We start from the raw sequence: 490326 nt of genomic DNA on the forward strand, positions 1-490326 counted from the left end.
CTATGTTCCTAAATATCAACCATCTTAAATATCAATTTATATGTTCTTAAAGCCACTACAAAAGAGACAAGGAGAGATCCCACAGGGTTTGCACCAAGGTCATCAGAAGAAGTTATTTTGTGTGTCACAATGCTCTTTTCATACACAGATTTTTTTTAAAAAAGTTTTAACCAGAGAACTCTATGGAAATTGCCAAATGCTGGATAGGAAAAAGCATTTAACTAAAAAAACCTGGACTTATCACTGCTATGCCAACCACTTGCATATACAATATATGCAATAAAAATAATTTTAATTACCCTCCAATGCATACCTACATTCCAGTATGTATATACAAGCAAATAAGCTATTCGTTCAGGTGATGAAGCCACCCTGTAAAACTACATATTGGGGATAGAAAACCTCTGTACTGAGAGAGCAAACATAGCATATTAAAACATCTTCACATTCTGTGGCACATAGATTCAGCAACTGGCTTATGCTCAATGGGCAGGGGATCAGATATCTAAAAAATATATATAACATTTTAGACAGAATTGTCATTTTGGTAACATTATTTTTCCTCCAAAGCGTGAATGGTAGATTGTTCCATCTGGATGACAGGGCTAGTGCATTGCTCAGGAGAGGACTGAAGTTGGATTTGAACAAACTGCATGGTTTTGAAGTAAGAAAGCTCTTGAGATATTACATCATGTCAGAATCCATCAGTGCAGCAACTCCTGTGTAAAATAGCCTCCACATAGGTAACCCACTGCAAATCTTTTTGATTTACTGTATTTAAATTCAATCTGAAATATGAAGCATATCCATATGCTTCAATAGCTTCCATGAAATAAAGAGTGAGGCATCTACACTTTGACATAAAAGAACATCTGTATAAAATGTTAGCTTGAGATGACAATCTTTGTAATCCCCAAGAACAATTTTATATATATCGTATAGCCAAGGGCTCAACAAGGAGAAGGAAATGAACAGAAGAGGCTTTAGTTGTAGCATAGGGGAATAGAAGAGACACAGAGGTACAGTACAAAAATCAAATCGAATGGTGAAAGACTTGCCCTAGGAGAAATAACTAAGACCACAAATAGGAGATGCCGATCCACCCTTTCAAAATCCTTTTTCACACTCAGTGATGTGAAGTATAGTGAGATGCCTCTCTCTATGCATGAAGTGAAGTATGTGAAGACATGGGCAAATGTTTCAGGACTTCATGAGTTGTTTTATATTTTATTGGGCTTCTGATCTCTTTAATGGACAGTCCAACCATAGATCATATCATACACAGGAATGCAAAATTATAGGCTAACTCAGATAAGATAAGAACTGAGATCACACCTCTAAATTTTAAGACTATTTTACCCATCAGGTCAGGTCTCATGTCTCCATTATAATAATCAATATCTGGTGACTCAAACGAATGGAAAAAGAGTGAGCCAGATGTGATATGCTGTACAAAGGGGAAAATCTATTCCTGACCCCTGCAGGCTGATTGCCTTGAAGCCTTATATTTAATTCAACATATGTTCGCATACATAACAAATGTGATTGATCACTTTAACTGATCTGGATCTTTAGCAAAACAAACCAACCCGACCACAGTATCTGAATACCCAGTACTGAACTGATAAACTATATCCAGATGACATAGCATCCATCTCCAAAAGCAAATGATACTTGTTTTCATACTGATAGCTTTGCATTCGTCTACTCTCAGTTGCATTGGCATCTGCTGGACCATTCTCTTAATGATGCTGATCCTTCACAGTCAGATTGCATTTTCAATTTTATTTGCTACTTGCAATTTTAGTATCAGCTGCAAACACTTACAGTCGGGAGGCTTTGGTGTTAAAACTTGTCATATGCTTCTTGAAAATGTAACTATGCTAAGTCAACTGAATTTCCCCAATTTGCCATTATAGCATAATAGAATCCTCAGCAGATTAGCGATGCGCCCACCCGCCCTGAATCCATGATGGGCCTGGCTGACTTTCATCCTAATGTACTCCAGCAAGTGTATTCTTTCCAAATCCCTTAAACGTGTCTCCAAGAGGTTATGTGTGTGACTGGCCTCCGAATCCTTCCACAATCAAGTGTAATGTAAATGTGTCTGTTAAAAGATCACCAGTTTCCTTCCTTTTAAACACTCATAACTGAGGGTGAGATTTTTACCAGATAAGTGCCTCGTGGAATTTCAGGTGATTGGGCACCCAGGTGCTTTTAAAAATCCTGCTACTAACCTAGCTGCATCTTTAAATATCTTTGAAAAATCTGGCCCTGTGTTTTCTGAGCCTGATCATTTATTTATTTTAAGTGCATATGGTCTTGTTTGTACCATCTATATTTATCTATATGCTGTGGAGTTCCATCTGATGTATATGGGAAAATTAATGGGATCCAGTCCTGCAAGTTGTTGAATGGTCTCAACTTTCATAGGAAGTCAGGCCAGATGGGACTGTTGTGATCATTTAGTCAGACCTTCTCCACACCACAAGGCCTAGACTTTTACCCAGTGACTTGTATAGTGGCCTTCCTCTACCAGCCCAGGCCTCACTCTTCCTGAATCAGCTCACTCCCAGGGTTAATATTGTCCAGGCTCTCCCAAGGAAGCAGTTTCCAGCAGTTACTTGTTTTATGGAAGCCTTCTTAACAAACAAGATCAAAACCTTGCAGAATCATCCCTCAGAAGTCTGTGCAGGCCAACTAGTCCCATCCCCAAGTCTGTCCCTCACGCCAGTAACCAAAATTTCCTCTCTCTTACCTCAGAGCCTCAGCAATGGAGTCCACACAGTCTCCCCTCTGTCCATTGGTTTCTGGAGCAATTACTTTCTGCAATGGCTCCTGTAGCAGTCCACTGAGAGCACTGCCCCTGGCCCCTCAGACTTCCAGAAGGAGTTACAGTCCCTGCCTCCATTTCCTGCTGCCCTCTTTTATAAGTTTCAGCTCTTTGTCCAGTGCTGGAGGTGAGGTAATCAGCCAGTCAGCTGCAGGCCTCTGTCGCCAGAGGAATGGTATCCTTTATACCTTCACATGCACCAAGCAGTGGTTGAGCTAGCCCATGGAAGTCAATGGCAGTTATGCAGAAGGGATTCAGCACCTTACAGGATTGGGTCTATATGCAGATTCCCATCCATTTCCTCTGTAAGGGCTTGATCCTGTGAGGTTTCTACATGAAACACTGCATGCCTGCCACTGTCATTGAAATTGAGAAGGCCTGAGGGCACTGAGCACATCCCAGGGTCAGCCCTTGCGGGTGGAAATACTAGTACTGTGGAGTAACAATCCAACAATGTAGCTGTGTCTTCATTCGCTGAAATGTGTACCTGGGCTGGGATTTTCAAAGGGGAGTTGGGCACCTCACTATAATCTCTCTCTGCTCTTATTGCTCAGTGGCTCACTGTCAGTTTTGCATGCCTTTGAAAAGTCCATAGAAACACTTTCTGGAATTTCACATTCATTTAAATATAGTTCTCTAATCTTTCTATTGAACTGTTTTTAATAAGGTTGTCCATTCATCCTCCTTCACAGTTTCTGTGTATTTTTAAATGCCATCTGTTTGTCTCTGTAACAGATACTTGGCTTGAGGTGCGTGTGCCTTTCCCGGAGCACCTGTTACAGGATCCTTTAAAACTGGCAGCTGTAGTCACAGGGCATGTGACTACGAGTGAGTTTGTGACCTGCATGAAGCCAGGTATAAGGCTTAGACAGAGGAAGCAGACAAGAGCGACTTAGAAACAGGGAAACCTTAGTATTGGTCCTGTTGTAGCTGCCAAGAAAAGGGCTAGCTGGGAGGAAGGTTCCTTCCTCTTCTCATATGCAGAAAGAAGGGAAGGTCTCTGTTACCAAGTGTTCTGTGTTATTTTGGGCCTTTTTTGCACCTAGTTTATTAATAAACCTGCCCAGAGGAGAGAGATGTAGGATTGAAGTCAAGCATTTGCGTTTTATTTGGAATGCCCCAGCTGGTGAATCTGGCTTGCTGTCTCATCCTGCTAGGCTCTGTTAGCTTTTGAATGGCACCAGGACAAAGTTGGAGGAACAGATTTCTCAACACCAGCCCCACCCTTGTATTTATCCCCAGAATGGTCATAACACAGACAATGACTGTGAAATTCTGCCCATGTGCTTCAGTCCTGCCCTGGAGGGAGAAGACCTCTAGGGTGAGGTTCTCCTTTCCCATACACCATTGGTGTTATAGTGATTGTGTGGACAAAGCTCATCCAGTTCATATCCCAAAGACCACAGAAGGGGCATCAGAAGGTTAATCTTTTAGCTATCATGACATGGGCTGGATTTGGACTGTCATCCATAAAGTTCCATGACCAGTCCTCTAAGGTTATTCTTTATAGAATCAAATAATTGGTGTATGTAAAGGGAAGTTCATCCTCAGATGATTTTTGTCCTTAGATGCGTCTTTCAGAATGTGTCCGTTTTGATCTGGTAAAAGATAATGAAACAATTTTACACAGCATGCCAAGCACCCAGTCTCATTCCCTATAGCTGACTCTTGTATTAACTAGTATCATGCTATTGTTCTTATCTGGCTCTGTGTACCCTTTAATTATTATAGATCAATTATTCAGTCCTTCAAAAGAATTCCAGTGATGCCTGAACTACCGAGTTGTGAAATTAAAGCAATGCCACAATGAACAGAGAAAGAGGATGCCAGGATTGCTAGTATAATAGCATCTTTTTCAATGAACAATTAAGCAAATCTATCTATCTATATATATCCAAATACCATGTAACTTCAGGCTCTTCTAGTAAACACAGTGATTTTCATGCAATTTTGGGTTGCAGCAATTCCACATCTTTTTTTAATACTTTAATCAAAACGTGTACAGCAGATCTAAACATTCCTCCTCAAAAGCATGGCAGAATGGAAACCAATTGCGTATGACAACGAGTCTATTAATCACTAAATGCATATTTCACTGTGTTCCATAGTTTTTCTAAGAGTTGGTCTTGGATGGTCATTCCATGAACTAAAGTCACTAATGCCAGAAAAATTTGATAATTTGCTACTTGACATTTTGGAAAAGAGTATCAAAGTAAAGTGCTACCCCTCACCCGCCCCAGCCCGACCAACTGGACTAAAAAAAGATTTCTGGTTTCTTATAACTATTGACCTTAAAGAAATATTCTCTGCTGATCAAAGTGTCTTGCAGTCATGCTTTTCTTGATCATTTCATGAGCAAGACTCCTGCAAAATACAGGCTGCGTCCATCAAGACCTCTCTCTACTTTTGGGGGGTGAATTTTCCAGTGACATTCTTTGTCAGTGAGTTGGCTATGGCGGTTACAGAAAGCAAGTTTACTATTCAAAAGGTGTGCTATGGTCATAAGAACCCAAATAAAATCTATACAAAAATATTTTCACAAAATCAAAACCATTAATGAACAATGTATAAAGTGTCTGCTTCGCCAATGCCCTGCAACTTCTGCAGTCACTTCCACCAGTGCAAAGTGACTGTGCCATCCTACCAGATCCAAATGGTAGCATTTTATATCACTGCCCTGGAGAACTGTGGCACATTAGGCTCATTGGTCTGAATTATCTGCCATCTTAAAAGTGCTCCCTTTTTTATAAAAAGCATTGCATTCAGTAGGACAGCTGGGGTGGAGCCTCAAACTGGGGCTGGACATGATGGGTCACAGGTAAGCAAGAATCAGCATGCTGCCAGATGGACAGTTGGAGCATGGTTGTGCCTATGAACCTTGCAAACCTTTGTTAGAGACCCAGGGTAGACAAGCCCGAAGTGCGCCCTGTTCTTTCCATATAATGCAAGTTTTTAATCAGCATGTAAAGTAGCACTAACATCCAACCATCCTCATCCACCTGCTTCCTAGATTCTAGCTCATGAATATCTCTGTATATTTTGACTGTGATTGGAATGGATTCCTTGCTCTGCATTTATAAGTCCAAGTCTGCCCTATACCTCTTATTACATCAGAGGTGATTCTACCTAACCTATGTCCTGGAGTTTAAGCGCTGCTTAAAAATTTATTGTGCAATAAGCATAGGGCCTGCTCCTCAACATGCCTTGGAAAAATCCAAGTTTATTCTATCAACACAGTTTCTTTATCAACCAACCCATAGTCTTGTCAACTTCATGAGTTTTAAGAGCTAGAGATCTCCAAACATATATTTTGGGTTAGGTTAGGGAGATTGCCATAGCTGCCAAATTTCATAAAAATCCATGCATTATTATTTTAACCAATGGAGTTGAAAACCTAAATTAGACAACATGTTTGTTTCATAGAATCATAGAATATCAGGGTTGGAAGGGACCTCAGGAGGTCATCTAGTCCAACCCCCTGCTCAAAGCAGGACCAATCCCCAATTAAATCATCCCAGCCAGGGCTTTGTCAAGCCTGACCTTAAAAACTTCTAAGGAAGGAGATTCTACCACCTCCCTAGGTAATTCATTCCAATGTTTCACCACCCTCCTAGTGAAAAAGTTTTTCCTAATATCCAACCTAAACCTCCCCCACTGCAACTTGAGACCATTACTCCTTGTCCTGTCCTCTTCCTCCACTGAGAATAGTCTAGAACCATCTTCTTTGGAACCACCCCTCAGGTAGTTGAAAGCAGCTATCAAATCCCCCCTCATTCTTCTCTTCTGCAGACTAAACAATCCCAGTTCCCTCAGCCTCTCCTCATAAGTCAAGTGTTCCAGACCCCTAATCATTTTTGTTGCCCTTCGCTGGACTCTCTCCAGTTTATCCACATCCTTCTTGTAGTGTGGGGCCCAAAACTGGACACAGTACTCCAGATGAGGCCTCACCGAGGTCGAATAGAGGGGAACGATCACGTCCCTCGATCTGCTCGCTATGCCCCTACTTATACATCCCAAAATGCCATTGGCCTTCTTGGCAACAAGGGCACACTGCTGACTCATATCCAGCTTCTCGTCCTCTTTCACCCCTAGGTCCTTTTCCGCAGAACTGCTGCCTAGCCATTCGGTCCCTAGTCTGTAGCTGTGCATTGGGTTCTTCCGTCCTAAGTGCAGGACCCTGCACTTATCCTTATTGAACCTTATCAGATTTCTTTTGGCCCAATCCTCCAATTTGTCTAGGTCCCTCTGTATCCTATCCCTACCTCCAGCGTATCTACCACTCCTCCCCGTTTAGTATCATCCGCAAATTTGCTGAGAGTGCAATCCACACCATCCTCCAGATCATTTATGAAGATATTGAACAAAACCGGCCCCAGGACCGACCCCTGGGGCACTCCACTTGACACCGGCTGCCAACTAGACATGGAGCCATTGATCACTACCCGTTGAGCCCAACAATCTAGCCAACTTTCTACCCACCTTATAGTGCATTCATCCAGCCCATACTTCTTTAACTTGCTGACAAGAATACTGTGGGAGACCGTGTCAAAAGCTTTGCTAAAGTCAAGAAACAATACATCCACTGCTTTCCCTTCATCCACAGAACCAGTAATCTCATCATAAAAGGCGATTAGATTAGTCAGGCATGACCTTCCCTTGGTGAATCCATGCTGACTGTTCCTGATCACTTTCCTCTCATGTAAGTGCTTCAGGATTGATTCTTTGAGGACCTGCTCCATGATTTTTCCGGGGACTGAGGTGAGGCTGACTGGCCTGTAGTTCCCAGGATCCTCCTTCTTCCCTTTTTTAAAGATTGGCACTACATTAGCCTTTTTCCAGTCATCCGGGACTTCCCCCGTTCGCCACGAGTTTTCAAAGATAATGGCCAATGGCTCTGCAATCACAGCCGCCAATTCCTTTAGCACTCTCGGATGCAACTCGTCCAGCCCCATGGACTTGTGCACGTCCAGCTTTTCTGAATAGTCCCTAACCACCTCTTTCTCCACAGAGGGCTGGCCATCTATTCCCCATGTGATGCCCAGCGCAGCAGTCTGGGAGCTGACCTTGTTCATGAAGACAGAGACAAAAAAAGCATTGAGTACATTAGCTTTTTCCACATCCTCTGTCATAGAATCATAGAATCATAGAATCATAGAATATCAGGGTTGGAAGGGACCCCAGAAGGTCATCTAGTCCAACCCCCTGCTCAAAGCAGGACCAATTCCCAGTTAAATCATCCCAGCCAGGGCTTTGTCAAGCCTGACCTTAAAAACCTCTAAGGAAGGAGATTCTACCACCTCCCTAGGTAACGCATTCCAGTGTTTCACCACCCTCTTAGTGAAAAAGTTTTTCCTAATATCCAATCTAAACCTCCCCCACTGCAACTTGAGACCATTACTCCTCGTTCTGTCATCTGCTACCATTGAGAACAGTCTAGAGCCATCCTCTTTGGAACCCCCTTTCAGGTAGTTGAAAGCAGCTATCAAATCCCCCCTCATTCTTCTCTTCTGCAGGCTAAACAATCCCAGCTCCCTCAGCCTCTCCTCATAACTCATGTGTTCCAGTCCCCTAATCATTTTTGTTGCCCTTCGCTGGACTCTCTCCAATTTATCCACATCCTTCTTGAAGTGTGGGGCCCAAAACTGGACACAGTACTCCAGATGAGGCCTCACCAATGTCGAATAGAGGGGAACGATCACGTCCCTCGATCTGCTCGCTATGCCCCTACTTATACATCCCAAAATGCCATTGGCCTTCTTGGCAACAAGGGCACACTGCTGACTCATATCCAGCTTCTCGTCCACTGTCACCCCTAGGTCCTTTTCTGCAGAACTGCTGCCTAGCCATTCGGTCCCTAGTCTGTAGCTGTGCATTGGGTTCTTCCGTCCTAAGTGCAGGACCCTGCACTTATCCTTATTGAACCTCATCAGATTCCTTTTGGCCCAATCCTCCAATTTGTCTAGGTCCTTCTGTATCCCACTGTGTCACTAGGTTGCCTCCCTCATTCATTAAGGGGCCCACACTTTCCTTGGCTTTCTTCTTGTTGCCAACATACCTGAAGAAACCCTTATTGTTACTCTTGACATCTCTCGCTAGCTGCAGCTCCAGGTGCGATTTGGCCCTCCTGATTTCATTCCTACATGCCCAAGCAATATTTTTATACTCTTCCCTGGTCATATGTCCAACCTTCCACTTCTTGTAAGCTTCTTTTTTATGTTTAAGATCTGCTAGGATTTCACCGTTAAGCCAAGCTGGTCGCCTGCCATATTTACTATTCTTTCAACACGTCGGGATGGTTTGTCCCTGTAACCTCAACAGGGATTCCTTGAAATACAGCCAGCTCTCCTGGACTCCTTTCCCCTTCATGTTAGCCCCCCAGGGGATCCTACCCATCCGTTCCCTGAGGGAGTCGAAGTCTGCTTTTCTGAAGTCCAGGGTCTGTATCCTGCTGCTTACCTTTCTTCCCTGCGTCAGGATCCTGAACTCAACCAACTCATGGTCACTGCCTCCCAGATTCCCATCCACTTTTGCTTCCCCCACTAATTCTACCTGGTTTGTGAGCAGCAGGTCAAGAAAAGCTCCCCCCCTAGTTGGCTCCTCTAGCACTTGCACCAGGAAATTGTCCTCTATGTTTTCCAAAAACTTCCTGGATTGTCTATGCACCGCTGTATTGCTCTCCCAGCAGATATCAGGAAAATTAAAGTCACCCATGAAAACCAGGGCGTGCGATCTAGGAGCTTCTGCAAGCTGCCGGAAGAAAGCCTCATCCACCTCATCCCCCTGGTCCGGTGGTCTATAGCAGACTCCCACCACTACATCACTCTTGTTGCTCACACTTCTAAACTTAATCCAGAGACACTCAGGTTTCTCTGCAGGTTTTTCTGTTTGACAAGACTTAACTGCTATGAAACCATGCCAGCTGGCATTAATTATACTTTTAGTCTCTAATTCTTTGTTAATAGAGTCCTGAATTGAATCGTTCCATTATTTTACCCAGCATTGATGTCAGACTAACCAGTCTATAGTTCCCTGGGTCATCTCATTTACCCCTTTTAAATATCAGAATATTTGCAGTCCTCTAATCATTTGGAATTTCCCCAGATTTCCAAGATTTGTTAAAAATTAACATTAGTGGTTCAATGAACTCATCTAGATCCTTAAAGGGTATGTCTACACTGCAGTGTAAGCCTGTGCTTGAGATCAGGGTCAAGCCTAACTTGCCTTGCATCTACATTGCAATTGTACTGACCCAGGTTCCCAGGACCCTGAGTTCAAGGGGCTGAGTTCAAGTTAAGCCGGGAGTTGGAACCCAGGGTCTGAGCCCTATTCCTTTGAAGTGCAGACAAAGCCCTGCTTGAGTCGGGTCCTGTGAGTCATCTGGAAACATCCCACAATTCCATGGCACAACTTCCTTAGTCCTCTCTATCCCAAAGTGCAATCCACTCTCCCTCCATTTTGCGAATAGTTGCAACTCAGGTCAGAATTAAGCCATTCATTTCTGATCACCGAGCTGCAAGCATGCTGTCAGAGAGCCTCCTGGATCTGCAATGGAGAGTGAACTGATCAAGGCTTCTGCAAAGAAAGCTGCTTCCTGGTCCCATGCAGTGTGGGCAGTAAACTTTCCCCACAGTGCACTATGGTCCATAGGCTAGCAGAGTCACATTTCGGGGCAGGGGAGGAATGCTAGGAACTCTGGGATAAGGTTACTTCGACGTGGGTCTCTGCACAGCAGTTTGGACACCAGAGCCCTAGGTTCAAGCACAGGTTAGAAAAGCCTTAAAATAGGGTTAAAATACAACTTAGATGTGCAAGCTCAGAGTTTCCTAACATGGCTCAGCTGACTTGAGTCCCACTAACTCTGGGTTTACACTGCAGTATGGACACGCCCAGTGGTGAGCTGGAGCCGGTTTGCACCGGTTCGCTAGAACCGGTTGTTAAACTTAGAAGCCCTTTTAGAACCAATTGTTCTGCAAGGGAGAACCGGTTCTAAAAGGGCTTCTAAATTTAACCAGCCCAAAGTGGCGCCTTAAGCACCGACTCCCTGGGTGCTTCAGCCCTGAAGCACCCATGGGGAAAATTTGGTGGTTGCAGAGCACCCACTGGCAGCCCCACCCCATTCCTGGCCCCAGCTCACCTCCGCTCCGCTCCGCCTCTGCCTCCTCCCCTGAACGCGCTGCCCTGCTCTGCTTCTCCGCGTCCCGTCCACCCCCCGGCTTCCCGCGAATCAGCTGTTTGCGTGGGAAGCCGGGGCGGGCTGAGAAGCAGGCGGCGGCTTCAGGCTCAGGCCCAGGGAGGCGGAGGTGAGCTGGGGCGGGGGGGCATCAGGAGGGTCACCCGCGCCACAGCAGGTAACCCGGGGGGGCACACAGGGGAACCGCTCCCTGCCCCAGCTTGCCTCCGCCACGCTCGGCCTGAGCAGGAAGCTGCTGCCTGCTTCTCAGCCCTCCCCAGCTTTCTGCCGAACAGCTGATTCGCGGGAAGCCAGCGGGGGAGGAGGGGCACGGAGAAGCAGAGCGGGGCAGTGCGTTCAGGGGAGGAGGCGGAGGCGGAGCGGAGATGAGCTGGGGCCGGGCGCGGGGAGGGGAGCTGCAGATGGGTGCTCTGCACCCACCAAATTTTCCCCGTGGGTGCTCCAGCCCCAGAGCCTAAGGTGCCACTTTTGATGTGATCAGATGGGGGAGCGGCTGCTCCCCCTGCTCCCTCCCAGCTACGCTCCCCCCGCCCCTAGGAGCCAGAGGGACCTGCCGGATGCTTCCTGGGAGCTGCCCTAGGTAAGTACTGCCGGGACTCCTGACCTCGCCCCCCCCGGCAGGTGCCTCTGGCTCTTAGGGGTGGGGTGGGCACCCACTACGGTGGCCCACGAGACCCTCCTGCCTGGTTCTGGGGGCAGTCAGGGGATGGGGAGGGGGGTGGATGGGGCAGGGGTCCTGGGGGGCGTCAAGGAACGCAGGGAGTTGAATAGGGCAGGAGTCCGGGGGGCAGGGGTGGGCAATGACCCCCTCATTGGGTGAGGAGGGAACCCGTTGTTAAGATTTTGGCAGCTCATCACTGGATATACCCTTAGGTGTAAGTTAGCTGGGCCTGTTGATTTGAAAATATGTAATTTGCCTCACATTCTCCTTCGTTACAGATGGTAAACTTCCTGTTCCACTGACACCATCATCCAGCATGGATACATCCTCCTGCTTTGTTCCAAATACATTGTTTAATCAACATGAACCAGAAAAAGGATTTTTCTCTGTCCAGATTTGTGAATTATAATGTGATCGGAATCTTGTAGATATTAAAATGCACAAATTCATTTTTCATGCACGATGCCAGTGCACAATAAGCATTAATAATAATAATAATCACATTTCAAAGTGGACATTGCTGGGCCAGATCACCATTTGCAGACTAAAGATTACTGAGTGTCATATAAAGAAAAGGAGTACTTGTGGCGCCTTAGAGACTAACCAATTTATTTGAGCATAAGCTTTCATGAGCTACAGCTCACTTCATCAGATGCATACTGTGGAAAATACAGAAGATGTTTTTATACACACAGACCATGAAAAAAATGGGTGTTTATCACTGTCATAAATATAAAGGGAAGGGTAAACCCCTTTGAAATCCCTCCTGGCCAGGGGAAAGCTCCTCTCACCTGTAAAGGGTTAAGAAGCTAAAGGTAACCTCGCTGGCACCTGACCAAAATGACCAATGAGGAGACAAGATACTTTCAAAAGCTGGGAGGAGGGAGAGAAACAAAGGGTCTGTGTCTGTCTGTAGTTGTCTTGGCCGGGGACAGAACAGGAATGGAGTCTTAGAACTTTTAGTAAGTAATCTAGCTAGGTATGTGTTAGATTATGATTTCTTTAAATGGCTGAGAAAAGAATTGTGCTGAATAGAATAACTATTTCTGTCTGTGTATCTTTTTTGTAACTTAAGGTTTTGCCTAGAGGGGTTCTCTATGTTTTTTGAATCTAATTACCCTGTAAGATATCTACCATCCTGATTTTACAGGGGGGATTTCTTTATTTCTATTTACTTCTATTTTTTTATTAAAAGTCTTCTTGTAAAACACTGAATGCTTTTTCATTGTTCTCAGATCCAAGGGTTTGGGTCTGTGGTCACCTCTGCAAATTGGTGAGGCTTTTTATCCAACATTTCCCAGGAAAGGGGGGGTGCAAGTGTTGGGAGGATTGTTCATTGTTCTTAAGATCCAAGGGTCTGGGTCTGTAGTCACCTAGGCAAATTGGTGAGGCTTTTTACCAAACCTTGTCCAGGAAGTGGGGTGCAAGGTTTTGGGAAGTATTTTGGGGGGAAGGACGCGTCCAAACAGCTCTTCCCCAGTAACCAGTATTAGTTTGGTGGTGGTAGCGGCCAGTCCAAGGATAACGGGGGTAATATTTTGTACCTTGGGGAAGTTTTGACCTAAGCTGGTAAAGATAAGCTTAGGAGGTTTTTCATGCAGGTCCCCACATCTGTACCCTAGAGTTCAGAGTGGGGGAGGAACCGTGACAATCACTACAAAAGGTTTTCTCTCCCCCACCCCACTCTCCTGCTGGTAATAGCTTATCTAAAGTGATCACTCTCCTTACAATGTGTATGATAATCAAGGTGGGCCATTTCCAGCACAAATCCAGGGTTTAACAAGAACGTCTGAGGAACAGTGGGCGGGGGAAAGGAATAAACAAGGGGAAATAGGTTACTTTTTATAATGAATCAACCATTCCCAGTCTCTATTCAAGCCTAAGTTAATTGTATCCAATTTGCAAATTAATTCCAATTCAGCAGTCTCTTGTTGGAGTCTGTTTTCGAAATGTGATGGCTAGTGGCGTTCTGTTATTTTCTTTGTTAGGCCTGTCCTGTAGTAGGTGACTTCCCAGAAAGAAAATAACAGAACGCCACTAGCCGTCACCTTCAGCCCCCAACTAAAACCCCTCCAACGCATTATCAAGGATCTACAACCTATCCTGAAGGACGACCCAACACTCTCACAAATCTTGGGAGACAGGCCAGTCCTTGCCTACAGACAGCCCCCCAACCTGAAGCGAATACTCACCAGCAACCACACACCGCACAACAGAACCACTAACCCAGGAACCTATCCTTGCAACAAAGCCCGTTGCCAACTGTGCCCACATATCTATTCGGGGGACACCATCACAGGGCCTAATCACATCAGCCACACTATCAGAGACTCGTTCACCTGCACATCTACCAATGTGATATATGCCATCATGTGCCAGCAATGCCCCTCTGCCATGTACATTGGTCAAACTGGACAGTCTCTACGTAAAAGAATAAATGGACACAAATCAGATGTCAAGAATTATAACATTCTTGAACACTTCAATCTCTCTGGTCACTCAATTTCTGATCTCAAAGTGACTGTCCTTCAACAAAAAAACTTCGAAACTACTTCAACAGGAGAGTGGGTTTTTTGGGGGGTGGGGGTGGGGGGAGAAAATCTGGATTTGTGCTGGAAATGGCCCACCTTGATTATCATACACATTGTAAGGAGAGTGATCACTTTAGATAAACTATTACCAGCAGGAGAGTGGAGTGGGGGGAGAGAAAACCTTTTGTAGTGATAAACACCCATTTTTTTCATGGTCTGTTTGTATAAAAACATCTTCTGTATTTTCCACAGTATGCATCCGATGAAGTGAGCTGTAGCTCACGAAAGCTTATGCTCAAATAAATTGGTTAGTCTCTAAGGTGCCACAAGTACTCCTTTTCTTTTTGCGAATACAGACTAACACGGCTGTTACTATGAGTGTCATATGAAGACAAGAAAACAAACAAAACAATCCCTGAAAGTGTTCCAGGTGGATTTTGATGGTTCTGTAGATTTCACATTTGAGTACCTTACACAACGCATTTGCAGATCTGCTTCCTTCCATCCCTAGTGAATGATAAAGCCTCCCTTCAGAAAATACTTGGGTCATACTTCTTGCCATTATGTTCTCCTCACACTCTAACTGTGCACATGTATATAAATGATAGATAAATCCGGTTGACATATTAGATGAATAGATAGAACTTTCTCTATGTCCTAACATGTGCCCTGAACATACAATGCTATATCTACAGGTCATGCTGAAGGGTGGTTTTCTCCTTAAACTTGTGTAGTAGTCAACCACTGTCCCGTGGTCTACTGTGCATGCTCCCTGGCTGTTATCAATATCAACTAAATAAATTAATATCAATTAAATTCAGGGACCTCACTGGGGCTACCTTTGGACGGCCAGGGAAGGAGGGCTCTTTAAATGAAAATGTAAAAGGATAATAATAAAAGCAACATTTTTCATTGCCTGTTTTTTTGCCAGGCTGTTGTTAGTGGAGAAAGGAGGATTAGGAGAGACTGACAGAGCTATAAATGATGATAATTGCATTTTTAAGTACTGTGAAGGGTGCATAGAGCTGGAGAAAGAGGGTGAAATCCTGGTTCTGCTCAAGTCAATGGCAAAACTCCCATTGATTTCAATGGGGCCAGGATTTCACCTGGAGGCTCTTCTATATGTTTTGAATACATCTAAAGAAATGGATACATTGTATACACACAAATCCAAGGGTTAATTAAAAGGAATTAATACAGAACTAACAAGAGCACTTGCTGCATTATTAAACAAGGCTACACAGGTTGAATGTATGCTCACAGGATATTATTTGTATATACAAAGGGAACTCTTAAAATAAGTATTCTAAGTATAAATCTCAAGGTCATTATCATAGCTAATTTATTAAGAGATGGAGACCAGAGCACACATAACCCATCAACCCCACACTTAGCAATAATCTGGCATCACAATGATCACCTTTCCCCCAAACCTTCACTCCCCCGGTCTTCTATATGAGAGAATTTCCTTCTCTCAGTGATCTTCAGGAGAATTTGTACATGTGATTTAACGTCTTCAGACACATGACTCTGTCCTGAGTTGGAACAATACAGCTCCTCTTTCACTGGTATCTAGATCCCAATTGCTCTATATGTAAGCTTGGCAGAATTCAATTTTTATTTTTTTAACATTTTTGATGGATAATATCGATGTTTATCTTTAAGTGTGTGTAAAACGATAGTTCTAAGAATTTTTTATTAATTTTACATTTCCCATTTGTGGGAAATTATGGGGCGGGATGGCATCAGACAAAAATTATTTGATGACAGTAGATGTTGAGATTCAAAAAGTTAACGCTTATATGACAGGGTCGGGCCAGGAGAGTAATAGAAGGCAGATATATTAGCCCCAGGCTAAGTAGGTTCCTTTTCCCTGGGTAAGGTAACAGGGAAGGTTCCAGAACAATCAGGAACTGACTGGAGACAATTAAGACAGGCTGATTAGAACACCTGCAGCCAATCAAGAAGCTGCTAGAATCAATTAAGGCAGGCTAATCAGGGCATCTGGATTTTAAAAAGGAGCTCACTTCAGTTTGTGGTGCGAGTGTGAGGAACTGGGAGCAAGAGGCACTAGGAGCTGAGAGTGAGAACGCAGACTGTGGGAGGACTGAGATGTACAAGCATTATCAGACACCAGGAGGAAGGTCCTATGGTGATGATAAGGAAGGTGTTGGGCGGAGGCCATGGGGAAGTAGCCCAGGGAGTTGTAGCTATCACACAGCTGTTCCAGGAGGCACTCTAGACAGCTGCATTCCACAGGGCCCTGAGCTGGAACCCGGAGTAGAGGGCGGGCCCGGGTTACCCCTAAATCTTTCCACCTCCTGGTCAGACACAGGAGGAGTCAACCTGGACTGTGGGTTCAGAAAAACGTCAAGCTGAGGGCTGCTGTGAAGCTCCAAGACGAGCAAATCCTCCAATAAGCGCAAGACCCACCAAGGTAGAGCAGGAACTTTGTCACACTTTATAAACATTAAAACATCGCATGTCAAAATATACAGAGTAAATTTCCTTAAATCAAACTGTGAAGCAGCATTTTTCTTACTTTGACAAGCTGTACATTTCAATTATTATTGATGGAAATACTTTTTCTTCAGTTTGTGTGTGTACTGTGAAATTGACATTGACTGACAATTACTGATCAAAATTTAATCCTTCCAAGTATATCTATATGTCATCTCAGACCAAATCTTGCTCACCTTAATCCTGTGGGAAGTTCCACTGAAATCAGTTGGAGTCATGCTCAAATGGTATCCTTTGACCTTAAAATCTCTGAATGCAGAAAATGTTAAGCATTTCTCCTTGAGTAGCATGAAGGATCATGAGAAGAGAAGCAATGCTAATTGATTCAAATATGTTCCATTTTTGTTTGAGCAACCATTTTGGACATCATTGTCCAGCGCTGAGTTATATGTAACCCTTCTGCCAGGTGTTGTTGGCAGCAAAAAGGGGCGGGATCAATTTTCTATAGGTTTTCTTAATGACAATTAACACCAGTATGAACCCCCACCCAGAAACCTGGGCAACTATATACACTACCCTGACTGTGACAATGGTCAATTCTTCTCCACTCACAAGCACTGAGTCCAGGAGTTCCAACAAAGAGAACTTTATTGGCATAGGCAGTGGGAAAAAAAAGAGGAAGGCAATTGAATCGAATTTGGGAAAACTAGCAGTTAACAAATTGTACGCAGTAAGACACCCTCCCCCACACCGTGCAATATTTCTTAACAGTAGTCTCAGCCTCAGTCCTCCTCTAGCCATTGTGAGTGGCTGTGTTCTGGCCATTTCCCTCCTCCACTCACTGTTTGTTGTCCAGGGCTGGAGAAGTCCAGGGATTCTAGCAGGTCAGGGCTAACAGGGCTACGCTGGGGGCTCTATTACCTGACCCAAACGGACTGATTTCAGATGTCATTGCTGGTAAAGTCTCAAGGCTGCAGCTCTCACTGTGATTTCAGTCCAAGGTGCCTAGCTCTGCCGCTGCTCTGCGCCATCCATCCCCCTGAAGGCACCGTTGCTGTTGCTGTGCTCAGCCATCTATCACCCCTGTGGCAGCCACTCTGTGCCTCTGTACAGCATCTACTGTCACCTAGCTGCCACTCTCAGCTCTGAGGAAGGGATCCATGGTAGCCAGGACCAGCTCTAGGCACTAGCAAAGCAAGCCTGTGCTTGGCGGCACAATTCCAGGGGCGGCTTTCCGGCCACCCTTTCTTTTTTTTTTTTTTTGCTTGGACAGTTGCGCTCTCGGAGCTTGGGGTGGCAAATTTTTTGCTCAGGGTGGCAAAAAACCTAGAGCCGGCCCTGGTGGTAGCTCACACTTTTGACAGAGTCCTCACCATTACAAAGGCAATCCCAGCAACATGCAACACTTAAGACTCAACACACAACACTCTTATTCTCCCCCACATTATGCTATCCAGGCTCCCTGGCCCACCTGGGCCTGACAGCGCTCTTGACCAACATTCATTGTTAATGTTTTGTTCTTGTATGTCCCAACAAGGTCAACTGCACTTTATTGCCCTCAAATGCAAAACTCAACTGAATTTTAACCAAAATGCCCCAAACTAGTGCATAAAACAAATGAAAATGAAGCCTGGCCCATTCAGCCAACTCTACTAAGAAATAAGCATGGCCATACTGGGTGAGATCAGTGGTCCATCTAGCCCAGTGTCCTGGCTTCCAAAAGCATGGCCAGTGCTAGGTGCTTCAGAGGGAATGAACAGAACAGGGCATTTACTGTGTGATCCATTCCCTGTCATCAAGTCCCAGCTTCTGGCAGTCACAGGTTTAAGACCTCCAGAGCATGGATTGCTTCCTTGACCATCTTGGCTAATTGCCATTGATTGACCAATCCTCCATGAGATTTATCTAATTATTTTTTCAACCCAGTTCTAGATTGGGCCTCTATTACATCCCCTGGCAATGAGTCCCACAGGTTGACTGTGCATTGTGTGAAGAAGTACTTCCTTATGTTTGTTTTAAATCATGCCTATTAATTTCGTTGGGTGTTATGTGAAGGGGAAATAACACTTCCCTATTCACTTTCTCCACACCATTCATGATTTTCAGGGATCCTAGTTTTTTCTGATTAAAAACCCCCAAAATTCTCCAATAATAAAACATAAAAATCCACATTTTTTCCATGATTAAAATGAAACACTGAACTTTAGTTGCCCTAGCCACAATATGTATCGGTATCAGTCGAACACAATCTTTTATTGATATTTTACAATTATTAAGCAAGTTCGAAGCCTGCCAGTGTCCTCGATCATTATAATAAAATAAAATTAATAGATTTGCAATTTATATTTCTTACATACACCAAATATTTGGAGAGCCGGATAATGGAGGCTCAGATAAGTTGGGTTCTACTGTATATGTTTTTATTTTTTCAGACAATGCAAAAACTAAAGATTCTCTGTAAAAATACAAATTCTATGTTTTTCCATGGCAAATGGACTTCTATGATGCTGGTGATTTTATAGACCCCCCCCCAACATATCCCCTCTTAGTCGTCTCTTTTCCAAGCTGAACACTCCCTCCCTTATTAATCTCTCCTCATGCGGAAGCTGTTCCAGACCCATCATCATTTTTGTTGCCCTTCTCAGTACTTTTTCCAATTCTAATATATACATATTTGCGATAGGGTGACCAGAACTGCACAGTATTCAAGGTGTGGGTATACTATGAATTTATATAGTACATTATGGTATTTTCCATCGTATTGTCTATCCCTTTCCTAATGGTTCCTAACTCTCCTTGCTCTCCAACAGATGCTGGCAGAAAGCTCCATAGTTAGCGGAGCTCCTGCCCATTTGCAGTTCTTAAGCAGCTCTTGGCTGCTTGTCCCCCATTTCACCTACCGGTGAGTGCATGGAACTCCCTTCTCTCTCAGGCTTCAGGCCACAGGGGCTACATACATAATATACCAGGCAGCAAATACTTATGTAAGTTCATAGAACAAGACAGTGGAGGAGCCTCTGGGAACAGAACCCAAGAGTCCTGCCTTGCCATCCTCCTTGTTTAATCAGTAGATTTCCAAAACTCTGCTAGACCTTCTGAACTCTGCAGCAGAGCTCTCAATTGCCAGAGCTTTGGATTACAAAATCTTCACGCTCATAAATGGGCTGATGTTCAGTTGTTTCTAAACTTAAGACTTTTGTGTAAATGCATGGCAGGAGCAGACCCAGACTACCCTCCACCCTGCTACCCACACAACATTGTAAATCTGAAGGAATTCTATTCCTCATCTTTGTTAAGCTGTTCGTGTCATAGTCACGCATGACTTGAAAATAGCAAACGGCTTCAAGTTTGCATCGATACAAATGCCTGGTCCAATGGGCAAACCTTGTTGAAATGTCAGCTACACTACATTGGGCAATGCTGCAATTAGATGTTTCTCCATATTCTAAACACACAGGCTGAAGATGCGAACGTTTGTATTAAAAGCTCCCAACTAAAGATTACAATGCTCTAATTAACACGACCCAAGAGTGCGATCAAAGATGCTCACTCTAAATTTTCCAACTCTTCTGTGCCAATGGTAGCAAAGCAGGGGGTGTTTTAAGAAAATGTGACCTTATAAATATTATGCTTTTCATAAAACTAAAACTGTTCTGTTCTGACAAGTGACTGTAAAAATGGTATTTTGATACTCTAGGTTTATTGGGACTCGATCTCATATCAAATCTACTCAGTTTACAAGGAAAACCATATTTTGTTTTCCTTATCCAACTGACAGCCTTGTAAACCTAACCTGGACTCTGAAAGTAGAGGTGTGTTCTTTCCTTCACTCACATTGTCATCTGCAGGCCAGGTTAGACACTGAATAACACAACTGCATTGCCTTAAATGTGCCTGCACCACTGATTGGAATTTAGTATGTGGTGTTGTTGTAGCCATATTGTTTCCAGGCTATTAGAAAGACAAGGTGGGTGAGGTAATATCTTGTATTGGACCAACTTCTGCTGGGGAGAGAGACATGCTTTTGAACTACACAGAGCTCTTCTTCAGGTCTGGGAAAGGCAACGTGCCTAGTACCTTTCCCAGACCCGAAGAAGAGCTCTGTGTTGCTCAAAAGCTTGTCTCTCTCCCCAGCAGAAATTGGTCCAATAAAAGCTATTACCTCACCCACCTTTTCTCTCTAGAACAGGGGTGGGCAAACTACAGCCCGCAGGATCGCCACCCCTGCGGCACCCCGGACCCCGCGCCGCTCCTGGAAGCGGCCAGCACCACATCCCTGCGGCCTCCGGGGGGAAGGAGGGTCTGAGGGCTCTGTGCGCTGCCCTCGCCTGCAGGCACCCCCCGCCCCTTCAGCTCCCATTCGCCAGGAATGGGGAACTGCGGCCAATGAGAGCTTCGGGGGAGGTATCCGCATGCGAGGGCAGCACGTGGAGCCCTCTGCTCCTCTCTCCCCCAGGGGCCACAGGGATGTGGTGCCGGCCGCTTCCGGGAGCCAGGGTAGGCAGGGAACCTGCCTGAGCCCCACCGCATGCCGCTGCCACCTGGGAGCCATTCCAGGTAAGCAGCACCGGGCTGGAGCCCACACCCCGAACCCTTCCTGCACCTTGTACCCCAACTCCCTGCCTTGAACCCCCTGCCCTGAGCCCCAGCCCCCTGCTGCACCCTGCACCTCTCCTGCACCCCAACCCCCTGCCCTGAGCTCCCAACCCCTGCCCTGAGTCCTCTCCTGCACTATGCACCCCTGCCCTGAGCCCCCTATGCACTCTGCACCCCCTCCTGCACCCCAGCCCCCTGCCCTGAGTCCCCTCATACACCATGCATCCCTCCTCTGCCCCAACCCTTGCCCTGAGCCCCTTCCTGCACACCGCACCCCCTCCCACACCCCGCACCCCCTCCCACACCCCAACCCCCTGCCCCAGCCCTACATTCATGGCCCTGCATGCAATTTCCCCACCCAGATGTGGCCCTTGGGCCAAAAAGTTTGCCCACCGCTGCTCTAGAATGTAGTAAACAGTTCTGTCAATGCTGAAGAAGATGGAATGGCCTCCATCTGTTGTTGTCCTAGTCCTGAAGGGCTCAGAGCAATTAAAACATACGTCTGTCACAAGAGTCAACAGACATACCATGGCATTTTCACGGGGCCCTTTTTCAGTCTGGAACTATACTCTGATTTTCTTTACAATGTCTGCCCATTATCTCCAGTGCAAAAAATCCTCCCTGGACTACAGCAAGGAAACCCTAGACAATCCATCATCCGGAAGAAAAGGTGCCTACAGTATTGTAGAAGTTCACGTTTAATCTGTTTAGATGCCTTTTAGAAAATAGAAAGCGATACATGACTAAGCAGCAGACTCGTAAATAGCTGGATAAGGTCTATTACTCCTTTAAATGCACTTCTTTCAACTTATAGTGGTGCTGAAGTGTTTTGCTAATATGGTTTCAGTTTTCTTTTCAAAGTTTTGATCAGGAAATGTTACAAACACATATTCCTCACTGTCAAACATTTCATACATTCTGCAGTCTAGACAGTTTGAAAGCCTTTCCTTCTGGCATTGTCAGAGCAATAGTAGCCTTTATTGTTTCCCAGCAAGAGGTGTAGATACTTGATACGTGACAGCACCTGGCTTAATGTTTTTGGCACCATCACCCCATCTCTTGAAAGACCCTCTCAGCTGGATCTGGGAGGCTAGCCACCGCTGGTTATTAAATTACAATGTACAGAAGACGACATCACTCTGCAAGTCTTTTGAGAGTTCTTTTTCAAGTGGCATTTTCGTCTGTTTCCGTTCTCGAGTTAAAAGTAAAGTTCCCATGAACTGAAATTTCCTCCTTCAGCTGGTGTTTAGAGAAGCAGTTTTCCAGCTGAAGCTTAGCCGGGATGTACATGAACACTACAGAATACATTTTAAAATACCAAACTTTTAAAATGATAACATGAAGTATGTGTACATTGCACATCAAACACGTAGAGCTGTGAGCACAACTCACTGCCCTTGTCTGCCCACCACCTCTTTCTAAGTTTCCCTGCAAGCATACTTAAGCTACTTAGGCACTTCTAAAGCAGCTAGATTAAAAAGTACTAAGATTAGCCCAGCCATAAAAAAGATCTGTTGCCTAGAACTTACCGTTTGTTGCCCAAGGCAGATAAACAGTGTGACCAGCAGGTACAGACACCTGGCTACCTCTCATACATTCATTGGAATTAAGCATGGTAACCAAACCCCAAGTCTCAGCTTCAGTCAGAATACGGAATAGTACACAACATTGCTCTAAATGTCCATGTTAGCCAAAAAAACCCATATATATCTCAGAAAACAAGGTCTGAGCGAACCCTGTGGGACCCTGCAGATTCTGTTCATAGGGGTGAGCAACCAAGCAATCTTTGCAAGTTTGCTTGGAGTGTTGAGATCCATAATGCCTTCCTTCCTAGAAAACCACTTGCTTGTCACCCTCTTCATGCTACAGAGGTTCCCACTTTGCCTTATGTAACACATACTTACAGGTTGGGGCTCTCTGTCCCCATCTGGGGGTGGGACCCCAGAAAGGTTTATCAGTCAGTACTGCCAATGACCCACCCTGAGTATCGCATTATATTTACATGTCTTCTGGAGAGGGGGAGCAGTGGCCTAACAGTTCCCCACCACTCCCTTGTCATGTTGGGTATCCAGTGGCTAGTCCCTGGGACTAGATCTATGGTCCTCGTGCTGGTAGTCTGTGAAGAACTGGATGGTCACATGATGCTGGCGCGTCCTCCTTTTCTCCAGCTGCTAAACTGCATTAAAGATGGTTAAAATGCATTAAACTCTTGCCTAACATTCCTTTTTATGTAAGCTATTACTGTAGCTGCTGCAAAGAAGTTATACTTATCTCACTTCTAATGGGACGGCAGGGAGGCCCATGCAATTAGGGGATGGAAGCCAGGTGGTATGTGAGACAATTTGTGTTAAGAAATGGTCCCAACCGTGGAACAGGTCGAGAATCCTTTTGAATCATAGCTCACTGCAGGAGGAAACATGCTGCTGTGGATACAATCAGTGCTTCTTGAACACTGCAGTGTGGATTTAGAATGGTCACCATCTTTAAATTCCAAAATGTTACTTCTCGGTTCAGGTCAGTGGGACCCATAATTAGACACAGAATATAAGCATGGTACATGCCTGATGGATGGATACCTGATAATGGAGGTAAATTTTTCATGTGAACACTGGGATTTCCACTTCTTTGTCTACACATGGAGAAGTCACAAGTGAACCCAATTTTACCCAAATAGTTGGGGCAAGCCACCTATTCCCTTAATACCTTCTAGTTGGGTCTGAACTTGTTTGAGGCATCCAATTTTAGCTAATAATCTAGAGTAAACTAATCAATGTGATACTGCAGTTCATACTCCCTTTGCAAGCGAGGTAAATGGAAAAATACAGTTTAATGCCTTTATTTGAAGTTATGACATTTCTGCACCTCTTGTGATTAGCAATTGTCAACCCATTGTTTAAAAATTCCTTGGATTGGCTCTGCTCTTCGTGCTTGAAAAGCTAGATTCCTCCTGGTAGCAGAAAGCTTTTTTTTGCTCCACTGCATGAAAAGAATAAGGCCGAGTGATTTTATGTTTAACCTCCCACTGCTGACTTTTCAAATTGAAAGCTTTAACAAAGGGGGCTGCATGTTTTCAGTATTGAAAGCTCTGATTATGCTATGGCACAAATATATAAAAAGCAAACACATGCGGAGCGTAGTGGGTTAGTGATATGTGACTCACTGTTTAACCACTGACCTGCTATACTGTAAATCAAGCTTCCCTAGCGAAGAAAGCTGTAACAAGAGCCTGTTGGACTCAGTCTGAGTCTGTCTCAATTTTTTGATAGGTTTAGTTAACCTATCAGGGAACAGCAGTATCACCATACATCACTCTGAAAAAATGGGCAATTGGAAGAGATATTTTTGTTTTCCTGGTTACATTTGAAAGCTGTGTCATTTGTTCTGGGTTTATTTCCCTCCTGCTAACACACACTGTATTTTACGTTTATGTGTTCACTAAGAGAAATGCCGAGGGGATATTGGCAAGATTTCAGGAATGGGTGGCATGATTCGAAACTGTATACGTGACACATGCACATTTGTTACCATCTGCATAATTTTGTGAATTGGAAATCTGAAGAGGTTAATGAAATTCTGATTATAAAGTTCCGTACAACTGACAAATAGCATTTTGGGGGAAGAGACTTTTGGATTCACTGTTTGCTTCAATTGGCACCAGACATGGACAAAGAAAAATTGAGGCTGGAAAGATGTTACTAATTACATTAATTAAATTTTGGATGTTGCATGGGTGGGATCTGTTTTTGTAATTAGTCACTATCTGGTCCTGCATCTTTTTTATCTTTTGCCTTGATTCTCAGGGTATAAAAAGGGAAAGGTCCCTGATCTTTTTTAAGCCTTCAGTAAGACACTGTGTGTTTGCAGCTGTCTGCCCAAGGAGATCACAATGCAGGATTGGGGCCTGAGATTTCAAGATTCAGATCAGTTAAGATTCAACGCACGATCAGATAGAAAATTGAAAATACTAATGGTGCCAACACTGTTCTCACTTCCAGTGTGTTTGGTGAAGAAAAGCAGGGATTAAGATTGGAGAGAAAGCTTGAGGTGAAGAAAGCATTTAAAACCATTTTTTTTCCCAGATGAAATGGGTAGGCAGACACTGAAGGCTGCCTATGCAAAGCAGGCTCCAAACATGTGCACACAAAATCTGTGTGGGCATCTGCTTGCTGACCAAAAAATCCTTCATTTGTGTGCAAAGGCAAGGGAGGAGTTTGGATCACACAGACAGGTCACATTTGGTGATTACCTGGCCCTGAATATTGAAGTGAGCCTTTAAAATATAACTTTGCGGCTCGTGCTTTGAGCAATGCTCAGTGCTTGAGATGAGATGGTCTGTCCTTTATGCAGGGAAAGCCACTAAAGAGGCTGGTTTTTATTCAGCAGAGCCTTCAACATTACTCGTGTTGCTAGTAGCATGGAACAGCTTGGCTCCCAGGCCGGAGCCAAAAAGCAGACGTGTGACATGCTTTTCACTCAGCTGATGTGCAGGCCATATGCCACCAAATACAGCAACCCAGCTTCCTCTCACATTTGGATAAACATTTCTTTCCAGTGATGTTCAAAAACTCGTAAGAGAAAACTGTGTGCTCCTGGGAGAAGTAAGAAATCTCAGAGGCTGGATTTTAAAACATCTCCCTGAGTTTGTCAGCGATGAGCGTTGCTTATCCTTTGATATTTCAATATATATACAAGCCTCGATCCACTAAAAGTACTTGACAAAGTGCTTCACTGTAAGCAAGTGTGTGGTCCCGAGACAACAGAATTACTCACATGCCTAAAGTTAAGCACGTGCTTAAGTGCTTTTGTGGACTACAGCTATATTTTCCTTTGAAATTACAGGGAGCACAATTATTGTCATGAAATTTTAATCTTCTTCAACTCAGATTTTTAAAGGTACGGTGTTTAGACATTGCTGTGCTCAACGTCGCAATGCCTAACTGATTCCAGGGCCAAAGTCTCATTGTCAAAAGGGATTTTGGCATTTAGGAGCCTAATGTGCCTAAATCCCTTTTGAAAATGAGATTTAGACTCCTAAATCAGTTAGGAGTTGGAATGCTGAGCGCAGCAATGCCTAAATTCCTTTAAAATCCTGGGCCTTCATCACTTGGAGTCTTTAAAACAAGATTGGATGTCTTCCTGCGAGATATGCTTCAGTTCAACCTTGGCTTGATGCTGGAATTGACAGGGGGAAATTCTGTAGGCGGTGTTATGCAGCATTTCAGACTAGATGATCATAATGGGGCTTTTTGGCCTTAAAATCTCCGTATCTCCTACTTCTAAACCAGAGCGCATAATTAACAAGTAACAATGTAGTAAATAAATTCTGCTTTTTTATATGGGTGCAAGTTGTCTGCGAACAACCTATAGCATCCTTACGTTTAGTTATTCATTTAGTGAATCTCTTCAGCAAATAATGCTTGGTCTACAAGATCATTCATGAACAGTTCGTTGGAAATATCCCAAATGTGCATTTGTGTTGGTGAGTTACTAAAGTTGTTTTCGTTCCCAGCTTGGATGACTTTTGTAAATCAATGCTGTTCATTTCAAAGTAAAATTCCCACTGTCAAATTTGAAGTTCCCAGTGTTGCTGATTAGTTATGTGTAGGGCTATGATTTTGATTCCAGGATTCCAGTGGTCATGAAAATTGTGAATTTGGATTAAGTCCATGAAATCTTGGCGGCTGTAAAAACAAATTTAATGAAGCCCCCAAACTGAGTGGCGTTGGTCACAGGGCCACTCGGGTTTGGCTTATGTGCCATTCTGTCTCATCTACAGAGTGGTAACTGGGTCAAACCTAAGTAGTGCAGTGACCCCGTATGGCAGGCCATAAAGCAAGGAGCTGGGCCCAGCCCTCCAAGACAGGAGTTGCCACTGGGGTAAGTGTGGGATGGGCTCGCTCTCCAACCCCCACTCCCTCAGGCCTCACTTTTCAGTACCCCCACTATACTCTTGTGTAGGTTGATATAGTGAAAACATCATGGTTTGGTGACCTTTCTGTGACTTACTGTTTCCCCCCCTCGCCTCTGACATGATATTTACTAAAAATTCCCATGCCAAGATTGTAGCCTTAGTTATGCCATTCAGTATGTGCTTTGGGGATATATTTGAGCTTAAAAGTGGCTTTCAAATTGTGTTCACACTAGTAAGCCTTGTGTTCTGCAACACTTGTGGCAAGCAAGCCAAAACAGGGGGTCAAGGCAAGTTTAAGTGAACTTCTTTAATGAGGTGAAAAAATGTAGACAGCCTAGTGGATAGAGCACAGGCATATGACTTATCAGACCTGGGTTCTTTAAAAAACCTGCTGGGTGACCTTGAGCAAGTTACTTCCCCTCCCCATGCTCCAGTTTCCCCATCTGAAAAATGGGTGTGATGATCCAGGCCGCTTTTGTAAAGTGCTTTGAGATCGATGGGTCAAAAGTGCTATATAAAAGCCAGGTATTATTTCTACCCAATCTACAAAAGTTCCTGAGTGATAACGTTTGCAATCGGACTTTTGAATTAGCAGATGTCTACCAGTAGGGGCTGAGATTTGGACATCCAATTCTTGTTAATTTTAATGGAAATGGAGTCTCCAGTCCCTGAGGCAGCTTTGAAAATCCCAGCTAAGGAATATAGGGATAAGTCATGTTCCACCTTGTCATTTTCTCTTTTTGTGGGTTTTTTGGGTTTTTTTTTTTGGAGGGGGAGCAAGTAGATTTTTTAATGTTATTTGGTGATATAAAACATAGGATAAATAACGTTATTATTATGATTAATACCCAGTTCTCACAGGGTGCTTTTCATTAGCAGTTCTAAGCATTTCACAAAGTAGGTTTATATAATTATCCCTCTTTTACAAATGGGGGAACTGAGGCACAGAATGGTGACATGAGTTGCTCAAGGTCACCCAGCCAGTCAGTGGCAGAGCCAGGAAAATAACCCAGGTCTTCTGAATCCCAGTCCAGTGTTCAGTCCACTGAACCCTGGTGCTTCCCTTGTTTTGCCCTCTGTTACATCTGTACTCCTCCATTAGTTTCAGTAACATTTTATGATGTAAGAAAAGGACTGCCAGCCTCCTTTCCTTATTCACAGAGCTAATATCGTACGAAACTAACATAATAAACCATTTTCTTTATCTGGGCAGTAGAAGTGAGGCCAAAGCACAGAGCAGAAGTAACAAAATGCAGGATGCAATTTGTTGTGAGTCATTTAGCATCACCGAGACAAACAATAATTCATCATTACAGAGAGTGAGATTCCTATCACAACAGGAACCAAATTTGGGCAACAGCTGCCTTTTCCCATTTTGGTGCATGGTCATAAATGTCTTTACATTAGAAAGATATCACCATGATGAAATGTGGAGCTTGAACGAAACCATTTGTGCTTTGAGTTCTGACTATTTATTAAAAGACTTGTCTCCTATAAGCAAGGTAACATTGGGCTTTGTTGAAAATGTGCAAAATCAAGACCAGGTCGAAATTGATTCCCATTTCGTTTGTGCCGTTCCTCCCTCCATAAATTTGGCTTCATTCAGATAAATGGTCTAGGTTTAGGCTGGTGTATATTTTAAACAGAGATGAGGCAAAACTGGTGGGTGGATTTGATTTGCAAAACTCAGTCTGGTTTTGGTTTTGTCACAAGCCAAGACGGTTGGATCTATGTCCCATGTTATCCAAAGCCCCTAATCACAGGTGGACGAACAATTCAGATTTCGACTCATTTCTAGAGAGAGTGTAGTATAATGTGAGACAATGGCTACAATAAAATCGACACAAATTGACTAATATAGAATCAATATAAGCATGAAAGTGAGTGACAAAGGTTACCGTAGTATGTACTCATATTTAATAAGGGCAGAATAAATAAATGAAAAACGGCATAAATGGTTTGGGCACAAATTAGAGCTGCTCCTAACGGCTCTAATTTATGCACTGGCATTTTTGAAAAAATGTTTTTCTTTTTTAAATAAGAATGTTAGCATTCTTTGTTCATGGTCAAAAGGATTTTCGTTTGCCTAAATCTCTGCCCATTCTGGTTGAAGTCTTCCTAGAGCTGCACTAAGGAAGGAGGGAGGTTATGAACAGAGAAAGTTGTGCAGTTGTTTTGTTCTGCAGGTTTGTACTAGCAATATAAGAAGATGGATATAAATACCTCTAAATAATGCAGTTCATTTGCAAGTAATGGGCCTAATCTTGAAGGATGCTGAGCAGGGAGGGGTAAGGATGGGAAGGTTTTGCTCAGCACTGCTCAGGATCAGCCCCCGAACAAGCACCGGCAATTCATGCAGAAATTTAAAACTATTCCCACGTTTAGGATGCAGCTAATCCAGCAAATCCCCTTTAGAAAGCCAGCATGCGTTATTGGGCCAGATCCTCAGTTGCTGTAAACAGGTGTAGCTTCACTGAAGGAACTGACAGGAGAAAAGTAGTGTTTGGCCTCGATAGATAAAAGGACGAGTAGAACTGAGCGAATAATGCACAATGAATAATCAATCTATGGAATATCCACAAGCATTTCTCTACTTTCTCAGGTGCATTTATCAGAGTGGTAGCTGTGCTCGTCTGTATCCACAAACACAACGAGGAGTCCGGTGGCACCTTAAAGACTAACAGATAAGCTTTCGTGGGTAAAAACCCCCACTTCTTCAGTTGCATGGAGTCATCTGAAGAAGTGGGTTTTTTACCCACAAAAGCTTATGCCCAAATGAATCTGTTAGTCTTTAATGTGCCACCGGACTCCTCATTGTTTTTGTCAGACACATTTGTTATTTGAATGTATTTACTAATACCCCACACATGTGAGTATTTTACTCTGTTCATTGGTCTGAAAAATTCATTATGCATGATGTGTTGTTTAATTATGACCAATATGAGAAGTCATCTAGCATTTTTTTCTGTCCCCTGAAAGGACGAATGTGTACGTCATGGGGATATTTGCATGTGCTGATTTAATATTCCACATCTGTGAAAACACAGACATATGATTTTTAGATTTGTGTTCCCCAGATATTTTTTTGTCAGTGAAACTCAATGGCTCAAATATTTTCATAAAGTGAATGCAAAAGAGGCATGAAAATGTTTTAATCCCATTAATGAAATGTTTTTCCTCTCCATTTTCAGTGTAAGCTTCCTGGTGCTGGGAAGTTAGCAGTGGCTTAAATAGACCTGTACCCCACCCTAGCAAATCTTTCACTGCCATTGTAAAGTGTGACAACCTTTAAATGAAGCATTTGATTTCTGAGTCTTACTGACCTTTTCTGAGGAGCTTTCCTAATGAACAGAAGTAACTGACGCCTACTAGTTACCGTGTTATGGAGTGATTGGTGAATAATTATTTTTGTCCTTTTCTCTATAAACAAACCAGTCCTGACTTGTGTAAATGTATCTGTTAGTTGCAAGTATCCACCAAAAGGTTTAAGCAAACAAATTTCATTTTCAAGGTGTTAGAACTATTTGCTATCAGTAGTGTGATTGCTCACCTCAGCCACAGCTATCAATTCTGCTTCCTGACTGAAGACTGACTCTTGTTTTAACAAATAACAAAATGGGAATAACGAGTAGCAAATGATGAATACTTTGGGCTATGCACGAATATCCTTGGTTTGCATGCAAATCCAGTTATTCATGTGGGGGCTAATCTGAAGCCATTGAAATCAGTGGAAAGACTCATGCCTTTTGGGACAGGCACTTGGAGAAGAGCTGTGTCCCCAACCTTTACATGAACAAAAAACATGGGAATATTCACGACAAATGAAAAATAAGGTGTTCAGACAGGATCAAATTAAAGATCGTGCTGAAATTTTAGTGAACGTTCATACACACTCTTGCTGAACAGATCTACTGTTTTTAATTCACATCAGCTGCAATACACAGAAGAAGAGCAAACATGCAAATACCAGCAGTCTTATGAACCATGGGACAAAATGGTATCATGATTATAATACAAACAGGTGGCTTGGCACACATTCCATTTACTGCAACATAGAAACCTTCAGGAATTTGCACGTGTAACTGGATTACAATTTTAGTTACTCAGCATCAATGGTGTGCCTAAGTTAATTAAAAGTGTAAATAATTTCCAGCCAGCAAGAGGACCCATGCTGGGAATACCCTTTGTCCACATGTTGATTACCAGTGTGTTTTCCCAGTTCTTCATGCAGAAATTTTGGGCCAGATCCTCAGCATTTAAATCAGCATCGCTCCCTTGACTTCCGTGGAGCTATGATCTGGCCCCTAAATTCTAGGTGAAAGCAAAATTTAACTGTACAAAATTCTTGAAAATCATACACTTGGAAGTGCTTGTTTTTACTGTCTTCTATGGACTTTCACATAACAGTAATAGAGCCAATTGCCTTTGGAGTTTTGCACTTTTCACCCTGCACAGTTTCGATCATAATGCATTCTTAGATTTAATGCTGGTCTAAAAATTTTTTTTAGCAGGTTATTAATTATTTTTCACTCTTCCTTCATTATAGTCTTAGTTTCCACCCCCTTGCAAAGAGGCATTGAAACATCTTTTGACAGAAAGTAAACAGCAGGAAAGGTCAAATCACAGGAGGCATTTTGCATGTGCCTGAGGTAGGGACAAATAAACAACTGTAGTCATCTGTAATATCACTTCATGCAACTTTCTCTAGCCACTAGTTAGGCCTTAATATACTTAGAAGGTTGCTCTTCTAATTTGAACTGTGTGAGACTTTGGCTGGAGGCTATTTCTGTGTCCCAGTGATAAAAGAAGACATAAAACAACCCAGTGCCTGATCATTCTGCCAGGCTGTCAGTGAATCATGTTTAATAGCATCTCCATTGCAGTTTTGGCCAATTTGCTTGCAATGGCATCCTTTTGCATGGGCTTACTGCTCAGCAGGCCCTGAAGCAATCTATGAATAACTTCCCAACAGATGCTGTTTATGAATTGAAGCAAATGGCTTCCCTATTTCTCTTTTTTCTCACTTCAATAATTTTCAGTTACATTACGATGAATATTTATAGTCCTATAGCAGTGCATAAAAATGGGGAACAAGCAGACCTATGCATTGTTTCATACGTGAGTGCTGTTCTAATGGGTTTTGGCTCACTGGTTTTAATAATGTTCTGTTGATGGACTGAAAAGAGGATGCAAATTGTAGATCAGTCATTTTCATTTACTGTTTTAGCAGAGTGGGCATTGATGGAAGACTACATTAGGGGCATCTATAGCAGGCCTTATCTTCTGGAAATAATACACCCCCTAATATAAGCATACAATAGCTCTCTACTCAGCTTTGCTTCCTTTGATTAATTTCAAACACATTATTAAATACAGGTTCTGACACTAACACAACCGGTATTCACCAGGTTTATTGTACTACAGATAAAATATCATGCAATTTATGATAAAATTACTGTCTACTGGTAGGAGTAGCCGTTTAACTAATGTAACATTGCTATGAATTAAAATGTAAAAGTCTAAAGAAAGATGTTGTTTCTGATTTGCGGTTAGCCAGCTTACTCCAGCAGCATAGCACAGAGTTATATTCCAGTGTTAAAAAGGCCATTTCAAAATGCTTTATAATTCTATAACAGTTCTTTTAAGTTATTCTGCAAAGAGAAGTGTTGAGATTTATGACTGAACATGTTTATTGAATTTTATTTCAAAGGAACTTCACTGCGGCTCCATTCATTTTCCAACGTCTGATCTACTTGCCATTTCTATTAAACAATAAAGATCCCAAAAATGTGAGTTTTCCACTATTCCATTATTAATTAATAAGATCAATAATTATTAAAGATTAATAAGGAATTAATAATTATTAAAGATTAATAAGCAATTGTAACGTATCCTAAATACACATGTATATACACAATGTGTTTGTATATAGATGTATATACACACTACATACATAGCATATATATTAAAATACAAGACACTTATCAAATCTGCCTCTTTCCCATGGCTGTTTTACGAAATACATACATACTATAAACATGGTGTGCATTATGCATAGACACTAGTAATATCTACCCCACATAGCTTTATTTTATTTTCTTGCACAGTAGAGGAGTAGAAAAGAGGAAACAACTTGAATAATTTCTTGTATTTTCATATGATTGTAGTCATGTAGATTGTACCTTTTAAAATCCAACATAGAGCATGTGAAATAATTAAATATTTTTTAAAAGTGAGTGCTCTGCCTATGAAAGTTAATTTTTGTAGTATCATCACTCTTGACTCTTCATTAATGAATAAAAAGCATATACTGTACCATGTTATCTTATATTGCCAGTCGCCGTCTCAAAAGAGTAAACTCGGAAACGCGGGAAACTGACTTTCAAAATAATGTAACTGTGAGCAGGTGACTTTCAAAAACTGCTCTAAAAGTCCACATGCTGTGTAGAATATAAAGCCCCAAACTCAATCCCTCTGTGTGGTTTGGCTTTATTAACAATAGCATAAATTCAGCATGAGGCTTCTTCCCCACCATAGCTGCTCCTACTTCATAACTGTTTAGTCCACACCCTATGTGTTCTTTCTCTCTAGAAAGCTATTCCCTTCTCCTTTGTGTCGGGGGGGGGGGGGGGGGCGGAAGGGGGCGGAGGGGATCACCTGCCTGAGCAAGTCAGCAGAACTCACTTAACATTATCCAGCAGGGCTCACACCAGCTAACAGGTTGCGGTGTTCCAGGCAAACATTGTCAGCCTATTATACCTTCCTTCCCAGAGCCACGTCCAGGGCATGCTCTCTAGTTTTCTCTCTCATTTGCAGCCTCTTTGGGATCCACTTCCCAAAGGCTCCTGAGAATTCCAGAGGAGTAGCCATCTGTAGTGTCTCTTTTTCCACAGTCATGAGCCCAGTGTACCCACCCTTGCCTCCACAGTAACAGGCCAGGGCAACAGATGGGTCATCTTCTGATTTGCGATTAGCCAGCTTACTCCAACAGCATAGCACAGAGTTATATTCCAGTGTTAAAAAGGCCATTTCAAAATGCTTTATAATTCTGTAACAGTTCTTTAAGTTATTCTGCAAAGAGAAGTGTTGAGATTTATGACTGAACCTGTTTACTGAATTTTATTTCAAAGGAACTTCAGTGCTGTTCTACTCATAGCAGAACTACAATCCCAGGATCGGTCTGGAAGTCCTGGTTGAAGAAGGTGACCAGCACAGATTTGGCTGCCCGAAGATGGTCAGGTCATGCCATGCCCTCTTGCAGCAACATTTAGATGCCTCCCAAGCTGACTAGGCCAACCAGCACTCTCCTCTCTCTTTGTATGGACAAAGTACAGGGCTCCCAGACAGGGCAGGGCTTAAGCTTCCAGAAGGGCCAGGGCTTAGGGTCCTGAAGGGAATCTCCCCCAGGCCCTATGGTCTCTCCAAGACCACGTCTCTTCATCGTCGTAGACCCAAAAGGGACAACGTCTTTGTATGTTCTGCCGTTCCCCCCACAAAACAAACCACAGAGGAGGAGCTTGTAGCTCCCCCTAGCCTCTGGTTTAATGTATTTTTTAGAGTCCAAAATTCCTTTCATTTTTATCCCCCATGGTTCCTTTGTCTATCCCATTGCCTTTCTCTGGTCTGCAGCCAGGACTGTGGTGATTTCTCTGGGGGTTTAGCCTCCATATTGGTCTGTGTCCTTCCCATCTACAGGGCTACTCTGGTCTTCACCTTCCAATCAGATCCCTAAAAAGTGTGCTACACCAGCTAAGTCCATCCATTCTCCCACTCATAATTCATGGCAGCCTCCTTGTCCAGACCCGATATTCCCCTTGAGTCTCTCCTGTTGAAAAAACAAAGTGTACAGATGGCCCAGGAATCTTTGGCTACGTCTACACTGCAAAAAAAAAACCCTGTGGCAGCAAGTCTCAGAGCCTGACTCGGGCTCGTGGAGCTCACACTATGGGGCTAAAAATATCAGTGTAGACGTCCCTGCTCTGGATCTGAGACGCAGTCCCCTCACTTGCGTTTCAGAGCTTGAGCGCCGCCTGGGCGGGAACATCTACGCTGCTAGTTGTAGCCCCATAGCGCAAGCTCAAGTCAGTTGATCCTGGCTCTGAGACTCACTGTCACTGGATTTTTTCTTTTTCTTTTTTTTTTTTTTGCTGTGTAGACAAACCCTGGGTCCCACCAAGCAGCACGTCTTTCCATTCAAAGGTGCAAGGGAAGGTCACAGAGTCACCACATGGTCCCATCTTTCACAGGCTGACACTCACATGCACCCTGCACTCGAGGTAACAGACCTCTAGAACATACTCCTGGCATTGCAACTCCTGCTGTACCACTGCCTGGACCTGTTTGGCTTTCAGAAAATGCAGCAAGACCTGCTGTTCTTGTGGTGGATGTGCAGCCCGTGTCACCTGCAGTTATTGCTTCTGCTATTTTATCATCCGCTTCATGGTCTTTTCCATTTTACCCTCTCGCCTCCTTCCCACGTCGAGTTCCAAAATCCCCACGCTGCTGCGTTTGTGCTGGCGTCTCTTCCAAAACAAAGCCCTCCACACTACGGAGAGTCAAGAACTCACCTCTTCCTGGGGATCTGACTTCTTGAACAGAGATGGCAACAACAGGGTAACAGAAAGTCCTGATTTAGGACATTTCAGGGTATTTTGAGGATGAGAAAAAAGCATTATTGGCTAAAGATTTACAAAAACATCTTCACTGTGTCAATCACAAGCCATGCATTTTTTAAAATTAGGCCACATAATTCACGTTCACAACACTCTGAATGAAATTTGTAGGCATTTGAGCTGTACAAGCAATACAGGATTGGACCCTAAGTTAATAGTGGTAGCTAGCGATCTAGGCACGTATATGATCCTCATCACTATGCTCAAATAAATTGGTTAGTCTCTAAGGTGCCACAAGTACTCCTTTTCTCATCACTATAGTATCTAGGAACCTCACACTCATTAGCAGATTTTATTCTCATACACACATCTGAGGTGGGGAAATATTATTGATGGTACAAGGTAGATTAAGGGACAAGCCCAAGGTTATACAAAGTCTGTGGCTGAGCTGGCTATCTAATCCAAGTCCTCTGAGTCCCCTCCTGTGCCTTAAAAACCAAGACCTCTCTCCTTCTAAATTACAACCTACAAAAAGCAGCTGGAAAACTTCACCCTATAGGAATTTCAACCCAATTTAGGTTATTCATCTCTCATATTCTAAGCAGTAAAGATAAGCTGTGATTAAAAAGGATGATTTGGGACTGTCTGAATGCTTTTCTCTTTAATTCATCACACAGTTTTAGAATACAGAAGAATATTCCTATTAGCCATTTTTTTCATTAAAACAATTTTTTTCTATTGGAATAAGATCAAGACTGTAAAGCCAACTGATGTACCCCCTACCCCATAAGCCACAAATAAGATGATAAATAGATGGTTTCTTGGATTAATCTTAAATAATTTTTTTTTTGGAAGGAAACATCTGATGTAACATCTGAATAACAACTGGTCAGTGTCAAGCAGGGAGGCGTTCAGGATCACATGCCAGTCAATTTCCGAACAGGACCTTGAGGCTTCTAGTAGCTAACTGGAAACACCCTCTAGTTTTGGAAATTATGGATCAGAGATTGGGACCTGAGTGATCTTTAAAAGGACAAGTTGGCCAGCTTCATAATGCAGAGTGGCTCTCAATTTCAAAATATGCACATATGTAGTGCTCTAAATTTATTTAATTATTTACATGTAATTGTGAACAGTTTACTGTAAATTTAAACAATTTAAATTCCTAATGTTTCTAATCACTTGTTTATTGTTGTGGACTTTCAATCTAATGCCTGCTCAGCAGGCTATAAATAACTACCTAATGTAAATTATTAATAAAACCAGTGTCTTTTATCATTTTCTTGTCTGACAAACTATGATAAGCTGAAAGTCTTAGAATTGCTTTTAAACCCCTTAATACTCACACACAAAAATGTTTGCTTTTATGCAACATTGCAAATGCTTTTTTAAAGGCTAGAGTAAATTTCCTCAATCTTTTTATACTGGATACTAATAATCAAATGGCATTGTTATTACCTAACAAAAAGCTAACATGCTTTAGTTAAAAGAACCTCTCTTCCTATATCGTCCTTTTCATCTCAGCCTTGTTTTCTGTTATTGTCAATTATTTTTCCCATAGACAAAATAAACCCCATTAGTACTAACAAGGGAGATTCAGATTAATGGTTCACAAAGACTTGGATCTTAATGTTAACATTATTGTGTGTGCAGGAATTTATCAGTCTGGGATTAAAAATTAATCATCAGAAGTATTTTAGAAACATTATTCACAGTAAACACAAAATACCAGCGTATTTCATTGGATTCTGTACGAAGGACAGCTTTTAACTTTCTGGGACCTACCCTGGAAAATAAAAGGAAGGAGTATGTCTTTACCAAAGCTCATTTTAAAAAAAGCACAAGTGACAACTTCATTTCTCTGCTTTGTTTTTTTTAATTTCTCAACGTGACATGACTCAAACAGAAATAACAGGGTAATATGGCAGATGTTCTTTTGCGCAGAGCACTAGTTATTGCTTTCCTCAATGATGTTTCAATACAAACACACAACTGTTCCCTCTGTTTTATCGCTGTCAAAAGTTTGTTTCATATTTAACAAATGGAAGATGATAAGCAGATGTGTCATCGGCAATTTGCTTTCTTCACTGGGTTTTGTAGCAAGCCAAATGTCTGAAAGGATGTTTGTCTCATCCACATTTTTACAATACTTAATGTTATGCCTTCTTCATCCGTCTGTCACCCTCTAGTCAGTTATAATGACCGGTGCAAAAAGCCTCTAGTGGTGAAGCATATTTGGAAGGCAACTATGAGCTTAGTGCTCTATAAATATATAAATATAAAGACTAGCACTTCAAGCTATCTCATTGGAGGGTCCTTATTGTCTCCCTAGGGAATTTTGAGTAAATTTACTCTTCTTCTCACAGATGTTTCCTGAAAACGTCATCCATCACTGCATTTATTCCAGATGTTTTGTGTTTTACAGAGCAGCTTCCTTAGCTCCAGCACAACTTTTGGTCTTTGTCAAAGATGTGCTCAGGTAACGCAGACTTTACTAGCAGCCACCAAAACCAGATCAATGGAGGGTTTTTAGCCTCTGAGATATCTTGGAAGATGGCTTTTGGTGGAGAAGCTTGTCAGTTTCAAAGAATATTACTATGGAGAAGAGTTCTGATGGCCCAGGCAGCTTGAATGCTGGTAGCAAGTTTTCTTTTAATATGATAATTTGCTGAAATGGAGAGCTGAGAGAATTCAGTGAAAAGACCCAACAAGCAGACAAAAAGCCCAAGAAAGAAATGATCTCAACATAACAACAGCCAAGGCCATAATAGAGAATCAAATAAATAGATTTTATAAATAAGAAGTGAAAATCTAAAATACTCCAGCAATTATAGCTTTCACATGATTTATGCTTTGCATTTATCTAAATCAAAGTATTGGCAGAAAAAGCTCAAATTCAGCAACAACGTAAATCATTGTGAGGAAACACTGAATTTTTATTAGTTATTCTTCTGCCATTAACTCACTGTAACAGATGAATTTCTCCCAAAGTGAGGCACAACGAAGGATTAATCTTTGCCAGGATATTATTGACCAATGAGTTTGGCAACATACTTATCCTTAAATGAATTGTAGAAATGGGGAACGAATATGAACGAGACAGCTTAAGAATTATTCCCTCCCCCTAAAATTTTTCCGAGTTGTACTTTGTTTCAGCTTTATGACTGTGTTCGACATTCATGGCAGTTTTGTGCCTAAAAACGTCTGTGCCACTTAGAACATTGATGGGATTTTTCAATAAACCAACAGTGAACTAATATTATTGTATTAATCAGATTGAATAATTGGTCATGCCGCTCTGAAATCGGTGGATTTCAGTGTCACGTGGCATAGAATTTATTTAAGGTTGTCTCATTGAGTGCACTACTGACAATGGGTCTGAGCTAAAAAAAACCCCATTGATGTAAACAGGAGTTTTTCTATTGACTATAATGGGCTTTGGGTGAATTAGACAACAGGGGCCAGCTCATCAGCTGCTGTAAATATCTTGCATAACTTAAGGACATGCCATTGTGTTTCAAACTGGGTATTTTCATACATAACTTGGGTACACACCATTGTGCATATGCCAATGCACATACTGAAGTTTGACCATCAGGCCACTAGCGAAGTCTTCCCTTATACTAAACGGTACTTGTCTTTTCCCCTGCTGCAGTGGCATCATGCCTTGAGAAGCCCCCATACTCCTGATAAGGAATGGGTTTTTTTGCATGCTCAAATTACTAGTACTGAGTGAAGAAGTTATGCCTGCACACGGTTACAAAAGTCTGGTCCCTTTTGACTAGAACAAGCTCAAATCTTCCCTGGACAATATATTTGCTTCAAGATCTGCTCGTTTTTCCCTTTGCAAAACTGCAGCAATTTTATGAAGTAGAAACAAAAAACCTCTCTTGCCATATGCTATGAGTTAGCTAGTCTGAAATGGTAGAGAGATGCCTGGTCTATTCATCTGAGCATAAGAACAGTTTTAATTCTCTCTGAGACATTGACCTCCTCTGTGGCCTTTAACAACACAATTAACCTGTGCGCAACCTGCAGGGGACTTGGAGGGAGGAGCTCAGGTTGCGGGAGGGGGGAGTTTGGAAGAGGAAATAGGAAGTAAATGTGTGCAGGGCTTGAATACTAGTTCTACCTGCAAATGGTCTGTAAAGGGTCACTTTAATAAAGAGCCGGTGGAGTTTTACAAGCATGGAGTCCTCTCAAGGTATTGCCCAGCAAGTAGTACCTGGAAAACCTGTTTTCCCACCTTTAAAATAGCAATAACTCAACTTACTAACCTCCCTCCTAAGATACTGTGAACAGTTAAGGTTTGTGAAGTGCTGTGAAGTTGGGAAGCACTGGATAAAAGCTATGAAGTCATACAAAAGGAGGCACATTACACAATTTTCCTGTTTAAATAATGTGGAAAGTGCAGTTATTAATGAACTGGGCCTTAAATATGAGCTATTAACTTTCAACTATTTGTTCTTATTCCAAAATGACAACTTAGAACCGTCTAAGGAAAAGCTTCCCTATTCATTAGGTGGACAATCTTCACACGGTCCTTTAGAATACTCTGATATTCACAGCACTTGTTACAACAACGACATAGGGCGAGCGCCTCCGCTACGGTACGTCAGCATCGCTCCATTGACTTCAGTGGGACGAAACTGGTTTACACCAGCTAAGGAACTGGTGGCTCCTGCCGTGTCAGAGACCCCCCTCCCCCTGCAGAGTGTTACTGTGAGTGCTGGAATACTCCAATCCCTTCTAGATGTTTGAGTTCAAGAGCATGTGGGGCAGGTGGCTTCAAGCATGGGGACTTCATACACACATACATTTCAAATAAGTAACCCAGGACCACTCTGCTAGGACTGTCAGACAGAAGAGGTTTCCAAAGCCCTAGGCACAAGGACTTAACAGTTATAGCCAAAGATCAACTGAACAGTTCCTAATCCAGCCCCTACAGCAGTCCAGTATAGTAGAGTGGTATGGAAGAGGCTAGCATTCCATGGACATCTTTAGGCCATGCTCCTGGGATACTTTCTCCAGGTTATCCCTGTTCAGGAGGCAATCGAGCTCTGGCCTGCAGCCCCACTGCCCAGGGCTTGGTTTCTTTTCTCTTGGGTCTCATCAGGTTCTCTTTGCATTGTCCTCTTGGTATCTACACATATCCAATTGCCCCACACTCCTGGCAGCAAGCCACTGTCCTGGAACCTGTTCTTGCCACTACTGTTGCCCCCCTGCCAGAGGTAGGCGACACATGCAGCCTTTGACTCCCTCCTGAGCCTCAGGATTTTACCTCCTTGTCCTGTGCTGCAGGGATTATGATGCCCTCTGCTGATAAAATGTTGATTTGGGTATCCAAATTCCCTCAACTAGAGAGACACTTTCTCTCCAGCTCACTCTGGGTGTGATGAACATAGCAGCAGATTCACTACATTGCAACAGAGGACGATACGCGTTATTAGAAAGAAGGAAATGGCCTGTGAATATAGAGGTGATTCCAGATTCTGCGTTGATTTACACTCTTTGCAATGTTTCAGAGTAGCAGCCGTGTTAGTCTGTATTCGCAAAAAGAAAAGGAGTACTTGTGGCACCTTAGAGACTAACCAATTTATTTGAGCATAAGCTTTCGTGAGTTACAGCTCACTTCATCGGATGCATACTGTGGAAAGTGTAGAAGATCTTTTTATACACACAAAGCATGAAAAAATACCTCCCCCCACACCCTCTCCTGCTGGTAATAGCTTATCTAAAGTGATCACTCTCCTTACAATGTGTATGATAATCAAGTTGGGCCATTTCCAGCACAAATCCAGGTTTTCTCACCTCCCCCTTCTCCCCCCCTCCACACAAACCCACTCTCCTGCTGGTAATAGCTTATCTAAAGTGACCACTCTTTCATAAAGGCACATTTTAGTTAATACAGTGGTCTCCATTTCAGTGTTAATGATTACCATCAAAGTCCAGATTGGATTCTCGGGTAAAGAAGCACAGATTGCCTTAAAGCTCTAATAGTGCTTGTTGCATGCCAAAGTTCATCCCAGAACAATTTTTTACAGCATTTTTTTTTCTAAAAAACTTGGTAAATTAGGATTTAGAAATGAAAACTCTGACAGACCCTTACTTAAAGTGGAACAAAAGGCACTACTGTAATAAAAGAAAATGAGATACAAAAGGAATTGTGTCACCAAACCTCAAGTCCGTTACACCTACTGCCAGGCAAGGCAGCCTTACTATTGAGTATAACACAGCATGCCATTACTTAAAGCATTAAAAACCGAGACGTTAGCAAGTAGCCACACAAAACCCTGCATCAATGGGGAAAAAATAGAAATATTGTATTTTCTTGGCCCTCGATAAGCACAGTGAGGCTCATTAAAGCATGTCTGAATTCATTAACAGAGGCACAACTTTCTCTTTTCATTTGGATTTATTCACCCTGACAAACTTTCATAACCTGTAGCTCTCATTTATGTGACTAGAATTTATGCCTGAGTAGGAAGCCAAATGTTACATATTCACTTCCTGATGCAAGGAGATTGATGGGTGAAACTCCTAATATTTCTAAAGGGACTCAAACAGGAAAATCTCCATGTCCTAAGGTAGGAATATCTGCCTGTAAGTGGAGGATTATATATAGTTCATCATTAACTGTGGTTAATGTGACATACACTGAAAAATTAGATTAACAGTAGTAAGTTGTGGGCTGATGCAGCAAAGCTTGATCACAGCAACAGGTTCATGATGTTAACCATAACTGGGATAATTACTTGGGTTAATTCCAACCATAACCAGATGGATACCGATTATGATCAGTAAATGCTCCTTAGAGAAAAAGTAGCCTATGACCTCAGACTTTGGTAAAGCTGTAAGCTGAGATGATACATTCACAATACACGTTCTGATGAAGGAGATGATTGCTTTAAAAATAGCAATACCCTCTTCCCCCAAGTTTTGGATATACTGCATTCGAATACAGACCGTGAGTTTTGACTTACCACAAAGGGGTGAAGACATCAGCATTTTAAAAGTAAGTCACAATGAAATTTGCCTTTCGGAGGGTAAAAAGGAAGCTTTCATTCTCCCCTTGACCATTTTCATTACACTGCTCATGTTGACACACTGACTTAAAAGAAAGCCATCTCACTTGCGGTGCCTTTTAGTAATGAGGCAAAAATAACTCGAAGTGTCTCCTACATTTGGTAAACACTACGCAGAATGACGTTACGCCTCAACTACTCATAGCACAAGAGCACCAAAATAACTTCTGTTATGAACACCCACTTTTCAGGTATAGCATCTTGATTTCTTCAGTTTGCATTGGACTGCAACAGGGAGAGCAACAAAAATGATCAAAGGTGTAGGAAAGTTGACCTATGAGAAAAGGTTAAAAAAACTAGGCATATTTAGTCTTGAGAAAAGAAGACAGAGGGAAGACTTGAAAACAGTCTTCAAATATATTAAGGGCTATTATAAAGAGGACTGCAATCAATTTTTCTTCATGTCAACTCTAGGTAAGACAAAGAAGTAATGGGCTTAATCTGCAGCAAGGAAGATTTAGGTTAGATATTAGAAAAAAAATCTAAATAAGAGTAGTTAAGCTCTGGAAATAGTACAGAAGGATCTTCTTTCAGATTCTACCACCCCATACTCACACTGAGTAGTATCTAACTCCCCAAGTAGTCTTATAGAAGTCAATGGGACTATTCGAGGAATATGGTGTTTCTCAGCATGAAAGGGTGACAGAATCTGGCCTATATTGAGTTCATTTGGTGCCAGTTATCAGGTTCCTGCCTCATCCTCCTGTGTGAATGATACTCCTCCTACCCATATTGAATATGGACATTTAAGATTTGGCTAAATGGATGGCAAACCATTAAGTATACTGGGATGCTCTGACCCAGTAGCTCCATGGCGGGGTTTTCACAAATATTCATTGCTGGTCTAACTCTTCTACCACTGATTTCAATGGGAGCAGAACTAGATTGATGGACTTTTGAAAATCTCACACCTATTGCTGTATCAGTGGCAGACAATTGTCTTCCAAAGTGACGTGGCACTGAACTTAGGCCTGGTCTACACTAGAAAATTAGGTCAGTTTAATTACGTCAGTCAGGGGTTTGAAAAATCCTCATCCCTGAGTTGGTTTGTGTGTAGACATCGCTAGAAGAATTCTTGTCAGCTTAGCGACTGCTTCTTGTGGAGGTGGATTAGCTGGACTGACAGGAGAAGCCCTCCTGTTGAGGTAGGTCGTGTCTACACTGAAACGCAGTAGCGGCGCCGCTGTCGTGTTTTAAGTGTAAACAAGCCCTTAGTTTTAAACTACATGCTACAGCCCTTTCTAATCACCAAAACTGGAGTCAGTACACTTAATAAGGTGACATTTTGTTTGTTAGATTTAAGGCAGTGGTGGAGTCTTGGGTCAATTCCTCTCATCCGTTAGAGTTCTATAGGCCTGTCTTACCGCAATGCTTAATACAAACATTTAACCGTTGATTCCTTTGCAGTTTTTCAGCGTGCACTAAGCAGGGATGCCCACTGACTCTGTTATACTATGGGTTAATTATTGGGCCCGTTGCTGATAATATTTAAAAAAAAGAAACAAAACTATTGGAATCTCAGGGAAGAGACATTTTCATGTATGCAGCTGATGACCTCCTTTCTCTCAGATCCACAAAAATACAACCAATGTTTTGTCAGCCTGCTGCGAGGGGTACAGGAATATGTTCAGGGTAAACTATATTAACAAGGATATTGTTTTATTCTCCAAAGAACTGCCTTATATGAATTGCACTGAAACGTTTTATGAAAATCTCCAACTTTGTAAAGTAAATTCTTTCAGGTGGCTCCTGTCATTTCTTTATTGTTGAAAGTTTGCCTCTGGCTCCTTGTGAACTTTCACAAAATGATAGTGAAATTGGAACACCATTAATTATTCCAATTTCACTGTCAACTCTTGGAAAAGCAAAAGCCAGAAACCACACACAGATCTACCCATTATTCTGTCTACTGCTATGCCTTTTTGTTCCTGAACATTTGCACTGAGATATGCTTGTACTTGTTGGCCTGCTGTCATTTCTCTCTGAGTTCTTGTACCAAGAGACTGAGGGTTTGTTACGAACTGGAGAGGACTCTAGGCATGTCAGCTGTCTGGACAAACTGTAAGAGCAGGCTAGCTGGGAATAACACTTCATGGTGACACAGATTTAATACTGTTTGTATTGCTTTCACTTTCTTTAGCAAAGCTGTAGTTTACAGTGCCCTGACTTCAACAGAGTGTTTTACAAATTCCCATTGTTCCCTATCACTATCACATTGGATCCTTGGGTGCCCACATTCAGAGCCTTGCAGAGAGGAAGGGTTGCTTTCTTTCTTACCTTAGCTGCCTGCATAAAAAGCCTGACTGCCCTAGTTGGCATAGAAGGAGGTGGATTCTCTTAAAGCAACCATGTCCTGCAAGATTGCAGGAGAATTAGAAGTATCATGACTTTTTCTACCATAATCTTCCCTGGTCAATGTATTGCTTGCCTATTCCAATTTCATATGTACTCACTATTTTGCTCTGCAGCTTTGAGCATACTTATTTTGTATTTTGACTTCATTTTTTCATTTGCTGGTCTAGCTAAACCGTGAGCCTGGGTGAGCCTAAACCATGAGCCTAAGGGCAACAAAAATGATTAGGGGTATGGAACGGCAGCCATATGAGGAGAGATTAATAAGACTGGGACTTTTCAGCTTGGAAAAGAGATGACTAAGGGGGGATATGATAGAGGTCTATAAAATCATGACTGATGTGGAGAAAGTAAATAAGGAAGTGTTATTTACTCCTTCTCATACACAAGAACTAGGGGTCACAGAATGAAATTAATAGGCAACAGATTTAAAACAAACAGAAGGAAGTATTTTTTTACACAACGCACAGTCAACCTGTGGAACTCCTTGCCAGAGGATGTTGTGAAGGCCAAGACTATAACAGGGTTCACAAATGAACTAGAGAAGTTTGTGGAGGATAAGTACATCAGTGGCTATGAGCCAGGATGGACAGGGATGGTGTCCCTAGCTTCTGTTTGCCAAGAGCTGGGAATAGGCGACAGGGGATGGATCACTTGATGATTCCCTGTTCTCTTCATTCCCTCAGGGGCACCTGGCATTGCCTACTGTCAGAAGATAGGATACTGGGCTAGATGGACTTTTGGTCTGACCCAATATGGCCGTTCTTATGTTCTGGGTAAATGTTAATATGCTCCCTGAAATGCTTTACATGCAGTATGTGGCCAGTAAACTGCCTTGCTGTCTGCATCTCCATCTTGCTACGGTTCTTGTCTCAGGCAAAATCTTTCTTCAAAAGCTGTTTGATTTTTCTTGTTTTGGTTTTTATTAGGGAAATTAAAAATACAGAAAAACAGAGTCAAATAGAAAGCAAAGCTGCAAGCCAAGATCCTCACAGAAATTTAGGCACCTATCTAATCTCCCACTGAGTTCAGTGGCAGTTAGGTGCCTATAAATACCATGGCTGTAGAATCCCATGTCCAGAGGAGCTAAATCCTAGTGTACTTCTCAGTGACTTAAATCCTGGTCCCATTGAAGTTAATCTTGGGTAACATTTTCAAAAGCACCTACATGACTCGGGTGCCTCAGTTCTCTTAACTTTCAACAGGACTTAGGCTCCTAAGGCACTTTAACAAACATTACTTCCTTGTACTCTAGATGTTGCAATATACATGATGGGTAAGTGCATCTGCTCTTTGAAGACTAAGAAAGGGTGAGCCTGCCCTTTAGCACCTTCTTCTGGTCAAGTGTGATTCTTCAGCACCCTGCCTCAGTTTCATCTTTTCTCAACGCCCCTTGAGAACTCCACATATTCTGCACATACAAGACAAAGTCCTCCTGCTGGGGTTCTGCTTTATTAAGTCCAAATAAACCTGAAATAAATCCTCTTCCACCCATGCTCAAAATAAACTCTGCCAGGCCTACAGTCTGTCCCCTCAGGTTCAGGGGTTGCACACCCTTCCTTCTTGGGTTCTGTGTTTCTGGGTTCTCAGCAGCTCTTCCAGCAGCTTCCCTAGCTGTTTCCTCTAGGAACCCTATCAGCAGCTTTCCCTTTCTTCCTTGAGAAAGGCTGAGAAAGGTCCACAGGTTGTTAACAGTCCCTCACTGCTGCTGTCTTCCCCCTTTAGAAGGCCCAGTTGCCTTCCCTTAAACGCAATTGGGCACTGGACCCTGCTCCTTCTTACCGGGGCAGCCTGTGACACAGGCCTTTTCACTTTGGCTCAGTGGAGTGACTTTAATAGTTATTCACTCTTACAGTCCAATCTGTTAGTTCAGTTCAGATTAATGTGATTTTAATATAGTTTAATATAAAATTCCCCCTTGCACAAATGAGGCTGGTACGCTGAAACTTGCCTAGCAATAATTTTTGTTACTGAAATTCTGTAAACAATTTAATAAATCCCCTACAAAATCTAGTGGAATTCCAAACAAAGCACCAGATACTTTGTTCAGCATTGGCAATAAATCCTCAGTCTATCAGCATATACTGTTTACATTTGCCTAGGGGCCCTAAAACATTACGAGATTAAATGATTTTCCTGTTCCTTAGTGTCTGGCTGCCACAGAATTAAAGTGTTTCATGAATTTAATTGTAAAGAGAACAGTTTAACACTTTTCAGCATCCTGTGGGGAAATGGAAAGAGGAGGAGCCCAGTTGGATGTTATGCTGCCTTTTTAAAACTTGGAGAGGATGAATATATAAGGTGAAATTCAGAGGACCAGCACAAGGCTTATGGAGCATTAAAGACCATCTTAAAACATTAAAATAAGGCTTAAATGTGAGGTAAGGAGTGCATAGACCTTGTGTTGGGTCTCTGCTTGTAGGGTGAATATCACTCCTAGAGAATTAGTTGTTTAAATATCTTTAATAATTGAACTATTAAACTATTTTGTAGAGTTTTCCTGAAAATCAAATGGAGTTGCTTTTAGTCCTCCATCAGAAGGTATCTTCTTTTATTGCACGAGCACTCCCCTGCCATTCTTTGTGGAGACATAGCAAGTAAAATCTTCTTGAATACACAATTGAAATCTTTTGCAATAGCAGACAGGATGATGAGAACTTCACTGCAACTTAGATGTAAAACGAAATGTATTTTTTTCAAATAAAAAATTATTCTAGTTTATCTTGATTCTCAAAACCAAAACTTTAAGTGTACTATACCATTTATTGGTACAATTTGGAGACTGAGAGGAAAAGCTAGAATAAAAGGCAAACCACTAGTTGAACCTCTTTTAAACAGACAGCCTTTTATACTCCTACTTTCCCAATCTCTACTTTCTCATCTCGCTCCTCTTTTATTCTCGTTTATGTTTTGCAAGCAATATGGGGAGAATTTCTTTGCTGGTTGCATGTACTTGCTTATTCTGACTTCTCAGCTTGGAATACAGAATTCAGAATGTGACATCCACGACATTTTGATACACGGAGCCTATGACGCCAACAAAACCGTAGTATTTATTCAGGTGCAAACAAAACCAAAAATTTTTAAAACCTGAAAAGAGATGGGGAGGGGGATATAAATAAGGACCAAAGGAGATAATTTTCAATTGGTGAGTGGTAACATAGTCCTCAGTTTCCTGGAATTAAATTTGTAACTTGTAATATATTTCAGTGAGGGATACTGCATAATAAGCTTAACCTAAATTATCCTCTGTAAAATTGTCTCCAAACAAAAAATAGAATTAAATGAATGTCATCTTATAAATATTCCAAATATCCAAGGCATTGAAGCAAAAGCAGCAGTAAGTCAAAGTTTTCTGCTGACAATTTCAGTGCAAAGCCCAGTGAATCAATGATAATGCACATCATCCCATATTTACTGTGGTAATTAGATTCCTACATTCAGTACTGTATGACGTGCATGGCTGTGTTTCGTTCAAAATACTAACAGTGTTGTTCCTTTGATAAAAATATTGTGCATTTGACACCAATTTAAGGTTTTAGATAGATAGATAGATAGATAGATAGATAGATAGATAGATAGATAGATAGATAGATAGATAGATGATAAAATGAGTGCTTTAAAGCTCAATAATCAGATGTGAATTATCCTGTCCTTCCAAATGGTGTAATCCCCTCTATGACTGCAACCTCTATAATATCAAAACAAATGAATTGCCTTTAACTTACTAAGGCTAAGGATTATATTGGTGCAGTGACATAGCAGTACTCATTCATCCAAACAAAAGCCTGGATACCAGTTCAAGAGATGCACTCAGTCACTGAAAATTAACGGAAACGTGGGCGAGTTTGCAGATCTTGTCACTGACGTCAGAGGTAACGGATGGCACAGCCTGGGTGTTGGGAGTTGAAGGAAATAGACGAGTAAATCTGAAAACAGAACAGACTGGGCAGTGGAGCTCTTCTCTCTCTCTCTCTCTCTCTTCGGGTGGCACATTGCATTAGCAGATGGCAGCCTAAAAAGAATATGCGCGGAGAGAGCTGGAGATGCAAGGCAAGAATTCCAACACCTACGCCACCGTTCAAAGGAGTATTGCCTGTCAGGGATGGTGTAGGAAATTACTAGTTGCTTTTGAGTAGATTTCTGAAGCTATTATCTACATTTGATCAGTTATGAGATGTTGGAGGTAAATTTAAGACAATTTTTTACACCATGAAATATGAGAACAAGTCACAATATTAATCCATATGTTTTCATTCCGGCACTGGAAAAATTATAGAACAGCATAGACCTTTCTTATTGGTAGATCATGCAGCTATGTTGCTTATGAGAGATGGCAGTGAATTGAAACTGAAGAGCAAATCGTGATCTCACCATCTGCCTGCAAGGAATTATTATATCGGGTTTGCTGTCAGTCACCCAACCTGCTCCAAAGCAAAAGCAGGACAGTATATAAATCTTTTCCATGCTCATTTCATGCACTACTTACTTACTCAGAAACTAACCATCTACAGCACCGATATAATGCACAAACCTACGGCGGCTGCCCTCTATCCAGCCCAGTAAATAAGTAGATGGTATTTGGAACAGGATGCTCAAAATGATATTCTTAAATAATGACCTGCAGTACAGCACACAGGAATGACATGTAGAATTAAATATGTAGGCCTTACAACACAGAAGCTCATAGTGTGTACGATGATTGTAGGATGAGGTCCAAAATATTGAAACATACTGAGCAATCTTCATCCTTTATAGAATACAGAGGAGTTATACCAGGGATGTATTTGGCCCACTGTGTTTTACATATTCCATATTGACTATTATTTATTTTTGTCCTCATTGGGGAACCTTCCCTACCCTCTATTTTACACGTTCTCCTTAAAAGTGGCTTTGTTTGTGTTGCCTTTCCTTGTTGCATTTGCATGGATTTAACTGAAGACAGAATTTGCCCCTAGAAGCCTGAACTACTTGACCTACTAATGGGCTTCCTCGTGCACCTTTATTCAGGAATATTCTTTGTTGAGTTAGGTGCAGTTTTTTCTAACTTGTTCACAATAATAATAGTACCCTACTTTGATATAGCGTTTTTCATCAGAGGATCTCCAAGCATATTTAAAATGTGAATTTAAGCCTCACAACCCCCTGAAATATCAGTGCATTTTACAGGTGAATAAAGTGAGGTGCATATTGGTTGAGGCCACATAAGGAATCTGCAGAAGAGCTGGTAACAGACCCCAGGGGTCCACACCCCTGCCAGTGGCACACAGAAAAGAGATACAGTGGCAGCTACCAAAGAAATATCTCAGTTTGTCCGTGTTGTTCCATCACTAACTTATTCTGTCATAAAATAGAAGCTAACAAACAGGTTTTCAAATAAGCTATTTGGTCAGTGACTAGGTGATATATTACAACTGAGATTTTCCCCTTCCGCTGTGGACCAGTGCAGACTCTAGAGACCTTGATAGTTCACTGACAGGATAGCAGTCTATCCTTATAGTGCTTGCAGAAACCAGAACAGTTGTCTCACACAGATGAAATTTGCTATACTCACCTCCTTTTTAATATGTACCAATGAGGGACTCATTTCTGATGTTAGGTATTTGGGACAATGTCAGAATGCACCATACAGCAAGTATACAGTGCTTGGTTTTCCAAGAAGATTGTTGATATGCATGTGAGTACACGAGACCACATTTGTGTCTAAAGACTTTTCAAAGTTAAAACATTTCTTAAACTGATAACAGAACTTTATACAGCATTCTGTATTGCACAGCACACACAATACAACTGTATGAATGGACCAGTAAAACCAGCCCAGTCATGTCTTAATATCATGATCTTAGTTTGACCAATAATACTATTTTAGCCTCAAACCTGCTTCCTTCTAGCCTTTCAGACATGTACAGTCATTAAGGCAGCAGAAACGGTGTCATTCCCTTGTACAGAGATGGCTGAATGGAGAGAAGCCTTTAAGACAGTATTGTCATAGAACTGTGCCCCGCATAGGCACCGTCTGCTTTACTAGCTCTCTTTATGGACAGGCTTCAAGTCCAACCCATCTCTGCTTCAAGTCTTGACCCCTTTAAAACCTGACTGAGTGGGTCATGTGACATGGGACAATATAAGGCTTTTTGTTGCTCAGAATTTGGAGAGAACTGAAGGGAGTAGTAGCAGATATTAGGGCCTTTCAACAAAGGGCCTGGGAGGAGACTTATAGAGGCAACCAACTGGCTGTTGGGATTAAAGAAGCCTTGGCGCCAAGGGCTGTTTGTAAACCCCAGCAGTGAGGGGTAAAGGTCTATGTTTAGGAAATGGACTGTTTGAGCCTGGGGTAGTTGGAACAGTGTGGGTCTGAGGCCTGGCCTGTGTTAGCTCTACTTTCAAGGGTTCCTAGCTCAGGCTTTCAGAGAATATTAGAGGAAGCTCTCCCTTTTTTACTCCTCTATAACCCATAGAAGAGATTTTATCTGGGAAGAGCTAAAAGATGGTTTATTTTGTTACTTTTGTTTATGCTGGAAGGAGATCCTTCTGATTTGGCTGGTAGGCCAAATCGCCCCAGCCAGCCTGGAGAAGACTGCCTTTGGGGGGAAGTTAAGACACAGTGGCTCTATTTTGATGCTGGACTGGGTAAGCTGCTGTTACAGTGTGAATGGGATTTGGGGGTGTCAGGGGTATGGTGGATCCAGTATCTGAACTCTCAGGGCTACTGAATTATTTGGTGTGTTACTCTGGGGAAGATTCTGTTTCCCAAAGCCCCTCACTTGTCTGCTGTCAGTTCTGGAAGGGGAAAAGGTTGTGCTTTCTTTTCTTTTTTTGGTCAAATTGAAAGAATCTGGTTTGGGTCAAATGGATCCTCTTTTGTTTGACCCAAAACAGATTTTTTTTATGCTTCATTTGACGTGGAATGGATCATTTTGAAAGAGCTAGATTCACAAAACAGCCAGAGGAGGATGCAATGGCCTCCTTATAATTTTTAGCTAATGGTTAGAGAACTCAGCTTGGATGTGTAATATCCAGGTTCAGTTCCCCTGTCTGCCTGATCTGAAGAAGGGATTTGAACTTGGGTCTCCATTTTAGGAGACTGCCCTAACCATTATAGATGCTAGAACTAGAGGTACTGGGGGTGCTGCAGCATCCCCTGGCTTGAAGTGGTTTCCAAAATATACAGGATTCAATGGCTCTCAGCACTTCTGCTAACTACTGGCTATGGGTTATTCTGGCGCATATGCGGGAGGGTCTCTCAAACTTTCCTCTTGAAGATATATCCACTTTGTAGAAATAATCATTGGAGGAGGGTCTTGAACTTGGGTCTCCCACATCCTAGATCAGGGGTTCTCAAACTTCATTGCACAGTGACCCCCTTCTGACAACAAAAATTACTACACAACCCCAGGAGTGGGGACTGAAGCCTGAACCCTGCCACCCCAGGGCTGAAGCCCTTGGACTTGGGCCCCAGGCTCAGCAAGGCTCAGGGTTGTAGGCCTCGGGGCCCAGCAAGTCTAACACCAGCCTTGGAGATCCCATTAAAACAGGTTCACGACCCACTTTGGGGTTCCGACGCGCACAGTTTGAGAACGGTGGTCCTAGATGAATGCCCTAACCACTAGACAATAGAGTAATTCTCTCTCTCTTTCCCTGACTCAATGACTATTCATTGTTATTATGAATTGCTGTCACTATGAATTGCCACCCTGTTTTGTGTATGGCGTCAAAGTCCTGAGAAAAAATTGCCTTATACTATTTGGTGTAGTTGACTCAAATAGTTTCTTATTGTCCACAACTGCATTTTTCAGCAAAGAAACTATTTGTCCAAAAAAACGTTGCCCAGCTTTCCTGGGATTTGGCCAATTAGACTTAAGTGTCACTTACTCAGTGCTATAGACAAACTACTTTTCAGTGAAAGGACCCTGCACTCTTGTTGCTCTATAGTGGAACTCCCTGGATGTCAATGGACCAGAATGCAATAGTACGCTTTTCTCACCCTAGCTGCCTAGCTAGCTTGGAAAGGAAGACGCAGACTGAAACTTCCCATGCTAATGCTATAAGAACATAAAAACGGCCATACTGGGTCAGACCAAAAGTCCATCTAGCCCAGTATCCCGTCTTCCAATAGTGGCCAATGCCAGGTACCCCAGAGGGAATGAACAGAACAGGTAATCATCAAGTGATCCATCCCCTGTTGCCCATTCCCAGCTTCTGGCAAACAGAAGCTAGGGACACCATCTCTGGCCATCCTGGCTAATAGCCTTTGATGGACCTATCCTCCACAAACTTAACTAGTTCATTTTTGAACCCTGTTATATTCTTGGCCTTCACAACATCCTCTGGCAAGGAGTTCCAGAGGTTGACTTTGTGTTGTGTGAAAAAATACTTCCTTTTGTTTGTTTTAAACCTGCTGCCTATTAATTTCATTTGGTAGAGAAGCTGATTTAAATGATAGTTACAGATTACAGTTAGTAGTTCTGCAATTTCACATTTGAGTTCCTTCAGAACTCTTGGGTGAATACCAGCTGGTCCTGGTGACTTATTACTATTTAGTTTATCAGTTTGTTCCAAATCCTCGTCTAATGACACCTCAATCTGGGACAGTTCCTCAACTGTGAAGACCGATGCAAAAAATCATTTAGTTTCTCTGCAATGGCCTTATCGTCCTTGAGTGTGCCTTTAGCATCTTGATTGTCCAGGGACCACAGTGGTTGTTTAGCAGGCTTCCTGCTTCTGATATACTTAAACATTTTTTTGCTGTTACTTTTTGAGGTTTTGGCGAGCTGTTCTTCAAATTCTTTTTTGGCCTTCCTAATTATATTTTTATACTTCATTTGCCAGAGTTTATGCTCCTTTCTATTTTCCTCACTAGGATTTAACTTCCACTTTTTAAAGGAATGCCTTGTTGTCTCTCACTGCTTCTTTTACTTTGTTGTTTAGCCATGTTGACTCTTTTTTTGGTTCTCTTACTATATTTTTTAATTTGGGGTATACATTTAAGTTGAGCGTCTATTATGGTGTCTTTAAAAAGTTTCCATGCAGCTTGCAGGGATTTTACTTTTGGCTCTGTACCTTTTAATTTCTATTTAACTAACCACCTCACTTTTGTGTAGTTCCTCTTTCTGAAATTAAATGCGACAGTGTTGGGCTGCTGTGGTGTTTCACTGCCACAGGGATGTTAAATTTAATTATATTATGGTCACTATTACCAAGCTGTCCAGCAATATTCACCTCTTGGACCTGATCCTGTGCTCCATTTAGGACTAAATAAAGAATTGCCTCTCCTCTTGTGGGTTCCAGGACTAGCGGCTGCAAGAAGCAGTCATTCAAGGGGTCAAGAAACTTTATCTCTGCATCCTGTCCTGAGGTGATATGTACCCAGTCAATATGGGGATAGTTGAAATCTCCCATTATTATTGAGTTTTTTTTATTTTGAATAGGCTCTCTAATCTCCCTGAGCATTTCACAGTCACTATCACCATCCTGGTCAGGTGGTCGGTAATATATCCCTACCGCTTTATTCTTATTATTTGAGCATGGAATTATGACCCATAGAAATTCTGTGGTACAGTTTGGTTCATTTAAGATTTTTAATTCATTTGATTCTACACTTTCTTTCACATATATTGCCACTCCCCCACCAGCATGACCTATTCTGTCCTTCCAATATATTTTGTACCCTGGTATTCCCGTGTCCCATTGATTATAGACTGCAAAATACTTGTTCTTGTCTTAATATTATTAATTCTTAATACTCTTAATAGTAATATTCTTTAATCTTTTTTCAGAGGCTAGGTTACCAAATGAATATCTAGGATAAATAGGGGCATGAGAAAATAACGTGCATAGTGATGGCTGTCTCTCTGATGTGGTCCAGTTCAACCAGAGAACTGAGCTTGTAGCAGTAATTGCTGGATGAAATTCTAGTGCCTGTGTTATGCAGGTGGTCAGATTAGATGATCAGCATGTCTCTCTGGCCCTAAAACCCATGGATCTATTGTTCTTATGATCTATAACATGCAAGATGGCGATACTGTTTCTTCTAACTGACATGCCATACATTTAGAGTCAATTGTTTTCCCAAGTTAAAAAGGATTCCAGTTATGGCATAAAGCTCTTCTTTCCTAGCTTTCATTTCCATTACCGTTCAAGAACATCCTGTCCTGGATGGTTGTATTTTGAATATATTGGTTGTTCATTAAATTTCATGCTCCTTGGTGAGGGAGGTACCGTACTGTTGATTCCTTTTGCTAGTTCTTAGCAGAGACTACATGTCCCCATTGCTTGCGGCTGGCAAATTATTCGTGAGTATTGTTATGTACTGTCCTATGCATAGCGTTCTATTTATTTTAACAAAACTTTCAGTACAAAATTCCTTGACAACAATAGCTCTTTTTTCCCCTCCCACTTCTCTTGTAGGCATGACAAATCTTTCAAAGGAACAATATCTCTGTCTCCTACGTATATGGGTCATGACTAGATCTTTCTTTAAAAAAGAATAACACTTAAGGTAGGTCAGGAACAATAACTCTTGAAGACTTTCCTTTGGCATTCTGCTTTCCTCAATGTACAAATTGATTATTTTGCAGCTTACACTTTCTTGTTTTAAAAAAGTGACTTGTGATATATTTATCTTTTTTTAAGCGGTTCCAGCTAAGCTAACATGCCTGCAGACCTTCATCTATGGAAGAAGGGATTGGCAAAACAGCTGCTTCTGCTGAGCAATGTGGGAGCAGCTGAGATCCCAGGCCGGTAACTGCATTACAAATACTATAGCTACCTAGAAGCAGCTGTTGCACGGCCTGGTATGCTTTCTGGTTGTATTCCACACAACTAGCAGAGTCCATCTACTAAAAGGAAGCTGGGCCTTTCTTTTCCCCCAGGGAATACCACATGCCATCACCTAGTCCTGGGTGGGCCCAGAATCCTTTAAAATTGTCACGGGGGTATATATGTGTGGGTAATATTTCTAAACCAATATAGTTTAAGTGGTACCAAAAACTGTGTAGGCAAGACCTTCAGCTTTTGTGGGAAGTGGTTTCCCTTTATGTCCACTTGCTTCTGCTCTGCATCCTTCAATCTGCAGGTCTGTGTGACACATGCTGCTTTGCCACTTCAGAGACAGGACATGCCTCTCTATGACACAAAACAGTGGGATTGAGGCTAGAGGGGAAATTGCTGGAGTAAGAGAGGGCAGGGAGGGGCAGGACTTGTGTGCCAACAACACTAAGATTTTGGGCTACATCTTGGGCTACATATATTCTAAAGAACTGGGGTTGAAAAACAAACTTTTTTGGTTGCAGCTCTTGCTTCTGACCAGCAGAAGCAGTAATTCCAGCAGAGTCCATGTCCCCCAGATCAAAACTAGAGAGAGAAACTCTAGCAGAATCACACTCTGGCCAAAATAATGCAGTTCCACCAAAACTGAAATGCTTTGCAACATTGCAAAAGTTTGTTTCAGAAAAAAGTTCCAACAATGTCAAAACAGCTCGTTTTGACACTTTGGGGACAGAATGCTTTTATTTTTAAATTACTTCATTTTGAAATGTTTTAAATGTTGTATTATATTATAAAATGTAAAAAAAAAAAAGTTGGAATTGAAAGATTTTTGGTAAGTCTTTGTTGAAACGAGACATTTCAATTGGCTCTTAAATTTTTTTTTTCTTCACAGAGAACTTAGAAAGTTTTGGGTTTTGTTCCAGTTCAGAACAAAGCCAAATCTTTGCTAAATTGGGAGTTCTGTCCACTGCCTCCTCTACCTCTGAGCAGCCAGGGCTGGCATCTTCCGCTGCTCTCTCTGATGGTTTTCACTTGTGGGAGGCAGGCAGTGTCCTGCCCTGAGGAGACCCCATGTTGAGTATCAGAACGGGAAATGAGACCGGATGGGAAGGAGAGTAGAGGATTAACAGTAAGGGGGAGGAGCAGAAAATGACACTATAAATGAAGGGGGATTTCGGGTAGCAAAGCACCTTGTAGGAGAGGAAAAAATGATGGAGGGAGACTTTGCACAAGAAGGGAAAGGCAAGTGAGGGAGGGGAATGGAGATAAGGGGCGGGCATACCAGAGAGACGTGGTGGGAACACAACTGGAAAGGTTAAGGTATGTTGGAGGGATATGCCCCATGAAGATCTCAGAAGAGAAGGCAGACCTATTGTGCGTCCCCATTCATAGAGGCCAGCATGGCAGACCACAAGCCTTTCTCACCAGCAACTGAAGGTGGGGGCAGCCATTGCTTCCTACAACCATGGCAGAGTGGGCTAGGAAGAGAGGGTGCACATGCATTTTTTGCTTGGGCACTGTATGCTTCATCTCAGAACCCACAATACCGCAGGGGAGGAGAAGAGAAAGTTGAACTTTCCCCAAAAGCTCAAAGTCATTGGAGTAAATGAAGAATAACAGGAGGTTGATGTGGCTTCTGATCAGTTTCCTGGCATTTGAATTCATGGTATTATGAGGTTAAGGGAGGGGAGTGGCCTTTTCTGATGAACTGGGAGATACTCATGACAAGGCTACACTAAAAGCAAAACCCCAGAGATCTAGGACCATGAAAGAACAGAGGAATAAAACGAATGGATCAGCAGGGGCACAGCGAGGCAAGCAGCAGACAACACACATTTGGGATTTTTTTCTCTAAAAGTCGGTATGAAAGGATATTCTTAAGAGGATTTAACTATCTCTGGTCTGTCCGTGGGTGGTCAGTTTGTTACTCTTAGAAACACAAATGAAACAGAGCTTGCAAGAATGGATTTTGGGCACAACTGTCATGCCTGCAAGGGATATTTAGAAATTTACTGAAGAGGACATCTTAGAGAAATTTGGCTAGTAAAGTCAGGATAATGTGATTTTAAGCCAGACCAGGCAGCAGGGACTTGTGCAATTCTAAAGGAGTAAGCCAATTACATTCCCTCTTAAGTATAAATAGATACATAAATATGGGAAAACAGAAATATCTTTCACAGAGTGTAGATTGCTGTCTTCAAATGTTTGAGGCTGTGCATACTTTCCAGAGGAAATCTTAACACGCTAATTAAAATGCAGTCGGTGTCTCCAATGGTGGAAAAATAAACTGCTAGCGAATTAAAGATGCACACTTTTTAAAAAGAAAATGAGTCAAACTTCTTTGCACAAACATTACCACACAATGTGGGTGTTCTTGGAAATGACACCACTGTGTAGGTTATGTGTTACTGAGTTATAAGGAGATGTGTGATATTTTGGGGCCTTGCGTTTGAATTGGTTATGCTCCAGAATCCCCTCTCCTCCCTCTATATTTTGGTCCTTGAATCCCTCCCCTGTTGATTAAATCTATATTCGGGCCCTAACTTTCAGAAAGTGGAGGTCAGAGGACCATGTGTGGGTGCTTTTGTCAGCCTGCTCTGCATATGAAATGAACAGAAATGTACATACAAAGCAAGAACCTGTGGTATGGGCACTTATGTAACTGCAGATGCAATTATCACATGGAGTTCAGGCCTTTATCATGAGGCTGTCCTCCTTACTTAGGCGGTAGAACCAAGGGGAAGAAGTGATTATACAAGTGAATTTAATAGTTATTTATCTAGAAGGCCCCTCTTTAAAATTTGCTTTTGGAACAGTTCGGCCTCTGCTACCAGCCTGAGGAAACCTAGCGCTGCCATCATCGGGCATCTCCCTCTCCTGTGATGCTCTGATCTTTGGCAGCCCTCAGATGTCTGATCTTTGGATGTCTGCCTGCATCCCGTCTGAGGTCTTGCATAATCAGTGGGGCTGTGGACCGGGGGCAGTGGCCATGTCTTCACGGGGGATGCTGTAGCAGATAGGATTTGCTCCTTGCTTTCTGCTCACCCTCCGGTGCCAGGCCAGCATGGAACTCTCAGTGAGGCACAGGTCCCAGCAGCTGCTAGGGAGGGGAACAAACAGGGGGCCAGGGCCTGGTAGAGAAGAAAACTAATGGGATGAGGGATGGACTTGCTCCATCACTAATTCCTGCCCTCTCCCAGTACCCCTGACTCCTGCCAATATCCTGGTCCCTACTGGTTCCCCCAGCAGCCCAAGCTATCCTTGCGTACCCCATCCCACATAAACCTCAGAAACCAGGAGGGTATGGGGAACAGGCTCCTGTCTCCCACACACCTGCTGCCACTCGCCAGGGAGAAATCAGAGACTCCCTCCCCACATCCATGGAAAAACATCCCACGTGAAGCAGCTGAGAGCATGGCATCTACATCAGCCTGCCCTCCCCAACCTCCTACTCAGCTCTAGCTTCTCCCCCCTGAGGGTCACGTCTCTCTGGCCCTCTTTGAGGGGATGGGATGGTGGCCACGGACAGCCTATCCCCACCTTTAACTCTGCTCAATTATGTGGACCTTCTGCTGGAATCCCTCCTAGGAACTAATCAGCCTTAAGATGGATGGGGTTTTCCCACAGCTCTCAGGAAACTCTGCCTATAATTGGTTTCCTCTGTGCTATGAGAAATCCCACCCAATGGCATAGGCTGACGGGCATGTTTTTTTTCTAAAATGTTTCAATCCTGCCTTTAGTTCCCCTCCTCGTTAATCGGGGAGGGGGACTTACTTGGCCTTGGTGTAGGCTTCTCATGCTCTCTGCCCTCTCTTGCAGCTCCCAGCACTGGGGTCTTCTACCTTCTGCTGCCTGTGGGCTGCGCTTTCCCTAACCCTCCCCACCAACCTTCCCTGACTTCAGGACCCTATGAAAGACAGCTGGAAAATGGCTGCCTGCACCCATCTCCGCCTTGGAATTCTCCTCTCGCAGCCGGGGAAAAGGGACATGGAGGGGGAAGACAGAAGCACATAAAAGAGGAGCCTGTGGAGTGACCCCTTCCAGTGGAGTTTCTGGGCTATGTGATTTGATTTGCTGGCTGGATCTGGTTTAGTTGGAACCTTCTTCCCTTCCTCTGTGAGGTGCTGCCCCTCCCCAGGATGCAGCTACCATTTCAGAGGCTGACTGACCTGACTGTGCAACCTGTAGGCCTTTTTAGCCCTCTATATTTGTTGCGGCTGCTCCCCCTCCCCACCCCATCCCCAAGGCTGTGGCATAGACCATAATAATCTAGGAGGAAACATGTCCTGACATGCCTGCTGTGTTTAAAACAGTCTTAAGCCATCCCTGGGGGACAGCAGAGCCACCTACCCTTGACTGTCACAGAGGTGTTTATCCCACCCCTCAGTAGGGATTAGATCCCTTCTGCCCCCCTCTCTGGCTGGAGCTGCCATTTCACCTGCTCGGTGACATGACCCCCAACCCTGTGCACCTCTCAGATCCCTCCTCTTGGATTCCTTTTGCGAGGCAGCTCACTTTTCTGTAAGTCTTGTGCTGATGGCATTGCAGCAGCCATTCAACATTCACACAGATAATATTTTTCTCTCTTTTATTATCGCTCCTAAATTTGCAGCCCTGAATTTGACACAAGGGCTCACGGTTGCAGGCCAGTCTTTCTCCCTCCCACCAGAAGCTGCTGACATCTAAACTGGATAGGCAATGTGCTCAGAGCCAGTTGTCAGTAGCTGGGAAAGATGACACTATATCTGGCTGGAACAAGACAAGCGGAGCCTTCCCACGCCTTGTCGGTCCATTGAAAGTTGGAATTGGCAGAAAAGACATCAAAGCAGGTGTGAGAATGCCACGGCAGGATTTGCCAAGGACTCCTCTGTTCATGTCTGCGATGCCAGGAGCCAGGGCAGGGGAGAGATGAAAAGGGCAGGCTATTTAATATTCCCTCCCCTCATGAAAGCAACACATCCCCTGTTTCTGAAGAGCTTATTCTGTGCCATCGCGGCAGCTGTTAGAGGTTGTGGTGGCATTAGCCTCTTTGCGCTGCGAGTTAGCAGCCCTTGGCAGGGTGACAGTTACACTGTATCTTACATAAATGTGTACCTTGTACTGATCTGCCCACGCCTACCCTGCTAAGGTGTGTGGCCTGATTATTTACCCCCCAACCCCTTCCTGCCTCCAGAGGATCTCCTTTCTGGGAATTCCCTCCTGAACCCCTTCTCCTGGCAGTTCAAACACTCTTCCAGGCACCCCTGCAGCTCCCCTTCTCCCAGTATCGCTTCTCCCATGTCTCCCCTTTGGCTCCCCCAAACACCGCCTGCCCTGTATTGCTCACACACTGTGGCAGGGAAGAGCTTGTGCTAAACAGGTTCCTTACGTCCGCCGATGGGCACCCAAACTAAAGCTATAGCTGGCAGGAGAGCCCTGCATTAGGGGTGACCTTTTGAACTTTCCAGCTACACCCAGCACCCTTAAATAACAACAGCAGCTCCTCCACACAGTCCCGCAGAGGACTTTACCCCCCCCACGCTCTCTAAACACCTCCTTCCCCACCAGCTTTCCCCAGAGACGCTCCACCCTTCCTGACCTCCCCATGCCCCTGTCTTCTTGTAGCTCCCACATACCTCCCTCTTTTCCACTGCATGCAATGTCTTCATGCACATGCTCCTGGGTCCCCAAACCCCGCCCAGGAGCTGAGTAAATGGGTGAGGACAGTTATAGGAGTGAGAGACCCCTGTCACTGAGCCACTGCCAGCTTTATTAAAACCCTAAGGAAAGTCCTGGGAAATAACATCGTTAAACTGGAAATCAGGATGAACAGCTGCACAGTATTACATACCTTTACTGAAAACATCTAAAAGACACCACAGACCTTTAAAAGCGTGAATATTCAGAGTTAGCTTCTCACTGAAAAACAAACAAACGTAATGGTTCTGTGTCCGTTGCAGTGAATATTGCCACTATATTGCCAAACAAGAGGACTCCTATTTATTTTTTAAAAAAAGTTTGTCTAAAAATAATAAATGAGTCCTTGGGAAAATTCAGGGCCAAATTTAGTGGGAGTGTAAATGACGGGCCCAGGTGTACCATGGATGTAAGTGGTAAAACTCGTGAAACTTGCACTGACCCAGCATTCTGTAGGTGAACCATGTAGCTTAATTTTTAAGCAGAAGTGGGTCACTACAGGATTGTAGCAGGAAAAACAACTACCAGGAAGGTATAAGAGATGGAAGAAAAGGGCTGATTTCTTATATGTTCCTGGCAGCTATTTTCCTGCCACACATCTTTATAAGCAGCCTTGACAACTCATCATGAGCCTCATGATATTTGGTATTCTTAAAGCCCCAGTTTCTGGAGTCATGTTGTGATGTGAGATTCTCGGCTTTCTTTTCTTAGAAAATATGTTTTTAGCCCTAATGGCAGCAGAGCACTGGTAACTGGAAAACATAGGCAAACATAATAACCCATTAAACTTTTTTTAAGCCTATCTGATGATTTGTGATGGCCTGCCTCATGGTTTTTGAACAGCTGAGTCATCTAATGCTGTGCAAGTAACACTTATTTTGTACACTGCTCAATGCCAAACTGGTGCACACTACCCTACCCTTACCCCTTACACCAGTGTTTCCATCGCTATTGAATTTGACCCAACACACTGCGAAACAACAAAGGAAATTTAATATTAAACCAACTTGCTAATGACATTAAGGGCTGGAGAAATTCCAGCTCAGAGTTAATATTTACTCACCCTATTATGCCTAGAGCATGTTTAGGGTCTCAAAGCAATAACATGGGTCTTGGCCCTACTAATGCAAAGGGGTCATAGACCTAATCAATCTGGCCACCTGGGGATTCCCTCAGTGTGTCAGTCCACTCACAGTCTCTGCCATGGGGTGCAAGCAGCTACAGGAAAAGAATATGCCTGCAACAGCTCTGCATTTCTATTATTTCTGGCTGCCAGACGGCCCTCTGGGCTGTAGGCAGTTGAGTGTAAATTAGAGCAGTCCTAAGGAGGCTAAGCCAGTCCCCATAGAGTCCTGGAGTTGTGGAACCACAACGCTGTCATAATAGCAAGTTTGTCCTCTCCCATTCTGGGTTTTGTACTAAGCATAGCTCAGCTGTATGTTCTGCAATAGTGACCCACATTGTGGTGAATTCAGGATAGCACTGAAAATATCAACTCTTGAATTCCCTTCTTTGTCAGTTCAAGTCACGCCCCTGTTGCATTATTATATCGGGGCTGTAACAAAGAGTAGTTATGACACATTGTGTCACAGATCAATGTAATGGCTCTGTCAGTCTGTCTGGCCAGTCTCTTAATATGTATTACACAATAAAATATAATGGCTCCAAAGGAGGCATTAAAATCAGTCAAGTAATCACAAAGCACCTTCTTAATAAGACTCTCCAGGAAAGCGGTGCACTCTGAGTGTTTGGAAAGGAAGTGTTTTGATAGTACAGGTAATTATTATTATTGTTTTGTGTATGCATTTGGCAAGCAATGAAAGTAGGATCTTTTTATGCCAGAAATTATTAAAACACATCGTGTTACAAAGAAGGTGTTCTTACATATTATTGTATGTATTGTCTTACTTAGGCACTGTGCACTTAAAGTGAAGGTTTCAGCTTTAACTTCCAATATACTTGGTTTTTTTGTAGGCTTAAGTCAGAGCCTTAATGTTATCAAAGTAGTATTTAGTGGTGTAGTGAGTATATAAAATGCTGTTTAAAAAATAATTACATATAGCTCAAGACGGGAAAAAACAGTACATTCCTGTAAACAGCCACTTAAGATGTGGGCAATAAATAAATGACTGTAATAAATAATTTGTCATGTCAAAGCTTAAGCATTTGGTAGGATGTTGAAGGAGGGTACTCTTTGTCCATTGCATCCTGAGATACCTTCAAAAATGATTGGGGGTTAGAAGAGATTATTTTACTTAGTATTGGGACAAGCTTTTGGAAAGCTTATCCAAGTGTATAGGACTCTTCACCTTTCTGCCCTCCCTTTGTATTTCCCCCCACCCCCAAAAAGACATTATCACAAATATATGTTGCTTTCTAACTTGTGAAATTAAATAGACTCCCTTAAATCTGTGGACTGACTTTACGGATTGTTTCTAGCAAATCTATGGAAGAATGAGCCCTGAGAGTAAAGGCTCAGTAAATGCAATTAAAGGGTCTCTAATTTTCCATTGGCTACTGCAAGTAAAGTGTTTTGTCTTTCCACATCCACTGGTAGTCCTCTTGTGTCACACTTTTCTGCCCTTTCTTTTCTTTTCAATATGCCCTCCTTGTGGTGAAAAGGAGTTCTTCTTTATATATATATATATATATATATATATATATATATATATATAAAGAAGAACTCCTTTTCACCACAAGGAGGGCATATATATGTATATGCATATATATATATATATATATATATATATATATAATGTAAAAAATATCAGATGTGCTGGCATTTAAATGTTACTCCAGTTGTTAATAGATCGTGGACTGGTATAGCAATTCATTGTAGCTTGTAATAGAGGTAATGTCACTTTAAGACATGTGATACTTTACAGAGCAGGGATGTATTGAAATAGACTACCGGTACTTACAGCATTGTATAGCAATCCTGCTTTGTACATACAGCTGCTTTACTCTGCATTGAATGCACTGTAGTGAGGCTGCTCTGTCATTAAACATAAACTGATCCTCATCTTTAAGTACACTGGAAGCTGCAAATTATCTCAAGATCACTTCAAAGGTCTCATCAAACAGAAGGTGACGTTAGGAGATGATTTAAAGGTGAAAATGACAAGGTTTCCACCCCTCAAACCTTAGCCACTTTTCTGACAACACAGTCTGAGAGCTCAGATGTCTCCTTTACTCTGGGAATAGGATTGGTGACGAAAAAGAGAATTTTTTTTTTTAATCCTGATAAAGAAGATTATTGGGAAGCTATTTAAAATTCCTTATTGTGGTACAGATGGATTTTAAAAAGTGTTAGATCTTTCCAATGAACACTAATAGAGTACTCTGCTCTTGGCTGGATTACTCAGGTAAGGAGCTTCTTTAGGATTTAAGATTCAGAAAGCAGATCTTGAACTCATCTGACAATAACTGGAGGAATACTCACTATTGTGTGTGTGTGTATATATATATATTAGCAAGAGGCTCTCTTTGCATAAAAACAGTGTGTTCGACAGCAGTTGTAGTGAGCTGACTAACAAGTACATGAAGAAATGAAATGCTAGTAAGGAAGGAATGTTGGGGCTTTGAATAAAGTTAATTAAAATAATGTAGTTTGAGGAAGGATGGAAAAGATGTAGCAGACTAAGAGTGAAAACATGGGGTGGGGGTGGGGGGTTTCAAAGTCATCTGTTCAGTGTGGTTAAGAATATGATACCTGGACACATTTTAAAAAAAGAAATAGGAGCTATTGGGTGATTGTAGAAGTTTGGCTTTGCTTCATGGTTTGGCTAGGATGTTAAAGTTCAGGTTAAATAAGAGCACTTTATGCCTGAAATATCAATGCATGTTAGAGTCACCTTTCCCTTTTATGTCATTGTATGAAAGCATGGGAGCACCAGAAATGACTAAAAAAAGCATTAATTTCTGAAGACATGGGAGGTCTATTGTGAGCTATCTGTTTGGAGGGGGTAGAATCCATGTTACACTATTACTCAGTCCAAAAACAAAGGAGGAAAAGTATACAAAAGTAAACAGTAGGAAGGAAAACTAATTATATGCTGAATAGTGCATCAGATACACAGAACAGGGAAACAAATAGCCTTGTGTTGAGGAAAATAATGTTTTGCTATTTTGCAGTTAATTATACTTGTCAGTTTATTTGCGGGATTTTCTTCCATTAATCTTTAAAACAATCCTCAAAGACCATGCTTATTTATTAAAATAACAAAAATAATCTGTGCATATATTTTATTGACACATAAACATCGCTATGATTTTTAATAGTGTGTATTTCCCCAATAAAGAAATTGTGCTGATAGGTCATTTTTTGGATTTTACATTGGTCGGCTCGATCTTTCCTAAATGCATAGAATGTTCAGGGTTAAGAAAAGATTTTTAGCTTTAAAGTCTTCCATCCTCAGTGAACATGATGTTCTGCTGATTGGATTATTAGATAGAAAGTGGCATCATGTCATTGGCTGAATAAGGAGAATGTCTGAAGTTTGATTAATTTGGCAATATGAAATGCAGCAGAAGGTGTTATTAAAGGAACTGGATGATATGTAGCATAGCTGAGCCTTGCAAATCCTACAATCCTTGCAGGTATTGAGAAGGAGCTATTAAAGTCACAAAGTCTGAGAAAATTTAACCAATTAGTATAATAATAAATGGATGGAAATATCTACCCACATATAATATTTCAAGTAGTCAAGTGTGCCAGCATTGGGAGACAGAGAAAGAAGTACACCATTCCTTTTCAGCAAGAGTTTGTCTTTAAATTTTGACACACTCTACCTTATGAAAAGATCAAACCTCCTATTTGTTACATATAAAATTCAGTCTGCCCTTACTATTGTTCTTTATGAGCATAGGCCAAACAAAAGGAAGCTGATTTTTATCTGGGGATTAGAACACAATTCTGAGAAACAATTACTTTGTTTAGCAGACAGCATTCATTGCAATTAAAAATTAATGTGCACAGAAGTCAAAAACAATAATCTGTTACCTACTGGGTAGGTATTTGCCTTGCAGCCTTGGGGCTGGAGGATGCTTAAAATGCATCTCAGATATCTGATAATGTTGTATGACTATCTGTAATATATTTAAAATAGTTTTGATACTGTCTGAGGAGCTCATTTTTGGGGGGATAGTATTGTAATTCCCTCCCCCCCCCAACTGGTAAATCAAATTGCAGCACAGAGTGGGAATATTTCCCTAGCTTCTATTTATGTTGTTTTTCTTCAAGTACTTGGATCATTATAGTTTCATTTGTGCCACTGAATTATAAAAGTTACCAAGTCTCCCATGCTGACATCTCTTTACCTCAACTTTTCTTGTTTTTGACATGACCTTTGTCATATAACCATTGCAGCCTGCAAGGGGAGGGGGAGAAGAGGGAGGGAAGAAAGAAACAAAGATACTGTAAAGGTAAAAATACTGTTGTAATCACTGCTAAATACTGTGTGTGCTCTCAGGCTATATGTACTAACGCCTGTCTAATATTTCATTTAGAGAATGGCGATGGTCTCTACAATGTCTTGGGTCCTGTATTTGTGGATAAGTGCATGTGCAATGCTGCTCTGTCAGGGGTCTCTTCATCACACTTTCCAGCAGCATCACCTGCACAGACCAGGTAGGACCAATCAGCTACAGGATGTTGTAAGATGACAGGCACTCTATCCGTGCACTTGTCTGCCTTGATAAATGGTTGAATAAACATAAACATCCCAGTTTGTTATTGAACATTTATGAGTTGTTTGTCTATGTATCTCAGAGAATCTTTCTGATCAGCCTAATGTATGGCTGTTTGGTATTGGAATATGCCTCCTGTTAGCATCCTTTTCTAACAGCTTCTCAACTCAGGAGGCTGATCACTGAAAGCCTATTTTAGATAAGAATTTAATTTCTCTGTTCTCTTTATTTTTTTTCCTGTGTAATAACAGAGTAAGTTTTGTTCCCCAGAAGAAATCCTGGTGGCAGAGCTTTGTGTAACTTTATTTGCTGTACCTATGTCAATCTGGGCACAAATTGTACGCTTACAATGATATGAGTGAAACTCTGATAATAGTTGAGCCTTTTCACTCTTCCTGAGGTCAGTGGGATGGGATGGGTCTATATGAGAGCAGAATTTGGCCTAGAAGTTTTAATCTTACTGATGGCAAGCCATGAGTTTGCAAAGGTGCAACTCTGAGTAGAATTCAGGCCTGGGTTTCAGTGGGGTTAGATGAGTGTTGCTGAGAGCAGGTTTTAGTTTCTTTGTGTGTGGAATGGAGACTGTGTATAAATATTTTCATTACTTTGACATTCTTCAAACAGAAATTGTTGGTGTTAATTTTCAGCTGTAATTACTTTGTGAATCATGTATCATATGAAAAATGTTGAAGAAATGGCATATTAAAGCTCATTATTACCAATAAGTTAGAAATGAGAGAGCCTTGTGTTGTAATTTCACATACTCTGAACCCAAGGAAAGGAGTGAAAGTTCTTCCCAAGAGAATTAGAGATGAAACAGAGAATATTAGCTGGTAATTACACATTATTTAATTTGTAGAAGCAGGTAGATCAAAGCAGAATTAGAATAAGGCTAACATTTTCAAAAGTGATAGGGCTTAGCCTCCTAAATCACTTAGGCACATTTGAAAAAAATTGCCCTTAATCTTTAGTGGGTCTAATGTGCTGAAAAGTTTTTTTTCCAATTGTTTTCGCTGCCCAAAAGTGATAGGGTGTTTTGGGGGTATCTTCGTGTCTTCTCTCTCAATAACATAATATAAAATAAATATAATCATAGCCTGGAGAGGAATGGTTCTAAAAATTTGACTCCCAGGCTTTATCTAATGAACAACTATTATGTGTTTTGTATTGGCTTTAGTACCGGCATTTTGAAGTTAGAGAATACATCCCGTTTTGGATGTTCTTTTTTGGAATACACAGAGAAATGCCCATTAAAAGAAATGCCCCGAAATCACGATTGGTGATCTGAGACTGTCCCCTGGCTAAACAAACAAACAAACAAACTACTTGCATAAATAGGTAAAAGGAAAATGTAATCTCATTTTGTAAAGTCTGTTGAAACAAGCGACATTATGAGAAAAAATGAGAGCCTGGCAGATCCAGAGCTTTGCCACATTTGCCTAAGCTTGAAAAATCACTTCTTTTATGAAGCAAGAACAGTCAGACACTGAATGCATACCAAGTATTGGGGAAATGTGGAAAATGACAAATCTTTCACTCAGAGCTGTGATACAGATATAGTGAAGGTTTTACAGCTGCCTCATCACCTGCTTAGGAACCTCAGAGAGTTTCCTCTTGCGAGCCTTTCTCAGGCAGCTACTCCGCACCCTGCATGAGTAAGATTGATGGTGTTCTGATCCCAGGCAGCCAATTTCAGTCTCTCAAGAAATAATCCAGTACATTGACAGATGAGTGGAATTTGACATGGTGTTCACCTCTGATTCAGATTGCTTTGCACCTGGAAAGTACCAGCTAGGGAGGGTCCTTTAGAGGAAACAGAGATTTTAGACAATTTCTATTGTCAGAACATGAAATCAGCACAATGTTTTTATAAGGCCATGAATTTGCAATCTGCTTACTGAATGCAATAGGTTTGTACATAAAAGGGATGGAAATATGTTAACTAGGAAACTGACTGATTTAATGTATTCAACTATAGTCTCTAAGCAGTTCCTATTTATAATATTAGGAATGTGTTTGTTAGTCACTGTATAAGTAAGATTAAAATATTCAGCCAAATAAGGATTAATACAAATGATGCAGATGAACCAATGCACAATTTCAGTAATTTAATATTTGTGTATATGAAATTTTGAGTCATGGCAAAAATAGCTATCGTCAATAGCAGGTTCAGCATACTTTTTCTCATTTTGTGGGATTACATGGATATTAGTTTGATACTTAATTTAAGAGACATTCCGAACAATTAAAAACTCAATGGTAGGACTACTTTAGTATAGACTAGGGTAATTAAAAGAGACAGATTCCTTTCTGCCTTGTGCCTCTTGTACTTGATAAATACAAGAGTATCCATTAAATACAAGTACATGCAGTGTTAAAAAAACAAATTCTGATTTAGTGGATTGAACCTAATAAACTTGAATGTAACTGAATGGATATATGTATTGAGAGAATCTATTTCTAATATGAAGATTAATTCAGTAATGAAACACTATGGATTTCTGGCATGAGACACTGAAAGGTGACTTTATCAAGTATAGTAGTCCTTTTTTTCTAAAACTTTCTTAAACATTGTAAGTTTTTGCCAGAAGCTGGGAATGGGCAACAGGGGATGGATCACTTGATGATTACCTGTTCTGTTCATTCCCTCTGGGGCACCTGGCATTAGCCACTGTCAGAAGACAGGAATCTGGGATAGATGGACCTTTGGTCTGACCCAGTGTGGTTGTTCTTATGTTCTAATGTTTTCAGATAAACTTTTGGACATTATACATGCGAACACACAAGTTTAAATTTTCATTTCACTGCAGGCTATATTTCTATAATTCATCATTTTGGTAACCTATAGATGACGTGACAGAAGATACAAAATTGCAAATAAATCGCAAACCATTTTATGTGACAGAATTTTTAAGTGACTGTAGCTTCATTTTCTGTGAAATAGTAGCTGAAGGGCACATACAGGATATATTCAATATTACTATGGGTATAAAATTGAATGTAAGATATTGCACACGTACATGGACTGTTGTCTCCCTTGTCACATTAACCCAAAGGTTTGAATGCATATAATTATGTCTTAGTAAGGCATGTATTGGTGAATGTTCTTTTAAAATGAAATAGGTTGAGTGTGTGCATGGAGTTTTTTCCTTCTTCTTGACTAATACTCAAAGGACAGTCTTCATTTGGTGTAAACTTGCATAGCTCCAATGCCATACAATTCTCTTTAGGTAATATTGTCTTCTGCAGATCCTTATATAAATATATTTCATTTTCAAGAAAATTATATTATACAAAGTATGCATGAAAACATGCATAGGATATAACTTTAGGAAGAAGCAATCAATGTTCTCTGAGTACTTAGTTTGGTTTGGAGTTAATAAAACACAATGAGAACAATTCCACATTGGCCATTTTAAACTCCAGCATACATACAATTGTATGGCTGTTGAATTGGCCTTGGGATTAGACTGGACAGGTTGTGATTTAAAGAGGTAGCTGAGTGCCAGTGATTGTCCATTGATCATCTGATTGACAATATTGACTCATTTCAGAGTAGCAGCCGTGTTAGTCCGTATTCACAAAAAGAACAGGAGTACTTGTGGCACCTTAGAGACTAACCAATTTATTTGAGCATAAGCTTTCGTGAGCTACAGCTCTCTTCACAAAAGCTTATGCTCAAATAAATTGGTTAGCCTCTAAGGTGCAACAAGTACTTCTTTTCTTTTTGCGAATATTGACTCAGTTCTCCAGAAGTAGGAAGTCGACATTAAGGTTTGGCAAGACACTAAAGTGTCAACAAAGCATTTCTGAGTCTTAAGGATGCAAATAAATTTGATATTCGCATCAGTGTCACAAATATACAAAATGATCTCTCATTGTTTTATTATGTACAAGAGATTATATTTCAATTCAGGAAAGAACCTTAAGGCCAAACCCAGGGTTGTGAGTTCAATCCTTGAGGGGGCCATTTAGGGATCTGGGGCAAAAATTGGGGATTGGTCCTGCTTTGAGCAGGGGGTTGGACTAGATGATCTCCTGAGGTCCCTTCCAACCCTGATATTCTATGAATATTCTATGAATTAGCATTAAATCTAAATGGAAAATACCATGGTTAGACCTTGAAGTTAAAAAAAAAATAAACACAAAAATTGCAAGTTACCATCACCTGGACATGACACGTTTTAGCCCATGTAGAATAATTTGTTAAACATTCAGGATGCCAAGTTGGTCCTACGTGAATTTTGTAAAGTATAAAGATGCGGGCTAGAAACATAGAGATACTGTAACGTGGTTAACGTTTGCAAAGATGTTAATTAAAAAAAAAAGGCCTATTCAGAGAGGGAAAGATGGTTGTATCCGCCTGAGCTGGTTTGGCTTGTATCAGTGAAATTGTGGTTGCGTTTCTCAAGGCAGTATGCCAAGAAAATGCTGAGTAGTTTCTTCCACTTTTTTTTCTCTCTTGGCAGTGTTTCATGTGTTACTTTGTACTGTAACAGAAATGCATCAAACGACACAGTTATATAAATGTTAAAACCAGGACTTTAGGTCATACGTACACCAACTAAATACTAAGCTATCCATAGTTTTATTTATTGTGGCAGCAGCAGATCTTACACGAATCAAAAATCATCTTGAGAAGAGTTTGCCCATAAATACTAAGAGAAAAAAAATCACTACGCCAAAGCAATCTTATAGAAACTCAGACCAAACAAGAACCGAGGAGTTCTCTGAGCTTGTTTCATAAAAGAAAGGCAGCGTCTTACAATGACTTGATCTATGGCTGTGAGCAAGGGACTTTAGTTTTAATCTTGACTCTGCCACTTACTTGGGAAGCCTTAGGGAAGCCACTTAGGTCCAAATCTTCAAAAATTGTACTCATTTGGGGAGGCTCCAATGCTGATATCCAGTTTATGACATCTTGTAAAAATGTTGCACTTAGCTTCTCTGTGTCTGTTTCCTCAATAAAAATATGAATATAATATTTCCTTGCCTATCTTGCAGGATGATTGAGAATCAGTGATCTAATCCAATGGGATTTTTGCTGTTGATGTTGATAGGAGCAGGTTTGAAGATGTATATGGAAAATTATTAGTAATTGTATTCAAGCCAATCAGAATCCATACTGGTACTGTACTAGAGAACGAGAGAAAAGAAAAAAAAACATGTACCCTGGCATTCACAGTACAATATGCTCACCACCATCTAACTTCTTAACGCACATCAAGGGTAAAGGTCAAGTGACCACAAAAGTAATTGCCAATATCACTTGATAATTTATCTTAACACAGAACTAAAAAAGACATAGGATCAGATTTTGATCTTGTTTACATTGTAAATATGGAGTAAATGCCCTGAAACCAATGAACTTACTCCAGGTTAACACAGATATAAACAAGATCAGAATCTGGTCCAGAACTTGATATACTATAATCAATGAACTGGCTATAGGTACAATATACCTTTTAATATCTTCCTAAGTCTGTGTCTGCAGATATGTAAACTGTCAGCTGCTGAGTTAAGAGTGATAATACAGAGCAATGTAATGTTGTTACACCTCCTTGCATGCAAAACAGCATTGATGTTGTGTGTGTAGGAGCCGTGCTATAAATAGCACAAACAATTTTGGACTGGGGAATGTGAATAGCTAGGGTGTATCAGGCAGGACTATATACTGAGTTGTGCTCTTGTGATTTGCTTGTCTGGGGCAGTGGATGTCCTAAGAAGATGTAATGACAGATTGCTTACAAAAATCCAAGGAATTAAACCTCCAAAAGATGACATGGGCCAGGCCTAAAAAGGCCCTAATTGAAGACAGAACAACATGCTCTGTGGTACTGAGAAATCTCCCTATTTATGTCTTTTGTGATATGGTAAATAACTACCAGCTTTTTGGAGTTACATTCTGTGTACTGGAGTTGTAAAGTTAATGAGACAAGTTTGGACACGGGAAAGCTGTTCTCAGATCTGGTAACGTCCTTCTTAACTTTAAGAAGCAGGTTGCTGTTAGGAACTTCGACTAGAATATTGTTGTCCTGATGCATTAAGTACTATGCTTTGGACCTTCCCCATATTTCTGCAGCTAAGTGTGGCCCTGGCCCTTCCATTTACAGCAGTGCAGAGGATGTAAAAAGCCCTTGTACCCTCCTTGTGTGACCTGCAAAAGGATTGTGCAGAACTGCAATCCTTGCACCTGGGAATGCAGCGGCTGCTCCATCCCTACTCCACCCCGCAACCCGCCAGAGGTGCAGAGGGTGTTGTCATCTTCTACTAGTGTCTTTTAATTTTGCTAAGGCAAGAATGAGAAATGATTTGCTCACTGGAGAATCTCCAGAAACTTTATTCTTTAACCCCGTTTTGCTATCAGTGTTAATTAACATTTCTAATGGCTCATCCATGCTACTTTGAGAAGATACCATCATGGGTTCTGAAATTAGATCATGGTCTGTCTTTTGTGCAATATTTCAACACATGGCTATGGACCTAGTTTGGTAGGGGAACACTGTAGATGTCTTATTTGTTATTTGAATTATTGCAGAGCCTAGAAGTTCCAGTCCAGGACCAAGACCCCCCTGTGCTTGCCATATGCCTTTACCTCAGGGCAACACACCAGGTGATTTATTCTTTACTGGTGTTCAGCTTTACATCCTGCCTCCGCCTAGCAGATTTGCAATGTATTATTTATTATTTTATATTGTGGCAGTGCCCAGAGTCCAACCATCTTGGAGCCTCATTGTACTAGATTATCATATAGTAGCTGGCACTCCTTGCCCCAAAATGCTTATAATCCAAAAGACAAGACATAAGAGGTGGATGAAACAAACAAGCAGGCTGGGATGGAGTTTGGGAAAGATGGGGTAACAATAATAATTGGATGTGTGCAATCCTGAGGTCCCTTCCAACGCTGATATTCTTTGATTCTATGAATTCTTAGCTAATCAAGAGCAGTAATCACAACTCACCATCTGCCTAACCATTGTCAGATTGCATACATGATCCACTGGTTATAGAATATCAAGTCACGGGCCAGATTCTCATCTTGTCTGTGTTAACCTGCAGTAAGTTGATGGGTAATTATATCTTCCCCACACACTTTTTTGTATAGTGTACTGTCAACCATCTTTATGATCCATATCTCACATGCAGTAATTGATATTTGTTTGTATTCCCAAACCTAAGCCATTCTTTTTAGGTGACAAATCTGATGAACTGTCCCAGACTGAGGTGTCATTAGAGGAGGTTTGGGAACAAATTGATAAACTAAATAATAATAAGTCACCAGGACCAGCTGGTATTCACCCAATAGTTCTGAAGGAATGCAAATGTGAAATTGGAGAACTACTAACTGTAGTCTGTAACCTATCATTTAAGTCAGCTTTTGTACCAAATGACTGGAGGATAGCTAATGTGATGCCAATTTTTAAAAAGGGCTCCAGAGGTGATCCTGGTAATTATAGGCCAGTAAGGCTGACTTCAGTACGAAGCAAACTGGTTGAAACTATAGTAAAGAACAAAACTGTCAGACACACAGATGAACATAATTTTTTGGGGAAGAGTCAACATGGCTTTTGTAAAGGGAAATCATGCCTCACCAATCTGCTAGAATTCTTTGAGGGGGTCAACAAGCATGTGGGCAAGGGGGATCCAGTGAATATAGTGTACTTAGATTTTCAGAAAGCCTTTGACAAGATCCCTCACCAAAGGCTCTTAAGCAAAGTAAGCAGTCATGGGATAAGAGGGAAGGTTCTCTCATGGATCAGTAACTGGTTAAAAGATAGAAAACAAAGGGTAGGAATAAATGGTCAGTTTTCAGAATGGAGAGAGGTAAATAGTGGGGTCTCTCAGGGGTCTGTACTGGGTCCAGAGCTGTTCAACATATTCATAAATGATCTGGAAAAAGGGGTAAACAGAGAGGTGGCAAAATTTGCAGATGGTACAAAACTACTCAGGATAGTTAAGTCCCAGGCAGACTGTGGAGAACTACAGAAGGATCTCTCAAAACTGCAACAAAATGGCAGATGAAATTCAATATTGATAAATGCAAACTAATGCACGTTGGAAAACATAATCCCAACTCTCCATATAAAATGATGGGGTCTAAATTAGCTGTTACCACTCAAGAAAGAGATCTTGGAGTCATTGTGGATAGTTCTCTGAAAACATCCCCTCAATGTGCAGTGACAGTCAAAAAAGTGAACAAAATGTTGGGACTCATTAAGAAAGAGATAGATAAGACAGAAAATATCATATTGCCTCTATATAAATCCATGGTATGCCTGCATCTTGAATACTGTGTGCAGATGTGGTTGCCCCATCTCAAAAGAGATATATTGGAAAAGGTTCAGAAAACAGTAGCAAAAATTATTAGGGGTTTGGAATGGTTGCCATATGAGGAGAGATTAATAAGACCTGGGACTTATCAGCTTGATGACTAAGGGGAGATATGATAGAGGTCTATAAAATCATGACTAGTGTGGAGAAAGTAAATAAGGAAGTGTTATTTACTCCTTCTCATAACACAAGGACTAAGGGTCATCAAATGAAATTAATAGGCAATAGGTTTAAAACAAACAAAGGGAAGTATTTTTTCACACAATGGACAGTCAAACTGTGGAACTCCTTGCCAAAGGATGTTGTTAAGGCCAAGACTGTAACAGGGTTCAAAAAAGAATTTAGAGACGTTTGTGGAGGATAGGTCCACCAATGGCTATGAGCCAAGATGGACAGGGATGGTGTCCCTAGCTTCTGTTTGCCAAAAGCTGGGAATGGGCAACAGGGGATGGATCACTTGATGATTACCTGTTCTGTTCATTCCCTTTGGGGCACCGGGCATTGGACACTGTCAGAAGACACGATACTGGGCTAGATGGACCTTTGGTCTGACCCAGTATGGCCGTTCTTATGTTCTTATGTATAGTGTACCGTCTACCATCTTTATGATCCATAGCTCACATGCAGTAATTGGTATTTGTATTTTCCATACACATTATTTTGTACCATCTACCATCTTTATGGTCCGTAGCTCACATGCAGTAATTGTTTAGGATGGTGTAAGTGCCTATAAAGTTTCTGTAATTGCATTTTATGGCTTTCATCAATTGAAGGAGATGGGGTCTGCCCTTCAAGAGTTCCAGCATCAATGGGACTATTGCAACACTATACCTTTTAATGGGTATGTCTACGCTAGACTTTTTTAAACCTTGAATTAATTGGCTGTCAATAAACTCAAAGTAATTAACACAGTTGTAAATGCTAGTCAGGACACTCCCTGATCAATTAATTCCAAGTAAAAATATCTAATGGAGACCAGTTCAGCTAGAGCTCTGATGCTTTACCACCTTATGTAGTAGAGCAAGAATTTTACAAAGGCTGCCCTGCAAATCACTGGTTTAAACAGATACTGCAGATGTAGAGCTTTCTGGCTGAAGAAGCTGAGGAGAATGCTTTGGCCAGAATGCTTGATCCATCTCCATCTCATGTGGCCTCATGTACAGTGGACAAAGGGGATGGGCTATTGCCACAGAAAAACTAATACTTGGTAGGGAGTCAAAGGGCCTACAGAATTTCTCCATCTACGTACAGCTAGGCATTAGCAAGGGTCATGCCAGTGACTCAGCATTGCAGCTCCTCATCCTGCCTCAGGTATCTGCCTAGCATCTCTGTGCTGCAGGTGTGTGGAGCCAGCCACCAGTCATGCTGCTGAATGTGGTGGTTTACTTGTGATCCAGTAAGGTGAATTAAATGGAGGGGGAGTATGTGTGCTGCAGTCTGATGGGCTGCCAAGAACAGAGGGCCCAGCATGTGCCAGGAGGCACTGAGCAGCTGGCTGTGAGAGATACTGTTTCAAAGGAACTATTGGAAGCATTTCTGTATCTCCTAAGATCAGCCCTTCCATACACACTGTGTGAAAGAACTCCTGGGTGATAACAGGAGTATCTTGATACTAGCTGTTACACATTCCTTTTGGATGCACGGGAGTTGCACATAAACCCCGGTGCCTTGACCACACTTTGTCCGCACCTCCTGATGTGCCCACTTTCACTCTCCCCAGCGCTCAGTTGAGCGTGGACACAGTGGCTTGCTCTCTGTCATTGGGCACTCTGCATCTTTCTCTATATGTCACAGAAGCCATTCTTTGGAGACGCTGAACAAAAAGCAAATACCCAGCACTTGTGCTTTGCCTCACATCAGCACTCGGCAGCATGAGGGATTGAATCTCTGCTGGATATCTTCTCTTCCCACACCCATGTGTCAAAACTCAGTCTCTGCTTGAGAGCAGCCTGGGGGAGAGGATGGGGGTTGCGATGTGAGTCACAAGGGGACCTTTCAATGCTCAGTAATGCTTGTATCTTGCTGCCACAATATTACAAGACTGTGGGGATTCATACTGTGATGGCTAAGCCCCAAGAAAAATTAGACACAAATATAAACCCCAAAGGCAATATACATTATTTCTACATTGATTGGTTTCTGCGGATAACATCAGAAACCTGCCTTTAATTATTGCCCTATTTAAGTTCAACACTGATTTGTATTTGAAAAGGTAATATCAAGTGCATTTCCTCTTAAGACGCAAGTGATCTCACCCTTTTGTTTTAGTCTTGCTCTCCTGTAATCTTTTACATTTCGTTTTGCATGTTTTCCTTTTCTCTCTGTTGTGAAATCAAACCTTTACAATGGGCATGATTTATTTTCCATGTGGGATTCAGCTTTTCCACTATTCTCCAGTGTTCTAAACAGAACTGTTCTTCTGAGCAAAACTTATTTTAGCACTGGGCAGGCACTGGGGACTCCTTTCCACTGGGCTTTCGGCAGCTACCAGTGGGGCTGCAGCACAGCTCCAGTCCAGACGTATTAGTCTCAGTCGAGGATGCACAGTGGGGAATTAGGGTGTAAGTTAAAATGAATGAAGTTCCAAAGTACCGCATATAAATTTGTGACTCATATTATTAGGCCCTGTTAATAAGATGATTTTCTGGCATCTATCTCTGTGCATCTTGCAGAAGGTTCCAAATGGGTAGCATCCTCATTTCCTTTGTTAGTTTAAGAACCCAGTCCTGCTCCTGTCAAAAGGACAGGAAAACTCTTCATTTCAGCTGGTGCAGGATGCGGGCCGAGGTTTCTGGCTTGTCATAATCAATAGCAATTGTATGTTCATATCTTACAGCTGTTCAGCTGCAATTCTTCCTTTACTTCAGTGGAAGAAAGAGACACACTTTGCATTAGAATAACCTGGAGAGCAGCCTGGTGGCAGAAATGGAAGGGCCCAGTCCTGCAAACCCTTGCTCATATGCTTCGTCCCATTCAGGGCAATGGAATGACTCATGTGAAGAAGGACTACTTGTGCAAGTCAGGACTTACAGGAACAGATCTTAAAATGTTTATCCTTGGAAACATCCAGAGTGCCTGCAATTCCCATTGAAGTCCATAGTTGTTATGGGTGCTCAGGTCAAATCTTAAAGCCCAAACCCGCAAGGTATTGAGCAGCTCCCACAAGGCACTATGATACTGAGATCAGAGAATGGGGCAGCACATGGCTTGCACAGCATGGCTCACTGCATATGTCCAAAGAGACCACAAGGCATGGAGGATCTATGGACTGGAAAGGCTAGGATTCCCTCTACTACAGTGGCCCCACTGAGATGACTCGTATTTGGAGTGTGTACTGTATGGGTGGATTTGGGCCATGAAGAATGTTTGTGAATGTAAGGCTGCCTTTAAAAATGGAAGGCACAGCCAGTAACTCCCATTAAGAATTGTGGTTGCTGAGCTGTTTTGAAAACCTGTCTCAAAGATTTTTCTTTCACTGCTTTCAACTACTTTTTAAGGTGTGTAGGGGTGTGTGTGTGCACATAACAGACTGCACTTAACCACTGGCTGAATAGTGTACTCTATTGTTAGAAAACACAGTGATTGAAAATCCTTATATCTCTGCATATTAACATTGCTATTAAAACATGGGTAAAAATATAAATATAAAATTGTTCTTCTTAACCTCTGAGGATAGGACAAGAAGCAATGGGCTTAAATTGCAGCAAGGGCTGTTTAGGTTGGACATTTGTAAAAGCTTCCTAACGGTCAGAGTGGTTAAGCACTGGAATAAATTGCCTAGGGAGCTTGTAGAGTCTCCATCATTGGGGATTTTTAAGAGCAGGTTGGACAAACACCTGTCAGATGTGGTCTAGATAATACTTAGTCCTGCCTTGAGTGCAGGGGACTGGACTAGATGACCTCTTGAGGTCCCTTCCAGTTCTATGACTCTCTGATTCAATAAGCTTATCCAGCACTTCTTGAGAACCCAAAGTTCCCATTGGTATGGAGTCATGTCATTCATATGAAGACATAGCCTTTGTTTTCTTGTAATATTACACGTTGGATATTATTTCTCAGATATTTTTTCTATCAGCCAATGAACTAAACACCATGGGCAAAAATCTCTGCTGCTGTAACCCTGTTTAAATCAATGAAGTTATGTGAATAGCAACTTTGGCTTTAAATATTTTAAAATGTTGTAACAAATGCATTGATCAGAAAGAAGGAAATTTGGTCTTACTATTTCATGAAGTCTAAATAATACTGTCAGCCTGAAAGCTATATAGATCAGATTGAGAGAGGGCAAGAACCACAGTAAAATAGCTGCATACACGTTGATAAAACTTTATTATCTTTTTTAGTGTCCTCATTAATACGCTTCAAAAATGTAGTTAAGTATTTCTGGCAAGCAAAGCTTCAGTGTAATTTTACAGTATTGTAAAGGATTTATTAATTATAATCTTTTCTTGCAGAGTCTATTTATATTTGATCATGACATTAATTGGTTGCCAAAACAAACAAGAGTTAATTGCATTTAATTAAGTTGGAAGCAACTAAGGATAGTTTATTTAGCAAAGAAAGTTCCACTGATGTATTTGTTTATTTTTAAAAGAATATGATTAAACTAAGAAAATCTGTATCTATTTTTGTAGATTACATATTTTGTGGAATGCACTGGTAGAAAAACCAGATGGGGGAATGGCATTCTTTGGTAAATGGGATACAGGGTGATAAAAATATAACAAGTATTATTACAATATATTTTTACCTGTACCTCTTAAATCTAATAGTCTGATTCTGTATTTTTTAAAATCTTAAGAGTTGCTTCACTGTTTCTTACTTCAGTGCCATTACTTTATATTTACAGGTGCAACTGAGATCAGTTCTATGAACAAGTGAGGTTCCCCACCATATATTTGACAGAAGCAAAAAATCACAAAGGAGAAAGGTGGGGTAAAACAGCCTGGCTTCAATGGAGCTAGGCTGATTTATACCAGTTAAGGATTTGAGTGAGGGTGTATTGGGTAAGTAAGTTATAGTGAAAAGCACCATGAATGTGACTAAACAGCTATTTTTCATCATGCACACACATACACAAATCAACCAGCTTTTCTATTCAGAAGCTTTTCAACACTAACAGTTGATTCTAGAATCAGAATGGAGTGAAGAATTCTATAAAAGATCTTAGCACCTTATGGGAAAATTGATTTAATAAGATATAACTGGATGTGTTTATTTAAAAAAGAGGAAAGCTCATAGCTTGCTATGTTTTTCTCAGTTTTTCTTTGTGCCCTTTTAAGTAAATACTTCTACCAGTGTCAGGATTTCTATGTTATCCCAGGCAAAAATGTAAAGCCAGTGATGAAGGCATTATCCTTTCAAAGGATAAATCCTATCCGGTAGCATGTAGCCAGATAAGCCAGCCAGTGCATTCTTCCCAAGAGAAATCCAGGCAGCATAGAGAAGGTTGGCCTGTCAGGATGTCCCTGTGTACTTGTTTTAGTTCAGCTCTGGAGTAACTTTCTCATGGCATGTAACTGTGTCTTTTGTATGGTGTGAAATATGTGTGAGGTGCTTTCTGACTTTTTTATGTCTTTGCTCTGTGATAAGTAGCATTACCCACATGTAGCTCTTTTTATGCTTATTTCTGTAGTGGGATACTTTAAGTTTTGGGGTCTCAGGAGGAGCCAGGGAGCATTGCTATGCATTAAGATGACAAGTAACAGGGGGATATAATATAATGGAAGAAGAAAAGGAGTACTTGTGGCACCTTAGAGACTAACCAATTTATTAGAGCATAAGCTTTCGTGAGCTACAGCTCACTTCATCAGATGCATATCGTGGAAACTGCTGCAGACTTTATATATACACAGAGAATATGAACCAATACCTCCTCCCACCCCACTGTCCTGCTGGTAATAGCTTATCTAAAGTGATCATCAGGTGGGCCATTTCCAGCACAAATCCAGGTTTTCTCACCCTCCACCCCCACACACAAATTCACTCTCCTGCTGGTGATAGCCCATCCAAAGTGACAACTCTTTACACAATGTGCATGACAATCAAGTTGGGCTATTTCCTGCACAAATCCAGGTTTTCTCACATCCCCCCCACCCCCATACACACACAAACTCACTCTCCTGCTGGTAATAGCTCATCCAGACTGACCACTCTTCAAGTTTAAATCCAAGTTAAACCAGAACATCTGGGGGGGGGTGGTAGGAAAAAACAAGAGGAAACAGGCTACCTTGCATAATGACTTAGCCACTCCAAGTCTCTATTTAAGCCTAAATTAATAGTATCCAATTTGCAAATGAATTCCAATTCAGCAGTTTCTCGCTGGAGTCTGGATTTGAAGTTTTTTTGTTTTAAGATAGCGACCTTCATGTCTGTGATTGCGTGACCAGAGAGATTGAAGTGTTCTCCGACTGGTTTATGAATGTTATAATTCTTGACATCTGATTTGTGTCCATTTATTCTTTTACGTCTCTAAGGTGCCACAAGTACTCCTTTTCTTTTTGCGAATACAGACTAACACGGCTGTTACTCTGAAACCTGTCAATATAATGGAAGGCTTTGAAAGGGTTTGTTTCTGGTTTGAATTTCGGGAAAAGGTGCAGGGCAGGGATCTGGTGGGGAATTAGCATATCCAAACCAGTTGCCACATCTGTAATGCTGTAATTACTGTAGTTGTATCATATAATATGAACTGGATTAAAATGTAGTTTGTTTTCCTAGCATGCTGGAAACTGACTTTCCATGACTGAAAAGCCGGTGCTTTCTCCCTCAGCCAGCCTGGTATTGTTTGCCTTAATGTGTATACTGTCCCCACACCAATAAATAGATGAGCCCTTTTTTCTAGCCTAGTTTTTCTTTTCATTTCTGTAATCCTTTTCTAGTTGGCGGGTGGGGAAATCAGTTATGGATCAAATGAAGCCATTTGTCATGGATTAATGCATGCAAACGTCTTGATGACAGCAGGAGACAAAGGCATGTAAGAGTCTGGGGTGCTGACTTTGGAAGAAAAAAATTGATGAAGCCAGAAAAACAGTGATAGTATACAACATTGTAATTTTAAGCTCTGAGTGTATTCAGATTCTAAGAGTAAAATAATATTTTCTTTTCTCTTCTTCATCCCCTTTCCATTTAATTAAGCCTTATCCTAATGCACAGTGACCTCTGCTGAGGGAAAAGGTGTTTTTAGCAGCATCAGGCTTCCTCATAGCTATTATATGACAAGATTCCCTCCTTATTAGAACCCAACTATATGGGGTGGGGAGAGACAGATACAATTTATAGTTAGGAAAGAGTAAATGAAGAGAAGCTAGGAACAGAGATGCTCATTCCACTCCACCAGCGCTTTACCATGCATGTCCCAGTTTGGCATTAAAGGCACTATATTTGTGGGCATCTGAATAGTTATGGACTATGCCATGCAAAGGTGACATTTGAAGGTTGCAGCCAGGATGTTCTCATCAGGCTCTTGTTCTTAAATGTTTTACCTTTCTTCTCCCCCAATGGAGGGTGGAATCAGATAATTATTTAGATGTGAGGTCATGTCTACACTTACGGATAGATCGGCACTGCTGCAATCGGTGCAGCGAGTGTCGATTTTGCGGGTCTCGTGAAGGCACACTAAATCGATGGGAGAGCACTCTCCCATCGATTTGTGTACTCCACCTCCCTGAGAAGCGTAAGGGATGTCGATGGGAGATGCTCTCCCATTGACACAGCACAGTGTAGCCACCGCGGTAAGTGGATCTAACTACGTCGACTTCAGTTACGTTATTCACACAACTGAAGTTACGTAATTTAGATCAATTTAGTGCAGTAGTGTAGACCAGCCCATATTATACTAATGGTAGTACACTGGTCAGAACTATTTGATTTCAATTCACTGGATTTTTTGCCACGTTTCCCCACAGTTACTTACATTAGTTTCGTTTCCTTATTAGCTTCTGTTTTGATTCTCTGCAGTCTTACAGTGAACTGACTTCTTTGGTCCAAAGATAGGGCTGGTGTACATAGGGTTACCACCTTTGAAATGCAAAAAAACCCAGTACACCTCCCCCGCACAAGGCAAGCCCACTGCAGCCCCAACCACGAGGCAACTCCTCAACACCCCCATATTCAACAGTGTTTGTTGTATCAGCACATTTTGCCCTCCAGTCTTTGTAAGTCTGTTTCGTTTAACCAGTTGTCATTGTATGTGCGGTTTCCGATGCAAGCTTTTTTTTCCCCCGGGGGTATAATAGGATCACTCACACCACTGTCCCGATCTTCCATTATTTAATAGGCCTTGCACATCTCCTCACTCTCTCATGACTCACACCCTCTCTCACGCATACACGCGGTGCGCTTGTGTGTTGGTGGGCTGGCAGCTGCTGTATTTTCAGCCGTTTTGATCTGTTATCGCTTAAACTGTGGAAGTGGGAACACTGCAGCATTTTTAGCTGGACACAGAAAGTTTTAATATTAGATATCCCAGTGTATTGTGATAATAATGCAAATCTTTAGATCTACGTGAAAAAAAAAAAACAACCCGGCAGATTCAATGATTTTTTCTGGCAACTGGCAAATCCATTAAAAAAACGGCCAGGCTAGTCAAGTACCCTGGTAATCCTGGATGTACAAGAATACAGCAGTGCACGGACAATCCAGGAAGTTTTTGGAGAGTGTTTGGGACAATTTCCTGGTGCAAGTGCTGGAGGAACCAACTAGGGGCAATGCTCCTCTTGACCTGCTGCTTATAAACAGGGAATAATTGGTAGGGAAAGTAGAAGTGGGTGGCAACCTGGGCAGAAGTGACCATGAGATGGTTGAGCTCAGGATCCTGACAAAAGGAAGAATGGAGAGTAGCAAAATGGACTTCAGAAAAGGAGACTTTGACTCCCTTAGGGAACTGATGGGCAGAGTCCCCTGGGAGGCTAATATGAGGGAGAAAGGAGTCCAGGACAGCTGGCTGTATTTTAAAGAATCCTTATTGAGGGTGCAGGAACAAACCATCCCGATGTGCAGAGAGAATAGAAAATATGGCAGGTAACCAGCTTGGCTTAAAGAGAAATCTTCAGTGAGCTTAAATACAAACAGGAAGCTTACAAGAAGTGGAAACTTGGACAGATGACTAGGGAGGAATATAAAAATATTGCTTGAGCATGCCGGGGTGTCATCAGGAAGGCCAAAGCACAATTGGAGTTGTAGCTAGCAAGGGATGTGAAGGGTAACAAGAAGGGTTTCTACAGTATGTTAGCAACCAGAAGAAGGTCAGGGAAAGTGTGTGACCCTTACTGCACGGGGGAGGCAACCTAGTGACAGATGATGTAGAAAAAGCTGAAGTACTCACTGCATTTAAATCTATTCCTTGTTTTGTTTGCTGTGTCAGTATATCCTGTGTGCAAACAAAATCAAATTGCTATTCTAATCTTTTTATTGTAGTATCATACTCCTAGCCCACCCCCATTACTTTGCCTATTACATCTGATTGTTGCATTTTGCCTGACACCTGGAGTGTTGGTTTTCTAGTTGTCTTTGTTACTTGTCTGCTTAGTGCCTAGCCCAATGGGTCAGGGTTCCTAGATGCTATCAGAAGAAAAGTGATATGAAAAATGATCTTGTAAATTGCTTTACAAGGCGAATGCATGTGCATTTTTAGTTTGTAAAACAGAGGAAGGATATCAGAACTGAGGGGAGCAAACAATATACCAGTTGAAGTAGTGGGTTCTCCAACTCTTGATGTCCTCCAGTCAAGACTGAATGCCACTCTGGAAGATATGCTTTAGTCAAACAAAGTTATTCGGCTCAATATAGGGGCAACTGGGTGAAATTTAATGGCCTGTGGTATACAGGTCAGACTAGATGAATTAATAGTCCCTTCTGGCCTTAATATCTATGAATTAAAATCTATAATAGGAGGCAGATACTATGCAAATGGAGTTTTAAATGGAACCATTAAGTTGCAAACTTAAACATACCAACATTATTTTCTCTGTATAATTATAATACAGAATATGTTGGCCAAGTTCATTGGTGCCTGCAGTTTTAGAGTTTCTGCACTGGTGTATGCTCTGTCTGCTTTTTTAAAAAATGTCTATGAAGCCCCAGTTGGATACTCAGAACAAGGCACATGGTGCCAGATACGTATAACCCCTCTTCCCCATGCACATTTGTCAAAAGCACAGATCAAGTGACTTTGCTCTAGCTGCGCACACAGATCTACCCAAACAGCAGTATATGATGTAAGGCGTGCTGCCTTTACAAAGGACACACCGCTCTCCCTTTTCTGAGTTTTTCTTATGCTTTGAACAAGGGACAAAGCCAAGCAGTTCCATGAAGTCAGTGCAGTGGAGCTACTGATGTGAATAGGGTTACTCACATAAGTAGAGCTTTGCAAATTCAGATCTTTTATTTGTAAGATACATGATCATAGAGCCAGAGGTTTTCAGTCCAGTCATGTTTTCTCCACCCACAGGTGCTATTTTAACAAATGTTTATTTTGCTAGTTGAAAAACATCAGATGAAAGAGGGAGGAAGCACATTCTCTCAGGACACTGCTAGACCAAAGCAGAATCTCATCAGGGACTGCTTCAAAGATCTGCTCTTCATGTCCATATAAACAAGACAAAATTATTGTGGGCCATCTGTTATTTGAAATGTTACACTACACATGATTCTCACTCGTTCATGCAATTAACAGGCTACATCCTATACCATTTGTTTTTTTTTTTCTTGGAAATATTTGGTTACATTTCAATGTAAAGGTAAAAAGAAATGATCAAAGGAATGCAAAGCTATGATTCACCATACAATAAGATTTTTAAACAAAAAATATGCCATTTTGTGATCATACCGGGACCATGGCATAACATTTATTCAGCATGCATGATTTAAAGGAATCCCAGGCCCAGCAAGTGAACTCCGGGTATCCAGGGTCAGCTTTGACCTGGGCTGTTGTTGCTGGTTTTCTGAGTCTCATGGTGAGGCTTTGCCGATCACCCATTGGCATCAAGAAACTTTGCCACAATGTAAATGAGCAAAAGGCACTGGACATTTTTCACTTTCGTCTTGGCACCCCACTGGCACAGTTGAGATGCATTTTATGTTTATGTGTGAGTGTCACTGCAACTTCTATGCAGTTGTAGCTGTGTCAAGAGAGAGCCAAGTTGTGTGAGGTAACATCTTTTACTGGAGCAACTTCTGCTGGTGAGCGAGACAAGCTTTCGAGCCACAAAGAGCTCTTTTTCAGCTTGTCTCTCTCACCAACAGAAGTCGGTCCAGTAACAGATATTATCTTGCCCGCCTTGTCTTTCTAAGCGCTGCTTCCAGCAGTCTGATGTGGTGCTGTAGCAGGGCTGACTTCTGGAATCCCATATTGTAGCAGAGGGTAGTATTGACTGGGGCTTGGTGTGTTACATGGCCGGGAGGGTTTCAATGTTTTACACAGGCTGAGGTACTCCTTGTCTGTACCCCTGCCCCCCAACCCACACATGAGGAATAGCTGGTAAGGATTTCACCTGGGAAGTTGAGGTCCTTTAGCTGGCTTTCACAGGGAGGCCAAGGCACCCCTTAATGAGTTCAGGCTGGGCCTGGAGAGTCACACTGGGACCACACTGGATCGGTATTGCTGGATAGGTGTGATGAGTACTGTTCTAACCCCCCGTGGTTATGCTGTGTTATGAGTGAATAAAGTTATGGCCTTTTGCTTTTACCATGTTCCTGTGCCAAAGTCTGCACACCCTGCTGTGTCAATGTTTTTTTCAGATTTTTTTACAATAGAGAGGAAAATACAGGGTAAAGATATTACGTTTTGCAGGGCAGGATTTATTTTATTGGCTGATACGTCTGACGTGAAACCAAGTGTTGATTTTCGTTATGTTCTGTGTGTACATTTTTGTGGCTTGATATGGGAAGGAGAGTAATGATTAGTGCAAAGAGTGGGTGTGGAAATTAAGACTGCCCTTTTGGTCTGATCCCTACAGGCAACTAGGCTTTATGCTGTCTACTAAGATATAGTCACGATAATGGCTCACTATAGGCCTACCCATGGGTTGGTGTTCATCCTTATTAGATTACAAGTCTCAATGCCATACTCAATCCTTTCTCTAGAGGTAGAGTTGCCAGCTTGGAGATGCAGAAAAACTGGTCACTAGCTACCCCTTCTGCTCTCCACACCAACAAAACAGGTCTTAATGACCACATTAACTAATTATTACTAACATGTTTGAGAGACCCATTTTACATGCCCTGGCATGTGCACACACAAACGTGTATTTTTTATGTTTTATCATTTTTCTTACCTTATCCTAACATGGCCCTGCAGTCCAGACGAAGAAGATGTGAATTATAGAGCTCTCTAATGGGTCCCAAGTGGGAAAGAAATGGCATATCAACTCTTTAACTAGCAAGGCAGTACAAAAACTGGTGAGGACAATTGCAAACCAGGCAAGTGGCAACCCTGTTTAGAGAACAATGGTATGTAGACAATGACCTAACCAATAAGTGAGCAATGGAGCACCAGGAGGTGAAACAATTACAATCAAATAATAGAACACCAGTATGGTATGTGCATAGTGTGAGCTAGGCTTCTTAGCATGCTTGTGGCATACCTGACTACCAAAGGCTGTGAGTGTAGGGTATTTAGACTGTAGACACACATTAAATATACCTTCCTGATTAATAGGACAAAAGATAGAGAGCTAAACTTTTTCCTGCTGGCACAGGTGGTATGGTATGTGGGCCCGTGGGAGGGGAGATATACTCAAAGGACAGAAGTGCAGTGTTTAGACTGTCACTGTTAATTAAGAATGAAAGAAGTGTAAAAAGAAGACACCTAAAATAGTTAAAATGAAGATGTTAGCAAACAAACCTAGCATTTTTGATATGATATTTATGGCAAAGTGTATCCTTTGGGAAGATTTTGCTTTTGTTGTTTTTTTGCTTTTGCTTCAAAAGAAACAGCTGAACCGTTGCATGAAAAATATAAAGCAATATTATCTTCAATTATCACATTTGAAAGTTAGGTTTTTAACTGGGAAATTTTTCAGTGAATGGAGAAGGGCTGCATGTCAGCTTCCAGTAGTTTCAAATTAAATTCTCATTAACAGCATTCAGCATTTATACATCTCGCTCTTTCTGCTAGTGTTCGTTTTCGGTTGTCCGTTCTGAAAACTTGTAGATTACAATAAAGTGAGGTTTGTTTTGAGGTATTTAGCTAACTCTCAATCATCTCACCATTTTGTCCTCTAATTTAATGAGGCAATTTCACTCTCTGAAGTGAAGTCATTATAAGTGTCAGAAAACTCAAACGAGTCCTTCTTATGGAAATGCACACTTGGAATATCTTGTTTTATTTTGTTCTTAAAGGAATGCAGACTAGAGTGTCTTCCTTTATTTTTTTCTGACTTCATTTCTGTATAGCTCATTATGAGAAGGGTATTCACTATGCTAAATAACAGACAAAAGCGGACCTATTTTTGACAATTTAAGATCAGCAATAAATAATTGAGTTAATCACCATAATCCTTCTCCTTTAAAAGAAACCACTAAGTTGCTGTTGTCTATCAGCTATAATATTCCGCATGCCAGTACTATAATATCCACATCACACTAATGTTATCTGGACTGTATCTATCTGTGCCTATTAATTTTGAGCTCTTGGGGCAAAGTCTTCCTTTCATTCTCAAATTTGTCTCTGTGTATAGATTTTACCAGTTGTAGAGCCTGGTGTACAGAGACAGTGTTATATGCACAAATAATGATGATTTACCCCAGCATCTTCAACATTAATGAGACTGAGATAAGACCACATCGATGTGGACAGTCCCCCAAATTTGAGGGGAAGGAAGGGTGTGGTTTTGGATTCTGAAGCGGGATTCAAATTTCATTATAGGAGGCCTATGCTCAGAGATGATGAGCATCTTCAGCTCCCATTGACTTTAGTGGGAGTTAAGTGCTGAGCACTCATCAAGGGCGTCTGTCTCTATGATCAGCTGAGCCAATCCCCTCTGCACAGTCAAGACACTAGCAGGGGGGCACTGAATATAGGAGAAATTATCTCCTCTGTCCCAATTCTGGTACCCTGCACAACAGCAGCCCCCAGCAGCTAGGAGGCACAATTGCACAGAAAATCCCATTCAGCCCCTGCAGCTGAAAGCCAGAACACACTCAGTTCAGAAGGCATCTTCAGAGAAGTTAGCTGCCAAGCACTAACAAGTCTTTGTGCTGAATGTGAATAAACTGTCATTTTCAGCGGCTCTTAACTTGGCCACATCTGGGTAGATTTTCACAGGGATGGCACAGGCATGCTCTTGGCAACAGGATGAGACCCTCTGCCAAGTTTCAAGTCCCTGTTCCAAAGCATGGAGGCGCTAGAGGTTCTCAATGAAACAAGCATTTATTTTAACATGGGTGAAACAACTTAGAACCATAGAATCATAGACTATCAGGGTTGGAAGGGACCTCAGGAGGTCATCTAGTCCAACCCCCTGCTCGAAGCAGGGCCAATCCCCAATTTTTGCCCCAGACCCCTAAATGGCCCCCCTCAAGGATTGAACTCCCAACCCTGGGTTTAGCAGGCCAATGCTCAAACCACTGAGCTCTCCCTTATTTTCCCCTAACCTCATTATGAGAAATGGCGGCGCTGTGGTCGCTGAAACTTGCCAGAAATATTCAGCCCGCGGCAGCCATCTGGCATGGAAAATGTCCAACCCCAACCAGTTCGAATTTGGCAAAGTTATAAAGCACCTGAAAATGAGCTTATCATGGAACCCTTCGGGCAGTGTGAACTGTCGGGGCTGTTACTGGCGCTGCCTACAATTCAGACTTGGTCGCTGTTTCAAAAGCAAGGTCATCGATTATTGCTTAGTTCATTTAGTTGTGTGAAAAGACATGGAAAATTAAAGCTATTGACCACACTCTCTTCATTTTAAATGGTTTATTCTTTAAAATGGATGCTGCATTTACACCCAAATCCATATTCACACCAGTTCGGTGAGATAAGGTGGGAATCTGTTCTCAATGGGCCAAAAGCCCACGCAGTGCTGAAAACCCTCAGCTACTATTGGACCTCTCTGGATTAAGGTCAATGCAATTAAATCCATCATTTAAAGAGGATGTTTAAGTAGCTGTACTTCAATGAGGCCTTCGGTGTCGTCCATTTTTTTGGTTGCACATACGTAAGCATTACATCATATATATTTTTTCAGTGTTAATACACACTGACATTTTTCAACCTTCTTGCTAACATTAGGTAGGGTTTTCAGAGATTCTGAAGGTTGGTATTAATGAAAACAGCAAATAGTAAATAAAAGGATATAGTCATAGATATTTCTTTTGTGATAGGGTCTCGCCTGCATACTGTAGCATATGGCTGACTGGATGCACAGAAAATGCTTTGTACAAGAAGAGTTTGACACTGATGTTTACAATTAACTAGATCAACCCTGTTGAGAGTTTAAGTGAGAAGCTGTGACTTTTATTGAACTTATTTAATCAAGCAGAAATCTTTCTTTGTTATATGGCAGCCACTTTGATTTCATTAAGTGACTAGATTGAGCCACAAACAAGGACCCGAAAGTCTCCCATAACAATGGGATTCCATCTGAAATGGACACTTCAACCCCATAGCCCGCCCTTTCCTGGATGAGGATTTAGGCCAAGATTTTCAAATGATTTTGGGATGCCTCGGTCTCAGGGTGCCCAGAGATGCCTTAAAGAGGACAGGTGTTCAGATGGTTAGTATTCAGCTGATTGTGAAAACCAGGCCTCTTTTAGGCCCTCAGGAACTGAGACATCCCACAATTACTAGTCAGATTTGGAAATTTAGTCCTTCAGCCCTGACAAAGGATTCCTGAAATCTGTAATGAAAACTTAAAGCCCCTTTCAGCCTTCTAACACAACATAGATAGCTCACTTGCTTCAAGCAGTTTCCTGGTTTGGAATACAATAGACCCCTAAACGTACTATGGCCACAAACAACTCCAGCATGTATAAAGACATGATATCCTATGTCCATCCAAGTGAAAATACCGGATGGCCAGCAATATGGTGCTTAGTTGTAGCCTAAAGCATGCTGGGAAACAGAAGTAGCACTATGCCAAGAAGGACAACCAAAATGATAAACACATGTGCCATTAATTCCGCCTCCAAACCAGCACATAGAGAAAGCAGGTGCAGGTGAAGAGTTGATTCACCAATGAGTGGGAGCAAGTGTACGCTTCCTACCCCTGCCTGTGACCTATTAACTACAGCCAGGGAAGGATGGGCTCTACTGAGGCACAGTGATTGGGTTTCCAAACTTCTACTCAGGCAAGCAGATTTTTCAGATCTGTCCTGTGAACTCAGGTGGGAATTTGGATCATGTTTTCTTCCACCATGAGTCCTGCTCCCTCTGTTGTCAATGACAGATACACTCCCGTATGCTAGGAACCAATCCGACCCGTTGTAATCATTCAGACATGAAACCACAGCAAAATTCAGAGCACGAGAACTCTCCTGACTCAAAATCTGAGGGAAGCTTCCCACGAATTGCTATGGTCTGTAGCTACTAAGTCTTGCACAGCCCCAACTGGGACAGGTTTTCCGTCTGCAGAAATAGAATGGGGTGTAAAACACTACTAGTTTGGGTTTTTTGGTGACACTTCATTATTTCCAATAGAAAATGTAAGCTCATTTCAGAGCTGACACATAGATGATTATTTATATTTCTTAGAAAACATCTAAAAATGTCTAAATCTTTTTAACAATATAAATGACTTTCCCTCTATTTTCACATCTTTCTTTATGAATCGTGACAAACTGAGATTAAGCAACGAACAGCCCCTGAAACCTGTCATTTTTTTTTTGCTGTGATTTACACAAGACCATATCCATAAATTATAAAGGCCGCTACCAAATACTGTGAATAAAAAGCTGCTTACTTTTTGCAGTGTAGGGTTTTTTTTTAAAGCAGACCCCGAATTGAATACACTTATGGTAATGAAACTAAAATATTAAAATGCTGTTGAACTTTTTCAGCATGCTGAATAAGCACACTGTGTCTTGCCATAAATGCTTGTAATTTCTTTTTGACATTGCCCCTCCTTTCCCCACCCCCCATAATTTCTCATAAATCATATGAATCTTCAGGGATGGATTCTGTCTGTCAACATAGCTATGTGCTTATCTCACACCTTCACTGTAGAGTGTGTGTGTGTGGTGTGTGTGTGTGTTCACATCCCATAGCAACAACAGTTTTTATGAAAATATTCAGCATTTCATAACAATGCTCCAGTTTCATAAATATTTCACCAACTTGAGTACAGGTAACTTTTCGTTTAACACACACACACACACATATATATATAATTTCTCCGACATATTTTTCAGCTTGCTGTAGATACTCTCTTGTTCTTGAAGCTCAATGGGTGCTAGGAACATTTGAAAGTTGCTCTGGTGGATATGTGTTTTGCACCACTCTGGTGCCAATACATAGATCAACATCATCAGATTCCTGGGCGAGCTACTTCCAGAGCTCCTTGGGAAGGTTGCGGGAATGAGGGGTGTTTGAGGGTGGGGCTGAATGGGGGGTTGAACATCAGAGAGCCTGGATGACAAGCCATCAGAATCAAAACTTAGTCTGTGTCTATATCTGTGTGTATTACCTGCTTATATACATACACAGACTCCCACATTTTTATTTCTAATGGGACAGACAACATATTGAGATGTGTGGGGGGGTGCGCCTCCATATGATGTCTCTCTTTCTGGCGATAAGATAAATGTTAGTCTTAGGTTCAAATGCTGCCCTCAGTTTCTTCACCGAATTTAGCCCTCAGTTCTTTACTTATTTCTCGTCTTTGCAAATGTTATATATACAGTAATGTTAAAAAGGCAAGCAGGGATTAGTTTAACTCATTGCCGCTAAGTAGAAAATATCCCATGCCAAATGACCAGCTATCACAGCGTTATGGAAAATGTCACAAGCTTTATTGGGCTCTGTGTAATCCTGCTGGGTCTCGATGGAAACAAAAATGTCACAAGTTGTTCTGCTGCTAAGAATGCCTTCTCCTGTGTTTGAGAGCCAGTTGAGAAAGCAATGCTTCCCCTACTCCATTTGTCACATGCTGAAGTGATAGTGAATGCCACATGATGGGCCAGGTGACATCTCCCTGCACTAGCGTGCCCTAGGGCACTAGAGGGGATTAACTATTGCCTGCCTTCTTCAGACTGTTTTCAGGGGGAGAGTAATTTTAATCTTATGTGAGTGCTCCTTAGCAGCCCGACTGGCAGAGAATGCATCCCCAGGCCATTGCTAACCAAGCCCTTCCAAGAAAACACTGCTGACTTTTGAGGCTGTCTAGCTGCAGGTCCCCACTGGAGGGAACGTTGCTGACTTCTCGTTTCACCACAAAAGCTTACATAGAACTCTTCTTCAGCTTGTCTCTTTAACCAGCCGAGGTTGGTTCAATAAAAAATGTTACCTTGTCTCTCTAAAGTCCGTTTTTAATGGAATACTTAGAAACATAAAAATTGTGGTTATGCTTATGAAACATGACAGGATTATAGGTAGCGTTCTGTCTTTCTTTCTTTTTTATGAGAAACAATTTTCTAATTGGTCCTATATTTTGGGTTGCAATTGCTGAAAGATTCTAAACAATCTATCAAGCTAAAGTGGAGCAAATAATGCCTCTCCAAAATATTACAGAGCTTGCAATGTGCTGGTTTATGTTGAAAATACTTAACATTAATGAATGTGAAATCCAAGCTATAAACAAAACTCATGTTTAGCTGGCTGAGTGTATTTATGTGTGTTTGTGTGTGTACACATATATAGTCTTACACATACATCATGGGTCAAATTGTTCGCTGATTTACAATCCCTGCAGTCCTCTTGACTTCATTCGGTGGTGATGGAGAAGATATAAATCAGCACAGCATTTGGCTTTTTAACTTTAACCCAGTTGTATTTGTAGGCAAGTGTCACAAGTTGCAAATCTGTAAAAAGGGATTATTATGTGAACCTTTGGCAAATAACTCAGAAGGGCTATATAATAAATGTTCACTGTTGTGATAGACTGAAATGTGGGGGTTTACAGCCATTTGCCAGCTGAGTGGGTACAGCGGTAAATATCCTGCCCTGTGGGCGGTTCAGGTCCAAATGCAATCCTATTTTTACATTGTGAGCAAGTGAAGAGTAGGTTCATTGAACATATGATGTTTAGAGGGGAGGACCTGGTGTGTCACTCTTACAGCACCTCCTGCTGGCTACTGTGCAGAGCAGCATATGTGCTGACTGTCAAGACAGAAGTGGAATGCTGACATCAGCAGTAAATGGGAATGTGAGACAGTGACAGGGTTCCTTTTCAATAGAGCCTCCAAGCATTTTGGTTTCATCAGACCCTTTTGGCAGCGATGGATGGATTAATCCGTTTTCAGCAGATAATGGTCTATATCCTGAAAATATCAAACACTAGGTAAATTTGTAAAAGAGACTTAACCACTGTGACATCACTGCTTTGAGGATTTTTTTGAAAACACTTCTTTATTTTCTTTTACTTGTCTGTATTATTATATAACTATAGTTAGAGAACTCTGTATCTGATCTTCTTGATTCATTTTACCCTTCCCCTGCAGAAACATATAGGCAATACAACATCTATCTGCGTTAGTATTCCGGGTTGTTTCCCCTCTTTAAGTCACATTGATAATTATAACTAGGGAAGGTATGGTGTGGCATGGGGGAAAGGATGAATTTGGCTGTCATTTTCTTTTTCTTTTCTTTTCTAATGGAAATTCCATATTTGTAAATGGAACATGAGTTAGGCTGCATTTTGTTTCTTTGTTTTAAATGGCAGCTGTATGAAGGTGCGCAGTGGTTTGGGATATTAGAAAAAGTCCCCAGGGAAATGGATTAGCAGGCAGTGAGCAAGTAAGGTGATCAGAATACATAGTAAATTCATTTATTACATGGCCCTGCAATTTATCACATAGAAATCAGTCCCAGATATGAAAAGTCACATAAGTATGATTGTGCATTTTGGTGATATGATTCAAATAGGTGCAAATCTTTGTGAGTTCGTATAGCACTTATCAATCATTATGAAACTTTATTTATTGCACATTCTTGTTTTAATGGCACTGAAATATTTAGAAAGTGCAATCACTTATATTTGCTTTTGTTACAACAGTAAATTATATTGTCACGTCAATATGATAATGGTTCCCTGCTCAAACCCAGGACAATTCTTCAACTGCTTGATTAATGAAACAAAACTCAGAAGTTTCTTGTTCTGTAGATGTCAAGGAATCTCATCAGGACAATGGAGACTCATTACAAAAAAATGTGAAATGAGCTGAAGAGTCCGGAGGTACAAAATCACTGATTTACCATAACAAAGAATCCTTTCTACAAGGGTATAGGGCCAGATCCAATGTCAATTTAAGTCAATGAAAATAGATGCAATTGAAAAACAGTGTCTTAAACAGCAAGAACCTTCTCTTTCTGTCTCTTTCCCTCCCTCTACTGCCAATTTCTCTAAGGTTTGCATAGCCACCTCATCACCATTAAACCCAGGCTTGCCACGCTGTGTGGAAAAATTTCCAGTTCTATCCTTTTACCAAGGTCAACGGGTCTTTCATTGCAGAAGCAATTCGGGGGGCAGGGGAGGGGGCTCTAATTCTATTTTGCTTATGTCTTCAGTATGTACATTTTCAAATACTTTGGGGCTAGATTGTACAGCCCTCGCTCATGTTGATGAACATGTGCTCAGAAGTGTAGTCGGGAGTGCTCATGGGAGGCAGCTGCTCACCGACACGGGGAACGGCTGCACAATCTAACTCTCGGTTTGCATTCTGAAGCTGCTGGAGTGGTTAGGGACTGGGTTCTCCTAGAGGCACAGTAATGGCAAGAGAGCAAAGAGATCAGGATTCAGTAGGGAGATAAAACAAAGGAGGCGACAGAGGCAAGGATTATAGGCCTCCAAGTCAGAATTAATGCAGGTCAGGGACTCAAACATAGATTCAGCTTAGCCGGGTACTTTGAGGAAGAAGCACAGCATGAAAAGAAGTAGATGATGAGACTGAAAGAATAATATACTGTGCAACACATTGGGGGTTCTCTACAGTTACTTAAGTGATGCGTGGAAGAAAGGAATCAAGGCTATGGTTGGCTGGAGTGTAACTGAATGGAAACTGTGCTGTAAAAATCTCAGGACACTTGCCTTAGGAATCAGATATGAACTTGAGAGAGATGTTAAGGACTGTGGGAGAAGTGTGTAATTGTTCTGGGTGATATTCCATTTGGGATGGACTCACTATGGTTAATTTAGTTAGGCTAAACTGATCCCAGCTGTTCATTGAGCAGTTTGACTCTGTATTATGAAGGAGTGGATTAGTCCATTCCTCTTGCCAGGCACTACCCTGTTCGAAATGATTGTTCAACTGAGCAGCTGACTGCTTTAGTTGGAATCCCTTTATTGCCCAGGCTCCTCTAATTAATTTACTTATCTCCAGGTCTTTTTTTTTCTTTAAATTTGGTAATTGGTGTATGTAGCTGGTTGGATATTCATATTTCCCTGAAGTCTGAAGTCATTTATGTACAACTTATCTGAGTGTACAATCAGCTAAATTAATACTAATTATCATTTCTGAGACTCTCGTGAATTGTTCATTTTTTGGAATGAGAGAGTTTCTTGAAAAAAATGGAGTAGAGGTCATGCAATATCACATTAATCTTTTGTTATCTGATTACTAAAACCTGCTCACTAGAATTTCTTCTTTCTAAAACACATTTGGTTCTGTTAATTTGCCTTTATCTCTGCACCTAATAGGCTCCCATCTTTTGTATGAAATCCACCTGCAGCCAAAAACTTTTCTTTTTTACTTAGAGGTTCATTCTCAGTGGAGACAGCAAACTACTCATACTACATACTTCAGTTTGGAAAAATACCAGCATGTCGTTATGCAGAATTCAAATAAAAGGAAAGAGAAAATCCTCTTCCTCCCAAAACTGAGTTTACCCCAGAATTCGAGGGGTGAAAGCCTGGCTGCACTGAAGATGATGGGAGTTTTGCCATTCACTTCAGTCGGTCTAGGATTTCACCCATAGTATTGTTTTCCTCTTTAAAAGGACATTGTGAAACTGATGAGCACCAAAGCTATGCTGTCTTAAAACTGTTATCTGAGGAAGGACATATTTTTGGTTTCAAACGGGGTTTGTGCTGGGGGCTTAAAAAACCCTTTTGAATATGTGAATTGTATCTGAATTGACTAGTTATCTTTCCAGATAATAAGCAAGTCCCAGATGGTTACATCAGGGAGTGGGGGCTAAGGCCTAGACAAAACCAAGAACTGCAGCTGAGGTTGCTGAGTGACTTCAGAAGGTGACAGGTTTCCGAGTAACAGCCATGTTAGTCTGTATTCGCAAAAAGAAAAGGAGTACTTGTGGCACCTTAGAGACTAACCAATTTATTTGAGCATGAGCTTTCGTGAGCTACAGCTCACTTCATCGGATGCATACTGTGGAAACTGCAGAAGTTTCTGTGCATGTAATGTCTTCTGCAGTTTCCACAGTATGCATCCGATGAAGTGAGCTGTAGCTCACGAAAGCTTATGCTCAAATAAATTGGTTAGTCTCTAAGGTGCCACAAGTACTCCTTTTCTTTTTTCAGAAGGTGAGTTTACATTCATGATTTCCCTCCTCTCTCACATCAACACTCCTTATTGTGGATCTACACAGGCCCAAATCTGGGGCCAGGCAGACCAGGGGATTTCAATACCCTTAGTGATAGAGTGCAGCCCCATCATAAAGGAGAGCAACTGATCCTGGACCAGTGACACATTTAGCAGATAGAGCACTTTGCTGAGACTTAGGAGGCCTGCATTTGGTTCCCAGCTCTGCCACTGACCCACTTTTGTGACCTGGGGCAAGTCATTTTGCCTCAGTTTCTCCATCTGTAAAATGGGGATAATGACCCTGGCCTCCTTTGGAAAGTGCTTTCAGATCTACTGATGAAAAATGCTATAGAAAAGTGACGTGTTCTTAGTAGTGTATGTGTCTGTGTTTATTAAGAAAGCACACTCTTAGTAGTGGTGGTCAGTGCTGTCCATTCACTGTGCAGTACAGGAGTGTGTGGTGTGTGGGGGTGGGGAAGGGGGAAGTTTCCTGCCCATTTAAGAAGTTGTGATGCTTTGAAAGAGAGCAATCACATCAGACGGAGAACCAAATACACTGGTCACCGTCTAACGACCAATAATGCAGAGCAAAGAAGATACAAAAGGAATGAGAGAATCTACAGTTAGGTGTGATAGGGATCCAGATAAAAGATCCAGGACTGCAGCACCTCCAAGGGCTCTCAGCAATGTTCTCAACCCAGAACTCAGAAGCTGTAAAGGTGACTTGGGGTACAGAATTGTGGACTCTGCACTAGCGTCTGTAAACAAAAAGGTAATGGAGAAATTGCTGCTGTGTGACAAGGATCTTTCGAACACATGCAGACATAATGATATATTAGCTTTATTCTCCTCCTAGAAAAGCTAGATGGCTCTGGGTCTAATTTTCCTTCGCCCTGTGCCTTGTAGGGTTATTGACATCAATTAAAAGCAATTGCAAAATGTTATCACTGTGATTTAATAGCATTTTGCAACCACTTTTGCAGGATAATGGAGAATCAGGCCTTCTAGGACTATGTAAAAAAACCCCTTCTTTAGGCCCTCTTACAAAATGAGTTGCAGTGATGAGTCTCATCATGGATTAGAAACGGTTAAAGAGACAGAAGATAGAGAAGGAATAAATGATTAATTATCATCCCTGCAAAAGGGTCACTGTAATGTCCCAATGCTCTATTGCCAGGACAATCATTGCTGAACCCCTTTATTAATTAACTGGAACATGACAAGATTTGCAGATGGCACAAAATTACTTTGGTTAACCAAGGAAAGAGAAAACTTTGAGGTAATTCCAAAGGACCTAACAAAGCTCATGAATGGGCAACATAATGGCAGATGAAATTATGAGGGTGTATAAAGAAAAGGATAAAAAGAACATTGAACATATTCTATAAATTAGTGGTATGCCTGCCCCGGGAATACTGTGTTCAGTTCTGGACACAAGATATCATTACAGCCAAGAGAATAATAGGCTTAATTTGTGACTAATGAGAACATCCACATATGCAGATAAATTTGTAAGGATATACACCATCATGTTTCAAGGTATTAGCTGTCCACTAACTCCCCTACAGACCCGCTTCTCTACCCCAGACCTCTCCTTCTATCCAAACTAAAATCTTGGCTTGTATCTCTGACATCTCCTCATGAATATCTAGCCTTCAGTTCAAGCTCAGCATGGCTAAAACAGAGCTCTTAATCTTCCCCACAAAACCTCCCTATTACCTTCTTTCTCAATGACTGAGGACAGTAACACCATTCTGCCTGTCACATCTGTGCATAACCTGTACATCATCTTCAACTCAGACTTCTGTCTACGTCCTCATATAAAATCGTAGGACTGGAAGGGACCTCGAGAGGTCCAGTCCCCTGCACTCATGGCAGGACTAAGTATTATGATGTCTAAATCATGCTGATTCTCACCTTCAGAAGAGGGGAGGAATCAGACCCTTTTAATTTCCTAATTAGTCAGTTGGGCTTACGGGGTGCACAGCGAAACATCAATCTGACAAGAACTATTCTTGGGTTCCTCAAACTCCCTTGCTTGTATTGGTTATATCTTTGTTCTAAAGAACTTGTAGGCAGTGTGAAGGAAAGCTATTCTGGCCCAAGAAGCTGTGTGATCACTGCCTTCTTCTTTTAAAAAGTGAATTAGATTCCAGGGAGAGATTTTGTCAGTGTAAGACATCCTACCTCCTCCATTGAAAGTAAAGTAAATCCAACCCCATCAAAAATATATGGACAGGAAACCTCCCTAGAGGTGAGATGGGAAGCTTGTAAAATGACCCTCTTAAATAGTTTCAATCAACAAGGCACATAATGCCATCAATAACACTCTTTCAGACCTGAGTCTCCAAAAAGAGGAAAAACATGCACCAAATCAAAACCCAGTGGATGCAACTTGTACAGTAAATAGATGGGAAAACTGGAGCCTGAAGGCCAACACTTTTAAACCTCAGTTGGAGCTAAGGATACGCAACACCTCTGAAAATTAGGCCACATATTTAGATACCTATATAACATGTTTCTAAAGTGTGGTGTTCCAGAGGATAACTGACTGCTACTGGCTTAATGTATTTAGTGCTGTAGCTCGAGTGGCAGAGCTAGAAGATCCTGCATTTCAAACCCTGCTGACAGCCTGTGGTTTGGGTCATGACACCTACGTGTGAATTTACATGCATAGTAGCAAATTATGTTTTTTTAGTAGCTCTGGAAGATGGGATGCTCATGTTGGAATTTATAATAATTTTAGACATCTCAGTAGCAAAACGTCTACACTTTGAGTTGGGAGTGTGATTCCCAACTTGAGGAGACATAATCCAGCTAACTCTCCCTGAGCTAGTATGCTAAACACAGAATGTGGTCATGGCAGTGAAAGCCGTGATAGAGGCTAGCTGCCTTCAGTGCGTGCCCAGGTGGGTACTCAGGGAAGCAAGCCCATCCCAGCGCTCGTGCAGCCACGGCTACGTTTTATTTTTAGTGTGCTAGCTGAGGGAGAGCTCGTGCGGGTGTGTCTTCTCATGCTGGGAATCACAACCACCATCTTGAAATCTTGACATACCCATGGTGACCTAGAACCGAGTCAGTACCATGTCTGGCATTACTCGAGTACACTACTATCTTGTGGCATTGAATTCCACGTCAAGTATACCAACCTTTTTCTTTAAAATCCCTTGTTTCTGTATTGTGAAAAGTGGTAAATAGCAGTGTCTGCCCAACCGTCTATCTACCATCTGCTATTTCATATGCTTTTCTTTTGTCCTCCTTATTTACCTCTTCTGTAAATGAAACAGACCCATTCCTTTTAATCTCTCTTCATATGGGATCTTTCCGTACTTTTCCTCTCTTTTACTCTTGTTATTTCTCCTGTATCATTTTTCAGTTGAGTGCCCAAGTTTTACCCTAGTTTTGTATCTTCTTCAATTATATCCCTTAAATAACAAAACCCTTTCCAAAGTGGGTGTTTTTCTAGCTACTGAATTAAATCTCTTTGTGACTGAACTGTTCTCTGTCTAACTTGGCTTTGTATTACATGTGAAATATCTTGGATAAAATGTATATTTACACAGTCGACCATTGCAGCTCCAAATAGAATTGCATCTGTTGGTTTTATCAACTCTCTTATACAATTTAATGAGGTTTTCTTCTTCTTTTTGTCATCTTCTTCTTTTAAAGCTGAAAAAAATCAATTGAAACACAATTAAAAGAATAACACTTTGTCTTGGACTTAAAAATTAGGCAATGGGCCTGATCTGGATATCCTCCCTATAGGCCTGGTGCTATTTTTCCCCCTACACGGATATAAACAAATTGGAGCCACTTGAGCAGACCCTGTGTGGGGCTGCACAAAAGTGTGGGAATGTGGAAGTGTCAAAATAAATTTAATCTTCATCCCATGACAATGAGCCACTATAGTGGTTCAATTCTAAAAGAGGTACCCATGTAGAGACAGCTGCTCTGGTGCCACGGACTGCACACAGCATGTCTGAACGTTCGAGAGGGGGCTTGCAAGCAACTGCAGGACTGAGGGCCACTTTCAAGTTCACGTGCAGGTTCAGTGAGTTTCAATTCCCCACTTCATAAATTGACTTCAAGCCACCACTAGTAATTGTTCCTGAACAGAGAGAGTAGCAAGAGGAGCTGGAATCCATGGAGTTGGGGGGAATCCCCAGGCTCCACAAATTTTGAAGTCACACCTCTTGCTCTTCCTTTGTCCTTTCCCCAAATCCCTCACTTCTGAGGGGAGCATTAAGAGGCAGCTCCAGTAACCGAAACATCTTTTGGGCCATTTGCCTGCCTCCGCCTGGTTTCATCACCAGAAGAATACAATATGGCCCTAATTCATCTTGAAGTCAGTGAGTCAACATGAAATCACTCTAGTTTTTATGCGGAATGCACTCAGATGTTGTGGTGATGGGCAGCAATATAAAACTCTAAGACAGACAGACAGATGGTTTTGCCTTCACAGGAATAGCCAGATTGGGTCTAATGTGAATGAAGGCTGAAAGTTCTTCCTCAAACCTCTTATGGTACCTATATAGAATAGCAGGATCACCCTCTGCTCCCAGGCTCCTGCCATAGGTAGCTAAATGGGGAAGTGTGAATTTCTTGGCTTTGGTCAATTCCAAACTGTATCGTTATTTAAATACAGATTCTGATATTTATGAAAATATAGCAACTGTCAAACTTAAAGCAAAAAATAGCTGTTGCAAAGGCAAATTACTTCTAAAGTTCAACTGCTACTAAATGAGATGCTGTACTCCTATACTTAGAAATGCTTAACATAAATTATGACCTAATTAACATTTGCATGGTAATCTAGACTTCCTACAGCTTATTCTGCTAATTAACACATGACAAATGATCAAACATTAATATTTCATTGAAACATAACTTGTCCAAGAAAGCTTATTAATGCCATAAAGAACATTCTATTCCCTTACATTTTTATACCTGAAAAGTGTTTTGTGATGGTTAGGACTATTATATAATTTTTATCACAAAATTATTTTGTATTATAAAAATTAGTGTGGGAAGAAAAGACTGCAGGCATGCACAATAGATTTTTCCCAGGTCTACTTAAAACAAATTAATAAATGTCATGATGTGATCTCCGTGGCTAATTAGAATGTGGGCTAGTTGGGACCACTCAGTAATATGCCAGTGGACTTTGAACAGTAAAAATCAAAACTGTTGAAACAAGTAGCACCAAGTAAAAAATTTGGGTTCTGTTTTTTCTTATCACTATTTATTATTTGTATTGTAGTAGCTCTAAAGAGCTGAAGTCACGGACTAGGACCCCATTGTTCAAATGTTATTTGATCCCTAGTTTTGTGGTGCGGTATCAAGATTAGGCTTTCAGGCCACTTGTCACTTTAGGCAGGATGGAAAGTGAGGGTTGCATAGACACCCAGTTTAAAAAAAACCCAACCTTTTTTGAGGTATCTCGAAGGAAAATGATCTAGCATTGAAACACTGGACCAAATTCTGCCCTCTGTTGAGATCAGTGCAGTTGCAGTAGGGGAAAAATATTTATCTACCTTCTCTGGAATTCAGAGTCAAGGAGATAGATAATAACATTACTAACCACCAGTGTGTCCCTAGAGTGTGACTGGGTTAATTTCACTTAATTTTTAGGAGGTTTTTTTTTTTTTAATTTAAGAGCAAACACCCATGTTCACGAGCACAAGCAGAATTTACTTTTTTTTCTCTAGTATCCTTATTTTAGGATCACAGGAAAAAGAGAAGAAGCAATGTGCTTATTTAAATAGACTTCAATTGAAGTATCAGCTATAGATAATTAACAATTAAATAATCATTAACTCGTAAATCCTGTCACCAAGGAAAGCAAGGTTTATATGAGCATTAAATACATGATCAATGTAGTACAAAGAAGAATAAAGAAGCTTCTTGAGTATCAGATTCAAGATCATTAAATACAGGGAAACAAACATAAAAAATACAGGCCGTTTTGCCATGTTTTATAAAAGTGAGGTTTTCTATAGGCAGAGCACTAGTTACCAGAACTGAGTCTAGCAAATGGAAATTCAAAGGGAAATTTAAATAAACAGAAGCAGGTCAATTTTTCATCTTAGATTATCCTTGACTGCTCCAAGTTAAGGCAACAGTCATGCTTCACCTCACTATTAGTTTCCTGATTATCAGCCCCAATTCTGCAGTTATCGGCCACTCCTGTTCTTTCCGAAGATACATGATCACTTCTCCAGTAAGAGCACAATCCTGTGGTCATTATCAATCACCACTCCTGTTGTTTTAAAAGAGAGTTTTGATTGACCAAGGAATACAGGTATTGACTCTTAAGGAGTGAGGAGAAAATAATACACATTACATCAGCATTTGCCTAATTTTAGAGCCAAGTTGATTTAGCATTGCCCAAATGTGAGCAGGATCTTAATCTACTATAACCCTTCCTGACATTTACTTCCATGTGAACTTCCAAAGAGCAAGGAACACATCAGCTATGTTTTTCAAGAACAAATGGCTAAATTTCCACACACACCTGTACATAGTATAATGCACAACAGAAACATCTGCATTTGAAAATTCATCCCATTGGTTTTTAGTCAGCTAGTCTCTAATCTAGTAGCCAAACTCAGAGTAGTAGAGTCTTATATGTGTTGTCTAACTGTAACTCTTAACCTGCAATCTTCTAAAATTTGGAACTACCTGTAAATCTTGATCCTCTATCTACCCAGAACAGAAAGGATGTCAGCTTTTGCAGATAACTATCTCATGGGTTGTGAAACTGTTTTAATTTCTTTTAAAAATGCAACAGGTTCTAAATTCCCAAACTGCTTAAATATAACAGCGAATGCCTTGTCTGAATTTCTTGCCTTCAGCAATCATGAATGTTCAGGACAGGATTTCTCCCTTAAAATATGCAGGTGCATGAGTTTCTAGGACAGGGGAAGGAGAATGGAGACCAGGTGTAAATCTGAATGACAATCATTAAATGATACACCAGCCTAGCTAACAAATAACTAGCTTAAAGCCTGTGGTCCTTATTCAATCTTTCATTGTCTTCTCAGGACAGAACCTGAGTGAGGACTAAGTAAAGAATTCAGGTACTGACCCATTGTACAGTAGTAGTTAAGATAACTGTATTCCAGGTTCAACAGAACTATAGCTCTGAGCCTCTGGAAAGAACAAACATTAGAAGAGTTTTCTTTGTACAGAGATAGGGCAGCAGACTGAAATCAGTAATAATGATCTGCCAACAGTAACATTTTTACAGCTGGGTCTGGAAGACATTGTCTCCTAAAGTCTCTCTTTTTTGTTTAATTAGGCTACTACTGTTCTGTTTCTTTATATGCTGGCTTTGATACTCACCATTTTGAGAGAACTGAAGGGAGAGCCCTTCATAAAGTCAGTAGTTTGTGCCTGTTTACACTTCCCTATTCTACATCAAATTCCAAAGAAGGTTTGACCTTGAAAATATCTTCATTAAGAAGTGTGATATTTTGTAACACATTATTTATGGCCGTATCATGCAGGTAACATGTCAAGTCATCTTGTCTCCTAAAACACGGCTGGAGGAGAAAGTTAGAAGTTACACACAATTTTGTGTCACCCATTCCAACCACAGGTTGGCCTTTAAATATTACCTCACCTCTGTGTTCTGTATGAATTTTTTCAGACTCTGCAATAAACGCTAAAGGATTTTGTAATATGAAAGTTGCACCCATGATACTAAGGAAAATGCCATGCTGGCAAGATAACCATTTGTACTTTAATGCTTTCTTGACCTGGTTAGGAAATTGATTAAATTTAGTTCAGGGATATTGCAATTCTATCTTTGAGTCTATTGTAAACCTAGAAACTGCAGCTGTTTCAGTAGAGCCCTAATGAATTTCTTTCCATTTATTTGAAATCCCAAGGTCTTTAATAGGTGGATTTTCAGAGTCAAATGGTGTTTTATTATTTCCTATGAAAGACCAGCAATTATGGCAAGATATTGTCTAGGCAGATTAACATTCTGACCCTGAGAGTGCTTACTGCTGGACCTAGTAGGACAGTGGTGTTATTGATATTAAAGACAACATTCCATAGTTAATATTCCCCATTCAACCAAATCTGTGGAATATCTCGCAATTGGAGTAAGCTGGTTCATTTAGGGAAGTGTCATTCAAATCCAGTAGATCTCTTTTGCAAAACACTTCCCTTAAATCTTTAAGGAACCCATCCTGGATGACTTTGACCTCCCAGACAGAATCAAAAGTTTAAGATGCAATACAGATGGCAAATCATCCTATGGATCTGGGCGCTGTAGAAATATTAACCAGACCCCTGAATGTTTGGCAATAAGGCTAATTCCCTATCTCAGGGGACCCTATCATCTCCAAATGTAGAGCTCTCCTGCAATCTTATCCATGGCTAGCTTTGTTTCTCAGGTGAACCATTTTAGGACAGATTTAACTCCCTCTGCAGCCCACTAACTAATTGTGTTTGGAATAATTATCTGTTGATTTAAATGACTGTCCATGACTCAAACACAATAGCTGGGTACAACCCAAGCCTGTTCTACTAAAGCTTGGGGGAGTCAAGCACCTTTTAAGTTATTTGATTTCTTTTTCAGAGGAACAGCAACTTCTTCTCTCTGATATTCACTAGATAATAGTTGCACTGAATTTGCAAGTAAAGTCAGACTATATGGCCTAGCACAGGGTTTAAGACTAACCAGGTGTATGAGGCAAAAGCCATTTGTCAATAAATGGTGAGTCATTAACCATAACAGCTGAGAAACACTGGTCAGTGAACTAAAGACAGAAATACTCTTCCAATGTGGCTGTCTGAATGTAATTAAATGCTTCTAGTTTTGCCACAACAAACTGCTAAATTGTCACTGTCATCTACTGAAAGAGACACCTTAAGTTATTGAGGGCAGTGCTCATTTCCTAGTTTCAGATAAGGAATCTGTCCAGCTATCAAGTGTCAGGAACTGTCAGGAGACTCAGCTGTGTGTCTTGACTTCTGAGGATGCAAAGTGTTTAGTGCTTGGATAGCAGTTTTACAGTTTCCTCCCTTTGTGTTTTGTGCTTTGTGTATGCTTTTGCATTTTCTGTTTACCAAGGAACCACTTTATACTGCAAAGGAAATTGTTAAGGGTTCAGAAAAACAACAAAACAGCCAACAGTCATTTCAGTGGGTAAAAGTTTAAGGATTGTGATGTTTTCTAATATACCATTTGGACCTGTTTCTCGAAAGTACCTTTATATTGGTCCTTCTGCTCCGTGCCTTTGACTACTGGAAATAATAACTTGCCATGTGTTTTATTTTTTGTTGTTTTTTGGGAGTTGTTTACATAAACAACTTGGTAGCCATACTGTTGTGGAACTGGGCCTGTTTTGAACAGCAAAAACAATATGTTAGAAGGTGTTCTGAGGATTAATTAATCTCTGCAAACTGATTTGAGGCGCTCAGATGAAAGGCACTTATATAGAGGTGCCAGGTAGTAGATGTATTCCAAACAGGGTTGGATCCTTATTTGTCCCTGGGCTGCTGACTCTCTCTTTGCTCAGGCTGTTGTATTTCTCCTACGTTCTCTTTTGGTGAAAAACAGTCCATTATCTCAACTTGGAGCTAAGCTATCTCTTTAACCCATGGCAGCTAGAACCAATGGAAGCAGACGTGTGCATGCTCAGCTACCACAAAATGGAAGAGCTGCTATGCAGAGAGCTAAGTACAGATATTTTAAAAAAAAGTTTGAAATGTTTAGCATGAGCCAGAGATGCTTGAAGTTTGCTGGTAGGCAACGTTTTGCCCACCAGAACTTGAGCTAACAGTTACAACAGTTGTGCGTGTTAGTGAATCTCCAAAGCAAGACTAACTGAATGTGTTACCCTGGAAGGAGCTTTTAGACAATCAAACAGTCTCTCAGTTCCTACTTCTTTGACAAGATTTTTTTTTAATAGAGTTATCCAGTTAGAAATTCAAAACGTTTATAGAGTCCACATCTTGGCAAGAGAACGGGTTCTGTTTGATATACAAAATGCATCCAACTGATTATTGCAGGCAGGCCTTGTGTATTAAGTCTATTTATTAGATAATTAATTTGACAAGCCAAGAGGTTGTCATCATTCATAACAAAATCTGGGCCCACATAAAGGAAAGAATAACATTTTAATGTTGTGGGCTGCAGATGGAACAAAAATCCCACCTTAACATCACAATGAATACAGTAAATGCATTAGGCAACCATTCGATCATAATATCATCCTTATGGAATTAGATCTTTGCCAGAGGAGAGCTGCAAAAATGACACAAGCTTTAGAAAACTTGACCTATGAGGAAAGGCTTAAAAATCAGCATGTTTAGCTTTGAGAAAAGGAGACCGAGATAGTCTTCAAATATGTTAAGGGCTGTTATAAAGGAATGGTGGTCGGTTGTTCTCCTTGTCCACTGAAGGTAGGACAAGAAGCAATGGGCTTAAACAGTGGCAAGGGAGATTTAGGTTAGATATGAGGAAAATATTGGATAGTTAAGTTCTGGAACAGGCTTCCAAGGCAGTTTGTGGAATCCCATCACAGGAGGTTTTAAAGAATGGGTAAGACAAACACGTTTCAGGGGTGCTCTAGATGCACTTGGTCCTGTCTCAGCATGGGGGACTGAACTAGGTCACTTCTTGAGTCCCTTCCAGCCTGACAGTTCTGTGATTCTATGCTTCCTGAATATGAATATCTTATTTTCTAGAGGGACAGAAGTAATTTATTCTTGAGTGTCTCTTTCACATAGATATATGGACAGTTTGGGTATGCATAACTTTCAAGAGGAAATGTTGTTCTCTGGTAGCGTTAACCTGTTTACCAATGAGACATCTGCCAGCACAAAGCTCAATTGTGGCATTTAGCCACAAGTCCTGACTGGATGATGGTGGACTTGCACTGTCCCAGAGGAGCACTGAAAGATTGTGCCTAAAGAAGGACTAAATTCTCTCAGTGTGAGGACATGTGCGGGCACGCATTTTGCACCAGCTATTGGACTGTTCCTGAATGCCTTTTCCAGGGCATGCTCCACTGGACAGTGAAGAGAGAGGTGAGGATGTTACCCCATTGCCTCCTCCTTTACCTCTCCTATCCCCTTCAAACATTGTGCTTGTACATAGTTCCTTGCTCCCTTGCTGATAGAGAAGGAGCAAGCATCCTCTGTGCTCTCCAGAGCTATTGCATGCAACCCTGAACAGCACCACACATGGGAGGTATCTTGTGTCTCCAGCACAGCTAAGCAAGATGCATATTTATCCCAGCAGTCCTTTTATTTCTTTAATATTGTCAGTCTTTGCCATAGATACTGGAATTTTTCAAATTGACAGCATTAGGAAATTAAGTGTATTTTGGACTTATTTATTCTATTTTGTGCATGATTCACACACGCCATACAAATAAGTCTTTCTTAATCTCTAGCTTTCCTTTTTTGATCATTCCTGGAGACTTGAGCTCGACTGCTGGGAGCAAAACTGTAGGTTGGATTTTTGTATTTTTCAGGTCACTGTCCCATTTGATGCCCACCAACATAGAATCATAGAATATCAGGGTTGGAAGGGACCTCAGGAGGTCATCTAGTCCAACCCCCTGCTCAAAGCAGGACCAATCCCCAACTAAATCATCCTAGCCAGGCCTTTGTTAAGGCCTGACCTTAAAAACCTCAAAGGAAGGAGATTCCACCACCTCCCCAGGTAATGCATTCCAGTGCTTCACCACGCTCCTAGTGAAAAAGCTTTTCCTAATAGCCAACCTAAACCTCCCCCACTGTAACTTGAGACCATTACGCCTCATTGTGTCATCTGCTAACATTGAGAACAGTCTAGATCCATCCTCTTTGGAACCCCCTTTCAGGTAGTTGAAAGCAGCTATCAAATCCCCCCTCATTCTTCTCTTCCACAGACTAAACAATCCCAGTTCCCTCAGCCTCTCCTCATAAGTCATGTGTTCCAGTCCCCTAGTTCCAGTTCCATTTTTGTTGCCCTCCGCTGGACGCTTTCCAATTTTTCCACATCCTTCTGGTAATGTGGGGCCCAAAACTGGACACAGTACTCCAGATGAGGCCTCACCAATATCAAATAAAGGGGAATGATCATGTCCCTCAATCTGCTGGCAATGCCCCTACTTATACATCCCAAAATGCCATTGGCCTTCTTGGCAACAAGGGCACACTGTTGACTCATATCCAGCTTCTCGTCCACTGTCACCCCTACGTCCTTTTCTGCAGAACTGCTGCCTAGCCATTCGGTCCCTAGTCTGTAGCAGTGCATGGGATTCTTCCGTCCTAAGTGCAGGACTCTGCATTTGTCCTTGTTGAACCTCATCGGATTTCTTTTGGCCCAATCCTCTAATTTGTCTAGGTCCCTCTGTATCCTATCCCTACACTCCAGCGTATCTACCTCTTCTCCCAGTTTAGTGTCATCTGCAAAGTTGCTGAGGGTGCAATCCACGCCATCCTCCAGATCATTAATGAAGATATTGAACAAAACCGGCCCCAGGACCGACCCCTGGGGCACTCCGCTTGATACCGGCTGCCAACTAGACATGGAGCCATTGATCACTACCCATTGAGCCAAACAATCTAGCCAGCTTTCTATCCACCTTATAGTGCATTCATCCAGCTCATACTTCTTTAACTTGCTGACAAGAATACTGTGGGAGATTGTGTCAAAAGCTTTGCTAAAGTCAAGGAACAACATGTCCACTGCTTTCCCATCATCCACAGAGCCAGTTATCTCATCATAGAAGGCGATTAGATTAGTCAGGCATGACTTACCCTTGGTGAATCCATGCTGACTGTTCCTGATCACTTTTCTCTCCTCTAAGTGCTTCAAAATTGATTCCTTGAGGACCTGCTCCATGATTTTTCCGGGGACTGAGGTGAGGCTGACTGGCCTGTAGTTCCCAGGATCCTCCTCCTTCCCCTTTTTAAAGATGGGCACTACATTAGCCTTTTTCCAGGCATCCAGGACCTCCCCTGATCGCCATGAGTTTTCAAAGATAATGGCCAAAGGCTCTGCAATCACATCCGCCAACTCCTTTAGCACTCCTGGATGCAGCGCATCCGTACCCATGGACTTGAGCTTGTCCATCTTTTCTAAATAGTCCTGAACCACTTCTTTCTCCACCTCCTCCCCATGCTGTGTTGCCCAGTGCAGTAGCCTGGGAGCTGACCTTGTTCGTGAAGACAGAGGCAAAAAAAGCATTGAGTACATTAGTTTTTTCCACATCCTCTGTCACTAGGTTGCCTCCCTCATCCAGTAAGGGATCCACACTTTCCTTGGCTTCCTTCTTGTTGCTAACATACCTGAAGAAACCCTTCTTGTTACTATTAACATCTCTTGCTAGCTGCAACTCCAGGTGTGATTTGGCCTTCCTGATTTCACTCCTGCATGCCTGAGCAATATTTTTATACACCTCCCTGGTCATTTTTCCAATCTTCCACTTCTTGTAAGCTTCTTTTTTGTGTTTAAGATAAGCAAGGATTTCACTGTTAAGCCAAGCTGGTCGCCTGCCATATTTACTTTTCTTTCTGTACATCGGGATGGTTTGTCCCTGCAACCTCAATAAGGATTCTTTAAAATGTACAAATTTACAAATGCTAAACTCTGAAATAGCACCTGGAGCTGCAGATAGCAAGAGATGTTAAGAGTAACAAGAAGGGTTTCTTCAGGTATGTTGGCAACAAGAAGAAAGCCAAGGAAAGCATAGGCCCCTTACTGAATGAGGGAGGCAACCTAGAGACAGAGGATGTGGAAAAAGCTAATGTACTCAATGCTTTTTTTGCCTCTGTCTTCACGAACAAGGTCAGCTCCCAGACTGCTGCGCTGGGCAACACAGCATGAGGAGTAGGTGGCCAGCCCTCTGTGGAGAAAGAAGTGGTTAGGGACTATTTAGAAAAGCTGGACGTGCACAAGTCCATGGGGCCAGATGCGTTGCATCCGAGAGTGCTAAAGGAGTTGGCGGCTGTGATTGCAGAGCCATTGGCCATTATCTTTGAAAACTCATGGCTATCGGGGGAAGTCCCAGACGACTGGAAAAAGGCTAATGTAGTGCCAATCTTTAAAAAAGGGAAGAAGGAGGATCCTGGGAACTACAGGCCAGTCAGCTTCACCTCAGTCCCCGGAAAAATCATGGAGCAGGTCCTCAAGGAATCAATTTTGAAGCACTTAGAGGAGAGGAAAGTGATCAGAAACAGTCAGCATGGATTCACCAAGGGAAAGTCATGCCTGACTAATCTAATCGCCTTCTATGATGAGATTACTGGCTCTGTGGATGAAGGGAAAGCAGTGGATGTATTGTTTCTTGACTTTAGCAAAGCTTTTGACACGGACTCCCACAGTATTCTTGTCAGCAAGTTAAAGAAGTATGGGCTGGATGAATGCACTATAAGGTGGGTAGAAAGTTGGCTAGATTGTTGGGCTCAACGGGTAATGATCAATGGCTCCATGTCTAGTTGGCAGCCGGTATCAAGTGGAGTGCCCCAAGGGTCGGTCCTGGGGCCGGTTTTGTTCAATATCTTCATAAATGATCTGGAGGATAGTGTGGATTGCACTCTCAGCAAATTTGTGGATGATACTAAACTGGGAGGAGTGGTAGATACGGTGGCAGGTAGGGATAGGATACAGAGGGACCTAGACATATTGGAGTATTGGGCCTAAAGAAATCTGATGAGGTTCAACAAGGATAAGTGCAGGGTTCTGCACTTAGGACGGAAGAATCCAATGCACAGCTACAGACCCGGGACTGAATGGCTAGGCAGCAGTTCTGCAGAAAAGGACGTAGGGGTGACAGTGGACGAGAAGCTGGATATGAGTCAACAGTGTGCCCTTGTTGCCAAGAAGGCCAATGGCATTTTGGGATGTATAAGTAGGGGCATTGCCAGCAGATCGAGGGATGTGATCGTTCCCCTCTATTTGACATTGGTGAGGCCTCATCTGGAGTACTGTGTCCAGTTTTGGGCCCCACACTACAAGAAGGATGTGGAAAAATTGGAGAGAGTTCAGCAAAGGGCAACAAAAATGATTAGGGGTCTGGAACACATGACTTTATGAGGAGAGGCTGAGGGAACTGGGATTTTTAGTCTGCAGAAGAGAAGAATGAGGGGGGATTTGATAGCTGCTTTCAACTACCTGAAAGGGGGTTCCAAAGAGGATGGTTCTAGACTATTCTCAGTGGTAGAAGATGACAGGACAAGGAGTAATGGTCTCAAGTTGCAGTGGGAGAGGTTTAGGTTGGATATTAGGAAAAACTTTTTCACTAGGAGGGTGGTGAAACGCTGGAATGCATTACCTAGGGAGGTGGTGGAATCTCCTTCCTTAGAAGTTTTTAAGGTCAGGCTTGACAAAGCCCTGGCTGGGATGATTTAACTGGGGATTTGGTCCTGCTTTGAGCAGGGGGTGGGACTAGATGATCTCCTGAGGTCCCTTCCAACCCTGATATTCTATGATTCTATGAAAATACAGCCAGCTCTCCTGGACTCCTTTCCCCGTCATGTTATTCTCCCAGGGGATCCTGCCCATCAGTTCCCTGAGGTTGTCAAAGTCTGCTTTTCTGAAGTCCAGGGTCCATATTCTGCTGCTCTCCTTTCTTCCTTGTGTCAGGATCCTGAACTCGACCATCTCATGGTCACTGCCTCCCAGGTTCCCATCCACTTTTGCTTTCCCTACTAATTCTTCCCAGTTTGTGAGCAGCAGGTCAAGAAGAGCTCTGCCCCTAGTTGGTTCTTCCAGCACTTGCACCAGGAAATTGTCCCCTACACTGTCCAAAAACTTCCTGGATTGTCTGTGCACCGCTGTATTGCTCTCCCAGCAGTTATCAGGATTACTGAAGTCTCCCATGAGAACCAGAGCCTGTGATCTAGTAACTTCCATGAGTTGCCATAAGAAAGCCCACCAGCAAAGTTTAGGCAGGGTTGCAAGCTTTGGGTAAGTGGCTCTGGGTTTTATCCTGTTGCTAACTCTCTTTCTTCTGTTTACAGCATGTTCTATTTGCAGCATTTGTAACAAGTTCTCTGATGATCCTTTCTCAGAAACGCTTATAAGCTGCACATTATTAGAACAGAAAAGGAATGTGTTGGCAAAATTTCTTTTACTCTTTTCAGACCTGCCAGCACATTCTAAATATCCTGCACTGTTAGTTCAGCTTTTATTTTTCCTCTTTAGTAGCTATGATTTGTTGCATTGACTATTGTGAGCAAGGTTGATAAAGATGATGGCTTTTACTAGATCCACAAATAAGCTCTTTGAGCTAGATTGCGACTTGAGGCACATCCCTGGTCTGGTGTGTAAGCTGCACCACTCCAGGAGTAGCCCTAGGAGATTTTATGACTCAGACATTAATTTGTCACAAATTCTTCTCCTGCACCCTCCTGGATCTGGGTGGTCGGCAGGGTGTAGGAATTTGTTGGCCTATACCAGCAGCACACAGACCCCCATGTATTGTCCAGCAAGTGAGAGGGGAAGGAGTCAAGACTCCACTCCTCTCCACTCACCGGTAATCCACACAGGCATGTAGCAGGGGTCCTTGACCCATATGCCAACACAAGGGAGTATGAGGAATCAAGTCACAATCTAGCCTTTAGACACTACAGAGATAGGTACTTTTCTAGAACCAAACAGAGATGGATATGGGTTCTAATATATACATGGAGGAGATCAGCAAGATCCTATTTATGGGCATGACTGGGTACATAAAAGGTATCTCTTTTTCATGAGGACTAATATGCATGCAGACATTGGGCCAAACCCTGATGCCTTCGGGAAATTTTATTCACTTTTTACTCCTTTCCTGCCCTATTACATTTCGATGGGAGTTTGTCTGAATAAGGACTGAATAAAATATGAAAGAGGATGTCAACATTTGGTTCATTTTCTATTGTGCTGCTAGAGATAAGTATAATATGGGACTAGGTTATGTGTGTAAAATAAATAAAAATATTCCCACGCAGTTTTACCAACTCTTCTGCCTCAGACCTGACTTGGTAACACAACCCTGCTATTTTAGTTCTGGGCTTTACCTGAAGGGAGACTGCCAGTTGTGAAGAATTAGATGAAAGTTGTATGATATGGAGAAATATCTGCTAGAGATAAAGTTGCAGTTTGCTTAACTTGTGTTTGGATAGATCAGTCCCAGTTTCTTAAACACAAGAAGCTAGTACATTAATGTATTCTTCCATCCTGCTTTCAGTTCCTCTAGTATTCCACATACCAACTTCCTCTAAGGTATGAAAATCTGTGTGGTGTAATGTCATGACAAATATTTGAAAGGTATTAGATGTATTCATAAACAAATACTGTACGGTGTCTACCAAAGTTCATTTTGTAGTCAAGCCACTGTTTTCAACTCAGTTTGTACTGATTTTCTGCCTTACTTTAGCCCTTCCATAGGTTTCCTTGAACTGTTGCCTTTAATGATGTCCCTCAGAATATTAGGAATGACTCTATTTCTTCCCCTTAATGACAGCTGATGGATAATTATTACTTTTTTTTCAAGGTGCCAGGATTCTTAAGCCGTCAGGTTGATATGTACACATTATTTTGCATCTATCATGTCAGTTCCTGAAAAGCACAGCTATTCCAAAAGTTGTCCTCTTATTGTCCCCAAAGGGAGAAGAGTGTCCATTATCTGACACTTGGTATATCAAACACAGCTTGCCATTTATAGACTCCTTAAATGACACACAAACAACATCATTTCTCCCTGATCAGAAACACAGAGGTTAAAATTTAGAAGGTTTGAACACTATCCTACTTGTAGGTTTGTCATGAATTTTTATCTGCACCTTGCAGAATGAAAAGGGTCTTTTTGACAAGATACCCCCATGAATTGCAAGACCACAATTGCATTCTTGGAGATGGAATTGTTGGCTGTTTCCACACATTTCAGAGTTTAGCATTTGTGTCTTTAAGAGCGATATGAAACATTTGTGTTGTTCAAATGGTATTGCTTAGTTACTATTGGATACCTACTGTTGTACAAGGATTGAATTTAGAATTACAGGGAGTCTGATTTGCAAAATACATAAACCTTTGCATGTACAAAGAGCCCAATCCTGCAGTCTATGGATGCAAAATTTCCATTGAGTTCAGCAGGAGTTTTACCTTTGTTTGGCTTGCCATTATTAGGGATATATATGTACATTTGGTGACCCTCTTTTTTTTTTTTTTAACTGCTATAACAAAATGTATCTTACCTGGGTATTTTACATATCATACAATCTACTCCACTGGGAAGAGCAGGTCAAAAAGTTCAGTTTGCCAGTCTTAATTGAACCTCGTTATTTTGACTATGTATTGTTACCAAGTGGCTTGCTAAGGCCTGATTCAATAAGGAGTTTAGCTATTTCCTTGAGAAACTGAAAGGGACTAAGATGCAGCCTTACAAAACCTAAAATAAAAAAACCCTGCTGCCTAATGGAATACATAGCCTTGAGTTAGGTGCCCTGGTTCCTATAACTTTTGGGGAGAGTTAGATGCCCAAGAATGGAATCTACAAAAGTCAGCAAACTGAGTGGCGAGCTGCCCGAGCTAGCCGATAGGAAATGCAAAGGAGAGGGGTATGGTCTAGGCTCCGCCCCTCAATGGGAGTTAGATGTCTAACTCTGGGGTCAGGGGGAAGTTCCTACCTCCACTCAGGATTCCCAGCCATGAACTCTCTCCTGGAGGTTCGTGCCCAAGTTCTTTCATGCAATATAGAGTGGTGGTAGCCCTTCTGTGTAACTTACCTTCTAAGGGTTAAGGCACTCACCCAGGAGATGGGAAAACCGAGCTTGATTCTTCCACCCCCCCCCCCCGCCCCCCGCCTGATGTGGAGCAGGGACCTGAGCCTGCATTTCCTCCATCTCAAGAGAGTGTCCTCACCATGGGGCTCTAGGATATTCTGGGAGTAGATATCTGTCAGTCTGTCCTGTTGAGACCATTCCACTTTGTATAAATAATTAAATAGACACTTGGCCAGAGAGAGAGTGAGTGATTTGATAGCCCAGTGGTTAAGACACTCACCTTAGACTTGGAAAAACCTAGTTAATCTCCCTTCCAATGACTTATTTATACAAAGTGGAATGGTTTCAACAGGAGAGACTGAAGAAGACCCACCCCAGAATTCCCTTTCGCCAGGGGTTGGGGGCTGGCCTCTTTGTCTTGAGAGGAAATGTGTGTTCAAATTCCTGCTCCCCATCTGTCGATAGTCATCTCCTATCATATATTTAAATTGTAAGCTCATTGGGGCAGGGACCATCTTTTTGTTCTGTGTTTGTACAGTATCCAGCACACACTGGGGTCTTGGTCTGTCGCTTGGGTTCCTAGGTGCTACAGAAATACAAATAATAAATAATCTTTCTTTATAAATCTGGCTCTTTAGCCTGAATAGTTTCTTAAAACTTTCCAAATTAACTAAAATGTATAGCATTTGGTGATAGTACTTGGACTTTCATTTCCATTTTCTTTTGTGCATTGGTTAAAAAAATTGCATTGAATATTGTTCTCTGGCAATCCTGTGTTTTTTGGAGCTATGCAAGATCAAATGGCTCTATACTCCCTTGATGGATGCATGTAACTGTCAGTATCATTAAAAGGAATTCATTTTGCTCACTCAGGGGTGAAGAGACCCTTAATAATGATAAATGGATGATAATGCTAATGCTTTTGCTATTTAGCATACTGAATTAAGAATTGTATTAAAGCTTTCATATGCTTTTTAAATTCTTTTCTTTTGTACTTCTGTGTGCCTGAAATTTCGCAGCCATCGCCTTCATGTCTATTAGATTCAGGGCCACTGTTGTCTAGCTTCAAAGTCATTATTCACTAGAATGAAAAGCAACGATTGCTGTAGCTTTTCTGAATTTTTGACTAAGTATTTATTTTCATTTATATTACTTTGTGATTTTAATCTTTGTTAGTATACATAAATTTTATGTGCATATATAATATAGCTTGTGAGTATACGTATATTTAAGAAAACTGATATATCTTTTTACAGAAGTAGGGACGCGTGTGTGTGTACGTACACACACACACACACACTGGTGAGTTGGAGCCGGTTGTTAAATTTAGAAGCCCTTTTAGAACCGGTTGTGTCGCGAGGGAGAACCGGTTCTAAAAGGGCTTCTAAATTTAACCAGCCCAAAGTGGCACCTTAGGTGCCTACTCCACGGGTGCTCCAGCCCTGGAGCACCCAAGGGGAAAATTTGGTGGGTGCAGAGCACCCACCGGCAGCTCCCCATCCCACCCCACCCCCGCTCCGCCTCCTCCCCTGAACGCGCCACCCCGCTCTACTTCTCCGCCCCCCCCCCTCAGGCTTCCCGCGAATCAGCTGATTGCGCGGGAAGCCAGGGCGGGCTGAGAAGCAAGTGGCAGCTTCCCGCTCAGGCCCAGGAAGGCGGAGGTGAGCTCAGGCCGGGGGGGAGGGGGCGGAGGTGCGAGGAGGGCCGCCTGCACCATAGCAGGTAACCCGGGGGGGGGGGCACACAGGGGAACCGCTCCCCGCCCCAGCTCACCTCCACCACCCTCAGCCTGAGTGGGAAGCCGCAGCCTGCTTCTCAGCCTACCCCAGCTTCCTGCACAAACAGCTGATTCACAGGAAGCCTGCGGGGGGGGCACGGAGAAGCAGAGCGGGGCAGTGCGTTCAGGGGAGGAGGCAGAGGCAAAGCGGTGGAGAGCTGGGGCCGGGCATGGGGTGGGGAGCTGCCGGTGGGGACTCTGCACTCACCAATTTTCCCTGGGGGTGCTCCAACTCTGGAGCACCCAGGGAGTCGGCGCCTAAGGGGCCACTTTTGATGTGATCAGTGGGGGAGCGGCTGCTCCCCCGCCCCTAGGAGCCAGGGGGACCTGCTGGATGCTTCCTGGGAGCTGCCCCAGGTAAGCACCGCCAGGACTCCCCACCTTGCCCCCGGCAGGTGCCTCTGGCTCTTAGGGGTGGGGTGGGCACCCACTACGGTGGCCCACGAGACCCTCCTGCCCAGCTCTGGGGGTAATCAGGGGAGAGGAGTGGATGGGGCAGGGGTCCGGGGGGGTGAGGGGGGGCGTCAAGGAATGCAGGGGGGTTGGATGGGGCAGGAGTCCCGGGGGGCGGGCAACGACCCCCTCGTGGGGTGAGGAGGGAACCCATTGTTAAGATTTTGGCAGCTCGTCACTGTGTGTATGTGTGTATATATATATATAAACAAACTGTGGGCCCATGTTATAAATTGCATTTATCATGGAGCTTTGATCACCTCACCTGCACTCTGCTCATTAGTCTCTTCTTCCTTGGACTACAGCTAATGTTCTAACCATCTCAACAATTTTCAGACTGCTGCAATATTTCTAAAAATAAACCTGCCACATTCTTTCCCTTTTCTCCTTCAATACAGATTGTTGGATTGAATTTTTTTTAGTCTGAGATGCAAGCTGGATCAGTTCTGGATTCAGTCCTGGACCAGTCAGAGGGCTAAGATGCAAGATCTCATGTCTTGTCTGGGTTAGCAATAAGTGTTCTATACTATGGGAGTTGCGTCTTCTCTTTTCCAAAGCAATAAGACATTTTTATTTTAATTACAGAAGAATCACACATTACCAGATCTAGAAATAAAGATCTGATAATGCACCCTACATCTGAAATCATTTTAAGAGGCTTATCAAATGGCTTAGTTATAATTTTCCTCTCCCATTGTATTTCTGCAAGTGGCATCCTGCTACTAAATGGGACTAGTTTTAAGGATGGAAGAATATGGAAAATATACCAATAATTAAATTTAAACACTCTAAAACATATTTAAAATTTTCTGTAGCGTAGATGATATAAGCCAGTATAGACTGTGTTCAGAAAGGCTTTATAGGCACTCATGACTCACTTCAGAGTTTGCCACCAGTAATGCAGGCATCCCAGGTGAATTCCAATTAAATATTTATATAACAAAATTACATCATACAGATATGTACAGAGTGGTCACTATTAACATTTCAACATTCGCCAACAAATACCACACCTTCACCACTGTCTTCTAATCTAAGTGCCTGGGCAAACAGTGATCTCAAAAAACTGCAGTGAATGGCAGATACAGTGATCACAATTAAAAATGCAGTATGTACATGCAGTGTATGATCTTTAATTATTTATATTCCAGTTGGGCCCAGAAGCTCCAGTTAAGAGTAGGAGTTAATTGTGTTAATTGTTGTACAAACATGCATGGAAACCTGCCCCAAAGAGTTTACAATCTAAGAAATAATGTGTACAGTCACAGCTGTCCTAAATGACCTCTCAGCAGATATTCATAAAGTGGTTGCTTAATTAAGGTGGCCTTTTATTAAAGGTGCAGTAGCATTGTACATTTAGGAGTGCTTTCAAGTTGCTTTCAGGGCATGAGGTTAGCTAATAAGATTTCAACATGCACAATAAAACAGGGAAATACTATAAAATGGAAAGTCTTATAAAGCTAATAAGGCATGTCTCCTTATAGTTTCTTCTCACTTTGAAATCAAAGAGTTAAACACAATTTACAGTCCAGTGCTGCTAGTGGAAATGATGTCTTTAAGTTGCAGTGATTTCTGTGTTTAAAGGGTACAGCTTAATAAAACACAGCTTCTCTTTGAAACATCTCCTGTCAAAACTAAACACCTTGGAAATTTTCAAACAAACATCAGATGAACTCACTATAATTGGCAGTAGTGGACTGAATACAAAGCATGTTCCTATTGCAGGGCCTGCTTTCTTTTAAATTCATATCAAGATATTGGGTGGTGTACACTGAAAACAGTTTAGCAGCAAGGAGAAAAAACTAATGAGTGAAAATGACGAGTAGCAAAAATTAACATGTGCCAGCAAGTATCTACATTATATCTCTGAATTAACATTATCCACTCTGTATACTGTACTAAATCAACCCACTGGGTTCAGACATCCATGATATTTTGCATAATTTCTGATCTGAGTCAGAACTTCGGCTCTTTCCAGTCTTGAATAATTTTGTCATTGAAAATGTATTTTGATTTTAGCATAAGCAGAGATCAAGCCAGGACACATGAGTAAACTGGCTGCACAATCTTGATGTGATTTTTTGACCATTTTGTTGATCTTCCCCTACCATAACCCCCTCCTAGATAGATTCTTCTGCTGTCCCACTGTCTGATTCAAAGCTCATTGAAGCAGAAAGTGACAAGTGAGTATGTCAAAACTGCAACCACAGGGTGTGATTGCAGTTTGAGTAGACATACCTGAGCTAGCTATAATCCAGCTAGCTTGAGTGCTGGAGCAGTGAAGCTGGGTCAGTGCACACATCTGCATGGGCTAGCCCGGCAAGTAACTACCTCAGGTTCTGGATGGGCTTGTAGAGCCCATGCTCAAGTCTGTGCTACCACGGCTTCCCTACTCTGAGTCTCGTGACAGCTACTCGAGCTGCAGTCGCCATCTAGGATTGCAGTCTCGGCATACGCCATGTCCCTTCCTCAGTTGCTCATCTATACAATGGGTTTAATAGTATTTCTTACTTCATAGGGGAATTGTGAGGATAATACATGAAATAATACATGAGGCTTCCAGGTAATGTAATGGAGACCATATAACTACCTTTAATAGACAAGGGGTTGAGGTAACAGAGGAACAGAAAAGGAAGAATAACAGGATGATGGTGCAACGAGAGTAGATGGGTGGCTGGCAATAGTGGAGAGAAAAGCAGGGAGGGGAGAGGGTACAGGAAATCAAAACCACAAGGATGAGATCAGACAGGACACAGGGGAGATGGAGACATGGGAAGAGGGAGGAGCAAAAGGGGAAAGTTATATTGCCTCACTTGCAGTGGAAAACCTGGGCAAACACATGAACCTTTCAAAATATTGGAGTCCTGGAATTTTAGATCATTGGTGAGACACTCTCTCTCCTTCAACGCATTTCTGAAGTGAAGCCTTTAGAAGAAATCTTTACATGCCTTGGTGCACTGTAGCAAATAGAATCATAGTGCTGCATGTTGAGAAGTAAAATCGTTAGGGTTGTCACTTGATTTCAGTGCCAGCTTGACATTAAACTAGGCTTCAAATGCACTAGCCTCACAGTGGTTTAATGACAGGTTTCCGAGTAGCAGCCGTGTTAGTCTGTATTCGCAAAAAGAAAAGGAGTACTTGGGGCACCTTAGAGACTAACCAATTTATTTGAGCATAAGCTTTCGTGAGCTACAGCTCACTTCATCGGATGCATTCAGTGAAAAATACAGTGGGGAGATTTATATACATAGAGAACATGAAACAATGAGTGTTACCATACACACTGTAACCAGAGTGATCACTTAAGGTGAGCTGGTTTCAGAGTAACAGCCGTGTTAGTCTGTATTCACAAAAAGAAAAGGAGGACTTGGGGCACCTTAGAGACTAACCAATTTATTTGAGCATTAGCTCACGAAAGCTTATGCTCAAATAAATTGGTTTAGTCTCTAAGGTGCCACAAGTCCTCCTTTTCTTTTTACAATGGTTTAAGTCATCCTGAGAAAATTCAGTTTTTTGTTTTTTAAAATGTTGCTGGTCAGGCATTGCAGTATATTTTCATGGCTGGAGACCTGGGGGTGAAATCTTGACCCTATTGAAGTCAATGGCTTAAATGCAATTAGCTTCAAGGGGGCTAGATTTTCACCCTGGATTTGAATAATTTCTCTGGGTCACAAGTTAAAAATACATTTTTTTTGGTCTTCTCTTGATGTCTGTTGACACATATTGTAATAGTAACTGATAGGTTGGCATGCCTGGCAATCTGTTCAATCCAGAGGACTAGAACTGGGATGGCAGGAGAATGGAAGGTCCGCATTGAAGTGCATTAGGAAGATTGCATTGCAACTGTTGGAATTCATGTCTGCTCTCTCACAACTCACTTAATGAGTTATGCAATGGAAATGAAATTCACCCCATCCAGAGGATTGGCACAAAGTCTAAGTACTATTTGAGTCCCACTCAAAACAGGTCTTAAGTGGGACTTCCAGTGTAGACCTTGTGCTGATCCCTTGCACAAACCGGCCACCTTCCATTGCAAGTGCAAGGCACATTTCTTCAATCTTCCCGTCACTATTAATAACACAGAACGCAACATTCACAAGTAATTTTTCCCCTGAGGAAAGACAGAAAGAAGGAGCATGTGACAGATGCTAGTCATGTCAGTCAAGGTACGTCTACCATCAAGCTGGAATGTGTAATACCAGCGCAAGAACGTATGCCTGCATTAACTCTGAGCGAGAAGACTAAACGTAGAAGTGTTGCAGTAACTCTGTGAGCAGCGGGAGGGATTAGCCGCCCCAAGTACTATCTTCTCTGAGACCTTAGGCATGTACTTGGGACAGCTTAGCCATCCTACCTCTCATGCCGCCACAGATACACGTCTACTTTTAGTATGCTAGCTGGATCAGAGCTAACCCAGGTATGTCTGTTACACCTGTGGCTTCACTGCAGACATCCCGTTAATACATAACTGGGAGGTGCTCCGATACCTTGATGACTGGCACAATGTAGGAACTTGATTAGAATAGAATGAATTTGACTCTGCTTCAGACCTGTGCTATTAATCACTCAGTTTCTCAGGGATAATACAAATTATGTTAATCCACAATTTAAAATGTTGTTTCTTAGGACCCCCCCCCCCGCACACACACACTGTTCAGAGATGTATGGGTTTCTGAAATCAATATTTAAAATCTTTTACTGGAGACACTGTCTCTTCTAAATACTTTCTTTGCTGGAAAAAGACATGACGGAAAACGGGTGCTTTATTTCTTGCTAATTTACTTGTAATCAATTATCTATCTTAGCTACATTCTCCTGCCTACTAGGTGAAAATATGAGTTAATGTCTCCCCATTTTTTCTTGCTCAGAAGTTACTCACATGGATCCCTCTGGATGACGAATATGTGGAGTAACAATATGAAATCTTCAATAGCCTGTTTTGTGGTCTAAAAGTAGCAGTTAATAAAACAATGGCCTTTCTGATATGCAGTTGGAAAAAGTGTGTTCTGGAAGTTTTTATTATTTTAACTGTAGTTCTACTCTGAAACATTACCATGGAAAAACATCACTCTCTCAGTCAGCAAATCTGTTCCCCGAGTCACATCTGCTGACAATACTGACAAAATAAGAGTGTATTTTTTTTTTATTCCTGTTATTCCCTGAACAGCCAACATGGCTGGGAGAGTCATTTGGATTCTGTTCCTTTATGTCCATCAAAAATAGAACTCTTTATCAAATTCCAATCAGTTTCAACTGTGCAAGTCCACAGAAGGCAATGGGCTAGCACAGGTGTGACCAAGGGCAGCAAATGTGATACTGTGTGTTGATATAAGAGAAGTAAAGGTCCCAGCTTGGTTCTCAGCTCAAAGTCTGAGTTTGTAGGGCCAGCCTTTAAGAACCCCCATATTTGATCTGGGAATCACGAAGTGACAATAAACCTGAAATCCCACAAAGACCTTTTGACAACTTTCAGAACAGCAACCCAAAAGAATCATTTCACCCCTCTTTTGACCTTATATTAGCGTTTCACAGGATTAGTTACAAAAATGTACAAAACTGAATAGATAATTGGGTCAAACACTGTAGATGGACTTATGCAGTTAGATGATAGAAACAGGCACACAGCATAGGACACAGAATATACCTGTAGTCCTGTAGGTGTTTGATGCAAACAGGTACACAGATAAAGATAGAAGCAGGAGGCAACACAGGACTATTCACTGCCCACTGTTACCAAGATAGCAGGAAGCCAAGCTGATATTTGCTACAGTAAATCAATTGGTAAACAAAGTAGCAAGCAGATGAGCCGGTGAGCCAGGATTTATACAGAGCTGGTCTGTCGTCATTTTCCACGAATAGGCACTCAAGATGTTTGGTGTGGTTATGTCTCATTCTCCTGGGAATGTCTGTGTGTAGTTTAGTTGAGGTCTGGGGTTGTTTGTGTTATGTGCTATACTGAAAATAGTGGATCTGTTATCGTCCATCTTTTCTCCCACAGCCAGGCTGCTTCCATGCTGCCTTATACACCCTCCTTAATTGTTCTCCAATCTGCCTCTTTCAACACATTCAAATCCCTCCTAAAACTTCACTTCCGCCATATAGCTTATGAGACGGGAGGGGAAGGATGGGTAACTATAAAATAAGTAATGCTTTTAAAGGGATTTGAGTCAGTGTGATGTGCATCAATGCCTCACTTACTAAAAATACATGCTTGCTACTGTTGCCCTTGTCCTTTTCATCCCCTTTCTCTCTACTGTCTATTTATGACTCTCACTTGTCTTGTCAAATGTAGGCACCAGTGCTGTGACAACTTATGCACATTCTTAACTTTATGCATGTGAATAGTCCCATTAGATGCAATGGGTGAAATGCTAACCTCACTGAAGTCAGTGGCAAAGACATTGACGGGGCCAGGATTCGATGCACTGGGACTACTCACCTGCTTAAATTGTAGAGGGACTGGGGTGTAGGCAGTCTTGCCTAGCAGTCACAGCCACGCTGGTATCCACAAGTCAAGGATAGCCATGAGACAGTAGTCAGTCGTCTGGAATCAGAGTAATCACTACAGCCAGGATCGATAAGCAAGCGTTGGTTAGGCTGGGGTCAGAGACCGGAGATCAGAGAGCAAGGTGTGGTCTGGAGTCACAGCAGGTCAGAAGTCTTTGTGGTTGCCCAGAAGACTTCCTGGGGGCACCCTCCAGGGGTAAGTAGTGAGCAGGAGCCAATCGGAGGGTTGCAGGGTGCTGTCACTCTGGACCCTCTGGGTGGTACGTCCTGTGGCGGCTAATCTCCACAGTGTTCTTTTGAGGTGGCTTCTCATGGCTTCCAAGGGGTGATGTGAGAATGTCAGCTAGCCCAGGCTTCACAGAGCTGGGTTCTGGTCCCATGGGTCCTTGTATAAGTTTCAGCATGTTTGCAGGACGGGGGCCTTAGGCTTAGATTGTGTGCAGACTGGGGCAGGGACTTGTTTTGTAAAGTACCCAACACTGTTTGGGGATCTTGACGTGTAATAATAATAAAATAACCATCAATCTTGGGATTCCTTGATTTGGGCTGTAATTTAATCCATGTAATCTCCTGTAAATTGTATCTCAGCAAGCCACATCGTAACAGCAGGTTTCTCTTTCCATGGTTTAGTGACACTTTTCCTAGGGGTTATTGTTACTGTTTGGAAGAAGTGTATTTTGTGTGTGTGTGTGACCAAAATGTTAGATCTCTGGGCAGTCCCAGAAAGTGGGTGTGTGTTTGGTCAATGCCCTGACCACAGCCACTGCAGCAGAGCCTGGGGACATTTGAGCATATTTTGTTAATGACAAATGGGATTTAAGAAAGCAGCCGCTGACTGCACAGTTTACGCATTCCACAATTAGCTCAGATTAAGAAAGCCCTGGTAGTTTGGAAGAGAGGTGCTTTTCTCCAGACAGTGCTGAATTCAAATAGTCTGCTCACGGTGACTCCTCTGCACTTCAAACAGGTGTCTGCATGAACAGCCCTGGCCTTTAGCATTGTCCTGAAAATTCTTTTTTGCAGTTTAAAGGAAAATCTGAATTTCACAAGGAAAATAGTTATTAAAAAGTTGGCTCCTCTAACGATTGCCGTCCATCGTATAGTTATGAACTATTAAAGAAAAGCAAAACCAACTACTCCTTCGGACTGATCTGCTGCGGTGGATGGATATTTGCATTTAATCCAGTTCTTAGGGTCTAAATTCGAGCCAGGCTTTTCAAAATGCCTATTCCTGACTTGTGTGTGTGTGTGTAAATGCCAATACGTGGGCACATCCTTTGATGCTGTGTGCATAATAAGCACTTGTGAGTGCAAATCACAGTTTATTATGCCTATTATTTATTTGTTTTATTATTAAGTTGTATTATCCTAGCACCTAGGAGCTCTAGTCATGGACCATGACCCCACTGTGCAAACACAGATCAGACTGTCTCTCCAGCAAAGAGTTTACAGTCTAAATAGACAAGAGACAACAGGCAGATACAGACCTATGGAGGAGTACAAGGACACAGCACGACAGGTGGTGGTCTCAGCACACCAGCATCCCAACCACTGTCTGCATCACATCACAGCTTTGCTGATGTGCAAGTGGAATTCAGACGCATTTGAGACATCGTGACTGTGTCACAAAATTACTACAACAGCGTATACCTTTGATGGCCGTCTCAGGAGAAGAGCCAAGGGCTGGGTTGGGATGCCCTGCCAGGGCAGAGCTGAGGCCCTGTAGGGAAATTTGACTCTCGGTGTTTGTGCTACCTGCTCCGTAGGCTGAAATTTGTGCACAGACTGTACAATTTAAGCCCTCAGAAATGGTGCATAGGCCTGGTTCTGGCCCTTTGGACAGAGGAGAATTTCACTCTAGATAAATACGGATCTGTATTGCCCAAGGTTATCAGGCCAATACTCTTTAGAAGCATGAAGATTCACAGGAAAGTATGATACAGAAATTTTCATAATTTCTACCCGCAACACCAAGCAACATATAATCTAGCCTGCAGAAGAGAAGAATGAGGGGGGATTTGATAGCTGCTTTCAACTACCTGAAAGGGGGTTCCGAAGAGGATGGCTCTAGACTGTTCTCAATGGTAGCAGATGACAGAACAAGGAGTAATGGTCTCAAGTTGCAGTGGGGGAGGTTTAGATTGGATATTAGGAAAAACTTTTTCACTAAGAGGATGGTGAAACACTGGAATGCGTTACCTAGGGAGGTGGTAGAATCTCCTTCCTTAGAGGTTTTTAAGGTCAGGCTTGACAAAGCCCTGGCTGGGATGATTTAACTGGGAATTGGTCCTGCTTTGAGCAGGGGGTTGGACTAGATGACCTTCTGGGGTCCCTTCCAACCCTGATATTCTATGATTCTATGATTCTAGCCCCACTCATATGTTTTGAAGCAGTTCTGATGATGCAAGATCCATGATGGCTCCAAACTCTTAGAATCATAGAATCATAGAATATCAGAGTTGGAAGGCACCTCAGGAGATCATCTTGTCCAACCCCCTGCTCAAAGCAGGACCAATCCTCAATTTTTGCCCCAGATCCCTAAATGGCCCCCTCAAGGATTGAACTCACAACCCTGGGTTTAGCAGGCCAATGCTCAAACCACTGAGCTATCCCTCCCCCCCTTAATCCTGAACAGAGTGGGGAAAAAACAGAGCAGGATCATTTGCTTGGAAATTAGCATAGACCCCCCCCCACTCTTTACAAAAATGCCTAACCACATGAATGCTGAGAGGATATGACTCATACAGAATCAGAATACACAGTTCTTCCACCACTTCGTATAGAGCCTGAGATATAAGAGAAAGTCCAAACCCTGATTAAAACTTCATTCGAAGATGAATTTTTAATTGAACATGAACTACTTTTAATAATGGAAGGGTCCCTTTTTTTGGCTTATATTTATGGGGAAAATGAAAAAGCAATTTACAAGAGCAATAACATACTTCAGGGCATGCAGTCATAATGAAACAGACACATTTCTTGAGTGCTGGATTCATATCCTAGGCATACTTATATGGTATTATGACTGCATATCCAGCTGCATGTCAATTTCTCATTCAGGGCCCAATCCAGTAGGTGTTGATCTCTGTATTTTACACAGGTAGCATCAGGTAAGTGTTTTGCCATTAATTATATTTACTTCAAAGAATTTTTAGATTTCCCCAGTGATTTCCACTGTCACCACAGTGTGAAGACTGGAAATATAGCTGTTCCTCATAATTCACTATTTCAATTCATTATGGAAAATCCCTGTCTTTAATCAGACCTTTCCATTTTTAGAAAATGGGGCTCCACAGTACATGTGACAATAGGACACTGATAACTCTCACCAGGTTTGGCCTCCAAGACAAAAGTGGGAAAGTGTGATTGGATGAAGCAAAGAGAAGGACAGTTTACAGCGATGAGGTCTATTCCTGCAAAATAGGTGAAAGCTGCCTTGCATAGGTTCAACATACACTAAACATTTTTATTAAGTCAGTGACAAGGTATCATGGAGGATGACCACTGGGAGTTTTTGCAATCTACGCATGAACCAGGAGGTGCTGTGACTCCTTACATAAAATATATAACTTATTCCTCACTGCAACAAGATAACCGTCTTTCTATCATTTCCTGCAGAATTTTGGCTACTGTGTGATATTTATTATATGCCTCTTACTTGTCTTCAGTCCGAGTTCAGGTTTCAGAGTAGCAGCTGTGTTAGTCTGTATTCGCAAAAAGAAAAGGAGTACTTGTGGCACCTTAGAGACTAACCAATTTATTTGAGCATAAGCTTTCGTGAGCTACAGCTCACTTCATCGGATCCTAGTTCACTAATTGATTGTCTTCAAGATCGCATGATGTACATATAATATACTATTACCATTGAAAATGAGTTGGACAGGAAACTGTGTGAGACAGGGACTGTCTTTCTGTTTTGTTTGTACAGTCCTCAGCACTGTGGAACTCTGGCTACTACCACAATACAAATAGAATAACCAGTTTCCTGAGTATAACGGAGGGGCATTTCCAGTTTAAACCCCTGATTTCAGTAGATTTTATAATATTGAAAAAATTACTTCTTGAATTTATATTCCTTCTGGGTTTCATCAGCCTTTGTTGGAGTTACAGAGACATGGGAAAAGTGTTTTTTCTACCTGTTAAGGTACTTTTCTATTCTCAAATAACTTAAAACCAAAACAAAGCAATGACAAAACACCACCAACAACAAAACAAACAAACAAAGGGCCATGTGATCTGTGATGTATTAGCCAGCACGTAACAGCCTGTAATATAATCCAAATGAGCCACATATCTTTTCCGTAGCTACAGGTATTTGGAAGTAATATTTTGTATTGGTGGCTGCTTATATTTAGAGATCATGAGATGAAACACTTTGCTGTAATGTCTCCACACAAGGAACTGGGATAAAGGTTGTAATTGGATCCATCAATCTGAATGTCTTGGCTTTTTTTTGCATAATGAAAATCTCAAATTTAATGCAACTTTAATAGCTTTTCCTCTCCTTGCTTGGGACAGACAAAAACAATTTGAAGTAAGTACATTTTTGAACCTGGAAAACAAGAGAAACATACTGATTTCAAGATTTCCCTTCTCATTCCAAGGACTATATATTCTATAATAGCCCCATTGATCTTCCTTGGGATATGCAACATATGGCACTAGTTGTCAGTTCAAGCTTCATAATCCACTGCAAAAGAAATGTCTTTGCTTTTTGGGCTTTGAAAGATCCACACCAACCTGATATTTCTTAATCTGAATGTATGTTTCTGATCTTCCACTAGATTTCTCAAAGCCCATGGTCCCGTGTTCTCAGTTAGACTAGTGTTGCATTTTCGTTTTTTTTTCTCTGACTCTTTCATTACCAAACCAGTGTTTTTATACATCTTATTCATTGCAGTCCCTATAGTCAGAGTTGTGCTTTTAGCTACTGACTTCTTACTCAGAAATGCTGGAAATGGCTCACCTTGATTATCACTACAAAAGTTTTCCCTCCCCCCCCACCCTCGCTCTCCTGCTGGTAATAGCTCACCTTACCTGATCAGTCTCATTACAGTCTGTATGGTAACACCCATTGTTTCATGTTCTCTGTGTATATAAAATCTCCCCACTGTATTTTCCACTACATGCATCCTGTGAAGTGAGCTGTGGCTCACAAAAGCTTATGCTCAAATAAATTTGTTAGTCTCTAAGGTGCCACAAGTACTCCTTTTCTTTTCACTCAGAAGGTTTTACAGTGATAATTCACATCTGAATCTCCTTACTGAGTGACCCTCAAAGTGAACACGCTGGACTCCCTGCTAGTGCCAAGCTGATGGTGGAAAAACAGAAAATATGACAAGTTCAGGTTTATCGTTTGGCATTTTGGGGTATCTGTCTTCTCAGGAGCAATCTTCAACATATATGTGCAATTAAAAAAAAAGTTAGCCAAATTGCAAAAGTATTAAACACAGAGGGTCAGATTGTCAAGGATATTTAAGGGCCCATACAGGCACGTAGGGGGGTTTTCAATAGCACCTAGCTGCCTAGACACCTAACCCCAATGGGCATTCCAAAAGCATGTTCGCAAAATCCTATCTGCATGTTTAGGTGCCTAAGCACCTTTACAAATCTGGCCCTTAGACACCTAGGCGGCTAAGTCTCCTTGAAAGTCAATGAGCCAGATTCGTAAAGATATTTATGTACCTAAAGATGTAGCTACCACTTAGCAGGATTTTCAAAAGCCTAATCCCAATGGGAGCCTAAATTCCGAATTCTGGCCCAATGAGACTTAGCCTCCCAAGTGCCTAAATCACTTTTGAAAATGGAACCTCGGCACCTAACTCATGTATGTGCTTTTGCAATATTTGTATGGGAGACCTCCAAGGAAAGCCTAGATGCTGTATAAATTTATATAGGTGTGTGCCAGGATGGACTAGACCCAACGCCCCCTGCTGGAGGCCTCAGGATCCTGCCATGCCCTGTGCCAGAGAGAAGCAGAAGTCCTCCAAGCAGCCTAGAGGGGCTGCAGTGGAAGCAGCCAATCAGAGGCACTGTAGGAATGGCCAGTTGGGGGCCAGGAGCATCATATAAAAAGGAGCAGTTAATTAGAGCTGGGGGGGGGGGCGGCGGGAGACGACTGTGTTCCTGTCTGGCTGAAAGAGTAGCAGGATACAGACAGCTCAGTGTGGGAAGGTTGGCTGCTGAATTGCATAAGGACTGAGACCAGGGAGGGCTGCAGGAAGAGAATGTCTCCAGGGAGGAAGCCCTGGGAGGGTATGGCCCCATACCAGGGACGGGTAAAGGTAAAGATCCCCTATCCCAGAAGGGGTTTGTTCTGTTCCAACTACAGACAGTGTGTGAGACTCGGCTGGAGGGCTGAGTCACTGAAGACTCGCCGAAGAAACCATTGACCAAGGGATGCTCATGAGAGGCAGGCTCATGAGACCCCATTACAGCGCCACTAACTGAGAGACTGCAGTTATGCACTCAAACAAGGGGGGTGCTAATGGGAGGTGGGTATCACCCCGTTACAGCACCAGAAACTGAAAGACTGCAGGCATACACACTCAACCCAGGGGGGTGCTTGTGAGAGGTGGGTGCCGATCCCAATACAAGGTGAGTCAGTAAATGTTACTCTTCTCTATGATTTGACACTCAGAGTGTTTGTTCGTAGGCACGGAGCTGCTGGAGGTGCCATCCTTGACATAAGACATAACACCTGTGCCTTGACTGCTGATAGCCATTAAAGTCACCGTGGCATTTTTCACAGGGAAGGAGATCATTTCTGTGTCCCCACTACATTTCACTGAGTAATTACGTTATACCTACCCAAATTCCTTTAGTTTGAACTGGATACGGTACTCTTTGCTTTGTTATTTACCACTGTTGTATACTGCTTTCCAACCCAAAGCTGACTGCATTCACAAGTGGTGGGTTGCAGTGTTCCTTCCATCCATACTTTGTAATCATCCTGTAAGGTTTCTCAAGTACCTTGAGGTTAATTATTTTTATTAGAAATCAGATTCTGCTTTTGAATTGACTTTCATATAAAAAAATTGAGTTGTGGTTAGCAGTTAAAAGCAATATTTTAGGTTAACCAGTGTCCATGATCAGCAGCAACTGGGTTGGCAGAGCACCTTTTTTAACAGAAAAAATAATATACCAATTTCTACAGCCTCATTTTTTTCTTTATTCAAAAATTTTCAGCAAGCTACTACCTTACCATTTAAATAAATGTTCACTCTCATAACCTAGTCATTTTATTGCTGTATCATTATTCCCTAATATTAGTGGAACTGTGCTGTTGTAACTTTCCAAATGTTGCTGTTCTCCATACCACCAATGCAATTCTGGTTGGATACCTTAATGTCAAACATTTATTCTTCAGCCTTTTGTGCTTTGCCATCTATATAAGTGTAAAATTACAATCCCTAACGTGCATTAGCGAGATCGTACAACCAAGGAATAGAGTACAGCTCCTATGTCATAGAATCCAGTATACCTGGGCTTAGAGGTTGGTGGCAGATCCACAGACTGTTGATTATTTCTACTCAATAGAGCCATTGAATCTCATTTCCTCTTGGCCACAAAGGAAGACTTCATTAAATTTCTTCATTTCCTTATTGAAAGCTGAGTAGACCTCGTTAGTTGCAACAGTCATTAAGATTTTCCATTATTGCACAATGTATCATTCTTTCACTTCACTAATTCTTTGCTCACTAAACATAGCATAGATATAGACAGGTTTAGGCATGATCATTTTCTATTTACTGTTGCAGTCGTCTTCTTCTTAGCGTAAGTACAACGTGCCTGAGGTGGCACATGACCAGGATTCATCACCAAATTTGGTCCACTGGTTGGATTATTAGCTTCCCCAGCTTGGGCCGGGTACTGACTGGGAGTGTGACATGAACACTGATCCATGCCCCCCACACTAACACTAGGTATGAGTTTTTAACATACCAACAATGAGCTTCAAAATTAAAGAATTGCAAAAATCTGGTCATATAAGATATTTGGTTTAATTGGAGCCAACTTTTTGGGTCTTTGAAAACAGCCTTCCCTGATTCTGCAAATTTATACATTTAAAGGACAGTCTCAGCTTTCTTCCCATTTTCAAAAAAGTTAATCTATCCCTTTTGCTCACAATGGTTTTGAATATGCAAAATGATGGAATTCAATCTCTAGGGTTGAAAGTTTGCCACTGATTTTTTTCCCTTAACATCAAGAGTTATCCAAGAATGAGGACACTGAGCCTCCCCAAACTTCAAAGGCATGATCACTGCGGGCAGAAGTCAGTTATACTGACAGACAGAAGAACCCCAGAAATTGTTTCGTGAAATCTTGCTCTGGTTTTAAGCTTGGCGTGATAACTGGGAGCCTTTTTTTAAAAAAAACTAACTGGAATTATACAAGGCAGGCTTGTGTTCCCCAGTAGTTCAATCATGTCAAATTCAAGGGATGAGTTTCTCCTGCAGAGTCCCATTGATTTCAGGCTCCCGGGTCTCCCTTCATGGACCCAGTAGCAGAAATGGGATCTTAATCTGTGTTGCAAAAAACGTGGAATTATCTTTAAAAGTCTGTACCATGCAATATGATTCTATAAAACTTTGATAAAACACAGAAGAAAATGTTACTGGAAGGTTGAAATAGAATATATGTAAACTCTTAGTTACGATTTTTCAAACTGAAAAAATAAGATAAAACATTTTCATTAGCTAGCCTGGGAACACCTGTAAGTATTTTCCAGCATTACTTTTACATTTAGCAACCATTCATTAAATTGACTTGTATATCATTCTAATCACTATGCCTGTGGGCTACAATACTGTGTTGTGATAGACTACTCAAAATTAAGTCTGTAACTTCACGACTCCTTGCATCAATTATTTAGATATTGGGTAGGCTTTGGTTTTTTTTATAGAAAGGGTGATTTTAATTGTCTTGATGAAATATATATTTGCAGTGTTAGTGTTTAAATATTTGAGAAGGGCTTTGCAAAATATAATAAAATGTTATTTTAGTACTGTATGTGCTGTAGTTGCTATGGGAGACCCTAATACAATCTGAGAAATACGAAGATGGATACATGACGACAGAATGCTACATTTCCCTGACAGTCGTAACTGTTCCCAATTCTGTACATGTTGCCAAATGGTATCCAAACTGGAATTTGCCAGAGTTGGTTGCTCATTGTTGACATGTTATAAACGTCCTCTCCTTAAGACTTTTCAGATCAGCCATTAAATTAAAAAAAGATAAATTTCACACTTGGCAGAAATCCCAGGCCAGGATCGGATTTATTTATTTTTTTAAAGCATTGCCATCTCACTAATTAACAAAACAAGCTTTTAAACTCAAATTAAAAAAAAAAAGTTTTTGAAGCACACAATTCAGTGTTTTTTCAATTTGTTCATATGCTTTCATTGATTTTTTGGGGCTGTTGGATAGTTCAGTTGTACTCATTAAGATTGTAATTCTCTTAAGTATTTATTAAGCACTAAATTACTTGCTTGTGCCAGTTCTTAGTAATTGATTGTATTACATAATAAGGAAAAAAATTTTGCAAATACAGACTAACACGGCTGCTACTCTGAAACCTTACATAATAAGGAAGACTGCAAAGATTGACAAACTGATTGTTTGTTTGGTGCGGGTTTTTCCCCCTAATTGTATTGGTTGGGAGAACAGTGGCTGCCACTTAAAGTCAGCATTTGTGAATATTCACCACTTTTGTCCCTTATGCTTAGCAAAGCAGGAATCTCTTGTGTTATTGGGAAATGTTGACTTCTAAATGGGAGGGCATACATTTTCATTACCCACTTTTTTGAGGATCCTTCTTGGAGCACATACCTTATACATAAGAGGTAAAATACTTAATTCCCATGGCTACATATGTTACGTTTTGGAATTTCAAAGTCAAATAATCATTGTGCTTTAGGAGCAACTGCATATTCCTTTAACTGCCCATATTGATTGCCTGCCTGGGGCACTGGTGAGTTTTGAAACTAGGACCTTGGGTGCTAAATACCTATGCCTTGGCCATTTCAGTTAACAGAGAAACTCCACTAGCTAGTAAAAGTAGTGAAATCCTATCGTCCTAAGTGCATCAGCCACTACAGGGGGCCATGACTAGCTGGACACACAAAGGGTAACAAGAAAACATTTTACAAATACACTAGAAGCACAAGGAAGACTAAGGACAGGGTAGGCCAGTTACCCAATGTGGGGGCGGAGGGAGGAAACAATAACAGAAAATATGGAAATGGCAGAAGTGCTAAATGTCTTTTTTTTGTTTTTCACCAAAAAGTTTTGTAGCAATTGGCTGTCTAACATAGTGAATGCCAGTGAAAATGAGGTAGGATCAGAGGCTAAATTAGGGAAAGAACAAATTAAAAATTATTTAGACAAGTTCGAAGTCTTCAAGTTGCCAGGGCCTGATTAAATTCATCCTAGAATACTCAAGGAGCTGACTGAGGAGATATCTGAGCTATTAACGATTATCTTCGAAAAGTCAAGGGTGACAGGAGAGATTCCAGAGGACTGGAAAAGGGCAAATCTAGTGCCCATCTATATAAAGGGGAATAAGGACAACCCGGGGAATTACAGAGCAGTCAGCTTAACTTCAGTACCTGGAAAGATAATGGAGCAAATAATCAAGCAATCAATTTGCAAACATCTAGGAGATAATAAGGTAATAAGTAACAGTCGGCGTGGATTTGTCAAACAAATCATGTCAAACCCACCTAATAGCTTTCTTTGACAGGGTAACAAGCCTTGTGGATGGGGGCGGGGGGAAAGTAGCACATGTATATCTTGACTTTAGTAAGGCTTTTGATACTATCTCACATGATCTTCTCATGAACAAACTAGGGAAATGCAAGCTAGATGCAGCAACTACAAGGTGGGTGCCTAACTGGTTGGAAACTGTTCCCAGTGAGTAGTTGTCAGTGGTTCAGTCAAACTGGAAGGGCAGTTTGGGAGTCCTGCAGGGATCAGTTCTGGGTCTGGTTCTGTTCAATATCTACATCAATGATTTAGATAATGGCATAGAGAGTTTGCAGACTGTACCAAATCCTTTGGAGGATAGAATTAAAATTCAGAATGATCTGGACAAACTGGAGAAATGGTCTGGAAATAAATAGGATGAAATTCAATAACGACAAATGCAAAGTACTCTACTTAGGAAGGAACAATCAGTTGCACACACACAAAATGGGAAATGCCTGCCTAGAAAGGAGTACTGCAGAAAGGGATCTGGGAGTCATAGTGGGTCACAAGCTAAATATGAGTCAAGAGTGTGACGCTATTGCAAAAAAAAATATATATATATAGCAAACATCATTCCAGGATGGATTAGCAGGAGTGTTGTAAGTAAAACACGAGAAGTAATTCTGCTTTACTCCATGCTGATCAGGCCTCAACTGGAGTATTGTGTCCAGTTCTTGGCACCACATTTCAGGAAAGATGTGGAAAAATTGTGGGTCTTCTCTGGACTTTCTCCAAAAATGATCAGAGGTCTAGAAAACATGACCTGTGAGGGAAGATTTTTTAAAAAATGGGTTTGGTTAGTCTGGAGAAGAGAAGAGGAAGACTGAGAGGGGACATGATAACAGTTTCCAAGTACATGGAAGCTTGTTGCAAGCAGGAGGGAGGTAAATTGTTCTCGTTAACTTCTGAGGATAGGAGAAGGCGCAATGGACTTAAACTGCAACAAGGGCAATTTAGGTTGGACGTTATGAAAAACTTCCTAACTGTCAGGGTGGTTAAGCACTTTTACTAAAAAATACCCATGACTAAAGTGTAGCCTTGCCTATAGGAATGCTGGAGGAAAGAGGCCATTGTAAGGCAGTAGAAACTGAGATACTACTTCTAAGTGAGAAATAAAGATCACTGATGAACTAGTTTTATTTATTTATTTATTTATTTGCTTTTTTTTCTCTGCCTCTCTTAAATAGAGATCAGCTTTGAGCAACGCGCTACTGTTTAAACTTCCAAAAATTTGTCAGCTTTGTTTCACGTGTGTTTCTGGCTATTGGTTTTATAGACTTGCCCACAGAAAATCATGGTAGAATGCAAATCAGGGCATATTTAATTGTGTATAACTTATCAATTCATCTCCAAATGTACTACCTGAAAATCTTGTTTCCACCACAGTAAATTCACTTGTGCCATCTTGATTATCACTACAAAAGTTTTTTTTCTCCTCCTGATAATAGCTCATCTTAACTAATTAACCTCTCACAGTTTGTATTGCAACTTCCAACTTATCTGTATTTGTATATATGTCTTCTTACTATATGTTCCATTCTATGCATCCGATGAAGTGAGCTGTAGCTCACGAAAGCTTATGCTCAAATAAATTTGTTAGTCTCTAAGGTGCCACAAGTACTCCTGTTCTTTTTGCGGATACAGACTAACACGGCTGCTACTCTGAAACCTGTGCTTATTAATTGAAGAACTATGACTGTAAATAGAAAACTCTCTCTCCTAAGTGCCGTCTCCCTAGGGCAGTAATGTCACATCTTTGGTAGTCTCGATTATGCCAGTGACAGTCTTTACCACCAACTCCTCTGCAAAACATAGGGCAGCTACTGCCTGCTGAATTTGGTCTAAGTGGCTTATTTCAGTTTAGCTTAAACCTGTTCTTTATTGATTTAAGCTAAACTGAAGTTTTTCACCACTTTAACTAAACTGATGTAGATAGACAGTTAAAGCCCTAAGAAACTCATATAAGTCCACTTTTCTGCTCCTGCTTCCACAAGCTTGCTTTTGCTGGAACTAGGCTCTCTCCTTCCAAGTCAGCCATCTCCTCTGGTTGCTTCTAATTCTTTCCCTTTAACCTCCACATGCCATTTATGCCATCTTGATTCTCCAAGTGGCCAACATTTCTGGAGTTTTTTTAAACAAGGTAATGGAATTAATCCACTGGCAAATATTCAACCAGCTCTGCTTAACACTCTGCCGTACCAGAGTTGGTCTTGCCTATATTTATCTTGCCTAAATTAAACTGTGAACACTTCTAGGCTGGCTTGTTTTCTCCAATATATTTGCAAAGCCAATATAATTGCAAAGCTTTGTAAAATTAATAGTAAATAATAACTTTGTCTACACCTTGTTTTTTATACGCATTTGCTGTTCATCTGAACATAGCCCATTATGCCCTACAAGATCACTCTTTCATTTTTGTTTCTTGTTAGAAGCCCTATTTAGGTATTAGTCTCCACTCTTTTCAAACCTGAAGCCTATCTTAATCATGCTCGTCATGTTTTTAACAAGGCCATCCCACTGGTACTTTAATGATGTCCTCCTGTCTATCCATGTATGGCAAAGTGTCACAGTTTCAGGGCAACTGTGCATGTGTTTCCCCTTTGTGGTCCACAGAGGGCACCCACTTTAGGTTTCTGGCTCCCAGGCATCACCTGTCTTGGGAGGAGATACATGTCTCACTCATTCCTAATCAGGGATTTTAAGGCACAGCTAGAGATCTGCCTTACACTGTTTATAAGCCCAGCAATCCAGACGACCTAAAAAGGCAGGTGCCTATGCTTTTCTTTCTCTCCAAGGACTATGACCAGTGTATTTCCTGGAGTTATAAGTTACTACACAGTTCCATCTAAGCAAGCACATTTATTCTTAAGGTAGAGGAATCACAGAGAAGACATATTAAATTAATAGAAGGACCTACATGCACGCTAAAAAGATTACCAGAGGTCACCCCAACTCTGACCAAGAGCTTTGGTAGGTTTGGACCTTCAAATCTATAAATGGGATTTCCTCATGGTTACAAGTTCATCGGTTCTACAGCCAGAACCTGAACTAGACTGGGCAGATCAGCTGTTTCTTTACACAGCTCAGAACTTCATATATTTGGCCTCTGTAACAGGTAATCAGCAGAGAATGACCCTCTCCTCAGGGCATAGCTTCAAAAGGCTGCATTTTTGCAAAACCAGAGTTGGGGAATTTGCATTGAAGTTTCCCTAGGGAATTCCCAGGAAATCTACTTAACACTTACTGTCCCAAAAGCCCGTCTTTGTCTGGCACAATTTCACAATAGTCTTTAGAACTCCCAGGTCGCACATCTGTCACCTCTCCTCCCTAGAGAGGTTACATACAATCTTGGCCCACAATAATACATAAACTTAACACAAGAAAGTCTTCAAGGCTATTGCAAGAACTAGCCATATCTGTCACACCGAGCATACATCTGTCAACAGCGGTGCTACCTATTTATAAATCACTGTGATTAACCAGATTTTTATGGCTGCCCATGGAATGAGATGCCTTCATTTGTAATTAAATACATATTTGTGGGGTTTTGATTTTTTGCTTTGTCTGATTCAAACCAATAACTGATGTTTGCCGCATCATTCTGTTGGACATAGGATAACAAGTTTGTCTCTAATTCTGTGTGAGAGGAATCTAGAAAATGCTACATGGGATTTCCTCTTTGGCAGAAATGGCGTAAGTTCTACCCCAACCAGCATAGTCAGGTCCATGTGCCTGGGGTCCTTCAATGCTGAAATTCTGGTTACATTTACTGCTGCTTCACTGAGCTGGTCTACTAATCTAGATGTACTGAGGCTTTTTAAATAAATGAACATTGCCTTCAGCTTAATTAATTAAATTTTGAAATTGGGCTGGCTCTTAGCTGCTGTACTAGCAAGTAACTGGCGTTTAATTTATAACTTTCAGTAAAGAGGCTTTTTGGTTCTTTCTGGGCATTTTTTAAAGATAGTTTACTTCTTTTCCCAGTCTTAGGTAGCTCTAATCCTCATGGAACCAGTAATATTAACCTGTATCAAACTTTGGGAAAGCAACTACCATCTACAACACATTAAGCCCACGATCCTGCCATGAGGTTCATGCAGACAGAGCGCTAATGATGTTGAAGGAGCTCGGGGGGGGGGGGGGAGAGGAGGGGGACTGCTTGAATGGAACTCACTACCGGCTCAGAGCTTAAATATTTGTGTGTTTAAAAAATGTTTTAACCTTTAGTGAAACTAAATTTTAAGCCCTCATCTGACAATTTGATCTGTACTGGGAGACAAAGGTGCCTTTGAGTCCTATTGACCCTATGGGATTCTGCGTGGATGCAGACATCCACCTCTTCTGATCAGGTTTCAAAATCAGGACCACAGATTGATTGATTTAAGCCTGACATCAGCTTGAAGTGATTTCATTGCACCTGTGAGTTGCGTATCAGGAGACAGCACTGGGCTCAGTCAATTGTGATACTGACATAGATAGAAACTATACTGCAATCCTAGAATTGCATGTTCTGTTTCACAGAGAAAAGAAAAGAAGAAACACTTCAATGACTCTAAGATGTTCTGCTCTCTGAGTATGGTCTTTATTATCTAGAGGAGTTTTATATTTGGTAATCTCTGCTTTTGTAACATGTATTTTGAGAGTTTGGGGTATTTGCCACCAGTCAGGGTCAAGACTAAAGGACTTGTCTGCATGAGGAAATTTACTAGTGGAAATATACTGATATAAGGAACATATATATGAACTGATATAGTGGAACCAGAATAATGCGCCATGTGGACACTTATTTCAGAATAAGAATGCCTTTTTGGGCTTGGTTTATGCTACTTCCATAATGTTTCTATTAAAATGGTGCAAAATCCCATATTCACCTTTAATAGAGAGATGTGGCTTATCTAGTCCCATGCTCTGCCAAGCATAGGCCACTTGGATCAGTGTGGAATACCGCATGCTCAGACCTGTAGCCTCTCTGAGTTACAGCTCAGTGTTTAAAATGAGATTAAGAAGGCTGCAGGATGCATTTTAGAACCCAGTGGGCTGATACGGCCCATGAACTGCACTTTGGCCAAATCTGCTGTAGCTGCTTTCATGGTATTCAGACTATGAAAGGAGCTAACCCCTAGGAAAATGTGTTATTTTCTGTACAGAGGACTCTTTAAAGGACTGAATAGGATGCACTCTTTACAGACATGATATTGTAGCAAATTACCGTAAACTGAGGCATAGAAGAATTTACACAAGTACAAAAGTAGAGAGCTCAGCAAGTCTTACTTTCAGGGCTGGGAGGAATCGAGGAATATACTCATAGCTTTGCTATGAGGCTGAGGAACTCTGAAGGATACAGCAGCTACTAAGAAGAACTAATCTATTTGCAAACTTTTTCTCTGCAAGCTGCCATTGAAAGCACCAGAAGGCTTATTTATGTAACCACCACTATTTGAAGAGACAGAACTCTAACTTCTGAGTTGTTCTGTTCAGTGCGATGAAGTGTTGGTCCATTTCTGTCAGTCAGTGTCAATAGCCAGCTGGAACATGTCTAAAAGTGTCTTTTTTTGTGTTTGTAATTATTATTTTTGATTCAAGAAAAAACAGGGACCTCAGTTATGTTTTAAGGGCCCGTTTGGCTGCATTTCTGACATTAGTAGAAAGAATGCGGTGTGCACTTAAAAAAATATTTTTTTTACTTCAGTCATTGATTAGCTCCTTTGATCCACTTCTGCTATGAGGTGGGATGCAAAGGACAGAGTCTGATTTGAAAAAAAGATTTTGCTGAAATAGTCCACTGTCTATTCTGCACTACACACAAAGAAATTAATGTTTCTTTACATGGGAGTGTGGTATAAGTTTGTTCAAGTCCAAAAGGAGAAAAAAAGCAAACTGTGATGTCAGGTTGACTTCAGTGGGAGTTTTACCTGGGTAAAGATTGAAGGATCAATCCCTATCCTGTATGTGATTTTCCTCTAGTAATTATTCCTCAGTTGAACAGTCTCACCATGGCAACTTTTCTACATAACACTCTTGGTATGCTCACCTATTTTTAAAAAAGCATACATTAGAATATAAGTTTTATATATATATTGAGCCCTAAGGAAGGAGAAATGATGGGATGAGGGACAAGCAGATATCTATGGGATTCAGATAAAGGTGTCCTTTATCTTATTATTATTTAAGCCTTTCCCCGCCATCCCCTTCTCTGTGTCCTAGAAGGGGAAAAAAACAAGAATGTTAAAAATAAACTCAGTATCTTGTCTCCATGTCCCGTTGCTGAGGCTCTGAGACATTATGACACACTCCTGATCAATCATTCCACAACCACCCTGTCACTTCCTAAGACAAACTTTGTTCTCTGTGCTTTCCTGAGCTGTGAACATTCTGCTTTCAGACTGGCAATTAATTTTTTCTACTTCTATCATTCTGACAAATACATTTCCTTGAGACACTTGTACTGAAGGTCAGGAATAGTTCAGTGCATTCTCCATGTTGCAGCTTCTTTCTAAAAAGGAAGGGAGCTAAATATTCTGTTGCTAAGTATTTTCTCTTCTGCGGGACTTATGCCACTCATTATTTGAAATATTCTTGGCATACAAAAAGAAAAGGAGTACTATTGGCATCTTAGAGACTAACTAATTTATTTGACCATGAGCTTTCGTGAGCTACAGCTCACTTCATCGGATGCCAATGAAGTGAGCTGTAGCTCACGAAAGCTCATGCTCAAATAAATTGGTTAGTCTCTAAGGTGCCACAAGTACTCCTTTTCTTTTTGCAAAGACAGACTAACATGGCTGTTACTCTGAAATCTTGGCATACAGGTGCTCTTCCATTGTTTCCAAGAGTCCATAAGATTACATTTCGTAGCCCGTCTATTTGAATGGTCATGGATGGGTGGGAGGGAAATCAAAGCATTTTAGCCAACATGCCTACTTTCACTTTGACATGGTAACCATTGTTTCAAACTAAATCCTCAAGAACAAAAGGATTCATACACGGAATCCTTTTCTGTTTAGGCTCTGTTGTTTGGGTCTCTTGAGCTAGGCCTCTTTGTTGAAAGAGTAAATCCTATTGGAAGATCTTTCTCTTGACATGCTTCCTAATGCAAGGTTACTGCTGCATGTTGGAGCTGGTAAAGTATGTCTGATTGGAGGAGGATGGAACAAAATGTGGGTCATTCCTTGTTGAGGGAAAGACCTATAAGCAAGCGCTGGCTATATAATAATTCATGTATCCCAGTGAATGGCTATTTGAGTCACTGCATGTTATAGGAACTCTCCCTATGTGTGGAATGTCTTCTGAGCTGGTTCACAAGGCTCATGTTACATTCATGCAATAAAAGTAGTCAAGGGCAAAATGGCGCTTACTTACTTCCCTTTGGAGGGATATGGAGTTTAGTTTAGGTTATACCCACTTCTTTCTTTCTTTCTTTTTTTTTTTTACCAATATACCACTGCAGTCATGTGTCTCCTGAAGAGCCACTTTCACCATGACAAACAAAATAAACTGTTGAACTGGCTTCAGTAATATTACTCCAGATGTGAGGTACTATTCAGAATGCCTGAGTAAGGGTATCAGTCTGGTTCATTGTATGGCTAGACTGTGTGGACCCCTAGGGATTATCTTTATATTGAATTTTTAAAAAAATCCTTGTGCTGGCTAAACATTATGGGCCAGATCCTCAGCAGGTGTAAGTTGGCATAGGCACATTAACTTCATGCTGATTTAGATCAGCTGTGGTTCTAGCCTATCTGTGGCCAATTGGCTCCTTGCCCACTTTAGTTATAAGTTGTGCTCCCTTCTATGTATTAGTCTGTTTGCTTTTTCTCTTGGAATGTAAATTCTTCATGCCAGAGTTGGTTCTACCTCCTCCACCTCTTTTTAAACATTTGATAGGTACCTACCAGCATTGTGGGTATTTATTATGATTATTTATTTATTATTACTGGTACCAGTTGTCCTTGTGGCATCTGTCATTTGTGCATCTTTCTTTGAAGAGATGCTAAAATAGTAAGAACAAACCATTTTAGAGCTCTGGTTCTCGGTATTGCCACCCCCCAGCATTCAAAAATCATGAGTCAGGCCACAAAACATCACGAGATTGGCTCATGAGGTTTTTTTTAAAAGGGCTTGTGTTGGGCTGGGTTTCCCACTGGTGCCACCTGGTGATTAGATCAATGGGTCCAAGCTCTCCCTTATCTCTGGTGTCCCTCCCCAGCAGTCATGCCAATGATGTGGCGGTCTGTCTTTCCATAGGCAGTGACTTCGCCCTCCAGCTGAGTCACCAGTTGTGTTTGCCCCTTTCCACCTAGCAGTGGCCTTCACAGCCTCCTCCATCAAGGAAGGACCTTCAGTCTGTCTCCCAGCCCCACTACGTGCCTTGTCTTTGCCATGGGGCATTTAGCATCACTACCCTCTCTTTACTTCTGGGAGGGGGTGGAAGTGAGGCTTATACCCTTCTACAGCAAGGGTGTTTGGTAGGGGAGACCAAGCCCGTCCACTCCACCAGCTCCAACTGACAGCCATAGGAGAGGCAATAACATCAAGCACCCTGGATTGCCTTAAGACTGCCTCCCTGGGCCACTTCCTACCATTCACCTCCTTCCACAATCTAACTGAACCTTCAGCCAGGCTGGACTCCACTAGTAGAGGCTTCTATGGCAGCTTCCTTCAGTTCACGTTTCAAGCTTTTCTCTGCAACCAGGAGGGCCTGAAACTTATTTTTTTTAATGAAACCTGAGAGTCTCACCCATCACGTGACTCCAGGAACTAGAGTTTTAAAATAACACCAAATATCACAAGAGTTAACAACACTTCGTTCTGGCCATTTTTAAGATAATTCCATTCCACAAAAACAACCTTTGAGTTGCAACACAAGGGACCGAGTGGCTAGGCAGCAGTTCTGCAGAAAAAGACCTAGGGATTACAGTGGACGAGAAGCTGGATATGAGTCAACAGTGTGCCCTTGTTGCCAAGAAGGTACTTTTGGTTGTATAAGTAGGAGCATTGCCAGGGGATCGAGGGACGTGATCATTCCCCTCTATTCTGCATTGGTGAGGCTACATCTGGAGTATTGTGTCCAGTTTTGGGCCCCACAGTACAAGAAGGATGTGGAAAAATTCGAAAGAGTCCAACAGAAAGCAACAAAAATGGTTAGGGGACTGGAACACATAACTTATGAGGAGAGGCTGAGGGAAGTGGGACAATTTAGTCTGCAGAAGAGAAGAATGAGGGGGGATTTGATAGCTGCTTTCAACTGCCGGAAAGGGGGTTCCAAAGAGGATGGATCTAGACTATTCTCAGTGGTACTAGATGACAGAACAAGGAGTAATGGTCTCAAATTGCAGTGGATATTAGGAAAAACCTTTTCACTAGGAGGGTGGTGAAGCACTGGAATGGATTACATAGGGATGTGGTGGAATCTTCTTCCTGAGAGATTTTTAAGGTCGGGCTTGACAAAGTCTTGGCTGGGATGGTTTAGTTGGTCCTGCTTTGAGCAGGGGATTGGACTAGATGACCTCCTGAGGTCTCTTCCAACCCTGATATTCTAAAAGTCTAATAGCTATACCCATCACTCTGTGTAGCTTTGTCATCATTTCCTGCATGCCACATTGATATATATTTGCCACTGAGCCAATCAGGAAAAGGGCTGAAGAGGCAGCATCCAGAAGTTTGCCATTACATTTAAAAGCACTGCTTTTGTGTCATTTGCAACAAACAAGGTGGATTGAGTAGTTAATAAAGCTAAACTAGTATTTTCCAGTCAAAAATCTGCCAACCTTTTGGCAAATGGCATACCTTCATTCAGATGTCTCAGAAAGCAGCTAAGTAATTAATGTTAAATGAGGGAGTTTTTACTTTCTGCCAATCCCTACCATTGTCAAAACAATGCACAAGCCCAGTAGACATAGCAACGGTATCTAAGGTGGGCTGGGCTTCTCTTCAGTCATCAGGATATTTTTTCACAATGGATATTATACCATCGGATGGCAGAAATGCAAGTTGAATTTCAAGCAGGTGGAATACATTATCAAACTGCCATCAGATTTTATTTCCCCAAGGCAATTCACATGTCCATTCAAATGTCTTTTTGTGTTTTATATTTAGCCAGCTACAAATAAGAATAACCTAAACTTTATTTATTTTATAAGTTCAGCTGCAATAGTGATTCAATTATATGCTGTCAATCATATTAAAGCAAGTTACTTAACTGCTAAAGCTGTGAGTTGGAATTTCAGGTTTTCCCATTGATTCCACATTATCTGTTTGTTGTCACTTACTCCACGTGGTATGTTAATTAATTCCAAACTGCTACATTGAAAGATAAATTTCCTCTGCTCTCCTGCTGAAAATGATTGAGGCCGTTCTGTCAAGGGAAACAAAAATAAATGATAGCCTAGGGCACGTGCTAAAAAAATCAAGTAAAGAATTACAGGATTTAGGTGCTTTGGGTAAAATTCTGCCTTTGCACAACTTAGCCATGCTGAGGTCGGTCGCTCTCTCTGTGCAGTTAGTCTGATTCAAAACCCACCGGAGTCAATGGAGTCAGCCCCTTGTAGCAAAAGAGAAGACGCACCACGTTGCCTGTTCAGAGAAACCCCCAGCATTCACTACACTTTATTTTAAGAGATACTCCACCAGAAGCATTGCTGCATGAGTGTGGAACAAGAGAAGGAGACTCCCTACCACTTCTCCCATCACTGCAGGAAGAGTCATGATCTCCGTCTTTCTGCTTGTGTCGAAAGAAGAACATCTTGATTCCCTGGGGTGGGATGCCCATCCCACATAGATGCTGAAAGGGTTAATGTAGGCTTGCAGACAGTTAACCCATTGGTTGCACCTGAAGGTTGGGCCGGGCCTAATTAATGATGGAAAGCCAACTGAGGAGGGGCTGGGTGGTGTAGGAAACAGAAGAAGTTGGGAGCAGAAAAGGCTGCAGGGAGGAATTCTGGAGTTGCTTTTCTGGGAGTGGGAATGAAGAGAGCTGCAGGGACTAGGAAGGCTCTTGCAGAATGAGGATAAAGTTGAGGGAGGTGGCAGCAAGGAGTCTGGTGGGGGGGTGAAGTTTGACTATCTGTCCTAGGGTCCTGAGACTGGAACTTGGATGGCCTGGGTTCCTCTATCAGCCACTAGTAAGGTGGCATGAAGCCTCTGAAAAGGAGATATGGGCTAAGGAAGCTGTGAGAAAGTGGTATCTGGAGCACTGGGCCCCAAGTGATGGATGGCGGATCAGATGGAGGAATCAGGCGTTTGTTTTGTTACACTCTGTTACCTCAGAAGGGGAGGGACTAAACCTGACCTGGATGGAGGGCTAGTTGTGAGAAGGGGCAGACCACTGCAGGGCTGGAGTGGACCACTAGAGGAGGAGAGAGCCTCCTCGGCTGTGCCTAGGCACAAAGAGGTGTGCTGGCAGTGAGCTGACTCTTCCTCACACTCCCCCTATGCCTTCAGATTAATATAATCCTTAAGTACCTGGGGAGGAAAAATAAACAGGGAAAACTTTATGAAGTCACTGGGTCGAAATCAGCACTGACTATAATCCCACTGGGCCCTTCGTTGTGATTGCACAAAGTGTATATGAACAATGGATTTGGCCCAGTACTCTAATTTCTTAGTATGGAGAAGATCAATATTTTTATCAACAATCAGAAAATCATCTGGCACATACTGTCGTTACTGTTAATTTATATTACTGCAGTAACACCCAGAAGCCCTAATTAGAGCCCTGTTGTGGGAGAGCTTGGACCCTGTTAGATACTGAAATGTACATTTATCCTGCTCACCACGATGTAGGCAGATTTTGGACAAAGATTAGTCCTATTTCTTCTGGGGATCTCCTGAGCTGCCTCCCCTTGTATTTTCTACAGGATACCTGCCTCCTTCATTGTGCAGGTTGTATGGTGAATGAGCCATTGTTTCAGAGTAACAGCCGTGTTAGTCTGTATTCGCAAAAAGAAAAGGAGGACTTGTGGCACCTTAGAGACTAACCAATTTATTAGAGCATAAGCTTTCGTGAGCTACAGCTCACTTCCTCAGATGCTTATGAAGCTTATGCTCTAATAAATTGGTTAGTCTCTAAGGAGCCATTGTTGTGTAGTGAATTCAGCAGGATTCTTGCTTCACTGACGGCAGGCTTTGGGTTTTGTGTCGTGTATGAGGCATGGAACCCACACATTGATTGAGGATAAGAATAAATGTTGAATGGCTTGTGTTCTTCAATAAGCACCTTCCAGACCACATTAAGGGAGCCCTCTAGAACAAGGAATATTTGATCATGTGAAGATTGTATTGTAATGCACATGCACAAGGGGGCAGTATTAATGTTGCATGAGCATCCTTAACTCTGTCATGTGCTGACTTTGGAGTGCTTCCCTTTGCAGCTTTAGCATTCTTTTAATGTCTAATGGTTTGTATAGAGATTGTTTATGAAAGAGGGACTTTAGGGACCCACTGGCCACTTTGTTCACATACTCCTTTCTATCAAAACAGTTTTGTCTCTTTTAAATCATGACCTGCCCTATCCCTTCCAGTGAAGAATGCTTCCTGTATCTAATTAAACAGAGGGTCTGGCTTTACAGCTGAACCAGGAAATCCCTATTGGGCCAAGTTGTGACCCAGGGTGCAGGCCCACAGAGGGGACGAAGGGCTGTTGGGAAGCCTAGTGAGGGAAGTTATCATGTCTAGCTTGCTTCTAGAGAAGGACACACACGGGCAACCCTCTTTTTTTAGGTTTAGTCTTTTTTCCTTCTGTCTCTGTGCCTTTCGGATACAATAAGAAAAGGAGTACTAGTGGCACCTTAGAGACTAACCAATTTATCTGAGCATAAGCTTTCGTGAGCTACAGCTCACTTCATCGGATACAATGTTGCTTGAATGGTGCTGTTTGAGAGATGCTGCCGGTGTCTCTCTGTCGATTGTTTGGAGCACCCCTTTGCTGGTTGAACAATGCAGTTATCGCCCTTCACCTGGCATCCTGCAGTGTCAACGTACCATCACAATTAGCATATAGCAAACCACGTCTTAAGTCTTCTCAGATGAGAACATCCCAGCTGGTAACATAAATTAATGACACCAGGGCACCAGACTAGATGTGAAAAATTACTTAATTGTCCACCAGACAATTTTGAGACTTTTTTTTAAAAAAAGAATTGAAAGTAGAGCTTGTGTGTTAATATTCCCTGAACTTGAAAATGCCTGTTATGTGGTATGCCTAACACATGCTTCCTCTCAAATTGCATTTCTGGCAATATAAAGTATATGAGCAGATTACAGTTTCATATTTTTCTCAAGGCATGTTTATTTAATCTCCATCACAATTCAACTGCAAGGTCTGCTCTCTACATATGTTTAGTTGTATTTGTTAACGTATTCCCTACATATATTTAGATAATACAAGCAAAAAGATTGTCATGCATCGAACAGCTAAAACTGATCCTGCTTTTTTAAAAAGCTATTAGAATTCAAAATAATATAGTGACTTTGTCCAATAGTCTTATGCCTAAGAAATCTATATGCATATAGAATGCCTGATAGGGTAATTGGATTAGCTGGGCTTGATAGTCCGCTCACAGTGGGTTAACATTTGTGTAACCCTTTTCCAAAGGGATAGATCATCTGCTTCTGTCTCTGAAGGGATGTGAATTAATGGATTTTTAAGTTGTGACACTTATCCTACTAAGAGAGCTCTTACCGGCCAAGAACCAAACCTAGACTGTCCTGCAACTTGAGTAGAATTAACTTGTGGGGAGAAATTCCACATTTACAGGAGAGAGAAGAATCACCCAATAGCTTGATTTTAAAAAACAAATAACAAGCTGGCTGTTTTGAGACTGGGGGCGGGGGTGATTGATCTGTTAAAATAAATTCCAGAGAGCTTGATTAGTGGATAGATTATGTAGTCATGGATATGTGCTAAATTACATGATGGTGATAGCCATGTGATAAATTGCACAAGCGTGTGTGTGTGTGCATGAGGATCAGTTAACCTGTATACATAATAGCAAAAACCAGCACGAAAAATGTATACTATGAACTCAGAGTTGAAAAATGGCAATGAAAACTATAAGCTGCCTCTTTTACATATAATGAAGACAAAGATGTCCCTGAAACATATAGAAAATCTGGAACTCTATAATGTGTCGGTTGTCCTCCTATTGAAGATTAGACTGAAATGGAAATTCAAACTGTCTCTAGGGGGGAAACGGTGAGGATCCTTCCTTGCTACAAAGGTAAAGGTTTGATTTTTATTATTTACTAAGACAGAATATTAGGATACACGAGTGTTTCTTTTTTTAACTGAGATGCTGGGCTGTCAGTGGTGAAATATTACTGCAGGAAAGTTTTCTTTTTATAAGCTGTGGTAAGAAGCATGGCTTCCTTTCTCAGCACTTCAGCCACAGATGCTATCAGCGAAACCATCTGCAGAGACAGATTTGTGTTCTATCACTTAGAGGCTAAACGAAGCTGGTAAAGCCTCCTACTACAGGATATAAGTAGCTTCTGTTAAGGCACGGGTGGATTACTGTTCTTCTGGTGGGAGTGGCGTGTGATGGAGGCTGGTGATAGCTCTCAATAATAGTTTAACGCAGGCCTGGATCTTTCCTTGTGTAGGGAAAGGGGTGGGGAGTGAGATTTGCCCTGTACTGAATAAGCCATGTGGTTTGCCCACCAACCTCAGCAGAAAATACAGTCCCAGACAGCCTTCACTTTCTCACTTAGAGAGAGTGGGGCTGGAGTGTGGTTTTTCCTGTCTTGTGTTTTCTCCCTGGCCTGCCCACTCCCCACCCCTTTTCCCACACACCACCCTGATCTGCAGATTACCCTCTGCAAGGCCTGAAAGAGGGAGTGAATAATGCTATGGAGGAAGCTGGTCTCTCCACCTTCCACATGTGTCTGTGCGGGCAGGGGGATTTGGGCTTGAATCTGATGCGGGAGGCAATCTGGGCCACCATAAATTATGGGCTCCGTGTTCTAAATTTCCATGTATCACAGATGCAGAGTCTCTGCTGAGATTTGCCACAATCAGCTTTCACAGAGGATGATTACCAAGCTTTGTTATGGAACTGCTGATGTGAAGCCACAGATCAGGGCTTTATGAATACCTCTTGATCAGCGGTAAGTCTGAAATAGCGCCTCCACCCATCATGCTCATAGAAAACTGACTAAAGCGATGAGATGAAAAGCATGGAGATGAGCATGCCAAAAAGGGGTATATTGAAGACCTGTAGTGCCAGCAGCTTCTTGCAGTATGGCATACAGGGTCTTGCAGGATTTAGTGTGTTAAACAAGTTTCAGAGTAACAGCCGTGTTAGTCTGTATTTGCAAAAAGAAAAGGAGGACTTGTGGCACCTTAGAGACTAACCAATTTATTTGAGCATAAGCTTTCGTGAGCTACAGCTCACTTCATCGGATGCATAAGTCTCTAAGGTGCCACAAGTCCTCCTTTTCTTTTTGTGTTAAACAAAAATGCAGAGAGATTTGTGGAGCCTAGAGTAACAAATTCATTTGTGTTTTTTTTCCCACAGTCACGTGTATTTCAGCCCACTGCATTTGGGGAATGTTGGGCTGGTGAAATTGGATTATTATTATTATTATTATTTATTATTATTATTTTTCAACCACCAATGAGATGAAGTGTTCTGGGGGGAAATGAACCTTTGCATAGGAGAGTCTGAGAGTAGTTATTACACTGACAGCTGTTCTCTGGCTGAACCAAAAAATGGGGTGCGGGGTGGGAGAGGGGGAAATAAACTGAACACCGTTTGTTTTAGTTTGATCTGAAATTATCTCTGAAAAATAAAAATCATTTTGGGTCAAACAAAGTTTCATTTGACCTGAACCAAAACAAAATGTTTCATCTAATTTCATATGCAGTGTTGTAGCTGTGTTGGTCCCAGGATATTAGAGAGAAAGTGGGTGAGATGTGGAACTTGGAGAGAGAGAGCACGCCCCTGAGATGTGGGTTCAAGTCCTTATTCTGCCTGATTCAGAGTACACATATATTCCAAGAATGCCATTGGGCTATAGTGAATTCTGGAATGGGCCTCCTGTCTTTCTCCTGCTGAAGGTTGTCCCTCCTTAAATCAAGAATTCAATAGTCATTGGCCTGAAGAGTCTGAGAATTACTTTATAGTCCAGTGGTTAGGCCTCTCACCTGGCATATGGGGGAGACAGTTCAAAATCCCTGCTCCAACTTCCATCACCACTGTTCCAGCTTTGTGAATGGTGTCTAAATCCCCTTGTGAATCTAGCCTGATTTAAGTCCAAAGCAGACTGTGAAGCATTACAAAGGGATCTGACAAACCTGGGTGACTGGGCAACAAAATTGCAGATGAAATTCAGTGTTGATAAATGCAAAGTACTGCACATTGGAAAACATAATCCCAACTATATATATAAAATGATGGGGTCTAAATTAGCTGTTACTACTCAAGAAAGAGATCTGGGAGTCATTGCGGATAGTTCTCTAAAAATATCCACTGAATATGCAGCAGGAGTCAAAAAAGTGAACAGAATGTTGGAAATAATTAGGAAAAGGATAGATAATAAGACAGAAAATATCATATTGCCTCTATATAAATCCATGGTACACCCACATCTTGAATACTGAGTGCAGATGTGGTCATCCTATCTCAAAAAAGATATATTGGAATTGGAAAAAGTTCAGAAAAGGGCAACAAAAATGTTTAGGGGTATGGAACAGCTTCTGTATGAGGAGAGATTAATAAGATTGGGACTTTTCAGCTTGGAAAACAGATGACTAAGGGGGGATATGATAGAGGTTTATAAATCATGACTGGTGTAGAGAAAGTAAATAAGGAAGTGTTATTTACTCCTTCTCATAACATAAGAACTAGGGGTCACCCAATGAAATGAATAGGCATAACGTTCAAAACAAACAAAAGTAAGTATTTCTTCACACAATGCACCATCAACCCGTGGAACTCTTTGCCAGAGGATATTGTGAAGGCCAAGACTATAACAGGGTTAAAAAAAAACAGATACATTCATGGAGGATAGGTCTTTCAATGGCTATTAGCCAAGATGGATAGGGATGGTGTCCCTATCCTTTGTTTGCCAGAAGCTGAGAATGGGCAACAGGGGATGGATCACTTGATGATTACCTGTCCTGTTCATTCCCTCTGCGACACCTGGCATTGGCCACTATCAGAAGACAGGATACTGGGCTAGATGGGACCTTTGGTCTGACCCAGTATGGCCATTCTTATGACTTCATTTTTCCAGAAACTATTTGGTGAATACATGCAATTCAGGAATAGTTTTGGTTAACACTAAACTGCATTTTTTTGTTGTCAAATAAACTATACATTTGAAAAATATCTCCCAGCTCTTATTATACCAGAGAAGAAAGTTTGTTGCTAGGAATATTTTTATGGGCTTGGTCTTGCAACACTGATCTTGTCCCAGGTCTTAAGCTCTATGCATGGAATAGAAGAGAATTCATTTGGCTATAGGGAGAAGCATGAGTCTGTGACCTTTTGGCAGTGATAAATCCCATAAATGTAAATTGCATGCTGTAAAGAGATACTTTATTTCCAAAGGGATAGCAAATGCCAAGTTGTCCATATGAATTTGCAGAATGCTGCTTTAAAATTTTCAAAGTAAAACCCTACCTATAAATTATAATACAGATCCCGTGTATAACGTTCCAAACAGATGCCCACATGAGATTTTTCCTATTTTGCATTAGAAAGGCCAGCCTGGCTAAGTATCACCCCCACAATGAATTGCAAGAGGAGAATCATAGTTTTCCCTGAACTGTTTCCATTCACTTTGTGACCTAATAGTATTTTTCAGGTGGATGGACAGATACCATGAGAGCCATCTTTATGTGTACAGCTATGCAGTATTCAGAGTAGCAGCCGTGTTAGACTGTATTCGCAAAAAGAAAAGGAGTACTAGTGGCACTTTAGAGACTAACGATTTATTTGAGCATAAGCTTTCGTGAGCTACAGCTCACTTCATCGGATGCATTCAGTGGAAAATACAGTGAGGAGATTTATATACACACAGAACATGAAAAAATGGGTGTTATCATACACATTGTAAGGAGAGTGATCACTTAAGATGAGCTATTACCAGCAGGAGAGTGGGGGGTGGGCGGGAAGAAAACCTTTTGTAGTGATAATCTAGGTGGGCCATTGCCAGCAGTTAACAGGAATGTCTGAGGAGCAGTGGGGCAGGGAGGAAATAAACATGGGGAAATAGTTTTACTTTGTGTAATGACATATCCACTCCCAGTCTCTATTCAAGCCTAAGTAAATTGTATCCAGTTTGCAAATTAATTCCAATTGAGCAGTCTCTCGTTGGAGTCTGTTTTTGAAGTCTTTTTGTTGTAATATTGCGACCTTTAGGTCTGTAATCGAGTGACCAGAGAGATTGAAGTGTTCTCCAACTGGTTTATGAATGTTATAATTCTTGACATCTGATTTGTTTCCATTTATTCTTTTACGTAGAGACTGTCCAGTTTGACCAATGTACATGACAGAGGGGCATTGCTGGCACATGATGGCATATATCACCTTGGTAAATGTGCAGGTGAATGAGCCTCTGATAGTGTGGCTGATGTGATTAGGCCCTATGATGGTGTCCCCTGAATAGATATGTGGGCACAGTTGGCAACGGGCTTTGTTGCAAGGCTAGGTTCCTTAACCCAGTTGTATAACATGGATGTGTGTTTATAGAGAGGTGGATATGTGGGCTTGTCTCTGTATCTAGACATAGATAGAGGGATATAAATATATCCTTCCAAAATAATGAGTCTAAATTTGCCACCCTTACTAATATTGAGAATACTTTCCTCTGCAGGCAGTCCCATTGATATTGATCCTTGTTAATCTGAACACCCATAATTTGCACACACACAAATCAATTATCTCTCCAGACTTCAGCAAATATATAAGAGCACAGTGCTGCCGCAAAGCCTCATGTTACTAAGATGGCATTACTTTTACAACATGCACTAAAAGTTATTATTTGTATTACAATAGAGTCTAAAGGTCCCCACCAAGACAAGGGTCCATTGTGTTCGGCATTGTACAAACACATGGTGAGAGATAGTCACTGCCACAAAAAGTTTACAGTCCAAATAGCCACAACAGAGAAGGAAGGGCAGTACGGTCCCAGAGATGAAGTGACTAGCCTGAGGTCACACAGAAGGTCAATGGCAGGACTAGGAACAAAACCTTTGTCTCCTGAGTCCTGGGCCACTAGCTTATCCACTGGACCACACTGCCTCCATGGGATAGGCTGCTCAGTATTACTATTAAAAATAGGATGCACTCTGCAGCGCTTGGCTGAAGCTAGGATGTTCATCAGCTTATTTTTATATCAGCAACTGATGTTAAGTGTAGTCTCCGCTTATGTTTTGGGGTTCTAATGCTAAAACCCCTTTACTTAAAATGATGTGAACCAAGGCCTTTTCCCTGGGTTGCTCAGGCCTTGTCTATGCTTGCAGCAGCATGTAGGGTATGTGTAGCTACATGCCTCACAAAAGCAGATTACATCCATTCTGTAGCGACACATGGCAGCGAAAGCTCTGGCGGCAGGACAGTTCCTCTCTGTCTCTCCCGGCCAGAGCCTCTGCCCGCTGCCAGAGCTTTTCATTGCGGCAGGGAAAAGTGCCTCAGCAATGGAGGCGGCAGGACACTACAATAATGTCGACGTGTAGAGAGCCGTGTAGGGTATATCCCCTAAGGGTTCAGGCATGTCTTTATTCAGATCACCTAAGCAGTGCCTCATGGTCTACACTGCTATTCGTACCCATGCCGGAGGGGCTTTGCAATGTGTGTACTCTACACACGTGTAGACAAGTCCTAAGAGTGATCCTATATGGACAAGAATAAACAGTTTCTGCATAGCTACTTTCCTCCACTATGGGAAGAGCAACAATCCACTTTATTGGGACGTCAATGGGAATGTACTTGTGTGATGTTAGGGCTGAGCTGTGGGAAGGAAAAGCATGACTGAGAGACTCCCCTCATGTTTTATGTAAGGCCCTGCTGGGATTGAAATAAAATCTGTCTCAATGACGTGTTAGTTGATGAAACAGAAGGTCCAGCTCAGAGGAGATAATCACTGCTTGGCATATAAAAGAAAACAAAAAACCCTGAGCACAAATTCCGATCTGATTCCCATCTCTGCAAAAGGTGGAGTAATGTCATTGAAATCTTGGGGTTACTCCAGATTTCCACCAGTGGAACTCGGATCAAAACCTGGGACTTTAGGGTTCTATCCTGTGATGGAGACATGATGATTCATACATAAAAGTTGCTACTTATTTAACAATATATTTAAGTCAACTGTCAGCCATTCACGAACCTTTATTGACTGTTAAGTAGAACTTGAATGATATGGGATTTTTTTGGATGTCTTTCAGTGGTGTTTTTGCTTTCAGGTCTATCCTAACCTGAAAGCATGTAATTTGTTTCATTTGTGGTGCTGCATAGGAAATGAACCTAGGTCTCTAGTGCTCAAAGGCAAATGCAGTAATCATCTGCATGACTTGATTCCTTATTCCAGTAATACGAAAATTGTCAATTACGGATGAATTATGGATGCTACTGATACCTGTAATTTGGTTCTGCAGTTTTGTAAACATATGCAGCTGCATTTAATTGTATTTTACTAGTCATGTAATTCATTAACATGCACCTGCAGTCACCTAAGATACAGAAATTAATGAAGAGTAAAGCTGTATTTTGTTGTCTATTTATATTGACACATCTTACAACTATTTGTGTTTAATCGCAAATTTGTGAGAGTTTAGAAAAAAAAAGCCAAAATTGGGCAATTTAGCTGCTGTATTTTAAAATGTCTGAAAATACTTATAAATAATGTGAACAATAGCTTTGCCATGAGAAGCCCAAGACTGGAGGAAAGCTGTAGAACTGATTTTTGCAGTTGTTACGGTAGCTAAGATGTATAACTAACTGATTCCAGTGGTATGATATGCTGACCCCTTACTCCATATTTCCATGATTGACTGGTAGGGCATGCTATTCCACTCTGCCCAAGTACGGTGCACATGCCACTTAACTTCCAGTCCAGTCACGTAGGGCATATAAAGCCTCAAAGTCACACTTTTAACATTTGTGGCAGAGGACTTGAATAATAATACATTTAATTTGCACCTTCAGTTTCTCCCACTTATTTTCATCATGTCTGTTGCTATCACTGTGTTTAAAAGAAGCAGCTGGTCTTGTTATCCATATGGCCATCCTGGTGCCTATCACACTTGGCACAGCTCATGGTGGAGCTGCTTATTATATCAGTAACAATGACTGAAATATGATTTTCTGTTGTAGGCACCTTTTATGATCACATGGTCTTCCTTGAGCTCTCTTCATTCAGCTATTCGGAATATCTGGTTTTATGTATCCTGTAAGGGCAGAATCCTGTTTCTGTTGAACTCCCACTGATCTCAGCAGGCTCAGGGTATGGTCTTAAGAGTGAACTCTCGTCTTCCACCCTTCTGTAGGCACTCAAGGCCCAAACTGCAGTGTCCCCACCATAGCTCTAACACACAGAGGAGACAGGCTACAGAGGTCATACAGAGGGACTCTGTTACTCCCTGCATGCCGCTGAGAACTGCACAGCGGTAGCTTTCTCTGTGGGAGTATGCAAAGTGGGTGGGGTGCTGGTGAAGTAACCCATCCTTCCACTGCATGGCCACAAACCTGGTGGTGGGGAGGACCTGGCTGGTAATAAGAGCTGTTAGCTGTCCACACAGGTGACTCAAGTCCTGCCACCAGGTTGGAGGAACTACTTCATTCTCCTGCTTCTGTTGATTCCCCCAATGCTTTCCTCCTTTCCACCTTTAGACCTTTTCCCATATGGCACCCTCACTACATCCCCTGGACGGCAACTCCTGATAGGATAGGGACACTCTTCTGCTTCTTGTCTTTGACTGACTGACTGCTCCTGACAAGGTACCTTTTACCCCATTTTTCTCTCCCTGAGCTAAGAGCTTCATTTCTCTTCTTTCTCCCAAGCATGTGAGGCAGGAATTATCCCCACTAACAGTCTATAAGACAAATTATTTTTGGTAAAGCAATACTTCCTGGAAAATTAAAGAAAATCTTCATTAAAGAGAAAAACATGGCAGAGTCGAGGAACTCTGAAAAGTCCTTTCGCCATGCTAAAAATCACTGGGTCAAATCTTGAATTTAAGCTGCAGTAGTAGTCCCTTCTCTCTAAAGCAATTTATTTGCTTGGGGTCCCGTCCTGGACTCAATATGAACTTGACCCTGCTTTTGCCACGCGATACCATCTTCCCTTAATTCAAAGTGCTCCCCACTGAGAAGAATCTTCGCAACCCTCTTCCCAGCTCGAACCACTTGACTACTCTCCCTGCCTTTCCTAAATTGATGATGTACCGGCTCTGAGATAAAAATTAGAGTTAGTCCTTTTCATGCTTCTTAAAATGCTCTGGAATTTTTATAGTTGTTTGTATTTATTATTTCCAGGTGTCTAAAGTTTTGCTGTTCTGGATGAGAAAGGATATATACAGGGTAGCTGATGACTCTACTGTTTTTGGCCTTGTGATAAGATTCTGTGATGGGTACTTCTGCAATGACACTGTCATAAGATGGGCTAGTCCCATCACCTGGCTGATGTACCTTGTGGCATGGAATCATTTAACTTTATACCGACGTTCGTTGTTAGTGGGACATTAATATTCCTCATCTTGTAATCTATTAAGCACTGCCAATCATCCCACCTTGATAGGTAGCATGGCATTCCTGAAGGTGCTCTACAGATGCTATTTTCAACTATGAAAATGTCAATGAAGGGGGAAGAGCTGTGATACAATCAGAATAGCAAGGATTTCATAAGAGGACACACAATCTCCAGGTGGATGGTGCAGGGATCTCAGCACCAGGCTTCAATTAAAGGGGAATTAAAGATCAGTGTTGAAGATAACTTCAGAATAGGAAGGGACTCACTGGAATCAATAATCTGATCATGCCCTTCCAGAGGGCTGTTAAATGTTGGATGCAGAAAGAGCTCATGCACTATAGAAATAATCAAAGAACTTGTTTTCTTATTAAAAGTTAACAAAATATAATAACAGACAAAATAGTGAATTGTGTGTTTCTTCATCATATTCCTATAGAATGTATCAGTTATTAAAAGACAAAGGAAAGAATAAGGAACAATTTTTATATATATTCCTTTTTAGCTTTACAGAAACTCTCCTTTAGTAATGTTCAGTAAGGGAACCCTGTTCATATGTCAGCTTTCAAATGGGGATCTGGCTATCTTATGACTCTATGCTGATGATTTTACAGCTCTGGGATAATAAAAAAGAATTGTAATGAAGAAAAATGAAGAGAATGTTGGGGACACACTTGGAAGTTGCTTAGTTTGAGCTGCTCACTGAATTCTTCAAAAATGCAATGGGTGGGGAGCATGGTAGAAGAGATGGAGAATAATTCTATTAATCTGATAAAGCAAAAAGGGTCGTGTCGGGTTTTTTTTACCATAATTCTAAAGTCATTTTAGAACATTTTTTTACGCTAAAGAGAAAGTGCTTAACAAAAGTTTATCTGCAAGTATTTGCACTTGGAATATATTTAGAGCCAAATCCTACCCTCGGCTAAGGCCTGATCCTAAGCCCCGATTGAAATGCATCTTGGATCAGGTCTTTTAACACCATTACGACCCCACTGATTTAAATGGGAACGGAGAGCAAGATCTGCCCCTTAACCCTGGAAAGGAGACATCAGATGAGGCCTCCACTGTATTGTTTGCTGAGGTGCTGTTTATAGTCAGTCTTACAGGAGAAGTGGTTTGCTAGAAGTCACCCTGTGTGTGTGTGTGTGTGTGTGTCCAGACAACATGAATTGGAAACTCTCTTGGTTTCCTATCCCGTGCTGTGACTGTCAGGCAGCTGATGCTGGTTTCAGCGGCACCCATCTCCTGAGTTTTATGGTAACATTTCAAGCACTGCAGCGCACTTCAGACAGTCAGTGATGCAACCGACTGCACCAGCAGGGTGTGACTGGGCTTACTCTGTACTTTGACATTGATCCATGCCAGAGAACAGGGTATCCAGAAAGGAGAGGCGTCTGCAACTCTCTATGGACCAGGAAGTGCCCATATATAATTGATTCTTTTAGAGAGTGGAACTTGAGTTTCTTGGCTTAGCAATAGCTGTGTATTTCTGGAGGTGCTGAGTGTTTGTAGCTCCTCTGTTTAGAATAGCATTGACATTACCCCATAGTAGTGTCATGTGCTTGATGTCAGTGGGTTCCCAGGTACACTGAACTCATGAACTTTGGTTTAGAATCTTAATTCCTGTTTGTGTGATTGGCTCTTGCCAGCTACTCCTCTGAACTGAATATTTACTCTTGCGTCTCAAGTCCTTTTATGAGGACTCCACTTGTCTACTTTAATGATGTAGAGTTTTATAGGCCATGGAATAGTTCAATACACACTACAGGTAATTCAGTGTTGGTTTCCTGCAGGACATATTAATGAGAGTTATCCTAAACTCAGTTTGCCTTAAATAAGAACACTGCTGTTTCTCAGAGCAGTATCTGCTTTTGGCCTTTATAGATAGAATTATCGTATTTTCACTTTTCTAACACTATTGGGAACTTCAGGATGCCACAAACATACTTTTCACTAACTTTCAACTTTCAGCTATCCAGAAGTTATCAACCGAGTATTCCCACAAACCCCCAATATGCAACATACATAATGATGGTCTTCCCATCAAGTTCTATTTCAATTTGAAAATGCATATGGTTTAGCTTGTGGCTTTGAGTATTTGTCTCCACAAGGAAGGTAGAGGGAGCAAGAACCACCTCCCTTCATGCAGCTTAGTTGTCTGTGTAGTCCCTCCAAAGAGCAGGTAGGCGGGGAGTGGGTGAGTAGGTACAGCAGGCAGGCAAAAAGCTTGGCTCTAGTCTTGTCCTTGCAGGACCAGAGTGGCTGAGCCAGGGCATGTGAGTAGGTAGTAGTTTAGTCTTTTATTATAAGCCAGCAGTAAATCGCTAGCCTACAGCAACTAGGAAGCAAACAAGGAATTGTGATGCTGCTTCCTGGGGTGCTGCACCCGTCACAAGGGCTCTGTGTGAGTTGTGTGTGTGTGTGTGTGTGTGTGTGTATAAAATATAGGATTATGGTCCACCTAGTCCACTATACCCAGTATAGCCTCTCCAATTGGGGCCAGCACGAGCTGCTTTAGAGGAAGGGGCAAGAAACCTTGTGGTGAGTAGATGTGGGATAATTTAACATCGCATCCAATCCCTAATAGTTAGAGATTGGCTTACACCCTGAAATATGTGGGGTTTTAGATTCCCTCCCAAAACCATTTAATTTAGCTAATGTTGCTAAAAACAGCTCAGTGTATGTGGATCGGTACAGAGTGGTCAGAAGTCTGCTCTTTCTTTCACCCATGCAACCCTATTGATTTCAAAGAGGTTGCATTATTGAAGATGAGGGCAGAATTTAGACCAGTATATCTAATCACATTTCTAGCATACTGGCTAAGGAGGAAAAACATCTGTAGCTCAGATTGTTATGGCAGGTGTCACCAGGTGGTGCTGTTAAACACAGTCTTCTGAGATATTTTTCTTAATGTGTGAGTAAGTGTTCAGATGTGGGAAGATGTACAGTGTAGTGGTTAGTTTGGGGTTATACAAGGTTCTATGTAGAGGCAGTTTCTGGACAGAGAGTTAAGTGAGCAGCAGGAGAGTTTGCTGTCTCCATAATTCTCAGATTAGAGTCGATTCTTGAGGCAGAGTTCCTTTCTGGGAACCAGGTACTGGAATTGTGTATTTAAGATTCCCAAAAGAAGGGATTGAGCTGCATATTGTTTGTGATACTTCTGTTCCAGGACTGGTGTGTATCTATGTAAATAACAATAAGCTACATTCGGAATAGACTCAGACCCTTCAAAACTAATTTTTTTTCTCTGCTGGGAAACAGAACTGCAAGGCCCCAGACAACTGCTAAACTTCAGCAGAGGGGCAGTGCTGGTGTCCGATTAAGGGAGGAAACAATATTGTTTCTTGTAACTATACTGCTAGTAGATATTTGATTAGCTGGTTTGAAAGCTTGTTGAAACTCTCGAAGTATGATATAAAAGGAAAGCAAAGGAAAGCAAGAAGTTACTGGCCTGGTCTAACAATAATAAGCGTTGTCTGGCAGTAGCGCATTGCACTTGTCGTTCCAATTCTCTACGCAGTGCCATGCACAAACCCAGGTGTGGCTTTTTTTTTTTCTTCATAAAGTGAATTGGGCACTTGAGAAGTCTCCGTTCTCAGCGCTGGAGAGGCTGAGGAAGTACAGCATGAGAAGTAGCAGCGGAAACTTTTCGACCCCGGCAACGTGTCTTTGCCCTGACCTTTAGGAGCCACTGGTAGAGGAGAAATAGCAGCCCAAGCTTTCTGTTCATTCAGTCCATGGCCATTCCCATCACGCTGCCCATAAGGATGGCCGTCGGCGCCAGGTATAATGTGTTTTTGTGATGCAGACACTTGTTCGTTAGAAACCTCCAACCCTATCCCCCACAGGAATAAGCCCTCCAAACCCATTTCAAATCAGTAAGTAACATGACTGCCTTCAGCCTCTGCCAGCCTGGGCCAGATTCAAAGCAAGAACTATTTTCTAGCGTGAAATTCTAGCAAATGAAGCAGGATTGGGAAGGCTGGAATTCAGCCCTTATTCCTTCCGACTCTTGGGCTGGTGTTGGGATCATAGTACGGCCAGTATTACAGCCTACTGGTTGGAACCGTGGTCACTACAAATCCTTGTATGGGGGGAATATGGGCAGCTGAATTCACCTCATCACTGATCCAGACAGTCCTCTTCTGAACTATCCTCGGCCTCTCCCTGAAGACACCTCCGTGTTGACTCATTTGGGGCCAGTACAGCTTTACTCAGGCTCTCTTCAGGCAAGTGAATATTCACCGTATCCATCTATAGCTCATTGGAGGGTTCCCTAGTTATATCCTTAAAATGCAGGTTCCACTTTATATCAAACCCTTATGATAAAGTAATTGTATCAAGTTCATGTGTTGTATTTTTGTTTCATGTAATTCTGCGGAAAAATTGAGGATTTTTTTTATCATTCAGAATACATTTATAAGGAAGGGAGAAAAACAAAACAATAATGCATTCCCCTCTCTAGAATTACTTTCTCGTAAAAAAAAAACAGGAGTGCTTGTCTGGTGAGCTCTGTGTCCCGAATCAAAATGAGGAAAGACAAATTTTTTAAGATAAATTGGTTTGTGAAAAATATATGTGCACTTTACTGGCACAGACAGGATGTAATCTGTTTTGTATTGAAGCTGCTCGGGAAGAAAAACACAATGTTAATGAGATTTTTTTAAAGGCACTTTTAAATTCGTGTTGGCAAAAGACAAATAGTCATGACTTTTAATTTCTAAAAACTTAACAGCTGGGGACAAAATGAAGCATTATTAACTTAAGGGGCAGGGGAAGTTGCTTTTGTTTCCAGCACAAAATAAGTTATTCTAAGGTCAGACAAATAACACTGAAACATCTGTCCCATCATTCTGTTGGTCTGTCTGTCCCAGTGACCTGTAGAGTGATTATTAATATGCAGGTCTCCTTTATTACTGGGGAGGAAATGGGCGGTGTCCCATAGAGTATGATCTTTTTGATCTTTCTGTTCTCCATCCTTGTATTGCTCATCAGGGCGCACAGATATGAGTCTGTGGTTTAGAGGATAACTGTGTATATTAAATGGAATATTTACCACACTTTAAACATTTAACGATAGCCCCAAAATAGTGAGGCATATCTTACCCTTATTTTTTTTCTTTAAGGAAATAACGTACCAGCTGTTAATGATAAAAGACATTTGCCATTGTCAATATATGATCTTGCACTAACTTTAATTAAATTAAATGCATAATATGACTACTGAAAGGTGAATATAAAGAGCTATTTTTTGTCACCATTTACCTTAGGTAATGTTTAAAATTTCATCTAATTTTTCATTTTTATTATAAATTTAGCAGTAAATAAAAATGTCAGCCATTGAAATCTGGGTTTCCTTTGGCAAATAGTTCTTTTGCTGCTGAATTTAATTCCATTAATACATTCTTGTGATTTGACTATATTCTGCCAATATATATATTTTGCTTGCAACTATTATCTTATACTTTCCCCAGACTTCACTACAATCATAGTTCTAGAGTATATTGTGTTACAACAAACCACGAGTTGATGTTTACAAACCAGAAGGTCTCCCTTGAGTCTCAAGTCTTCACTAACTGATCTGCCATGGAGGTGAAGGGCACAACCTCGATGTTTATGAAATCAATAATACTTGCCATTTCCGTTAAGCAAGGCTGCTGAAGCTGTAATATCTAGTATATTACACTGCTGTCAGTGTATGCCTTGTAATTCACTAGTGGCCTAAAGCTAAAAAAAGACCAAAAGGGGGAAAAAGTGTTTTGTCAGAAATGAACTTATTCCTTCTTTAATTCAAGTTGTGAAAATACAGAACTGATTTGAAGATTGAGAAGAGAGGGCAATTTGGCTGGCTGAAAAGTAAAATAGAAAAGTGTGTTAATGTTTTTAATTAGTTACAAATGTCCAACTAGACGACAGCTGAGGACTGGGCATACCTTGTTGATGTGATAAAGGCTAACCAGTACTCATGTGGGCCTATATTACTCCACGGGCAAATAATGCTGAGTAGCTCATGGTGGTAACCTTGGTCATCTTTAAAAGTGGATGGTATTGGTTTTTAATAGCGGGAAATAGAAAGTATTGGAGAACTAAGAAAATAACTACGACGTTTGCTGCTGTTTAAATGGTGGTTCAAAGCACTGTAGTTTATGCTGTATATGTATGTTTCACATAAAGAAGGTTTTGTTTGGGCCATCCCTCTTTCATGGTCCTGCATGCTGTGGCTGCATAATGTTTTAGTGATTATGGACATCAAGATGTACTCTGCAGCTGCTTACCTTTAAGCACTTAGAGTTTGATAATGGCTCAAGAATGCATACCCTGGAGTGACTTACTGCATTATAACATGGATCTGTACTACTATAAAATAGAGAGAAGAGGTAGATTCATAAATAATTTCAAAAGCCAGCATTCTGGATTATGAAATCATACTTGTGCAGCATAACTGTGCAAAATTGCATACAACCCATGCTCAAGTTAACAATCTCATTTTATAGGAGATATTAAACTACATCTGTCAAGAACAAGCTCCCCCTCTCCTCCTAGTCTGTTCACAACTTACATGCTTAATATTGGTGTTGTCTCTAGGTCAGCAGATTAGATGGGGGATTGTAGCCCTCTTTCCGTGCTCTTTAGTTGCACACATGGGCCCTAATCATGCTGTAGGGTCCACAAAGGTAGATTCTGCATGCATCCAATTGCAGGATTGAGGTTGTGCTCCTTGTTTAAGAGCAGTCCTGAAAGTGTCCTTCGTTCCTCTGCCTTGGTGTCCAGGTGGCTCAATGAAGTAGGGATGCTCATCGGCTGGTTTGAAGCAAATTACACAGACATTAGAACCGTTGATGCCACATAGCACCCTTATCCAAAGTACGGCAAAAGTGCACCGTTAAATTCTCTGCTGTGAATGTTGAGGAAGGAAAATGTATTTGACATTGCTTGTATTTTACCATTTTTTCTGACTGCCTCAATTGCAAAATTGCCACTGCTCTTGAGCACTATATAGTGCCAGGTCTTATACTTTCTCACAGTGTATTTGAAATACTTTTGCTGACCACTAGCAGAATGCAGTAAAACTTCCCTGCTGCTGAATTCCTCCTCCTCCTCCCCCTCCCCTCCCCTCCCCCCCCCCCCCCCCGCCAAAGGTAGGTAAATCACAGTGATGATGCATTTCAGCCAACATCATTAAAGGGGCATTTCCTAGGAATGCAGCAGTTAAGGCTGATTTAACATCTCCATTTTAACCTCTATTTTCAAGGATTTGTGATTTGGCCATAAAAATTCACTCAGCCTTGAAACTTGGCATACAAGGTCTCATTCCAGAGTGGTTTAAAAAAAAAACCCCACCATAAAATTTTAAAAAAATAAACCCATAGTTTAAATGTGTATTAACTCCCATTCCTGCTGCACCGCATACTGGAACGTTTGCAAAAATGTCACTGTACTTTTACATTGCCTTAAGGGCTCTTTTTACTTACATTATCAGCTGAAACATTGCTACTTCATTGTTCTTTGGAATAGGCTCTTGTACGCTTTGAGTTGATGCTTTCTTCTTTTTCACCAAAATGCATTTTTTTAGTTTTTGTAAACTTTGCAAAGTATAGGCTTTGAACTGCGTACACGTATTTTTGTGTGCATCCATACAGACGCTGCCCGGGTTACACAAGACCCGATTTATGCAAAATTCGCACTTACGGAATAAGTTCCATAAACCAGAAATAGGATTTTTGAGTTGCGGAAATTTTTGCGTAACGTACAGGTATACGTTTCTGACTTACGCAAAATTCGAGTTCATAGAATCATAGAAACATAGAATAACAGAGTTGGAAGGGATCTCTGGAGGCCATGTAGTCCAACCCCCTGCCTAGAGCAGGACCAATCCCAACTAAATCATCCCCGCCAGGGCTTTGTCAAGCCTGACCTTAAAAACTTACAAGGAAGGGGATTCCACCACTTCCCTAGGTAACGCATTCCAGTGTTTCACCACCCTCCTAGTGAAAAAGTTTTTCCTAATAGCCAACCTAAACCTCCCCCACTGCAACTTGAGACCATTACTCCTTGTCCTGTCATCTGCTATCACTGAGAATAGTCTAGATCCATCCTCTTTGGATCCACCTTTCAGGTAGTTAAAAGCAGCTATCAAATCCCCCCTCGTTCTTCTCTTCCGTAAACTAAACAATCCCAGTTCCCTCAGCCTCTCCTCATAAGTCATGTGTTCCAGACCCCTAATAATTTTTGTTGTCCTTTGCTGGACTCTCTCCAATTTCTCCACATCCTTCTTGTAGTGTGGGGCCCAAAACTGGACACAGTACTCCAGATGAGGCCTCACCAATGTCGAATAAAGGGGAACGATCACGTCCCTCGATCTGCTGGCCATGCCCCTACTTATACACCCCAAAATGCCATTGGCCTTCTTGGCAACAAGGGCACACTGTTGACTCATATCCAGCTTCTCGTCCACTGTCACCCCTAGGTCCTTCTCTGCAGAACTGCTGCCTAGCCATTCGGTCCCTAGTCTGTAGCGGTGCATTGGATTCTTCCATCCTAAGTACAGGATTCTGCACTTGTCCTTGTTGAACCTCATCAGATTTCTTTTGGCCCGAATCTCCAATTTGTCTAGGTCCCTTTGTATCCTATCCCTACCCTCCAGCGTATCTACCACTCCTTCCAGTTTAGTATCATCCGTAAACTTGCTGAGGGTGCAATCCACACCATCCACACCATCCTCCAGATCATTAATGAAGATAATGAAGAGTTACACAAGGCTTTCCAGAACGGAACAATTGTGTAAGTCGGGGGTGGGGGGAGGGGTCTGTATATCTAAGGTACTGACTTATATGACCCTCATGATTCTGGTATCTGAATAGCTCAAAATCTTTAATGTAGTTAAACATAACACCACTGTGAGATAAGAAAGTACTGTTATCCCTTTTTGAACTCAGGCACAGAGAGACTAAATGACTTGCTCAGAGTCACTCAGGGAACCTGTGGGAAGGTAGGGAATTGAACTCAGGTTAGCACCTTAGCCACTGGACCATGCTTCTCTCGAGAGCCCTAGATAGATCATCTTATTCAGAAAGCAAGCTTAAAATTGTACAGAACCTGAATGACCACAGACTGTCACAGAAGTTTACATCACAAATAACATTTTATGTTTAATTTCTAATTTTTCACTGTAAGTTGCACGCCAGTAATTTGACATAACCTGATGTAATTGACACGCTGAGGAGGTTGAGGGATGGGGTTGTAATATGAAAAGCAACCAACTGGAGAATGAAAGAGGTATATTAAATTATCCTGCCATTCCCCCAGCCCCTCAGATTGGCCTAGAATTGTCCCTGGCCCTTGCATGGGAAGGTAAAGGGACCGAGGCTAGATGGGCTGGGATATAGGGCAAGCCCTCTGTTGGAAGGTGACTTAATTCATTGGGGACCAGTGTGAACTTTTGGAAGAACAAAGGGGAGGGAGATGTCATGAGGCCCTTCTCTGCCTGGACAGGTCATTCCAAGCTACCAAATTGACCGATTCTTGTTGAGATAAGACAAAGAAATATTTCTGGGTCAGACCAAGGATTTTCTGCTACCTAAGAGTTTTAACTATATAACCCAATATTTCATAACATGCCCCATGCTTTGCAAGCTGAGCTTAGAGAATTTCTAGATCGGGTATCTTTACTTCAATCAACTTTTGTCATGCTTTTCTTTCCTCTGTGTACTCTACCAAGAATATTTGCTGTTTGGAATTGGAGGTGGACACTGTTACATTGGTTTTAAATACTTTGGGGCTGCTCTAGACAAAAATAACTGGTCTCCGAGGAGGCAGTGTCAGTGACAGAGGCAGCAGTCTGAGGATCTGGTCATGTGTTGTGGTTCCTTTCCTCAAACTGGACTGACAGAGAGCTGGTGTGTGCGAGTATGTTGGCATATGGAGAGCTAAGTTACCTAAAGAGAACAGGTAAGGTGTATGACTTGTTCACACTGCCCTGCTAATTTTCCTCTACTTTGCTCCGGAGGGATCACTTTAAAGGCTGGATTTAGTCTCTCTGCCTATTTTGCTGACTGTACCATTGAATTCTGCTTATATGAATCTGTGATGATTGTAATGGTGGGGGTTTTTGTAATGCAAGCAGCTGCCTCTAGGAACTAATTACCCAATTACTTACTCACGTATTTATTTTCATTTTTACAGCACCTATCTTGACACCAGCATAATTAGGATAAACAGCATGTTCCACTTAAATATCTTGCATCCCATGTCTTCTTATCATAGCTGATAAATGGCAATTGGCTACCATGATTTAAAAAGAAGGAAATTGAAATGACATAAACACAAAAAATGCTTGGCTATAATAAACAGTAACATTGTGAGGGATCCTCCCAGGCCCTCTCCCCCAGATTCCAGGAAATGCACACTTAAAAATGAAAACTGCAGTTCTGCAGCATTGACTTGTCTAGGATAGGGAGGTTCACAGCTGGCAACTAACTCCTTAATTCAGAATTTCTTTACCTTGTAGATTTCTCTCAGAAGCCAAACACTTGTCATCAGGCTGTTTGCCATGGAAATTGGTGTTGATGCTGCTCCTGTTCCCATTTAAGTTGGTAGGAGTTTAAATCCTGCCTTAACTAGGAGCACTTATTCCTTAATACAGAACAAAGCCTTGCGTTCACAGTGGTGATCTCTGTATTTCTGTCCTTTTTGCCGAATGCATTTGAGCCTTGTGTTGTTTTGATTTCATTGGTATTGAAACTGCTTGACCTCTTTAGCCTTCAAGGATGCTCTGAGCTGTAAAAGCTCCTTGCTGAAACTGCTGTTCTGGAGTGGTGCAGGACTGGCTGGCTGCTCCATCTCCTAAGGAAATCAGAGAGGGTCTAGCTTTTCCCATGACAAATTAACACTGTGCAATGAGCAGTAAAGCCCTTAATGTCAGGCCATAAAGTAGCAAATAATGGGGAAAAATTCTTTTCTCTGAAAAATTGAAGGCCAATTTAAAGCATTGGTTTCCTCTTGTTGGCATGGTAAAAATAGGTAGCATTCAACAGCTGGGATGTGATGATCGCATACTTAAGCATGTGCAGCTGTGTACATGTATTTGCTCACACAGACCTCTGCTTGAAAATAGCCAATGTCTGCGCACAGATAAAATATGTGCTTGCCTGGGGTCAGTTAAGCACCTAACTGATCACGTGTGCATGCAAATAGCTGATTTGCACAAGCATGTTGGATATCTGTCCATATACATTTGGGACATATAAATCTGCATGCAGAGTGTGTGTCTAATTGGAAATAATGGCTGTGGGAAATTGGGTTTAGACTATTTTAATCAACAAATGCAGTCTGTTGGCACGTGGATTAGGCCCAAAAGATAACTGATGGTAGGAGCTTCTGACACTGATCCTAAAAATTCATAGCTTATCACTGCTCATTTTGGGGTAAGAAACTAAAGTTTTGTCACTGAGGGTTTGCCTATGATTTTGGTCTGTAAAGAATTGCTGTGTGCTGGTGTTTATATGCACTTGGGCTGGTTGCAGCTTGCCATTGGGAATTTCTCCAGCCCAGAGCTGTGTGGAGGTGGTATTCCTTGCTCTGGCCGTCTCAGGAGGCTCTTCATTATACAGGAGACACCCACACTTCAAGATGCAGATCTCTTTTTCTGTCTTATGCCTCTCTATTCCATGCAGAACATAGGGACTACACCACTGCATTTCATCTTTTCTGGTCTCCTAGTGCAGATTTAGCCTCTTCCCATGTCGTTCCGATAACTTTCAGTTCTGCTTCAACTGTAGGGTGACCAGATGTCCTGATTTTTGGGTCTTTTTCTTATATAGGCTCGTATTACCTCCACCCGCATCCTGATTTTTCACACTTGCTGTCTGGTCACCCTATTCAATTGTGCATTTCCATGTTTTCTTTGGTCTATCTCATTGCCTTTCACCCTGGAGGTTCCAGTCCAATGCCTGTCTTATGTTATTCAGGTCTTTCCACCATGTATGTCCTAGCCTATTACGTAGTTCCCCATAGCATATTCTCTATTTTCATTTCACAGTTTTCTGTCCTATTGGTTTCTGTTTTGTTCTCTAAAGTTCTTTGCTTGTGATTTTTTTTTTTGCCATTTGATATTGAGGATTTCATCAGTTTATGAAAATTTGGAGTTTACATAGTGAGATCATACGTCTCATAGTGAGATCTTACGTTTCAGCACCATATAGTAAGATTGACTTTACAGTGATGTTAAATATTCAGCATTTAGTTGCGAAGGCAAAACTTCCGTTTCTCCAGATTGGCTTTAGTGTTACAAAGGCACATCTAGCTTTTGTTTTTCTGTTGCCTTTGCCTGTTCCACCTGTTCTTTCCACAATGCCGCAAGAAATGTGAAATATTGGATCTCTTCTCTGTCAAGTCCCAGAAAGTGGTGTTACTGTTTCTTGTTGTGCATTGATTCTCATGGTTTTAGTTTTCTCAATGTTGATTTGATGCTCTACCAATTGGGCATACGCCTGGAGATAATTTGTTTTAGCTTGCATGACTCTCTGGGCATGGGATCACAAGTTGGTGTCATCTGCAAAGTCAAGGTCCCCGCACTTCTGTGTGAAAGTTCATTGTATGCCTGTTAGTTCATCTGTGGTGTTGTCTTTCTCATTACCAGTAAAAGGATCCTGGGTGCCACAAAACATCCTTGTCTGGCACCCTAGTAATCTCAAATGGCATAGTCAGTTGCTGTTATGTATTAGTTGGCATGTCATATTTTTCATATGTGCTGTGAATAATCACAAATTTCTGAGGGATTCCATAGTGGTGTAGCAACTTCCATAAAACTCTTCTATCAAAGGCTTCTTGGAAATCTATACAATTCATATAAAGTGGTGACAGCCATTCAGTCAACAATTCTATGATGATGCATAGATTACTATTTGATTTATATGTTATTTCTCCTGCTGGAATCCTGCCTGTTCTTGTCACAACCTTCAATCTCTTGCTTTCTTTATTCTGTCTAGAATAATACATATCTATCCCATATCTATAATATGTCTATCCTTATCTATCTATCCATCTTTGTCTATCTCTACACACAACAATTGAATGTCCCTCCAGTTGTTATACTGACCAAGGTCTTTCTTCTTTGGCAGCTTCATTATATGGCCCCCTTCCAACTCGTTTGATATTTTGTCTTCTTCTCATATCTTTTGCAAGAGGCCTATCAAAATATCTAGTATGTTCTTCAAGTCCATCTTAAGAACCTCCATTGGAATGTTATCCGGACCTGGTGCCTTTCCACTGTTCAACTATCTACTTTGGTAATAAATTCTAGTTTAACATCCAGATCTTCCACTATATCTGAGATATTGGCCACTGGCTCACCATTCAGTAATCGACTAAAGTATTACCTCCATATATTTAGTTATTCTGTCATTAAGTTACCCTTGCTGTTTTGAACCAGTCAGTTTGTATTTGTTTTGGTGTATGCATGGAATGTATATAGTGAATACTGGATATTTGTGCAGTGAAGAGGGAGGACACATTCAGTCTGTCTGTTTGACTAAGTGGAACTCATTGGTTGAACTGTGATATTGTTAGATGTAGAAGACAGCATTTTAAAAATAACTATTTTGGAAATTTTGTCAAGTCTACAAATCCTAGCCATGTAAATATCGGAAACAAAACTATAATCATAACAATGGGTCAGCCTTTTTTGTTTTGTTTAGAGAATGTCTCTGTTTAACAAGGTATTACCGTATTACAAAATTAGGGGCATTTTTCCTGACTGTAAATGAGAGGCTAAGTGGATTGGGATATTACTATTCCCAAATGAGGAATCAGTGTTTTACCACTGTGTGTGGAAAGCAGTGTTCAGAATCTCTAGTCTCACTTGGAACAGTATTTACTCATTCATAAGTACAATGCAATTTTTGTTTAAGTTGATGGAGTCCAGTGGTAATTGTTAATTCTTGTTTAATAGTGTTAATTTGAGTTACACAAATTAACTAAATCTGCTGCTATCCAGTAATTGTACAGCACCAGTTCACCAAAATTTGGAGGGGGTTGGCTATGCAAAGATGCTTGTTTTCATGACCATGTTCTTGGTTTACCCATGTCTTCTAGTCCTCCATAGTGTGCCCACAACTTCCAACAAATATCCCTTGTGGAATGAGAAAAGCAATGTCACTTTGAGACAGATCCAAACTTTCCATTTTCTCAGTTAATTACTACCATAATCTTTAGATAATCTCTTCTCAAGTCTATGAAGACGGGCTGCCTTTGAATTCAGAGGATACTTGGTCTTTTTGGATCCTAGCCATAGATTAAACTTCTTCGGGCTGAAGATAGCTGCACTCTCCTGTGGTTGATTGAAACAGGCTGCTGGATGCTCCTAAAGCTGTATAACCCTTCCAAAAACAGACACTTCCTGGCCTCTGTGCATCCTCTCAACTTGAGGTGCAAATTGTGCTATAATTCATTTCAGTGCAGATGTTCAGTCACAACCCCATTTTCCAGTGTGTGAGAGAATTTTCCAGTTATGCTAGAAATACCTCCCCAAAACAGATAGTGGCAAAGAATAATTCCAGATGTGTAACAATTTATAATATAAACCTAAATAACTGAATGATAGTTATAAGAAGATTTTCTTGAATATCCTCATAGTAACCTAGCTTTGTGCCTCTCTTGCTGTAAAATTACAAGACACATAATATAAAGTAATAATGGTTTTGTGACCATAGGCACATCCCTCCCATGATCTCAATGCAGTATACAAACAATGCGTTCCTCACAAAATCCCCAGGAGGAGTTATCCTCCTTTTATAGATAGGGGAAACTGAGACACATAAAGGTTTGCTTGAGATCACACACAGCATCTCCTGAGACTGGACTGCAACTGGTCATAACAACTTGTAGAAAAAATGGCTTTTCTGCAAAATAGGAATTTTTACCAAAAAAAGAAAACAATTAGAATTTTTTCTAGAAAAACTGAAACCTTGAAAGCTTCAAAAAGGTGTTCCGGGGTTTTTTTGGGCAATCTTTTTATGAGGGAAAAATAATTTTCCGACTAGAACAAAGATTCCCCACATCTCAGCCCTGTGTTTTAATTTAAGGCACAAGAGGAGCCTTCCTCCTTTCTGAACACAAGGACTCCTATTGGAGGGCCAGATTTCTCATGCCTTTAATCTCTTTTAGTAGTACCATACTCCATGAGTAGTCCACGTCATCCTTGGCAGTACTTGTGGAGTGAGATATTTGTTATAAGGCTCTCGCCCGTAGTTAGTGATGGATGATACAATTTAGGGATGATATCCATTAGGGATGGATGATACGCTTTCTACCTACCCACAGCTCACTGCAAATTAAAACCAAATATTTTTTGATGTTCTGAATTATTCAGAAAGTATTTTTTTCACTTTCAGTAACTGGAAGTTAAGGAAATCTTTTAAATTATAGTTGTGTCCAGTTCTGCAGACTCAAGATCTGATTATTTTGGGAACACATTCAAACCTCCACCTGGCTGGGCCCTGTACACACTCAGTGAATAAACCTAAAATAATCCGTGCAATGGATCTAACTCAGAAATACCAATTATACACAATAGACACCCAATATGCACTTAGACTAAAGTTAACACACCTTTACATAACAATAGAAGGAAGGATGATATAACACACTGAGATGGGATGTCACTACTAATTTAAATCAGCAAGGGGCTGTTCAGTAAATCAATTAACAAATACAGTTTAGGGTAGTAAAATTAAACTTATTTAACTTGCATTTACACTGACCCCATTGGCCCCATCCTGGAGTGCGCATTCCTCTGGATTTCGGAGTTCTAAACGCTTGCTTGCGTGGGCATGCTTGAAGGTCTTGAAGCTGGAGACAGCGCACCATTAGTCCAGTGAATCAGTCCAACCAAGGCAACAACTTGCACACCCCCTCTGAAGACTGGAGATGGTTTAAGCAGAGGTCAGCAACCCTTGGTTCTGGTTTGATGAAAAGACCACTCTGCCTCTTCTCAGACTCAGACAACCCCTTAGCGCAGCGGTTGTCAAACTGGGGGTCACAGGGTTATTACATGGGGGTCACGAGCTGTCAGCCTCCACCCCCAAACTCTGCTTTGCCTCCAGAATTTATAATAGTGTTAAATATAAAAAATGTGTTTTTAATTTATGGGGGGGAGGGTCACATTCAAGACCTTCAAGCATGCCCACGCAAGCAAGCTGTGTGAAAGGGGTCACCAATACAAAAGTTTGAGAACCACTGCCTTAGAGTCTCTTTGCTGTTCTTGCCCCTTGCAAGCACTTTCCCAAACAAGGGTGGTGGTTACTCAAATTGCCTTCATTGCAGGCCCAGCTCAGTCAGCTTTGGGCACAGCAACCATCTCTGCCCTGGCTTCAGTGAAGCCCGTCAACAACCTCTATGCTTGATCAAAGCCCCAGCAGGCTCTCAGCAGCAGCTTCTGGCTTCATAGCAGCAGTTTAGCAGCAACTCCTGGTTTGGACGGTTTGCTCCATCAAGCAACTCAGCTCCTCTCCCCAAATGGAGCCCCCCGCATGCTCTCCCTGCATTCCCTAGAAGAGGAACAGTCTCTCTCTCTCTCTTCCCCAAGGCATCATGAGAGTCGTAGTCACCCTGTCTGGATTACAGCACTCAGGATTTTCCCAACTGGAACACTCTCAATTAAGTTCAGAGGCCCCTCTAGTAAAGGGTGCCTATATTCTCCCCCACTAGAAAAATCTTTAATGTCCCTATTAAGAGATCAGAAGAAAGAAGAAAAACAGAGGAATTCAGAACATAATACATACACTCTTAATTCCTCCTGCTATCTGGGGTAACATTCAATGCAGGGTTAAGTATAGGCCCATTAGAATAGGCACAATTTAGGCATCTAGCCTGAGTGCATCCTCAGAGGATGCACATCATTGGTGTGGAATCTACAGGTGTTCAAAAATCTTTCAGCACAAGCACCCCTCGGTGTACTGTGCGGCTGGACACCTCACTGCTGACTCCAGCTACATCATACTGAGGGAGCCTGACCTCTTGCCAGAACCTCCTTAAGGGCTGTGCCATCCCTTCTTCCTCCTCTACAGGAGCTGTCAATAAAACTCCTTCAGACTTAGCATCCATCACAGAAGTACCCACTGAAGAAGGAGCAACATCCATAGCAACTTTTCCCCCTACACTAGAAGACCCAGGGGGATTGCTGCAGATATCCACGCCGTCCCTAAGGACTTCTTCCTTTCTTTCCTGTGGGAGAGCTTCCAGGGATTTCAGGGGGCATTTTAGTTGTACTTTCAGGTTGAGCTGGCTCAAGTGATGGTACAACAGACCCCGGAGACATATCTGAGGGGCCATGATATATAGGTATATAGTCAGAAATTCCTTGAATCAATCGACTCTCAAAGTCCCGCCCTTGGTCGGAGTGCATCTGCTTGGGCAGGCCATAATGTACAAAGTACTTTTCCCAAAGAGTTTTAGCAACAGTAAAGGTACTTTGATGTTTAGTGGGAAAGGCCCGTGCATATCTTGTGAAATGACCAGTTATAACTAAAACAATACATTTTGTAATGTCAGCTCCCAGTACGGGACCCACACTTGTAATGCCAACCCACATTGGCAGCAGGGATCAAACCTGGAACCTCTGGAGCTTAATGCATGCGCCTCTACTACATGAACTAAAAGACACATCTGTTAGCCAAGGATATAGCAGGTTTAGCAAGCTCTAGCTGGCGTAGTCACCACTAAAGAGAGAGACAGAGTGCCATACCAAGCAAGGAAGGGTTAAAACTATTTTTAAAAAGAAATTCTTCCCGTAACAGAAAAAAAACGGCCACTTTTAAAATAATCCTATTATATTAAAATCCATAAGCTCTACTTGCAAAGAAAAAGTAGCACTTTAGTTCACCAGCTGTATGTGTTTTCAGAAATGTCAGTATTATAGTTTTGAATTAATGCATGGAAAAGATAGCTATGTATTTAAATATAGTGTCATAGAGGCACCTTGCTACAAGGAGCTAATCATATTGCTTCCTGTGTAAGAAAGTTGTTGTCTCAAATGCCTTTTGTCCTGTACAAGACTGGGATTTTCAGAGTTCTCTGTAAAATAAAACTCAATGCAACTGCAACCTGCAAGTGACTGGTCCAGAACCCTCTATGCCTGATCCCCAGAGGATGTGAGTAGAGCTGGTCAGAACCTTTGTGAGAAAATGGAATGTTGAGTGACAAGCTCATGTTACGGAGCCTGGTGGCTAGGGCACTGGCTTGGGACGTAGGGAATCCAGGTTCAAATCCTGAGTATGCCTGAATCAGAGTGACGGGGGGATAAAAAGCTGTGTTCTCAACCAGGTGGAGCTGAATGTGGCTCTCTCCAGGCAGTAGAAACCAAATGTGTGGTTTTGTTCCAATATGGAAGTAAAACGAAGTAAAACACTGGTCAGCTCTAGGTGTGAGTCTGTTACAGCACAAGCTACAGAGTCTTTGAACTTCAGTGCAGGCTGTAGCAGCTCACACTTTTAGCTCTGATGGTCCCTGTTTCAATCCACAGCATGGTGGCCATCACACAGCTTTCCTGGCATACATCCAGGCGGGACATATGCTGGGTAGTTGAGACGATCTAGGCATGCCCCTGCTATAAACCCACATTTCACTGCCTCCTTCCTCTCTCTATTGCACAAATTCTTATGCATGTGAAGTGGGGAAGGAGAAGGCCAGCAGTTTATAACCTGAGGTGTGATCTCAGCTGGGAAGCCTATTTACCCCTTTCCTGGAACTTGAACTGGCAATTAGAAAGGCTCTTCTCCCCTCTTTGATTTTTTTCATGTGGTGGCTGGTAGGCTTGCTGGGCGTGGAGGGATGATCCCTGGTAAATGGAGAGTGTATATTCTTAGCGGGACTCCCCAGTGCTCTGAAAAATATCCTTTTTGAAGGGTTTTTACAGAGACTAGAGAGAATAAAAGACTACAACAGGGAAAGAGCTTTTTAACTTAATGGAGCAGCCTTAGGAGACTAGCTCAACAGAGACCTCTGTAACCAGGGCAAGGCCAGAATCTAAGAACATTTTATAGCAGGATTACTTCATTGCTGGATACTGTCTCCATTTCTGTAAAATGGGAACAATACTTACTTCATGAGAGTGGATTTAAATAATGTTTTGAAAAGCACAGAAATTGTACATGGCTCTATATTATTTAATTTATTTATTAATGTCTCAACTTGTTGAATGCAATGTTGTCATCGCTCCAGTCATGTTACATACAAGGTTAACAGGTAAAACAGCAGGCAAATGTATGTGTCCAATCCTACAAGGTGATGAATGACTTCAGCTTTGCAGGGTTGGGCCTCAGCCATTATTAATGAAGAAAGCCCATTACTGAATTTTCATATAAGGTAGGGTAGATCCAGTAACATTGTCCATTTAATACTATGAGCTAGATTCCCCAGCTGGTGTAAAGCAGCCTAGCCCCACTGAAGCTAACAGAGCTACACTGATTTAAACATGTATAATGCAGTAGTCTCCTAAATGTCACAGTTATGCACATACATCATTTTTATTGTTAAAATATTAACTATTACGGGGTATTTTCAGACACCACAAATAAGCAATTTTCAGACATTTTTAAAAGTGCTGAAAAGACCTCTGCAGTGTCAGAAGGTAGTGTTACTGCATGCAGTTTATTAGTTACATAACTGACAAAGTAGAAAGCAGTTCGTTACAGTGGTCTTATTCATACTGCTCTTGTTAATATCAGCATTTCAGGGGCTTTTTACTCAGTTATAAAAATGTACAGCAAGTCCTGGTGTCCTTCGCAAGAGGAGGACATTTTTAGCCAAATTTGGGAGGCAAATCAATACTTTGGTCAGTGACCAGATAGCGGTGTGCAAAGGAAGGGGTCTGGTGGTCACATTGTGGTCTCAGGTGTTTTGCGTTCCTCTAATGATTAAAACCTAATGTGTAAGTGGTGCCTTAATAGATTTAACTGCCGGGAATGCAAATATTAAACCAGTTTAGTTTGTTCCATTTTTGCAATATATTAATTGTTGTAAATATGCAAAGATATGTAATTAAAAGAGCAAATGAGAATTTCTAATGAGGATGGAATCGAACAGTTTCACATTTCAAAGTAGGCCAGAGTGTGCTACTTAGCTGCATTTATACTTTTGCCAATTAGTCAACAAGGAATTCTTCTATGAATGACTGCATCTTATATAATTAGAAAAGCAACACTAACACACCAGAGTCCATAAACAACATTTATATTACTAAGTAACACAGCACTGTGCTTTGGCCTTCTTCACCCCTGGGGAAAAGGATAATTCACTGACAAAAACTGAGTATGGAAATTCCTCCTCTTTATTATTTGTATTGCAGTAGTGTCCATAGAGATCCCAAGCAAGATCAGGACTATTGTTCTAGGATTTGTACAAACAGAGAGAGAGAGTCCCTGCCTTGGAGAGCATATAATCTAAACAGACAAAACATGGTAGGGGGAACAATGTTACAGCTGGCTTAAAGTCACACAGAGCCAGGATTTGAACCAAGAACTTCAGACACCCAGCTTTAGTGTGATCTACCAGACCATGCTGCTGTGTATATTTTCAGAGGGTAAGCAACAAAGATGCCCCCCTAGCAATGAAGTTCGATACTGGAGCCACTGTTATTTTCAGAAGATAATCATATCCTTGATTGAAGACATTGGAGGAAACGCTGAAGAAAAATCCTGTGGTACGAACTGGGTTTCAGTTACACTTCACCAGAGTCACTCCAGATTGAAACTGGTTTAGCAGAGAGCTGCACTTTGCCATAGGTCCCTGCATTGAGCACAGACGTACGTTGTTCTGAAAAGCCAATGAGAGGACAACAGAATAAATGAGGGGGCTGGATGAATATAAAAGGCCATGAAAAATCCAGCCCCAAGCTTCAAAGTAAGACATTAGTTTGCTGTTGCAAGTCAGACATTGCATTTGCTGTCTCTGTAACTCTTTGCTGGCATTTTGAATTACTTGTTCCTTTCTTAGCTTATAAAGTTTCATTAAATTGGCAAGAATTTGGAAATCTAAATTACGAGAGGGGTCTATGGGGTCCCTCCTTAGGGGTCCATGAAAAAAGAAAAAAAGTAGTTTCTTGTTTGTATTATTGGTTTTGGATACAGGCATAGTGCAGGACTTAATGTGGTGATGGAAAATTGATTGATATCCTCAGTGGATGAAAGAGATGAAACGGAACATTCTGGAGTTTAAGAATAAAATAATGTCATTCAGAATATACAGGGCAGGCTCCTGCCTTGAGTTCTGGACCCTCAACAGTCATCCTTCCAATAATTTCCTGAAATGCTCTCAAGGTGCCTCTTGCAGGGTGAAAGATATCCTTGTTTAGTGCTTCTCTTCTGATCAGAAGGCACTAGCTTGTTTCTATTAATAATTACTGAGCACTCGTCTTTGCTAGGGCAAATTTTTGATTTAATTTTTAATTTTGATTTTTTTCTTTCAGATATCTCCCTGGCCCGTTCTTTGTTGTGCTTGCTTTAAAAAGTATTAGATCTATTTTCTACCTCCACTCCATTCAGTCTCTGATAAAGATAATCAAACATCAAATGAAATGGACAACATTATTCTTAGCAGGGAAAAGTTTCTAGAGACAGGGATTTTCCAGGGAGCCTGTGAGAGTTAGGTTCAAGCTCCAATTCAGTGAGACCTGGGTATGTAACTCCCTTAGACTCCACTGAGAATACCAGCCTAAGGTATTAATGTCTCCTCTCTCCTTCATTAGCGTGGCTTTTCTCAGAAGGGCCCTGATCCTGATTTGGATCCACTAGTGCAGAGGGCTATTGACTTCAGTAGAACTGCATTAGCAGTTCTTGATGTCAGACTCGGGTCTATGGCTTTTGAATTTCTTTAACTAGGTTAAAGAGATGTATTTGCTGAAACCATAGAATGTTCAATGTTATATTAGAATCTACTTATTTTCCACTATTCCTGTCTGAAGTGAGACAAAAGTACATGAGAACAGCTACGCTGGGTCAGACCAATGGTCCGTCTAGCTCAGCATCCTGTCTTCTGACTGTGGCCAGTGCCAGACACTTACGAGGGAATGAACAGAATAGGGCAATTACTGAATGAACCATCCACTGTTGTCCAGTTGAAGCTTTAGGGACACACAAAGCTGCCACTAGGCATAAGCAGACAAAGCAATTGCTTAGGGCACCAAGGAGCTCAAGGGGGTCCCCTATTAAGTATTAGTGTGTGGAGTGTGTGTGGAGGAAATATTACTGCTTAGGTCTCCCAATGGGCTAGCACCAGCCCTGGGGACACCTGGCACATGGGGTTGCCTCCCTGACCGCCTTGGCTAATGGCCACTGAGGGATGATGAATTCATCTAATTCTTTTTTAAACCCAGTCATACACTGGGCCTTCACAACTTCCCCTGGCAACAAGTTCAGCACGTTGACTGTGCACCTGTATAACTGTGTAACTTGATCGATCTGCTACTACCCCAGGCACCACAAAACAGCTACTGCACAGCCATTTTTCAAACCATGTGGCTTTGTCATCCCAGATATGCAAATTCAGCCTGTGATGTGCCACTAAAAGGTGCAGCACAGAACACCCGGCCCAGGTGGAGAGGGGGCTGTGGTAACTTAAAGCCATCTTTGTGCCCACCCAATTCTGAGCTGGAAAGGCCTTCCGTGAACTGACACAGATCTGGAAGCCTCTTTAAGTTATGAAAGGATCTCCAGGCTGGCCAATGGGCCGCAGAGGCTCCCAGAATCTCTGCAGCACTGTATGCTCTGCCGTCAACCCCCAACATGCCCATCACCATGCCAATTTTGCCTCTGATACCAGGGCTTGTAAGGGAGTCATAGAATCACAGAATATCAGGGTTGGAAGGGACCTCAGGAGGTCATCTAGTCCAACTCCCTGCTCAAAGCAGGACCAATCCCCAACTAAATCATCCCAGCCAGGGCTTTGTCAAGCCTGACCTTAAAAACCTCTAAGGAAGGAGATTCCACCATCTCCCTAGGTAACGCATTCCAGTGTTTCACCACCCGACTAGTGAAAAAAAAAAGGTTTTCCTAATATCCAACCTAAACCTCCCCCATTGCAACTTGAGACCATTACTCCTTGTTCTGTCATCTGCTACCACTGAGAACAGTCTAGATCCATCCTCTTTGGAACCCCCTTTCAGGTAGTTGAAAGCAGCTATCAAATCCCCCCTCATTCTTCTCTTCTGAAGACTAAACAATCCCAGTTCCCTCAGTCCTCACAGGACAACCTTATGGCTGTTTTCCACAGGGCCAGCACTTGGGAAGTCCTCTGCCTAGCCAGACACAGTGTTTGTACTGCAGTCTTTTTATCCAGTGTTTATGGGTTGGAGCAGGTTGAGGGTCTCACCCGGGTCTTCACTCTAGTCCTGTTTTAATCTGAAAATTTGGATCTCAAAAATGTGAAAGTTTGCAGAGATCATGAGAAGGAAAGGGAGAGAGCTAACTGAAACAATACTCTTGTCAATCTCCACTGTATAGAATGTATTTTGGGGAGGAAATATGAATATACAACATGTCTGCAATGACCGTGGAAACTAAGACCCAACTAATCTCATTTAGCTCTATTGACCTATATAAAACCACCTTTCCCATCTTTCATTTTGATGGGACCACACACACAAATGTTCTATGGAGAACCACTTTTAAGAAGGCCAATTATATTTGACCACTGTAACATATCAAATGCCTCTCTCAGCTAAGAACTCACACAGTGGTACTTTTACAAGGCTTCAAGTATTGATTACTGCACTCACTAATGATGCCTCCTTCAAATTAAGCAAACTGAAATATTCTGGATTCGTCAATAAGGAAAAAGATTTTATATCCACTTTATTTGCAAACTATTATTTTGCGAAGGATCTTACTCGGCATGTTTTGCATGACACAGACTTTGCAGATATTTGGTTTCATATCTTGAGCAAGCATAGCTTTCATGATGGATTGAAGGTGTTTAGCGCTTTTGTTTGACTTTAGCTTTGATTTGTTCACATTTGTCACAAGGAAAAAGGTGATTAGGAAGATATATGTTGCCCTATATTGATAGTTTGCAGAGAGCAGGTATGCAATACTATCAAAGTAGGCAATTGCTGATAGAAGTGTTTCAACTTTAGTACAGTTTGGATTGCAGGCTACTGACTCAGTTAGCTCTGTTTCAATATCTCCTAACACCATTTCAATGTTTACTTCAAACAGAATGAGGAACATCTGGGATTTATGCTGCTGCTCATAGAAATAAAGGTAAAAAATGATCCTGGAGCTCTGTCTACCAAACCTTTAACTTTCTGAGCAAAGTTAAATGGAGTTTGGCAAACAGTACAGTGGAAAACTAGAACTAGAATGGCATTCTCACTCCTCTTAGCACTGAGGAAAACTACGCTATTGGGGAATTTGTGATGACAGAAACCAACATTCCCAGAACCTCCCCTTTGGTGTCCATCCCCTCAGATGAAAACAAATAGGATGTATAGTGTACACTGTATTCACTATTGCTTCCGTATATGTATTTAAATTGCCATTGATTTGTGATACTTCTATGCATTTCTAACACCCTCACTTTAGCTGAATGGCTCAGAAATAATATCACCACTGCATAAATGTTTGCATGCATGGGCTGGATCCTCAGTTTCAATGCAGCTCAGCCAGTTTTCTTCAGCTGAGAATTTGGCCTCATGTTTACTCCTCCTACTCCTCCAGTGGCAGCTGGGAATATTTTTATTCCCTTGCTCTTTCCATCTTCCTTCCTTCTCTTATCTGTGTTGCTTAGGCTGTGGTTATGGGAAAGCTAAAACCTGATGGGTGTTACGCTTTGCTTTGTAAATCTTGAGGGCTCTGATTGTGAATGGCTAATGTTACTGCTGCTCCTTTCTGTGTGTGTATTTTGCAGGTGGAATTGATGGTAAAGGATCATTAAAAATGATGATGTGCCAAATCCTCAGCTAGTGTAAATCAGCAAATCCCACTGAAGTTAATGTAGCTGATTCCCCCTGGCTGAGGATCTGACCTCTAAAGTCCATGCTAATGACAGTTGCAGAAATCCAGTATAACATGGTTTCCCCCCCCCCCCCATAACAAGCTTCTTCTGTCCTAGAGTTATTTTCTTTCAATTGAATTTGTGTAAGACACAGTATCATCACAAATGTTTGAAGTGATAATATACATTCCATTGATAAGCTGCATTAAATCTGAAGCTTTATGTTCAATGTATGAAAAGCCTAACATTCCAGCATAATTGCATAGCAATTCCACTTTTGTCCTGCTTTCTTACTCTATGAATCCAGATTCTTTACCTAGCTCAGAAAAATTATTAGCATCGGGCCATGCCTGAGCTGACTAATCCCAGTGTGGTAAAGCAGCTCCTACTGAGAGTTCTTAAATGTTACTCCATACGCCACCTCCCACATAGGTTATGAGCCAATCTCTACAGTCAAGCAAAACCCATCCACCGCTTCCTTCTCTACAGGCCAGCAGAGTTGACGCACATATGGGGGAGCACATGCTGTATCCTGAAGAATGGAGCATGCCCAGCTTGCCACACTCCCTTTACAGTGCCTGGAGGTATTGTGCCTGTCTGGAGCACCGTGCCTGCCAAAGCTTCTGCAGCGTTGAGACATCCCTGAGTCGCCCTGTACCTCAGGCTGGGCCTTAAAGCCAGAGATTACCCACTGTTTTATTAGAAGGCATAAATGCATCTCAAAACAGGCTCTTCTGCCATGTGGAGTTCAAGGAAGAATGCCCTTTATAAGATAAAACCAAGTAACATGCTAGCAAAAGGGTGTGTAAGCAACACCTTCGTCCCCTAAACAAACAATTACAGGGGAGTCGCATCATACGTGGATTCAACTTACATGATTTTAACTATACGCGCTCGGCCAAAAAAGAAAAAAAGAGAGAAAAATAACAACTTAAATACTGTACCTGTAGTGTGGGCGATTCCGCCCGCCATTACACTCAATCTAATTTTGACTATACTCGATTTTCGCCTTACACGCTGACTTTAGAACCTAACCCCCCCCCCCCCCGCGTAAGATGCGACTCCACTGTAATTGGGGGTGGGGAGCTCTATTTTCTAGATTTCCATGCAATCCGTGTGGCCATTGCTCACGTTATATCTTGCTTTGACTTACGTTTCCACTCAGTAATAATTCACTTTGATTTACACCTAGCGGTATGTCTTTTGTGTGTATGTGCCTGTAATATGTAACTCTATCCATGGATGGTTTTATTCATATTAATAGAACGTCAAAAGTCTGCACGTCATCTAAGCAGTGAAAAATGTGAATGAAGCTGAGTATTATGAATATGTCCTTAGATCCTGTGTGTATTAGTATCAGACTCTTCTCTTTCCTCCCAGTTTTCTCACGTTTCTGTCAAGTCCTGTCTTTTTTGACACTTTTCTTCATAAGCACAGTAGTTAGACATATTTCTCTGGATGAATACTGGTTTATATAAGCTAGTGTACTTATGTTTTTCAACACTAACTTCACTGTAATGCAGTTAAAGGTTTTCACTCTGTTTAGTGTACCCATATTATTGCAATAGTTTCTTCTTGCTAACTGGTGTGTGAATAGCACATAAAACTAATATAATATTGAATACATATTTTATTTAAAAAGTAGCTTTTAGATGATTATTGATAACATAAGACCATGGATGCACATACACAAACAAAAATTTCAGCATAAATCACTATAAATGTTCGACCAGCATGACAGCTCCTGTACATTGTTCCCATTTATCAATCAATACGCCAACATGCACTGATGCATCAGATTGAAATTATTGTCTGAGATTTCTTTAACTTCACCATGTCATCTGTTCACAAGCTCATTTAAGTTCACCAGGACTGCTCATTGTCCATCAAATATGTCAAGAAGGTCAAAGGTTAATGTTTCTTCATTGGACTTCATTAAGTGGTAATATAGCACCAAGTATTGAAAAGCAATGTCATAACATTAGGGTATAATGAAGTAGAAGTTATGTATTATCATGCATTGTAGCACTTCATCACTTGTTATGGTTCTCTGTATTGTCTCTAGTGAGGTATAAAGTGTGATGCATATTAATATAGTGAAGTTCCAGTTTGGAGAAGTAGTTTAAACATTTTTTTTTAAAACATGATAAAAGGTTTCTGATTGATGTTCCTAGGCAAGTCTGTTGCCATATAACTTTTATCAGTGTATTGTATACACAGTTCTCTGTCTGTTCTTTGTTATAGCAGAATGCAAATACTATTGTACTTTTCCTTTGTGGGTAGTGCAAGTCATAGCTTTAAAAAAGTCTTTTGATCATGCATCACTTCTGAATTTTATGGCTTGCATCTTCCACATGATTTTCAGCACTATGTAGTAGTACAAAAAGAATTAAGGTATTGCATTTGTTAATAAAGCCATTCTGTTCAGAGATGTAATTTGGTTATATTCAGTTTTAATTCAGAGGGTGGGAGGCCATGCACACAAAATAATCATAACACTAGTTCATATGTCAAGAAAATAGATGAACAAATGCTGTGTAACAGCATGTGAATATGAGATAACAATAAGGAAACCATACAGTTATGTAATCCAAAATATATGCACTCAAAAAGATATTACATTTCAGTAACGTTTTAATTTAATTGCAACTGAAAATTAATAAACTAAAACAGCTTATCCAAACTGTAACATTACAAAGCAGTTTTAGATGATGTATGAGACATGACTTTATATTTAGTTGGTATAAGCAGTCAGCTCTAATATAGTTTAAAATCTGAGTTCCCACTGGTCTTTTCAGAATTCTTCATATACTGTATATTCAAGCTTTTTTTAAATAATAGAAACTAAAAACAGATTAGTTAGTATATAGGTAAATAAATGACTCTCATTCACCTTGCTTTTACTTGCGCAGTTAGGTTTTTGAAAATGTTGTTGACAACCACCAGTGTACAAAAGGTTTTTTGTGTTCCCAATGTTTCACAAATTTATACCAGCAGAATGTTGTTCATTGTTTACTAGGTGTTCATGACTGTCATTGGTTTCTTCTCCTGTATAAAAGCTTTCAACTGGGGAGCAGAAGCGTTCCACATGACCAGTCACAAACCATTAACTTGTGAATAATAGTTGTATTGAACAGTTTGCAAATATCTCATGAATCTCAAAATTATTCCTCCAAACTGTTCTGTGAATACTTATGAAACAACACTACATTTGAGAACATCAAAAATGGTTTCTGAATGATTCAAGAACCAAACCCAACACCCAAAACTACTTCTGTACCTTAACTCTCTGCTACTCACCTGTCAAAGCCTCTAGCTAGAGCTTGTCAAGTATTTTCTATAAAAAAAATTGTCAAAGGAAAATTTATTCTTGACTCAATGAAAAAGGTTTACATAGAGTGTCTGCTTTCCTCAAATTCTGATTTTATTTTTTTCCCCCCATTGAAACACCACAAATAAAAAGTTTTGGCAGCTTTTTGCTGAAATTTTCATGTTTTGGCAGTTTTCAGATCACTTTTGTTTGGCTGGTTGATTGGTTGCTTTTTAGATTTCTGATTACTTGAGTGTGATCATCTCCTTTCATTTAAAAAAAATTACAAACAAGACAGGTCTAAACTTAGGTGCAGAAATGACTGGCTCTAATTTGGTTTCTTCTTAAAATGTGCCAGTTGCCTTTTCGATTCCAAGTGGAAACTAACTTTAAGTATTTTCAAAACTAAAACTGGTTTTCAGATGGCAAAGGAAAACTTTAATCTCTAGGCTGATATTGACCATTTCCTCCTGGACTTCCAGTTGTTAGGAAAAGAGGTTTAAGGTTTTTTCAGGAAACCTTGTTGCACACTGCTGTATGTGCCATCAGGTTTCCTGGCTTGCATCCAGTAAATGAGTTCAACAGCCTCAAAAGGGTATAAACATCTATAGCCTTTCCATAGCTACAAATAATCAGGGCAGTTTCTCTAGATTTTGGGATAGATTGAGGCCTTCTCATTGCTGCAGGATTTACAATTTTTATAGTTTGTGTTCTAGATTCTCTCTTTGTTGTCCTCTCCCTCATTCTCTGCCTATGAATAGTAAATCTATAAGCTGAATGTAATGTTGAGAATTGTTTCAGCAAATGAAAGGGCCTGCACGTTAGCCATTCTTCCTTAGAAATGCCCTATATATACTCACTCAAACAGTTTTATCCATTAAAAACAAAGGCATGGGTCCATTTTCTTTCTTAGTCTCAGTTTATAAGAGCAATAACAATCCCAGAAAATATCTTTTGGGGCATAAATGTCCAGATAGGAAGAGTCTTTGGACTTGAACACAGTTAACCATTAACACCAGTCATTCATTATATCATAGGGATATAAACCCTGGGAGCTTCATAGTCTGTGACTGGGGTTCTTATGGGGTGACCAAATGAATTTGCGGGGAGCAACCCCTTTTTGCGGCCTCAGTGACTCCAGCCACTATCACAGTCTTACTGGTCTAGTGAGCCCACGGACTGCTCCTGCCAGAACCTCCTGGGCACTAGCCAACCCAAAAGGGGCAGAGGAGAATCCTGGCTATAGCTAGGGTGAGCAGACGTCCCGATAAAATCGGGACTGTGCCGATACTGAGCAGTCTGTCCCGCGTCCCGACTGAAGTACGGTCGGGGCGCCATTTGTCCCAATATTTTGTTTGGGGCACGGGTTTTTTGTTTTTGTTTTTTTGGTTTTGCTTAGGTGGTGGTGACAGGCAGGGGGAGTGTCTTTTCAATTGTTACAGCCACCCGACACGTCTGGGTCTTCGACAGCATTTCGGCGGCGGGTACTTCTTTTTTCGTCGGCAAGATTTATTTCCCGCTGCCGAACGTGCCGGGTGAGTGTAACAATTGAAAAGGCGCTCCCCCTGCAGCGGTCCTGATATTTTGGATTTAGCATCTGGTCACCCTAGCTGTGGCAGGCCCAGCCTCTCTCCCAGAATTCAAAGCTGACCAACCCCCTGAGCAGTTATGGATTCAGTTGTCCTCCTGGTAGTCCCACTGGGGCAATGCTGCCTCAAGAGAGCTCCATGCTGCCCCAGGGTCACAATAGTTGGAGAGGAAAAACTAAGCAGGCCATTCATCTGTTTTTAAGCTGGAAAATCCCCACTTTGAAAATGTTTTTTCCCCTGTATCGTACTGAGACAATACCGGATGTGGTTTTGTCTGGTATCATGGGTGAGGGATGCCATTTTGAAGCGCGCTGCTCCCCTCCACCCGAAGAGTGCAAGGTTATGTCACTGAGGGCAGAGTGCCGTACTCTTAAAATAGCATCCTGTGTGTGGCATAATCTCTCATGCATGGGGCATGCAAGGTCATGCTGCCAGTGGTAGGGTCAAGCAGGCTTGTGTGGGCCCATGCCATTCCCAGAAGTCCTGGAATGTCCAATATTCTGTGGGTGGGCCAGTGGCTGCCCCAGGAAAAACATCTACTAAATCACGTATGTTTTTAACCTTTGCTATTAAATATATTAATTATAATACTGATGCCGGGGGAAATGGCCAGTGGAGATTAATTATATGTATCCAAACTCCATTGAAGTCAATGGAAATCCTCTATTGACTACTATGAAAGATCAAGCCCTTATTTATGTATTTTTAAAACCACTTTGAGTCAAACTATTAAGTTTTGCACTTAGCTTTTCTGTGTCATTGCATGTTCTTAGCACTGTTATCCTCATTCCCTCCTATCCCAGTCCCTCCTGTTCATTCCACCCACTGGTTAGTTCTTGTTTTAAAGCTGATGGCATGCTCTTCAGGGCAGGAAGGGTCTTTCTTTGTGTTTGTACAGTACCTAACACAATGCGGTCCTGCCTGTGATTTGGCCTTCTGGGACTATTTTAATACAGAAATTATCATTCTATCATCTGCTAATTTGTTTTAGATAATGATTCCATAGAAACAAAAGTAAAGGGCATGTATGGTACATGAAGGAAACCTCAGCTCCTGTGTATTTCCTGTGTAGACTGTTAAGGTATTTTCCTAGAGCATAACATATTGCTGTTCTTTTTAAATTGTGAACTGTGATACAAATAACCAGTGGCAGCAAGGGATATATTTGTTGTATGTTCAGGTAGGGTTCATCTAATGGAGTTCTATCACATTTTTAGCTGATAGATTTATGACAGTTCAATCAGTAGTACAAGACTCTCTAGTGTATGCCCTATACCCACAGGGACAATACAAATTTCAGGAAATGCAATGAGCATTCCCGGCAACAATCACTATTCAGGAAAACAGTGTCTTCCCTCTAGATATCATTGGCAACATCTAATTATAAAGAAGAAAATGTCAATCCTTTCCTTTTATTACTAGCAGTGTGGCTGCATTAAATCTAACTTTATTTGACAGGGACTACTCAAAATTATCTCCTACAGAAATGTGCTATTGGACAAAAAGAGAATGTATCTTTGTCAAAACAGAAAGCCATAGCTGATAAGCAATTTAATAAATATAGTACCTTCAGGCTCATATAGAATATTTCATTCCACATTTACTGATATAGCAATTAGCCTTCATAGTGTCAAGATAAAATGGACTATGGATGCAAATACAGCTGTTTATTTTCCTTTGTTCGATTGTGTGTATGATCATAGCCAGATATTGCTTCTAAATACATTTAATTCTTTTCTTATGGAAAAAAAAAGAGAAAACTGACAGCAGCACATGTAACTGCTCAGATTTGTATGTTTACGTTATGAATATATGAAATGTTGTTATTCAAGTGCCTGCAAACATTGACTAATCTGAGAATTCAAGCTTACTTGAGCTTTCTGTAGAAAAGCTTAAATTAGATCAACTTGATGATTTCTTCTGAATTGCCCACTAAAATTCCATGGACTATTACATGACTGCATTCATACCAAAGCAGCATCAGACACCTGCTCTCCCAATGTAAAAACACAGGATTAATCCTTTCGTCTGGAGATGGTGAATATGCTTTTTTTTTTTATTACTCCAGGAGTAATAAATGATTGGATAGCCCATGAGTGACTAAAGTGAAGAAGTCCTGATATGGAGTCAGCATGTATAAATGGAGTGTTCTGTTTGCACCTTCTCAAAATTTCTCTCCTCTTCAGAATATGAAATCAGTGGCGTGCAGGACTGTAAAACCTTTTTGGCAAAGTCCTGAGGAGTATTCTCAAGGTTGACTAAGATGATTTACTGGAAAGTTAGCCGGAAATAATTGTTAGTCATCATAGAATCATAGAATCATAGAATATCAGGGTTGGATGGGACCCCAGAAGGTCATCTAGTCCAACCCCCTGCTCAAAGCAGGACCAATTCCCAGTTAAATCATCCCAGCCAGGGCTTTGTCAAGCCTGACCTTAAAAACCTCTAAGGAAGGAGATTCTACCACCTCCCTAGGTAACTCATTCCAGTGTTTCACCACCCTCTTAGTGAAAAAGTTTTTCCTAATATCCAATCTAAACCTCCCCCACTGCAACTTGAGACCATTACTCCTCGTTCTGTCATCTGCTACCATTGAGAACAGTCTAGAGCCATCCTCTTTGGAACCCCCTTTCAGGTAGTTGAAAGCAGCTATCAAATCCCCCCTCATTCTTCTCTTCTGCAGGCTAAACAATCCCAGCTCCCTCAGCCTCTCCTCATAACTCATGTGTTCCAGTCCCCTAATCATTTTCGTTGCCCTTCGCTGGACTCTCTCCAATTTATCCACATCCTTCTTGAAGTGTGGGGCCCAAAACTGGACACAGTACTCCAGATGAGGCCTCACCAATGTCGAATAGAGGGGAACGATCATGTCCCTCGATCTGCTCGCTATGCCCCTACTTATACATCCCAAAATGCCATTGGCCTTCTTGGCAACAAGGGCACACTGCTGACTCATATCCAGCTTCTCGTCCACTGTCACCCCTAGGTCCTTTTCCGCAGAACTGCTGCCTAGCCATTCGGTCCCTAGTCTGTAGCTGTGCATTGGGTTCTTCCGTCCTAAGTGCAGGACCCTGCACTTATCCTTATTGAACCTCATCAGATTCCTTTTGGCCCAATCTTCCAATTGGTCTAGGTCCTTCTGTATCCTATCCCTCCCCTCCAGCGTATCTACCACTCCTCCCAGTTTAGTATCATCCGCAAATTTGCTGAGAGTGCAATCCACACCATCCTCCAGATCATTTATGAAGATATTGAATAAAACCGGCCCCAGGACCGACCCTTGGGGCACTCCACTTGATACCGGCTGCCAACTAGACATGGAGCCATTGATCACTACCCGTTGAGCCCGACAATCTAGCCAGCTTTCTACCCACCTTATAGTGCATTCATCCAGCCCATACTTCCTTAACTTGGTGACAAGAATACTATGGGAGACCGTGTCAAAAGCTTTGCTAAAGTCAAGAAACAATACATCCACTGCTTTCCCTTCATCCACAGAACCAGTAATCTCATCATAAAAGGCGATTAGATTAGTCAGGCATGACCTTCCCTTGGTGAATCCATGCTGGCTGTTCCTGATCACTTTCCTCTCATGCAAGTGCTTCAGGATTGATTCTTTCAGGACCTGCTCCATGATTTTTCCAGGGACTGAGGTGAGGCTGACTGGCCTGTAGTTCCCAGGATCTTCCTTCTTCCCTTTTTTAAAGATTGGCACTACATTAGCCTTTTTCCAGTCATCCGGGACTTCCCCGGTTCGCCACGAGTTTTCAAAGATAATGGCCAGTGGCTCTGCAATCACAGCCGCCAATTCCTTCAGCACTCTCGGATGCAACTCGTCCGGCCCCATGGACTTGTGCACGTCCAGCTTTTCTAAATAGTCCCTAACCACCTCTATCTCCACAGAGGGCTGGCCATCTCTTCTGCATTTTGTGATGCCCAGCGCAGCAGTCTGGGAGATGACCTTGTTAGTGAAAACAGAGGCAAAAAAAGCATTGAGTACATTAGCTTTTTCCACATCCTCTGTCACTAGGTTGCCTCCCTCATTCAGTAAGGGGCCCACACATTCCTTGGCTTTCTTCTTGTTGCCAACATACCTGAAGAAACCCTTCTTGCTACTCTTGACATCTCTGGCTAGCTGCAGCTCCAGGTGCGATTTGGCCCTCCTGATAACATTCCTACATGCCTGAGCAATATTTTTATACTCTACTCTCCATTTTTATACTCTCATTTAATCTCTCATTTTTTCCTCTTTCACACTTTGGAGAATACACCCCCAAAAATAAACTTTCAGTCATTTGCAGGTACTGTGCATACTTCCTCAGTGTCAGATTTCACCTGTTATGGGAATCTATTGTGCTCAACTCTGCAGTTGTGACTGATGCAGCTTGAGAGTTCTAGGAGATGTTGTGCTTCAATGGTGGTGAACTCCCAAACATAGGGGTAGTGAGTCCATAGTTACACCCCTCCAACACATTCTTCTCTGTGCAGCCACATACATCCTGTTGTGTGTGGTGCAGACGGGAGGGTTGACCAGCCCCCAGAGGGTATAATCCAAGAGCAGGCTCTGTAATCAGAAGAGACTTTTGCACCTTCCCCAATCCCTTTTCTTTGTGTACCCAAGCAGGCACTGGCCATGATCAGGGTACATCTACACTGGGAAACATCTTACCTTTCTAGCAATCATCCAGCTTCAGCATTGCTGAAAAATTTCCTAATGGAGACAAGTCCTCTTTGAAGAGATGTCCATGGTGAAGAGAGAAAGTAAGTGGCAAGATGCTAGTGGAAAGAAAAATAAAATGATGGTGCCATTGAGATTTGTCTCTGGCAAAAGAACTGGGCGCAGTTAGAAATTAATCAAATCAGTTCAGTAATAAAAAAAAATCCGTGAAGTATGCTAGACACAGTAATTGGAAAAATTCACTTACAAAACAAAAACTGGACTTAGTTGTATAAATAAGTCATGTACAGAGGCCAAGAACTGAAAGGAAGAAAGTTTTTAAGGAACCATCCACACTCTGAAATTGACCAACTTTAAAAATAAGATTGATTGGCATGGTTAGAGACCACCATGTAACAGACTTACGTAGTCTGGACTAAACAATGGGATAACCAGGTTTAAAAACGTACTGTAAAAACCAGAGCTCACATGTGGGTTTGTCACCTGATTATGGTATTGGCTAGCTATATACATACATATGTACAAAACCAAAGCATGTTCTAACGTGATTTGTTTCCAACCCTTGTTAAAGAAGCACACTTAAATAATGTCATTTTCTGAGTGTAGTTGGGTCCCTTAGAAAAAGGCAGCTGGGGATGCCAATTGACACTTAGACCGTCCACACTCAGGAGAGTGTCTGCCATTTGTTTTATTTATAACAGAAGGGTAAACTTGTTTTCTTTCTCCGTCTTATCAGCATGTGAAATATTGCTGTAATATCGTGGCTGAGAATGGAATGGCCAATAAAGAAAATCCTCTGAGTCTGAGTACTTACTTGACCTTTTTCATCTGTACTGTATGGATGCTAGAATTAATAACTGGTAATACAGAGCACTATGAGTTACACACACTTGGTGCTCTACAATGCTTGGCTTCTACAGACGCATGCAATATGCACATTGATAAACATACAAATATGCTAAGGGAGGCAGATTTTTTTCCCTCCTTTATCAAGCAACCACATTTTATTGCTGCAAAGCACAAGAGAACCTCCACTATGATTAGATATTCAGTCAAATATCATACAGCCTAGAGTTAGTGCTTTTAGAAAGACAGTGTTCTCACATTCTATTAGAGAACAGTGCATCAGATTCGGGGCCGCCATTTTACATTTTCACATTGTAATAGCTTTTAGCTCAAAATATCTCCTCCATCCAGTTTCTTAAAATGCAGACAATAGATATTTTAAGCAGATTGTGCAGATACTTATACAGGGGAAGGTTAGCTCATATGTCTAATAGCAGATTAAAATGTCAAAGTTCCAACTTCTGCTTGTTCTCCACTTATGTGTGTGAGCATAATAACAAAGAAGAAAATTGTTTCTATTCCTCCTGAACAAACAGGACCAAATTCTGTCCTAGTATCAAATTTCAACTCTAGTTCTAGGGAACTTAGTGGAAGTTTTGCCTGTGCAAGGAGTGCAGAACTGGGCCCAATGACTGTGGGACGTCACCTGAAAGATGCAGGGATCTCAGAGTTATTCTTATTGCTAATAGGAAATCTGTAATAATATATTTCCTATTAAAGTATATCTTTCATTCCAAAATGGATTGCTTAGTAAATAAATACATTAAATAGATTATGAAGTTGGCTTACTTAAATGTGCTTAACAACTACCATAATGAAAAATTACTGCAGCTGAGATACTGAGCTCATATGACTCAGAGTAGACATAACAAATAGCGAATATGAGTAAAACTGCTGTGTGAAAGATAATTATCATTTAAGTAAGGCTCTTCATAGCTGTGAGGAATCTCACAATTCAGTTCTCTCTGTTAACATTAGATTCATGAGAGTTTTCTCTCACCAATAAGTCAACTAAGAGCAATTTGTTTTATAATAAGTATTTTTTGTTTTGCTGGGGTTTTTCTATTTCATTTTGAGTCTGGAGGTTTTCATGAAAGACTTTGAAGGTCTGTATTTTTCTGTAAACATTTTACTTTTACTGAAAAAACACCACTTTCCCCAAGGGATGGGTCTTTGTAAGTAAAATAGGTATAAATACAAAACCCAAATCCTGTGTCTGTAGCAGGATACCTTTGTTGGTTTACAACAGTTCACAAGAGAATACAACCCATATCCACATAACAGCATTCTGACTTAGCAATAAGCCACAGTACCCAAGACCAGAGTTCAAATGTAAAAAGTCAGAGTCCCTTCTAGTGATTGAGGGCTCGTTTATACCTGGAATCAGCTATTTCTGTATAACGTGTGGATGCTCTTATTCCGGAATAAAAGTGCCGACTTGTTCCTCTTTTTAGCATAACTGGCTAATCTCAATGTGTCGTAAGTGCACTTTCAAGAGCCTCAAACCCATAATAGATAGGGATCCTGTTAGTAGATCTACCCTTCAAACACCCGCAGGCTTACTGTCTGAGTGAACCACTTGTTAACCTTCAGAAGCTGAACAGTGGATGTGTGATTTAGAGATCTTCTCCCCATCCCCGACTCAGCAGGCTGTGAGGGGGGAAAAGTGTAAAGCTTGACTTTGATCTTGGCTGAACTATTATGTCTGACTACATTAGGCCTGTTTTATAAACATTTTATGCCTTGTTTAATAAGTAATGCAGGATGATTAAGATGATACGAACAACAGTGAACAAGGGAATATGCAAATTTTAATGTGGAAATTGAACCTTTTGTAAACAAGGATAATTTCTCCCAGCTCATACTTGACATTCAGGGAAGCATTCGAAATACTTGCGTTCCTGCAAACAAAACAAAAAAAACCCCTTTGTATTATATTTAGTGTCAGGATTTTGGGATAGGTTATGTGGGACTTCTATAGATTTTTAAAATACCTTGGTCTCCCTAAACGCTTGAGCATTCTTCATGGAAGAAAAACAAGGCATTTACTGCTCTAGTGGTCTTGTTTGCCGATATGCAACCTGAGAGTGAGTTTCATCAGTGAAGTAAAATCATTGAGTGAAATCCTGGCCCTTTTCACTTCAATCGGGCCAGGACTTCACCCATTGTCTCCAGTGGATTGACACTAGGTTTGAATTGGACCCACTGAGTGATTGTAGCTTTTATCTTAAAGACCACTTCCTAAACTCATTCCTTTCATTACAACAGGAAGTGTTGAGTTTAATGATGAATGTATCTAAGAAGCTAATGAATGAGACTCAGAGCTGAAATGCATGGTTGGGAACTACTTTTTACCCCATTGCTCTTTGTTCAGAAGCAGTGGTGCCCTCTCAAATAATGGTCATCCGTGTCTATTTGCCTACCCTAGGTAGTCCGCATCACTAACTGAAGCAGAATAAACACTATGGGCTAGATTGTGTGTGAACCCTGCCTAGGGGCCTATCCAAAGCCACCTGAAGTCAATGGAAAGGCACAAGCTGCCAGGACTGAAGTCTCTGCACTTTCCTGAGCAGAGGGATGGCTCCCTGCTAGTACTTCTGGGGTGGGACCAGCTCCAGCTGAGATGGGTCAGCTCTAAGTCTTCCCCTTCTTCCCGCTCCACACCTGCCTGTGGATGGGAGCACATGAAGTGGGTTAGCAGTAGGTATGCTTTCCCTGCAAACCCAAACTTGTGGGAAGCTTCATGCCCTCCCATGCTGCAGCTGGGAAGTGGGGCCGTAGGCAATCTCCAGCACAAGGTTGCAGGAAAACACAACAGCAGAACTCCAAGCACGTAAATGTTTATTCGCTACGTTTACTGTACATTCAAAAGCATGCAGCTGGTGGTAGACTATTAATACATTTAGTTAAGTGGTTTTACATCTAAGATGTTTTCCAAATATTTGATTCCTAAATCACTTTTTTAAAGTGGGTGACTTACTTTGATTAGAGATGTTTTATCCAATGTGTTGCGGTTCAGTGATGAGACAGAACACAGCTTTTTGCAAGCAAACAGGCTGGTCAGCGGAGATGGGCTGTTCTGCCCCCCCTGCCTTCCACCTTCTCCTTTTATTATATTTCTCCCCCTATGCATTACACACTGCTACACAAAGGAATGTATGACGTTGATTCATATGCTTAGTTACCATCCTCTATCTACTACAATCCTGGTTCTCAGGCCTTCAGCCCAGGCTCAAGAAACCTCCCACAGTTGCTGTCCAAACAATCAAGTTCTCAGGGTTCATATCTAGCCCTTGTCCTTGGATAGAGCAATGTGTGCATTGCTCCTAGGAAACAGTCAGGGTGTGCCCCGCCTGCTTCCAGGTGGAATAGCTAGACATTAACCCTTCATCTCCCCTTTTTTTGTTTATTGATAGTTGGCCATCTCATGGTAGCCGCCAATTTGTTTTGTCATGCTATTTAACTCCCAGACAGACAAGAACATAACCTGGGGAGCTTTCCAGGGCAAAAATTTTACAAAGTCTTAACAAGGAAGGAATACATTATACACAGCAGCAACAAAAAATAAGCCCAATGATTACAAACACAAAATAACCAAAAGCTTAACATCTGCAATATAATCATCTAAAAGGGGTACACTTCTTTTACTACAATTGTAACCAGCAAAAGGCAATATAAGTATCATTCTACTAAGACAGCAAAGGGTGCCATCACTTAAATTTGCAGGAATATAATTAAAGGTGCATGAACCACAAGTAAAAACCCATCCTGATGGTAGGATGATATGGCCATAATTATATAAAACATTAACAGCATGGGAACAATTTAAAAGGGATTGAGAAATTTTTTGACAGCCCAATGGCACCTTTGTACTAGTGCAGTTAACTACACGCGCACAGGTGACATTGTGAGCCCCGGCCGGGTACGGTGTGTGGAGGGATATAGCCGTGCGAGGCAGAATATAGTTGGCCGGGCACCAATTAGCCATGCTAGAATACTGGGAGAAAAGATTAGCATAAGCAAAGAGCAATATCTTATTCTCCTACGGACTTGTAACAGGGGAGGCGCTTCCGAGCCAACCCCCACAGAAAATAGCAGGCACAAAAGGCACACAATCATCACAGAATTAGCAGTGATTTGGGCGAGAATCGCCACAAACAAAGTCTTAGGAGTTTCTGGCTGCTGATCTGCTGCCAGTTTTCGTTGAGCCGTGGCGACCAATGCTTTTACTGCTCCCCATGTCACGGGCTGGCTTGGGACGCTACGCCTCCTCCGTTTCCGTCCCGCCGTTGTCGACTCGGGGGGCAACGCGGTCTCCTCCAAGGTCAGCTGAAACTCTGGTATGGGATTCGACAGCCCCTGGTGCCATGCCATGTTGTTTAAGTGCTGGTCGCACGCACCGGGCTGGAACCCACAACGGTCCTGCAGGGAGAGACACAGCAGCATATCCCCGACCCCAAGTGATTAGAGGTGCTGGGCCCAGCCACTGTGGATCGGGCAGCTGACGGTAAAAGACACGCGGTCTTTCCAGTACCTCAGATTTGTGAAAATGCCGATCCGCAGGGGTCTGCTGATCTGCATTCAGTGTTAAATTATTTAAAGTAAACAAGAGAATATACATCTGTTGTTGAATGTCTCCTAAGGTTCGGAGACGCAGCTCCCCTTGTTTTAATTGTTTATCTAGCAAGGTTTTGAGTGTGCGATTGGCACGTTCAACAATGGCTTGGCCCGTGGAATTATAAGGGATTCCGTGTTTAAGACGGATGTCCCAGCGGGCACAAAAGGTGGAGAGGGCTGCAGAGCAGTAGGCTGGGGCATTATCTGTTTTAATTTGGCAAGGGCGACCCATAACAGAAAAGCAGGCCAGCAAATGGTGAATAACTTTGTTAGTGGCTTCCCCACGTTGTGGGGTTGCCCAAAGGAAGCCTGAATAAGTATCAACGGAAACATGTAAAAATGAATAGGGGCGGAATTGTGGTACATGAGTAACATCCATTTGCCACAGCTGATTTGCTGCGGTACCTCGGGGGTTAACGGCATAAGAAAAAGTAGGAGCAGCAGCAGCACAGTGGGGGCAGGAACGAACAATGGAACGTGCATAATCAGCAGGAATGTGAAACTGCCGGGCCAAAACAGAGGCAGACTGATGAAAAAAGGCATGGCTTTCAATGGGGTCAGAAAAAAGGGAATTTACCTGACCACGCAACGCGCGATCGGCGCGTGCATTGCCCTCAGTGAGTGGCCCAGGCAGAGGGGTATGACTGCAAATATGAGCAACAAAGTAAGGGAAATGACGAGTGGCAAGAAGATGCTGTAAAGACAAAAACAGGCGAAGGAGGTCTGCATCAACCTGAGGGGTAATGAGGGCAAGGGGTAAATAAGCAATTACCTAATAAACATAATGGGTATCCACAATTAAATTAAAGGGACAATCAGCAAAAAGTTGAAAGACCAAAATAACAGCAGCTAATTCTGAACGCTGTGAGACGGCGAGTGAGACAACGTAGATCCAAAGCCTCCTCCGCCCCGAGTTTGATCCTCGGCAGCTGGCACCTGATAGGGGACTAAAATCAATTGTGCAATTGACCGTCCACGCGGGAGCGACTGTGGAAGATGAGTCCACACCTGAACCTTAATAATGCCAGTGTAATCAGCATCAATAACCCCTGGAATGACAAAAAAGCCCTGTTTCCCAGCATGTGAGCGAGGGAGAACAAGACCTACAAAGCCGGCAGGGAGAGGTCCCGTCACCTGTGTAGGTATGGCACAGACCTCCCCTGGCAGCTGAAAGTCAGTGTCCTCCTGCATGATCAAATCAAGCCCTGCACTTCCAGCAGTCGCTGCCCTCATAGAGTCTACGGATTCCAAGGCAGAGGAGCGATTGCCTGAGTAGGAAACACCCCCGTTTGGCCCTGGGTTCGGGGGGGACCCGTCGCGCGGTTTCCCGACCCGCTACGACACTGATTAGCCCAGTGATAACCTTTCCCACACTTGGGGCACTTCTTTGAGGGTCGGGCTGGTGCCTTAGATGAGCGGCACTCCCGCTGAAAATGACCCTCCTTTCCACAGCGGTAACAGCGCTTCCCCTCCTTCCCAGTTTTTCTGAGGGCGGCAGCCAGAACTCCAGCCTTGTGGGCTTGTGTGCCAATGTTCTGGCACGCCCGCAGCATGTCTGAGAGCTCTAAAACACCAGAGACTTGTGCTGCCTGGAGAGCACGGCGGCAATCCTCATTTGCATTTTCAACTGCCAATTTTAACAGGAGCTCGTGAGCTGCCTCAGTGTTATCCACCTGTCGGAGGATAGCCTCCTGCAATCTGTTGGTAAAATCCAAAAAGGACTCTAAGGCACCCTGACGGATACTGACAAAGCTTTTGGTAGGCTTGCCTGAATCCGGGACCTTCTTGAAAGCATGCTGGGCACAGGTGGAAATAATGGGGAAGACGGCCTGAGGGAGTTGAGACTGCATCTCAATAGTAGCAAACTGGCCCTCCCCTGCCAAATGCTCATAAATGATACCTTGCTCTATATATACCTGGGCTTGGCGTTCTGCCATCTGCCGATACTCACTAAGCCAAATAACATACTGACTGGGTGACAACATCATGCGCAGCAGCGTTTTCCAATCCTCAGGGATTAGGGAGTACCCAGCACCCATCCCTTCAATGAGACCATGCACAAAGGTGCTAGTCAGGCCAAATTCACGAATTGCTTTCTTTACCTCTCTAACCACCGAGTATGGCAGAGTGGTCCAGGTGCCCACGGGGTTGCCCTGGTCATCATTCTGCCAGGTCACCGGGCAAACGGAGACCAGATCAGCCAGCTCCTCTGCTGTAAGATCTGATCGAGCTTTCGCTGCGTGAACCATTTGTTGCACCAGCGAAAGCTTCTGAGCAGATGCAGATGACTCTCCGGGGGGCCCCATGGGGGGAGGGTGATCACACACCGGCTCCGGTGGGGAAGGCCAGGGAGGCGGTGGTAATAGAGGCACTGGGGGCGAAGCAGGGGGAGGGATGGCTGCAGGAGCGGACGGGGGTGGCAGGATCGGCAGCTCCTCTGTTGGTGCTGAAGAGGGCCTTTCCAAGGCGACACGCTGTGTCGCATCGCCAGGAGGGGGGATGACTGCAGGGGCGGACGGGGGCGGCGAGAGCACCAGCCTCGCGAGGGAGGGTCTGTCCGAGGCGACACGCTGTACCACGTCGCGGCAGAGGTGCCAGGCATGTAAAGCCTGCACGGGTGCCCGAGGCTCTTTGTGCAATGTCTGGCCCAATCGCTCCCAGTCCGCTAACTTAAGGCTTCCAGCTTCAGGATACCACGGGCACTTGGCACGCACCTCCTGTAGCAGGAGAGTGAGTTCTCGAGCCGGACAGTCACGCTGAGCCTTACGCAGCAAATACTGCAGCTCATTGCGGTGTTGCACTTGCAAAGCAGAGAGGGAGCTTCCCATACTTACCACAATGAAAAATACTCACCGGGATCCACGAAGTGGATGAGTGACGCGTCTGAAACCCTTGCCGGGCGAGGTGAGTGCTGAGGGCCCCACGTTGGGCGCCAGTTGTTGCGGTTCAGTGATGAGACAGAACACAGCTTTATGCAAGCAAACAGGCTGGTCAGCGGAGATGGGCTGTTCTGCCCCCCCTGCCTTCCACCTTCTCCTTTTATTATATTTCTCCCCCTATGCATTACACACTGCTACCCAAAGGAATGTATGACGTTGATTCATATGCTTAGTTACCATCCTCTATCTACTACAATCCTGGTTCTCAGGCCTTGAGCCCAGGCTAAAGAAACCTCCCACAGTTGCTGTCCAAACAATCAAGTTCTCAGGGTTCATATCTAGCCCTTGTCCTTGGATAGAGCAATGTGTGCATTGCTCCTAGGAAACAGTCAGGGTGTGCCCCGCCTGCTTCCAGGTGGAATAGCTAGACATTAACCCTTCACCAATGGGTAGTTATTTTTAGTCAGTTAGGAAGCATTGAATTGGCTATTCAACATGTCCATTTCAGCACAAACACCTTTATTTCAACATGCATTATATTTGTAATACCCAATTTATTCTGCAGTTGATTATGGTGCGCCATCGAAGGGTTTTATTAGTATTACTGTATGTTGTAGTAGTTAATGTACCAATTGTAATGTATAATTTTGATAGTACTTCTGGAATGAATGGCTTTCCTGTGTCCATAATATTTTATCATATCCGTAATAAGCTATTACCCAAGTATGAAACTAGTTTAATGTGACACAGCAAAGACGTGCCATTAATACACCATACCACTACATTCTCATATCAAATTAGTGAAGGAAAGTTTGAAAATGATTTCTAAAATAACATCATGCCATATGTCTCAAGATGAGAAAAGTGACCATGAAAAGTTGACACGGTAAATTACAATCAGGATAAATGGCACATTACTTCTAAATAAGAATCCTTTATTTTATATATATTTTACATTTCTCAATCTGTGATTCTAAAAATTAGGGGTGACAAGGACACTAAAAATGCTGGCCAGGCAGCCCAATAAGGTGATTCCTGTCACCACAGATCCAATTTAATTAATACCGTGACTTACCTGAAAGGCAAGTAAGTTGAGCGTTCCTATCTTAATTGCCACTTATCAACACGACACCTAGATATGCTCTCACTCAAACCGGTATTATTTCAGGGCAGTTCTCTGGTCTGTTTTACGCAGGAGGCCAGACTAGATGATCACTCTGGTCTCTTCTGGCCCTGGAATCTATGAAGAGAACTACTATATAATTTGATACACGTAAGCACAGCATTTCTGTCAGTTGACACCGCAGAAGAGATCCAGGAAAGGACAGCAGGATTATGGTGTGTTTTATATTGCCTCTGGGGGCAGTTTATATGTCAGCTGGTTCTGTTAGCACAGCTGGCTGGAGGACATTTCCATTTCATGGCAACTTTTGAGGTTTCCCACTTGGTTTTCGTTCCACATTGTATGAAACTAAAACCTTCGGAAGATTCTCTCGAAACCAGATGTTCATGTACCATTCGATAGCCGGGTGGTTAGGATATGATCCTGGGATGTGTGAGACCTGCATTCAAGTCTCTCTTCTGTCTGATTCAGAGCAGAGTTTTTCAGCCCGACATGTAATGATCTTATATTCTGCACACAACTAAGACAGTTACCAGATAAGATGCCTGCATATGCCTGGGAAACTGGGACCAGAGAACCCTTCAATGTTAGCTCCAAAACCACAGCCTTCTACCACTGGAGCTAAAGGAGACCTCCTCTAGTTTTCACTAGAAGTAGGACCCTTATCCCCTCAGTGGATTACCTTATCCAAACGGCTGAGTTATCAGTGGGTGTAGCCTCTTGGGAGGCTCTGAAGAAGAGGGCACACCAAGGAGCTTTCTTCACTCCCAGTTGATCTGTGGGAAGGGCCAGGCACAAACCCATTTGGCCCCAGTTCAGAAAAGCACTTAAAATTAAGAACATGCTTAAGTACTTTGCTGAATCAGAACAGAGTTGCTGTTCCCCCTTCGTACTCCTTGGATGTTAGCCGCTTGAAAGAGGGCATAAGCAGCTGGGGTTGGGGCCATCACCCCCTGCCAGACAGGAGATCATGGAGGGGAATACACACCGCACCCCTTGAAAGGCTGGTGGAGCTGCCACTGCAGCATGAATTTTCTGGGAAGCAGGAGGACCTCTGCCCGAATCAACCAGAATTGCACCTCAGGATTCCTGCTGCTAGCCTCATCTGTTTTACCACCAACATGCTGTGCTACTATGCAGAATTTCCACCTATACCCATGTTGGAAGGTCATAGGAATTACCATACCATATCAGCTGAGTGGTCTGTGCCGGCTAGTGTCCTGTCTCTGGCAGTGACCAGAGCCAGATGCTTCAGAGGAAGTTTCAGGAAACCCCATAGTTGATAATTCTGGAATAACCTGCCCTTACGGCACGTTCCTTCCTATCTCCCTGACATTTAGTAGCTGGCTTATGGCTGTGAACATGAATGTTCAATATCTCTAATCATTTTCATTTCTTTTCAGTCTCATCTAATGTTCTGATGTTCCGATCCATACAACTGTCTAATCATTATCTGATTCCTTCTTGACTCCTGGTCTCAATTATAGTTTGTGGCAATGAGTACCATGGATTGATCATGCGTGGTGTAAAACAGGTCTATCGGGAATGATAGCCTTTTCTACAAAACCTATACAATTTAACAGAGACTTATGCTTCTGCTGTAGAATTCTCTAAGTTGGCCTGAAAATTCAAAGAATATATGTCATTCTTTATTAAATTTTTAGTGAGTTTCAGAGAATCCTATTCAATTTCTTTAGAACCCACTAGTTTGCATCCCTGTTAAATCCATATGATGTATCCAGGTGTAGCCTCTTTGATAAAATCAATAATTTAATATAAATGATTATGAAGCAAGGACCCAGTCTTGCCTTCATTCACATAAGTGCATAGGCTTCAATTAAAATTTTTCGTTCAATAACCAGAGATTCTACACCAAATTTATGCCTATTTCAACTCCAGTTATGGAGTCACACAGAGCATGAATCTGACCTACTACAGCTGTTTAGTGTGATGTGTATCTGCATAGTCTTTTTGATACCATGAACTTCTTCCACTTTTCAGCAGAAATCACTGTATCCAGCAAACATTTACAAGAAGTCAGCCTCCAAAAAATGAAAAGGGTCAAAATTAGAGGTGCCCTGAAGTCGTCATTAAAAGTACAACATTATATATATATGTGTGGGTGCTGCTTGCTTCATTGACAGGCTGTTCTTAACATTTATTTTTAAGATATAATGGCTCTTTAAGATATATATATATAATGTTGCATTTTTAATGCATATAATATAATTATATAAAATACACACACACACACACAGTACCCCATGGTCTGGGTAGCTCTATTCACGAAGAGTTCTTGCTTCCTCCTATGATCCTTAAGAAGCATGGATCCAGGAGACAATCCAGCCCTAAGGGACAAATACTGTGGCCTTTGGCAAGCTTGAATACATAGGCTAGCCGCAGGGCTTTCTTTATCCTCAATAGGTTTCCCCCACAGACTTCTCTGTGATTGCTATTGGGGACTCAGGACTGCAGTAGTCTTGTTTCAGGTGTTTTTTCATACATGGCCCTAAAGTGACTATAAAAAGGAACCTGAAATATAGGGTCCCCAGTGACTAGAGATATAAAGTAGTCAGCAGAAATCGGCCGTAGTACAGTAGAGAGTGCTTCTATTATGAGAAAGATCCAGCAGAATATACTGCATTCTGCTACTTTGCTTCCACTTCAGCACCACGGTTTGCTTGGAAGATCCTACTTACTTCAACTGCAGACATCATTTCCCGCACCATGATCTTGACTCATCTTCTTATTGACCTGACGTGTGGCACTCAATAAATCTTCCAGCAGATGGGATTCCAGCAATGAAAAGATGATCTCTCTTTTTCTTCCCATAGGCCAGGAAATTTGGTTCCTAAGTGGCCAGTGAAAACTGTGGCTCATTGTCAACTCTTTGACTTAGAATGTGGCCACCCTTCTGAGTGTCCTTGAGCTTGGTGCAGGATTCCTACACAGCCCTACATTCTTAAGCATTCCTTTAAAAAAAATTTTTTTTAAAGCAAGATGTTCTCTAAAAGGATTTATAACTTACCATTAAAAATCCTCTTCATTGCTTTTTAGCCCTTTAGGATTTTGCAGGGATTACTAAAGGGATTTTTATCACTAGGGAAATATGGCTTCAGCCATTATATCTTAAAAAAATAAATGTTAAGAATAGCCTGTCAATGAAGCAAGCAGCACATTTATATTCCCCTCTAGAATAGCTTTCCGTGTACCACATAAGACATTTCAGTGAGGTGTTTTAATTTTGTGTCAAAGTAAAACAGTTCTGCCTGAGGCAATCTACCTGTACATAGAAATTAGTTTAGAGCTCTCTCTGCAATTGCTTGACCATCAAGACTTTGGAATATTTTACTAATGTGTATATGTTTATAAGGGTTTAAAGGTTTTATTGTAATACTTTCATCTCCTACCTACCTTTGCAAGAAGGTAGTGAAGGCCAATACTATATCAGGGTTCAAAAAAGAACTAGATAAATTCATGGAGGATAGGTTCATCAATGGCTACTACTCAGGATGGACAGGGATGGTGTCCGTAGACTCTGTTTGCCAGAACCTGGGAATGGGCGACAGGGGTGGATCATTTAGTGATTCCCTGTTCTGTTCATTCCCTCTAGGGCACCTGGCATTGGCCACTGTTGGAAGACAGGATACTGGGCTAGATGAAACATTGGTCTGACCCAGTATGTCTGTTCTAATGTTAATGCTTATATATTGAAGGCTGACATTCACTAAGAGGTCATGCTTACCTACTCTGGGCCCAATGTAGCAAAGAATTTAAGCATTGCTTAAATCTATCTCTATTTAGCAACTCACTGGGACTTAAGCATGTACCTAAAGTTAAATAAACGCATGCTTAAGTTTCATGCTGACTCAGGGCCTCCCTGCTTACATGCTGTATGGGACAGGGCAGGGAGAAAAAGATGCTCCGCTCCTGCTTATTCCTGCCTGCCCAGACCCCTTGTCTGGGTAGCCCATGCAAGGAGAGTTTTTACTGCCTTTTATGCCCATTCATGAGCATAGAGTCCAGGGCCCAATCTAGCTCTCAGGGACAAGGGCAAGTTGAATATGTGGGCTATGAGCAGAGTGTTCCTTATCCTTAATGGGTTCCCCCATAGGCTTCCTTGTGATTGCTACTGTGGACTCCAGGCCTGCAGTAGTCCTGCTTCAGGTGTTCTTTCATCTCCTACCTTCACATGTAAGGGGAATGACCAGTAGATCCATGTAGTCACATGGTCTAACCTGTCCACTGTACATACTGTATGGGTAGAGTGTAGGCTACATAGTGCAACATGTCCATAGTCCTGTCCACCACCTGTTTATGCCCCTCCATTATATCCTTTACGCCTCAAGATCAGGGTAATTAGAGTCACTCTTGGTAAGAAATATACTTGAACACAGCACAGAAAAGCACTTGCAAGTTCATCAGTCTTAAGCATGCACCTCAGAGTTGCAAAAGCTGTAGTAGATGCAGCAGTAGGTTTGACTTACAAAAAATTCTGGCTACAACAGATTTTTTTTGTTTGTGTTAAAGAAAAAAAAAACGAAGAAAAACTCTTCATTCCCTGCCCCTCCCCAAAAGCACAAAGCAACACTGCTAGATCCAAGAGTGTTTTCAGTATGCCCTTCCCCAGTCCTTCACCTCCAAAGCAAAAACACATCTGATAATGTAGACTAGATTGTTGTCCTAAGATAATGGTTCCAAGTCAAAGCTGTGGCAGGCTCTCTTTAAAACAGGAGGCGTTTGTGCTGTGACAGCATTCTGTTTCAACAAGTGTTATTCCCATGGATTCGTTTTCTCTAGAAGGTTGGCTCTGGTACTGGATCTCTGTGTTCTAATGTCTGAGAGAGGCTGTTTGTTCTGTTCAGTCGGTCAAAAAACTATTTGAAAAGACAATTTAAAAGATGAGCTTTTATTGTTTTGTTTGCTGCATGATCAGAAATAAATACGCTGGTTTCTGACCAGGAGAATGTATTTTTGAAAACTAAATAAGGGTTAGCCATCCAGCAATCTGACTGACGTTGATTTAATTGGATAAAATACATAACACTGCAGAAATTGATGGGTCACATCAAATCTCCAAAGGCCATCTTCTGCTTTTTGTTTTAAAAAAGTTCGTTTAAAATTGTATGTCTGGGGACATGCTGCCAAATCTGCCTTAATGCCATGTCAAATATCATTATTTAAATTAACTTTAATCCATTATTTCTTAGAAGGTCTGAAATACAGCTAATAAGAATTAAATCTTATGAGCACAGCTTTTCTAGCCACTAACCATTTTAGATTTGGCAACTCTCCAGTACTTTGGGGAGTTTTCTCTTTCTGAGCTTTTTTTTTTTCTTATCTGTGTTCGGAAAGCTTCCCGGATCACTGCTGTCAACAAGTACAAAATATGGAAATTCTACAGAAGGGTGTGAAATCCTCCCAATAATTAGCCTGATCCGTCCAGTCACGAGTTCTGAGACCCTTCTTGAGCAAGGGCCAGGGGCTGTGCATGATCCACATGCAGTGTGCTCATTTACAGCAATTTTGGGGATTTGCTCCAGCTAATTTTTGACACATTTCATTTGGTTGAAGAGGGCTCGCAATAAATAAACGTATTAATTTTTTTTTAAACTGATGAATAAAATCCTTCCAGCTGGTTGTTATAGGACGTTTGCAACATAAATGATCTCTCTGCCTGTGTATTTATTCTGGTCCAGATTGTGGTGAACGCCTGGGAGGCGTCGGCGTGCAGAAGCTTGCAGTATAGGGTATTCCAACAACAGCAGTCCTTTCACTCTGAGGTGTACAGGGATGGCTCTCTCCCTACTACCCCTTCAATAGCCTCTGCACCAGCCCATGGAGTGGGGTTGTTGCACCAGAGTGAACACTCTGCTCCATTATTCTATTGCTAACCTCAAAAATCAGGGGTCTGGCCCCCCAAAATCACAGGCTTGGCTCAAAGAACATGCTTTTAAAGAAATACTAAAAGTTGCCAGGCTCAATGAAAGAGCAAGGGTTGGCTACACTGCTCCTTGATCCTCCTCTTTCTTCCTGCTTCACTCTGTCTATGAGAGCTGTGAAGTCACGCTTCAGCCCTGGGGGCACTTGCATTCTGAACAAGGTTAGAATAAGACTCAGCCTGCCGCCTGCCCCCCGTTCCCAGAAGGGCAGACAAGTCCTCCTACTGTTCACTGGGAAAGGATCATCGAGTGGGTCAGCATACTCAAGTATTAAGGAGCATGGGATATGGCTTCATGAGTTCTAGCAACACAGATAGGTGCGTATATAGATACTGTGTCCCCACAGTATGCATCTAACTTCAGTATGGCTTATTAGTGTGTGGTCTGAGACTGGGTTTCCCAAGTTTATACTGCAGTGAAGACATATGCCTGGAGAAGACAAGGCAGGTCTAGTTTTAACCTGTGTTAGCTAGGTTTTACTTTTGTCTTCACTAGGTTGTAATACCAGTTAGTTAATATGGATTACCTTCACCAGACTTCAAAATATACAAAACATTACCCCATGCAAGACACAGCCACAATGGGTCAGTGGTGTAACAACCTGCATGGAACCTGGAGGTAGAAGAATGGGTTGCTGGAGGGAAAAGTTTGGAGAAGGCACTATACAGTCAGGGTACATGCACATTGCTGGGAATGTCAAGAGGGAGTTGGAGCAGCTTTGTCAACAGTTGTTTTAATGGAGCCTGTTTTAATAGGAATGGAGTCCTCTCGTGTTATCTCCTAGCACACATCACATGAAACTGTAGTGCCGTCCTCCATCAGCAGCCCCACTAACATCAGCTGGGCTGCCTGCAGAGAGGAGTATCACTCCAGATGAGCAGGATGGATAGTCCTAACTCAACAAGACCACCTGTATGTTCTCTAAAAGCCTTCAGTTTGAGGTAGCTGCACTATTTTGAAAGGGTTAAACCAACATTTAACATGCCTATTTTGTAAGGTTTGCAGTTTTGGGATCTTGGATAAAATTTTCAAAGTCCCATTTTCAAAGGAGATTTAGCCCAGATCCTCCAAGGTATTTGAGGATCCAGTTAGGCCCTTTTGAAAATCCCACTAGGGAACCTATCTGCATCTTTAGGTGCCTAAAGGATGGATTTTCAAAGGTATTAAGACTCATGGGACATAGGCTTCTCAGGGGCAGATTGCAGTGAGTGTTTTGCCTGGGTATGCACTGCACAGTAAGGCCTTTTGGTCACAGTGATTTTGTTAACAAGAATTTTACAAGTGCAGTGGACAATGGCTAGTCTTGCTGTCTATAACAGCAGCTCACAAGTCTGGTAAGGAAGTTGAAATGAATTATTTTGTCCTTTCATTAGGCAGAAGAATAAATATCTCATTCTGTCTCTCTCTCTTTTTTTATTTTAGTTTGTTTAAAATTTCATGTCTGGGGATATACTGCCAATTCTGTCTTAATGCCACATGATTAAATATATTTATTTAAATTAACTTTAATCCATTCATTTCTTAGAAAGTCTGAAATGCAGCTAATAAAAATTAAATCTTTTAAGCACAGTCTTTCTAACAGCACACCGACACTATTCAATACTCCCAGTACCTCTGGGAACTTCTTAGATTCTTTTCTATCCATTTTCCAAAGGCCTTTGACCAGTTAAAAAAAAGGGAGAGTCCCTGCTCCAGATGCAAAAATGATGGACCAGATCCTCAGCTGCTGCAAATCAGAGTTACTTTATTTATGTCAGCGGAGCTATGTTTATTTACACTTGCCGAGGACCTAGTGCAATAGGTGGCAAAGCCAACAGCTAGGTGAATACTGCAATATTTTTTAGTTAATATTAATGGCATGATTTAGTGAATTCAGCCTGATTGTGGTCACAATGCCTTTTGTATTTCTGCCTACAAATATTTTAGTGAATGAGATGAGTAGCAGGAATCCATCCATAATGCTTATCTGGCCCCCAATGAGTACAGTATTTGATCACCTCTCACTCTGCAATGTATTTATCCTCACAACGCCATCTGAGATAGGGAATTACTTTTCTCCCCAGTTTCCAGATTGGGAACTGAGGCTCAGAGATTAAGGGTCACATTTTTAAAGACATCTAGATGCCTAAAGATGCCAGAACTGGGCCCCTATCTGCATCTTTTGGCACCTAAACACCTATAAAAGTCTGTCCCTAAGTGACTGGCCCAAGGTCACACACAACATCTGTGGCAGAGTAGGGAACTCAGCCCAGGTTTCCCAAGTCCAATGCTATCAGGCTAAAAGCTGGACCACCATTCCATTTTCTCTCAAATGTTAGATTGCTCCTGGAAGCAGCACATGTTAAGGGACTACTGCAGGATTATGGGGAAAATGACACGTTCAGCTTGGAAAGATGAGTTTTTATGAAAAAAAACCCTCATTTACACTCATCCAATCCTGCAACTGAGACATGCCATGAATCCTGTGTCTACTGTACACTAACCTGCCTAGATGTAGTTTTAATCCTGAATACTTGCAACTTCTTGCTCACAAATAAGCTATAGATCAAGGATTATTTACAGAAATTATTGGGCTAATAACAAATAGGTTTGATGTAAATCATAACCTGTTTGTGAACAATTCATAAAAAGGTTACCTGTGTTAATTTATTTATTGAAATGTGTTCACCCAGCTCTAGAAAAAGAAATACTACTGCCATTCCCACAGTGAAGAGTTCCTCCCCACGGTATATTTCCAGTGTTTTATCCAGTCGAACTTGAAATGTTTCAGGCAACAAAGCTTCCTACCCCAGCACTTCAAAGAACAGTTCCCCAATTCACAAACAAAAGTCTTTGGTAAACAGATCTTAGGTTGAAAGTGTGTTTCACAGGAGTCCAGCTCATGCCCCAAAACATTATTACACTTTCTTTACAAAAATTCCCTACTAAATTTACATCACCTGCCCAACATTAACTTATCCCTTGCAACTGGCAAAATAAATGCAAATGACAAAACAGATTATTGAAGACCCCAGTAATTTCCTGGTGGCAAGGAATGTCTTTTTTGTTATATGCTTGTCCAGTGTCTAGCACACCACCATCCTGGTCCATGAGTAGTGACCCTGTCTGCCATTTACTTCAGTAGGGCCAGGCTTGCATCCATTATGTTCTAAATACCATGGGTCAGTTTCTAAGATGCTGCAAAATCAGTGTAGCTGCACTGAAGTCAAAGAAGCTATGCTCATTTACACCAGTTGATGATCTTACCCCATAAATTTAAAATTGCTCTTCTGCCTTTTTCCAAAATTAAGAAGAAAATTTACCCTAGAAAGAGGTGTACGGCATTTTGAAATTTCTTTGGGATTGGATTCTTCTGGTGGGAGTTAAGGGGCACGATTGAAAGTTCAGACTTTTATGAAGGAAAAGCGATCATTTGCCTTTGAAATCTTCATCCCAGAATTATAAAAAAAGATTAACCCTAAAGTGCTTACTTTCCACAAAAATGTTGTCTATAACCAGTGCCAAGTATAATACCACACAGTTCATGTTCCTTAGCCACAATTTTTAAGTTTAAATTTGCATAATTTCAAAAGATTCCTTTTATTTACATCTCAGGCTGGTTTATTAAATATCACTGAATGATATTTACAAGTTTGCAATACTCCCATAGGCCAGGTGCATATATATATGATCTGAGTGGGAAATCAGTGACAAATTCACACCTACCACACAACAGGTGTGCTGCAGTGTTCAGTGGATAGCACTGTGTATCATAAATTTAATCTCATTTTTCTCTAGTCAGTTTAGTGTTCAGTGAAAGGGGCCAGACTTTACAGTCCCAAAGACCGAATCATATAAAGTATGATTGTACTGAATATTAAGCTATTCATACCATGTCATGGATTTATGTCTCTACTTCCCTCTACACATCTACCACCAGCCTCATCTCATTCCCTTTGCAAATCCTGCAGCTGTTGGTATTAGAATTTACTCCTCTCTCAGTTCCAGCCATCTGGAAGAGCCTTCATGCCTCTCTCCACTTTAATAACTCTTGTTTCAAATCTCATCCATAAATGTCTTCCTTTCCTTGCCTATAACCCTTCATTTCTCTCCCCATCTGCATTCCCTTTTTGAATGTTAAGTTGGCAATTGTATCATTTGATTCTGTGCAGTGTTTTGGGATGTAGGAGCCAAATCATAGTCCTGGTGCATCAGGCCTGATTTGATTGCATGACCATGGATATCTTAGTTGATCTTGAGTAGGGAACACAAGCCCAAAGGAAGCTGCAAAACCCCACTATCTGCCCATAAACTCCGTCACCTCAGTTCTGAAGCTTTAAAGATGATGTCCAAGAGGCACTGTAAACACACGGTGTACCTCTGACTCAGTGGTGGGGTGCTTTCCTCTCCCTAACTGCCATTCATCTGGGAAATTGAATAGGTGTGAACTCCTGAATAGGATAGTCGATAACTCCTATTTAGCAGTTCTGGAATGTTTGACCAGATGCTAGATAAAGCCAAATACACTGGTTTAAATTTAGGCCAAGATTCTCAAAAACAGGGCCAAATTAACCTATCTCTAGGCCCTTAGCAAACATCCACTTCTGGGCCCCTGCCTTTTAATACGAACAACAACAAATAGCAGTAAATGGAAAGAAGCTGGAGGTGGGAAGAGAAACCTTTCAGTGATGTTCCCTCCCATACATGCCACTGCAGTAAATTTCCATCCCAGCCTGTTCACTTACTACTGCTGAAGAAGGAAGCCATTTCTTTACCCAGTACCCTCCTGTTGGGAATGGCAAAGCGACAATCAGCCTCGTGTGATGATTTTGTCTACCCACGTATCCATTGGTGCAGTTTTGTGCACAAACTGAAAGAACTTCACTTACTCGAGTGATTTCAGAGTAACAGCCATGTTAGTCTGTATTCTCAAAAAGAAAAGGAGTACTTGTGGCACCTAGAGACTAACCAATTTATTTGAGCATAAGCTTTCGTGAGCTACAGCTCACTTCATCGGATGCATACTGTGGAAACTGCAGAAGACATTATATACACAGAAACCATGAAACAATACCTCCTCCCACCCCACTCTCCTGCTGGTAATAGCTTATCTAAAGTGATCACTCTCCTTACAATGTGTATGATAATCAAGTTGGGCCATTTCCAGCACAAATCCAGGTTTTCTCACCCTCCGCCCCCCACACACACAAACTTACTCTCCTGCTGGTAATAGCCAATCCAAAGTGACCACTCTCTTTACAATGTGTATGATAATCAAGGTGGGCCATTTCCAGCACAAATCCAGGTTTTCTCACCCCCCCCCCATTTTTCCAAAAACCACACACACAAACTCACTCTCCTGCTGGTAATAGCTTATCCAAAGTGACCACTCTCCTTACAATGTGTATGAAAATCAAGGTGGGCCATTAGTGGCATTGTGACCTGGCACTCGGGGCTGCAACACCACTCAAATTTGGTATACCTCTCCCTCATAAAGAGGAGCAGCTGGGCCAAATTTAAATGGTGCTGGGACCCCATGCACCAACTCCCAATGCCAGTCATTCGGATTTGGCACATCCACCCCTACATCATAACGGAAGGGGCAACTGGGCCAAATTTGAGTGGTGTTGCAACCCGGTGTGCCAGGTCACTTAACTGAGTGAAGTTCTCAGTTTGCGTGCAAATCCGCATTGGTTTAAAAACAAAACAAAAAAATCTACCACCATTTTGGGCCTGCCAACAAATTTGGGGCTTAGGCACATGCCTAATTTGCCTATGCATTAATCCAGCCCTGCTCAAACAGGCCTAAATACCTTTGAGGATCTGGGCCTTGTCTACTATTGGTCTGACTCAGCAAAGTAGTAAGCACCTTCGGATAGATGCTGAGCTCCCTCAACTCTTATTAAGCTCAAGTGAAGTCTCCGGAGATACTCAGCACCTTGTACCTGTGGAGCCTGCTGGTACTGATAGAATTATTCAATGCCCACAATTTCTTCTGCAAGGTTTGGCATTTCCCTTTAAATAAACTTGCAGTTAGTGTTTGTTTCTTTGGCTGGCTCCATTACATTCATTTATAACTAGCAAATAATTTGACACAGTTTCCCCCAAATTGTCAAATAAAACTATTCCTAAATGTTTTCTTAAAGAGGATCAGTTAAATGTCAGTTTATTATAATATGGCACCAAAGAAAGGCTCATCTTAAAACATTTACATATGCAAAATAGTCACCCTAACCACTAAATAGTTTAGACCAGGGGAAGTGAATAAGCGGATGCTTTTGGACGGACTGCAAAATCTTTTTATTTACTTATTATTTTTACTTTTGTATTATTTTCTCTGGAGTCTGGACCCTGACTACACCTTGACAAAAAATAATTGATTGCCCCTGGCTTAGACCTGAGTCCTTCATAGGGATCCTCATACCCGCACAGAGCCCCACTGAATCTTGACCTCACAGATGCTCCGTGTGAGTAAAGGAATCTTCTTGCACATTTCTCTTTGTAGGATAAAGGCCTTGACTATCTAGATTGCTACATGAAGTGGCTACTGTCAATCTCAAAATGTCCTTTGTCGCATCACTAATCAGTTTGCACCTCAGAGTCAAATTTCCCTTTTTAATTTCACCCAGTTGAAAGGCATTTTAGGAAGGCCCAGGAATAGCTTGTCTGCACAGGAGTTATGCTCTGTGCATCCTTGGTAAATTTTTAATTCTTATGAAAATACAGTTACAATATCAAACACTGGAGACAAACGTATTATAGTGATTCTAATTCAAACCATGTTCATGTATTCAATCCACTTGAGGACAGAGAAAGACTATTTGACTGATAGAAAAAAGGTGTGATCTATCAGTCTCTAGGGCGCCATCTTTTCCCATTGTCTCTTTGAGCTCTCAGATCTGACACAATTAAAAACAAGGGGTCAGGTTACTGCTCAAAATGGAATGATTTTATGCCACCTACTAATGCTATTTCCTTGTAGGCCAGCTGTAAAGCTGGAAGTGTTTGACGTGCTTTTATGCCCCTTACAGTAAGATACTGAAGATCTTATTAACATACACATTTTCTCAGTCTCTGTGTTTTAATGTTTAGATGATGAGATCTAATATTATTATCAAGAAGATTTTGTTGTTCTTACTTGAAAGATTTCTTACCTTCATTTCTAAAAGAAAAATTCTTAACTGTACTTCAGAAACAATAATGAATAAGGCATGTTTTAATGACAGGACAAGTGATATCCTTGTATGCAGTGTTGTTGTAGCTGTGTTGGTCCCAGGATATTAGAGAGAAAGGGTGTGCAAGATAATATCTTTTATTGGACCAACTTTGTTGGTGAGAGTGGCAAGTTTCTGAGTTTACACAGAGTTCTTCTTCAGAGCGTCACTGTTAACTACAAGGGGGAACAGATCATTTAGCATATGTAGTTAACAGATATTTCAAGGGGAAGTGGCCAGTTAATACCTTTCTAGTCATTTGGGGGTGGGGGAAAAGGAAGGAGGAAAAAAGCTTGGGGGGAAGGGGAGGTAGTGGGCTACAGGTTATTGTAATAAGCCATAAATCCAGTGTCTCTATTCAGTCCATGGTTTTTAGTGTCCAGCAAAAGTTATCTCCCTGTGCACCAGTATCCCTCACAATGACGGCATTGCTGCTTACTTCAAATACCTACTAGACAATGGACAACACTCAGATCTCCACCCAAACACATTCCCAAACTCATCCATTTCATCCTCGCCCATAACAGTTTTACATTCAACAACAAACACTTTGTTCAAACCATGGGAACAGCCATGGGTACTAGGATGGCTCCCAAAAAATGCCAGCCTCTTCATGGGCCACCTTGAGGAAGAATTTCTGGACAAATGTACCATGAAAGTTATAATTCCTGAGATGCATGGTGATATTTTCATCCTGTGGACAGATGACCTAAACTCCGTCAGATTTCTACCACAACTTCAACAATGACCCCTATCCACTAAACTCTCCAGAACACCTCCACAATAGCATCAGCTTCATCAGTGTAACCAACCCAAACCCACTAAGAAATCTGTTAGCTACAGCCATGCATTCAAACCACAGAATATGCTCTGAAGAGGAAGTCCAGGATATACACCTTAAAACTGCCTTCACCGAACAAGGAAACCCCACCAGAGAAATAGAGAACATCCTGGAACAGGCCACCCAAATACTCCCAAGAGAACCTGCTTCAATATGGAAATAAACTCCGCTCCAGCCGCATACCCCTGGTTGTCACCAACCACCCCTCACTGGAATCATATGGGGTATCATCAAACAGTTACAACCCATACTCGATGAGGACCACATCCTGAAAGAAATCTTTCCTAACTGCCCTCTTCTGGCCTTCAAACAACCCCCAACTCTCCAAGCTCATCATCAGAAGCAAGCTCCCCACAGTCCAGGACACACCAACTCAAAGCAGTACCAGACCCTGCTGGAACAATAGATACAAAACCTGTGACATAACACCCTCCACAACACACCTTTCAAAATCCAGGGGTCCTACACATGCTTATCTTAACATGTGGTATACCTTATCCTGGGCACTACATGGGTGAAATCAAACAATCACTAGGCTCTCAAACAAACTCGCACAGAAAAATGATAAAAGACAGAAACATCATATCACCTGTGAGTGAACACTTTTCACAAAGCAATCAGGCCATATCTGACCTCTCAGTCCTCAACCTCAAAGGAAACCTGCACAACACTTTCAAAAGATGAGTCTCTGAGCTTAAATTCATAACTTTGCTAGACACTAAATATCACGGACTGAATAGAGACACTGGATTTATGGCTTATTACAACAATCAATAACCCACTAAGCTTTCCCCCACCCCCTTGAATTCCGAGCTGCCAAAATGGAACAGAAACACAGTTGTAGTATTTTTTATTTTTCCTTTAATCATTCCAGGTGTGTGTGTGAGCGCTTCACAAATTATTATTTCTTTTGCATAGCACTTTTCACAATGGACTGCAATGTGCTTTATAGGCTGGCTATGCTTAATTTCACTTGCAGCTGAAATACAGACAGTTTGGTGAAGAAGCAGCAAGCCAGCAAAACACTTAAAAACATGCTTAGCGTTAAGAGCATCCATAGTGCCATTATGAAGTCTAGTTTAAGATTGCTAACAAGCCTGATGTTAACCACATGCTTACGTTCTTTGCCACATCAGGGCTGAACATACAGCACCTCGGAGAATATACACCAGTTTAGGAAAGGCAATGAAGAATAGTTTTCAAAGTAAAACTAGAGATGGGACTGGAGTTGAAGAGGTCACCCACCCCCACAGCTTTGTCATCACAACTGGCGTTTTTGCTCGTGCCAGATCATTGTGACTTGCTGTAAACCAGAAGTGGTTTTAGAACAGATTAATGGAGGAGGGGGAAGGGGGTGCTCTCATGACCGTTTTTGATAAGCGATTTGAGTAGTAGCATCAGCACAATGAATCAAAACGTTTTCTAATACAATGTAAATATACTGATGGAAGAAGTTTCCATCTTTGTCCAGCTCCAGTGGCTAGGCAATGCCAGACTGATCAGCTAGCAATGCAGTAGAGTTGATAACAACTAGTCAGGTTCATTCCATTCTTGGAGATTAGGATGGCACGTGACGAAAAGAAGGGAGGAAATTCAGCATTTGAAGGATATTTTGTTTGAACGCTATGATAAAATGTGCCAATTTAATCGTTTATTAATATAGATGACTGAGAGGCCTGTGTCCAGGTTGAGTTTAGGATTTGGAGAACAGGTTCAGGGACATAACGTGGGTCAAGGTTAAATCTGACAGTACAAAAATCTCAAGAGGGTTTGAGAGGTTTCAGTTAAAATTGTGAGAATTGTGCAGGTGCAGCAGTTACGATAAGATTTGTGATATATTGGGCCAAAATCTCATGTAACAAATATAAAACAGGACTTTTCTGGTTTTGGGTGTCACCCAGAAAGACCACTCCAGGGGCTGTTTGCATCCAGGACTTTAAATTTGAATGCCCCCTAAGCCCCCGCCCCCCTAAAAAATTCTCAAATGTTTTCAGATCTAAGATACTGGTTTGGGCCAATCTTTACTTACACTTACTTAGTGTAGCAACTAAGACTTTGCAAAGTGAGGCAAATATCAATTTATGAAATATCTAGAATAATCAGCTTTCAGTGTTAGCTATAAGAATCTAATGTTCCCTCCCTCACAGTAATTAGTACAGCAGTAATCCAGTGGAAATAGATCAAGTGGAAGCCAAAGAGAATTTTTCTGTTCAGCATGTCTGTTGCTTCTGCCTGCTCATTTCAATATAACTTGTGCAGAACTCCCTGAAACTTCTATTGATGTCAGAACATTTTATACATTTGGGAATTGGAAAAAAAAAAAAAGCACCAAGAACCTAGACCTTTGAAAACTAATCATTAAAGAGGCATTAAAATAAATAACAGTCTGTCTTCAAATAGGTAAAACACATTTTGGGAGATAATTGTTAAACAAATACCAGTTACCACATAACCAACTGTAAATAAACTATGCATTTCAAGGCTCAAATGTGCATGCACTTTCTTCAGTAGCAATCCTAAATCTCCATCAGAAATAAAATCTACAGGAGGAAAGCACAGGCCTTTAACAAACATTAATTCTTTTAACAAAAAACATCAATTAAAATATCCTTTTTTGTTACTATATGAATCCTTGACATCTGTCTTACAACTGAATACTATAAATAAGAAAAAGGATTTTCAGTTGAACTGTAGAAAACAAAAAATCAGAGACTTTCCCTGGTGTCAACAAATCTTCCCCGGGCACCCTGCAACAATATGATGGCTTTCTTGCACTGCTGTGTGAATTAATCAGTTACAAAGAAAGGCAGCTATAGAGGGCAAGGAGCCAGATACCTGTAAATTCTAATCACTGCTTTGACATTGTATCCAAGGAAGGACCTATCTCTTAACTTTTCTGTCTCAGTTTGCTCACATGTGAAATGGGGATGATGGTCATTAGAGTTGATCAGAATCCCCCCCCCCACCCATTTTCACCAAAACTTCAAAAAATGAAATATTATGCTCAATTTCATGTTCTCATTCTTCTCTGTAGGCTGGGGTCCTTCCTCAGACTACATTTTCCATGATGCACTTTGTTTTGTCAAAAACCCAATTTTCTGTGGAAAGACAGTTTCAACGGAAAAATCGTCAAATAGCCCTAATGATGAGACCCGTCTTGCTGAGATGATGATGCAGTGGGAAGATTAATCATTTGTGAAATTGTATACAAGTGCTAGGTGTTATGATTATGACTTATTAACAGTAGTTATGCTACCACTTTCCACTGTCTACTAACCCTTCTGAGGTCTAATATGCATGGAATATTTCATCACACAGGTAGACATGGTGCTTTCCTATTTTAAAGATGGTGTTTCTTTGCAGTTTACAATTAAATGCAAATGGGACAAAAAGCATGCCATTAAGCCCATCTGTAATAGGTAGGAGACAAGTTAGAAGTGTCATGGAAATCACTCATCACTGTTTCATCAGGCTGTGCCATGTTTTTCATTGTTACACTGCCAAACAATTGTAACACTTCTTTAGACTACTTCTTGGGAAGATCAGCCCCCCACCTTTCTCTTTGATGTGTGCAAGAGCATGTGAAGTGTCCTGAGATCCTTTACCTTTATTTCCCCTCACGGATTCACAGGTATGTATTTCCACAACCAGCAGAACTAAAGTCCCTGCAAGCTATTTCTACCCTGGCACCAGGTTGATAAGCTGGGCCAAAAGGACTCTCTGAGTGTACAAAAGCTGCAAATCCTCTGATTTGGACAAGCCTTCGGTTGTTATGAAAAACACCACATAAAAATGCAATTCTGGGGCCAAAGTTTTGTTTTGCTCTCTTGCGATGTTAATTTCTCTCTTGTGATAATTTGTTCATTATCAAGGTCCTTCGTGTGTGGCAATGGCATGCTCACTCCGTGAGTGGCCGTTTGCGGCAATGCTTTCTGGGCACGGTTCAGCTAAAGACTCGTTTTAGGTGTGACTGCAACACTGGAGCCACGTTCTGAAGCAGGGAAGGAGCAGAAGAGGTTGCACTTGCCTGAGCTTTGACACTGATATTATTTGCCATTCTGGGACCTACTATGGCATTAAAAAGTTCAGCTGCCTATTTGGGCCTGGCTCTTCAAATGTGGCCTTTAAATTCACATACGCCAGGTCCAAAGCTGACACTGCATGTGCAAATCAGCTAGGTGTCCAACTACCAACCTCCCCTTCTAGTGCACACCTTGTATTAGGGTTGCCACCCAGACAGTTTTTACCCAAACAGTCCGGTTTTTGGCTTCTATGTCCAGGTGCCATTTAGGGTTGCCAGGTGCCCAGTTTTTGGCGACCCGGCAACCCTAAATGGCACCTGAACCCAAAGCCCAGTTCCTGCTGGGTCGGGGGAGGCCGTGGGTCATTAACCCATGCTAGCCCCTGCTCAGCGGGGCTGTCTCCAACCTGCAGGCAAGGCTCTTTGAGATGATCCAGTGAGCGATGGAGCTGGGGGGCTTCGGGGGGAAGAGGCAGAGCAGGGGCCGGGCCTCAGGGGTCCAGTTACCAGGAATTGGAAAGGTGGCCACCCTACTTTGTATGATCTGTACACTCCAGTAATGGAGGCCTTTGCCTGAGGACCTGGGCTGCAGCCAAGGAGGACTTGGCACAGCTCCAGAAGGAAGATTTCAAGCTGGCTTTAAGCCACCTTTGTGCTCCCCCTGATCCTGGCTCAGCCTGGACCATGGCGTAAACTGGAAGAGTCTGATAGCACTGCTCTAATTACAGTAGCTCCTAATCGTCCCGAGGGGCCATTCTACCAGTTGGGGACCACCAGGGAGCCCAAGCCACACCCTCTTTCTCTTGGCCCCACCCCCTGTGCCTGCAGGGAAGTGGTGGAGGAAGCACTGGAAAATACCCTAATGCCAGGAAGAAGCTCCCAGGGGCTGGTAAGCAAGCCTTAGGGCAGCTTTTCTCTGAGCTGGTGGTGATATGCTGCCCTAAGGTACCAGAGAATCTGTGCCATAGTGCGCGGAATAACACGAACAGTTGTAGAGGGTGGGCTGAGGCATCCTTGCTCATTTATAGATTCCTGGAGCCAACTGTACAGCGGATATAGCCTTGACTGATACGTATTTCCTGTTAATAAAGGGTTCAAAGCTGCCATTGATTTGGGCAGGAACAGATTCCAGCTGACAATGCCCATAGTGAACCTGCATAGTGTGCTAATTACACTCATAGGAAACCTTATCTCATTTAAAGCACAACTGAGGCCTTCTTACTGCTCAGGGAACTACAGTATTAACTGTTCTCATTTTGCCTGTTAATTTTAAATAGGGTGAAGAACTTTTTCAACAGTTTAGGGTCAGGGACACAGGGCATGTGTGCTGCAGCATTCCCAGCTGTGCTAGAAAGTACACAGGGTGGAGTGAAGGCTCTGTTCCCATCTTCTTCCATCCCCTCCCCAGCCTCTTTAGAGTGACCATCCTCTTGGTCATAGCAACAAGTGAAGCTGGGACACATCCAGGCAAAGACATGAGCCTCTAGAGCCTGAGGTAAAAGGCCAAGTCACCTAGCTGGCATCTATCGCAGAGTCCATATATCGTCTGTGGATGAGGCATAGGGGGGAGACACTGAAAAGTTTACGCTGGCACCCCAGGGTGCTAGGGAAGACCGTCTGTTTGAGGTACTGCAAGACGTGTGCCATGCCCTCATATGGTGTGTTCAAAGTTGAGCAGGTTGTTTCTGTTCTCCCCTCCAAACCCCCACACAAGGGCTAGTCATAGTCTAGCCCCTTTCTCAGGTAGAGACAGTTTGGAATTTGCTACCTAAAAGAAGGGCAGAAGATGCAGTGCTGTGAAATTGTAACATAGCCGAGATCGGCGCTTGCCCCTTTCCTGTTTGGAAAGGGCAAGAAAAGGATAAACTGGAGACGTTTCCTCTCAATGCTGCTTCCAAGCAGCAAGGAATATGTTCTAATTTGATTGTCCTTTCCTTGCTTCAGTTAAATGACCTAAATCAGTTTGCGTCTAATGGATTATAAGATGTTCCATGGTTGCTAGTCATTTCTGAGGCATTGATTGAAAATTTTATATTCTGGGGGGCAATTGACACCAGCTGGCATACAGTATATGTGTGTGTGTTTGTGTGTGTGTGTCCACGCATGCATATGTCATGCAAAAAACCCTATGGTTAGAGAACACTGTTAAGTTTGCAAAGTGAGGCATTGTAACATGCCAGAATTCAGGCAGCCTGTGCACCTTTAATTCTGTCCCTTTGTATGCATGCACTATGATGCACTCTTTAGTTGTACCCTCACATACGATATTTCCCACAGTCCTTTTTTAGAGGTGTGAAGCTGGACATGCTTCATTTTCCTAACAAAACACTTTTTTTTTTTGCCTCATCCCCCTGTGATGGGGCGCTACACTCACTGCTGGGCGGCACCTCCTCCTTAGCTCTGCCAGGCTGACGCCCCTTCCTGCAGTTGCACTCCATCTCTCTGTCCCTCCTTCAGTCTGCAGCCTCTCTCTCTCTCCACAAGCAGCATCAGGCAGTCCTCAGGCCCGCTTCCCTGGCTGTGTCACTCCCACACTGATTCCAACAGCCTTCCTATCCACTGCCTTTAGCAATACCACTGGGACAGTGGTTGGTAGGAGAACCCAGGCCCATTCTGTATGCTGCGTGTCAGTCCAGTGCCCTGTAATGAACAGTTAAGATCTGCATCTACATCAACCTTATGGCTCTCACCCCTGGATTCCTTCCTACCATCTTCTTCTCCCTTACCTCAGGGGGATTTGATAGCTGCTTTCAACTACCTGAAAGGGGGTTCCAAAGAGGATGGATCTAGACTGTTCTCAGTGGTACCAGATGACAGAACAAGGAGCAATGGTCGCAAGTTGCAGTGGGGGAGGTTTAAGTTGGATATTAAGAAAAACTTTTTCAATAGGAAGGTGGTGAAGCACTGGAATGGGTTACCTAGGGAGGTGGTGGAATCTCCTTCCTTAGAGGTTTTTAAGGTCAGGCTTGACAAAGCCCTGGCTGGGATGATTTAGTTGGGGGATGCGATGATTTAGTGGCTTTGAGCAGGGGGTTGGACTAGATGACCTCCTGAGGTCCCTTCCAACCCTGATATTCTATGAAAGGGACTGTAGGCTTCCTCACTCCTGTTCCCCTACACTATTTACAGCTTCCTGGCTTTATAGAAGCCCACGCCTGTTCCCTCACAGGTGATCTTCTGTCTAATCAAGGCTCTCCACACAAGGTAAGTCTCCCTTGTTTGCCATTTAATTGGCTGATTGGGCCCACCTGGCCTAGTTCAGCTCTCTCAGGGCTAGTGTGGGGAGTACACCCCATCACATCTCCATGCCTCTGTTGCTTACTGCTAGTAATCTCATAGCTCAAAAGACTCCTTTATTAACTCTGTTCCAAACATACCTTGTCAAGGCTTGACCAGGTGTTTCCAGGAGTGCTTTAATAAGCAAGCTACAACTCCACCTGACTGGCGTTACTATGCCTCAGTCCCCTTGTGCACCACAAGGAGTATATTTAAGAGCTAACAACTCATTTGTTATCTATTTGAATAACTTCTTTAATTCCTTCATCACTGGTTTGATGCCATGAATTTTATTCCAAAGTGACACTTCATTGTATAGATTAGTGATACCCCAGTGTTTCTAAATACCTACCAGATTGGTCCCATGATGTCCGTCTTATGGCTTTGGACTGCTGAGACATTCTCTCCACATCCTACACAACTTTTCTCTTATAATGAGATCTGTACCAAGTTTGCCACATGTATTTGCCATGTTATTTTTGCTCTCTGTACTAGGTTTATTGCGTGCAAATCTGTGTATCTGCAATGCTATAGATATGATGGTATGGTGTGTTGATACAGAGACAGAAAATCAGTTGTTGTGGCACAGGTGGGCCCTGGAGTTTTTATAGCATGTTTGGGGCGCCTCAGAAAGAACGAGGTTGAGAACTCCTGCTTTAAGTGTCTTATTCTGGTTTAAATTTGGATCTGAGTCAAAGGCAGAAGGCAAGGGCTAGCCGACCTCATAGCTATAAAGATCTTTTAGAGTTTTTCTTTCTTTGTCATGCAGATAAGGTTTTACTAACAATCTGGATCCCAAATGAAAACAGGCACTCAGTCCAGATTGAAGCCTACAGGCTAATAGGGGTTAAAAGCTTTCATACATAGCAGGGACAGTATGGATCTAGGTAAACATTTTCTGACTGGCAAAGGGATTAACAAAAGTGTACAGCTTATCTGAAAGATTAATACAAAGTTATAACTGAAGGGCTGCTTATTGAAGCTGATGCATATTGAAGAATCTCAAAGCACCCACCTGGATTTTCTTAACAAAATGTTTCATATTTATTAAACAAAGGAAAAGTTTCCAAGGAGTGGCAGGGATTAAACCAAAAGGTTAACTAGTTTCTAGACAACTCTCTCTTTAGTAGGTCACAAATGGCTAATTTGCACAGCTGTCTCGCCAGGCTAATTAGACACACACACACACACACGAGAGCAGTAGTTGCAGAGATGTATCATCTTTTGTCTGTTCCCTGGCACTTCAGTAAGAAACAGCGGGCACATGGTATTCTAATTAAACAGTATGCAACAGAGTTAGGGTATTTCAGATGCTGAATTATTTCACTGTGCAAAGCCCAAGTTGTATCTAGTATACAGAATACTAAGTGGTTTGCAAGGCAGATTTATGGGTTGCATTGTAGTTTCAAATCTCCCAATGGGCGGTTATGGTGCTTCCAGGAAGACTATAGAATCCACATATTTAAATTCACAGGCAGGCTCAGATCATCTGACTCTGAGGAAGCTTTTTTGTCCTGAACTTTAAAATAAACCATATAAGAAGATGACCTCTGTGCTAAGCAGGTTTCCGACACTGATCTTACCCAGTCATTTGCCAGTCTGAGCAAATTCAGACGGGATATAAGGTGTAAATTTCTAACAGTGAGTGTAATTAACTGTTAGAACAATTTACCATGCCACTAATGATCTCACGGTCTGATACAGATTCATCCATGGGACATGGAATCATTCTGGTGGCCTTCTATCACTGGCTCTTGGCAGTAGAATCTGTGCATAATAATATTGTGATATAAGGAATCAGCATTGCTGTCTCAGAATTGCTGTCTCAGAACTGCCATGATTCTAGTCACTTTCAGTTTGATATGAAGGGATTCATTTCTAGGTCACTGATTCAAAAGCAACTGGGGTTGGTAGTGAACAAAAGCCTTTTACTCCGACAGCTGTTCTGTGATCCTTGTGAGAACTCAATGGTCTTAATCCAGATCTTAATGGACAGGTCTCCACATCCCAAAACTGGACCCTCATTTGCCAGACTGAGCAAGAGGCAACTGAGTGGATGAGTACAGAGACTGAACTCCACTTTCTGTCATAGGGATGGTTCGTATAGCTATAGGTTGGGCCATCTTGGTGAGAACAACTGTAAAAAGGGTTGCACTGTGGCTGTCTGTGCCACATCTGCCTCATGAATGAAGAGAGGATTTCAGTTCCTTTTAATGGAAACCTTTTGTGAGTGCTGAAAATTTATTTAAAAAGTACGTTAAAAAGTCCCATACGGAAAAATCCTTTAGAATGTAGTAGCAAATTATATCCTTTCTCTGGCAAATCTAAACAAAGCTATAAAATTCTGTTAAATTCTCTGTAGTTTTTAAGGTAATTTCTCTAGAAACCTATTGGTTTCATTCTTGTGAAATTCCACAAGAGCTCCTATAAAAAGCTCCTATAAAAGTTAGTCTGTTAAAGGATTTACAGCTGTAAAGAAACAAGAAATCCCTTTAGAGAGTAAACTATTTTAATCAGTGACACAACTATGTATTTGGCACATATCCTAATTAATACCGTGTATATTGGTGCTATATGTAAATGATAAATAATAAGAAGACTCTACTATGTACTGTGAAAAGGAGATTGCTTGTGAATACATCCATAATAAATAAAGTAATGTCACACTGAGGTTTCTATTCATTTTCCCAGTACCCTCTTTCTGAGTACTTCTGTCTGAGTGATCCGCTTGTACTGCCATTCATGTGGCTTTTGAAATAAAACAATCACCCTCATCCTAACGCTCAGTGTAATTACTAAGGCCATGTCTTAAATAACTGCTGGAGTCATTCCATCTGTGAACTGCGTGAGGCTATGTAAAATAATTCACTACCCATGTAAAACAAAGAGAGAGATGTATAGGGAAATTGCAGGTAACCCCAGAGCTTAGCAGCAGGTCTACTACAATTAAATACAAGATTTTCTGAAGGTGACCTTGCGGATGCTCATTTCTTACTCTTGTCAACACTGGACCACGATGACAAGGCAGGTAGAAGGTAATAATGAGTCCGTTTGATTGATCAGTGAATGCCAAATTAATTCAGCTGGAAGCTTGCCAAAACAAAACACAAAACTGCCTGGTGCAATAAATAGAAGAGCGGATTTGATGCTTTAGCTAGAAAAATGTCCTGATACCAGTGAAAGAATGGCCCAGGCATGGAAAGTTAAAAATGAATTTTGTAATGAATTACTTGCCACTCACAACAAATTTTACATCAGAAGATAAAAACTATACATACTGTCAGCAGACTTGCCAAAATATTAATATAGCAAAGAAACATTAGTGGGGCAGAGGAAGAATAGTCTACATCTATCTTTAAGCAATCTACAAATTCATCCTTTCAGATGAAAAGCAAAGGCACCAATCTGGAGAGTTGAGTTGCATAAAACAAGGAGAAAAAAAATCATTTAGTTACATTATCCAATATTATTTGGCTCTGTTAATTTTTCATTTATTAACCTTCTTTTTAATAAATTATCTGCAGAACCAATTTAAAGAGGGTTGTCCCATTAAAGGTATTTGTTTGGATTTGATTGCAATTCACATTTATAGTTATGAAATATTTATAATGAAAATTTGTAAATACCCCAAGTGTAATCAGGGTCCCATTGAAATCAATGACAAAACTCCCACGGACTTCAGTAGGGTCAGGATTTCACGCACTGTACGTAAAAGACATATAGACTTCACCATGGAAGATCAGTTCTACTGAATTCAGTTGTAGATCTGATACCCATGATGAAACCTGGTAAGTGGTTTTTAAATCTATGCATTTCCATTTACTGCGCTTTGCTTTGAAAATGCATGTTCGAGGCCCAATTGCAACTACTTCCGCACCCACACTCTTCACTTGTTTATGCTCATTATAGATGGTTGACACCTTTCTTAGATACCTTGCTAGATGTGGAAAAATAACTTAACTGCCCATCAGGGGAAGGGGTGGAGTGTCATGACACGGAAGGATGGAACAATGCACCCCAGAATGTACCCTCTTCCCTATTTAAGATTTGCCTACATTCCATTTTAGTTCTGCAAATATCCTGTGAAGCAGAACAAAAGCAAACTATCAACCCTCAATATGCCTACTCCTTTCTTGGGTGATGTTTCTTTAAAAACTGTGTGAATGTTTCTGTTTAATTGAGTGGTTGTCATGGTAAATATGAGTGTTCAGTGAATATTTTCAAGCAAAACTTCACATCATGTAAATGCCAAAACATAAGTTCGACCAGCCTCTGGCAGCCCATAATTACATAGCTGCATGTTGAGACATGTTCTCTTTTTCAATCAAAGGTGCATTTGTCTCATTTGGACTAGGAGAGCTTCCTTTGCAGATGTCTCTGTTGTAGGGTGGATTTTAAGGGCGAAACGCTGATCCCCATGGGAATGTTGCCAGGGATTCAGAGGAGATCAAGATTTTGGCTACAGTTACAAGACCTACTGGTGTCAGTGTAGGAAGGTACCTGTGTTCTGTTTTATCACATCTTCATGAATGTGACATTCTACCGCTGCTGGAAGTCCCAGAGTTCAGTGGCTGTAGTGCAATGTTGATGTTGGAAGTGCAGAGAGAACTATTGTTATTAGAACTACTTAAATAACACAAACATCATCAGAATTGTAAATGAGCTTGCTTTGGCCATCGCTGGGGTTCATATGTGTTCATTTTCGATGAACATTTCTGCAATACGGTTTTACCAGCACAAATGTTGGTAGAAAGAACATTTCTAAGCTGTGTGCATAATATCTGCGGTAATTGCTCTTCACAAAAATACATGTGCAGGTATTTGTTTTGAAAGCGCCTTAGCACTCATCCAATCAAGAAACCCGAACAATACCATGTGACTTATTTAACCAATCACAGCTAACCAGCTTACTTTGACTAGTGAGCACTAGCAGAAAGCTGTTTGTCATCTGTAGTGGGGTTTTTTTTAATTCACAAAAAAAGCTGAATAATTTCAAACAACATCATAATTTGCAGGAATTGAGAGGCTAAAATAGTCAAGTAAATTGGGAAAACTCTGTCTCAGTCAGTGACTCCTGCCCCCTCACCTCCAGCTGAACTCCATGAGGAGTTTAGTACTTCACAAGCTCAGACCCTAAATACTTAGGTGAAGGGTAAGTATTTTTCATATTTAGTGTGATATTTTAAGGTGCACATGGAATGCGGACAGGGCTCCAAACCTATAGTCTATAGTGCTCTGGTGCCGCTGAGTCACTGAGTCCATGTTATAGAATTTCTTGTTTTTAAAGAGACCTAGAAAACTACCTTTAAAAACCTATCTGAGAAGACCATTAAGGTTGCAAAATGAAGCAGTCACACGTAAGGAATTGCACAACAGTAATTCCGTCCTATTGTGCATGTGAATAGAGTTGGCTGGAAATTTCCCACCAAAACAAAGTGTCAATTTGTCAAGCCCCAAATGTTTCACCCAGAACTCCAGGGTTTGATGAACTTTTAGAGACTCCAAGGAAGGGGTCCCACAGAACTGTGGTTCCTGGGAGCTGCTGGATGACAAAACCAGCAGTTTCACGCAGCAGCTGCAGTTCTTGGGGGAGGAAAGTTCATTTCAGAAACACCGTGCTGGGTATTTACAAGATGATTTCTTTTTTAAATGTATTTCTCCATTTGATGAGAATTCACAACATTTCTCTTTTGAAATGAATTTTTCTCTGGTTTCACGATTCGTCCCCCAAACCCCCAAAAATCCATTTATTCATTGAGCTCTAAATATTCATCCAGTGCAGTCTTTGGGCCAGATCCTCAACTCCTTTCTGGCAGCACAAATGCACCGCAAAGGTAGCTTTAATAGCTGAATCCTTGGGTGGTGTACAAGTGGCACAGCTGGCTTTTACACCTACCCCCCCCCCCACACACACACACACACTTAAACACACACCTTAAAGATTGCTTCAGAGGAGGGACCAGAGTACCACTCTGCTCCAGTGATCTCTAGTTGCCAGAATGGCCTCTAGGGGCCATTGCAGTGAGGTGCAAGGTGGAAAAGCCCTGAGGCTGCTTTGTGTTGTGCCAGGAAATGATCTGGCCTCAGGATGTTGGGAATGCAAAGGCTGAATACAGCTACCTATGTACTCAGTCAAGGTCCTGGGCTGAAGTGATGTTCAATCATTGCTACTTCTGCATTCCCCCTGTTCTTACAGGGCTTGACCTTGTGAGGTGCCGTCAATACTCGTGCTTAAAGTTAAGCATGGACTGAAATGCTATACTCAATTGGGCCAGAATGCAAGATCAGTCCTGCAGCGCTCATTTTGATCAGTGCACACAGAATGGGGCAGGTAGTGAATAAAAACACGGGTCCTGCTTATTCTGTCTGCAGTTACCACCATGTAATAAATCTGGAATAAATCCACTGATGCCAATATATTCACTGTGAAGTTACAGCAATGCAACTGAGAGCACTTCTGGGCCTTCAGTGCACAGATTGGATAGTGTGTAATGAAAGAGACATGAAAGATTTGCCACTGATTTCAGTGGGAACCAGATCAAGCTTAAGATGTCATCTTGTTATGCATTCTCTACACTGATTAATATTTTAAGAAGCCAAGGACATCCACTTGCCACTAAACTGTCTGTTCCTGGGCTCCAACTGTTTGATTACCAGCCAGAGAAGTATTGTCCCCATCTGCTGCTGGTTCACATTATCACTTGATAAATATCTCAGGACATGATGCCTCTTTAACCTAGGTTTACACCTTTGAGACCTTTGTGTGGCTTCTCTCATCCCAATTCTAGAGTTTTCATGTAGCAGTACAGAAAATTGTGATTTGATGTGACACATTAGAAACCTGAAATACCTTCAACATTGTATGTTAGGTACCTTTTCAACCTTCACACACTACAGGGTTTTAATGGCTTATTACGGTTCTATTGGAAATCTTTACTTTTTTCATTTGAATAGAAATTTATCATATACAGCAGCACAATTAGTCATCTTGATAGAGCTATGCTGTTTCTTGATCCATTATGTATAATTATGTGACCTTTCTCAGGTTCTTTACTTGTTCTTTTATAGCACTTGCACGTGTATAAAAGTACTTGTTGGTGGGTGGGTTGTGGAGGTGGTTTGAGGTGTGAGGGGTGTTTTTTGGCTATGCTCTTGATAGACACCAAAACTCCCAGTTATTTGAATTGGATTTTAGTGCACATACTGATAATGCCTTCAGTGGCTTTGTACTTTAAGGGCCACATTTTCAGAGATGCATCTATTTACACAAGTAAAACTTGCATTTGCGCATGAATATTGGGGAAATCCAATTTAACTTTATATATAACACACACAGAAACAGCATTTTGCCTTTGCAAAGGTAGTTCTATGCACATGGAGGAGCAGACACAGTTTTGCACTTGCAATTTCCATGGCCAGTCTTGAAAATATGATCCCTAAGAATTTCTGGTCTTTGAAAACCATAGGGCAGGATTTTCAAAAGTCCTCATTGTTAGTCTAATTCTACTCCTCTTGAAATCTACGCACAAATTCCTGTTGACTTTCCTTGGATAAGACTCAGGCCAGAACTGAGTACCTTAAAAAATCTCACCTGTAGTTTTGCAGAATATCAACATGTAGCCTCCTCTCCAGTATAAAGAAAAGGAGGACTTGTGGCACCTTAGAGACTCATCAATTTATTTGAGCATGAGCTTTCGTGAGCTACAGCTCACTTCATCGGATGCATTCAGTGGAAAATACAGTGACATCTGATGAAGTGAGCTGTAGCTCACGAAAGCTTATGCTCAAATAAATTGGTTAGTCTCTAAGGTGCCACAAGTACTCCTTTTCTTTTTGCGGATACAGACTAACACAGCTGCTACTCTGAAACCTCTCCAGTATAATAGCACTATTTGACTCTGAGATTCATTTTAAATATATCATCCCCTAATATTTACTATACTGTTAGAACATTTGTGCTTAGATCTCAATTTCCAGATAATATCTCTAAGTCTATATGACAACGTTTTGATTTTTTGACTGATGTACATTTCTTGGGAATACAGTACATGATTGCAGATCCATTCTTCTGCATTCTAAAAGGGATACTGTGGGACTGAAACCAACATAAATCCACTTTTAAAAGGCTCTTTTATCTTAAAATGATTCACAAAAATCAAGTGCAAAGCATTCCATTGATTAAAGATTATTTAGCATGTCTGAATAGCTTTCCGAAAAAGCCAAGTATCTGAAATTTTGCAGCATTTCTGTAAGCTTGTATTGATGTGCCTAACACGATCTTTATTAATGTTTAAGCAAAGGAAATGTGTTTGCTTTGTCCCAGTAGAAAGTAGTGAGAGTACAACCATCCTTTGCTGAGACTTCAGTCGATACTGCTGTTTGAGTGGCCTTTGGGAAGCCCAGAACAGCAACAACAGCAAAAAAGTCCTGGTGCTGATTAGTTTAGATGAGGTCATATTCCATCATGGCATCCCTAGAACTGTCTGAGGGGAACTCTGTGTTGCTTTTTGCCTGTATCGGTTTGAGATGAGAGAGGTTCCTAGTTCTCACTACACCGACTTTGGCCTGATATCCCACTGTGCAATCAGCCAAGCCGCTGCGTTGTTCACATGACTCACCACATTCAAAGGTTTGCATTCTGCAGTGACCTCATTACTAATGAAAGGGTCAAGCATCAGCAGTCAGTTTTCACTTGTGGAATGTTCATAGCAGATGTGTCATTCAAATGTTTCGGGAGCAAAAGTTTTACGCAAAGAAAAAAACCTACTCCAGATGTCTGCTTCTTGTGCTTCTAAACTGACCCTCTGATAGTAGAGGAGATTACTGCAGTCAGGGTTTCTTTTCTTCTCCTTAAAATGCTTCACCACACCTTTTTTTCAGTATGAAGCATTTGACTTTTCAATGGCGGGAGCAAGGCCAGGCATTACAGATATGGATTATGTTAAGAAAAGTGGCCAACTCTGGAGCGGACCAGCTTGACAAGATTGAGATAGAACTGCAGGGTCTGATTTTTGATGTCGTGTAATTTAATTTAAGACCATGACTATCACTCACAGTTTGACACATCGCAATAAATGCATACATACAGCAAGTACATTTTAGCAGCATCTGATACATGGAATGTATGAATATGATATTAGACTCTTTTAATTGCTGAATATTTGGTGATTTTTAAAAAGGTATCTCAGGGATTGGGGTTGTTTTAAACAATCTTAGGAGGGCCTTCTTGGTTCTACAATGTGTATTGAGATACTGGAAGCTATTTAGAGTTAGAAAGCATTGTCGTTCTAATATTTAAATATATGCTAGTAAAACACCATTTTTCTACAGAAATATGTAACATAATATACTACTCTTATTAGGCTACTTTAAGTGACTGTCCTAAAGTAACCCCAAGCATATTGGCCCAGATTCCCTCCTGCATCAAGCTCTCATCAGTACGGTAGGGGGTGGGGGCATCAGCTCTCTGATTCACAAGCCACATCTGCGCCAGCCCAGCTGTAATTTAGAGCACCTTAGGGGCTTCTCTAACTTGTACCAGCTGGCTAAAGTGCCTTGGAGACCAGTTATGAATTGGTGGAATGCAGCTGTGTTTCTTCCCTATACCTCTCCCTACACCAATGTGGGGGGTCTAGTAATTGCCATTGGAATAGCCTATGCCAGCTGTATGCCCCCCGAAAAGCTCCCCATCTAGGGCCATATCCCACCCCCCAGGTGCAGGCTGAGATGATATGGTCCTCTGAGTATAATTCTACTCCCCATTTATTAGATGACCACCTCTCACCAGCCCTCCTTGCCTAAAATGAAATAATTATGAATGGTATAAAAGAAATACAGCAACAGAACAACATGGCCTTAGTTGTTTGTGGTTTTGGTTTTTTGAGGTATTCGTACATAGTATAAAAACTTGATTGAACCCAAATTGAATCATATTTGTATTTGTATTTTCTTCTGGTAAATAGATATGAGTATACAGTGGCTGAGACATATTGCATTTACTCTGCTGTACAAACTCCATCAGAATAGTATGGTCTGGAAAGGAAAATTGCGGACACCGTGGTAGCATTTGTCTCAGAGACATTGCATCAGTCTTCCTTAATGCCCAAAGGATATGCCCAGTGCTTTTATGTTTATGGCCAAACTTTGCATGCCATCCATCTGAAAACACTAACCTACAGTTTAGAACACATCTTAGTCTTTGCACAGAGATAAGAAGGATTCTGACAATTACATACATAATTATCTCCAATTTAAAAAATTGCTTGTGGCAAGAAGGGTTGCACATAATTTGAGCCAGGGGAAAGACATATCCTTGTGTCCACAGAGAGCAAAGATGGCATCCAACGAAAATCTGCCTATCTAGTGGCTTAAGGAGCTTGGCTCACTTGACCAAAAAACACATGATCTGACTTCATAACTGTAATTGCCAGAAGCCGGAACATGTTACACAATAGATTTGATAGGATATGAGAAGCTTTTAGGGCCAAATTCTGGTCCCACTGAAGTCAATGGTAAAACTCCCACTTACTTCCATGAGACAAGGATTCAAACCCTAATCTTTATGACAAAAAATTGGAAAACACCACCCTGGAAATTAACAACAAGGATTTAAAAACTTGTGATGGGAGAGAACTCAGGCTCAGGAGATGATGCTATTTGGATGAGATGCTGGTTTTAAAAATACAACAAAAAATCAGTACTAAATAAGGCTGATATCTTTAAATATCATGCTAGCTTAAAAATTTAAAATGCACTGTTCTGCCCGATCAAGTGTAATCAGGAGGTCTAAAGAAATTCTTTAGTAACTGGTTCACTGAGATTTGAGGCCTCTGAACCCTGGGGTAAAGACTGGATTTACCTTGGCTAGAAGAATTCTTGCCAAGAGGGATTTTACTTTAACAGCTGTGAAGACTATACTAGTGATGTGAAACGGTAAAATTACTAAAAGACAATCTTGCTGCTGTAAGAATCAAGGACAAGCCTGAAGTTAAAGAGAATTGAATCTGAATCTTTTTAAATTATACTCCTGGGCTGGTGAAGAGGAAAGTTTGACTGATGTGAAAAAACCCAACTCCGTGAGTCTGATACCTGGCATTTCCTTTATGGTCCTGTGCCCTGCCCTTTAGAGCTTTGTTAGAGGTTTGACTGTGCTGAACAGGTTTCTATTTAGGGTCTCTGAGCAGATTCAGGACTTTGATTCAGCCAGACAAAATGAAATCATATGGGGGATACGGGAAGGAGGCACAGGAGGAGTTACAGGCAGACTTTGTCTCCAGTGCAGGGTGTTCTGTTGTCTGTACACACTACAGTAACTACAGTGTCGGCCTTCATTAATAGTATTTCCTTTGGTTTGTTCTTCCAGTAGTGAAACTTCCAGCCACTAACAGTTTATTCTAATTTAAAGTCGTGATATTTTGGACTGGTCTCCTGAGAGTCCCTTGATAAAATTCCAGTTGCTGAATGAAGGGAAGGTTGGGATGACATCCATGCCTTTGATGGAGTTTATCCCCTCTCTGGATACTGTTAAATCATCCCTGCCAGAGACGACTTTTCCTTGGCGCTCAGAAAACATGCTCCGCTCCAATGAGCACATTTTTTGTTCTTTTTTGCCTTTGGAAGGGATTAGATTGCATTTAATGGGAAGTATTTGCAAACTAATTTCCCAGGGGAAGACACCCTGATTGCTGTACAGGGGGTGTGACGCCCTACTTCAGATTAGCACATTGAACCCTGTGCTATACTATCAGCATATACAGGACAATGTTTCATGGACAAAATATAAAAAACATTCTTGGCAGAGTGGATCTTAATACAAGCTGTTTTTCCTTATCCACAGTTATAGCTATGAGAGAGCAATTTTGTTTAATTTCCCAAACCCTCACCTCTTCTCTCCACATGCCTACATTCCCCGGGCCACAGAATTTATCTCAGACTTTGGGGAAAGAAGGATTTTACCAGAACCCTTTGTCAAAATAATGGTAACACATTGCTGAACTAAAGCATGTGGGGAAGGAGAACTTCTCTTAAAGTCTGTGGGCTGCCTTTTCTGGGAGACGATCGGAGACCGAAGGCCTGGGATTATGGTGGAGACCTTTCCCGTACTTATTCCCTCAGCTATAGATTGGCCAATCGATCCCTCATTTCATTTCCTTTATAAATCACACTTTCCAAACAAACTACTAACTGCACTGGGTGTTCTAGGAGATACCCAACTGAGGAAGATCTTGTTCTCTCCTGAGGAGGAGGGGATTCTAAACTCAGAAGCACTGTGAAGCAGTTAGGAACATGTCCTTCAACTCCATTTTCCTTCAAATGCAGAGGGGATCTTTTCTGAGAGTGGTCGTACTGGCTTCCAGTTTTAGAATTCTGCATAAGTGAGAAGAGATTTGGTTTTAATAGACTCAGTGCTTGAACTTACAGGTGACATTACAATGTCATGGATTGTGTTTTCCGTTATATCCTGTCAATACAAATCTAGAATTCTATTCTAGCTTTTCTGGAATAAGTACTAGGTGGGAATGGGGGGGAATGATCACTAAATTTCTAAAGGATGACAGAACCATGAGCAGTCTGTAGCATTGTTGTGTGATGTATATTATACAATTAATAATATTTAGATTTTATATAGCCCCTGCCTGCAGTATGCTCAGCACCATGCAAAACATAGATAACACTGTTCTAGCACCAAGAAGCTAAATAAATGGAAATTGATCTAAATCTAAAGACTAGATTCTACTAGACAAAGATTTCTTTAGATTCATACCTACATGTAATTTAGCAATATCTTAGTGGATGAAGGGAATGAGGTAGAGCGAACACATCTGAATTGTAGCATTGATACATTTTGTAGTCAATTGCTTGATTACACTTTGGTTCATTATGAAATATATTCAAGCGACCAAATAACCGATATCAGTTAGGTTAATTGTTAAAAGTCAGTAATAGTATAATACAGGAAGAAAGCCTCCAGGAAGCCATCACATGCAGTGTTGTTGAATTCACTTTATAGAAGGCTTGTTTCCAAAGTTACACCCCTAAAGCTATCCTTGTTATACCCAGCCTGTTTAAAATAAAAAGGAACTGTGTGTGTATCTCAAATTAGATTTAACCAATCAGTTTTCTACCTTGTTTTTTCTGTATCTCTTTGTTCTTAACATACGTACCTGTTCTGAACAGGTACACAGGGGCGTGTAGACACTTCCTAGATTTCTGCCAGTGTAGAACAGTCATATGTCTTGTTCTTTTTCTTCGACACATTCCAGTACTGGTCTGTGAGACAAACACCCTACCTGTTACTGTAGTAAAATACCCATATGTCCAGTTTTTCTATTTACTTAAGCCAAAGCTTCCTGCAGCTAATACAAGATACTGTGGGATATTTAGCATAAGTGAAGAGGATTAGAGAAAGACATAGGCCACGTAACTTCTAGAAATATATGTAAGGTATACTGCTATTGTGTGCTTAATGCTTAATAATATAATTGGTGTGAATAATACATATTCCGGATGTGAGCTGTGTGTAGGAACACCTATCTGAAGAGCCTCTGAATACTCTCAGAAAGCTTCTGATTAGACAGACTTCTATGGACTGTTCGCTGGCTTTGAAGGACTGCAAGCCTCATAATGCAGTGGCGAACACCCTTTCGGACTGTACTGAGCTTCCTGGGTCAGAGACAGCAGTAGGAGGTCAGTGGCCTCCATTGGGTGGGCTGGTAGCTGGAACAGAGAGCAGCTTCTCCCTTTGGATCTGGGCTGAGGAGAAGCTGTGAGAAGTTGTTGAGATGCTGGGGTTGAAGACACATGACCAGGGTGAAAACTACACCCCAGCTGGCAACTTGTTAGTGCTGAGCCCTAGCCCACAGACCCCTTCTCCACAGCTAGGAAGCTAGAGACTGTCAGTTGTACAGCAGACTGGAATTTCACTTGCAGACAATTGAGGAAAGAACGAGTTTACCCCTGCTCTATCGCTCTCTAGCGTGACAGCTGTTACTGCCAGCTAGTACTGGGCAACCTAAGCTGGTCACAGTAAAAGTTGCCTTACTCCTTATTCCACCAGGACTGCCTTTGCCGGATTGAGAGAGTGCAGGGTTGAACTGCTCACCCAGGGCGCCACCACAAGAGAGGACGCAGGATTATAAGCATAAGGGAGAGCGTGCACTCAAGGATGGGGTGAATCTGGTAGAATTGCTAAGAGTGTGGGTTAGGTTTATGTTGCAACTTGCAGTTGAAAGGTGCGGTCCTTAGCTGAACTATTCCATGAATCTCTTGCATTTTCAATTGTTACTGGTATTGTTAGGATAATTTTTAAATAAAACTGTGTTGGTTTCATTTTGGGTGTTTATTGCCCCCATAAGAGCCACTATATATGTGTTTGTTCCTGGAAGCATCCAAGGTACACCCACCAGGTGTACAATGCCTCTCCAGGTGGAGGCAGTGCTAACTATAAATATTCATAGGAGGAAGAGGATTACTGCAGAGGATACCCACCTAACTCCCCATCTCAGCTGGGACCTCCAGGATCTCCATTATCCTTAATGACGTAAGGCACCCAGACAACAGGAGAAAGTTTCCTGCTCCCAAGTAACCCAGGAAGGAAAGGAGAGTTATAAATGTATATATTAGCCCAGCATATACTGTTCAACAGTAGTTAAGTGTTTCATCAACTCATACTGTCAAAACTAATTAAAATTGGCTTGAATGTGAATGCTGTCATGTGGTCTAAAAATTGGCTGATGGCTCATAACCGAAAGTAACAGTAAATGGTCAAATATTGAATTGAGCCAAAGTGTCCTGTGGGGCAAAACAGGGATCTGTGCTAGGGCTGCTCTAACATTGGTATTCATAATATAAAAACCAGGACAAACAGACCTCACATTGCCCCAAGTGGGAGAGGTAGGAGGAGAGGCAGGTGGAGGTCATGCCCCTGTCCCCTTCATTGCACCAGCTCTTGGAGACAGCAGAGTGAACCATGGGGAGCACTCTGCTCAGTCATTGCTCTAAGGAGTGTGCTTCAGCTCCTCCCTTCCCGATGCTCCTGGTGTCCAGGAGGTACTGGGAAGAATGGATTCCACCAGTGCTGACAGAGCTCAGAGTGATCACGGATTACAAACCAGATACGAATTTGCAGTGCAATATGGTAGCAAAAAAGGCCAACCATGTTCTGAACTGAAGAACCAGAATTCCGGGATGCAGTTTTCTTGCTGAATGCTGTCAGAGAGCAGTGCAGCAATAGCCCCTCCTTTGATGGGCCTGTTGTGCCCATGCCTACATGATCACAGTCGATTCTGGGCATGTCGTTACTACAGAGAGATGGAAAAATGGAGCCGATTCAATAGAAAAGCGACAACTCGTTTGGGAGGGGGATGGATTGATGGACGAGGCAAGACTGAAAAGAGCTAAATAGCTACATCTCAGCTGGGCTAAGCAATGATTAATGCCAGAAGCATTCGATGGATGCAAACACCCAGGAGGGTGAGGATTTCCGTCAGAGAGTTCAAGAGGGGCCCAACTAGATGAAATTAAGCTGAATACCAGGCAAAACTTGCTAAGTGCAAGATCGATCAGACTACGAAATAGCTTTCCCAGGGAAGCGATGGAAGCCCCATCGCTTGGGCACTGAAAAAGAAACTGCTCGAAACCTTTGTAAATACACTGTAGGTGATGAGCCTGCATTGGCTGGTGCTGCTGCTAAATGACAAGTCTGCTGGGCATGTGGGGCCAGTGCTGATTCTGGATGGATGCCTTACTGGTGGAGCTGCTCGCCCACCCACACAGCCCTCCATTTGGGGTTTGCATCACGTGAAGAGCCTCTGAAGCCAGGCTTCCTCTTCCCTGGTGGGCAGGGGCTGGTGTGCCATTCTGGGATTTGGTGACGGACAGAGCAGTGACAGAGGCAGCAGGAGATGGAAGGGGGAATGAAGAAGCTGCTTCTGTCTTCTTCTCCTCCCCAGACTCCTCATACCCCGTAGGTTATGCTGTTTTCTTCCACCAACTCTAGAGGCTGTAATCGCTCTTTTCTGTCTCTCATGTTGTGCGCAGTGATTTGCATCAAGTGCTTCCACCTTCTGTTCTCCCAGAGGCTTTGTTTTGAAATTTCATCTCAGCCTGGCAAGATTCAAGCCCCGGACACTGTATATTTTTATGTATTTATTTATAAAAGCTGCTTCACAGCCTAAGTGCAGATCTGGGCACAAGGTACAATGACACGTGTAACATTTTCCACTGTCTCGCAGCGGGATTGTTGGAAGGGTCAGGACTGCACAGCAAAACCGACACACTTCACGCTGGGTTTGCAAAGCAAAGGAAATCCCCTAATTAGGGCTTGGATTTATTTGCAGCCTCTGGGGGCTCAGATTAACAGCCTCACAATCCAAAATCTCCAGCTGTATTGTGTCTTGCTTGCTTGATCTTAACCAATACTCAAACAACATCACACACGTTCTCACAAACTTTGTAGTTATCCGGCAGGCTATCTTGGCTCCTACCTCCCCAGCCAAGGATACCAATCTTTCCTTTCTAACTGACTAGCCAGGCTCACTTTTTAAGTCTCCTTAATTGGCTAGTTGGGAATCACTGGAGTTTCCCTACCCGGCCTGGCCAATTTGCTAACAAGGTTCAGCTGCCTCTCTTCAGCCCGACAGACTGGAGAGGGATTTATAAAGCTTGGCTAAGCTGATGGGCTTTTGAACTGCTGCGTTCAATTCCCTGCTCCTGGTTTCCAGTGTGGCCACTGGTGGATTGTACGTGCCCTGATGGGGGCACTGAAAATGCAGAATACTCCTGCAATAGAAAAGTGGGCAGGTTGTCTGTCTCAAGTGGTTTCCTTCCTTCTTCCTCCTGAAGAGCTTGCAACCCCTATAACAAGGACTGTATGCTAAAAATAACTAATAATGATCCTATATATTTTGTTGTCTGACTTGCTATGTGTATGTATTACTGAATCAGATTCATTGAAAGTAATGGGATTTATAACACTATTACAGTGCTGTTAGTTGCCTGTCTCTATGGTTAATCTTAGTTTTCTCAGAGCGTCTCTGTCTTCCATTGTGCCATGATTTGATTGCTTGAGTGTAGTAATATCAATCTCCAGTAGGCACTATTCTGCCACAATTAAGATTATTAGATGATGCTGTACATAGAAATGAACAAAAAAACATGACTTGATCCTAGAGTTTTTCTTAGTTACAGAATCATTACAAGAGTCTTCACCTCTTGTTCCTGGCAGTTGAAAGCACATTTAATCAGGGGCTAGTGTGATGAAATCCTGGCTCACAGGGCCCACCATTTGTTGCAGACCTATTTCATGATCCCTCTAAAGCTCTATATTATAACACTCACTCTAAAGTAAAACTACTGACCCATGGCACCATATTGCTGTACATTAAAATACAGTGATAATTGCCCTCATTATGAAACCACCTCTTCATGGCAGCCAGCATACTTGGCTCCAAAAGGAAGAGGCTGGAGTTCACATGGGGATAAGGTCTACAGAGGGCGAGGGCCAGGAACTCCAAAATAAAGTTGTCACAGGGTAGTCACTGGCCAGTTTAATCATGTCAGGAGATGTTTTCATGGTTGCTCCTACCTCACTCTCAGTGGAGAAACATTGTCAATCTGCTTCTACAATGTGCCTCTGAGAGGGGGTGTACTCCCCACACTGGCCCTGTAAGAGCTGAATTAGACCAGGTGGGCCCAATCAGCCAATTTAGCTGTAAATGGGGGGGATTTAGGCTATGTGTGGGGAGCTTATTAAAGGAATCTCACCTGTGAGGGAACAGACAGGGATTTCTATAAAGCCAGGAGGCCAGCAACAGTGTAGGGGAGAAGCTAGCAGTTCCTCTCATTGAGGAAGGGAAGATGATGTATGGTAGGAAGGAGTCCAGCATCAGAGCAGCAGGACTGGTGTAGACACAGACCTTAACTGCTCACATAGGGAGCTGGACTAGAGCCCAAAGTACAGGGTGAGCCCAGGTTCCCCTCCCAGCCACTGCAGAGTGGCATTGCCTGGGCAGTGATCAGGAAGACTGCTCGGGAGTGACCTAGTCAGAGCAGCAGGTGTGGGAACTGTCTGATGCTGCTGGTGGAGAAAGAATTTGAGAGACTCCCCCAGGAAGAGGGAAATCACTGTGTGACCTGGCTGGAAGGCTGAGTCACAAAGCAGCCATACTGTGACTCTGTGAGTGGGAGACGAGCAGCATGCGGGGAAAGAAGAATGGGGATGCTGAAATGGGTGGAGCTGTTTGCCGGAAGAAGGTGCCACCTAGTGGTGAGTAGAGCGCATTGTGACAGCTTCCTTGCAAAACATTACCAAGTGAGAGGAGCATGAGGGCAAATCATAAATGGCAGACTTAAGATTTCCAAGCACATTCAGATGCTGGGAAACAAGATTGGCTGAATCCCAAGGCTCTATGTTTGTCCTCTTCCCCCACTTGGTCCCCCAATTCAGCACTGCTGCCAAGGAAGCTGCTAATCTAGCCCAAATCCAAGTGATTTCAGCAGCGAAGTAGACTGAAAACTCTTAAAGAATAGGTTTCAGAGTAACAGCCGTGTTAGTCTGTATTCGCAAAAAGAAAAGGAGTACTTGTGGCACCTTAGAGACTAACCAATTTATTAGAGCATAAGCTTTCGTGAGCTACAGCTCACTTCATCAGATGCATATCGTGGAAACTGCAGCAGACTTTATATATACACAGAGAATATGAAACAATACCTCCTCCCACCCCACTGTCCTGCTGGTAATAGCTTATCTAAAGTGATCATCAGGTGGGCCATTTCCAGCACAAATCCAGGTTTTCTCACTGGATTTGTGCTGGAAATGGATTTGGAAATGGAAATGGATTTGTGCTGGAAATGGCCCACCTGATGATCACTTTAGATAAGCTATTACCAGCAGGACAGTGGGGTGGGAGGAGGTATTGTTTCATATTCTCTGTGTATATATAAAGTCTGCTGCAGTTTCCACGATATGCATCTGATGAAGTGAGCTGTAGCTCACGAAAGCTTATGCTCTAATAAATTGGTTAGTCTCTAAGGTGCCACAAGTACTCCTTTTCTTAAAGAATAATTACTCATCTCTATATCCATGCCGGGACAATCTGGATTTTCTGGTCTGGTACATGGAAGAGATGACTTTTGAAATTACAGTGCAGGAGGGGAAAAAAAATCTTCTCTTCCACTGCAGTCACAGCTATGGAGTTCAGTAACCATTCAAATGTATTTTCTTCCTGATGGGTTGAAGAGGGCTTGGACTGCAATAAAACTGCTTTGCCTGATTCCTATTTTTTCCCTGTCTCGCATATGTCAGATGTAGAGCTGGTCAGAAAGGGTTGCGGGGTTGTTTTGTCCCTGCCCCTCTCCTGCCACTCCCAGAAAATGTTTACTTTTTGTCAGAAAATTAAAAACTTGTTTTTGTTCTTAGCAGTTTTCAGACTTCCAGAAACTGAAAACTTTTTGGTGGAACGTGAGAAGGGTTTTTGCATTTCAGGAATTTGGTCTTCTGATGAAAATCAAGAGTTTTCAAGAAAGCAGATGCTTTGCATGAAAAGCGTTGTGTGGTCAAAACCACAATTATTCAGTGGAAAAAAAATGTTGATGGAAAACTTTCACTCTGTTTTAGGCACATGTGATGTGAAAGAGGTTGCATAGTTCAAGAAACTTTCTTCTAGTAAACTACATTCTGGAACTAGCCACAGCATTGAGCAGTAAAAGCATACCTCAGCATTTATTACTTTCTTATTACATCAGTAGGGTTGCACCAGTACAACTGGCCACAAACGCTGGCTCTTTATATATATATATATATATATATATATATATATATATACTATATATAGTGTAAAAGTTTGCTGACATCTGTGCTTGTTGCATTTTATTGCTCACTTGTAGACTCCCATAGGTATATTAGTAGAAAACCAGTCAGTTGGGTAATCGTGGGAATTAAAGAAAGATGTAAAGTTTCAAAGTAGCTGACACTTAGTCATTACACCAAGCTGCCGTGCTTGACTGAGCTAATGTTAATTTCAATATCCCATTTTTGTCTAGCTGATGAGTTTAAAAGATGTTTGCTGCATTTCTTTGGAAATTTGCAACTGTAGTCAGAGTATCCTCAAGGTCCTCAAGGAATCAATTCTGAAGCACTTAGAGGAGAGGAAAGTGATCAGGAACAGTCAGCATGGATTCACCAAGGGCAAGTCATGCCTGACTAATCTAATTGCCTTTTATGATGAGATAACTGGCTCTGTGGATGAGGGGAAAGCAGTGGACGTGTTGTTCCTTGACTTTAGCAAAGCTTTTGACACCGTCTCCCACAGTATTCTTGCCAGCAAGTTAAAGAAGTATTGGCTGGATGAATGGACTATAAGGTGGATAGAAAGCTGGCTAGATTGTCGGGCTCAACGGGTAGTGATCAATGGCTCCATGTCTAGTTGGCAGCCAATATCAAGTGGAGTGCCCCAAGGGTCGGTCCTTGGGCCGGTTTTGTTCACTGTCTTCATTAATGAACTGGAGGATGGTGTGGATTGCACCCTCAGCAAGTTTGCAGATGACACTAAACTGGGAGAAGAGGTAGATACGCTGGAGGGTAGGGATAGGATGCAGAGGGACCTGGACAAATTAGAGGATTGGGCCAAAAGAAATCTGATGAGGTTCAACAAGGACAAGTGCAGAGTTCTGCACTTAGGACAGAAGAATCCCATGCACCACTACAGACTAGGGACCGAATGGTTAGGCAGCAGTTCTGCGGAAAAGGACCTAGGGGTTACAGTGGACGAGAAGCTGGATATGAGTCAACAGTGTGCCCTTGTTGCCAAGAAGGCCAATGGCATTTTGGGATGTATAAGTAGGGGCATTGCCAGCAGATCGAGGGATGTGATCGTTCCCCTCTATTTGACACTGGTGAGGCCTCATCTGGAGTACTATGCCCAGTTTTGGGCCCCACATTACAAGAAGGATGTGGAAAAATTGGAAAACGTCCAGCAGAGGGCAACAAAAATTATTAGAACACACGACTTATGAGGAGAGACTGAGGGAACTGGGATTGTTTAGTCTGTGGAAGAGAAGAATGAGGGGGGATTTGATAGCTGCTTTCAACTACCTGAAAGGGGGTTCCAAAGAGGATGGATCTAGACTGTTCTCAATGGTAGCAGATGACACAATGAGGAGTAATGGTCTCAAGTTGCAGTGGGGGAGGTTTAGGTTGGCTATTAGGAAAAACTTTTTCACTAGGAGGGGGTGAAACACTGGAATGCGTTACCTAGGGAGGTGGTGGAATCTCCTTCCTTAGAAGTTTTTACGGTCAGGCTTGACAAAGGCCTGGCTAGGATGGTTTAGTTGGGGATTGGTACTGCTTTGAGCAGGGAGTTGGACTAGATGACCTCCTGAGGTCCCTTCCAACCCTGATATTCTATGATTCCATGATTGTATTGATTGCCGTGCAAAGTGAACAGATGTGAGCTGTGTTTTAGAGGAGTTGTGGCTTCGCTATTCTTTTTTGTAAACTGTTCAATGCCATCAGTCTTAAAAATGTATTCTCTTTTCTGCATTTCACCTGTGAAATCATGTAATCAACAGGCTCAATCTGTGGGGAGACACCTTCTTTACCGTTGCAGAATGTATCACTCTCCAGGCTAGTAAAGAGCAGAGTCCAGATTTGCCAAGCGTACATTTGTTTGAATAACTTCAAGATGGGTTTTGGTTTTTTACCTGCCACCTGATTTTGTCAGACCTTGTGAGACAAGCAGGGTTTTTTATGTTTAGGACTTGAATGAGTGACCTCCAAGGAAAAGCTGCATTATGTGGTATAGGTGGCATTCTGCAATATGGTAGTTCCTAGGTGTGTATAGCACTTTCCTTGGTCAATGTGTGATCATGTTCCCCAAAAGTGACTGGCATTCAATTACTTTAGTTGTTTGAGGTCTCAATAGATGATCACAGTGGACCCTTCTGGATTTATAATCTATGAATGAAATGTATTTTGGGACTGACAAAGGTGGTGATGGTGATTAATGCCAGATACATCTAATGATGAGAGGTTCACATGTAAGTTGCTTCACTGCATGGTAGCTGCTCACATGAATACTAGCCAAGCTATTCTTTCATGGGCCGGATGCAAAATTGGTGGGAATCTCTTAATTGACACTAACAGTCTTTGGATGAGGATCTGTGTGCTGTAGATTTCTGTCCATAGAGAACTAAGGTATAAAGTTATTTTCGCACCTGCTTCATGTTGGTATTAAATCACTCTTCCAGTGGCAAATAATTTTTTGTCTAGTCTTGTTAGATTTCAGTGAATGTTAAGGAGAAAGTTGATAGGACTGGCTAGAGAGCCATAATATAAGCAGATACTACGTATGTTTCCTTTTGCAGGCCATAAATGCTATGGAAGTCACACGAGTAGTCTGGAAAATAAGCCTTGTTTTAAACAGATGTTTACAAGACCTTGAGTTTCCTTATTCAACTCTTAAAAGGCTAATAAATTCATTGTCAGGTCATGAAGCAGCTCAGGTAGGCGTCTTTTCAGACCAGCATTCCCCCTTCTACCCCAAGCCCAAATGTGAACTTTGAACCAGTTTGCATACAGTTTCTCTCCGTCAGGAGGAAAATACTGACAACCTTCACGCAGTTAAAAACCACATGGCAAAAATAACATGAACAGTGCGCTGAACTTCCTTTTCTGTCTTTTAAAATGATGGCTCAGTTCACAGTGGGGCGTGAAAGGCCTGGATCGAGAGCACAGACTTGCACTGAACTGGAGACTGTAAAGTGAAATAGGCAAAATTCTGCATATGTATATTTGTTGGTTTGTGTAAAAACTCCTGCTTGAGCACAGCTGCACAGACTAGCATGCCAGCACTCTGAAGAAGAGGCCTAAGTTCATCTTTGTCTAACGATTCAAAAGCTGCCTTCAGATAAATGTATGCCTTACAGCATGGCTTGCAAAAATCGTTTTGCAGTTAATATCCTCAAGGACAAGATATGGTTTGATTTGGCTCTTCCCGGAGTTATTCTTGATTGGTTCAGAAAGCAATATTTTAAAGATGAGGGGTTGAGCTTTATGTTTAAAGCTCAAATAATCACAACATAAGACAGCCACAGAGACCCTCTTTCTTTTTTATATGGTCTCAGCTCGTCTACTTTATGCCAGATTGGAAATTGTCTTAATGAGAACTTGGCTGTTTTCTGGAATGTCTTAAGTAGCTGGGTGGTTTTTTTTTCCAGTTTACCCAATTATGTAGTAGTCAGATTTAAAATACTATCCAAAATTGCATAGGAAAGTGCTGTTTACGATGATCTAGCTGCTTAGTTCTCATTGGTTGAGGTGTTATAATGGGGACGGAGGTTTTGACTTTGTTTTAGATGCTGATTGACACAGAAATTGAACATGGGAAACAAACGTTTGTGCTACATTGGTTTAAAGTGGTGAGCAGGCTTCTGGCACATGTCCCATAGGTGCGATGATAAAACTTCTGTGCAAAGTTCCCACGCAGTGCTTTGAAAATATATCCCCTGACATGCAAATTTGCAAGCCACCATTTTTAAGTGAAGGAACCTAATACACCTAATTCCTATTACTTTATTCAGTCAGTGGTGCTTTATTATTGCTGTTGCTATTATTACTATTTTGGAAGAAAAATCTTCTCTCTCATTTTGAAGAGCAGTTTTTTCCCCTCCCTTCATCATGACTAAACTGTGGCTATTACCATGGCCAAAGCAGAAATCAGATGCATGTTATGAATTATTGATATAGAAGTACTTGCTAAAAGAACTCTCCATAGAAAGTCGTTAATCACAAAGGTCTTTGCCCAAAGGATCCTGTAAGGATTAGCTACTGCAATAGGAGGGTTAGTGAGATGAAGTCTCCTTCCAGGCAAAAGAAAGCACTTGCTTAGAAGCTATGTTCAGTGGGTGATGGTTACAGTTGAACCTGTCTGAGTTCCATCATGTAGCAGAGCAGCTGGATATCAAAAGGGTCAGTGTCCGGCCCCCCTGAACCAACTCATACTCAGTATGGAGAATGCTGAAACTGCTTTTCCCTACTGAGAATGCAGGGATCAGTGTATTGAGAGCAGGACAGAGACGCCAAAGTCAGAGGCAGCTTTGGCTAGAAGACTGGAACGCCACTGCCTTAGCTGGGGGTAGTTTTTCTGTTGGTTTTTCCATCAAGCTAGGAAGAGCATGTCTTGTGGGTAAAACCAGGCTAGGAGAAAATACTTACCTGAGTTTGTGTGCACAAGCAAAGAGCCCATAAAAGAGTTATTCCATTTCCTGCAGCAGCACTGGTCTCTGCTGCTGGGCTCACCACCTTGCTTGCCTCAGCCAGCAGGGAAGATTACATGCAGATGAGAATATAGAAGGAAATCAGGATTGGGCACAGCTGGGCAAAACCACTTCTCTCTAGTTGCCCTTAGCTCAAACCCTGGAGCTAAATAAGTGTCTCACTTGGAGTCAACAGAGTCTTAAAACCTATCCAGCATGTATTGTTGATCATCAACATATTAAATAAAAAACAACTGGTTGGCTTGCATTTTTCAGTTTTGCTCATTAAGTTTTGTCACTTAAGCAGCCTCTGAAAAGTCACTCCAGATGACTTAAATTAGAGATCACCTTAGATTAGCCTGGTCAGCCAAAACTTGCGATGCTCAACACAGATTTTCTGCTTATTTCTCATCTATAAAATAGGATTGCTTCAAGTCATGCGGCAGTGAGTCAAAGCTGGAGTTATTCGATGCTAAAAAGGCTGCTGGTTAATTTGTCGTCTTCCTGTCTTATTTAGCATTTATATTAGGGTAATGACTAGTAGACTATCAGGATGGGGTTTTATTGTTAGGTGCTGTACAAACATAGTCAATTACAATCCCTCCCCAAAAGGGTTTATGGTCTAAAAGACTATACATAACATATAGAGTAGACAAACAAGTTGCAGGAGGGGAAGACCAGACACCACAAAGAGACTTAAGTGTTGTAATGCTGAGCACTGCACCACCTAACTTCTAGGTGTCTTGAAATCACTGAGATCCACAAAGCCTGAGCCAGGCACCTAGGGTCCCTGTACGATGCCTGGGGAGAGAGGCACCTAAGAATGGGAGCCACAAAAGCCAGCAGGCTGAGTGAGGAGCTGCCTAAACTAGACAATGGAAGATGCTCAGAAGAGTGTCTGAAGCCCTGCCCCCTCATAGAGTTAGGCACCGCCCTGAAGCCCAGACTTAGGTGCCTATCTCTACTTATGCTCCACAGCCAGGAATCCCTCCCCTGGAGTCATGCAGCTTAGGTGCCTAACCTGTTTTTGGCAAGAAATGGAAGTGCTGTTTCCCTTATGATTTTTTTAGCCTAGTGGTTAGAGCATTCACCTAGGATGTGGGAGGCCTGAATTCTGTTCTCCACTCTGCCTAATGGTGGTGGGAGGATTTGAACAAAGATCTCCCACCTTTCAAGAGAAAGGTCATAACCACTGAAGGAGGCGCACATCAGAATATCCTCAATCTCGCTGGTTGAAGATGTTCAATTAGGATAAATAACTAAATAGTCATTGGCATGGGGGACTGAAACTCAAGTGTCCCTGTCCCAGGTGAGTGCCCTAATGCCCAGACAATAGTCAGTTTCACTCCCTCTGTATGGCCCATTGAGTATTTAAGTAGTTATAGCAATTATACCAATGGAACAGCTTCAACAGGAGAAATCAGAATGCCCAGTGGGTAGGGCATTCACCCAAGAGATGGGAGACCTTGTTCAATTTTTTTCTCCCCATCAGGCAGAGGAGGGAATTGAACCCAGGTGTACCACATCCCAGGTGAGTACTCTGGCCACTGGGATAAAAGCTATAAGGGAGGCTCCCCCTCCTTCTGGATTTTGAATGAGGGCCTGATGTGATAGGCATCTTCTGAGCACACCTGCCAGATTGGGTGCTGCAGGAGAGATAGTTGGTGGTGGGGTGACACCTCTCTTCCCCTGGTTTGAGGATTGTGCTGGAGCTTACTTAGGCAGGAGCAAGCCATCTGGATGCATGGAGTGAGGCATTGTGTGCATGCCCAGAGTCAGAAACATACCCTAGGGAACTTTCACACAACAAATGTAGGCACTGAGTGAATTTAGGCACCTATGGAGTTAGGAGGCAGCTGAGCCAGAGAGTTGTGAATCGCAGCTGTACCTAAATCTGGGATTTAGATGCTTAAATCCCTTTGGGGATCTAGGCCAAAATCCTGTTTTTGTGTAGGCCAGAATATACCCTGCAATGGCACAAATCTGCATTACTTTTCCATCTCTGTATTCTCTAATGTACCTTTCAGTATGATTTTTGAAGCAGTTAGTACTTAAAGGGTATAGCTATCATCAGAGAAGTGACGGTTTGAAAATGCTGCCTTCTTCCTTCAACAGATTCCCTCCCTGTATCTGCTCAGAAGCATAGCTGCTTATTTTAGTGACATCTACTTTAATTACTTTTTACTCTGTTCGCATCGCATCTCAAGCACCACCCTGAGAGAGTAGCTGGATTCAATTCTTGTTCCTGTGCCATCAAATGAATTTAATTAAGCTCCAATTACAGCACCTCAGGTGTGGCAGGATGAACCAGAAGAAGCGCAGCTTGCAGCAGGTGTGAGCTTGCAGCAGGGTTGGGGTTTAGAGCCCCAGCAGTGAAGCAAAACATCTTTTGACTTGAAAATGCAGCAGAGTTGATATGGGAGTCACTGAAGACTTGCACTGCAATTTTTACAGTCACTGTTCAGTCCAGCTGCACTTCATTTACTGAAAAAAGGATGCCAGTTAGTCATTGCAGGGTGCTTTTATCAGTTCAAGAGGGTTGGAAAATACTGTTTAAATAAAACCCCATAGTTTGACATAAAAACTTTATAAAAACATTGACATCTTTCATCATTGACCTTTGCAATGCTAATATTGGGCTGGTAGCTGTAATTGTTTCAGTCTTTAAGATGATCAATAATGTAGTTTATCACAACTCACTCCCTCAATACCATTGATCATTGAAACAACCCTAGCTGACAGTCATGCCATGTATGTTACTGTTGTAGTAACATATTAGCATGAGTTCTGAATGATCAGGAAGCTTTGGAATCAAAGGACAAAATTCTTCACTGAATTACACCCTATGTGATCCCACTGAATTCAGCAAGGTTACATGAGCTGTAAGTCAGTGAAAAATTTGGCCCTGAGAGTGCATTGCTCTTTGTTCAGAAGAAACATTAAGTGATCACAGAAACATCATGTTATCCTCAGTCTACTGTATTTACAACATAACATATATAATTAAAATCATACAGTTCTTCCAGAAGAGAAGAGGTGTAATAGAAGTGGATATTAAATAGCAAAACCGGTACAGTTGAAATGCATTTACTTTTACAGTTGAAATGCATTATAAAATTGCTGCAAGACAGGTTCTTTTAGGGCTAAATGTCATCTGAGACAGCACAAACCCAATGGGCAACTCTTGGTTTTAATTTCTCTTCATAGATTCATAGATACTAAGGTCAGAAGGGACCATTATGATCATCTAGTCTGACCTCCTGCACAACGCAGGCCACAGAATTTCACCCACCCATTCCTGCGAAAAACCTCTCACCTATGTCTGAGCTATTGAAGTCCTCAAATTGTGGTTTAAAGACTTCAAGGAGCAGAGAATCCACCAGCAAGTGACCCGTGCCCCATGCTACAGAGGAAGGCGAAAAACCTCCAGGGCCTCTTCCAATCTGCCCTGGAGGAAAATTCCTTCCCGACCCCAAATATGGTGATCAGCTAAACCCTGAGCATATGGGCAAGATTCACCAGTCAGATACTACAGAAAATTCTTTCCTGTGTAACTCAGATCCCACCCCATCTAATATCCCATCACAGGCCATTGGGCCTATTTACCATGAATATTTAACTACCAAAACCATGTTATCCCATCATATCATCTCTTCCATAAACTTATCGAGTTTAATCTTAAAGCCAGATAGATCTTTTGCCCTCACTGCTTCACTTGGAAGGCTATTCCAAAACTTCACTCCTCTGATGGTTAGAAACCTTCGTCTAATTTCAAGTCTAAACTTCCTGGTGGCCAGTTTATATCCATTTGTTCTTGTGTCCACATTGGTACTGAGCTTAAATAATTCCTTTCCCTCTCCGGTATTTATCCCTCTGATATATTTATAGAGAGCAGTCATATCTCCCCTCAACCTTCTTTTAGTTAGGCTAAACAAGCCAAGCTCCTTGAGTCTCCTTTCATAAGACAAGTTTTCCATTCCTCAGATCATCCTAGTAGCCCTTCTCTGTACCTGTTCCAGTTTGAATTCATCCTTTTTAAACATGGGAAACCAGAACTGCACACAGTATTCCCGGTGAGGTCTCACCAGTGCCTTGTATAACGGTACTAAAACCTCCTACTGGAAATACCTCTCCTGATGCATCCCAAGACCGCATTAGCTTTTATCACAGCCACATCACTTTGGCAGCTCATAGTCATCCTATGATCAACCAATACTCCAAGGTCCTTCTCCTCCTCCTCCATTACTTCTAATTGTTGCGTCCCCATCTTATAACTAAAATTCTTGTTATTAATCCCTAAATGCATGACCTTACACTTCTCACTATTAAATTTCATCCTATTACTATTACTCCAGTTTACAAGGTCATCCAGATCCTCCTGTATGATATCCCTGTCCTTCTCTAAATTGACAATACCTCCCAGCTTTGTATCATCCGCAAACTTTATTAACACACTCCCACTTTTTGTGCCGAAGTCAGTAATGAAAAGATTAAATAAAATTTGTCCCAAAACCGATCCTTGAGGAACTCCACTGGTAACCTCCCTCCAGCCTGACAGTTCACCTTTCAGTAGGACCCGTTGTAGTCTCCCCTTTAACCAATTCCTTATCCACCTTTCAATTTTCGTATTGATCCCCATCTTTTCCAATTTAACTAATAATTCCCCATTTGGCTCAGTAGCAAACGCCTGACTGAAATCTAGGTAAATTAGATCCACTGCGTTTCCTTTGTCTAAAAAATCTGTTACTTTCTCAAAAAAGGAGATCAGGTTGGTTTGGCACGATCTACCTTTTGTAAAACCATGTTGTATTTTGTCCCATTTACCATTGACTTCAATGTCCTTAAATACCTTCTCCTTCAAAATTTTTTCCAAGACCTTGCATACTACAGATGTCAAACTAACAGGCCTATAGTTACCCGGATCACTTTTTTTCCCTTTCTTAAAAATAGGAACTATGTTAGCAATTTTCTAATCATATGGTACAACCCCTGAGTTTACAGATTCATTAAAAATTCTTGCTAATGGGCTTGCAACTTCATGTGCCAATTCCTTTAATCTTCTTGGATGAAGATTATCTGGGCCCCCCCGATTTAGTCCCATTAAGCTGACTCTTCAGCTCATGTGGCCCTATTAATTGATATTACACTTTACATTACAGTAACACTATTTAAAATCACACTTCTACATGATTTTTTTTAACCTATGATTGTTTCAAATAATGCCTAAAATGACTATAGCTGTAAGACTGGTGGAGGGAGGTTTATTCTCTTCCGCAGTTTGTTTTCTTTGTGCATTTGACACTTTATAAATAGTCAATTTCACTATTTCCCCTCCATGTTCATCCCAGGAGGCCTACTGAACTCATGTTTATTAAATAGCTGTCTGGAGAATCAGGCCCTTAGTTTCTTGTTTTGGTTGTATGGATCTTCCAGGTAGAAAAACATTCTAAAAACAGCTGATTTTGATTTTAGAGCCACTGAAGGACTCAGAATTGCAGTTAGATTGTCACTGCTGGCAATGGGACCGCTCACATGAATAAAGTCTAAATGTGTGTATTTGCAGAATCAGGGCACTAGTTTCCATAGTCTGTACTGCCCAGTAGGGTCCAAACTTACATTATATGACAATAGAATTTTTTGGCTAAATACCTGTTTTGGCCCAAATTTTCCAATGTTTTTAGGTTTGCTCATCACTCCCTTTTGGTTTGCAAATTAACCTAACTCATGAATATTCTGATGTGGAATATGAATGCAGGGAAGTGCATTATATGTGCCACATACAGTTGTTAAAGACCCTGTGACCTCTTCTGGGGAGTTGGCAGGGGGAAGGAGGTTCATGTGCACAGAAATAAAATTCCCACATTAACTTTATTTTTAAATGTAACTTTTCCATCATGACTGATGATGGAACAAGCTACGTGAGAGATTTCTCTATAGATAGGCATGTATGATCTTATTTTCTGCATTCATTTTTCAAAAGCTTGGTTCATGCCAAAGCCATGTACATGTTACTGAGTGACCCAGAGGATGGTAAAACAGATGTCCTACAAAACCCCCTGGCTTTTTACTTTTTTCTTTACCTCTGGTCACAACTTTAAAAATACGCATGCACTAATCATGGACACAAGGAGCCAAGGGCAGATTTTTCTATTTCCACCCAGCCCAACTGACTTCAGTGGGAAACTGTACAATGAGAGCTGAGGGCAGAATTTTGCCCTTCAGTTTAAATTTTCAGTTTGAGAAACAAAACAGCTGAGTTAAAATAAATTAGAAACCAGAAAGAGATTCTCCTACTATGAACTGATCACTTGAAAACAGCCTAATACATTTTTCATATTTTCCTTGGTTCGCTTCTTGCATACCACCTTCTTACAACCTTCTGAATCAGAAATGCTCCTAACAGCAGCAAAGCTGTCAAAACCCGAACTGTTGGGTAACTGCACAAATTAGGGCATTGTTATATGCTTGTTAGATGAAGCTAGGATTTCATTCATCATCTGATAACTCTGAAAACCTAATCAAATGGCTTTGTACTAAGTGTTTGTAGTGCCTCTGACCTTTTTGCACTCCCCCTTCAGCCTCAGGTAGGTGAGCTGCATTTTGGGCAGAACTCGCAGTGCATGTAAATCCCAGTAAGTGGCAAAAATGACTTTTTCTTGATTTGACAGAGAGCATTAAGTACTGTGTCTTTGTTCCTTACACTACTGAATATACGAATTGGCTAACTATACATACTGTGAAAGCTATCGTATCACGCTGTTAAAACCTAAGGAGTTTTTTATTGGACTTTCATGCTAAATAACTGTAAAAGTACCTCCTGGTGTTTTTATACAAATTTTAAATGTTTTAAAAATGCATCCAGAAAAAAAATTACTTCAATAGCACAATTTCCTAGCGTGGGGTCTCATGCTAGGTAAACTTTCAATTATGGCTATTTGTCCCTCTCCCCCCCCCCCCCCAAAGAAAGGCTGTTGCATAAGATGCAATTATAGCTGTTTATTCAGTTTGAATAAAAGATTTCTTGAGGCCTTCAGCCCATGCAGTCTTGATCTTTAGCATTTAGGTTTGCTAGGGAATTCCTACAAACTATTCGTCTGAAACCCCTCCAATGATGCTGTTTACTTCCATGAAAGTTGGCTTAATGATATCCATAGGACTCAAAAACAGGCTACATTAAACATCAGATCCTATCATTTTTTAACATGAATTCCCTGCCACTTACCCCCACATGAGCTTTAGCAGGAGCTGTGCTTATGGTGATCAGCATTTTATACATACCATAGATAGGGAGAGAGTTAAACAGGTCAGACCCTGAAGTTATTTTTTAACCTGTGTATATTGTGGCTAGGGTTAAGAAGTGCAGGGCAGTCAGTTTAAGCAGAAATGCGACTGCTGCCTTAACTACTTAGTCACGAGTGCTCCTCAAAAATAATTTAAAAAAAATCTCTAGAGATCACATTCTGTTTCACCCATTTCTTTATGCTGGGAGTTTGGCTGTTCCAATACAGAATAATCTGTAACTGTCTATGATAACTTCTAGAGTCATTGAAGAAGAAAATATTATCCTTTAGGTGAAGGGTGCCTGCCCTGGAATATGTTGTAAGCACATGCTACCTACTCTTCTCTCCAAGTGTGCAATTGAAAGTAGTTTATGGCAAACAGCTCCAGTCCGAACATTGCCACAGGCACAAAGAGAACATTTGTTATTTAAGCCTGTGCACCGAGATACAGCTACCTTGGGGCATGATTTTCTATTAGTCAGTGAAAAATGGCCTGGACAGGGAGAAAATCAAGGTAGACAAAATGCACTTGTAGAGAATGCAACATTTTGTTGTCCACGCTCGCTGAAAGTAACAGGCTATACAATTACTGCAGTGTGAGAGTAAAATTCACCCCTGCAACAGAGCCAGCAATGGCCAATGTGGTACTTAAGGCTCCAAAATGGGTCTTAAGTGAGACTTAAGTGGTGCATAGATGGCACTATTTGTTTGTTTAACCTATTTCAATCCTTGTTTGTAATCTAGTCAATTTCTCTCCCTCAGTTTTCCCCTGTAACTATTTCTACATTAATATTGACGCTAAAAGAATCTCTTGCATCCTACTTGAAGCATTAATAATTTTAAACATAAAAGTCTTCCTCAGTCTAATACACTTAGATGGACACACACAATGTTACTCAGTAATGAGATATTTAGTCTGGGTTATAATACTTAGATGATACTGTGAATTTAGAAATGAGTTGCCTGGCAGTCCATACTGTATATCTGAGAATTTTTTTGTCATTCCAAACAATAACAATCTATTCTGTGAATTACTATCTCTTTAAGACATAACTTTTGTGATCATTGGCAGTGACGGGACTACCATACTCTGAAGGATCAAAGTATTGTTTTAGATTATATCCAGACAGCAGTTCTGAGACAAACTGCAAATGATCTGTTACAGATGTTGACAGAAGTGAATAGTATTTTGTAACCAATGTAGAATTAAAAATAAAATTGGTAGTACAGCCCTTGAAAACACACAAACCTGGCAAATATTTCTCTCTGCTTTCCTGTTTATTCGTAATTTATAAATGGCAAAATGTCTCTGATCTGCCCTTTCTCAAGGGCAGTTCCCTGGTGCCATAATAATTGAAAATTAAGAATTTACAGTGTCATTATTAAATTCTACCCTTTGTACTCTTGTAGACTGCAGCTGCATATTAATGACATCCCACTCAGATCATGAGTGGCAAGGAGTATTTTGAATACTAACTGCTACAAGATAACATAACAAGCTTTGACAGCTCCCTAATTACCAGACTACCCAGTAGTTAAAAGCTCTTTAATACAGTAGCAATCACTTCTTTGCACATAAGTCAAAAGGTATAACTAATTTGCTCTTTAATTGGTATCTATATTGCTGGGTTTTTTTTAAAAAGGGCACATACTTCTCCAATACACTAAATTATTAATGTGTAACCTGTGATCTGAATGTGGGAAATAATTAGAATGGTAGAACATTGTAACACTTTCACCAGGTAACTTTTATCCTTAGGTTTGATCACTACTCGCCTAATTCTGCACCCTTTGTTCCCATTGAGTAGTATTATGCAACTAATCTCACACGGACAGATTCTCTGCTGCCTTGCACTGTATGTCATCTGTAGCGAGGGGGCGTGGCCTCCCTCCAAGACTGACTGGGAGGGACGGCCATACACTCCTACACATCAATCACTCCAGAGCAAGGTGGAGGTAAAAGGCTTCCAAATCAGAATGTTGGTAGGATTTTTCACGTACTCTGTATCAGTGCATATGGCTGAACCACAAGGTATTGGAAAATTAAGACCCAAAGTAGGGGTTGAAGAATCACAAACCAAACCAAGACTAAGGTTATTTCTGTATCACACCTGATGATTTCAGCTCGAGTAGACAGACCCACGTGTAATGCCTTATTGCCTTAATATTACACTGCTCTAGGTCAAAGGCCTGACACCAGAAGCCAGCCTACAAGCATTAGGATCTCACCCTGGCTTCCATCAGCCTACTTATTCCTTGCAGGGTGACCTCAGCAGCCCTTCTGGTTCCCCAAGTTTTCCCAAATCCATCTACCCCAAGTTCTTACCTACTAGACCCTTGGACTTTTCCCCTCTGGTTCATCACCCTGAAAGAGTGAAACCTTCTTCCCAGGTTATCAGTTCACTTTGGAACACACATACTCCACACAGTTTGCACAGCAGAGACCCACTTGGGGCCAAAATAAACCAAGTTTACTTAGTAGAAAAACCATAGATTCGAAGGTGAAAGAGTAAGGGAAAGCAAATGCTGAAAATCAACATAAAGATGCAACTTCAGGCTTTACACTGCTGTATTCACTAAATTCCCTTTTTTCTAATACAAGTTACCTATTGCCTCTGAACAGTTGCCCAGTGTGTGCCCTCTGTCACAGAGAGGGTTGAATGGACAAGACCCCACCTAGATGCTGGCCCTCCATTTCTGGATAAAATCCTCAGGCCCAAGCCTCTTTAAGTTTGTTCTCCCCTTCTTTTCCCCCTTTTTCCGAGTAAGATGACTTATGGTCATTCAGGGCAGGAGAATCCCTCCTTTGTCAGTTTTCCAAGGTTGAGGTTTAATTTTCAGTTTTGATGTCTTTCCTTTAACTTAAATGGTCCACCATTGTCTCTTCCTGACTGGACAATGGGGGTGTATTTTAAGATAGTTGTGTGTCTTAAAACAACTAGCCTGGGAGCAACACATACCTTCATGCATACGTTCATCTGTAACTATAACCTGTATCCATATCTCCAAATAACCATCAAGTTCAGATATTAAAAAGACTTGACTTGATGTATTTTTGTACACACTAACATTGTCTACTACTAGCTGATTTAATTGCTTGTTCTTTGGGATTCAGGCCTCCCACCTCCCCGATTCTCCCTTTGGGGTATCTGGACCCTCAATGTCATGCCAGCGTAGGGTCCAAGAGCAGTGAATCCACAGCAGCACCTTACATACCTTTAAAAATCTGTCTTTAGCTGCCTGTGCTGATAGAGAAAATGCATGCAGTACACTTATTGGAATATTGTCACATCTAAAACATATCACCCATTACATGCAGTTCTTTTAATGTGTAACGATTGAATTGAAACCAGGTGCATGCTTTTCAGTGTGAAACCTAGATCTATGTACACTTATGATACTAACAGATTTGATTTATGGGAGTGCAAAAACATTTCTAAAATGTCTTGACTGGTGAATACTATTTTTCATGCTTTAGTCTCTCTCAAAATTGGCAGAGCAGAATTTTAGCCAGCTTGCCAACAAAATTTTCCTCTGAGAAGAGGACAGGCTAATGGAAAGCTTAGCCAGGAAAAGCCAACCCCATCAAGCAAAGAGGCATGAGCAAAATGAAAGTGGCTTAAGAGAGCCACTAATTGATAAGGATTGAAACTTTTTTGTCACATGGTTTTCTTAGTGTGGGAGTTCCCAGTTATGCTTTTTGGAGCAGGGACTGTCTTGTTTCCTGTTTGTACAGCACCTAGCACAATGAGTCCTGGGCCTTGACTAGGGCTCCAAGTCACTGTGATAATACAAACAATAATAGTGGCATCCATAGTGCGTCGTGAGCTCATTTATTTCTCAAGGCTGCATATGTGAGAAAAGGAAGTAACCGGTAAAAGGGTGACAAGGTGAGTGAGATCTTTTATTGGACCAGCCTCTGTTGGGCAGAGAGACAAGGGGCTGTTAATGGATTTACTTTTCCTCAAGGAAGAGGAGGCAGTTGAGGATTTGAACATGATGATGTAGAAGACTATGTACCATCACCAGCAGAACCATTCGACTTACAAATAGTCTCTGCACAGTGTCTCTGAGGAGAAACAGAAGGACTCCTTGCAGTCCTTTAAGGCATGACCAGTGTTGGGAAAAGGTTTTCAGACTAATAGTTTATTTGCCACAAAACGCAGTTGCAGGTTGGCTGAAACTGTTTGAATTCAGTGAATAATCTTGATCAAAACAAAAATGTGGGGGACCCAAAACATTTCATGCTTGGTTCAAAATGGCATTTTTTTTTTAAATTTAGTTGGGTGTTTTACAATCTAATTTATATTAAAAAAAAATTAAAAAAAAATAAAACAGACATTTCAGACTGAATGAAAGGTTTTATTTGACCTGAAACTGTTTTTTCATTTTATTGAGAAACTGAAAACATTTTTGTTTGTTCAACCTGAAAATATATATGTATATACTTTTCAGTTCAGCCACCAATTATTCACTCATCCCTAATATGTGCTCCTTTCTGCCATTCTACAAACTTCTGCCCACAAAGAGAAGCCCACTTTGGTTCATGGATGATTTCAAACATCTTTCCAAGGATAAACCAAGAGATTATATATAGGCCAGGCATAGTCAACAGCACAGAGGGGGGAACAGACAATCAGTCAATAAACTGGCATATACACGGTGTTGTGAGAAAACAGCATTTATAACTGTAGCACTCCATAACCGCAACAGTTAGCTAAATCTCCATCGCAAATATATGTTACATAGTGGATCAATTTGGGAAATGGTATACCAGGATTTAGTGCTTCTTCTCAAACTACAGCACACGGGCGCAGGGACGTTATTGCTGAATTCAAGAACACATTGACCATTATGTATTGCTTACAATGAGAGCCATTATGGCGACTGAACTGTTTACAGAATGGACTAACGGTAACCATGATGACTTATAAATCAAAGGAATCTGTCTGTGCACTCTGAGGTAGGCTATGTTCATGAAGGATACTCCACTATTTCACTGTATACATTGTACATCTTAATTCAAAGATGACACCCTATATATCTTCCAGTAGTTATATATTGTACGTGCAGTTATTTACATTGAGTACTGCTTGATAGGCAAATATCTGGCTTAATTGCCCCTCTGGAGCAACAGTTGGCATAAAGGTTGAAGCTGTGGTCATAAATGGACACAGAGTTAAATTAGAATAATTCTTATAGAGCTTTACACACAGAATGTGATGGGTAATGGGGGAGTTCCCAGCAGGTTTGGAGCTGGAACTGGTTTCCTGACAATCCTACCTCCTTCTGCTATACTGAGCACACTCAGGATAAAGTAGGGAACCTAGCCTTCTGCAACGACTTCTGCAACATGTGCTAGTATTTTCCAGACACACCTTCTGATAGAAATCTATTCTTCATTCAGTTTCTCTTCTGTATTAAGTGAGCTTCTTTGTAGCATTACTTTTTATATCCTGTAATCAGGGTAATTCTGTTTTGCATGAGTCTTTCATTGTCATCTAACATTTTAGCAACATTTTGTCTCATTGTGTGGAAACTTGATATCTTCTCTGCCATCAAAAACTAATATAGTTATGTTATGACAATATGGAAGCTACCTCTAAGTACTGTTGTTACTTGTTACTGTTGTTCAGCATAGAAAAAATTACTTATAGTTATTGCAAGTAGTCAAAATCGGATGTCAGCCAGCCAGGAAGATTACATAAGCGATAGATACATTTTAAGATTATCTATGCAAAGTACATGGTTAAATAAACCACTTATTGTGGAGTTCTTAATTTATTGATCTGCATCAAAAAATCAACACACACAATACAATGAACAAAAGAATGAAAGTTATGCTATTTCTTGTTGAAGACCTGTGCATGCTTTTTAACTGCCTGCCACATGCACCCAAGCTTAAACTCTAATAATTGATAATATATATACACACACACACATACACTTGCTAGCTTAAACAAATGATGCACTGTATAATTTCTAGAATCGCAGAATCAATAAAAGGGAAATGTTCAAGTGAACAGTTTATAGAATGAATACCTTATTCTCATTAACTTCTTATAAGGAAAAGAAGTGCTTCTCTCTCTGTGTATATTTTCCCTCCCCATCTCAGGTGGTAGACTCTAGCTTACAAGTAATTACCATTAAACTGAACTGAGTTACTTTAAAACAATAGCAGAACCTGTACCATCAGTTTATTCTTATTTATGTTCTTCTGTCTGGGCTGGTTTCATTATTGTTGGGCCAGATCCTCAGCTGGCATAAGTCACCATAGTTGTGTTGAAGTAAATTTATACAAGCTGAGGATCAAGCCTATTATAAATATCTTCTGTTATGATTCACAAAAGGCCAAATTCTTGAACTGGCCCCATAGAAGTCAATGAGAACCATGGATCATCCAGAGGGGAGAAATTTGGCACCAAAATCATTATCCATTTGAGTAAAGCAGGGGCACTAAATTGCAAATAATGGTTTAATGATTTAATCTATTCATGCATTGAATATTTTCACATTTATACATATGTCTTCTAGAAACCATGAAAAATTGTTTGAGAGAGTATCATCTGTGTGGCTGATGTTTCTTTAACTGAAAACATTGCTGTCTTTTTTGTTCCTTGTTTAACCTCTCCTCTGTTTCTCATTAGCTAGTAACATAGTCACTACCATTTCTGCCTTAAGGCAAACCCTGTGATGCTCACTTAACAAAGAGATACATTACTTTAGCAAGAGAACAAAGTGAGAAACAATAACTGATAGGACACAACAATAATTCTGAAGAGTATACTTTTTAGCTTTGATATTTTGTGGGTGACAAAATAGAGTTGTTTCAAAAACACTTTGAAGTATCTATCTGTTTCCTCATGGCCCTGGCAATAATTTTAGACCAAACAGATTTAACATTAAAAAAAGCCTTTCAGAGACTATAACCTTAAGAGTCTGACTTGAACTTGCAACAGCAAGAAAAACGAGAGTAAAGGCTGAGTCAGTATCATGTGTAATTTAAATGATTTTGCCTCAATCACTTTGAAAGCAAATGGTCTTCAATAAAGAGAAGAAAAGGAGTACTTGTGGCACCTTAAAGACTAACAAATTTATTTGAGCATAAGCTTTCGTGAGCTATAGCTCACTTCATCGGATATAAGAGAAGCTGTCTCTTATAAAGAGGGTTGGCATTCCCATTCCCAGTACCATGCCTGCTGGCTGCATTTAACAATAGAGTAACTGAGATAGGGTACACTTCCTTTGTACTTGTAAGACAACTGCAGCAAACGCCGGGGCAGCCCATGTCCCTAAACCCACCTAGAAAAGTTTCCCTCCAGGAACAGGTTGGCCCTGACCATCCAATGTAGGTCCCCCATTCTTCAGCTGTTTGTCATCGTCCTCTTTTTCTCTGACTCCACACACTAGTCCGTGCACGTCTTGGATTCTGCTCAGTGGGAGGGGAAGGGGACCAAGGAAGGCAAACATCATAGGCCCCAGAGCCTCCACAGAGAACACTTGCTGGCACCATCATGCAAATTCTAAAAAACTCTCTTCAGTATAATTGAAGGAGCTGGAGTGCAGGGCAAGATTGAGAGAGACAGACACATACCAAGCCACCACCCTCAGTGGGACCATCCTGTGGATTGTTTTGCTGAGAAGACACTTCATAACTCTGGTGGCTTCAGGTTCTGTTTCCAACAGTAGTTTTGTTGTGTTCTGTGAAGTGAAGGACTGTTTGTTATAACAACTTGGCAATTAGAGCAAGGTGCACTCGTGCTCTGCACTACCGCAGTATATTTACTCAGCAATGCCTTATTTCCAGATTGAAAAAGAACAATTAAATATACTGTATCCTTACTCTAAGGGCCATGGGTATAACAACACTACTATAAGAAAAGGAATATTTGTTTTCTAGTACCATTTTTGCTCAACCACCATTCCACTTTAATACCTGTGATGGGCTAGAGAGACCCCACAGTGGAGGGGATTAAGGAGGCTGACGTGCTCTCCACTTGCAATGAAAGGGTAGCTGGCCCCACCCTGCTTCACCTCCAACCATTGTCAGGTGTGGAGAGGGGAGATAAAAAGAGAGGGCTGAGCCCAGTTGGGTGCTGACCGAGAAGGGGACCAGAGCTTTGCTTGCAGTCCTGAGACAGAGCTCAGTTGCCCGCTGGATCAACCCTCCTGGGAGGGACAACCAGATCCTGGAATTGTCAGAAGCACAGACTGCTTTGGAAACCAGCCCTGACTAGAAGGGTGAGGCCCCACTCACATTTTGTGGGGTGACCCTGGCTTTGAGTTGTTTGTTTTTTGTTCCTGATTGCCTTTGAACTTCATAGCTCAAAAGAAGGCAAAAGCACCATTACCTTGAGAGACAGAAGCAGACCAATAGAGACCTGCAGCAGGGTGAGTTGTGGCCTGAAGGGCCACAAGAGGGCACTTCCCCAGCAATGTGGTTACATCCAACTGCTTGTCAGAGGTATCTCAGGTGCTGGAATAAAGTAGATAGTGTTTAAAGAATTGAGAGAAGTAGAAAACTTGTGTTAACGATCTGGTCACATCCAAAAAAGCATGCTTTACTTCATGTTGTTCACCTTTCTGTACAGTTTCTAACGAGCACTAGCCATGTGAAGATCCATGAAGGACATGTAGAAGTAGTTGTGTCTTCTGTAATTAACAGCTTGTTTGGTTGAAATGCCACTTTCTAGCCAGTTTTGCACATTTTATAAATTTTTATTTCACACCAAATCACCCATGAAACACAAAAATGCTCTCAATTGTTAAATTCATTAACCTAACAAATGGCACACACACAGCCCCATTTAAAACATGTGTCCTATATAGTATTCTCATTATGTGGAATCAGATTATAGTCCCTAATCAAATTTGACTTGGAGCTTGGAGCAAAAGGTAATGAAGTATGACCCATCATGTAAAACAATGAGAGGTGAAATAAATCTCTAGACCACACAACCTCCATTTTGTGCTTTGCTAACTAATTCTGTTTTTAAAAGCATTTTCATTATTTAATTATAAATAGAATTGTACTCCTGTAAATCCACACCTGTTTTTCATAAACATATGGCATCTGTTAAGATATTTCCAGCTATTTTTCCAAACATCTTAATATTTTTGCATATTGATGACATTTTTGTGTTTATTAAAAAAAGGAATTTTCTGCTATTGTGTATTACAGTAGTACATGAGGGTCGACCAAAAATGGGGCACTATCATGCTACAAACAGAGCAATAGACTCTGCTCTAGATAACCTGGTCTAAATAGCTAGACACCCACAGGGTGGGGAAAGGGTACAACACAAGCAGAGTGAACTATCTCTACCAGCTCGTTGAGCAGGTCAGTTGTATGGCTGGAATGAGCTACAACATCCTAAATGTACTGGGCAATGTGGGCAGGTTTTGTATACACCAGGGAGGGATACAGGCACAATCTTTTGGAGGGCAGGGGGTGTGGCTCTGCACTGATAATGCCTATTCAGCACAATTTGGCCCACAATGAGACCGTGGCGGGGATCAAACTAGTCACCAGTACTCTTTGTTCCAAGCCCCTAGTTTTAACCACTAGATAACATCCCCTTACACTCTATCTACCATCTACTCTAGTTTCTCATCTCCTGTATGTTGTTTAGTGTTGTAGCTCCGTTAGAGGGTATATGTAACTTTTGTATTAAACACATATGAGTTACAACAGATTATATCTCTATTGGCCAGATTCTGCCATTCTACTTCGGGGCAGTAAACTCCACCAACTTTAGGCTAGGGCGTTCACTTTGGTGAGCAGTTACCACCATGATTTCTTCCCTTGAAGTAATTGGGACCACTCGTGAATAACTTGCTCACTAGCGTTAATAAGGGACTCATGATCTGGCCCTCAGTGAGTTGCCCTATTGAACTGATGCAGTAAGTCGAAGTATCAAAATATGACCCTGTATAATAAAATAGCGACATGCACTGGATCATCTGTCTTGTGGAAGTTCTCGATCCTTTCTAGTTGAAACCTTTTGTTGATTTGCTAATATTAAGTCCTTTCAAACTGTCCTATTTCACCCACTGCAGTATGTGATTTTTGTTACCATTAGCCACTTAAATTCACAGCTGGTTCATTTGATAAATGAACACTGTAGCCTCCAAGTCATTTTAGATCTTCACTCATACATCAACAGCAAGAAGAAGGAAAATACTGCATTTAGAAAAGAGGATGGCTAATGGAAAAAAATACACCCTCAGATATTGGGAAGTCACAAAGTAGGACTGCCTGCTGTTTGGAAGCTGGAGACAAATACTTTTCAAATGTGGTCAAGGACATGAAGTGAGGTTCTGCAAAGCAATTTAGCTGATAAGAGAGTCTGCGAGGGTGTTGAGGTCATTGCAAGCCTGCTCATGTGCTGTTACCAAGCTGATTTGTGATGGAGTTTTAGATCTTTAATACTCATTGCAATCATTCTACGGCATCTAACGCTCTATCAAGGTCTTGTATGTACTCTCCCGTTGTAGGGTATGCCTTCTTTTTTTTCCCTACCTGATCTAGTCCACTCCACTGCTTTTCTTATTTATCTTAATTTTCCATTTATGAATTTTTAAAGTCAGCCTTGGGAGTTTCCATTGTTGAATTTCTCCTGCTTTGTTATAGGATTTTTTACTTCAATATGTAAATAGGCAGACATGGAGAAACGACTGTCTGCAGCAGGGTTTGCTTTAAAATCAAATGTTGCAACCCTTTTAACTTTTACACTGCACTTGCAGAACTGATTCAGTAATAAGAAGTGAACTCGGGGATAGGTTCAAGACCAGCCTGAGTGCTTTGTGTTTGATGTTCAGGAGCATGCATTACAAAGCCATCGTTCTTAGCTTAGCACTGATGGCTGCCTTTGCTTACGAAATTACTAGGACCAAGCTGGTCTACTGAAAGCTGGTGCAGAAAATGATGATCCTAGGTATACTGGAGCTCTAGGTGAAGAAATTCCTCTTCTTCTCATCAAGTCAGTTTCCTCAATCTCTTGTCCTTTCCCCTCTTTTCAGGTAATTTCCCCCCACCCTTCTCGTTTCCTTGCCCCTCCCCAGCAACCACAACTATCTTCCTGTTCCTAATATAAGGACAGAACACTTGTCTTGTGTGCAGCCTCCCTCCTTCTGCAATCCATTCACTTGGGTTGGACTCCCATCTTCTGCGGGTCTTCAGCTGGGATGGATTCTTGTTACAGTGAAATTCTAGCCTGGGTCCTGACTCTCCTCTGAAATGTGGTGCATATGCCTAAAACTGAACACAGAGCTCCCTGAACTCTCTCATCTCAAAGTTCTGTGTAGAGAACAGCCTGGTTTGTGCCCAAAGGAGTGGACTTTAATAGCCTTTGAAATAAGTTCCTTAACTAGGTAGCTCATGCGCCATATCTGCTCACAAAGAATTAGAAAGTAAAAATAGATTAGTTAGGCAGAAATTTTTCAGATAGGTACTAAACTGGTGAACGAATGGGATATTTGATTGTCTTGTGATTTCTTTTTTTTTTCCCCTTTTGTTTTTTTTATTTTTCTAAAACTGTATAATTTAAAATTGTATATGTGTATTGGGTGAAATCATGGACCTGTTAAAGTAAATGGGAATTTTACTGTTGATTTCAATAGGGCCTGGATGGTTACCCTTTTGTTTCTTCATTAGAAAAGACCGAGCATTTGAGCTGGATCAAGAAGCTTTCTGTCTGCAAAAGTCAAAGGGCCACATTCTGCCACTGTTAGGATGACCTTACTCAAGTAATCACTACAACTGCTTGCAAGTAGCTAGAGCTCAGAATGAGTAAGGGTGGTAGAATCAGGCCCCAAGAAATCCCTCTCAGCTAAACAATGGTTTGAGAAAGAATAACAGTATTATATAGCATGGGGTTAAAAAACCAACCATCTTACTCCTATTTGTGTTGACCCCGGACACTTTCATAGGCATTCTGTAACTTGAAATACATCCTTCATTGGAGAGCCAGACTACATATTGAACACCTGGGTCTAACAGAAAACATAGCTACAGTGGCTAGCAACACACACTGACATGTGGGTGGGTAGGCAAGTGCACTTTTGTTTATAAAATTCAAACAGGGAACACCTGTTCCTGTCCACAGAAGGACAGGTCATATGTTCACAGTTGGGATTTATTTGAATACTTATTCAGAAACGAATGCAGACCTGCTTTTTAACTGTGGAAAACAATAAAAATAAAACCAAGCTTCATGTAACAGCCTGGTAAAAAATTGTTGACACTTCAGCAGTGCCATGCATCCATACTTTGCTCTTTTTAGTACCCTTAACTGTTTAATATGGATGGAAGAAAAATATGTTTTAATCTAAATAAACCACCTGTTGGAGACCATGGACCATACATAGAGTGTAATAATCAGTTAAATGTGCTGGAAGTGAGAAATATGCAGTAACACTTCTGCTGGGGGGGGGGGGAAATCTGTACAGTAACTGTGTACTGCATAGCTAACTATGCTACAGAGGTCAACTCCAAATTGGATTTGTATTGGATTCATTTCAGTTGATAACTCAGCAGATGAGACCAATGGTATTCATATGATCAGGAGCATTAGTCTGGGTAGTGATGCAGGCAAGGTAAAGAGTGAGAATATTCAAAATGGTGGCCTTCTTGATCTAAACTCCAGTTATATGCATGTAACTTCCGGTGGAAGAATTGAAGATATATTACAAAGTAGAATTTGGCCCACGGGGCCCTGATCCAACTAAGTACTTAAACACGTGCCCAAGTTTAAGCATGTGAGTAGTCTTATAAATTCAGTGGGCTACTCACCTGCCTAAATACCTTGCTAGCGAAGTCAAGTCGCAACGCCTTGATAGAGAACTTTAGGCAGACACTGATACTTCCAAAGCAGCAGGTAATTTTTTTTTATTATTTGGACTGCACTGCACTGCATGATTTGTGAATGAAATCAGAGTAGGAGCTTAGGGAGGAAGGAATAAGATGTCAAGGGAAGCTGATTTGCTTGAGATGGTCAGCCTCGTCTGTTGTAGGATTGCTAATAATCCTTCCCGGCATCTCTTTTGATAAATAAAAGAAACTTGGGAAAGGTTGACCTTTTTCTTACTTCTGCATGGGTTTTTTTGTTCTCTTTTCACTTGTTTCTGTTAGGATTGGATCAGTTCAGCTATCATTCTTGCCACATTTCACTTCCTGACCCAGGCTTTCCTGGAAGTGATGCTACCTGTCTGGCATTAACAGGAGGGTATTTTACTTATGAGAGACTTGTTGTTGTTGTTGTTCTTAAGCCCTTTCCTATGGAGAAGGGGTAGGACGCAGCAATGGTCCAGCATAGAGGGTATCTTACCTTAGACAATGAGGTGGTGCACAGAGTCACTTGCAATTTTGTGTCAAAATGTAGATTACAATAGGCAGACCTATATTTAGATCACTATAATATTCCTGCAGTCAGTGAGGTTATGAGCATTTCATTATGGAGGGTACAGAGCTCAGAACTGTGTTATGCACTTCTGATACACTCTTGAGCACATGAGACAGGCTCAGGTAATCCGGGGTTCTGAAGAAATATCCTGTGTCTTCATCCATCTGTTGAAACCCAACCAGCTTAACAAACAGCTTGAGAATACACCACTAAAAGCTGCGTGGACACTTCACTTGGTGTCCAAACAGGGTAAATAGCACCATACTGCATGTCAACGAAGTTTTAATTGATGTGAAACATGTTGAAGAGGAACACAATTTTCCTGGAAACTCCGCAGATACAAAAAAGGCAGCCATGGGTGTTTTTAACTCAAGACAAATGTCTCACAGTTCTATGTAAAACGGTGTCCAGTGCATTGTACTGTCTTTACAATGAAGGACTGAAGTCAGGTAGTGGATTTATTCTTCAGTTGTCTTACTTTCAAGAAGAACCTAACATTGCAGAGTGTACTTCTGTGACTCATAATGGAGGGAAAGAGAAACAGGCACACAAAAGATCACTTTTATATTCCCCTTTTTGTGATGGTTGAGAGTAGTATGGCAGGCAGGAAGAGGATGGAAGAGAACAGGGAATGGAAGAGAACAGACAAGGAGACAGCAGGTGCACAATAGCTAATGGAGGCCTGGGAAACAGAAGCCTGAAGAATAGGGATTGTGCTGGTACAATAAATGCATAAATGAGGGAAGGAGGAAGCTGTGGTCCCAATCACCTAGAGTAGATGGCTCTTTAATTTAGTATTAAAGTCATAACGAGATGCAGTGGTTGGAAACTGAAGGCAGGCAAATGCAGACTTAAAATAAGGCACAAATTGTTATCAGTGAGGATAACTGAATGCGGGAACAACTTACATAGGGATGTGGTGGATACTTCATTTGTAGTCTTTAAATCAAGACCGGGTGGCTTTCTAAATGCTGTGCTGTCACTCAAACAGAAGTTATGGGCCTGAAGTCAGAATTCCGGGGTAAAGATCTGTGACCTGTGTTATGCATCTGGTCACACTAGATGATCAGACCAGTCCCTGCTGGATATAACCTCTGTGAATCTACAGCATTACAGGTGCCACTCAAGAGCACCCATAGAGTTGTTTTCAGCCATGCCTGTAGCCTCATGCTTCACTAAGAGAACTGGGATTCCAGCTCAAATGGCAGCTAGGGCAGCATTGGCAGCAGCAAAAGTCCATTAGGACAATGCCAGGATCTCTGCTTCTGTCTAATGGTTGAGAGTATAAACTGGGTATTAAAGTTGGTGCCAGATTATTCATGGAACCCTATCCTGAGTTTTCTATGATACTTCTGTCTTTCATTTATATGTTCTGTGGTACATCTGAACACTAAAATGCATTAATCCTAACCATGTGGTTATTTCATGGTGTCACCACAGGGCAGTGTTAAGGTTGTTTGCATGTCTTGATTTGTGCTTTTCCCTATCATTCATATGATTGGATTTCTTATTTTACTCTCAAATTTAGCTCTACCTTAGTATTGGGGGGTGGGGTTTTTTTTGGTCTGGAATACATTTGTAGCATGTGGACATAAGAATTTTTTCTCACTCTGCCCTTTCATGCTTTAACATGAGTTGACCACCAAGAAGCAACACACACACAATATCCAGTGCTCTGAAATGTCATGGACAAATGAAATAGTGTGGGCATAAAATCTTCTTGGGTGAAATGGAGAAATGTTCATGTGGAAAAATATGATTTGCACAACTCTAGTTTTACCTGGGTTCTAGGATAAATTATTTCCTGCGTACGTAGCCCTTATTTTCTAGGTCAACTGTCTTGTAAGTATTCTGCCTGGGGTATTACTTTCAAATATCTTGTTCTGGAAGGTGCCTGGATTGTGGCCCAATCTAATTCTCCAATTAAAGTCAATAGAACCAATGAGTTCAATGGCCGTTGGATCTGGTCCTTTGAAAAAGTGTGTGTGGGGTGTGTATTTTTGTTTGTTTGTTTTTTTGTATAGTGAAATTGCCTGTGCTATTTGTACTCAGTAATACTTAGGTACGTGTCTTTAGAGGGCACACATGCTTTCTCTCTCTCTCTGTGTCCAAAAACATGACTAATGATCAGTTTCTAATGTTTATTATTCAGTTCAGCTCACCCTTCCTGCACACATGTGCAGAGTTCTGAAAATCTGAACTGTCGCTACAGTGGTGCAATACATTGGTGTGGTTACATAGAAACTTGCAACTATCCTGGAATCTGACAAATCAAATCATTTTAATGAACCACAGCAAACAGCTCATGTTGAAACAGCTGTAAGCACAATATGCAAATCATGTTTACTGGTAGCTTATGCTCCGGAGAAATAATCTTTATATGACTGCTTTATTATTTACAGTAGTTGCGAAATTTAATTTTTGTCAACATTGACAGATGTCGTCCATGTAAATACTTGGACTGCTATATATGGAAAATGCTAAGCATATGCAGAGATCTCATGTTTGTGAGCTGATAATATGGTTGACAAATGGGTTTAACAATATCCAGTCATTTCTGAGCAGTCGGCTGAAATTCACCTGAGGTCTGTGGTAACAGAGTGAAGAGGAAGGTCAGAGGAATATGAATGAAGAAGAAATAAAGGAATGACTCTGGAGAGCAGTGGGTATAATAAAAACATGACAGAGGATGATTAATTATATTTTAGTCAGATAATTCCCAGAGAATATGTGTGCATGAGAAAAGTTTCTAACCTCTCCTGTTGTAATTAAATGAGAGATACACTAATCTAGGAAGTGTAAAGACTATTTTGTTCCTAAAGCAGCACTAATGCACATATTTAAAATGTGTTATTTTAAATAAGCAATCCTACTCTGTGTGCATAAAGTTGGAGGAATTGAAATGCAAATGATAGGAGAGTACACCAGTGAATTAAAAACATTAATGATCTACCCATAAAGCTGTAAATCACGTGTGGAATGCAAGGAATAGACTTATTAGCGGGAACAGCCTTCTCTAGAAGACACAGCCTCAGAAAAATAATTATTGATTTTTGTACTATTTCATATTGTGAAGAATCCCATTTGGGCCTTGTCTTGCATTCTTTGAGCGTGCAAAACTTCTTGACTTCAGTGGATGTTTTAGGGGTAGAAAGAATGCAACACTGGCTTCTTTTGATTAAAGTCTCATAGAGGATGTTCTTAGGTTGGTTGAGTTTTTTGCTAAGACTCTTTAGACCCTGAGCCTGCAAAGGCTTCAGCATGTGCATATCCGTACACTTATCACATGAGTAAGGGAGGGCATGGATCAGTGTTCATGTCACACACTCAATCAGTACCCAGGCCAGGGAAGCTAATGATTCAACCAGTGGACCAAATTTGGTGATGAATCCTTGTCTTGTGCCACAGGAGGCACATTGTACATATGCTAAGAAGAAATAGTTACACTTAATCATGTGCTTTTGGATCAGACAATATATGCACATGTATCTGAATATGTCCCCTCCTGTTGCTTGGTTCCAGGTTAGACAGCTGGTTCCAGATCTGAAAACTCAAGACCTATTCCTTTAGAGTAGAGGCCTGGCTTTTTGGAGCTGATGGACCAGGTTTTCATTTCCAGGTCTGCAGCACATGTGAGGGAGTAGCTTCACCATAGTTAAGGTTGCAACTGTTTCCCATTTAAGCATATACCTTCAGAGCAAATATTTGTATACTGAAATAAAGATAAAAATAATATGTCTTTAAAAACAAATCTTGGACCAGAGTTAAGGTTGTTTTGATATGACAAAGTGTCCATGTTTTTATTTGATTTTGTTGGGAATGCAAAATGTGATGTTTTTTACTATTCATTTCCTTGCCTGGGTTTTGTAAATCATGTTTACATGGGACAACAGGGTTGTCCCATAGCAACCATAGCCAGTTTCTGAAGTGAAGGGTTTGGAAATTTTGTTTAGTTCCCAAGTTTCCAGTTTACTGTACTAGGCACGGTATGGGGTTTTTGAGGGCAAGATTAATTTTGCAACTGGTGCAAGCACTGTTTCACTAGGATGCCTCGAGCTGGCTCGGTGTGCCACAAACAGCACATTTATGTCAGTTTTGCAGTCTGACCTATCTGCCTCAATCAGACACCAACTATTATGAGCCAGAGAAGCTAATAAGAGCTTCTGCAGAGCTCCAAATTCTAATCTGGGACATAGTCCCCTTGGGAATTTTTCTTCAAAAAATGCACAGGGAAGAGGCTGATTTGCCGTTGGAAGAAGAGAACAAACAGCTTTTTTTTTTTTTAATTTATTTTTATTAGCTGACAAAGAAGGGCTTTGGGGGTCCTGGCAATGAAAGTCTTTGTTTGTTTGTTTTTGTTATCGCCTTGTGTTTGATTTGTTAGGAAGCCTTGAGAAAGGAACTCTGGAAGGGAGTGACTTGTAGGGTTCAATCTTTTCCTTCTACAACCCCCTGAAGGTGTTCCCTTTTTAATTTGTAGCTTCTTCTCGGCTGTGGGAATCTCTTCTTCAGCTCTTGGTTGATGTGTGAGACACAAACAGTGAATGTCACTCTTTCCTCTTCTGTGGTATTCTGTCTGTCTAGTCTTTCCTCAGAACACTGAGGAAACTATCCTGGTTATTTTGCCCCATTTTCTTGTTAAAGGGCAAACACACTGTGTGGTTTCCGCTCAGCTAAAGTTGCGGAGAGGCTACTCCCTAATGATGGGAGAGGAGAAAAGCCACAGATTAGTTTGTGTTTTCCCCCTGTGCAGACCTTGGAGAGAGGAAAAACTACCTTACCTGATCAGGAAGTTGTAGTGATCTAGTGTAGAAGTATCCATTCTAAATGAAACCTTTTATCAAAATAACTGATTTAAAAATGCTTCTGGTCCACCAACCTAGCATTGATATTAGTGTGAAGAGACACTTGTCCTGTTCCTTATCATTTAAGTCATATTAAAATTTGGGACTATTGCTTATAAGATAACATACAGGAACAACTATTATTATTCTAATTTTCTACGTGTAAATTTCCTATTGAGATCAGATGTTTATCATCTAACCGATTTTAAAGGATTATGATGTCAACAGAAGGAAGCAAGTTTTTCATACCCATTATCCAATGAGTTAATAGGAAATAGGATTGAGGCCTAAAGTTTGCATCCATATCTGAATTTCCCCTAAATATGGAAGATTGTTGAGTATGTGTTTAAGTATTTTGCTGAACTGGGGTCTTATTTGATCATTGTGGGATGTGGACTTGTAACCTTTGGATGGGCTAGATTTTATTTCACTGCCCTTTTCAAGTGCCTAAAAAGCCCAACTTCCATTTAAAAAAAGCACATGGAGACCCAGAATTCAGTCATTTGGGATTTTCAGGAAGACTTGCAGGAGAACAACCTCCCCATAACCAAGTCCAAAAGAACAAAAGGAATTAACTTAATTCTTAAGTACTAACATTATGAAAATCGTACGATAAAGAAACATAACAATAGCTTAATTCCTGCAACAGAAGAAGGCTATTTCATAATCCACATACATTATCTTCAGTTATACATAAATAATAAAAAAAAAATTAAATCTAAACAGGTCCATCCCCACAGAAACATAAGTAACTCAGTTCCCAAAATGTTAGGTTGAGTTCACCTAGCTTTAGTCTTTGATCACCAAAATCCATACAGTCTACTAAATCAAGAGCACTGCAACAATATCTTCTCTCCTCTTGCTTGCAGAAACCTCCAGCTGGAATCCATACAGACTCTTCCTCCTCCTTTGCTGAAGTCACTCAACTAGCTAGTCAGCTAACTAATTAGCCAACCAAGCAAATTAAGTATATACATTTTTAAAAAAAACCCTGTTACAAGAAAAATACAAAACCTGAGAATAGAAAAATCATCACATTTAAATAAGAGAAGAGTTGGTAAATCATGCTGGTTGAGACAATTGAACTAAAACAGTTTGCCTAAAATCAAAGAACATTCAAAGTATGCAATTAAAATAAAAGACATTAGATTCCCCTCCCAATTTCCCCTTTCAGTAATTAACACTGCCCGGGCTTCCCTGCTGGAGGGTTAACAATATCAATAACCTGCTGCTAAATATTTCAGAATTGGGTTGGCAAAACCTAGCCTGCTTTCTCCCTCTGTGGTTCAGCTTCTCCTAATGCGCACAAGTCATGTGGCCTTTCGCAAAGCAGTTGCCCTGACTACTTGCCCTCAATGGCGTCTGAGTCCTGCTACAGGGAACCTACTGAGCATGCTCCAAACTACCACCCCTTCCCCCAATTCCAAAAAGTTCTGAGTGTGGATCATTTGCCTAGCAATGGTGTCCCAGGCATAACTCATTTTTACCCCTTCTCTGTAGATCTCTTAAAGAGGTCTCCCTGTTAGGCGTGTGGGTTACAGACTCACTCCAGTGGGTATCGAGTTTATTTTCAAGATTTCTAAAGAGCAAATATTTTTCCCTGAAGTTCTTGTTTATTTTTTAATATGGAGAATAGAATTATGATGATCTTCCCCCTTCTGATCTTATACTTCTTAATGTCATGGGCTTGATCAGCAAATTTGAAATCAAAGCCATTCCTGTGGCTTCTTAGATTAAAGTTGAAAAATGCAGTTCAGCTCTTTATATATAAACACGCAGCATTTATAATGAAAAAGCTACCCACAATGCCACTGTAACTATAGTAACCTGCATTCATAAAGATCTCCATTTAGCAGTGGTTTCAACCCAATACCTATTTCTTTAAAATAGACAATGCAGTTCCTGTAATAACAACAACAGCAAAGAAATGAAGATAATAAATAACCTAACTTGTTCATTCATGGGAGAGTGGAAATCAGAAAGACAATATTGTAAATTGTTTTTTTTCTTTGATAACAGTATTTTTAAAAACAGACAGCTTTACAGAGATACACAAGTGCATGCATCCATCAGGTTTAATGTATCATGCTGTGTTTATGATCCTGAATTTTACAATTACTACATATTAGAAACACCCCAAAAAGCTTGGTTATAAAAAAAAAAGTTAAATCACCAGTTCAGCAATTTTCAGGTTGCTTCTTGAGTTTCCAGTCCTTGGAGCAGATTTTTTTTTTTAATGTAGATTAGTTTGGTTTCAAGTTTCCTCTACAAGCTTGAATGCTGCCTACACCTCCAAGAACAGCAAAATTTTTAAAGAGTGATGAATGGAAACATGCTTGGAGACAGGGCCTTACAAAATCATAGGGTTAGAAGGGACTGCAAGGGTCATCTAGTCTAATCCCTTGCCAAGATGCAGGATTTCTTGTTTCTAAACCGTCCAAGACAGATGGCTATCCAGTCAGTACAATCATACAGACCGAAGAAGTCTGGCTGAGGAGGGCTTTAATCCTGTATTGTGATTCCCTAGTGCAGACCCACTCTCCCATGCAGGCTCATTCTCTTCATGTCAACAGGACTGTACATGGGTGTCATGTTCTGTACTAGCCAGTCCCAACACAGAATCAGGGTTTAGGTATGTGACAAGTCTGTTGATTCATCAGGTACCAGAAGATGGGAGAGGAAAATAGTAAAGAAGAAACAGAAGGAAGATAGGTTTAGGTTGGATATTAGGAAAAACTTCTTCACTAGAAGGGTGGTGAAACACTGGAATGCATTACCTAGGGAGGTGGTAGAATCTCCTTCCTTAGAAGTTTTTAAGGTCAGGCTTGACAAAGCCCTGACTGGGATGCTTTAGTTGGGGATTGGTCCTGCTTTGAGTAGGGGGTTGGACTAGATGACCTCCTGAGGTCCCTTCCAACCCTGATATTCTATGATTCTATGATTGGGAAAATGATCTATGATTTTAGATAATGTCATAGAGTGAACACTTATAAAGTTTTAGGACAATACCAAGCTGGGAGGGGTTGCAAGTGCTTTGGAGGATAGGATTAAAATTCAGAATGATCTGGACAAACGGTCTGAAGTAAATAGGGTGAAATTCAATAAGGACAAATGCGAAGTACTCCATTTAGGAAGGAATAATCAGTTGCACACATACAAAATGGGAAATGACTGCCTAGGAAGGAGTACTTCGGAAAGGGATCTGGGGGTCATAGTGGACCATTAGCTAAATATGAGTCAACAGTGTAACACTGTTGCAAAGAAAGCGAACATCATTCTAGGATGTGTTAGGTGTGTTCTAAGTAAGATGCGAGAAGTAATTCTTCCGCTCTACTCCACGCTGATTAGGCCTCAACCACATTTCAGGAAAGATGTAGAAAAATTGGAGAGAGTCCAGAGAAGAGCAACAAAAAAATGATTAAAGGTCTAGAAAACATGAGCTATGAGGGAAGATTGAAAACACTGGGTTTGTTTAGTCTGGAAAAGAGAGGACTGAGAGGGGACATAACAGTTTTCAAGTACATGAAAATTTGTTACAAGGAGGAGGGAGAAAAATTGTTGTTGTTAATCTCTGAGGATAGGACAAGAGGCAATGGGCTTAAATTGCAGCAAGAGAGGTTTAGGTTGTACATTAGGAAAAACTTCCTAACTATTAGGGTGGTTAAGCACTGGAATAAATTGCCTAAGGAGGTTGTGGAATCTCCATCATTTGAGATTTTTAAGAGCAGATTAGACAAACACCTGTCAGGAATGGTCTAGACAGTACTTAGTCCTGCAATGAGTGCAGGGTTCTGGACCAGATGACCTCTCAAGATCCCTTCCAGTCCTGTGGTTCTATGAAAAGATAAGAATAAATGAACAGAAAGTATGGTCAAATGGTAATCACTTGTTTGTGTGAGTTTTACATCCTAATAATATATCATTGTGGTTTTAGGTAAAAAGAAAATTCCTTTCAGTTCCATTGCTCATTGAATTTTGCACATACAACTAGACCTGGGCATATGATTGATACATTGGTTTGGTGGTCCAACTGAAAAATCTGGAAAGTAATTTGGTTAGTTTAGAACCAAAACTGAATTTTCAGTTTTCCTTGATGGAACGATACACCGAAAAAAGTCATTTGGGTCAACTTGAATCAAAGTGATCAAATTTTTTTTGTTTCCAAGAAAGTCAAAACCAACTGACTTTTTAAAAAATTTTAATTCATTTTGTTTTCATCCAAAACTATTTTGTCAAGTTTGTCCTAAATTTGCAAATAGCTTCTGTTGCCCCTGAAAATGCATTTTTCAGTGAACTTTCTGTTTCGTACAAAAAACAAACAAACCCACCCAACCCTTTTACAACAAAAGTAAATTAAAGTACAGGTGGGAGTCTGAAATGTACATTCTCAGGATATTCACTGGGCATAATGATGGAGACTGTGTAATGAATGTGTCGAAGGAGCTGGTTGCTTGTTTGTTTTTCATTTAATTCCATATTTATTCAAGAAGTTCTCTGTATGATATGTTTCACTTAGTGTACTGTGCCCTTTCAGCGTGCATAAGTTATCAGCGTCACTATATTAAATTTTGATGTAAAAAAATTAATTTGTTCACATTTAATTGGAATGAATGATTAGGACAAGATACCATTAAAATGTTAATTACATCGCCATTTACAGTTTTTCAAGGTGTTCCAATGAAAACTACATGTATGCTGTGTATTCTTAAGCAATACAGATTCCAATAACTATAATATCTCCTCTCCAAAACATTCGATTCCTGTAGCATGTAGGTTGGCAAATTCCCTTCACAGCAAACCTAACTCTATATAGGCTCAATTCTCTTCCTATATAAATTGCTGTAAATCAAGGGACAGTCCATAGTGTAAAAATCGAAAAGAGAGGAGAACTGGGCCAATCATGTGTCTTGTGAACTATAGATCAATAAATCCAAAGGAGGTTGTATCTAAAGTAGTACAGTGAATTGCAACTTATTATGAATATGGGAAAAAGAATATAATGTCAAGTGACTAGGGAAGAGCCCTTGCTGATGGCATCCATTGCATATAAAAGTTAAATGCAATCCATAACATTAATAATAAAAAGAGAGCGCAAATGCAGGTGAGAGGGTTGGTGGTAGAAACTAACATTTTGATAGAAACCATCCACTTTCCATTAATGTATATAATTCCCATCCGGTCTGAGGCAAAAATGAGAGAGAGAGAGTAAATATATAAAGCATTTAGATAAATAGAAGAATTGAAAATCAGAAGTAGGTGGCAATATGGTCAGAATGTAATCGACATATTGACGTTCTCATCACAGAACGTAAGTAAAAAGTTGTTCCTAAATCAATAATAGACAAAAATTGCTACACTTTTTTTCTCTCTAATCAAATGGCTTTGTATTTCCATTTCAAATGCAAGGAACACAGGTTGCCATAACTACAAAGAATTATCAAATCTCTCTATTTGTATAATTTCTGAATATCTGTAGACAAACAGCTGAAATTTGTCTTTCACTTCCACTCCAACTTGGGAGCTGCTACCTCAGTTGTAAATGTGAATCCCCGGTTGTGTTCATGAATAGCTGGCTCCACATTATCTAAGCTGCTGCTATCTAGATATAGGGGGAAAGACTGGGATGCCAGAAGGCCGGGTAAGACTGGGTCAGAACTACAGAGAGCATTGATATATCATCCTATATATTGCATTTCAGGAGAGTATCCACCTATATAAACCAAATACCAAGGGTTGATCCGGTGTTTGGCTTGCTTTTATGTAGATTGCCTTTGGACTGTCTGCTCTTTTACTGCTTTCATAACTTCCGGTGGTCTTTCTGAAGGGAATAGATATCTTTGGCACAGCTCCATCCCTATTTTTCAAGTCTGGCTCATAGTATACTGATAATGAAAATACTTTAAGGATGTGCCCTTGGAAATACAATGTTTAAATTCTGTCTGTGTTTTCATACATCTACCACACAATACAAAAGGATGTCCCAGTCTGACAGCCAGCACTCACAAGATTTCTCCACACTTGCACAGAAGATTTCAGTTGGACAATTCACCTGCATAAGGGTTGCAAAGTCAGGCTCCAGGTTTGCACTGTTTTGGATATACAGTATTACTCATATATATACATCCTTCCCAGCTAAATGCAATAAATGTAATAACTGACTTGCTGTTGTCACAGACTTAACTGCTCTTTAGTCCTGGATGAGTATGAATTGCCCTAAATTAAGTGAGGTTAATTAAGATATCCATAAGTTTCACTAAAGTTGCCAATCTCTGATTCTGCTTAACCCATAAGAACTTTGTAGATATATTGAGTAAGTAATGTGCAAATTTAGGTCTTTCTCTGCTTGTGTAATGTTCATGAGTAGAGCTCGTCAATAAATGGGGAAAGATTTTAAAAAATTGTGTAACACACACACACACACACACACACAGAGTCATCTTTTGAGCAAAATTCAAAGTGTCAACAAAAGAATTGAAATTTGAATTCTATCCAGTAGTACATTTCCTCAAATGTAATGTTTAATCTGAAGAGACAAAAGTCTGAATACTTTTTGCTACATAGATTGATTGTGAACAATTTTTTGAGCTGAGCTGATACTCAATTAGTTGAACTGCTTGGGCTACTTGCGATTGATCACAAAAGGCACATGGTATCTATGTTTCCTGATCTGCATAACTTTTATAATTGGGAGGAGGACTGGAACAAGTGAATAGGTCTTTGAATCTCTCAGGGAAGGGTAGCTGTTCAGAGGAAAGTCGCAGATAAGGAGGATTAAGGCATTTTAGAAACATTTAAAGCTTTTCCTTTTGGCCATATAATTAATTCCTTTAGGAATTAGGCTACTGCAAGATCTATTGGCGGAGTACAGAATTTAATTTTGTTTTCTAGTCAGTCACAGAAAGTACTGTTGTTTGCAGGTGTGGCCCTAGTTGTGAAGAGTGTGGATATGGAACCTTACTTTATAACTACATTGTGAAACTACATACCACACAGACTATGCTGACAGCTTGTGCCACACACTCTCAAAGAAACTGCGGAATCACCTGATCAACATCCTCTACAGCAAACAGGGAAAGATTAAGAATGAGCTCTCAGAACTGGATACTCTCATAAAAAACCAACCTTCCACACAAACTTCCTCATGGCTGGATTTTACTAAAACTAGACAAGCCATTTACAACACACACTTTGCTTCTCTACAAAAGAAAAAGGACACTAAACTTTCTAAACTACTACATGCTACAAGGGGCCACAGCAATGGTTCCCTCAACCCACCTAGCAATATTGTTAACCTATCCAACTATACTCTCAGCCCAGCAGAAGCAGCTGTCCTATCTCGGGGCCTCTCCTTCTGCCCCTCCACCCCCACGAACATGATACAGTTCTGCGGTGATGTAGAATCCCAGTTTCAATGTCTCCGACTCAAGGAATATTTCCAACACACCTCTGAACAACATACTAACCCACAGAGACCTTCCTACCAAGACTACAAAAAGAAGGATTCTGGATGGACTCCTCCTGAAGATCGAAACAACAGACTGGACTTTTACATAGAGTGCTTCTGCCGACGTGCACGGGCTGAAATTGTGGAAAAGCAGCATCACTTGCCCCATAACCTCAGCCGTGCAGAACACAGTGCCATCCACAGCCTCAGAAACAACTCTGACATCAAAATGAAAAAGGCTGACAAAGGATGTGCTGTCGTCATCATGAATAGATCGGAATATGAACAAGAGGCTGCTAGGCAGCTCTCCAACACCACTTTCTACGAGCCATTACCCTCTAATCCCACTGAGGGTTACCAAAAGAAACTACAGCATTTGCTCAAGAAACTCCCTGAAAAAGCACAAGATCAAATCCGCACAGACACACCCCTGGAACCCCAACCTCGGGTATTCTATCTGCTACCTGAGATCCATAAACCTGGAAATCCTGGGCGCCCCATCATCTCAGGCATTGGCACCCTGACAGCAGGATTGTCTGGCTATGTAGACTCCCTCCTCAGGCCCTACGCTACCACCACTCCCAGCTATCTTCGAGACACCACTGACTTCCTGAGGAAACTACAATCCATCGGTGATCTTCCTGAAAACACCATCCTGGCCACTATGGATGTAGAAGCCCTCTACACCAACATTCCACACAAAGATGGACTACAAGCCGTCAGGAACAGTATCCCCGATAATGTCACGGCAAATCTGGTGGCTGAACTTTGTGACTTTGTCCTCACCCATAACTATTTCACATTTGGGGACAATGTATATCTTCAAATCAGCGGCACTGCTATGGGTACCCACATGGCCCCACTGTATGCCAACGTTTTTATGGCTGACTTAGAACAACGCTTCCTCAGCTCTCGTCCCCTAATGCCCCTACTCTACTCGCACTACACTGATGACATCTTCATCATCTGGACCCATGGAAAAGAAGCCCATGAGGAACTCCACCATGATTTCAACAATTTCCATCCCACCATCAACCTCAGCCTGGACCAGTCCACACAAGAGATCCACTTCCTGGACACTACGGTGCTAATAAGCTACCGTCACATAAACACCACCCTATACAGGAAACCTCCTGACCGCTATGCCTACCTACATGCCTCCAGCTTTCATCCAGACCACACCACACGATCCATTGTCTACAGCCAAGCTCTACGATACAACCGCATTTGCTCCAACCCCTCAGACAGAGACAAACACCTACAAGATCTTTACCAAGCATTCTTACAACTACAATGCCCACCTGCTGAAATGAAGAAACAGATTGACAGAGCCAGAAGAGTACCCAGAAGTTACCTACTACAGGACAGGCCCAACAAAGAAAATAACAGAACGCCACTAGCCATCACCTTCAGCCCCCAACTAAAACCTCTCCAATGCATCATCAAGGATCTACAACCTATCCTGAAGGACAACCCATCACTGTCACAGATCCTGAGAGAAAGGCCAGTCCTTGCTTACAGACAACCTAAAGCAACCTGAAGCAAATACTCACCAGCAACCACACACCACACAACAGAACCACTAACCCAGGAACCTATCCTTGCAACAAAGCCCATTGCCAACTGTGTCCACATATCTAGTCAGGGGACACCATCATAGGGCCTAATCACATCAGCTACACTATCAGAGGCTCATTCATCTGCACATCTACCAATGTGATATATGCCATCATGGGCCAGCAATGCCCCTTTGCCATGTACATTGGCCAAACTGGACAGTCTCTACGTAAAAGAATAAATGGACACAAATCAGACGTCAAGATGTATAACATTCAAAAACCAGTCAGAGAACACTTCAATCTCTTTGGTCACTCGATTACAGACCTAAAAGTGGCAATTCTTCAACAAAAAAAACTTCAAAAACAGACTCCAACGAGAGACTGTTGAATTGGAATTAATTTGCAAACTGGATACAATTAACTTAGGCTTGAATAAAGACTGGGAGTGGATGGGTCATTACACAAAGTAAAACTATTTCCCCATGTTTATTCCCCCCTCCCCCTCCGCCCCCCACTGCTCCTCAGACATTTTTGTCAACTGTTGGAAATGGCCCATCTTGATTATCACTACAAAAGGTTTTTTCCTCCCCGCTCTCCTGCTGGTATTAGCTCATCTTAAGTGATCACTGTCCTTACAGTGTATATGGTAACACCCATTGTTTCATGTTCTCTGTGTATATAAAACTCCCCACTGTATTTTCCACTGAATGCATCCAATGAAGTGAGCTGTAGCTCACGAAAGCTTATGCTCAAATAAATTTGTTAGTCTCTTAAGGTGCCACAAGTACTCCTTTTCTTATTGTGAAACTTAATACTGTATAATCATATGCTGTAAATTTTGTTCTATAGAATGCAGAAAAAATATATACCTTTCTTTCTAGGCATAGTTTATTTTATTTAAACTAGCTTTTAACCATCAGTCCAGTTTTTGTGATTTGTTTAATATGTCCCATGAAGCAGTGTGGAGGGAGCTGTATAAATCAAGTTTATATTGTATCCTGTTTACACTGTGCCACTAGCAAAGTGGAACTAGAGAAGAGCAGCATAAAGGCTGTTGGCCCTCCTACCAAACATCATTAGGTTACTAAAGATGACTTTGTTAGTTTTCTAATTGCTTAGAACTTTCTGTCAAACTAGATTAGCCTCTGTTCAGGTTCTATTAGATTTAAGCTTCCCTTGAGTAGAGTTCACTTAAGTGTGGATATGTAGAAATCTTTTCTCCCAGGCAACCTCTGTTCTACTGCTTATAGATCCTTATTCCTCTAGTCAAGTACAGTTAGCAGAATATATGCTATGGTGAAGGTCTAAGTATCTTGTACATTTAGTTCTATTAGGGGATCTACTAGGGGTCATTCCTTACTGACTTCTCCTTGTAGCCTTTGAATCTGTTGTAGTGCTCTCTCTGTGTTCAGAACTGTGGCTCTGCATTATTCTGAGCTACCACATCTATTAGCACCAGTGAAAAAGAGTACCTTTTAGCTAATTAGATTCACTAGGAGGGTTGCCAACCCTCCAGGATTCTCCTGGAGTCTCCAGGAATTAAAGATTATGTCCTGCTACGAAACCTCCAGGAATGCGCCTAACCAAAATTGGCAACCCTATTCCCTACTAGGAAAACTTTAGTCCTTTGCTTTACATTTACTCCCCTGTCTTCTTTTACCCAGAAAAGGAAATTAAGGTGGGGTGGGGGAGAAGATGAGGTTTTATTTCCCCTGTCAAAATGCCCATCAGTCTCATGCTTTTACTGGTTTTCATATCTGAAGATGTCACGATCCAACAAATTGGGGTGGGTTTTTTAATCTGTAATGTGCTCACTCTGATTTCTTGTCTTTTTCTTGAAAAAGGCATCTAGTGTCTATATTCTCTGCTTGGTAAATGTCCTGCTGAGAACAAGTAGCTTTAATGCTAAAAGCAGACAGAATCCCTCTGCCAGTTCCTCCCATGAAACTGCAATCTATTTGCCACACATAGTGAAAACCACTCAGAAGCTTCACATAAACAGGTGTGTGTGTGTGTGTGTATACACATATACAGATACAATACATTCTTGGTTACGAAATCGGGAAACTAGAACCCAGTCCTGCAAATCCTTACCCCCTGTGAGTAGACCTTACTCTAAGTAGTAGTCCCACTAGAGTCCCTAAGAGTACTTGAGACTTCCGTGAGTAAATCTCTACAAGACTGGGTCCATAGTTTGTGCAATATATCTGCAGTCACCAGGAAGGCTAAACTGAATATTAACTCTAGAGGAGAAAAGTGTCATAAGTGTCTTGAACTTCAATGCTTTAGGGTGGGAATTTCAAATGCATGCAGCATTTGTTAGTTTAGCTCTGCTCCTGTTGAAGTTGAGGGGAGTTTTACCATTGACTTTAATGGGAGAAGAGCTAGACCAGGGCTGAATGCTTCTGAAAATCCCACCCTTACCCTTGACATTTTAGTTTCCATGGAACTCTACAGTTCCTAACAACTGCAGTTTCTGATTGATAACTAGAGCTGGTTGGAATATTTTCATCAATTTCATTTTGGAGAAATATGATGGTTGGTTTGAAGTTGCCATGAAACTTACTTCAGGAACAAAGAATGAAAGCAAATTCTGAAGCCTCAAAAGTTGCTACAAAACAGAATTGTGGTCCTCCAGTGAGCCTCTACCCAAGGAGGGAAGGGTGTTTAAGGCCTGACCTGTTCCCATTGATATCACTGGTAAAACTCTCCCTAAAATAGGTCTGTCTCCTTGGGAGAATTTGCAGTACAGGTTCAAGCATCTGAAAAACTTGTAAATGTTTTATGTCCATAAATAAAGGGGCTCTGTGTCTCAGACATGTTACACATATAATATGTACATGTGAGAGATGCATTACATCTGTAATTTGCTTCAAAGGATGCACCTGCTTCAGATAGCTGTTTCTGGAAATATGGGATAGGTGCCACTGTGCACAGATATTGCAACTGTTTTAGGGAGTGCTGTGTGTTTTGTCCTGCAACAGAATATACAAAGCAGGCTACTTACAGCAACCATTCCTCCTGGACTATTTACCCATAAAATAGCGCATTTCTCCATGCTAGCTGGACCTACTGCCACCAGTAGGGACAATATTGACCAAGGAGAGCGATGTTTACTTCATGGCTGCAAAGTGAAGATAATACTGGCTAAATTGAACTTAAAGTTAAGCCACATTTTAAAATATTTTCCTCGTGTTTTAAGCATAAAGTCCTGTGAAAATAAGATTTTCACATCTTAGTGGTAATACAGAATGTGTCTTATTCTTCCTATGCCTGAGATAGCAAGGTAATTTCAGAACTGAAAATGATTGTCTCAGACATTCACCACTCAAATATTTAATCTAAAGGGGAAAATTCCCAGAGTACTTCTCTTTATCACTTAGTTCTGTAGAGAGTAAAAGCTCCAAGCTTATATGATCTGATATTATTTCCCTTATTGGTATTCTGCTGTCGGCAAATATCCTTCAAGAGGTAAAATCCACTTCCCCTCTGTTCAGCGAGTTAAGTGTCACAAAGGCCCAATCTGTCCTTTTACACTATATGCTGGAGATACCTTGTAATCAGCTGAGAAATTAATAACAATAATTTTACCTCATAGTGTAGAGGCTTTAAGATGTAATATAAAATTCATCTGTAGCCTAAGGTATCTTTCGCTTCGTGAGACTGTTAGGATTGAATGAATTTTTCCATAGATTTAAAAGTTTAAATAGAAGAGTGTGTGTGTGTACTGCATGTGTGTATACATACCTGCATGTACACACTTTCTCTGTCTACACTCACCCTGATTTTACTGTTTAAGTGTATTCTAAAGCAACCTGTTAAGTAATGGGATGACACAAACAACTCACTCCTATGCAGTCCATAAATATTTGGAATCTGACCACTGGATATGAAAATAAAAGTAAACATGTACTTGCATATTAAGCAAAGTCCTATATTTTGTCAATAACTTCTCAAAGGTTTTCGTGCAACAATAGCTACCATCACAAAAGTGATAAAGCTAGATAAGAAGCTGCAGATGGCATGCACTGTACTATGCCAAACTACAAGATACTCGCTATTTACAATTGAAGAGTATTATATTGTGCCTTATTTCTAATACAGAAAGGATCTCTTGATGATAGCTGACAAAATCCTGATGTCTTTATTCAATCCTGACTGAGGCAAAAATCCCATTGATTTAATTGCCTCAGTAAGAACTACAGGATTTTATCCATCATGCATGATATCATAATTATATGAATATGGATTTTTTTCATTATATAAATTCATTTAATTTTAAAAAGCAGGATTCAGAAAGTTTCTCAGTCATTGATCACTTGTAGATACAGAATAAGATTCTAAAGAAGACTGCTGAATCCTGTAGCACAAAAGTCACTTATGGACTGTGAAAAGCAGTTACAAGACCAAATTGAAACTTTGAAAGGGAGAGGGAGACACTGTAACTATAACATATTGCTTTCTGCCTGGAAAACATCTTTGGAGAACTTGTTTGTCAAGAAAGGCACCTTGAAATAAACAGAGTTGCTGAGTCACCAGATATCTGCAGATGACACTATTTCTTTGATGAAACAAAATAGACATAGAATTGAACACTGAAAATAAGGAATTGTGACGTAGAAGGACTAGTCAAAAGGCTCATAGCAGTGCAACTCAACAAGAAGAGAAATCACAACCTATGTCAAAGAATTAGAAGTTCTTAATGTGATCAAAGTTGTCCGTGGTATTCTAAACCAGACAAACAAGGTGAAGAGAAGGATCAAGGCTGAATGCATGAAAGGCCAAACAGTATCACAAAGAGCAAGTGCTCCTTCTTCTCAAAGGATTCCATGGCTGCGTTCTCCTACTTGTGATATGTGGAAAAGTAACACAGAAACATGTCAAGTTGTTACCTTGACTTCATGTGAACAGATAAAACAATACACAAAGCTGAAGGCTAATTAACTGCAAAATGTGACTAAGGTAAAATGGCAATGATCTAAACTTCTCCTTGAGAGAAGAGATAATTACAATTACAGTGGTTTTTAGGATCTTATCCAACCCACACAGAAGTCAATGGAAGGATTAGACATGGTCTGGAATGGGAGTTGAATTCACTATATATAAACCAATGGGTAGTAATATATGAAAGCAGTGAAGCAAAATAAATTGCAACTTTGCTGAATGTTGTGGTTTGACAGGCAAAGGTATACTTGTGATGATTCTATAGTGGTACTTGGTATATTTTGCTTGAACTAACTACTTAAATATTTTGGTATAAATTAGTATAAAATCATTTCTCCAAAGATTAGATCGGTATAAATCACCTACCTAACCAATTGAATTGAACAAGATTGTCTTAATTGGCCTTTGAGTATGAACTGACACTCAACTGCTCAGAGTTATCAGAACCAGATAAAATTAGTAAAGGCAAATATAATGACTCACACAAGCAAATAAAGATAATGACTGACAAATGCTGTAGAAAAAACAGATTCCACTATCTGACATGTTGACATTCTAAACTCAGGTCTTCAAACACACTAGAAGAGAACTGAGCAGAAGTACAAAACTGTGAAAGAACAAGTGAATAACTCCTAAGCTAGCTGTTTAGTTAATGAAAATGTTAACACCAGATATCAGAACCTTAGTTGATGGAAAATGGTGTAGCTCCATTGAAGTCAAAATAGCTATGCCATATTATACCACTTAAGGTGTTGGCCCACATTCTTGCCTTTTGCTCAAAAGAGAATACAACAGCAATTCAGTGATTCATTAGGTCTAACAACCTTAATTAGTATAAGCATAGATATGTAGATCTAGAAGGAACCCTGGGAGGTCAAGTCCAGTTCCCCATAGTGAGACAGGACCATCCCTGACCATTTGTCCAGCCTGTTCTTAAAAACCTCCAATGATGGGGATTCCACAGCCTTCCTTGGAAGCCTGTTCCAGAACTTAACTACCCTTATTGTTACAAAAAAAATTCCTAATATCCAACTTAAATCTTCCTTGCTGCAGATTAAGCCCATTACTTCTTGTCCTACCTTCAGTGGACATGGAGAACAATTGATCACCGTCCTCTTTATAACCGCCATTAATGTATCTGAAGACTGTATCAGATCTCTACTCAGTCGTCATTTCTCAAGACTAACCATGCCTATCTTTTTAACCTTTCCTGATGGATCAGGTTTTCTAAACCTTTTATCACTTTTGTTGTTTTCCTCCACTCTTCCAATTTGCCCACATCTTTCCTAAAATATCGTGCCCAGAACTGGACACAGTTCTCCAGCTAAGGTCTCACCAGTGCCAAATAGAGTGGGACAGTTTTCCTCATACAACATACTCACCACTGGAGCACCTCCTTCTGACCACATCTGGGGATTAGCTCTGAGCAGCCAATGCCTTTTCCTGTGATTGCACTCTGTCACTCTCTGCCTCTATCTCTCTCTCACAGGACTCAGCTGCTCCTGTTTGTGGCTTGGCCCTCCAGCCAGGTCACTGTGGTTTCCCCTTCCGAGGGTGGGGGGAACAGGTTGGTCAGTGCCTCAAAGTTTCTCAGGACCCACTGTCTCCAGCAGGCTTCTCTTTCACTGATCCTTAACATTGCCACTTCCTCATTGCTCCTCCTCTCCTGGTCGGGGAGCCCAGGCCCCCTCTACGCTGGGTTCCAGCCCAGGGACCCAGAACAAGCAGTCAAGGTTTGCACAGTTCACAACCTTACTGCTGTATCCCTGAGTTACTTCCTACCTTACCCTGAGAGTGACTGCAGCTGCTCCCTCCCTCTCTGCCACCCGCTCTACTCTCAGCTACTGGACTTTATACAGGCCCCCTTGTTCCTGTCCAGCTGAGCTTCCTCTTTAATCTTCATTGCTCCCTGGCTCATACTCCAGATGCAGGCTAGGCAGTTAACTGGCCCACCTAGCCACCTTAACCCCTTCAGGCTTTTTGTAGGGCGGACACCCCATCACAACCACCCTGAGTGATATTCGTCTTTTTTGCAACTGCATCACATTGTTGACTTGTATTCAATTTGTGATCCAATATAACCCCTGGATCCTTTTCTGCAGTACTACTACCTAGCCAGTTATTCCCTTTCTTGTAGTTATGCATTTGATTTTTCTTTTCTAAGTAAGTACTTTGCACTTGACAAATTGCAAACTCTCCCAGTTTGGTGTCAGCTGCAAATTTTATAAGCATACTCTCCACTCCATTATTCAAGCCATTAATGAAAATATTGAATAGTATCAGACCCAGGACATGCTCCTACAGCACTGCAGTAGATACACCCTCCCAGTTGGACAGCAAACCATTGATAACGACTCTTTGAATATCATCTCTCAATCAGTCGTATACCCACCATACAGTAATTTCATCTAGAACAGATTTCCCTAAGTTGCTTTTGAGAATGCTACCTGAGATTGTCAAAAGCCTTACAAAAATCAATATATATCACATCTACAGCTTCCCCGCTCCCATTCACTAGGCCAGCAACACTGTCAAAGAAGGAAGTTAGGTTGCTTTGGCATAATTAGTTGACACATCTATGCTGGCTATTACTTACTACAGTATTAGCAAATACATATATGTTAGTGTATACTGTGCCTATGTTAGTAACTATATGGTATTAACATAATATACTGTGTGTGTGTTGGGAAAGTCAGGAATCCCACAGCACTTTGCAAAGCTGATGTCAGGAAATGCATCAAAGACAAAATACAGTAATGTTCCACCCTGCTACAAGCTGGGGAGGTACTTTCATGGACTGGTACCTGGAAGGCTAGTGTCCAAAACAAAGATAAGGAAATTACAGAACAACAAGTTAAGGAAACTGGTGGGCTGAATTTTAGTGATGTATAGAAAGTTTTCGCAAAAAGAAAAGGAGTACTTGTGGCACCTTAGAGACTATCCAATTTATCTGAGCATGAGCTTTCGTGAGCTACAGCTCACTTCATCGGATGCATGCCGTGAAAAGTTTTGTAACTTGTAGAACAGCACTATACATAATGCTAGCTGAAATGAGTATCTTCGAAGCACACCTTCTATGTAAGGTGACCATGCTGTGAGAATTTCCTTTCCAGAAAGAGGATATGTATGTCTCCTTTTTGTATTGTACTGTTGTCTTTTTAAACCATACATTTGACTAAGCTTGGTTATTTGTTCTCTTGAACATTTTTAAGAACGAACCATGAGTGAAGTCAAACAATTGGCCACACCTTTGAGTCAATGACCCTTACCTACCAATTCTGTGAGTTTGTTAGTCTGCTTTTTTGAAATCTATTTTCCTTGTTCTCCTCCTCACTTCTTCCTTCCTTAGAAATATGAAATCTATCATTTCATCATCATTTTCACCAAAATTGCCTTCTTCCTTCAGATTCACAACAAATTCCTCCTTGTTGGTCAGAATCAAGTCTAAAATGGCTGGCCCCCAGTCAGTTCCTCCACTTTCTGAAACACATTGGCCCAAGAATGTTCTAATACATTCCAAGAAATTATTAGAAATTTTGTGTTTTGCCATATTACTTTTCCAACAGATGTGTGAGTTGTTACTACTACTTTGGAAATACATTATGCACTTCCTCCTCCTGATTTGGTGGCCTACGGTAGATCTTTATCCTGTCACCCCTATTTCTCTCACCCACACCCTTTATCTTTACCTATAGACTTTAGATCAGGGGTTGCCAACTTCTTCAGAAGTTAATATGCGGTTCCTTGTATTGGCACCAACTCCAGGGCTGGAGCTACAGACATCAACTCTCCAATGTGCCGGGGGGTGCTCACTGCTCAACCCCTGGCTCTGCCACAGGCCCTGCCCCCTCTCCACCCCTTCCTGCCCCCTCCTCTAAGCCTGCCATGCCCTCGCTCCTCCCTGCCCACCCACCCCCCACCCCCCCGAGCCTCCTGCTCACCACGAAACAGCTGATTTGGAGGTGTGGGGAGGAGCTGGTGGGGGCCTGCTGATGCATTACTGTGGCTTTTTGGCAATGTACACTGGTAAATTCTGGCTCCTTCTCAGACTCAGGTTGGCCACCCCTGCTTTAGATCATCACTTCAGCCATTACATTTGTGGGAGGGAGCAAGAAAACTGATGGATTTATGTGAATTTAGTATTCACTTGGTGACCCAGGACTATCACCAAAACCTGACATTTTCCTCTAGAAAGTGATCTGTGTACTTAATTTCTTAACCAGCTTGCGAATCACATGTAAATGTCAAAATATGCCAGACGACATTATGAAGGTTGTTCAAGCAAAGCGGCCCTAAACAAGTTACTAGAGCCTGTGATGATTTTTAGATGTAGAGAAGACATCTACTTAGTTTTTTCTCATTTCCTATCAATAATAGCAAATGAAGGAGGAGCGCTCATCCTGGTAGATACATCAAGCTACCAGCTACCCTGCGCAGATTTTTTGATACAGCGAGGGACTCTTCAGGAACGACATGAAATTAATCTATATCTTACATACAAAACCTGAGTTTAAAGATTTTAGGTTTCCATCAGGTACCTAAGTTTGAGCTATATTACCTATGTTTGTTTATATCCTTCAATTGGCATTAGAAATATTCCATTTAAACACAGTATCGGTCCTGCCCAAGTCAACATATGATATTTCAAATATCTCTCATTTCCTTTCTTTTGATTGTCAATGAAGAGGATTGTAAGAATAGAGTCACATTCAGGCTCTTGTTTTTTTAGGTAAAAGTAGAAAATATCCCTTTGGCGCTTTATTGATTACCCTCTTCTTAGCTCCTCCTACTTGCTCTGTTGAACAAACATGATGCAGCCTATTGTGGCATGAAAGCTGTAATAATAATGTGCATTTGATGGTTTGAAAATAGTTTTCTCTTGCTTTAATAGAACTGGTGGTTCTAAAATGGGTATGTGGGTAAGTACTCAATTTTGTATTTAAAGCAACTATTTGCTGCATAATCTGGCTTTTCAGAAAAGAGCTCCAGGAGAGGTCAATATTCAGGAACAATTGTTGGACAATTCTAAAGATTGAAATGAATTAGAGGAACAGCAGGAAAGTAATAAATAAGAGAAGAGGACGAGTTACTAGGAAAATGATATGGTGTTCCAGTTACAGGGAATTCTGCTTCCAAAATATTAACACCTTGTTATCCATCCCAAAGAATCTCCCAAAAGACACAAACATGGGGCCAGATTTTGACCTCATTTGGAGCATAGATACTGCAGTGGCTGACACCTTATAAATACCATTGATATGTCCATAATAGCTCAGTCATGAAAATAGAGTCATTCTACTCAGCTCACTGGGAAAAGCTTGAGGCATGAGCTCACTCGGACAGATCCTCAGCTGTTGTAAATCATTTTTACTCCATTGACGTCAGTGAAGTTATGCCAGTTTACACCAGCTGAGGATCTTGTCCATGATACCTGACAATGTTCAGTGGAAAGTCACAGGTATGAAAGTACCACAGGTATCCCAGATTTAGAGTCTTTCGGCAACTTCCAGTTTCCTGTAGAAAATCAAACCAGTTAAAAGTAATTTCAACCTTTTTGTTAAGATTATAGCCTTCCCCACATAAATCAATGCACTTCCCTGTTAAGTCAGCCATGCAGAAAACAGTCTTCAGCCAGACAAACAATGACTTTGTTAAAGAAAATGGACTGAATTAAAGGTAGCACAGAAGTAATGCTTTGGACCACAATTCTGTCCTTAGCAGACACCATCTAGAAGGGTTACACACAGTTCTCCACTAGCCCACCAGATGCTCCAGGATCTCCAAAATTGGGAATTTTGGTAATGCCACCACAGGTGACCCATTCTCCAAAAGTACGAGGGCAAGGGTAGATGGGTTTCTCTATGGTTGTACAATGTGGATCTCTCAGATGATTCTTCAATAATCTAATATGATAATTTGGGTCAGGCCTTCTCCATTTTTCGTGGTAGGTGATGTGATCCCCATGTGTGTATACAGCATATTTCCAAAACTGCATGTGTTGAGTTATGCACACACTTTACCACATGCATTCAAACCCTGATTTGTGAATGTGCATAGTTTCTGCTTGCACAAATCAGGGTTTGCATGTGTCGGTGTTTCTCAACCCGCAGGCCACTTGCAGCCCAATACAGCTGCAGCCCGTGTGACATCCTCAGGGCAATACAGGTAGTATATATATTGTGTGGTTGTGGCCCACACAACACGTAGAGAGCCGCATATGTGGCCCACAATGGTAAATAGGTTGACAACCACTGGCCATGTGTTCACGGGAGTTTAAGGGAGAAATTAACACTAATACAGATGGCCAGCACAAAGCCTATGTGCCATTTAAGTCCTCAAAATAGGGTTGAAGTTTGACTTAAGGTGTATAGACCTTGTGCTGGTCCTCTGCGTGGAGTGGATTTCTTCTTACATGCACAAGTCAGGTGTCTGTAAAAGGGTTTGTTCAATTCAGTTCATGCACCCTCCCTGTGCAAAGCTTATCCAAGAACTTATAACTGCAGGGTTTCTTACATATTCTTCTGGAGCATATGGTCAAGGCAGGCTTTAGCATGGGTTCAGAAGTGCAGTTGCACCTACAGAACATGGGGTCACAGCACCCAGCAATGGGTGGTATTTTGATCTGACACATGGCACTGCAACCTCAATCAAATTTGGCCCATCCACCTATCTGTCATGGGGGTAGGGGGGGCAACTGGACCAAACCTGCATCATGCTACAACCCCATGTACCAGGTTGCACTTCAAATTTGGCCTGGCCAGCCCTCCATCATGATGGAGAGGCAGCCAAGTGAAGCTGAGTGGCACTAAGACCCCATGCAACAGGTCACAACACCTTGAGCGGGGAGTTAGGCCTAGCCCTATAGGACAGAAGCCGCCACTGTGTGGTGAGTGCAGGGAGGGGTCACCCTTCTAATCTACTCTCCCCCAAACCTCCCCTCTGCATCCATTGCATCAGGAGGCTACATTCACCTCTGCAATGGCACTGGCCACTGTTGGACACACCATTGTTGCCAACTCCACGTAGCAGGAAGTCACCAGACAAACCCTGAAAAGTCACTAGATGTAGCTGTTTAAGCACTCAAAAGGAGTCAAAAATGTCACTAAACAAAATGTCCAAAGAGAGTCAATATTACGTCTCAACTGAGCATGTCCTCGGAAGGAATCTCATTCCAGGGCTTCTTGGGCTGAGATCACTATAATCTGCAGGCGAGGCACCGTGCCTGCAGGGAAGAAGTTCTTAGTACAAGATCAAAGGTGAAGCTACCTTGATTTTGGCTCCCCTTTACTCCTTCCCCAGGCTTGGCTTAAACTAACTGGGGTTAGTTGCCCAGCTGTTTTCAGAAGTCAAACTCTGGAAATGGAGGGAAGGGGTCCAGATATCAGATTTTTGTTTTTAAATCTATTTTCTTGGCTCCCTGCAGCACCGAGCTCAGGTCAGGTGAATGCCCTCTTCTCCTGGCTCTGGGCCCTTCCTTTCACTAACCTGTTGGCTCAAATCCAGGCTGGCAAGAAAGGGAGGCTTGGCTTAAATTAACCAACCCCAGCTGACCTGGGCTGCAGTGGAACGAGGATATTTTGCAGGTTTAGGTATGCCCAGTGCTTAATTTGTGATGAAAGAGGTTCCAGGGCTCAGCTGCCCTCAGTCTTGGCAATCCCTGGCACAAATTAAGCACTGCCCAGAGGTGCTGGGGCTCTGACCTGCCAAATGTGTCTGATTGATAGGAAGGGCCCTCTTCTTTGGTGGCTAATGAATATTCCCCCTTTAATCATGTGTGTTTCATTTCTAAAGCAACACCACATTATTGCACCTGTGGGTTTTTGTTTGTGCTTTTAATTACAACAATTTGATCCAGAGGGCAAGGGGAAGAGGAGGATTTACAAACCTCAGCTATACGGACTTTGCTGTTTGTCTAATTGAGAGTCCAATTTCCACCCATTAAAGGGGGCCTGGCTGCAATGGCAGAACCTCCCCGGCCCTAATTAAATGCTCTCCACCTCTCCAAGCCTAGTCAGCTGAGGGCTTAAAGTTTATATGTGAGCTAGTGGCCCTCTGCTGATCGGGAACGGCATTCTGTACACTGCAGCCCACATCGGCCGGGTTGGTTAATTTCAGCCAAGAACACATTTGGCTAAAAACCAAGCTGCTCTCTCCAAAGTGCGCCTGTCTTTAGCAAAGTATTTAGTTAGCCTCCACAAATTTCTTTTCCTTTCCTGTAGATTATAGTGATCTCAGCCCAAGAAGCCCTGGAATGCAATTCCTTCTGAGGTCATGCTCAATTGAGATGTAATGATGTTGACTTGGTGTGCAAAGGAAAATAGTAAGAAGAATCATGAAATGGATTTTATCAGCACTATTGAGCTGCTTGTGAATGATTTTGTGACTCTGCGTATTGGTGACTTCTTTCTCTGGATGTCACTGTAATTGGCAGTAAAAGTCGCTAGATTTGTAACCAGTCACTTTGACACTTATTTTCTCACTAGGGAAACCAAAAAGTTGCTAAATCTAGTGACAAAGTAGCTAAGTTGGCAAACAGAACTAGTCTGATCCACTATGAAAATTCCCATGCTTATGTTCCTATGATAATTTGATCCACAGTTTTATATACTTACATATTTATATTGTAAACTGTTTGGGAGTAGGGACCGTTGTTTTGTAACATGTTAGTACAGTACCTAATACAATGGGGCCTTGATCCATAAATGGGGTCCATAAGCACTACTGCAATACAAACAAATAATATCATAGAACTTTGAGACTTGTGACAGAATGTACCTGTGTCCACACCTTACACACTATTGTGATATACTTTCTACAAAGTATGCCTTGTGAGGTATCATTTGAAAACTCATAGTTTGCTGATTATTATTGCCCTCGTAAAATATGCATGTCAACATTGTATAAGAAGCTGTAAGATTCCCCTGTATAATGTTAATACATGTTCCAAACCACAGCTCTATGTGAGCAGAAGTGGAAGAATAGATCTGTCCTAAACAAAGGAATGTGTGGTCTACTTAACTAGCATTTAAGCAGTAAACCGAGTCCTCAGTCAGGAAGGGGAGAAAAGGAAGCTCAAACAGGTGAGAAAAAAGCAGCAGGGAGCATCCTTCTACATGGACTTTTTGTCTCCTGGTACCCAGCTGGAAATGTTTTCAAGAGGGGGACTGAAACTATAAAAAGGAGGGGAAAACCCACTAAGACACCTCCCCGCCTCATTCTGCCCCTTGCATTCATGGCACCAGAAGTGACAAAGAAAACGTGTTGGTTCTGGGATAAGGGTCCTGACCTAGAGGGTTTTGTCAGTAAGACTACTGAAGCAAAGTGGGCAAAACTTTGCTTAAATCTGATATAGTTTAAGTTAGGCACCAGTGGTGTTTTAACTTTATTTTCTTGTAACCATTTCTGACTTTTATGCCTCAATTCTTCTACTCACTTAAAATCTCTCTTTGTGATTAATAAACTTGCATTATTGTTTTATCGAATCCAGTGTGTTTAAACTGAAGAATCTGGGAAACTCCATTTGAGGTGTCAAGTTGTATCCTTATTACTTCTATTTAAGAAATAACTGACTTCGTATTGGCCAAGAGAGCACAGGGAAGTACAGGACATACATTTCTGGGGAGAAATCCAAGACTAGGTGTGTGTTGGGGTCACATGCCAGTATAGCCAAGTCTGGTGAGAGCCAGAGTGTAACCCAAATGTGGCAGGCAGACTGCAGTGATGCACAAACACTCAGGATGTGGCTGGAAGGCTGTCTGTGAGTGACCCAGACTTCAGCAAGGCATCGTAAGGCACCCAAGGTTGCAGGGCAAGGATGGCACAGCTGCTCACTAGTTTAGATTGTATTCTGGTGTGTCACAGGCTCCTTTCAGATAACTTTCTTCGTACATTTTAAACATTTATATTAATATTAATTTGCCAAAACCATTTCACTTGAAATTTCAGCTCGGGCAAAATTTTTGACATTTCACCAAAAAGACTAATTCTTACTATTTCTCATCATTCTGTTGCATTGCACTGTATGTGCAGTACCTTTGCAGTACTTCATGGAAAATTATAGAATACCCAGACATTGTTACTGAAGAATGGCAAGAATTTCTCCAGCTGCTTCCACAAGTATCACATTTATAGATGGAAAAAGTCATAGCTGAAGACTGAAACTTATGACTCGTGAGAACTTTATTATCTTGGTGTCCAAGATAACATATTTTTATGCTTTTAGTCTAAAAACTACAGTATATCTTCATTATCAGTATTCTTTTGCATTTTTCATAATCCTGTTGTTTGGAATAATTTTACTAAGAGTTCCTAGTTCAGTGCTGACTGACTGATCATAATCACTTATAAAATGTATAGCTATATCTTCTGAGACCAACCAGTCCAAGTCTCAGATAGCTAAATGCCTGTCACCTTTCCTAATAAGTTCCAATTTTGGTTTGAAATATTCCATTTCTTTGCAATAATTTCAGCAGACCTTAGATGTATGCACAATGCTTCTTTACTGTCGTTCATTTCATGCTATCCAGTGCACAGATTTTATAAGCTTCTCCTTTTTGGACAGAAAGTGAAGGCATATAAAAGAACTTAAAACACTATCCAATAGTGAGTCCAAAATCATGGTATGTGTTTTTTTCTAACAGAACTTTTCTACAGCAGATGAGTCATTCTATATGTAAGTTACAGATAGCTGGATAGCATTGGGTTTTCAGCTGACTAGCCTCACGTTCTCAGAGAAAGCATTTTAGTCAGGTACTTGGTCACCTCTTCGTTGGATGAGTTCTGACTTTTACTTGGTTCCAGCTGTTGTATCCCAGTAGTAGTATTGTCATTACTAATGCAAGGTTTCCTTTAGTAACAAGATGACAACTTCAGTTGTCACCTTAAAAAGACTGATAGACTAAAGGATCTATGGATAGAATGAAAAGGGCAAAACTCACCTCATTAGTTACTCAGTAGGGATGTCATTTAATGCAGTTTCTATCACAACAGCTCACTCAGCAGGCTGAGAATTTGTCATATTTATATTACTAATATTGTTGTAGTTAGTACTTTGAAATACAGTCTATACCAATATATATGACATATGCCATTATTTAAATTCACAGCTTGGCATCATACTAAGACACAAACATATTAAAAGAACTGATTTATATGGAAATCCTAACATTTTATGCTTAACAAGAAATCACTGTACTATACATTAGCATGTTGACAGTATAATGCAACAGGGTAAAAAAAGTGTTCAAGTATTCTAATGAAAACAACAATTTATTAACCTCAGTTACTGTTTACATGGGCTTGGGCAGCAGCATCTTATCCTCTAAATCAAAAGATTTGGAGTCCATAAAAAATAACTACAATGTCGCTTTTGGGGTATTATTGCATATAACAGAATCCATGCTGTCATTTTGCCAATGAAGAATAAAGGACAGTCATTTAGAAAGACTATGTTAGTTTCAATTGGTGAGTTCACTTACATTTATGTAGCCAAATTCTATAATTGGTTAGCCTGATGTAAATCCAGAATAAATACTATTTTTACATCAGTGTAAAAGAGATCAGAATTTGTCTCAACGGCTGTTTTACTGAAGCATAAAGTGTTATTACATAGTACAACTGTTGTGGAGATTATCTAAAGACATATTTAAAGGACATAAAAACATCACATGCCTTTATTTAAAGAGTTTTGGGGAAATAGTGATCTACATCACTTCTGACTTGCCTCTTTGAAGTGCTAAAGAAATCCCCCCAAACATATAATAGAATAGACTTTTCATGGGAGGGAAGGTGGTTGGGTCCCTTGTGTTCCAACATCCAGACACATTGATCTGGTGCTGAATTTTTCTTTTGAACTTTTTATTTCATCCATTTCTCTTTTTTTTTCCCCTACTACCTTGCTAGAAAACAAATAAGCCTGTCTAATTTGGTGAGGAGCATAACTGTGGGGAGCTACATGAGTAAAGAAGTTGCTTTTATGATCATTCAGTCAAGGAGAGACTTCAGTTCCTGATATTGCATTGGGTAGACTTCAAAAAAATGTGAAAGTCACTCCTCTGTAATTATAGGTCATCCAAGTCTGTCTTATCAGAGAAAGCGCTTTCCCACTTGTGCTTGCTTATAAAGGAAAAACGTTATAAAATATTAATGGGTTAACATGATTCCTGGGTAAAGCCAGGATTTTATTTTTAAATTTATCAAACCAATTGTCCAGTACACTATGGGCAGTCTGCATCCATTCTCTCTATCTCAGAAACCTCTCCTCAGTCAGCTTCCCCTGCTCTGAACACTGTGTGGAATTCCAGTGTTGATGCTGAATCAAGCTGTGCAAACATTTATCAGTTTTGCTGTGCATTTAAATATGCATGCAGATAGTTTGAGTTCAAAAGAAAAATCCAAGTGGGCAGGAGCTAGTTTGTGAAAAGGTCTGTGCATAGGGGCATTAACCTGCTGCCGTATATGGGGATGTGGTCAACATCTCTTATCCACAGTCTAAGGTATGTAAAAATATATATTTAACTATGAGGGCAATAGCTTTTTACCTTTTCTGCATCTGCTCTTTGATTGGCATCAGGAATCAAGCAGTGTTGTAGAAAGACATTGACATATCCCTCAGTGACATACATTACCTTGTGGGCATGGATGGTATTCAATAGAATAGGTTTCTATGAATAAAAATTCTAAAGCTTCCATACAAAAAGCCTGATGTCAAATATTCACACTCTGCCACTTCAGATATAATACACAGCCTTCCAACAATGCCTCAATTCATAACCATTCTTGAAATATTGCTACCCTGGAGATTAAATTTGTGAAGCTTCAAGCAGTAAGAATAGAACACTGGACATACAGTACAGAGTGTGGAATGTTGCTTAACAATACAGTAAGAGTAGTGGAGTTTAAGTTGTATATATGGTATAATTTTTTTGAATGAACTGAGCTAAAAACCTGTTTCATAACTATAAAAAATGTACTGTCCATCCCTTATTGAGCCAATTTTTCTATCATGGCCCAAGGGACGCATCTGTAATCGCTCTGTGACTAAGTACGCAATCAGGCATTTTGCATGTACAAAGCAAGTGATTGCACACACAAATGGATACTGATGTGCACAATTACTCAACTTGTGTATGCACATTCAGAGTTTCTGAAGACTGACATGCACATCCACAACTGAAAATACGGACCATGTGCTATCATGCATCCTGTTTTGACAGTATGTTATTTCTTGTTGCAAGTATATCATCCTAGATTTAAGATCTCTTATTTGGGTAGCCAACAGTATGCTCATGCATGCTATTTTTAATATTCACTTTTAATAATGGAAATGTTTTGAGTATTACACGGTAACAAAGGCAATGAAAAACAAAGTAAAAATCTACATTCTGTCCTTAACTTGCTGACACTATCTTTAAGTGTTTCCAGAGTTAAACAAGCACCGTGCCTCGATTGCATCATATACATTTATATTATCTATTAATCTTCAAGTAAACACATTGCTCTTAGGGAAATGAGACTTCTCAAAGATTTTAACAATGCCCTTGTAAGTTGGCAAAGGGGAGACATCAAAAGCATTTTCTCATGAAGCTTTAAGGGGAGATTTAATTAGTGGAAAAAGAAAAACAAAGGAGGCCATTTGTTTTAAAAGTATTTCATTGGAAGAGTAGATGCTTCACAAGATAGACTGTAGAATATGGAGGTTATCAACACTGGGCCATGGGTACAAATCAGGCTCAGACTGGTTGTAACCCAAAGTCATTGTCCAATAATTACTTGATCGCTCATATGAAATAATTGGATGATCTTAGTCCAGCTGCTAATGGACAGATATCCACTGTCCCAAACTCTCAACCCTTGAGATGGACTTCACCAAAGATGTCTGATGAAAATTTGTCTAGGTAGTTATCGTGTGCCTATCATAGTGGTTTCTGGGTGCTAGAGAAAATTGTCAGAAACTTCACCGGGACTTAACAAAAGTAGGTGAATGGGCAACATGATGGTAGATGAAATTCAGTGTTGATAAATGAAAGAAAATTGGTAGGAATAATTTGATACACAGTGCTGCATTTTAAATTAACTGTAATCACTCTGGTGAAAGACCTGGGCATCCTTTTGGACAGTTTACTGAAAACATCTGTTCTCTGTGCAGCAGCAGTCAGGAAAAAAAAAGTGAGGATGTATAAAAATGCGGTGTTGGGGGGGGAAAGAGAATTACTGTCAATATTTTAATGGTGTTATAATCATCAGAGATCCCAGAGAAAGCTGAGATAAGCTGAGATAATGGGTTATGTTCTGGCTGCCATAGGTCACAAAAGAGGGGGTTCTGAAACAGGCTATTAAAAAAAGGATTAGAGACACTAAATAATCCATATGGACTTGGGACTGTTTGATTCAGTGAAGAGATAATTGGTGGAGACGTGAAAGAGATGTGAAAAATGAACAGTGCAGAGAAGGCAAATACAGGTGCTCTTGTTTTTACTTTCTAGAACAATGGGACATCCAGTGAAAATGGGAAATGCACAAGGAAATGCCCCTCCCAGCCCCACCCCCAAAGACAAAATATGATTTACCTATGGAACTCAGAGCCACAATATATTATTGAGGCTGGGGCACAGTGTTATTCAAAATAGCATTGGACAGTTGGATGGATAATGAGATCTTCCTATTAGATAGGATTAAAATGGTTTAGAAGGGATATAAACCCTCATACTTAGAGGACTCAAAGAGGCTAGGCATAAACTTCTCCTATGGGCAGACTATTCCATAATTGCCCAGTAGGGGGTTTCTTGCACCTTCCTCTGAAGCCTTTGATATTGACCTGTCAGAAGGACAGTGCTGTTAGTGGAGAGTTAGTCTGATCTGCTTCAGCAATTTTTATTCCAGAAGGAACATGTTTGTAGCTAATAACTGCTAATATTTAAAGTCCACTTAGCAGTGGGCCTGTAGAGTTTTGCAGGTTTGTGAGGCACACTAGAAAGTGAACTGGACGTTTTTATATTTAATTCAGGGTCACTGAGTTTTCTGAAGAGATGGAGTGTTATCGTCAGAAGCCAATGTATTAGAGGAGGTTTGTAGAGAGAGTATGAAAACCTCAGCACTTCCTGATTTATTTTCTGTCCTATGGAAGTGACACAAGACAGAGTTTAGCAGGGCAGGCTGACAGTTAGCAAAATAAATAAACTTTAATAAACAGTACTCATGGTGGTGTTGAATAGGATCAGGCTTGTGAGAAAGAATGTAAAAATGGATGTAGCAACAATACAAAGAGAAAAAATGAGGTGGAAGGTTGAAGGAGATTATGGACTGGATAAGAGCAGAAGAAACGGAAAATCAGGACCTGGAAACTGGAAGTAAAATTCTCCCAGTGTATCAGTATTCCAGAAATACCTGTGCTCATCAGAACTGGTTGGAATATTCTAATGAAACCTTGTTTGATCAGAAATTGCCAATTCTTCAAACCCAGAATGTTTTGCAGAAACGTATCTGGTTTGAACTTCTGAAGAACCACAGGCAAGTTCTGATGGAACCTTGCCAGTTTTCCTTCTCACTTACCTGGGGGGCTACCAGCAGCCCAAACTTTCAGGGTCTGTGACTCTGGGGAAGCCATGTCATGCAGACTGCCCCAAGGCTATAGACTCCAGGTCTTCCTGGCCACAGAGCAGGTTTCCTGGAAGCCCTCAGAACCCCAGTTCACTGCGAGCCTGGAAGTTCTGGGAGCCACCCCTGAACCCAGAGCCTCAGAGCTATTAGGATCAATTTTGTTTTAAATTTTCAAAATGACACATTTTGTTTATTTCTAAATTTTTGGATTTCCCTTATGTGGGGAACATCAAAATTCTGCGCTATCATTCCTAAGTTAAACGAACTTTCCCCCCCGAATTTGAAACTACCCACGGAAATGAAATTCTGACTTTCCACCAGCTCTTGTGTTAAGCAAATTGAATTCACAATGGCCACTGTTTTCAAAACAGCTGGCAAATACTACAAATACTTTTTCCACCAATATTTGTTTGAATGTTTAAATGAGTGTAGTTGGGCCATGTTGGTGCCCCATTTGCAAGCACTTTCAGTGTTTGTTTTACTGAGTTTTGTTAACACTATCAGTTATTTAATATAAATTGAAGCAGCAGCTAGGGCTGAAAGTGGCCTGATTTTCAGAGAGTTGGTCCATAGCACTTTCTGCAAATCAGTTGCCCTTAATATGATTCAATTTGGGAAGCCAAAAATGGAGGCACCCCAAATCGTTAGTCACATCTTGGTCTAGATATATTGTTAGTCATCTGTTTCCGCTAAGAGCTACTTGTTCATAGGAGTTAAGTGATACCATTCAGTAATCCATAGACTGGGGATGGCAGAGTCACTGGTTTGCAAGATCAATTGCTCAAGAAAAGACTGTCAAATATAGCAGCTGCTTTGCAAGTGCCACTCAGTTTCCTGCAATATTAAAAGTGCATCAAGAGTTCTTAAGACTGTCTGTCTGTCAGCATCTTACCTCCACTGTGCACGTGGGCTTCTTTGCAGTATGCATTTCTTTGGTTGTGCACTCTGCATACATTGCAAAGCATGATTTTTATACGTTAATAGAATTGTTCATCATCTGATCTCAAAGAACTTCACAAATAACAGGGCAAACTCATCCCTGGTGTAGCCCTACTGACATGAGTGAGCTTGCACCTGGGGTGGATTTGGCCCATTAACCAGTTAAGCCTCCCAACAATGTGAAGTAAATAAGGGATATATAGACCGCACTTCAATCACCATTATAATGCAGTCTTGTCTGGAATGGAGCACGGTAGCTATCTGAGCGTTCTCAGCACGCGGTGTATGACAGGAACAATGAGCAGGACATAAACAATATCTAATTGAAATTGTTGGGGAAAATGTACAGTGTAGATAGAATGTAATTATATAAGTTAGAATTCTGTCTTATCTATGTCATTCTTACCTAAGTTTGTATTTTAAGTTCTTATATTTGCACGCATTACAATAGTATCTGGCATCTCCCAACAGTACCAAACCACAATCCTATTGCTAGCTTCTTTCCCTACCGGCAACAAGCAATTCAGAATTTGTGTTTGTTTTTCTTTAATTATTATTGCATAAGAGAAGAGCATGAGCACTAAAGGTGGGTGATTATACTGCTGCAGGAAGGCCAGGGCAGAGAAGCTGGCTCTTCTGTAGCTCTGAAGGTGGCAAGGGCAGTGTTCATTCTTATGTCATCTGGCAGAGAATTTCATAAGCTTGGTTCAGCTCCCTAAATGTTTTGTTTCCCACAGACACAACCCTCCACCTATTGGCTAGCAATGAGTGTAGCTGTCAAAGGAGATCATAACTGTGGTGCAAGAAATGGTCTCTTGGATAGGTAGGACCAGTTCCACACAGGGCTCTGAAATGGAAGCATGAGGACCTAGACTCCACATTCCTGCAGTTTATTAGAGAGGAGTTCACCAGTGTGGTGTTTCCCTAAAGATCTGCCTTGCTGAGAAGGCACCTCCCGTGTTTTGAACCTGTTGGAATTTCTCAGGGCATGGGGCTTCATTTGTAGCTTCAGAGGATTTGGCCAGGACACCAGATTTAACTTCATGTCCTACTCATTTGAATATTGCCAGGTGAATTTTTTTTAATAGCCAAAAGTTCTTGTGAATTTAGTTTTATAATTTTCACTTCAGCATTGTTCCTGCATATAAATCAAGTTTCAGATTCAGATAAGCCCTGCTTCTTCATGATGCCCATGCATTTGCCATTCATCTCTGCATAGGAGACAAGTGAAAAAACCAAAGTCAGTTGACTGAAAAGACTACATGCCAGATAACTGGGCAGAAGCGCTCTGATCATCATTCCAACATACTAATGCTCATGCCATCCGATTAAACTCAGAGCATAATTAAAGGAATATTTATTGAGTGAGGGTCATTAAATGAACAGCAGCTGCAAGGAGCTTGTTTGTCCAGGACATTGATCAGTGCATATTTTATGTAATCTTAAGTATCAACCTTTACAAAGCAGTCACTTTCAGTAATTTATTTAGGACACAGAACCTCTAACACAAACAAGGATTAATCTTGGAAGAAAACTAACAAAGACAACAGCTTTGTGCCATTCCTTTTGTTTATATAATTAATGTTCAACATTAAGTGTTCACTCAGCTGATACATGCAAGGTACTGGGGAAGTTAATTCTTTCCAATGTAAACAGTTTCTGTTGTATTGGTTTTGGGACTATGCAGTACATTTGTTCAGTTCCCCAGTAATGCTTTAAAAGCTAATTATATTGAAAAGTAAACAAATGAGTATGCAAATGTACATCCACAAATGCCAGTTGGTTGTCTTGAGTTTTCGGCTTGAAAGAAATCTAGTAAGATAGAACCAGGAATTTGCTAAATTGACTGCCGCAGTAGCCTTTGAAGGTATATTGGCTATTGTCATTCTCTACAATAGTTTCTTTATCTCACCTGGTTAAAATGAATTGGAATTAAAGTTGCAGCTTTGTGAAAAATTTCACACAAGGGAAACCAGCAAGATAGGCAGTGCTGATGGCATCACAAATGGGTGGGAAATTAATTTGTTTGACACACAGAATGGTTGGAATAAGCAATACTTGTGAGAAACTTTGAGCTGAACCTATAAAGCAGTGTTCATCTCTTGGGCTGGCAAGGATATTTTTTTAGTTCCCAACAATGAAAGTAAGGAGGAAACAAAAACTCACTCAAAAGGGTGGGTGATAAGCAGCTTCCTAAAATAAAAAAAGTTAAGAAGCAGGGTGGTCTAAAGAATGGGGCACTGGACTGGGAGCCAGGACAGCTGGATTCTGCTTTTGACTCTTGCTGACCTTATGCATGACCTTGGGCAAGTCACTTCATCTCTTTGTGCCTCTGTTTCTCAATCCACTCTTTGTCTGTCTTGTCTCTTGAAGTGCAAGCTCTTTGGAACAAGGTCTCTCACTATGGATATGTCTACACTGCAGTTGAAGGTGTGATTGCAGCATGTGTAGACATACCCTGCTGGTTCTAATCTAGCTAGAATGACAGCACAGGCTTCAGCATCCATGCTAACATGACTTCATTGGTGCTAGAATCTGAGTTAGCTAGATTAGAGCGGTATCAGGTAGTCTATGTGGGCTGCAATCACACACCCTGATTACTGTGTAGATGTACCCTGTGTGTTTGAACAATGCCTATCTAGCACAATGGCACCTCAATCTTGGTTGGAGTCTCCACTTGCTACTGTAATAGCAATAAATAACATGTTTTTGTGGGCACCTCTTCATGGCCAGATAAATAGCAACAAAATTCTATGTCATTAATTTTAGTTTATACCAAACATCTTGGGACTCAGTCATGACTATAAAGCTACTGCCTATGTGTGGGGAGGTATACTGCCCTCTGAGATCTTATTTGTACACCCTTTCAGCCCTGCTAAGGGAGGAGAGGCCATGGAAGCTACTCTCCACCCCTCACAACCCGCTGTGGGTTTCCAGAGAGCACAAGGACCATAGCTGTGTCTGACAGCTCTGTAGGGCTACAAAAATGGGGGTGCATAAGAGCACGTTCACAGAGCAGCCAGCCACAGTTTGGCCCTTTGTTTTAGTGTATCCAGGACCATGATTCTTAAATGGAGTAGGTATACTAATAACACTTAGCACCCGGAGAGCATTTTTCACTGGATGATGTCAGCGGTTTACATAGAAGGACAAATATTATCCTCATCTGCCATGTGAGAATCCAACGCAAGGATAACCTAAGGTCAACATTTTCAAGCTTGAATGCCCAAAGTTAGACACCTAAATCCTTATCCCTGTCCAGACTCCTGAGTAAGTGGTCTGTTCAGAGGAGTCCGACACTCACATTGATGACCTGGCCACTTAATTAGGGTCCTAACATAAAGTTTTTATGCAATGAAAATTAGGCTTAAGTAGGTTTTTAAAGGCTACACAATGAGTCTGCTGGGACTAGAACTCTGGTCTTCTGAGTTCTATTCCAGGACCATAATATCTAGACTACCTCTTGGTATGATCCAGTACTTGCCAAAATTGCTGTTTTCTCAAAATGGCGCTGAAGTCTAAAATTTCAGTAGATTATAACTAAATATGAGCTGTTTTGATATTCAGTACGTCTCTGATGCTGCAAGTACTTGCACACATGCTTAACATTAAGCAACTGAGTTGGCCCATTGAAGGTTTAAAACCATGTAATGAACAAATTTAAGCCAAAGATTGGAGAATGGGTTACACTTTTTAAATAAGAGTACAGCTAAATGTGCCTGAGATAATGAAGAGATGATTGCAAAGTCTAAGTAGTGAATGGATTATATGAACTTTTTAGTAATTTTAATTGCTCACCAGCTCCAGACAGTATGTAAATATATTTTGTAATCCTTCGTTGACTATAATGTATTCACACCCAGGACAGGTGAGCATGGCCATTTACTTTGGCTATGTTGATAGAGTGCAACACAATTTTTTTTTAGATGTTCTTCTTTTTAGTGATTTCAAATAAAACCCAGGTTATAAATCTATCATTGCAGCGTCATGGATTTTCTGGTTGCATTACCTTTTCCCCGATGGTTAGCCTTTGCCCCAGCAATCAGATTGTTCACTTTGACAAAACGTTAACATAGATCAATAAGAAAACTGCCTTACAGAAAGAACACTTTTTTTGTCAACCAGGACTGCCTTAAAGGATGTTATATGTTGTTGTTGTGTTCAGAGCCAGTAGTTTCATAGCTGCTGAGTTACATGCCCTCTTTGTTACTGTGGTTTAATGAATGGTATGGAGGGGCCTCCCTTTGGTGAGGGGGAGAACCTTACCTTTATGACTTCTGCAATGTACTTACTGGCAGAGATGATAGTATCAGAAGTAGATTATACTTACTGATATCTTCTTTTTGTATTCTTGCAATTACTCCTCTTCTTCGCAAGACCATCTGTTTGATCACCATTGTAACAATCTGCATTCTACTCTTGGATTTAACATCCTCTCTCCAAAATGGGGGGCAGGGGATCCTGTATGTATTATGCAAAGCATTACAAATCACTACATACAAAAATAATGTTTAAAAATAAACTTCCCTTGAGAACTGTTTTTCTGATATCTCTCTGATCACATTCTCTGGAATGCTCTTCAATCTAAAATTGAGCAACTGCTTAATGGGTACAATACAAGAAATGAAGTAACATGACATTCTGATTCTGGTGTCCATGATAATATGGGCAGCTGAATTGAGTCAATGAATGAATGAATTTACACAGTGTTCCAGGAGTCAGTAAAAACAAAACTAGTCATTTACTCTTATTATTATTATTTATTAATAATATTAATTATTATTTTATTTATTATTTGTATTATGATCAAGCGAGAGGTCTCAACTGAGATAAGAGTTCTATTATGTCAGGCTCTGTATGAACACATAGCGACAGTTCTTGATCTGAAGCATTTACTGTCTAACTTGACAAGACAAAGGAAGAGTGGGAGGGCAAATGAACGCACACACATATTAATTGACTTTCTCGGGGTCATACAGCTGGCCAGTAGCAGAACTGGGAATAGAACCCAGATATCCTGACTCTCTGCCTGGTGTCCTGTCTAGAAGACCACAAAGGTGGCACCAACTATGAAGACAAATTCCAAAGCCTGCTAACGGACAACAGCACAGTATCTCACAGGACAAGGAGTCAAGAACATGGTGAATCATAACCATTCTACATTGGCCTTGGTCATTGACATGCTGGGCCCCCAGATGGCCCCGTCCTCCCCATCACACACACAGTTGTCTTTGGATTTTTGACAAGCTGTAGTGGATGAGGAGAGAGGGGCAGAAACTCAAGCACCAGTGGGGGGGGGGGGGGAGAAGGCTGATTCAGGCATGATGAAACAAGAAATTCCTCAAAGCCTCAAAACCTATGTTGAGGCTGTATTACAGGCCCAGAGAATCTTCTTATCACCTCCATTGAGGCTGCCAAATTCCACCTCCAAGGAGTTATCCAGACTGGTAAATCACTTCATCAATCTTGAATGCCTGCAATCTGCAGCAGAGACAAGCACCAAGTGCTGCAAAGAATTATCATCCTACTCCGCTAAAAAGATCATACCCATTCAGGAAGCCGTCTCAAACAGCATGGATCCACTCTGCCTGCACTCTACGACCCACTTGCATTCCTAGAGTTTGGCACATTCACTTATTAAGAAGTTCTGGACACATTAAAGGAGTCTTGACCCAAAACTTGTGAATTAGAGTCAGGCCCTTCCTGTCTTGAGAAACGGAGTCATGAAGAACTGGTGCCTCTTCTGAAATAGCCAACACCTCATTCAGATAAGGAATCTTCCCCTCCTCATTCAAACACCAATATTCCAACAACACTGACTAACCCACCCTGGATATTCAGTCCTAGCCAACTATCCCACAGTGTCAAACCTCCCATTCCTAAGGAAGCTCATAGAGAAGCTAGCTAAAAGCCAAATGTAAGCGTACCTAACTGTGCCAGGTCTAGAGTGCTGGCTTCAATTTGGATTCAGGCCAGGACACGAAACTGAAACTGCTTTAGTGTGATTGATAGATGCTCTCACTCTGTCAAGAGATTGAGGACAGGCATTCATTCTCCTCCTCCTGGACCTCTCTGCTGCATTTGACACCGTTAACCTTGAGATTCTGATATCTTGCCTGAGGGAGGTGGCAGGAGCCCAGAGTAATGAACTAAAATGGTTTGAGCCCTTCTTGGAGAGATGGACCCAAAGAGGAGTAATGCGAAACTGCATCTCTACCCCTAGACCCTCACTTGTGGGGCTCCAGAAAGATCAGTTCTCTCTCTGGGCCTTTTCATCATCTACGTGCAACCACTAAGTGAATTGGTCAGATGACATGAACTCAAGAGCTAGCGATATGCAGATGATGATACCCAGCTCTGCTTATCCTTCACCGCATACCACCACGGCACTGCCACCAAAATGGCCAGTGCTTGGATGTGATCAGCTCACTGATGAAGAACAGCTGGACAAAACAGAGGCTATGCTGGTGGGCAGAGGAAAACAATCTGAAGTGTTTGCAGCCACGGTGTTGTCTCCTTTGATGGAAGGTTCGCATCCACAATTGGTGAACTCAGTCTGTAATTTAGGCATACTCTGAGATTCCTCACTGACATTGAGCTCTCCTATTGCAACAGCCATGAGTAGTGCTTTCTATCATCTCTGATTGGCTAGGAGGCTCCATCCCATCCTGGCAGACAAAACACCTGGACTCAGCTGTTCTTGCTTTCGTTACTTCTCGGCTGGACTACAGCAATGGGATATGCCTAGGTATGGAATTGTCAGCACTTAGAAAAATCTTGCTAGTCAAAACACACTGCAGTGCATCTCCTCAGCAACACAAGCCACCACTGAGCACATCACACCTGTTCTCCTCTTAATACACTGGCTCCACATAGAATTTCAAATCAAGTTCAATGTCTCAGTCCTTCTCTTCAAAGTGCTCCAAGTCCTAGGCCTGGGGTACCTAAAAGACCCTAACGCTCTTGGATGAAGACCGTGGTCCACAACTTCACTCCTCTTGCACAATGGAACTCTCAACAACAAAGTAAAGCTTATCTGTGTGGGAGAAAGAATAAATCAAAGTGCAAGGCACATTTCTTTGATCTTGCCTTCACTAATATAAACACAGATCAACAGGTATATTTATTAAATAAATAATTATTACAAAACCCTACCAAAACACACTCCACTGCATGTGCTTCTCCTTCTGGGGAGAGGATGAGAATAAACAACATGTGACAGATGTGTAGTCACAGGGCTTAATACGCTACTGGAAGGCATTCAGATAGTACAGAGATGAATGCACTACAAAAACCGATATAGAGTAGAATAGACAAATGGAGCAGTATCCCCACAAAAAATTGCCTTTTGAGTTTACTAGAGGTCACTGTTTTAAAAAAAAACACCATTGTGAGAGAGCAGTGTGATCTGCTGGTAAATTATCTCGCTAACTGGGACCATTATCATTTTGCAAGTGATGATAAACGGAGTGGTGTGGCAAGCACCAGTGAGCACGTAGTGCTCACAATAAAAAGAATCGGAGCGATTTGAAGAAAAAAATAGGGACAGGAAATAACAAAATGAAACTGGCCTAAAATGTGAGCTAGTACATGTAGGGAGAAAGTAGTATTCAAGTATTAATGCTGGGAAATAGCTAGCTGTTGTATGGCTTTTTTTTTTTTGAAGGTCCACTATGATTAGCATGTTGTGAAAGACCAGAACTTCTGTATAGTGCTGGTGAAAGCATTACACAGATATAATACCCTTTCAATGGGATATGGTATTCCTCTTCCAGTCCTAAAACAGTTGGCTAGTTTTTTCTGGTAAAAAGTGCCTGTTGCTCTATATTTGTAACTATCTAAATTCTTATTCTAAGTCTCTCGCCATAGTATCTGAGTGTCTCAATGGTAATAGACAAATGCTGTGTATCCTGCACTCTTCCTACTCCTGACACTCCGTAGTGTCCCGACTTTGCTAATTTATAGTGAGTGTCCCCAATCCTTCATTTAAAAATGCTGTAATGGGGAGGCAGCAAGGATCAGTGGCTAGGATGTGGCACTGGGACTACAAAGAACAGGCTTCCCCGTCTGTAAAAATGGGGATGATAATACTTTTTTCTCCTTTTGTAAAGCACTTTGATATGTACAGATAAAAAGCGTCATTTAAGAGCACTGTATTATTCTTTACTATTGTTACTAAGTGTACTGTGTCATTCTAGAAATCTCAATACCAGTGCTGTTGATATTGCAGGGAAGAGCTACAAAAATAATTAAAAAGCTGGAGGGCCTGATTTGTGAAGAAAGATGAAAAGAATTTACAAGTTATAGCTTGGCTAAATGATAACTATGATATAGGAGGAGGAGGATGTGCGGGGGCATGATGACTATCTATGTATAGCTGACGTGCCGACACTGAGTAGGGAATAGGGTTGTTCAGTGTGGTCATGGCAGGTTATCTGGGATTAACGAGGAGAAACTGAGCAAAGGAAAATATAGGGTGAATATCAGAAAAAATTAAACTGTGGAATAGTCTCTTCATGGATCTCCTGTCGCTTCAGTCGAAGCGCAGTTTCTTGAGTAACTTGAAAGTAAGTTGAGCAAGGGAGTCCAAAATATACGGAAGGGAACAATTTGGTGTTGGGTGGAGAATTGATAAGATGGCCTTCTCTCTCCCTCTCTCTCATTTCTGTTACTCTAATAAAATAGGACAAAGTACGTCCTTCATGACAAGTTAGGCAATTTGGGAATCAGGTAGAGACCCATTCAGGTGCAATGTTGAAGATGACATAGTCAGTAGAGCTGGTCATAAAAATAGTTTTTTCCAAAGAAAACTTTGACAAAACTATTTTTCATTTTTGGCATTATCTCCATGGCAGAAAAAATTACTTTTCAGTTAAACTTTGAAATCTTAAATATTCTGGTCAAAAAGTGAAATATATTTCTATTCAAAATATCACCACTGTGCCTCATGGGAGTTGTAGTTCCAGTGCCCTGTGGTCCCATTTTCTTGTGAGGGCTGGACCACTTTCTTCTTCATGATGAGGGGAGGTGAGGCATCATAAGGAGTGTCTGGTCATGGTGCATTATGGGAGATGTTGTCCAGCTGGAGAGTCTTGCCCATAGAAGAGCATGGAAGCATAAAGTGACCCAACTACAACTCCCATGAGGCACAGTGGTGCTGTTTTGAATATAACTATTTCTGTTCTTGGCCAGAATATTTCAGTTTTCAGGTGTTTGGGCTTTTCAACTAAATAGCAAACTTTTCCAAAGTAAGAAGACATTTTTAGCAAAAAAAAAATTGTTCAATCAAAAACCCAATTTTCCATCAAAATGCAGCTTAGACAAAATTTCAAACAGCCCCAATAGTCCAAGATAACATTTGATAATCATTGCTTGCTACCAGGATAAGGAGTTAAGAGAAAAATAGTGGCATCTGCCTGCCCAGTCTCCTCTGTTTCTCTGAACTGCATCTTCTGTTTTCTGTTTCTGTCTCATAGGCTGTAAGCTGCTCTGGTCAGGGTCTGTCTTTACATATTTGTGTCTTGCACAGCAACCCCAGCACACTGTTGGCATTTAGTCTCATTATTTATTATTAGTTAAAGTGAATAATGGTAGATCATATGCTGCTTTCAAAGTAGGAAATTATTCACTCATTGGAGTTCGTCTATCACCACTCAAGTATGCAGCCCTCAGTATTCATATCACAAAGGAGCTGAGTGAACCAGGCTGTATGTGTATTCAAAGAAGCAGTACAGATCTGAACAGGAGCCAGATGATCAATTATCAGAGAGTGGTATTGTATTGTTCACCTGGAGGTTCAAGAGAGACGAGAAAGAAATTGTCAAAGGGAGCAACATTAACTACAGTTACCAAAAAAAAAAAAAAAAAGTTAAACGCCAGAGGAGCCAAAATAAATTGTGGTTAGAATTGAGTAATGGGAGTTGGAGCAGAAGGGTGGAGAAAATCAAGTTGAAAAGAAATAAATTATTGATCATCGGGGGGAATGGAGAGGACAGAGAAATCAAAAACATTGAGACCTGTGGAAACAGCCACATTAAGATGGTGACCCTAGGAATACGTGAGGGCAGGAATACACTGGAATAAACTTAAAAAAGGAAACAAAATCTTTAGTGAAGGGATCAGAAGTGTGTCCAATTAGATATTAAAGTTACCCCATCCCCCTTAAAAAAGAGAGAGTGGGGAAACAAGGATATTTAAAGACAAAAGGTTAACCGTTATGCCAGCCTCATGATGATTTTAGGCAATAGTGGAGAGTCACTGATTTAAACAGAGTAGAAGCTGCATTGATAAACGGCTGGATCTTGAGTCCAAAAAAGAAAGAAGGACAAGGCAGAGAGGAATAAACACTGAACAAAAAACATTGCCCCTTTGTGAGCTCTCAGCCCTGACCAACAATAGAACCCCTAAAGAAAATGTTGGGTGCTACCGTTGAATTTGGATGAAATTTAGTAATTTCAGATAAACATTTGCAAATTTTAAAAATCACTCCTCTTTATCTACAGTTTGCATTAGTCTATGAATTAAATTAGTTCAGTTCAGATATACAGTATGCAAACTTTGTTTAAAGTTACATGTTTTCTTGAAAGCTTGGCTAGATTGGAGCCTAAGTGAAACATGGCAAGGAGTGTGGGATTGTACATATAAGTTCCTTGGACTAAGGATCATCAGAGTTTTCTGTTATGCAGTAGTGTGTCATGTAAAACATTTTTACAGAGGCAATGCAAAATTGATTAATAGACTCCTTTCCTCAAGTACTGTCCACTATCTTTCCATATCACTGTATAGACTAGAGCTAGACAAATCATTGATTTTTTAGTTCGCTGGCAGTTCTGAAAAAAAAAAACTGGTTCAACCCAAACTGAACCCAAAATTTTTTAGAATTTTGGTGAATTGTAAAAGGCTGTTTTTGGGTCCAATTTTACATTTTGTTCAACCTGAAATGTTTTGTTTCCAGGCATTTTTAAAGGGCTAGATCCACAAAAGGGAGGTTGGGTGGGTGGGAGGGGAGGTGATGCTGATGGCCAGTCTGGACACTATGGCAAAGAGCCTGATCCCAAGCCCATTTCTGGGACCAGATGGGGTGATCTGGGTGTAGAGTGACCCTGAGAATTTCTGTGGCGTTTCTCCACTGGAAACATAACTGAGAACTAAATTCCTTGAATTAGTGTGATTGCATGTTACTCTAATCTAATTGTAATGGACAGTAGAATTTAGAGCTGTGGCCTTTTGTTCTCCAGGTGGAATGTGGAGAACTGAATTTTGTAATGTGGTCGGTGGTGTTGTTTTAAAATCTCTGCAGCCATACTTGACACACCATTAAACCCCAAAGCCAGATTACTGATCTGCAAGATAGCCCATGTGAGACACCTGCATATTGATTCAACCCTCAACTCTCAGTTTTTAGTACATTGACCAAAATCTTTTAGTTCTGTTCCTCCTGGTTATTGTATTTATTACAATTCTTTGGAAGATTAATGTACCTTCTGCAATGGTAGTAACTCTGTATATCAGTCTGTCTACAATATCTCTGTAGTCATAGCCTTGTTGTCAGTATGTATTCTTTGTGGATCGCATTACGTTCACACATACTCCCTTTATCTAACTACTTCATTAAAACAAAGGCATGCATGTGTAAAGCTTGGAGAAGAACATTACCATAAACCATGTTACTGTTCCCTGTAAATATACCCTAGATTCTCCTTAGGCTAATCATTTTAGCAGATAAGATTATCATGGGATATATTTGTCAGCAATCTGGTCAAAATATAATCTGCAAAAATGTCTTGTTTCTCTTGTTCACAAAAGTTTAATATTCTCCTATGATTTTATTGCTGCTGAATCTCGATAAAATACTCTTCTCTAGCCTTATTTTTCAAACTAGTTATTATGGATCTCCCTTTGCAGTGGACATCTTATTTATGTTTTTCTATGAATAATAGTTTTTTTTATTAAGAGATGGCTCAGGAATGATAAAAGATATATAAAAGGTACAAGATTCCATGAATAGAATCTTCATGCGTCGGTAGGATGAGGATTTCACTCTCTGTATATAAATGCATGTATGTCCTTTAATAAGAAATTAATAATCAAATGTAGACCTCTATCTGAGATCTCTAGACTTCATTGTCAGGATAATGGATTCAGTAATTTACTGTATCTGTATGTCCCATTGAATTAATGTGAAGTTGAGTATGCTCAGCGCCAATTACAATCAGCTCCTAGGTGTCTGAAGTTTTGCACTTCACAGCTGGAGGTCAATTTTCACAATGTGAGCCTAGATCATTTGTTTATGTGCCTCAGAATTTCAGATCCCTTCAAAGTAGCTACACGCTGGACACTTACTCTGGGCACTTCTAATGTTCAACTGTTATGTAAGGGTACCCCATCTTGAGTCAGAATCTACCAATCTGTTTTGCATCCTATAAATCTAATTTTATGTATTTAATTGAGCTTTCCATTCTTCTAACATATTTTTCCTGACAGTTTTCCCACTGTGGAAATAGTCTTCATGCATTGCATGGTTAGAAGAGCAAAATTTGGCCATTTTGAGTTTCCTATAGTAATATTAGTATGGTTCCCACAACTTCTGGCATATGGATATTTCCACTTTCATAATTCCCCAAATAAGTTTAGCTGTCTTCTGACTTATTTTTCCTGACAATCTTAAAAAGCACATGTGTTAGTCTCTCCACATCTTCTCCTTGAATCTCTAAAAATGTATCGTAGGGAACAATTCTGTAATTGCAAAGGGTCAGACTGGGTGGCATAGTAGATCTTTTTATCTCTAACTTCTGTTACTACTGCATTTAGTATAAGTTCTACCGTGAGTAACTTCATAGGAATTTAGTACAATTACTAATTCTATCTAGAGGATAATTTTATGCTGGTGAAAGCAGGCATATTGCATCTATTTTGCTAAGACTGAATTTGCAATTTTAAAATCAAAGAGCAAATGTCTCTCTCTCTCTCTCCTCTGTAGTCTCCTGAATCTTCTTCAGATAAGGTAAGGATCTGCCAAAGGCACTGACCAGCCAAATAAAATATTGAACTGATAGATTAAGGGTCAAATTTTCAAAAGCACCTAAAGTGATTTAGGGCCCTATTTTTAAATGTATTTAAGCATTGCTCCACTCACCATTGTGAGGCCTAAGTGATTTAGATAGCCAAGTCCCAGTTTCAAAATCGACTTAGGCTTTTAAATGCCTATATTAACTTTAAAAATGTTACCTAGGCTCCTAAATCCCTGAGGTGCTTTTGAAAATTTCACCCTTCATCTCCAGACTCCTGAAATAGTTAGAAAATTCCTAATTTTCTGGTTAAGTTTCTTAATATAATTCTACAATTGCAGATCCCACCAAAATATCTGATCTGCCTCGTCTGACCCATATTTCTGAAACTTGATATTGTTGGTCTCCCTTTGAAGTCAAAAATATCTCATTAAAGACTAAAGAGCCCTATCAAAAGCATGTTGGATTCCTGGCCGTCTCGTGGGTTACATATCTGCTTTTTATAGTTCATCAGCACAGGAATGCTAATACTACCTATTACAATTCACTTTCAACATTGTCTGAGAAAAAGGCAATGAAATTTATACTGTGTCTGCATGGTGCATCCACAGGCATCTTTCCCTGATAATTTTCTTTACTCTGACTATTGGGGACAGTATACCTACACGCACACACACGCCATAGGAGGCATTTTGTCATGCACACCATGTATCTTTCATACACTCATGTAAGCCCATAATTAAAATTGCCGGTACTCCCATAATAGCTAGACAAAAACTGTAATCTATTGAAAAAAGAAAAGGAGTACTTGTGGCACCCACAAGTACTCCTTTTCTTTTTGCGAATACAGACTAACACGGCTGTTACTCTGAAACCTGTAATCTATTGGTTAACACTATGATTTTTTTTGCCATCTTTGCCCTGATGACCCCTTGAATACTTCAGCCAATGCTGCTTGTTGTTGTAATGTCAGTTGAAATGCTGTGTGCCAGAAGTGTTAGTTGCCAGAAGCCTGCCTTGTTTTTTGGATGCCATTTTCTTTTGATTCATCTTCGAGAGATTTTTTTATATGCATAAGAATAAGGTCCTGTGCGAATTTCTCATGAGATCAATTTGCAAAGCTCTTTAGTAGAAAGACATATTCTCTAGTGTGTATATTGGTTTGATATGGAAATACATAAACTTGCCCTAGATCCACCCACATCTTGCATGCACTGTGCTTTGGGTTTTCTTTGTGAATTCAGGAGCAGAAACTGTAGCATCTTTGCCTGACAAACACATTCACTTGTATTATCTGTGTATAAACCTGTTCTAAAAGGCTACTTTGCTTGATGGCAGGGAACATTAGCAAAAGGTTTTAGGGACTACAAATGTATGTGTTAAAGTTATTTAGGCCTGCTTTTCCCATTTATATTGAATGAAAAAGAGCACAACATGAGTGAAGTCAGCAAGCAGGAGTTTCAATGCTGAGGATATTCCCTTACTGTAGTATGTGTGGAAAACGACAGCAAATTATTCCAAATTACGATTTTCTTAGGGTTGTGAAACTGAAACAAAATTTTATCTGATGGGGAGGAAGAATGGTGTGGAGCACTGAGGTTGGAGACCTGGACTCAGACAAAGGTTCTCTCTATGACCTTGGGTATGTCACTTAATCTACACTGTATCTCTTTTCACCGTCTGTAAAATAGGTTTAGTATTTTCCCACCACACAGGGAGTGTTGTGAGGGTAAATTCATTTAATGACTGTGAGGCTTTCAGATAGTATTGTGATGAGGACTATATTAGTAACTCAATAGAGCAAACAGATCATTAGAATACGCAGACTGAGCAAAGGAAATGGGTGATATTTGGATTTTGTACCCAATTGCAATTAGATTGTATCTTTAGATAAAATGTATGTATATGGTTGGATTTGGGGTTTTGTTTGCTTGGTTTTTTTAAACAAAATGGAAATTGGCATAAGAAGCATTTAAAGTATCCATTAAAGCATGTAAAGTATCCATTAAAGCCATTAAGTTTGCTTCTTTTTTGATAGTTGCAAAACCACTATGAAAAAATTTCCTACTTACGTCCATTAACTAGGCTAGTGTAGACATAGACTAGATACTGCATTGCCACTGGAAATCTAGGATCAAGGACATCATTGGAAAAGCTACTGAATAGCGGCTTTGCTATTGCTTGCGAATGCCTCAGTGGCTGGCTAAGGTTTGTGAGCTCAGTTCCCACCTTTCTGACTGAAAAGGCCACTGCCAATAGGTTACTAACTTTGGCAGCTGCAATAGAATGATTAATTGGCTGTATAGTGCTGCCATAACAAAAAATGCCGGAACAGAACACAGTTTGTACCGGATTCCGAATGGCTAAAGCCTCTGACTTGGTGACCAGTGCTCAGATACCATTGTGGTGGGTGCAGAACCTGAGCAGAATGGTTGCTCAGATACAGGATTTCTGGGTTTAGATATTGCCTCAAGAGGTCTAAAGAGTTATTAATGAGACCTAATGTTGAATAATCCAGTAGAGACCTACCTCAGACCCCAAGAAAAAAAAGCTGTTCTTTTCTTTTGATAAGATAATGGTTTTACTTGTCCTGTATTCACTTATTTTTTAAAGCATTGATTCTTTGCAATATTAATAATAATATTTATCTGTTAAGTACCATAGCTATTATGGTAATTACTTTAGATGTGTAAATAAATACATATTGCATACCTTTGGGGTTTTTTCTTTATCTTGAGTTACCTGTCTTTAAGCTCCAAATCAGCAGCTGAGATAAGTGCAGGAGTACCTATGTCTGTGTCTGCCTCCCTAACACATTGCTAAGCATCTTAGCAGGGTCCCAGGTAACCTGTAGCCCTGAGATTATTGTACAAGAACAATAAGAATTCATTTGAGTGAAACTGTGACTCCAGAATCTATTAAAACTTTTGCTTCTGTATTCCACCAAATTGCTTTTTAGTTACAGTGAGCTCAGAGATCTGGTTGTGCTAACAATTTTAAATGATCTTCAAACTTAGCATTCTATCAGAGGAAAGCCAACCATTGCACTGGTGAAATTTGCAAGTAGAAATGAAAGAGAACAAAAAATTTCTGGCTTTGACGAAGGGTCTGATCCAACGACCAGTCATGTCAGTAGCTTTTGGATCAGAGTTTAAAGTTGCTAGCAATGAATGTGGCATACTTCAAACAGTAGAGAGAAGAACGGGAGATGGAAGGCCCATGACATACTGTATCATGTGCATGCTGTTACCTCTCCTCTAAGTTTGGCTGAGTCAGCAAAAATCCCAGCTGGGAGTTCTAGCTCCGTGGTGGGCAACCTGCAGCCCGCGGGCTGCCAGACCGTTTGTTTACATTTGCACGTCCACCTGCAGCACCTAGTGGCCACGGTTCGCCGTTCTCAGCCAATAGGAGCTGTGGGAAGTATCACGGACCTGGCCGCCGCTTCCCTCAGTTCCCATTGGCCAGGAACAATGAACCACAACCACTGGGAACTGCGGGTGGACATGCAAATGTAAACAAACGGCCTGGTGGCCCACCAGCAGCTTGCCCTGATGGGCCTCAGGTTGCCCACTACTGTTCTAGCTGCAGCAAGGCCACCTCACCAGCATGCCTCTGTCTGCAGATGCCATAATCCATCCCATAAAAGGCTTGTCACATTCTTGCTTTCAGGAGAGCTCAGTTTAAGCCTGTTAATGAGGGAGGCCACTTTAACATTTTTAATGCCATGGCACTTTTAACCTGGTGACAGTACAAACAGGAGTTTTCCAGATCTTATGTCCACATGTTTTTGATTGTACATGAAGGACCAAAATGGACACCATGTAGAGTTAAGCACAGGAGTTTATTACGCACAGCGCTGGCGGAGTGTCACCTTGCTTATTGGGCTCAGAGACACTGCAGAACAATTAATTACAATAGATTATATAGGGTGCTCATTGGGTGGAAAGAAGCAACGGGGATGGGTTTTCCCAAACCCCTGGATAGGTTTTAACAGCAAGACAAGATAAGCACAATAAGCCAATGGTCTAAAAGATTACATAATGGCTCCGCCCAAGGCTCAAATTAACATATTGCTGACACACAATGTCTATTAAAGTATATAGGTTAAATCCTAATTTTTGGGGTCCAGGGGAATAAGGGAGCAGCTTTCCCAGTTGACCAACAGGTACATTCCTGGAGATTTAAAGCAAAAAAGGAATAATTAGTACTTAACTATAACAATTGTTTGTAAGTTTACCCTTGCATTTCTGTGGGCTAAGATTGGCATACATCTGTGAGGGAAAGGTGTCATAACTCATGTCAATCATATTAGGCCTCTCCCGGAACTTTGTCTGGGATCTGAGGGGTATTGTACCACTATCTCCTCCTTGCATTTAGGGAGTAACCGTGAAGTCTTTCTCCGTGCTTCATGTGTCTATAACTCACAATAAGGATGCCCAATTACATTCGGAGTTATGCTGACTCCACTCACTGACTTGAAACACACAAGATTATCTATTGACCCCAGCTTTTTCTTAGCTATGTATTGTTCTCTGTTTGCCAGCTCCCATTGCCCAGGCCAAGCTGTGAACTCCAGGCCTATATGAAAAGTTCTTAGAAGAAACTGTAGTTAAGATCTTACATCCACAGCAAATGGATTTTGGCCCTTCAGTCCCTCCTCTTGACCCTAGGGTTTCCTAACCCGCCAGGTCAAATAAAACAAATTTAACGTTTTCAGCTTGCTTTGGAGTTGCTGGTAAAGTATTAACACCATCAGGAATGTCAGGATGGACACGCCCCACATAATTTGGCAGAATAGCACCCAGATCCATTTCCAGAGGATTTTGTTACCTGAGATGGCATTGCCCATAATTATTGATTAAACCTCCACTGCCTGATTCCGCGCCTCAGAGTACTTAACACCAGCCTGGTCCACAGTCTCCCCTATCTGAGTGTACCTCAGATGGCCTTCCCCAATGTGTCTTTGGGCCTCGGGCACCAACTCCTCTAGATACTTACTGTCATAGTGCCATTCCAGATCCCATGTTAGGTTACCCATCATTGGCAGAGTACGGTGGAGCCACATCCCATCAACAATCAGTGTTGCCCTTTGGAGGACCATCATGCACACAGATGGATGTGTCGAGGGGCAGGGCTTTCCATTTAACTCGATGGAGTGGTTTTGGGCAATCACACACCAATAGGTACAGTTAATCTGGACCAGCTCCATGTGCATCAGTTTCTCAGTGACAGCCACTTCAAACCTAGACAGATTTGTTAGAACATAATAAGGGCATATACATAGACTTTCCTTATTAAAGTGGGTGCAACATTCACTAGGGTACAATGCTTTCCCGGCGACCTCGGAATATGCAATGACTTTTATTTTAGTAATATGACCTCTCCTCCATACTGGCAGGGAGGTCACCATTCTAGCTCGTTGTGAGTGAGGGATTCCCAGAGGCACTAGGAGACGGAAGATTATGCTATGACCTGTCCAAGCTGGTCTTTGGACTCTCATTAATTCTTTGTTTCCTCATTGTTATGAAGGGGTAATGGGGAGATGGGGTCCCACCACTTCCATAAGGGTTGGGTGGACCTGGCCATCCAGGAGATCGGTTACAATTCCATGTGTGGAGATGACCAATGTTTGCCCTGCTCTCCAACAATTCCTTTATTTTGGTACCATTTATTAACAGGCTGGTGAATTCTTGACCCAGGTATTTTCTTATATCCAACGAGGTGGACACAGAGTTTGACAGATCCTTTAAACTGTCTAAGATTAGTCGACTGGCCCTATTAGTGTTTAATCCTCCCTTTCACATGGCACACTACTTGCGTCCTTCATCATGCACCACAGGGGCAGCAGGAGCGACAGCAGGAATTCCCTCACGGTTACCCTTCAGTCCTTCTTCCTGTTCACCTGTGGAGACATTGTTAGTATTGGCAAGCACTGGTTGAAACAGTTTTAACTGATTTCGGTGCCTTTTAAATGTTTTCATTTTCCCCTAACCTTAAATGCAGGTTTGTTCAGACTGCTGTTATTATCCAGAAATGGTTTGATTTTCTTTTACTTGGTTGTATAGGGTTTTTTTGTTTGTTTGTTTGTTTTTTGTTCAATTCATTGTGAATACCTTAATGTAGTTTTGTAACCTGTCTGCAAAGGGCCTAGTAAAATCAATTTGCAGATTTTGCCATGGTTTCTTTGGCCATGGTTGATGGTTATGGGGTACCTTTTTCCTCCTACCCACATTTACTTGTGTACATGTTACACATCTTTTAAGAAATTGTAATCTTTTTTTCATGGCTGGCCACCATCAGTGCTTCAGGGCAGCCCTTATTTGTCTGCACCCCAGATGAGCTGAAGAGTGAATGGCATGGAGTGGCAGAGCCCATATGCACTCGGTGGCTACCAGTTCCTCCCCCCTAGCCCATACCAGAGGTGATTTTTACACACACAGCCTTGTCCTTCAAACTTGTTTTTTTTCTTTCTTTTTTCTGGGTTTGGTTGCCCTGCTGCAGCCATGACTTTGGTTTTGTATAAAGATATTGAATGTTATGAAGCATTGAGGTACCTTAAGGGTTCAGTGCTAAATACCAAAGCCAAACAACACTAGTTATCTGTATTTGGCAACAGTGTTTTTTAGTTTTGCAGTTTGAATTAAAGAGTTAAACGGATTTTAGTGGTATTATTTTAAAACAAAACCAAACCAAACCCCAATTTATTTTAAACCTACAAAACAGAGTTTTTTCCAAACCAGGAGTGTTGATTTAGGTTTTTAAGACCTCACATATTTACTTAATATACAAATTTTTACACAGCTGTTTATAGATTACATTTGTATACATTTGGGGGCAGTTAAGTTTCAATAGAAACCCCTTATGTTCTTTTAGTGAATTTGACTAAATTGTTTATAGTCAAATTATTTCAATTAGATTGTCTTTTTGCCTGGATTATTTACAGACATTCCTTTGGAAAAGGGCCCATTTTCCTTCAGAATGGCTGCAAAGAAACCAAGAATTCTTTTTTATTACACCTATTTTTTTTAACATTTTTACAGCGTTTGATTGCTTAATTCCCTCCAGCCCCTGCATAGTTAACTTTTCCCTTTTTTAAAAAAAATCACTTGCTTATTTCCCAAAATGACACCTTTATTAACTCAGATTTCACCGTTCCAAGTACTGTTTCAGGGATTTGAATTCCCATTCCTGTACTCTGGGAATTTTTTTTTAATGCAGTAGTTTTTAATACACAATAATATTAACAACAGGACAAACGACACAAGACAAAACATAAAACACAAACAAAATTTTTGTTTTGACAGTAGATTTATGGTATTTTGGGTTGCTCTTTATCTGGTAACAGTTTATTTGTGTTTGTTTGCTTGCTTGTTTTTTTTTTTTGTTTTTGTTTTTTACTACTGCCACTATGCCCTCAGAGCTTCCAGCCTGTTTTTTTATTTTTTATTTGTTGCCTGCCTGCTTGTTTGGGCCCCATCCTGCTTCCCTCACTGAACTGTCCCTTTTCAGGTTTCAGAGTAGCAGCCGTGTTAGTCTGTATTCTCAAAAAGAAAAGGAGTACTTGTGGCACCTTAGAGACTAACCAATTTATTTGAGCATAAGCTTTCGTGAGCTACAGCTCACTTCATTGGATGCATACTGTGGAAAATACAAAAGATGTTTTTATACAAACAGACCATGAAAAAATGGGTGTTTATCACTACAAAAGGTTTTCTCTCCCCCCACCCCATTCTCCTGCTGGTAATAGCTTATCTAAAGTGATCACTCTCCTTACAATGTGTATGATAATCAAGATGGGCCATTTCCAGCACAAATCATACACATTGTAAGGAGAGTGATCACTTTAGATAAGCTATTACCAACAGGAGAGTGGGTTTGGGGGGAGAGAAAACCTTTTGTAGTGATAAACACCCATTTTTTCATGGTCTATGTGTATAAAAACATCTTCTGTATTTTCCACAATATGCATCTGATGAAGTGAGCTGTAGCTCACGAAAGCTTATGCTCAAATAAATTGGTTAGTCTCTAAGGTGCCACAAGTCCTCCTTTTCTTTTTGTCCCTTTTCAGGCTTTTATTTTTTAGATCTCTAGATGGTGAGCGGTAACTGTGTGTGAGCTCCCCCTCATCTGATCTGGGAGTATGTCTCAAGCATAGTGATTGGAGGGGCAGGATAGCTCAGTGGTTTGAGCATTGGCCTGCTAAACCCAGGTTTGTGAGTTCAATCCTTGAGGGGGCCATTTGGGATCTGCAGCAAAAATTGGGGATTAGTCCTGCTTTGAGCAGCTGGTTGAACTAGATGACCTCCTGAGATCCCTTCCAACCCTAACATTGTATGATTGTGATTCTCCTGCTCTGGCGTTTTTTGACAGTTACACATTTTAAAGGGAGTGTTATTGTTCTGGCACAGGCTTTTATCTTTTAGTGCCTTATTTTCAGCTTAAAAAGTTCTATTTTCTTTTCTTTATTTTTATGTTGAGTATATCCAATATAACTATTACTGCTTTGTTTGTTTTGTCACCTTTTTGGTCACTCCACCATTTAACCAATTCTTTCTCTGATCTGGCTGCAACATAGTTTGCTTTTTTAACTGCTGCTTGCAGAGTTTTGACATGTTTATACTCCAAATATTCCCGAGGGCTGACTCTCGTCTCCCCCTTTGATGCAATGGGTTTTAATCACCCTGGCTGCTGACCTTGTTAGGAATGTACATCTTCCCATTGACACCCCATGATCTCAATCTTCACGGCTGTCAGCCTTGATGGGGATGTGCGTCTCCCCCCCTTAACAACGTAGTCTTAATCTCCACGGCTGTTTAGCCTTGATGGGGATTTACGTTTCCCCCTTTAAATTCTGTGGTCTCGATCTCCAAACCTGACAGCTTTGTTGGGGATGTACGTCTCCCCCCTTTCTTACTGTGGTCTAAATCTCCACACTGACAACTTTGATGGGGATGTACGTCTTCCCCTTCTTTGAATACTGCAGTCTTAAGTTACACACAATTGCCGGCCTTATTGGTTGGAGACTTTGTGCTATTCTAAGGTATGTATGTCTCATGCCTGCGGGGGCGGGGGGGGGAGCGGGGGGCTCCCCTGGGACGTGCAATGTAACATGCAATGAGGAAATGGGACCACCAGTTTGCACTGCCTACCGCTTGCCTACCCACCCAGTCCTGGGTTTAACGCACAGCCAGTCGCTTGCTAGTGGTTTATTCAAGTGCTCCATAACACACCCCTTAGTTTAAACGTGAGCTGTAGCTCACGAAACCTTATGCTCAAAAAAATTGGTTAGTCTCTAAGGTGCCACAAGTCCTCCTTTCCTCTTGCACTCATCTTCCCTCCCAACTGGTACCCTTATTTAACCCCTCTGCTTGGACTACATGTGTCTAGGTTCCTTTTGCACTTAAATTTTAAAAGTGGGAACAAGATGTGTCTGAAAGAGGATGAGAGACTTCTATCCCTGGCCTAATGAGGTGGTAAATTAAAGATACTCACCTCCTTTGGATTTCAGTCTCAGCTCCTTAATCACATCACAGGCTTGTATCCCGGATGAGCCCCCAAACTGAAGGACCAAAATGTACGCCATGTAGAGTTTATTACGCACAGCACTGGCGGAGTGTCACCTTGCTTATCAGACTCAGAGACACTGCAGAACAATTAATTACAATAGATTATATAGATTATATGCTTATTGGGTGGAGAGAAGCAACGGGGATGGGTTTTCCCAAACCCCTGGATAGGTTTTAACAGCAAGACAAGATAAGCACAATAAGCCAATGGTCTAAAAGATTACATAATGGCTCCGCCCAAGGCTCAAATTAACATATTGCTGACACACAATGTCTATTAAAGTATATAGGTTAAATCCTAATTTTTGGGGTCCAGGGGAATAAGGGAGCAGCTTTCCCAGTTGACCAACAGGTACATTCCTGGAGATTTAAAGCAAAAAAGGAGTAATTAGTACTTAACTATAACAATTGTTTGTAAGTTTACCCTTGCATTTCTGTGGGCTAAGATTGGCATACATCTGTGAGGGAAAGGTGTCATAACTCATGTCAATCATATTAGGCCTCTCCCGGAACTTTGTCTGGGATCTGAGGGGTATTGTACCACTATCCCCTCTCTGCATTAGGGAGTAACCGTGAGGCCTTTCTCCATGCGTCTATAACTCATGATAAGGATGCTCAATGACATTCAGATTTATGCTGACTCCACTCACTGACTTGAAACACACAAGGTTATCTGTTGACCCCAGCTTTCTCTTAGCTATGTATTGTTCTCTGTTAGCCAGCTCCCATGGCCCAGGCCAAGCTGTGAACTCCAGGCCTATATAAAAAGTTCTTATCAAAAATTGTAGTTAAGATCTTACATCCACAGCAAGTGTATTTTGGCCCTTTATACATCTGTGGCTTAGTCTCCAAAAATGTTTGGTTTTATGCAAAATTAAATGTTCTCTGTATATTTCTTTATAATCAAATGGATTTTTCTTCAGAGAACAGACCCCGTGTCTATAGAATGCTATCATTCTAATCTTGTGTTTGTGAAAATAACTTTCCAGCCTAAAACTTAATGATCCACAGCAGGAATCTTTTATGATGCCATTGTTGTGTGGAATAGTTCCACGCTTGAAATAGCATATCTCCTTTGGCCCACATAATGAACAAAACAAATAATGGGTACTAATGAAAAATGTAAATACGTATGTACCACATAGACCACAAAAAATCTTTTCCGGTCTGTTGGGTGAATAACGCACCTAGCCTAAAGGGGTAACCTTGCTGAGCATATACTATGTATTGTAAATTCACAACTGATATTATATATTAAGATATAGCATATTGCTCCCAACTTGACTATGTCAATTGTCACAATGAGATAAATTAAGGATGAACTGGAAGAGTTTTAGCTTTAGGATTAAATGTGCATACTTTTGTTGCTGCTCTAATGCTGTTAAACTTTATGGGCCATATTCAGCCCTTGTGTATCTCCACTGAAGTCTAACAGAGTTCCATCAATTAGCCCTTGGTCTACAGAAGTATCAGAATCAAGCCTAGTTTCTTCAGACATCCTCACTTACCCAAATCTCTGCTATGTGCCACAGTGCATCCCTGTAACATTGATTCTTTTCTTTCTGAATCAGATATTGATTGTCACTGGCCCATAGAAATAAAAATTGTGGTACGTGTGGTGTGCCTATGATGAGTCTTTTGTTTGTTGACTTATGAGCTGCCTGATGGAGTAACCTGGAATTTTGTGTTTTCCATCTGTTGTATTTTTGCAGGTCAGAAGCAAGAACCTATTGTGTAGCTAATGTAGTAGCAATTTATTATTTCTTAGAATAAAATGAAGTATAGTATTTTCCCCTGAGTCCTGGGTAATTGATAGTTCTGGCACATTAACTGACATAAACATTTTGATTAAAGCTTATGAATGTATTAATTACAGCTGGGAAGCTTCCAAAGCTGACTTGAACCACAAAACTGTTCAAATTGCAACCTCTAAATCTGTATTCTTTTACAAATTGGTGAAATGACTATCACTTCATTGCCTTCGCTTTGTCTAGACCAGTCATAAAATAACATGGGATAAGCAGATGTGTAAAATTTCATTATTCCATATTAGTTCCTGTAAGCTCACTTTGAATATCTTTAAAAGGCTAAAGTGTTTTCTGTGTTACTGGCAGGCTGTTGAACATTTACTTGAAGTCTAAAGCAGTTTAATTCTGTAGGAAGGTGTCAGTGCTGTTCTATGAGCCTTTAGTAACATTTACATGTAATTCAATAAAAGTCAAAATAACAGCTCCTCTTGCTAATTAGGTAGTCGACAACATAGGAACGTAGACAAGGTAACGTCTATGCTTGTCTAAATACACTGAATTCTTTAACGCCAGTAATAATTCTGGCAAACTGGATGGAAATGTTTTGGTTATAGAACTTAAGCCATGTTCTTACCTCTTTTTACACCTCCCCCATGGATTGCTTGGCAGAATTCAACCTATTGAGCCTGCAACCTTGTTGCCGGTTTTGTGAATACCACACAGCTTCCTACAACAACAGTTGAGTGGATGGAAGTGCCTGGTGACATGGTGATTGGTGGGAGGCAAATCTAATAGAGTGTCTGAATTCTCAAATCATTGGTTATATGACCCCAAAAAGAAAGGCATCTCTTATCTATCTACTCTTTGTGCCTCTGCACAACAACCCAAGAAGTCTCAACTAAATGCTGCTTTACTCATGCATTCATGCACACATGCATTCATTATGACTGACCTGCCTTACGAAGGTCCATTAAGTGGAACTCATTTCAAGCACAGATGGTCCTGAATAGTTTAATGTCTGCCTGGTGGCCAGAATAAGTGAATTCTTGATGGCCTTAGACTTCTGATCACATACATGCAGCCAAGGAGGAAATGAAAACATGTTTATCATTTTGATAAACAGCCTCTTTCATTGCCGCAGGATGCTCTATGTAACTCGGTGGAGTCAAATACTATTAAATTGTCATCACTGTCAAAAAGAGAACATATAAGTTTTGCTACCTGACTCATAGCTAATGACTTTCACAATGTATAACACAAATCAAGACCGCTGTTTGCCTTTTTTATGTTTGTTTACTGATAAGTTCTGGGTCTGCGAGACTGCAAAGGCAAGTTATAGTTTTGAAGTGCAAAATATGCTTTCATTATTACCTCTCAGCTAAAGATATAAAAAATAGAGATGACTAGAAGATGGCTTTTGGCTTCTTCCAGGCATGCGCTCAGGCCCTATAGCTGATTAGATATTTTAAATCACAGCTGCACACAGTAGGTTCATACTTAGGGTAAAATATTTCACTCTGTGGTCTGTAAACACGAGGTAGCTTTATAACAGAGAGATAGTTAGACACCTTTTCAGGCGTTCAGTATTCTCCAATTAAAATTAAACCATTTGCAGGAGTTAAATTGTCCCTGTTTTGCTGTCAGAATCATGGACATAGACCTCATAATTTTTACTGCTTAACATTTTAAACCCGTGCACGGCAAAGATTTCTAAAGCTGGTAAAAGTAAAAAAGAATCCTAAGATAATAGATGGCAGGTGTCTTGATAACCCAGAATGCACTCAAGATGCAAATTCTATCTAGCCTACTTTTTTGAAAAAAAAATGATTTTTTTCACCCAAAATTCTGAGTCACTTGTGAATTTGTCACTAAAGAGGGGTTGACCATAAAGCTGGTGAAAAAATATTCATTCAGACAGTTTTCAGTTGGAAAATGCTGCTTCAACGGAACTGCAATTTTTCACCAAATCGTATCGACATCAATGAAAATACGTTTTGCAAAAAAAAATAAAAAAGCGGGGGAGGGTAATCTTTAAAAGGTCACAACATCCTGTTTTGACCTTTTGTGGAACAAAGAGTTCCGATTTTTCTTTTTTGTTTTGAAATGACTTTTCATTCTGAAATGTACTTTATTTCATTTTTCTTTAAATTAAACAGAGGGTCAAAACCATTGTTCTTCATTATTTCCCAATATGAAACCATAGTGAATATTCACATTCTAAAATGCTCGCCCCGAGCATCTACAAAGCCACCCCCATGGGATCATGGGACCGTGGGTTCAAGCCCTGGGTTAGCACAATTTCTGTGTAGACAAGAAGGGTGCTTAGGCTTGAGCCTGAGTTTGAACCCTGGGTGTATACTGCAGTGTAGACATACCTTTAGGGGTAAATTTTCAGTGCGGCCTTTTCCTCGCTTCCCCATGCTTGTGCACAAAATTGCATGGACACACGCATGCACTTCCACTTGGCATGTGCACTTTTAAAAGGTAGACAGCAGTGCATATACAATGTTAGAATTTGCTCCTGCAAAACCCAGTGCCGGTGACAGATTTTGCAGGGGCAAATTAAAATTATTATATGCAGAGCTGACTATTTAACAGTGTTTAACCTGAAAAGTCTAGTCCCATGTACCAAATTTTGCCTGGAAATGTATGGAACAAGGGGCTGAAAACATACCCCTTATAAATTGAGAGTTTCATAGATTACCAGTCCAGAAGGGACCATTGTGATCATCTAGTCTGACCTCCTGTATAACACACGCCAGAGAATTTCCCCAAAATAGTTCCTAGAGAATAGATTTTAGAAAAACATCCAATCTTGACTTAAAAATTGTCAGTGATGGAGAATCCACGACCCTTGGTAAATTGTTCCAATGGATAATTACTCTCAACATTAAAAATTTACGCCTTATTTCCAGTCTGAATTTGTTTAGCTTCAACTTCCAGCTGTTGGATCATATTATACCTTTCTCTGCTAGATTGAAGAACCTGTAAATATTTGTTCCCCGTGTAGATACTTATAGACTGTAATCAAGTCACCCCTTAAGCTTGTCTTTGTTAAGCTAAATAGCTTGAACTCCTTCAGTCTATCACTGTAAGGCAGGTTTTCTAATCCTTTAATCATTTTTGTGGGTCTTCTCTGAACCCTCTCCAATTTATCAACATCCTTCTTGAATTGTGGGCACCAGAAGAGGACACTGTATTCCAGCCAGGGTCACACCAATGCCAATATAAAGGAAAAATTAACCTCTCTATTCTTACTCAAGATTCTCTTGTTATGCATCCCAGGATCATATTAGGGGTTTGGGGTTTTTTTGGCCACAGCATCAGACTGGGAGCTCATGTTCAGCTGATTATCGACCATGACCCCCAAATTTCTTTCAGAGTCGCTGCTTCCCAGGATTAAGACCCCCATTCTGTAAGTATGGCCTACATTCTTTATTCCTAGATGTAAATATATACATTTGGCCATATTAAAACAAATATTGTTTGCTTGTTCCTATTTACCAAGTGATACAGATCACTCTGTATCAGTGACCTGTCTTCATTATTTACCACTCCCCCAATTTTTATGTCATTTGCAAACTTCATCAGTGATGGTTTTTTTCTTCTTTTAAGTAATTGACAAATATGTTAAATAGCATAGGGCCAAAAACCAAACCCGGCTGGACCCCATTGGCAGCATACCAATCAATGATGATTCCTGGTTTACAATTACATTTTGAGACCAATCTGTTATCCTATTTTCAATCCATGTGATGTGTGCCATGTTAATTTTGTATCATTCTAGTTTTTAATCAAAATATTGTGCAGTACAAAGTCAAATGCCTTACAGAAGTCTAAATATATTCTGTCAACACTACTACCTCCATCACCCAAGCTTGTCATCTCATCAAAAAAGTATATCAAGTTAGTTTGGCAGGATACATTTTCCATAAACCCATGTGGATTTCCATTAAGTACATTATGCTCCTTTAATTTTTCATTAATTGAGTCCTGTATCAGCCACTCCATTATCTTTCCTGGGATCGATATCAGGCTGAGAGAGGTCATCTCATTTATCCTTTTTAAAAACTGGCACATTAGCTTTCTTCCACTCTTCTGGAACCTCCCCAGTGTGCTAAGACTTAGGGTAGGTTTACGCTATGGGACTAATTCGACCTAAGTTACGCAACTCCAGCTATGTGAATAACGTAGCAGGAATCGATGTATGTTAGGTCAACGTATTGCAATGTATAGACCGCTCTGGATCGACGGGAGAAACTCTCCCGTTGACTTACCTTATGCTTCTCGTTCCAGTGGAGTACCAGAATCGACAGGAGAGCAATCAGCAGTCGATTTAGTGGGTCTTCACTAGACCCACTAAATCAACCCTCGGTGGATTGATCACCGCATGTCAATCCCCCAATAAGTGGATACAAGCCCTTACTGAAAATCAACATTACCAGTCCTGCGAGCTCCTTAGCCAGGTATTTTAAAAAAAATTTATCCAGACCTGCTCATTTTCAAATGTCTAACTTTAGTAGGCTCTATTTAACATCCTCCAGAGATATTCTTCGAATTGAAAGTGTTATTGTCACCATATGATGAGATTATATCATCTAGTTTTTCCCCAAAGAATATAGTTTCTGAACATGAGATTTTGCTCTTCTTGTGTGGAAGAGTTGGGAAGATACTTTTTGTATGAAAATTAGAGGCTGTGCAGATTAGAAAAGTCCCAGTTAATAAGAGGTTTAACTATATATTGGTAACAAAAGGTTTTTTGAATGGTCTTAGTTTCATTGCATTTTTACCAGCTATAACCTTTAGAGTTTTTCTGCAGCAACTTGAGGGTTTCCACATTATAATTACATAGATGTTATAAAGCTCATCAGCCATGACCCATTATTTTGCACAGATAATCAAGTAAGCAAGACTAGTTTTTGTTTACTGACTTCATGTAGATATTAGTACTCATCCACAAAATTAAGAGGAAAATAGAACATTTAGCTTACTCACAAGTATTTACTGTACTGTATGTGCAGCGAAGGATAGAATTACCTTATTGTGTACATTTTTTCCTGTTAGAAGCCAAACTTACACACATAAAAACCAGAAAATGTACTGCAGTCAGAACCACAGATACACATTTTCATGACATATGTATGGTCTGATTTTAAAGCCAAGCAGATCAATGGGAGGCTTGTCTTTGACATCACTGGGATCCTGGTGGAGCTTTAGGAAAAGCATTTGCTGTGAATGGAGATTTTGTTCATAATTCATTTTAAGCTGTAAACACATAGGGCTAAATCTTGAGCAGCAACAAGTGCCCGCATTTCCTCTTATTCCTCTGGGACCCTCGACGGGGCTTTTGTCATCAAGTAGCACCTTCAAGCTGTCTGAATTGTGTGATCCATCCGATGAAGTGAGCTGTAGCTCACGAAAGCTCATGCTCAAATAAATTGGTTAGTCTCTAAGGTGCCACAAGTCCTCCTTTTCCATCTGCTGTTGCACATCTTGTCTCTGAAAGAGCTGTGTCAGGTAGCCACATGTGTGTATACACAATACAGGAAATACAGGAAACAGCTCTTCTTGTCAAGAATAGTTAAATATTAAGGACCATGCCTGTCTGGCCTGGAGCTGGCAAGCTCATCAATACTAAACCTCATGAGTACGTGACCGAGAGTCATTTACCTCAACAGACATTAACCAGCTTTGATTGACTCATTCTTGAAAGGTGAAGGTTTGAATATTTAAAGTTGTAAAACATGTCCACGCAGTATGAGGCCTCTTGTGCCACTGTCTACTTTGGATTGGCTTGTTCCTTGACACTGCTCTGAGTTACTGGAAATACTTGGGTCCTCTTCAAACTAAGTACCTTTCCTCTGTCAATAAAGAAAGAGCTGCATAAGATCACTTTGTAATTCCTGGATTTACTCTACTTCCCGTACTGCACATGACTGTAATTACAGAGATGGGTCTCATTTATTTTGGGCTCGATTTTCACAGCACCTCCTGAGAGGTGCAGAAGAGTGAGGAGAGTAGGAGGGAAGTAAGTTCACCCACTCCCCTTACTGCCCTGCTGAGATTGTGACCTCAGCTGTAGGGAGGAAAGCAGGGCTATTTGCCCACTACTTTTCACTGCAACCATGTCAGTGGGCAGTGTGGGGCAGGAAGTGAGGGAAACCCTGGCTCCTGTCTTCTCCCAGACCCCGTGCCACCTTCATACTATTCAGCGTAGCTGGCTGGTTGCACAGGCTGGGAGTAGCCACACAAAGAAATGAACTAACTTACTCCTCTCCCAGAACAAGGGGAAGCTGGGCAGGAATTGTGAGTCCTAACTTGTTATCTGGTGTGCTGTGTGGGGCAGCTCCTCGCTGCCTGTTCTCATGGCTGATTGCAAGGTTACAATCTAGCCTTTGGATTTTTGATCCATAGAAACAATGGACCTTTTCCATTAGGCAGTTCCCTGTAGCTAAAGCAATGCGCCGTAGCATCTCATGGTGGGGTTAAAATAATATTGCTTTCATAGCCTAGTGAGCCTTCTGACACATCCTGCTCTTGTATGTATTGTGGATATTTTTGTATTAAGATTACCCTGACGCTGCCAAATGTATGCAGCAAGTTTGTGAAGTGGACAAATATCTGCGAAAGAACAGACTGGGACTATAAACACTTAGTAATTATGAGTGAAATGCAATTTGAACTCAGGGCTGGAGAGATTAATGAGCAGTGCAGTAACCCACCATGCTGCCTGATCGTCCTATACTATATATTGCTCAAGTGAACGGGACCAATGCTCTGGTTGTGTCATTTACGTACACAGCATATGCCCCAAGCAATGTGTGGTCAGAAGCCCGACACTGTCTATCTATTGCTGTGTCTCCAGCTGGATCTAGGAGTGTGGCTCCTGGCTCGCATAGCTTTACTGGCACCAGCTCTTACCAAGCTAGCGGGCTAAAAATAGCAGCATAGCACAGGCTGCGAGCAGCAGCATAGCACAGGCTGCGAGCAGCAGCCTGGGCTAGCCACCCTGAGTACATACCCCAGGGGCCTAGAGGGGTAGTATTTGCTCGCTATGTTGCCACTGGCCATGCGACAGCAGCTACGCTCCAACCTTTAGCATGGTAGCTTGATGACAGCTAGGGCAGGTATGTCTGCGTGAGGTGGGAATCTCACCCCTAGCCCCAAGTGTAGACTCCCTCTCCATTTATCTGTCTGTGTGATCAATCTTTTGGAAATGCGCTGAGTAAGACACAAAATGAAGGAAAGGAACATTTGGGCCTCGTGACGTTAGACTCAATGGGAATTTTGCCTGCATCGGGACCGCCAGATCAGGCCATTGTTTTAGGTGCGAAGGAAAGCAAAATTGGAGCATGCTGTGAGTCCTAGGGAACTGATTCTCCCCCTGCAGAATACGGGGACCTGGTTAGAGGCGAAGCTGAGGAGTTGGACGTGGGTTCATTTCCAGGCGGATTCTCTGAGATACTGGGATTGTATCGAGAGTATAACCTAGTAGTATGGGAGGAGAGAGATGAAATAGAACATGTAAAGCAGGCAGCTATTTTCATTCTGCATGAACTAGTCTGTACTCCTTCAGGTCCATACTGTGCTATACTCCCTAATTCACACCCAAAAGTTCTATTCCTGTCCGTGGAGCTACTCACAATGCAGATAAGCGAGTGCTGTATCTACTCTTGAGCCTTTATTTTGCATTTCCTATAGCTCCTGAAGTATACTAATACCTGCCTTAGACAAAATTGTCCGTAATGGGAGACAACACTTTCTTAATCCCTCTTATAAGAACCTTTCTTCACAAAGGGTGAGAGTAGCATGCTTGGTTGCTTAGACTAGCCATTGCAGTTCTTCCTAATCAGAGTGTCAATATTCTCTCTTTGTTGCCAGAAGGAGGAACGTGTGAAGTTATAGCAGCACACAGATGCTGTAATAAGAATCGAATTGAGGAAAGATCACAAACAGTAAAATGCTCCTGCCTCCCTGGGAAAGTGGCCGGGACAACACGAAACAGACCTTCCTGTGTCGACGGCAAGTAGCTCATCCAGTATATGTGTGAACTGAATATGTAACATCCAGTATATACCTAACGCTATATATGTTATGTAGCAAACCTACTTGTATTCTCTGGTTTAGCTTTTTAGGAAAAGATAAACTATAAGCATAAATGGTTGACCGAGGAGATGGCCTTTGACATCACCAGTATACATTACAGCCTGTTTCGGCAATCCTTACCTAGTTTAAAAAGGATTTACTTACACTACTAGTCGCATTACAGTCTGTGGGGCTTCTCACATAAGCAGAGCAAACCTGGTGACAAGAGCGAGCCCTTAGTAAACAATGGGCCAAAATTATCCTTTGTGTGTCTCCATTGGGCCCTCTCATGTCTCAAGAGCTGTGATTCAGAAATATTTCAGGTGACAACAGCAAGTTGTTCTGATTCAATTTACAGTTTTAAAAAGTCAGCCCAAAAAAATCCAGTGATCTGATTTTTGTAATAAGCATTGTGTAAAGACAAACAAAAACTGCGAAGCTGATTTTTGCTTCTGAAAAAAACCTACATTTCTGAATAGATTCAACATTGACCCCGCTCTTGTGAAAGCTTCAGGGCAGAATCTTGTCACGCCTGGTTTTCTTTTGCAAGACAAAACGAAACCATGGGATGAGTCACATCTGGGTCCCATTTTTATCTGAATGTCAGTGATCTGGGGTTCTGATTCTGTGGCTGTCTTTATTGTTCCAGTGGTGAAATAAACACACACACGCTCATTGGAGACTCCTCTTTGTGGTTCACCTAATCCTAATTTAACGTTAGTGAGGTGTACAAATGTGCACCGAGTGGAGAATATACCCTGCTGTTTGGAAATGCTTACCCAAATTAAATGTCTTCAAATTTGGCTTTAAGAAGCTATTGACTTTAGTGGGACTAATCTTTGGTTTTATTTCCCCCCGCACACTGATAAGTGATGTCTGATCAGTAGCATCCTTGTGTAGTAGCCCTATTAAAAGGGCTGGGATTTTACAGGTTCCTTTTCTCATCTTTATTTTGTGGAAGTGATCTGGTAGCACCATTGACTGCAATCCCCTGTGGTGCCAAAAGTCATTAAGAGCTCAAGTTTGTCTTTTCTGTTTGAATGGGATTGAACATCCCTCTGCCTCAGCTTCCTGCAAGGAGCAGGACCCAGCAGTGTTGCTGCACAGCTGATTTGTCAAAGCATCTTTTGTTTCCTATTTGGATTCATGATTTAAAGCTGCAGCCTTCCATCAGAAAGAGAGACACGCACACGGACATTTGAAAACCCGCTTCCCTTGGTCACATGCAGCAACCTTTTCAAAGACACTGCCAACAGGGCAACAGCTGTGCCAATGTTCATTGAAGGTTAGATGAAAGTTCCTGTTGGCTTTATGGGCTGCAAAAACATTGCATCCAGAAGCCTGTGCTGGTGTCATTTCATAGTAACTAGATAGAAAATACGGTGTCTGTCAGAGGGATGGAATCTTAAAATGTTCTCAACTGCTCTTCAGTGGCGTGCATGTGTGTGGATCTGTCTAGTTTGTATGTTAAAATATAAAGAAAAACATCTTATAATTGCAAAAAGACACTCTAGGTGTCAAATTATGGGGCAATAACTCACAGCTGGTTACACTGAAAATGCCATTCAGTCCCTGGAATCCTGCCTCTGAATGCACTCTAGTAGCTGTGAATTATTACACTTTAATTCACAAGCTGACACAGTTTATTGCTTAATTATTGTGATACAAAGAATTGTATTAAACAAAAAAAAAAGTCATGAATCTGTGGGTGATACCTTTTGTTTGGCCTAACTGTGTAAGCTTTGGAGAGTCACATTTACTGCATTAGGTCCTGAAAATCCAGAGCCAATAGATACAGCATCATGGCAGTGTTAATTCAGACCTTGTAATTCTATTCAGAGAGCAGTAGCTCAAAGGGGAATTATGTTTAAAAAAAAAAAAGTCCGTGCAGGTATGGACTGGAGTCCCTCTGCTTAATAGCTGTCTCTGGATTACAATGAAAACAAATGTTATCAATTGGCGTTTTGAAAGGGGAAAAGATTAAACAAAGGCTACTATCAGAAAGGCATGCGATCCCACACTCATTGAAGTCAGGGGCAAGACTCTCATTGACTTCAAAGGAACTTCTTCCCCTTTTAAGTTTAATTGTTGTAATCAAAGACATTGGTTCTTTTGTCAATGGTTAGAAAGCCAAGACCCTGTTCACAAAAATTAAGGGGCATTCTTTTTATGCTTAGTTTAATTTTCACTCTTTGGTTTAGATTCTTGACACATTGACCATCTTGGGTCAAAACCCTGAAGTCATTTTGTAGTTTTTCAGTCCTTACTAAAGCAAAATTCCCATTTTCTTCTGTGGGAAGTTCCATTAACTTCAGTAGGAGATTTTCCTAAGTAAGGATTTGGGATTTTGCCTATTTTCTGGGAGGTTTTAATTAGTACATTACAAAGGATCAGCTAAAATTTGTTGCCTCCTTTATCTACGATATTAAGATGATTAAATGCTGTGAGTCACAGTCTTTGTAACATTTAAAGCTATGATGGGCACTTAAAAAAATTCTTTTCATTGGTCCATTACTTTAAAATATCTCATGGATGCCCTTGCGTAAATAGCATAAATAACAAACTGAATCATAGAAATGTAGGGCCGAAAGGGACCTTGGAAAGTTTTCAAGTCGAGCCCCCTGCTCTGTGGCAGGACCAAATAAACCTGGACCATTCCTGACAGGGGTTTGTCAAACTCATTTTTAAATGCTTCCAATAATGGGGATGCCACGATCACCCTTGGAAGCCTATTCCAGAGCTTTACTAACCTTATAGTTCGAAAGTTTTTCCTAATGTCTAACCTAAGTCGCCCTGACTGCAGATTAAGCCCATGGCTTCTTGTCCTACCTTCAGTGGACCAGGAGAACAATTGATCTCCGTCCTCTTTGTAGCAGCCCTTAACATATTGGAAGGCTGTTATCAGCTCCCCCCTGGGTCTTCTTTTTCTCAAGACTTAACATGCCCAGGTTTTTTAACCTTTCTTCATCGGTTGGGTCTTCTAAACTTTTGATCATTTCCGTTGCTCTTCTCTGGACTCTCCAATTTGTCCATATCTTTCCTAAATTGTGGTGCCCAGAATCAGACACTGTGCTCCAAATGGGGCCTAACTAGTGCCAAGTAGAGTGGGACAATTACCTCCTTGGTCTTGCATACAACGCTCCTATTAATACACCCCAGAATCATATTAACTATTTTGCAGCTGCATCACATTGTTGACTCATTCCGTTGTGGTCCACTGTAATCCTCAGATTCTTTTTAGTAGTACTACCTCCTAGGCAATTATTCCCCATTTTGTGGTTGTGCATTTGCTTTTTCCTTCCAAAGTGAACTTGCCAATACATGCACTTCCAAACAGAACCACATTGCTCTGGAATAGGCCTGGATAACTTGTTGAATTGGTAACACCAGATAGACACCCTGTTGCTAGTTTCATTCAAGCTCAGGTTGATCATTATCATGAGACATTGTTCACTCTGCCGGCTCTTTAGTTGCCTGCATGAAATGAATTGGGACACTGATCCTGTTCTCATTAAAGTCAATGACCAAACTCCCATCAACTTAACAGGATCAAGCATTTGGTGGTTCTCAGTCCATTTCAGTTGCATCAGAAAACTCCTCCTCAGAACCGATGCACTTGGCTGTCTTACCTGATGCCAGGGATGTAATGGACGTGAGACTGAGCTTTCCCTTTACCCCTAATAGTGGTCTCCTCAGGTCAATGATTAAGTATGTTAGGGGACAGCATGGGGGAGTTTTCACGGCTGTTGTCCATGCTGTGGATGGATAAACAGAGAATATCAGTCATAAACAGTGTCAGTCTGGCATTTTTCTAGAGCAGGAGGGATAGGTCTGTGGTCCTCCTGGGTATTGATAAGCAGTCTCCTACTTCCACATTCTGCAACCCTTTCCCATGTTAACTAGCATTTACACAATCAATCCTCCTGGCTAGTGTTTGAAATTAAATAAATTCTGCCTGTGCTATAGAAGATGGGACGTTGCCACACATCTTGCAGGACTTTCTCCAGAGCCTCACTTAGTGTTGACTCGGACGGATTCTCTCCTACTCAGAGAAAGGAACCAGTTGCAGAGACTTAAACAGAGATCACACCCAGGCTAGATTATATCAACATCAGGATTGTGCTTACTTCAAAAGTTATTGCTTGCTGTTAATTAAATAAACTGTTATCCTAACTCTTCAGTCAGGCGGAAATTCTATAATACCTGGAGTAGAGACCATTCAAATGCGAGTCTATTCATGAAGGAGTGCCTCATCTATTGCATAAATTATTTGCTACTCTACTCCAAGTCTCTCTTTGAAAGAACAGCGGGGGTGGTTCTGCATCCTCTCTAAACATAACTTGTGGCCCTGAGAGACTCCTTTTGTACTGGGAATTCATCTGTTTAAGTTTACTAGACTTCTCATTCCTACTCTTTACATGCCATCTCAAATAGCCCACGCACCTCCTGTTTAGGCCCAAGGCCACTTGTTGTTTTCCTCAATATACTAACAAAAACTTTTGCTCTACTGGCCTGCCTTTGTACCGCAGTGATGGTTCACCCTTGCCTAGGACTTGCTTTTGCCCCTTATTTTAGGGATTTGTCTTTTCTAACTTTATACTTTCTTTTAACTATTTCTGTTTTCTGTTATTACATTCACTTGTGCTCCGAGGTCTATCTTGTGTATCACATGCAGGCTATTTCTGCGTGTTTGTATTAGCCATTCTTTTAGGTTTACACCTTCACTCTTCATTATGTTTATCAACAGCTTGTCCTCTTCACTTAAAGCTGGAATGTAAGGATTGTGCATCTCCTGCATTTTCCTCTTTCATCAGCATATTTTTGCAAAATGATTCCGCGGCTTACGAAGGTATCTACATGGTTGCTTAAATGCTGGGCATTCTTTATCTTGCTCGCTGCCATGTGGCTGATATTCATTCTTAGGCATGGGGTTTTATTCCTGTCTCTTTATTAACAGAAAAATTCAATCTTACTTGTATAACTGTGGTGTTTACAGTCCTTTGCTTTGCCTCTTCCTAGGGGTATGTGTGTGTGTGTGTTGTTTTCTGCTGCTTGGCATAAGAAAATTGCCTTTTCAGGTATCAAGTCTATATCCCTGAGTAGATTTCTATGTACCTTCTTATTGTTGTACCCAAAAAACTATTTGTTCTATAATGAGGGAGTCTTTTTAGTGTGCCAGATTCACAGACTGCCTTTTACATTTTCAGTTTGAGGCATACTCTGCTATTATTTCTCCCTTTTATTCGTCTTTCTACATGGGTATGGGGATGGCTCTACTAATTGCTTGGTGGCGCCTCCTTGTGGCTCCTCTGGGGAATTAGCTCTGCCACATGGTGATGCTCCTTCTTGTGGTTACTCAGGCGATCATTCCACTCACTCACTCGACAGCCTCTCATGCTCCTGGACCTGCAGCGCTGTCCTCTTCATAGCTTAGCTCTCAGGCTAAGTCACATTAAAGTTCTCCCCTCCTTCTAGGGTATCAGAGGTCATCTGAGGCAAACTGTCCCACGTGGTCTGCTCCCCACTGCTTAGTCTGTGCCATTTCCACAGTGGCTGGTAGGCTCACCCTCTACACCAGCTTCCAGTTCAGGGACCCTCAACCCAGCATCTCTGGGCTTTTACTCTCCCAGCCCTTATTGTGTCTTCACTGGACTGCTTCCTACTCTGTCCTTGCAACATCCTTCCCTTCCCCTTTGTATCAGGGAGTGCAAGGGCAGGTTTCCTCCCCCAGCCTGCCAGCTTCCTTTCTTTGGAGATCCTGCCCAGCTCCTCCCACATAGCTGGACTCCATCTGCAATTAGGCCATAGCACTTCTTTGGTTTCCTCCAGCCTGGTGCAGCCTAAAGTTAATTGGCCTAATTTATCCCTCGAGGCCTTGTGTGGGGCGGACACGCCATCACACTACATGTTACAAATAGATATGTATGTGTGTATATGTGTAGATATAGATATAGATACAGATATATGTGTGCATAGATCGATCGATCTATCTATCTAATATGGTGAAATCCTGGCCCCACTGACAAAACTAGATGATCATAATGGTCCCTTCTGGCCTTAGTATCTATGAAATTCCCATTGACTTGAAAGGGACATGGATTTCCACCCATCATTCACAGGGAATATTTAAGGGAAGGACACAGTGATTCTTAAACTTTTTCATTACTTCTTCAAAGCTTTCTTCCCCTCTTCCCTGCACCCCCATCATTCTCACTGTGGAAATCAGTGTATATGTCCAACCCTTGTCAAAACCATTGTCAAATGCATTTTTTATTCACCCTCCATTTTACCAGCATCTCTGGGGTTTGCACGCAGCTCAAATTTCTGTTGGAATTTTCTTTCCAGGGCTGCTCAGCATGTTCTCATAATTTGTAAAGGTCGTTGGGGGTTTCACAGTCAAGCTCCATGGCAGCCATTTTTTAACGTTTTTCCTTGTTATAATCAATGTCGCTTTTGCCAGTTTTTCGATAGCTTCCCTACTTGCTCTTTTCCTGGATCTACCAGATCTCTGTACCTCCTAAGTGCAGTATCATGTGGCATTTCAATGACTTCTGAGGCGGGCTTTAGGATACCTTATTTATTCAACTGTCAACGAGAAATAACATATCAAGTAAATGCAATACTGCTGCTGTAATTAAGCAAGCTTATATTATTTGCCTCTGAATATCCATTGTCCTACTCCTTGGGCAGTCATTTATGTCAGTGCAAAGTGGGAGGAGTGAGTTGCTACCATTCTGACTTGGTAGAGTTTACACTCGCTTTACCCCTGTGTGAACAAGTATGCAAGATGCAGAGCACTGGAGAATTGGGTCCACACACTCTATCTGAGCAACTGATTCCTGCATGAGCAAGAGTCAGCAGGAAGTGTGGCACTGCATAGTGACCTGCAGGATGCATGGCAACTCAAAACTTTAGTCTAAGCCCTTTTTAGCACACTAGTGAACATGGGTTGCAGAATTAGGCCCTTGGGGGTAGGATGGGTTAATTATTCAGGATTTTCAGTATTGGATTGTGCATCAAATCTGTGGCTCATTTACTGTATCTGCCTGCTTTTGAGGGAAGAGTATTTTCTGTCTTGCTGTGTAGAGAAGGAAAACCGCTCCCAAATCTGATGATTTAGCCACTCCACATTTGGTCCTCCCATGGGAACATAAATGGGAGTTCCATTAATGACGCAGCTGCAGGACTTAGTCCCAAATATTTGGGGTCACTCATACTTAAGCTATTTCTGTATTTGTTTTAATCAAATATTAGATCCCTGTGTTAAAGCTAACTGCATCAGCCAAAGAAAATGAACATTTTCATCCTTAGTTTGATTTTTTTTTTAATGAAATAGTTTAATGGTTTAAGCACTTAGGTCTTTATCCTGTAAAGATGTACGTGTATGCTTAACTTTACAAACTGAGAGTGACATCCTGTGTGTGAATCCCATTGAAATCAGTTGTAAAACTCCCCACTGACTTCAGTGAAGTCAGGATTTCACCCTAAGAGTAAACTCATAGACTTAATGAGATTAATGTCTACCCTGCCAAAACAAGACCCGCAACGATGAGTCTCGGAGAGTCTCGGAGCCTGGATCAACTGACTCAGGCTTGCACTAAAGGGCTAAAAATAGCCATGTAGACATTCCTGCTTGGGCAGGTCTCCAAGCCTAAGTGGGAATGTCTATATTGCTAATTTTAGCCCCATAGTGCGAACCCCATTTGTCCAAGTCAGTTGACCTGGGCTCTAAGACTTGCTGCTGCAGGGTTTGGGGGGATTTTTTGCGGGGGGCGGGGGTGTTTGCAGTAAAAATGTATACTGAAGGACTACTCAAAATACATAAGCAGTTAAATACTGTGTAAGTAGCATTGTGAGTTTAGATGCTAAGATGAGGAGTGTGACAGCAAATTCTAAAACAGGTAGGTACATAGATAGAAAGATGTCTCCAAAGTCATGCTCTTTTTCCAAAATAGCACCATCTTTATGTAGCCCCTCCTACTGTTCAAGATAATGGAAGTCTGCCTGGTGACTTTCTACACAACTTTGGGAAACTGGGTCTGTGGCTCTTCTGTGTGCTCTGCATTGTGTGTCAGTGCGTATTCACCTCAGACACACCACCGGGAACAAGGTTTTATTCTGTAACGAAACATAGAACAGGATGACAGTCCAGCAGCCTCCTCTCTGCTGGCCTGCCTCACACTCCCAGTGTCTGTCAGGTCTGCAACTTTCTGCTGAAATGGGCAGAGGGGACTTCCTAGCAGGAACCAGGAAGTTCACCCAACATGCCGCAGTTTGTAGTCCACAACTTGTAGTTCCTGCAGCTGCTGCTTGGGCTATATTTATATATTTGTAACACTGTTCTTAATATTTTTATCATGTGCGTTAGAGTAGATATTTCACAACAGGTATCTAAATATCTGGAAATATACATAATTTCTCATTTATATCTTAATATGTATATTTATTAACTAGGTGCTAAAGTGTATGAATTGAACAGTCTTTAGAGGAACAAATTATAATATCTGTGTTCAACTCTGCATTGTAAAATCACTTAGTTAACCCCTCTTTTATTTTTAGGATTGTTAATAATTGGTAGTAAATAATATATTCATAGACTGTTGCCTCTTTTTTCTTCTTTGTGAACTATCCACAAGTGGATTATAACTTTCTTGAATCACTCTGCAGAATATTTTGCTGGATACTTTGTGTGGAAAAGTCTTTATCTTACATTGTTTGCAAGCAGTTCATTTTAATAGCTCAAATTTTTAATATTAAATATGTTGGTTAGTTTTGATTAGTCAGATATATCACATGACTTTGCTTCTGTTCATTGGTTGAAAGAAAGTAATTCTTACACTTAGGTGCAAATATTTCTATTTGCAAGTTCAACATTCTGATTCTGGAAATACAGTCCAATTTGATGCTTCTGCAAACATTTCTGGCAGTAGATTGATTAGCTGGATTATTCAGTGAAAGAAAACACAAAAGATGTGTGAATAGAGCCTAGGTGAATCTGTGGAGATTTTTTGAGTGAATGTTAGCAGAAAGGTTTCAGAGTAGCAGCCGTGTTAGTCTGTATTCGCAAAAAGAAAAGGAGGACTTGTGGCACCTTAGCGACTAACCAATTTATTTGAGCATGAGCTTTCGTGAGCTACAGCTCACTTCATCGGATGCATACCGTGGAAACTGCGGTATGCATCCGATGAAGTGAGCTATAGCTCACGAAAGCTCATGCTCAAATAAATTGGTTAGTCTCTAAGGTGCCACAAGTACTCCTTTTCTTTCTGTTAGCAGAAAGGTCCTTGAACTATTCTCTCTGCTCTAATGGTTTGTATGGGTGCTATTAAAACCAAATGGGAATAAAATATGTTTACAATTTAATTCTGTAATTTTTGGGTTGTAAATATACATGGCACCGTATCATTTACAAAGAAATCAAACTGTCAATAACTGGTTATGCCTGTGTCTTTTTCAAGGGTTTGAACAATATATAATGTGTTCATCTATACAGAAGTTTGCTCTGTTATAGCAAATAATGCTTTCACATGTGCATGTCTGTAATACTTGGATTTATTGGCCTCTTCAATCTTCTTCTGACTTTAGCATTGTTCGTCTCTTTCAAAGGCATTCGCTATTTCTTTTGTAATTCATGTGTAATATTTGGTGGTTAAAAAAGCAGAGTACATGGTAACATTACACCCAGTGGAGCTCCACAGTGGATCAAGGGATGGCCAAAACAGTGGCGCAATGGATGGGAAAATCATGGAGAGAAAAATAAAATCCAGTCCCTCCCCTTTTCCCTCCCCAGTGTTGGATCATATCAAGCATCAAACCATTCTAAAGGTTCTGAAATATTGGGAGGTGGGGTGGAGGGGAGTGTACCTACTGGAAATACTGAAGTACCAACAAAATGCTTATTCTTACCCTGTGCTTCTATTTGGGTCGGAAGTAATGTATCAAAAAAAATCACACAAGCAGGAGCCCATACTCATGAGCGTCAGAAGTATCAAATCTTATGGATGCTTTTTCTGAGCCTAAGGTCTGGTTTATTTGAAGTTCACCCATTGCTAGCCAGCACATGGCTCTATGTATTTATATGTTAAATATAGTTTGGTGCAAATGTGCATACACCGCTAATGAGATTTTTGTCAAGTGTCACCCGAAGTGAGCTGTAGCTCACGAAAGCTTATGCTCAAATAAATTGGTTAGTCTCTAAGGTGCCACAAGTCCTCCTTTTCTTTTTGCGAATACAGACTAACACAGCTGCTACTCCGAAACCCATGAACTTTGCCATCCTTGGTCACCAGCAGCTCACTGGTGTCTTGGAGCACTGTGATTTTTCAGGACTCCTTAGTCCTGCACTGATTTACAAGTCCCAAGTTAATCCACCATCTTCTGGAACAGTGGTCCTGGAGAGGGGAGCTGATACCATCCATCCTTAATCTCCCACTTCCTGTTGTGGGGCCAGAGCAAACACAGCTGAGCCCTTCCAGTAATTTGGCTCCCTTTTCTTTGTTAGGACACTGCAGATAGCCATGCTATCTCAAAGGAGTGGCATACAGACAGTAAGATGTAGTACAACCAGGCTGTTAACAGGAGCTAATTTACTTTAGTTTTTAATTATAGATAAGATGCCTACTATAGAGCAAGCATTCATAATTAAAATGGGCTCTGTTTTAGAGGTCATCATGATATCTAGTAGCATAGGGTATTGGGCCAGATCCTGAACTGCTGTAAATCCGAAGAAACCTACTGGAGTCAGTGGAGCTGCACCAGTTTACACAGGCTGAGAGTCTGGCCAGAGGAAGTTTAGAAACTTGCTGGTCATACAGAAAATATGAGCAGTTAGGGCCTGATCCAAAGCCCACTGCAGTCAATGGAAAGATGCATGTGGACTTTAATAGGCTTTGGATTGGGTTCTTCGTAAATACTTTGTTACATTTACTCCTCTATCTATTACCGCTTATATCAAGTGAAAATGGTTTACAGTCACAAAGCCAATAGTTTTCTATTTATCTAATGTGTATTTTAGGTGACAGCAAAAGGATGGTTCTTTTTTTTTTTCTCTATAAAAGTACTTCCAATCAATTCTTATTTCTTCAAGAAAAGGGGGAAAAATGTTATTTTAAATCCAAGGAGTCAGCTTCTCATCCCTCTAGCTGTGCTCCGGCCTAGATAAGAAGAGATCTCAGGGTCCCATATTATTAATGCGCTGTCTGTATGAATAACGAGCAGGCTTGGTGAATTATTTCACACTCCTGGGAAAATCTATAGCCCTATCCTTCTACAACACCACTGGAAACTGAGCAGGAGATTCGTATTTTTCGATTTGGTGAATTCAGATGACTTCATTTGTAATAAAAAGGGGGGGAAGTAGACTGTTCCCCACTGAGTCCCATTTAGCAATCTCCAAATATATGCTCCAAAAGCGCGGGCAGTTTAACTGTGTGCAGGCGTGTTTCCGGGCTTTGTATTTATCCAGAAAAAATTCTTCTTGAAATGTCCTTACAGCCATGCTATTCTCCCCTAAAATACAGCCTGATCCTGAGTGCTACCACCTTCAGTGGGAGGGAAGGGATCTTATTACTGGCAATGATGTTGTGGAGTCACTGATTTACTTACCAAGACCCTGTAGCTTTCAAAATTGGTTTGCTGTGCAAATCCTTGCCTGCTGATAGAGCATTGAAGGTAGTTTCAAAGATGCCTAATGCACCTAACATTAAATAGGATTTGGGTGCTCAAGTCTCTTAGGCTCCTTTAAAAGGTCCAGCCAAAGAGCATAGGAATTGGTATGTACAATTCGAGCTGTTGTTCAACCAGTCAAGTATCCTGTCCCCAACCGCAGCCAGCACAGATTGCTTTAGTGGAAGACATAAGAAACCCTGCAGGGCTCCAGACCGGGAGAGAGTCTTTCTGGCCTCACTCATTACAAACTGGAGTATGTCCTGAAGCATGAGGGATTATTTCTCTTCCAAAAGTTCAGGCTTTTTCAATTAATTCATGCAATCCTTGTGTATGTAATTCTGGATGTTCTTGTTAGCCATTTAACCATTTTTTGAGTCCTTTCTTTCCAACTTTTTTAACTCCTACTAAGATCTTGACCTCAATTTTATATCCTGTAGCAGTGAGTTCCACAGGTTAATAGTTTGTTTAACTGACTTTAAAAATAAACACCACATGGTATGAGGCTTGTTTTTGCTACTGCCCTCAGAACTTATCATAGAAGAATCATAGAAGATTAGGGTTGGAAGAGACCTCAGGAGGTCATCTAGTCCAATCCCCTGCTCAAAGTCACACACGATCACCTCATCCAAAGCCACATATGATCACCTCATCCAACACACAAAATAGCCACTTCTTTTTTTGGCTATGTTTCTATCAGTGTTCTACACACTTTCCCACGCAGCCTCACTTTCATGGAATGCAATTTTGGTTGGAAAAGCCACAATAACATGTTTGTGATAGCATCCCCTGAACTGGAAGAACTGAAGGAGTGACCAGGCTGTGTCAAAGACACTTGAACTTAGTCATTAAGGACTTATTCTACACCCCTGAAGTTAATGGGAGTTTTCCATTGGCTTCAGTAAGAACAATGAAGCCCATAGGGCTTTATTTATCTAGCTGAGTTTATTTTCATTTAGTTGGCATGCAGGTTTTAGAGAAAAGGAATATGTTGGGCCAAAAAGAAAGTTAATCTGACTTCAGTAGCCTATGCTCAGTTACAGCACCTACCCTGTCAACAGTAGGAATAAAGAATAAATTCTTCATCCACCTGTAACTCTTGCCAGACAAGGCCAGAGAGAGACAGAATCGGAAACAGATAACTCTGCATTCACACAGACAGCAGCTTCCCTCTCCACCAACTTCACACACCCCAGCACCTTTACATGACACCGGCAAAATCCTTCAAGCCCTAATTCTCCAAGCTGCTTCCTTGATGAGTATAGACTGCACACCCTCTGCTGTCATCGTATGTGACTGTCTGCACCATTGCAGTCTGAACATCCGCTTCACCTCAGGATCGATCTTGACTTCAGTATTCCTTGTAGTTAGGATAGGAAATGCTGCTGGTATTGCAGTACATTTAACTGTGGCATGTGATTAATTTCCTGGCTTTAATGGGGTCCAGTGTACATTCCTTCTGCCCACTTTCCCTCTGTTGCTAAATCTCATCAGCTATAATAATACCCAGCTCTTATAGGCTGCTCTTCATCAGTAAATCTCAGTGCACTTTACAAAGGAGCTCAGTATCTTTATCGTCATTTTACAGATGGGGAAACTGAGTCACGGGGAGGCGCAGTGACTTACCCAAGGTCATCCAGCAGGCCAGTGACAAAGCCAGGAGTAGAACTGAGGTCTCCTGAGCATCAGTCCAGTGCTCTGATCGCTAGACTGATAAGTGCCAGTATTATAACCTAGCTACATGCAAAGTCTTGCATAGGATTCAAAGAAAAAAAATTCCATTTTGCAACATCCAGATCAACCAAACTCTTTGTGTGTGTGTGTGTTTGTTTAGGCGCGCAGGATTTCCATTGATTTTAGTAGAAATCATGGTCATCTGAAGGCAATATTTGTCACTACAGGGTTGATCCAAAGCCCACTGAAGTCAATGGAAAGACCCCCCCCACGCATTGGTTTCAGTGGGGGGGTCAGGCCAGTTTTCCACTTCATACAAAATGTCAGGTACACCTTGGAGTGGAGTAGATCCTCTGTTCCTGGTATGGAGATGCTGCAGCTAACGAGATCATCGGACTGCAATTTGATGCGACTAAATCTTCATCTTCGCTATAATTTGTCTCCCTAGCCATGTCGTATGTTTCTTTCTTTACCAATTGACATCGCAGTTTCCTGGGTAGCACTATAACCACCCCTTTAAATATCCAGGAGTATAGAATAGCTGACTAATCCATCCCTGATGAAGTACAGCGAGCTCACATGAATTCCAATGAGGTTTTTCTGGAGGAAGAGCATATCTGTCCTTCGAGAAGTAATGGAAGTGATGGCACCCTTTCCATCTGAGTGATGGGGAGATCATTTCTGTGCACACTTCAGTACAGGCATAGGAGGGAAAGAACCTGCAAGTACCTACACCGGAAACACAGATAGAAACATTGTGGCAAAATTAAAGACCCGCGTGACCATAAAACTGTATGAAAATACATAGGAACATATGGTTGCTTCACCATCACCCATCAGAGAATAACCTTCCTGTAAGCGACTAGTCACAAGCAAAAGTGAAAATCTGTCGGAGCTTCCTGCCAATATAGGCAGCAGTGGTCTTAGTGACTCATTAAAAGAGTCATGTAATGAATAATGGAGTGAGGTCTGTACAATGACTGAGGACCTCCCCGGGGGCCACTGTGCCAACTTACACAAAGAAAAAAGGAGCGAAACATGGGAGAAAAGCAAATGTAAATTGGATCCCGTTCACTTGCAGTGGCCAGGCAAAGTGCACAATAAAGCAAGGGAGTGAGGCTGGCATCACCCCTTTAAGTGCTAAGGGTGCCCCTGGGGCTTGAATCGCAGTCAAGTGTGTGAACAGAAGCCATCCAACAGCTGGGGGTCCCCGGAAGCATTCTGGCTGAGTCAGCCGGAATAACTGGAGAGGGGACACTGGAGTGGAAACATTCCTCTGTGCTGTCTCAGCTCAATAGGCTGGTGAATTTGGTACCATAGAGCCATTATGCTGAGGTCCCTTCCAACCCTACTGAGGTCCCTTCCAACCCTGATATTCTATGATTCTATGATTCTATGTCCTAGCCCGTCCCTCTCTGGGAGGTCTGGCACAGGGAGTAGCTTTGCACTCCTGCATGCTGGGAGCGTAGGGAGCACAGAGCCTAGCAACAGGAAGTCTCCTTGCATCCTCTCTTTCCTCTCCCTCATGCACCATGCAGGGCCAGCCACAATTTGGCCCTCGGTCCCTCCAGCAATACTTCTCTGTGCAGTTCTACAGAAGCTGGTGAATGTATCTTTTGAGTGATACTTAGTGAGGCTCCTGATCAGCTATAGTGAGATGCCAACAGAGAGACTTCCAAATGACAGGGATGCATGACAGGAAAAACTTCAGCCAAGTGGAGAGCAAAAGGCTGGTCCTAGGAACCGAAGCTCAGAGCCAAAAGCCTTGCTTTGGGGTAAAGCGTAAGTAGCTCAGAGGATAGTGCTAACCTATGAGGGATTCAGCTGCCAGAACTTTGATGTATTAGGATCCAGTATAGCAACTGCAGTATAAGTGTAACGAGATGAGTGAATTTAGTCTGTTTAAAAAGTCTAACCTGTAGCCACCCTGGGAGAGAGTGAATGGCAACAGCAAGAAAGCCAGTGAGAAGAGTACGACAGCCATAATTGGTCCTACATTCCATAAACCTATGAAGAATCTCTCCAGCTGATAGCGGGTGTGTGATGGCTTAGTTGTAAAAGTTATAGACCTTTACACCATGCCATTAAACACACGCTGAGTTTATTTAAATCACGCTGGATGAAATGGCAGTCAGCTGATCTCTGCTGAAAGTAAAATATTACAGATGAGTCAGGGAAACGATTTGACACATTGGGTTAGAGCGTCAACAGGTGTAAATTAGTGTGGCTCCATTGAAGTCCATGGAACGATGCTCATTTACTCCAGTTGAGGATGTGGTTCACTGAGCTTGGGAAAATGAGCCAAATTGTGATTTACCGTGAATCCCTCGCCCCCGAATTTTAAGTCTGTTGAGAGTAAAGGAGAATGGTGTTTAAACCAGCACAGTTCAATTAGCAAGTACAGCCTGGAGAAGAATCTAGAATGGATTTTCAAATGTGTCCCCTTTATACCCCCATCCAGTGATGGGGGGGTTTAAAAAAATAGTGGCTAAACTAATGTTTTTTGGTGTTCCAGGCTGGGCAGTAGCTCAGCACTCACTAAGGGTGAAGTAAAAGAACCGTTAGCTTGTAAGTATAGTAATTAATATATGAAGACAAGCAACAGTGTCTGGGAACTGTTCGGTTTCAGAAACCAAACTCAAACTTCCTGAGGAAACATTTTGTATCATCCCCAAAACGAAAAGACCGTTTGATAGCCGACCCTCCATTTTCTACAAAATAAAAGTAAATTTCGTACAATTGTACACACAAAAGAGTTGCTTTTAATGGTCAGCACATGTAGTCAATAGGAGTGGCCAATAATATTTCTAAAGCCAGAGCCAGCCACTACAGACCTACACTGGTATAACGACGTTGCTCAGGGGTGTGAGTGATGTACCCTCAGTGTAGACAGTGCTATGCTGGCTGGAGAGCTTCTCCCATCAACATAGCTACCGCCATGCAAACGAGAGCGTAGGAGCATCTTCACTTAAGTGCTACAGTGATGCAGTTGCATCAGTACAGGAGTGCCAATGCAGCATTTTAAGTGTGGACCTGCCTTCAATGAATTCTTAAGGGCCTCGCCCAAAGCCCACTGAAGTCAATGGGAATCTCTGCTGTGACCAGTCTGTGGCTGAGTCTAACCACCCTGTAGGTAACGCACAGGGCAGTTGTGGTGGTCGTGCAGCCAGGATTTGCTTATCACAGCAGAACAGGAGTGAGTAAACTCTTCAGTCCTTAAATGAGAAGTGGGTAAACGCCATATTCCCCACGCATAATGAGTAAACTCTGTTTACCAACATTTACTCTTAACTACATCACTGACCACATCCCTAGTGTAATTTCGCTGTGAATCCATCTGACCCAACACAGGGAAGATGGAATTTTGGGGAGCATGGAGGGGGAGAGAGAGGAAAACCCCACAATAGCCAACAGCTTAGTGGTCAGGGCAGTCCCCTGGGATGTGGGAGACCCCGGTATACGTCTCTGTTCCAAATCAGACAGAACAGGAATGGAATTTGGCTCTCTCTCCTCTACTGGGTTATTCAGCAGTTTCTCTGTGTGGGGGGGTGAGGGGGCTGTTTGTTCTGTTTGTTTCACAGAAACTTTCAAAAGATTTTTTTTACCCCGATGGAGAATGAAAACGAATCCTGAAACCTCAGAAATGTTCACAAAATGCAAGTCTTTTTTTCTGGTCAGTTGTATTCTGTATACATGGGGGCTCATCCCACCACCAGCTGCTACGGGCTCATCCCACCACCAGCGGCTACATTTTCACTGCCCTGTGACCATTAAAGGCCAGCATGCATTAGAATAGCATTTGGACTGCTTTAACATAGCATAGAATATTAGGGCTGGAAGAGACCTCTGGAGGTCATCTAGTCCAATACCCTGCTCAAAGCAGGACCGATCCCCAACTAAATCATCCCAGCCAGGGCTTTGTCAAGCTGGGCCTTAAAAACCTCTAAGGAAGGAGATTCTACCATCTCCTGAGGTAACCCATTCCAGTGCTTCACCACCCTCCTAGTGAAATAGTGTTTCCTAATATCCAACCTAGACCTCTCCCACTGCAATCTGAGACCATTGCTTCTTGTTCTGTCATCTGCCACACTGAGAACAGCCTAGCTCCATCCTCTTTGGAACCCCCCCTTCAGGTAGTTGAAGGCTGCTATCAAATCCGTCCTCACTCTTCTCTTCTGCAGACTAAATAACCCCAGTTCCTTCTGTCTCTCCTTGTAAGTCATGTGCCCCAGCCCCCTAATAATTTTTGTGGCCCGCCGCTGGACTCTCTCCAATTTGTCCATATCCCTTCTGTAGTGGGAGGCCCAAAAGTGGATGCAATACTCCAGGTATGGCCTCACCAGTGCTAAATAGAGGGGAATAATCTCTTCCCTTGATCTGTTGGCAATGCTCATACTAATACAGCCCAATATGCCGTTGGTCTTCTTGGCAACAAGGGCACATTGTTGACTCATATCCAGCTTCTCAGCCACTGTAACCCCTAGGTCCTTTTTTGCAGAATTGCTGCTTAGCTAGTCTGTCCCCAGCCTGTAGTGGTGCATGGGATTTTTCCTTCCTAAGTGCAGGACTCTGCACTTGTCCTTGTTGAACCTCATCAAATTTCTTTTGGCCCAATCCTCCAATTTGTCTAGGTCACTCTGGACCCTATCCCTACCCTCCAGTGTATTTACCTCTCCCCACAGTTTAGTGTCATCTGAAAACTTGCTGAGGGTGCAATTAATCCCACCATCTAGATCACTAATAAAGATGTTGAACAAAACCAGCCGCAGGACTGACCCCTGGGGCAATCCACTTGATACCGGCTGCTAACTAGACATTGAGCTGTTGATCACTACCCATTACGCCCAACAGTCTAGCCAGCTTTCTATGCACCTTATAGTCCATTCATCCAATCCATACTTCTTTATCTTGCTGGCAAGAATACTGCATAGAGAATCCAAGATCCAGAGAAGTGCAAAGGAGGGCTTTAAAAGTCACCCTTTCATCCTACTCCTGGACTTGCCCTCTGTGCATTTTGTCCCTAGGTGATGATCTGGCCCAAGATGTTTAAATGTGGTTTTGGATTATGATTTGAAAGCTACAGAAATGGATGCCTATGTAGAAATTTAAGAAGGTAGACAGTGCACTTTCTGCAATTTCGGAGACAGGAACCTGATATTATTAAGCACTAAAGTTTAAGGAGTTATGATTGAATCTTTCTGAGAAGCACATGCCTTGTAATATTTCTCTATTGATAGGAAGGGATAAAATGAGATTTACTAATTTAGCACAGGGCCTGTCTATTGTGCTAAACTACCCAAATTAATCTGGTAACTGCAAACTAGAGGAGAACAGGTAAAAAAGATTTTAATTGATTTCAGATAATTGATTACACCTAAAAACAATCATAATATGCATTTAATTGTCTTCTTTAGAAAATATAGGAGTAGCCAGAAGACCCAAAGTTATGCAGGATTCATCACCCTCAACCCTGTTCTAGATAATTAGCATGCATTACTATTGCAGTGTTTCCTTTACATTTGGGAATCAAATAGGTGTACTACCACCCAGAGGATTTATTTTAAGCCATCTATCTAGTGCCATGGAAGTCTACAGCATGTACCCTGCAGATTTTTAAATAAGTCTTGACATATATATATATATTTTTTAGATGTCAAAAAGCAGTTTACTAGTCCAGTCTCAGGAAGAAGTGCTATTCCCCTTAGGGAGTTAGGTGTTTCCATGGACCATTCAGTTCTTTGCAGTCGCTGCTCTAGGTTAAACAAGCACAAATCTTGATGTAGTGTGGCAAAATTCACATACTATATTCATAGCTATAATATAACATGAACAGAGGCAGTGGGAAGAAGAAATATGGTATATTTTAATATTCTGACCTGCATCATCTGTAAATAAAAGCTATTTCTATAGAGAGCTAGAATGTTCATAATATGTGATCTTGTTTAGTCTTTTCCTTACAATTACAGTTTATAGACAGCAAGCATACAGTAGAATTTTTCAGATACATGCATGAGGTCTGTACAAAAGGCATTTTTTATTTCCATAACTAAGGTATACACACACAGATCTCATGAATAGCAAGGTAAAGCATCAGCACAAGTGGTTTGGTCAGCACTGAACAATGGAATTGAAAAGAGAATGAAATAGATCATCATAGGCTCATTAACATCAATGGCAAAATTCCCAGTGATTTCCAAGGGAGCAGAATCTGTCCCTATGTATTTTCATGCCACATCCTTTCTCTTATCTATATACCACACCTCTTCTTCGGGATACCGTCAGAAATGTGTATTTATGTAACATGTATTATGCAGCTCCAAAATGAATTCATTTTTTCTCCCTGCTCCTCTTGAAAATTTTACAGTCCAAGAACATCTAAAAAAACCTCGCTTTTATTTTCCGTTTTGAGTTAAAAAATGCTGCTCCTTAATTTAATGAGCAATTGTCTGACATTACTGAGATAATTACACACACTCCCCTGTTCATTCGACGCCAAATGAGGAAAAAGAAGGTAAATGTTGCTTTGAACCAAATACAACTGAAGTCCTTTGCAGATGAGTGAGCAGCAGAGAAGAAAACCTATGTTCTTTTTGATAGCTTTTGTAATGCAATACAGTAGCAAAAGTCTTGCCTCATTATGGTGGATGTGCTTTTCATTTCACCTGTTGACCTGTATACCAAGATAAATGCAGTTAATCAAACTGTGGATGCGTAATTCACTTAGCGTAGCTAATAATTTAATAGGGCATGTTCCAATGATCCACTTCCCCAGGCACATAAACACTGTAGGTCCATAAACACATCAGGGGCAGAAATCAGTATTTAAAATAGCAGTAACATAATCATGGTCTTTTCTAGGGATGGTTGCAATTTTTTCTTTTTTGGGACGTAAAATGTTTTTTCAACAAACATGAACATTTTGTGGCAAAAGTTTGTTTTCTTAAGCTGAAATGGTTTACCACAAACAGGAAAAGTTATTGAAAATAGTGTTTGAAAACTTTTGGGTTTTCAGTTTTAGTTTTTAATTGGAAGCTGAAAAATGTGTCTGAGAAATTTGTGATTTTTTTTTTAATTTCCCCTAAAATCGGAACTGCCATTTTTTCTACCCGTTCTAGTATTTTCTCAAACAGATAAACTTGTATATTTGTGCAGATTTGCCATGGATACATAGAAAGGTCATCAATGTGCCCACATGCATTTCCAAATGCAGAAGGTAAATTCAGGTCTTTTCCATATGATTTGCTAGCAAGCATTGTGGAGAGTTTCATTTGTCCTACTTTTAGCTTTGCTGTCTTTACTGCATGTAGGCTGCACACTATGTATATCTAAAGGACTATTTGGCACTTGAAATAAGCTCAGTACCTTGTATTCTTTTCAATCAGGATTTTTGTCATTAAGTAGCCCATTTAAAATGAAGCACGTTCAATACAACATTAAGTTCAAAGGGTCAGTTTAGTACCTCTGTTATAGACTATAGCAGTGGTTCTCAGCTGGGGGTATGTGAACCCCTGAAGGTGTGCAGAAGTTTTCCAGGGTTACATCAACTCATCTAGATATCTGCCTAGTTTTACAACAGGCTACATAAAAACATGAGTGAAGTCAGTACGAACTCAAATTTCATACAGACAATGACTTGTTTATACTGCTCTATATACTATACATTGAAATGTAAGTACAATATTTCTATTCCAATAGATTAATTTTATAATTAGATGGTAAAAATGAGAAAGTAAACAATTTTTCAGTCATAGTGTGCTGTTACACTTTTGTATTTTTATGTCTGATTTTGTAAGCAAGTAGTTTTTAAGTGAGGTGAAACTTGGGGGTACACAAGATAAATCAGACTCCTGAAGGGGGTACAGTGGTCTGGAAAGGCTGATAACCACTAGACTATCGCATTAAAGGACACATTTTTCCATATGAATTAACTCAATAGCAAAACACAGCATTCTAAAACCATTAAATATTACTTTGCCCAAAACACAGAAAGGAAAAGGAAAAAATATTTGATGCAGTAGCAACATACTGTTGTGAGTGTACAATATATAAACTCTAGAGCTTGATCCAAAACTGACTGAAGTCAATGGAAAATTTCCCATTGACTTAAGTGGGCTTTGGATGAGGCCTTTATGAATTCACTGAAGTTTTAGAGATATTAATAGTTCCAAAGATATTCCTTGTTTCCACACATTTTGCTGTGCATCATTATGATTTGTAAATAAAATTTATATTTATTAATTGATATATAAGAAGTACATTAGGGTCAGATTTTCTAATCTGTACAATTCAAAAGCATAAGAACATAAGAATGGCCCTACTGGGTCAGACCAAGGGTCCATCTAGCCCAGTATCCTGTCTTCCAACAGTGGCCAAAGCCAAAAGTATCTCCCAAACCTGATCTAAGACAGTCTAATGTTTCTTTACGCTGTGAACATTTTGAAAGCAGCTGGAATTTCTTGATAAAAGGAAAGAGCTGAGAAACCAGATGGTTTACGTAATCCATGAATGTAGTGACCATTATTTAATTCCATTGAGTGTTTTCTATATTAAATCTGTATATTTTTGAAATAAGGAGCATTCATTTGTAACAATCATTGGATCAGATCTTGTCCCTATGATACTCTTTCATGTTAAAACTCCTTATTTATTTGTGGTAAGTATAACTGTACTCCCGGTGCATATTCAATTTTTAAGTCAAAATAGGGGAGCTTAGTGAGCTCAGCGCCCCCTGCAGGTAGACAGCCTTTTGCGTGATCATGCTTTATGTCACCAACAGTAATGAGATGAAATATTCAAAGACTCAAAAAGATTTGGGGCCCAATTTCTATTAAAATTAATGGGAACTGGGCATCTGTATCCCTTAGGCAGCTTTGAAAATGTCAGCCAAATTGTAGTTGTAAGTAAGTATGTAGCCTTCAAATAAGAATTGGCAGCCTCTCACTGTTCTGCATCAGTTTCCAAAGTCTTCAGCTATTATTAGAGATTAACCTTAGCAGTGCTGTGTCTTCACATAAGAATCTGACAAGTTTTTCCAACGGAGGTGCTGACACAGAATGGGTGTAGCCACAGCAGATCATCCAGGTTTTGCATACTTATGCGACCCTGTGTAATTTTTATTTAGAATTGACAGCAGTACATTAGAATTGTCCATGGCCTTTATGGCTCCCTGATCCTATACATTATGTATCCTCCCACTCCTCCTTCAAATCCCTCCTCAAAGCCCATTTCTTTCCACCAGCTCTGCAGAAGTGACCTTTGTAGCAGCCTGCTAAAATGCCATTACTTAATTTTAAAAAGTTACCAACACCCCATGCACTGTGTGACTGAAGCAAACTCCCCCCTCCCAACCCTCCGAACCCTTAGTTAATGTTATCTGACAGTGATCACTTCATGTTATATCCCATTGACTTCAATGGAGTTTGTATCAGACTCCCAGACTGTGAACTGCTCATTGTGCGAACCATGACCATGATTTTTCAAAAGCAACTAGTGATTTTGGATGCTTCAGCTTTTTGTATCCCCAACTTGAGATGCTTTATAAAGACCTGATTTTCATAGGGCTGCTATTTAGCACTCTGTTAAATTGGGCCCCTTTAACGAGTCTCAAGTGTGGAACCCAGAAATGGTGGCACCTCAAATGACTAGTCACTTCTGAAAGTCTTGGCGACTGTCTCTCACTTCTTTGTACAGTCCCATGCACACCTGTGCCACCTGGTACAAAGGTTAATAGCAATGCATTCATCCATCCAAAAATATGGTCTGATGAACTGTTCTTTCAATTTAATTTAAACTTCTGATCATAAAAATATGATGTACCCAATCAGTTTCTTTTCTCATTTTAAATTTCTTAAGCTAGATTTGAGATGCACAATATACAGCAACTCACCTCTGCTCAGCAGGTGAAAACACGTGCAGAGTGTAAACATGTACCATACATGTGGAGTTCAAATCTGGATGTTTTTCCTCAAAGCTATTAGATAATTTTTTTGTGCAGAATATAAATAGTATCTAGCTTAAGATCATGTAGCCAGGTCACTTGGCACTGGGCAGTAGATTGCTGAGAAGCACAGAAATTAGTGTGGCAAGTTATTATATGGCAGAATTGCGCAAAGTGATAAGGCAAAAGGAATGCACATTCTTCCAGGAATAGCCTTCATCAATCACACTAGCTCCACAGTAACAAACTAAAGACTGGGCAGTTTGGAGATGAAACCCTTGCTTCAAACAATGTTGTCCGAATGAATAGATTTAATGGAAAAAAGCCAGCTTGGTCTGGTTGTCATTAAAGCTGAGAATTTTGTCCTCCAACAGTTAGAAATGGTTGTTAAATAAAGGGTCTGATTAGAGCTGGGTAAACACTATTTGTGAATATTTCTTGACAAAAATACAAATTTGCTCCAACAGTATTCACTGTCCCTGTTTATTGTTTTCTGGGAGCGCCCCCATGAGCACATTGATCTTCACTAAAATATCTGCAGAAAACGAGCATCATACAAATACTTGCGCAGATTTTAGTGGGTGGGAATGTATAACACACAGGCTCTTTGTCTTCCTCCAAGTGGCTAGACCATGTATAGATTTAGGAGTCTGCCATTGCCACCAAGCTAATGATTCCCACCATTTTAACGGTGGGAAACTTGATTGGATTTGCAAGGCGCTGGGCAGCTTTAGAATGTAAGCGGGAGTGTTGCAGGAACAGACCTTTCCTGCCCTAGCACTCCACTCCCTATTGGTCTGCTAGAGAGACAGGAGCTGATTGGCTCCTTGCTTGCCACAATCCTTGTTAAACCTTTGCCAGGGATTTCTTGAGCTTCTTCCCCCATTTTAGATTAACGCACCTTCTGTACCCTTGATTATATAGTAGAGGACCTGTGGTTTTAGGTTGCTATGGGTTGGACCAGTTGCTTGTTTTAGAGGTCAGGAGGGACCAAATTGGATCAATCCTTGTAGTTTTGTTTTGTCTGAGGTATTTTGCCTTTCTCATAGCATCATGAAGCCACTGTTCGGTTACACAGGAATAGGATTTTGAAATTTAATATTAGGGATTGTATAAATGTTTAGTTTTTGTTGCAACTTGTGGACGGTGCAGATAAAAGGCCAAAGGCCAGTAACCAAGAATAAGAGACATGGCCGGTTTTGCTGGTGGACCACAGGCCTATGAGGGAAGGGAAGACCTGAAGTAGCTGCAGACCAAGGTCCCTCTTTGGTACCTTCTGTTCCCTTTGCAGGGAGGACAGTAAGAGGGTTCAACAGAGCAAGCTGTATCCTTGAGGTAGGCAGTGGAGAATCTACCCTGGGTTATGGGCATTCTGACAGGAGCCCTGTAAATCCTCACTAGATCCACCTAAAGGCCTACTGCTATCAGGAGATGGGGCAAATAGTGCCCCTCTCCAGTGTTAAATTTAATAAAGTTGCTGTGTGCCACTTATAGTCCATCCCTGTGTCTATCCTCATTCACTGGCATGTCCAGATCAATGGACCTGTCCCTTTAACACAAATATAACCCACATGCTTATACTGCAGCATTTGATTATTTTTTAAGTACACAGAAAGGGAGAAGCAGTGAGAGGAGAGATGGATTTCAGCTAAATCATCCATGTCCTTGCACACATTCAGAGAGCAGGGTAACTTAGGCCTGAAACACCCATATGTAGGGTGTAGCAGTTATCAGACATACTCAGTAGATGTTTCTGAGGCTGTGCAGGGGATTTCCATTGAGGACAAGCAGTGTTGCAGGTTCCACACATCCGCCATCTTAGAGCTCAGCCAGTCAGAACTTCGTGGGGAAAAGGTTAGAAAGAGGGGAGTTGGAGATAGTCCTGGGACTTGTCCACTGAATGACGCAAGGCTAAGTTTTGTCCGCTGTGAGGGTTGTGTCCCAGATCCTGAGCTACCTTGGATATAGTCTGCTCTCACTGGAAGCTGAGGAGATGGCCAACTATTGACTCTGGGACTAGAATTAATGCTGCTGTGAGGATCTTCAGACCGCGTTTGCTGAAGAGACTCTGTGGCATTGGGAGGGGAACTATGGAGCTGCTGTTCTCCTCTGGCTCGGAGGAGACCAGGTGACACACATGCATTTTTGATGCCACACTGCAGAGACTGAGAATTCTTCTCTGTGAGCAGATCAGAGGGGAGTGTGTACGTGTGTATGTATTAAGTTATACCTTCCACTGCAAAACTGTTATTAAAGTATTACCTCAGCAATGACCTACATGTTACACAAGCAGTAGAGGTTTATGCTTTTCGATCCAGAGGTCCCAAGTTTAATCAACCCATCCAGGGGTGTTGTTGGAAGAGTCATCTAATCAGGGACCAGAAACAACATGCAACTTAGGTCATCAGTCACACAGCACAGATTGTGACTTACCAATAGTGATTACTAAAAGCCATTGTCATGCTCAGCAGTTCAAGAGGAGTCTATTGGCTGAGAAGTGTTTTGTGTAAACCAGTCATCAAATAATCTGGAATAACAATCAAATGCATAAATATCCCAGTCTTTTAACAGATAACTTGCATGCAGAAAAAATATTACAAATAAATTACTTTCTGCGAATAGTTCTAGCTCAGGTTGAAAGAAAGAATATTACACTTTGTCCCCCGGTAAAAGTAAACAGGGCCACTAATTCCCACAGCACAGTATCTGAATGCTATTGTAAATCCAGGAAATAAACTGCAGTATCACAAGTATAGCAGTGTGGCATTGTGCACGGTGAATGCTGGCTTTTTAGCAGGGACCGAATGGAAGTTAGTGGCATGTTGCAATATACCACACCCGCTGTTACAAGTTTCAGCACCTACCATTGGTGAATGCCATATTACCATTTTAGAAAGTAATCCTTACAGCTCCCTAAAATTACCAGAATGTTATTCTCTGACATTCTGCTTTCAGGCATTTCATCTTTTAAATGTCACAGTCTGGCAACTGATGGCAATGGAGCAAATGCACCACCAGGCACATCAGGAGTATCGTTGGATCATGGATGGAGTGAAAGAGCCAACATAACATTTCCTGGCTCTGTTGACAAGCCAATGCGTGAGGCTAAAAGTGGAGGTGGCTTGACACAATTTTCTTCACATGCAGAAAGAGGATCATGAGATTGTTCTGTCTGCTTTTATTGTACTATTGGGTCTTAGTAAAGCTAGCCTTTTTAATTATATGAATTAGTCATGCTAGTTTAGTGACCTAAGTGTACAATATCTGAGTGATAGGTCTAATATTATATTTACCCCTAACTTCTTGGCTTAGCATGATGTGTTATGCAATGTAGATGTTGCCTCTCTTATGCAATATCCTGAGCTAAAATAAGGGATGATTATAATTATCAGAGAATTGCTTTTTGTCAATAAGAATACAGTACTTTAAATATTAAGAGAGGTTCTTGCTAGGAGTTTTACAGTAAATAATAAAGTGTACTTGCTTTCAGTGTTTGGTCTAACATGGAACAGCCATCTGTTAGGCAGGGCTGAACAACAGAAACAGGAAACTCAAGGAGGGGCAGGGACATAAAATTGTCCTTCCTGACTTGAAAAGAGGGAAGAATAGTTGGGATGCAAGGCAACCATACATAGAGAAGGATTGTGCTCAAAGGAGACAGGATAGTCTGCATATGGGAGTAACAGTAGAAATGGTAGATAACATGACTGAACTAGATGATCTAACGAGGTCCCTTCCAGTCCTACATTTCTATGATTCTGTGCCACATTCTTTCAAATTTGTCAAGCCTCTGAAAAAGTAGACCACAGTTAAACTGGCTAAATGTGGCCTACATAGTGTTGCTTATCTTTGTAGATGTAAGGGATAAGATAAAAATGTAATATTAGACAGAGAAGGAAAAAATTGATTCATGGAGATGGGCTTCATTTTGTGTTCTTCTTTTGAAGCCCTTGGGAAAAGGAAGTAACTTTCCTACAGTACCTTTCACTTTACAGCTTAGAAACTCTCTTCGTTCCCATTTTATCTCTCTTCTGTGACAAATTGAATTAAAAATATTTAATCGACTACATTTTGTCTTGTTATGGAATGAGTGATGACATGAACAGAGCTGGTCAAAAAAATAGGGAGCAGGGGGATTTTCACAAAACTGTTCCCACACTTGGTTTTCCTGTGTTTCTGTTGTTGTCGTTGTTGAATTTTGCTTTTTCCCCAAGATTGAAATTTGATAAAGTTCAACCAATGCCAGATATAGGTATATTGAACTATGCTATCGTATGAAGGAGGAGGTTATTCAGAAGATTGCACATTTCCTGGTCACATCATGATGTGGCATTAGCTCCCTTTAACCTTATCTTCTCCTGAATAAGGTTTTGAGTGTGGCTTAAAAATTAATTTTGTTGGGGCATCCCTGTTTGTTTAATTTTCTAAAACCACTTCAGTGGTGTCTCTCAGAAAGTACCCTTCTGCTTGTGTCATGCTATGTGTAACCCCACCTGTATTTACACATACTCTTAGAGTTGATGAAGAAAAGAAACATCTATTCCACGTGTTTTCTGTATGAAACAAATCAGATTCAGACATCAAATTGTTTGTGTGATGTTCCTTTTTATTAGAGATGGCTCCAAATCAAAAGCCCAGCTCTGAAAAATCCAGAACTTTGCTTAAGTTTGGATATGGATCTTTGCAGCTTAGATCTATCTATATCATCTTTATACATGAGGACTTATAATTATTACCTAGCCTGGAGAACCAGTGCTCAACAACAGTGTTTTTTTGCTACAATTGAGCAATATTTTCAAATCTCCATTTTGTCCTCCAGATGAGGTGATTTTTTTTGTACTGCTGTATATGAGAACCTTTTAAAAATTGCTTGAGATTTCAGTTTGCAAAGGGTTCTATGGGGTTTAGACTGTCAAAATATAAGACAAACTATGTTAAGGCTCAGAGTCGTTCATTGTAGAAAAAAAATGTTTTTGCTTTAAGCTATTGTGTTCATCACCAAAGTGGATAATCCAATTTTTAATTATTTTATAACCGGTTATTTATATGGTTGTCTGTAATTATTATAATTTAAGCAGAAGGGGCATCGGAGGAACTGAAGCTTGTGGGAACAGATTGTTATCCAGTGTGATGTATTGATCAGGTCAGGCAGTAAATTAACAGGAGCAGAACGCCATTAAATTTTAAACTTAATTGCCTTCTACTCTTAATTTCTATTGGATATAATCAATAGGTGCCAGAGGAAAGTTAAAGGAGTTACTTAGCAAGCATCTATTTCCTGAAGCATAATGGAAAACTACTGTTTCATCCTCTAGTTGATGCAAATAATTTGCAGCTCAAGTGTGACCACTTAAGTATTTTATCAAAAGACTTACTTTTACTTCTGTCTTGATTAGTCTTTTTCCATGCCAAGGAAAAGTGAGATTTAGTTCTGCAATTTATTTTGTTTTATCTCTCCATTTACTCTCAGTACACAGACCAACCTTTGTAGCCAGATCTCTTTTCTTCACCATCTCCCTGGCTGGTGTTTTTGTTTCTAAATATACTTTCATTAATCCATGCATTGATTGTTTTGAGTGGTGCATTTGGGGTGATCTCTTTTAAGACAATTTCTTTTTTCTTTCTTTTTGTTTTGTTTGCAAGAATTAATTGTAGGCAGAAAAGACATGCAGTGTTACTTCCAGTGGACAAGGCACAGGACTTAAAATTAGGAGACACAGTTCAGTTCCTTACTCTGGTACTCACTCTCTGTCTCTGCCCTGGGGCAAGTCACTTCTCTCAGTGCCATATTTCCCCGCATCTGGAAAATAGGGATAGAGGCACAGACACCTTTAAGGAAAGTGCTTTGAGATGTATGGGTGAAGAGGTCCATATATGAGCTAAGAGGAGCTAACCAGTCCTGCTCTGTGCTTATATTCACTGAAATTTGTTTTCTAGTGTATTGTTGTGTTTACTACCATACATTTGCAGTCCAAATAAAAAGTCCCAGGTGATAGAACCTCCATTACTTCCCTAGGGAGATTATTCCACACTGAGTTTACCTTTCTATCTTGATGTTTCTCCTAGTACATTTTAGCCTACATTTTATCTATTTTAGCTGTTAATGTTAATGATGTCCTTGTGTATCACACTAAATAATTTTCCCACTGTGTTAATATCCTTTAGGTATTTGTATTTTTGTCTCCTTTTAGTTGTTGTTTAATCAACAACCATATGTTAACTTTAATTAATTCCTGATATATCAGTCTCCTTAGTCCCATTATTATCTTTGCCACTCTTCTCTGAACACCCACCAAGTTGTCGATATTTTTCTGCTAGTGTAATGCACTAAAGTGACCACCACGTTTCAGGAGTGCTTATGCCAAAGCTGATAACTCAAAGTAACTTAATGTGGGTCTTCCTAGGGGCATCAAAACAGTTACTACTAAATACTGTCTGGCCCTCTGATGGAATTTAAAGGATTGTTGCAAACCTTTCGGGAGACTGTTTGTTTTATATTAAACATTGCCTAGTGAATTGCTGAGTAAATGTAAGAATATAAGAATGGCCATACTGGGTCAGACCAAGGGTCCATCTAGCCCAGTATTCTGTCTTTCGACAGTCACCAGTGCAAGGTGCTTCAGAGGGAATAAACAGATGGGTAATCATCAAGTGATCCATCCGCTGTCACCCTTTCCCAGCTTCTGGCAAACAGAGGCTAAGGACACCATCCTGGCTAATAGCCATTGATGGACCTATCCTCCATGAACATGAGACTGACCTACCTGTATGTACCTTTGGTCAGAGTCTACAGTGATCTAAATTCAGTGCCAATGGTGTTATTCCAAATATACATCATTGTAAGGGTTATGAGTCAATTCCCATTGAATGGCACCTGAAGATAGTCTCTTTTATGCAGTTTTGTAGTAGAAATTATGACTGGAAACTGCTATGACTGAGATTTTAAAAAGTGACTAATGATTGTGGCTGCCCAGACTAAGACACCTTAAAGGTTCAAAGTTCAAAAAGAACTGAGCACTCCCTCTCTGAAAAACAGGTCCCTCTAACGTGTATCATATTAGGCACCCAGAAATGGAGGTACCCAAACTAGTTAGTCATGTTGGTAATCTTAGCTGACATCTATCTATGATTTTCCCTGGGGATTAAATGCAGATAACAGGTCCTTTATTATGAGCGCATTTCTAATATACTCAGGTCCAGTATCTTTGAAAGATACTGCTTGCTGCTGGTGCAACTTTAAAACTGCCATATCATCAAAAGAGTTAGAACATGAATTCCACCCCGCGACAATTATTCCTTGTCTAAGTATTTTGGGTAGCTGACAGGTCAACCCAAGACAAAAAAGTCTCTTGACTGTAGAAGGAATTAACTATACAAACAACAAAGACATTTTCCAAAGGAAAGCTAGAGGGCAGAGTTCTAGCATGTGGTCAAGACGTGCTTAACAACTATGCTGAATCAATAGTGAATATCATGTGAGATTCTAAACACTATTAGCCAAATAAGCTGCATACAGTTAAAAAGGGGTCCATTTACTTTTTATTGATAGACTATTTACCTATGTATTTGTATTACAATAGCAACTAGATGCCCCAAGTGAGATCAAGCCCCATTGTGCTATGCACTGTGCATGCATATAGTCAGAAGCCGTCCCTGATCACATAATGAAAAATACAAGGATAAGTATTCTTTTCAGATGAGGTAGGATTTCTGCATATCTGTTGCAGACATCAGTTTAGTTTAGACTTTGATTCCCAAATCCATTAAAGGCAATAGTTCTTTCATTGACTTCAGTGAGTTTCAGATCTCGCCCACAAAGCCAAATTCTGATCATATGTTATGGAGGGGTAAGGAGAATAATAGCCCTTCACTCTCTTGAACATCTGTTTTACATTGGCCAGGCCAATCAAGCCTGAGACCCAAAGAGTTGCTCAATGAGGTTTCACCTTATTGTATGTGCCATTCTAACCTTATGTTGCAATTCCAAAAAACATCGAAAATGAAGTCATGAACTGTACTGACCGATAAGATTCAGAGTGTAACTGGATGACGTTACAGATATTGCAGAACTTTCTGAACCGTATGTTTTAAAAGAATTTCAGTTACTATTCTGCAACAAAATGTGTAGGTACAAAGGTTTACTCTATTACTAGAAAGAGCATAAATATTAAGAATAAATGTAACTGATGTATAAAAAGATTACCTACATTAAATGTTTATACTGATCCCCAAGTATTAGTTAGAAATTAGCTGTGTATATTAAGACAGCCTGTATCTTGAGGTTCTGATAACATTTGCATCTGATGAAATGGGTTGTAGCCCACAAAAGCTTATGCCCAAATAAATTTGTTAGTCTCTAAAGTGCCACAAGGACTCCTCCTTGTATGTGCAGTTGGAATCACTCCAGATTCCTTCTTGTGGTTTATCATTGGAGACGTTTTTTTTTTCTTTTGAGAAAGCCAGCTGCACATCATTGCCTCATCAGAAGCTTCCAGCACTCTAATACATAAGGTTCATAGAATCACTGGATGGAGGACTGCTAATTCACACATTCCTCTTTATTATTATTTACTGACATTATGATAGTGCCTGGAGGCCTTAGTCAGGGTCGGTGCCGCACAAACCCAGAGGTTAATATTGTTCCTGCACCAAAATGTTTATTAATAGAGATGGGTGATATTTTTTCAATTAATAGTTGTTGTTTTTTCATTGAAAAAAGCATTTTCTGGGCCTGAAAACTATTTGTCAAATTCGGTGAAAAGTTGTGGTTGAAAACTTTTTTTTTTTTTTGAGAGAGAGAGAGAGAGAGAGAAGAAACATTTCATTTCATCTTTTCAATTCAAAGCAGCATTTCAAATTGACATTTAGCTAATCTAAAAAATAAAAAAAAAGTTGGAAAACAGACTATTTGAAATGAAACCCCACCCCCAAAAATTCATTTTCAAATGGGCAGTAAATAATATTTTTTGAGTTTTCATTTCAACAACAAATTTATGGGGGGGGGGGAACCTTTAGTCACTCAGTCCTATTCGCTAATGTCTTTATATTGTGATTATGCTCTGCAGTCACAAGAGATGTTTAGGGATGGATTATATGCGTAGATAGCAAGACCATTCTATACCTTCACATATAACTATAAAGGAAATTAGGCCACAAATTCAGTTACGGGTTCTAGTCTTACAACAAATTACCCCAATTTGTTGTTTTGTGAGTTGCAAGTGGGGATAGTTTATTTGTTGGGTGGTTGCTGAAGGAGAATTTGAAAAGTCCTCACAGAATTGCCTTCAACTCTCTACTCACTTAACATCTTGGAGTTCCTCAAAAGGCCGCTCAGTGGCACTCCTCCAAATGTCAGTTGTGGCAGCCATAATATGCCCTGCTTCACACAATGAATGATACCCTGCCCCTTTTGGAGTCAATGGGAGTTTCTCCCAATAGCCTGCAGGAATACAAAATAATACCACCATGCAAATGGAAGGTTAGTTGTACTTCAATATCATCACTGTAAATGTTATAAGAACCTGACATCCCTCTATTTATACCAGTGGTTTTCAACCTTTTTTCACGTGTGGACCCTTAAAAAAATTTTGAATGGCGGTGCAGACCCCTTTGGAAATCTTAGATGTAGTCTGCAGATCCCATGTTCTATAGTAATGACAACCTTTTGAGGACCCTTAAGACATGGTCTGTGGGCCCCCAGAGGTCCACAGACCACAAGTTGAAAATCACTGATCTATATGCATTCATTTTTCAAATTTGCAGCTCAATCAGCTACTCAGGAAATGGCCATCTGTCTGCCCTGAATGGTGAGTGAAAAGTAACTTGGTGGCTGGATTTTCATGAAGACAGGCTCAACATCTATATACATTTCAATGTTTAATTTTATCTTTGCATATTGGTGATCACTGGAAGGTACATAAAATACAGTTCCTTACTCAAATCCCTGATTTGCAAGTGCATTTGTAACAATTGCAGATGCAAAAGTTCATGCAAATATGAATGCAGATTTCGGACGCCACTGTATAAAAATCTCATTTTAGAGCTTATTCCAACATATAGAGACTTTCTTCTACACACAGTATGGATAATTTCCTACAAACATAATTTTCTTAAATATGACAGAAGATGTATCTACTGTATTTTGATAGTCCCATTTGTTATTCTATCCTTGCAGAACAAAAACATAATGCAGCACGCTAGGCTGACAGATCGTCATAGATAATGCCTTAGGGATATTAAAACCATAGCTACATTGTCTTTGTAGACCTGATTTTACATACCCATTCACTTCAGTGAAAGTTAGCAAGCTCTTCCAAGATGCTGTAAAAACTCACCTCTGGGAGAATTAACCATCATTTTCTCCATAAGATGCTGCATGGGGAGATAGCGCAGCAAAGAAGTATTCCTTTTGTATGTATCTTGCAGTGCTTGGAGAAGAAGATCAAAAACAGTGTCAGAAAAACATATCAGTCCTTTTTCCAGCCATCCAGCTTCACTGAGTTGTACAGTTCTTGATCACCAGGCATGGTTAGTTTAAGACAATATTTATTTTCAAACATTCATGTCTAAAATTGAGCAGTTAAAATCTATATTTGGGCACGTAAATAAGTGGTGTTATGTGCTTTTTTAAGTTAAAATTTATAATGGAAAAAGAAAGAAAGGAATGACACCTTTACTATTCATTTTCTCAAATTTGTTACATTTGGAAGTAATAGAAGATATGACTTTCCTCCCTCTCTTTCTCTGTCTCTCATTTAGTTTGGAAGGAGGTTTTTCCTTATCTAGCAACAGTAAGTACATATTTGTAACTCTCCTTTAGGTCAGTAGATTTTTTAAATTATATTACAATACTTAATTTTCTTAAAAATCAATAAATATGGAATAATGTTTAGTTCCATAGGGTAAAGTTTATGACATTTCCTTTTAGTGTCTAGAATTCCATATTACTGTGTGATTTGGAAATGATAAATATATAAGAGTAAATTAAGGTTTCTACTGGGGAGATATATGGGGAGGTGTGAAAGGAGGTGCACTGTATGGACAGTGATGGCTGGAGGCATTCATCTTGCAAAAGGTAGGAGCAGGCATAATTCTTCAAAGCACAATGGAGGAATGGAATTCACTTATGTAAGGTCCCTGCTATAGCTTCCCTCTCGATCTATTCATCCACTTATATGGATCCCATCACCACATATGTGAGAGCCTTTGAAGGTTTATCGTGTGCTTTCTACAGTGGAACCCTCTAGCTGCTATCTGGAGTGCATCTGTTTATGATCACATGCCCCACCCCACTCAGATACAACTTCCCTCAGATATTGAGTGTAGAGCTGTGCACATTCGCTGACCAAACTGAAAAATAAAATAAAAAATCATTTTGGGAACTGAACAAGTCAAAAAACAATCATTTTGTTTGCAAGTTTTTTACCTTTTTAAATGAAGTAAAATTTGAAATGAAATGTCATTTTGAATTGAAAAATCAAAACATTTCATTTTGGAAATGTCAAAACAAAACACATCGATTTTTTTTAAAATGTTTGGTTTTGGCTGAAACAATTTGGTGAACCCAGCACAAATTAATAAAATGTTTCACTCAACCCAAACCTGCATTTGTCGGTGAAAAAACAGTTTCGGCCAAAAAATGTTACCCAGCTTTAATTGAGGTCTACTGGCAGTGCCAATTCCCCTGCCCCCCATCCCTGCTTGGGGGAGCAGAGGAAGCCAAACTACCAAGGACTCCCAGATCCAGTGCACCTGATATAAGCCAGTTATAATTTGGCCCCAAAAATATACATTTTAGTAGCATCTTGTTATGAAATATGATCTTTGACCTGTTATAAGAATACAGGATTAATCAACCATTGCCTAGAAGAGCGGCCAATATCTGAAACTTCAAGGGAAGGTAAAAAAATAAGAACCCAATTCTTCCACATGTGTGCTGCTTGCTGTGTGAGATCCCAATCAGTATGAATAAAGGTTGTGGAACTGGGCTCTCAACTACCTCTACAGCATTGTGCATAGATAGAAAATTGCTTCCTGACACTGGAGGTGATAAAGCCCTGAGACATGAGTTTATAGGCTCTAGCATCAAAGAAAAGAAGAGTGAATGCATTTGAAAATAAGAAAATATAACATCTTAAAACACACACACAAACACACAAAAAAGATTTGCTATTGCTTTGCTAACTACCTGTTCCTAATACTCCTGTTTTTTCTACAAAGAAATACAATGCTAACTTCCTGTAATTATTTTCATTGCCATAGTACTGTACCCACCTCTGTTCACACTTTTTCATTTACATATCATTGACATAAAGCCAAATTGTCTTTGGGGAAAAAAACTTCTAAATTTACAATAAATTGTGACTTCTGACTTAGTAAAAAATAATGGATTAATATTTTTTCTAATCTATTAATTTTGTCTTAGTTTTATGCAAATATGTGATGTCTTTCAGAGTCTGTTAAAGTGTACACAGTAGAGTACGTTTAGGAGAGGAAGTGTAGCGTTGTGGCTTATGCACCAGACTGGTAGGCAGGAGAACAGTGTCACATTACGAGCACTGACATTGAGTTGCTTCACGATCCTAGTCAAGTAATCTGTCAGAGCCTCAGTTTCCCCACCCAAAAAAAGGGAGATGGCATTGTTTATATCAGAGGAGGGTTGGAGGCTCAATTAATTAGATCCAAATTGTGGCATGGGAATCAAGAAGCTTGTGCAAAGTGCTGTCCCATCCTTATGCCTCTCCTTAGGGGACACCAGTTATTCTGATCTGAACAGGAGACTGATCTGAACAAGTTGTTGCTTGCAGTGGTCTATCCTAATAAAATACATTTTTTAAAAAACCCACTGGATTATCTACAGTTTAATGGCCCCAAACCTTGCAGTATCATTGTGTAAACATAGAGATGAGTATGGTAGTGCTATTTTTATTAGGATAGCCCGACAAAGGGGATGTGAACATGACACTGATCCCTTTCTACATCTGCTCGTGTAGTGCAGTTGACATGGGCAGACTTCATGCTACTCCTCCAAAAGAAGAGGATAGGAGCCACTAAACAGCAGGTCTTCTCCCAGCATTTCTGGAAGCCTTCTAGCTGTTTGTGTGGTCTACAGTCTTCCAGGGACTAGCCCTCAGGATGCTTTGCCTTTGAAACTCTTCTTCCTGCAAGGCGTTGCTTTTTAAAGACACAGCAGTCCTTCACGTATGCAGCTTGCTTTGAGCTCCTTGGATGGGAGGTTCTAAAGAAATGCCGAGAATGCCCCAAACTTGCAATAGTGGGGGCTACATTAGCAATCTGCCAGGAGTTCAAAGGTTGCACCTAATTTGCATATTCATATCTCCTTTGCTAGAATATAAACCATTATTATTTGAGCTCAGGACCAATAAAAGCATGGAGAAGACAGACGGAAGCACGTTTTGGCTAGCCCTTGCACCTGGAACCACACAACTGGATCCTTGTATTTCAGCAGAACAATAAGGGTCTATCTGTGAGCATCCAAGTGCAGGATCAGGGCTTTTAACATTCGTTGCCCACAACTGGAGCACCTCAATCCACATAGTAGCTAAATGGTTGTTGTGACCTTGATTCAGCTACCTCCCTAAGTACGTGCCTAACGTTAAGCCCAGAAGAAGTCCCATTGAAGTCACATGCTTAAGTGTCTACAGGAACCAGGCCTTTTACCACCACTGCTATTTCTACCTTTTCCTCTATTTTTGTTTTGTCTCAATAGGAAATTAATAAAACCAAAGTATTCAAAAGGTAAAAACCAAAAAAGAATCCCAAGAGAGAGAAATTACCATTTGTCATAAAGTGATCTGGGTTGATTATAAATGTATTTATTATTTTTCTTTGTTGTTCTTTTCATTGTACAGTATTTGAGATCATAAGAAAGCAATATGTATCTATATTGCATGAGTAGGTGACATTAAGGTTTCAACATTCTGAACAGCAATTACTTAACGTAAAATTTTTCCTCTGATTTAAGCTCAACTCATCATCACACACATACCTGTCATTAATCTTACATGCAGAGCCAGGTGCTTCAAATTTCATAATCGCTGGAGAGGCAGCTTTTTAATCTATATTTGGGCCTGCTTTTTTCCCCTCTGAGATTGATTTCTCTTTGCATGTAATGCTATAGTATTTTCAATTTAAACAGAAACCAGAAATAAAATGGTTGAATATGAAATCTTAGCAGAAAGAAGAGAAACAATTATCTTTCAACATTTTTTCTGAAAGTAAAATTCTAAAGAGAGTACCCCTGACAGAAGTAGAATTATGCATATTTTAACTAATGCTTCAAACTATAGATTATTTTAAATAGAACTAGAAGGGCATATTCTCCAGTACGTGACCATAAAACCAATTAATCTTAATGGGGAATTCTCTATGCACAAGAGATGAATATAATGTACATTGGAGTAACCAGGGTTTAGCAGCCCAAAAAAAGAATTTGAAGAGCAACTAGCAAAAGACACAAAAACGAACAGCATTTTTTTTAAAAATACATCAGAAGCAGGAAGTCTTCCAAAAACGGGTGGAGCTGCTGCACAATCGAGGTGCCAAAGGAGCTCTCAAGGGAGACAGGGCCATTGTGGAGAAGCTAAATGAATTCTTTGCAGTGGTCTTAACTGTAGAGGATGTGAGGGAGATTCCCACATCCGAGACATTCTTTTAAGGTGACACATCTGAGGAACTGTCCCAGACTGAGGTGTCAGTAGAGGAGATTTTGGAACAAACTGATTAATTAAACAGTAAGTCACCGGGACCAGATGGTATTCAACCAAGAATAGTTCTGAAGGCACTCAAATATGAAAAGGCAGCACTACTTACTGTGGTGTGTAAGCTATTGCTTAAATCAGCCTCTGTACCAGATGATTGGTGGATAGTGAATGTGACACTATTTTATTGAAAAGACTCCAGAGACAATCCCGGCAATTACAGGCCAGTAAACCTGACTTCAGTACCATGCAAATTGGTTGAAACTGTAGTGAAGAACAGAATTATCAGACACACTGATGAAAACTTTAATGATCCCATAGCTCTTTTCTCAAGAGCAGATGTGTTCGCTTTTGAGATTTGGCCACTTCTTATATCAATTCTCCTATAGTTTCAGTAACAGGGTAGTATTCTACGCTTCCAATCCAAAAATCTGGGCTGTTAAATGGTTATAGTATTTCACTTCAGAGCCAGATGCATTTCAATTGCAACTCTCATGATTTTGAACGGGGCTGGAGCCAGTCTCAGGATGCTGCAAGAAGCTCTAGACCTCTTGCAAATTTTAGCCGAGAGATATACAAATTTCAGAGATAACTGGCCGATATGCTTGTCAAATATAAGTTACTGGGCTTGATAAAGGGGTAGCTCGGTCAAATTCTATGCCCTGTGTTATAAGGGAGGTCCAACTAGATGATCTAATGTTCCCTGGTGGCCTTAAAACTAGAAATCTAGAAAGCAAGGGCCCTCATCTCCAGCCATGTCCAAGGAGCTCACAGCACAACCAAGGATGGGACAGAATGGTGCAGTTAACACAATGGTTGTGTAAACCACTTTTGCACTTTCCCAGGCTTCCATGGGGTGGAAAGCAGCCCCAGTGCAGCCAATGATTGGGGTCAAGGTCTAAGTTTATTCTCAGAAATACATTAACTACAGCAACTGCAGGTGATAAGGTGACATTTCTGTCAAAGGTTTCTGGTGACAATAAAGCCCTAGAGCAAAACTCAAGTGACTATACATATCTTTGGGCTCTTGAGGTAATGTGTGACTTTACTCTGTGTGCTATTTACACTTCTTGGGTTACACACACACACACACATGCACACTGAGACCCCAGATGTCACATATTTAAATAGTATTCAATAACTTCAATCAAACAGTTGCTATGTGGCTCCTAAAGCACACTCTTTTGTGGAGCTGAATTTGTGTGTGTATTATGGAAAATGCTGAAATTTATGTCGCCAAGAAAAAATGCTTTTTACACCAGATACACTGTGTAATGAACTGGAAACTAATGGGTGTGTGTGTGTTGTGATACAGCATGGCCAGAAGTTCAGCAGGAGAGTGATAGACGAGAGATATGTTAGTCCCAGGATGAGCAGAAGCCTTATTCCCCGTAGAGGGAAGAAAGGTTTTTACAGATTAATTAAAAGCAACTGAAGCAAATTAGAGAACCTGAAGCTAGTCACCTGATAAAAACCCTCTGCTTCAATCAGCCGGGGAAGGAGTTGGAGCAGAGGAGAGTTTGGAGAAGTGCCGTGGCTGGCTAGAAGACCAAGACCCTAGGTAAAGAGATACCCGGCTTGTGCAGAGAGAGAGGGCAGGAAGCCCCACAAGCTGAAGAGCAGGAGAGGAAGTAGCCCAGGGAAAGGAAGCACTAGTTCAAGTGGTTTACCACTATCCCTAGGGCCACTGGGCTGGGACCTGAAGTAGAGGTCTGGCACGGGTCCCTCCTTCTTCACTACCCTTCTCTGGGTTACTAGTGGGACAGTAGATACCCTAGTTCAGGGGCAGGAAACTGTGCCCTGCCCCCTGCCCCCCCCCCCCAAGAAGAGGAAGGGCGGGACCCATCATGATCGTACCGGCAATTTGCCACAGTATGTATTATGTATGTGGGGAGGGGCGGGCGGGGGAGATGTCAGATGGGGTGGGATCTGAGTTACTACAGAGAATTCTTTCCTGGGTATCTGGCTGGTGAATCTTGAATTCTTTCCTGGGTATCTGGCTGGTGAATCTTGCCCACATGCTCAGGGTTCAGCTGATCGCCATATTTGGGGTCGGGAAGGAATTTTCCTCTGGGGCAGATTGGAAGAGGCCCTGGAGATTTTTCGCCTTCCTCTGTAGCATGGGGCACGGATCACTTGCTGAAGGATTCTCTGCACCTTGAAGTCTTTAAACCATGATTTGAGGACTTCAATAGCTCAGACATAGGTGAGAGGTTTATTGCAGGAGTGGGTGGGTGAGATTCTGTGGCCTGCATTGTGCAGGAGGTCAGACTAGATGACCATAATGGTCCCTTCTGACCTTAATATCTATGATCTATGAGTTCAAAAAGGGAGCAATAGGGAGGGTGGGAAATCGGTAAGGGAGGGCAATCTCTGAGAACAGAGAGTGCAGGTTGCCTCTAGTGGAAAGCTTGCACAAGAACCCAGGAGGTGCTGGGGAAGATGACTGCAGGAAGCTTTTAGATTCCTGAAGGGGGCCCTGGGTTTAGGGTCAAACTGTGGTCAGAAGCAACTAGATATAGTTAGGAGGAACTAAAGAGGGGTTCACTATGAGAGGCAATCTAGAGATTGAGAGGTCCTCCTAGACTGGTGATGGCAGAAGCCCTGCATGAAAGGGGAACTTTTGGAATGAAGAGTCGGTAAAGGCCTACTCGAAGTAGTAGAGTGTGCTCAGTTTTTGCCATTGGACAATAAAAAGACAGTCTGAGAAAAATGCATCTGGTGGCATTTGAGGTGTGGTGTCTGTCTTTTCAGGTCTGGAAGTCAGGACAGACTGGGGGATAAGGAGGAAAAATGAGCGCAGCCAGCCAAGACGGGATGCTCAACAATGGCACCCATCACAAGCAGTTAGAACTTTGTAGAGTCATCTTTTTATTATGTTAAATCTAAATCAAACAATAAATAATAAACCCCATATAGATCAGGCACAATTTGGCCCAGCATATATTTTTTTACTATTTTAAAGAAAGCTGAACCTTGAAAGCATGTTTATGGCAAGCTAAAATGTTGACAGCATTCGCTGGATCTCAGAATTAAAATCTCCCAGCTCTCCGCTACTCAAGAATTGTAAAAAGTTTTACTTAAAAATTAGCATAGTCCTTTACTGAATGAGAGCTGAGTTATAGTCTGGCAACTAGAAATTGAAATAGAATTGCTCAAGAAACTTGAAAGATGGTAAGAATTAAAACCATATTTTAACATCTCTAATGAATCGTGTGTTTCACTTATTCATAGGAGTCAAAGATTGGATAATCCTGTTTCCATGTTTCTTGGTCTCCAAGCCAGTATAGGATTAGGGGTTGGTTGGTTTGTCTGTTTGCTTTTTTCTCACTTAGTAAAGTCTGCGTGCTGCATACCTAACCAGTGCTATACAACCGTTTTTTTTCCATCATGTAAACATCTCAAACAACTTGGACAAAGGTCAGATAAACTTTAGAAACAATCAGTTATTTTTTTATTCAGGTAGTCTATCTGTGGCATCTAGCACCTGAACAGATTTCCCTGCAAATTATAGTCTTTTTGTGAATATAAACAATTTATTAAAACTCCTGTATTAATAATTTAAATGAGAATATAAATAAGTGAGTCCAACAAAACGTACTCATAATAAATTATCACATTCTAACTTTATTGTAAGTTAAATTACAAAATTCCAAAGATTACCTTCACTGTCAAGGACATTTATGCTACTCACCCTCATCAAGTCCATGATAAGGTTATGTCACAAAATGAAAAGCAGTGTCTAAGTGTTCAAAGGGAAATGTCAGAATTTGGATCTTGGCAGTTTTCCAATCAGATGCAATATCGAGTCATGCAGAAATATTTGGGCATTTAATTATTCTTGTTCACTGTCATCTGGAAGAAAACACTGGTCTTCCACCCATGACTTAGAAATCATTGAAGGCATTGAATTAATGAATGGGATGGAATATATAGGTATTGCAGAAAAGCCTGGAGCAAGTGAAATGAAAAATCACTCATAGCAATCAATTGATTGAATGAGGAGTCAAATACTGTAAGTGGTACTGGGCAGAAAATCAATCCTACAACTGTAATGGCAGATAAACTGGGCTGGTGCAAAGAGATTTGTGGGGAAGATCTAAAAAGAGGCAGACAGCTGGAATCTGTCTCCATCAGAAATGAAGCATCAGATCTTTGTTTTGCTGTCACAGTTATATCAATGAAGATCCCCCCCCCTTTACATATAATTTCAAAATGTTTGCCTCTTCTGGAGGGCCATCTTGCTTCTGTGCACATGACTACATCGTGTGGTGCAGTATGTTGTGAATGGCAGAGGCAGTTCGGGACAGATATAGACAACTGGAATTTTGACCAAGTGGCCACAACTTTATTAAACAAGAAGAGAACTCTTTCCAGCTGGCCTGGTTTGGCTCTTTTATTAATTACCCTGCGCCCCAGACAGACAGTCCATGAGACTGTTGCAGACAACTGGATTTTGGGGAGCTCCTTATTAGCTGACTGACATCGCAAAGCAGCCCAAGGGGTGTTGCCCTCTATCCCAGCCTCACCCATAAACTCATGACTGTTAAGAAGGCCAGTGTACTTTAATGAAGAACACATCTCCAAAAGGAGAGTCAGTTCAAATAAGCCTTCAAATGTCCAGAGACGCAATCCAACCCCTCTCTTCTCGTCCCATCTTTTCCTCTTCCTCATGGTCCCTATTAAAGCTTATCAATCAACGGAAATTTTTACTGTCTGAGAGCTGCAGGATCAAGCCCAGTAACTTCCTTCGTAATAACCTTTCTTATTTATGTACCTCTAGTTATCCTTATAGTATTTGTTTGGAAATAAGTCTCAGCTACTCCAGCCTTGTTGGATGTAAATTTGTGCCATATTAAAGAGCTGTAGAAATACAAGCATGACTATTATTAAGCTAAATGTAAAAAACAATCTCATAGACTATTAGTAAGTGTAGTTGCACTCAGTGGTAACATATTCATTAGCTGTGCAGCTTTGGAAGGTCTCTGATGACACACATCTATGAGCATGAAGAGCTGGGCTTACTCTGCAAAAAGCTTTCCACTAATATATGCTCAAATTTATAAATGAATTGGCTTTGGTCATGCCTGTGCCCCATTTGCATTTATTTTCAGCAAACATTCATGAGATCAAGTTTCACAAGCACAAATGGTCCTGAAAACCAAATTTTTAAATGCACATGTGCATACATCCTTGCCAAAAATGCTTGCATACTCATCCATGACTATTATCTGACCAATCACAAAATAGACGAAATAATGATCCTTGTATAAATTCAAGGAATAACCAAGACCAGGAAAAGAGGCTAAATTCAAAAGCTAAATTATTTGTACTGCATGAATCATTTTGTTCTGCTCGTAGGTGTAATTCAGGCTGCTTTTCGCAATTAAAAATACACTGTAAATATTAGTAAATTTTCTTCTATTGAAACAATACAGACCTAAAATTAATTGAACCTTGCAAAAGGACCTCAAGTCTGTCTATACCTGTACAGCCATGAAATTCCAACAGACTTCTGAGCACCGTATAATGATTCAGAGTAAATAAACCTGACAAACACTAAAGGGAAGATATCATTTCAAAGCAATCCTTATAATTAGTTGAGGTCAGTTTAATATCCATTCTTGATTTACAGTGTTTTTAACTGATAACCTTGCATAATTTTAGCTTTTGCCTTTTTTTCTTATTCCAGACACACTGAAGCAGTAATTAAGCAGTGATATGCAGTAGAACGTATTACATGCTCAATTCATCAATGTGTCGTCAATCTCACGGTTCCCACTTTGATTACAGTGGCATTGTTGCACGGAAGTATCTCAAAATCTATCATGTCAAGATTACTGCGTGACGTAATTTATAGTAGCACCGAGGGATTTGTTTACAAAAACCAATAGTTTCTTTAATCTTTAAAACACAATTAGACTTGTCTTATGTCACAGAACAAAGGAATTTACATGAATAGAACACTTTTAATAAGTTATTAAGTACGGCATAGACTTGGCAGTTGGCTCATTTATAGTAAGATTTTAAATAGTTTCTTCTATAAAGATTTTAAACTATTCCATTCTGGGTTACAGTTTGAAAACTGGAGTATGGAGGTCTACTCTATATGCCAGATACATGTATTATTATTTGTTATATGCATTACTGTGATGCCTATAAGCCTCAGTCATGGACCAGAATCCATTGTCGTTTGGACAGGGACCAAACACAGAACAAAAAGAGGTCCCCGTCCTAAGGACCTTGCACTCTAAGTATAAAACAAGAGACAAAAGATGGATACAGACAGACAGATGGAAGATACAAGGAAGCAATAAAGCAAAGCAATAAAAATAAAGCAATGTTATTGGTCATTAGGATAGGCATGATCAAGCAAATGCATGACTGGACTTGTGCTCACAATGACCATGGTTCTGCATGTGAGTCAGGTACATGCAAAACAACCCACTAGGATGGTGCATAATTGGCTCTTGAATACATAAGACTTAAGGAATTACCCATTCACACGCATTTGCACTTTACTGGTATTTGGCACACCTGTCAACTTCTGTCTTATGAAGATTTGATAGTCCGTATTGCTAGGCCAGTAGGGTTTTTAAAGATCCCCCAAATCTGAAAACTCAAAGCCTGCAGAAATTTGGACCCATATTCATATCCAAACTTTACAACTTGGGCTCATCTTCAGGCCTTTTACAGCTGAATCTGACAGTTGTGTGGACTGGTCTAAATGTGGCCATAGAGGCCTGGCCACAGATTGACATTGGGTTGATGCTTTTATTAGATGATTAGCTCCCTGGATCATTCTTTGAATAATGAGTAGTGTACTTGAAAAACAACCATCTAATACTCTGTCCCCTCATGCACTACTTCACTATGGTCCTGATTTAGGTAACCACGTAAACCTGTGAGAAACTTTAAGAATGTGAATAGTTTCACTGAAATTCATGGAACTACTCATATGCTTAAGATTACATATGGGCTTACATGCTTTATCTTAGGGCCTTTATTACTATGGCCATTCCCAATAAAGCAGTCACCACTGAGTAGGGAAAATAGATAAAAATGGAGTATTTATTTACAGTCTAATGCTCTTACTGGGCTATATATATATAAAGGTACAAAAATAGAAAAATGTGGTTTATAACAGGCTTAGAAATGTACCCATTCACAGCAATACAACTAGTGTAAAAACCAATACAAAGAAATAATACAGGAATAACCAAGCAAATTTTGATTGAGCTCTTATTGCTAACTATTTCCTCATCTATGATATTAACCTGCAGGTTTTCTTATCCACACTCTTGGGCTATGCCTTAATTGTCAAAAAGCATGTGGGATAACTGATGCATATTAGCTATCCCACTGTAACAATGTAATGGAGTACAGTGGTTGTACTGTGAGGTAAAGTTGCTGAGGTCAACCCCAGGTGAGGGGGTAGTGCTGACTTACCTCGCTAACTCCTCATAAAAACTACAGTCTCCACTGAGGCTGTGGGAACTGGGCTTATTTAGACTGCAGAAGAGAAGAGTGGGAGGGGGGATTTGATAGCAGCCTTCAACTACCTGAAGGGGGGTTCCAAAGAGGATGGACCTCGGCTGTTCTCAGTGGTGGCAGATGACAGAACAAGAAGCAATGGTCTCAGGTTGCAGTGAGGGAGGTCTAGGTTGGATATTAGGAAACACTATTTCACTAGGAGGGTGGTGAAGCACTGGAATGGGTTACCAAGGAGGTGTGGAATCTCCATCCTTAGAGGTTTTTAAAGCCCTGGATGGGATGATTTAGTTGGGGTTGGTCCTGCTTTGAGCAGGGGGTTGGACAAGATGACCTCCTGAGGTCTCTTCCAACCCTAATCTTCTGGTTCTATGATTATATAATTTGATAATGTATATTTTATACATTTATAGTGTATAGTTAAAGATAACAATAAAAACTTACCCTTTTACTTAGTGGGACTTCTGGCAATCCTTGCTCTCAACAATTCCCTTGAAGTCTGGTTTGTGTTCAATTGTGCTCACATGCAATAGTTCTCTTAAGTTGCTGTCTGTAAAAAACAGACCAGTGCTTGGATTTCACATGTTTGAGTGTCGAGAAAACAGACTCACAAAGATAGGTTGAGGCAAACATCGAGATTAAGTTTTGGGCTGCACCTCTGATGTTGGGGTATTTATCCTTTGGTACAGATTTCCAGAAAGTAAGGGTCCCCTCTGTCTTCTGAACAGATTTGAATCTGTCATCTTCCAAAAGTTCTATTGTTTCCATCTGAAATGTTGCTTCATCAGTGACTAAAGGGGGCTTCAGAGATTCGGCTTCAGTACTAAAAGGGTCAATCAGAAATCTGATTTGAGGTCTTTTCCGCGGCAAATCTTGGAATCTTTCCTCAAAACTGTCCTTCAGATCTTTAATCACACTCACATATCTAGTTATGCTCTGTTTTAGGGGTTCTGCTGCATCTTCTTTTGATCTGGCTTGAAGTTGTGACATTGCAGGAAAGTGTGTCAGCTCTCCCGCAAGCATTTCTCTGTGAAACAACTGTAGTTTGTTCATGAACACAAATATGCTTTGCACTAGATCAGACAGCAACCAGAATGCTCCTTGTAAGTCCACATTTCCTTTATCCAAATACAGCTGCATGTCTGCAAGAAATGCAAAATCTAGAACCCACCCAGGATCTGTAAGTTTGGGGTATATTCTGTGCTTTTCCTCCATAAATAATTTTACTGGTTCCAGGAGCTTGAAAAAATGGGAAATAACTTTACATCTAGAGAGCCATCGAACTGCACAGCAAAATGGCAAATTGGCAGGGGAGTCGTCTTCATCCAGTTCTTCAATTAGATTTTGAAATTGTCTGTGATTGAGTGCATTTGAGCAAATAAAATCCACAATGTACAAGACAGGTTTCATGACATGATCAAATTTGAGATTCTTAGATACCAGTTGCTCCTGATGAATAATACAGCGAAATGTCCAGAATTCAGGAAAACTCTTGTCAGACTTACAAAACCCTACTAATCCATTCACAGATCCCCACATGGACGGAGCCCCATCCATTGCAATGGCAGTGAGCTTCTGTAAAGGCAAGTTGTTTTTCGCAATTACCAACATCAATGACTCCTTTAGATCTCGTCCACCAGTTCTGTCCTTTAGTGACACGATATCAAGGAGTTCTTCCCTTACGACTTAGTCGTCCAATGTAGTGCAGACAAATACTGATAATTGAGGTTTATCCTGTACATCCAAAATGATGCTCAAATACTCACTCTGCTGAAGTTGCAAGTGCAGTTGCAATTCAATGTCACTGTTCAGGTCAGAGATTCCGCGTTCTACTGTGTGGCGTGAAAGCTGCAGGCCAGAAATTTTCTTCTGTAGATTCTCCATCTCTGGTAGCAGGACTGAAATCACATCAATGGGGCATGTTTTTATAAACTCGCCTTCAGCGTAGAGCTATGTGCCAGGCCATATAATAGGAGGTTAACGTTAGTCTGCGATCCGTGGGCAAATCTGGTGTAGAACTGGGCTTCTACATCTTTTTGTTTTTTCAGAGTTTTCAGTTTTAAAGTGTGGAGTTCAGAACCTTGTAGGAATTCTTGACCCATATGTGCATGGGTCGAAGCGAAATGATGCTGCAAGTTTCAAGATTTGAACTCAGAGATACTTGTCTGACAAAGAAGACACATAGCCTTACCATGACGTTCAATGAAAAAGTACTTATTCTCCCACTCCTGTTGGAAGCCTCGATTTTCATCTGTGTATTTTCTTTTCCAGTTGCACTCACCTTCCATTGGTAGATGGTGTAAGAAAAAGTTTGATAAAAATTTCCATAGCAGCTAGTCATCGTATGCCTGTGCAAAGATTCAAGGAGACACAGGTGCTGACTTTCCAATGTGCTGGGGGGTGCTCAACCACCAGTTCTGCCCAGGCCCTGCCCCCACTCCACCCCTTCCCCCAAGTCCCCACCCCACCTCTTCCCGCCCCACCTCCACATCGCCTTTTCCTGCCCCATTCCGCCCCCGAGCATGCCACATCCTCGCTCCTCCCCTCTCCCCCCAGTGCCTCCTGCACACCGCAAAACAGCTGATTGCGGCAGGCGGGAGGCACAGGGAGGGGGCAGGGCTGCTGGTGGCCAGGAGGCGCTGGGGGATGGGGGGGTGCTAATAGGGTTGCCAGTGGCTGCTGAGCACCCGCTGTTTTTTCCCCAGAACACCCACGGAGCCGGCACCTATGCAAGGAGATACATATTAACTTCTGAAGAGCCGCATGCAGCTCTGGAGCTGCCGGTTGTCCACCCCTGCTCTAGAGTTATGCCTTTTCTTCTGTGCTAGGGACAACAGAGACCATTTTAGTCTCACCCTTCGCACTAACCAGTAGAATCTGGGACTTTGCTTCTGTTTTCAACAAGGATTGTTGCAAGTTAACTAAGTTAACTCCACAAGAAAGCTTCTGGGATCTATCTTCTGGCCTTCCTACATATCATCATGCAGGCAGCATAGAGCTTCATGACACTTGCCCATTCAGCTTTATAGTAAGATTAAAGATTAAGATAGTAAAACGTGATTAAGACAGTAAGATTGTCATTCCAAATTGAATCTGCAAATCAATGAGCGTGCTTGGTATCTGAGCCTTGTTCACAATAACCCTTTTAAAAAAGAACACTTTGGTCAGCTATAAATCCACTTATTAAAAATGTATTTTAATGGTTAAGATGGCCTCTGATGAGCTGAAACACAGAAAAGGCCAATTTCATTTCTTCCTGGAGCACAATTGATTTTAATGGAGTTCCAGAAAGGATGATTTTGCCCCAATACTTCTGTGCACTCAGCCAACCAGAATGCCAAAGGCCAATAGTAAACTAATGAAGGTCTGCCATTCTTCTGCGTAAACATCCATCAGATAAAATGGTTTTTTGTATGTGTGTATCTATGTGTGTGCATTTTTATTAGGCTGCAGGACATAACAGGCAGGATACTTCTGGGGGAAGAAGATGTACCAAGAATGTGTTATGAGGAAGTAGGTCAACTGCAGGTGACTTCAGCTACCTGAGAAGTGTAATAATGGCCCAGCAATGAAATAGTTAGACTGCTTCATTGCTATTAGAAAGAAAAAAAACATACATTCACTGGGTGTGCTTGACACAGAGATGACCTCACTGGCAGACAGCTGCCCTGACAGAGCTGCCGAAGGAAATGCAACCAGAGCATTACCCCTATCCTGCAGGAAGCTTCAGGCGGTAGACACAATCCCTCCCGGAGTTCACTGTGGCTTCATAGCCCCACCAGTGAGCTCTTACACCTATCTGGTGCAATCTAACCCCCTCACATCGTCCCTGGTAGAAAAGATCTTTTCATAAGTGAAGGAGATTCCCATCTGTGGCACATGTGTTGAGGTAAAATACAATGTGAGTTTATCAGCCAGAGCATAAGGCTCTCTAAAGAAGCTCGCTGATGCTACCATGTTGTGATTTCTTTTATCTGCCGCTGGTGTTAATGCTGCAGAAAGAAAATATTAAAACAAAACAGAAAGGAAGGAACCGTACCCCGCTGTTAAAGAGAGGTTAGGCGTTCCTAGGGAATGCTCTGATGGAACCATTCCTGGAAACCTGCCTATGTATATGCCAGTCTGTAGAGAGGCAGTGTGGTCTCATGGACTGAGCCTGATGCTGGAGAGCAGGGACCTCCAAAATCTGTTCCCAGCTCTGATGCTAACTTTGTGCTGGAATCTCACAGTCCTAACTCAGCTTTGCAGGGCAGTAAGGCAGAGAAAGGCCTCCACTTTATTCCCTTACTGAGCCCTCCCCAGACTGTGACTCCCGCCGTGGGGCAGATAGTAGAGGGCACTTACCCTGTTACTCCCCTCTGTGAGCAGGTGCGGAGAGGCATGGGGAGTAGGATGAGACTTCACTTCTGCCCCATTCGCTGGCCAGATCAACAGACCAGTCACATGGGGGTAGTGACCTACTATATAAAAAGAGATGAAGTAATTTACTCCTCCCCCAGAGCAAAGGGTGACCAGGGGAGAATTATGACTCTCAAAGCCACAGCTCACTCATTGGTTTGCTCCTGGAGGGATGCAGCTGTGAGCTCCCCTGCCTGTACAGAAGGCAAATGGCTAAGTTGCAATCCAACCCTTACTTATGGCCTTGGCCGAATTGCTTCAAATAAAACTTCACTCAATTTAGCAACAAAATCCATATTTAATCACCTGGGAGGAGACTCAGCCCCTCAGCCATGTTGTTACTACTAGGGATAGACCCACAAGGGTGAATCCGCCCCATAAAAGCCATGGGCCTACCCTGGTATTGAGATCCAGGTAGGGCTTCAGATTCTGTGAACATCCCCAACGCTGAGGTGTGTTTGGATCCAGTGATTTCTTATATTCCAGCTCTAATTAGGACGCTTCTTCCCACTCTTTGTGGTTGGAACAACAGCTCAGTTAATATACTTCAAGTTCCCTCTACTTCCTCCTTCATAAACTCCTTGAAGCCGGTCTGTTTGGTGAAGGATCACTGCTGTACCGCACATATGCATCCCTGTTGTTCTGCTTCATCTCTCATCTTCTAATGGTAAACTCCCTCAGCAGTGATCCTGTCCCTGGTCTGACAAACCTGATCTGTTCTGCGTAGAGATGGGCCTGACCTAAAACTCCAGAGCCAAGCATTTCCCAATTTTGCTGTGCTCAAAATTTGGATGCAAATCAGAATTTTTCAGCTTCTGGCCCTCTGATTATAAAGCACCTTGTACATTTGCAGCACCAAATAAACAGTAATAACAATATAATGACTGTCTCAAGGTAAAAATCAATCCTTGCCCCACAAGGAAAAAAGCATGTCCAAGGCTAAAGGCAGCATCAGGCATGTGTTAGCGAGGGTTATTTTTCACTGAGATTGACTGATAACGCTTAATTATTTCATTGTACTGTGGAGATTTGTATAAGAGGGATAGTGTTGTGTGTGTGTTGTGTTCATGGTAAACCCACCGCCCACCCCCTCACCCCGCAAGGAATGGGAAAAAAATGAGAAAATTACATAGAATTTATATACAAGCAGTATGGCATCTCTTATGTTCTTAACTGATAACTATCTATTATATTGTGTGTGCCTTATTATGCCTTATAAATACATATTATATAATAATTCAATTTAAATTTTCTTTCATACAGTGCTTTGCTGCTAAGCCGTGTTTTGGGAACCTAATTCAGTTAAAATTCCGTAATAGATCTTTTACACCCGGGGCCAGTCCTGCAATCTTAATTTACTCCTCACTCAGATCAGTCTCATGAAGGGGATTGAAGAATGAGTTTTACAGACAGCAAGATTTCCCTGAAATTCATTAGAAGCCTGATCCACAGCACATTGAAGTGAATGGGCATCTTTCCATCAATTGTAATAAGTTCTGGATCAGGGCCTAAATGTGGTTTGTTGGTTTCTAATACAACTGCTTGTAAGGGAAAAACAGATAATTGTTCCTCCTGGGTATTCACTTGACTCACTTCCACCATCAAAAGGCAGTTGGCATGTGATTAGCCCTTCGGTTTAGCCTGGTCACTTCTTGGCATGTAATGTTTTGTGTAAGCAAATGTTTCTACAACGGCATCAGAACCCAACAATTCATCAGAGATCTACGATTTTTGCTCCCCGTAGTAGAAAGTGCCACACTATTAGGCTACCCATAAACCTCCACTCACCCACATCGCCCCTCATCTTACAGCTTGTCTCTTCTCGCTCCATATTTCTACCCATCCCTTCATTTTATTAATGAATTATTATTGCTGAACATTTTACATCGTGTGTTGGCATTTTTCTTCCTTGATAGCACTCCAGTTCTCAACCCTAGCCTGAAACGTGCATGTGAATATTTATGAGCACTTAGCTATTGTCTTTCCAAAATGTATAATTATGCTGCAGTTCCTTGCCATTTCATTAATTATATAACAATAAGATTAAGCATTCACAAGACTATCTAGAAGCAGTTCAAATAGGGTGTAAATAACTGTGCTAAATTGCACAAATATTTTATCAGCCTGCTCCCAGCTTCCTTGCCCACACAGGGCTGGATTCAGTTCAACACTCTATCCATGACAGCAACGGCAAGTTTGATTAGTCTGTAAAAGATCTTTTCCCCCAGTTCCTTTTCTGAATGTATATGTATTTCATTTTCACTCTCTGAGTGTGGTCACTTTAACGTTTTTATTAATCTCATTAGTGCTTTGAGAGGTTGTTAGAAGGTTAGTTCATGTGATCCACTCCCGGCTTGAATGTGTCAAACACCAAGACAACCACCCCTATAAAGACCAGATACTCAGTCACTGTCAATTACCGTTGATTTACACACACCAGTTTATACAAGCTGAGCATCTGGCCCTGTATCTATATTGTGTGCTGTTTTGCACATGGCTTTTGTAATTTCCAAAAATATTGGGTGACATTCTGGCTCTACTGAAGTCACTGGCAAAACTCCACTGGTAATTATTTCAGTGGGGCCAGGATTTCACCCACAGTCTCTTTTATTACTTAAAGCCTGATCTGCCTCCATGTCATAGATGCCCATACAGTCTCTGGGAAAAAATCGATTTTCTCAAGGCTTGCTCTGCCACAAAGTTTCTGTGAATGTTTCATTAAAATCAGATATGATAGATAGCTATCAAAGAAAAATGTTTAATATTGGTCATCTGAGACCAGTGGAATACGGAATATACAAAAAGCCACCTGTGTGACATGAGTGGAGGATTAGTCAGTGAAAAATGTACTAGAACAAGAGTCACATAGAGGTATGGAAACCAAACACACTTTTTGAGTGCCCCAGGGATGGTATATAATTTTTCGGGGAAAGTTTAAGGGGTGAGTGGTTTTCATCCTGAAATCCAACAACATTTAGTGCTTTGACCTGAGTTTCACTCTTAGTTTTATAATTCATGAAAACCTGAAACTCTAAGCAAAACTCATAGGGTGAAATCCTGACCCCAGTGAAGTCAATGGGAGTTTTGCCATGGACTTAAATGGGGCCAGGATTTCACCCATTAAGTCAGTGGCAAATCTCCCATTGACTTCACTGGAGCCAGGATTTCACCCTATGAGTACCAGTTCCAGCAAATGCTGTAACTCAACACTGAATATTGAAAATACTGTGGTTTTCCTTAAAATCTTTACAAATTTGCCTTTGTAACCAGGTGGCATGATTACAGTATTCCCTACAAGGTAGCTTGTGAGATGTTAAGGGATACCTCACCAATGACACCTCCGTGACCTAAGTAGTGCCTAAATCCCAGGGTAATTGGTGCACTAATGGAAGTGAAGAACATGCATTCATTTCAGAAAGGGTGGGAAACTTCCTTGAGTACCTCTCATTGTGATACTCTTCCCTATCAGTCAGCCCTTCATCAGTGTTTCCTATGTTTATTGTGGTAGGTGGAGCGCTGTGCTGTCCAGCGGATGTGACGTAACACTGTTGGGAGAACTGGGCTAAACTCATCCCTGGTATAACTGTATCAAAGTCTGTGGAGTACTACCAGATATGAGTTTTTCCATTGTCTTTTGAAATGAGCTGTAAAACCAGGGTCCTGGCTGTTTAATACCATGGTACCTCTTGCAAGAGTAAGGTATTAATTAAACCTGTTAGCCTCAACAAATTCCAATTAAGTAAATTTATTTTGTCTTCCTAAATGCCCCCTATGGGTTTAGATGAATTCAGTTTTCTTCTCTGCACGTCCTAGACTCTGTATAGCATTGCCGTTTACTATTACATGGTCCTCATTCCTCCCCAGAGGTGGCTGCCTTTTTCCAGTGGTGCTTAAGTGATTTACATTTCAAACCCTTCAGGAGTAGCACTCTTTTATATACATGTAGAAGTGTAAAATGGTGGACAGCATTTTTCACTGGGATGAAGTTACATTCTGAGGATTTTTTTCTGTAATTACTGGAAAACCTTTGTGCCCTAAAAATTGGTCAGTCCCTTGATGAAAAATCAGCCCCAGCGGGTGGGATTTGAAAAGCATCTATGGGACTTGTGATCCTAGCTCCCAGTAGCTTTTCTCTTCCTATTGCTTTCTGGAGATATGTTTTATTTTCCAGTGTATAAAATGTGCCCCATCTATATGCTTTTTCGAGTGCACGTGGACACACCACAAGCAGGACCTTAAGTAGGACCTTAAACCTAGTAGGACCTTTAAGCACACAACAGTTAGCAGCATGCTGCCTGTTTTGAGCGAAGCCCTCCTGGCTGGTCTGAAAGTGTGTTTTTTAAAATTGCAATTTCTAAAAAGGAAATGGAAATTGGTTTTGAGATTGGCGTTTGGTCTTGATCCAACTTGAAAACTGAGGTCAGGTTAGAATATAGGATTTTTTTTCTAATTGGTGTTCTCAAAAACCCAGCATCAATCTCCAAAGCCCCAAGATGGGTCAGTTTAAACCAGCTAAGAGGCTGCAAGAGTATCACATGAGAGGTACTCAAGGTTTCAGGCTCCTTCAGGGTCCTAAAGGTCATGTGACATTGTTTAAATGAGGTTAATTAAAAAGAAAAGATTCCCTCCCTCACATTTTCTTTCGGTTTGTTTTTCGCTTTATGGCTAATGTGTATTTCTCACAGGCAATGTCAAACCCATGCCTTTCCCCAATGGAGCTACAGCTGACAGCCCCTCCCAAAATGAACTGTAAGCGGTCCAGAAGTTCTTTGCAAACACGCTGGCCATTTAGGACTCAACCTCCAATGCAGCAGCTAATCATATTCAGCAAGGTACTGAAGCATATGCTTCAAGCTAATCACACACTTTGGTGCTTTGCTGAACAGGGATGGAGTAAAGCACATGCTTAAATTTTTCTCAGTCCCTGGAAAAATCATGGAGCAGGTCCTCAAGGAATCAATTCTGAAGCACTTAGAGGAGAGGAAAGTGATCAGGAACAGTCAGCATGGATTCACCAAGGGCAAGCCATGCCTGACTAATCTAATTGCCTTCTATGATGAGATAACTGGTTCTGTGGCTGAAGGGAAAGCAGTGGACGTGTTGTTCCTTGACTTTAGCAAAGCTTTTGACACGGTCTCCCACAGTATTCTTGTCAGCAAGTTAAAGAAGTATGGGCTGGATGAATGGACTATAAGGTGGATAGAAAGCTGGCTAGATTGTTGGGCTCAACGGGTAGTGGTCAATGGCTCCATGTCTAGTTGGCAGCTGGTATCAAGTGGAGTGCCCCAAGGGTCGGTCCTGGGGCCGGTTTTGTTCAATATCTTCATAAATGATCTGGAGGATGGTGTGGATTGCACCCTCAGCAAGTTTGCAGATGACACTAAACTGGGAGCAGAGGTCTGATATGCTGGACGGTAGGGATAGGATACAGAGGGACCTAGACAAATTGGAGGATTGGGCCAAAAGAAATCTGATGAGGTTCAACAAGGACAAGTGCAGAGTCCTGCACTTAGGACGGAAGAATCCAATGCACCGCTACAGACTAGGGACCGAATGGCTAGGCAGCAGTTCTTCAGAGAAGGACCTAGGGGTTACAGTGGATGAGAAGCTGGATATGAGTCAACAGTGTGCCCTTGTTGCCAAGAAGGCCAATGGCATTTTGGGATGTATAAGTAGGGGCATTGCCAGCAGATCGAGGGATGTGATCGTTCCCCTCTATTCGACACTGGTGAGGCCTCATCTGGAGTACTGTGTCCAGTTTTGGGCCCCACACTACAAGAAGGATGTGGAAAAATTGGAAAGAGTCCAGCGGAGGGCAACAAAAATGATTAGGGGACTGGAACACGTGAGTTATGAGGAGAGGCTGAGGGAACTGGGGATGTTTAGTCTACGGAAGAGAAGAATGAGGGGGGATTTGATAGCTGCTTTCAACTACCTGAAAGGGGGTTCCAAAGAGGATAGCTCTAGACTGTTCTCAGTGGTAGCAGATGACAGAACAAGGAGTAATGGTCTCAAGTTGCAGTGGGGGAGATTTAGGTTGGATATTAGGAAAAACTTTTTCACTAGGAGGGTGGTGAAACACTGGAATGCGTTACCAAGGGAGGTGGTGGAATCTCCTTCCTTAGAAGTTTTTAAGGTCAGGCTTGACAAAGCCCTGGCTGGGATGATTTAATTGGGGATCGGTCCTGCTTTGAGCAGGGGGTTAGACTAGGTGACCTCCTGAGGTCCCTTCCAACCCTGATATTCTATGATTCTATGACTCTATGAAATGCTTTGCTGAACCAGGCCTCAAACTGGTGGCACAGTGTATCATGAAGATTTGCTAAAATAGCATCCTCATGGCCCAGGGTTGCCCTTTTACAGTGGTTAATATTAGGTTTCAGAGTAGCAGCTGTGTCAGTCTGTATTCGCAAAAAGAAAAGGAGGCCTTGTGGCACCTTAGAGACTAACCAATTTATCTGAGCATAAGCTTTCGTGAGCTACAGCTCACTTCATCAGGTATGCATCCGATGAAGTGAGCTGTAGCTCATGAAAGCTTATGCTCAAATAAATTGGTTAGTCTCTAAGGTGCCACAAGTCCTCCTTTTCTTTTAGTGGTTAATATGTTCAGCATGTTTGCAGTGCTTTAAAGTACATGTAACATGGATGATGATGATGATTTATTTAGTTGTATTACTGGAGCATGTAGAAGCCCCAGTCAGAGACCAAGCACTTTACAAACACAGAACAAAAAGCCAGTCCCTGCCCCAGAGAGCTTCCAAGCTATGTATAAAACAGCAGACCACAGATGGAGACAGATGGGAATACAGGAAAACAATGAGACAATAATTATTGTCAGAACACATGTGAATTAGGTAAGTAATATTATCCCCCTTTTACTGATAGAAAATTGAGAAACTGCAATTAAGTGGCTTCTCTACTGCAGTACTGCCATTCGGGAGCAGAGCTGGGATTAGACCTCGGAATTTCCTCGCTCCCAGTCCGTTGCTCCTGACATTAAGACAACACTGCCTCCGGAGCTGTATTTCTCTGATAGAAGGTAACTCTACACTAAAGTATCACTTTTCAAATACTTAGCAAGCACTGTGCCAACTGATTTGAAATATGGCAGTTTTAGTGCTTTTCCACAAGGGATTCTTTTCATGTTGTTGAATTAACAACCTCCTTGTTGATCTCTGAAGATCAATTTCCCTTTAAATGTGAAGATCAAGTATTTTTTTTCCATCTTGTCAGACCTTCCTTAAAGCTTAGAATATGTGCTTTCAAAAAAACCTTGCTGCTGAATAAACTGTAATGAAAAACAGCAAGAGTCCTATACAAAAAGCAATATATTCTGCTCCAGTGCTTAAAGTTTCTGCAACAGCAGCAAATTGGAAAGAAGATTAGAAAGTGATAAAAGAAAAATAACAATATGATGATGTCTTTTTATTGTTTGCCACAATTAAACTAATACTGTAAACCAGAAACCAAGGCAATCAGGAGCCCTGAGATATCACTTGCCAAATTGTTATCAATGATTGTGGTATGCTTATATTTTAAACATGGGAAAATATCAGCTTTTCCAGTAACACCAGCAATCTGTTATCAAAGACTGCAAAGTATCCTGGCTCAGTGATATGGCTGACCTGGCAGCTAACGAACAACTGGCATTCCACACAAGGGGCATGCCCAAAAAGTTCAAAGCAATTTGGGCTGATTTTTTAGAGGGCTATTAATGCAGACTGCAAAAATAGGTATGTCCTTTCTCATCCCCCCTACCCCCCCACTTTATCCTAACCCTCTTTACGTCGTGAATTATGATGATCTGGTATTTTTTGTCTTAGAAAAAAAGTATAAAAATTATAACTATAAAAAACTGTGAAGTATTACACTGCATGAGTGTTGGATTAATGTTTCTAAAGTTGAATTAAATTGAATTAAAGCAGCTAGCTTGGTGAACTCCCAACAGAAAACATCTTGTATTTCTGTTAGACAACATTATTCAACCTGAAATCTTCTGGTTTATGTTTATTCTTTTGTCTTATCACACTCCTACTTTACAACTCCCTGAGTAAATGCCATCTCAGTCTGTTTGTAAAATACATAATGCTTTCGATACCATATCCCTTCACTCTAGTCTTCTCCTGCCAGAAGTTTCAAGTTCCCAGGCTTGTAATTCACTCTGCACCCCATGACGTCCTAATGAACGAAGAGAAACAATGTGCCTCATTCAATTTCCTGAGATTTTGTTTTTTAAAGAATAGGTGAGCACAGCATTACAGATACTCCTGTTCTGGTTTCTATCATTTTTATAGATCTGAAACTGCCTGAAAGGTTTTAATCTAGCCCTGTGCTATTTCCCTTGACTAAAGTCTCCATCAGTGGAGAGAGTCTCTCACTGGGAGTTTGAACTTTCCTTTAATCCAATCCCATTTAGAAAATGACTCTCAATTTATTGAATAAAGTGGAGAAAATTGATATCTTTTCATTAGGCTGACAAAGTCTTTTTCACTGCTGGCATCTGAAATGTGTTCTCTATTTAAATGTTATTTATATCAATCTTCTCTAGTGGGAACTAGATTAAAATAGAATGCCTTACACTTACTCTACAACTTTTCCATTATTGCAAACATTGCCAGAAAGGGTTTGCAACCTAACTCTCTGCCTGGTGATTCCAGGAGTAACTTCATACCTGCAATCAGGAGGAGGTTTATAGTAATATTTCTCTTTCTTGTGTGAAAACAAAATATGTATATTTATCAAAGCCAAAAGGATGTGGATTGCTCCTGTAGTTTTATTGGAAATAATGCCTTGGTATATAGTTTGTCCTCTCAAAACAGTTATAAAGAGTGGCCAAAATACTTAGCAATACTTTGCATTTCTGTTAGGCTCTTTTTTTCATGCCTTGCAAACATTAATTATATCTCATAATATGCTGTGACTTAAATATTGTTATAGACATTTCATAAGCTGGGGAACAGGGAGGTCAAAGGGAAATTGCATCTGCAAAATTTGTGTCTGTAATTTTACATCCACCGTTCATTAGCAGGAATAAATCTGAGTACTTGTGCCCATGACTTCTTGATATGTGCATGGCAACCGGCTACTCAATAACACAAGCTGGCCCCCAGTTTAATGCCAGACCTGGAGCTGTAAGAAACTTTTGTAATAAAATATTGAAACAAGAGAAGACTCACACAGCTTGGGTTTTGTTACAAAGCGGAATCACCAGTCATTTTCAACAAAAGGATTGTGAATCTTTTGCTAAATATGCCCTGAGTCTGGTTGGATTTAGGCTTTTGGCTGGAAATGATGAGAAACTTGATATGTTCACATGGTTTTGCCATCAAATTGGGCAAATTTTGGTGTTTTCAACAGTTTTACGGTGACTTGGGGATTTTTATTTGATCCTGAAATTCAAAGTGGAAATATTATTTCTATTCCAGTAGCAGCTAGCATCCCCAATCAAGATCAGGACCCCATTGTTCTAGGTGCCATACAAATGCAGAACAAAAAAACCCAGTCCCGGCATGCAAAGCAAAACAAAAAGGTTCACGTGAACCCTGGCAGACTGCAACCCACTGAGTTCAGAGCAAGTACAAGCAGATCCTTGCAGCCATTTTAGTCTTTCAGGTAAACCATATGTATTTAAATGCAACAGAGCTATGTAAACAGAGATAAGATTACTTTCAATAGTTGTCATGCTCCTTGAATCTTTGCATTGTATCCTAGGTCAACACAGTCCTTCATATACTATAGAAGGATACTGCTGATGCTCTGACCACTTGGCTGTGTCTTGTTTGTCCTCTATTAAGTAGATTATTATATTTTAAACTTTCCATTAAAAAATTAGCTTTCTTAAAAACAACAACAATTTTTGACTTAGGCTCATAAGAGACAGGAAAGATATAACAGCCAAACCTCTTTTTTCCACGGACCTGATTTCTCTCCCCACCATCAATAGCTGAGGGCAGCTGGCACCATAAAATCAGTCTTGCATGAAAAACATCTGGGCTCAATGTATTCCCCAGATGTTGACAACACAAGGAACACCATATTGGAGGGTTTGTTGTGAGCTTCTAAGTCAGCGTGATCTGAACATCCAAGCTCCATGATGTTATTCTGTCTGGTGACTGAGTAAGGTTAAAACATAATTTTGTCACTGGAATCCTAAAATTAACAGTTAATACATCAGAAAAGCTGTGGTTCTCCAGCACCCATGAGGCCTGGATGGTAGACCTTCCTAGGGAACAAGCAGCTTCATCTTACCAGTTTTCTCTCTCACACACAAGCACTTTAACAGCCTATGCTGTGTGAAACTAAATTCTGTTTCCTGGGTCATTTGTTCTGAAGAATGTACCAAACCCCAGTCAAGGTAACTAGTAAAACTCCACGGTTCACTGGAAAACTTTCACCTGCCTCTTTGAACTGAGATGCAGGACTATAACTTGGAAATTAAGTCAAATGTAAACGAGTGGCAATCCTCCCCAGAATACGCGGTGATAAAGAACAGGGGACTTTCACTGGAACTGAAAGGTGGCAAATTGAAAACCTGACCAAAAGGAATACTTTTCCATACAGTGCATAGTCAGATTGTAGAACTCTCTTCCATAAGATTTCTCTGCAGGCTGCGAACAAGGAACTAGCAAGAGTCAAAGAGGCGATAGATATTTATTTGGATAACAAAACTATCCAGAGTCATAATTAGGCTTGACAGAATTCAATTTTTATATAATTTTGACAGACAATATTGATGTTTATTTTTAAGCAGTTTTTAATTTTTTATTCATTTAAATTTTCACAGTTGTGGAAAATTATGTAGACATAGCCTTTGCCTATGTATACATTTTGATTATTAAGGATGGAAATGTTTTTGTCAGTTTGCGTGTACACAGTGAAATCAACGTTTACTGATACACTCTAATCCTTCAAAGCCTAGCTGCAATATTTATTGCTAAAAGAAGAGTTCTGGAAAGGATATAAAACCTCATGCTTCAGGCCTTAAGACAATCTCTAACTATTAGGGGTTAGGACAAGACTTTCACATAAGGCAGATTATCCCTCATGCACCTGCTGCAGGGTTTCCTGCACCTTCCTCTGAAGTTGGCCACTGTCAGAGACCGGATACTGGCCTAGAGGGATGATGGGTCTAATCCAGTCTGGCAGTTCCTATGTTCCTATCTAACGATGATATGTCTATTGTTATTCTTGGTGCCTGTTAAGTTTTAGTGAACTTGAAAGATTCCTTGAATAAGGGTATAATTTGTAAGTGAAACATGATTATGCTAGTTTTGGTCTTTTCATAGATGCATGAACTCACCATCAGAGTCTCTTGGGATCTCCCCGCCATGGTTCTCATTGCATGGTTCTCATTCCAATTTGCAGAAACCTTGCACGGTACCTGCGAGAGGACACTGTGCCTTCTCAGGCTTGTGAAATTTTCCAACCTCCGTGGAAAACCAGCTCCATAAATAATGTCAGCCAAGACAACAGCCCATTTTATCAAACCTTTTAGGTTTCCCTTTCCTGCGTTAAAATGACCCAGAAGGGGAACTTTGTCCCTTGCTGTGACATGGCCGCAAGGCTGGCAGCACTAGCAGGAGCCAGAAATCAACAGAAAATGTAGGACCATTTCCCATGGTCTCAGCATGTCTCTGCTGCCTTGCAACATGAGTCTTCTCCCTGCCTTTCTACCTTGCATGGTCGCTATACCAGCTCATATCTTCTCTTTACATCTTAAACAAGCAATGTAGGGCTGAGCTATGACTGCTCAGGTTAGCAGCCACTCACAAGGTTTTTGCATTGTAACTTGCACTGAGAAAGGACCGGGATGGGTTCAGTTGTTAGTCCCAAGCCTTTTCCACTTTACTCTAGCCCAGTACGCTGCCCATGTGGAGCAGCACAGCTCAAGTAATGCAGAAGAGGTTTGGAGGCAGTGGGATGGTACTTTCTATTCCCCTTCATGGACTCTACCCACTTTCCAATCTCAGAGCCTCTCCACCATACTTCAGAGGGGAATTGTGGCCTAAAATCAGGCCCAGCACCATATTTTAAACTAAATGGACCTTCCCAAACTGAGCACACCCCCTTTGGTTTTTTTTTAATTTAGAAAATGCCCAACCAGACTTTGGAAAACTCTGCTCAAGTGGAATGTTTGAAACCCAATTTTTTTTTAACGTCTCTTGATGGTAACTTTTCCAGTGTTTTAGATTTACAAAAAGCTTTCGACCGTCACTGTAAGGTACGCTGGGCCTGACGTCAGGCAAGTTCCCTTCTTTTCTGGGTCTTCTGCCTAAAGATTTCCACTCCCCTATGGAGCAGTAGATCCATAAGAGTTCGGCTTCTCCCCAATGCTTGGAACAAGTTTCTGCGACTGCCTTGTAACTCATGGTTTCAGGGTACAGCTGTGGGTAACGTTTGCCACAAGAAGTGGCTCTGAAATGCCAAAGATCACTTCAGACCCCGCCCTTCATTGCTGACAGGCTTCCAAGATATTGTCCATTAGCACACTGAATAAAGAAGCAAAACTAGGAAAGATGGCTACTTGGTTTTCAGATCTCTCGTACAAGCTTGCTTGCCACATTGCTAAATACTTCATAAGGAAGACTACGGAGCTTGGTGCTTTACAAAATTGATCAGAGCTCAATGGGAATCCATGAGCAGTTATATTAACTCTTGAGCCAACTGTTCGGACAACTTACAGTACACATTACACCACAGAAAGATGCTGCAAGGCTCATCATTAGGAAATATCTTTCATGTTTGGATGGGGAGGTGATTCTACAGAGGGTAGCTCTACTTTGGTAACATTTTGTACTTGGGTTGCAGTTTCTGAGACTCCTTTGTGACATTTTAGGCAAATAGATGTAGCAAGGTTTCAGAGTAGCAGCCGTGTTAATCTGTATCCATAAAAAGAAAAGGAGGACTTGTGGAACCTTAGAGACTAACAAATTTATTAGAGCATAAGCTTTTGTGAGCTACAGCTCACTTCATTGGATGCATACAGTGGAAAATATAGTGGGGAGATTTTATATACACAAAGACCATGAAACAATGGGATGTAGCAAGTGAGTCATTCCTGGAACGCTGTTGTGCATTAGTCCGATGGATGAGGTCAGCATATGAAAGCCTCGGCTGGTTTCCAGTGGTAACACCATTGCTAAACAGTCCATTGGAAAGGTACAAGTATCTCCTCTGGGCTGATATGCTTGTGTTTGCAATTGCATTCTGTGACCATCACAAGTGAACATTTATGCTAAATTGTGCACACTGCAACCTTGATACAAGTGGGTCTTTGTCTGGCTAGCTGAAAGAAATGTGGCTTTGACCCCTTAAGGGCTCCCTTGCAACAAGGGAGAGAAGAGGGAAAGCTTACAGGGATAGACAGGCAGGGCAGATGCAGGTGGGCCCAGATCAAGGTCATTTCATTGCCCTCCCTGCTGACTGGAAGAGTGGGAGGGGTATTTATACTGCATGCAGCCACATGGAGGACCTCTTTACCAGGATCAGAACCTGGCAGGGACATGGGGGAGGCAGCCAGGCATTTTGCTGGTGCCTCCTTACGGCAGATGTCCAGTGCAGGTACTCGGCATAGGCCGGATATGATTATCAGATAAGTTGGACTGGGAAAGGATGTGAAGGAAACCATCCCTTATGGAACATGATTATGGGGGTTGAGGCTTGTATGTCTCATCAGCGGAGAGCCGACCTCCCTCCTTTTCCTGGATCTCTTTAAGGTAGCTGAGGAATAGGGCTTGGGGCTCCTACATCTGGATCAGCAGGGAGCTGATCTCTTCCTCCCCGCACTGTGCAATCAGTTGCTGGGTATTCCCAGACATAATAAGTGAATAAAGTTGCAGCCTAACTAAACAACATTCATGGTCTTCTGCCTTTCTTCCATGTCAGATGAAGGCATCTGGGTCTCTGTGTGAGACAGGAGTTGGAGAGAATAACACAGGAATAGGTCATGGATAGCTGTAAACTTTTTAAAGATAGAGGCCTGGTTTACACTGGGGGGGTGGAAATCGATCTAAGTTACGCAACTGCAGCTACGTGAATAACATAGCTGAAGTCGACGTACTTAGATCTACTTACTGTGATGTCTTCACTGCGGTAAGTCGACTGCTGATGCTCCCCCCGTCGACTCCTCCTCTGCTTCTGGCTCCAGTTGAGTACGAGAGTTGATGGGAAAGCGCTCGGAGGTCAAGTTATCACGTCTTCACTAGTCGCAATAAATTGACCCCCGCTGGATCGATTGCTCCGGAGATAAGTGTAGACATGCCCAGAGTGTGCATTCCAGAGATAGCAAGAGAAGAGGAGGGGGAAGGAGGAGGATAGGTTAGGAATGGTGGCAGGGAAAGGGTGGAGATGGGTGGGGGAGGTAGAGAGGGTGGGGATGGAGCCGGGGTCAGGGTTGGGGCAAATGTCCCCAGAGGTGGGAAGGAGGATGTAGGCATGGCACCTAGCTGTGTGCTGGCCAGGGGAGATCAGGGTGGAGAGGGGAAGAGGAGCAGGCAGAACTGGTGGGAACTGTAGAGTGGCGTGGGTAACCAGGAAGGAGAGATGGTGCCAGTGGGAAGAAGGAGGTGGAGGACAGATGCTACAATGCAGGAGAGAGGTGTAGTGAAAGCCATTGGTGAGTGGCAGATGAACAAAAAAAAACCCTTCCCCCCCAGGAAAGGTCTGACAGTCTGCTCCTGGCCCTGGCACTAGGTCTGAACCAACTGGGATGTGCCCCCTGTTACAGGCAGAGCTCTCCAATCAGAGTCCCAGTTGGTGTTGAGGTGGCAGGAACAGCTGTGATGCGTCAGCCTCTGCGGCTCTTGGCCCCAGGGTTTCATCGGGAGAGAATCCAGAGCCTCCAGCGGTTGTTGGTGACACTAACCTCTGCCTTTCCGAGGGCAGTCTGCCCAGGAGGCATTTTTAAGAAAAATCACGCAGGAAGAGTCAGACAAATTCATATGTTGATCATTTCATGGCATTACCATGGGCAGTATTAACCAGCACTATTGTTCTGCAGGGGTCATGAGCAGCTTTGTATAGAAATCAGCTTATCCGTGGGGAAAGTCACATAATTTTTCTTGGATTCATTAAATCTGTTACAGTCATTTCAAAATCATTTTTATTCCTCAGGCAGCCTCTTTGCCTTGGAGATCCTGATATTCTTTTTCAAGTGTATTTGTGCGCATGTACATATACTTGCTGTTGGTTAGTCTGCAGCAAAGTAAGTAGGGTCAGAAAGGCCTGGGAGCATTAACAAGGACAGGGAATTAGGTGTGTGGCTGTCAGGGGAATGCAAAGTTACGGAAGGCTGACCCTGCTGGCAGTAGTTCATTTGTCATGCACTTGATTGGGAAACCAGTGACAAAATACTAAATTGGAATGGTGCTAGGAAAAGGCAATTTCCCCCCCTGGAGCTAAGATCAGAGTGTTTTTTTTCATTCCTGGTGATTTAGAACTGGAGCAGCAATGTCAGTAGGGTAGGTGGACCCGAAGGATCCACACATCAGGTCTGCTAGAGCAATGTGACTTGCACATTTAAGTATACAATGAGTATACAGCAATGAGTGAATTTCAGAAGAATTGGGTAAGATAGTCCCACCCCTCAAAAAGCAGGGGGGGGAGGGGAAAAGAATGCAAATCAAAATTCATTCAAACCTTTTGAAGTCTCTCTCTCTCTCTCATGTCCACTGTTTTAAATGTGTTCCAGCTGTCTCCACCCCTCCAGCCCAACCAGATATTTCTCCCATGCTGTTGACACCACCCTAACCTTCTCTTGACCCCTAAATCACTTTCCCCTTCCACTAACATATCCCTTAAGCCTCCAGCATCTTTTCCCTTACTTGTACAGTCACTCAAATTCTCCATCTCCCTCCTCATCTCCTGGTGTGGGTGGGTCTCAGGTCTGTCATCTCCCTGATGTTCTAGTCAAATCTGGCATGCTCTTGATTTTTCTCTGGGTCAGAAGTGCATGGCAGTAACCCTCTCCCCACAGCCACCCCGCTCTTCCAGCCTCGGAATCTTCTATAAAATAAGACGATCCAGCTAGTCCAATATACAGGCAAAACGTATTGAGATGGCAGATGAGTGGCCACCTCACAGCACCCCTTGGTGTCCGTAGGGCAACACTGCACACAGCCTGCCACTTCAGTTTCCCTTCTTGGATCCCCAAATAAACTCCACTCACGGTTCTTCCAGTCCAATCACAACAGCCCTCCTTAAGGTCTGATTTATTAACTTAAAGTGCAAAACTCTTCTCTACAGCTGGGTACAGCCGAAACGCCCCAGGTCTGGTCAGTCCTTCCTGCCTTAGCAGGTTACACCCAGTCCTTCCTAGTTGGAGCAATTCCCCTGGTCTTAGGTTAGGATCTTCCCTGTGGGAGCCTCTCTCTCACACTCTCTGCAGTCTCCCTATAGCCCCCCTGGGCTTCGTCCTTACTGCAGCTCCCTTCTGTTCTCTATTGTAAATTGCCTGATCCCGCCTCCCCCATTCTGTAGACAGGGTTGGCTTGGCCCCAAGCTCTCCAGATCAGTGATCTTCAGAGGTACATCAACAAAGGAGACTGTGGTAGGGGCCAGCTAGAGGAGAAGGGATAGTTATCTAAACACTTCTGTGTCTGATAAGGGTTTACATTTGGTTCTCTTTGACATTCGAGTTGAGGTTTAGGCCTGTGATTTTTTTTTAAGTGGCTTTGCCCACTTAAAGATACAGAGATGTAGCTTTACAGTACTCTGTTAAACAAAGCAGACTTGCATTCAGCTATTTCAAAACAGGGCTCCATATTTTGCAGCCCCCAATTATATGACACAGCTAAATAAGAAAGGGATCAATGTGTGAAATACAAGACTGCAAGGTGTACTTTGATCCATATGCTCTGAGTGTTCCCCAAGGTATGAACATGGGACACAAGATAGCCTTACACTTTAAACATAGGCTATATGCTGATACGGGCCTAAATATTGAAGCTGATATCATAGGAGATACCAATGGGTTAAATACCCTTACATCACATGAGAAGGTTTGATAGTTAAGCATCAGGGGAAACAAACCAAAAATAGAGCAACTCGAGCAACAATTAGCTGGAAATTGCAAAGTCAGCTAAATGTTGTCAAAATCCCCAGACAAAAATGTCATTAAGATACAATTAAGGTTATAGACAGAGACCAATTCCCAGGCAAAAAAAAAAAAAAAAAAAAACTTCATTAAGATTAGTTATAGTCAAACTATATGATTAGAACACTGTAGTTATTAAAATGATAAATGTTTGGAAATTCAAAGTTAAGGTTCAAGTTACTACAATAAATATTTGAATGTCAGGAAATTCGTAGTTCTGTTTCCACAAACATACTCTGACCCCATAATGCTGCCCACTATCCACTTGCCTTCTATTGTGATGTTCTGAATCATTTCAGAGTGTTACAGAGCCATGGGGTGTTTCATTCACTACACGTTTGGTGGGTAGAGGAGCCAATGAAATGGTTACATTTATACAGAGTTATTTCTGGACTGCGGGGGAAGGGATAAGACACAAGATGCGCGTGTTTCTTGCTGTCAAGACATGGGAGCTGAACAAGGGTCTGTACTGAGTCTGTGGGTCGCTTGGGACATACGACAGGAAGATGGGATACATGGATCTGTGTCATTTGCAGCTGGTAGTTCCAATACAAACCAATATAGCTACAGCACTGAGACAATTGTCATAGTTCTGGTTCTCTATATCTTTGCAGTACAATCTGGTCAATGCTGGGAAATACTGATGGTAGCATAAATTGGCTGGATATGAGGGATTATAGGTAAATACACCAACTAGATTATATTTATTGAGATGGCGTAAAAGTTACTGTACGTTTATCCACTGCAGTTGCATTTTCTACTCAATGAACTACATTTTTATAGAAATGCTAATAACTGCTAAACACTAGATCCAGTCAGAAAACTTTCATCGAAACAGATTTTCAATGGAAAATTCTGTTTATGCCAAAAAGTTTTGAAAAATGTGTGGATTTTCATGAAACTTTTGTGGGGGTGGGGGTGGAGAAAAGGAATGAAACATTTTTGTTAATGTTGAAGTGTCCCTTTCTGACATTTTCAAAATGTCCCCTTCTGGTATTTTTAGTTTTTAAATTTTGTTTCCCAGGGAATTTAGAAATGATTGATTTAGTTTTGTTGCAGAAGGAGAAAATCCAGTTCCTGCCCAGCTTTACTAAATACATTGAAAATACAAGGAGCACATACTGGCCTAGGAGAGCTGCATATCTGAAATAATAAGTGGAGTGCTAGATGTCTTCTATGAAGGGCAATTTCTTTTCACATCACCCTATTAGTCCTGGAAAGTATAGTAACAATAGAACAGGACAGATATAAAATGAGGCTATGCCAAACAATACCTTATCACGAAAAGTGTCTCATGTTAGAATGACATGCAATATAAGTAACTACTTGATGAGATCCTTGCAACAATATTTAATTTTCAGGGCTTTTAATGGGAAATGGAGGTTTGAGTTGTCGTTTCATTCAATCAAACTTTTCATTATGATTTATCAAGATGAAGTTGTAAATGTTGTCTTTTTCTTTTTAGCGTCTATAGTGATTGGGAAATGGTGGTGTGAAATGGAGCCCTGCCTAGAGGGAGAAGAATGCAAGACATTACCTGATAATTCTGGATGGATGTGTGCAACTGGCAATAAAATCAAGACCACCAGAGTAAGTCATGTTTCCATTTGTACCTACTGAAAGGGAATCACTTGCCCTTGTTCACCCATACACTTTTACAGTCACCAGGACTGCATCTTGCTTTTGTATAGAAGGTTGGTTGGCTGCTTTGTCAGTTTCCAGCGCTCTGACCTTCTCCCGACATCAGGCACAGGTTTTCAGATTCAGAGATCTCAGCTGAGCCCAGGTTTTCAAACTGGCATCTCAGCACTGTGTACCTTTCTGAAAGTCATTGCCTCCAAGGAATAAAATAGCCTATCGGCAGGCTCATTTTTGTTGGTTAAAGATACAATTATGAAAGCCATGGGTTGATAGGTATGAGATTTTGCTGGCTAGTACGTCATAGTAATAGCTAATTTCTGAGTCCATGGCTTTTATTTCATCTACAGGAGATAGAGTTAAAATGAAAGCTCATTCTGCCCACCCCCTCACCCCCCAGTGCGCAGTGCAGAAAGGCGCAAACACGTGGGAAAAGACATGGTGGTGTTTGTGCAGCTGGGCAACAGTAGCTTTCCCTCCACCATACAGTCATCTCCCAGTCACCCCGTGAGGAAATGAGCCCTGGTTGGATGAGGAAACAGGAGAACATCTACACTGAATGTCACATTCCCCCTCCTCACATTAACTAATCCCCATTGTTTTACATGCTGCAGCCTCACAGAACTCAGCCCAGCAGCACCGGGGGAGACAACCTTGTTGTGCAGGAGCTGTTGAAAGGCATTAGGGCTTGTCAAAAAGATTTGTCCTACAAGTTTGTTAATTATTGTAAAAAGAACAGGAGGACGTGTGGCACCTTAGGGACGAACAAATTAATTTGCGCGTAAGCTTTCGTGAGCTACAGCCCACTTCATCAGATGATGGAGTGGAAAATACAGTGGGGAGATTTATATACATAGAGAACATGAAACAATGGGTGTTACCATACACACTAGAAGATCAGGGTTGGAAGGGACCTCAGGAGGTCATCTAGTCCCACCCCCTGCTCAAAGCAGGTCCAAACCCAACTAAATTGAAAAAGGCTTTTTCCCCCCAAAAAAGGAAACATTTGCAGAAATGTTTTTGACTTCATCTAAACATTCCTGCACCTTAAAAAGGGACTTAGTCCATCATTCTCCCACTCCCAGAAGAAAGAGAGAAATGGGGAAGGAACTATGATTCACAGAGTTCCAGTTTCTTGCTGGATCTCTTTGTGGGGTGGCGGAGCCATGTGCCACCCCATGTTTATGGCTTGTCTGTTCTAAATTGAAATAGCATTTGAGATTAGGCCATATAGCATGAAAATGATCACATGTCCTAGTATCTCTTTCCCTAATGAATCACAAATTTCAGAAAGGGAAATTATTTAACAAGTAATGTGAGGAGAAATTTAAAACTTTTGTTATTTACATTATTATTATTGTTGTTCTTGTGCTAGATTTTTAATGTAGCACCCTAGGGTAATCTTGCATTCTGCCTTGCAAATATGTAATTTAGGAATCTTATTAGTTTTGATAGGAATTTGTAATTTCTTAAGCTCCACCATCCAAAAGCATCCTGTGAACCAAGGTGTAGGTAATAGTCAATATCTAGTAATAATAGTTAGAAACTTAGGAGTGAAACTCATTAATATTCAGAGGTGCGATTCAATCTAATCAGAATGGGTTATTGTATTTCATTTAAATTAAAAACCTACAGGTATTCAGAAATGAAAAAAAATGTTTCTGGCATTTACCCATAGGAGTTATTTTAATGAGCTTGTGTAGGGTAAGCTTCGAGCAGCATTTTGTTTTGTTACCTTGAAACATTGTGACAGAACAGAATTCATAGAATCATAGAATATCAGGGTTGGAAGGGACCTCAGGAGGTCATTTAGTCCAACCCCCTGCTCAAAGCAGGACCGATCCCCAATTAAATCATCCCAGCCAGGGCTTTGTCAAGCCTGACCTTAAAAACTTCTAAAGAAGGAGATTCTACCACCTCCCTAGGTAACGCATTCCAGTGTTTCACCACCCTCCTAGTGAAGAAGTTTTTCCTAATATCCAACCTAAACCTCCCACACTGCAACTTGAGACCATTACTCCTTGTCCTGTCCTCTTCTACCACTGAGAATAGTCTAGAACCATCCTCTCTGGAACCACCTCTCAGGTAGTTGAAAGCAGCTATCAAATCCCCTCTCATTCTTCTTTTCTGCAGACTAAACTAAAATTGATAAAGGCAAAGTGGCAAAAGGCTTAATAATGATCTCTTAAATCATGGAGACAGAAATCTTGGATATACTTTTGGATGAGTTAAACTTTTGCTTGAAGTAGCCTGCTTGATCCTTAAATGGCAAAAAAAACCAATCAACTCCTGAAATAGGAATTTAATTTTTGTTTCTTAAAAAGCCCACTGTCATTTCAGATAGCACAGGAGAAAGGTGTGCTCCAGAAATATGTGTGCTCCTGGCCCAGATCAGATGACTGAGGGCTGTGTGTCTCTGTTTGCATATATTTCAATGATAGGAGTCAGGAAGAAGCAACGCCAGTCAGCCAATATCTGGATATATCCGTGATGATTAGAAAAGGGTTTAGCACAAGTCATTCTGAGCCTTAAACTAATTTGCCATGAGTGTTCTCCATACACAAAAGAACTTTGAGGGACTCAGGGACTGGTATCCTGACTATGAACATTTCCACAATTATATATGAGATAAAAATTCACATGCTTCAGGGCATAAACCTGAACCTAACTGATGGATAGGAAGAAACTCCCACTACAGTAAATTATGCATAGTTGTCCATTCCAAGCAGAGCTGTGTGAAATTTTTTTAGTGAACAGTTTCTTTACTGAAAAATGCATTTTTCAGTCAAATGAAAGCATTCGCAAATTCAGGTCACATTCAGTGAATTAAAATGAAATAAAGAATTAGCAAAAGTCAAAATGGTTTGTTTTGACATTTTCAAAATGAAATATTTCAAGTTTTCATTTTGAAATTACCTTTCCTTTAAAAATCAAGCTAGATTTGTTACAAACATGCATTTAAAGGGGGTACAAAAACCAACCAGAATCAAAATGAAAAGAAAAAATGAATTTTTTTCCAGTTTCCGTTGAGCAAGAAAGAACTAAAAAATTCAGCTTCAGTTTGACTTGAAACAATTCTTTTCTGATTTTTTTTTGGTTCTGCCACTAAACTGAAAAATATTCATTCCACTCTAGTTACAGGAATGCTTGCACCTTCCCCTGAAGTGGCTGCAACTGGTTCCTGTCAGAGAAAGGATATTGCACTTGAGGGACCACAGATCTGACCCAGTGTTCCTGTTTCTCTGTGACTGCGCACTTGACTTTAGCCCTTTAACTTTTAACATGGTTGAGTATTTAAGATGTTCAAGCCCAAGACTTAAAGAGCTGTCCACAGCTTCTGCAAAATGATTTATTTTCTATTGATAGAGCAGCTGTCTGAAATTTTGTCCAGAAATTGTTTTTTTAATTTATTTGGGTCTCATGTCAAACTTTTTTTTATCACTTTTCACTTGTTTTAAAAGGCAGCATGAGTTTTGGAGATCATCTGAAAAGCTTTGATTCTTCTCTGACACTTTCTTCGCAGAAGTATCAGAGACCAGGCTGTGAGGTCACACTGCAACTCGCAGAGTGCACAACCCGTTCCAGCCAGCTAGCGGACTACTGGGTTGGGCTCTCTGTAGGCAGAGGCTGGATGGGTTGGGAGGTGGAAATCTACCCTCCCAAGTTGGTGCCAATGAGCAGGGCTATGATGTTGGGGACTGGAATAGTAGCTGCAGTCCCTTCGATCATGGTCATTTCCCTGGATCCAGTTGTAGCTTTCTACACAGACCTATACAGAGTTAGAGATCCTTGCACAGCATGTAGGTTTTGGGCAGGCACCCCAGTGCAGTCAATCCACTCTCCATCGTACCATTCCTGTTCAGAGCTTAGGTGATTCAGAAGGCTTTGTGCTGGCCCTCTGTGCCAGGTGTGAATTTCACCCAGTATCCATGTAATTCAGCAAATTGTCCTATTTTTACTATAAGCTACGCTCATAATAATAGTGCCCTCAAAGCCCTTTACAAAAATAGGTATATTTCTTATCCTCATTTTACAGATAGGGAAAACTACAGTGCACAGAACTTAAAGGATTTGCCCAAAGTCACACAGTGGCTGAGTAGGATCCAGGTCTCTTGATTTCATATCCCCTGCTCTAACAAGTAGGCCAAGCTGTTTCTCATAAATAACATTCAGTTTACAATATATTATGCCATCAGGTCATTTTTATATTGTCTCCTGAGTAGTGTAGGTGAAAGAACTACTCACATTTCCTAGACTACTTGCCCAGTAATAGTGCAACAGCTGAGGTTATGGTCCCTTGAAACCTGAATCCCAGAGCATATTCAGCTCCCTCCCTCCTTGAGCTAATGGCTGCAGTGGTACAGCAAAGAGAATGGGATTTGTTCAGTCTGTGTGAGAGAAAACCCAGCCCAGAAGATCATTTGTTAATGGCAAATCAGGACAGCAGAAAATAGAACTGGAACTGGACAGAACTGGAAAAAAAATTCTGAACGGTTTTAGGATTTTTTTTAACAGGCTGAACAGGTTAATACGCTGACCTATATTTCAGATTAAATTTCGATTTAGAGCATTGACTAAAGCCCTTTGTTTTTGTTGTAGCAGTCATTCTAATTAAGAGGTCACCTCAAAGTAGTAAAAAGAACACAAGGCAGTAAATATCTGTTGCTAAGACAATTACTGCTGCATCCCATCGTACAGTCTACTGCTCTGCTAATAATTGTTCTCCTAATTTAAGGACTGAGCCTCCTGAAGTCAGTGTGAGTATTGCTACTCACTTAAATTGACTAGAGAAGGGCTATGCTATTCATTTATGTGTATTGATGTAACCAAAAAACGACACATCTTCTCAAGGAAGCTAAAAATGTCAGCGTCTGATAGGTCATTCTTATTTCAGAGTCACAGAAACCTGAACAATGGCCAGTTTTCCTTGTAGGGGTTTTTAGCACATTCAAGTAGATCAAGTCTCTGTTATCTAATGTAACCAACCCCTCACCTGTCTCTCCATGCAAATCAGTGGTGTCCCACAAGCTAGTCATTCAAGAGGGCAGGAAGATGCTCGTGCCCATACATCCCCACAGGAGCTGGCCATGCTGCCCCTGAACACCATCAGACCAAGCTGGAGCACAAAACAAAATGCTGATCTCAGGCTGTGAACTCAGACACCCATTTGGCAGAGTCATGTGCCACCACCAGCGGACTATCAATCCAGCTTTTGTGTTCATTTCTGTAACGTATGTAATTGATTGTTTTGCATTTCGTTGCAGATTCACCCAAGAACCTAATAGCGTCTCCTGGATGAGAGAACCACTGATTTACAGAGGACAACATATTCAAAATGTAAACCATCTCAAGCATTTACAAGCCAAATGGATTTCTTATTTGCACTTTGACTGTTGACCAGATAATAACAGTGGCTTTACTGTGTGAAATAAAATATTCTATGGAAATAATGCCCCAGATTTTTGACAACAGAAAAGAAAAATGAAGAAAAATGGTTCTTTGGTAAAGTTTTCGTGATGATGAAGTATGAACAATAGTCTTATACGTTTGGATCTACAATTTACTTTATACCATTTAAAAGTATAGATATAAATATATATGATATTTTGAAATAAAGCCTCACTCTTCAAGAAATTAAATAGTACCACACTTTGCTGGAGCTGCTGGAATACCGGTTTTTAATGATCTGGAATACACCTACCAGTTTCAGAGCAGTCAAAAGGGAGAGCAAACCCGCTGCAGCACCAGGACACCTGGAGCTACCAGAATCATGAAGATGTTGTGTCAAGAGCTTCCTTTTTCTTTCAACAGAGTATTGGAGAGAATTACGTTATTCCGTTTTCTTGTGTTCTGGAGGCTTTTCCCCCCTTGTGCAATACTAGCATGCTGGCTTTACTTACATAACTATACTTTATACTTAACAATGATGAGTCTATCCTCTTCCAGGAAAATATTTTTAGAGCTATTAGATATTCCGTGAAGAAGAGAAGGACAACTCTTGAATAAAATACAGTATGTATTAAGAGTTTATTTGGCAGAGTTTGGTAGACTGCGGGCTGCCTTCTTATTAAAGGTGTACTACAAACAACGTCTTCAGACTTTGTAGAGGGGGCATAGACTCCAGTGAAAATGTGATTGCTAACTCCAAAGTTTTGCATTGTTTACTCGAGAATACAAAAACTGATTTTGTTTCTTAATGTTTGATTAAGATGAGTTGGGATTTGCACAAGGTTTGATTCTTGCTAGCACATCTGGGTTGCTGCTGTCTTAGTCCTTCCTATAGACAAACTTGCACTGTTTAATTAAACTGGTTTACTTAAACCGATGAAACCCCCCGTCTGGACCCTCTTATTTCAGTTTGAGTGGCTTATTTTGGTTTAGCTTAAACCTAATTCACTGAAGCTCAACTGAAAAAAGCAAAAACAAAAGGCGTACTTGTGGCACCTTAGAGACTAACAAATTTATTTGAGCATAAGCTTTCGTGAGCTACAGCTCACTTCATTGGATGCATTCAGTCTACTCTGTCAACTGATATAGGACACTCTTAAAACAAAATAAGAGTTCCCATGCAGGGGTTTGTGCCAGTTTAACAAAATCAGTTTAAATTGACACCTTTGATTAAAGCAATGCAGCTCTCTGTGTAGGAAAGCTCTTAGAATGATTAGGACAGAGGTAGAACCTCAGGGCCGGAATTTATGTTTGTGAATATTTACTCACATGAGTAGTCCCTTTAGTGGGAGTACTCATGTGAAAAAGTGCTTGCCAACGTGCATGAAGGCTACACAGTCTAGCCTTGGGTATTTGTAAATTGAAGAGGTGTATGGAAGTGAAGAAGGCATTTTATCCAGTCCCACTTTCTCTTCTTTAATATTTTCAATTTCCTTTCACCCTAGTTACCTGTGTCTCACAAGACCACCTTCACCCAGACTAATCAGTTTTAATCCAGTGTAGAATAACAGCTGAGCTCACTGACCCAAAGTCAGTCAAAATTACCCCACCAGCTTTCTTCCTCCTCTAGGGCAACCACTTCAGCACCTGATATTTCAGGAGGTGGAAATTTGTCGCTGTAATTACAGGGTGTGGTAAAGCAGCAGTGTCAAGCATCACACCAGATTCCACATGGACTTTATATGCTGGTAACTGCAGTGTTGAGCCTCAAAATAAAAATGGATGTATTGCTTTGTAAGCAGTAATTTACCACTCTCCCCTTTTGAATAGATATTTGGCCAGTTTCTGTAAGATCAAAACATGCCTGAACACCTTTTTTCTCGGGTGTATTCTGAGATCAGAATCAGGCCATAAAAGTTAATGCTGGTTTTTTTCAACAGTCTTCCTCCCCTTCCCCACCTGCCCATTTTACTTTTAGTCCAACAAATACCTTTCCCCGTCACTCTTGTCAATAGCTCTTAGGGCTGAGTCCCGAGATCCTTGCTCAATCAATCTCCTATTGAAATCAAAGAGAATTTGTCGTCATAAGGCCTGAGGTCTTGCCTACATGGGGGGGACAAATTAACTAACAGTGTGAATTAAAAGTGGATTGGTTAAACTGAATTAAACCCATGTGGATACTCTCATTCAGAATTAAAGTGGACTTAGTCTGATCTAATTTAATTCACTTTGAAACTGAATTAAAGTAAACTGTATTAGGCCACTTTAAAGTGGCCTTAGTCTGATCTAATTTAATTCACTTTGAAACTGAATTAAAGTAAACTGTATTAGGCCACTTTAATTCTGAATGAGAGTATCCATACAGGGGGGTAATGCAGTTTAATTAATCCACTTTTAATTCACACATTCCGCTAATTGAGGCTAACTTTCCTGAGGTCCCCATGTAGACAAACCCACGGATAAACACCAAGCAAAGACATCTGGATTTGGCCCTTAGGAGGACATCCACTCTCCACTTCCATGTCCCTGGAGATTCCCCTGGGTAATAGAACAGATGTGGCTCAGCTATGCGTGGGAGAGTCTAGATAGCGGCATGAGTGTCTTGCACCAGATGTGCTCCCATTGCACAGCACATAGACCATCGGGGCTGGGAGTTCTTGTGTGGCAGTGTCCAGTGGTCAGGAAGCCTGGGCAGGTCCAGTAATCTTCTGGTCCTCTGCCTGTCTGGGCTGCAGAGATCTAGATCAGCCAATAAAATGAAGTAGCCTAGTGGAGTGGCTCTGTGGGTGCTCCAAGCCATGGTTGGGAATTTCTTCCCCCCTCCTCCCATTCTCTTTGCAGAGAGACCCACCTCACAGTCACACCTTCAGGCTGGGTAGTGGGTCCCTGGGTTTAGCCCTCAGAAAATCAACTGGTAAGAGTGCTGCCATGAGCTGAATGAGTGGGCCTGATTCTGGTCTCAGTTACAATAGTGTAAGTGAAGAGCAACACCACTGAAGTAAAGCATCATCACTATTTATTTGTACTATGGTAGCACCTTAAAGCCCCCAGCTGAGATCTTTATGCTAGGCACTATACACCCACATGATAAGATTCAGTCCCTGCTCCCAGAGAACTTCCGATCCAAGTGGAAGAGGCAGACAAAATGTGGGAGACAGAGAGAGCCCTATTTTGCACATGACAAACGGAGGCACAGAACAAATAAGTCTGTCCAAGTTCACACATCAGTTGAAGAGACAGGACTCCGAACTCCTTAGTCTTAGAGCAGTGCCTTAACAACAAGACATCTTTTTCGCAGCTGTAACTCAGATTAGAATCTGACCCCTTTAGCTTGTCTCCCAAACCCAAGGTCCAAGAGTGAGATACTTGCCATCTTTTGTCTCCCGTGACCTGAACTCTGACTGATCATGTAAAGGTAACTGTAATGCTTGGGTCGGAGGTGGATTACCATTTTGTGGGGCCCTGGGCCAGAGCAAGTGCAAGCCCCTTCCGACCTCTTCCGCCTCCAGTTGCTCCCTCCCCCCACTCCTCCGCCAGCACTCCTGCCGGAGAGCAGGGTTGGAGCACGGGGGTGGAGTGGACCCAGCCCCCGCATCCAGATCCTGCTCCCCAGCAGGAGTGGGTTGGGGCATTGGGGCACCCATTTTTCCAGGGCCCCCCAGTTGGCCGGGAGCCCTGGGCACAGGCTCTGTTGGCCTAGTGGCTAATCTGCCACTGGCTTGGGTCAGCAAAATTTTGCTTACTGAAGGACGAAAATACTAAGTCTGCTAAAATTATAGAGAAGGAAATGTTGTTTATAAGAAGCAAAGTTTCTTGGGCATGCTCATGATTTTCTCTTTGCCAGTTGGCAGCATCAAATATCACCCCACCAAATTCATTAAACATCTGCAATTCTTTGAAGTTACTGCAAACTCTGCATATCACATGCAGTATTAAGAAATTTCTGTTTCAGTTAAAACGATTAGGAAAAAAATGAGACCATGACCATAAGATCATAAGAGCCATAATGGGTCAGACCAAAGGTCCAAAATAATGCCTAACAAAATGCAAAGTCAAATTAGGATGCAGGCAACCTTCATTTTTTCAGTGTACCCTCCTGACCAAAAAATTCCTACCAGCCTAGTGGCACAATGATTGCATATTTCAGTGATATACAGGATAAAGCCTTGTGTATTGGAAAAGTCTTGGAGTTCCTTTCTTCCTTGGCTGATGGAATATTGGTTTTTTGAGGGCATGGTTCTCTGGATCCTCATGAGAGGACATGAGTCATGCCATTCTTTGCACATCCATAAAGGAGTATTGACATCATCCTAAGAGGAAGCTAAAGTTCCTGTTTTCTGGCATAGGTACAAACGCAGTGATGCCGGTGGGAGGGAAATTAAATATTTGTAAATGTACTGGAGATAAATTTTGACTTGTGTCAGTGTTTCTTCTTCAGATATGTGAAACATGAAGCTGTTGTTTAAATCTAATGTGTACAAGTTGGAGAAACGTTTAAAATATGGCTGCTACCATCTGCCTATTGATTCAGATAATTTAAATGATGTACTTTTTATCCAAAATCTCTGGTAATAAAGAGCTCAGTGTGGTATGATTTTAATGTTGCTTTCAGAATGCTATCTACTGTCTGTTGATACACTTGGAATACAGGAGGTGGGGGGGGGGAAATCAGGGGCCAACATTATGACCTCGCATTATAAATGTGGTGGTAGGAGATGCAGCTCCTGTCACAGGGAGATGCCTATGTAAAAAATGTTCAGAGTAAAAAAATGTACAGTGATTGCTGCTTTGTGTTATCAGAAAATATTGATTGGCCACTAATGGACTTTTTCAGGTATAGTCAGAAGCTTATTGCTGAGTATCTTTTCCTATTATAAAATTATTAGCAATGTTTCTAACTGTCGTAACTGGACACACGTTACACTTCATATGACAACGTTCTCAGAGCAAAATAGTCATTTTCTGGGATACTGTTTTGTCAACATATCATTATAATTGATATATGCGTTATGGAGAGTATAACCAGGGTTTGCACTGGAAAGTATATGAATCCTTACATAAAGCTGACAGGGTTTTTTTTTCCTAAGCTGATAGAATGTCACAATATGAGTTTCTATTTTAACAATACCTCAGTCACATTCCATCAAGCAGGGTTTGGAGCTTGCCTGAGGGAAATGTGTTTCGCGCCTTTATTTGGTATTCTACGTATCTTTATCAGATGCACCAGAGATCACATTAGAATTGCATGCAGGAATAATTTTCAAATGGACCAAACACTACAGCTATGCAGGAAAATTGATTTAAGTCTTTAACTCTGTGGTCAGAAGTCCACCCACCTGTGGTCAGTTAGAATCCAGATTGTAGGCCTGATTTGGATCTCATATATGTATAGACACTCCCCTGTGGCGCTCGTCACCTTGATATTGGAACATCCCACAAATACTAATGAATTTATACTAACACCACGACTATGAGGCACAGAAGTGTTATTATCCTGTTTTACCAATGGTGGACTCCAGGCACAGAGAGAGCCAAGGACACAAAGAGAGTCTATGGCAGAGCCAGAAGTGGAACCCAAGTCCTATCCCAGTGCCATCTCTTTGTTCACATCAGTGTAATTCCATTGACAACAGGGTGCTGATTTTCACTAATGTAATGAAGAGCAGAATCAGGCCCATTAGCTGTAAGATGTGGGGGAAAGTAATAATTAATTAATGAAATGTGGCAAAGAGTGCTCTACTTGGGGTCAATTCATTAGAAAGAGAGAGAACCTTTTGGGGAAGGTTTTCTAGTAGATGGTGAGCACAAAATGAGTGGAGAAAAATTGAGCTCCCACATCACAGTGTCCAGAACCACTAACTAATGATATTAGGAGCTTAGCAAAAAGCCATAACAACTGGTGACAATTGATAACTACAAAAAAATTCCATTATTTTGAACAAACATACACCTGTGGCCATTCACCAAGTCCATTTTTTAGGACTTATTGTTGCAACTTACGGAGTAAATCTATTTCTTTGACTGCAGGAAGCAAATGTACAAAGTGATCTTTCTCAAACATTGTGCCTATTTACAACGAGCTCCTCTTCCAGCAGATGTTATTTGTCAGAATTTTAGAATGTATATGCTATTTCAAATACACATGCTCCTGAATTTGACTCAGCCAAAATCAATATATGTAGTTAAGCATTATGTTATGATCTGTTTCCCACAATTCACATCCCTGTGATCAACACAGTCAAAAGCATTCCAATGATAGGCCCCTTTTTGCTTATTGTTTGCTATCTCTGTACAATGTTTTGTTGTCCCTAATTCATAAACTGTTTGATCTGCCAGCTTTTAAGATGACTATTGCTGCTTTCAGAGGTGAGTTAAAGATAAGAGCTTTAAGGCCTACTGAGGACAGGACCAAAACTACCACAGCCTAGAATATTGCCTCCTGCCTCTTCATTTCCTCTTTCCTTTTGTTCTCATTTTATCTCATCCCCTGTTTCATGCCGGTTAATTATTTTCATCCATCTCTATTAGTCTTTCACCACTACCGCTGACCCACAGACTAAAGAAAAGCAAATTGCTGCAAAGATCTGATTGGGTAAGTCATCCACCCAATAGCAATGATTTATGTGTTCTACATTTTTTTTTTTTGCTTTTGTACTCTACTGGGCCTCACTGCAGATGCCATGTCGTCACCTCCCAGTCCTTCCCCCATTAAGTATTTAATGGCATGACCACCCAAGCAGAAACAAAGCGGGGGAGGTATGGCAGAGGTAGTATTTCATTCCAGCAATCCCTGGCTGAGAGAATGTCCCTTGGTAGCCATTGTCGCTGGGCCCAAATCACAGCTGACTTGAAGCTGCTCTAACTTGCACCAAAGACCAAACTGGCCACTGGTTAGTCCTAGCTAAGGGAGTTGTAATGGTGGTGGCTCCCACTTCTACTTCTCCAGACCTCCTTCTTTGTGTATCTAGTTCAGCCTGCCTAGACCCAAGAACTGAGACCATTGACTGCCATAGAGTTACTCCTGATTTACACCAGTATAAAGAAGAAGAAAATCTGATTTTTCTCCATTTGATTTGACTTGATTTTCTGGATTTGAAACAGAGAGAAGAGGGTAGAATTTAGATGACCGATGCCTTACAACATGCCAGCGTTGCTCTTAGTTGGGAACCCAAGTCCATAGGATATGTCTACACTCTGCATGAAAGTCAATCTAAGCTATGCAATTTGACTTACAATAATAGTGTAACTCAAGTTGACGCAGCTTAGATCTACTTACCACGGGGTCCACACTATGCGACGTCTACTGGAGACACTCTCCCATCAACTCCACTTACTCTTCTCGATCCGGTGGAGTACAGGAGTCAACAGAAGAGTGATCGCTGGTTGATTTTGTGGGTCTTCACTAGACCCCCCTAAATCGCCCGCCGATGCATCGATCACTGCAGTGTCGATCCTCCGGTAAGTGTAGACAAGCCCTAAGTGATACTGATGTTTTCCTAGTTTCACTTATGTTGGATTTGTAGCTAAATTTTTCTCTGCAAAGCACAAGGATCAGATTGTTAAAGATATTTAGGTATCTAAAGAAGCAGATAGATGCCTAGTGGGATTTTCAAGCACTTATGTGCCTATCTCCCTTTGATTTCTTGGGAGATAGATACCTAGGTGCTTTTCAAAATCCCATTAGGCACCTATCTGTATCTTTGGGTACCTAAATACCATTAAAAATCCAGCCCCAAGTCTCTTGGCCTGATTAGGATCTTATGTACGGGGATGTAAATGAGGAGCAACTCCTTTGAAATTAGCATAAAAATGGGAGGAGAATCAAGAACTCTGTTTACAATCTCAGCAGCAGGTGGTTTGTTTACTTTAGACACTGCATTGATCATTTGTTGCCATTTATAATAAATGGGTCTGTCAGTGTTCCCTCCCCACTCTGGACTCTAGGGTACAGCGGTGGGGACCCGCATGAAAGACCGCCTAAGCTTATTTCTACCAGCTTAGGGTAAAACTTCCCCAAGGCACAAACTCTTTGCCCTTGGAGGGTACACTGCCACCACCAAGTGATTTAACAAAGAATCAGGGAAAGGACCACTTGGAGTTCCTATTCCCCCAAAATATCCCCCCCAAGCCCTTACACCCCCTTTCCTGGGGAGGCTGGAGAATAATATCCTAACCAATTGGTTACAAAGTGATCACCAACCCAAACCCCTGGGTCCTAGGACAATAGAGAAATCAGTCAGGCTCTTAAAAGAAACAGAACTTTATTAGAAAGAAAAAAGGTAAAAAAAGCACCTCTGTAAAATTAGAAGTGAAGCTAATCTCACACGACAATGAGATTTAAAAGACAGAGGATTTCCCTCTGGGCAAAAACTTTAAAGTTACAAAAAGAAAACCAGGAATACACCTCCCTCTCAGCACAGAGAAAAATCACAAGCCAAAACAAAAGTAAACGCATTTCCTTGCTAGTACTTACTAATTCTAATGGAATTGGAATGCTTGCTTTCTTGATCTCTCTCCGGCAAGCACACAGAACAGCCAGACAAAAGCCTCCCCCCTAGACCCCCAGATTTGAAAGTATCTTGTCCCCTTATTGGTCCTTTGGGTCAGGTGCCAGCCAGGTTACCTGAGCTTCTTAATCCTTTATAGGTAAAAGGATATTGTGCCTCTGGCCAGGAGGGATTTTATAGCACTGAATACAGGAAGGTTGTTACCCTTCCCTTTATATTTATGACAGGGTCTAACATGAATCTGGTGTAATTGGGTTCAACCCCACCCGCAGCCATAGAGTTTCACCCACATACACCAGGTCGCAATTTGGCTCTGTATATATAAGCTTTACCATAATGACTTGACTTTGCACCACAGCAGAGGGGTGCAAATAAAGCATGCCTCGCGGTGGGAGGCATACAAGCTTACTGTAATTCCACATTCAGAGTGTGGAGGAAAATCTCTACAGAGCTGTTTTAGTGGAGTGATCAAGCCATGGTGCTTTTCAGTTCATCAAGCAGCTTCTTTTTCATTTAATACAGTATTCAGCTCAGCCTCCCAGCTCTTGAAGACGTGTGCAACTAAGTAGCAACTGCCCGCGGAATAGAAAAGCACCGCAGCCTGGACGTGTGCCTTGAAAAGCCTCAGAGCATCTTATTTTTTTTTCCCTTTTCTAACTTGACTTCTAAGAATGGAAGGCCTCAAAGCAGCATTGAACTCTGTCTGACTAGATACAAGCAATGAGGAAGCATGCCATTATCCTAATTGGGATGCTCTTCAATCTCTCTCTCTCTCTCTCCTGAACTGACAGGAGGGACAAGTCAAAACCTGGGAGACAAAGAAAAATGTAGACACTGCCTTAGGGAGAATGGAAGGCTTGAAAGGAGAGCAGACTGGAAAAAATGAGACCCGAGGGAGTCCCCTTTCACTTGCTCAGTCTTCTGCCCTGGAACCCTTGCTTTCTCCTTATTTCCATTTCAGAAGGGCCCGAGGCACAAAGTTTAGACCCAGATTTGAGCTGCCCTAAAGTATAGGGGCTTTTAGGTGGTTCAATCAGCAATAAGGATGAAATTGTTCAGCTGTGAAATTTAGGTCCCAGCTACATTACAACTCGGGGGTGTTAGAATCTTGGAGTTTGATTCAAACCCATCTCATCTTTTGCCATTCTCCTTTCAGCCTTCTGCTTTCCTCTTTTCAGTTCCTGACTAGCTGGATTAGAATTCTGGGTCAGATTGTCTGCTCCATCCAAGCTGCATTCAATGCAGGGCCAGGAGGTTAGAGCCAGGGTGGCTCCTTGAATTTACCAGCTTAGTTCCATCCCCACTGCCAAAAGCTCTAAGGGCCTCCACAGTTCAACTATGACTTAGCTGCCCCACCTTTTTGCCCAGGGATGCTGTTGGAGGGCCTCTTTTTTATCCCCCTCTCCTTCACTTGCAGAACGAGCTGACTGTTAAACATTTGTCAAAACCATCTCTTTTCTCCCCACTCCGTCCCCTTTCCCAGGACATTGAAAAAAACGGACTGTATGCTATTAATGCAATAGCCTCTTCTGGTACATGGGATGCAAAATAAAATAAAAAAGATGATGACACACCCCTTTTCTCCCATCATCATGTTGCTTGGGTTCAAGATTAGATTGTATGGAATATTCCTTTCTCTCCCCTGCTCATTCCATAACCGAACTGTAGATGTCACAGAGGGAAAATGGGTGTTATTTTTTTATCCATTTGATCCTAAATTCAAGATTGTTTGGCTTTGTGGTGTTAGCTCAGGCCTCTATTTATGATACAGAGCCATTCCCCGGTCTTTTGATAAGGTATATTTGAATAGAGATTTCAAATACCATGGGCCTTGTCCTACAGGTTTTCTCTGTGTGTAACATCCATTGGATGTAATGAGAGTTTTGCATGTGACAGAGCTCCCTTAAGGGTTGTATATTGTCTGCTGACCATCACCATGACATCTGGGCACTGTTGACTGCAGTATGCAACTCTTAGTTGATGAGCATCTGGATATACCATGTTTGACAAACTACGGAAGCATCACAAGGCTTAACATTCAGCACCCATTGGTGACATTTAACCACTGAACTGTATGCAGGGCAGAGCAGTACCACTCTGCTCCCAGAGAAGCTTTGAGAGAGTGGGTATCTCAAGACTAGTTGGACAGTACTGTCTGCTTTGCACAGAAGAGGAGTCCTGGCTACTTCCCTGCCCCCTGCGGGAATGCAATCACTGAGCAGGGATTCAAATTGTGACTGCCCATTTGCAGGCCACGCAAGTGGCGAACTTCCTTCCACGCACCTCTTCTGCTGTGCGTGTGCCCCGGTGATGTGTGATGCAGTGAGAGGATGACCAGACTCACATTGTCCCATAGCATCTAAAGTTGGGCCGGTTACTCCTCCAGTGGCAAAAGCCATTGGTGAGGACCAGCAGTCTGAATTTGGTCTCTGTGGCAAGACTCTGCAATAAAGTCATAATGAAGCTCAGAGAGATGTTTTCACCAAAGAGCATTTTAATGGAGGAAAATATCCTGAGGGAGTTCATTACTTTTGTGTAGTCAGAGGTATGAAGGTTAAGCCTGTGTCAATGTTGCCTTTATATAAGTAGTAGTGTGTAGAATTACACTCTGTTCCAGTCATTTTCATCTGGCTATAATGATTCTTCATACTGCAAGTTGCTAAATTCTATTTACTTTCTTTTTTTTACCCCTAACATAATGAGGCATTGGGTGTTAAAAGTTGCATCCTGTCTTCAATAGAGCCACACCAATTTACATCAGCTGAGGATCTAGCCCTCACTAATTACAGAAAAGGGATGCTATTTTGCACTCCTACTGTCGAATTTAAAATGTCTTCTTTAACCCTAATTTGTTGTTATTAATATATTAGAGCCCTATCCAGCTAAAAATAGCCCTATTACCTGCCAGTCCTAGAGAGTTTCAATTACTAGAGGCCTAAGGCCTCCTGCAACTAGTGCAATTCAAGGTGGGGGATACAAAATGAGAAACAGTGTGGCACAGGAGACCGGAAGCTGATCCACATGAGCCGTGTTCCCCCCTCAGTAAGATGAGAGCTCCTTGGTGGCCTGCCCCTTCACCAAGATATAGTGAAACCAGCATTCTCAGCCTGAGATGGGGCATGCATGCCCCGCACTGGGACTGCAGGGATTAATTCCTCTTTTGGGGCAAGGAGGCCATGCCCCCTTGACCCTGCTGGGCATGCTTCTGCTGGAGGCCAGGTATAAAAGGGAGCAGCCCAGTTCATTTGGGGCTGAGCTCTGGAGAGGAAGGAGGTGTGCTGCAGACTCCATCTGAAGGACCGCCGACACTCCATGATGTGGAGGCCAGCCAGACGGCAGCAACCCATGAACCCCAGGCTCCGGACACCACAGAGGGAGGAGAGACCGGCGGAACCATGAGACCACAAGCTTCAGAGAAGCGGGAAGTAACCCAGGGAGGCTTTTCGGGGAGGTGTTTGGAGACCCGGAGAGTAGCTTGGCATGTTTCGGCTGGATCCTCGCCAAGCTGGTGGTGAGCAACCCCGCCACCAATAGGGCCCTGGGTTGGTACCCAGTGGAAAGGGAGGACCCGGGTCCCCCAATTTGGGCGCCGCCCACCCTGGGGTGGCGGCCCGACCCACCAGCCTTACTGACTGGCCACTGACTCTCAGGGCTGACTGACTGACCGTTCTACTGACCCTGGCAACTAGGCCACACAGCCCTGATAGAGAGGGCAGGTAGATTGACTTTGGCTTTTAGGCCACATTACTCCGAGACTCAGAAGGGTTGCGCAGACTTGCCTGCAGGCCTATAATGACACCTGTCCTATCCGAAAAGGGGGCGGGGTGTGCATGACCCACGACACAGCCATTCAATTCTTGTGGAGCCCTGAAAACCTGGCAGGCTAGAGGGAGCAGGTGTGGAGTTGGTAGATCCGCTGCTGTGTGTATCACAGGCTTTGGCATACAGAGAAAAGAGACATAGCTGCAGCAGGATGCACTGCAGCCTCAGGGCTACTAAAAGAGCCATGAAGTTATTCCTCTTCCACCTTACAGCTTTCCCCTCCTAACCCTGTGGGCCCACCATGAACTCATGAGCTTGGTGCCAAATGGCGCCTTATGCAAAGACATCTAAAGTTACATATGTTGAGGGTTCTATTTCAATTATTGATCAGACATCAATCAATTTATTAATCAAAGATAGATCAGCCCAATACAGAAAGGGTTAATACTTTATCCAATCTGGGGAGCAGGTTTGCAGTTTACAGCTTCGTTGTTCCAAAGTATGACCTCAGTCCTGCCTTTCTTTTATAACTCACTTGTTTACAACTGGAAAAGACCCTAATTATTACAGACCTTTCTTCAATTCTCTTATCTAGCCTGTACCTCCTGTGTTTCAGGGTATTGAGACACCTAGGCCAATTATTTCTAGCAATTTAGCTATTTAAGATACCTGTACCAATTATCCTAGTTCATTGTTTATAACTGCCATCACTTCTGAAAGGTTCTATATACATAAACAACAGGGATTACATACTTTCACCTGCTAATACATTTATGCAGTGAAGCATGGCATAAGTGCAAGGCATGCTGGGAGTTTGGTTCATAATAGCGTAGCTTAAATCTAAGCTATCTAGAAATAACTGATACTGGCTAAACACAGATGAAAATTCATTGCCTTGTCTGCCCTATGTGACTGCTGTGTTGGATTAAGATGAGTGTGTATTCTTATGTAAGGATTTATATACTTAGGGAAACTGGTCAGAGTACCTTTTGTGGAATAAACTAGTCAACAATAGATATTCCCAAATAGCTCCCCATGTGTCTACCTGGGGTACTCTGTTCTGGACTAAAGATCACGCCATTCCAGAATAACTAGTGTGCTCTCAAAACACACTAGTTATTCTGGAACAAAATGGCTTTATTTTGGAATAGAAGTGCCCACACTCGTAGCTATTCTGGAAGAGTTTATTTCACAATCACTATTCTAGTCAATTTCCTCATATAGAAAAGTCCAAAGATACATTACATTGCCTAGGGGAATTGGTAGTTTATTATTAATTTATTGTGGTCTTTCTGGATGCATTTTTCTAAGGTGCCTATGACTGACATTTCTGTGCACTCACAAGTTTAACTTTAAATTAAATTAAAATTGAAGACTTAACCCAAAAATGAAGATGCTCAACCTTACCTTTGGATTTGTTCAGAACCTTGCTGTGCCTGTAACCTAGGGCACTGTATTAAAACATGAATGTTCTGCTTGTCATTCTGGTGGCAAAAGTGAACCAGGCGAGGCCTGATTCCCCACTGCCCTGTCCCTTAGCATCATTTACACCTGTGCCATCTGCAAAGTAAATGTAAAATGCTCCCAAATCGGAATACTCTGACACCAGCGGTAGCTTCAGGAGTCAGTGAAATGACGAGACATGAAAATGACTACAAAGAAATGGAAAGTCATGCCCATAAGACCCGATCCTGCAACCATGAGTGACAATTTTGTGACTGACCAATAGGACCAAGGGTGAGTCCAGTTGCTGTATGAGAGATGAGGCCAGATCCTCAGCAGATGTAAATCGGCATAACTCCACTGAGGTCAATGCCGATATCCACCAGGTGAGGATACGACACACAGACTACATAGATAGGTATAGAGTATATACAATGTTGTATATATATTGTGTTGATCATTTTCTTAAGATTTATAGAAGTGAGCAACTTAAGTTTTATAGGCTTCATGGTTGTTTGATCTCACTACAGTAAACAGCTCCATATTTTTCCTTTTCATGTTTTATCCTGAAGCAACAGAGCATTACATTAATTGACTTGTCTTATTAATTCAATAAGCAGCTTCCAAGATGAAATGCTTAGCTATGCTTGCTTGTTTTTGGCACTTTTTGGTTGTTGGAAGAAAAGCTTTAAGGCTAGAATCGCTCTGATGTTTTCCACAGTTCACTGAATAATGTTATGCACTGCTGAAGATCTGCCACATTTGGAATTACTACAAACTGCTACTTTTTTATCATACTATAATTTAATTCACACTTTATAGTATGATACAAGCAGTTTGCATATTGTTGCTGTACATTTGTACTGCCATAACATTGTGGCTGAGCAGTCATTATATATCACTGTGTCCCCGGGGTTATAATTTGGGCATAAAAATTAAAAGTAGCATTGAAAATCGCCATTTAAATAAACTATTTGTAACAAAATTCGGGGGGGGGGGATTGTGTAATAAACACGTATTCCTACTAAGATTTCCACATTTTGGGAGAATTTGCAACATTTGCCTGAAACTGTGAAACTCTGAAATGTCAGCCCTCCCTGGGAAGCATGACCTTCTGGTGTCTGTTTAAATTTGTGACAAATTGATTTTTATTTATAGTAAAATTAGTGAAACCACGCTTAAGTGAATGTGATTTTCTTTTCACTGTATTTGTCCTTTTTTATTTCATTTCCTTTAGTTATTTATTGTAAGCATCATTTTCCTCATTTGCAAGTTCTAGAAGTTGAGGGGAGGTGTATTTTCTGGTCTACACAGCATTTTTGCCTTTGAATAACTTAAGAATGCACTTACTTAGACCCCATTGATTCCATTGCCAGAAGGCGAGATTATGCCAACATGATCTGGTTTATGTGACTGAAGGTATGTAGTTGTGCTATCCCTGGGAAAAATTGTGAGATACAATCCCTTCCCTCCTGCTCCCACTTTGCTCCTGGGGGATAGTAGTAAAGTACTAACCCCCTGCACTATCCGACTGCACTGGCTAGTCTAATGGGGGAAAAGACTCCCAGTAGTCCTTCTATAGGGGAAAACAGCCCCATTACAATCATTGGGCCTTGGGTCCAGATAAGGACTTTACCTGCAGTGAGCTCCTATTTTTAAATTAATGGTATTTCCTATGATTACTGTACTTTTAAATAAATCAGAACAAAATGTACAGCTGAAATTGACCAGTATATTTTCTTACAGTAGCTAATACCAATTGTTATGGTAATGCAGCTGGACAATTTGAAATTGATCTTTTCCACCAGCATATTATCAGTACATCTACTACCTCTAACTCTTTGTTATGTGTCCCCATACTCTTTACATTTTAAAATTATTGTACTGTTCAAAGCTCAATTCACCACTTAAATGAGTCCGGAACATCTGGTGAGCTGAGACTACTGGGACTCCACGGACAGATAAAGTTGTAACATTTTTCCTCTGTATGGGGAAATGCATCATAAATTAAATCTACAGATCATATGATAAAGGCGCAGGTCAGAAAGCAGGTGTGGAAATGCCATTCTTTGTGCCAAGGTCAAATTTTATGTGAGAACATCTTCATGTGCAAATCTGATTCAAAGCTATTTGCAACTCAGTGGAGAAGAAACAGCTATTTGCCCAATTTTATTATGATTTGTATTACAGGAGAGCCTAAAGATCCAGACCCATTGTGCTCTGCACTTTGCAGACCTAAGGAGATTTAAATATTGGGAAAAGCTTTTTAACTAAAAGGTTAGTTAAGCTCTGGAACAGGCTTCCAAGGAAGGTTGTGGAATCCCCATCGTTGGAGGTTTTTAAGAAAAAGTTGGACAAACACCTGTTAGGAATGGTCTAGGTTTACTTAGTCCTGCTTCTGCATACGGGGCTGGACTTGATGACTTCTCAATATTTCTTCCAGCCCTCCATTTCTATAATTCTCCAGTATGAGAGAATCCTTGACCTGAAGAGCTTTGATGTAGATAGGAGAGCTGGCCGGAAAACATGGGGGGAAATTTTTCCCCACAGAAATTTCAATCTTGTACCCAAAAAACCTTAAAAACTGAAACATTTTAAGGTTTTTGGTTGCTGAAGTTTAAAGCTGAAAACTGACACAACTGAAATTTTTTCAGGCATAACTTATGTAAAACTGAAAGCTCTTTATCAGGGGACTTGCAAGAAGCTCAGAAAACCTCAGCTTGCAGTCTCTGCCCTTGCATGTATTGAATCACAATAGATCAGCCTGTTACATATATTTTTAAAGAATGTTTTCACCCATTATTTTAAATTTTAACATAAACTCTGTGTTTTATATTGATGCCTGGGACATGATGTTTTGACCTTTTTCAAAATCCAAGACCATGAGCCTATAAAATATGACAATTGCACAGGAAAACCTTTTGAAGTAAATGCAGAATACTGCTGATAACTCAACCTGAAGCTCCCTGAAAATGAACCACTGGCTGCTCTTGTGCCTTGGCGAAAAAAGAACAAAATTGTGCAATAGGCCAGCTGCCGGGTAGCATAAATGTCTTGTAATAGCAATGAGCCAAGAGCTATGAACCACTTCGCCTGAGGGAGAAGCTGTTTCAGCAGGATGAGTGGCAAGCAAAGCCACAAGCAGACCAGCGCTGCTCTCTGTCAACTCCGGCTGCATGAGCGTTGAAGGACCGCTCCTGTACAGAGTCCAGTAAGTTTCTATAGAATCCGACATCTCCTGCTGTCTCACGTCTTTCGTGGTTGTTTTCAAACAGACACACTGTAGCTTTAGGAAGATAAGAAGTCACCGTCGCTGGCATTGATATCAGCAGTACAGGAGGTACCCTACCATACTGCTATTATTTATAGAATTCTGCTAGGTGCATTAGATGACATACAAAAAGACAGTCGGCCCAGGTCTTCATTCAGTTACAAGGGATCCACTCAGTATAAGCCTTTGGGAGGCTGTGATGAAGTGGGGGCAGTTTCTTGGTGTTTTCAGCAGTTTGCATGCAGAGGGGGTGGGACGCAGTTTCCCTGGGTGTTACTGGTTTAATAAGGTGATGGGAGAGGGAGTTTGTTGTTACAGAGGACCAGCAAGGGAACTTGGGACCCCGGACAATGGCCTAGAGAATGGATACCCCAATGACTGGTGACCTGGTGACCGGGAGGCCCAGCTCAGGAGTCACAGCTGGTTTTGGCCACTGGGAGGACAATGGGCTGCGAAGAGAGGACCACAGTGACCTGACCAGCCGGTTCCAGCCAGAGGGGTACAAAGGACAGCTGAGAGGAGAGGAGGACAGGTGACCCTGTTTACCTGGATAGAAGACAATGGACAGAGGCGGAGCTTGGGGGCAGGTGATATCAGATGCCCAGCTGGGAGGTAGGGGATCTCGGGATTGGAGAGAGGGAGCAGGCAGAGCACACCTGGATGCAGGGGAGACTTCGATGTACTGTGCTGAGGGAGGCCAGGCCTGAGGGCCGTGAGAGTTTCCTATGCTGTGTTCAAATGCTAAATAAACCCTCCTGTTTTACGCTGGCTGAGAGTCGCTCCAGTCTAGAGAACAGGGTTGCATTATTCCTTCTGGGAGCAGAGGCCACGGGGGTCCAGAGCTAGTGGACTCCCTGCAGGGGCCATGGTGAGAGACAGGCATGCTAAGGCTCAGAAAGGTGCGGTTCCAGGAGGTGGAGGGGCTCAACCCCCAAAAGAAAGTGGACCCCCGAGAAGGGCTGTCACACTGAAGGAGGTTCCCCCCAGGGACCGTACGGGCCAAGAGTGGGCACGACCTGTGAGTCTGTGACAGAGGCACACGGTGTACCTTGAGGGCAGAACTGGGCCCAGCATCCCTTCTTTGAGGAGCTTGTAACCTGCCTTCACTATAAACCAGCATTTAGAAAGCGAACACCCCAGCAGCACCCACCTGATTCTGGGTGAGCTCCTTAGATCCTTCTGTGTTCTTCTCAGTACAGGAACTGAGTATGGGCAGGGGTGGGGGTGCAAAGGTGGTTGCATTCCACCTTTACAAACACCATTGGTCTTGTTTCAGTCCCTGGCACCAGGTAGAGCAGCCTCAGGGCTGCAACGGTCCCCAGGTTAGAACAATCAGTTCCCCAAGGGCTATTCCAGATACCAGGGATAGCCAGAGTACAAGGACACTCAAGCCATACTCCTTTCCCCAATCACATCCACTAGCTGGCTACGTGCTGTAGAGCCAGCTACATTGGCCCTATGGCACTCAGGGATCCCCCTTCAGTGGAGGAAGCTTTGGGTAGCTGATTAAGCTGCTTTGTGAGTATTTTGAGCTGGGTTTTCACTTTTTCCTTTTTTGGTTATTCTGATTTACCCTGGAAGCAGTGGTGGATTAGCCACTGGGCCTATGGAGCCCATGCCTAGGAGCCCAAGCCAACTGGGGGGCCCGGGATCCCTGGTCGCCAGGTGGGTGAGGTGGGGAAAGCCCCATGCCCCAACCCTGCTCCCCAGTACCAGCGCCAGATGGGCAGGCTAGCACGGCGGGGGAAGCCCTCGTGCCCCAACCTCACTCCCGGCAGAAACCGGGGGTAACAGAAGAAGCCCTCGTGCCCCAACCCCACTCCCGGCAGAATACAGGGGGGTGGCAGGGGAAGCCCCCAGTGCCCCCAACCCCATTGGGGAAGCCCCCAGCACCCTCTGACTCTGTTCTCTGGCAGAAGTCAGGGGACAGCAGGGGAAGTCCCTGCATTGAGACCCCTGCTGCGGCCCCAGGATGGAGGAGCTCGCACTACCTGCTGCGACCTGGGGCCGTGGCAGGGGGACAGAGCTTTTCCAGTCTTGGGACCACAGTGTGTGGGGGGACAGAAAGTAGAAAGCAGGTTGTGGGGCCACGGTGGGGGGGAAGAATGGGGGAGACTCTGGGTGGAACAGGGACGGGGTGCTGGGGAAGAGGCAGAAAGTGGTGGGGCCATGGGCAGGGCCACAGGTGGACGGGGCAGAACGGGGACGGGACCGCAGATGAAGGGGTGGGGAGAGCCCCCCCCCGCTTGTGCTGGCCCAGGGCCTCAGGAACCCTTAATCTGCCTCTGCCTGGAAGGGGTAGTTTTTGGTTCAGACAAAGGGCTAAATCACGCAACCAATAGGAGAAGCCAAATCTCTGGACAAATCTGCCAATGGGAAGGTAAGCTGTGCTGTCGTATGAATGCACGTTCCTTTTTCAAACTGAGTGGTAGGGTCATGCAAATGTATTTTCTTCCGATCACCAGTTAAGGTTATGGTGACCAATTTCAGGCCACATCTTGCCACCCAAGCAAACACAGACTCTTTGCTGCCAAAGCAAATTCCCTGCAAAATCCGTCAACAATGCATGCAGTCAGTCCTCAAGAATCACACTCACATACACAAACTTAACTATGATCTCACATAGTTGAAGCAGAGCTGGTTGGGAATTTTGACAAAATATTTTTTATCAGAAAATGTCAAAACAAAACTATTTGCAGGGAAAGGTCAGTTCTGACAAACCTCCCGACTTGAAAATTTTGGGGAACAAGTTTCAAAATGATCAAAATGTCCCATTTTGACAGTTTTGAAACAAAAAGTTTTGCTGTCTCGTTCAAACTGACTTTTGGCTGTGAAATTTTAGATAATCGATACCATTAAAAAGAGTTTTAGAAAGGTCAACATCTAAACAAAATGTTTAAAATGTTTTTTAATTGTCAAAATGTTTCAATTGACCAATCCAATTTCATTCTCAGTTCACAAAAAGATTTGAGGGGGGAAAAATACATCTGGAAAACAGTTTTGTGTCCATGTCTAATGTTAGGGTAATATTATTCTTTTCAGTAGAAATCTCTGGGTTACATATATTAATCTGGCTGAGGTCTGGGTTATGTGTTTGTGGAATGGATATGTGCATTTTGAGTGGGTTTATGCTGTGAAATGAAGTTCAGTGCAGCTGTGTCCAGGATAGAGAGGCACTCAGTGTGATGGCCCTAGGCAGCTGTTCCAAGCAAGCACAAGCTAGAGCAATCCTGACACTGATCTAATTTTCACCATGGATTTGAACTAGCCCCGAGTTACCTTGGGAATTAAGGGAGCACAAAGGTAGCTAAAAGCCACCTTTCCAATCCAAGTGCATTCATCTTACAATCTTAAAATGTCTAATGTGACTAATAAATTGAGGTGTACAAATGGGACTTTAAAACTGTACAGGACAGTTGATATCAATATGGAACTAATAACAAAAGACAATCCACTTTTAACATGAAGCAGGGTTAAGCCTGGTCAAGGCTGCTAAGTAGAACCAGTTTAAAATACCAAAGGGAAAAGTAAAAATTCTTTCTGAACAATCCATTGATTCTGTTTCCATTTGAAAGGCAAAAGCAGCATTGTCACATGACAGCTATTGTCTTACGGCTGTTGAGATAGCATTAAGCACATTAGACAGCTGAGTGGTAAATGGTCATAGGATGATTTTAGTAATATTCTCAAGTGGCTACAATAGCTGAGGTTGACGGGGAGATAAATGGTTCTTCAGATTTGTCCTTTTAAGAAATTATTTAAACAAGAGCAGAAATAAAAGGGATGAACCTGCAGATGGCTCAGATGTCAGAGAATATTTGTCTGAACACCAATAAGAGTGTGAAACTCTGGTGTTCTCCCAGGCAGCTTGACTCTGTTCTGATGACAATTTTAAGATAAGAAGATAATCTATGTATGAGGTGTACACCTCCTTTTGAGCCCAGTTCTGCATGGTTAGCAGGTAGCAATGCTATTACATTAAACCCTTTCCTTTTGTCACTCTGCCTAATACACCTTCTTTCCCTGATTCACAGTGAAGGTCTGTCTTGGAGTGACATCAGACTTGGAATTCTGCAATGCCAGCTGGCTATCTCAAAGCACTACACAAACAGTAATGAACAAAGCCCACAACATCCATGTCAGGTAAGGAAGCATAAGCATCCCCATCCGCCAGATTGGGAAACTGAGGCCTGAAGAGGTTGTGCCCATGGTCACCCAGTAAATCTGTGGCAAAGCAGGAGAAAAGTCTAGTTCTCTTTACTTCCACTCCCTTGAATAGGCCACATGACCATCCTTCACCTTTCTGAAAAGACGCATTTATTCCATGTATAGATCTTTGACTGATATCAGTTAACATTCTGTGCCAGGACTCAACAAGGCAGAGGAGTGAGGAGTGCAAAGATAGCTTCACACCAGAGCCAAGTGGCTATAAGATGCTACTGTTCTGACTTGGTAGTACTTTACACTTGCTTTGCACAAGTGTCCATGACTATCCAAGGTAGCGAAGAGTTGGTCCACTCCTGATAGTTTCCTTAGTTAAGCTTGCCCATTTGAGATTGCTGATATTAATGAATGCACAAGATCAGAGTTACTCAGCTCACCTGCCACTGGCATTTTTTTAAACATCATCCATACCAGACATTATGTGTTTTCAAGGAAAAAAGAAAATCTTTCAGTTTGAGGGGGGGAGGTGTAGATAATCTGTAGGTGATTTATCTCAAAGGAAATAATTGCAGTTATGTCCAGAGTCAACCAAACTGAGGGGATGGGGAACACAGACTACTCTTTGCTTGGACTTGGCATGGCAGAGAGATGCCAGAGTCCTCCACAAAGGAAGAAACTTTCCCTATTGTACAGCTTTTCCCCCCATGGATTCATTAATCCTCTCATCTTGTTTTTATTCTTGCTTTTTCTTTGCTACAGATGAGATTCCTATGTTTTTTCTCTCAGATCTTAGTCTCTTGTTTAAGAGTATTTTAAAAAATGTAAATTTGCTGATTCGTTTCTATCCCTGGTACAATGTCCATGTTGAGGTCCAGACTCTCAATGCCCAATGTCTGCTGTGCATTAGTTGTTGTAGTATTGAGATGCCCTAATCATGACCCAGGACCCTGCTGTGCTGGGAGGCTGTACAAACACAGAACAAGTCACTTTCCCAAGGGGTTTACAATCTAAGTATTGGACAGGAGACAATGGATTGATATAGGATGGGGTAGTATGAGAAAACAATGAGATCTAAGGCATTTGGCTTGTTTAGCCTAACAAAATGAAGGATGAGGCAAGATATGATTGTTCTCTACAAATACGTCAGAGGGATAAACACCAGGGAGGGAGAGGCGTAATTTAGGTTAAGGGCCAATGTTGGCACAAGAACAAATGGATATAAACTGGCCATCAACGAGTTTAGGCCTTTAGATGAAGGTTTCTAAACATCAGAGGAGTGAAGTTCTAGAACCGCTGTCCAAGAGGAGTATTGAAGGCAAAAAATCCTAACTTGCTTTAAGACTGAGCTTGATAAGTTTATGTAGGGATGGTATGATGAGCTTGCCTACAGTAGCATATGGCCTATACAAGACCGCTATTAGCAAATATAGCCAATGGCTCAAGAGGCGATACTAGATGGGGAGGGCTCTGAGTTATTACAGAGAATGCTTTCCCAGGTGTCTGACTGGTGGGTCTTGCCCACATGCTCAGGGTCATCATATTTGGGGTCAGGAAGCAATCTTTCACCCAGGTCAGATTGACAGAGACTCGTGGGGCTTTTCACCTTCCTCTGCAGCGTGGGCCATGGGTCGCTTGCTGGTTTGAACTAGAGTAAATGATGGATTCCCTATAACTTGAAGTCTTTAAATCAAGATTTGAGGACTTCAGTAACTCAGCCAGAGGTTATGGGTCCATCACAGGAGTGGGGGGAGGGGTGAGTTCTGTGGCCTGCAACGTGCAGGAGGTCAGACTAGATGATCCCATCTGCCCTTAAAGTGCCCTTCACATACTGAGCACTACCAAACATCTAGTAAATGGACTGATTTTGGCTAAAGTACCAAGCGTGTTTGCAAGTGAACTAGTCATGCAATGCTAACTTTAGGAGCCAGTCAATCTCCCTTGGCAATGTGATTATTTATTTGTATTGCAGTAGTGCTGTCAGGGCCCAGTCATGAATAAGAGCCTCATTGTACAAAGACGGTTACTGAAAAAAGCTTACAGGCTAAGGATCAGTTGAAAGATAAATGGGTGGTCACAACAAACCGACAGAAGGAACATAAAGAAACAATGATGTATTTTGTAATTCAGTTTTACTGCAGTCACACCTAGATGTCACCACTGAGATCATGACCCTTTTGGGCTAGGCACTGAACATACAAATATGAGAGACAGGTGTTACCCTAAAGTACTTGCAATTTAAATAGAAAGAGAGACAGAGGAAGTATTATTAACCCCACTCTTTGAACAGGAAGAGGAGGCATAGAAGACAAGGGGACATGCCCAGAGTCACACAGGTTCATTTGTGGTGCAGCCAGGAACCCAACCCTGATTACTTCAGGCCCTGTCCAGTGCCTTTACCACAAGATCATTCCTCTTCCCTTGCAGAACTTGTCTGTTCATAGCTTTCTAAGGGAAATGTGAAGTTTGTTATCAGCTTCTGAGATCTGGCAGGGCTTGGAGTTAGGATTTCTTACAGGAAGCATGCTAGTTGCTGTGGCTATGCAATTCTGATCTGGCAACAGACACCTTGGTGTGATGTTTCCTGGGGGTAGCCAGGATAACAAGGGACCTCACAACCACCTGCCTTAGCCTGTGCCCCAAACTCCAGCAGCCATGGGCAACACAAGCATGCCCCTGTGGGCCTACACAGGTCCTGCTTTCTCGCTACAGGTTAGTGATGGGCACACTCCAACCATCTCCCTGGAGTATCCAGCTCCTGTACCGTGGACACTAGCAGTATTGACAGGTTCACTGCTTGTAAAGAAGCAGTACAGCCCAGCGTAGCCCAGATGGAAGTCTATAAAGTCATGACTCGTGTGAAGAAGGTAAACAAGGAGATGTTATTTACTCCTTCTCATAACACAAGAACGAGGGGTCACCAAATGAAATTCATAGGCAGCAAGTTTAAAACGAACAAAAGGAAGTATTTCTTCACATAGCACCCAGTCAACCTGTGGAACTCCTTGCCAGAGGATGTTGTGAAGGCTAAGACTATAACAGGGTTCAAAAAAGAACTAGATAAATTCATGGAGGATAGGTCCATCAATGGCTATTAGCCAGGATGGGCAGGGATGGTGTCCCTAGCTTCTGTTTGCCAGAAGCTGGGAATGAGCAACAGAGGATGGATCACTCAATGATTGCCTGTTCTGTTCATTCCCCTCTGAAGCACCTGGCATTGGCCACTCTCAGAAGATAGGATACTGGGCTTGATGTACCTTTGGTCTGACCCAATATGGCCATTCTTATGTTCTTTCCAGTTTCACCTCCGATCACTGCTCTGCACGATGAATGTATCTAAGTGCTGTGAGTTAAGCAAACAAGTACATTTATTTAACAAAGTATACAGAGAGTCAAGTATGGCAAGTAGAAGTATTGGAAACAAATGGTTACATATAAAATTAAAGTAAGATGCATTCTAGATCTAGACCTACTTAAGTAGATACTTTCATGTGTTATAAAGTAAGGCTCACCCAAAGTGCGTGGAGCACTTCACAGCCAAGTTTCCTCATGAGACAAGTCACACCATTACCTCCCCGCACTGAAAGATCCAGGGTGCCTGTTTGCACCCCCAGACATGCCAATGTCCGTCATAAACAGGACACCCCCTGCAGGTTGTTTTTTCCATATAGAATCCTTTCTTAGAGATTTTACAACCTCTTCATCAGCATCGGCATACATTATGAGGCACACAATGACCACACAGGGAGATAAGTGTCTGTTACCCCCTGCCTGAAAGGAACCTGTCCAAAACATGTCACCTCCTGGTGACCCCTCTTAAGAACGTAATTTTCAGCATAAATGCACAGCTCCTTAAATATTATCCGTATACATGTCACAATGATTATAATGACCAGTAGGCTATTGGTTCTTTGTAGAGACCTCATGTGCCACCCTTTAGTGAATTATTATGCCTACATCCAACCCAAGGGATCCCTGTAAAATCCTGTGTTGCCTCCTTCTTTCCCCCATGCCCTCTGCCTATTGACATCAAGAAGTCCTTGGGCCACAAGTGGCTTACTGCACTGCCTTAAACTATATCAAGGTACTACACTTCAATTTAAAGAGGAGACAAATGTTGCCACCAGTCCCTGGATTTTGAACATACCGTACCAGAGAAGCCTCTTGAAGACAACAAAAAGTCTAGGTCCACAGGAAAGAGTTAAGTCACACACCTGTTGGACCCAATAGATCGTTGCTGCAGGAAATTTGTTCGGAGGGTGAAAAAAAGGCTACTTAGAGACATCACTGAATTAGCCCTTCATTTGACAGCTTGCAACAGCATGATTGTAAGCTGGCCTTAATGACACTGGGAAAACAAAATTGCTCAACTGTAGTCAATAATTAAGACTAAAAAATTAGACTAAAAACCCACAACAGTTCTTTATGGGACTGATTGAATGCCTTAAGGATTTGGCAATTCATCATTAAATCCAATACCAGATGACTCTGCGTTCATTTCAGGCATACACAGAAATCCAGTTGATGCCATTCTCTTCTTTACTCCAAGTGAATTGAGGAACAGTCCTACTTGCCTAATGCTAGCCAGGATGAGATAAATTCTCTAACAAGTAATGTATTTGCAAGATTTCTTACAGAGATGGCCTCAACGGGGGGGACAATATGGATAAAAATTAGATAGAGTTCTCAAAACAACTTAAGCAGCTCTGGGGGAGAATATCAAGCCTTGTGTTTCAAGCAGGAAAAGGACAATATTATTTCTATTTCTAAGGTGGTTTGGAAGTATGAAAGAGGAGCAGCACCTTGAACCTTTGAAAGAGGTAACCCCAAATCATGCTCTCTTGAAACTGACAGCTCTGAATGCAACAGCTCGGTATTAGCATTACATGACTCACTGCTCTTCTGCCAGTATCTAGGACTACACTTAATCCATGCTTTGTGTCCAGTTTGATCATGATGTTGCACACTTGGCAGTGATGGGACATTCTAGTCCCTGGTTAATATTCTACCCTTGTGGAAATACTCTGCTGGAATTTCATATCCTTACACTAGAATGTGTGCGTTTCTCCAAAGAAAGGCTTTTTCTTTCACCCCCTTTGAGGGAATTTTGGGTTTTCCTCAGTCTTCATTCTGGTTAGGAAACAAAACATTCTTGTTTACCCCACCACTTCCTTTATGGCTACTTGAAACACTGCTCCTTCTGGCTGGCTCATCTTCTAGAGGGGCCTTCTCCATAATTTAGCATCACAGTGCTGAAGTACAACCCAGATACATCAGTCTTCTTTTCTTTCTTATGCCATGGATCATTTACTTATTTATACATAGCTTTCTATCTTCCTGTTTGCTTTTGTGGTTCGACTGTTGCTGCTCTGAAGTATAAAATTATGCAGTTACATAAGAGGAGGACTTTAGAGTATCATTCGTACCTACACAGAGTCATTTTTGCTTGAGCCCCGGCACCTCTTTCATTACAAATTAAGCACTGGTCTTTGCTATAAGAGCTTTATCAAAAATGTGCTGAACTATTTAATTTAACAGCTAGAGACTGGTCCAGACCAAATTCCCAGGTTTGAAAAGCCCTGAACAGAGAGATACCGCAGAGTATTTTAAAATCTGAATGTAGATTTTGCAACTAAAGACCATCTCCAACAGCAGCTAAGCAGTGAGTGGATTATGAATTTTAGACTGTGAGACAAATTTTATATTTATAGATGTATTTTGGCTAAAAGAAAATTCAGACCTTTCACCACAGTGGTTTCCCGAAGAATCATAAATTGTAATAGTACCAGCGATTCTGCAGCCCAGCTTCCCCAGAGACACTCAAGCCATGATCATCTCCATGCAGTGGTACATGTCTCATTAATGCACAGAAACCAACCAAAAGTTCCAGCCCCAACTTTTGATTCTTCGCTTTGCAGTTTTCAATATATTTCAACTTGGTGCGGGGAAAAACAAAATTACACCAGCAACCACCTTCATTACACTGGAAACCATGTCAGCAAGATCAGCATTTTGAAACCAAAGGAGTGGAGTGCTGACATCAAGCCGGATAATTAAATAGAATAGCAGGAAGATGCAATTTTTTTAACCTGAATTAGCTGGGTTCCATCACTTCTGAGTTCTTTGCTGTTATAACAGCGTGCTGCGGCATCTAAATACAGCGTTCACATTTCGTTATTTAGTTCTCTCCTGTTGGCATTGTAAAGGGAGACCTTGACACAATAAAGAACTCATTAAAAAATATTCCCCTCCCAATTAACAGATAATGTCTTGACTTGGGTTGCAGGAGCTTGGTGCCAGGTGTCAATGCAACAGCCTTTGGCTTAAACAAATAAACAAACTGGGGGTCCGAGCAGCAAAGTCCTGATAAAACTTTGGCTCTGAACATCTTCAATGTGCAGGGCTATAGTTTGTTATTACTTTGGATTAAAGATGGTCCCAATAAAGGAATGATTGCTTTCCTGCTTATTGGTCCTGTCTGGTATGAGTTTACAAGAGTAGCTGGTTACGTGAACTAAACTGACTAGGTCGGGGCAGCTAAAGATGCATCTACACTGCACACGAATACCTTTGCATAGAACGAAAATGGGAAATTAACCCTACTGTTTGTTCTTGGAAATTATTGTTTTGTTTTGATTTTTTCATTATTTTGGGTATCAGATTTCAAATAAAGAAGACAGAAATGCAGCTTTGATAGAGGACCATATCAGGCGGTTTCAGAATAGGGTGTCATTTTATTCCACTTTTAACCTGTTCTGCCTAAGTATTATGGCACAGAATAAAACCAACTGTTTCAAGATTCCGTCTATTACCTGATTTAGGGCCTAGTCTAACAAGGTGCAGTGCTAGGCCTATGAGGTATGAATTTCCGATACCTCTCTACATTGAACATGTTTGTCACTGTTCCAGGAAGCACTTGGCACTTCTCTGGATTAGGGCCCTTAATCTGGGGTAGGCATTTCTCCCATAGCTCTAAAATAGATGGCATTACAATCCTGCAAAAAGAGTTCTCGGTTAGAATGATGTTCTGGGCCTAAAAACATTTAATCAGACATTGAAAGCCTGTATCTTCCAGCAAAGAAAAAGGCAGGCCATCAAAAGAAATCATATCACCAATTGTATTGGTTATTTTTATGAGAAAGCAGGTGAGCATAGCCGAAATTACTTTTACTCTCAAAAGCTGCTGCAATTGTTTCTTGTCTTGTTTCACACCTGAGGTCTGTATCTTAATGGACATTTCTAAGTCATCATGGACGACACATCTGGCACTTCAATCGGAGACTGAAGCTTCCTACTGACCTATTTGGTAGGAAGTCAGTGCTGACTGTCATTGTATCTGACATGGTTTAAGAAATTTCAGATAAGCAAAAGCTGATAAACTATTAGCTGTCATACATCTGGCAGTTTGGGATTTACAGTATTTATAACAACTGCTGTTACATCCCCAGGTTCCTGGAGAAGGAACCAAACTTCCATTCAGCAAGGCATATCTCACACAGGCAAGGTAACATCAGCAAGAATGTAAAGCACAGACCTTAGCTCAGATGTCCTCTTGATAGCGATGCAATACCTTTGCTTGTGAATGATACCAACTTGCATTTGCAAAGTTCTGTTAATTCCAAAGCATCCTTATACAACATACAGAAATTATGCCACCCACCACTAAAATTCTGCTATCACTAGGCTGGACTGTGACAGCAGTTTAAAAGTGCACAGCAATGCTATACAACAGTTGGGGCAAGAAATAAAGGCTACTATATTTAGATAGCCTGAATAATGCCAAAAAAAGGTCCATGAAAGATTGATCTGCCTCTTTAACTGGATTCTTTTCAGACATGTTGGTTCCCCAGTTACGTTCACTTTCCAGAAACATTTAAGTGATTGAATTTACTGCTAAAATGTTTGCAAAAAATGGAATTTTACATTTGCAAGGGCAGGTAAAGAGCCATCATGTTTGCACACTCATCCAGTCAAGGAACAGAAGAACAAAGGAACCCACCTGATGAATCACAACAAAAGCAACACAGGTCAAACTTCAAATATTCTTAGTTAGGCCAGGAATGTAAAAAGCATCCAAACCATATTTGGCAAACAGTCTTGACCAATGAATGAATATGAGATCATGGTCGACCAGATGTTATTGGTCCTCACCCTGCAACTGATTTTGTCTGAGTGAATTTGCATGCATACAGAGCTCTATTGAAGTTAATGGGGCTCTACAAAGTCATGGCTGTGTTCTGGAGACTGCTATTTATAGCTTTGGGGATTTAGACTCTCTAGGGCAATGACTGCATCTGCATTTGTGGGACGGCCCTGTGGGGCCTCTAGACACTAGTATAATGTAAATGGTAAACAAGAATAGAAGACATTCACTGAGCATTTATTCTACTTCTTAATTACCCAAATTAAAGATAAAGCCAGAGCAGTAATAACCTTCATCTTGCAAAAAGTGCCAAATGATCATTAAAGATGTGAAACAGTTTTTGCAGTTTATCATCTCATCTGAAAGACGGCAGCTCCCAAAGACAGTGCTGCATCGCTGGACCAGCAGTAAGGTGGAGAGAAGAATGCCACTGTACTAAATCAACCATGCCAATTTCCTGTAGCTCCCGGCTTGTTCCTGGAGGTCTTCCATTGACAAGAAGGGACCAGGCCTAAATCAGCTTACCTTGCAAGACTGCTGTCCAAATTCCTATGATTTCAGACAGGTGAACATAATTGCTTCTGTAACAGCAGGGACCAGCAGATGCAGTAACCATGCTACTGCAGGCTGCAAGTCAGATAACACAGCAGCATCTGGGCTTTTATGGCTGCAGCACTGGCTATGACAACTGCAGCAGTAGTTCAGCATAGTCTGACACTCCTTTTGCCACCCAAAAAGAAGCGTGAGGAGAAAAGGCAAAAAGCCGGGCATTAAAAATTTCTCTTTCATATTTGTTTAGCCTGAAAAAAAATCTAGAATTGTGCTAATACCACCTCATTCAAGCAAACCTATAATTGGGACAGTGGCAGCCACAAAGCTGCTCACAGCCGGTGGGATATTTTTCTCATGGCTTTTGAAGCCGCAGCGGTCGCACCAGCAACTGGTGTTTTGGACCAGGCTCAGAATGTGCAATTTTTTTTTTAAAACGCAGTGACATTTGGGTTCGAAATCCAAAAGTTCTGGGCTCTGCACAAAATGCTCAGACAGCCTGTGCTTAGCAGCTACATGCTGGGTTTTTAGCGTCACAGTTGGGCTGCCCGTTTGATTCGGTTTTTATCTATTTATGTTTTCTGAAAAACTATATACCCACACACACACAAAGGAGAAAATTAGACATATGTGCCTCAAGAGAGGGGAAGCCTGGTTTCTGAAAGGTTAAAAATTCATCATGCAATACATTTGGTTAAGGGAGCATTAGGTGGTGCCAGCAGGAGATTTAGGAAACTTGCAGTCAAGCATAAAACATCCAATCAAAAATGAGTCAGTCCTGGCCAAGCCAACAGTGTTATTACCATCCCCATAGGGCTCTGAGTTCAGAATCCCACCTGTATGCTGCAAAGTTTCTCCCTGGTGCCCCACATCGCCCTCTGATTCAGAAGAAACACTGAGGGACTCTGTAGAAGCTCATTTGACGAGAGGCAACATGGTCTAGTAGCAAGGGCATGAGATTGGGAGTTACACAGATAGTTTTATTGCCACTGACAGTGATTGGTGGTATGTGACTTTGGGCAAGTCGCTTAGGGTCCTGTTTTCAAAAATAACACATAATTTTGTGTGTCTTCCTTTTTTTTTTTCCAATGCCCAAATGTAGAGACTCATTGTTGGGTACTCAGACAATGAGAGGCCACTTTCAAACCTGTGGGAACCTAACTGATACTTGTCTGCCTTTGTGAAGTACTTTGACAGCCGTGGATAGGAAGTGCTCTGTAAGTGCTCAGACTTTATTATTCCTATTATATGTTTGTAAAATGTGTATGCTTATAAAATTTGTGGATGACGCAAGCTAGGATGGGGGGGAGTGCTAGCACTTTGCCAGCCAGGCTTAGAATTGAAAATGACCCTGACCAATTGGTCTGAAAGCAGTGAGGTGAAATTCAATAAAGACAAGTGCAAAGCACTTCACTTAGGAAGGAAAAATCAAAAGCACAACTACAAAATGGGAAACTGGCTAGGCACTAGAACTGCAGAAAGGGATCTAGTGGATCACAAATTGAATAAGAGGCAACAATGTGATGCTGTTGTGAAAAAAAGCTAATCTCATTCTGCGATGTATTAACATGAGTGTTACATGGAAGACACAGGAGATAATTGTCCCGCTCTCTTGGGCACTGGTGAGGCCTCAGCGAGAATACTGTGTCCAGTTCTAGGCACCACACTTTAAGACAGATGTGGACAAACTGGAGAGAGTCCAGAGGACAGCAACACAAATTATAAGAGGTTTAGAAAAATCTAACCTATGAGGAAAGGTTAAAACAAACTGGGCATGTTTGGGCTTCCAAAAAAAAGGGGGGAGGCTGATAAAAGTTTTCAAATATATTCACGGCGGTTATAAAGAGGAGGATGATCAATAATTCTCCGTGTCTACTGAAGGCAGGACAAGAAGTATTTAACTTAATCTACAAGTAGGGACATTTAGAATCAATATTAGGAAAACCTTTCTAACTACAAGGATCGTTAAGTTCCAAGGGAGGTTATGGAATCCCCATCATTGGAGGTTTTTAAGAACAGGTTAGACGAACTTCCATCAGGGCTGGTCTAGGTTTACTTGGTTCTGCCTCAGCACAGGGGACTAAACTAGATGAGTTCTTGAAGCCCCTTCCAACCCTACATTTCTATTATTTTATGATTTTGGTAGCCTGCCCGGGGATGCACTCAGGGGATTCACTCAGCACTGAAGCCCTGTTGTGGTAGGTGTTGTACAAACACGTAGGAATATACTATCCCTACCCTGAAGAATTTACAATGTAATATACAAGGCCTTTCTTTTTAATCTGAACTCCTCTGTAGGAAAGGACTATCAGCAAAAGGTAGAGCATTTGTGGAGAAGACAGAAAGAAAACAGAGGGAAACCTTGGACTCAGCAAGAGATCTAGAAGCTTCCCACCCCTGCTTGGAGGAAAACAAATGCCAATCTATAATGGAAATCAGAATTTAAAAAATGCAGGTGCCCTGTTACGGTGTAGAAGTTATTGAGTCAGCTCCTCAGCTGAGGTATATTGGCCTCGCTCCAGGGAAGTCAATGAGGATCTGACCCATTGTCTGGTGGTTAGGCAGGAGTTAGGACTCCTCAGTACTATACTTGGTTCTGTTAGGCTAGGTCTACATGGGAAACTTTTTCCCAAATGGTCATGTTTGCTGGTGGCTGAGACTTTCTTGCAGTATTTTTACATTGGCAAAAGCCTCAGTGTAGACACAGTTATACCGACATAAGTGTTTTTGCCAATATAGCTTGTTTCACTCACCAAATCAGTATAAGCAGCACCTACTCGAGGAGGGTTTGCCAGTATAGCCATGCCAGCAAAATTTTTCAAGTATATACCTGACTTAGAGCTTCAGAACCTAATTCACATTTACGTTAAGGGCCCCTTTATAACACTCTGCCTCAGAATACCCATCTGTAAAATGGGTAGAAAAAATGCTTCTTACCTACCACAAAGACCTGCTGAGTGGTCTAATCAATCAACAGTGTAAAGTGTTTTGATTTCCTCAGATGAAACTTTTAAATTCTTAGAGTCAAACTTTGATCTTCAATGGAAGTTAGGAGCCTAAATACCTTTGAAGATCTGGGCCACATTGGCTTCAACAGGACTGTAACCTGGGCCAAAGTATTCCAGGCTATTTTTTGCATTTACCTACATTATTTTTCTATTTGTTTCCTTGCTTTTCAAGTGTAGCTGGTGTTGGCGAGCGTTTCTTTTTTACTTCCAAGAATCTGCTAATCAGTACACAGACCGGAAATATAATGAAGTGAGTGGATTTATACCTGGAGAGGCAAGTAAAATCTAGTCTGCAGTCTAATGCCTTATTTGTGTGAAAACAATAGGGATCTGGCATTGTCTGTGACAAGTACTCCACCCGATGCAATTTTAAAATGGCCAAGTGATAAAATGTGGATGTATTGGAAATGCTCAACTATAGCCCTGTCACAGTTCTGGCTGGCGTGTCCATAAAGAATTCAGGCATTGCATTGTTTGAATACTTCTGTCACACAATAGAGGGAAAAGATGGTAAACTACCATTTTTCAACCTCATAATTTGTCTTTGCCTTTGAGAATGGAGGCCACAATTACAGGAGACTTTCAAAGAAATCAAAGGGAAAAGTCATTTTTATGTAATAATCCAGTATGATTAATATTACTGTGAGTACCTACAGTACCTTTTGTCCTGATGGATGCCAGAGCATTCCACACACTAGATATCCATGACCTACAAGTGACATGTATCCATTCTTGGATTGAAGATACTATTACACCCAGCTGAATAGCACTGGAAAGGTGGCAGGTCTTGGTACTTTTGCGAGGGTCAGAGATCCTGAAGCAAACGCCTGCTATTCTGAAAGTGCCATAAAAATACAGACTGTTTTTCCGTGGGGGAGGTACTCTGTTTTTTTAAGGTGGGATTTTTTTCAGTTATTGTTGGCAGTAATGGGCTAAGACAGTCAGTAAAGCTCAAATGTTTTAGAGTTTGAACCCTTTGATACCTGCCCATATCAAGATTTCTGCACAATCCTGATAAATTGCGTGGTTTGCTGTTACAAAAGTTTAAGCTTATTTCTAGCTTTAAACTCTGGTTTAGGTCATCTCATTGTGTGCAGTAATAGTAAATCTAAAAACATTGTAGCCAACCAAGAATTGCTGAGCAGAATGCTATTATGTTAACTTCACTGGCTGGTTAATTATGATTATAAATATCAGTTGATCTGTAAATGAAAGTCAAAGTTCATATGCTTATTTCAGACACCAAAATATGTAGTGTTTTCCATTTAATTTTTTTAGCAGCCCAGAAGCATGGCCCGTTTAGTGTATCCAGCTATATTGGTATTAAGCTGCAGCATGGACAAGCTAGTTAGTGCTCAGAAAGCGTGATGCACTTATTCCCTACTTATTCTCATTTAAGTATTCACAAAAATCATCTGTTCCATTTTCCAAAACATTAAGTGTGAGGCCCATGAAGAGAAGTACATGCCATGGGTTAGTTAGCATATTACTCTCGATATTGCAAACACCAAGCTCCAATGGGATAATCTGCATGAGCAAAGAGAGCAAGATTTGGCTCTAATGACCATAGAGCCTGATCCAAAACCACTGAAGTAAATGGAAAGAGTCCCAGTGATTGCGCCTCAAATTGCATCAAGCAGCAAATAAATCCTCAATTTTGCAGTAATCTTGATGATATTCACTAAAGGTGATTGAAAATAGTAATTTTGTCCTGTGGGAAATTACAATATTTTGACATTTGTTGTCATCCTGAATTGGGACAAAAGTCAAAATATTGAAAATTTGCATTGAAGAAAAAGTTCCCAAAAAAATTAATTTGGCACGTCAAAATGTTTGGGCTCGGTTTAATCTGCCTCCATCTGAGTTGCCTCATTACCTCATGAGCGTAGTAATTTGGATGCCTCATGCGCCAATTCTCCACTGTAGGTCAGGGTCCTTGGCCAGATTACATTTCTCATGATGTATTGAGGTCATGTGACTCCCATGATAGACAACTCTACCAGAGGAAAGACTGCAGTGCATGATGGGAGATGAAGTCTGGCCCAGAGGGGAAAATGGAGGCATGGGATACAGCACGCTCCAACAGCTCTGGCAAACACGGATTAATGCCGAATGGATTTGAAACTTATTGTTTCAACTCACTTTCACAAACTGAAATGTTTCGATTCAAATTGACCCAGCCAAAAACAAACCATTTAATGTCAACAAAAATCAAAGTTTTTTATCAAAAAAAAATTTTGATGGAAAATTCCCAGGCAGTTCTAATAGTCAGAAAAGATCCAGGAGTGATTTTTCACACTCGTTGTGTTACCAGAGCTTGTATGTTTCATACAATGAAAATATTACATGCCACAATATGCAATAAATCAGCTTACACATTATTTATTACATCAATCTGAAGGCATCATTGTTGGAGTTGTTTATTTTAACATTCCTAAAAACAAGAAACCCCAAAATGCTGCTGCCTGCACACTTTTTTCTCTTCAAGTTAATGCTGTTCTGAAAAAACACATAGACCCAAAATTCATACTGGAGCTAAATGTTCAATGCTTGTCTCCTTTAAAAAAACAAAACTAAAAACAAACAAAACCTGATTCTGAATATCCCCCTGGTCTGTGAAGCATTCCAGCCATATATACCTCATGCCATTTCATGTGTGCATTTGTCTAGGCCTTTAGATTATAAAGTCTTCTGGGTAAGGTTTCTACCTCTCCTTTAAGGTATTTTATATATGATATATAGAGTTGGTTGAAACTTTTCAAACAAAAAGAACTGGCCTTTTTCTAAAATAAAATTCTTTCAAAAAATTGACAACCTTGACCAAAATTTTTGTTGTTCAAGAAAAATTGTTTGACCTTTTTAATCACAATTGTAATTTAAATGGTTATCAAAATGGTTATTGGAATAACATTTTATTTAAACATTTTTATTTTAAAAGTTCAAAATTTGTTTTAACATATAGGTCCTTTGTGAACACTTTCAAGTGAAAACAACTTTGAAACTTTTTGCATAACTAGTTTTTCATTTTTCAGCTAGCCGTAATTATAGCCACCATGTATGCCAATGCCATATAATACAAGTGACCAACCCAGTTTTAAAATGGAAAAGTCATCCAAAAAGTCACTATTTTTACAGTTATTCTAACGGTGGGGAGAGGGGGCATGAATTTGAACAACTCCCACTGGAAAATTAAAGGACTTGTCCAGTTTAGTGGCACAGCTGAAACTACAGACTTCGAGTCCTAGCTCTGAATCCTGTACTATGACCAACAGGTGATAATACAGACAACCCAGAAGCAAAAAATAAAATAAAATTAGCAACTTCGCCCAGCCCCAAAGCTGAAGTTTGTTTATTAACATATAGCATTTACTTGGCAGGTGGAAGGGGGAGACAATTTACAAAAATAACTGTAAAAAGCAGAACGTTGTGTGTTTCTGAGTAGTTTTTGCTTAAAATGCTTTATGTTTGTTACATCAGTTTTTAAGCAAAGTTCTGCTGATCAAGATCATACTGAAGGTGTTCTGTGCATAAATTTACATTGATCAACCTGAATTGGTTGTGAGACTTTTTGTTCGAGATGTATCTTTTGCTTCATCCCCACCATGCAGTGATTCTTCCAGGAGGAAGACTGAGGGTCACTGATAATCACTCCTCCTGATTCATTCTTACCCACTCAACCCCTCCACAGCCTTACTTGCCACTTGCCTGGGTAGGGCCTGAGCAGAAGTTTGTGCATGCTGCTCCAAAGAACAAGCAGGACCACTTGAGCAATGTGTGAGTGACTGGTCTCCTTTTGGGGCCTGTCTTCCTACTGGCTATGTCTCATCTCGTTCCTTCTATCACACGCTAGACTTATGCTCCTTTTCCCTTTGTATCTTAATCAGCCTCTCCCTCCTGTGCATCATATCTCTTCATTCTGCAGGACTGTTAGGAAGAAGCATTTATTCTACAACTCCTACCGCCATTTGTTCTCTGCCTGATGGCTTTTCAGGACATAGTCCTTTACTCAAATACCAAACAGTTTCCCGCATCCCTGAAATTATACAAGATTAAAATGTAAAAACTCTGGATCCATGGTCTATTAATCTGACCATAAGCAAGACATTGGCTGTTTTACATTGCAGCAGTTTTACATCTAATCCCAGTATAAGACTAGCTGCCTATTCTTATTTATAATTTTTTATCCCACCGTCCACCCAGTTAAGCAAACAGTACTGTGCTGCAGGATATTGAATAATCGGAAAAACCCAATCAAAGGGTGAAGGACTTTCCCTACTGCTATGCAAATATGTTGAAATAGCAACCTCTCCTCCAACTTGCCAGATAATGCCATCAGTTCTTGATCAGATTGTTCTCTTTCTCTCAATGGCAGAGATGTAAGAATCACTCACGTTGAGATACTCCCTAGGAATAACTAATCCCAAGAAACAGTTTCATCATCAAAGGCTCCTTCTTCTCCAAGGATAAATTGACATGCAGGTTGTTCCCAATTAGAGTTTGGCCTATGCCTGTTTCTTCAGTAAAGGGCTGTTCCAGCTCCTGTTGGAATCAGTAGGACACTGTCCAAGGACTTTAATGGGATTTGAGGCCTTAAGACAATATATCTTCCTTAGTGATGGGAGCTCTTCAGGATGTTTAGAGTTTCGGTTCAGTGAAAACAAGCACCACAAAGTTTGAGTGTTTATCCAAACTCCTTCAATGAGACCTCTTGGGGCGGCAAAATTGGACAGAAAATTTTGCATAAATCGAGTTTGCCATAAGATTTTCTGCCCATCCTGCTTCCAGACACATTGAAAGGCTAAAAATGTCTTGAAAGCAACCTTTCTAACTGTGTTTTAACAATCCTAGTGTTATGCCTCATGACACTCCCTAACCCTGGTCATCTGCAGGGTTTGAATGCAGGAGCTTCACCACCAGAATATGTGTGCTAAAGAGTCACTCCATTCACTGGTAACCATAGCAGGCTGTTATCTCTTAGTGGGTCTGCCACTAGACGGGGATAGGACACACACCCTGCCAATGAGTGTTACATATACTTCAAAACCACAGGGGAACTACAGGTATCAAATACTTTTGGTGGGAAGTCAGAGTATAGAGGTGAGTGGAAATGAAGCATAATGCAAAAAACAATTAGCTGAACCGTTTTACATCTAAAAATGTCCGTTCCAATTTGGTTCCTATTTCCCCTGACCTGGGTTGACGACCTCTAATAATTTTCAAGGGAGTTATCTCCAGTATGGAAATCTCACTTAATTCCTGCTTCACATCAAGAAAACTGGACGAACCTTGAAATTGTTTTACAGGTGAGCCCTGGTGGTGTGTTGACTCTGATTCCTAATAATGACAGTTTAATAGTCAGTATTAGCCTTTTGAATACAGACCGTTTTAGCAGAAACTCAAGCTATTTTGTTTAGTTGTCTTTTTTTTTCTTTGAGGTAGAGACTGATATTGGGGCAGGGAGGCAGCCATTCGCTGAGGTGAGGAATGAGGACTTTTAACATCCCTATTTCCCCCCCAAATTTAAAGTCACCTCTATACCTGCTCAAATTGGAGATGAAAAGAGGAGAAGCATCCTCTCCGCAGCACCAAAGTCTCAACTGCCTCCTGAATACCCAATTCAAACCTTCAAGGGCACCATATCTGTTAGTTTTCCTCCCCATCCGTTGTCAAAATCTCCAGCTTTTACCAAACAACTCCACTGAGTTGACTGACTGACTGAACTGGACTGAGGCTCGCAGAAGCAAGCAGGTTGCTTAATTCCACACTTCCCAGCACATAATTTAAACTGAATGTGCCACATACGACACTTCAACTTAACTATGGATACGTGGCCATGTAAAGAAGCTAATTTCCAAAGCCTCTGAGTACTTCTATGTTCAGAGGACACCATATTGCTGTAGGGGTTTATTTATGATAGCTACATAGCTTATTAAATTTTTGAATGCTGCAAAAAAGTATATTTTATTGGACCAAATTCTATTGTCTCTTTCACCAGCAGAAGTTGGTCCAATCAAAGGTGTTACCTCACCCATCTTGTCACAAGAAATACGTGTAAGAGTTCCTTGTGAACGTCCAATGAAATAATTTCACTCAGAGCAGCTGAGCTGCATATCAAATAAATGAATAAAATGAAGTAAACAGTTTTAATAAACATCAGCCTCATGTTCCCATGTGGATCCCATTATATTACTTCTCCTATTGATTCATATATTAATATCATTTCGTATTAGGTTAGTACAAAATTGATGATATAGAAGTGTTTTCCTATTACAGCTCCTTGGTTGTATAATATAATCCACTTATCATATTTTCTGTTAAAAATTCAGACAGTCCATGGATACATTATACATTGAAATGAACAAATTAACTCTTGAAAAGTACAGTATATCACTGGAACATTGCATACATCTCACATAAACGGAAATGAATATGCAGCACTGAATGGTGACTTTGATATGGTTCAGGATGAAATGCATAAATCAGCTAATATAAAACAAAGAATTGAGCACTGAACTGAAACAAAATATTTTTATTTTAGCAAAAAGAGTTGTTTCCAATTTTGTCTTGTGGGCAATTTCAAAAATTCTTTGTTTTCATTATGATTTGGAATGAAAACATTTCAAAATCACAAAATTTCCCCATGAAATGGAAATTCTGATTCCCACACAACTCTAATATGCTTCAGTTAAATAAAAACTAAACTGCCTCATAAGAAGTTGGACAACAGGCATGCTGGACACTTCCAGCGGCATTCCACCCAGCCCAATTCCCATCACAACAACTGGAGCAATTCAGTAGAAGGTAAGAGCCTAATCAAATGCTTATTGACATCAAGGATGGTCTTTCCACTGACTTCACTGGACATCGGATCAGGATCTAAGCGAGGAAAGTTTCCTAACCTTTACAAAGGATCCTTGGGTAAAATTTTCAAAAGTGCCTAATGACTTAGGTGCCTAAGTCACTTGGATGCTTTTGAAACTGTTACCCCTTACAAAGCAAATGTTCTTCAGTATTCACCCTTTTGTTATTCTCTATTTCTGTCTCCTTGACCCATATTAACATTTTCCTTTTTGTGGTTGTTATAGGTACTCAGTTATCGCTAAAAGCTATAAATTATCCATCTCCATGCCATGTATCTAGCTGAGAAACAATTACAGCTTGGCATGAATATATCAGGAATACAAAACAATCTGCATCTCCCTCACTATCACAAAACATGATGCCCCTGAATATGTCATTGGTAGCAGGAATTAGACTCGTAAAGCTCTGTACATGAACTAACCACTAGAGGGGGGACAAAGAGTCCCATTGTGTAATAAGAACAGGAGTACTTGTGGCACTTTAGAGAGTAACAAATTTATTTGAGCATAAGCTTTCATGAGCTACAGCTCACTTCATCGGATGCATGCAGTGGAAAATACAGTAGCGGGATTTTATATACACAGAGAACATGAAACAAAGGGTGTTACCATACACACTATAACAAGAGTGATCCATTAAGGTGAGCTATTACCAGCAAGAGAGGAGAAAAAAAACAACCCCTTTTGTAGTGATAATCAGGATGGGCCATTTCCAGCAGTTGACAAGAATGTGTGAGGAACAGTAGGGGGGAAAAATAAACATGAGGAAATAGTTTTACTTTGTGTAATGACACATCCACTCCCAGTCTTTATTCAAGCCTAATTTAATGGTGTCCAGTTTGCAAATTAATTCCAATTCAGCAGTCTCTCTTTGGAGTCTGTTTCTGAAGGTTTTTTTTGTTGTAATATTGCGACTTTTAGGTCTGTAATCGAGTGACCAGAGCAGGGATGAAAGTAAGTTAGAGGACTTACTGGTACGCCAGAGTCCTGAGCAGGGGGCATAGCCTCAACTGGAAGAGGCAGGGCCTTAAATCCCCAGTCCCTTTAAATCAAGATTTAAAGGGCCAGGGCTCCAGCTGCGGTAGTGGCGGCTGGGAGCCCAGGGCCTTTAAATCACCCCCGAGCTACCAGCTGCAGAGGCGGCTGGGAGCCCCAGGGCTTGGGGGTGATTTAAAGGGCCCAGGGCTCCAGCTGCCACTACTGCAGAGAAGCCCCGGGCCCTTTAAATCACTGAGGAGCCCGGGGGCTCCTGGCTGCCACCGCTACCCCAGGGCTCTGGGCTCTGGCAGAGCTTTAAACGGTCTGGGGCTCCACTATGGTAGTGGCTGCCAGAGACCCAAGCCCTTTAAATCCCCACCTGAGCCCTGCTGCCCGAGCCTGGGGTCGCGGCGGCCGGGCTCCGTCGGGGATTTAAAGGGCCCCAGAGCTCCAGCCACCGCTACCACCCCGGCCCTTTAAATCCCTGCGAGAGCCCCACCGCTGTTCCCCCAGGGCTTCGCCCGGGGCGGTAGCAATGGCTGGAGCTCTGGGGCCCTTTAAATCCCCACCAGAGCCCCGCCGCCACCACCACTACCCCAGGGCTCGGGCCGCAGGGCTCAGGCGGGGATTTAAAGGGCCCCGGGGGAGGCTAGTGGGGGTGGAGCTCCGGGGCCCTTTAAATCCCCACCGCCGCTACCCCAGGGCTTTAAATTGCCCTCTGGGAAAGCCAGTCCCGGCATGGTGCACCGGCTCTTAGCGGTACGCCGTACCAGGGTGTACCGGCTTACTTTCACCTCTGGACCAGAGAGATTGAAGTGTTCTCCAACTGGTTTTTGAATGTTATAATTCTTGACGTCTGATTTGTGTCCATTTATTCTTTTACATAGAGACTGTCCAGTTTGACCAATGTACATGGCAGAGGGGCATTGCTGGCACATGATGGCATATATCACATTGGTAGATGTGCAGGTGAATGAGCCTCTGATAGTGTGGCTGATGTGATTAGGCCCTGTGATGGTGTCCCCTGAATAGATATGTGGGCACAGTTGGCAATGGGCTTTGTTGCAAGGAAAGGTTCCTGGGTTAGTGGTTTTGTTGTGTGGTGTGTGGTTGCTGGTGAGTATTTGCTTCAGGGGGCTGTCTGTAAGCAAGGACTGGCCTGTCTCTAAAGATCTGTGAGAGTGATGGGTCATCCTTCAGGATAGGTTGTAGATCCTTGATGATGCGTTGGAGGGGTTTTAGTTGGGGGCTGAAGGTGACGGCTAGTGGTGTTCTGTTACTTTCTTTGTTGGGCCTGTCCTGTAGTAGGTGACTTCTGAGTACTCCTCTGACTCTGTCAATCTGTTTCTTCACTTCAGCAGGTGGGTATTGTAGTTGTAAGAACACTTGATAGAGATCTTGTAGGTGTTTTGTCTCTGTCTGAGGGGTTGGAGCAAATGCGGTTGTATCGTAGAGCTTGGCTGTAGACAATGGATTGTGTGGTGTGGTCAGGGTGAAAGCTGGAGGCATGTAGGTAAGTATAGCGGTCAGTAGGTTTCCAGTATAGGGTGGTGTTTATGTGACCATTGCTTATTAGCACTGTAGTGTCCAGGAACTAGATCTCTTGTGTGGACTGGTCCAGGCTGAGGTTGATGGTGGGATGGAAATTGTTGAAATCATGGTGTAATTCCTCAAAGGCTTCTTTTCCATGGGTCCAGATGATGAAAATGTCATCAATGTGTGATGTTAGTTGAATTAGCATAGATAACCTGAAGTTCCTCACTGTGCAGTGGAGTCCTGAATTAAAATATGACTGGAAAGGTCTATTTCCTCCATTTTAACATGTGCTGCTTTTTGCAAAGAAACTAAAAAAATTACGTGTTTAGGGCCTTTATTGTGTCATATTTGAGAGTCGCAACACTGTCCTTCGACACCAGCATAATATAGCCCCCCAGAGCCCCAGCTCTGCCTTGTCAAAAGCGCTGAATTCGGAATAGAGATTTATTTTACCTGCAATTTTACAGTAGCTTCAGCGATACTTCAAAATTTAATTTGACAAGATTGCACAAGGCTCAGGACCCTGCTCTTTTTCCCAAACCCTGTTTAAAAGAAACTGAGGAACACAGATGAGGAAGCCTACTTATTGCCAAATAACATACAAAGGCTGTTGCGATTCAGACCTTGCTTTAGATCTCTTTCAACCTAGTTATTCCCAATATTGACCACTAATGATATTGTTTAGCCATTTGTAGTTTGTGTTAAAGATACAAAGGATGAACCAACAGTACTGGAGAACATTCAATATTTCTTTTAAGGACTCATGTTACTTCTGTAATATTAGCTATAGCATGTCTCCACCCCAATACAGCAGTATAGCCAGACAAGAAGCCATATTCTCTGTGGGTGTAACTCCACTACCTTCCATGGATTTAGGCCAGCAAAGAATTTGGCTCAGAGTTTTTACACTGTTATTGAATTACCTGTCATCTTCACCATACTGTTATATAGTTAAATAGCTCAGAGGTTTAACTGAACTCAGGAAAATGAGAGGGAACAAAAGTTTTTAAAGGTGCTAAATAAAACATGACCAATCCATTCAAAAGTTCATGTAATCATACTACAATATTAATTGAATGACAAGTATCGTATCAATATTATGCTAATTCATGACTGCCGTTATTCTGAACATTTTGCTCTTAGGTTTGCTTTGTGCCCCGATCTGTCCTTGTCTATGTTCAAGCATTTTCTTTCTATGGTCAGTCCAAGCCTCAATGCTACAACCACCATCAATAGAGTGAGGGAGGTTAGTCTTTCTAGCAACTTGTCATATGTGATTAAACCATTCTTCTCCAGTTGGTTCATCTCTCCTTTTCCTCTTCCTTGATGTTAACGTGCATCTGGAACTCAGGCAAGAGCCTATTAAAAATTCATGTCTCTCAGGAGCAGGTTTTACATATGTAGTTCCAACTACACAGACCATAAAGTAAACCAGTTCCACCATTTTCTTTGCTCATTTCCCTCCCAGTACAGTGTAATTTACAGCAGCCTCAAAATACAAATTAATGCATCCTCTTCATTATCTCCTTGCCAGCTTGAAAGTTTATTATTTACTCCAGCTAGTTTGACTAGGGCCAGATGTATATGGAACGTTTCAGAATCATATAGTGCATTTCAATAAAGCATGATCATTAGTCACAATTCTTTGACCTCTTTGATATAATGCGATCCTGTTCTTCTCTGAGGGCTTGATCCTATGCTCAATGACAAAACACATTGGCCTGAATGGATAAGAGCTTCGCTAGATTCCCATTTTGTTCGTCCATTGAATCATAAGATTTTGTTTAATAGTACATTCATTGATCTGTAAAGCTCTGTAAATGTACCTCATTGTCTGTCTGGTTGGTGTTCCTTTAATAATACTTTGGTCTGAGGTATATTGATGAACCTTAAAACTAGGTAAACCTGGGAGACTGGAATTTCACCTGAGCGTGTAAAAGGCATGGTGGGTCCTGCAAATAAGTTGAAAAGACTAGTGTCTATGGCCTCATCCACTTGGAATCTTGGAAAGCAGATTCGTCATAAAGAGTCAGATTTTCCAAATATGGCCTTTTTCTTGGCATAATCATAATGTTGGTATGGTAAACACATGTGCGTGCATTTTTCAGATGTTACTTGTGGGAAAGAGCGCCCAATGAATGCTTGTGTTTGCATTGTAAAAGTTGCACACATGTATGAAAAGTTTCACTTATGTGTTGATGGTCCTTAGAAAATGTGGCTTCATGGAGTCAACGTACATTAAGGGAAAAGCAAAGGATAATTCGATACATTGAGCCAGATCCTAATCTGGTCTAAATTAGCATAACTCTATGCTAATTAAAATTATCTTGCAAATCTTGCCCAAAATCTGGATTCCAGAATACATGGGTACTAATAAATATCTGGGGAAAGTTTCCTTTTTATTCTATTGACAAAATTGGTGGGTGGGGAGACTGTATCCATTATGAATGGAGATATCACCGTCTCAGATCATGCTTCCATAAGGATTCAACTTAAAGGCTTACAAGAAAATCACTGGCTATATTTCAACAGAGAGAAAATTATATTTTTCCAGCAGCAAAAATGGGTCTTTGATGCTTATCAGTGTGGCTGGATAAATCCTGTGGAGTCTGAAGTATTTGCCAACCTGAGAGTCACAAGCACGGTAAGAATTTGTTGAGCCCTTTTTTGTGTGTGACATTTGAACTCATTTTTCCCATAATAATTTATTTTTTATTTTAATCATGATTTGCTAGTAAAAGGGAAGCCTGGATTCTGTGTGAAGGCCAGTAAACACTCCATCCTTCAAAGCAAGAGAGGCAGGGCCAAGCAGGTGGCTGATTTACAGTATATGCCGGTCCAGACCCTCAGCTGGTATAACACCAAGGGAACTGTGCCAGCTCACACCAGCTAAGGATCTGGCCTCCTATATTTATTTTTCATTCTAATTTCTTCTTCTCTCTGCCCCTTTTTTCACAGTCTTTCTGCACTTGATTTACATTCTGCCCATTCTCTCTTCCACTTTCCCCTTAGTTTTATAATGGACTCCTTTGCTCTCTGTTTCCCATCTCTGCTCCTTCTACAGCTATCTCAGGAAGGATGCCAACCCAATACCACATCTGAGCCTCCACAAAGTAGGAGAGGGCTAGAACTAGGGCAAAACATGTTTGCCCATCCCTGCTTCTCGGTCCTTTTGGGCAGAACCTAGCACAGGTTGGGATCAGATGAGTAACCCTGGGACACAGCTTGCCATCTGTTTCCATTGGCCAAATACTTAGAACCAATTCAACGAGCCAGAGAAATAGGAAACGAGACACACATGTTAAAAATAAATACTGGCATCCTCCAGAGGGTACATATCATATCAAAACCCTCTGACATTTTAACTCAGCTGATAACTGCAAAAGCACTTTTAAATGTGAAAGCAGAACAGAGCAGATCAATGAGACTGGAGGAAGTCTCCCTGCTGGAAGAAGAGGTCAAATATCATATTGTATAGGTTTGGTGGAAGCAACGCCTTGTTTGTTTTTGTTTTTTCGTGTCTCATATTGATTTTTTTTTTTTATAACGAGGAAAGGTTGTTTTGCAGGTGAAAAGCTGTCATCTTCCTTCTGAACATATATCCCATAGAAATAGGCAGCTTCACACAGTTCCAGTACAGAGCCCCTTGAACTGTCCTGACAAGTACTCCGCACCTGGCACTCCCAGGCTAGTCACAGAGAGGGCTGAGGATATCAATGCATGGCTTGAACTCAGTCTGCTTGGACTCTAATTCCTTTGGGGCAGGAACCATTTATTATTCTAGTACACTTATTGTACAGTACCTAGAATTAGGTGCTACTGTAATATTATAATTAGAGCTGGTTGAAAAATACAAATTATTTTTTGTGAGAGAGACCAAAAATATTTTTTTTCCTAAATTCCCAGCAAAAATTGTTCAGCTTTTCAACACAAACTGCAAGTGGAAACATTTTTGGTTTTTTGAAAACCGTTTTCAGTACACATTTTTGGTTTTCAAAACCCAAATACTGAAAACTGTTACTGAAAACAAACGTTTTACCAAAAAAAAATCAAAATTTGTAATGAAAACATTTGGGTTTTTTGCTCTTTATTTTAAGTGGAAAATTTAAATCAAAATGAAAATTTTCAATCAAAAACTTTCATTTTGGTAAAAAAGCCACTTTTGGTCAAAAAAATGCATCGACAATTTTTTTTTACACCCCTACTAGTCCTAATGCAGACATGATGCCTGGAGCGTCTATAAATGTCTCCCTATTGCTAATTAAAGCACTGTTCTGCACTGTCCAAGCAGGGTTTCACTGAAACTCATCAGACAGATTGAGCCTTGTGGCTCAGCCCTGAACTATAGATTCATAGCTTCCAAGGCCAGAAGGGACCACTGTGAGCATCAATAAGTTTCAGTTTGAAATTCGACAAAGGTTTCAAATCATCACAAGAGTGAATTTCTGGAATGGCCTTCCAAGGAGAGTAGTGGGGACAAAAATTCTAACTTGTTTTAAGACTGAGCTTGATAAGTTTATGGAGGCGATGGTATGATGTGATGGTCTACAATAGCATATGGCCCATCCATGACTGCTATTAGCTTATATGGCCTGAGACACGACTCTAGAGGGGTGGCTATGACAGAGTGCACCCCTGTATTTGCATCCTACACACTATTGTAATAATCTTTGTACAACATATGCCTTGTGAGGTATCATCTGAAAACTAACAACTCACTGGTCAACAATGTCAGGGTGAAATGTATGTAGCAACAATTGTGTGTAAAGTTATGAAATCCCCCCCATATTATGTTAAAGGCACATGTTCAAACTCACATAGCCCCAGTTAGGTAGAACTGGTCAAGCAAGACTGTCTTAAACAAAGGGACGTGTGTTCACCTCAATTTGCATATAAGCTGTAAACAGAGTCCTCAGACAGCAAGATGGGGGAAGAAAGAAGACAAAGGAAAGCTCCATTTCAGCATATACAGATGAAACGAAACAGCACAACACCTCTTCCCCACTAGACTTGATGTCTCCTAGCTCTTAGCTGGAAAGAACTTTATCTAGGGTCAAGCTCAGGAAAATGCATTTCAAAGGGTGTCTGAACCATGAAAGTGAAGGACAAAAACACCCAAAGTTCTCTATCCCTATCCATCTCTCTTTTCCACCTAAGATGACAAAAAAAACAGCCTATGGACTTTGGGGGCATATCCTGACCTGAAACTTGGTCAATAATGATTCTGGGCACCTGTGGTAAGAGCTTCACCTTAAATCAGTTCTGGTTTGTTACATTTAGTATTAGGAAGCATTTTATCTGTATTTTTCTTGTAACCATTTCTGACTTTAATGCCTTAGTACTTGCATTCACTTAAAATATCTCTCTTTGTAGTTAAATAAACTTCATTCTTTAATTAAAATTAATCCAGTGTTGCGAACTGTATGGGTAACTCAATTTAAGGTGGCAAGTTGCTGTATATTCTTGCTTTACAGGACAACAAACCTTTGTTATCTGAACTGTCCAGGAGAAGGCTGGACCATACAGAATACCTTTCCATGAACCTCGGTAGGCTTGTGCTCAGCCTCTACCCCATTGCCACGTGGTTGGGTAGAATTTTCTTTAAGTAAATTTTGGAAATTAGCAAGATCCAGAAGTTTCCAGGGGCATCCTGTGATAACCATCAACGAAAGGTAGCAAATAGGAATCTATTGGTTTTTCATTTCAAATTAAAATAATAATAATAAAATTAATAAATAAAATAAATAAATGATTATAAGAATAATAGCATTTTGTGCATCTGGTTTCCTTTTTCAGCCATCCCCTGACAACTAACCAATTTGAAGAAAAGGTGTAAAACTTTTTTAATGGATATAAGTAAAAACCAAAATGAACTTGGCAAAGAGAAGAGGGGGGGATGAAGGTAAATTAAAAAAAGATGATTCATTAATATATTTAGTCTTGCTTTCATGTCATGTATTCAGGAATCTGTCTAATGTAAAAAGAACAGGAGGACTTGTGGCACCTTAGAGACTCATAAATTTATTAGAGCATAAGCTTTTATGGGCTACAGCCCACTTCGTCGGATGCATAGAATGGAACATATAGTAAGAAGATAGCTATAGATATAGATATATACACACACATACAGATAAATTGGAATTTGCCAGACAAACTGTGAGAGGCTAATTAGTTAAGATGAGCTATTATCAGCAGGAGAAAAAAACTTTTGTTGTGATAATCAAGATGGCCCATTTAGACAGTTGACAAGAAGGTGTGAGGATACTTAACTTAGGGAAATAGATTCAATATGTGGAATGCCCCAGCCACTCCCAGTCTCTATTCAAACCGAAGTTAATGGTATCTAGTTTGCATATTAATTCAAGCTCAGCAGTTTCTTGTTGGAGTCTGTTTTTGAAGCTTTTCTGTTGCAAAATTGCCACCCTTAAATCTTTTACTGAGTGGCCAGAGAGGTTGAAGTGTTCTCCGACTGGTTTTTGAATGTTATGATTCCTGATGTCAGATTTGTGTCCATTTATTCTTTTGCGTAGAGACCGTCCGGTTTGGCCAATGTACATGGCAGAGGGGCATTGCTGGCACATGATGGCATATATCACATTGGTAGATGTGCAGGTGAATGAGCCTCTGATAGTGTGGCTGATGTGATTAGGTCCTATGATGGTGTCCCCTGAATAGATATGTGGACACGGTTGGCAACGGGCTTTGATACAAGGATTGGTTCCTGGGTTAGTGTTTTTGCTGTGTGGTATGTGATTGCTAGAGAGTATTTGCTTCAGGTTGGGGGCGTTGTCTGTAAGTGAGGACTGGTCTGTCTCCCAAGATCTGTGAGAGAGGGATCATTTTTCAGGATAGGTTGTAAATCTTTGATGATGCGCTGGAGAGGTTTCAGTTGGGGGCTGAAGGTGACAGCTAGTGGCGTTCTGTTATTTTCTTTGTTGGGCCTGTCCTGTAGTAGGTGACTTCTGGGTACTCTTCTGGCTCTGTCAATCTGTTTTTTCACTTCAGCAGGTGGGTATTGTAAGAATGCTTGATAGAGATCTTGTAGGTGTTTTGTCTCTGTCTGAGGGGTTGGAGCAAATGCGGTTGTATCGTAGAGCTTGGCTGTAGACAATGGATTGTGTGGTCTGTCCTGGATGGAAGCTGGAGGCATCTAGGTAAGTATAGCAGTCAGTAGCCTTCCAGTAGAGGGTTGTGTTTATGTGACCATCACTTATTAGCACAGTAGTGTCCAGGAAATGGACCACTTATGTGGATTGGTCTAGGCTGAGTTTATGCTCTAATAAATTGGTTAGTATCTAAGGTGCCACAATTACTCCTGTTCTTTTTGCAGATACAGACTAACACGGCTGCTACTCTGAAACCTGTCTAATGTAACTAGTTTATCTTTCCTTTGCTATTTAACTGTATTATACATAAACTCTATATGATTCATCTGCTACTCACAGAGATGAAGAAGTAGATCTTGAAGCACCATGATGTGTTGCCAAAGTGATTGGAGACAGTGGGTTACTAAGCAGCCACAGTAAATGGGGACAGCCCACATGTGCTCATAACAAAAAAAAGAAGAAGAGTGATGGTGTGAATTACACCCACACTCTGGCTTTGACATGAAATACGCCAACATACACTCCAAAAATAAATGAGCAAATGGTGTATGAAAATGTGTGACAATGGAAACCCAGCATTTGGCTGAAGTGCAATGCGCAGAAATTCCCTGGCAAAGGAAATTTATTTTGATGTATGGACTTTGTGAAAATACTTAAAATTGATCAACTATAAATCAGAAACCACTAGGGGTCTGCTCCTGCAACACATACACATGTGAGTATATATATCCACCTGAGAACTCACCCTGTCATCAGTGGAATTGCTCACATCAGTAAAGTTACTCATGTGTAAGTATTTGTAGGGTCAGGCCCTAAATGATTTCATCCCATTTAGGCTCTTGGTCTAGCTATACATCCAAGCTATCTTCCAAATATTTTGACCCCATATTTGATTTAAATAGATTTCCTGGTTCTCAGATTAAATGAGAGGAAACATAATCGGTTGCTAAAGCAAGGGATTGATTTTCAGGAGGCCGCAGTTCATTTGGTCTATTAGTTGTATTGCAGCAGCGTCCAAAAAACCCAGTTGTTAGGATATAGATATTCAGGCCTGTCTGTAAAGGCCTATACTCTAAGAATTTAGGTGTATTCTTATCACTTGGCTAGTGATAGAGATATAAAAGAAAGAATCAAAATCACTGTCTGCTGGTGTAAGGGCCTTCTCTTACTGTGACAGTCTGAGGCCCTGTTCTTAGGCTAAGGCCTTTGGCTAAGCAGCAGATGCAGCCATAAGCTGGGAAGCAAACGGTCACATCCTCACATTCCAAACTAGTCACACTGAAATAAGGTGCTATTGGGCTGTTAGGAATACAATCCTGTCCTGATAGTTCCTATCACCTCCAGAGAAAGGGAAGTGCCTAGAAAATGTAAAAGGAAACTTAGTTTGATAGCATCCTGTCTGGCAAGAACTCACTTATCAATAGCTGGGATGTGAAATCCTCACTTCTGTGTTGTCTTGTCATTGTAGTTCCCACTTTGCTATTGTTTGTCTGTAGAATCTCTGTCTGGTTCTGTGATTGTTCCTGTCTGCTGTATAATTAATTTTGCTGGGTGTAAACTAATTAAGGTGGTGGGATATAATTGGTTACATAATCATGTTACAATATGTTAGGATTGGTTAGTCAAATTTCAGGAAAATGATTGGTTAAGGTATAGCTAAGCAGAACTCAAGTTTTACTATATAATCTGTAGTCAATGAGGAAGTGACTGGGTGTGGGTGGGGGTGGGCATGTGGGTGTGTGAGATGGGAACAGGGAATGGGGGGTAAGAAAATTGGAATCATGTTTTGCTAAAGGGGGAGATGGGAACAGGGAATGGGGGTAAGAAAATTGGAATCATGTTTTGCTAAAGGGGGAAATGGGAATGGGAGTAAGGAAGTTGGAATCATGTTTGGCTAAGGGTAGGAATGGGAACAGGGACACAGGTGTAAGGCTCTGTGGTGTCAGAGCTGGGAAGGAGGATACTAAGGAAGGAAACTGGAATCATGCTTGCTGGAAGTTCACCCCAATAAACATCGAATTGTTTGCACCTTTGGACTTCGGGTATTGTTGCTCTCTGTTCATGCGAGAAGGACCAGGGAAGTAAGTGGGTGAAGGAATAAGCCCCCTAACACCAGTCATGGCTGGAGCCACATTCTGCTAGGTTCTGTTCAGACACACAGGAAGACATGATCCCTGCTGCTAAAAAGCATAGTCTGATAGAAAAGAGACAAAAGCTGGGAGGAAAGGGGTATAATGAGTCAGCAAAGTGATGGGGACTGAAGGTTGTCAAACATTATTTATAATTGTTGATTAAATATAATACATAAATTATATTTTCTGTACATATATATTACATTTGATATGTACTCCAAGGTGGGAGTAAGGGGGAGACAAGAGGTGATGAGTGACTGCAAGCAAGGCAGTGACTGAGGAGGAGGGAGGGGAAAGTGTGATGAGGAAAGGAAGGATGGAGGGAAAGAAAGAGGAATAAAGGGGTGGGGGGAGTTACGCTGATAAAGGATGGACTATATGGTGGGGTTCTCCCCCTAATCTCCTTTAAACACATTTGATGAGGGTTTTTTTGCTCCCCAGTTCATTTTTAAAGGGTTCTTTACAGAAGACAGACAGTCCTCACAATACCCTCTTCTCTCTATGCAAACTTCCGCCTGCTGCTTCAGCAGTTTCAGCTTTGCTGCTGCTGTTGCTGGTTAGCACCATCTTGAAGGACCATCCACCAGCGACAGAACAAAGAAACTGACTCTTCATAACATGCTGCCTCATGGACAGAGTAAACATGCTGAAAAATAGAAAGGGGAAAATGTCGTGTGCTTTAATCCCATTATAGGAAGCGTGGCAGTTCCTTGTAACAATCGTTTCAGGCGGAAATGTGACTGTCAATGTGACAGCATCCCTTCACAATTTTCACTAATGATATAATTCGCAGAAATCCCAACTCCCAGCTCCCCTGAAAGTATGTGACAAATGCCATCCATCTGATGTGTGCTGTGCTATGCTGCATCAGCTCGCCCCTTTGCAACTGCTCATTAGTGCTAACGTGGAAGAAGAGAAGTCGCTATCAATGTACACTGAAAGCTCATCTCACTTTAAATGAAACCAAGCTAACAGTTGCTTTTTAGCAAAGCAATTTTCAAATAAACAGGCTCTGAAACTTAAAGGAATCTTTAAACTGCATTAAATAATACAGTTCCTTAGCAGGAATTTCTCCTGGGAAGGGCTGTCTTCTATTCAAGTGCCATGTTATGACAAGCATGACAGACTTGATAGTGATCTGTTCCAACTCATGACATTGCTTAAATTAGGTTAGATAGCGTCTGTACAGGCTTTCTAAGGAAAGCTCCTCTGGGTGAAAGCACTGTTATTTTTGTTAATGGCTGTGAATTATGATTTTCTTCTCCTAGGAGTCATAAACTACATTGCTGTCTGGTAGTAGATCATGTAATGTAGGCAATATGTGGTACCTTAGTAGAAAAACTACATTTGCAAACATTAGAGACAAACTTGAAATCAGAATAGGCTTTCTCTCCCCCACTGCTTCCTCTTCCATTGCGTATTTATGCACTTCTTCGCCCCTTTAGATGTGTCACTTGGTTGACCTGGTAGCTTGCATTCTTTTGTCAGGTATTGGAGGGGAGCGTGGTTTTTGCACATTCCTGTTTCTTTGCAAAATCCCAAATGATTCACCTTATTTCAGCTGCTTTCAAACCCTCTCTCTCTCTCTCTCACACACACACACACACACACACAGTGCTGTGTGAAAAAGTCAGATGCAGGCAAGAGGGCAGTTTAACTTCATCCCTGCAGGTGGAGACTATCATTGCACAAGACAGCGACTGCAAATGCCAAGGACAGTTCGGTAAACAAGGGGAAATTAAGGCTGTATCGAAACCCTACCGCCTGGGTGGACCTGGAATCACCATGAGTAGTGGGTGTCATAACATGCAGTTGATCGCTGCCGGCACAGGACCATGGGAGAGAAGGTGCAGTATGGCCCCACTCAGTTCAGGTCATCTCATAAGATGTCCCAAAGATGTGGGTTTGGAGATAGGGTGACCAGATAGCAGAGGTGAAAAATCGGGATGGAGGGTGAGGCGTGATAGGAGCCTCTATAAAACAAAGCCCCAAATATCGGGACGTCTGGTCGCCCTAGAAGGAGGAGATGACAACAAGTCATGTGACTCCAAATCCCCTACCCACAGCTAGCTATCTAGGGAAAGCGGGAGTTTTTTGCAATAGGATCCCAAAGGTTTGGTGGTAAATCTTAATTTGTCTCTGCAGCTAAACTGCTGGTGGCCAGTGTGACTGATGTACTTAGCTGTGACACTGAGATGTCTGTGTTTTCTGTATACTTCACTTTTAAATTCCTAAGAACTGTGACTTTCAGTGAGATTTGGGCTACTTAGGCCAAGTGCCTCAAAGCTGTTTAAGTGCCCTAACTCCCAAGAAAATCAATAGATGCTTTTGAAAATTCCAATTAGCAGCCATTTTGTTGTCAGGAGCTACAGCTGTATCTTAAAGGAGGCACAAACATGGGTGGTCCAGTACTTAGCCGGGGTCTTTAGAGACCTGGCTTCAGTTCCCTGTGTGACTCTTTGTGTGACACTTAAGACAGACAAGGTGGGTGAGGTAACAATTTCCATGTGACACTTAGGCATCTAAGTACCTTTGAGGATCTGGGCCAGAGAAACTATGGCCAAGTTCCCTAAAGGGATTTAGGCACCTAACTCCCATTGATTTCAATGAGCGATAGGTGCCTACATTCCTTTGGGGATCTGGGCCTGCCTGCCTCATGACGCACCTAGGTCCACCATTTGGGCACCACTAACATTTTCAAAGCCACCACTGAGGTGCCACCTAAGTTCCCTAGGAGCCTAAGTTTGCACCCGTCGGCATTCACAAAGCCACCTCAGCCCTGATGCTGCCTCACAGCTAATGAGATACTTGGAGTCCTAGCTCAAGCCAAAGCCCTGGAAGTGGGATTCTCAAAGTAGGCAGGGTAACATCTATATTGCCAGTGAAGCCTGATCCTGGAGGCATGCTCAAGCCCTGCCTAAGACTTCTTGCCTCTCAGACTCTGCAGCTGGAGGGCTGGATGCAGGCCATGCACCAATAGAGGGGGTCAGCACAAAAGACATCTGGAGGCATAGGAAAATGTCCGGGGAGTGTGAAAGAGGTACTGAGTGTACACAGGAGACAGGGAGACGGTTTTGGCTGCTAGGCTATGGGATACCTAAGTTGCTGAGCTGGCTTAGGTGTCTAGCTCTAGTAAACGGTCCACAGCCAAGGATCCTGAGGGGGGGGGGGCACCTATCTCTGGCCCATCAGCCAAGCACACCAGGCCAGCTTCTTTGGTATAGAAACATAGCTGTGTTCTCTCCTGGAAGCTTTCCTTTCTAGCATTAATTTCTTTAATCTAAAATAACAGCCATTCAAATTGAATGCATATTGTTGATCTTTGTCGCTGCAAAAATATACACAGTGTACAGAAGGGCCAGTATTAATGCAAGCACTCATTTGGCCAGGTTTATCCTCAAGCACTAGATTATCCCAATTTTGCAATGCCAGATTTTCATGCAACACCAGGGAGCTGACAGTTAGGCAACACCACATGCAGAGTTAAGACTTGCATGGCATTTTTCATAGCTGATGCATGTTGTGCGTGGCTCTTTCAACGTCAAGCAAAAGTGGGTGGAGGGAAGATTGTCACTGATTTGTAATCCACGGAGAATATCAGTAGACTGAGCAAATTTAGATAAAAAAGCATTGACTAAGAAAGGCTTGGGTTTGGTTTCACACGTGAATGCAATGGAGTGAAGGAAACTAAGAGCAGCAAGAGCTACATTTTCAAAGTATTGAACACTTAGAACTAAGGGCTAGATCCACAAAGGGGTTTAGGTGCCAAACTTCCACTTTAGGTGCCTAAATCCAAAATGCAGACAATCAAAACCCCTGCCTAACCCTGTAGGCACCTACAGTCCCTAGACATCTAAGTTTGCCCCAGTTATGTCCCCTAAATTTCTATACCTGACTGCTGGAGAGGGTCCGATCTTGAGTGGAGCTAGACCTCGCCCTCTGGCTCAAAGTTAGGCATGTGACTCCCTTTGAGGGGCAGAGATTAGGAACCAACCGTCTCCTCGGCATTTCCTATGGGCTTGCTTAGGCAGCTCCCTGCTCAGCGTGTTTTGTGAATCCCATTCTTAGGCACCTGACTCTCCCCACCCCTCGGCACCAGGGCATGTACACATTAGGTTTTGCACCATGGCATCTAAGTCCTCTTTGTGCATCAAGCCCCAAGTGTCCAGTATTATTGTTAGACTGAAACCAAATTCATCTCTTTTTGACTCAAGCCAGGTTCCCAGAGTGACACGTTATTATCTAGCTCCGCCTCCTGCAGCTTGGTGATCTTTCAAGGCAGGTACTAAGTGTCCTGGCACGGCAACCTACGGGCAGTGTAACACATAGCCTTGGCCAGGGGCTAGTTTTCATGCCCAGCCGGAGCTGCAAGCACTATAGAACAGGGGTGGCCAACCTGAGCCTGAGAAGGAGCCAGCGTTTACCAATCTACATTGCCAAAGAGCCACAGTAATACGTCAGCAGCCCCCCCATCAGTTCCCCCCGCCCACTCCCAGTGCCTCCCACCCACCGGCAGCCCAGCCGATCAGCACCTTCCCCCTCCCTCCCCCACCTCCCGATCAGCTGTTTCGTGGCATGCAGGAGGCTCTGGCGGGGAAAGGGGAGGAGCGAGGGCACGGCAGGCTGAGGGGAGGGGGCAGGAAGTCGGGGCAGGGCCCGTGGCAGAGCCAGGGTTGAGCAGTGAGCACCCGCCGGCACTCTGGAAAGTTGGCATCTGTAGCTCCAGCCCCGGAGTCGGTGCCTAGACAAGGAGCCGCAGATTAACCTCTGAAGAGCCGCACGTGGCTCCGGAGCCCCAGGTTGGCCACCCCTGCTGTAGAAGCAGAGTGGGCTGCCCCTGTAGGGAAGCAAAAGAAGCACTTTGCTTTGCTGGATAGCGCTGTCCCCTGGCCAAGCGAAGATTTACAGCCGGTCAGTCCAGGAGGGAGCTGCCTCTTCTCTTCACTACAGAGAAGGCAGCAACAACATGAGACTTACGCGTGTGAGGGGAGGAGAAAAAAATGATTTACACGACGTAGGACCTTTTAACACGGGATCAATGGAACTCTTTGGGCAAGATTATCCAGGGCGTCTCAGTGCCTAAAGATGCAGATAGGCACGTAGCAGGATCTACAAAAGCACCTGTCAAGTTAGGTATCTAAGTCAACGGGAAATGAAATCAGGGGCAGTTCCATCTTAATCTCTTCCATTTACATCAGACAAGGGTTGCGAGATCAGCCCTTGCACGGATACACAAGCTTCCAACCCTTAAATGGAGGGGTTACATGTCTGTGCAGGGGGGACACCTGAAACACCCTCTCAGGGTACGTCTACACCGCAAAGAAGCCGCAGCAGCAGTGAGTCAGCTCGACTGCAGGGTCCCAGCTCGAGTGTAAAAGGGTCCCCTTTTCCAGGCTTTGCTGTTAGCAGCATCACTACTATTATTAGTTGAGCTAACAGATCCAAGCTAGCTCACGTATGTCTACACACACAGCCATCAGAGGTGTGACTGCAGCCTAACTGTCCCCTCAGTGAGAGCAAAGGACATTAATGAAGCAATGTTCAGCGAAGCTTGAAGTTGTCTTTATCATACTGCACGCCGTTAGCTGATGAACAGAGGGTTTCCATCCGCAGTGCCGTTAGCCTGTCATCTTTCATGAACACTACACTTACTTACAAAGAGAATTGGATATTTACAGCTGCCATGCGTTATTTGATCAGTTTTGTAAATGTTAAATTTAAGTTTGCATGGATGCTTCCGAACTATAAAATTGCACTTAAAGCAAAAGTCATGTAAATCATGAACAAAATGACATAACCTCCCCTCCCCCACCACAAACATACAGCAGGGATTTCATCAAACCACAATGCATGCAAATCAAATGCAAATTAAACTAGGGTGGGGTTGGTGTGTATGCAAATTTAGAGTCCTACCTGGTCCCAATTTCCACTTTATGAACTGCCTACAGCTATAATTCCTAGATTTAATGAGACGCCCAAATTCTCGTACAAACTTTGTCATTGTAATGAGGGGGAAAGAATGGGAAATGATACAAAGTTAGCCCTTTCCTTTGTGCACATTTCTTGATGGCAGTTTGACCTTTCATAGAAGTGGCATCATAGAAGATGTACAGATAAGTTATGAATCATAGAATATCAGGGTTGGAAGGGACCTCGGGGGGTCATCTAGTCCAACCCCCTGCTCAAAGCAGGACCAATCCCCAATTTTTGCCCCAGATCCCTAAATGGCCCCCTCAGGGATTGAACTCACAACCTTGGGTTTAGCAGGCCAATGCTCAAACCACTGAGCTATCCCTCCCCCCTTTTCTTGCTATTATTTCCTTGTTTAAGAGGAGCATGGGGATTAAAATAATTCTGTTTAGCCTATTTTCATGTCAATTGTTGCCCAAAAAACAGTATTTTAGTTACTCCAAACTCCCAGCCACTTAATAGAAAATGTCTGGTTTTTAAATTCAGATTTAAGATTACAAAGATTACAAAAAGAAAAGGAGTACTTGTGGCATCTTAGAGACTAACCAATTTATTTGAGCATAAGCTTTCGTGAGCTACAGCTCACTTCATCGGATGCAATGAATGCAATCCGATGAAGTGAGCTCTAGCTCACGAAAGCTTATGCTCAAATAAATTGGTTAGTCTCTAAGGTGCCACAAGTCCTCCTTTTCTTTTTGCGAATACAGACTAACACGGCTGTTACTCTGAAACCAAAGATTACAAAGAAGACAAAGATTATTGTATTTCTCACTTATTTGTAAAAGTCATTCTTTGTTGGGATGGGTGTTGGGGCTAGTACACTGAGGTTTTATACAGTTCAGTCCACTCTAGGGGGCAGATTATCCCACATTTGCCTTCTGCAGGGCTCTTACACCATCATCTGAAACATGCAGGGCTGGTCACTATGGGAGACAGGAAACTGGGCAAGATGGCCACTGGGTCTCCTCCACTATGGCCATTCCAATTGTGTCTTCTAACCAGCTTCTCGCACAATCATACACACGCTCCATTGAGTGTGCAGTGCAGAGCAGAGCAGTGTACATGCGCAGGGTGGTGTGCGTTGATCCCCCCGGCTCCCCAGGAAAATATCATGTGTTTCATGTAAATGTCAGTTTTTGGTGATATACTTTCACACACATGCACTAGCATCAAGACCTACAGTGGGTAACTGCTGTACAGCTGGGTTACTGAGAATAATGAAGACTTTGTGTTTACATAGCAGGTTTGATCCACATGGATGCCAAAGCACTCTAAAAACGTCACCGAACGGTGTAAAACAATCTGAATCCCGTTGCTAAATACTTAAAGTGTACCTTTGGGATGAAACAGGAGGGGTTTAACACAATAACGCTATCCACCAGCTTAAGACAGAAAGAGAAGAATGCTGCGTCCAATTGGAGAGAATTGAATTAGGCACCCCCAAGCTGGAAAGCTGATGGTCAAAAGTCAGAGCCTCACCCTTACCTATATTTTTCAAATCACACTAAACCCATATTCTTCCTTCCAAGTCAAAACTAAAGTCCAGAGATGGTTAAAAAACAAAATGTTGGAGGGCTAGGTGGAACTGTTGCTTAAAATGAACTAGCTTATCTCTAAAAAGGAGGACTTGTGGCACCTTAGGGACTCACCAATTTATTTGAGCATAAGCTTTTGTGAGCTACAGATCGCTTCATCGGATGCATTCAGTGGAAAATGCAGTGGGGAGATGGGATGGGAAGGTGTGGATATTTGTGAAAAATCAAATGTCCAGTGGGCATAACAGTACCCCTCTGTTTCACTTAATGCTTACATATTCATCATCTGGGATTCAGAGGGGGCATATAACATGAGCTGTAGCGGCCATCATATTGTTAAGTTCTGTCAGATCACTAGCGACACACACAACGCATGCTTCTCCTACCTTCCATCTTCATCCCTCCCAATTTACATTGGACATAAACCAGCTCCCCTTGGCACCACCCTCTCCCTTCTGTGCCCTCCCTAGTAATTCAACACCATTCTTTTTCTATGCTTTTCACCCACTGTGTGAAAGAGCAAACTCCATCCAGAAAGAACATGGCTCCTATCCATCTACTAGAGAGCAATTGTTTTTCTGTGTTTAAAGGGGGCACTCTTGGGTGGTTTGGATCTAAAAACTTAGGCTTTATTTTTCTAACATGACTTCACAAACACTAGACAAGTCTTCCAGACTTCAGACACAACGTGGCCTTTCTCTCCAACTAAATTCACTTTCTTGCAAGGACACAACCAAAAGCTGATTCAGCTTTAGAAGATGCTTTACGTGTAAAAGGAGCTGTAAAGGCTTCTGCTGTTTACAAAGGCAGATTAAGAATTTCCTGGAGGAAATATGATTGCTGTGTTGGTGGCCAGCACACAAAGGATCCAACTGGGGACCTGTGAAGTTAAGAAGTACTAGCTGCTAGAGTCTGCACTAAACTGCTCCAGCTGGCTGTGAAACAGACACATCCTCTGTGGATCAGCCACAGAAGGGAGCTTGTAACACACACTCACCTGTGGGTTGTAGAAGCATCTGCAGAAGCAAGTTTTACCAGGATTCTCCTCCTCCATCTCTGAAGATTAGGTTCCAAAATTTCCAGTTGAATCACCCTATTAAAAAGCTCCCAGTTGGGTTTTGGGGACTGACCTGTTGTGGCAGCCCTGCTGTGTTTTCCTCAAGATTTTTAGCAGACCCTTCAAACCGCTGCGTTTTCCTCCAGTGCTCTCACTGGGAAACAGCAGGCATCAAATTTACTTTCAAGAGCCTTGATAGCAGAGAAACGTCTATCAAGCACAGCCTTTCAAGACCTGGCAGATTTAAAATGAACAGATGAGTTCCCGCCCTCCCACCATACTGGCATTTTAAAAGGGTTTTTCTATGGTGGTTTCAGCAGCCGGGAAACATGACTGGGATAAAGCAGCTTCAGAGTGTCCCCTTCAGGCTCCCTCTAGCTTATTTGTCATATAAACATTGGAAGAAGCTAATTTCTCCAGGTCATCGGTTCCCAATTCATTAAGTTTTACTTCAGGACCTTTCTTTGGGGACATCTCTAAACCCAAATCCTTCTCCAGAACAAAAGCTGACAAGCAAATTCCTCCATCTAGAAACTGAGGGGAGCCATCTTCCAGCACCACACAGTGGGAATAAAACTCACTGTTTTGAAACCATTCTCTCCAGCAGAAGCAGCTTCTGATACCAGAAACATTACAGGGGGCAGGATGGGAACTGAGCCTTCCCCCAAGCCCCACAGAACCAGGATAGCGGGGCACCTAGGGTGACCAGATGTCCCGATTTTATAGGGACAGTCCTGATTTTTGGGTCTTTTTATTATATAGGCTCCTATTACTCCCCCACCCCCTGTCCCAGTTTTTTACATTTGCTGTCTGGTCACCCTAAGGGCACCCGGTCTCAGTTGCCACCCAAAAGCACCATATACACTATAGGCCACCAGGGAATTTCCCAAAGGACTTTCCCTTTAAAATAACCCCTGCATTCTCCAGCAAGGAGACACTCATCAGCCACAGATGGCACTCTCCACACTGAGGAAGGACTCTGGCTTTGTAAAAGGCTTGGGAAAAGCACTAGGCTAAGGTTAGGTAAAACATTTCTTTCCCCTGCCTGTAAGTTTTGCTAGGGTACAAATCAGAGTTTAGACTTCCCAGCATTTCTACCTATCTATACATTATACAGAGCTAAATCTCCGAGAGAACAAAAGTGTCACAATCTCTAAAGGAAAAACACCCACACAGCCGGAGGCGGAAAGGGGACTTAAAAAATCAAAGGACAGACTAAAAGCCATGGTTGGATGATTTTTTTTCTAAATCTCATGATTTGTGGGGCCAATCTTGTGATTTTTTTAGGATCCACCTCATGATTCCGTCAGACTTAAATTGAAAAGATCCTGAGATCTGAAACTATGATTACACTGAAATAATTAAACAATTGCTAGAAGCAGGTCATGTGGACAGCAGGTGGCATTCCCATGCCTTTATCAAGGGGTTGCACAGGATTTACCTGAAGGCAGGATTAACCCTGTCATAAATATAAAGGGAAGGGTAAACCCCTTTGAAATCCCTCCTGGCCAGGGGAAAGCTCCTCTCACCTGTAAAGGGTTAAGAAGCTAAAGGTAACCTCGCTGGCACCTGACCAAAATGACCAATGAGGAGACAAGATACTTTCAAAAGCTGGGAGGAGGGAGAGAAACAAAGGGTCTGTGTCTGTCTGTAGTCGTCTTTGCCAGGGACAGAACAGGAATGGAGTCTTAGAACTCTTAGTAAGTAATCTAGCTAGGTATGTGTTAGATTATGATTTCTTTAAATGGCTGAGAAAAGAATTGTGCTGAATAGAATAACTATTTCTGTCTGTGTATCTTTTTTGTAACTTAAGGTTTTGCCTAGAGGGGTTCTCTATGTTTTTGAATCTAATTACCCTGTAAGATATCTACCATCCTGATTTTACAGGGGGGATTTCTTTGTTTCTATTTACTTCTATTTTTTATTAAAAGTCTTCTTGTAAAACACTGAATGCTTTTTCATTGTTCTCAGATCCAAGGGTTTGGGTCTGTGGTCACCTATGCAAATTGGTGAGGCTTTTTATCCAACATTTCCCAGGAAAGGGGGGGTGCAACTGTTGGGAGGATTGTTCATTGTTCTTAAGATCCAAGGGTCTGGGTCTGTAGTCACCTAGGCAAATTGGTGAGGCTTTTTACCAAACCTTGTCCAGGAAGTGGGGTGCAAGGTTTTGGGAAGTATTTTGGGGGGAAGGACGCGTCCAAACAGCTCTTCCCCAGTAACCAGTATTAGTTTGGTGGTGGTAGCGGCCAGTCCAAGGACAACGGGTGTAATGTTTTGTACCTTGGGGAAGCTTTGACCTAAGCTGGTAAAGATAAGCTTAGGAGGTTTTTCATGCAGGTCCCCACATCTGTACCCTAGAGTTCAGAGTGGGGGAGGAACCTTGACAAACCCCATTGTATATGTGTGTGTTTATTTTGGGGTGAAAATTCAAGCCAGACATAGAATGAAAAATGTCAAAACTTAAGGGAGCTACATCAGCTGTTGGGGTGAAATTAATACATACACTGATAACCCAATACCAAGCAATTGGGCACACGCGCACACACACACAGAGTTTAAGATATACAGAGAGCCTCTGTACCAATAAAAGCGGCAAAGAGTCCTGTGGCACCTTATAGACTAACAGACATATTGGAACATAAGCTTTCGTGGGTGAATACCCGTTTCGTTGGGTGCATGTCGGATGCATCTGACGAAGTGGGTATTCACCCACAAAAGCTTATGTTCCAATACGTCTGTTAGTCTATAAGGTGCCACAGGACTCTGCTGCTTTTACAGATCCAGACTAACGCGGCTACCCCTCTGATACTCTGTACCAGTGCTCACCCTTGGAGAAGCAATGAGTCACCAACTACCCATGGCTGCAAGGAGCTTGTGTTCCAGAGGACAGCCTCATGTGAAGCCAGAGCTGCTCATGTGGCTACTCTTTTCCTGAGTATAGATTAAACAGCCCCCTAAGATTTCAACATGCAACTTCTTTTAATACCTGTGGAAATCTGGCATTGGGAGAAGACGGGAGGTGCCTCTTTCTATGTGAACCTGTTTTGCAGATTGCTCGTCCTGCTGAGAATCCAGAGTAGAGTCTGGAAGCTTCTGCACAAAGGAAAAGGGTTGAATCATAGAATATCAGGGTTGGAAGGGACCTCAGGAGGTCATCTAGTCCAACTCCCTGCTCAAAGCAGGACCAATCCCTGATTTTTGCCCCTGATCCCTAAATGGCCCCCTTAAGGATTGAACTCACAACCCTGGAGGCCAATGCTCAAACTACTGAGCTATCCCTCCCCCCATATGCTATCATGAACCTTTTAGGAAAATATACCATATTTCAAAAGTGTGGAGCGTGCACTTCTGAGGCTAGCGGGCACAGACCCCTCCCCAGTGGCAAATGGAACATTTGGATCAACTATGGATCAGGACTTTCAGCAGCAAGGACCACAAATAAAGGCAAGGGGTGACTAGATAACTTTTCTTGAAGTCCCTTCCAGCCCTAAATTGTTTGCACAACACTGAAATAGCTGGATATGTGATTTATCCTGTCTAGTCCATTTCAAGCTAATTGTCTCTCTTTTCGGTGGAAAGGAAAATTGTTTAATTTGTTTTTTTGAAGTTCGTCCCATCAAATTAGACAGCAAGATACGGTGCGTACCTCTTGCTGCTGACAAAAACCCACATCTTGCAATTATTAAAAAATTAATGGCGTGTCTCTGTGTAATATTTTCTTTTTGACAAACTACACCATCTCCTCAGAGGCTTGTATTTGTCATAACTTGCTAGGAAAGCAGCCTGGAGCACAACATGCTTGCATTCCCCATTTTACAGCACTCAGGTGAAAAACAAAACTTTGCCTCCTTTATTTCACTTTTACGTGCAATATACGTGTTCAGAAGAATTCACTGAAGAGGTTCCCCTCCCTCCCCCCCCCTCCGCAATATAAAAAGAACAATCGTCCCTCTTCCTTCTGCAAAAAACAAGGCTTGATTTAAATAGCATTATTTTTTCTCGTTGATGAAGGGGGCCCAGGCCTGATTGCCATGGTATGGAACATTAACCCTGATGCGCGCCAGTATGATATAATGTATGCTCACTCAGACTAGGTATTACGCAGCTCCTTTTGGAAATCATGCAGCCTCACAGGGGTAGAGCGAGCACATGGATGGATAACGCTGCTTTTGGATTAGCAAAACGTTATCCATCCGTTAGGGGTGCCTTGCAATATTGTCAGCCACGCTGGCTAGAGGGAGGAACCATTTCTACCCAAGAAGTGGTCTCCTTGGGGTATTAACATTTCTAAACTTGGGGAGCCCTGGCTAGCTGTCAGCATTTTATTTTATCTGGTGCTGTTAGGCTGTGCCTGCCCTCTGGTCTCCTGAGTCTGTCAAAGTAATAATCCACCTGACATCCCCTCTGCCTGCACTACGTTTTATGGGTTTTAGAGTGTATTCCTCTATACAGAGTAACAGCTGTGTTAGTCTGTATTCGCAAAAAGAAAAGGAGGACTTGTGGCACCTTAGAGACTAACCAATTTATTTGAGCATAAGCTTTCGTGAGCTACAGCTTACTTCATCGGATGCATACTGTGGAAACTGCAGAAGACATTATATACACAGAGACCATGAAACAATACCTCCTCCCACCCCACTCTCCTGTTGGTAATAGCCCATCCAAAGTGACCACTCTCTTTACAATGTGTATGATAATCAAGGTGGGCCATTTCCAGCACAAATCCAGGTGTTCTCACCCCCCCACCCCCATACACACACAAACTCACTCTCCTGCTGGTAACAGCCCATCCAAAGCGACCACTCTCCCCACAATGTGCACGATAATCAAGCTGGGCCATTTCCAACACAAATCCAGGTCTTCTCACCCCCCGCCCCACACACACACACAAACTCACTCTCCTGCTGGTAATAGCTCATCCAAATTGTAACTCTCCTTACAATGTGTATGATAATCAAGGTGGGCCATTTCCAGCATTTCCAGCGAAGGGTGAGAAAACCTGGATTTGTGCTGGAAATGGTCCAGCTTGATTATCATACACATTGTAAGGAGAGTGATCACTTTAGATAAGCTATTACCAGCAGGAGAGTGGGGTGGGAGGAGGTATTGTTTCATGGTCTCTGTGTATATAATGTCTTCTGCAGTTTCCACAGTATGCATCTGATGAAATGAGCTGTAGCTCACGAAAGCTTATGCTCAAATAAATCGGTTAGTCTCTAAGGTGCCACAAGTACTCCTTTTCTTTTTTCCTCTATACAGTCACTGTATACATGCACTTTGAGAGGAAACCCACCCTCATATAACTGAATCACTAAATCCACCTCCACCCTTTTATTCTTCGGCTTTCTTTTGCCTTATTCTCACATTGGCCCAAGCCTGCTCCCATTGGAGTGAATGGTAAAACTGGAGTGATGGGGCCATTTCTCTTTGTCCTTTGCTCATGCTTATCTAATCTAATAACTACAAAACCTGTCTTCAGGCATAATCCTTCCTTATTCAGGTAAAGATAGGTTACTTGAGTAAATGTTTGCAGGATTGGGCCCTGATTCATTAATGTTTAGAAGTGGGATGGCTATTGGAGATGTCAGCAGCATACCACTCTCCTGGTCTAACCACCACCTCATCCAGGCAGAGATCAGAGCTTTCCCACCGGAGCAGTGAACAACCAAAGCTGGTCCACTCCTGAAGACTCCTGAACTCCCTAGGTTTTCAGCTGGTCCTCAGAGAACAAGCCAACCAAATGTAAGGCCAAGGGGCCGATAAATTAGTACAACAGTATAATCATATGATGTCCACTGCCATCAACACCCTTGGTCCCAAGTCATCGACTCCCACAACACAGATGAAGATTACCATAGTTCACGGATGAATTATGGCAGCTGAGGTACACAGGCAGAAAGCTAGAACATCAATGGCACAGAGCAAATATTCTGAACTCCTCTGCCAGCAACATGAATAATGTTTACAGGACCACATCACTGAAGAAAAGGAGGCAAAAGAAGCTTTCTCCTTCTCCACTAACAACACAACAGAATCACAGCCAGCAGGGCTTGCTCAACCAGACTGCATAGTCCAGACACCGGACCCAAAAAAAGTTGTCAATAAGGTCATCCGAACATGTATGGCACTAACTGGGAATGTCATCTAACGCACCCAGGCTTCTTATGTGTTGGGAGGTTGTGCAGCCCACACACAATCAGGTCACGCTGCCCCACAAGAACCACTTTTTAATTCCTCTTATTGTTCAACTAGAGTTTTTGGTAAGCAGGTGGGTCTGCTATTTTACCACCTGCCCACATCAGCCGCATTGGCCAATGGATGTCCAGGGTGGCATCACCTTTCCTGTGTCAAACGTTGGAGCACCGAACGGTTGATTTTTCTCAGTGTTGTCCAATGAAAACAGTCGGTTATTTTGTGTGGAAAGAATGCAGCTCTTGCAGACTTCCCGCATCCCGCGGGGTCATTACGGAACGATGGGGTAGCCAGCCCAGCCTATAGGCAGAGTAATGAGCTCAGCTGGATTGAGGTAAGATTGCCCAATTGACAGGCCTGCCTGACTGGCTGAAGGGAACCAGCAGGCCTGCTTTTAAACTCAACAGCAGGTCACTGGAGGCTCAACACTTTTGTGTGCAGTTGCGAACACTCCTGTGGCCTGCCTTGTTCCCAGCCCACCCCTGTCCCTGCTTGCTCCTGCATGGCTCTGACCCACAGCTTGACTCCACGTTCCTCATTCCAGCTCCGACCTCTGGCTCAACTCCTGGTTCTTGACTATAGTTCTGACCCTTAACTCCAGTACCTAGCTCCTGACTCTGGCTCCAGCCATTGGACTCGATCCCCCATGTCCCAGTCATGATGGCCATTACTCATCTAGTTTAAAGCAGACATGAAAGGGTGTGAATTCAATGCAGAGCAGGGAATTTCGTCCTGATCCAAAACCCACTGGGAAGACTGATATTGAGTTCACTGTGCTTTGGATAACCTTCAAAGTCTGGAGAAAATCTTGGAAAATTTTCAAAACTGAGGATAGAGCAAGCAGGAACTTTGAAAATATGACACATGCAGCTACTGGGTTTTTCAGAAGCTTGCTGTCCGATGAGGCTGTGACACTCAGTCATTGCTGCTCTTCATTTGTTATCAATTGCCACAGGACCCCTCTCTTCTGTGGGTATCAGGTACTCAGCAGGAAGCCATGCAGGGTGCGTGTGGTACTAGAAAGAATCCATGCAGACCCAACAAATATACATGGCATCAGCTATGCAAAAGGTGCCCCAGATGGGCACGGGCAACAGCTCACATTTATCATATTGTGCCCTTAAATAGACAAGTTGAAGGACTTTTCAGTAATTAAAGGTGCAAAGGATATGACTGAAAGCTTAAGGTAGAAAGTCTCTTTGGAAAGTGAGTTATCCCAGCAATGCATCTGTGGATTATTTTTTCTTTTCTGATCCTTTCGTTTCAAAGGCTAGAGTTTGTAAATCAAGATTAATAAAGAGAACAGCAGTTAAATGCACCTGATTGTAAATCTATGTGTGTTAGTATACTCTGACCAGATTAATATATTTTATGTCTGACACTGTCTATGCAATAATCTGTTTTCAATGCATTAGTGTCCAAACCTGAAAGCTGAGAATGGGTTTATTTGCAATGAGCTTTCTATTTTTACTGCATGTTCCATTTTTAACTCCACATTCATTTCTGTTTCCCTAAACCTTTGAACTTATTTTAATCATGATTTTTTTCTGTTTAACATTGTTTCATGTATTCCTAAAAAATATGTATTGCTCCAAGACAACATATTGAGTGCACTGCTTCTTCTTACATTAATAAGACACGATGGGGAAAATTTTCAAAAGTGCCTATATTCCATTTTCAAAAACTAATTTATGCCTGGTTGACACACAGATTTTGTACTAATTTCATTATTTCAGGTGGCAGTGTGATTTTTCTTTTTTTTAACTAAAATAGCTATACCAGTATACACAGTTATACTAGTATAAATGTGTTTACACTGGTTAATTTATTCCTATATGGGAAGGGGAATGAATCACTTATACCATTATGCACACAATTATATAGGTTAAAAGGTGCCTTATACCGGGATAGCTAATTTTCCCTTCCCGAGCAAAAAAACACATTTGTACCTGTATAACTGTGTCCACAGTAGGAGTTGGACCTCTTTAATTATACCAGTATAGTTACAGCAGTACAAATTTACAACTTTTGTGCTTAGATAAAGCCTTAGGCATTTAGAAGTCTAACATTATATCTGGAGCTAAGTGCAGAATAGAGCAATGGAATTTATCAAGCCTCCAGTAAATGGGCTAGGAAAATATCCACAGTTTCTTGATGAGGATTTGGGAGTCCTGTATCTCCAGACACAACAGAGAGCTGGCAAATAATGTGCCACAGGGATCTGCATTTTTAACATAATGTCATAGCAAAGCAGGAAAAGGCCATAACTGAATCGGATACACAAAACACCAAGCTCCAGCTCTAAAAATCCCAGAGTGTCTTCCAGTCAGATCCCCGACACCACATTCAGACCAGACCAGAGCCCATTAGAGGAAGGATTGTCCCACAGTGCAGGTGCTAGTCAAGGACTTGGGAGACTCGGGTTCAATTCCCTGCTCTACCACAGGCTTCCTGTGTGACCTTGGGCAAGTCAGTCAGCCTCTCTGTGCCTTGGTTCGCCACGAGGTTCCCCATCTGCAGGGACAATAGCAGCTCCCTACTTCACAGGGATGTTGTGAGGGTAATACCCATTAAAGAGTGTGAGAGTCTCAGATACCATGGTAATGAGGGCCATATAGGTATCTAAGGGTTCATCTATACAGTGAGTTAGTGCTCCGATACGTTATTCAGACAACCTTGGAGGTCAGTCTGAGCTTGAAAATCTCCTCAGGGCTCCCTCCTATGAGGTGCACTGCTGAGTGTCCTCAGATCCCAGGGGGTCCCAAGTCAATGGGAGCTGAGTAGCCTAGCCCATCTTCCAGCTCTCTCATTAGTACAGCTGAGCAACCCAGCATGTCACCTCCTCTGTGGGCATAACACCCATGTAGCCTACAGGTGTTGCTATCCCTATTCGCTGGGTCTCCAGCCAATCAGAGTCGCATGCAGCCTTCCCAAAAAGGCAGCCCAGCTCAGGTATGATACAGCGATAAAGCTCCTTTGTGTGGCTCAGGCCATGGTAATTTAGTGTGATTTTAGAACTAACAAAGGGCTAGGCCGTGACCTTACAACCCACCTGGAGAATGAGGGATGGCAGGTAGCTGCATTGCCCTGGGAGCAGATCAGGGAATGTGACTCAGAGTCACAACTTCTTCCCGAGCCCCCATGCTCTGGGAAGGGAATTCTCTCACCCTTTTCCAGGAGTCGCTTGCTTGCCCGTGTGAAAGGGGATAGGGAGCAGACCCAGTGGGGGTCATCAAAAGCGTAGCTCAGGCTGGAGTCAGAGTGAGGGGCGGGGAATTACTTCCCTTTATTCCCCTGTGCAGCCACGGAGGGGCTGTGACAGCAACACCCAAATATGGTGCTGCTCAGACTGTGTGGAACTACCCTGCTGTGACTAGCTACAGGTTCAGCAGCATGGTGACCCACGCGAGCTGGGAACCGCAGTTCACCTGGCTCTGGCAGAGAGCAAAGCCTGCACTCTGCCATTCGAGAATTCTCCTCGCTCTTGCAGCGCATTCCCAGTGGCTTCCAGCACAGCACACGCGCTGAAAACCAAACAAACCCAGTGGCTGGTTTCACCAGGCCTCTCTCCTGCTCAGCCCTGTGCACGCACCCAGTCTGTCCGTTGCTGCTCTCAGATCTGCCACCCTCCCTGCCACTCCCGCAGGCGGCTGGACTCCTCCCTTTCCAGTTCCCCACATGTCCAAGCTCTCCCCAGTTCCTGTCGCTTTCTGCTCTGTCACATGTGTAATGCCCACCCCTTCCTCTCAGTCCCCCTGCCAAATCCCTGGCTTCCCACCATGGTTCTCTCCCATCAAGAGCACCATAACCTCCTCCCTTCCTATCTCCCTCCAGGCCCTTCAGCCTATGGTAGCTAACATTCAATGGCTCCAATTACCCTCCTCTTCCTTGGCTTTGACTGTGTGCCCCCCTCTTTTTCTTTCCCAGGACCCCAACCCCCACCCTAGTGCACTCGGTGGGAGTTGTTTCCATTGATTTCAGTGGCTGATGGATCAGATCCCAAGTTTCTTCACTGTCTCTTGGTGCACCAAGTTCACACCTCTCATGCTCAGTTTTAAAGCTCTGCAAATTTCTGTCCTATTTCCATCTCCTTGTGCCTCAGTTCCCCATCTGTTGAGCAGGGATAATAATACTTCCCTACTCCCATCCTTTCTCTGTTCTGTCTAGTTATGCTGAAAGCTCTTTGGGACAGGGACTGTTTCCCACAAGGTGTTTGTACAGGGCCTAGCGCAGTGGGGCCCCAAACCTGATTTGGGGATCTAAGGAATTCAAATATTGAAATCTTTTCTGTACTGTTTGTAAACAACCATGTTTAAAGGGCAAGATCGTGTCACTCTACCCCTTGTCCTATACACTGAGTAGATCCTTATGCTGCCAAGAACTATTACTTGCAGAGTAAGGTGCTATTCAACCAGAGTAAGGGTGTCAGAATGTGGCCCATAAACAACTTGTAAGAGGCTTTGCATAGCTTCACTTCTCTTTATGTTAGTCCTGTACCTGGAGCCGGAGTGAAGTCTCCTAGTAGTCCATGCTCATGTAAATCCCCAATCGCAGACTTGTTAGCAGATAATGATTTCCTCGCTACATACTAGTTATTAGTGAAGACCCTCCGCTCTCATGGTCTGAAGTACCGCCGGGGTTCTAAGGCTACTCCATCTGTCATTGGAGGAATTGACACTGGAAACCGGACAGCTGCATTACCAAGTCTAATTGCACCCTGAAAAGACAAAGTGCCATGTGTCCGCACCTCACGCTGGAATTAGAAGTCAAGGTAGAACTGAAAAGCGAGAAGCTCTTAATTAAACAATGCCAGTTCCCTTTCACGGAAAGCCTACGATTTAAGTTAAACACACGCACAGCCAGAACATTAGGTCAAACCGTTTCCTCGTCCTGTAAACTTCAGGGCTGGCGATCGTAGACGCACCACAATAATTTCTGCCACCCTGCACCACGATGCTATTTAGAGGCCCTTCATATTCATTTGGTTTCCATTTCTTTAATTAGAAGAAAGGAAAATGTTGTGACTTCGTCGGATGTCAGTTTTAATCCGAGTACAATCCATCACATGTTGAGCAAGTGTGTGGCAGGCCTTTTTAATATAGGATTATGGAATGCACCAGCTGAGGCTGAAAATATTATCTTTTCCCCGAGCACTGGGAGGCCTGCATTTTGTCACGTTCGACTCAAACATTTATTACCTGTAAACCCTAGAATTCGAAACACAACCACAAAGCAGGTTGATTTCAGTTGCCCAGGAAGCTATCGCATTGTTCCATGAAACAAAAGAAGTGCTCATTTGAAGGTAAGCTTCTCATGAGTACCTCTTTATTTGTCTTAGACAGCAAATTTCTCCATTCCTGGATGTTATCAGATAATGACTTTTATGCCAACAAGTTAATTACAAAACCAAACTGCTGTAGGAATATTAATTTATAGTCACATATTCTATATAATTGCTTCAAATGTAATTGAATTAAAACAGTGCTTTTGGGGGGAAGATTGCAATATGGAATAAAATTACATTCCTCTACCAGTTCTTGGTGCAAACGTCACCCAGCTCATCAGTTTGTTAACACATACCCTTCCCTAGCTTTCGGTTTAGGCAATTGTGGTCTGATCCTGCTCTCATGCAATGCAATGGTGTAGCTCCCACTGAGTTCAATGTTGCAGAATCAAGCAATGTATACTTATTTGAAACAATATCAATTGTGGACTAGAATGAAAAAGGTGATGGCAAAGAGGAACATGGGTTGAATTATTGTAAATTCTCAAAAATGTCTATGTCCCATTTTCAAAAGTCATTTAGGCACTTGGGGCCAGAAATTAAAGGTGGTTAGGTGCTTACAGTTGCAGATAGGTGCCTCCTGGGATTTTCATCATGTTTTACACATTTAAAGAAATATATAAATATTTTGTAAATACCTATTAACAATGTATCTAAAAAGTGAGCTATTCTGGATTATATGCTCAGCTATAAAAACAGGATTAGGGAAAGAACTTTGCAAGTGCTTTAACTTTAAGCCTGTGCTTAACTCTCATTGACTGCAGGGGACTTAAGCACGTTTTCCTGAAGAAAGATGCTTTCCTGACTCTTATATAGGGATTGTTTAGTCTGTACAACCTGTTAACTAAGTTCCCCAGCATGTTTAACAACGTAGTTCTGAAGAAATTATTCTGACACTAGTTTCATTGTGTTTCCTGTATCTGAGGACATTTTAGGGGTTGAGTAGTAGTAATAGGCATCCCACAGTCTCAAAAGACCATGGGTATGCACCCCTGAGAGGTAAGGAATTTACTCAGTTGGTTTTATGGCAGTCGCAAACGCGGCTGAAGAGACCCACTGAAGAGAGACAATCTCTGCCACATCTGTCATATTTAAAGGTGGTGTTTCAACGCTTTGGGATCTGCCTTCTGTGAGCTCTGTTCTCGTCTGCTAAGATGCACAGCTTCCTCTCTAACTCCCAAGACCTTTGTTAAGCTCTTGTTTCCAAAGGCTGCAGTATTGAGTGTGATCTTCCCAGTTGTCCACATCCATGTCCATTTCTTTGAGGTCTCGCTTGCACATGTCCTTGAAACGTGATTTTTGGGCATCCTTTGGGTCTTTTTTCAGATGCCAATTCGCCGTACAGGGTGTCCTTTGGGATGCGCCCATCATTCATTTGGCACACACACAGAAGCCAGTGGAGGCGTCTGTTTGAGGGGTAGAGAACTCACGATTCACAATATAGAAGTTATTGGCACACTTTCATAGATAGCCCCATTCTACAAAAGAACAGTTAATGGGACTATTTTCCTGGGTGTTCTCAATGTAAGGGTTGTGAGGTTAGAACCAAAGAATTCATGCATGTTGCAGACATACACACCTTTGGGAATGTTAACTCGCTCCTTCTGAATAAATCTCATGTTAGTTTGTTGCTCATAGGTGCCAATGTGTACAAGAATATTCATTGCACCAATGCTATAGTGCACATACTAGAAATATGCACATACTAGAAATACCTAGAGTAGTGACAAGTGCTGATGGGGTGGCTACCCAGCTTTAAAATAATTCTATCATCACATTATATTGCAGCTGAGGGTAATTATTTCCAATGGAAATAGCTTCTGTGACCATGACCCATGGCACGATCTCATAAGGGTGATTAAATTCACATGTGGCTAATATATATATATATGACAATAATGGATGTTCAAGGACTTTGTAAGATTTGCAAAATGATCTGCAGGGCCAAAGAAGAGACTCAACCTTGTGTTGCAAAAATGATGAAATGAAAGAAAGGACACCTTGGCCTTTTCAGTTCAATGGACTCTGTATTTTTAGGAGGGGAAGGTTTCCTAATTGAATAAATGTTGCAAATTTAACACATCCCCCCTTGACTATTTAGTAAAGAGATGGGAACAAAGGTTCCTGGCAGCTGAATATGTCTGAAATGTGTATTAACCTTCCGTGAACAGCCTTCTAATCCTACACCAGAATTTTGAGCAAATTTAGGGACAGATTGTGACTGTGCACGGCTGTAAGGGGTGTTAAGATCCTGCCCAGCATGGTCTGCTTTCTCCACTGCAGGCATTTTGGGGAGAACAGGGCTTGTGCATTCAGTACTTCCCTGCCATGCAAATGAGGGCAGCATGGGGGGAAACTTGGCTCTGCCTCTTATCCCAGGTGGCTGAGCCATCAATGGTTTAGGGCCAGGAGCAGATTGGAAGGAGCCGGCACAACTCCTCCATGTGACCTACATTCTACTCCTGGGCTAGTTGGTAAGGGCTAATCTATCCATTAAGCACCTCTTGACCACCGACACAAATCAGACCTTCAGAGGATGAGACTAGGACTGTTAATTTCTCATGAATTGGAGAGCAATAGCATCAATTATATTGCACTATTCACACCACAGGGTAAAATATCAAAAATCCTTGCAGGTTCAAAAACTAAAATGCTATTAGTGACACAGTGACTTGATATGATGATCAGAGAAATGGACACATTGGAGCAATACCAGTGACTTAGCAGCCTCATGTATATTGTACTTTCAGGATACCTACGTCACATCAATATCAGATGTGAACTCAGCAGCCAAACAGTGGGCAAGCCTTACACTGACACTTTACCTGATATAATGCCTCAACAGCTGTTTTGAAGAAGCAAGCACTCTTCTGAATGGTTTTCTCCAATACGCATTCTTTTTAATCTATTTGAATAGCAAAATGCATTATTTGTAAAGTTTAGGAGTTTCTATCAATTGAACCTCACTCTGCCATAGTAGCATTCAAGAGGCTTTTAAATTCCTTGGTTATCATGAGCAATAAAACAAAGAGAATCCAGTTGCTTGTAAACAATAATTGAAACCCTACACGCATGATCATTCATGCAGAGTTTACATTTGGTAAGCATTAAGGGGACACAAAGTATGTGGTTAAAGCCCAGGACTAGGCCTCAAGAGATCTGGTGGCTGTTGCTGTCAACTCTTTTGTGATCTGGGGCAAACATCTGTCACTTCATTTCTCCACCTGTAAAATTAGGATAATAATAATTTCCTACCTCATGGGGTGTTGGGTGGCTTAATTAATCTTCATAAAGCAGTCTGAGATCATCCAATATAAAATATAATTGTGGTATTATTAATACATCATTTGCTATATTTAAGGGTCTGCTTCCATTTATGTAATCAGGTTGCAGTTTTCAGAGGGTTGTAATTTTAACTATACAAACAAACCATACAACTTAAACTCAAACTCAGCCTCAGGCACAGGACTGTGGCTACTCTTAGGGAAAAATCCAGCATTTTTCTCAGGTGAGAAACCTTTGTGGATGAAACTCTCTCTTCCCTTTCTCTGATTAGAAACCTGCATATCTTTGGCTACATAGTAGCACTGGTCCTGTGAGGGGATTGCAGTTGCTAGGTGGGGACTAGGAGCTACAAAATGAACCTTGGATTAAAATTAGCTGCTTTCTGAAATGACATTACAAATCTCAAACTAGGAGGGAGTTGAAAATAGCCTACAGCTTCATCAAAACTCGGTATTTGGCCAGTTTTAAAACCTATGGTTACTTTAAAAATAGCATTGATGATTTTCTGGTGATACTCTCCCTCACAAATTTTTTTTAAATGAAATGTAACAAGCAGATACCCCATAATGTAGACCAGAAAAATTGGCTATTTGAAAAACAAAGAGAAATTTTAATATAAAAAAATAATTCTTATGGCAGATGTGGATTAAGAGCACCAAATGCAGTCATGCCTATTTAGTGTAGCCGATGATCTAGTCCAGAAGCCCATGCACTGCGATGGGGGTTGGGGGAAGGAAGGCATTTTGTTTAAAAGAGGAAGGAATTTGATCTAGCAATGCCCAGGTGAGATTTGATGAGCTACTCATCCATCAGAAAGAAGGTCTTAGGCGGGCTGAGCAAGGCTTTGCATGTCATGGTTGGCATCGCTCCATAAAAGCCTCTGGAGTCTCCAGAGAAGTTCTTCAAGTTCAAAACTGCTCAGGGAAAAGATCGTTGAAGAGCATGGATAATTTGGCTTGACTCAACTGCAGAGTGTGTCTGACAGGACTTTATTCCAAATATTTGTGGAACATCAGATCAATGACCTGGGAACTTAACTGCCTTGAAATATTCTTAATACAGTGGACATTAATGGTTTGGAAAGAGGCCAGAAGGTCTATCCCATCTGCAGTGATTAAATGGACTGCAGCATTGGTAAACTAGCCATCAGTCCATTACGCCTTAGATCCACAAATGGAGCAGGCCCTGGATTGACCTGATGGACTGTAATGGCCCCATCAGAGCTGTTAACTAAAGCCACATCAAAGGCTCTGAAAGAGGCCTTAGACTTGGAGATGTGTTGAAAAGCTCCAGCTTTGAAGTTTCTCATTCACAGACTGGACAGCAACAGTGCCGCTAGCCAGCTGAATCATGCCGCAAGCCAGCACACCAAGAGGGAGAATGCAGTCCAGACTCTGAGTCCGTTACGTGCTGTACTCACCTACACAGCCATGCAGTTGTGGGGGGTGATGTTTCTTGTGTGGCCGTGCCTGTCCCCTAAGCCACAGGCCAAGGAGCCACCACTCGAGTATTTCACCAGCCCATCAGTAAACTATTGTATATTTCTACAGATTCCACTTCACTCCCTCTGCCCCCAAACATCTGTGCTCACTCCTCCCACACGCACACCCCTGTTCTGTCCCTGGTATGCTGAGGAGGGGGTAGGCTACGCCGTGAGGGGTTGGGAGAAGGGGATGGTCAGGGATGTGGGGCGATTGGGAGAAGTGTGATTGAGGCTGCGGGCCTATCTTAGTGCACTGGGCCCATAAAATGCTTTTGCCTCAGCACCCAGTCACTGAAACCCTCCCTCAGCACAGGCCTGCTACACAGTCCGGTGGCTCTCCACAAAAATCCCCTTCCTCTCTTGCCCCCTCTGCACGTCTTTACTCATCTCCTACGGCCAGATCACAAAGCCAACCACCTCCCATAACGTTCATTCCTCTGGGCGCAATGGGTGAGAGGGGAGAGCGGGATTGTCTTGCCCCTGGGGCTAACCTGCTGGGTGTGGGATCCCTAGGAGATAACCAGCTGTGATAGGGAAGGTCCTGGGAGATACAGCTCTGGGGGCTGGGCATGAAGGGAGAAAGACAGAAATAGCCAAACAACATTGCACTTGTTCCAGTCTATTCACATTTACAGAGTTTTCTTCACAGCCATGAAGGCTAGAAACATCATCTTTAGTTTGTGTTAAATGAAAGCTGAGATCCTGAGGCCTCCATCTGAGATCAAATTTATTGGAGGACACACACTGCAGAGTAGACAGAAAGGAGCATGATAAACACTATCAATAGATCAAAACATTATCTCATGAACAAATTTTAAAGTAGTCTCTGCCTCAGATGATCCTAGCGTCAAAAGGGGTTTTGTTTTTAAATCAGAAAAATTAAGAGTTGTTGGTTGGTTGCTGCTAGAAAAACCCAAAAATCCATGAGACTCACTAAAGACATTTCTTACAGTTCCCATGTGATAACCATTATTTATAATCTAATTAACAAGTTTACTTCTCACAAAGTTCCTTCTCTTCACAAAGAGTAAGTGCTATAAATCTAGGGAGGATAGACTAAATTATTCATCCATAAGAAAAGAGATGTAATCCCTGCTTTAACTACAAAACTTGATGCAAACCTAATTACAGAGCCATTCCTCAATGCAAAATTCTGTGTGCTAAAGTGATTCTGAGATTGTTCCCTTTCAAGGAATCAGAGCCAGAATGTTAATAAGAAAATCTACGGCTTTTTGTGAGGAGACAGCAAGCATGAAATGAATAACATGAAAGATGCAGAATCTGACATGACTTCATGCAAATAGCCTATGAATCTTTATACAACCAGACATTAGAACAGAGCACTGTATTATGGGAACAGGGAGACTGGCTTTGTTGTCATTCACAGCCAAAAATCAATGCTAAGTAGCCTTTTCTGCATGATCCTGTTACAATTCATAAATTGTTAATCCCAGTCTTTTGTAAAAAGTTCCTGTTTACAAGGTTACTCTGTAAGTTAAAATGTTTGTTTCCCCTTAGATCGCTATTGGAAAGCATCTGTGGGTAGATTTACATGATGAATTTGATAGATCTGTATTTTGACAGCGCATCTGTCATTTTCGATTTGTATGTCAAGAGATCAGGTGTGCATTTTGTATTATCAGGTAGGCCATTCATGTTTGGAGGGATACACTAAGTTCTGTTTTGCTTTATTTAAACTTACTAAAAAAAGATCTTGCAAGGCAGCATTGAAAGAATTTGCATTCCTTTTGCAATGATTTGCATTTGACTACTGTAAAAGAATAACCACAATATTACCATTTTCCAAATATTTACCAATATATATATATATATACACATAAATACAAAAACCTTATAGGAAAGGTTGAATTTTATAAGGTAAATACACAGAATTTTCTCATGTCCTATTTGAAGTTCTTAACATGACCTGAATTCCATATTTGCACCTCTCCGCCATTTGTGTTATAACAGTTCCACCTTTTGGAGACTACATTTTTTTCAAATATTACAAACGGGCATCAGGCCTTGCTAACAAAGCATCAGTTCATTGTTAACATGTTGCCGGGAGACACTCGTGCTCTGCCGCATACAGGGCCTGATCCAAAAGCTATTGAAAGCAACGGGAAGACTACCAGTGACCTAGAGGGCTTTGGATGGGGCCCTAAATAGAACAGAAGTGCCGTATTCCTGTAAACCTGCTCATGAAGCTTTTGTACAACGTTCCTAATGGACCTGCTAATGCGTTCCACTGTCTGAGATGTCTTCATAAAGATACAGTAGGACAAATCATTCTGCCTTCACGTCAACCTGTGTGAACTCATAGTCTCCAAAGGGTTTGTGCGAGTCTAATTGAGGGTGGAGGGTAGCCCTGTGAATGTCAATGTTATTTCACAAAGTTCCTACTTTACTTTTCTGGGACTTAGAGTAATGCATTTTACATTGATTTTACCCCTGCAGTAGATTACTTTGAGGGACACAATTTAAAGAGTAAGCAAACAGCAGTCTGTTTTGCTTGCAAATCAGCTGCTCTAGTGAATTTTAAATAAGAGAAATATTCATTGTAAAATGTAGCAATTAAAAAAAAAAAACACTGGTTTCCTAAACTAGAAATTCATTGGAGGTATACATTGGGATGCATAGATATGCAGCTGGAGAGAGGCTATATTATGTATATGGGAATTAGGTTCCTAATTTTCACATCTTACAGTTGGGATGACTTTCCACTTGTTGCAAAGCTCTTCAGCACTCTCTCTCGGTGATGTTCATAGGCGTAGCTTCATTGCTCCTGGAAGATGAATGCTGATGACTGCTTGAGTTGTGCAGCTTTGCAGATTACCAAAGTCTCAGGTGCCCAGTTACTCTATGTGACCCCTGTAGTTGGAT

General features: G+C 41.5%; 1 protein-coding gene across 1 annotated transcript; it reads left to right on the top strand.

The window, feature by feature from the left end:
• Window positions 1-64629: 64629 nt before the first annotated feature.
• Window positions 64630-411286, top strand: TAFA1 (TAFA chemokine like family member 1). Its single transcript, XM_084633453.1, has 5 exons — window positions 64630-65040; window positions 67184-67304; window positions 336976-337116; window positions 405621-405745; window positions 411058-411286. The coding sequence occupies exons 2-5, from the start codon at window positions 67187-67189 to the stop codon at window positions 411073-411075; spliced, it is 402 nt and encodes a 133-aa protein (XP_084489579.1). The 5' UTR covers window positions 64630-65040; window positions 67184-67186; the 3' UTR covers window positions 411076-411286.
• The last annotated feature ends 79040 nt before the right edge of the window (window positions 411287-490326 follow it).

This window comes from Lepidochelys olivacea (genome assembly GCF_965140295.1).
Source record: "Lepidochelys olivacea isolate rLepOli2 genome assembly, chromosome: 7".
NCBI classification, from domain to species: Eukaryota; Metazoa; Chordata; order Testudines; family Cheloniidae; genus Lepidochelys; species Lepidochelys olivacea.

Coding starts and splice junctions, on each gene's coding strand:
- TAFA1 (XM_084633453.1), top strand. CDS start 67,187: ATGGCGATGGTCTCTACAATGTCTTGGGTCCTGTATTTGTGGATAAGT. Junction 67,305..336,975: donor GCATCACCTGCACAGACCAG/GTAGGACCAATC, acceptor CTTTGTTGCCAG/AAGGAGGAACGTGTGAAGTT. Junction 337,117..405,620: donor CAGACCTTCCTGTGTCGACG/GCAAGTAGCTCA, acceptor TTTTCTTTTTAG/CGTCTATAGTGATTGGGAAA.